We start from the raw sequence: 576,716 nt of genomic DNA, 5'->3' as shown, positions 1-576,716 counted from the left end.
GTGGATTAATTGGTCCAACGAAATCTAGAGCCCATTTCTCAAAGGGTTCGATGCATACCTGAGGCTGTAGAGGCATTTCATTTGAAGGAGTTGGTTTCCCAACTCTTTGGCAGCTGTCACACCTTTTAACATACTGCTTTGCATCTTTAAAGAGAGAAGGCCAATAATATCCTAGAGAAAGGATTTTATAGGCTGTCCTCTTGTCAGCAAAGTGCCCGCCGCATGGTTCATCATGACATGCCTTAAGGATGTCAGGCATTTCATCTTCCCGAACACACCTTCTGATTATACAATCTGGCCCTGTTTTGAACAATTCATTAGAAATCCAAGAATAATGTGCACTCTCCTGAATGATTTTCCTTTTCTCATTAGGAAATAAGTGTAGAGGAAGCTTCCCTGTAACAAGATAATTAGCCATATCTACATACCAAGGAGTCTTGGTAGTCACTGCAAACAAGTATTCATCTGGAAACTTATCTTCTACTGGAGAATCTTCATTAGTGTTTTGGATTCTAGACAAGAAATCAGCTATTGTGTTTTGTTTTCCAGGTCTATCTAACACAGTAATGTTGAATTCTTGTAAAAGTAAAAGCCATCTTGTAACTCTACCATTAGTGACAGGTTTGTTCATTAAATATCTTATGGCAGAGTGATCAGTATGGACAAAGGTTTCATAGCCGGTTATGTAGTGTCTAAACTTGTTGATTGCATGTACCACAGCTAAGAACTCTTTTTCTGTAACAGTATAATTTAACTCACTGGGAGTCAAATTTTTACTTGTGTAATAAATGGCATAACGGATCAAATCCTTTTGTCCCAAAACAGCTCCTAGAGTTGTATCTGAAGCATCAGTAGAAATGTGGAAAGGGAGTTTCCAATTTGGCCCCCTTAAGATGGGTGCTTCAGATATTCTAGTCTTTAAAGCTTCAAAGGCAGATTGACACTCAGGATCCCATTTGAACTCACAGTCCTTGGTAAGCAATTTGAAAAGAGGGGATGCTATCTTAGTGAAGTTTTCAATAAATCTTCTGTAATACCCAGTAAACCCAAGAAAACTCCTAACATCCTTTTGGCAATTTGGAACAGGTAACTTAGAGATGACTTCAACTTTGGATCTATCAACCTTAATCCCATCTCCTGAAATATGATGTCCTAAAACAATCCCTTCAGTAAACATCATAAAACACTTTTCCTGACTTAAAGAAAGATTTGTTTCCTTACATATTACCAGTACTTTTTCAAAATTTTCCAAAGCTTCTTCAAATGTATTACCATAAACTGTGAAATCGTCCATGTATACCTCTACACAATCATGAATCAGATCTGAAAAGATTCCTAGTACAGCCCTTTGAAATGTAGCGGGTGCATTGAACAATCCAAAAGGGAGTACTCGGTAAGCAAAAGTTCCCCAAGGACAAGTGAATGTGGTTTTGTCTTGATCTTCAGGTGCTACCTGAATTTGATTATACCCACTAAAACCATCCAAGAATGAGAAATACCTTTTACCTGCTAAAGTGTCTAGTCCCTAATCAATAAAAGGTAGAGGGAAATGATCCTTTAAGGTTGCCTTGTTCAATTCTCGATAATCAATGCAAACTCTCCATTTACCATTCTTTTTGGGCACTATAACCAAGGGAGAAACCCATTGGCTATCTGAAATGGGGTAAATGAAGTTTACCTTGAGCAATTTCTGGAGTTCTTCTTTCATGATTTCCCTAAGGTTTGGATTCATCCTTCTTTGTGGTTGCCTAATAGGTCTGCTATTTTCTTCAATGTAGATGTGATGAATACAAGTCTTAGGATCGATTCCTTTCATGTCAGTGTATTCCCATGCAAAGGCAGTGGAATGTTTTTGCAACAGTTTAGTTAATTCTTCTTGTTGTGGTCTTCCCAAGTTTTTGTTAATGTTCAATGTTTTTCCTGGAAGGATTTCAACTGTAGAACTACCAAACTCTTCCATTGAGAAGAGAGACATCTGTCTAGAGGAGAGATATTCAATATCTGCATCCATCTAAAAATGTGTAGAGTCATATTCTAAAGATACTTCAAAATTTTCTAATGTATTTATAATTTGACTGTCTTCACTAATCTCAGAGATGGTTAGAACAGGTTGAATAGTATCTTCATCCTCTACCCATTCATCTTCTCCTATTTCTGTTATAGCTTTTGCTGGGGGATACAAGTTGAATTTCTTGGTGGAATTACCATCTGAGATATACATGTCCCCAGACCTACAGCTTATGAAAGCATCAGCTGTGGCCAGCCAAGGTCTTCCTAAAATAAGAGGATGTCCTCCTAGATTATTCTTGGGAGTTAAAATCATAAAATCAACTGGATATTCCCAAGAATCTATAGAGACTGGAATATCTTCCAATACACCATGAGGTTTAATGATTGATCTATCTGCAAGCTGCAGCAAAGTAGGTCTAAAGAGAAGGTTAGGAAGCTTTAACTGATCCATGGTCTGTCTACTCATGATATTGATCGCGGCTCCTAAGTCAATCAAAGTATTTGGGATTTCAACCCCATTAATATGAGTTTTGAAAATAGGGCTACCGGGATCTACATATTTTTGCATGGTAATCTTACCCATCATTATGTCTGCAATTTTTCCAACTAGATGTATCCTTTTAGTATCTCTGGTTCTTTTTACTGTTTTCTTCAAACTCAACTCCTTTATTGTCTTCGCTAGAATGGGAATTTCCTTAATGGCTTGTAACAAGGGGATCTTGATACAGACATTCTTCAATTCATCTAGGAAATTATAGTCAGGCACCCATATCTGCTTTTCCACTCCTTTGTCAATTTGTAACCTTTCAGGAAAAGGAGGTGTAGCTAAAGATGTAGGTTGCTCAACTATGGGAGTTGTAGAGGTTGATTCTTTTTCTTTTTCTTTTTGGATATTTTGGTTTTGAAGTGATACTTCAGAACCTTTATTGGCTTTGAGAGATTCTTCCTCAAAAATGCTTGGTTGTTGAACACTTGTAGAAGGTTGGTCTAGGATTCTACCTGATCTGAGTTGTACTTCATTGAGAGGAACAACCATATAGGTAGGGAATGGTTGACCTTCCATCATGTAAGCATTTTGAGGGTTCCTATTATTTGGATTTGGTAATGGATGAGAGGGAAGTTGATTTGACTTCTGCTGGGAGAGTTGAGAATTTTGATTTTGTGGAGGAGGTTGTTGTTGTTGAGGGTATGGCAATGATAGTTGTTGACCTTGATTTGGAAGTTGTGGAGCTTGCTGATTCTGAAATGATGGAGGATATTGATAGAATTGAGCAAGTCTCGCATAAGGATTTTGCATGATTTGCATCCATGCTTGAAAAGAATTTTGAGGTTGAGGCCAAGGTTGTTGCCAAGGATTCCAATTTGGTTGGGATTGAGAATTCATAGAGTTGTTAAACCCTTGATTCTGTTGTCCTTGCCAAGGTCTCCTTGCAATAAAACATAGAGATTCAAGTGTATCTGGATCCTCTTGAAAGACTGCTTTGAGGCCAAGAATTGAAGGACAATCCTTGGTCTCATGAGTTTCTGAGCAAATTACACATGTTTCTACAACGTGTGCATCTAAGGGACATTCCCTTAATGCATGTTTCTTTCTACACTTCGGGCAAAAGATAGCCAAAGCCTCAGCTTCTGCTTTTTGTTTATTGTGAATCTTAAGGGTATCAAGTTGTTCACTGAGACTCCCTAAGATGTCAGTTTTAAATTCATCAAGCATACTGCCGATTTCAGTCCTACTCATTGATCCTGTTGCAGATTTATTTGCCCTAAGGAGAGAAGGATCTCTAGGCCCTTTTTGAGTTTTTGATTTGCCCCTTGAGAGATGGATACAAAGTTCTGCTATATCATTGAGAGAAAGTTGAGAAATATCCCCTTTCCCCATCATATTTAAGATGTCTATCCATTCATCCCTAATGGCTTTTAATAAGAGGGCTTTTAAGGTCTCTTCATCCAAGGTACTCATTTTTTCTCTCTTCAAATTATATTGAAATCTTTCAAGTAGATCTTCTAAGCTCTCATCTTCTTTTTGTATCATTTTAAAAACCTCGTCCTTGTGATTACTAGGCATACAATAGTCCAAATACCTATCCAAAAATGTATGTTTCATCTCATCCCAGGTCCTAATGGATTGAGTGAGTAACCCCATGAACCATTTCAAAGCTTGATCTTTTAATGTTGAGGGGAACAATTTGAGTTTCTAAGTATCATCCAGATAGTCATAAGTTCGACACACAACTTCAAACTCAAATAAGAATGTTTCAGGGTCCTCAGTTCTTAACCCATGGAAGTTAGGGAGGACAGATGGTGATATGTTTTTCATGGTGGCTCGGGAATCCTCATTAACAATGGGAAACCCAAATGAATTATCCCCATCTCTATTTCCTCCTCCAAGGGGACCTCTACCTCCATTATTGTTATTGTTGTTTCCTCCTCCTCCTCTACCTCTACCTCTACCCCTACCACCTCCTTCTTCTTCTGCCATGATGATTCTCCTAGGGATTTCAAAATCTTCTGGTTCCTCTACAAAAGGTGAATGAGAAGAGATTTCTCCTTCTTCTTCAGATGATTCTACTTCCTCAATTACAATTGGTCTTCCTGTAGGAGAAAGAGAAGAGTCTCTTCCTGGTTCAAACTCAATAGAAGGTGTAGGAGAGTCAACTCTTGGCTCTTGAATTTCAGGAATTCTAGGACTAGGAGTTTCGGTTGGAGATAAGGGGGGTGTATCTTGTCTATCCCTTGAAGCAGATGGACTTGTAAAAATTGAACTTCGAGCTCTAGCTAAAAACCTTCCCCTAGAATCTCTAGCTCTATGCATGTCATTTTTTATTATTTTCTTCAAGTCAAGTTAATAGTTCTTTTTCTGATCTTCCAGTTCACTCCAGGTGCAAGAAGAGAGCATACTCAAGAAACTACCGAGTTAATAACTTTCTCTTTTCTGATCCTCCAGATCACCTTGCAGTGCAAGAGGAGAGCATACTTTGATAGGTTATCAACTTCTTTCCTTGAAATTTTTATGTTTTTTTTTTTCTAAGAAGATGGCTACTTAATTTCACTTCCCCGGCAACGGCACCAAAATGTTTAGTCAATTTAGTGTTCCCAAATTGATGTCATTAATTGTCAACCCGGGGCTCGTAAGCTGATGAAGTGAAGGTGTACTATATGTACTTAAGCAACCTCTTAGAGCTTTTTTTTTTTTTTTTTTCGTTTGGGGGTGTTGTTTGTGGTTAATTTATCTTTCTAAAATGGAGTGGTGATTTATAAACAGATGAGTGATGGTGTGTGTAAAGTGAATTCTAGATGAGTGAGAGTGTGTGATTAGTGATTTCTAACTACTTGCTGAAAAGGAAAAGCTTGAAGGAAATAAGTAACTTGAAATAACTTGAAAGCAAAGAACCACTTTCTAATGGCATTAGACACCATTCATGCTGCTGCAAATAAAAGGTAAGAAAATCACTTAAAAGACCAATGATAAATTTTATCTCTTCCTAACTCTCTGCCTCTAACACATAGTACTGTGTAAGACACGATTAGAAAGTAGTTAAGGATTAGTCTAAAAAGCACCCAAAGCCAGCTGCAAGTTATTAATATTCTGATCTCTAAAAGATAGACAATTTATGATAAAGGGATCATTCATATGTTAGCAAACCACTTTGAGAAATAAAACTAAAAATCAGCTATGAAAATAAAGTAAAGGCAGCAACTTGAATCTGTCAACTGAAACTACCACTAGATATTTAAGCAAATACACAAACACAAAATCAATCCCGGGTTCCTTGGGCATTTTTTGACGGGGCAGCTCAAAATGATACCACTGGAGCCGGCCTATCCATTCATCTTAGCGGTACACATTCCCTAAAAGCATCAGTGGGCATAGGAAGGGGGACAAATAACTTTGCTGAACTCACAGCTCTAAAGCTGCTCCTCTGTTGGCTTGTTCACAAACACATCCGCACTGTTCAGATTTTCGGTGATTCAAAAAATGTTGTAAACTGGGTCTTGGGAAAACATAGGTGCCAGCACTATATGTTGATGTCGTTACTTGAAGAGATACAACTTTTAAAACAGCAGTTTAATTCCTTTACTATTGATCACATTTACAGGGAATTCAATGAGGAAGCGGATCGACTATCTAAAGAAGGCCTGCAGCAAGCTGTGGGCACTTGGAGAATAACTGAGCAGGACCATGATCAGATCCGTGTGTCGGATTTCCCCCCAGACTCATAAAATTTCTTTTTGGGCCGTATCTATATTTGCACTATTTCGTTTTTCTTCTGTTTCTTTCCTTCAGTATATGGTGGCGGCTGTCATTTTTGTTGATACTTCAAAACTCTTTTTTCTGGTAAGCTCTGATGTAGAGAGCAGACTGTTATCTTGAAAAACATGTTTTAGTTTTTGTGCTTGGGCTGTTTTCCTCAAGAGAGGAGGCCCAGGCGGCACTATGGTTCTGTTTTTGGAGCATTTATGTTCCTGTTCTGTGGCTGTTTTAGCCAGTTATAGTCTTTGCTGGAATCGCTCAGAAGGGGCGCGTGGTATCACTTTCAGAGGGGCTTGCTTCGAAGCAGGCAGTTTGAATGTTTTCTTCAGAATGTTAACTCATTACGGACTGTAACTTTTTACTTCTTATAAAAAGTTCGTTTTTTTCGTGGAAAAAAAAAATCAATCCCGGGTTTAAGAACCTGCAAAAGAACAATGCTGATCAGCTAAAAAGAAAGGCTGGAAATGAAATAACAAGAAGGTAAATTACGTTGTACATGTTTCAACTAAGAGAAATGCTGAATAGAAATAAGGAAATGCTACATATAAAATACATAAAATACTTAACAAGGCTAACATGAACAGGGGCCCTCCATTCATATCATCCAAAAGAGACTCAAGGAATTGGAAACTTCAAAACAGCACTGTTTCTATTACTCCATGTGCAGAAAAATACAGTCCAGAGTGCTAGAACAGCACTATAAAAACAGAGTCTTCGAATGCTCTAAATTAACAACAAGTTTATAAAATGCAGCAACTGAAAAGTAACCTTCAGCGTATGCGAACGCTAGTTTTATAGGCATCTGAAAGACGGCCTAATGTGTACAGCTAAAACTGGAAAACTACTAACTGTCATGCGTAATTAAGGATCAAAACACGTCATAAGTCTGCGTGGATGAGCTGGAGGTTCTGGTCGTTATGGGCATTGAATCCAGAGTTGGATTATGTCCCCCACGGCCTGCATAAGACGGACAAGTCACCGTTTGAACTGACGTGACCCAACAGCTTACGTATCACCGTTAAGCTGCCTTTATTGACCGTAACTTGACCCTCGTTGACCGGAGGTACAGATGACGTGGATGGCTGAACAGATAGCACAGGAACCTCGAGCACCTTGATTCCTAAGTGCCCATGTGGCTCATTTGGCAAAATGACACGTGGAACCTTGAGATTAACAAAAAGGCTACGGGATCATCAGATGGCTGCGGAATCAGCAGATGGCTGCGGAATGCCTGTAAGTATGTCAAAATCTAAACAAAACAGTCACACATTAGCAAAATCCCTAAATCATGCTTAATGCCATCATATGTAATGATCTGGGTGAGTTTACAATGAAAATGAGGCAAAAGAGAGAGGTAAGTGATGAAAAACAGTAGGTAATAGTGGATGATGAGGTGTAAATTAGAGGCTCTACAGGGATTAGACACAGTTTTTGCAGGGGGTTCTTTGGGGCGAGGTAGGAAACAGTATTGATGCCTTAAACTGAGGTGAATGGATGAGAAAGACAGGTGAGGAGCTAAGTAGGGCAAACAATAACTTTGAATCCTCCTTAAACAGTAGAAAACATTGAAATTAAACAAACTTAAAAGCAGAGCATGGCAAGCATGAATTCTTACTTTAACACTTCATTTGTTTAATATGCAGAAGTAAAGAAAGGAAATGAGTCACATAAAAAATCTTACAAGAACATTGAGAAAAACACCATCAACACATGAGTCCACAAGAATCCCAAAGAGGACTGCAAAACCCTGGTCTTCCTTAGCCAAAAATTGCAGAGATACAGTGAATAATACAATGATAGCTTCTCCCTCAAGAGTCCAACCATGAAAATGAGCAAGAAAGTACATAATATAGATGATCTAACCTCTTTCCCTGCCTCCATGGGTCGAGATCACTATCCTAGGAGCTGTTTCAACAACTTCTAAACTAAGCACTACAAACTAGGTAGTCAAAACAACTTGCCTCTATAAACTTGGAAACCAATTCATACATTACATATTTACCCATTACATGAATGAATCTTCTAGAAGTGTTAAACAAGAGTAAAAGTGTCTTAGAGTTACAAAAATTACATCAAAGGTAATCATCTTCAACCCCAAAAAGTCAAACTAAGTCAAATCTGCGTTTTCTGGGCTGTACAGTGCAATCTGGCAAAAAACTGCCTAACAGGTCGCGCCCCCCTGCCTGACGGGTCGCGCCCCTTTCGAGCTCTGTTTGAGGCACTTGCAGGTGGCCAAATTGAGCAAACGTGGGCTTTTTGGAAAGGTCTGTGAGTCTACTTTCCAACCCAACTGGAATTTTTGAATTTGGAGTTCATTTTCCCTGTCAAAAACCAATTCTCCCAAGACATCTTTCTGCAGTTCAAAAAAGTGGCAGAAAGTCAAATTTTTCATGTATTTTGACCTTCTGGAGGCCCAAAACTCCATAAAAACTCAAGTCCATCCATGGGCATATGTAAATTTGCATAAAAAATCAGGAAATTCTGAGTTTTTGTGAAAAGGAGTTGCCATGACAAAGGGTCTCACCGGGGGTGAGACCCGTTAAAGAGCCAAAACCTGTAAATTACCAAAAAATGCCAAAATTACCCAAAATTCTCAAAATTTTTTGGGATTTGAGCTGTGGCTAGGCTATTGAGTGCCATGATCTTTGAGTGAATCCTCATCCAAGATACGGAGTGGATTGGTCTTCTTCTTCCCTTTTAGGGCCTCGGACAACCGCCTTTGAAACATCTTCATTTTGGCCTTGCACACATGCATTCTTGCCCAGTAATGGTTTTTCATGTTCCTTAGCAACTTTTTATCTTGGTTGGCCTTAGCCAATAGCCTCTCCAAGTGTGCGTTCTCCTGGATAAGCATAGACTCTCGGTCAGCAGGCAATGGGTCACCGGGTCTTCTACGGTTTAAGGTCCGGTCACTACGAATCCTCCATAGCTCATCAAGTGCTTTCTCCTCCTCCAACTGTTTGTTACGCTGCTCCAGGTAAGTGATGGTCCATTGGGCACCCTCAAATCTCCTCTGCAAAGCATCATTTTCAGCTCTGAGATGCTGAATGATCTCCTTTGCCTCCTGGCTAGGAGAACTGATCTCAAGATCAACAAACTCAACATCGGGAACTCCTGATGGACCCTCATCAAGCATGGGCTCTTTGCCCCTCTCTGGTACCTGTGCTGGTGAAGAAAGCGAGGCCCCTTCCACCTGATGTGGAGATAACACTCGCTGAGCTGAAGATGAAGGCGAGACCCCTTCCACCTGCTGTGGAGATAGTACTCGCCTAGCTGCTGCAAATAAGGCCCTCGGGCCTTTCTGGTATGTAACCAGAGGTGAGGAGCTGACAGGTCTAGTGACAGGGATGTCATGCTGGTGTGACGGTCCTCCCTCCTCGTGAACAACCTCAGGATGTGGCTGTGATGGTGCTGTGAAAAACTCACGAGAGATGAACTCCTCCCATGAGATGCCCTGCTGAGTCAACTGATGCAAGACTATGAGCTGAATCAAACCATAATGACATAGGCTCCTGTACTGCTGGGCCGGGGTCTTCCTCTGTAACATGGGCACCATCCTCTGAATGTTCTGAAAGAAGAAAACCGGGATGTTCATCATCCTCACTCGGGTGAAGTGCATCAAGAGGCGAATGTGATATGAGTACACCTGTGAAAATCTGCCCTCACAGGTAAAATAGTGCATAATAAGCCTCATGATGGGAGCATACTTGCTCCGGAGAAATCTGAATGGAAAAACACCCGCCAAATGTCTCATGAATGGTGGCTGGACATAAGGCTCAAAGTGAACAGTATCTAGCATCTTGCGCTTATGCCACACCTCACCAACATTAGGTATCCCTGTAGCATGTGAAATCACCTCGGGTGTCAATGTAAAGTCCACCCCTGCAAGGTTGACATGTCCATCATGCAAATGTAAAACAAAGAGGCGGGCCAACTCTCTGTGATGTTGAATCCGAGAGATCCTCTCACAAAACTGATAACAAGACATGCACTGAAAACAAGTGACTGCCATAGGACAAGCCTGTAATTCTGCCAAAGAGGTGGGCTCCTCTCGCTTATGATGTCCACCCTTACCACCCTTACGAGGCTTCCTCTGTACTTCAACCTCTGTAGATGATGAATGGTCATCACTTTGCTCATAAGTCTCGGTTTCTGACATGGTTTAGGAGCAAAGTGGACAAACTGTACTGCTATCTCTGCCTGTAAAAAGTGCTGAATTCTATGTTGTTTCAAGGGGAAAAAGACATGAGGTAAATGTTAGGGGAGGGACCTTTTAACAAGGAATTGGGAATATATAAATATAACAGGGAATTTTTAAGGAAAATGTTGCAAACCATTATGCATATAGGAATACATATTTCAGGGATATTGGGAAATCATTTGCAAAGATCACTGCATATGGGAAAAAACATGTATGAAAGTGAACATGGGAATATGCATACATGTATTAATAGGGGAGATAGGGAAACACATGCAAAAAACTACTGACATATTCACCAACATTTTTATTGTTTACACATGCATATGGTGGAGGGAAACTAGGGTTTGAATTTGTGATGCTTTGGGAGAGGGGTAGGGTTTGCATTTTTAGTGATTAAGGAGAGGGGAGGATTTGAAGTTCATTTATAAAATAGTATGGGGAAAAAGAGATATAGATATAAGTGTGAATGAAAGGGGAAGGAGGGAAACAAATACAAAGGAAAAAAAAACACCTTGAAACAACACAAACCTCAGCACATTTTGCCCATTAACATTGCAATCATATGAAGAGGTTTCACTTGCAAAATTTTGATCATTAAACATGTTCATGATATCCACCATTCATAACCAGCAACCATTCCATGTTTAGAAAACCTACCTCAAACGATTTGATGGCTTGGAGGGCGTTTGAGCGAATTTGTTTGGAGTTTGCAGAGATACAGTTCAACGGGTCGCGCACCACGCCCAACGGGTCACGCCCCTCTGACGGGTCGCGCCCGTTGTTTTTCTGCACTGGAAACAACCCTCTGACGGGTCGCGCACCAATCTAATGCCCGAAATCACTCTGTTTTTTCTCCTTTCTCTCAATTACTCTCTCAAACCTCTCTTGCAAGCGTCTAGGATGCACAATGAGAGTGATAGGAGGGAATCTGGGTTTTATAAGTTTCATTTGAAAAAATTTCATTCACAAACCCACTTTCTAATGTTTTCTTTTTGACACTTTATAACACTGACTTTTTGGTTTCTTTTGTCCTGAATTTGACTCATTGAGTGCTTTGACTTGATTCTTTTTGCAGGTAGATCATCTTAGGGATCTTGGCAAGGGGACCAGGGTTGCATTTTTTCTGCTGAAGACCTTTGAAATTTCATCACTTATTTACAAAAAGTTGAAAAATGACCTTGGCTTTAAAAACAGAGTTTTTAAATCCAAGGTGAAGATTAGCTGTACCAGATAAGAAATCTTGAAGAAACACTTTTACAATCATCCCTCTGGCTTGTTGAATACTCATTGATTTTTCAGACACATGACCCTGTAAACATATTTGACCAAATCCCTAGACCTAGGAAATTGACCTCAAGACAAGACAAGACAAGCTTGAAAGAGCTAAATGATTGAAATGACATGAACCAGTAATGCGAAGAGGGGTACAACACACTAGCTCCTCCATCAGGGTTATGACATGCCTAACGGGATGCAAAAATTGACACTGATGAGACACCTACTTATGCAAATGCAAAGAGCTTTGATCGCTGATGGAGGGCTTCAAGATCGACACTAACAGTAAGAAAAATGGAAAGCAAAATTATGGCAACCAGGAAGCCTACCACTCGCAACTATAAATATAGAAGTGTTTTTGCCCCTAGCCTTCCACAACCTATAAGGTTGACACCACAAAAATTGGAATAAAAAAGAGAAAAAGGGTTTTGTTACAGTTGTGATAGCAAATACACTAAAGGTCATAAGTGTGCTAAGAAGAAATTATTCTACATAGATCGCGAGGAAGAAAAAAAGGAACAAGAAAGGTCAAAAGAAGAGGATATACTCCAGGAACAAACCCTAGATAAAGAAGAAATGAATCTGACCATATCTTGTAATGCATTGGCTAGAATTACCACTCCTCAAACCATCAAGATAGAAGGACATATCAAGAAGAAAAAGGTAATAGTGTTGATTGATTCAGGAAGTACCCACAATTTTATTCATTGTAAGATAGAAAAAGAATTGAATTGCTTCCTATACCCAGCACCAGAGTGGAAAGTGATGATTGCAAATGGAGGAATGATAAATTTCTCAGGAAAGTGCCATAATATCAAGCTATCCATGGGAGAATACGTATTGAATAGCCCAATGCTTTCCATTCCAATGGAAGGTGCTGATGTTGTACTAGGAGTCCAATGGCTACAATCCTTGGGTACAATAGCTTTTAACTTTCAAGAACTTTTCATGAAATTTTATGTCGAAGGAAAGGAAGTTGAATTAAGGGGTATTACAGGGAAACCAGGAAAGATAATAAGATCTAACGAGATGACAAAGCTTCTAAAAAATGAACAATGAGGTGTAATTGCACAATTATGTTCACTAGATGTTTCCACATCAGAATCATCTATTTCTCCAGATCTCCAAAAAGTCTTGGACAATCATTCCAAGGTATTTGAGACTCCCAAAGGTCTCCCACCTATTCATGATCATGATTATGCTATTCATTTGATTCCAAGAAGTGTTCTTCCAAACATCAAGCCATACAAATATCCCTATGCCCAAAAGAGTGAAATTGAACGTATGGTTGTAGAAATTCTTGAGGCTGGTATAATTCAACCTAGCCAAAGTTCTTTCTATGCTCCAGTAGTATTGGTGCACAAGAAGGATGGATCATGGTGCATGTATCTGGATTATAGGGATCTCAACAAGCTCACTATTAAAGATAAGTTTCTCATTCCTGTCATTGATGAATTATTGGATGAATTGCATGGATCAATTTACTTCACCAAGTTAGATCTTCGTTCAAGATATCAGCAAATCAGAGTGAAGACTCAAGACATTCCGAAAACGACATTTAGAACTCATGAGGGTCACTATGATTTTTTGGTCATGCCTTTTGGCCTTACAAATGCACCTTCTACATTTCAAGGTTTGATGAATTCCATTTTCAAACCCTTCCTTAGAAAATTTGTGTTAGTATTTTTTGATGATATACTAATCTACAGCAAGTCTTGGAAGGATCATGTTGAACACATTGACAGGGTGCTGCAACTATTGGAGGAGAAACAATTATATGCAAAAAGATCCAAATGTTTCTTTGGAGTACAAGAGGTGGAATATCTAGGTCATATTATATCTCATGGAGTTAAGGTAGACCCTAGAAAAATTAAAGCCATTAAGGAATGGGAAATCCCCACATCCATAAATCATTTGCAAGGATTTCTGAGGTTGACAGGGTATTATCACAATTTTGTTAAGAATTATGGGAAAATAGCAGCACCTCTAACAACATTATTGAAGAAAGATGCATTTTCATGGACTCCAGAAGCAACAAAGGCCTTCAAACATCTTAAAGAAGCAATGTGCCAAGCACTGGTCTTAGCTACACCAGACTTCACAAAAACCTTTATTGTGGAATGTGATGCTTCTGAAAATGGAATTGTTGCTATTTTAATGTAAGATAAAAGACCCATTGCTTTCAAAAGTCGTCCAATCAAGGGAAAGTATTTACACAAAGCTATTTATGAGAAGGAAATGTTGGCAATACTACATGCACTTAAGAAATGGCGACCCTACCTAATGGGAAGACACTTCAAGGTAAAAACGGGTCATGATAGCCTTAAATACTTTTTAGAACAAAGATTATCCTCTGAAGAACAACAAAAATAGGTCACAAATATGTTGGGTTATGACTTTGAAATCATATACAAAAAAGGGAAGCAAAATGTTGTGGCAGATGCACTCTCAAGAAAGGATGAGGATGTGGAAGCATTGTTGTGCACCATTTCTATTATCCAACCAGATTGGATAAACGAAGCAAGGGAGGAATGGAAGAATGACAAAGAAGTGTGGGAACTTATTCGAAAGTTACAACAAGATTCCAATACATCTGATACATTTAGCTGGAAAAATGATTCGTTATGGTACAAAGATCGCTTATACCTCTGTAAGAATTCCCAACTCAAACAAAATATTCTTCTGGAATTGCACGCTTCTCCCTTAGGAGGGCACTCTGGATTTTTAAAAAATTACCACAGGGTTAAGAAGGAATTTTTTTGGGATGGCCTTAAATCAGATATTCAAAAGTTTTTGGCGGAATGTTTGGTATGCCAACAAAATAAAGCTTAAACAATTAAGACACTAGGTCTATTACAACCTTTATCCATTCCAAGCCAACGTTGGGAGGAGGTTTCAATGGATTTTATCAAAGGTTTACCCAATTCTGAGGGAAAGAATCATCATGGTTGTAGTTGACAGACTTACCAAGTATGCACACTTTTGTGCATTATCACATCCATTTAAAGCCAGTACAGTTTCTACGTCATTTATGGAAACAATTCAAAAGTGACATGGAAACCCAAAGATTATTGTAAGTGATAGAGATCCCATTTTTGCTGGAAATTTTTGGTCAGAATTATTTTCTTGTCTTGGTACTTAGTTAGCTCATAGCTCATCTTATCGTCCTCAATATAATGGGAAAAATGAGATAGTAAACAAATGTTTGGAAGGATATCTTTGTTGCTTTGTATCTAATAAACAGACACAATGGGTCAAATGGTTGCCTCTGGTTGAATGGTGGTATAACACTTCCTTCCATACTGCAACAAAAATGACCCCATTTATGGCACTTTATGGATATCAGCCACCATCCATCACATCATATTTAAGAGAAAATTCTAAGGTTCAAGTAGTGGAACATCACATTGAGCATCAACAACAAGTTCTCCAACTCTTAAAGAATAACCTCGTGTTGGCGCAGAATAGAATGAAACAACAAGCAGATCAACATCGCAGTGAAAGAAGTTTTGATGTAGGTGACTGGGTATTCCTATGGCTACAACCATATAAACAAATGTCCCTCAAGCAAGCTAAGAAGGATAATAAATTGTCACCAAAGTATTATGATCCGTACAAGGTGTTGCAAAAGATTGGTACTATGGCATACAAATTGGAGCTTCCTACAACTTCTCGAGTGCACCCAGTTTTCCATGTTTCATGTTTAAAAAAGGTTATAGGAGACAAGCTCCCAGTTCAAACAATATTGCCAAAACTTAACAAGGAAGGAAAAATTATTTTGGAACCGGAAGAAATCTTAGAAACAAGAACTCGACAGCTATGAAATCAATCCATTTCAGAGTATCTCATCAAGTGGAAGAACTTATCTGCTAAAGATTCCACATGGGAGGATGAGAATTTTATACAAAAGCATCCAGAACTACTCAAGTGTTGAGGACAACACTTTTTTGAAGGAGAGGGGCATGTTATGTCCCTATAATACTAGTGATTCCCCCATTACTATTGTAGTTATATCCCTTATTAATATTGTTGTGCCCCTATTGTCCCCATATTGTTATTACTGTGCCCCATAGAATCCCTCTATTGTTATTTTTGTGCCTTTATATTATTATTGTTAGGACGGCTTGGTTATATTGTGACCCCTTAGACTCCTATATATAGAAAGGAGGTTTTTTCATTTGTATCATCCAAGAATTGTTCATTTGTGTAGTGTAAAGGAGGTTGCCCCCTCGAAGAGGCTGAATTCTAAGGCATTCAACTATCTTTTATATCTTTTTGTGAGCTGGTTTCATAATAGTGGGGAAGCTTCGCACAATCAATTTCCTCCTGCACAATGAGCTCACACAATGAACATATATATAGATATATATATATATATATATATATATATAGATATATATATATATATATATATATATATATATATATATATATATATATATATATATATATATATATATAAACTAAGTATCAACATGGATCCATCTTAACCACGGATCTAACATGAGCTGAGAGGGATCAAATTTCTTCAAGTGGACTTATTTTAGAATGAAAAAAACAATGTGTAATTTTGTATTGTTTAAATTGTATTTTTGAATGTTATAGAGATTACATAACATGTGCATTGAGCCATTTTATCAACCCACATTAAACTGGTTTTTTTGTTATTAATATATTTTTAAGTATATATCAATATTAATTCATATTAAAATATTTTATTCATAATCACATTAGATATTTTATTTTATACAACATTAAAATATTTTCTTTTAAAAATTTTTTCTATATATAGATATATCTAAAGTTGATAACACGTATTAAAAATATTTCAAACATATTATTTCTAATTACTTTACATAAATTATATTAGGTTGTATGGACAACTAATTAAATATGCATAGCATATTTTTTTTCCTTTTTTATTGTAGCTCACACTATTTTTTTATTTAGAAAATATTTTATTTTTATTTTAATACAAACAAACATACTTACACATTGCCTTAAACACTGGGTTGTAAAATGATATTCTCAGCTCAATAAAAAATTGTTAAAAAGAATATGAATATACCCTCTAAACCAAACCCTGACCTAGGAAACTTAATAATTGTGAGTGAGAAAAACGAATGGCTATGATTGGTAAGAAATATAAAAAAGTGACAGCGACCCCTCCACCTATTGGTCAACAACAATAGACAAATTTTCTTCCTCCCAAAGGATCAAATTTGTTAACGAGAGAAAAAAAAATTATCATCACTAAAGCAAAAATTGTATGCCAAATCCTTCGAGAAGACAATTAGTTTGGACATGTGTCGCTAATATTGTGAGAAAAATATTTTACACTAGGCGTATTGAAGCTCATCTTGCTCAAGTATTTAATAAGGCTACTGGAATATGTTTAATGCAATTTGATGACTTTTAAGCCATCCATTAGTTATGTTTTTTATTTAACCTTTATTCTTCTCCAGTAATGTATTAAAGGCTAGGCCAGTCTATTAAAGCCTATGTGGCATTTTAACTTTAAAGTTTGTCCAGAAATCTTCAATATTTAAATATTTTGTTGTATTTTCATATCTCTAACTCTGTGTTTGAAATGAAACACGATGAGGTGCGAAGTAGCAAGTCCTTGCTAGTGTCAAATAGGTTGGATTGTGCTTTTGGATAATGTTGTGGATTATTGTTCTTTGGAACTTAAAAAAAACTGCCTAAATGTTAAGAACTGCGAAAAAGCAAAGCAAAAACTATTATTGAAGTGAATGATTAGACAACTTAGAGTGAGGTTATTTCAAATGCACCAAAGGATTGACGGTCAATTTTTTCTAAAGGATCATTCAAAAAATACTTATAATGCAACTCGTCCACTTACCATAGAATGGCAGTACTAAAAGAGCATTCCCCTAGATGAATATTGTATAACAATTTGCAAGTGAGTTAAAAACCTGAACACTGAAGGATCAAATAATAAAAAACTAACCAAAATTTATGATTTACGTAGATAGTTTTAGCCTTTTGGTATCTATGAAAAGAAGCTTCATTACAGCAGAGATCAAACTGAAATCAATGAGTCCTTTTCCTCTGATAAAAAAGAAGTAATAAATAAATTCTTAATAAAAATGGAATTTGCATAGAGTAAAGTACACTAAGGCGAAGTATCAAACATGAGAGCGATGATGAGACTTTTTTAGATTTTTCTTACAGATTTTAGTCTATGAAATGTTTGCAATATTCAAATTGAGTAAGCATTCAAGCAAGATAATCCCCAAAATAGGGACTTGCTACCTCAAAGCTTCCCAGAAGAAAGCAAATGCAAATAGTTTCTATTCTATTTTCTCAATCACATCTGCAATAAAAGGTAATGCCAACTCTAAGCATCAACCAAGCTGGATGTTCATGCTTGATTGCACAATTAGATACTCAGACATTCAAGCAAGTTGGAAGTAAATAAAACAAAGCTATGAATTTGGATTGGGCTTACAAGTTAGAATGAAATGCCCAAGTGCACCTCAATAGATCAATTAAAAGCCTAAGAGTAAGAGATGACCTTTACAGTTTTCAGTAAATGTATAACCTAAATTCTTTTATCACAGGAAAAGGACTCGTTGATTTCAGTTTGATCTCTCCTGTAATGAAATATCGTACTCCAATTCAATTTTGGAATAAGAAAGGTAGATAAATCCCTTTTATGCAATTGGATTAGGAACAAAAACATACCATAAATGTTTGGTGATCTATTCAAGTGTTAAGTCCAAGTTAAGAATCTGGCACTCTGAACTAAAACCCTATGATCTGAATAGGTTGCTAGGCAATTTCTAGTCTTCACTTCAAGAAAATAATTTTTATTGCAACTCAGTTATTGTTCTTTGGATTGGTCCTACAAAGGAGTCACTGGAGTATTACTGTAGGGGTGCACCAGTTGATGTAACATTTAGTATGAAATAATTGAATGAATTCCTTGCATTTTTTTGAGGGGTGTGAAGTTGATATGCATATGTGTGATTTGGAACCAAACTTGTCTTGGATGATGTAGCAAATACAAAATTTGGTGTTACACTTGTGTTAGCAACCATGCTTATTTCGCATCTCAGAGAAGTAAATAAAACAGAGCAAAATTTAGTGGGATCTAGTGTCTCACACCAAGATGGTCATGGAGTAGGCTCTGAAGGCTTGTATACACCTTGTAATCGTACACAAAATAGATGTGGATTAGTTGTTTCTTTATCTGGTTCAAAACCACCTTCTGATCATACCAAAAGCTGCTAGAGAAAAGGTTTTTGGGTTATACTTTTACCTATAGCCTTGGACAACAATGTAAACTTTGAAACGGGAACTATAAACTCAAAATGGGAACTCTGGCCAAAAAACACCGAAAAAACATCAAAAACAGTGTTAAAAACGAAAAGTGTGTATACTGGAACGATGATTTTTTTTTAGGGTCAATTTTGAACATGTTTTAAAAATGGCAGTGAAAACAAAATTTTCGTGCAAAAAATAGCTTGAAAATGAAAAAGTGATGATACTGGAACGATGATTTTTTTTTAGGGTCAATCTTCAAATTTTTTAAAAAATGCTAGTAAAACCGAATTTTTATGTGCCAAACAAAGTTGTTTATGAGGAAAAAAACACACTAATGTTTTTGGAAGAATAACATTTTTCTTTCTTAAGTATAAATTCAACATGTTCTCAACCATAAAATGCTAGATACAAAAGAAATTGAAATTTTTTCAAATATAAAATTAAAAAACCATGACATTATGAACAAATTACATCACTAAATGAATTAAAAAGTCATTATTTGTATATTGAATGAAACATTCTTGGAATCGCCCAGCCACCCCCGGGGGATAAGCGGGCCACTGGGGTGGTGTAGGGCGGTGCTGCGGCACCCACCCCGTGCCACCACAGCAGCCCACCCGCCCCTTGGGAGTGGTTGCACGATTTCGTCGGGGTGGCATGGGGTGGCGTAGGGTGGTGCTGCAGCGCTCACCCCGTGCCACCACGGTGGCCCACCCGCCCCTCGGGGGTGGCTGGGCCATTCCTCAGAATTGCTCAACCACCCCTAGGGGGCACCACCGTGTGCCACCCCATCGGCCAGCCTGCCCCTCGGGGGTGGGCGGGCCGTTGTGGTGGCGTGGGGTGGGCACCACAGCACCACCCTGCGCCACCCCGTCGGCCCGCCCGGCCCCCGAGAATTGTCCAGCCACCCCCAGGGGGCCATTGGGCTGTCGGGGTGGTGCGGGGTGGGGCTGCAGTGCCCAATTTGGTCCACCACGATGGCCCGCCTACCCCCGGGGGCGGCTTGGCGATTCTCAGGAATTGCCCAGCCACGCCAGGGGGGCGGGCAGCTGCAGGGGTGGCGCGGGGTGGGGCTAGGGCTGTGGTTCCCACCCCGCACCACCTCGGTGGCCTGCCCGCCCCCCGGGGCTGGCTGGGCGGGCCACTAGGGTGGCACGAGGTTGTGCTCCGCAGCCCCACCCCACGCCACCCCTGGGGGGCGGGCGAGCTGTAGTGGTGGCATGGGGTGTGTTAGCCTCCTATACCAATAGGTTTTCATCTCTCATGATTGACATTGGAAGTGCCAAAAATGTTCACCTTCCATGCTGCTAAGGTTCCATTTTTGTGAAAGAAACAGACAATTTAAAAAATGTAAAGAGGGTATGCCTTAAAAGAAAAATCAAGGGGCAAGAAAATGAATTGGTCAAAGGAAAAAATAAAAGAAATGAACCCCAAACAAAGACCATGAAAGTGGCTAGTCCAAATTGCCACTACTATTTTGATGGGTGGTCCAACAGCTCAAGTTGGGCCTCGCCATGTTTTAAATTGCATGTTGTAGACTAGAGAGGAAGTACCTGTTCAAACAGCTCAAGCTTGACAGATGACTAGGTGGATAGAGAAAGAAAGGAGCCTAACTGCTAAATCTGGGCCCTTGGAAGTCATAAGGGTAGACTTGGATAGGAGGGCAGCAAAAAGAAAAGAGAATTATCAGGGTTTGCAAGGCTAAGTGCACCCATGCAAAGGAAGAAAAAATGTTAGGCAGATTAGGCAGGGTAGGCAGTGGAAGGTTGCAGAAAGCAATATCCAAGCATATCACTTGGAAATAAATCACAAAGTGGTCATCAACAGGAGAAAGGCAAGAGCAGTGGCCTATTTGGAAAACTACTAAACCATCACTAACTTCCCCCATCCCCTTCAATGTTTTTACTAATTTCCCCATGAGCACTGCAGGATCTGCCTGATCGGTCCTCCTTAAACTCTTCATTTGTACAAATTTCATGTCAGAAGTGACTTCTCTCTTTGAAAAGAAGCCACATTTCTTGTGTAAAAATTATTTTCATTTTGATCTACTTCCTAACTAAGTTTGACTCTCTAAAAAACTTAGTTTCTATCATTTCCCATTCATTTTCCCCTACAATACTAACTGCTAACTCTATCTACACTAAATCCCCTATGTTCCCCTTTTTTCCCCTACTACTATAACACCATGGTGTATAAACCCTAAACAATGTATAAATATCCCCCCTTTAGCATTATAGCTAAATAATATGTCTAAGGGAGACTTTAGTCCACCAGGGACTGTAGTCAACCCTTGTGTTGGGAATTACTCTAACCCCTGGTTAGACTAATAACCCACCTTTAACCGTCATATACCCTATTTTCTTAAAAATGCCCCTGCAAGCCCTTTCCCCCTCTCAAAACCCAAAATCCCTATGTTTTTATAAAATCCGACAGATTAACCAAAAACCCCCAAAAAAACCCATGAAAACCCCAAAACCAAAGTTTGAAACCCAAATTATTAAAATGCATATTTTAATACGCCGGCGGGTCCCCCCCAACATGCACGACGGGTCGGGGCGCCCGCCAGCTGTCCATCTCCCACCCCCCTTCATCCAACGGTGGGCGGTCTTTTATGATTTTCAACCCGCCTCCCTTTAATGTCCGGGGAGATGGCGGTTTTTCCCCCCGTACATGGGACGCGTGGCAGCCGGCGGGGTTGTTCGGAGCCCCCCTCCCCAATACCGCCTTCGCCCAAAAGCGATGCGGGGAGACCGCTTACCACTCTCCCGCTTACCACCTCTGATGGTGCGTCACCTCCACATCACCATGACGTCATGCCACTCCGCCCGCCCTCGCGCCTCGTGGCCCTCCACGTAGCTTTGCCACCACACTCTGCCCGCCACTGTGTCCTGCCACGCTGCCCTCCAGCTCAGTGCCCACGTCACCCTCCGTACCCTGGGCCCGCCATGACATCATGCTGACGTCATCGGCGGAAAAGCGCCAATGTCCCTTTTTGTCCAAATTTGTCGTTAAAACACGCGTTTTCGGCCGTTTTATGTCATTTTCAAGCGAAAAAGACAGAGCCATTGTAAGCCTGTTCACTGTGAAATTGCCTCCGAACCACCAAATTCAAAGTTGCAGCCGCCACAACTTATCAATTCAGCTACATTGTGCACCCGCTGTTCAAACCGAAGGTTTTCCGCACTGTTCATCCAGATATTCACCGCAATTCTCTTGTTTTGCCCCTATGCATGTCGTTTCTCTACAAATTCTCCATTAAGCCACTGGTAATTCCCAAATTAAAGAAGGTCTCTTAGTCAAAACTGGACTAAACAACCTACATTGCCCTCTGCTCCAAAAATTTGATATTAAAACGATAATTCACAGTCTAAAAGTTACAAATTCATCCTCGAGCTGCCCGGCATTGTTCCCTTTTGCCGAGTGCATGCCCAAAGTTGCATCTCACCAATTTGAATCCTGCACACTCTCTGCAATTCATCCTCATCAAATCACAATCCCTGTGAATTTACCCAAGCAAAGCAGAGGCAGTCCTGCATAGCCTGCCTATTCCATTTGAAGAAAATTTCTAGCATTATCTACATTGACTCTGTCATTTGAGCTTTGAGGAACCTTGCAAGCTATTACACTTACCTTGTTTAATTCAGAAACTACATAATGGCTGCTCCTGCACCCACAGCTTTCAGTGTTGCCCCCATAAATCCACCAAATAAAGACCTGGAGTCCTTGCCTCTTGCTGACAGGGACTACCTCATCCAAGACTTTGTGGGTGATAGAGACCATTTGCAGACCTTCAGGCAATTGAGAGATGACTATTTGAATGGTAAGGATATATATTGGATATGGGAATCAAATCTGCCATATTACTTTCTCCCATCTGTTAACATTTTTCCAGAGATTATTCGCCTATGCGCTGAGAATTATGACGCAAACCATAGAGCTGTCAAGTCTCCATCTGGGAGCATCCTCTTTCACATTAATGCTGAGTCCATCAACCAGATGCTCAACTTCAAACAAACTCAGTTGCTATTCCCTTTCTCCATGAACTATCTGCTGCATACAGGTGCCAAGATGACCACTGAGGACAGGCAAAAGATCACCCAGACATTTATGAGGCCTGACTGCCAGCCCACAAGGCCACCTCCCTACTTATATGTCCACTTTACTGATGTAGGCAAACTTCTGCTGGACATGATTTCATATGTGTTGGGCTATAAAACTAGTGAATTTGTTGATGAGACAGTGCTAGTATTACTAGCTGCTTATAGCCCAGGCCAACCTCCTGCCTACAAATACGATTTTGCTAAGTTCATAGCCAACAAGATACATGAGCAGCTTTTCAAAGTAGACAGGGAGGGCATCTTCAAGTATTCATCTTATATCTACCACATGTTCATGTACTATCAGTCTGAGGCTTTTTCATGCCACCTTAAAAAGCTGGATTCTAAAGGAGAAAGAAGATCTGTTATCTTCTGGACATCTTTCTTCCACCGAGTCCAAAATTCACCATATTCATATTGTGAATTCATTGATCAATTTGTTTACCCAGTCTCTTGTTTGTTGATGAGGTCCCCTCCTCCCAGAATGTCATTTGAAATACAGAAAGTCCTGCAGCTCTCCAAAAATTATAAAATAGGTGATTGGTACCTATACCAGGATCATACAGTCATCAGAACCTATGGCTGTGAGCTCTGTCCATACAGGCTCCCAAAATATGTGCCCATGAGACTGTTTGCCTTGGAGTATTATAGGCAGCTCATTCACTCTGATCTCACTCACTTTCACAGCTCCAAAAAGAAAGCCCATCTCAAATTCAAGCACCACCTGGGCCCCTTCATCATGAATAAAAAAGAGGGATGGCAAGATGCTGAGCTAATCCTTAAAGACAAGTACATGCTCTCAAAAAGCTTCCGGTGGGTCCCTTATGACCCTGAAGGCTTCATCACTGCTAGGAGAGTCAAGTACAGGCTGCTAGGCTATGAGCATTGCAAATATCCACACATTGAACAGTATGCCAATCAGCAAGAATGGAAACCTGATACATTAATTGAAAAATTGACTGAGGAAGAGATAATGCAAAAGAATGTCAAGGATTTAGAAAAGACTCTTGACCTAGATTCTGTGCAGCAGGTACCCTTCAAACGACCGCACCCAGTAGGAGAAGGGACCTCGGCCACAACAACTGCACCAGCCACACAGGCACCTTCTACAGCAGCACCAGGTACAGATAAAGGTAAAGGGATAATGGGTGCTGAAGAAGAAGCACTAAAAGAACAGCCTGCCTCCTCAATAGGGCAGCAACAAGAGCAGACCCCTCCACCACAAACAGAGCCACCAGCAGCACCAATTTTGCAGACCCCAGCACATGAGGAGAGGGGTAAGAAAAGAGACAGAGAAGAATCCACTCCTGCAAGTGGATCCTCCCAGCAACCGGAGTCCAAAAGGCAAAGGGTTGACTCCCCAGAGGTAGAAGAAATCAGTGAAGAAGTCCTTGACAGCCCAAGGAAAGATGGGGAAGGCAGCCAGCAAACAGGTACAAGCTCCTTTCAGCAGGAGCAGGGAGTCCAACTTGGCTTGGAGGTATCCTCCTCCTCTCAGCAGAGCAAGAAGCCTAAAAGCACTAAGGCTTCTTTCAAGCAGATAAAGGCACAAAATGACTTGCTGAGAGTAGAAGTGTATAAACAGTTTCTAAATGCAACACCAGCCCAGAAAGAAAGGCTAATGTCTGTATATGACATTCAAGAGGAGAAAATGATCCTTAGTCACTTCAAACCTAAGGTGCCGCAGCCTAAATCAGCTGCAGATTTTGTAAGGACAAGGGTGGAGGTCATGGCAAAGGACATTCACCCCATGGACCAAATAGAACTCCACAAGAAAACTGGAGAAATGGTCTATGCCACCTTGGTGGACAGGGCAACCATGGCCCATGAATTAAAAGAATCACTGAAAAATACCAACATTCAGTTGGATTTTGAGAGAATGTCCTCCATGGCTAAGGACAACAGAATAAAATCACTAGAGGACATCATCATCGACCTAGGACATGATCCTAAGGATCCAAAGGGCGTAAGGGCCCTCCTGAAGAAAAAAGAAGATGACCTTAATGCACTGAAGAAAAGGTTGAAGCTGCTACCCACAGAGCACCCTCAAACAACAGAATTACAGAAGGAAAAGGAGGCCGATGAGCAACTGGATCTCATAATGCAGCTCAACCAGAAGGTCCTCGATTTGGAGAAGGAACTTGAAGGGGCATTACAAGACAAGCAGGGAGAATCCACATCCCAAGCTCCTCCAACTACTTCAACCACTGCAACAACAACAGAGGCAGCAGTAGCCCCTGTGACAACCACAACCACAACAGAAGCAGCAACAAAACAAGCTCCAGACTCCAGTACAAGCATGGAAGAATTGACTAAGGCTATTAAAGAAATGGAGCTCCAAGCCACTGAGATAAAGCAAGCCAAGGAAAAGTTGGCAGAGATAGAGACCAAATATGATAAATCAAAGATGATTGTGGCAGAGCAAGGAAGAGAAATAAAGGCCCTCAAAGAAAAGATAAAGGCCTTGGAGAAAGAGCTTAATCTAGAAAGTGCCATGGCTAAAATAAAAAGAATTTTGTGGGCCAGAATTGACCAATCCATCACTAAACAATGGAAGTCAATTAAAACTGTGCATGAACAAATGGATTTAATTGGCCAAGCACAGATAGAAATTCAGAAGGCCAAAACAATGCTGGGAAACAGGCCTGAGCAGGCCAATAGAATGATTGATTTTTTGAATAACCAAACTAAGGAAGAACTGGCAGCCTTCGGCATTGTCAACAGAACAGAGGCTGTCCTTACAGCTAAAAAGGTGCTAACTCTCAGGAATTTTGTACAAACCGTGGAGAGGAAATGCTATGAGATACAGGCTGAGGTGGACGAGTACAAACTCAAAATGGGAGCACTGCAGCAAAAGGGACTGCCCAGCCTACTAAACGGTGCAGGAAGACTGATCCCCCGAGAGCAATATGCCACCAGAATGTCGAATTATATTGAAAATAAAATCACTGCATCTGGCAGTACTTCTGAGGAAACAGGGCCTCCAACAGGGCAGAGCTTATATAATAAAATTGAAGCTCTATTTTTCATTGAAAATGAAATCCACCACCTTTTTGAGGTTCCTCCAAATTTTTATAGATATATAGAGGCAGATGAAACTTTGGTGAAGATTCGAAGACACCAAATTCCCAAGGAGGATTGGTGGCAGGCAATGCTTCAAATTTTGCCACAATAGCCTCAGTCGCTCGGTCCCAGTCAGCTACAATTCAGCAAAAGTCAAACAATAGAAAAAGACAGCATTTAAGACAGCCGAAAGGATGACTCAGCAAAAGACAGCGGCAGTAAGCAAAAGAGATAAATACGCAATTTTGGTACAGCGTATCCTCAGCCGACTCCAACAGCCACAAAGTCAACATTTTCTGACCATTTTGGACAGCTAAGGCACTGAAGAGTTACTACAGCATTTACTCCCTCAGCTACAACGCTCCAGGAGTTGGCATGACATTAATGAAGCATTTACTCTTCAGCTAGATATTTTCTTATGTAAATTATGTATATATACCTCCCCTGGCAACGTATAAGGGGTTGGTGATTTTCATTCTGAGGCAAATGTATTGTATATTTTCAGATTATCTAATGCAAAAGGCTGGAAAAGCTCAGTGATTTCCTGAATGTTTGATGTCTTGGTGATGCTATGCGTGCTGTTGCAGAATTCCTGTGCTGTCTGATGGAACAATAAGTTTTTCTCAATCTATGTTTTGTCTTCTTATGTTTATTAAATCATACACATGTCTCACTAATCTAGCAGTAGAGAAAAGGAATAGTACAGGATATGTTTGGTTACACCTTGTGCTCAATCTTTATTGCTAAAAATGTTTTCTTCAGAATTGATCATGAACATGAATTCTTAATTGCTCATGTTTTCATTAATTCCATAAATACGAATGTTATGTAGAAATTCTTCACTGCTTCTAAATAATATTCCCACTGTTTCCCCATAGCAGTCTTTGAAAGATTCTTAATTGCCTTTCATAGCCTGGTTACATCACGCTTAATTACAGTTTTAAAGTATTTTTTCTCAGACACTTACCTGGCTCTGCAGCATCACTACTGTATCAACACAGACATTTCAAACAAACTAAGCACCACTGACTCCATGCCCAATGGCCTAGAACACCCTGTTAAGCACATATATATCTTGACTGAAGTCATCATCCAGCAAATTCCAAAAACAAAACCTTGAGCATCATAACTAGCCTAAAATATTATACAAACAAAGTTAAATCATAAAGAGAGAGCCCTCTCTGGTCATAGGTAGGCTAGAATCTGTGACCCAAAGATTGGTTAGTGGTTACCTCGGCCGTATTCCCTTGGGAGTCAAAGGGAACAACCTGAGTGATAACAGGGTGGGCACCGCAGCACAACCCCGTACCACCCCGGGGGGTGAGTGGGATGCCGAGATGGGCGCCGCAGCCCCACCCCACACCACCTCGGCGGCTCGCCCACCCCCCATGCCTAGCCACCCCCCCGAGGGTAGGCGGGTTTCCGGGGTGGCGCGACGTGGTGCTGCGGCGCTCACCCCGCGCCACCACGACGACCCACCTACCCCCCTGGGATGGCTGGGTGATTCACCCTGCGCCACCACGGTGGCCCGCCTGCCCCCCGGGGGTGGCTAGGTGATTCTAAGAATCACCCAGCCACCCTCGGGGGGCAGGCGGGCCGCCGTGGTGGCACGGGGTGAGCGTTGTGGCGGCCCCCGAGAATCGTCCAGCCACCCCCGGGGGGCTGGCAAGCCGCCGAGGTGGCGCAGGGTGGGGTTGCGGTGCCCAATTTGGGCCACCACGATGGCCCACCCACCCCCCGGGGGTGGCCAGGCGATTCTCAAAAATCGCCCAGCCACCCTTGGGGGGGGGGGGGCAAGTAGCCGCTTGGGTGGCGTATGGTGGGGCTGGGGTTGCGGCGCCCATCCCGCACCACCCCGGTGGCCCACCCGCCCCCCAGGGGTGGCTGGGAGATTCTCGAAATCGCCCAGCCACCCCTGAGGGGTGCGCGGGCCACCGGGGTGGCACGGGGTTGTGCTCCGCAGCCCCACCCAAGAATCACCCAACCACCCCCGGGGGGCGGGCGAGCCGCAGTGGTGGCACGGGGTGGGCGCCACAGCGCAACCCCGCGCCACCCCGGGGGGCTGGTGGCTTGTCGGGATGGTCGTCGTAGCCCCACCCCGCGCCACCCCAGCGGCCCGCCCATCCCCTATGCCCAGCCACCCGCCGAGGGCAGGCGGGCCACTGGGGTGGCGCGGGGTGAGCGACGCCACGGGGTGGTGCTGCGACGCTCACCCCGCGCCACCACGGCGGCCCGCCTACCCCCCTCGGGTGGCTAGGTGATTCCAAGAATCACCCAGCCACCCTAGGGGGGCAGGCGGGCCGCCGTGGTGGTGCGGGGTGAGCACCGCAGCACCACCCTGCACCACCCAGCCACCCCTGGGGGGGCAAGCGGGCCGCCGTGGTGGCGTGGGGTGAGCGCCACAGCACCACCCCGCGCCACCCCACGCCCCGAGGGTGGCTGGGTGATTCCAAGAATCACCCAACCACCCCTAGGGGACAGGTGGGCCACCATGGTGGCGTGGTGTGAGCATCGCAACACCACCCCGCGCCACCCCGGCAGCCCGCCTGTCCTCGCGGAGTGGCTGGGTGATTCCGAGAATTGCCCAGCCACCCCCGAGGGGCTGGTGGGCCATAAGGGTGGTGCGGGGTGGGTGCCACAGCCCCACCCTACGCCACCTAGGCGGCCCACCCACCCCCTGGGGTGGCACGGGGTGGGTGCCACAAATCCACCCCGTGCCACCCCGGCGGTCTGGCAGCCCCCCGGGGGTGGCTGTGCGATTCCGAGAATCGCCCAGCCACACCCGGGGGGTGGGCGAGCCGCCGGGGTGGTGCGGGGTGGGTGACGCAACCCCACCCCACACCACCCGGGCGGCTCACCCGCCCCTTGGGGGTGGCTAGGTGATTCCGAGAATTGCCCAGCCACCCTCGGGGGGCAGGCGGGTCGCCGGGGTGGCCCAGGGTGACCGCAGCACCACCCCGCGCCACCCCAGAATTTCCCAGCCATCCCCGAGGGGCAGGCAGGTCGCCGGGGTGGCGCGGTGTGGCCACAGCACCACCCGCGCCACCCGGATGACCCACCCGCCCCCCGGTGGTGGCTACAGGCAGGGTGTTGTGGTGGCATGGGGTGGGTGCCATAGCACCACCCCACGCCACCCTGGCGACCCACCTGTGGCGCAGGGTGGGAATTACAGCCCCACCCCACGCCACCCCAGCGGCCTGCCCGCCCCCCAGGGGTGGCTGGGCGATTCCAAGAATCGCCCAACCACCCCCTGAGGGCGGGCAGGCCATTAGGGTCGCGTCGCAACAGCACCCCGCAAAATCTCCCAGCCACCCCCGGGGTCGAGCAGGCCACTAGGGTGGCACGGGGTGGGCGCTGCAGCCCCACCCTGCACTACCACGGCGGCCCACCTGCCCTCGCGGGGCGGGCAGGCCACTGTGGTGGCACGAGCTGGGCACCGCAGAACCACATTGGGAGATTTGTGAACATCAAAGATCCATTAGAAAATAAAAATGAGCAAAAGGAAGCAAAAAATATTGTAGAAGAAGACAATGATGAAACTCTAGAGGAGAAAGAGTTTGGATTACATGACATTGTTGATTAAATTTAAGTTATGCTTGGAAATCAAGCTCATTTTTTGTAACTATTAATTAGTTATTGTTGTAATGTTTTGACCGTCATTTTATGAGAAGAATAAGCACTCAATTAAGGTTGTTATGCGTTCAATATTTGTATTATGTGATTTTCGCATTAATTTTTATGTTAATCATTATTTTTTGAAAAAAACAGTGATTATTATTTTTTTTTACATGAAATTCATAAAAATAAAAATAAATAAATAACTATTATTTAACCATTTTTAGTTAAAATTTTCCTATAAAAATTGTGATTTTGACATGTCATCTCTAGCAAAAGATTACAAAAAATTATCAAAACAAGTAGTTTTTTTAGTTATATTTACGTTAAAAATGGTTATTTTTATGTCAATTATTAAAAAATATTGTCTTTTAGAAACAATTATTTCATGTGGATTGAAAAATTAATTAACGTTGTATAAATATGTAGAATATCGAAAATTCAAAATATTGACCTTTTTCTTTAAATATGCAAAACAATAAAAACCTCACTACAAAAAAATTAAAATTAAAATAAAAACAAGAAAATATGAAGAAAAAAACCACCTCAAAAAATTTTAAATTTACAAAATAATTATTTACATTTCATACATTAGAAAATAAAAATAAAAAAAACAAAAAATAAAAAAAAAAGCCTTTAAAAAAAGGGCCTAGTGTAGAATTACCACTTTTTTAAATCAACATAAAAAACACTACCATTCCAAAATGCAATGTACATAGAAAAATTTATAGTGCCAAAAAATATGCTCTAAAAAGAACATGTGTGTTCTGCATCACCCCTTTTCCAAATCGGGTCACTTTTTCGCTATCTCTACAAAACGGGTAACAGTATGAGTTCCCATTTCAAAGTTTACATTGTTGGACATGTGTGGAAGTGCTAGAGCATGCCATTTCCTCTAGGTTATGGACTACCAACTGTATATGATATTTAGACTCCTCACTTTGGTAGGTAGTGATACCAAAATTGTTTTTAGGGAACAACGTAGATGGAATCGGATGCAGGACAATGCTGATACAAGTGAAAAAAATTATACCCACAGTATCCAAAGGAAAGAAACACTTAAACAGTTTGTTGGGGGACAAGTTGTGCCAGAGAGAATGCCACAACACCCAAATGGGAAGATTCTTTTACATGATAACCTTTAAAAATTGAGTGAAAAGCAATTTGTCTGTCAAATAAATGATTCTAATAGAGAATGTTCAAGATTACCTAGAGTCAATGGCATAAGCACAGAAGATCAAGCTCATTTGCAATTAGTAGGTGGTAGCAAACACGTTTCTAAGTTGTATTCCTCTTCTTATTCAAGCCACATAAAATTAAATAATATTTGAAAGGCCAAGGATGCTACTTCACTAGTTTCAAGAAAATTATCCCAAGATAATAGTGCAAAATGTCCTCATGAAAACAAATGAAATCTCTTTAAAATAATTGATATATATCAAATGCGAACAAGGGGAAAGAACAAAGTGATATTAATTGTAGGTTGTTGTAAAGAACTTGAACAATTGAAGGAGGACTATTTGACTCCATGTGCAGATACTCACAAATGGACAAGCATATATGATGATTTGTGTACAAAGGCTAGATGCACTGAAAGGCTTAATCCTTAAAAAAAAACAAGAACATGCAACTATTCATGCATGATCTCATTTTTGTAAGTTGTGATCAAGCTTTAGAATTGAGCACTAAAGGTATCTTAAGTATTAGTTTACAAGTGCATGCTTATTGTGTTTCATTGCTGGTGGCACTGGTGTGGGATCTAGTGAGTGTGTGAATCTAAGGAATGATAGGTGTAAGCCAACAGCTGAAGCATTTTAAAACACTCTAATTTTCTCATAGGATGTTTTAAATCAAAGTAGGACACAATTGAGGAATCTCGGCAATTCTAGTTGTCATTTCTTTCTAGTAATGAATAGCATGCAAGCCTATCCTCTTAGCACCCAAAGCTCAAAGAAGTAAATAAAAGAGAGCAAACTTCAGTGGGATCTGGTGTCTCACAACAAGATGCTCATGGAGTAGGGTTTGAAGGCTTTTGTACACCTTGTAATCGTACACAAAATAGACATGGAATAGTTTTTCCTTCATCTGGCACAAAATAAAAAGTGCTAGAGCATCTCATTGCATCTAGGTTATGGACTACCAATTGTATATGATATTGAGACTCCCTACTTGGTAGTTGGTGAATAATATAGATTTGAAGCAATAATTTTTAACTAACTGATAAATAACATCTAACTAAATATTAAAAGTGAAAATTGTAGGATGAAGAAAATTGTTTAGCTGATACCTGAATATGATGATGATTTTGTCAGTGGAACCCCTGGTCTGAAAGGCACAAAGATAACAAATGAAGCATACATTCCCAAATAATGATATGAATATATGCAAGCCAAAACATCTAGTAGACTAGACTACCTTCTACATCATAAGGGGTAAAGATATGCAACCTTCAGCTATAAGCAGATGAACTAAATCTAAACTACAGTGATTGAAATTTTGTAAGGAGCAAATGTGGACCTTCCAAGGTACAGTGAGAATGGGTTGCCTAAAAAGCATGGAGATATGGTTGAATATAACTAGATTTTAATACACTAATACAATCAAATTGAATTATATTTCAATGATACCATGAGTGGCAATCCACAATTCCAACATCCATAACCAAAACAAAATTCGAAGATACCCACCTCTATTTATATATCAGATTTCAATGATATCAAATGTGGTGACAACTTAACAAAATTCGATTTGTAAATAAAAGTACTTTGTAGAGAGTATAAATCCTTGAAAGGTTTAGTGATCATTCTTAGTTTCTAGGTTTGACTATAGAAATTTGAATGCTAGAAATGATGAAGGGAGAACCAAACTAGATTTTAGAATTGTACCAATGTGTGTTCTCCATCTTAAGACCTCAGTGACAAACTTGTTGCATAGGATCCAAGTCTAAGTTGCTTAGAGTTAGGTTATTTCAAAAGCACTAGAGGATTGATAGTACTTGACCTCTGATATGAGTTTTTCGAAGAAAAAATGAGCCAACATTGCAAATGTACTGAAAGAGCATTCCTCTAGATGCATATTCTATAACAATTTGCAAGTGAGTTACTTGCTGGCAACAAATCAATTCTACATGAAGGTCAATTTTGAAAATATGTTCATGAGAGAAAGGTTTAGGATCTAGTATGCATTAGCTAAGAACCTGAACACTGAAGGATCAAATATTATGGAAATAAAACTACATGTATGGTTTGTTTTACTATGATTCTAGAAATGAAAAACCTTTTCTTCCTTTAAAAAACTAACCAAAAGTTATGGTTTATGTAAACAGTTTTAGCCTTTTGGTATCTATGAAAACAAGCTTCATTATAGAAGAGATCAAACTAAGATCAGTTAGCCATTTCCCTGTGATAAAAAAAAAGTAATTCAATTTTGGAATAAGCAATATAATAGCAGGATAGAAGCCAAGTTGTATAACGTAAACCTTCGAGTTGTAACCAATTGCACATATATCCACTTTAGGAAATTGGCTTAAGAACATAACCATACCATAAATTTTTGAGGATGTATTCAAGTGCATTGAAACAAATGAAGAATATAACTAAGTTTACATTCTAAAAGGTGGTTGATTTAGGTTAAATTTTGAAAGTGAAGATTGCAGGATGAAGACAATCATTTAGTTGATAACCTAAATATGATGATGATTTCTCCAATCAAGATAGGTATGGATATAACTCAAATTTCTAGTGGAACCCCTGGTCCGAAAGACACAAAGATAAGAAATGAAGCATACATTCCCAAATAGTGATACGAATATGTACAAGCCAAAACATATAGAAAATCCCAATGAAAAGAACCTTTAAGTTTAAAACATCCAGCAGATCACAACAGTGCTTCATGTTACTTAATAAGGGGTAAAAAGGATGGATTTATGGTTGAACGTAACTGGGGTTTAATACACTTAGACAATCGAATTGGAGTATATTTCAATGATACCATGTGTTGCAATCAACTGATGTAGAGTCTGTAGGAAAAATCACAATTCCATCATGCATAAGCAAAACAAAATTCAAAGATACCTAGCTCTATGTATATATGGTTGCAGGAGTCCTAATGGATCAAGGTCTCTCAGTTTAATAGCCAAATCATTGTTAGAATTCATCAATGATCTTAAATCTGGTGACAACTTAGCAAAAATCGATTTTTAAATAGAAGTAGTCTACAGTGAGTATAAATCCTTGAAAGGTTAATGAGACATACCAACCAAATGAGAAGAGCATTCAAACCCAGATCAGGTTGTGGGGATGGGTTAAGAAAATAATTCACATTGTATACAACCTTGAAGGGAAGGAATGGAAGTGGAAATAAAAATGAAACAATTAAAAGAGCACAAATGGCTAAAAACAAGAATTAACAAAGAGAAAGAAGATATAGTCTCTCTTTTCATTTAACAACAAAAAAAATTTCACATTTACAACTGTTAAGATCCATGTTACAAAAAATGAGTTAAAGAACTTTTAACATGCATATCGCAAAACCTAAGCTTTACAAAGTAATAAAAGATATCAAATCTTCTTGATATCGATAAGGATATTGTTAATCAAAATTGTGAAGGTTCCTTTTAGTGAAAATGCACGTAACATGAAAATAGTTGTAGAGATGTTTCATTTATATTCTGCAAAGGATATTTGCAGAAGACTTGGAAAGAAGATTTGAATAAGGTCTTTTGGAAGGATGCAATCTAGCTTGCCATCTGCATATTTTATTGTACATTGTAGACTGTGTTCATAAGAAAATATCTTTTTGTCACCGCGGTTTGTACAATAAAGCATGTTATTGACTAGACAATCCGTTTTTCTAATAAGTTGTTTACGCTCATTGCAGAATTGCTTGTATGGCAAACAAAACATATCAGCTAGTTTGAGAATCCCAATAATCTGTAGTAGTTCAATTGGGAATAAAAATAGTAAGAGAAAAAGCGAATTGTTCAAGAAGAAATAGAGAAATTCTTACAAAAATTTAAAATGCAACTGGAAACCTTGTTGAGCATTTTTTTTGGTAGATTCCATAAATAAGTATTAGTTGAAAATAAATTTAAAACGTTTTTGGACAAGAGTCTGTAGATAAGATTTTGTCAATTCATCATTAAGTGGCTCAAAGAAGCTTGATAAACATGTATGTATGGTATGTGATTCTCTTGGTCCGCTTCGAACCATGTTTTTGAAGAGAAGCAAGATTGTCTTTCCTCTTACTATATCTTGTTGCAGTTCAACAAAAAAAAATTTATGTTGTTCACTCAAATACACCTAAAAAAATCCAAGTCAAAATTTTGATTAGTTGTGATAGAAAAAGCATCAAAACATAAATTCTTTTAGCAAGAGAAAGAAAAAATGGACACATAAAAAGCTAAGCATAATAGAACAGAAGATTTGACACAATACCATGGCACAGTCACTATTTGTTTCACCGTCTTTGACATATAGTTCAAATTGACGATTGTTTTGTTGGCATCCTATGACAAGTGTTGCGAAGCTTCCAACTGAATAATCTATATTTGCTTCTAAAATCATAGAAATTGTAGTGTCTGGAATAACCCAGCTTTTGGGACAAAGCATGGGTATTGTCTCAACGACAAATGCTGAATTCAATGAGATGTAGTGGCTAGCATCACCTCTTTCATATTTTATTTTCTTAGTGACATTGAATCCTATTATACGAACACTTTTTCCGACAGAGAAATACGAGGCAAATTGAGAGATTAGTTTATCACTTATGTTGATGGTTATTGTAAGCTGTCCATGCACATCAACAAGGTCAGCATGCACAACCTGTGCCTTTGGTGGTGAGGAGGGTACTGGAGTAGAAGCAGGACCATATAACACTAACACGTCACCTTCAAAAATAGTTGTTAAACTTCCCATGCAAATGTCCATTATGGACGATGGTACTATTTCTCACTTTGTTGTTTTTTCTTTTGGCTACTGGCTATTTTAGAAAGAGTAAAATGACAAAAGAAAAAGTGAAATTGATTAGTGTATAAATATGAAGAGTAAAAATACTAAAATGGAAAAAGAAAATGTAAAAATTAATTAATGTATAAATGCAAAGACTGGTTGGTTTGTTCTTGATTGTGAAAGGAAAAAGAGCAAACCATTTGTCCAAATGGCTAGATTCATTTATGTTTGTTGCATTATCTACTTTATGAATGGATTCATTTCTTCTTGTTGAACTATTTGCTTTAAGAGTTGATGTTTTTTCTATTGGCACATGTATGAAAACACAACAAGGAAACAAATGTATTGTAAATCAGTTATTGAAAACATTTCACAAGAGTTAGATGTTTGAAACACTAGTTGTGTAACTTAAACATATTTTAGTTTTGACACAGCAAATTTCCCAATGAAAATAGAAAGCTATGAAATCAAAACACAAAGAACAAATCAGATGTACTGATGATTCTAAAGAAAGACATGTTATTGTACCTGGATTGTTGCAAAAGAGGGATGTAGATAAACCTAGCTTTTGTTGTGTCCAGAAGTGCAAGAAAGCAAATACCATGTTTTGATTAGAGTTGTAGCAAAGCACAAATTATGCTATGATCTGACCAATATGCATTTTCAAGATTGATTTCACATTGTTCAATAGGAAAATTTGTCCAGATATGTTTTATCGTGGACATAACTTACTTGTTATTTCTTGCAAGTTCTCAGTTTTCATGTATTTTGTAAGAGCTCAACTGCGAGTTGTTTCTAATTGAATATCAATGTTAAAATTGCCAATGATTAAGAAGACACAATTAACATGTGTGGTTTGTGATTTTTATTTTCTAATCATTTATATTATTGTAAACACTTGTTTAAATGGCGTTGCATAAATTTTGATTAAGAAAATTGGTTGTTGGAAGTAGATGTCAATTAGCGTGAGTTCAGTTTTGTTGTTACAAAATTTTTTTGTTTCTTTGATCAATATCTTCTTATCTACACAAGGATGCCATGCATGTAATTTGTTATGGCAAAGTTGAATGGTAGGAATTGTTTGTTTTTGGGTGGAATGTACAAGTGTGTTTCTTGAAAACATAGAATCATATTGTCCAATAAGTCTGTGTCATGGATGACGTTGCTAAGATGTGCATGTAGACTGTGTGTATTTAAAGTTGCAATTTATAAAATATTTGGGTTGTCGAGTTTTTTCTTCGTAAATTCCAGTTTCCATGAAGCAATTGTTTCTAGTCGTTTCATTTCATCTAATATCTTGTTTTGTACATGAAAGTTTTGGGGTGTTATCTTGTTAATCAAGTATAACGAGTCAATGGTTTTAACACGTGATAGTGTAGTATAGACTAGCCCATGTTTGGTGACACCATTTGGGTCAAATGCAACTTGATCCAATGTTAGTCCTTGTGTTCGGTGTATTGTTTGTGCACAAGCTAATTGTATTAGGAATTGTTTTCGTATTGTGATTTGTGATTTGTTGTGAGACATTGCTAATGCTTTTGCAATTTGAAAAATTGGTGTCCAAGCTGACAAGATATTTATCTCATACAACTCCTTGAATTTGTTTCTTTGATGCTTTCCAATGTTTACATCTTGAAATTCTATCCAAACAATGTCATTTCCATTGTTATTGGATGAGTAGCATCTGAGAATGCCTTCAGCATCGTTGACTAATCCATCATTGGTATTGTAGTTTCCTGCATATAACTCAACTAACATGTTTTGTTTGACTATTATTGTTGACGGTAATGCTATTGTCTTTTCAAAAGAAAAATAATTTGATCCAGCAATTTCATGCTCATCAATAGCATTTAGTGTTATTTGTTGACCATGTGCAAGTGAAAGCATTTTTGTATTATGATTATGAACATCCTTGTTTCAGTAGAAAATGTATGGGAAAAGTGGATCTAAAGGTGGTGGCCTATGGAAATTGTCATTAATGTATGCAATATCTTTATCAGTTTGTGTGTTTAATCTCATCCTATTTAGGACATTGATGAAGATTGGGTTTTTTTGGTGAATTGATGTATATAGCTTATAACATTTTATTTTCTATGTCCAAAAGTCATATGGAATTATGTTTTTGTTGATTCTTGGGTTTTCAATGATAAGAGAGTCTCTTACAGGGATTACTTGGTAGAGATCACCAGAGAATATCATGTCAACATTAGCAAAATATGAAGTTGGTGTATGCAAGATTTGGCGGAGTCGCTTATCAATTTGATAAAGCGTTGTTGCACCAACAAGTGATGCCTCATCTATAAGAACTACACAAATTTGTTCGAAGTTCTTTGATAATGTATCTAAATTTTCATTGTTTAGTGAAGAACAATCACTATTGTTAAAGGGTAAATAGAATGCAGAATGCAATGTGACATCGCCTGCATTGAATGCAGCTTTTCCTGTATGCATTGTGATTATTCATTTTAGTTGTGATGGATTATAAGCCAATGTGCCATTATGTATGCATACTAAGGACTAGAAAATTGCTAGTGTTGTAAATGTTTTTCCTCTTCCTGCACCTCCTGTCAAGAACAAATGAATTGGTTCATCTGGCCTATATAGTTTTCTTGCTATCACGTTTATGGGTTTAATTGTCACATTAACTTATAGTACTATGCATCTTATAGTATATTTGGTTGTTTGACAATTTCATATGGCCTTGTAGATAGTAGAGTCAAGTTCTTTGTATGTTGAAAATGTTGCAAATCACTTTGGAAATCATATTTTTCATTGATGGATTTATCAAATCTTGTATTCTCTGTTTCATTTGGTTTTAGACTATCTATGTCAAATAATTGTTCAGTTTGTGTTTCTATTGCATTGACTTCATCATCTATGTCACCCCATGTAGGTCCTGTAACAAACCTAATTTTTTGTTCATTTTTCCTAATTGTTTTTTCCAATGCAACATATGCAGATTTCCAACTTGGGTGATGTTGCTTGATCGTAGTCTCATTGACCCGATACAGATAGTATAACATTAATTGTTCTCTACAAAAAATTTCAATGTCTTTGTATTTGTTATATCTCACGCACCGAATGACATATGGCTTATTTGCTTGTTTACGTTTTTTTCCTTTGTTTGTATAACTAGATGCAAATTCTGCTAAACATATAGCATTAATAGCTATAGGTTGTAGAATATAATAGTCAATAATTGATGGACACATTATGTCTTCAGAGTCATCTGGTTCCTTTAGAAAGTCTTTTTTTCTTTTCAAAATAAATGTGCGTTCCTCTATAGGATATGTGTTAATGAAACACATTTTCAAGAACTATAGTTTAATGGAAGTGATAGGACAATGTGCACTTCTTGTTGTGCAAACATTTGTTGCATGTTTACTAAAGCTTTTCCTAGACAATTAATAGTGTTCATGATATCATATTTTGTTTTAAGGTGATTTTCGCGTATTTTCTTGAAGGTTGATGTAAGTGTTTTATCTTCTTTTGTCATATAGGAATTGCAGTACATCGCAGTGACATATGAATCAAGTACAAATTGAGAGTCAGTGTTTGCAATCCAAATTGTCAGGATGTGTCGAGCAAAGTTATTTTTCCAGGTGCCAACTGGCTTTCTTTGTAGCAATAAAGTTGTGTGATTTAGTGTACATTGGATAGCATGTATGTATTCATCATTTGTTAATCCAATGCTATGCAAGAAGCTATCAAATGTATCCTTTTTATCATAATTGACATCATTTATTGTGTCAAATATTATCTATGTGTTAATGAAAACACATTTTCGAGAACTACAGTTTAATGGAAGTGATAGGACAATGTAAACTGCTTGTTGTGCAAACATTATTTTCATGTTTACTAAATCTTTTCCTAGACAATTAATAGTGTTCATGATATCAGATTTTGTTTTAAGGTGATTTTTGCGTATTTTCTTGAAGGTTGATGTAAGTGTTTTATCTTCTTTTTCCATATAGGAACTGTAGTACATCGCAGCGACATATGAATCGAGTACAAATTGAGAGTCAGTGTTTGCAATCCAAATTGTCGGGATGTGTCGATCAAAGTTATTTGTCCAGGTGTCAGCTGGCTTTCTTTGTAGAAGTAAAGTTGTGCAATCTAGTGTACATTGGATAACATGTATGTATTCATCATTTTTTAATCTAATGTTATGCAAGAACATATAAAATGTGCCCTTTTGATCATAATTGACATCGTTTATTGTGTCAAATATTATCTTTGCATTTTTTTTCATTTTAGTTCTATCAAATTCAAGAGGTTCAAGTATTTTCGTTGTTTTCATTGGAGGTATTGGGAAATTAAATCTGCAATTGGAATTTTATGTTTCCTACAAGTTCTTGTGTGACAATGATGTTGGATGGTTCTAAGGTCTTTTGGTAGAACCGATGAATCAGTTGACAAGTATTTATCAACATCAATGTTTGTGTCTTTACCATAGATCGGTGCAGATTTTATCCATAATAAGCCATGTTCATGCTCACTTCCTCTGTTTTGGAATTTGGGACGTAGAAGTAGTCATCAATTTCTCCATAATACTTGTAATCATGAGCTATTAATTGATGCAAAGCATCCATCCTAGATCTATAGTAACGTGCACAAGTTACAGGATCATTTCTTATTAATGAGTGTGGTTCATTTTCTTCTAATTCATTTTTGTTTGGTCTTGTAGTACTTTTCCTTATATGTTTTAATGCATTCATCAAAGGCTCCCAAAGATGCTCTGTGCTACTAAAGGACACGAAGAAAGTAGGTGGACCTAGTTGTCGAATCATTGCATATAGTTTTTTATGTATTTGTTGATGTTAATATGGTGAAGTGTGAATTGTTTTTAAGTCCATGTATCCAATGTCAAACTTAAAAATGAAATCCAAATTTGGTTTGGGTTTGACATATTTTTCAAGTAGTTTTCTTCCTTTCAATTGATTTTAGTTTCCTACAAAGTTATAAACCTCCTTATGGTTTAGTGATACCTTGCAAATGTATCTTTGTAATTCTAACAGAAATCTAAAATTACTAAATTCATTAGACAAACATTAAATAAATTTTCTCATGCCAAATAGAGGTACAAACAGTATGTTTAGTTTGTTTACAGGTGTATGCGGCTATGGAAAAATAACAATCCTTGTGACCACCTAGTATTTGAAGCAGGCTATATCTACAAATGCAATATCTTACATGTCAGCCTGAAATGAGACTCAAATATTTTTTACAAAATTTGTAAAACACATTTCTAATAATATGTTTATCAACACAAGTATTAATCGTGCCTTCTATTCCTTTTTTTTAACTGGACATTGTTTGGAATCAATCCTATCGAAAATTCAAAGGTGTTTATAATGCTGCAAACAATCTTTTGAACCTATATTTACATTGCCCTAAGAACTATGCATAGATGGTCTATATGCAAATAGCAAGTATCAAATTCAGTGGGCAATCCCAAGGAATCTATGAAGGCATGCTGGCTATTCTATTATATTAATGATGCATATACCAACAATAGTATACATCTTAATGGCTAGAGGAAGCATTATTTTTAGGTGTGCTTCAAGGATGGAATATCTTATGTATAATGATCCTTGATATTTAAACAGGGCTACATGGTTTGTTTAAGATCATAACATAAATATAATTTGAAAACTCTTGTGAATTTCATTAAATCATTTGTCATTATATCTTTATACTTTTGTTCATTTATATACAATTGGGTCAATGATGCATACACCTCAGGTCTATGGTACTTTGTCTTCTCTGATCTGCTAAAGTACAGTTATACACATCCTACTCTAGCATATCACGATGGTGAAATAATGCTTTCCAAAATCTGAAAAGTGGTTAGCAATAAATAGGGAAATAGATTTTGCGACACAACATTACAACTTTATAAAATAGGTTAGTTTATGGTAAGCAAAGCCATGATTTTTATGCAGGACTTCCCATTGACATATTTTTTGATATGTAAAGTTTTTCAACAGATCACTTGGACATTTGTTTCCATAGAACAATGATGGAAAACTCATTTCTTCTGAGTATTTATCTTGGAAAATTCCTAATGGCACATAGCTTGCAGCAGGTGCAATATTAATTTTCCTATTTACAAGGTCATGGATAGTATGTGGATCAGTGAAACCATGAACCAATGTTTTTGTGATCGGTTCATCAATATCTTGATTATCATTTTCACTATTTTCAATCTCATATGTACTGTCATATGCTCCTTGGTTTTCTATGAACACTTGTTTCCAATTGTCGTCTATCTTGGCATTTTCTAACTTGTAAAGTGTTGTTTTGCATAATTGTTTTAATGCTTTCATGACTATGTGAACTTGAACACGACCAAATGCATAGGCACTTTTGAATTTTAAATGCTTTTTTAGCACAACTGCCACTGTGTCAGTGTCTTTTATGTTTCGAGGCAACACAGATTGAATTCTACATATGTTAGTTGGGACATTGATGACTCCTCCAGTTAAACCTAGTTGTGGTTTTTTATGTCAATGGCTCATTTCATTTATTTGCAAAAAGGGAAATCGTAATGCCACTAGTCTTTCTTCTAGTTCAGTAAGTTGACTAAGTGTTCTAGTGCCTTTATTTCTTCTTATTTTTGCAGGAACTGCATATTTAGGAATTGTGTCATCTGAAAATGCTTTTTTGCAAAGCCTACAAATGAAGCAACTGTTATTTTTGACATTTTCAAAACTAGGTTTTTCAAGTTCATGGAAACAAGCTAGTGGTTTGCTAATGTTCTTTGCATGTGTTTTTTGGTTCACTTGTTTCATCGGCAAAACATCTCTTCTAAAGAAGGTTCTTTGACATATTGAACAATGAAAGATAGGTGTATCATTTATCTGTGCTCGATATTTTTCTTCAAACATTGATAATTCTGTTGAGTTGTTCCTTAATCTTTTTCTTGATCTTGACTGACACAAATCTTCTAGTACTACTGTTACACTAAAAAATGTCACCATGGCTATTTACAGTTAGTATGGCTCTATCAACAGTCATGCTATCCTCCTGGGCAAGTCTTATGCCTCTGCTTTCCATGTCAAACTCCAAAAAGAGAGAAAGTCTTTGTAAATGTGTTTATCTCTGGGTACGCAGATTCTCTCGGCCTTACCTGCGTATACGCACCTAATGTTCACAAAAACTGCGTACTTGTACGCTCTGTATGTAAAGGGGCAGGTGCGTACCCCTGTAAAGGTCAAAAGGCGCAATTTTCACTCCAAAAAAGTTACTTGTGGTCATTTCTAGAGGCTTCTAGAAGTATGTTTGACGTGTATGAAGCGCCTCCAGATGGTTCATGTACCCCTACCAAAGAGGAACTTATCCCATCAATAAGGGAGCTATCCCATCCAAAGAGGGGATTATCCAATTGATGGTGGACCTGATTAACTTCCTCTTGAGCACTATAAATACAGGCATTGGGCCAGAAGGAGGGGAGGTTGGAAGCTAAACATTTCTAAGGGTAGATGCTGCTGGAATTAGGACTCCCATTTAGAAGCTTGTGAGGAGAGATTACCATCTTTGCTTGTTCTATTTGGAAGTGGGTGAGCTTTGTCAAAGTAAAGGAGAACTCTTGATGGACCCTGGGAGGGACTTGCATAACACCAAGGCTCAGGTTGTAATTGTTCCTTTTGTTTCCTATTAATGCAAATGAGTCCATTCTTCTCAATAACTTGTTATTTATGAGTTATTTCATGTACTCCTTGGTCTATGTGTTAAATATGTTTTATTTTATGAGATTATCAAGTGCTATTTAATCGTTTGATTGTTAGTGAATGCAGGTTTCGAAGTGAAGGAGGAGCTCATCCGGATCAGCGAGGCTGGACTGCTACAACAGCGTTGGACTACAGGTAGGATCTAAACACTTGATTTCTTATATAGTAAATGCATGTTTAGAGAAGGATTGCTCTTGTTTGTCTTGTTTGTCACTAGAGAGTCTTAGGCTCCTAGGGAGGTTGGTTGTGTCCGCACTATCGACTCTTTCCGCCTGACAAAATGGTGACTCCACTGGGGAATCCATTGATGAGAAAGTTTTTTCCTTTGTATGCAACTTTGATCTGAGAAAAGTCATTTATTTTCTGGTTTTTGGCTCTGTGACTTTGTATTTGGGTGGGTTAGCTTAAGGTTAGATTGAATTTAGTTTTTCTTGGTTTTTTCAGTAGTACGCACCCTCTGAGTATTGCACAGTGCGTACCTGTACGCACTGTTGCTGTGTGCACAGAGCGGTCCCGCACCTGTCTTAACAGGCTGCCTGCGTACCCTGCTAAAAATTAAGAAATTTCCATTTTTTACATTTTTCCTCTTAGATTTTGCTTTTTCTTAGTTTTTACTGCCCAGATCCATTAGTCTCTTGTCAAATATCTTCACCTGAACTTGTTTCAATAGCATTGAGTGTTTTAGTGGATTTCATAGAAGTTTAAGCCCTAGGGTTTGATTTTTGAATAGGTCCTGTAGTGACTTTGGTGGTAGAAGTTGTCAAGCCTTAGATCTCTCTAGTTTTGTCAACTTTCTTAGGAGTCGGACCTGTCATAAAGTCTACCTGTGAGAGCAACCTACCTTTGAGTTGTCTCTTTGGCAAATTTCGAAGTGCTTGTTGATTGAGTATTGAATTCCATTTTACAAAAAGAACAAAAAGATTTGAGTTTTGTTTTGACTGGTCTTTTGATTCTGCATTAGCTGGTCCTTGGCTTGATTGTGGTCAAGTAAAACAACCTAGAATCATCTTTGTAGGCTTTTGCCTCGTTAGGTTTGCTTTAGAGTAAATTTCTTTTTGATTTGCTTGTGAGTCAATTTTTCATAGATTTTATACATTTTGAGATTGATTTTCGTTAAAATAGATTTATATGCTTTATTAAATAAAAGAAAATACAAAAGCATCTCCTTTGAAAAGTTTTGCTTCAAGTAGCTTTGAGGTATTTTGAAAGAAAAAGAATTTTTCGTGCACGTAAGGAGTGGTCATGTTTGTATGCTTGGAAAGATAAAGAGAATTGTTTCTTTGATTGTCTTTACTAAGAAAGTTGTTTTCTATAAAATTTGCATTTTCCAACTCTCTTAGTTAGGAGTTTCATTGAAAGAGAAAAGTAGCGTAAATCATCTTAGGTGCATCTTTGTAGTGGTTTGAGTCGAGTCTACACACCATTGGTTTCATTTCCGCTACCTTTTGTCTTTAAGAAGAACCATAAAATTAACGCTTAAAGTAAAATCAACGTAGTAACTTTTATTTACTAGGGCTCTGAAACACCAATTTAGATCACGCTAGTGTCTTGGAGTAGGAGAGTAATTAACTCTCCAAGACAACAAAACCAAACAAGTAGCTTATCTTGTGATAGAATAAATCCAATTGTCTCATTTGTACTCTGGGAAAGCTCCTCTTAAAGGAGAAGCACGAGCTCGTGTCCGAACCAGTGAGGGGATCAATCCTCCCTCGTTGGGAACGACACCAGACACGCACGTATTACAAACGGTAAACCTCGGATTAACCATTGTCGAGGAGCCAGGGGTCACTTGTCGGTAAACCTTGGATTATTGTCAAGGAACTGGCAAGGGGATTGAGCTTGATACTCTGCCCTTGCGTGCTGTCGGAGTGTAGACTGTTCCCCCAGGTGCATTTGTTGCGATTGGTAACCTTAGTGACCATTATCTTTAGGATTCTACCGAGGTGACGGTGGAGGGAAGATCCCACTGTACCTGGAGCAGACGTCGGCTAGACTCACTTGGATTTTCCGGGGGGTTCACTTCACTCGAGACGGTTAAAGTGGAGGAACTTGTGCCGGTCTATTCATTAAGCAGGTTGTCGGGGTAACTGTTCCACCCGCCACATCTGTACTGAATCCGGCGATGTTGGGTTTCATCTCCAACTAGCGTTTTCAGTCTGGAAGGCTACTGTTTGTGCTTGGTTTGACGCCCTAGATTCTTTAGGCGTGTGATTCAAATTTGTTTGGTTCTTTAGCGACTTTAGGTGGTTTGATTTGAGATTTTACTTTGTTTTCGTGTGTAGTAGTTAAAAGTTTTTAGCTGTGGCGGAATTACCGAGACAGTCTCGTAGACTTCAGGGCAAGTCACCTGAGATTGTTACCGGAACTGATTTGTTGAGGAAACTCCGTAGATCACGGGGTGGATCTCCTGAAGACGTCCCGGGTCAGTACAAAGGATTGACGGTCCTTGTAACTCCTCCTAGTGGCAGTAGAGTAGGTTCGCCTGAAGAAGGAGAATCTTCCTTGGTAGTCCATCCAGATTACCAAAGTCTAGAGACAGGTTATAATTCCGAAGCTGTTACAGTTTCTGAGCTTGCTGGTAGTTTTTCGTCTACTAGTGATATAGGCGAAGAACCTGAAATATCTGAGCCTATTACTCCGACTTCTAGTGTTCCAGATTCACCAAGAGTAGAACGAGTTATCACCGAAAATCTTCCTACTGGTTTGATTGCTATTGAAGAACTTGCTCCAGAGGAAGAAATAGGCATCTCTAACCTTGAAGATCAACTTACTATTGAGCTCAGGGAGCGTGAATCTATCTTTTACAGTCCTCCTAGAAGTACTACTTGGTACCATTCGTTAACCAATTATTTAGACAACTCAGGGATAGGTTTTTCTACACCTCGTACTCCTTTTCCACCTGGAGGTATTTATACTCCTGTAAATATGTCTGGTCAGTCGTCCGTGTTTACTCAAACTCCCGAATCTTTCTTACACGGCGGTCCTTCTGTTCCCACTGGGTATCAGTCACTTTCTGGTATCTTTGCGGGGGCATCTCCTCAACCCGTTGATCAAGGGTTATTAGCTGGAAACAATGGTAATAAACCGTTGGGTGTAGGAGACATTTACATGATGTCAGGTTCAGTTCCCGTTTCTCAACCTCAAGGTGGTCAATTACCGCCTGGGGGGCAGCCCCAATTAACCCCTGGGGGGCAACCTCAAGGTACACAAATTGTGTCTGGGGGGCAGCCTCAAGGGCAGTATGTACCTATGGTGCAATACATGCCTCAAGGTCAACCCCAGCCTCAATATGTACCCCAGGGTCAACCTCAGTATCAATATTCACCTCAAGGGTATCAACCCCAAAGGTATCAACCTCAAGGGTATCAACCTCAAGGCCAATACTCGAGTCAAGGTTATCAACCACCTCAAGGTCAGTCATATGTTCAAGGTATGGGAACTGTACCTTTCAATTATCAATCCTATCCTCAATCCGGTTATGGATCTCAGTATCCTCAACCTGTTACGGGTCAATACCCCGGAATGATAGTGTGGGATCCATCACAGGGTCAACAGGTGTTGCAACCAAGTATACAGTTGGTACCTCAAGCTGGACAACCCGTAGTTTCTGGTCCACCCCAGCAACCGCAACCTGTCCAGTCCAATGTTCAAACTTCTGTAACTTCGGTAGTTACTCAGCCGCCAATTGCACCTAGTACTCCATCTCAAATAGCTGCTGCAACTACCGCAACATCTGCTGCACTTACTTCTGGAGTATCGACAGCTCCGGTTTCTATTGTCTCTGCAACCACTCCTCAGACATCTTTACCGTTGTCTGGATCTACGATTCAAACCACGGTCCAGATGCCTACAGGTCAGCCTGGTATAAGTACGGTTGTCACTACTCAACCTCAATTTGTTCATCAACCGTACCAAGGATAGTACCAATATGGGCAAGCTGTCCAGCAGCCGGTTTACCAGTATCAACCGTATCCTGGGTACACTTATCAACAACCTCAGCAACCCCAGTACGGTCCAGTTAATCCTGGCTTTCCAGGAGGATATAATATCCCTAATGCGATTCTTGTTCCTAGTTATCCTGGATATCCTCCTCCTGGGACTGGTCTTGTGACCCAGAGTTTTAGAGATCCTAACCGGAAATTACCGTTTATCACAACTTTGGATTTACCAGACTTGACGCGCCTAACGAATGATCCAATTCAATATCTTCCGTTCTAGCCGCCAATGCCAAATAAGTTGCCCAGTGATATACCCAAGTTCGAAGGTAAGTCTGGAGAGGATCCGTCCAATCATGTGATGACTTACCACCTCTGGTGTGCTTCAAATTCTATCTCGGATGATTCGATCCACTTACATCTTTTCCAGCGTACACTCATCGGTCTCGCGGCCAAGTGGTACATTGAGTTGCCACGGGCCTCTTTTTACAATTTTAGCCAGTTAGCTACCTCGTTCTTAACTCACTTTCAGTTGCCGGTCAAATACGATAACGGCACGGAGTTATTAACTTCACTAAAACAATCGACGTCCACGTATATTTCTGATCACATTCATGAGTGGAGACGTCGAAGGAGGTTAGTGAAAGTTTTTATTCCGGACCAAATCTTAGATGAATGGTTTGTTAAATCATTATTACCGAAGATTACTGAAGATGTAGCTAAGGCCGAAGTAGTTACTGAGGAGCAAGTCATTGCTCAGGCGCAGTACCTTGACTTAGTTTATACTCAGTCAGGTACGTTACACGAGAAGATCCCAGATCTTCCAAAATCGAATCAAATCGTTGCTGCTCCTTTGGGATCTCATGCCGCTGATGGTATGATTGGTACGGTGAATACAAAGAGCAAGAAGAAATCTTCAAAGAATTCTACTACTTCTATAATCACCTTGCCTGATTCCCCGACAGGAGAGTCTTCTCCTGAACTTTCCGCTGATATTCACGCCGTAGAGTCATCTACGGCCAAATCAAAAAACGGTGGAAAGAAGAAAGGAAAGAAGAAGGCTAAAGCAGACAAGGCTCCGAAGGATAAAACAGCTAAGTCGGAAACCAATGACGAAAAGCGCAAACCTCGATATCCTTGTCTTATTTGTGAAGAGGATCATTTTACAAGAGATTGCCCTCATCGGGCCGAGGTTGTGAAAATAGTCAAAGGTTCTCCCACTCCTGTTGTGTTAAAAGATCTATTTCCAAAGCATGAGAGTAAGATGATAGGTTCTTCCTCGACTGCCAGTGAAGAACCCATTTTGATGATGTCTCATGTGAGGATTGCGACTCGGTCGCAAGATTATGGCAGTAAGAATCCTGTTGATGGTAAGGAAGCAGAATCTTCTCATTCTAATCCATCAACCTCAGCTCCTGGTTCCGATCCACTATAGATCGAAAAACCTAACCCGGACTTAGTAATCAAACCGCCCGCCAAGGGTGTACTTCGAAGGTCTGCTTTCAATCCACATGCGAGAGCGGCCCAGAATTACAACATTGTTGAGGACTTAGTTGTTTCACCCTCAGCAATGTCGGCTTTAAAAGTGCTGCAATCATGCCCAGCACAACGGAAATTACTTTTGTCGGCTATCGGAGCTGTTGATGTTCAGGACCCAAATCTGATAATCTTCGATCTAGAAAATAGTACACCGCGTCTACCCCATCAAATGGCTTTCCAGATTCTAGTGATAGTCAAAAACAGGCCTATTCATCGGACTATGATTGATGAGGGAGCTTCTACGTGTATTATGTCGATTCAGTGTTGGAGATCGCTCGGTTTTCCTTCGCTGAACCAATCCCCGACCATCCTTAAGGCCTTTGATGGCCGTGGGTTCCGTCCGTTTGGTATTCTACAGGAATTGCCTATAGGGGTAGAAGGTAAAACCGTTAGTCTGGATGTGGAGGTGGTTGATGCCCCTCTAGACTACAACCTTCTTTTGGGTCGAAGTTGGTCATATGCTACGACAGTGGTCGTTTCATCGGTCTTCAGAGTAATAAAGTTTCCACATAACGGTAAGATCGTGACCATTGATCAGCTGACATACTTTTCATCCGACCCAGCCTCTTCAGAGAGTATCCAGCATGTCGGTAAGACGACAATCCCTTATAGGGACGTTGGCGTAGGTTTAGTTAAAGATTCCGGTTTACTGGGAACTTTTCCTTTCCCTCCAATCAACGCAGACCCTTCATTTGCATCAATTCATATGATTACATCAGACACCATTATTTACGACGATCCTTGGATTGTCCCATCTGAATCTGAGATAGACTCATTCGGTGATGCTATGCCTTTGAGTCCATATGAAATTGCTTATGAAGCCGTCATGTCTTTTACCGACTCGCGTTCAACCCAAATCGACCAAATAAATGTGGTCAGTGAAGAATCACTTTTCACATCAACCTCAGAACGGATAGCATTTCCCGAAGTTGTGTCATCTGACGAGCAACTTCGCGAAATCCTAAGTGTAGACGATCTACCATGGGAAGATCTCCATCATAGATCTTCGTTTTTACCTGAGGATGATGCTTTTGAAAATGATTTTTCATCTATCTTTACCACTGAATATGTCAAAGACGCTCAGAATCCAACGAAACATTCTGATTCGGAGTTGAATTTAGGGAATATTTCTCGCACTATTCCCATTGACATTTCAGTGAAGCCCGGAATTGAGGAAAACATTCATATAGGTGCCTCATGTACAGAAGATGAAATTCAAACTTACAAGGCCCTATTCCAAGAATTCCGCGATGTGTTTGCCTGGTCTTACGAGGAAATGCCAGGAATCGATCCTGCCATTGTTGTTCATGAAATAAAGACCTACCCGGACGCTAAACTCGTCCGGCAACGGTTGCGTCAGATTCACCCTCGGAAAGCGGCTACGATTAAAGTAGAAGTCGAGAAGCTGTTGAAAGCAGGTTTCATTTATCCAATCCCATTAACAGATTGGGTATCGAATATTGTTCCGGTTAACAAGAAGCAAGGAACAATAAGAATCTGTATCGACTATAGGGATATAAATCGAGCTTGTCCAAAAGACAACTATCCTACGCCCTATATCGATCAAATAATTGATGATTGTGCCGGAAGTGAAATGTTTTCCTTTATGGATGGTTTTTCAGGCTATAATCAAATCAATATTCTACCTGCCGATCAACCAAAAACGGCATTCATTTGTCCATGGGGGACATTTTCTTACTGCAAATTACCTTTCGGACTTAAGAATGCCGGAGCCACTTTTCAACGGGCGATGTCTTACGCATTTCATGACATCAAGCACATTGTGCAACCGTACCTCGATGATTTTCCTGCTCATTCTTTACATCGAGCTGATCACCTTGTCCACTTACGAGCAATCTTTATGAGGTGTAGGCATTATCGTATTCGGTTGAATCCCCACAAGTGTGTATTCTGTATAGAAACGGGTCGATTGCTGGGATTTGTTGTTTCAAAAGCCGGCATTTGTGTCGATCCCTCGAAGGTCGAAGCTATCATCAAATTGCCTCCTCCTTCGAGTTTGCGCCAACTCCAAAGTTTGCAAGGGAAAGCGAACTTTTTACACCGATTCATTCCAAACTACGCCGAGGTCACTAAAGGTTTTACACGGTTGTTGAAACAGAACGCTCAATTCTTTTGGGATGAGATTGCACAACAATCTTTTGATGCACTTAAGCACGCGTTGACCCATGCACCGTTGTTGCATCCTCCCAACTACAACCAGGACTACTTCTTATACCTCGCAGCTTCGCATTCCACTATTGAAATGGTATTAGTTCAAGAAGATGAATTCGGAGCGGAACATGTGATATATTATCTTAGTAGGACATTAAACCCCACCGAGCTAAAATATTCGCATGTGGAGAAATTGGCCCTGGCAGCCGTTCAAGCTGTCCAACGTTTTCGTCACTACATTCTTCACCGTAAAACTACAGTTATTTCGGATTGCAACCCTATGACTTATATTTTGACTAAACAACTGCTAGGGGGCAAGTACTCTAAATGGATCGTTATCCTGCAAGAGTTCGACTTGGAGTTCGAGAAGTCCAAGTCTAAGAAATCCTTAGTTTTTGCGGAATTGATCTGTGATTTCCCGCATGCTGACACAGAAACTGTGGCAGAGGAGTCCATTGCGGACGAATCTTTGTTTCTTATCAGTACTTTAGATCCCTGGTACAGGGATATAATCATCTATCTCCAAACCCAAACCTTTCGGCCTGAAGCTTCAAAGTCGGAACGTCGAAAAATTCGGTTTCAATCCCAGCAATACAGAATTATTAGAGATACATTTTATTGCCGGGGGGTAGACTTAGCTTTTCGACGTTGTTTAACTCATGAAGAGGCTGAGAGGGTTTTGAATGATTGTCACTCTGGAGCATGTGGCGGTCATATGTCTGAGTATGCCACAGCTCAGAAGGTGTTGTGCGCTGGCTATTTCTGGCCGTCCATGTTTAAAGATTGTATCATTGCGGTCCGAAAGTGCCACAACTGTCAAGTGTTTGATTGCAAGATGCGCGCACCACCTGCTCCTCTCCATCCTATAATTGCCGTTGGTCCTTTCGCCAAATGGGGTATCGATTTTATTACTTGTAACCCTCACTCGGCCGGGGGGCATGCGTATATCATCCTCGCGGTTGATTATTTTACTAAATGGGCCGAGGCGATGCCTACATTCGACACAAGCGGCAAAACAGCTGCAGTTTTCATATTCAATCACATTATAACTAGGTTTGGTGTCCCACAAGCAATCATCACTGACCATGGGAGCCATTTTCGAAACATCATGATGACTGAGCTTACAAGCCAGCTTGGTTTGCGCCACGATAGCTCTACTCCTTATTATCCGCAAGCCAACGGTTTGGTTGAGTCTATCAACAAAGTTCTCGTTATCATGATCCGACGAATCATTGGTATTCATCGGTCGAATTGGCACAACATGTTATTTTCAGCGCTATGGGCATACCGAACTTCAGTGAAAACTTCAACAGGGTTCACTCCTTTCCAGCTAGTTTATGGCTTGGAAGCTGTATTACCCATTGAATGCGAAATCCCATCACTTCAAATGGCTGTCGAATTTCTCCCAGCTACTTCCGAAGAGGATAAACGTTTATTATACTTAGCTCAGTTAGATGAGACTCGACGTGACGCTGCATTGGCAATCGAGACTCACGCGAAGCGAATGAAAGCTCAGTATGATAGAAATGTGACCCCTCGGAGTTTTTCGGAGGGAGACCTAGTGCTATTATATGATCAAGCTAACGATAAGCTAGGTGCTGGAAAATTCGTTCCTATGTGGCATGGACCCTACATTGTAAAGCGAAAGCTAGCAAAAGGGGCGTATGAGCTGGTAGATTTTGATGGGGACTCTTTGGGTAAACCCAGAAATGGACTTTACCTAAAGAGGTATTATGCTTAAAAGGTGGGTATGGAGAATTTTAGTTAGGTTAGGTTTTCTTTCTAGCTAGTATGTTTGTTAGTTTAGATAGTGTGCTTAGCTTAGAAAGTGTGTTTTTCGTCGTTATTCTGGCTTATCTTGGTTTTACTCTTGATATTGCAGATGTTGACGCCTCTCCAAACGTACATTGGATTTGCCGATGGTGCTTGTCGTAGTACACGGAATATCTCTTCCGCAGCTTGGGTTATCTATTCGCCCTCTGACGAGTTAGTTTCTATGCATGGGGTGAGCCTCGGTCAAATGACGAACAACATTGCAGAATACAGTGCAGTGGTTGAATTATTGTCTGAATCTATTTCATTTGGAATTCGACGTTTGATAGTGAGGTTAGATTCTGAACTCGTTGTATTACAGCTTAATAGAGTATATGCCATTAGAAATCCTGTGTTATTAAGGTTGTTTTTGAGAGTGCGCCTCTTGGAACGTGAATTTGATTACATTGAATATCATCATATTCCAAGGTCTTTAAATACATTAGCAGATGCAATTGCTTCTCGAATGTTGGACAGACATTTACGATAATCATGCAAGTAAATTTAAAAACATTTCATCACATATGTTAAACAAAATGAGCCGGTAATAATGATATATATATAGATAGGAGTGTGTCAAAAAATATACATCGTCTTCGATCATAGGTTTAAAACACCTTATGATCGGCAAAATGATAAGTACAAAAAACCAAAAATGTCATATGTGTCTACAAAAGTGACTAGCCAATCACTGGTGGTGCTCTCTATACGAGACCACTGCCCGCGCTACCCTACACAAGAACCTCCTAAAAGGTCCTGGGACTGCGACCACATAGCGCTGAAGTCGAATGGGAATGTCATCTATGGTGGTCTCTGGTATATCCGCCGTCAGACGCTCTAGATCTTGTTCCAGCTCGGCTAAAGTCTCTGCGGCCGCATCCTATGGGGCTGGTGCTGGTACAGCTGGTACTCTCCTCTCAAAAGCCTGGAGGTTGGCTGGACGCCGTGGACCTACATCTGCATTTTGAAAATTTGTGCTGTCAGTTTTGAGGCGATATATATATAAAAACAAAAAAAAATATACATAATTTAAAAACTTGTGAAAAATGAAATACCTCTGTCGTCCCACTGTTCTCCCTGTGGAAGAACCATGTCCGGATCATTCCGAAAATCCATTCTGGCATAAGGAAAGTCCTGAATAGCAAAGACCTGGCCCTCTAGCCAGTGAAAGTAACCATCAGGAAATCGAACCACTGTCGTGCCCTCATCAGGATGTCGGGCCATCACTGTAACCCATCTCGTCAACTTAGGCTCCCGAGGAGCCCCAACTGGAACAGTAAGCTGCTGAGGGATCAACATAGGAACTCTCTCTAGGGCAAAGCTCACAACCAAAGGCCCATACCCAAAGGTCTTTAGTTTCCCGATCTTTACCCTAGTTAGTTGGGCCTTCATGTTGGCCAACACAGCTTCACACCAGTTGAAAATGGTGCCTTGGTAGCAGTCTATCGCTATCCGCATTTGGGACCCGATGGAAATATGCAAGGCAGCTGCGCCGCAGAGTCTGGTAACTGTAAAGGCAATTACCATAAGTTCAGGCAGGGATATATATTTGATTTCTATCCCTTTCTCCTGGTTCTGATTGTTGCACCACTCTAGCCGGAGGCTAGCAAGGGATTGGCCACCCGGCCTAGTCCCGGAGAGAGTCAGTTGCTCACCCCTGTTGGGCAAACCAGTGAGAAAATATATATCAGAGGGCTCTATCTTGAGCTGGTGCTCTCCGATGTAAAAGCATTGTTCCTGGACGTTCCACCTTTCAACCAGCCACTCTATGAATGGCACCTGTGCCCTCATGCCAGCTATGGCCTAGTATTTGTATAGTCTGCATGCCTTCAAAGCATCAATGGAGGGTTGATGATTGATTGCGGCTAAATCAACGTCCTCGTGCTCTCTTTCGCGCCAATCAAGCATGATGTGCTCCCTACACATCATAAAACATCAGTTAGGATCCATAAAATTTAAAAAATTTGGTCTATTTTGGAGGTATGAGGGTTTCAATTTGCGTTTTGCGGGGTACGCACCCCGGCCTTTAGGAACAGAGCGTCTGGACGCAGCTGCCCTTAAGGCCGGGTGCGTACACCCCGTAATTTTCCCATTGAGAAAATATCGGGGTACGCAGGTCAGCAGTGCATGACCTGCGTACCCCGAAGTGCGCATCTTGAAACCCCAAGACCCCCAAAAAATCAAATAAAAACTTAAAAATGAATTCTAAACGGATGGAAATCAAGAGAGGGGTGTTGTAGAATACCTAGTGAAACGGCGTTCGATTCTGACGGTCGGATTCTCCGTAATCTCCACGAGAAGTTTCTTGTCAAAAGCCCTTTTCTCAACCTCAACAGTAAAATGGTAAAATGACATTGTAAAAAGTCTTTTTATAGGTTTTTTGGATGAATGAATGCTAAGTTTGTTTATTTTTCACCATGAAAGGACATTTTTCAATGTATTTTTACCCATCTTAAACAGGTATGAGTAATGTGTCGTTTTTGTGCAGGACAAAAGGACTTTAGAGTAAAATCATCATTTTTCACGAACCAAAACATCAGAGTCATCTTTTAAGCTCTTTTCTGACTCCTAAAACATGAAAAGATCACCGAGCGTTTCTTTTACACTCGTTAAAACGGAATTAAAAGACGGTCCCCTTATAGCTCTTTTCTGACCGTAAAAACAGGAAAAGATTGCCGGGTTTTTGTCGTTTCAAACTCGATACGGAAATAAAACGACTTGTCCTTGATCGCTTTTTACTTTTCAGGTCAGAGACATTAATCATGAAAGTACTCCTTGGTTGCAAGATCAAGCGGTTCTCCCAGGTATTATTTTATACTTTTTCGGGCTTGGGGGACACAAATTTACGAAAAATTTCAACCTGGAGTCTTCTTAAGTTTTTCAGACTCTCTAAAATTGAAAAACGCTGAGTTTCTCCTATACTGGGCTCGTTAAAATTTCACAGTAAAGGACCTGTTCAATTACAAACAGGAACGAACCACTCCTTCCTAGGGTTCGAATCAAAACTAGGTTGGACTCGTCCGAAGGATGAGCTTATAATCAAGCATATGTTATCCTCCTCAAGCTTGTTAAAAATAAAGAGGTACTTGCCAGAAATGGTGGGGGAAAAGAGAGAAGAATGAGCCTATTTGTTATCTTTTGCTACAGAAGAACCTTATCACCGCTCTTGAACACGACACTTTCCGTTCACCTGAGTTGGGAAATCCTTTGCCTTAAAAGTTGATCAAACCACTTTGAAAAGTCTTCAACTGTTTCCGGGTATTAACTTTGGGTCAAATCGTAACCAGACCATTTGTCGTGTCGTTATGTGTTCAAGAGGTCTCTGAAAATAAACTTTCATCTGCAAAATACTTGTCATCCATTTGACCATCCCTGAGTCAGTCCTTACAGCAACATTTCTTCAACTTGAACAATGATTTCGTGTTGTGGGCTTGCCTGCAATGGGTCACTTTCTATCGACATCAGCACACTATCTAGAGAGATGACTCAGAAATCGTCAGTACCTTGAAGTCTGCATGCATCAATGGCAGGTTTCTCACCTTTGACGTCAGTTTACATCATTGACTTTCGATCGGAGGATTCCGTGAAATGTTCGACATCAACTCATTCATTCACATCTCATGGATTGTACTGGGTACTTTGAGAATCATTGACATTACTGGTGGTTTCTCTCACACTTGTTAACAGTTTACATCATCGACTGGTAATCAAGTGGTTTCTACCATGTTCGACATCAACTCATTTATTCGCATGGCTAGAATCGTACCAATTCGGGAAGTAGAAATGAAGACCCTGGATCTAGTTTCCACCATCCAGGCTGCGAGGAGTTTTGTATTCATTATCTAGTAGACTAATCATAAACAGATGGCTGCGCCCATACTGTGTCTACAAAATTCTATGATTATGATGTACTGCAAGATCATTCCTGTATCAGAGTAGTTAGTCTGTTAGTTAAAGTTTTGATCTGAGTATGGGAATGCCTACCTCAGCGATGATATAATCTTATACATGTATTTTGTGTTGAAAATTGCAGATTCTGACCAGGCTCTCCACGAGATAATCCTTGAAATGATAAAGCGCTTCACCCTTCCTAGATAATACAAAACCCTAATCTACTATAGGCTTCGCACTTTAGGGGGCAATCTGTTACACTAAAAAATGTCACCATGGCTATTTACAGTTAGTATGGCTCTATCAACAGTCATGCTATCCTCCTGGGCAAGTCTTATGCCTCTGCTTTCCATGTCAAACTCCAAAAAGAGAGAAAGTCTTTGTAAATGTGTTTATCTCTGGGTACGCAGATTCTCTCGGCCTTACCTGCGTATACGCACCTAATGTTCACAAAAACTGCGTACTTGTACGCTCTGTATGTAAAGGGGCAGGTGCGTACCCCTGTAAAGGTCAAAAGGCGCAAGTTTCACTCCAAAAAAGTTACTTGTGGTCATTTCTAGAGGCTTCTAGAAGTATGTTTGACGTGTATGAAGCGCCTCCAGATGGTTCATGTACCCCTACCAAAGAGGAACTTATCCCATCAATAAGGGAGCTATCCCATCCAAAGAGGCGATTATCCCATTGATGGTGGACCTGATTAACTTCCACTTGAGCACTATAAATACAGGCATTGGGCCAGAAGGAGGGGAGGTTGGAAGCTAAACATTTCTAAGGGTAGATGCTGCTAGAATTAGGACTCCCATTTAGAAGCTTGTGAGGAGAGATTACCATCTTTGCTTGTTCTATTTGGAAGTGGGTGAGCTTTGTCAAAGTAAAGGAGAACTCTTGATGGACCCTGGGAGGGACTTGCACAACACCAAGGCTCAGGTTGTAATTGTTCCTTTTGTTTCCTATTAATGCAAATGAGTCCATTCTTCTCAATAACCTGTTATTTATGAGTTATTTCATGTACTCCTTGGTCTATGTGTTAAATATGTTTTATTTTATGAGATTATCAAGTGCTATTTAATCGTTTGATTGTTAGTGAATGCAGGTTTCGAAGTGAAGGAGGAGCTCATCCGGATCAGCGAGGCTAGACTGCTACAACAGTGTTGGACTACAGGTAGGATCTAAACACTTGATTTCTTATATAGTAAATGCATGTTTAGAGAAGGATTGCTCTTGTTTGTCTTGTTTGTCACTAGAGAGTCTTAGGCTCCTAGGGAGGTTGGTTGTGTCCGCACTATCGACTCTTTCCGCCTGACAACTACTTGTTGTTTCATTGTTGTTGTATTATATGCAATCTTTATTTTATGTGTTTTCGAGTTTCTTCAAATAACGTCTTTAAGAATATGAAAGGACAAGTTTTTCTTCTACTTGTTTAAGGAAAAAGATGGTTTGAATTTGCCTGCATTTAGTTGATCTATTGCTTCAGACTTGTTCGCAACACTATTTTTCAAATACTGCATTGATTCAAAGATGACAATATCCTCAGTATTAATGTCAATTGGAACATGAGATGTTTTTGTGGAATGATGCTCTAAATATTCTAGCACTGTGTTGTTTCATTGTTGTTCTGTTATAGGCAAATTTGATTTTCTGTGTTTTCAACTTCCTTCGAATAATGTCTTTAACAAGATGCAAAGATAAACTTTTGTTGTACTTGTTTAAGCTACAAGATGCTTTGAATTGGGTTGCACCAAGATCAACTATTGCTTCAGATGCTTTGAATTCGGTTGCACCAAGTTCACCTATTATCTGACTTTCAATTTTGCCTATTTGTTGTAAAGGTTCATAGTAGACATGACCTATACTTGTTTCAAATTGCAATATGTTCAAAGTTCTAAGTATTGTTTCTGAATTACATATTTTCCTGAATATGGACATTGTAACTGCAGACCAAATGACAAAATGTATGTTTAGAATTTTTCTTAACCAAGCAAAGACAAATAGATCACCTTCAATATTTCCTTTGTTATAGGGAAATGCTAATTGTTTTATGTATTCCTTCCAAGTAGCTATTGTTTTGTACTTTTCTATACAACTAAAGGATATATGCTTCGTTATGCATCTAATTGCAAATGGGTCATTTTGAACAACTGCATTGCAAAATGTTTGTGCAATGATAAGTCGAAGGCATGTCACACTATATTCATTATCTAGAAGATAACAAATTGTTTAAAATGCACTCTCACCATATATGTTATTGAACATGGGCACTCTACCGAGGTTGGTCATGGCCCTAAATGTTTGATGTTCAAAGATGCATAAGTTAATTTGTTCATATGTAGTGTTGGTTTGTTTCCAGAAGGAAAAATCCATGATAGGGTCTTTTTTGCAAAGAAATGGCTCAAAGTGGCCATTTATAGGATCTTCATCATGAAATAGTATGTCATAAGTATTTGTTGCAATTGTTGAATTAAAGTGCAAATACATTTTCATTTTTGTTTTGGACCAAATTCTAATTGGAATTTTCAACCAATTTGATAACCAATGTATACAAAAAATGTCTCCCCATAGTCCTCGAGATTCTAGAGGTATATCAATTGAAGTTGATCTAGACATTTTTGCTAAATACAAATCACGATTACTGATGTTGTGCATTTCTGTTAATGACTCTTCATGGAGTTCATGTTGATAAGACATAATTGCCTCCTTATCTTTTTCTGCTAAACATTTTCTAAAATACTTCACTATTCCTTTTCTTAATTCTATTGATGTATATGTACAATGTAGTAAAAGTTGTAAACTATCAAACAAACAGTCTCCAATCACATATGAGAAATTGTTTACTTGAAACAAGTTATTATTTTCTAAGACAAATGCCAATTTCTGTTTTTGAGATGATGTACACATGGTGATGTTTATTATGTCAATGTAATTGTAAATGGTAGCATGTATATTTTGTACCTGTTAAATTGCAAGTGTCAATGTCTTCTAACTTGTTCCAATGAATCTTCAGCAAGTGTCTATTGAGTTGTTCTAGTAGAAATACATGCAAAAACAAAGCATATGATTTATTAGTATATAAATCTAAGAATAAGATGCATGCTTGTTTAAAAAAAATGATGTTATTGCCATTTTTTTGCATATAAATTTGTATTAGAAATAGTTATTTAACACGTCTTAGTATACCATAACCAAAAAGAGGACAAAATCCTAGAAAATTAAACTAAATTTTGGAGGAGCGAAAAGATATATTGATGCCAGGTTGTTGTAAATTTTCCAAATAGTTATTTAACACGTTTTAGTATACCATAAACAAAAAGAGTGCGAAATCCTAGAAAATTAAACTAAGTTTTGGAGGAGCGAAAATATATATTGATGCCAGCTTGCTATAAATTGTCCAATTGGTTTTGAAGGCTACTGATTCATCATCCATAAATTTAATTATTGCAACAATGGAACACTATGATTATTGACATGAATGAGAACTTGCTTTGTATCAGATGAAAACCATTGATGGAAGATATTCTTATTTAAGGAACCTGGAAAGTTTGAGCAGCCTCAAGAATTTCACAGTAGAAGTTAAGGAGGTGGTTATTGGAAATTGGTCAAAGATGAAAATTTTGTGGCTATATTTTAATTGTGAAAATTAGCAACTAAAGAGTTGGTTGTATCCATTTGTCATTATGGAGGCTAAGACTACTGCATCCATATACCATTGTGAAGTTAAAATTGGGATGTGGACAAACAGGTGCCTAAGAAGATAGACTGTGGACACTAAATTTCCACCTGGATAGGCATATCTATCATATTGGAAAACCACCCACTATCATGACTTAGTATATACGGACTAGAATTCCCATCCATTTGGTTCTAAAGCTATATGATCTGAATAGGTTGCTAGGAAATTTCTAGTCTTCCTTTAAGAAAATAATTGTTATTGCAACTGAGTTACTACTCTTTGGGTTGATCCTACAAAGGAGTTACTGGAGTAATACTATAGGGGTGCACTAGTTGATGTAACATTTAGTATGAAAGAATTGAAGGAATTCCTTACATTTTTTTAGGGGTGTGAAGTTGATATTCATATGTGTGATTTGGAAAAGTAAGCAAGCATATCATCTTGGCACCCAAATTTGTCTTGAATGATGCAACAAATACAAAATTTGTTACTACACTTTTGTTAGCAACCATGCTTATTTTGAAGCTTAGAGAAATAAATAAAATAGAGAAAACTTCAGTGGGATCTAGTGTCTCACAACAAGATGATCATGGAGTAGGGTCTGAAGGCTTGTGTACAACTTGTAATCCTACACAAAATAAACGTCGATTAGTTGTTTCTTCATCTAGCTCAAAACCACCTTTTGATCATACCAAAAGCTGCTAGAGAAAAGGTTTTTGGGTTATACTTTTACCTATAGCCTTGGACATGTGTGGAAGTGCTAGAGCATCTCATTTCATCTAGGTTATGGACTACCAATTGTATATGATATTTGGACTCCCCACTTGGGCATGTAGTGATACCAAAAATATTTGTAGGGAAGGACACAGTTGGAACCACATGTAGGACAATGTTGATACAAGTGAAAAAAAAAATACCCACAGTATCCAAAGGAAAGAAACACTTAATAAGTTTTTCAGGGGACAAGTTGTGCCAAAGAGAACACCACAACACCCAAATGGGCAGATTCTTTCATATGCTAACCTTCAAACAATGAGTGAAAAGAATTTTTTTTTTCAAATAAATGATTCTAATAGAGAATGTTCAAGATTACCTAGAGTCAATGACATAAGTGTAAAATATCAAGGTCATTTGCAATTAGTAGGTGGTAGCAAACACGTTTCTAAGTTGGATTCCTCTTCTTCTTCAAGCCACATAAAAGTAAACAATATTTGAAATGCCAAGCATGCCACTTCACTAGTTTCAAGAAAATTATCCCATGATAATAGTGCAAAATGGCCTGATGAAAACAAATGAAATCTCTTTAAAATAATTGATATATATCAAATGCGAACAGGGGAAAGAACATCAAGTTAATCGAAATTAATTGCATTTTTTTGTAAATAAAGTGAACACGAGAAGGACGACTATTTGACTCCATGTGCAGATACTCACAAATGGACAAGCATATATGACGATTGTTGTACAAAGGCTAGAAGCATTGAAAGTTTTGATGCTTCAAAAAAAAACCAAGAACGTGAATTTCTTCACACGTGATCTCATTTTTGTAATTTGTGGTCAAGCTTTAGAATTGAGCTCTAAAGGTAGCTTAAGTATTAGTTTACAAGGAAATGTATGCTTATTGTGTTGCATTGGTGGTGGCTCTGGTCTGTGATCTAGTGAGTGTGTGGATCTAGGGAATGACAGGTGTAAGCTAACAGTTGAACCATTTTACAACACTCTAAATTTTCTCATAGGATGTTTTGAATCAAGTGAGGACTCAATTGAGGACTCTCGACAATTTTGGTTGTCATTTCTTTCTAGTGATGAATAGCATGCAAGCTTATCCTCTTGGCACCCAAATTTGTCTTGGATGATGCAGCAAATACAAAATTTGTTGCTACACTTGTGTTAGCAACCATGCTTATTTCGTAGCTCAAAGAAGTAAATAAAACAAAGAAAACTTCAATGGGATCTAGTGTCTCACAACAAGATTCTCATGGAGTAGAGTCTGAAGGCTTGCGTACACCTTGTAATCCTACACAAAATAGACGTGGATTAGTTGTGCCTTCATCTGGCACAAAAAAAGTGCTAGAGAATCTCATTGCATCTGGGTTATGGATTGCCAACTATATATGATATTCAGACTCCCTACTTGGGTAGGTAGTGTTACCAAACCTATTTGTAGGGAAGGACATATTCTGAATGGGATGCAGGACAATGCTGATACAAGTAAAAAAAAATACCCACGGTACCCAAAGGAAATAAACACTTAAACAATTTGTTGGGGGACAAGTTGTGCTAGAGAGAACACCATAACACCCAAATAGGCAAATTATTTTGGATGCTAACCTTCAAACAATGAGTGAAAATAAATTTGTTTGTCAAATAAATTATTATAATAGAGAATGTACAAGATAACCTAGCGCAAATGCCATAAGTATAGAAGATCAACCTATTTGCAATTACTAGGTGGTAGCAAACACGTTTCTAAGTTGGATTCCTCTTCTTATTCAAGCCACATAAAAGTAAACAATATTCGAAAGACCAAGCAAGCTACTTCACTAGTTTCCTGAAAATTATCCCATGATAGTAGTGCAAAATGGCATGATGAAAACAAATGAAATCTCTTTAAAATAATTGATATATATCAAATGCGAACAGGGGGAAAGAACATCAAGTTAAGTGACATTAATTGCAGGTTGTTGTAAATAAAGTGAACAAGTGAAGGAGGACTATTTAACTCCATGTGCAGATAAACACAAATGGACAAGCATATATTATGATTATTGTACAAAGGCTAGAAGAATTGAAAGGTTTGATGCTTAAAAAAACCAAGAACATGCAATTCTTCACACATGATCTCATTTTTGTAAGTTGTGATCAAGCTTTAGAATTGAGCGCTAAAGGTAGCTTAAATATTAGTTTACGAGGAAGTGCATGCTTATTGTGTTGCATTGGTGGTGGCTTTGGTGTGGGATCTAGTGAGTGTGTGAATCTCAGGAATGATAGGTGTAAGCTAACAGTTGAACCATTTTACAACACGCAACTTGAAATCTCTTGTCAAGCATCTTAGTATTTTATGAGAAATTTTTTTCTTGTTTCATGAACCCTATAGAAGCAGGCAATGTTTGTACCCTATGAAAGGACCCTGAAAGACAACTATTCTACCCATACTTCATTTTTCATGGTTGTACATTGGATAGAACCACGAGTAACAACTCCTCGCAGAGAGTCTCTACAATTAATGCATAAGTAGTAGCATCGAGAGTAAGGCCTTTCCTGATCAAAGCATCTAGAATCTGAAATTCCTTCTTTAAATGGCCATTCTTTGAGATGCATTCAAACACTATATTGTAAGCTAAGAGTAGAGGTGGAAAACACTGATGTCCTAGGCAGTTAAGGATATATATAGCTTCGTGCACCTTCCCATCCTTGCAAAGAGTTGTTGTCAAAGTACTATAAGTGACCATGTGAGGAAAACAACCTTTCAAGAAAGCTTCACATTGATCAAGACCGAATCTATTTTTTTATGAAACAAAATTTGTACTAATTCACATTTTTTAATAATAAAGCCCAGCACCCATCAATATTTTTGGAAAATTCTATGAAAACATAGTAATAGAAAGCAAGGTGTTATCATGGTAGTTTACCGGACTTACCAGATTCAAACTTCCTGACCCCATACCCATATCCCAATCATCAAGGAATCGCGGAATCGACAATCTAGATCCAATTATTTAGCATTTAGTCCAGAACAAGCTACCCACTTTAGCGTTGCAGAAGAAAACCCCTTGAGATATGGCATGGAAAATAAGCTTAGAATTAAACATTTGGGCACCTTTGCAATTCCACAATGCACATAATATCATAATAATATGTTATGACCTAATAGGCTGTCAGCATTATGATGTCGTGAGTTCAAATCCCATGCAGGCGAAAGTGAAAAATAAACAGGTTATTGATCTTAATTACTGAACAACATATGCAAAACCTGAATTGAAAAATGTTGATATTTATCTTCAGTTTTGAAGGCGTCGATGCGGTTGTATGCCCTTCCCAATTTACTTACAGTGATGCAGGAACTGGAAGCCCAGAGAAGCCTTGAACAACTCGGTCTGATTCATATCTATGTCGCTAGTCCTGATTCATGATCCAAATACTCCACATTTTGCTTTGATCACACAAAGAAATTTAATCGAGACCCCAGAAAACAATTGATAAATTGAGAATGAGAAATATTAAATATATTAATTATATTTTATAAAAGATACCATGAAGCAAAAAGCACAGTGGCCACCATTGTGAGATCCACCTGCATGCATTGTGCATGCACTACCCATTCTTCTCACAGGTCAGTTATAAAACTAGTGATCCCGCCAAATCGTCTTCTTCCTCAAAATATTCAACTGACTCCTTACTCTAACGAAGCTACTACCTTGTACTCCTTACCCTAAGGCCTTAGCTAATAGAGCACATGCACAGTTACAATCAGAATCTTCCTATAACCTATTTATGAATATAGGACATCTGATGATGGATACACCAGCCAACATCGAATATGGCCCCGAGACCAAGCAACACGCCCCACCATTGGCAACAGGGATAGTTTCCGGTATCATCCCCAACATACGAGGAAAAGTTCTTGGCTTCGTCATCGTCTAATGTGTGAAACCCCATTGACCGTGTAGGTGCCATCATTGTGGTGCTCGACAAGGGATTCTTGTTGTTGTCCTTCTCCCCCTATGGCTACCCAGATTCGAACCTTGATCTTGAGCCCACCATGAGGAAGGCATCGCCCATCAGAACCCTTGGTGATGACCACAAAGGAAGTTGTCGAGCATGCAACTCCACCTCCGACTCCCGTGTCGGGTCGACTAGTCCTATTTGTTTTTTGGCCTCCTCCTAAATCAACAAGTTTCAGTTATTGTCTTACATGGAGAGTAGAATTAAATCAACTGCTTTCAGTTGCCGGGAGCAGTGCATTTAGCTGGCCCGATTGGTCCTATCAGTTGATGGCTTACTTGGAAAGAAGAATTATGTGTTTATTGACCCGCTCCTAAATCAATTGATTTTAGTCTGGTACATCCAACATTGTTAAAGAAACATCCCCTACCTCCGAGTCAAGAGAAGGGAAAATGCAACCTCTCTCTTCTGTAGTTTATTATGGGATTGTAAGCATACAACACAGAAATTATCGTTGCAACTGAGATTGTAAGGATACAACACCGAAATTATGGATAGCAACACCGGGCCATTGACACAGGGAGATTGAATTAACCAAGTTAGGAAATTTTGATTATGTAGTTTTTAACCTATTTATTAAGATAAAAAAGAATTGTTGATACATATGCAACCAAAGATTTTTTCTACTACTAATTGCTTAGAGTTTGTATAGAATTTATATTGGATATAAACAATAATTCTAATCATCGAGAGTATGAGATTATGGCAAAAATTTTGACCCATTTTATTCAGCAATAGTACAACAAGAGGACAGCATACAACAAGAAAACAACATGGACAACAAGAGGACATTATGTACTCAGGGTTCCGCAAAACTCCAATAAAGGCTGACTCATGGTAGGCTGCCATATAGGGATTTTGTGAAGAGGTGGAAGAAAAGTTTAAAGCAAAACAAGAAGCCGTGTAGTAGTAGAATAGGAAACATGCCCCGTTTACCATGTGAGTAGAAAATTGCCATTGTGGCCTCACTCACTAAAGCCGCTTGTCTAGAGATAACGACAACCTCTTGTCCATAGATAACAACAACATAAGGACAAAAAATCAACATATCAACAGAGTCCATGCAGATGGTCTAATAACATTTAATTTTAACCCTAGCATTACTCAATTATCCCATAAATTTTCAATAAATCTCATTTTAACCCAAAGTTCCATTCATCTTCACCATTCATCTTCACCTCGGGAAGAAGAAAAATAAGAACTCAAATCATTTGATGGGTTAACATAAAACATTTGCAAAGTATAAGCTGAGAAAAAAGCTAGAAAAAAAACGAAAAACACATATACAACAAAAATTTGATTAATTTAAATTTAAACCTCTATTTTTTAAACGCCAGCTCATTTTCCAAAGCATATTGATTACAGTAGTCCCTCTCTCGGGACTAATAAGGTTGTCAAATGGATTTCGTTGATACGGTTCCTTATTATCCGTGTGTACTTTTTCTCGGTGGTCGAGCTTGATAGAGAGGTTAAATGGTGGACTCTGCACGGTTTTTTCAACAAGTTTTGAGAGCAATTCACGGGGTTGCAAATTTTCACGGACTTGCTACTCTTGTTATAGTAATAAAGCAGAGCAGGGGAGTGAATATAATTCTCGAAACTGCTTTTAGCCATTATTATTCATTTCATTGGTTTACATTGGTATTAGATATTAGCTCTGCGTTATTAATGCTCACGTTGGGTATTTCTTATATTTTTATGATTCATTTTAAATAGTGTTTTTGCATTTGGAATATGGCAATTTATATATATTTCTCTAAATTCATCTAACACTAGATCTATCATGTGTCTAGAAGGATCAAATATTTCGATGTGTAAACCTATTTCTTTTAGTATAAAAATTGAGGAAAGGTTTGCATCTCGAAGGATTTGATCTCTCTTGGCGCATGATAGATCCAATGTTAGATGGATCTAGGCTAGTTTCAATCGTGCACAATCATAGAAAATTTGTTGAAGATCTAATTATTTTGACAATTTTAAATATGTTAAATATGTCTAAGATTAATCTGGTCATTTTATTTTTTAATTTGCTCAGTTAGCTTAGTGCAAGCAATCAAATATAATAAAAAAGCGACATCTACACCAAAATCAATACATCTAGTGCAAGCAATCAAATATAATTAGAAATCAAAATCTACACTGAAATCAATGCATCTAGTGCAAGCAATTAAATAAAATTAGAAAAAATCTACACTAAAATCAATGCATCTAGTGCAAGCAATAAAATATTATTAGAAATCAACACATACATTGAAATCAATGCAACTAGTGTGAGACATCAAATAGGATTATAAATCACCAATTATAATGAAACCAATGCATCTAGTGATTGTAAATAACCATCTACACTCAAATCAATGCATCTAGTGGAAACAATCAAATAGAATTAGAAAACATCTACACTAAAATCAATGCATCCACTGCAAGCAATCAAACAGGATTAGAAATCAACATCTACACTGAAACTGAAGCATCTAATGCAAGCAATCAAATATCATTAAAAATGAACATCTACACTGAAATCAATGCATCTAGTGCAAGCAATCAAATAGTATTTGAAATTACCATGTATGTTAAAATCAATGCATTTAGTGTAAGAAATCTTCTTCCGTGTCTCCCCTCCATCTATATATATATATATATATATATATCTCCGTCCATCTATCTTTTTTTGTCTCTCATTCTCACCCCCAAACATACACACACTCTCTCCATCTCTCTCTTGTCACTCCCTCTCTCTCTCCACTTCTCTCTATCTATGTATTTCTTCTTTCTTCCCTCTCTCCTCCTCTCTCCTTTCTCTCGTCCTTCCTCTCTATCCCTTTCTCTCCCCCCATCACCCTCTCTCTCTCTCTCTCTCTCTCTCTCTCTCTCTTCCCTCCAACCCTGTCACTTTCTCCCTCCCTCTCTCCTTCTCTCTCTCCTCCTATATCCCCTTCAATCTTTGTGTGTGTGTCTCTCTCTCTTTTAGTCTTTTCTCCCTCTCTCACTCCTCTCCTTATCTCTCTCTTCATTCCTCCTCTCCCCTCTAATTTATTTATTCCTCTTCACTGCAAGAAATAAAATACGATTAGAAATCATCATGTATACTAAAATCAATGGATAAGTCAAATAGGATTAGAAATCATCATCTACACTGAAATCAATGGATAAATCAAATAGGATTAGAAATCATCATCTACACTGAAATCAATGGATAAATCAAATAGGATTAGAAATCATCATCTACACTGAAATCAATGCATGTGGTGAAAGAAATCTTCTTCCCTCTCTCCCCCCTCCATATATATCTATATATGCTTCCACATCTCCTCCTTTTTCTCACTCTATATCATTTTATGATATCATCCAATGTTTCTTAGTAGCTAAAGCAATCAACATTTTGATGGTATTTAGTTTAGCTACAGGGGCAAAAGTTTCTTCATAGTCAATGCCTTCTTTTTGTGAATACCCCTTTGCTACCAATCTAGCTTTTAATTTATCTATGGTTCCATCTGCATTAATCTTTGGTTTATACAACCATTTACAACCTATGGTTTGTTTCCCTCTAGGAAGTTCAACCAACTCTCAAGTGTTGTTCTTGATTATAGATTCATATTCATGTTCCATGGTTTTTTTCCATTCACTACATTCATTTGATTCCTTATAACTACAAGGTTCAACAACATTCATCATACTAGTTATAAAAGCATTTTCCCTATATTTTGCTGGCAACTGAGCTTTCCTACTTGATCTCCTAAGTGGTGGGGTAGCTTCAAACCTTATCTGATCATCATTTTCTAGACTTGGCTTGATAACTACATCATCTTCTTTTCCTTCCTACTACTGCTGCTGCTACTCATTTCCGTCACCTGATTCATCACTTCCTTCTTCCACCAAGAACAGAATATTCCATTCCTTATTGCACTGATCAGATTCTTCATGATCCTGCTCATGGAATATGACATCTCTACTAACAAAAATCTTGTGAGTAGAGGGATTAAATAATCTATAAGCTTTATATTGTGAACAATGCCCTTTATATTGGGATTTTCTCTCTCGCATTTATCCGAGTGATAAACATTTGGTAGTCATCGGTCACACCATTCATGGTAATTGTTACTAGATCTGTATCTGCAACTGTATCACCAATGTCTGCCAATTTGTTCTTTAGATCTTTGATCCTCGCTATGAAGGAAGCAACTATTTCATTCTCCTCCATCTTCAGGGATAAGATCTTGCTCTTCAGGAACATAAGATGATTTGTATTCCTGATCTCATACAAATCCTTCAATATTCCCCAAATTTCACTTGCTGATTTACATTCTCTGATATGTGGTATGATGCAGTCTTTCACTGACATCTTCAGCAGCGCCCTTGCTTTACCTTTTCACTTCTCCCAGTCTGGGATCGATGATGATCCAGCTACTGTCTTCTGCTCATCCCCATTTTCCATCTTCCAAGCACTCTACACTTCTAGCAGAGTCTACATCTTGAATTTCCAGTTCGCATAATTGGAGCCATTGAGCTTGTTATACTCATTCAAGTATGTTTCAATCATTTGATTATTCATCTTGGTGATTAAAAGAAATTGACAAGTAAAAAAATATATATGTTATATCTACCCCAGATCTATGTCAAAGAAAAAAAAAATTGATCTCCACGAGTCTGATTTCTGGTATTTTAAACAGCCTCTAGCATTGGTTGATCCCTTGCAGTCTATGCGCCCTCTCCACGCAGCCTCCAGGAAAGTCTCCATCACACTGCGCGCTCTCCACGGCAGTCCTATGAGGAACCACGTATAGGGTTGTCGCAACCTTCTCTCAATAGACCTCGGCCTCTAGGAAACCTTCTCTCAACAGCCACCGCCAAGACGCAGCCCCTTTTTTTTTGTTTGCATAGTCGACGCAATTAGCCAACACGAATTCGCGACAGTCGGCGCGATTATACAACACAGATTCATGATGGTCATCCAAAAATAAAATGTGGGAAGTATCACAGTGGGATCGGCACAATTTTTCCTCCAAACCACGCGATGATTTTGCCTTAGGCACACCAGGAAAATCCTTCACTCAGTGAAAAGGTTTCTCAACCCTGTCGCTCTAATACCATGTTAAAAAACGATGTTTTAATTAAATAAAAAACATCCACTGGTCAGTTCTATGAAAGAGAGTTTGAACCAAGAGAGTCTGGCTCTATAGAATGCTCTACATACTCAATGTACATCACACATTATATAGAAATCATGGTTTTAGGGAAGTTAGAACCATACCCTAGAAAATAGAAACTAATTCCTATCCTGAGGTACCTTGAATCAATTCACTATTATAAGATATTCTCCATTATCTCTAACACAATCAAGAACAATTTATTTTTAATGAAAACTAATTTTGTTTCCTCTCAAATTCAATTTTATCAGTGAGACATATGATGTTAAATATCATAGATGAACGCTAATTATCATAATTTTGTCTTCTGATAAATATAGTGGTCGGACAATTTATATATTGTGTCAGACTATACCGACTTTCTAAAATCCATTTCCATGTAAATCGATTACAAATTTCAAATTATTTTCGTAATATGGCTCATGCCTTTTCCATTATTTAACCTTTGCGACATAATTAAGATTTCGCCTAAAATCCGTTGGGTTGTGTTATATTCTTTCCATGACTAGCCCACATAGTTAACCGGGGAGGTTAGAGGGGGGGTGGAGCCCCCCTTCGTTGCGCAGATTGTATAGCAGGGGTGGGGGGGGTTCACAGGGGGTTTGAGATGTACCCATAACCCCACTTTATGGGGTCCACGATAGCGCCTCAGAAAAATTTTGGTTTTGGACCCTATGTTAGGATGGGCAGATCCACCTATGGTCTTGTGCATGATTTTCGCACATGTTTTTTGGACGCGATGGTTTTCGGTCCATGGTATTGGATGCTAGGGCATGTATAAATATGTATTATAACATTTAAAGGAACATATGAAAAATCAAGCTAGTAGTCCCGGTTTTGGGATCCAGGGGAAAGTCTCTGTGTATATGTGTTTTGTGTTATGCTCTCGCAATGTTTATTTTCTGTGTTTTAGAATTCGTATGCAGGTAATTTTTGTATGGGGTTAAAACCTACATTTGGTATTAGAGTAGTTTTGGCTTCAAGGGGACGCCTTTTTTGCTGAGGAGTTTCGCTCAGGCCTGTGGTAGACCTGTTCAGTGGGAGATCTGCGAGATCGATTTTGGTGGTGAAAGAATATGGTGAGCAGTGGAAAGATAGAGATTGAGAAATTTAATGGTCATAGTTTTGGGTTGTGGAAACTCAAGATGGAGGATCTATTGGTGGATAAAGATCAGTGGATCGTGGTAGATCTGGGTACTAAACCAATAAGAGTGTCTAATGACAAATGGAAGAAGTTGGATCAGAAGGTAAAGAGCACAATACGATTGTGTGTCTCAGATTCAGTATTGTTGAATGTATCAGGGGAAGCTACGGCGAAGGCTTTGTGGGACAAGTTAGGGACTTTGTACCAATCTAAGTCTCTAGTGAATACACTGTTCCTGCGGAAAAATCTGTATAACCAGTGACAGAGCATTTGAAAGCATTTAATACTGTGGTAAGTCAATTAGCATCTATTGATACTAAAATTTCAGATGAAGATAAGTGGATCAGTTTGTTGTGTCCTCTACCAGATTCATGGGATAGTCTGGTTATTGCAATAGGTAGTAATGCAATTGCCTTGTAGTTTGATGAAATAGTCTCATCCTTGCTGATGAAGGAGATGAGACAGAGAAATATGGAGAACCAGAATGGTGATTCCTTGTCTGTACGAGGACGGTCCCATAACAGAAACAAAAATAAGTCATCGAGTGGGAGATCTAAATCTAGAGGGAGATCTAAATCTCTAGGAAAACCTATAAAGGTGGTGTGCTGGAAATGCGGAAAGGAAGGGCACTACAAAAGGGACTATAAATCTAAAGCTCTTGATAAAGGAAAGGGATCTAATGGTGCTCCTTCTACAGAGGTAAAAACCACCTCAGATGAAGGTCGGGATGTGTACTTGGCTTCTTCAAGTACACATGTAGATCATGAGGCATGGTTGATTGAGTCAAGTGTTGTAAATAATACTAAGAGGGGGGTGAATCAGTATTATTAAGTCAAATATTTTCTTTTTCAACTTCAGATCATATACACTACTTCAGTTAATACAAACAGCGTATATACGCAACTACAAATAAAGAAACCCACGTATATAAAGCAGACTTATTATTTGATTTATCTTTCATATGTCAGTCATTAATCTGTGAATCAGAAGCAAATAAACAGTACCAGAAATAGTGAAACAAAGCAGAAGACAGTCACACACAATAACACAAGATATAAGGAGGAAACCAAATGTGGGTGAAAACCCCCTACTGCAATTTGTCTCTATCTTCTTTTAATTAGAAACTTCTCTTTACAATGTTTTGTACTGGTGCAGACTTTACCAGTACGCAGGCTGCAACCTGCAGAGAGCTACAACTCTCTCTCGTTCTCCAGCTTTCCTGGAAGGGAGCTCCAACCCCCTTAGTTCTTGTACTAGCCTTGAGATACTAGTATGCAGGCTCCTACCTGCAGAAGGCTGCAACCTTCTCTTTGCTTTCAGGGACCTCGTTTCATTAATTTTCAGACTGGATCCACAAGTAACATCAATCAAACATCAAGAATTTCTGCATCAACCAAACTTCTTTTCACCAATCAAAGCTGAATCAAATAAACCCTTCTCTGACCGCTGTACCCAGAACACAGTAACTGTAACCAAACACCAAATTCTAAACCCAGAACACTGCAGAAATAAAATAGAAGCAGCTAGAGCATAAATCAAGATATGTACGCTACTTCACTATTCAGAAACCTGCGAGTATATGCTTCTGTACCACAACCAACCTGCGTATACGCTTCTTTCACTTACAGAAAAAGCATGTATATGCGCCTGCACTTCACTGAACCTGCGTACAAATCTATAAAGGATAATTCATTCTTTTAAACATTCGGTCATTAGTTAACCCAAATTATTAGATTTATAGATCAAGTGTGCACCACATATAACAGATCAAAATCATACATAGATACCAATTTTCAAGCCTTGAGATTTTGATCCATCAATAGACCTTATCCTTCTTGCGCTCAGGTTCCTCCTTCCTTTAGATCCAGATCTGCACCATAATCCAATCACCAGAATTCCAGATCTCGCATAACATCAGATATTCAATAATTCAGATGGTTATCGTGCCTAATGATCTCCTCCCTCTTTTATAGTGCTAGGACTTTCTCAATACCAAGGTCCAAAACCATAACAAAACAATAACAAGGGCTCAATACTTTGGATCAACACACTTGTCAAGATACCATGGTCCAAAACCATAGGTTCAAATACCGAGGACTAACTACCACAGATCAAAAGTAAGTTCTCCAACATATATGCGCTTTTCTTTGCATGAAAGTGCATGTATATGCATACGCGCCTTTGAAACGTCAAACCCACGTGTATACACGTCTTTGTCTAGATGAACCTGCGTATATGTATTTTCCTTCATTCTAAAAGCCTGAACTGAGATCTGTTACCAAAGAGAGTTGCCATCAAGGACAACACCTGTGCCATAGCTCCAAACCTGTGCCATAATGCCAACAATCTCCCCCTTTGGACTTGATGGCAACCCAAAATCCTCAAAGTCATTCTCCCCCTTTGTCATCAAGGGAAAAGGGTTATGCTCCCCCTGAGTACATGCTGAAATTTCTGCCCTGTTGTGCTGACCATGCTCCCCCTGGCTGTAGGCAAGATCTGCAAAAGATGTTCTTCACAAAGAACCATGACTTATACATTATAAAAGACCTTCCTATCACCTAAAGACTCAATACATACATCCATCACCCAACCAAGTGGGGATCATCCACCCAACCAAGTGGGGATACATCAGAAAATTACATATGACAACCAAGTTCATTACATGTTCATCCTAGGCATAGTTGGGAAACCAAGATAGGCCATTACATGACCTTGACACCATAAAAGAGATACATGACATAGAGACAAAATATCTAGAACAAGACTTATGAAAGTCACAAATAACTGATAGCAGCAGCATCTGTCAATCACAATTCAGATCAGAACCAAGATTTCCTTCTGTTCTCCCTCTGCCTCTGCTCCACCTAAAACCAACAACAGTTGTGAACTAGAACCAAAAGCTTCTAAGATAATGCCAACAATGCATTATTAGAAGATTATCTACTCCCCCTGAACCTGTGCCAGATGGTCTCTATCAGACCCATATCAGACTCTCTTCAACCAGAGTCTGTCCTTGCTGATTTTCTTTAGAACTCCATATACGCGACTGCACCTGCATAAATCGGTGTATGTACGCGGATCTTCCTCATTCAACTCGCGTACACCCATTTTTCTCTGAAACAGACACGATTTAACAACAATATGATGCATCAACTACTCCCAGCTTCTGTCTGAGGTATTCAAATGTCTCCCTGGGCAGTGGTTTGGTGAGAATATCAGCAACTTGTTCCTTAGAAGGAACATACTCCAATTTAACCTTTTGTTCCAACACTTGTTCCCGAAGAAAGTGATACTTGATCGGTATGTGCTTGGTCTTTGAATGCATGACTGGGTTCTTTGAAATGCTGATTGCACTTGTATTATCACATAAGATGGAGATAGGTGGTGTACAAGTGATTTGAAAATCCTGTAAGGTCTGCATCATCCAAAGAAGTTGAGTGCAGCAAGATGCAGCAGCCACATATTCCGCTTCAGCTATAGATAAAGCAATCGAACTCTGTTTCTTGCTGAACCAAGATACTAACCTAGAACCCATAAAGAATGCACCACCACTTGTGCTCTTCTTGTCATCCACGCTTCCGGCCCAATCTTCATCTGTGTAAGCGTGAAGTGTGAGATCTGTATCTCTAGGATACCATAAGCCATAGTTTTGAGTTCCTTCAAGGTACTTGAAGATTCTCTTGACTGCCTGAAGATGAGTTTCCTTTGGATTTGCCTGAAATCTTCCAACTATTCCCACTGCATGCATGATGTCTGGTTGGGTGCCTGTCAAATAAAGTAGACTTCCAATCATAGATCTGTAGGTTGGTTGATGCACTGCTGCTAATTCATCATTTTCACTGAGGCTGCATCCTATGACCATGGGGGTACATACTGGTTTTGCATCATCCATGCCATATTTCTTCAAAATCTGCTTGAGATACTTGGTTTGAGACAAGAAGATACAGCCTTCATTTTGTTGGATTTGCAAACCAAGAAAATATGTCAGTTCTCCAAGCAAAGACATTTCGAATTCTTTCTGCATCACCAAGGCAAAGCTTTGACTCATAGCTTCTTCATTGCTGCCAAAGATAATATCATCTACACACACAACAAGTATTAGCAATTTGTCATTTTCAATTTTTATGTAAAGATTGCTATCTGCTAATCCCTTTGAAAAACCTTGTTGATGAAGATATTTGTCCAAACGGTAGTACCAAGCCCTTGGAGCCTGTTTAAGACCATAGAGAGCCTTTTTTAGTCTGCATACAAGATTTGTATCATTCCCAAGGATGAAGCCATCTGGTTGCTCAATGTACACTTCTTCTAAGTCCCCATTCAGAAAGGATGATTTCACGTCCATTTGAAAAACTTTGAACTTCTGAAAGCTTGAGAGAGCAAGGAACATTCGGATGGCCTCAATTCTAGCAATGGGAGCAAAAGTTTCTTCAAAGTCTATTCCTTCTTGTTGAGCATACCCTTTACACACAAGTATGGCCTTGTTTCTAATTACTTCTCCATTTTCATTCAACTTATTTTTGAAGATCCATTTTGTCCCTATGACATTCTTATCTTTTGGTCTAGGAACCAACTCCCAAGTGTTGTTCTTTTCGATCTGCTCAAGTTCTTCATCCATTGCCTTGACCCAGCATTCATCTTTGCATGCCTCTCTTACATTTTTTGGTTCAGTGGAGGAGAGCAATGCCAAATAGCTTGAGGCTTCTGCAATTGTTCTTCTTGTTTGTACACCTACTTCTTTCTGCCCCAAAATCTGAGATTCTGGATGATTCTTCTAAACATACCTAGATGGAGTCTTCTCTTCTATCCTTATTTGCTCCTCAGGTGCCTCTTGAGGTTCTTCTTCATCATCTGTCTTATTTGGAGAGTAGTCTTCATCCTCTTCGATATTTTCATGATTTACTTGCCTAGGGATGTATCCTTTTTCATCAACCACTACATCAATGTTGTCAAAAATTCTTCCAAGTCTTTTATTGTAACACTTATATGCTTTGTTGTGGGGAGAATAACCAAGGAGAATGCCTTCATCTACTCTAGGTTCAAGTTTGCCAAGATGTTCATCGGTATTCTTAATATAGCATTTGCTCCCAAAAATTTTGAAATGCTTTACCGAAGGAGTCTCACCATACCAGAGCTCATGCGGAGTTTGAGTGCTGTTCACTCGGACATTTGTTTTGTTGAGAATAACAACTGCAGCAAATGCAGCTTCACCCCAGAAGGTTTCGGGAGTTCCAGACTCATCAAGCATAGCACGAGCCATTTGTTGAACCGTTATGTTCATCCTTTCCACCACTCCATTTTGTTGAGGAGTCCTAGTTGTAGAGAATTCCCTTCTTATTCCATGTTCTTCACAGAAATCGAAAAATTCATTTGAGGTAAACTCCCCACCTCTGTCAGACTTGAGGCACTTAATTTTGTGATCTGATTCATTTTTGGCCAAAGCTTTGAAGGATTTGAATTTTTCGAATGCTTCGTCTTTGTGCTTCATAAGTCCTAACCAAACCATCCTGGAGAAGTCGTCAATGAATAATATAAAGTATTCTTCTCCTTGAGGTGACCTTGTCCTAAAGGGACCACATACATCTGTATGGACTAGCTCAAGAGGCCTACTAGCTGATCCTTCCTTTTCAGGGAAGTTAGTTCTGGTTTGCTTACCAAACTGACATGATTTGCATATTATGTTGTCTAGAATTTTGATATCTGGAAGACCACGAACTGCCTGATATTTGCATGCTTTCCTTATTTGTGAAAAGCTTAGATGCCCCAACCTCCAGTGCCATAACCAGTGTTCATCATCCTTGCTCAAATATCATTGTTGTTGTCCTTCTTCAAATATGTATAAATTATTTGGAGTTCTTCTACCTTTGATCACTGTTTTTCCTGTATCAAGATCATGAACACTACATCCATTTGATCGAAATATTACCTCAGTTGCTTGATCGCACATTTGACTGACACTCAGAAGATTATTCTTCAAGCCATCAACATACAAAACATTTCCAGCTTTGACCTTTTCTTTCAGTTGAGCAGTGCCTTTTCCTTTTATGGCTGCAAGGGTATCATTTCCAAAAGAAACTTTCTTTCCCTTTTCTAAAGCAGTATATGATTCAAGTTTTTTCTTTATCACCTGTCATATGCTTCGAACATCCACTGTCGATGTACAATAGATTTTCCTATCCTTCTGCATAAAAGGCTATCCCACATCTTTTTGGTTGTGGTTCCTTTACTGTCCATGTTCTGGTGCTTGAGGCTTGTTCCTTTGTCTGCCGAAACCTGCTCCTGCATTCAGAATCTTCATGACTGAAGTTATTACAAATGGAACATTCAATTTCATTTTCAAGTGGCGAAAAGTTGTTATAGGTCCTTTTCGTAATACCAATCATACTTCTTTGTTTTTGAGCTTCTCTAGTCATGATTGTCTTATAGGCAACACATTGAGCTGCTTTGTGACCAAAGTTATGGCAAGAGAAACATTGGCCATTGAAGAAACTTCTGCGATTATCAAATCTACTAGCCAAATGATTGTAATTTCTATTGTCATCCATTCTTGAAGCAAATTGAGAAGTTTTTACCTGTGGCTGATTGTAGCTTTTGTTCACCCTTAAGATGGATTTCCCCTGGTTTAACTGGTAATATTTGTTTGTTCTTGATGTAATTCGTCCCTGTTTTACCTAGTGATCTTCATTGGGATTTTGCTCATTCCTCCTTGCTGCATCAAGATAACTCCTTGAGGTGGATGCTTGAGATGTTTCTCCATTATAACCCAAACATGTCTTGATTAGTGGAGAACATTGTACATTGATAATCTCATCCAGAGTTTCAGATCCTTTAACAAATTTAAGATTAAGAGCCTTTGTTTTCTCAATTTCTTTTCTAAGGCCAACAATTTCACATTCTAACTTCTCAAGAGATTTTTCTTTTTCATCAAGTTGGAATTGCAGAGTATCAATGATCATATCTTTTTCTTCTAAACATATTTTGAGTCGAGAAATCTCTTCATAAAAACCATCTACATCTATAGCGTCCATGTAATCATCATCTTCAAAGGCCATTAAAAGTTTATAATCATTACCTCGTTCATCTTCGTCATTATTTGATAGGCCATCACTATCTTCATGAGTGTAGTAACTTTTCTTAGTTGCATTCTGTTTCTTGTTCCATCTAACAGGTTCCTTGCCTTTTTCAATCTTATCCTTGTGAGGACATTTGGCACCATAGTGACCGACTCTTCCACAAGCAAAGCATTTGAAAGGTAACTTACCTCGGAACCGTCCAGTACCCCATTGAAGATTTCTGACAAAATTTGATTCTTCTTCTTCTTCTGACACGTGTCCTGACTCATAGTACTCTCCTTTGCCTAAAGCCTTGAAGGCAGCTTCTCTCCTGTTGGATGGACCTCCTTTCCTCATTTCATAAGCAGTTAGAATTCCGTGCAGCTGTGACATTTTAAGGCTTTGTAGATTCTCTTTTTCTTCTATTGCAGAAACTTTAGATTCAAACCTATGGAACAAATATCTTAGAACTTTTTCAACCACAACAGCCTCTTTTATTTCTTCACCCAAATTCTTCATACAATTAACAATCTCATCTACACGAAGAAAATAGTTAGCCACACTTTCATCATTATACATCCGGAGATTTTCATACTGAATCCTGAGGGTTTGAAGTTTTGCTCGTTTTACCTGATCATCTCCTTCATAGCTCAGAACAATCTTGTCCCATATCTCTTTTGCGGATTTAAACTGCATTACCTTGACAAATTCTGATTGAGATAGGCATCCTAATAGAGTATTGACCGCCTTTGCATTTTTTTCATATTTCTTCTTCTCAGCCGGATCTGTAGGAGTTGCTGATGGAAAAGTATACCCTGTATCTATGATATCCCAGACTTTTGTACCAAGAGATTGAAGATAGGTAGTAACTCTTACCTTCCAATAAACGAAGTTTGTCCCATCAAAAATCGGTGGCCTGATTGATGCTTCCCTCTCATAGTTGCTCATGATGAAAGATCTTTCTTCAAGCGATCAAGCTTCTTCTAAAGAACCTGCTCTGATACCAATTGTTGGAAATAATACTGAGAGGGGGGTGAATCAGTATTATTAAGTCAAATATTTTCTTTTTCAACTTCAGATCATATACGCTACTTCAGTTACAAACAACATATATACGCAACTACAAATAAAGAAACCCGCGTATATAAAGCAGACTTATTATTTGATTTATCTTTCATATGTCAGTCATTAATCTATGAATCAGAAGCAAATAAACAGTACCAGAAACAGTGAAACAGAGCAGAAGACAGTCACACACAAGAACACAAGATATGAGGAAACCCAATGTGGGTGAAAACCCCCTGCTACAATTTGTCTCTATCTTCTTTTAATTAGAAACTTCTCTTTACAATGTTTTGTACTAGTGTAGACTTTACCAGTACACAGGCTGCAACCTACAGAGAGCTACAACTCTCTCTCGTTCTCTAGCTTTCTTGGAAGGGAGCTCCAACCCCCTTAGTTCTTGTACTAGCCTTGAGATACTAGTACGCAGGCTCCTACCTACAGAAGGTTGCAACCTTCTCTTTGCTTTTAGGGACCTCGTTTCATTCATTTTCAGACTGGATCCACAAGTAACATCAATCAAACATCAAGAAATTCTGCATCAACCAAACTTCTTTTCACCAATCAAAGTTGAATCAAATAAACCCTTCTCTGACCGCTGTACCCAGAACACAGTAACTGTAACCAAACACCAAATTCTAAACCCAGAACACTGCAGAAATAAAATAGAAGCAGCTAGAGTATAAATCAAGATATGTACGCTACTTCACTATTCAGAAACCTGCGAGTATATGCTTCTGTACCACAACCAACCTGCGTATACGCTTCTTTCACTTACAGAAAAAGCGTGTATATGCGCCTGCACTTCACTGAACCTGCATACAGATCTATAAAGGATAATTCATTCTTTTAAACATTCAGTCATTAGTTAACCCAGATTATTAGATTTATAGATCAAGTGTGCACCACATATAACAGATCAAAATCATACAGAGATACCAATGTTCAAGCCTTGAGATTTTGATCCATCAATAGACCTTATCCTTCTTGCGCTCAGGTTCCTCCTTCCTTTAGATCCAGATCTGCACCATAATCCAATCACCAGAATTCCAGATCTAGCATAACATCAGATATTCAATAATTCAGATGGTGATCGTGCCTAATGATCTCCTCCCTCTTTTATAGTGCTAGGCCTTTCTCAATACCAAGGTCCAAAACCATAACAAAACAATACCAAGGGCCCAATACTTGGGATCAACACACTTGTCGAGATACCATGGTCCAAAACCATAGGTTCAAATACCGAGGACTAACTACCATGGACCAAAAGTAAGTTCTCCAACATATACGCGCTTTTCTTTGCATGAAAGTGCGTGTATACACATACGCGCCTTTGAAACGTCAAACCCGCATGTATACACGTCTTTGTCTAGATGAACCTACGTATATGTCTTTTCCTTCATTCTGAAAGCCTGAACTGAGATCTATTACCAAAGAGAGTTGCCATCAAGGACAACACCTGTGCCATAGCTCCAAACCTGTGCCATAATGCCAACATCAGGTGCATCCTTTCACTTCACTCACCATAGAGAGTGGTTCTGCGAGTATGAGAAATACGATGGTGGTGATTTCTTCTTAGGGGATGATAGGAAGGTTGGAATCATTGGTCATGGAAAAGTAAAGTTGAAGTTGTAAGGTGGAAGGGTTAGAACACCTCCAAGTGTTCTGCATATTCCTGCATTGGCCAGAAATTTGATTTCTGTAAACAAGCTGGATGATGCAGCTGTAAAAACAGTGTTCGAGAAGGATACCTGCAAAATGGTTCAGAGGGCACTGGTATTGATGTGAGGAGTTCGAATTGGAACACTGTATATGCTGCAAGGTAGCACTGTTATTGATGGGTGCAACAGTTATGTGGTTCCTGAAAGTGGAGCAAAAAATCTAGTGGTCTCTGGAGAGAAGACCATGTTGTGGCATCAAAGGCTTGGACATATTGGAGAGAAGGCCCTTCGAGTACTTCATGGTAAAGGTATGGTAGAAGGTATGAGTAATAGCTCTCTGGATTTTGATTTTTGTGAAAATTGTGTATATGGGAAGCAGAATCAGGTGAGTTTCCCCTCTGGTAGTAACTGAGGGCGAAATAGATATTAGAGCTTGTGAACAGTGATGTGTTTGGACATCTGAAGGTTCCATCACTCAGTAAGTCTGTGTACTATGTATCCTTTATAGATGACTTCTCAAGGAATACATGGATATATTTCTTAAGAAGAAATCTAAAGTCTTTGACAAGTTTAAAGAATTTAAGGCTCTCGTGGAAAATCAAACAGACAAGAAGATAAAGGTGTTGAGGACAGATAATGGTGGAGAGTTTTGTAGCAACGAATTTGAAGAATTATGTAAGAAGTGTTGTATGGCACGCAGAATACTACTCCATATACACCTCAGCAAAATGGAGTTTCAAAAAGAATGAACAAGACGCTGATGGAAAGGGCAAGAAGCATGCTCAGTGGTATTAGGTTAGGATAGGAATTCTGGGTAGAGGCAGTGGATACTGCATGTTACCTGGTCAACAAGTCACCTTCATCAGTGTTTGAGGATAAAACTCCACCAGAGGTATGGACTAGTAAGAAACCCTCTCTTTCACATCTAAGGGTATTTGGATGTGATGCATATGTACATGTTCCAAAGGAGAAACAAATCAAGTTGGATAGTAAATTTGAAAAGTGCATCTTTATTGGGTATAAGGATGGTTGAAAGGGTTATAAGCTTTGGAACCCAGTAACAAGGAAGGTTGTGTACAACCGAGATGTGGTGTTCAGAGAGGTAAAAGATGTTATTAAACATAAATTCCAATCAAAGGAACCTAAGAAGATAGAGTTTAAACTAAAGGATGAAGAATCAGACTCTACAGTAGAGGAGGAATTAGAAGATGAAGAGCCACAAACTCTAGGTGTGACAATATCAGTTCGAGAAAGAAGGCAGCCAGAAAGGTATAGTCCATCTACTTTCTGTTCAAATTTTTCTTTATCTACTGCTGATGATGGTCCCATAATTGTGAAGGAAGCAGTGGATTCAGAGGATGGCAAACTCTGGAAAGAGGCCATGGTTGATGAAATGGCATCTTTTCACAAAAATGAGGCCTGGGATCTGGTGGAGTTGCCAGCTAGAAGGAAACCCATTGGAAGCAAATGGGTGTTCAAGAAGAAGACAAATGCATAAGGAAAGGTGGAGAAATACAAAGCTCAGTTGGTAGCAAAAGTTTATTCCTAGGTGCCGGGAATTGATTTTGGTGATATTTTTTCTCCTGTTTCCAAGGTAACTTCTATTAGATTACTTTTATCTGTTGTTGTTGCTTTTGATTTTGAGGTAGAAAATATGGATGTGAAGACAACATTTCTTCACGGGGATCTGGAAGAGGAAATATACATAAAGCAACTTGAAGTTTTTACAGTGAAGGGTAAGAAAGAACTGGTATGCAAGTTAAAGAAGTCTCTATATGGGTTAAAACAGTCACCAAGAATGCGGTATCAGAAATTTGATACATTTATACGGGGACTTGGCTTCACCAGAAGCAAAGCAGATCAATATGTGTATTTTAAATTAATTGGTGACTGTGTTATTTATCTAGTCTTGTATGTGGATGACATGTTGCTGGTTGGAAATGACAAAGAAATTATCTAGGATTTGAAGACCCAATTGTCCTCCAAATTCGACATGAAAGATCTTGGTGCTGCAAACTATATTTTTGGCATGTAAATTAAAAGAGATCAGGCAAAGAGGAAGCTCTGGTTAAACTAGAGGATGTATGTCGAGACAATACTATAGAGGTTTAATATGTAGGATAGTAAACCGGTGAAGGTTCCTATTCCTATAGGTGTGAGGTTATCTGTTGAACAGTGTCCCAAGACACAAGAAGAGGAAGAGGACATGTCCCGTGTTCCATATGCAAGTGCAGTCGGTAGCCTGATGTATGCAATGGTCTGTACTAAACTAGACATTGCACATGCAGTGGGAGTATTGAGCAAGCTTATGTCAAAACCAGGGAAGGAGCACCGGACAGCAGTGAAGCGGGTTTCCATGTATTTCCATGGCACTAGTGATTATGGTTTGTGCTACCAAGGAATATTAGGACTGGATAGAATGTTGGATATCCATGGCTTTGTTGATGCAGACTGGGCTGGAGATCTGAATCAGAGAAGATCTACAAGTGGGTATGTGTTTAACCTATTTGGAGGTGCAGTCAGTTGGATGAGTAAGAAACAATCTGTAGTGGCACTATCAACTACAGAGGCATAATACATGGCATCCACTCATGCAAGCAAGGAAGCAGTTTGGTTGCAGAGATTGTGTTCAAGTATGGGGTTAGTAGAGGGAGCTATAAGGATAGACTGTGACAACCAGAGTGCAATTTTTTTGCAAAGAACCCGGCATATCATTCAAAGACAAAGCACATTGATGTTCAGTATCACTTTGTGAGGGATATGATAAAAGACAAAAAGGTGTTGCTGGTAAAGGTGGACATTTTGAATAATACTGCAGATGCATTGACAAAATCTGTGAGCACTGAGAAGTTCTCTTGCTGTAGAGAGACAATGGGCATTTTAAGGCTGGAAAAATGACTAAGCTCTCTTGTGGACCCATGTGGAAAGAAAACAACAAGTGGGAGAATGTTGGGTTGTGTTATATTCTTTCCACGACTAGCCCACGTAGTTAACCAGGGTAGTTAGAGGGGGCAAGAGCCCCTCTTTGTTGCACAGATTATGTATCGAGGGGGTCACAGTGGGTTTGAGGTGTACCCATAACCCCACTTTAAGGGGTCTGGGGCAGCACCCCATAAAATTTTGGTTTTGGACCCTATGTTAGGATGGGCGGACCCACCTATGGTTTTCTGCATGATTTTCACACATGTTTTTCGGACGCGATGGTTTTTGGTCCATGGTATTGGATGCTTCGGCATGTATAAATATGTATTATAACATTGAAAGGAACTGGTAGTCCCGATTTTGAGATCCAGGGGAAAATCTTTGTGTATATGTGATTTATGTGTTATGCTCTCACATTGTTTATTTTCTGTGTTTTAGAATTCATATGCAGGTAATTTTTGTATGGGGTTAAATCCTACAAAATCAATTGTTGTTGAATCATTGTGAGATAATTAATAGGAGTCAATACTTTTGGAGGTTGCGTATCAAATTCGGTGGCGGCAATCGAAGCATGATTCTAGGAATTATCATTGTCGGCTTTATGCTTCAGAGGGAAATTGGCCGTCATGATTTATTCTCATTTAGCTTTCTGATTTATAGAACCATTCAAATTTATCTAATTTGAGATTTAATATGATCAGAGATGGATCAAATTTCTTCAAATGCAAATTTACAATGTGTAAATAAATTGATATCCACATAAACTAGTTAATATAGATCTTAAATTAGTTTAAAAAAATTGTTTTGAAATATTTTTGAAAAATATAAAGTTTAAACATTTTAGTCACATATTTTTTTCTAATTTTTATTTCTTTATATCTTATTTTTCTATATTTAAAGAATAGTTTATTTTTAGTTGTCAAATGTTGAACTGATGGACATACATAAGTACACATAGCCATTATACTAAGTTGTAAAACTAGCAATTGTTAGAGATAATGGAGAATATCCTAGAATAGTGAATTGGTTCATGGTACCTTAGGATAGGAATTAGTTTCTATTTCGTAGGGTATGGTTCTAACTTCCCTAAAACCATGTGTGCTATTTAATGTGTGATGTACATGGACAATGTAGAGCGTTCTACAGAGCCAGACTCTCCTGGTTTAGACTCTCTATTGTAGAGTTAACTAATGGATGTTTTTTTATTAATTCAAACATCGCTTTTTGACATGGTATCAGATCAAAAGGGCTGAGAAACATGTTCATTGAGTGAAGGATTTTCCTGGAACACCTGAGGCGAAATCCTCACGTGGTTTGGGGGAAAAATCACGCCGATCCCACTTTGAGACTTCCCGCACGCCTGACATGAATCTATGTTGGATAATCATGCAAACCGTCGTGAATCCGTGTTGGCTAATCACGCCGACCATGCAAACAAAAAAAGGGGGTTGCGTCTTGGCAGTGGCTGTCAAGAGAAGGCTGCATGGAGGCCGAGGTCTGCCAAGAGAAGGCTACGACGACACTATACATGGTTCCTCACAGGGCTGTCGTGGAGAGTGCATAGTGTGGTGGAGATTTGTTTGGAGGCTGTGTGGAGAGGGCGTGCAAACTGCAAGGGATTAGCCAGTGCTAGAGGCTGTTGAAAATATCAAAAATTGGACTCGCAGCGATCAACGATTTCTGTCTTTCCCATAGATCAGGGGTAGATCTAATATATATTTTTTTTTACCTGTCAATTTTTTTTTTTAATCGCCAAGATGAATAATCAAATTATTGAAGCACACTTGAATGATCATAACAAGCTCAATGGCTCCAATTATGTGAATTGGAAATTCAAGATGCAGACTCTACTAGAAGTGAAAAGTGCTTGGACGATTGAAAATGGGGATGAGCAGAAGCCAGCAGCTGGATCAGCATCGATCCCAGATTGGGAGAAGCGAGAAGGTAAATCAAGGATGTTGTTGAAGATGTCAGTGAAAGACTGCATCATACCACATATCAGAGAATGTAAATCAACAAGCGAAATCTGGGGAATATTGAAGGATTTGTATGAGATCAGGAATACAAATCGTCTTCTGTTCCTAAAGAGAAAGATCTTATCCCTGAAGATGGAGGAGAATGAAACAGTTGCTTCCTTCATAGCGAGGATCAAAGATCTGAAGAAAAAATTGGCAAACATTGGTGATACAGTTGCAGATACAGATCTAGTAACCATTACCATGAATGGTGTGACCGATGACTACCAAATGTTTATCACTGGGATAAATGCAAGAGAGAAAATCCCAAAGTTTGAAGAACTGACAGGAATATTAATGCAAGAAGAAGAAAGAAGATCGACTCTAAAGCCCCAGAGTGCAGATCTTGCGTTGATGGCAAAAAAGAACTTCTTCAAAGGAAAAGGAAATCTGCAACAACAAAATGGAGGAAACTCACAAAAAAGACCAAATCAGACTCAAAGTATGCATCCGAATAGAAACAAATCTAAAATTAAATGTTTTTATTGCAGAAAACTTGGTCATAGCACTAAGGAGTGCAGGAAGAATAAATATCATGAACAACAACAGAAGCAGAAAAGACATGCAGGTCATCTTGCAAATGGTAATCATGAGCAGAACTTCAGATTGTTCATGGAATATTTTGATGAGAATGTTGATGTAGACATCTGGTATGTAGATTCGGGAGCATCAACACATATGACGAGGAATAAGCAATGGTTCGAAGATTTTAAAGAAATCAACGACAGAGCAAAAATCTACCTAGGTGATGATAGAAGTCATCAGATCAAAGGGTGTGTAAAAATTTATGTCATTTTACCTAATGGTATTGTTAGACAAATTCATAATGTCATGTATGTGCCCAGTGTAACAAAGAACTTGATTTCCATATCCATGATTACAGATCAAGATCTTAAAGTTGAATTTTTTAAATCTAACTGTTATATTAAAGATTTGTTATATGTCATGAATATTATTGCTACAGCAATTCAAAAGGAGGTCTATACAAATTTGATGTAAGACCAGCACTAGTTCGAGCTTTGACAGCAGCGAGTTTGACTACAGAAGAGTTGTGGCATCAGAGATTTGGTCACATAAACTACAATGATCTGTTGTTACTTCAGAAAAGGGAAATGGTAAGAGATATTCCTATGTTAAAACAAGTGCATAATGATTGTGATGCTTGTACATTAGGAAAGATGCATAGAGAGGAATTCCCTGTTCGACTAGAGAAGAAACATAGAGACATACGTGAATTAGTGCACACAGATATTTATGGACCCACGCAAACAAAGTCATTAGGAGGTGCACTATATTTTTTACTGTTTATTAATGGATGCACAAAGTTTTCTTGGGTATATTTTTTGAGTAAGAAAAGTCACACATTTGAGTACTTTAAGCAGTTCAGAAACATGATTGAAAAGCAAACAGGGAAGCATATAAAAATTCTCTGCTCTGATCAAGGGAGAGAATACAGGAAGGATGAGCTTATCAAGCATTGTAAAGACCATGGGATATTATAGAAATTCACAGTACCCCATACTCCTCAGTATAATGGAGTAATGAAAAGAAAGAACAAAACATTGGTGGAATGTGCTAGGAGCATGTTGAAAGCTAAGGATCTTTCAAATGGTTTTTGGGTTGAAGCATTGAATACTGCAGTTTATTTGAAAAATAGGAGTCCTAAAAAGAGTCTTGAGTTTAAAACTCCCTATGAAGCATTATATGGCTTTAAGCCTTCAATAAAACATCTAAGAGTGTTTGGGTCAAAAGCATTTGCCCACATTCCAAAGGAAGACAGAAGAAAACTAGATTCAAAAGCCATCAGATGTACTTTTATAAGGTATTGCTCACAATATTTAATCCCTCTACTCACAAGATTTTTGTTAGTAGAGATTTCATATTCCATGAGCAGGATCATGAAGAATCTGATAAGTGCAATGAGGAATGGGATATTCCATTATTGGTGGAAGAAGGAAGTGATAAATCAGGTGACGGAAATGAGCAGCAGCAACAACAACAACAGTAGCAGCAGGAAGGAAAAGAAGATGATGTAGCTATCAAGCCAAGTCCAAAAAATGATGATCAGACAAAGTTTGAAGCTACCCCACCACTCAGGAGATCAAGTAGGAAATCTCAATTGCCAACAAGATATAGGGAAAATGCTTTCATAACTAGTATGATGAATGTAGTTGAACCTTCTAGTTATAAGGAAGCAAATGAATGTAGTCAATGGAAAACAGCTATGGAACAGGAATATGAATCTATAATCAAGAACAACACTTGGGAGTTGGTTGAACTTCCTAAAGGGAAACACATAGGTTTTAAATGGTTGTATAAACCAAAGATTAATGCAGATGGAACCATAGATAAATTAAAAGCTAGATTGGTAGAAAAGGAGTATTCACAAAAATAAGGCATTGACTATGAAGAAACCTTTGCCCCCGTAGCTAAAATAAACACCATCAGAATGTTGATTGCTTTAGCTACTAAGAAACATTGGATGATTCACCAACTAGATGTAAAATTTGCATTTTTAAATGGAGAACTGAAAGAGGAGGTTTATTTAGAGCAACTTGAGGGGTTTATCTAGAAAGGGAAAGAACATTTAGTCTATAGATTAAAGAAAGCTCTATATGGACTAAATCAAGCACCCAGGTCTTGGTATGAAAATATTGATTCTTTTTTTCTGCAACTTGGCTACAACAGAAGTAAAAACGACCCTAATCTATATACCATGAAAGATGAATAGGGGCGCATAGTGTTGATTTCTTTGTATGTAGATGATTTAATTATTACAGGTGATGTTATTTCTCTAATCAAAGAAATCAAGCAACAAATGTCACAGGTGTTCTAAATGAAAGACCTTGGTGAATTAAGACTCTCTTTGGGTCTTGAGATCTAGAGAGATTCAGGACAAACTTTTTTGTCCCAGGGTAAGTATGTGAAAGGTTTATCGGAAATATTCAGGATGGATTAGTGTAAGGCTACAACAGTACCATTATAGTACAACATTAAACTTTAGAGTGAGGATGGCTCTAAAGAGGCAGATGAGACACTTTATAGATAGCTGGTTGGGAGCCTAATCTACCTAACCACTACTACACCAGATTTGGCTTATGCAGCCAATGCGCTAAGTCAATATATGTCCAAGCCACTTGAGAGTCATTGGAATGCAGCAAAATGTGTTTTGAGGTATCTACAAGGTACTGTAGACTATGGTATTATTTATATTGATTCCTCTGATGTTAGATTGACAGGATTTACAGATTCCGACTGGGCTGGAAATGTAGACGACCGCAGATCCATAACAAGCTATGCATTCAGCATTGGATCCAGGGTGATTACATGGAGCAGTAAGAAACAGAACACAGTTTCCTTGTCTTCAACGGAAGCAGAGTATCAAGCCATGTGCGCAACGACATGTGAGGCAGTTTGGTTGCGAAGACTTCTCTAGGATGTTGGGGAAGAACAGAAAGATGCAACAATAATCAAATGTGACAATCAGAGTTCAATCAAACTTGTTAATAATCCGGTGTTTCACAAGAACACTAAACACATTGATACACAATTCCACTTTGTCAGGGAGAAAGTGCAATCAAAAGAAATCCATCTTGTATATTGTAATACATTTGATAATGTTGCAAACATTTTCAGTAAGCCTCTTGGAAAAATTAAGATTGAAATGTTTAGGGAGATGTTAGGCATATTTGTGAACCCCTTCTCCATTAAGGGGGAGCGTTAGAGATAATGGATAATATCTTAGAATAGTGAATTGATTCACGGTACTTCAGGATAGGAATTAGTTTCTATTTCTTAGGGTATGGTTCTAACTTCCCTAAAATTGTGTGTGCTATTTAATGTGTGATGTACATGGACAATGTAGAGCATTCTGCATAGCCAGATTCTCCTGGTTCAGACTCTCTGTCATAGAGCTGACTGGTGGATGTTTTTTTATTAATTCAAATATCACTTTTTAACAACAATTACACCATATGTTGTAAAGGAAATGGCATAAGGCAGTATTGTAAAAAAGAGTAGCATTAAATTGTTACTCTTCCATGATGACAATATGTAAATAATAGTTTATTTTTAGTTGTCAAATGTTGAACTGATGGACATACATACTTACAAATAGCCATTATACTGAGTTGTAAAACTAGCAATTACAACAGATGTTGCAAAGGAAATGGCATAAGGCAGTATTGTAAAAAAGAGTAGCATTAAATTATTACTCTTCCATGATGATAGTGAATTTGTCAAGGGATGTTGCCAAATGGCATAAGTAGAATTTTGGATCTTAGTTAGAGTCAGGAATTACATCATTGACATGACATGAGTATCCATAGTATCATGTTCTCTCTTTTTGGTTATTTAGTGTAGTTGTGAAAGAAAGCACTTTAGAGATAGTTGTAGAAAATCCTATAGATTCACAAGCTCATGTAGTCTACTAAAACAAGAGACAAGAATCTATTTCTACTCTTTACAGCAAAAGCCCATAAAAATCGATCAAACAATAATCAAGAGATGAAGAAAATCAAAGTCACATAACACAATAAATATTCATGGAAAGCCACAGTGCAAAACCCCACTATATGTTTTGTATTATTCTGGAAAATAAGATGAAATTACAATGTTTTTTCTCTATAGAACAATCCCAGCACTCAACAAATTCAATCTCCAACTCATAAGCAAGCTCAAGGCCAAACCTTAGCCTCTTCACAAGCTCTCCAAGTCTCTATTCCAATGTGTAATTCCTATTGAGGATAACTTGTATTTAAAGGGAAATAAAGCCTCTAAAAATAGCACAATCCCTCAAGGATCAGTTCTGAATGTGTGCACTATCAATGCAACTTAGAAAAATCTAAAACAAATAGCACACTGTCCCTGCACTCTAGTCTCAACTGGGGCTTTCTCAGAATCAACATGCATGAGTTTCTGATGGTGGAATCTTCAGTTAACTAGAGTAGCACTAATTAGGTCACTAGTCTCCCAACTGATTGTTTACTCACTATTAGTTCCTAAAACTGATTAGAACTAACTTGACTTAACTCAATAAATTGAGTTAACTAATTACAACTCATTCATAACTCATCCTTAGCTCCTATAAGTTAGTTAGAACATATACATGTATTCTAAAAGACTTCCAATTCGAATTTGCTACATTAATTAAGTAAATTAAACTTAATTAATTTTTTTCAAATTGTTATGAGAAAAGAATTCTATTTTAATTCATAGTTTAATTCAAGGACAAGTTAAAATGGAATTTCTTGTTTCCATTTCTCAAAACTCCTTCTCAACAAGAAAGCGATTATCCACTACCCAGATCTTGTCTCTATGAAACTCGAATTTAGATCTTGTCAATGCCTTTGTCAAGATGTCAGCATCTTGCTCCTCCATGGGAGTGTAATCTAACAACATGATCCACCTCAATACACAATCTCTGAGATGATGATACCGGATATCTATATGCTTGGACCAATCATGAAAAACTAGATTTTTAGATAGTTTGATACAACTATGATTATCACAATAAATCGTTTTCGGATCCATTTGCTAACCAAACAAACCAACCAGGATCTTCCTCATCGAGATAGCCTCACATGCTGTTTGTTTCCTATTGTACCAAGAAACTACAGCTGACACAATACTAAAGATCCCTCCTGATGTGCTATTCATGTCAGATGGAATCCCTACCCAATCTGCATCAGTGAATCCTTGAAGCTTCACTTCCTCTATTCATCTATACCATAATCCAAACTAAGTAGTACCTCTAAGATATCTCAATACATGCTTTGCCTCCTTCCAATACAGCTCGATAGGCCTAACCATCGCTTGACTAAGTTGGTTAACTACATAGCACATATTCGGTCATGTGTTCACCAAGTACATGAGTGAACACACAAGCCTCCTGTAAATAGTAGTTTCCACTACTTCCCCTAAAGTAGCATCCTCCTTCCGCTAGTTACCAGCTAGAGGAGTCTCCTTGGGTTTACTGCTCTCCATGAAAAATCGCCTAAGTATCTCATTAGCATACTTTCCTTGAGAAACAAATAATGCCCCATCTCCCTGTCATACCTCCATGCCAATAAAGTAATGCATGAGCCCCATGTCCTTCATCTCAAACTCTCTTGCAAGGTCCTCCTTGCAATATTTGATGAAATTCTCATCACCTGTCAGTATGAGATCATCTACATAAATTACAATGATCAAAAGCTTACCTTCTACCACTATCTGATACAGGTTCGCATCTACTTCACTCTTCGTGAAACCCAACCCAGCGAAGTAGCTATCTATCCTGGTGTACCAAGCATGGGGTGCTTCCTTCAGCCCATACAACACTCTCTTGCGTCGGCACACATGCGACTCACAGTCCAAGGTTTCAAAACCTTTAGGATGCTCTATGTACACCTCTTCTTCAATCATGCCATTAAGGAAGGCATTATTTACATCCATCTGATGGATACTCCAACCCATTTGTGTAGATAGTGAGACAATAGATCTGATAGATGAGTACCTTGCAACAGGAGCAAAGATCTCATCATAATCAATCCCCTCTACCTGTGAAAATCCACGGGCCACAAATCTAGCCTTAAGCTTCTCCACACTACCATCTTCAGCTTATTTTACCTTGTAAAGCCAACGGGAGCTCACAACTAACTTGTCCTTCGATCTCAAGACCACATCCCAAACATTGTTTCAAACTATGGAGTCATACTCCTCCACCATCGCATCAACCCAAACTGGATGTTGCATTACTTCCTGAAAGGAGAATGGCTCTGTCACAACACATGCACCCATAAGTGCCATGTATCCAATGTACCTCTCTGGTGACCGCCTCTATCTGTGCTGAGAAGAGGGTGTGTTGCAGATCCATTTTGGCACATCAATCCCATCATCTAGATCATTATTTGAGTGCTCATCAAACCCTAATTTCAGTTGCTTCATTCCCTAAACAAGTCACCCCTTTGAATGCCTCCTTCCTAGACAATTTCATGACTTGAAGGCATCCAAAAATAGTCTCTAGAGGGACCAGCGTAGGTAAGCCCTTGTAAAGGTGTGTTGCATAGCAGTTGAGTACACTGCTAGGGTGATCTGCAAAGCACTTAGGCTTCCTTTCACCTATGCTGGGCAAGAATGAGCGAAATTCACATATGGTTTGGGGAATATTCTTATATTTTGGAGTCATCTAGAAGGTTCCCTCACTTATCAACTTCTATGAGCTCGAAAATGGATGAGGAATGAGTTAAGGTGCATCCTATCCTCTCATCCCTTCCTCCATGGAACTAATTCTAAGTATGGAAGGCCATTCAATGCCACCATTTATGACAAAACCTCCTTCATCTTCCTAGAAATTGACCACTCATCTAAGTGATCAGGGGCTGGATTATGTTGAATTGTAAGGAGATAATGCTACTATGAGATTTGGCTTTGAAGCAAGTATTGTAATGCTACAAGTTTTTCATGCTTTTGATGTGATGTGCATGGGATCCAAGCTGAAGGAATGGCTTTGAATCAGACACCAATGGTTGTAGTTCCTTCTTCTATCTAATAAAGTGTTTGAACCTTTCTCCCATATGTTTGTATTGTTTCATAATGCTTGTATGTGTGATTATTCCTTTCACTTATATTCAGTAGATCATGTGCTTTGATCAGTTCTTTGTTTTCTGTTTTGTTGACAAGTACTTCTCAAGTGTATTAAGTACAGGAAGGAGTGACAAGATCGATACAAGGGAGATGAGAGGAACGCAGGTTTTCTCTTCTTCTCATCTTATCTATTTCTTATAGGAAAAGTCTAAAACTCTTTAAACTGTTGTTCTAGATACAACTACCTATCTAGGGAATTAGTATTTATCTGTAGATACCAAATTCTCCAAAAAAAATTGGCGACTACACTGGGGAAGATCCTCTTTCCTAGTAGCCTATCCACCTCCTAGGACATCCTTGTAGACCTTATTTGTGTTCATAGATTGTAATTCAGCTCTTTGCATTGAAAATTTGGTCAAAACTGTGTCAAATTGTTGAAATATGGCAACAAGAATATTCCAATTTAATTTGTCCTTGAATTAAATTGTGAATTAAAATCGAATTTAGTCTTAACAGCTACTTGAAAATAATTTATTTAATTATTTTAAATTAATTAGTTGGAGACATTCAAGTTAGAATTCTTTCTGAAGTCATGCAAGAGTTATCCCTTAAATTAAGGAGATAAGATTGAGTTATATTTGAGTTGTGATTAGTTAACTTAGTTTATTGAGTTAAGTCCAGTTAAATTATTTCCAAACTGTTTGAGGAATTAATAGTGAGTTAACAGTCAGTTGATGCATTAATGCACTCAACTAGTGCTACTCTAGTTAACTGAAGATTCCCTCATCAGAAACTCATGCATGTCTATTTTTAGAAAGATCCAATTGAGATAAATGTTCAAGGACAATGTACTATCAATTGCATGTGTTTTCTCATGGAGAAAACTCATGCATGCAGTCAAGGATTCATCCTTGAGGATTGCATAGTTTTGAAGGTTGTTTTCCACTTGGTAATAGGCTAATCATCCACAAGGAACAACGCAAGGAAATAGGAGCTTGGAGGGTAGAGAGGAAGGCTGGAGAGAAGCCAATATTGCCTATGAGCATCTGTGAGGATTGTACTGAGAGTTGGCTAGCTGTGAGAGCTCAGGCTTTGTATAATTCCTATGTAGTTCCACCATGTATGATAATAAAATAGTGTGGGGTTTTTAGCCGAGGCTTTCCCCAGAGTATTTTCATCTGTATTGTGCCATTGATTCTTCTTCTTCTGGTTATATTGTTCTACTCGATCTTTAAGCTTCTGCAAATTGATAGTAGAAGTAGGTTATAGTATTCTGATTTGATTTATATTGCATTATCAGGTTAACCTACAACAAATTTTCTACATGGTATCAGAGATGTGAACAGTATACTGAGAATAGAATTTGAAGTTTGAAGTTTGGGGTTGTAGGTGAAAATCGAATTCATATCAACTTCAAGGTTATCCAATGGTGTTCTATGGCTCCAGACTCGAGTATGCCTTGGAAGGTATCTCGAACTACATAGCATGGAAAGATAGAATGGAGGTTGTATTAGAAGACAGTGGCTTGAAGGAATTCATTGATTAAGAAATCCCAAAGCCAGCTGATCCAAATTGGATCCATAAAGAACTTTAAAGGAACCATGACTATATTAGGTCAGGAAAAATCTCTAAAGATTCCAAAACAGCGATCAAAAACACCCTGAACCAGTGGCAATGGAAGCCAGCGTGGAATGACAAGGACCTCGGTCAAGGCACACTGACCGAGGCCCATGGAGACTGCACGGGAGGTCAAAGTAGCCCGTGGGAACCCTAGATCGGGAGAATAAGGAGGTTTTTGATGCGCGATTAGCACTTAGCGCTAATCACGCATCGCTGGGCGAACAGGGCCGTAATGGAGGAAGCCCAAGCACACGTATGCATGGGGAGCCGGAGAACCGCGGGTGAAAAAGCAAAAGCGCAGAAAGTACAAAGGCGAAACCTGCGCTCTGGAAACCGGTGGTATTGATCAGGGTCCCTTCAAATGGTAAGTAGTTTTGGAGGAAAGTGGAGTGATTCCACTCAATGATCGATGCATGGCAAGCAGAGGTGAGAGAAAAATACCATTGATCATGCGCTATCAGTCAAGAAAGTCAACCGTGCAAAACGTGCGTATGATGTTGGATCTGGGGGACCCAGATCGAATGGCTAAGATCACGCCCGACGGAGGAAGAGGAATTGACGAGGGAATACACTGCAATTTGTAAAGATTTGGAATCCGTTTGACTGCCATGGAGGAGGAAAGATTCATCCACGACGTAACTAAAGAAATGAACCAACGAATCAGGTTGGCACGAGTTAGAGGAGGACATGTGGCCACTCCCTGCGAGCTGATGATGACGCCGAGCCGGGTAACTCCAAGCGCAGCTATAGAAGGTGAATCGACAGAGGCAAAAGAGGAACCGAACATGCATGGGAACAAATGGCTAAAAATCCATGAACAGAGACAGAGGAAGACAGTTACCGAAAGGGAATTCAGTTAGTCAGAGAACCCCAAGAGGAGGACTAAACTAAGAAAGACAGAAACCATAGAAGAAGGCAGTAAAGCGAAGCAGAAGAAGATAGAGGGCCAAGCTGACCAAAGGCAGCATCGAGCACCAGAAGAGCTTGAATATTCAAGCCATCCCATAGAGGATCTGTCCGGACTGAGCACCACATTAGGTTCTTTCCACCGTAGACCAAAAGGTCACAAAGTTGGTAGGAAGAAGAAGTCTATGTACTCAAGTGGCTTGGGGAATCCAAGAACCACCCTGCCAAGAAAAGCTGCTTTAGGAGAACTCATATTGAGTCCCTGTATTGTATTTCTCTGCTTAAGACACAATAAAACAAGGCCACCACTAAGAGATGGACCAGAGATGTAGCCCTGGAGAATAGGGTGAAATCCTTATTAATTTCTTGTGTCTTTGTGTTTGCTTATTGTATTTCTCTGTTGTCTTTCCATTTAAATGTCTATGTATTGGCAAACTGATCGATCTGTTGCTTAAATAACACAGAACACACACCAGCACATAAGTCTATAATACCTTCATTTAATAAATCTTTAACTGAGGTCACTCATAGGGTGATTATCATATCAAGTGGTATCAGAGCTCTAGGCTATAAGGTTAGACAAGCTTGTGTTGGTTTAGCTGTTGAATGCTCACTAGATCAAAGCTCAAATTAGGAGAAGGAGAGTTGGTGGAAACTAATCCTAAAATTGGGAGAGTCTATCCCCGGAAGACAATGTCAGAAGAAGGTCCTGTGGGGCCAAACCCTCAATTCATAGAGAGTTTCCTAGCTATAAATTCTATGGTAGAAGAAATGTATAGGGACTTTAGAAAGCATAAGGTGGAAGATTCATCAGGCTCTAAACAAGATAAAGAAGAAGATGAGTCTCACTTCCAAGACCACTCCAAAGGAAAGGGGAAAGAGGAAAGCTTTCTCACACCTCCTAATAGCCCTGTGCATAATAAGAAAGCATCTTTGATTAAGTTAGATGTTAAATTTGATTTTCCTATATATGATGGAGAGCTAAATGCTGAAAAGTTGGGCAATTGGATTAGACAAATTGATGTGTATTGCAGGGTACAAAACATAGACTCAGACAAGAGTAAGATTCAGCTGGCAAGCCTACACCTAAGAGGCACTGCCTTGGTTTGGTGAGAAGGCAGAACCCAAGCTGATATGGAAAGATATGGTAATACCATCTCTGTCTGGAGTGAATTTATTGCTGCAATAAAAAAGCAATTCTATCCATTGGCCTACATGCAACAAGCCATGATGAGTTGGAAAACTCTTCTACAGTTGAAAGGGCAAAGTGTGCAAGGGCATACTCAAGAATTTATAGAGAGCATTGATGTTGGGTATCTCATTAGACTCACCAGAGACTCTTCTGAAGTACATTGGTGGTCTACACAGCTACATGAGGCATACCATCCTCATGTTTAATCCCACTAGTATAGATGAGGTATATGTACAAGCTACTCATCTAGAAGCTAGAGGGAAGAATGGAAATCCAGAAGCTGGGGGGCCATCCCAACCCACTACAAGCAAGAGAAAGGAGAAAAGAAAGCAGAAGTGGAAAGCAAGGAAGGCTAACACTGCACAAAAAGCCAAAGCTTCATGCACTCACTGTAAAAAGGATGGGCATGATGATGGGCATTGTTGGATTCTGCATCCAGAGCTGAGACCTAAGAAGTCTGAGGGCAAGAAGAAGAAGATTGCTGCAGCTATTCAGAAAGATTTGGGGTCAGACTCAGGGGATAAAACAACTATAGTAGCCACAGGTATAAGAGGTAAGAATTTTGAAGCATCTACTAGTAATTCTGCTCAATCTTTTATTGAGGAAGAAAATGAGAGAAAAAGAAATGAGCTTTTCCATATTCGAGTTATTTCCAAAAATCAAAAGATTGATACTTTGTTTGATAGTGGCTCACAAGTAAATCTAATTTCTGAAGCAATTGTAAAGAAATTGGGATTAGCAACTACACCTCACAAGAAACCATACCCATTAGGATGGTTGAATGATAAAGCACAACTACAAGTGACTAGATAGTGCAAACTCAAGTTTTCTTTTGGGTCAGAATTTGTAGATGAGGTTGAGTTAGACATAATTCCTTTGGATATATGTGGAATTGTTTTAGGAAGCCCTTACTTGTATGATAGAAAGGCTATTTTCTATAGAGCTGAGAACAAGTATCTACTTGTTAAAGATGGAATCGAATACTTTGTAAGAGCTCATAAGCTCAAGAATAAGTATACTCTCATAAACTCAAGGCAGATGAAAAGAATGATAAATTCATGCAAACAATTCTTATTGATGGTTGTAAAGGAAAAGAAACCTAATAAAACAAATGTCTTTGAGGGCTGTAATGCTAAACAGCAAGCTGATATAGAAAAGGTTGTTTCAAAGTATGATGTCTTGTTTCAAGAACCTAAAGGTCTGCCACCCAAAAAGGGAATAGTACATGATATTATTTCGCAGCAAGACGTTCCATTGCCTAACATTGGGATGTACAGGTTGTCTACTTTAGAGAATGTTGAAATCAAGAAGCAGGTGCAAGAGTTGCTCAAGAAAGGATTCATCAGGCCTAGCACATCACCATGTGGATCACCAATCATTTTGGTGAGAAAGAAAGATGGCTCGTGGAGAATGTGCATTGATTACCGAGCACTAAATAAGATAACAATCAAAAATAGTTATCCCCTTCCTCGAATAGATGATCTCTTAGATCAATTGAAGGGAGTTGTTTATTTCACCAAGCTAGATTTGCACAGTGGATACCATTAGGTCAGAGTTGCAGAGAAAGATGCATGGAAGACTTCTTTCAAAACAAAGCAGCGATTGTATGAATGGTTGGTTATGCCTTTTGGCTTGACCAATGCTCCTACTACTTTCATGAGATTAATGAATGATGTACTCAGACCTTTTCTTGATGATTTTTTTATTGTGTATTTGGATGACATTCTAATTTTTAGTAAAACGTGGGAGGAACATTTAAAGCATGTTAAGCAGACATTATATGTTTTGAAAAGAGAAAAAATTTATGTTAAACTCTCAAAATGTGAATTTGGCAAAACATCTCTAAACTACTTGGGTCATATAGTAGGGGGAGGTGAATAGAAAATAGATCCCTCTAAAGTGGCAGTCATTGTGAACTAGCCTAAACCCAGGTCTACTACAGAAGTGAGAAGCTTCTTAGGAGCAACACAATATTGGAGGAAGTTCATTTCTAACTTCTCCTCGATTTCAACTCCCTTACATGCTTTAACAGGATTGAATAAGGTGTTTCAGTGGGGAGGCAAACATCAGAAAGAATTTGACACCTTGAAAGAAAAGATTAGTACAACACCTATACTAGCACTGCCAAATCTACAAAGACCATTTGAGATCCAAAATGATGCCAGTGACTATGCCATGGGAGCAGTGTTGCAACAACACAGTAAACCCATATGTTATCATTCTGAGACTTTTAAATCCTACAGTAGTTAACTATCCTACAAATGATAAATAATTGTATGCATTAGTTCAGAGTGAGGAAAAGTGGAAACATTACTTAATGGGCAAAGAGACAATAATACATACTGATCATCAACCACTTCAATACCTACACTCCCAAACTAAGTTGCAGCAATCAAGACATTACAGATGGATGGGTTTTCTACAAAAGTTTCATTTAGTCATCAGATATAAAAAGGGCATACATAACAAGGTTGTAGACATGTTATCTAGACCCATTATAAATGCATCTACCATACTTAAGAATAATTCTGTACTACATGAAAGCTACATTGAACAATATGCTTAGGATATGGATTTTAAAGATGTATATGCAACTTTTAGTCAAGGCAAAAGAGTAGAAGAATTGGACTATCATGTGAAGGACCGACTCTTATATCATTTTGGGAAACTTTGCATTCCACAAACTGAGAGAATAAAGATAATTAGGGAAGCACACACTTCTCTGATATCAGGTCACTTTGGGGTAAGTAAAACAGTGGCACAGCTGCAAAGATTCTGTTATTGGCTGAAAATGAATGAGATAGTTTCTAGATATGTAAGAGGGTGTGCTATGTGTGCTAAAAGCAAGCCTAGCAATAGAAAACTAGGCTTGTACACTCCATTGACAGTTCCTTCTCACCCTTGGGAAAGTGTTTCCATGGATTTTGTTGGAGGACTGCCTAAATCTAGGAAAGGCCATGACTATTTATATGTTGTTGTGGATAGGTTCAACAAAATGGTATTTTGATACCTTGTAATAAACAAATTACAGCTGAATAGACTGTAAAATTTTTCTTTGAACATGTATGGGTTCATTTTGGACTACCCACTTCCATTATATCTGATTGAGACACCCGATTTGTGGGAAAGTTTTGGTCTAGTTTGTGGGAACTGATGGACACTAAACTAAAGAAAAGCATAGCTTTTCATCCACAAACAGATGGCTAGACAAAAGTAGTTAATAGGATAGTGATCTAGTTACTGAGAGGATATTGCAGCAAATATCCTAAGCTTTGGGATGAACACTTGTGTTATGTGTAGCATGCTTACAACAGAGCAAAACATTCTTCTACACATAGATCTCCTTTTGAGACTTTTTTTGGTTTCACACCAAGGTCTCCTTTGGATTTTGTCTTTGGTAAAGATACCATGGTTTATGGACACAGTGATGTGGATAGGGAAACTAGGTTCATTGAACAGATCCAGGAGATCCACAAAGCAGTACAGGAACAGCTGAAAAAGAGCCAAGCCAATTACAAGGCTAGGCATGACAAGCATCGGATGGAGCATAGTTTTCAAGTTGGAGACCAAGTCTGGCTGTATATCAGCAAGGACAGGGTGTAAGGTGAAGGTAAAAATCTAAAATCTATCAGGTATGGACCCTTTAGGATACTTGAGAAGATTGGTGGAAATGCTTTTCACCTTGATTTACCAGCTTACATGCACATCTACTCAGTCGTAAATGCAGATTGCTTGAGATTGTTTGAACCTTCAATGATTGAGGACCCTGAAGAGCAGAGTGCCTTCTATTGATGACTTGCTACCTGATTATCTTAATGAGTTGCAGGAAGACACAGTGCTGGATAGGAAGGTGAGGACAACGCGCAGGGGAGATGTTGAGTACCTCAGGATTGGGCTCAAAGGTTCGAAGCCAAGCAGTGCAAAGTGGTTTGAGATTGGACAAGTGAGAAAGCAATACCCTCACTTAGTTGATGCTTGAAAAACAACTTTTGGTGGTCCAAAAGATTTTTCAGTGGGAAGGTCATGATCCGAATTGGATCCATAAAGAACTGTCAAGGAACCATGACTATATCAGGTCGAGACAAAACTATAAAGATTCCAAAACATCGATCAAAAACACCTTGAGCTAGTGGCAATGGAAACCAGCATGGAACAACGAGGACCTTGGTCAAGGCGCGCTGACTGAGGCCCATGGAGACTACGCAGGAGGTCAAAGTGGCCCCTGGGAGCCCTAGATCAGAAGAATAAGGAGGTTTTTGATGCGCGATTAGCGCTTAGTGCTAATCGCACATCGCACATTGCTGGGAAAACAGGGCCGTAATGGAGGAAGCCCGAGCATACGAATGCATGGGGATCCAGAGAACCGCGGTGAAAAAGCAAAAGCGCTAAAAATACAAAGGCGGGACCCGCGCTCTGGAAATCGGCGGTATTGATCGGGGTGCCCTCAAATGGTAAGTGGTTTTGGAGGAAAGAAAAGTGATTCCACTCAACGATCGACATGTGGCAAGCAGAGGTGAGAGAAAACTGCTATTGATCGCATGCTATCAGTCGAGCAAGTCAACCGCGCAAAATGTGCATATGATGTTGGATCCGGGGGACCCAGATCAGATAGTTGAGATTGCGCCCAATGGAGGAAGCAAAATAGATGAGGGAATACGCCACGATTTGTAAATATTAGGAATCCATTTGACCGCCACGGTGGAGGAAAGATTCATCCACAACGTAACTGAAGAAACGAACCGATGAAGCATGCTGGCGCGAGTTAGAGGAGGACATGTGGCCACTTCCTGCGAGCTGATGATGACGTCGAGCCAGGGAACTCCAAGCGCAGCTACAGAAGGTGAATCGACAAAGGCAAAAGAGGAACCGAACAAGCATGGGAACGAATGGCTAAAAAGCCATGAACAGAGACAGACGAAGACAGTTACCAAAAGGGAAGTCAGTCAGTCAGAGAACCCCAAGAGGAGGACTGAACTCAGAAAGACAGAAACCAGAGAAGAAGGCAGTAAAGCAAAGCAGAAGAAGACAGAGGGCCGAGCTAACCAAAGGCAGCATCGAGCACCAGAAGAGCTTGAAGATTCAAGCCATCCCATAGAGGATCTGTCTGGACTGAGCACCACATTAGGCTCTTTCCACTGTAGACCAGAAGGTCACAGAGCTGGTAGGAAGAAGAAGTCTGTGTACTCAAGTGGCTTGGGGAATCCAAGAACCACCCTGCCAAGCAAATTTGCTTCAGGAGAACTCATATTGAGTCCCTGTATTGTATTTCTCTGCTTAAGACGCAATAAAACAAGGCCACCATTCAGAGCTGGACCGGAGATGTAACCCTGGAGAATAGGGTGAACTCCTTATTAATTTCTTGTGTCTTTGTGTTTGCTTACTGTATTTCTCTGTTGTTTTTCCATTTAAATGTCTATGTATTAGCAATCCGATCGATCTATTGCTTAAATAACACAGAACACACACCAGCACATGAGTCTATAATACCTTCATTTAATAAATCTTTAACTGAGGTCACTCATAGGGTGATTATTAGATCACCAGCTTCAACTAATGCACAAGAGTTGGCTGAGTGGAAGAAGTGTGTGGCGAAGGCGAGACGGATCATCCTTGAGGGAGTTTGAGACCATATTGTATGGAGTCTCCATGGGAAGGATACTCCATTTTCAATGTGGAAGACATTGAAGGACCTCTACCAGGACAGTAGTGACCAGAGGAAATTGGCGCTCAAGGATAAGATTCGAAGAATCAAGATGGAGAAGGGTGATACTATTTCCACATATCTGAACAAGCTCACCACTTGCAAAGATGAGCTTGGAAGTGTGGGAATAACTATTGCTGATGATGATATGGTGAGCCTTACTCTCCTTGGCCTTCCAAAGGGTTGGAATAGCTACCAGTACTTTTTGAATGAAAGGGAGAAACTGTCGGATTGGGAATGACTGTGGTCAGATCTTACGCAGGAGGAGATCAGGAGGAGCACACGAGATGGTTCTTCATCCAAGAATGATGATGAAGAAAATTTGGCCTTAGCAAGTAAGGCAAGGAAAGGGAAGGGAAGGCTTCCCATTTCAAATCGAATTCTTATCATCAAGGGAAGAAGGGTGATATGTCTAAAGTAATATGCTTTAATTGTCACAAGATGGGACATTATGTGACTAATTTCCCATCGAAGAAGTCGAAGAAGGGATCCTCGGAAGCATCGGAAGGTGAGGAATTAGCCTCTCATTTAAAAATGGACTTTATCCTCATCGCATGCATGGTGTCATCAATGATGGGTTGTGTCTAGTATCTTGATAGTGGAGCCTCATTCCACATGACCGGTGATAAAAATTTATGCAGTGCCTTGGAGGAGAAAGACCTCAAGATGAAAATTGAGATGGGTGACGAGTAAAGGTATAGTGTTTCAGGAGTGGGCATAGTTTCTTTTCAGAGGGAGCAGGGAGCTCCTCTCACCTTGACAGATGCGATGTATGTGCCTGGACTGAAGAAGAACTTGGTATCAGTCGCAATGTTAAAGGACAAAGGCTACGATGTTGTCTTCAGTAAAGGAAAGGCGTTCCTAAGACAAAAAGACACGGGTCAGACCAAGAGGATAGGGATTTGGGTGAAGAATATCTATAAACTAGAGGTATATGATTATGCAACATTGAGTACAAAAGAAAAATTGGTGAAAAGCCAAGACATTGGCGAGTTGTGGCACAGGCAATTGGGCCATTTGCATCATGAGGCATTGAAGGTAATGCAACAGATATCTATAGGACTTCCCAAAGGTAAACTTGAGCAAGTCACACATGAAAAGGTTTTACCCTGGGAAATTGCACCAAGTCTTCCTTTCATGATCAAGATAGTCGAGCAGAGACTATCTTAGAGCGAGTTCATACTGATTTGTGTAGACCATTATCGATAGAATCCATAGTGAAGCAAAGGTATTATGTGATTTTCATTGATGACTATTCTCATAAATGCTAGATTTATTTCATGTAGAAGAAGGACCAAACCTTCACAAATTTTTGTGAGTTCAAATATTTGGCCGAGAAAGAGTCAGGGAAGAAGATCAAGGCCTTGAGAAGAGACAATGATGGAGAATATGTTTCTCAATATCTTAAGGACCTCTGTGCAGCAGAAGGAATTAAATGAGAGTTTACGGCACCTCATAACCCATAACAAAATGGGGTGGCCGAGAGGAAGAATAGAACTATTGTAGGGGTAGCACAGGCAATGCTTCATGACCAAGGCCTACCACTTCACTTCTAAGCTGAGGCATGCAACATAGCGGTCTATTTGTAGAATAAAAGCCCGCATCACATACTTGGGATGAAGACACCAGACGAAGCTTTCTCTGGTAAGATACCAGATGTGGGTCACTTCAGGATCTTTGGCTCATCGGTATATTTCCATGTGACAAAGGATGCATGGAAGAAGCTTCAGCCGACAACAGAGTTGGGGATATTTGTGGGGTGCACTGATACACCTCACAACTATCGAGTGTACTTGCCTACCAGTTGAAAGACAGCGGTTCACAAAGATTTCAAGTTTGATGAGCAGAATTCAATGCAAGTTTCCCTTGAGAGGGAGCTCCAACTATAGGTTGTGGAAGAATTGTTGGTTCCTAAGGAGGAGGAGCCTTAGATTGATGCAGAGCAGTCGTATGCAGAGGTTCCAAGAGTGGAGACATCCACTCAAGAAGAGTCTTCTAGAGATGGATGGAAGCGCATAAGAGAAGCTGACATTGTTGGAGGATGCGAGAGAGAATGTGGGAGCACCATCTTCTTAGCGCAAATGAGAGGTACACTGGATACATGGCCCCTGCTGGGGAATGTGTTGAGACCGAGCCATCTTCCTTTGAGGAAGTAGTGCAGCAGCCGATTTGGGTTGATACTATGGTGGAGGAGTATGACTCCATAGTTCGTAACAACATTTGGGACGTGGTTCCGAGACCGGAGAACAAGCTAGTTGTGAGTTCTCGTTGGCTTCACAAGGTAAAGCAAGCTGCTGATGGTAGTGTGGAGAAGCATAAGACAAGATTTGTTGCCTGCGGCTTTTCACAGGTCAAGAGGATCATGTTACTGCAGTATATTTCGACAGAGGAGCAAGATGTTGACATTTTGACAAAGGCATTGTCAAAGTGTAAATTTGAGTTCCATAGAGACAGGATCGGGGTGGCAGATAATCCCTTTCTTGTTGAGAGGGAGTGTTGAAATATGGCAACAAAAATATTCCAATTTAATTTGTCCTTTAATTAAATTGTGAATTAAAATCGAATTTAGTCTTAACAGCTACTTCGAAATAATTAATTAGTTGGAGAGATTCAAGTTAGAAGTATTTTTGAAGTCATGCAAGAGTTATCCCTTAAATTAAGGAGATAAGATTGAGTTATATTTGAGTTGTAATTATTTAACTCAGTTTACTAAGTTAAGTCCAGTTAAATTAGTTCCAAATTGTTTGAGGAACTAATAGTGAGTTAACCGTCAGTTGATGCATTAATACACTCGACTAGTGCTACTCAAGTTAACTAAAGATTCCCTCATCAGAAACTCATGCATGTCTATTCTGAAAAAGACCCAGTTGAGATAAATGTTCAAGGACAGTGTACTATTAGTTGCATGTGTTTTCTCATGGAGAAAACTCATGCATGCAGTGAAGGATTCATCCTTGAGGATTGCATAGTTTTGAAGGTTGTTTTCCACTTGGTAATAGGCTAATCATCCACAAGGAACATCACAAGGAAATAGGAGCTTGGAGGGCAGAAAGGAAGGCTGGAGAGAAGCCAAGATTTCCTGTGAGCATCTGTGAGGATTGTACTGAGATATGACTAGCTGTGAGAGCTAAGGCTTTGTATAATTCCTATGTATTTCCACCATGTATGATAATACAATGGTGTGGGGTGTTTAGCTGAGGCTTTCCCCAAAGTATTTTCATGTGTACTGTGCCATTGATTCTTCTTCTTCTGGTTATATTGTTCATCTCGATCTTTAATCTTCTGCAAATTGATAGTAGAAGTAGGTTATAGTATTATTCTTTGATTTATATTGCATTATCGGGCTAACATATCATAGATTTTCAACACAAAGTGCCTCTTGAAATGGCTTACTATCACTAGCATAGGTTTGTGAGGGACACAGTGCACTGTAGAGCACCCTTGGCTTAGGGACAGTGCTCTGAAGCACACTGTCTCCCACTCTGGGCTACGCTGATCCTCCTAGGGTTAGTTTCCCACCTTTGGAAAGTGTTTTTGCCAACTTTTCTCTATTTGTTTCTTTGTTGATTGATCAATGAATGTTATGTCTCAAAGAACAAGTTTCTATCTCCTTGTCTAGCCCAAATTTGATTTGATTGATTAATGTTTCTTAATATTTTCTTTGTCATTATCGATCGATAGTCAAAGTTAGAATATAGTTGATTAATCTTCATTCGAAAGAAAGTGTCATAAAGTCTTCTCTTCCTTTGAATTAGAACTATCATAAAAGTTTTCATTCTTAAGCAATATTGATTGATTGTATGTGCATATTTCATTTTTTTCATATTCACAATAAGGAAATCGAAAAGAAATACATGCATGTTGCATTGAAAAATTTTGTGTGTGATCATAGGAATAGTGTAGGGAAATTACATTAGATTGTGCTCTTTTCTCTTTGATCAAAAGAAATATGATTGCTTTATCCCTAAGTAGTTAGGATTCTCATCGTTAAATTGAATGGAAAGAATGCTTATCATGATAGTTGCATTTCTAGGAATTTCAGAATACGTCACGTCGTGAACTTGAAAGGAAAATTCCTAAGCAAGATCAACATAAAATTAACATTAATTTACCAAATGGAGCATTGTCATTAACGAGAGCATTTAGTGGTTCTAGGCTAGAGACATGTTCCAGCATCGTAAAACAAAGCAGTTGTCGCTAACTTGTCTGCAATACATCCCGAGTGTGATACCTCGTTCCACATACGTGAGTATATCATAGCTTGTTCACGTACCTTCGGGTATATAGGGATGTGTTACAGTGCGTAAAGTATATGTGAATGCTCTCACTATGTGGTTTTGCATTAGACAGCGCTTATGCGGACTGGGCATCCACGTACCTTCGGATATATATGGGAGGATAACTCTAGGTTTCTATCCATCCTTAAGTAACTGATTCAGCCACCTTGTACACTGTGATACACTGAACACAGCATTCGGGGAGATTGCCTTCCCGTACTTCTTAGTTCACCAAGAGGTATTCTGCAGTTCTCAGTTGCTTGGTAAACCTTTTGCCTATTTTAACCCCTTTTTTTAATTTCTTTTTTTATAATAAAATTAATCAGCAATCGTGGAGGAACATGAACCCTTACCCCATCGTTCACGGAGAATAGCGAGCAAACCACCTTTTCCGCCTAAAGCTACACCTATTCGATCAAAGCGGTCTTGCCTAACTGAGTCAAGTACATCAAAAACTCCTAGTTATTCATCTAAATTACCTGAATCATCTATTTCGGTAAGTACTGAGACTCCAGTTACTCCAACCATTTCCAGTACATCCGTTTCTGAAGGAGAAGTTTCACAATTACCTGAGGACATTAGCATTGATCCTAGTGAAACAGTAACCGAAGTTGTTCAACAACAAGTTGATCCTTAACTTGAAGTTGCTCAACAAGAAATTAATTCTGAACTTGAATCAGTTCAACCAGAAGTTAATCCATAACCTATCACAATTCAAATAGAAGTTAAATCTGAACCTGAAGTTGTTCAAGAACCTCTTTCTGAAACTGTTGTTCCTTTACCCGAACATCTGGACTTCGAATTTGAAAATTCAGAAGTTGTTACTTTACTCGAAGACGATTAACCAGTTACCCCTCAGACATCAGTAACTACTGAAACTTCAACTTTATCGACACTAGAAATCTTTTACAGACCAGACGGTGAAGTTCTTCCATCGGGTTTAATTTCTATAAAGGAAGAATTGGAAGAAGATCCTACACCTGGAACCCCATTCCACTTTGGAGTTGTGCTTTATCTTTACCCTCATACTCCTCATTTTATGCTCCATTTTATCCTGCTTATTATCAAGTACCCATCGATTCCTTAGGACAACTTTTGGGTCAGTTAACTATGGCTGAACAACCATCAACATCCCAAACTATATCATCCTATGCAACTATGGAATAATATTTTGTTGCAACCTCTTCAATGTTTTCTACCACACCTGAGTTGCACCTATATGGTGAATCATCTGTCCCGGTTGGTTACCAATCTTTATCTAGAACCCACTCAGGGGTTGCTTCTACACCATGGTCATCACCCATGTCCTCAACCGGAATTCTACCCGGTTCTTCTTTAACGAGAACTCAAAATTTTGATCCTACATATCAATATCAAGTTGGGCAATTTGGTCAAAAAAGACCTATGTATCATTAAATAGTGGATTTCCACCATATGGAGAGAAATATTCTTATTCGCCTTATCCTCCCTATTCTGGAGGACCGTCATATGGTAATATCTCGCAGTATTCAGGTCAACCTGGAATTCGAGTTTGTCAATGGAAACCAACAATGCCATTTCAACCAAGGCTTGTGTATCCAACACAACTAATGCAAATTGTGTCAGCTATTCCTACTACACCTGTTGTTACTACTGTACCGCAGTCACAAGTTCAAATAGTTGCATCTCAACTGGTACAAACTAGTCCTTCTACCTCACAACCACAAGTTTCAGGTCAAGAAGTTCAAGTTTCTCAGGTTTTTGTACAACAACCACTTGTTTCCGAGGTTCAACAACAACCTCAAGTTAGTATACCCTTATCTGGACTGACCCAAGCTTACACTGGTATAGTTTATTCACAACCTGGCCAACCTTTCATTATTGGGCAACAACAATCGTTAAATCAACAATACTTGTACCAACAACAACAACAGTTGATTCAATAATTGTGGCAACCTCAATTTCAACAACCCCAATTCCAGCAATTCCAACCCCAATTTGGACTTGCCCAACAGGCTCAACCTGGGTTTGGACAGTATCAAGCTTACCAAGGTCCTCGTCAACAAGGCTTTGCAAGTTATGGACAACCACAAATTCAACCTGGTTATCAACAACCACCTTATGCTGGATTTGTTCAACGACAACCTTACCAAGGTTACCAAATGCAGATGCCCTATGTTGGTATGCAAAGACCTATTGCTCAGGCAATTCCATCATATCCTGGGTATGCTCAACCTAACCTGAATCGACAGTTTCCATTTGTAGCAACTTTAGAATTACCATATTTAAATCGGCTCACTAATGATCCAATATTATATGCACCTTGGTGGCCGGTGATTCCGCATAAGTTACCTTCTAACATTCTGAAATTCAATGGAAATCCTAGAGAAGTGTTGGGTTGTGTTATATTCTTTCCACGACTAGCCCACATAGTTAACCAAGGGGTTAGAAGGTGGGTGAAGCCCTCTCTTCATTGCGTCGATTGCGTAGTGGGGGGAGTCACAGGGGGTTTTAGGGGTGAAGGTAACCCCACTCTATGGGGTCTGGAGCAACGCCCCAGAAAATTTTGGTTTTGGACCCTATATTAGGTTGGGCGAACCTACCTATGGTTTTTGCATGTTTTTCACACATGGTTTTGGACGTGATGGTTTTCGGTCCATGGTTTTGGACGCGATGGTTTTTGGTCCATGGTATTGGATGCTTTAGAATGTATAAATATTTATCGTAACATTGAAAGGAACAATAATGAAAAATCAAGCTGGTAGTCCTGGTATTGGGATCCAGCAGAAAATCTTTGTGTATATTTGTTTTATGTATTATGCTCTCACATTGTTTATTTTCTGTTTTTTAGAATTCGTATGCAGGTAATTTCTGTACGGGGTTAAAACCTACATTTGGCATCAGCGTTGTTTTGACTTCAAGGGGATGCGTTTGTTGCTAAGGGGTTTTTCTCGAGCCTCTAGTAGACCCTATTCAATGGGAGATCTGCGGGATCAATTCTGGTGGTGAAAGAAGATTGTGAGCAATGGAAAGATAGAGATCAAGAAATTTAATGGTCATAGTTTTGAGTGTAGAAACTCAAGATGGGGGATTTGTTCGTGGATAAAGATCAGTGGATCGCGGTAGATCTAGGTACTAAACCAACGGGAGTGTCTGATGAAGAATGGAAGAAGTTGGATCGGAAGGAAAAGCGCACAATATGATTGTGTGTCTCCGATTTAGTATTGTTGAATGTATCAGGGAAAGCTACGGTGAAGGATTTGTGGGACAAGTTAGGGACTTTGTACCAATCTAAGTCTCTGGTGAATAAATTGTTACTATAGAAAAAGTTGTATAACATGAGGATGAAAGATGGAGACTCGGTGATAGAGCATCTAAACACATTTAATATTGTGGTAAGTTAGTTATCATCTGTTGATATTAAAATTTCAAATGAAGATAAGTGCATCATTTTTTTGTGTTCTCTACCAGATTCGTGGGATAGTCTGGTTATTGCAATAGGTAGCAATGCAACTGCCTTGCAGCTTGATGAAATAGTTTCATCCTTGCAGACAGAGGAAATGAGATGGAAAAATATGGAGAGCCAGAATGGTGATGCCTTGTTTGTACGAGGATGGTCCAAGAACAGAAACAAAAATAAGTCATTGAGTGGGAGGTTTAAATCTAGAGTGAGATCTAAATCTCCAGGAAAACCTGTAAAGTTGGTGTGCTGGAAATGTGGAAAGGAAGGGCACTACAAAAGGGACTATAAATCTAAGGCTCCTGAGAAAGGAAAGGGATTTGATGATTCTCCTTCTGCAAAGGCGAAAACCACCTCAGATGAAGGTGGGGATGTGTACTTGGCTTCTTCAAGTACACATGTAGATCATGAGGCATGGTTGATTGACTCAGGTGCATCCTTTCACTTCACTCCCCATAGAGAGTGGTTATGCGAGTATGAGAAATATGATGGTGGTGATGTCTTCTTGGGGGATGACAGGAAGGCTAGAATCGTTGGTCACAGAAAATTAAAGTTGAAGTTGCAAGGTGGAAGGGTTAGAACACTTCCGGGTGTTCTGCATATTCCTGCATTAGCCAGAAATCTGATTTTTGTAAGCAAGCTGGATGATGCAGGTGTAAAAACAGTGTTCGAGAAGGATACCTGCAAGATGGTTCGAGGGGCATTGGTATTGATGCAGAGAGTTCGAATTGGAACTCTGTACAAGCTGCAAGGTAGCACTATTGTTGATGGGTGCAACAGTTCTGTGGTTCCTAAAAGTGGAGCAGGAAATCTAGTTGTCTTTGGAGAGAAGACCATGTTGTGGCATCAAAGACTTCGAAATATTGGATAGAAGGGCCTTCGAATACTTCGTGGTAAAGGTATGGTAGAAGGTATGAGTAATAGCTCTTTGGATTTTGATTTCTGTGAAAATTATGTATATGGGAAGTAGAATCGGGTGAGTTTTCTCTCTGGTGGTAAGAGGGAAAAACATAGATTAAATCTTGTGCATAGTGATGTGTTTGGACCTGTGAAGGTTCCATCACTGCGTAAGTCTGTGTACTATGTATCCTTTATAGATTACTTCTCAAGGAATACATGGATATATTTCCTTAAGAATAAATCTGAAGTCTTTGACAGGTTTAAAGAATTTAAGGCTCTAGTGGAAAACCATACAGAGAAGAAGATAAAGGTGATGAGGACAGATAACGGTGGAGATTTTTGCAGTAAGGAATTTGAAGAATTTCGTAAGAAGTGTGGTATAGCACAGCAGAAGACTACTCCATACACACCTGAGCAAAATGGAGTTGTAGAAAGAATGAACAAGACGTTGATGGAAAGGGCAAGAAGCATGCTCAGTGGTGCCGGGTTAGGACAGGAATTCTAGGCAGAGGTGGTGAAGACAGCATGTTACCTAGTCAATAGATCACCTTCATCAGCATTGGAGGATAAGACTCCATAATAGGTATGGATTGGTAAGAAACCCTCTCTTTCACATCTGAGCGTATTTGGATGTGATGCATATGTACATGTTCCAAAGGAGAAACAAACCAAGTTGGATAGTAAATCTGAAAAGTGCATCTTTATTAGGTATGAAGATGGTTTAAAGGGATATAAGCTTTGGAACCCAGTAACAAGGAAGGTTTTGTGCAGCTGAGATGTGGTGTTCAGAGAGGTAAAAGATCTTATTAAACATGAATTCCAATCAAAGGAACCTAAGAAGATATAGTTTTAGCTAAAGGAGGAAGAATCAGACTCTACAGCAGAGGAGGAATTAGAAGATGAAGAGCCACAAACTCCAGGTGTGAGAAGATCAGTTTGTGAAAGAAGGCAGCCAAAAAGGTATAGTCCATCTGCTTTCTGTTCAAATTTTACTTTATCTATTACTGATGATGATCCCAGAACTGTGAAGGAATTAGTAGATTCATAAGATGGAAAACTCTAGAAAGAGGCCATGGTTGATGAAATGGCATTTTTGCACAAACATGAGGCTTGGGATCTGGTGCAGTTTCCGGCTCGAAGGAAACCCATTGGTAGCAAATGGGTGTTCAAAAAGAAGACAAATGCAGAAGGAAAGGTGGAGAAATACAAAGCTCAGTTGGTAGCAAAAGGTTATTCCCAAGTGCCGGGAATTGATTTTGGTGATATTTTTTCTCCTGTTTCCAAGGTAACTTCTATTAGATTACTTTTATCTGTTGTTGTTGCTTTTGATTTTGAGGTAGAACAAATGGATGTGAAGACAAAATTTCTTCATGGGGATCTGGAAGAGGAGATCTACATGAAGCAACCTGAAGGCTTTACGGTGAATGGTAAGAAAGAACTGGTATGCAAGTTAAAGAAGTCTTTGTATGGGTTAAAACAGTCACGAAGGATGTGGTATCAGAAATTTGATACATTTATACGAGGACTTGGCTTCACCAGAAGCAAAACATATCACTGTGTGTATTTTAAATTAATTGGTGACCGTGTTATTTATGTGGATGAAAAGTTGTTGGTTGGAAATGACAAAGAAATTATCCAGGATTTGAAGACCCATTTGTCCTCCAAATTCGACATGAAAGAACTTGGAGCTGAAAACTATATTTTGGGCATGGAAATTAAAAGAGATCAGACAAAGAGGAAGCTTTGGTTAAACCAGAGGAAGTATGTCGAGACAATATTGCATAGGTTTAATATGCAGCATAGTAAACCAGTGAAAGTTCCTATTCGTGTAGGTGTAAAGTTATTTGTTGAACAGTGTCCCAAGACACAAGAAGAGGAAGAGGAAATGTCCCATGTTCCATATGCAAGTGCAGTCGGTAGCCTGATGTATGCGATGGTTTGTAGTAGACCAAACATTGCACATGTAGTGGGATTATTGAGTAGGTTTATGTCAAAACCAGGGAAGGAGCACTAGACAGCGGTGAAGCGGGTTTTCAAGTATTTGCGTGGCACTAGTGATTATGGTTTGTGCTACCAAGGAAGACTAGGATTGGACAGAGTGTTGGATATTCGTGGCTTTGTTGATGCAGACTGGGTTGGAGATCTGGATCAGAGAAGATGTTACAAGTGGGTATGGGTTTAACCTATTTGGAGGTGTAGTCAGTTGGATGAGTAAGAAACAATCTGTAGTGGTACTATCAACTATAGAGGCAGAATACATGGAAGCCACTCATGCAACAAGGAAGCAGTTTAGTTGCAGAGATTGTGTTCAAGTATGGGGTTAGTACAGAGAGCTATAAGGATAGACTGTGACAGCGAAAGTGAAATTTTCTTGGCAAAGAACCCTACATATCATTCAAAGACAAAGCACATTGATGTTCAGTGTCACTTTGTGAGGGATATGATAGAAGACAAAAAGGTGTTGCTGGTAAAGGTGGACACTTTGAAGAATACTGCAGATGCATTGACAAAATCTATGAGCTCTGAGAAGTTCTCTTGGTGTAGAGAAACAATGGGCATTGTAGGGCTAAATAAATGAGTAAGCTCTCTTGTGGCCCCCTATGGAAAGAAAACAACAAGTGGGAGAATGTTGGGTTGTCTTATATTCTTTCCACGACTAGCCCACGTAGTTAACCGGGGGGTTAGAAGGGGGGAGGAGCCCCCGCTTCATTGCATCGATTTGGTAGCGAGGAGAGTCACAGGGGGTTTGAGGGGTGTAGGTAACCCCACTTTATGGGGTCCGAGGCAGTGCCTTGGAAAATTTTGGTTTTGGACCCTATATTAGGTTGGGCGGACCTACCTATGGTTTTGTGCATGTTTTTCGCACGATTTTGGATGCGATGGTTTTTGGTCCATGGTTTTGGATGTGATGGTTTTCGGTCCATGGTATTGGATGCTTCGACATGTATAAATATGTATTGTAACATTGAAAGGAATAATAATGAAAAATCAAGCTGGTAGTCCCGATTTTTGGATCCAGGGGAAATCTCTATGTATATGTGTTTTATGTGTTATGCTCTCACATTGTTTATTTTCTGTGTTTTAGATTTCGTATGCAGGTAATTTCTATACAGGGTTGAAACCTACAAGAAGACCCAACAAATCATGTCATGACCTTTCATTTGTGGTGTTCATCAAACTCCTTAAATGATGATTCGATTAGACTCCGTCTTTTCCAAAGAACACTTATTGGTCCAGCTGCCAAATGGTACATTGAGTTACCGAGAGCTTCTTTTGACAACTTTACGACTTTAGCCACCACATTTTTGACCCACTTCTAGTTACCTATCAGATATGATACTAGAACAGAACTCCTAACCAACTTTAAATAGACTAGTGCTACCCATATATCGGATCATATTCATGAGTAGCGGCGTCATCGTCGAATGGTTAAGACATATGTTCTCGATCAACTTTTAGCTAAGCGGTTCATAAAATCATTATTGCCATCAATCACCAAGGATGTGGAAAAGGTGGTGTCATCACAGAAGAGCAAGTAATTTCTCGTGCCCAATACTTGGATTTGATTTACACACAATCTCGAATGCTCTACAACAAAATTCCCAATGCACCCCAACCACTTTCATTGTTCCTCCTCCTCCACAATCGAGTAAGGACTCTCATGCTGACGATGGTGTGATCGGTTCTTCGAGCATGCAAATGGCAGGAAGACCATCTGGTCAAACTCTTGCCATTACCAATCAAACTACCAATGCATCAGAAAACACTCTTACTTCCGAAATTAATGTCGTGTCATTTGACAAAGGAAAAAATCAAAAGCAACCAGGAGGCAAGAAAAAGGGGAAAAACAAGAAGAAACAAGATAATTCCCCTCAAGAGAAATCATATGATTCCTCTACTTTGGCAAGGAAACCTCGTTATCCATGTCTAATCTGTAATGATGAGCATTTTACAAGAGATTGTCCACACCGCTAAGAGGTCTCTAAACTTTTAAAGACTTCAAACACACCTGCAATGTTGACTAATCTGTTTCCAAACTCGAAGACACATTTGGTTGTGACAGACCATTCTTCCACATCCCAAGTACTCATGTTATCCATCACAAAGCCACAAAATGAAGCTTTGGTGTCAACGAGAAACAAAGATTATGGAAATCCACCGTCATCGTCGAATCATCACGCCACTGATCAACTTAATCCTTCGACTTTGACTTCATCTGAAAATATTTCACCTATTGTACCAGAATTGACAATAAAACCACCGAAGGGAGTTGTGCATAAATCGACATTTAACCCTTGGGCTCGAGCAACTCAGAACTATAACATAGTGGAAGATCTTGCTCAATCACCTTCTGCTATGTCGACACTCGAGGTGTTACAAAATTGTCCCTCCCAGAAGCAGTCTTTACTGTCAGCAAATGGTAGAATAGACCCTACAGATTCTAATCTTGTGGTTTTTAACCATGAGGGATATACACCACAATTAACAACGCAATTAGCTTTCCTAATTAAATTAAAAGCTCTCAATAAGAATGTTCACCGAACTATTATTGATAAGGGGGCATCTACTTGCATTATGTCAATGAGCTGCTGGAAAACACTTGGTTCACCACCATTGTCACGATCACCAACCACCTTAAAATCTTTTGACAGACGAACATATACTCCTTGTGGGATTTTGAGTAACCTGCAAATCGAACTAGGGGGCAAAATAGTTACTGTTGAAGTTGAGGTAGTTGATGGACATCTCGATTATAACATTTTACTGGGAAGGCCATGGGTATATGCTATGGCTGCTATGGTTTCTACGTACTTTCAGACTATTGCATTCCCTCATAAGGGTGGAATCATAGTCATCGATTTGCTTGCCTTCTTTGCCAATATTTCACAGGCTACGAGAAGCATTATGTTGGTACACAGACCCCCGTTGTCACTTCAAATTGTTGGAGTAGGTCTCTTTAAAGATCCTTCCCTAATGGGTACTTTTACACTACTGTCACCATCTGATTTAGTAGAAGTGGCAAGAGTAGAGACTTGCAACATGATTTCCTCCACCTCATCTAATTTAAGGAGGATTACTAGCAAGTTTGAAGTTGATAGTAATATTGAGGTAATGTCACTAAGCCCCGTTGAACTAGCATAGCAATCAATTTCGCAGGATTGTGCGGCAAACCCAAATCCGCATTCACCAATTGTATGGGTAGATTGTTCATTAGAATATGGTACTTCTTCAGATCCTTTCTCATGTATACATTCTACAGATGAAGGAATCATCCAAAAAATGATGATAGGATAAGAAACTTGGGAAGATTATCATCATCGTTCCCATCTTCCAGATGACATCGAAGATTATTCAAATGAACTAAACCACCCTTCAGTTGTTGATTTCCTTTCGAATTCAATTTTCATAGACACAGTAGAATTTGAGCGAAACCTGTCAAATATTGAAGAAACGATTTCTATTAATATTTCGATCAAGCCTAATGTTGTAGAGAACATTCATGTCGGAAAATCTTGTTCCCCATCAGAACTCGATAGTTACTGTACTCTCTTTCGTGAATTTAGAGATATCTTTGCATGGTCTTATGAGGAGATGCCAGGCATTGACTCTAGAATTGTTGAACATGAAATAAAAATGTACCCTGATGTCCAGCCAGTTCGACAGCAACTTCGACCTATTCATCCAAAGAAATATTATGCAATTAAAGCAGAAGTTGAAAAACTTTTGCAAGCTGGTTTCATTTACCCTGTACCTCTTATTGACTGGGTTTCTAACCTTGTTCCTGTCATGATAAGGGACCATTCTACTGTGCATCGATTATAGGGATGTAAATCAGGCATGTCCAAAGGAAAATTATCCTACTCCTTTTATCGACCAGATTATTGACGAATGTTTCGGATGCGAAATATTCTCATTCATGGATGATTTTCTGGCTACAATCAAATCAATATCCACCCATAGGACCAATTGAAAGCAAATTTTATTTGTCCATGGGGCGCATTCGCCTATAGGAAACTCCCATTTTATTTGAAGAATGCAAGGGAAACATTTCAGAGGGTAATGAATTATGCCTTCCATGACATCAAGCACATTGTTCAACCTTACCTTGACAATTTACCTGCTCATTCATGAAAGCAGACTGATCACCCGCAACATTTGAGAGCAATATTTTTACGGTGCCAACACTACAAGATATGACTCAATCCACACAACAGTGTGTTTTTTGTTGGTTCTGGTCAATTGCTTGGATTTGTAGTGTCTAGAGGGGATTCAACTGGATCCATTAAAGGATCAAGCAATTTTTGATTTGCCTCCACCTTCAAATCTTTTACAGTTACAGGGACTCCAAGGGAAAGCAAACTTTATAAGGAAGTTCATTCCTAATTATGCTGAGATGGCTAAAGGTTTTACACATATTTTGAAAAAGGAGATACCCTTCCATTGGAATCAAGTTGCACAAGCTTCCTTTGACGCTCTTAAAGGTACCTTGATTAAAGCTTCATTAATGTATTCTCCAAAAACCAAAATGACTATTACCTGTATCTCGCTGCTATAGATACAACCATTGGCATGGTTTTAGTCCAGGAAGAAAATGGGATTGAACATCCATTTACTATTTGAGTCGTAATCTCAATGATACAGAATGTAAGTAATTTCATGTCGAAAAACTAGCTTTGGCAGTTGTGCAAGTTGTTCAAATATTTCGCCATTACATCTTGCTACGAAAAACAACTGTCATTTTGAATTGCAACCCTATGACATACATTTTGTCACGTCCATTGCTGGGGGGAAAATACTCAAAATGGATAGTTATTTTACAAGAATTTGATTTGGAATTCATCAAGTCCAAATCAAAGAAATCTCTACTTTTCGTAGAGTTACTTTGCAACCTTCCCTCCACCTCCATTGATTCAACATTTGAACCATCGATTTTGGATGAGTCTCTATTTCTGATATTGTCATCTAACGCATGGTATGGAGATATACTAATCTATCTCCAGACCCAAACTTTTCGGCCTGATACCTCTCACTCGCAACAGCGATGTATTCGATACCAAGCCAAAGATTATCTGATCATTGGCGACACTCTTTATTGTCGTGGTATCGATACGATTTTATGGAGGTGCCTCACGCATGAGGAAGCCAAGAAAGCATTGAATGATTTCCATTCAGGTGCCTGTGGTGGACACTTATCTGGATATGCAACCACACAGAGAATTCTCCATGCTAGTTACTTCTGGCCAACTATATTCAAAGATTGTATTATTATTGTCATAAGCTATCACGCATGCCAGATATATGACCGAAAAACCAAATTACCACCTGCACCATTGCATCCAGTCGTTGTTGTTGGCTCATTCACCAAATGGGGCATTGAATTTATGACATGTAACCCCACCTCGGCTAGGGAACATGGGTATATTACAGTTGTCATTGACTATTTTACCAAATGGGTCGAGGCAATGCCAACATTGAACAACAGTGGCAAAACGGCTACTCTTTTCTTTTTTAACCATGTGGTTTCCCGGTTTGGTGTACCACAAGCCATAATTACAGATCATGGGTCACATTTCTGCAATCACATGATGGCTGAGTTGACTGCTAAGTTATGACTATCACATGATAGCTCTACCCCTTATTACCTGCAAGTGAATGGACAAGTTGAGGCCATCAACAAAGTCCTGAAGCGGATGTTGCAGAGAATGATAGGGGTTCATAAGAGAAACTGGCACTTAATCCTGTACTCTGCCTTGTGGGCATATCAAACCTCGGTGAGAAATGCAACTGGATTCACACCCTTTCAGTTGGTGTATGGTTTGGAAGCAATCTTACCGATACAATGCGAAATTTCATCGCTCAAACTCGCAATTGACCTGTTACCTAACACTTTTGAAGAAGAAGCGTGTTTCTTGGAATTAATCCATCTGGATGAAACCCGTCATGATGCCATACTAGCTAATGAAGCACATAAGAAATGTATTAAGGTGCAATATGATAGAAATGTCAAGCCTCGTATCTTCTCAGAAGGAGACTTAGTCTTGCATTACGATCAGGAAGCTGATAAACTTGGAGCAGGGAAATTCAAACCAATGTGGATGGGTCCTAATATTTTCAAGCGTGTTCTGGCAAAAGACACCTACGAGTTAGTAGATTATGATGGGATTCCATTGTTGCAGCCACGAAACAGGTTGTACCTCAAACGTTACTATGCTTGATTAAGTGTAGTAAAACTTACTGTATATATGCTCTCATTGCATGTGTGTGTGTGTATCTTTTAGAGATTTTTATCTGGTTAGTAATCCACTTTGCATTTGTTACAAATGTCGAAGTCTTCGGAACTATTTTTTGGTTATGCCGATGGTGCTAGTTGTAGTAAACGGAACTTGTCTTCTGCAGCATGGGCTATTTCTGCTCCAAGTGGTGAGTTAGTGAGTTTCCAAGGGATTTGTATCGGTCGATTGACGAACAACATCGCTGAGTATAGCACATTGATTGAACTACTCTCTGATGCCATTTCACTTGGCATTTGCCGAATCATCGTTAGGCTGGACTCGCAACTCGTTGTACTACAACTAACAAACATTTATATTGTCTGAAATCCAACAATTTTTCATATGTTCCTTAGAGTTCATATTTTGGAAAGACGTTTTGAACTCATTCAATATCAACATATTTCCATAAATCTTAACACATTAACTGATTCTCTAGCAAATTATGTGTTAAATAAACATTTGCAACACATGTAAAAGTAATATTTTTAATTCACATCATCAGTTGAACAGGATTGCATATAACCATAGAAAACTCTAAAAGTAAAATAGATAGGTGTTTTAAAAGTTTTTACAAAATTTGTGTTTAAGACAGGTTTGGTCATCTCACCCAAAAAACTAAAAATGCATGCAAAACATCCTAAGTAGATCTAGTTGTGCTCATGGTAACAGGTCACAGCCTGTGATATCATACGCAAAAGCCTCGCCCAATGGCTAGGAACACCAATAGTGTGGCGCTACAACCTCATAGGTAACTCCTCGATTAGGACATCTGGAATACCAAGGGTTAATCCCTCTATGTGATCCTACAATTCTGCTAAGGTCTCGGCCAAATCTAAGTCCTAGAGAATGGCTCTCTCAATGTTTCTCTGTGTTGGCCCACCTACAACCTATTGGTGCCCCACGGGTCGAACAGTATCCACATCTGCATGCATAAGAGTAACTTTAGTTTAGCCTTGGAAACATTAGAAAACATAAAAAACATGAATAAACTTGAAAAATCAAAAAACACTTTGGTCCAACAACTTACCCATAGCACCCCATTGTGCTCCTACTGGTAGAATCAAATCTAGATCTCCACAAAAATCCATCCCTGAGTATGGATGCTCCTCAATGAAAAGGTGTTGTCACTCGAGCCAACTGAAAAATGTAGTGGAAAAAATGATTGTTGACTGACCCGCATGTCGAGCCATCAATTCAACCCACCTTTGCATACGTGGATCTCTAGGACCAGCTACACCCAATGATACATGTTGTGGTTGCATCTATGGGATTCTCTCTAAGGTAAAAGTGATTAAGATCAACCATAGCAGAAATTCTTCATCTTATCACTTTTTACCTTGGTCAGTTGTTCTTTCAATGAGGAAAGCGTAACCTCACACTAGTAGAAAACTTTTGGCTCTAGACACTCCAGTGCATACTACATATAAGATTTGTTCGCCAGATGTAGTGTCACACTACCAGCCAGGTTTGCAATTGTGAAGAGGATCTTTCTCAAAGGCAAATGACCTACATCCTTGATGCTTATTTTCCCATCCTTGCTATGCCGTGTACCTGGCTGAAAAACTGTCTAATATAATCTCTCACTGATTCACCTCCACAGGCAAATCCAGAAAGTGAGATGGGGGCACCTCGCCTCGACAGTCCAGTAAGAAAGTAAATATCATTAATGGTAATAGGGATCATCTTGTCCCTAATGTGAAAATTTTAAACTGTCAAATCCCATGCATGAACAAGGAACTACAGTAGTTCTATTTGTTGCCTCATTCCGGACAACTTGAAGTATTTGAGTAACCTACAGTTTTTAAGGGCCTCAACAGTACCGGGATTGTTTAGGGAAACCATGTATTTTTCTTCATGCTCTCTCTCTCGCCATGTAATCGACATTCTGATCCAATGAAAGCCTGAAACACAATCATAAGCTTAATTAGGATTCTTTCCATGCAAAAAATAGGACAAATTTTGGAGCAAACATCTAAATAAAACTTGGGAAATTCACCCAGCACAGCCTAGGCACATAGACAGTGCACTGCAGAGCATGCAGCCTTCTATCTAGGTGCTCTTCAGTGTAGTTTTCGATGTGAAAACCTGCACTGATCCCAAGGAAAAAGTGAAACCCCAGGGGCCCCAAAAAACCCTAAAACTTGCATGAAATGACAAAAGAATGAATTGAAAAGAAAGTAGAGAGGTTTAGCTCCTACCTGGTCCATAAATCTCGAGAAATGGTCGGCAGAATCTCTCGCAATCAACTGGTGAAAATCGAGGTCAAAACTATCTCAGAGCACAAAAACTGAATGGTAAGTTCCAAACAGTAAAATGTCATGGTAAAAACTTTTTTTATGTTTATTTCATGTTCATTAATCGAGTAAAGATTAGTATTTACCTAATTTTTCCTATGAAACAGGTATTTTTAATCCATTTGGTGGTATTTTGAATAGGTTTTGCAATTGACTTACAGAATTCAACGTGCTCGATTGTAAATTGTACCTTTGACCACAGAGCACACTTTTATATCTTTTTCGAGCTCTGTTAAAAACGAAAAAGGAACCCCCTTAGTGTCCTATTTAAGCTCTTTTCAAACTCTCTAAACATGAAAATATCGTTGAGCGCTTGTCCTTTCCAGCTCATTAACAGATTGGAAACGATATCTCTCTTGTATTATTTTACGCTTTTTCGAGCTTGAGAGATTAATTTACGAAAAAGAACTTCTAGATTTTTATTTTTGTACCTTTTCAAACTCTCTAAATATGAAAAGGATTGAGTTATCTTTTTCATTAAACTCATTAAAACATCAAATAGCGACAAGCTTGTCCATCTAGACAAGACCGAGTTTCACCTTCGGTAGACTCATTAAAACATCAAATAGCGATGGATTTGCCCAAAGGGTGAAATTATACAACAAGCATATGTTATCCTGCTCAAGCTTGATAAAAATAAAGAGGTACTTTTCAGCAATGACTGGGGAAAATGGGAAAAAGGGGAAAACTACTTTATGGTAGCAGGTCGCTCTTGAACATGACACTTTCACTCCATCACCATGACTATCTGGGTTGGGTTATTAGCTTGATGGTTATCACACCGTTGGTCTATCATACCATCCATCACTATGTTTGGGTCACTGCTACAATTCATTTCAATGTAGTCGACATGTTCAAGAGAAGTCATTTAGTTAAAATTCATCCTTTGCAATACCATAAACCTTCATTTTCATGACTGCCATTCCTAAACCTTGTGTCGTCAGTCAAATTCCATCTCTAAAATCACTACACTCGTTTCGTGTCGTTGATGTGGAATACATCAAGGCCCTCCTGCGACAAGTCTCTTCTTGTCGACATCAGCACATTATCCAAGAATTTGACTTAGAAACACCCTTCCAGTACCTTGAGGCTTACATGCATCAATGGCAGGTTTCTTACTTCCAACAATAGGCATACATCAATGGCCTTCGCCCAAAATAATTTGTATGTTGTTCGACATCAAATCATCTATTCACACCATGCAGAATGTACTGTAGTACCTTGAGGATCACTATCATTATCGGCGATTTCTCTCGCATCTGTTAACAGCTTACACCATTGGCTGGTAATCACATGGTGTCTTCCCATGTTCGACTTCAGATCACATATTCACATGGTTAGACTCGTACTTGACTGAATGATTAAATGAGATAGAAGACCCCAGATCTAGTTTCATCCATTCGGGATGCGATTTCAGGAGTACTAAATCATATGTACAATGGTTTTACATTGATGGTCATTCCGATCATGGGTCTATATCTGTAGACGACTGTTTATGTACATGTAATGAAAGTTTATAAGTTGAGCATGGGTATGCCTTCCCTCAACAATTCATGTAAAATCAAATATCATGATATATGTATTGTAATTTATGAAAGTCACCTTCCAATTCAATACCTCCTCATCACATCGTCAAGCATTTCATTCAACATTGGAATTTTTCCGACTTCATGCTTTAGGGGGTAGCTGTTACAGATCCATTTGGGCACATCAATCCCATCATCTAGATCAGTGTTTTAGGGCTCATCAAACCCTAATTTCAGTTGCTTCATGCCCTAAACAAGTCACCCCTTTGAATGCCTCCTTCCCAGACAGTTTCATGACTTGAAGACATCCAAAAATAGCCTCTAGAGGGACCAGCGCAGGTAAGCCCTTGTAAAGGTGCATTGTAGAGCAGTTGAGTCCACTGCCAGGGTGCTCTGCAGAGCACTTAGGCTTCCTTTCACCTATGCTGGGCAAGAATGAGTGAAATTCACATAGGATTTGGGGAATATTCTTATCTTTTGGAGTCATCTAGAAGGTTCCCTCACTTATCAACTCCTATGAGCTCAAAAATGGATGAGGAATGAGTTAAGGTGCATCCTATCCTCTCATCCCTTCCTCCATGGAACTAATTCTAAGTATGGAAGGCCATTCAATGCCACCATTTATGACAAAACCTCCTTCATCTTCCTATAAATTGACCACTCATCTAAGTGATCAGGGGCTGGATTATGTTGAATTGTAAGGAGATAATGCTGCTATGAGATTTGGCTTTGAAGCAAGTATTGTAATGCTACAAGTTTTTCATGCTTTTGATGTGATGTGGATGGGATCCAAGCTAAAGGAATGGCTTTGAATCAGAAACCAATGGTTGTAGTTCCTTCTTCTATCTAATAAAGTGTTTGAACCTTTCTCCCATATGTTTGTATTGTTTCATAATGCTTATATGTGTGAATTTTATTTGATTCCTTTCACTTATATTCAATAGATCGTGTGCTTTGATCGGTTCTTTGTTTTCTTTTGTGTTGACAGGTCCTTCTCAAGCGTATTAAGTATGGGAAAGAGTGACAGGATCGATACACGGGAGACGAGAGGAAAGCAAAACTACAAGTAGGTATTCTCATCCTCTCATCTTATCTATTGCTTATAGGCAAAGTCTAAAACACTTTAAATTATTGTTCTAGATATAGCTACTTATCTATGGAATTAGTATTTATTCGTAGATACCAAATTCTCCAAAATAGTGTGCTCCCACATTCTTTTGTGCATCATCCAACAATATGTCAGCCTCTCTAGTGTGCTTTCTTCCCTCTCTGGAAGACTCTGCCTGAGTGGATGTATCCACTCTCGGAACCTTTGCATGTGGCTACTCCACATCAATCTGAGGCTACTCAAATTTAGGAACTAAAAGTTCCTCCTCTGCATGTAGCTTAAGCTCCCTCTCAAAGGATACTCGCATGGCCTTCTCCTCACAAACTTGACATCCCTATGAACCACTGTCATCCGACTGATTTTCATGTATACCCAATAGTTGTGTGGAGTATCAGTGTACCCCACAAAGATCACCAACTTTGTTGTTGGCTCAAGCTTCTTTCGTGCATCTTTGGTCACATGGAAATAAACTGATGACCCAAAAATCCTGAAGTGACCAACATCTGGCCTCTTACTAGAATAAGCTTCCTCTGGTGTTTTACTCTCAAGTATCTGATGTGGGCTACGGTTCTGAACATAAACTGTTGTGTTGCATGCCTCATCCCACAAGTGTAGTGGTAGGCCCTGATCATGCAACATTGCCCTTGCTGCCCCTACTATGCTCTTGTTCTTCCTCTCGAAAACCCCATTCTGTTGAGGTTTATGAGGTGTCGTCAACTCTCGTTTAATCCCTTCCACTACAAATAAGTTCTTAAACTCATTGGAGACATATTCTCCACCATTATCACTCCATAGAGATTTAACCTTCTTGCTTGACTCTTCCTCGACCAATGCTTTGAATTCACAAAACTTTGTGACTGTCTAATCCTTTATTTGCATGAAAAATATCCAGCATTTATGAGAATAGTCATCTACAAATATAACATAATACCTGTGTTTGGCGGTCGATGCTGTTGAAAATGGTCCACACACATCTGAATGGACTCTCTCCAAAATAGACTCTACTTGACTGTCTCTGTCTCCAAAGGAATACTTGGTGTATTTTCCCAAAGTACAACCCTTGCATGTATCAAATTTCTCAAGCGTACCTTTGGGAAGGTCGGTAGAGATTTGGTGCAATATCTTCAAAACCCCAAGATGCAAGTGGCCCAATCACCTGTGCCACAACTCGCCGATGTCTTGGCTCAACATCTTTTCAGCTTTTGAACTCAAATAAGCACAATCCTATACCTCCTTCTTATAGATATTCTGAACTCGAATCCCTATCTTCTTTACTTGAGTCGTGGCTATGTGTCGAAGGAACACCTTTGCTTTCGAAAAGATCACATCATAGCCTCTATCCTCAAGCATGTAAACAGATACCAAGTTCTTTGCTAGTCCAAGTAAATGCATAACATTCTTCAAGGTGAGTGGAGCCACATGCTCCCTTTGAAAAGTAATAGTGCCCACACTAGTAACACTATACTTACCGTCATCACCCATCTCTATATGCATCTTGAGATATTTCTCCTCTAGTTCACTGAATAACTCTTTGTCACCAGTCATGTGCAAAGAAGCTCCACTATCTAAGTAACAGACACTTCCCATCAAGGAAGACACCATGCATGCAATGAGGGAAAATTCCAATTTTAATTGGGAGACCAAAGCCTCACCCACCGCTCCTCCTGAGGACTTCTCCTTGGATTTCTTCAATGGACAATTTGTAGCAAAGTGACCCATCTTGTGACAATGAAATCATTTAACTTTTGTCATGTCCTTCTTCTTACCTCCATGATAAGAATCTGATTTGGAATGAGAAATTTTACCTTTCCCCTTCCTTACCTTAATCACCAAGGCACATTTCTCTTCATCATTAGTTTTTTATGAAGAGCCATCCCTAGCGTTCCTCCTGATCTCATCCTGCATCAAATCCAACCATAGTCATTCCCAATCTGGAAGCTTCTCCTGACCATTGACAGAGTCCTGATAACATTGTCAACTCTTTCGGAGTCCAAGAAGAGCAAGGTTCACCATATCCTCCTCTGCAACTGTGATTCCAACACTTCCAAGTTCATCTCAACATTGAGTGAACTTAGTCAGGTACTTTGGAATCAGCTCGTCTTTCTCCATCTTGATTTTACAAGTTTATCCTTTAGTGCCAACTTCCTTTGATCACTGCTATTCTGATACAAGTCCACCAATGTTTTCCACATAGCATGTAGAGTTTCCTTTCCATGGAGACTTGAGAAAATGTGGTCTCAAACTCCCTCAAGGATTATCCACCTTGCCTTTGCCACACACTTTTTCCATTCGGCCAAGTTTTGTGCATCCATAGTTGTTGGCTTGGGGACTTCTTGATCAATGAATTCCTTCAAGCCATTATCTTCTAGCACAACCTCCATCTTGTCCCTCCGGGCTATAAAATTCAAGCTGCCTTCCAAGGCATACTCAAGCCTCAACCCATGGAATGTCATTTTCCAATATTGAAGTATGTATGCAAATTCGACTTTCACTTGTAACCTAGAAACTCAAAACTTCGAAATTTCCTCTAGAGAGCTAATTTTAAATCAACAATATCTCCCTCATCTGAACTTCAACTCAGCCGATTTGTTTTTTGAATTTGGGTGACTTTTCCCAAGGAATCCAAATCTACAATTTGTTTCTGAAAATTTTACACATAAATTCTTAGAAATTCTCTGCAAACTCTCGGCTCAAAAAACAATCTTGCTCTGATACCATGTAGAAAATCTTGTAGATTTACAAGATCACGTAATCTACTAAACCAAGAGACAAGAATCTACTTCTACTCTTTACAACGGAATCCCATAAACATCTAGAAAACAATAATCAATAGAGGAAGAGAAACAAAGGCACATAACACAATAAATATCCGGGGAAATCCATGGCTCAAAACCCCACTATATGTTTTGTATTAATCCAGAAAATCAAGATGAAATTACAATGCTTGTTCTCTCTAGAACAATCTCAACACTCAGCAAATTCAATCTCCAACTCATAAGCAAGCTCAAGGCCAAATCTTAGCCTCTTCACAAGCTCTCCAAGTCTCTATTCCAATGTGTAATTCCTATGAAGGATATCTTGTATTTAAAGGGAAATAAAGGCTCTAAAAATAGTGCAATCCCTCAAGGATCAATTCCTGAATGCATGCACTATCAGTGCAACTCAGAAAAATCTAAAACAAATAGTACAATATCCCTGCACTCTAGTCTCAACTAGGTCTTTCTCAGAATCAACATGCATGAGTTTCTGATGATGGAATCTTCAATTAATTAGAGTAGCACTAATTAGGTTACTAGTGTCCCAAATAACTGTTTACTCACTATGAGTTTTTGAAACTGATTGGAACTAATTTAACTAGACTTAACTAAATAAATTGGGTTAACTAATTACAAATCATTCATAACTCATCGTTAACTCCTATAAGTTAGGGAGAACATATATGTGTCTTCTAAAAGACTTCCTATTCGAATTTCCTAAATTAATTAAGTAGATTAAACTTAATTAATTATTTTCAAATTGCTATGAGAAAAGAATTCTATTTTCATTTGCAGTTTAATTCAAGGACAAATTAAAATGGGATTTCTTGCTACCATTTCTCAACAATAGAAAATACCTCTATCCTTAGAAATTATTGACCAAAATACCTTGATATGGTCTTTTGGTTAAACATCCATATGTATTTGCACTGACAACACTTGTGTTTGAAGTATTTTCCTACTTGAATGATTGGAATTTATCCACACCCTATTTGTATATGCCAACTTTATTTGAGATTCAATATTTCTTGCAATTAATATAGCTCTCTTAGGTTTCATTCAGATCCATTTACATTGTTCCCCCAATTCAAACTCTAGAAAACATTTGTATCATTCTCTTTTTGTCTCTTTTAATTGATGATATCAACAACCAATGAACAAGCGTTAAAGTTTGTTTGGAAATTCAAATGTCTGTCCAAATAAAAATCTTCTTGAGTTCAATTTTAAGTAATAAAGTTTTAACACGAAACATCCTTCAAAAAGGATACTAATTAGTTAGCTCATGCTCCTTGGCTCTAAATTTATTTTCAAAGCACTCCATGTCAAAATAAAGGTACCTTCAAAATTGTTGAATGAATTTAAAGAGAAACACTTGTTTGAATTTTTTGATGAGAGTGACACATGCTTATACACTAGTGTCGGCATTGCAAATTACAGTTCATAATATTTGTTCTACTTTCCCAGTTTGGTAACATCTTTTTATTGAGTGATTAAAGCTATCATTTTCAAAGAACTTATTGCAATTTACTTTATTTTATCATCAGAATCTTTATTGCTACTATAGTTATTTTGATTTTTAGACTTATAATCCACTTTCCCACAAAGTAGAAGACTATCTCACTATATTTTCACTTTAAGCTATGATTCATACAAGGTCACAATCTAAATGCTAGTTAATTCCCATCCAATGACAATCAACAAAATCTCAATATATCTAGTCATGATAATTGTTTCCAAGTATAGGATGGGAGATTTACTAATTATATATTTACAAATCTCAATATTTGTTATTTATATACCTACAAACATTTAGTTCATTTGGTAACCTCTCTTTATTTTCCACTTTGAATCTTTTTCATATAATATTTGATAGAAAGAATTTCATCAAAATTTGGACAACTTAAAGCACTACTGGAATATTACTTGACATCCCCTTTATTTTGCAATGGGTTTTAATCCAAAAGCTTTGTCTAATTGCACACACCTCAAATGGATTCAATTTCCATATAACTTTTGAGAGGGACCATCCAATAGGATTTGGTCGTGGAGAAGAACCACTGCACTGCACGCCTCTGGCTGGTCTCATATTTATGCATTTTTTCTTTGAAATGAAATCACAATCAAAGATTTGAACCTCTGTACCTGTTCGGATTTGTCGACAGTGGTTATTATATAAAATTCTTAGATACTTGACAAATGGCAGGCTCTTAAGGCTTCCCATGCTAGTGTTAAGCAAGTACTATGTTCATTTCACCATATGTTCCATACATTCATGATTGAAAATTCTCAGAACTTGTCATGGTGAATTTACTGTTAGATAAAAAGAACCACTGCATTGCACGCCTCTAGCTGGTCTGATATTTATGCACTTTTTCTTTGAAATGAAATCACAATCAAAGATTTGAACCTGTGTACCTGTTTGGATTTGTCAACAATGGCTGTTAAATAAAATGCTCAGATACTTGGCTAACTAGTCCAGAGTAATTGTTGAGAAAGAGGAACATGTATTTTCCCTTTTAGACAAATGGTAGGCTCTTAAGGCTTCTCATGCTATTGTTAAGCAAGTATACTTTGTTCATTTCACCAGATGTTCCAAACATTCATGATTGCAAATTCTCAGAACTTGTCATGGTGAATTTACTGTTGGATAAAACCAACACCATAACAAACAAGCTTCAAAGATCCGTTTAGATCAACACCTCCACAATTATTATAATAAGTAAATAAGATCCGTGATCAATTCACAAATACAAAAACCATATGAACAATTAGGTGCAAAAAAACCCACTGCTAAACTTAAAATTTTGACGTCATTGAAAAAGTTCTAGGTACATGCAAAATCAGTCACTGCATTTTCCATTAAATCCAGCAGCTTGATAGAGTTAGCCCAAGGTTTTGGCCCTAGTGACCAAGAAGTGATTACATTGACGAAGATTGTTATAAAAGCTAATGATGTGTCCACATTTCCGTTGAGAAGCACAGTGGATACAATTGGTAGAGGAACAATGAACAAAGAAAACTAACATAGATGCTAGAAAACCTTTTGTCTAGTTGCCATTAAGTATTAATTGAAGCTTTGATGAAAATAGCCAAAAATTTCAAAATATAGACAAAGAAGGGATTAGAATGAGAACAAAGAACTGCCATCAACTGAAAATCTTGGTTCAACTCTCAAATCGGTAGTTTCTTTAGCTATTCTGCCACAGATTATTTGCATATAGATTTAAGTTCAACTCATGATGGCTTCTTATATCTTACTACTGAGGCTACTTCTACCCATACCTAAGAAGGCCAACTGACTCAAATTCGCAATGGCTTCACCCATGCAGTTCTTAAAACCATGTTCCCATATAACATCAGATCTGTTATTTATATACTCGTACCAATGTAATGGTTGTATTCATTGAATGAATCCACAAACACTATCCAAAAATTACATTTCAAGTTTCTTTGTGAAACTTCAAAACAAAACATCATCCTTGCAATATAATATGCAAAAACAACATAAACAAAAAATATCATTCTCCAATGCAGTACAACTCATCCTTAAACGAAACTTAGAGAACACAATAAAGCTCGAGTTCTGAGCATTTAGTGCTAAGTTTTGATCACAATATGTGTAAAACACATCAAAAATTGACTATATACTTAACTAATCTTCTGTCAACATGATGACCATCTTCAGTCATTATACCGAATATAATAGCATATGATTTTCTATTGTCGTTTCCATTTAAGCCATCATAACAACATAGAAGTGCATATTCCTGAATAAGTCTACTCCCTCCAGGTCTTCCTCAACAGCAATAGCAACCATGATGGTGTGGCTGATTTGCTTGTGTTTAATGCTATAGTGATAACTTTGAAATTTTGACCTTCAAACTGTTAGAACACTTATCATACCAAGCTGCAACAAAGAATCCAAGGGGTTTCATCATCTCCCAGCCATTAATGTTCTTGCTAAAAGGAACGAAGTTCAAGTCTCAAAATATTAGAATGTGAATTTAATTACCATACATAGTTCTAATAAGAAACAGAGAAGCAGGTTTTACCAGATAGAAAGGGAATCCACTACAGCTTCAGGATCTAGTAGTTTCCCTGTTAGGAGGACCAACACTCTGTAATAACAATTCTATGAACTGAAGAGGGAGAAATAATATCAGCTCCTTTTGTGTTGAAATTAGAATCAACGAAACAGAAATCCTTTCAAGAGTGACTTGTGTTCAACTAACCATATCATCACACCTGATGCGATAGAGAGCTTGAGAAAAGGCCACAAGTCTCTGAATGCATTTCTTGATAGCCCAGTCCACGTATGGGGCAACCTCCATAGGTAACATAAAGAAACTGGCCAATTGCAGGCACCCACCATGCTAAAGCCAATGTAATGGTTTCTCCCACAAGTCCCATTTCCAATTTAATGATAAAAAGCCAGCTTAGGGCAATATGAAGCACCAAGGAAGCTACAGAAAGCTAGAAAATGACCATGTTTTAACCCCATTCCACCTAAATTGAAGCTTTGAATGTTCCCTCTCAACTTATACCTATTCACAATTATAGCAGAGAGTGAAGGAGTTGGATTGAATAGACTGCAGTTCACCACAAGAATCCCAATATCCATGGGTTTCAACCCTGTTTTCTTAAAAAGATTGTCTAGGGAACCAAACATGACCTGTTCGGCCTCTTCTCGTGCTATGGCCATGGAGGGCCGAGGGGGAATATGTTGTACAAATAAGTGAAATAATGAAGAAAAAACAAAGAGACTCAACAGAATAACCAAGACAAGAAACTGAATAAGAAACTGAATTGGATTGGAATTTGTTATTCAATAATGATTCTCTTCTCATTACATTTCATGGGCATTTGATAGTTTTATATCGACCGTCGTTACATAACTAATATTTCGGTATAAAATTGTATAAAACTGTCTAGTTAAATTTTACCCAAAGTTACTAATTCGTTGTCAAACTAACAAACTCCACCTTGACAATAGCTTCACGCCCAATCACTCGGCCCTCGGAGCTCTGATACCACTTGTTGTACGAATAAGTGAAATAATGAAGAAAAAACAAAGAGACTCAATAGAATAACCAAGACAAGAAACTGAATTGGATTGGAATTTGTTATTCAACAATGATTCTCTGCTCATTACATTTCATGGGCATTTGATAGTTTTATATCATCGACCGTCGTTACATAACTAATATTTCGGTATAAAACTGTCTAGTTACATTTTACCCAAAGTTACTAATTCGTTGTCAAACTAACATAATATAATGCACTGCAGCAGGAAGATAAGTGTTATCTCCTAAACCTGATCATTCCAGTATCTTCGCCTGGAATTCCAAGGATGAATCTTGAAAATATCCGAAAGCTTAGAGTGTTCCATAAAGCGTCTGAAGTTCACATTGAGGCTTTCAGGGGGCTTGTAGCAGGAGTAAACCATAAGATACACAGGTCGAGGGTGAGACATCATATAGACCATGCACCCAAAAACAAAAATGGGACCCTGCAACCTCATATTCTTATAAAAACAAGAATGGGACTCTGGAACCCTGCATACCTATAATTCAAAACCCATACCTCAAATTCATATAAATTCTTTTGTAAGCAAGAGAAATAGAGAATTAAACTAACCCAGAAAGGGTGGGGCCTCCTGTAGAATTGTGTAGAAGAGAGAAGGATAACCCAGAAAGGGTGGGGTCTCCTGTAGAATCCCATCGCCCTAGACTCCACCTCGCACAAAGGTCCAAGCATATCTAAAGAAACAACAGAAACCTCGACTGTTGAAGAAATTGAAAAGCCCAAGGAGCTGGTTCAAGCACCGCTGAATCTCCTGTTGAAGAAAAAAAACCCCGAAGGTTGAAGATGAAGTTGAAAAGCTAGAGGAGCATGGGTTGGTTAACAATTCAAGTAGGAGGAGTCAGTTGTGATCCAATGGCCAATATTTTTTCAATCGTCTAACACCTCATCCAACGCTGCAAACCCGTAAAAAATGACAACAAGAAAAGTTCTTTTCAAAAAAGAATAGAAAACACAGAAAAGTCCCTTTCGAAAAAGAATAAAAAACACCTTACGGCGTAATAAACATTAACTTCACTTAAATATAAAATATAAAATATATATATATATATATATATATTAAATTTATTTGAAATATCATTATATGATACTCTGTACACTAGTTGATCTAAAACCTTAGACATGTTATAATTGTATCATTACGTAAATAATTTTAAATTAATCCCTGAAAGTGAATAAGGAAAATAGTATAGATATATATTTGAATTGGGGTAAGTACGTTATATTATATATAAATAATAATTTGAGTTATGATAGAGCTTTGACGATGTTTGGATTTTTAGTTAACTTTTTATATGTTTTTCTACAAAGTTACTTTAATGTGTAACTTGAATGTAATCTCTAAGCTAAAATTTAACTATGTTGGTATTTGAATGAATTTATTTATTAATTATTAAATAAATTTATTTTGATGGATAACCTCGCATGAATACGTAAGTTATATTTTTATGAGTATTAGATATATTTGATATACTTATTGCAGAATTTTGCTTATATTTAAATTATTTATTATAAATTTGAAAGAAATGGATTATGGAGTTTAAATGTAATATAAGTTTTTGATATTATATAGTTAAGCAATATTTATGTGAGGTTTGTTTTTTTATATATTTTTCTTTAATAAATTGCAATGTAGGTAATGTGAAATGCATTTATATAGAAAATGATAATTTATTAGGAGTCTTTTTTGAGTGAGCTGTAAAAGATATTTTATAAGTGTGTGGAACTAGATTCTAATTTGAACTTTAGGAGTAATTTTAAATGAAGGTACTACTCCACATTTAAAGGAATAATGGTTTTTAGTTAAAAAACAATAGAATTTCATTTTTCATACATTTTAGTTATAATGGAAAGAATATTTTTTGTGGTCATTGTAGAAGATATTTTACAAGTCTGTGGAATTAGAGGCTTAATTAATTTGAACTTTAGGAGTAACTCTAAATGAAGGTAATACTCCAAATTTTAAAGAATAATTATTTGTAGCTAAAAAACAATAGAATTTCATTTTTCATACATGTTAGTTGCAATGGAAAGAATATCTTTTGTGGTCACTATTTAGCTAGCTAAGCCATATAAATTAAATAATTGGTAAATGTTGATAGGAACCAATCTAGTATCAAAACACCTACTCCATTATACCTCTCATGTTGGTAAATTTAAAAAAAAAATATCATAAAGACTCACTAAATTATAGCTTTAATTTAATTTTGTTATTAGTATTGTTATTATTATTTATAAAAATAATTAATATATAAGTTAAACATATGCACATATTAAGAAAAGTGGAACAAGGTTCTTAACCATACATATTTACCCCCACTTTACCATGGAGATCTTTAATATGTACATAACATTTGTTACAATACCATGGGAAAATACCATGGCTTATAATCACCAAATGTCCAAAAAATCATAACTCACTTCATATGACACTTGTTCATACAACATGTCTTTTAATTAATAAGTTTAATTAAAAGGAAAACAAGGCATAACTACTTTGGATATAAATGGAAATCTTCGATTTGTGTGCACCACTATGAAGATTCTAGAATATTCCATGGAAGTTATATACCTACCATTCACTTAATATTTACTGATAATTAAATTAAAATTCTAGAAGCTCTATTCTAATCCTATTCCAAAATAGATAAGCCTATCAAAGTAATGAAAAGTTGTGATTAAATTTATTAAGTCCTTCTACTCTATAAATGGGGCCTTGGGACGATCTATGTTATTAAAAATAATTTAGCCGCATAGCTTACTTCCAACCCTAAAATTCAAATTATTTTCAACCTTATTGTCAAATTTGTATTTCTTGCTTACATCAGTGTTCTAAGTTTCTCGACATTTATAAACCATTTAACTTATATGGAATGGCTAGTATCTTGTCTAAGAGGAATGACTAGAGCTACATGCATAAATATTATAATATTTTGTGAAAAGATGAAGAGTCAGAAACTGAATAAGATAGAAAATTTGTACTTTCCCTCTCATGTCATCATATGTAATACCATGGGAAAATACCAAGTTTTTCCAAAGCCAAGGGTTCATAAATTCCACTTTTATCAAAAATATATTCTTATTTTCTAGGAGTAAAGACACTTCATTCTAGAAGATAATTCTTGTTTTAAAGGAACCTTTCTTTCTAGGAATCCAAGCGCATGGGTTGGTTGAGTAAACTTGCCTAGTCAATCCAAGTTAAAACCGCCATGAAAGTGCACTTTCCTTGGTTAATTAGAACATGTTTTGTAAAATTTCCTGCAAATTCTCTACAAATCTACCTCTGAGATCTATGTAGAAAATATGACTGTAGATTAACTTGATAATGCAATATACCAAAGTAAAATACTATAATCTTCTTCTACTATTGAACTTGTGAAAGCTTAAAGATCGAGTTGAATCAAAGCTGAACACATAACCAGAAGAAGAAGAAACAATGCACATGAAACAAAGTTAATACTCAGGGGAAAGCCTCAGCTAAAAACCCCACTATTTGTATTATCATACAAGGTGGAAATACATCAAGATTACACAAAGCTTTAGCTCTCACAGCTAGCCAGCTCTCAGTACAATCCTCTTGGATGCTCACAGGCAAACAAGGCTTCTCACAAACCTTCTCCTCTGCCCTCCAAGCCTCCTATTTCCTTGCATTGTTTCTCCTGGGTGATCCTACTATTACTAAGTGTAACAATGATCTCACACCCTGTAAAACTGCACAATCCTCAAGGAACCTTATTCCTTCTGCATGGATGAGTTTCCTTTATAGGAAAACTCATGCAACTGATAGTAACATGTCCCTGACATTTAGCTCAACTGGGTTTTTCTCTGAATAGACATGCATGAGTTTCTAATGAGAGAATATTCAGTTATCTGGAGTACACTAGTTGGATGCATGCATGCATTAACTAACTGAACTCACAATTAGTTCCTCATACAGTTTGGAACTAATTTAACTAGACATAAATCAGTTAACTAAGCTAACTAATTACAACTCAATTATAACTCATCCTTATCTCCTTAATTAAGGGATAATCTCCTTAATTTAAGGGATAATTGTTGCATGACTTCACAAAGACCTCTAGCTTGAATTGCTCCAACTAATTAACTCAAGATGAATTAATTCGTTATTTTTCAAGCAGACGGTGAGACTAAATTCAAATTTTTATTCACAATTTTAATTCAAGGACAAATTAAAATTGGAATATTCTGGATTCAATTTTTATCATTTCTTGTTGTTATTTTCAACACTCCCTCTCAACAAGAAAGGAATTCAACACGATCCCAATCCTGAACCTTTGGAATGTTCTGCATGCAACACTTCTCTCAGTTTTGTAGCTCCAGCAACTCCAAAAGCAAAAAAAACATCCAACCTAAATCAGTATGATGCATCTGTCATCAAAGTCTCTGACTGCCATTGCCTCTGTCAACTGAAAACTCTACGCTTTTTCTAACTCAACCTTTCTACACTTGATCCAGGTGGATGTTGGTGGCCACCCACCAACCCATTTGGACCCCCACAACTGTCTCTTTCAGTCTTTTCAGTTTCCTAAATTGTATCACAGTTTACTATTTTTAGCAGTTTTTCGGGTCCTGAACTTCCGGAGCCGTTTTGAGGCCCTAAACGACGTTTTTTTGGGATTCTGGGGCAACATGGGTCCATCCGAATGGACCCATGTTGCCTCCCAAAGTGGTAGTACTCGGATAGATCTTTCTAACGAGCTATCGTGTGCGTCAAACGGAGATCGTATGCCAAAGTTACGACCCCGGGAAATTGATGTACCAATTTACCCAAACGGGGCCCACAATTTGGCATTTCATCTTCTAGGGTTAGGTTTCGGGATGTGAAGGGTTTTCCATTGTTTCTCAACAATAAATAGGCCTTCGAGCCTCATTGTAACACAGTTCGGAACAGTTCAGAGGCATGTAGCCGCACATCTCTTCTCAGAGATAAGCTACCATCGCCCTAGCTGGTTTATTTCCATTTCTGGTTGTAAGCATATTTCAGTATTTTACAGTAATGAAATGAAGTATTATTTCCGCTGCATCTCTATATTTATGGTTATCGCATCTCTGTAGTTATGGTTATCTCTGTAATCTATTGCGTTCCTGTCTAAATCCGGATCAGTGGTATCAGAGCGGTCTGCTTTTTCTCTGTTTTTCTTTGCATGTCCCCAACGAGGTCGAGATATAAGGAGTTAGGGCTTGAACTGGTCGAACCTTTGCAAGACCAGCCTCGCAAATCCCGACGGCCTCCCATGGCGGATGAGAAGAAAGACGAGGGGGCAGGAGATCCTATCAAAATCTTGCTCGAAGAAGCGCTCAAGCGGCAAAGGAACGCGATGATGGATAGCTTTGCGCAGATCCTTCAGCGGCTACCCAGAGGCGACGCATCGGCTTCCAACAGCGACTCTGGAAATGCCACACCGTTTAAGGTACAAGTTAATTTTGAAATCCCCATCTTCGAGGGTCAAATAGATGCAGATGCCGTAGATAAATGGTTAAATCTGCTAGATGGGTATTTTTTTGTTCATGAATTTTCAAGTCGGGAAAAGATTGTTTTCGCTCTTCTCAAAGCAGCCCCCCACGTCAAGGACTGGTGGGAAACCTACTGCGAGCAGAAGGATGAAAGCACAGGCTCACTATTTTCAGCCGCACCCACTTGGAATGACTTTCGGGATGCCATCAAGGAGCAATACTACCCTGTCGGAAGCTATGAGGACAAATACATCAAATGGACCACACTGCGGCAGGGACGAGACCAAGATGTGCCAGAGTTCACAAACATTTTTCATACCCTTCGCACACAGTTGGGTATCAAAGATTCTGAGTTGCATCTGGTACTCAAATACCGTGGCTGCCTGCACAAATACATCCAGGAAGAGATGGTGTTCTTGAACATCTCCTCACTCGGCACAGCATACCGATACGCTGTCAAAATCGAGCAAAAGTTCAAACAGAAGAAGCGAGACTTTGGATCTGCAAATCCGAAGCCCAAAGGACAAAGCCAAGGCGGGGTGACCCAAGACAACCCGTCGAAGCCGCAAGAAAAGAACAACACCACGAAGCCGAAGAAGGACACGGGAAAGTGGTGTGAGTTCCACAAGAGTCCCACTCATAACACAAGTGAGTGTCGGACCAAGCAGTCATTGGTGGCCGAGTTGAAGGCTTCCGAATCAGATGCATGTTCCGATCCTGAGCCAGAACCCGACAAGGGGAATGGCAAAGGGAAGCAGATCATTGATGCGGATCCTAGCGCCACTGTTGCCACCGCCAAGATCAAGAAAAATGAGCCCGAAGATCCAGAGGAGGGGGAGCGCCTTTTCCACTCACAGATGTGGGTGAAGGGTTCACCGCTGCGATTCATTGTCGACAGTGGTAGCCAAAATAACCTGGTTTCAGCAGAGGTCGTGAAGCGGTTGGGCCTACCGACTACACCACACCCGCAGCCATACAGTATCGGGTGGCTTCATGAAGGACGAGATCTCAAATTTCGCCAGCAGTGCCGCCTTCCCTACAACATCAAGCCCTTCACCGACGAGGTATTATGTGATGTTACACCTCTGGATGTTTGTGATGTATTATTAGGCCAGCCATACTTGTGGAGGCGACATGCTGTGTATGAGTCCAGGCCTCGTGCTGTCATTATTTCTTTGAATAATTCATTATACAGGATACCGGAGGTAGCCCCACCTACCGCCACATCTTTGATTACTACCAAGAAAGGCAGCAAGCTCATATCACAGACCAGGAAATTCATTTGTATGGTTCACTCCCAAAGTAAGGGGAAGATCGTTGCTACATCCATGACCCCTGCAAAGGTTTCCTCCACGCTGCAGCAGCAGCAAGGGGATACGGTCATGACAGAACACAGGAACAACTTCTCCTCACGCACAAGGGTACCACACAAGCTTCAAGTGGGCGACAAAGTCTGGTTGCATATGCAGAGAGAACGCCTTACCAGAACCCATCAGAAACTCAGACCACTCCGACATGGTCCTTACACTGGTACCAAGGCTACGGGAAACAATGCTTTCAAGCACAGCGTTCCTCCATTCCTTCGCTTGCACCGAGTGTTCAATGTGGACCATCGTCGACCATGCTTCCCACCATCACTGGACACATCAGAGATTGCAGGACAAGTTCAGCAGATGGAGGAACTCAACGCAATGGGGACCATTGCTTCCTAAGGGGGGAGGAATGATCCAGGTGGATGTTGGTGGCCACCCACCAACCCATTTGGACCCCCACAACTGTCTCTTTCAGTCTTTTCAGTTTCCTAAATTGTATCACAGTTTACTATTTTTAGCAGTTTTTCGGGTCCTGAACTTCCGGAGCCGTTTTGAGGCCCTAAACGACGTTTTTTTTGGGATTCTGGGGCAACATGGGTCCATGGACTGATGTTGCCTCCCAAAGTGGTAGTACTCGGATAGATCTTTCTAACGAGCTATCGTGCGCGTCAAACGGAGATCGTATGCCAAAGTTACGACCCCGGGAAATTGATGTACCAATTTACCCAAACGGGGCCCACAATTTGGCGTTTCATCTTCTAGGGTTAGGTTTCGGGATGTGAAGGGTTTTCCATTGTTTCTCAACAATAAATAGGCCTTCGAGCCTCATTGTAACACAGTTCGGAACAGTTCAGAGGCATGTAGCCGCACATCTCTTCTCAGAGATAAGCTACCATCGCCCTAGCTGGTTTATTTCAATTTCTGGTTGTAAGCATATTTCAGTATTTTACAGTAATGAAATGAAGTATTATTTCCGCTGCATCTCTGTATTTATGGTTATCGCATCTCTGTAGTTATGGTTATCTCTGTAATCTATTGTGTTCCTGTCTAAATCCGGATCAACACTGTTGTCAATCCTTCTCTACGCTCTTTAGTATCTGACTGCTCTAGCTTCTGTCACTTTAATCTCTGACTGCATCAATCCCACTGATTCATCATGCTACTCTGTACTTTGGGCTCTCGTAGAAAGCTATGATCCATGAGATAAAACCTCTCAATGGACCCTACCTAATTTCAGCCTTCTTGGGACTATCACTTCACATCGGCCCACCTCACACCTAGAGGTATGGCTGCATGTGATCCCTCTACTGACTTGGCTCAAAATTTCCCCCTACTAGAGGTCTCTACATGAGTGGATACCTCCACTTAGTCTCCTCTCAGCATCTCCAAATGTGGCTCCTCCACAATTGTCTGAGACTTCTTCTCGGGCTGCATGTTGAGAGGTAATTTACTCTCCCTCTCAACAACCAAGTCTCTAACATTTTCCTTGCTCCTCAAGGCTTTGCATACATCTTGAACCTCAAGAGCATATAGGTTCTTGACTCATGAATCGATCTGTTTCACCTGTCTCGTGATGTGTCTAAGAAAACCTTTCCCTTACTGAAGACAACATTGTAGCCTTCATCCTCCAACATCATGATTGATACCAAGTTCTTCTTCAATCCAGGCACATACTTCAAATCTATCAAGGTGATAGGAGCTCCATGCTCCCTCTGAAAGGCAACCGTGCCCACGCCTAAAACACTATACCTTTCATCGTCACCCATCTCTATGCGCATCTTGAGGTCTTTCTCCTCCAAGACACTAAATAAACTTTTGTCACCGGTCATTTGGAATGAGGCTCCATTTTCAAGATACCAACCACAACCCATCATCAATGACACCATGCATGCGATGAGGGTAAATTCCATTCGAACTGAGAGGCTAATGCCTCACCTTCTGATCCATCCGAGGGTCCCTTCTTGGACTTCTTTGATGGGTAATTAGTCGCATAATGTCCCATCTCGTTTTTTTTTTTTTTTACTGTATGATATGAATTCGATTTGCACCTGCAACCCCGAACTTCAAACTTCAAATTCTCTTCTCCATATACTGTTCACAGCTCTGATAACCTTTGCTCTAATACCATGTAGAAATTTCTCTATAGATCAGCTAGCTCTGATACCATGTAGAATTTACTGCAAATTCTCTACAAATCTACCTCTGATATCTATGTAGAAAATCTGACTGTAGATTAACTCGATAATGCAATATACCAAAGAAAAATACTATAATCTACTTCTACTATCAAACTTGCAGAAGCTTAAAGATCGAGCTGAATCAAAGCTAAACACATATAACCATAAGAAGAAGAATCAATGCACATGAAACACAATTAATACTTAGGGGAAAGCCTTAGCTAAAAACCCCACTATCTGTATTATCATACAAGGTGGAAATACATCAAGATTACACAAATCTTTAGCTCTCACAGCTAGCCAGCTCTTAATACAATCCTCTTGGATGCTCACAGGCAAACAAGGCTTCTCACAAACCTTCTCCTCTACCCTCCAAGCCTCCTATTTCTTTGCGTTGTTTCTCCTGGGTGATCCTACTATTACTAAGTGTAACACTGATCTCACACCCTGTAAAACTGCACAATCCTCAAGGAACCTTATTCCTTCTGCATGGATGAGTTTCCTTTACAGGAAAACTCATGCAACTGATAGCAACATGTCCCTGACATTTAGCTCAACTGGGTCTTTCTTTGAATAGACATGCATGAGTTTCTGATGAGAGAATCTTCACTTATCTGGAGTACACTAGTTGGATGCATGCATGCATTAACTGACTGAACTCACAATTAGTTCCTCAAATAGTTTGGAACTAATTTAACTAGACATAACTGAGTTAACTGAGCTAACTAATTACAACTCAATTATAACTCATCCTTATCTCCTTAATTAAGGGATAATCTCCTTAATTTAAGGGATAAATATTACATGACTTCACAAAGACTTCTAGCTTGATTTCTCCAACTAATTAACTCAAGATGAATTAATTAATTATTTTTCAAGTAGCTGGTGAGACTAAATTCGAATTTTAATTCACAATTTTAATTCAAGGACAAATTAAAATTAGAATATTCTGGATTCTATTTTTATCATTTCTTGTTGATATTTTCAACATGTTTTGCATGAGTAATTAGTATATGAATTCAATTTATTTGCAATGCAATCATATTGATTCAATAATCTTTGGATGATTTATTTTCTACATGTTAATAACAATTTCTTTGTTTCATTAATTCTTCTTCTCTTCTCTTCTCTAAAATGATTAGTTGTGGTTTTTCTAAATTAGATTCTAGATCCTCTCACATGACGATGAGCTAAATCTTACATGGTATCAGATCTTGATCAAATCTAAGGGATGAGTCTTTATGTTTGCAGGTGGAAGACACAATTTTGAGTGCATGAGACGGTATAAATTAGTCTTACCAAATAATCCTCATACAAATCAACTACTATGGATGGAAAACATGGGTGATATTGGAGCTTGATTGAATCTAAGGGATTATTACACAAGTTTACTGGTCGAAGACACAAATTTTAGTGCACCAGATGGGATGGATTGATCTTGGTAGATATTCCTCACATTAATCAATTAAAATTAATGGAATTCATAGGGGATTATCCTTTTGCGGAGTAAAGGCTTATACAATATCACAATGGAAATTGAGACTGAACCAAATTCCCATGTTGAAAAGGAAATTTTGTTTATTTGAATGGATGAAGCATTCAATTATTAGATATATTTGTTTTTATTGGTATAAATTTTCAAACAAAAACACCAATGAAGTTAACAGTATGTTAAAATGATTCTATGAGGAGAAAGATGATTGGAGAGGACATCATTTGAAGGATGAGCTCATTGGTTTGAGCTCGAGAAACTTCAACATTATCCATGGTTTCTTCACCAAGTTTGAATCACTATTACTTTAACTAAAATTATGCATCAGAGGAAAGTTCAGCCTAGAAGTGGCCTCCTAAGGAAAAATAATAACATAATTGGAAAATAATAAAACAAGAGGAAAAATAATAAAATAATAGGAAAATAATAAAACAAGAGTTATAAATTTTGGAGGGAAAAGAAGAAAACTAATTTTTTTTAATTGTATTTTTGGCTTGTATCGATACAGGTTTACTCAAATTTCAAGTGTACGCACTCATTGGATGTGCAATTAAATTCTGCATCCAACAAATACCCATTATGCATACTTTTGAGAAGACCCACATTGATAAAAATTGAAGATACAATAAAATAAATAAATAAATAAATAAATAAATAAAAATAAAAATAAAAAAAATAAAAATAAAAATAAAATAAAAAAATAAAAAATAAAAATTGGATGTGGAATTAAATTATGCATCCAACAAATACCCATTATGCATACTTTTGAGAAGACCCACATTGATAAAAATTGAAGATACAATATAAAAAAAAAAAATAATAATAATAATAATAATAAAAATAAAAATAAAAATAAAATAAAATTAATTAATTAATTAAAAAAAACGTATATTCAATTTTTATCATTGTGGGTCTTCTCAAAAGTATGCATAATGGGTACTCGTTGGGTGCATAATTTAATTCCGCATATAACAAGTGTCTACACTTGAAATTTGAGTAAACATTTAAGTAAATAAGCCAAAAATACAATTTAAAAAAAAAATAGTTTCTTAATTTCCCCTCCAAAATATTTACATGTACTTCTTTTAAATTTAAAATATTTTGATTGCCTTACATATTATGTACATGAAAATTTCATGGGCACTTTTAGGTTGAAATTTCCTTTAATGTTGTATAAATAAAAAGAAAGAGAAACTCATTCTTTCGGTTATATCCAAATCAAGTCCTAAATACTTAGTTTTTCTTTCTACCTTCTAACCAACAAAATCCGCATTAGGAATTTCTTGGAAGATGCCTTCATTAGACAATTTTACTACATCTCTTACCCATGAGAAAAATAAATGTATTCAAATGGGTTCCCTCAAGACAAAAGAGGCATATGCACTTATTAAAAATGAGGTAATCAAGAGTAGAAGCAAACTTAAAAAACAATTCCAAGGCAAGAAAGACGAAGATCATAGAAGGAGTGCAATAAAAAAAATCTACAATATAGGAGTCCTACAACTCTAAAACTAGGAAAGAAAAGAAGGATAATGTGACATGTGCTTCCTGCAATAATTCCATTCATGACAAAAATGCATGCAAGAGGAATCAAATTCATCAAATGATCCATATTCTTGAAATGAATAATATCAATGTAATTGATAACATCAACAAGTAGGTTATGATGACATGACTTCTAAACATTGAACATTCCAATGGTCTATGTTAGGGATGCATTCTAGGAAAACATCTAGATAAAAAATTTGGAATGGGAAAGACATGCAGAAGTCTTCCAACTTGTTTATAATGATATTATGGGTCCATTTCCTCTCACATTCATGAGTAGGGACATGTATGCTTTGAACTTCATTAATGACTAATCAAAGTACCCCTAGTATACTTTCTCAAGAAAAAAATAGAGGTTTGTGAGTGTTCCAAAGACTTTAGTTCTCTTGTAGAGTAGTTACGAAAGGGAATCAAGGTTATATGTATTGACAATGTGGGGGAGTATATGAATAAATATATCCAACATTTGTGTAGAAGCAAGTATTGAGTTGTAGCATATAATTCCTTATACTCCATCGTAGAATGAATTTTTGGAATGGAAGAATGAATATTTGAAATAGATGGAAAAATACATGGTATAATCTAAGTCCCTTATGTCAAATCCTTGTGCTAAAATATCAAGTGTGTATCCTACATCCAAAGTTGAGTTCCTCACAAAGTGTTGAAGAGGGCCATTCCATTGGAACCTTGGAGTGGTCAAAAACATAAAGTAAACAATTCTAGTGTGTTTCTATCTCATGCATGGGTGCATATTCCATTAGAGAAAATGAGGGCTTTGAATCCCTAAAGTCAAGAGTGCACTTTTCTGGGATATTTTCATGATGTTAAGGGATACACGATATTCAATCCTTTCAGTAAAAAACTTTCCATTGAAATGAATATCAAATTTGAAGAGGGCCCCTTACATGCAACTAAAGAAGAGATTGTTATTGATCCACTAGTTCTTGTTCATTTGGATCTCAAATATGCCTCTTTGATTACCTTAGATGAAGAAGAGAAATTTGATGACATTGATGAATTTGTTGTTTCAAATCCAATATATGGACTACTTTGGGCACATAAAACCCTTCAAGTTGTAGGTGTTCTAGTTAGAGATCTAATTTATACAAGAAGGACGTGTTTATAGTTACAAGGTGCTCCATAATCTCTCACTACAATAGAACCTTTAGATTGCTATCCATTGTTACATGGTAATTTTTGTAGATCTACATGTTATTTTTAATATTATTCAACAATACATTAAAATATTCCAATATTCACAGCAATGGTATTTCTCAAAGGAACTATACAACAAAGTTGGGAAGAGATGTTGTACTAAAGTATTAAGTTAAAAATAAAATAAAATGTAAAATGTAATAAAAATAATAAGTTGGATTAATTCAATTTGTAATATTGCAATTTTATTTTTATTAATAAAATTATATGTAATATCTTCATAAAATAAATAAATGAATATCTCCATAAAATAAATAAATGAAATCATTCATTATATATATATATATATATATATATATATATATATATATATATATAGATAATATTATTTAGATAATGTTGATGGTATTTGTAATCATGGTATTTCAAAGTTTTATATTTAAATTTAATTAAAGCCATAAAAAAATAAATACTTTTAATACACTATTTTTAAAATTATATATAATTTTATGCATGTTAGGTTAAAAATAAAAATAAAAAGATATAAAAAAATGTCAAAGAAAAAACATACATATATGCAGCTATATGTATTATGAAGGTCTTTTTTTTCCTTTTCATTACTTCATAATCATGAAACTGCATAGATAATAACATCATGTTTATAGTTTTCTACCAAAATGGGGATTAGAAGAGAAAGATTTAAAATATTATGCTCAATACCACATATAATTCAATTACACTACTCATCCACAGAAAAGCAGGGATGTATCAATGATCCTACAAAACCGAGACATTCCAAAGATTATGCATATTCAATAGTCTATAATTGCAAACATAAATCATTGATCATGAATCATTTTAGAAAATCATATAAATCTAAATAGAATATCAATGTGAAAAATACTAGTGTTTGGGGCTGCTAGATAGTAAGACTTTTATAGATGAGGTGTGCTTCTAAGTGAGCTAGACTACCGCTCATGCTCATGATTTGACTGTGCAGTTGATTGACTCCTTTAAGGATTCTCTTGAGCATAGAAACCATTTGAAAACATTCATCACCTTTGTCTTGCATTACTTTTACAATCAGAGCATTGGTGTGCCACTAAATCTTAATTTCATGTAGATTCTAATTTCTTCTTCCTCTTGTGTGACCCACCTTTGGTATCAACCTCATAATGGTTGCATTAACTTCTGAATTAGATATTGAGTGATTCTCTAGCATAAATTATTCTTCAATAAAGTGGACTTATGGCCTAATGTAGGAGGGACTACTTGAATAAAATCTCATGGTTACTTTCCTCGATTGAGCAGCTATGCGAGAGTCTTCCTCCATGGATCTAGAGGTCCTCTTTACTCCTTAGTTTTAAACTCCTCTTCTAGGACTCATTACGTATCTGGGCATGGTGCTTGGATGACACAAGGAACTAGGAATGAGTCCCGCATACCTTAGATGCTCTCTTATACTTCATTGTTTGTCATTTTCAAACTAAATTGGTCCAACTCCTTTCTTTCCCAGTTAGTTGGAGGTGTCCTCTTCATTGACAAATGGCATCCAAGCTACGACTCTTTCTTCTTTGAGCAATCTCTTTAATGGATCATAGGTTGGTCTTACCACCTTGCAAGGTATAATTGTTGAAGGTCAATTTCAATGACATATTGGGTGTAGTTAAGGGCCAGTTTTTGCAGTTAGGGTTTAACTTGGAATATAATACGAAATTCTTATAAAAAAAGGAAATCAGGGGTCAACCCTTGCATTGAGGGATTAAGATTAATTCAAGGGTTAGTCTTTGCAATCAAGGAGTTCATTTTAGCACACTATACCAATTCATATCAAAATTGAGGAAGTCGGCGATCAATCTTTGCAGTAGGGGTCAGGGTCCAAGTTGTACTTGTTATTTTACATTAGTTTAGTCACTTCTCCCCCAATCAACTTTTAACTATGGTTATAATTTCAAATGTTAATTTGAATAAATTTTGTTAGCTTACTCAGGGGTTAGTCTTTGTAATAGGAGTCAAGGTTTGGGTTGTACATTCTTTTCTAGATTAGCTTAGTCACTTTGCTCCCCATCGACTTTTGATGATGGTGATAATTTCTAATGTTGAGCTCAACTTATATTTGTCAACATAAGTTAATTATCTATTTACCTTTTAATGGAAGTATGATTAGTTTTCTCAATTGCTTTGAGAGATTATTTTGTTAAAATTTATATTATTTTTATTATTATTATTATTTATACATATTTATATATATAATAAATTTAAAATACTGACTTTTTTTGGCCTTGTTATTATATAGAAATATAAAATATAATGAAATTACTAAACTTTTACCTTATTAAACACATTTAATATTCATGATAACTTTCTTTTTAATGAAAAATAAATAATCAAATTTAAATAAAAATAAATGAGAAATGGAAAATAATTTAAGTGAGTTATAAACGCCAACTATCTTAAATTTAAAGAAAGGAAAAGAAAATTCAATGAAATATGTGTAGATTTTTTTAAATATTTAATTGTGATTGACTATGTTACGAGACACTTCTTTATATTAAGTCATGTAACTTTATGGATAATTTTATTTCATTTCTATTGATTTCACCTTTGTTTTTTTGAAATTTTGATATTTTAAACTAATTTTATTATTAATAATAATTTAAAATGATTTTCACTTTAGATATATAATTCAATTTTAGCATATTATATAATTATATATATATATATGATTTAATTTATAATTTGTTAATGAAACATAATTTGGGTAGTTGGAAAAAATGTTTCCATTTTTTTTTAATGTTCAATTCCCATGTATTAATATGTGTGTCTTTTCTTTTTTAGGGGGCAAGATCGCGATATTTATATTACTTAAAAAATAATATTTACATTAATATTTATAGTTATTGTTCTATACAGACTAGCAGCATGAAACATTTTTTTATTATTATTCATATTGTTAAGAAAAAAATGGAAAAATTTGTAGTATAGAAAACTAGAACTAGATTTAATAACAAAAAAATAAAAAATAAAACATGAAATTGAAGTGTTGTTGCACATAATTGTCTTGTTGATGCTCATTCCACATGGGTTTCCTTGGGGCTTTATGGTTGTGGATTTCGGTTACAATCAGAAAAAGGAAGGTCCATGTTTATTAGGTTTTTAGCCAGAAGCGTGACCTTAATATTAAGTTTGTCCACCTTCTCAAGTAGCTTGGCATGCATATGATTAACTCTTGTTGTGTATCTGTCTTATCTATGGGAACCCTTTCCATTAAAGTTTTTATATGCCAATATGAGTTGATTGTTTGCATGTATGAGGTTTTTCTGACCTGGTAGAATTCCCAATATTTGTTTTTGAGTCTCATATCTCCTACTCTACATGTCTATCAAGAATGAATCTTTGAGGTTGCCTAACTTGTTTTTCCATGTCAGAGATGAATCTTTGAATAATTGTAGGGATTACATCCTTGTAGCATTCTATCAGTTCTCGCTCAACTACTTGAGCTCAATTGAGATTAGAAAGCAGGGTGAGATTGGGGTGTCCCTGCCTACCACTATGATCCGATCTAGATGGTCTACATCTAACCATAATGAAAGGAAGAGGATCGGGAGGTGGATATAAAAAGGAAAAAATCTTTATTAAATGGACATGAAATGGAGACTCGTATTAGAAAGAGTAGAGGGATAACATGGAGAGACAGGCAGAGGAAGTAGAAAAAGCCAATATATTATGAGGAAAGAGGAGGAATAAGGGAGGGAAGAGATGGAGAATAGAGGAGGAGAGAGGATTCAAAGGAGAGAGCCTATATAGGTGAGGAGAAACCAAGGGAATCCTAACAAAGAGAGAGAGAAAGGAAGAAGGAGATAGAAAGAAGGGGATAGAGATAAGCTTGGAGTTAGCCTGAAGGAAAAATGAGTCCCCCTAGAACAATTAAACCCAAAGAAGGAAAGAAAAACTAAAAGTCTACAAATCCTGAGATGGAACTGAAGCCATTGACAAGAGAGTCTAAAACTAAAACTAAATTGCAAATTGGAATAACCAAAAACCCAAACTTGCAAATCTTGGAGGCTTTGAAAGATGGCTTTGAAGTTGGAGAGTAATGCTTGAAAAAGTTTCCTCCAAGGATAAAGACCAAACCTGAGAGCTTCAACAATCTAACTCCAACACCTCCAATTATGTTCTTTGATCTCCATGGTTGGTCAATTAAATACATGTAGAGGCATTCGTTCTTCACCAACTGATCTCCATCTCACTACCTCTTAGCATAATTTACTTGGCCCCGAACATTTCCTCTCATAATGAGTGGAAACCTTCCTTCATAGTACAAAAACTAGGTTGAATGTACCTTCCCGAAACCTTGCACGAATCAAATTTGCTACGCCACAGACTCCTTCAAATTGCCTCACTCCCCTCTATTCATGTAGCATACTTGTATGCATTTAAACTCTCAAGTGGAGGGCATCATGTTCCATTTTCCTTGGCTCTCATCCTAAGTTTGGGTGCGGCCCCTTGTCTTCACACCCTCTATCAGGATAAAAATAGACATTTCAAAATTTACAATTTATGTATATATAGATATATGGAAATTCAGTTTTGATTATTATTAAAATATTTATATTTTCTTTATAATAATATTTTAATATAAATATTCCAATTATATATTTAATTTTACTATTATTTATAAAACAAAAATATTATATTTTGATTTATTATATTGAAATGTAAAAATATATTTGTTAGTGTATTAATATAATTTTTTAAAATTTATAAATATTTAATTATAATTATTTTTAAAATTTATCACATATAATATAAAAGATTGAATTATAAAAATTATCATATATTGTTAATTTTAGGTATGTTCTATGCTTAGAGCAATTTATTTCAATTTTTACAGTTAGCTCAATATATTTTCCAGATTAGCAATCACATCAGCATTAAAGTAAACTACAGATAGAACATAAACATAAATCATAGAAGACAAGCCAAGACAAGAGGACACAAGGTGTAGCGCTAGCTAGGGACAAACCCTAATGTGGGGAAACCCTTGATCAATTCTTTTTATATGTTCTTCAATAGTTCAGCAGAGAGAGAGAGAGAGAGTATACATTTACAACAAAAGTCAACACTTTGACTTATCTAGATAAGAGCATAGATCATCTCTAAGGAGATGACACATGAGATCAGTTGAAGACATCTTGCTTCAACTGATTCTACAAGGTGACTCCTTCACCTATCATTGTGTTGCATCTCGTCATCATGCTGCACCTCACCGTGCTGCACCATGTTGCACCCATCATCACAATGTTGGACCTCATGACCATGTTGTACACTTCATACTGTTGCACCTTATGTTGCACTGTTGTCCCATGTGCCATTGTTGCACCAGGCTGCCACAGCTGTCCCATGTGCCATAGTTGCATCATGTTACCACACTGTTGTCCCATGTGGTATGTTGAACCATGTTGACATACAACATGTATCATGTGCTTGCAGCACCATGCTTGCCATGTTGTCCATGCTTTCCATGCTTTCCATGTTGTTTATGCTTGCCATGTTGTCCATGCTTTCCATGATTTCCATGATGTCCATGCTTGTTGCTGTCCCATGTTTGCCTTAGCATTCTTTTGCTGTCCCATTTACTATGCAGATGTCCCTTGCCAATGCTGGACCTCATGACCATGTTGGACACATCATACTATTGCACCTTATGCTGCATTGTTGTCACATGTGCCATTGTTGCACCATGCTGCCACAACTATCCCATGTGCCATTGCTATACCATGCTACCACAGTTGTCCCATGTGACATAGTTGCATCATGTTACCACATTGTTGTCCCATGTGGTATGCTAAACCATGTTGACATACAACATGTATCATGTGCTTGCAGCACCATGCTTGCCATGTTGTCCATGATTGTCATGCTTTCCATGCTATTTGTGCTTGCAATGTTGTCCATGCTATCTATGCTTGCCATGTTGTCCATGCTTGCCATGCTTGCCATGATGTCCATGCTTGATGTTGTCCCATGTTTGCCTTAGCATTCCTTTATTGTCCCATTTACTATGCAGATGTCCCTTGCCAATGTTGCCTAGATATATTGTTGTAGCTGATGTCCCTAACAATCATGCTATACCTTGATGTTGTCCCCTTTACCTTGCGATACCTTGCTACTGTCCTAGGTGTCTTAGTAGCACCATGTAGCCCAGTTGTCCCATTTACTAGCACTGTTGTCATGGGCATGTTTGAGCCCTCAAACTCTCCATGTTGTCCCTGTCTTGAGGTGGTTAGGACTGTGGGCTACCACAATCCCACGCTATCAGCTACAGCCCACCTTTTTTCTGCCCCAAACAATCCTTCTTCAACTCGACCTACCCTCGGCCTCCTTTCAGTAGCTCAGTGCCTTATTTTAGGCCTTAAAACAGTCCTCCTTTTCAACCGCATTAGGCCTGAATCTAGGGCATGATATGCCTACGATTGGGGAACCATTGGTATGTTTAGGATAGAATCTATCTTCATCTTAACATTGGCTAGGATACCCTTGAGATAGTGTAGGTCAGGCCTACCTTAGGATAGCGTTAGGGTTGCCTTCAGGACAACATTTAGGGATGCCTTAGAACAATGTTTAGGGCTACCTTTAGGACAGTGTTTAAGGCTACCTTAGAACAACGTTTATGGCTTCCTTTAGGAAAACTTTTAGGGCTACCTTTAGGACATTGTTTAGGGTTGCCTTAAAAAAATGTTTAGTGCTGCCTTTAGGACAATGTTTAAGGCTACCTTAGAACAACGTTTAGGGCTGCCTTTAGGACAACATTTATGGCTGCCTTAGAACAACGTTTAGGGTTGCCTTTAGGAAAATATTTAGGGCTTCCTTAAAACAATGTTTAGGGTTGCCTTTAGGATAGCGTTTAGGTCTACATTAGAACAACGTTTAGGGCCCTTCCTTGAGCTCCTTTAGGTCAACGCATATAACCCTTCCATCGCTTCACTGGCCTGCCTTCTTTACTGCGGCTAGGGAAGCCTCTTTTCCTCCAATGTATAGGGCTTCCACTCCTAGATTTCTCTTCCACTAAAACCCAAGACAAGTGGAGAGAAATCAAGATAGAAGTTTGTGTGAAATGACTCTCAAGTCATCTCCTCTGATACTAAAATGTTGAGCACATGTGGGGTTTATTTGGTTGTTGGCCGACCTTGACGAATTGTCTTATAACACAAATAAATTCATAACTCCATGACTACTTATCGGAATCAGATGATCTTTAGATTAATCCTACACCTCTCGATGAGAGAGATCCAAGAAAAATATCATCTGCCATAAATAAAGTGACTGACATGGAGTTTGGCCCTAGTTGCCAATTTTAACACTCCCTCCCAACTAGGGAGAACTCCATCCGTTGATCCATCTGTTTGACTGTACTATCTCTGCCATCAGTGCCCTGCACTGCTCTTCTTTGCTCTACTCTGCTCTACTATGATGAGCTCTGCTAAACCATGAAGAATAAGAATTGATCGAGAATGTCTCATACCATTCTCTATTGACTCGAAGTTAGTTCCATATGAAGAGAGTGTGGTATACCACACTTATTGACCCAAAGTAAGTTTCATTGATCCCAGATCAATATCACAAGAGAGTGTTTCAAACCACTCATACTGATCCCAAATCAGTTTTATTGATCCCAGATCAATGGAGTTCATCCTAGCATAGGGAGTACATTAGATAAAATAATGCGTTCATCGATAGTACTACTATGGTCCCTAACCCCATTTCCCTACTCATTTTCCAGATGAGAGGTACTTCCCATGAGTCCTAGACTGCATGGGTAGGATGCCTCAATAGGATAACCACTCATCCTGTCCCTAAGTCGCCACGGGGTATCACAGGGGAAGGATGATCCATTCACCCTGTACACAATGCACCATTAGGGGAGGGTGAGTCGCCCTATGGTCGATTGTTGCTCCAATAAGTACCCCAAGCCCCCCAGAGCTCCAAGAGATCAATGCATGCAACATGCAGGACCCTCATAAGAGGGTCTCTTAGTGACTCCAAGTCGTTTAGGAAAGTCATAAATTTGACCTTTCCCCAGGGCTTTGACGGAATGCTTGTGACTTGTACATCAGTCTCAATGTGATAGAGCCTCCTCGCTCATCGACGTACCATATCCCAAATAAGGTAGTATATGATGTCTATATACTGGAGAAATAATAGAATACGGGATTCCTCAACAATCGAATCCCCCCTGGTTGACACAGAAGATCATGGTGGTATCCATCATGTGTACAAACAACTCAATAAGGAGCTTCCACAACCAGGCAGCTTCACATGAGATCATACTCGTAGCTATGTATTCAGTCTCAGCGGTGCTTATAGCAACTGACTTATGCTTCCTGCTCATCCATGATATTAAAGCAGAATCCAAAGAGAACTGGCACTCAGAAGTGCTCTTGTGATCCTCCACACTACCTACCCAGTCAACATTCGAATAATCATTCATCTTCACATTTTCAGTAGTATCTCAATCCAAGAGAGATTGTGCCTCGAAGATATCTCAAAATATTCTTGGTACCAATCTAGTGAGGCTGAACCATATATGATCTCATCGTGCATTTCCCAAATATGGTCGGCATCACAACCATATAACTTCTGAAAGTTAAGATCCTCGAGGTAGTTATGGGCTTGCAGTTTACCATTCCATATCTGGAATCCAAATCCCTCTTACTTCTGCAAATGAGAGGGTTTGCACCTGTCAGAAATAGGTTGTCCTCAGAAGGAGTCGTATGAGAGGTCTATCATCCACAACCTTCGAGAAATGGTTTGGATCGGTTTCACTCCTAGTGAATCTCATCTTCATCAGACAACTATCAATCCTCTCATTCTATGCCCGAGGAGTTTTACTTCAAGCCATAGAGGTCTTTCTTCCACCTACATACATGATATTCCCAAACATGAATCTCAAACCCCTCGAGTTCCAAACTTGTGGACCTGCTACATGAGTGGAATGGTCCCCTTGTAAGATTTTCCTTCGGTACATCTCAAACATGTACCTTCATGCTCTTTTTGAATTCATGCATCTCTCTCACCATCTAACTCATATTGGGTAGGGCCCCATAAAGTAGACAAGATGTTTCAAATGACATGGTCCCCAATGGACCTCCTGCAACTTGATACAAATTTCTAACCCTAAATCCATGAGTAAAAGCATCTTTGAAAATTTCATTTTCAAACACGTACCTTTCCATCGATGAATTCCACCCTAAAACCTTTGACTTCCATTGCCGAAATGGAAACCAGGTTCTTCTTGCGATCAAGTACATAAACAGATTGTCGTAAATGAATCGAGTTACCCTCATTAAATTAAGGGGTAACATTCCCTACACCCTTTCCAGGATAGGTGGCATCGGCTCCAAGTATAATCCCATGATTGTTTCCATCTCTACTAAATTAGAGAGATCACCCTTCTATCTAATGAAGTGCCTTGAAGCACTACAATCAATAAGCCAGATTCCCATAGAATCTGAAGGAGAGGGCCAATACAAGATAACACTTCTTTATCTTATTTGATTCTTCATACCTCAGGTTCCTTTCTTTCTTTGAAGAGTTGGTCATTTCCTTGATGACATGCATTACCTGTCATTCCTTCGATCATTGAAGATATCCCTAGAATGATTGTTATCTTCATCAAGAGATGTGTCCCTGCTATTCAAACACTCCTTCGCATAATGGCCAAACTTATTACAACTAAGGCATCTACCTTTCCTTCCACCCTTATATCTGAACTTCCCAATAAAATGATCTTTTAGGTAGGTCATTAGAAGCTTTCATTGCACCATTATGATAATATACTCTGCTTCGACTTCACCCTTGGTGAATTTGAAGAGGGATGAGGAATCCACTAATCATATTGTCCTTTCCCAACTATCTTTGATGATTTCTCTTTCACTCTCGCTTGGGTTTTGTCTTCACCTTAGTTCTAATACCATATTAATTTTAGGTATGTTCTATGCTTAGAGAAATTTATTTCAATTTTCACATTTAGCTCAATATCTTTTCCAGGTTAGCAATCACATCAGCATTAAAATAAACTGCAGATAGAACATAAACATAAATCGCAGAAGACAAGCCAAGACAAGAGGACACAAGATGTAGTGCTAGCCAGGGACAAACCCTAATGTGGGGAAACCCTTAATCAATTCTTATTATATGTTCTTCAATAGTTCAGCAAAGAGAGAGAGAGAGAGATAATACATTTACAACAGAAGACAACACTTTAACTTATCTAGATAAGAGCATAGATCATCTCTAAGAAGACAATACATGAAATCAGTTAAAGACATGCTACCTCAACTGATTCTCCAAGGTGACTCCTTCACCTATCATTGTGTTGCATCTCGTCATCATGTTGCACCATGCTACACCCATCATCACAATGCTAGACCTCATGACCATGTTGTACACATCATACTGCTGCACCTTATGTTTCACTACTATCCCATGTGCCATTGTTACACCACGCTGCCACAGTTGTCCCATGTACCATTGTTTTACCATGCTACCACAATTATCCCATGTGCCAGAGGTGCATCATGTTACCACAATGTTGTCCCATGTGGTATGTTGAACCATGTTGACATACAACATGTCTCATGTGCTTGCAGCACCATGCTTTCCATGTTGTCCATGCTTTCCATGCCTTCCATGCTATCCATGCTTTCCATGCTTGCCATGTTGTCCAAGCTTGTTGTTGTCCCATGTTTTCCTTAGCATTCCTTTGCTGTCCCATTTACTATGTAGTTGTCCCTTGCCATTTTTGCTTAGATATATTGTTGTAGTTGTTGTCCCTAACAGTCATGTTATACCTTGCTGATCTCCCCTTGCCGCTGCCCCCTTTACCTTGCCATACTTTGCTGCTGTCCCATGTGTCTTAGAAGCACCATGTAGCCCAGCTGTCCCATTTACTAGCACTACTATCCTGGGCATGTTTGAGCCCTCAAACTCTCTATGTTGTCCCTACCTTGAGGTGGTTAGGACTGTGGCCTACCACAGTCCCACGTTGTCACCTACAGCCCACCTTTTTGCTGCCCCAAACAACCCTTTTTCAACTCGGCCTACCCTCGGCCCCCTTTCAGCAGCTCGGTGCCTTGTTTTAGGCCTTAAAACAGTCCTCCTTTTCAACCGCATTAGGCCTGCGCCTAGGGCACCATATGCCTGTGGCTAGGGCACCATTGGTATGTTTAGGACAATGTCTATCTTCATCTTAACAATGGCTAAGATACCCTTGAGATAGCATAGGTTAGGGTTGCCTTAGGATAGCGTTAGGGTTGCCTTCAGGACAACATTTATGGCTGCCTTAGAACAAAGTTTAGGGTTGCCTTTAGGACAACATTTAGGGCTACCTTAGAACATAGTTTAGGGCTGCCTTTAGGACAGCGTTTAGAGCTACCTTAGAACAACGTTTAGGGTTGCCTTTAGGACAACATTTAGGGCTACCTTAGAATAATGTTTAGAGTTGCCCTTAGGACAGCATTTAGGGCTGCCTTAGAACAACATTTAGGGATGCCTTTAGGACAACGTTTAGGGTTGCCTTAGAACATCGTTTAGGGTTTCCTTTAGGACAACATTTAGGGCTGCCTTAGAACAAAGTTTAAGGCTACCTTTAGGACAACGTTTAGGGTTGCATTAGAACAACGTTTATGGATGTCTTTAGGATAACGTTTAGGGCTACTTTAGAACAACGTTTAGGGCCCTTCCTTGATCTCCTTTAGGTCAACGCATAAAACCCTTCCATCGCTTTGCTGGCATGCCTTCTTTGCTGCAACTAGGGTGGCCTCTTTTCCTCCAACGTCTTGAGCTTCCACTCCTAGATTTCTCTTCCACTAAAAGCCAAAACAAGTGGAGAGAAATCAAGATAGAAGTGTGTGTGAAATGACTCTCAAGTTATACTAAAACGCTGAGCACATGTAGGGTTTATTTGGTTGCTACGAATTGTCTTATAACACAAATAAATTCATAACTCCATGAATACTTATCGAAATTGGAGGATCTTTAGATCAATCCTGCACCTCTCGATGAGAGGGATCCAAGAAAATTATCAGCTACCACAAATAAGATGACCCACATGGAGTTTGGCCCTAGTTGCCAATTTTAACATATATACTATAAAAGATTGATTGAATATTTAAGAATAAATTGAAATACTAAATATAATAGACCATATTTAATTTTCTTAATTTCAAAATTTTCATAAAATATAAAATATTATATTATATTAATTTTTATTTTTTTAATAAAAATATTAAATATAATAAACGTTGTGCAGTTATGCAGATACGCTGTGGAGTTATGCAGATACGTTGACAGCTAGCTTTTGGGATAATCTATTTAGCCAGGGGTTTGTCGAGAAGCTTAGAGCATTTATTTTGAAGCTTCACACAAAAAGGGCCAAATAGCTATCATTAACCTCAGAGCATTTATTTTGAAACTTCACACGAAAAGAGCTGAATAACTATCATTAGCTTCATGTACGTTAAAATACTTTCTTCTTTCTATGTTATGAAAGCTTACCAAACTTTCTTTTCTGTTTTTAAGAGAACTCACTCGAATATAAAATATATAGAAGATTTTAAAAGATCGAGTGAAGTACATTTCAGATTTTCTTTTTTCTTTTATTATTAACGGACACCTCGAATCTGATTTAGGCATGGACGAAATTTTATAAAATGTCATACGCAACACTTTTGATGCTGATAGCCTCGTTAGAGTCGAAATTTCTGCTGGATTAGGTCATGCTGATCGCTTACTCACACTCGAATTCTTCGCTGTATCCCTATTTTCGAACTTTCTGCTGCATTGCTAACAAACTTATCTCAGGAAATTATAATTTCTCTTAAGAATAGCTCACTCCACCAATGGAATGGATTGAGAAGCCATTCTCTATCTATGCAAATACGTGGATTCCGTGCAAAGGGCGAACAGAGTACGCGTGGCATAATCCGCCAGTACCCTAAACCAAACTATACCAAGGCAGGAATTTGTTTATTTAGTTTGTCTCCACACACTAAAACTCCAATTAGCAATCGATAACTCCAGTTAAAACACTGATGCAGCGGACGAAGGAATAAATAGGAAAGAGGCTAGGCCGATTTTTTTTAGCACAAATAGAAATTATGTATGTCAATTAGGTGAATCTCTAAACGGGTGTGTACCCAAATGCTTCTGCTCTGAAGTTCTCTGATCTCTGTGTCCGTGGCGAAGCATCGCAATAGAACAGAATCCACCCATCTAGAATTCTGGGAGATCTGTACATAACTACACTGGCTGATGTGACAATTCATATGCCCTTCCCCACTTGAGAGTACTCAAAGATCATGTAGAATCAGAAGGTGAGACCATTGCGTCTGCTTCTTACATGAGACATAGAAGAGCTCTCTCCCTATCGTACGGTAATTTTACAGCCCTTCTCATTAGGAAGGGGAAGTGGTCTGCAAGGATGTACCCAACCAGCGATGGATAGATCATTAGAGTCTGAATTTACAGAATCCAGCAACCTGGGAGGGTTGAATACCTTCATGGTCCCTCAGCCATGTGTGGATGAGGTGAGCAAATCAGAAATTGCAGGTCTTGAAAACCCAGTTGAAAATTCGATCTCTACTCAACACATTCAAGCTCAATCGGAGAGCCACCCAACCCTTCACCCTTTGGGTTCTAGTCTTGTAAGTATGCATGGTGAAGAGTTAGAGGGAGGCAGTGCTCAGGTAACAATCATCAAGATTGTAAATTCATTTGCAGAAACTTTTTATGAGAACTATCCATTATTGAGGGGAAGAAACGAAGAATATAAATATTCAATTTTAGAACCTCGCTTATTGTTTTTGCAGGTTGGAAATAGTAATTATTGTAGTAGAGAGTAGGAAGAGAAGAAGAAAGAAAGAAAGAAATTATTTTAATGTCTACGAGGTTAAAAATAGCCTATGGGACAATTTCCTGCTTGATGTATTTGGCCTTTTTGAAGCTTCATAATAAATACTCTCAGTTTCTCGACAAACCCCTCACTAAATAGATTATCCCAAGAGCTAGCTATCAGCATATCTGCATAATTTTCCCTATTGTCTTTGAAGGCCTCACATTCTAAAATTAAATGTTTTTATGTTTCCACTTTTCTGGAAGAACAAAAAATATGCATACCCTTTCCTCCCACACTTCCTTTGGCCTTTTCAAGCGCCTTGTTTCACAACAGAGTTGATGAGAATTAGTCCTTAACTGAGCAATAAGAATTTTGGCTCTCCAAGAGATACTGGCATCTATGTATGTTGAGTTGAGTTAGGTGTTTTTAAGATTTAGTATGTGAGTTAATTGAGAGTTAGGTTAGTGTGAGCGCATGCAATTAATATTTTGGGGTAGTCAAAAAGTTTAAATACCCTTCATCAAATTTATGTGATCAATAATAATAAAAAATGAGTATTATCAATAAAATAGCTCGTGTTATATGAAATTTTGTACCTCTCCCTTTCCAATAAATTGATATCAAAACTAGAGGATCTAATGATAAAAAAAATGTGTAGCTACAGTCTGCAGAGTTGCATAGTTTGTTTATTTAGGATCGCAACCAATATAACTGCCACCACAGCCAGAGAATGAAGGCTACCCACTCTCGCTGTCCGTAAGCCACCATTCATTGCGATCGAGTGGAAGCTTGCCGATGCTTCTGTTAAGGAGGTTGTTTTTTTTTTAACCACATGGTGAATTGATCACTCCAGTCCTAATCTGTGGGAGACCCAGGATCAATCCTCGTCGCTGCCGCTATAACACCAAGAGTACATCCAACTACCTGCAAGTCGATCTACTAAGATCCTATGGTTCGCTGCCACTATAACACCAAGTGTACATCCAACTACCTGCAAGTCGATATACTAAGCCACCATTCGCTGCCATCGAGTGGAAGCTTGCCGATGCTTTCGTTAAGGAGGTTTTTTTTTTTTGAAACACATGGTGAATCAGTCACTGCCAGTGCTAATCTGTGGAAGACCCAAATCAATCCTCGTCGCTGCCGCTATAACACCAAGAATACATCCAACTACCTGCAAGTCGATTTACTAAGATCCTATGGTTCACTTCCACTATAACACCAAGAATACATCCTACTACCTGCAAGTCAATATACTAAGATCCTATGGTTTTAGCAAAGCTAGACTCTCGTGCCGCCAAGGTGGGGGTGGGGAATCTGCTTCTCGAGCATCCACCACAACAGGTTAGTGTACTCAATAAGATTTGAACTACGGTCTCCCAAGTTTCGCCCAAATAGACTTACCCTCAAACCACACATCACTATACCCATTAAAGAGGTTGTTATTTGCGAAGAAAAAATCGTAGGAAAAGGTTAAAGGCAGTGGCAGCTGCCCTTCACCATCGCCTTGAATGAATAAAAAAATAAGACTCCGCCCGTGTTCAAAGGTTTTAAAAAAAAATTCGAAGGGCCCTGGATACTTCACACAAGTTTTGAATGGTGAAGGTTTAAAAAAAAATCATTCCAAAAATATTTAACGAAAATTTTATTCCAAAAGGCTTTAAAGGCTATTCGAAAGGTGTGAACCAAAGTTCTTTAGAAGGCATATTAAAAGTTTTCTTTTAAGTTGGAGATGTTTTCCGGGAACGACATAGAAATTAGCCTCATGTAATCTAGAATGTAGCTATAAGACAAAGGAAAGACCACAATTGATTGAAAAAGATTAAGAAAATGAATCGAAAAGAAAAAGCAGAGATCATTGCCATGTGAACAACCTAATAGAAGACAAAGAAGAAATCAAGGTTGATTCATGTAGCTTCTCCTATGTTTATTGGTGAATATTTTGATTTTTGGGTTATCAAAATGCTAAAGTTAATTGAGTACCAATCTAATACTCCATATGATGAAGTACAAAGAAGAAATCGAGGTTGATTGGTGTAGCTTCTCCTATGTTTATTAGTGAATATTTTGATTTTTGGGTTATCAAAATGCTAAAGTTAATTGAGTACCAATCTAATACTCCATATGATGAAGTACAAAGAAGAAATCGAGGTTGATTGGTGTAGCTTCTCCTATGTTTATTAGTGAATATTTTGATTTTTGGGTTATCAAAATGCTAACTTGTTTTCGAGGTAAAAAGTTAATTGAGTACCAATCTAATACTCCATATGATGAAATATGTGATGTTTTAGCATTATATTTTGTAAAACAGACATTGGATGAGAAGTTTTTATGCAAGGTAGCAAAAGTTATAACTTCCAAGGAAGCATAGAAGACCTTGGAAGAAGAATTTGGTGCAACACGGAGTGACATGTAGCAACAAGATGTGTCACAATTTGTTGAGTCAATCGCATATTTGAAAGTATATGAGCAAGACTCTAAGATAACAACAGAGCTCGGAGAATCTCACTCAAAAGTGGATGATGGTCGTCAAGACCATAAAATTGAAACCCATTATGCAGACATGCATATGGATGAAGAAGATGCAATACATATTACAAAGAGAAGTTGAAGCCTCTGTGTCTGAAACGGAGCAAGAGCATATAAATGCTCAAGGACCCCATTGTAACATGGATGGTGCAGATGATGGTGAATCTCTCTGTGACAAAACACTTGTGGATGATGACTGCAAAGTGAGATATGAATTGTTGAATCCATTCATAGTTGATGAATTTGATGAAAAAGTGAAAGTTGAAGCTGCACTGCAGCAACAAGATATGAAGCCATATGTGATCTAGCAGCAGTTGATGATCAAGAAAAGGATAAAGTCATTGAAGAGTTTTTTATGATAATATCCACTTACTACATAATAGTGGAAGACAACCTCCATTCAGTCGAAAAGAAGGCGGAGAAGAAAGAGGTAGAGTATGATACTCTTACTGAAGCGCATCACAAAGATGTTTTTTAACATTGTTTTTTAATATGCGGGTGTTCAAAATAGCATGGGAGAAGAAGTTGAAAACAAAGTTGTTAATATGTTTGATGTAGATTTGAAGTTCATCAAAAAATGCATTCAGAAGCCAATTGAACAAATTGATGAAATTCTTAAAGAAATAGCTAGAATAAAAGAGTTAAATGAAGTGGTAAATGAGAAAAACGAGCATGATTATAATTTTACATGTAAGCCTAATGATGATCTTGAATGTGCAAACTACAGAGAAAAACAACAATACCTGATGATGAAATTGAAGAGAAAGACATTGAAGTTGCTAAAAACAAAGAAGAATGCATTAAAACTATTTTTCAACAATGGAGTCAAGAAGAGATAGATTATGCTATCAAGAAATGTGGTAGAAAGAAAGTCAAGAATATAAAGCACAAGAAGCAAAGGAAAGAAGACAGTTTGAAGATGGAGAGTTGTGGCAGCAGTCCATAGTTGAACGAATATTTGAAGAGAAAATTGTAGAAGACAGGATCAGCACAAATTCAAGGCAAGTCAAAGAAACATTGTGGTAATAACAAATAAAGAATTATGGAGCCTGCAACAAGAACATGCAACAAAGAATAAACAATTTTGAGGATATAGAATTTGGAAAAAAACGAAAAATAAAATGCAAAATTGTAAAAGTATTGAGTCTTTATAAGCCTAATTGAGGCTTAGACCAGCAGACATGTTTGAATAATAGTTGAGTCAATTTCTATTGTAAGCCTAACATGTATAGTTGAGTCATGTTGAGTCATGTTTGAATGATGTTGAGTCATACGGTTATAATTAAGGGGAAGTGTTGGAAATAGTAATTACTTCCACATGAACATCTAGCAATATCAAAGTGTGAGTAATGCAGGAAGAGATAAGTGCAATATAGATTTAGAGTGAGTTAAATGAAGTCCCAGTGATGCATAAAGAGATAAGTGCAGTCTAGATTTAGAGTAAGTTAACTGAGTTAAGTGTGAGTAAGGTTGACTTCAGCCTATATTTGGAGAAGTCCAAATTTAGTGTGTGAATGCATGGTAAGTTATTTTGGGTGAGTCGCTAGTCGAAAAAGTTTAAATACCCTTGACCTGGTTCATTATAATCATCAAATTTGTGTGATCAATAGAAGAGCCGCCGCTGGTGTTATTGTATTGTGTGAAATTTTGTACAGTTCCTCTTATATCTTCCAACACTGCACTATAAGAACATCCACTGTTACCATATATGAGTGGAGATTTTGGCATTAAAAGAAGAGGAAAAGATTGAGCGGCAACAAATTATGAGAATTCCAAAAACACCAAATATATGTACTATCAAACTATGTTGGAAGATCCTGGAAATTCACTTATTCTCAAAGACTATGCCAAGTTTCTCCATGAGGTTATTCATTCGCAGAGATTTTATGCTTTTAACTCTATGAACTTGATATGAAATTGTATTTTTGTGATGGCCATTTTCCGCTAGGTTTGGGTTTTGTGGAATTATTGTATTTTTATGATTGCCATTTTCCATTAAGTTTGGGTTTTGAGATATTGGAGTTGATGTATTTCTGGGCATCATATATTATTTTGATAAGATGCACCATGGTGTTGAGAAAGCAGAGGGATACTACGGAAGGGCGATTTGGCAAGCCCAGAAGATGCAGAGGTACTGTCACTCTATGCCAAGTTCACATGGAAGCGCATAACGAGGCAGCTCGAGCTTAGGCTTACTTTGGTCGAGCAGTGACTGTTGCGCCCTGCCACTGGTGAGATATCTGAGATCCATTTTACTATTCTAATTGCGTTTAAGATTATTTTCTTCCATAAGTAGTATTAGATCATGTTGGGGCTGCTAGTCATAAATTATATTCACTGTAATCAAGTGGAATTTGATCTTGACAGTATCATCTTATGCCCATTTCCAATGCAATTTATAATAGGGGGAGGAAGATCAGAACGATAATCCAGTTGATTTGCAAAATGTGACAGTTGTAACTTGCACTGGATCTGTGACTGTTTCTGCTCCAAGTGACATGGTTTGTAAATAATGAATCATGAAGTTACTTGATCTGTAAATAATGGATCAGTACCATAAAGAATCATTTTTTAATATACAAAATTATTTTTATAAATTAAGGTTGAGTTGTAATATTTTGCGTTCATAACCTTGGAAAGCAGTTATAGTGTTGATTTGTCTCTTACATAAGATGGTTTAGTTAGATTTGCAGATCGTATGTAGGTCAAATTGAATTCTTCCATATTAATGGTAATATCAAGTGGTGTTCGAAGCATATAAATCCGAGTAAAATATGTTGTTAGAATTAAATCAAAGGTTAAAAAAAAAAAATCTTAGAGCTAAATTTTCTTCTCCCATATTCAGGCCAATTAAATTTTCTTCTTCCAAATTCATGTTTACTTTGTCAGTTATAGGATGTGGTCTCGATCAAGCTTAACATAACACAATGGGATTTGATGTCGATCAACGAAGCTTCGCGAGCACACTTTTGAAGATCGCGAATGAATTGGCTTTACATATAGAATTGGTTTACCTATAATGTTTTGTTAATTAAATTTTGATACTCTTCTGCTAAGAGTTATTTTTATTTGGAAATTGAAAGGATGGCATAAGTTACTTTGTATGAGTTTTTGATATGAGAATATTTGGATTTACAGTAAAATTTTGTTACAATATTAAGGAAATGAGTTTTGTTACAATACCAAGGATTTTCAATACCATGGATTCTCAATACCACATGTCCAAAAAACCATAACTTATTTCATATAACATTTGTTTATAAATTAATTAATTTAATTAAAAGAGAAATAAGGGAATAACTACTTTTGAAATAAATCTCAACCTTTAATCTATGATTACTATTAAAGATATTCTAAAATATTCCATGGATGCTAAATCCCCGCATCCACTTAATAATTATTGCTAATTAAATTAAAATTCTTGAAGCCCTATTACAAAATAGACATGACTATTAGCATAATCGAACCATAATGATAATCCACGATGATAATCATACTTATATGGGTTTGCATCTCACACTTACAATGAAAAAAAACACTCTCTAGACAAATGCATTGGAATAATATATTTCTCTCATTAACTCTAATGCCCCCCTCCCCCCACTTAATGGAGAAACACATTATCAACAATACTAACTTGTCTTAATCTTGATTAATTGAATTCTTCATCAATATATTCTCCTCTACAACACATGAACCATTATGAACTGAAAGACCACCTGATCAACAAGTTTATTTCTAGTCTTACCTGGCATTTTCATCATACGTCTATCATGCAAACATTAGCAGATTGTTGTCATCCATAAAAATGAACAACCATCAATTGGAATACATGAGTAACTAACTACTACAACTATCAATCTACTTGGATGTCCTTTTTTTATATGGTTCATTCGAATAATCTTCCATCACATATATTCATAGATGTATCTTTAACTCCCCGTGAATCGTCATTAGTCATCGTCCTAGGTTTTCCTTGGCTTACCCATAGCCACACTCTGGGTTTAAACATATTAATTTTTCTAGATGACCCTCAACTATCACATCTCAAGTGGTTTCTCGCTTACCACAAACGTCACATCAAGTGGTTTCAACTAACCATGAACCATACACATCAAGTGGAGTTTGAATGACCATGAAACTTCCTCTATCATGACAAGTGGTTTTGGCTTACTATGAATCTTAGACCATAAACTAATTTTTACAACACCACAAATTTTTCAACATAACAAATTTTGGAGGTATACACCATAATTGACCTAGGTGCATACCGTTTTAAACTCCACTTATGGATTTATTAGGCACATCCTCAAAGATTCTCTAGGACCATGGAGGATTCACTGGCGGAGCAATATTATACCACATGGGTTCATATTTGGGGATACATATTGAGGAAAATATGACATAATATATTGAGAATATAATAGGGGGTAAAGGGTTTTTATATTGGCAGGTGTAAAAAATGGAGGTCAAAGTCAATGAAAAAAATATAAAGGGGTATAAAAAATGTTAATGAAAAAATGGATACCTAAAATATCTAGTGAAAGTAGGGGTTTTTTAAATTAGGAAGGTGTATTGGGTTCGTATTGGTAGGGGGCTAAATAATGTGAGTTTTAGAGGTATTTTCCAATATGTATTCAAATTAAGGATATTGTTTATTATGTCATGAACGCATGTGATATGTCAGAGGTTCATTGAGTGAAGCTCCAGTGTCTAGGACCAATACATCAAGTCAAATATCACACCATAGTCTTGGTTACAAATACAATATGTGAGTCACATTACAATATGATTTTAAAGTCATATTTTCTATAATACTCAAACTTTACCTTTCGTTTCTTTCCTTCTCCATCATTGCTTCACTTTTGTTGCTTCCACAAGACATCCCCAAGCATTGTCACCAATTTTTCATTGTTTTTCCTTTGGCTTTCTTCACTATGGATTTCATCCCCAAACATTATTTTACTTCCTTTTTGTACCTACATAAAACTAATATTGTATGAAATTGTTTCTTCTTCCTACAAACAACAAATCATTGATATTTGTATAAAAATTAACCCATCTACCGAGATAGATGGGTGTCATCTGTTGTACTCACTAGTTCTATAGGAATCCTTTTCACTGACATGGTACTTCAACATGTTAAACTCTCTGTTAATCATAAATTGGTACCCACCATTTCACATTCTTAATTGCTTCATCTCATATTCAACCCTTAGTTGAAGACTTAACTTGTCTAATTTCACATCAAGCTAGCTTAGGGGTACACTTTCCACCCTTGTACCTAGTTAGCAGTTAATTCCACAACTTGATGCCACATATTCTTATGCATAAAAAGGATACATGTGACATGATTATATGTACTGGCCTACTAATTCATATAGAAAAGTATTAAGAAAGCTTATAAAAAACCAGAGAAAAAAAAAATTACAACTTTGACTAAAAATTTTGGGTGTCACGATCAGTCGATCACACACCCTCATTTTCAAACCATTACATGCACATATTTACATAATTTCAAATTAGGTATAACCAGAACTAAAAATATGATTTTTTAAACTTACGATGTGACTATTTCTCAATGGCATTAAAAATTAAAACCTTTTACATATGCCCACAATATAAGCTATCTCAACACCATCGTTTAACTTTTTTTATACTTTAACTAAGATACATGCATAAACCATGCACCTATGTGAATGCAACCACTTATACATCATTCACCCATCATTCTTTTAAAACCCTATCATGTTATAAATTTTAATGAGATGTCATTAATAAAATAATGAGTGTTATCTCAACCTCCTTGTTTTTCTCTCATTATGTTTAATAGAACTAGATTGAAAAAAATATAAATTCTTCATTTAAATGTAAACATATGTAAACTTATGATCTTACTTTTGATAATAATAAAAAACACCTGCCACCACATTAGAAACAAGTTTTCTTTGACTTCATTGTACCATAATCCCTTCCATCCGTACCAAAATATTCTAATTGATTCAACACAATTTCTTATGACATCCAGGTCAAATATTTCGCAACAAATCAACCAATTTTATCTCCACCCTTCCAAAATCCACCTAGGACATGTCCTCCACCTTGTCTTCTCCTATGAACACAATTTTCTTGGTATGAAACACCATTGCTCTGAAAAAATTTAGATACATAGAACCATGGATTACCACAAATGACCTTAGGTCGATTTTCTCCTACTAAGAATGCCTTAAAATTCACTATTCATATAAATTCACCACAAAACAAGCATTTTGATGCATTTCCCATCTCAATTCATTTTAATAAATGCTTAATTGATTAGGAAAATACCATGAATTGCCAAAACAAATTGCTCATTACTTACCATTAGTATGTTCCATTTTTATTTTAGTTAATTTCCTATTTTCTAGAGTAAGAGCACTTCATTAGTTTATTTTAAGAGATAAAACCTATTTTATGTGAATAAGTGCACACTAATTTTTAGGAACAAATGTGCCTGTGCTATTGACTAAACCTGGCTGGTAAAAGTCAAATTATCTTCCTGATAAAAGTGCACTTCCTTTGGCTAATTAGGACATGATTTGGAATCATTACACGATTTCTTCTTCTATATTGCATTCAATTGCATGTAATGTAGTCATATTCATTCATATTTGTAGGATTTATTTTCTACATGTTAATAAGAAGTCTTTTACTCCATCAATGTTTCTTCTGTTTTATTTTCTAAATTTGTTAATTGTGCTTCATTTATATTAGATTCCAAAACCTCCCATAGGTTGATTACATGACTTTTACATAGTATCATAGCTTAATTGAATCTAATGAAGTAATATATAAGTTTTCAAATGGAAGACACAAATTTGAGGACACTAGATAGGATGGATTAGTCTTAGTAGGTAATCCTCACACTATTAAGATATTATGAATGGAAAACATAGGCGGTTATTCTCTTATAGATGAGAGGCCTCTACAGGATTACAAATGGGAATTGAAATTGAACCAAATTCCAATGTTGAAAAAAAAAAATGGTTTAAACAAATGGATGAAGCATATGGATTTTTATGTTTCTTATTTCTCTTAACCTCTTATTCCAAAACTAATCTAAAAAAACACCCAATGAAGAAAATGATTATTTGAGAAGAGAGATGAGTGGTGGCAAGGACATCAGTTCGAGAATGAGCTCATCTATTTTGCTCATCTATTTGAGCTCAAGAATTGTCAACATTGTTCTTGATTTTTACCCAAGTTCAAAACATTATTGCTATAGCTCAAATTATGTGGCATGGACAAGAAGGAAGAGAGACTCATTCTCTCAATCCTATTCAAGTTGAGTCTTGAACTCATCTTTGTTTCTACCTTCCATGCAACAAAATTTGCATTAGCAGTTATCTATAAGATACCTTCATTGGATGATTTTGGCACCTCTCACCCATGAGCAAGATAAAACTATTCAAATTGGCTCCCTCAAGATAATAAACAAAAATGCACTTACTAGAAATAAGGGAAGAAATATCATAATAAAGTTAAACAACAATTTAAAGGAAAGAAATACCAAGATCATAAAAAGGAGCATGATCCGAAGTCTGCAAAGTAACCCTTCAACTCTAAAATTGGCAAAATAAAGAACGAGATGGTGATATGTTCTTATTTTAAGAAACCCAATCATGAAGAGCATGTTTTCATGAGGAAGTAAATTGATCAGATGACCCATCTTCTTAAAAATCATAATATAAATGTATTTGATAACATTAAGAAGAAAAATGAGAAATATCAAAGACCTCAAGATGATAAAGGAAAATATAAGGAAATATGTTTTTACTTTCATCGATGACTCTCAAGCTACACCTAGATGCATATTTTGAAGAATAAATATGGGGTTTTCTAACTGTTGAAAAAATACTTCAAATCTCCTATGGAATAGTTAGGAAAATGAATGAAGATCCTATGTAAAAATAATGTAGGGGAGAACATGAAAAAACATGTCTAACATTTATGTACAAAATTAGGTTTTGAGTTGCAATGCATAGTTCATTATAATCCACATTAGAATGAAGTTATGGAATGAAAGAATAGATCCTTGAAGGAGATGGAAGCTAAATTCTACAATCCAAGTCCCTTGCTCTAAATATTTGCAATGAAGTTATCAACTGTGTAGCCTAGATCCCAAACTAAGTTGCTCACAAAGCAATGAAGGGAGTCAGTTGATTTGAAGCTTGTAGTGGAAAGAAATCAGAAGTGAAGCACTTTAGGATGTTTAGATATCATGCATGTGAACATTTTCCTTCAGATAAAAGGATGGATTAAGAACTCAAAAGTAAAGAGTGCATTTTTTTGGGATATTCTAAGAATTTTAATGGTTACATGATACTTAATCTTTTCAGCAAACAACTTTTATTGAACTAAGTATCAAATTTGAAGATTATCGCTTGCCTGCAACTAGGTAAGAACCTGTTATAGATCCACTAGTTCTTGTTGATGTAGATCTCATGGTTGCATATTTGATTATCACAAATGAAGAATAAGAATTTGATGGAATTGATGAATAATTTGTTTGAGATATGATAGGAAAACAACTTTGGTCACATTAAACTCTTCAAGTCATAGACGATCTATTTAGTGAAAAAAAAAATACAAGGTGGGCTCAATCATAATTTATTGGCACTCCACAAGCTCTCACTACAAAAAACCTTTGATTCTTGTTACAAAAAAATTTCAAAATTCTCATGATAAAGTAAAAAATCTCAAGTGTGATACCCCTTCCAACTCACACAGTAATTGTCACATCATCAAATCTCTTCTAAGTTTTAGTCAACTCTCAAGATAGGATTGGTAGCACTTGGTAGTTCTAATATTTGAGTTCAAATATTCCTATGGCTTAATCTAAATGTTTATATCAACTAACAAATGCTCAAATAGGCTCTCAAAAGTACATAATCGAGAAATTAGTAGAATATCATGGAGATAAAAACCTTAGCAAAATGATTTTAAGGATTAGAAAGAAAAAATCGGTAATGGAGTATAGAATATCAATGCCGTAAATTTCCTATATCTATTTTTTGGGGACATATGGGTCAAGAAACACATAATATTGAAAAGATTTTATGGAGTAGATACAATAGTTAATAACAAATATTACAAGTAAATTTAATTACCCTAGAGTTTTGAATCAAGGCTCTCAATTTTCACAAACAATGAAGGCAAATAGTTGACAAGGATACTTTGGAGAAGGATAATTTTAAAAAGGATAATGAATCAAACAACATGGTAACATGATTAATATACATATTCATCTATCCTCTAAACATGAAACGATTTTAAATGAATTTAATCTTCTTAATTTACCATTTATTCATCCAAACTTCTCCATAACCATCCATGAGAAGAGATAAAAATTCACATCAACAAATTCTACAAGAAAAATTCTCAACTCATCCATCCTTAACTTAATTATAAGAATGAAATATTACATAACTTTCAAACCTCCCAAGGGATTTCTCTTGCAAGTATAACCATATAAAATTGATAGGAAGTGCACCTCTACTTATAGAGGAGGTTCCAAAATTCCCTCATAATAAAAATATTAGTTTTCACACTAAAATCCCTTATTTTAACCTAAGGATGGGGAAAATATCCTCTAGTAAAATTAGTTAATCTAAATTACATGAATTTAGGGACACTCATGCAGCATGTACAATAATAAAGGAGTATGTTCCTTCACTAAGTGTCTCATTTCCCTAAATAAAGGTGTAAAATAGGGTCATTTGGTGCATCATCTAGCCTCCAAAGGCCTTCAATGATGAATTTGCCACAAATAAAATAAGTAACCCCCTTTAAAAATGTCTTCAATTATTCTACAAGTTATTAGGTCATCTTTCAAAGTAGACTATCTAGCCTTCAATGACTTGCCAAAAACGTAAATCACATCCCAAATCCTTCTCTAAGTGGACAACTCAATTCCATCCTAAAGTCTTCATCAGTTTTATAACCATGCCAAATTCCACATGATGTACAATTTAATATTCAAATTATCCTTTAAATTTGTTTTCCTTGCAAGTCGTATAAGAAAGGCATGTGTGAGGGGCTCCAAAGTGGCTAATTAACCTCCAAAACATTAAACAATGACTCTCATTTTCTCATAATCTAAGTGAATGAATTCCTCATAACCAACCAATGGTCAACCTCCAAATATATCTTAATTTACATAGGTTGGCTCTGAGTATTATATATCCATATTAGTTTTAATGATATATAAGGTGAGCTCCACAATAACTTTTTAAGGTCAACCTAACAATATTTCAAAAGGTCGACACACACACACACACACAATAATTATTGTCATATTTTTATACATATGATATGCTCCAATTCTACGGCCTTTGTTAAATTTTCTATGTGTGAATTCAAGCTTGAAAATGTGCCTTTCCTCTCAAGCCATAGACTCTTGCTATAATATCATCCTAACACAATATGGAGTTGTATTGACAAGTTAGAATCAACCGCCATCAGTAGGCAGTCTCCCCGATGTGAAGTCCAATTTAGACCTCACATTATTTAGGATAGGAGCCTCATCTAGTTTGTGGGTTTGACTACCACCATGTGTGTGTTTTACTCCTAGATTTCAAATGTAGATAAATAAATGTGAGACCAAGTGTAAAATGGCTAAAGAATGAGGATTAAATTAGCCCTCAATTAATGACTTGCAGAACACAATAAACGGAGGTAGCAACATAATAATGAGAGGGGTTTGTCTTAAGAAATAATTAGATAATTGAGACTAACTAAGACATACACAAGCATGAAAGTTCCAGAAACCAACTACAAATTAGTTCACAATCAATTACTAACATTTACATTGAATGAGGAGCAGATATTCAAAGCAAACATACAAGATGCATGCAATGAATTAGTTCCTAAACATGTAACTAGTATGTAACATAGATGCATACATGATTGGAATACTAGTTAGCTAATATAACAAATAGGAGTATGGACAGGAATTAATGCATGAAGTGGAAATCTTCTCATTAATGTTGTTGCACATTCAAATGCATGTATCACAAGATTATAAAAACCTAATGTGGGATGAGAGCAATTCATATCATCTTCAACACAAACACTAGCATCACAATCACTCAACCTATAAACTAACAATATCAAATGCACTCCATGCCTAGAATTATACAGCTATGCTAAAGTATTCGAGTGCCAAAATCACCCTTGAAAGAGGCATGAGGGTCTATTTATGCAAGTGGGTGAATGACGATTCACCTCTCTCATTCCCTTCCAAATTCCCTCATTACCTACTCAACACACATAACTCTTTGCATTCCAAGTGACTCTTGGATGACTCTTTATTTTTAATCATTGACTATATTATTACAATAAAATAAAATAAACAGATTAGGTTTTAACGCTTTCGCATGCAGATCCATAGCGTTAGCAATCACCCCAGCAACTTCAACTTTGAAATGGTATCAAGCACACCTTGTTGAGGATTTATAACATTAGGTATATGCATGACACTAATATAAAATGGCTAATTAGTTACTAAAAAGACAACCAAAATTTGCATATAAACGACCATTTTTCAGTCGGTGACCAATAATAGCTAATTTACAGTATCTTATAACGTGACAAAATTTTAGTTATTTCTAGCTTAGTCATTAATTAGTTATCTCAATTTTATCATATAGTAGTATATTTAGTCATTAATTTAGACATTAATTGCCACAATTAATGACCAAATATACAAAAAAATATATTACTATATGATCGCCCGAATAAAATAACTAATTACCAAGGAAATATGACCAAAATGTTGGTCATGTTATATGATATTGTAAATTAGCTATTAATATTCATATATCTGCAAATTTTAGTCATCGTTTGAAACCAATTAATGACCAAAGAAATATTACTAAACTACAGTCATGTTATAAGATACTTTAAATTAGCTACTAATAATCGTATATATGTAAAATTTAGATGTCATTTGTAATCACAAATTTATCATTTGTAGTAGTCATTTATCTTTTTTTGGTAGTTTTGTTGAGAAATCTAGGGCATCGAGATTAGGTGATTTTTCTTAGTTAGATAACTGCTTGTGAATGATTTTTACTTCTTGATTAGGATATTCTTTTACTTATGTTATTATAATTTTATTCTTCATCAATCAACTACCAAGCATAAACTATAAAGAGATAAGAGACACATAATATAGATTATCATCCAGGGTCAAAACCTCTCCCTCTTGAGAGGAAAACTTGAAAAAGTCTTCTTCGTATAGAGATTCCAATTAACGAATACCAAGACCAAGACCCTTCACCTATTTTCCACTCCAAGACAAAGACACAATTTCCCTTGATGAGATCTTTAGACAACAACATTCAACCTTCTGATCCATCCCTTTTCTCGACTCCTCTTCCACTTCGACCTCCTTTTGCTTCAAACGTTTGGCCTCCTTGTATTAGGTTTGTAATCCTAATTCAAAAACCATAGCTCATGCACAAGACGTTATATTATTCCTTAAATTTCTTTGCTTTGGATAGGGCCTTCTTCTAACTTATCTCAGCCTCCATTCTTGACTTGACCTTCTTCCAACTTGCCTACCCAAGAGGATTGCTACTCTTCTTGGCTTCTTTTGCTACAACTAAACTTTTGCTTCCACACATGTGTAGAGGAAATTAACCCAAAACATACCTAAAAAGAACTCAGTTTATACTCTTCACTTGATAATAGGCTTCTTTAGTGAAAATTCACACCTCTAACTATAGACTTGATGATGACCGAAAATTTATGCCTAAAATGATGCCAAGATTCCCTATTTAAAGTCATTTCCTCATCAAAATAAGATAACTTGTTGGAGGGTGATATGATGTGTCAATTGGAGGGGATCATTTATTCTAATTTGCGTTGACTTGAAGGAGGGGTCTTGTGCTTCTCTTGGAGGGAATGCATACTTATTTTAATGACTCGTACAAGATGTAACATTCCTAAGAAGGGTCCTTCATACATGACATTGACTCAATTTGACTTTTATGATTAGATGACAAATCCTAAAGGCTGACATTAGGATCCATTACTATAAATAAAATTCCTTTAAACCCATGAGACAAGAATTACAATAATAATTTATTTTTCTTATTTTCATCAATTACATAAAATCACAATTACATGTGTCATCATTAATATTGAACCTAGTTACACTTTTCAACGTTCCCTCTTAATTAGGGAGGTATTCATAATGGTACTTGTTCATTCTTAATCTGAAGAATTTCTCATAAGAAGAGTCAAATTAGTAACCCACCTATATAGCATCATCTCAACTAGCATTGTTACATAGAAATGCCTTGACTAACAACTCTATGTCTCCATGATATCTGAGAACAATGTTGGTGAGACCAATGATGTATAAACACCATCATCATTGTCTCTCTCAGAACATACCCCACCTAGGTTCTCAGGGTGTGTTCCACCAAGACTATTCTTATCTTGGATTCCCAGTCCTTAAAGAATATCGGTCCTCTATGACTGCTCTTATCTTGGATTCCCTAACATGTCCTCCAAGAGCATCAAATGCCATATGTTTACCCAATCCTCCATTTTTTCTTCCCAAGTGAAGACAATAATGATGTGTCTATCTCTCCCTCTAAATTAGGGAGCTACAACAACTCCTCAGGTGGAGATGATGGGACAGCTAGTTTCTTGAAGAACTCCTCCTGACGATGTCATGCAATTATTTTATTTATCTAGGAGTCTTCTTATTTGGGACTTCTTCATAGGGCACAGACCATCCGTCACTTTCATCCATGAGTCAGTCATGTCATCATCAGAAAGTGATCCATATGTTCATATAAGACCTTCCTTCATGCCATGTTGCCTTCTTCATGCCATGTTTCCATAAGGATATTTCATCCTACTACATGGGCATCAATGGTGGAATATATCCATAGATTTTTCCCTCGGCATCCCTACATAATTCCATCCAAATATTTTTTTCAAAAATGAGAAATGAACATATAAATCAAAGTTACCTTTGTGATGGTATTTCATCATGACATCTTATAGTTTGTATCAGCATCCTGCATAAATATTGACACATATCCCAGTGATATATATTGTCAAGGGTCTTTTTCTTTTTCAGACTCCATCAAAGTCTTCATATCTTTCATGGAGATATCCTAGTCAAATATTCTTGGTCTTTAGATGTTGATTGTCTTTTTCCATGGTTTCATATTCCATTATTTCTCCCTTCATTTCTTCACACATTTCATTCCCAAGAACTTCTAATCATATTTCCTCAATTATAGTCAACCGCCTCATATTACATATGAAGACATATTATGTTGATTTCGTCTAGTGAATGTGTGACCCATGCATTTATGCATTCCTTCGAAGGAGGATATCCTTCCTTTGATTATGATCTTAATATAGAGCATTGATCCATGTTACCTAAAACCATATGACATGACTCTGCAATATAGACTGTAAGAATAGATACCTCATTTTCCTTTGGATCATCCAAACTTCCTCCAATAGCTTCCTTGATTGAAATAGCTTCAATCCATTGATTTTCTTCTCCTTTTATCCCATTATTTCCACAAGTTTGGAATTCTTGATGAAACACTTTCTTCCTCTCTTGATTAGTGAACCTGATGAAGATTCCATCAGAGAATATTGAGGATCTAGAGTATCCCCATCCAGAAGATGTTTCTTGTTGACATATGAATGATGAGACTTGTATTATATGACCTTTTTATTTCTTTCCCATAAGTTCCACCTATGTTACAAATGAGGTTTCCAAGAGTTGTATATTTCCAAGTTGACTTCCATGCTTTTCTATGTTGATGTCAAGAGCTCTTGCTTTGAAGGATTCTATGATTCCATGATGCATCCCATCATTTTTCTTAGTTAATCGTGATATCCATATCTTATAATAGAAGACTTAGGATCTTGAGAAGAACTTAGGTGAGGAAGACCATCTTAGTGATAGTATAGATCTCTTACTTCCTCTTTCTTGGACTTCTTCTTTTCACCTTCCTACACTTCCTCAATGATATGAGCTTCTTCTCTTCCTCTTTTTCTATTGTCCTTCTTGATATTAGGAAAATATATTCTATAGTCCCATAGTATTGACACCCATAACATTATATTTTATCCATGTTCTTCTTCTGAGGACAAAACTTTCCAAATTTCTCCTTTCTTTTTGTTTGTTAGGTCCCTATACTACTAATGTAGCCCCTTATTTTTATTATTGCAACCCCCTTATGGTATTTTTGTGCCCATGTAGTCCCCATGTTGTTATTATTGTGCCCCATAGAAGCATACTATTGTTATTGTTGTGCCCCTACAATATTATTGTTATGTAGGCTCTAATTATATTGGGACCACTTAGACTCCTATTAATAGAAAGGAGGTATTATCATTTGTATCATCCAAGAATTGTTCATTTGTGTAATGTAAAGGAGGTTGCCCCCTCGAAGAGGCTGATTTTTAACTAATTGATCTATCTTTTCTATCTTTTTGTGAGCTGGTTTCATAACATTTGGTATCAGAGCTTTGGATTCTAGGATTTCACTACTCCAAACAAGTCATCGTGGAATTTTCGATATAAAATTTTCTCTACGAAGTTTCAGAAGCTAAACAGAAAACCCATTTGATCCAAAATCATTATAAACTTCGGGTCCAAATTTCATATTTTGTCTCACTATATTTTTGGAGATATGATCTGAGGAAATTAGGGTTTTTTCAAGCTCCATAATTCCATCTCAAAACAGTCATTGTGGAATTTTCTCTATAAGTTTTTTTCTACGAAGTTTCAGACTCTAAAATTAAAACCCATTTGAGCCAAATGCTTGGTGAAGCTCAGTCCTGAATTTCAGATCTTGGTTCGCTATATTTTAGGAGATATGGTCCAAGACATTTAGGGCTTCTACAGGCTCCCGAATTACATCCCAAACAGGTCTGAAGGTTGAAATAGTGACACGTGGCACTTCGTACAAGTTCGCTCTACTGAAAAAGTATATAATCAGGTCATCTTGGGAGATTGGGCATACCTCTTTCTTGGAGAATCCAATTTCGATTAGATTGGTGGCATTAGAAAGAGGACACATAGGGCTATTGTAGGTCACAATTTTTGACCTTAGAGGTTTGAAATTTCAGAGATACAACAGATTCAAGATCAAGCTGCTAAAAGCAAGAAAAAGAATGACTCGAATCAATAAAATAGAAACGCCTAGTAAGAAAAATTGGATGGATGATTTGAAGAATGCGATCGAATCTAAGATAAATAGTTTTACATGTGCAATGGAAGCTAACATCGATGGTAGGGAAGCATATTTGAAGAAAGGCGTGGAAGATTTGAAGAAATACATGGAAGGGTTGAAGGAAGGTGGGACAAAGCTGTTACAAGAAAGGCCTCCTAATGATGAAAAGGTAGTAGAGGAAACTCATCATGAGAAAAAAATAAATGTTAATCATGATTTCATAAAATCTAACATTGGATTGAAGACCTGCTATATTCCAAAGATCAATATGAGGAAGTTTGATGGAAATAATCCCATAACATGGATACTATAGATGGAGAAATATTTTGATCTACATGATGTGCAAATGTTACAAAAGGTACGTATTTCATCTTTATATTTATAACCAAATCAATTTTTATGGTATAAAGGGCTTTGTTCGCGTAAACCACTTGTCACTGGTCAATTTTCATGGAGGAAATGATAGCACATTATGAGGATACAAAGAGAAACACCTTCTTTAGCCAACTGATAAATCTCAAACAAAAGGGTTCAATGGCAGAGCACATTGAGGACTTCCAAAAATTGAATATAAGGGTAAATGATATTCCAAAGAAGCATAGGATTGATGTCTTCATAGGGACTTTAAAGGATAACATTCAACATGAGGTTGTTCTTTTGGAACCTGATTCATCAAAGAAGGCATTCAGGTTGGTAAGAAAAATTGAAAGAAAAATTATGGCAACAAGAAATCCTACCACTCACAATTATAAAGATGGAAGTGTTGTAGCTCCTAGCCTTCCACAACCTACAAGGTTGACACCACAAAAATTGGAAGGAAAAGGAGAAAATGACCTTTGTTACAGTTGTGATAGAAAATACACTAAAGGTCATAAGTGTGCTAAGAATAAATTATTTTACATTGATTGTGAAGAGGAGGAAGAAAAGGATTAGGAAAAGTCAAAAGAAGAGGATATACACCAGGAACCAACCCTAGAGAAAGAAGAAATGAATATGACCATATCTTGTAATGCATTGGAAGGAATTACCACTCCTCAAACTCTCAAGATAGAAGGACATATCATGAAGAAAAAGGATAATCTCACTTTCACGCCGAATCAAATGAAACAAAAGGTAGATCAACATCGCAGCGAAAGATGTTTTGACATAGGTGACTGGGTATTTTTACGACTACAACCATACAAACAAATTTCCCTGAAGCAAGCTAAGAAGGATAATAAATTATCACCAGAGTACTATGGTCCTTATAAACTGCTGCAAAAGATTGGTACTATGGCATACAGATTTCAGCTTCCTACATCTTCCTAAGTGCCCCCAGTTTCCCACGTTTCATGCTTAAAGAAGGTTATAGGTGACAAGGTCCCAGTTCAAACAATATTGTCAGAACTTGACGCGTAATGAAAAATCATATTTGAACCTGAAGCAGTCACAAAAACAAGAACCCGAAAGCTACAAAATCGATCAATTTCAGAGTATCTCATCAATTGGAAGAACTTACCCACTAAAAATTCCACATGGGAGGACGAGAATTTCATACAGAGGCATCCAGAACTACTCAAGAATTGAGGATAATACTTTTTGAAGGAGAGGGGCATGTTGGGTCCCTATACTACTAGTGTAGCCCCTTATTGTTATTAGTGCAATCCCCTTATTGTATTTTTGTGCCCATGTAGTCACCATGTTGTTATTATTGTGCCCCATAAAATCCCATTATTGTTATTGTTGTGCCCCTACAATATTATTGTTATGTAGGTTCTGATTATATTGGGACCACTTAGACTCATATATATAGAAAGGAGGTATTGCCATTTGTACCATCCAAGAATTTTTCATTTGTGTAATGTAAAGGAGGTTGCCCCCTCGAAGAGGTTGATTTTTAAGTTGTTGATCTATATTTTCTATATTTTTGTGAGCTATTTTCATAACATTGTCATTGTAGCATAAGCTTGATTTTGCTCACCTGTTCCCAAATCACATTTGGCCTTTAGTCTAGATTCTTCAATCTTGCATAGTGACCATAGATTCTCGAATGGAGTAGATTATTTCTTCCCATAAATACTTGAACTAAAGTTACCCCACTTATCCGGAAGTGAATTTAGTACAACTGTAGTCATTTCTCTATCAGACATGACTTCTCCCAGATCTTGTGGTTAACCTTGGATTTTAGATATCCTCACAAAGTATGAGGTTATTTCATCTTCCCTTGACATATTCATCTTGTATATTTCTTTCCTTAATAAGATGACTTCTCCAGTAGTGCTTACAAAATACAATTCTACCAGTTTGTCATAGATTTCTTGTGACGTTTCGAGTTTGGATACATATGGGATGAGGGGATATTTAATAGATTCTGTGAGAATAATTTGAACCTTAACTTCCCCTTTCATATAATTTTCAAGAGCTTGAGCATATTACTTTCTTGATTTAGTGATATATCCTTTGACACGTTCCATAACCTCATTTTTAATGAGATTCAGATCTATCCTTTTCTTCCATGCAAGATAGTTTGAAGCCCCAACCAATTTGTTGCTTTCCTTGTAAAAAGACATTTTGACAAATTTAGATGTGGACATAAATATACTTACTTGATATAATTCTACTTCTTATTAGTTCTTCATTGATTTTTATAATGATATAGAGGATAGAAAAATTTACCTTGATGAAGATAGTTATCTTCAATAATGACCCATGATCCCACAGAGAGGGAGATACCTTGGATCTTTTGATGATGATGATGATGTCTTCAATGGTAGGGATATTTATTGAGAGAGATATCACCTTAGAGTCTTGATGACAACGCCTTTTGATCTAGCTTCCTTTGGATGAATAGTCTTCAAAACACTTAAACTTGATTCGTAGATCTTTTCAAGTTGAGTAGATGTAGGGTTTTGGCTTTCTCTTCTTGTTGATGTTCCCAATACTTCTTTATAGACTTCTTCTTTGATCTAGGGTTAAGATGCTTCCTTTATAGATCTTGACTTCAAGATGATCTTTTATTTTATGCCTTCCTTGAGATGTGATCCTTGAGTGTCCCTTGATAATATTCCCTTCCTTGACTTAGTCACCTTAGCTCTAATGCCATGTTGAGAATTTTAGGGGATCGATATTAGGTGATTTATCTTAGTTAGATAATTTCTTGTGAATTTTTTTTACTTCTTGATTAGGATCTTCTTTTACTTATGTTATTATAATGTTATTCTCCATCAAACAACTACAAAGCATAAACTATAAAGAAATAAGAGACACAGAATATACGCTATCATCCAGGGCCAAAACCTCTCACTCTTGAGAGGAAAACTCAAAAAAAATCTTCTTCTTATAGAGATTCCAATTGATGAATATCAAGGCCGAGACCCTTGACATATTTGTCACTCCAAGACTAAGACACAAGTTCCCTTGATGATATCCTTAGAAAACAACAGTCAACCTTTTTCTCCTTCCCTTTTCTTGACTCCTCTTCCACTTTGACCTCCTTCTGCTTCAAACCTTCAGCCTCCTTGAATTAGGTCTACAATCCTAATTTAGAAACCCTACCGCATGCATAATACCTTATCTTATGCCTTAACTTTTTTCGCTTTGGATAGGGTCTTCTTCTAGCTTGTCTCGGCCTCCCTCCTTGACTTGACCTTCTTCTAACTCAATAATCCAAGAGGACTGCTACTCTTCTCAGCTTCTTTTGTTGCAATTAAACTCTTTTTTCCTCACATATGTAGAGGAAATTAACCCAAAATAGACCTTAAAAGAACTCGGTTTATACTCTTCCCTTATTTGCTTGATAATAGGCTTCTTTAGTGAAACTTTACACCTCTTACTGCAGACTTGATGACCAGAAATCTATGTGTAAAATGTGTTGAGTTGCCCTATTTATAGCTTTTTCCTCATAAAAATAAGTCAACTTGTCATAGGGTGAGCCAATGTGTCAATTAGAGGAAATCATTTATTCTATTTTAAGCCGACTTGAAGGAGAAGTCTTGTGCTTGTCTTGGAGAGCATTCATATTTATTTTAATGACTCGTACAAGATGTAACATGCCCAAGAAGAGTCCTTCATACATGGGATTGACTCAATTTAACTTTTATGACTAGATGAAAAATACTAAAGGCTCACAATGGGAGCCATTATTATAAATAAAATTCCTTGCTCATGAAACCCATGAGACAATCATTACAATAATAATTTTATTTTTCTTCTTTTCATCAATTACATAAAATAATAATTACACATGTCATTATGAAGACCAAACCTAGTGACACTTTTCAACAAGTTTCATATTTATTATATAAAAAACTAATTTAGTAGTTTATATTCATTTCATTTACTTTCATTAATAATCATTATAAATGACTAGTTTACTCATATATTAATTTTATTTGTGTTCATCATTAATCAATATAAACTACTAATTTAGTAGTTTTAGATTGATTTTATGTGTTCGTTATTAGACAAGATAGATTAATTAGTATGATTTTACAATTAAATTTAAAAAATAAAATGTCATACAATGTGCATGTTCATCTAATATAAAAACATAAAGTTACATATGTTAATTACAATATTAAATAATATCAAGTGCAACTATAAATATTTTTAACCACATAAATTATATTATATAAATTGTCAAGTATTGCAATATGAGTTTCGAACTTACTATTGGTTGGACTACAATTTACAATGGAAATATTGTTTCATCACTTCAAAACATTATCATTGTGTTGCCAATGAATTACAAGTGAATTCACCAACTCTAAATACTTGACCATTAGTCTCTATGTGTGCGTCTTTTGTAGGATATTGGATCTAAGGGTATCACTAGATCGGTTATCTTCTCTCTCTCTTTTTCCATTTTTTGCTCCAGTGTTATTATTCCCCTCTCTCTTCAATTCCTACTTCTTACCATCAATACCGAGTTCCTCTTCTGAAAACAAAAGAAGATACAATGCAGAGCATAAGACATGAAACTCGATGAACACTAGAATATAAACTAAAGTATATTATAAAGGATTTATACGACATATACCTCAACATCAGCAATGTCAATGTTATTTTCCCCTCTAAAATCAATAAACTTGAACAAGTTTTCTTCAGTTGGGCGATAGTGGTCACTATATGTCCAGATGACCAGTATAAACAAAGAAAATAAAATGTCACCATAGAAAATAACACCTAGGTAACTTAGTATTCAACCTTCATGGAAAGCTTAGGCACCATCATGCGAACTAAATTACATGCTTAAATGATCAGGATGTAGATAACTTGTGAAAACAAATAATCTAAGTTGTGATGTCTAATCCTTGTCATTTTATTTGCAACAACATTTCATTCTCTAACGCGTGATCCTAGTCAAGTATATAGACAACCTATGCTCAAATAACAACATGAAACTAAACTTTTCTAATAGTCCTGAAAATATTTTAACACAAAACAGCTAAAAGGATTTCAATCAATATCGTGTAATACTAATTTCATCTTCAATATTTCGATGTTATTTAAATGGACATGATACCAAGTATTTTCAATATCATAGTTAAAATACAAAACAAAATCAAAGGAAACATTCAAAATACAATTAAACAATAAAGAGAGGATATGATGGAATAGACATTGCAGTTATAAAAAAATTGTCTACCTATCCACTGTTGTATTGTCTATCATTCCTAAAACATTTTCTTTCTAGAAATAACCATGAGGTTAAAGAATCACAACATTAAAACCCATAGGGACCCCTACTAGAAACATTTCCAAATTCAATGGCTCAGATGTCTAAAGGATCTCCAACAACAAATGAATCATATCCAATACATGCTCTGCATTGTCTCCCTATCCTTTTTCCAATTCCATTTCATGTAACCTGTCCACACCAGAGTCAAGTAACAATCAAACGAAGGCATTGACATTTGTTTCTATATTTTATATCTATAAACTTCGAATCTATTTTTTTCAGGAACATATTAATTCATATTTAAAGCCTTCCTATCATGAGAAGGTATCAATCAAGTAGGACATCATAAAAATTGACCTCAATGAGGCCCTCAAACAATTCCTACAATAACAATATTTTTCTTTTTGTGATATCTTGGGTAGAAAAAAGAACATATATGCAAAAGAAAAAGCCATATATTACTTGTGTTCAAACTCAATATATGATATATTCTTAGGAATCTTTTCAATATGTTCCTCTACCATTACTAAAGCAAATTGTAGCTTGGTTAAACTATGTATCTTCTCATTCAACAATAATTTCTACAAGACAAATGTCGCACATTATTCTTTCCCATTTTCAACATGCTACAAATGATAAATTGAAAGTCACATAAAACCAAGCAAACCCTTTTCTAACAAAAACTAACAAACAAACGGTGCCTCTAATAAAACTTCACACCTCAAAAATTACTCTGCCATGTGCTTACGCTAAAGGTAGGATTCTTTGAATCATCTTTAGGTAATACTTAATGGGATACTTGTATCTTTACCATAATGTCAATTTGACTTCTATTTCATAATTCTCCTTAATTCTTAATTTCTACTAATAGATATTATTTTATTACTTTCTCTAAATTTATTATAAATTAGTTAATTGATAATAATTTTAATCATAGATTAATTCCTATTTTATTTTTAATTAACTCTTAACTTTTGTTTTTAATTTGTATATTTTGTCAATTATAAATTATTTAACTTAATTTTCGTTAAATACGCATTTCACTTATCAATTCATATTAATATTGTTTTTATGAATTTTTTACCTTGAACCAACAGATACTTATTTCCTATTGTCCTAGAAATAGGCTCCTCAACATTCATTTACTCACATTATATCTTTGGTCCCTAGATGGATGAAGTAACCATCTGAAATGTTGGATGGATCAAAAACCCAGTACATAGTTCTCTTCTAGAAATATCTAACAATATGAATAATTGTGAAAGCCTCCAATCACTTATACTTTATTTATGTCTCAGATAAGTTCTCTTAAGACTTCAGATTCTTTGTTACGGTCCTTCTGAATTAGCCTCACATCACTATTGCATTTTCAATGATATGAGTTGTGTACCTCTTTGAATTTTTCATGGTAACTTTGTATCTCAGTCCGGAAGGTTCGGATTAATTAAAATAGTTTAGATCATATTCCATGACAACTTTTGTAGGAGAATATTTTGGAGAAGGATAACGATATTGCCGCTTTTCTTTACAGTCATTACATTGAATCATGTCTTTGTATTCCATCATGATTATGTCAACCTAAATAAGAGTATCGAGTATCTATTGTTGGAGCATAAATAATAGAATTGCATCGTACAAAAGGGAACTTATATCATTTTATTTTGCTTCAAAAAAAAAATTATATAATACTTGATCCAATATTGTCTAGATAGTTTCAGATCACTATGTTAAATAAGTTGTATCTTCACATATGTGAGATTACGGTCATGAGAAATTAGCATTCCTCCTCAGAAGCCTGCATTATTCAGCCTCTATCTTGGGAATAGATTTGTATATATGTTTGTATATCACTTTGTTTGCATCAAATCATAAAGATGTGGATTCAAACTCTAGAGGAATTTCAAAGAGAACTTCAAATAAAACTACCAATAAGAAGTGATCTTCACCCTTCTTCTTCACCTCAGCTCTGAAACCATGTTGAAAAATCAAGGTATTTGAAGATTAATTTTGATTCTCCTTAGTTGATAATTACTTGTGATATTTTTTGGCTTTTTATTATTTAGTTTGACTTCTTCATCAAGAAATTACCAAAACATAAAGATCATAAAGACGCAAATAATACAAGATATAGGCTCCAAGCCAAGGAAAAACCCCACAATTGGGGAAAACTTGAACAATCATCTTCTTATAGAATCAAATAAAAATGAGACCTCCAAAACCCAAAGGCTAAACCTCCTCCAAGCACCAAGTCATCCCTCCAAAAGTCTTCTTCAATCACATCAATATTTGTCAAGTCAATGATGGTCAAAACTCACAAATTCTACTTCACCTCAGAGTCTCAACCTTCTACTTCAGGTTTGTAACTTGAACCTACAACCCTCATCCCTGTAGCTTGTACAAACCCTAGCCTTCTCACACGTGTGAGCAAAACATTCCAAAATTTGAGTTATCTTCTTCTTCCTTATATTTTTCTTTCTTCTATTTCACTCACATTTATTTCCTTCTTGTCTTATGATCATATTGAGCTTACTTAATATGACTTCAAGAGGACAAAGTCTTTCCTATATATATTCATCTAGGAGAGAAAAAGGGTGCACCAATATGGCTGAATTATTATGGCAGGGCTAACGTGGTGTTGGAGGAAAAAAAGAATTTACATGACTCAAAAAAAATATTTTTCTTTTGTTTCAAAAATTCCAAATGGGACTTTCTTGACTCAACAATTCCTAGACGCATGAATAACACGCTTAACCAAGACTTGAGCATGAAACCCATGCTTGAAAAAATCATTTTTTTTCTTATATAAAGTACAAAATGATACAAGTACAAAGATAAATATGAAGACTCAGCCTAGTTACTTTTCCAACATATGTCTATGGTACCATATTCACACTTTACCTTCAAGAGTGTGAGGAGATAATTTGTTAGCATTATGGCTAATGTGTTGTCTTTGATGGCAACCTACTTGACAAAGATGTCAACCTGATGGTTATGCAGATGCTACAGGTGAGATGGCCAAAGGAATATTAGTTCAGAGACAGAGGAATGGTAAGGATAAAGTGTGAGAAAGTATACGCTGGTCCTGTGAAGAAATACCACATACATACGTAGGTATGTTGAAGAGAAGTAGCATACACATACATACGTAGGTATGTTGAAGAGAAGTAGCATACACATTCCTCACCATGGTAATTGGAATACTAGGGGTTTTTACAATGGTATTGGACCATAGTATTTGGAGTGACAACAGATATTTGACCCCGTCAAAGAATACCAACGGAATTACTAAAGGATTGGCCTAAGGTATTGGCTAAGGCTGATACTATATAAGGAGATGGAGATCAAAGTGTTATGTTTTCAAGTGATGGGTTATTTATGAATGATTTTTCTAAAACAAGTGTGCACCTAGGAGCTTGGAGGAGTCTCAAATAGATCTGAAAGTATAGTAGAGACTAATGAATATGCTTATTTAATCTTTTATGATTATGACTAACAATGATATATTTTTGGTGGTAATAATACTCTAACATGAATGTGTGACAGTAAGGTTTGCGGAGTGTGTGTTATTGAAGGGAAGGAATGACTCCGTGATTATAGATCTATACATTGGTTTGTCTCTGAGAAATCACATACATACGCAGATCTGCCTCTAGGTAGTCACGTATACATTTTGCTAAAGTCTAGAATCTATATGTAGGTGTCAAGCATGAGAAGCACATACATACACATATATGCTTTGTAAGAGCCATGTATACATGCTAGGGTTTTGCAGTATGAAATTTTGATGATGTTTGATTAATTCTATTATGTTTATTATTGTCTGTCAATGAAACATCTCTCATGATAATATGTGTTTGACAGTACTTATTGGGTTGAATTGATTATGAAATATAATTTTAACTAGGGATGATGCTATTGTGTGGTGATTTGTACTTGGTTCAATGATCTATGATGGTTTCAGTATGTAATTCAGTGATTGGTTCAGTGTGACAGTGATTCAGATTCAGGTGTCAATTATTTGAGATCTGTACATAGGTATTCCTCAAGGAAAATGCATACATACATGGGTATGATTCATAAGAGTAGAATATACATTTTGAAATATGTCTGATCAAGGTTTTCAGTGACAAAATTTGGTTTCTACGATGAACAGTATATGGCCGGGTATACTTATGAGTGGTTGTGCATTGATATAATCTGATATGAATTGGTTTGATATGGGTGCTTGAGACGCAATGATTTGTTTGTTGATGGTATAGTGTTTCAGTTGGTTCAATGATTGGATGAGTTATTCAGTGATTGGTTTCAGAATTGTTACTTTATTTGAGCTCAATGATGGAAGTGGTTCCAGTCCAAAAATATGATGAAATTTGGTCTACAAGTTTGATGTTTTGAGTCAAGTGGATCTAGTATGAGATATTATGAAACATGGTCCACAGAAGTGTTGAGGGTTGGAACCTTCAGTGAGGGAGTCGAAGCTTATTTCTAGTAGTATTTGGAGAATTTGTACAGTGGGTAGGATCTCCCTTCCGGTAGGAGCTGGTAAATGAGATCAGGGAGTCAGAGCTCCGTTTTGATGGGTGATAGAGAACAATAGAAGGTTGTAGCCTTCTACAAGTGGGTTCCTACGTAATGGTATGATTCTACACTAGTACAACATTGTAAGATGTTTTCCTTTACAATAAAATAAGAAGACAAAGATAACGACAACAGTGGTTTTCTCCCACATTGGGTTTCCACCTAAAAATCCCGGTGTTCTATGTTTTTTGCTTATGTGTTATTTTATCTTCTCTTTACTTCTTATGGTTTTTTCTGAATGAATGAATAATGAAGTAATGATGAACTGGCTAAGGATGGACAATTTATGAAATAAATGATAAATTAGTTATCTGCATATCCATGGTTTGCAATTACCACAGTCGTGTACATATGTGGGTTTCCTAATTAACAATAGCGTACAAAAATTAGAACAAGAAATTGAAAATTTAAAGTGATTTTTAAATATTGATTCACACCACCCCCCCTAGTATTTTTCCCAATAATTGGGATCAGAACAAGTCACTTCAATTAAATCTTAACCCCTTGGAGTGGATCAAAGACGATGGGAAATAAGAAGATATCTCAAAGGAAGGAGTCAGAAAAATGTGGTAATATATCATATGAAATGATTGTTATAGATGTTAGCAAATATTCAGCTTTGGGAGCACCTCGCTTTCTATTTATTAAGAATGAATAAGACAGTAACAAAGAATTATGAGGTATGAGATTTTGTTCTAATTGTGATCCATTTCCTTGTCTATGTAATAATGATGATAGAGAAGAAGACAGTGAATCAACTAAAATTGCTCTCATGGGTAAATTTTAAAGTAAGCATTCTAAAGAGAAAACAGATTCAAAAATAATGGCCCTAGAATCAGAAGAACAAAGCATTAGAAATAGTGGAAAAGGTATGTTCATGCTAAGTAATGATAACTATCGGGAATGGAGGGAAGAATGAATTCTAAGTTAATGAACCTAGGATCTGATGTTTGGAATTTAGTATGTAATGGTTTCACTAAGACTCCTCCATTAAGTGAGTTTAAAATATTGATTCACACCTCCCCCCCCCCCTCAGTATTTTTACCAATGATTGGGATCAAAACAAGTCTCTTCAATTAAATCTTAACCCCTTGGAGTGGATCAAAGACAATGGGAAATAAGAAGATAGCTCAAATGAAGGAGTCAGAAAAATGTGGTAATATATCATATGAAATGACTGTTATAGATGTTAGCAAATATTCAGCTTTGGGAGCACCTCACTTTGTATTAATTAAGAATGAAGAAGATAGTAACAAATAATTATGAGGTACGGGATTTTGTTCTAATTGTGATCCATTTCCTTGTCTATGTAATAATGATGATAGTGAAGAAGATAGTGAATCAACTGAAATTGCTCTCATGGGTAAATTTCAAAGTAAGCATTCTAAAGAGAAAACAGATTCAAAAATGATGGCCCTAGAATCAGAAGAGAAAGGCGTTAGAAACAATGGAAAAGGTATGTTTATGCTAAGTAATGATAACTATCGGGAATGGAGGGAAGAAATGAATTCTAAGTTAATGAATCTAGGATCCGATGTTTGGAATTTAGTATGTAATGGTTTCACTAAGGCTCCTCCATTAGGTGAATAATTACAAAATAATAATGTAGCACTAAATGAAATATTTGGTAACATACCTGATTCAACATTAGGAAATATTATGCACTATGAAACTGCAAAGTAAGTATGGGAAAATCTCCAGGAAATTTGTGAAGGAAAAACAAAGGAATATTGTTCATCAAGAGAACCAATAGGTACTCTTATTTCTAAAGAAAATAATAAGTATGTTATGCCAGATGGAATTACTGATTCAGAAGAAGAAAAGTTAGAGGAAGTTCTTAATCTTAGAAGAAAACTTGATTTTGATTTGGAAAGGATTATTAATCTTAAGAATAAGTTACAGGCATATGATAGCAAGGATCATGATGCAGTAGAATCTAAAAAATATTATGAAGGACTTGAAGCTGAGATTGTCTCTCTAAAAGTTTTTCTTGAAAAGTCAAACAAATGAAATGAAGAGATACTTCAAGTATTTGAATAACAAGAGAATGGGTTGAAGAAAGAGATCAACGAATTAAAGGAACAATTGGAAGAAGGAAGAAAGGTTGAAGAAGGAATGAGGAAGTAGTATCAGGTAAAGGAATAACAATACCAAAGAATGGAGGTTGAGGTAAACATTCTAAAAGGTAAATTAGACGAAAAGGATAAACACTTAATATTTTAAGATAGTACTAAGATTTTGGATAACATTCTTAGTAATCAAAGGTCTTCTGTTATTAAATCTGGTCCTCGTTTTCATGAAGTTATAAAAGGAGAATCTACTTCATAGGCTTGTACAAGGATCTTGAAGGATAACAATATGAAATCTGAAATTCTTATCAAAGAGATAAGAAGTCACCCAGATCAACATCCAAGGAAGATGAATTTTCAAAATAAACCATTTTCTCCCAATAATAGAAACATTAATCGATTCTCTCCTATGATCAATAGTGTTAAATGTTTTATATGTCATAATTATGGACATGTTGCAGCTAATTACAGAATCAGACTATTTCGATCTCAAGCAAAAAACCACTTCACGGGAATATCATCAGCTCCCAGGTACTTAGTTTTCTTTAAGGGATATTTTTTTCTTGCAACATATTTGGTCACAAATATATTGATTGCAATAGAAGGAATATGAAATAGACATATAATGATTTGTCAGCTCCATGATTAAGATGTTATGCTTGTAACAAGTTTGGGCATGAAGAAAAAGAATGCAGGAACAAACCAATGAACCTCCACAGACAACATGGAAAACAATCAGATAATAATATTAAAAGACCTGAGAAAGATGGATCCACCAACACTTCTCATAATAAGCATAAAGAAGAATAACAAGAAAGGGGTGGCCTTGCTCTTTGCTCATTTGATGATGAAGAAGCATGGTACATAGATAGTGGATTATCTCATCACATGACTGGAGATAAAGAAAATTTTGAGTTTCTCAAGAAAAACAAAGATGGTAAGGTGACTCTTAGAAATAGGGCTCCAAAAAAAAGTTATGGGAAAAGGTAAAATCAAACTTGAGAAGCATGCAAAAAAAGTTGTTGCATTATTATTTCAAGGGCTAAAGAAGAATATTCTAAGTGTAGGTCAGATAGTTGACAAAGGATGTATAATTTTGTTCACATCAACTAAATGCAAAATTATAGATAAAGAAAATGAAAAGGTTATAACAAGAGGATACAAAAATACAGAAAAATTATATGTGCTAGTAGAAAATAACTCAAACAGAAATAAGAGGTATAGTTCCTCTTATTGTTCAGGTTTAGAATAAAAGAAGACGGTTCCCATTGCATTCTATTTGGTTTGAAGTACATGACCTCATGAATAATAGGTGATGATTTTCAGGTCCATAGGTTCAATAGTATATGATCTCATGGGGAGCTAAACATATGTCTATCTTGATGATTCTTCCCATGTTGTTTTGATATTCATTTGGTGATTCTTATATTACTGACATTGCATTTGATGTAATTACATTGAAAAGGAACTTACAGTACATGCTCAGAAGGGGTTGTGGTTATGAAAGTTCAACATTTTACTTTATGTACGTGGATCTCTTGAAGGAAAGTTACGTATATACAAGAGTATTGATCTAGACAGTCGTATATGTTTCTCTAAGATGAATAAATAATGGGACAAACTTGGGAGGAGTTTATGATGTGCTTTAATAAATTATTACTACTTTCTGGTTTTGACATTGATTAGTTATAGTTTGTTGATGATGCTCAGATGTTACTTAGAAATGATTTTGGTTCATGAGTTGTTGCAAAGTGTCATTGTTGCTTTGGTTCTTTGATGAATTTGTTGGTTGATGAAGTGGAGATAGTCTAATAGTTGTCACAAGTTCAAGGGGAGCATATGTTATGCTTCTGATTAGTTCATTGTTGGAATTATGGTCTCTTGAACACTCATTGTTGCATAATGATGTTTAGGATCTTGTTGGCATTAATAAGGAGATATATGCTTCTTGGTTTAAAAATGTTCATGATATGCATGGATTGCATGGAGGACTGTTAGGTCCCTATAATACTAGTGATTCCCCCATTGCTATTTTCATTGTAGCGATTATTGTTACTGTTGTACCCCTATTGTCCCCATATTGTTATTATTGTGCACCATAGAAGCCCACTATTATTGTTGTTGTGCCCTTATATTATTATTGTTACGTTGGCTTTGATTTATTGTGACCCCTTAGACTCCCATATATAGAAAGGAGGTTTTTTCATTTGTATCATCCAAGAATTGTTCACTTGTGTAATGTAAAGGAGGTTTCCCCCTCGAAGAGGCTGATTTTAAAGTTGTTGATCTATCTTTTCTTCTATTTGTGAGCTGGTTACATAACATTTGGTATCAGAGGCTTTGGATTCTAGGGTTTCGCTACTCAAAATAGGTCATCTTGGAATTTTTGCTATTACCTGTTTTCTAATACGTTTCAGAAGCTTAAATTAAAACCCATTTGATCTGAAATCTCAGTGAATCTCGCGTATGAATTTCAGATCTTTTCTCAGTATATTTTTGGAGATAAGATCCAAGAAAGTTAGGGTTTTAGTAGGCTCCCAAATTATATCTCAAACAAGTGACCTGGGAAAAATCGTCCTAACTGTCTCTTTGAGCATCAAATTGAAATTTCGTAAAATTTTGCAGTAAGAGGACAACATGTAGTTATCTTTGTATCGATTTTAGGTCCTAAGGTCATGAAAGTGACACGTGGTGATTCATACAAGTTCGCTCTACTTAACTAGTCTATAATCAGGTCATCATGGGCGATTTGGCATAACTCTTCCTTGGAGAATCCCGTCTTGATAAGACTTGAGGGGTTGGAAATAAGACTCAAAGGGCTACTGTAAGACGCAATTTCAGACCTTGGAGATCCGAAATTACAGAGATACAATAGATTTAATATCGAGCTCCTACAAAGTGAAAAATGATGTGTAGTTTTTTTATTTTTTTTCATAAGTTTGGTTGAAAAATTAGTTTGAAGGAAATAAAAGGGAATAGTGAATCATTATTATCATTAATTGATGCTCCAAAGAAATAAAATGGAAACCTAGTAAGCAACTTGAAATCTCTAGCATGATTCATGAAGAAGAGGAAGAAATGCAACATGATTTATCAAAATTACGAGACCGAGTGCAACAAAATTCTCTCAAAAAAAGTAACAAAAACTAAGATGGATGGTTTAAAGAAAGGCATGGAAGCTAATATGGATGGCATTGAAGCTAAGATGAATGACATGGAAGCTAAGATGGATGGTGTAGAAGAAAAACTTAAAGGCAACATGGAAGATTTGAAGACAGATTTGACAAATTTGCTACAAGAAATGCTTACTAATGGTGAAAGGGTAGTAAAATAAACTCATGATGAGAACAAAAGAGATGTTAATCATGATTTCATAGACTCTAACGTTTGATTGAAAACCCACCATGTTCCAAAGATTGATATGAGGAAGTTTGATGGCAAGGATCTTGTAACATGGATACTACAAATGGAGCAATATTTTGATCTCCATAATTTGCAAAACACACAAAAGGTATGCATTGCAACTTTATATTTGGAAACAAATATGGTATCGATGGCTTTGATCTCATAAACAAATTGTCACTTGGGAAATTTTTACAGAAGAAATGATAACACATTATGAAGATACAAAAAGCAACACCTTTTTTAGCCAATTGATAAATCTCAAACAAAATGGTTCAATGATGGAGCACATTGAGGACTTCCAAAAATTGAATATAAGGGTAAAATATATTCTAGAGGAGCATAGGATTGATGTGTTCATAGGGACTTTAAAGGATAACCTCCAACATGAGGTTTGCCTTTGGGAACCTAATTCATTGGAGAAGGCATTCAGGTTGGAAAGAAAAATGGGAAGCAAAATTATGGCAACAAGGAATCCTACCACTCAAATCTATAAAGATGGAAGTGTTTTTGCCCCTATCCTTCCACAACTTACAAGGTTGACACCACAACAATTGGAAGAAAAAAGAGCAAAAGGGCTTTGTTATAATTGTGACAGAAAATACACTAAAGGTCATAAGTGTGCTGAGAAGAAATTATTTTACATATATTGTGAAGAGGAGGAAGAAAAGGAACAAGAAATGTCAAAAGAAGAGGATATACACCACGAAAAAAGACTAGAGAAAGAAGAAATGAATTCAACCATATCTTACAACGCACTGGTTGGAATTACCACTCCTCAAACTATAAAGATAAAAGGACATATCAAGAAGAAAAAGGTAATAGTGTTGATTGATTTAGGCAGTACCCATAATTTTATTCATTGTAAGATATCCAAGGAATTGAATTGCTTCCTATATCCAGCACCAGAGTGTCAAGTGATGGTTGCAAGTTGAGGAACCACAAATTTCTTTGGAAAGTTCCATAATATCAAGCTATCCATGGGAGAATAAGTATTGAATAGCACAATGCTTTCTATTCCAATGGGTGGTGTTGATGTTGTACTAGGAGTCCAATGGCTACAATCCTTGGGTACAATAACTTTTCATTTTCAAGAACTTTTCATGAAATTTTTTTCATAAGGAAATGAATTTGAATTAAGGGGTATCATAGGGAAACCAGGAAAGATAATTAGCTCTAACAAAATGACAAAACTTCTAACGAAATAACAATGAGGCGTAATTGCACAATTATGTTCGCTAGAGGTTCCCACATTGAAATCATCTATTTCTCCAAATGTCCAAAAAGTCTTGGAAAATCATTCCAAGGTATTTGAGACTACCAAAGGAACCCACCTATTCATGATCATGAGCATGTTATTCATTTGATTCCAGGAAAAGTTCCTCCAAACATTAGGCCTTACAGATATCCTTATGCCCAAAAGAGTGAAATTGAACGTGTCATTGCAAAAATGCTAGAGGCTGGTGTAATTGAACCTAGTCAAAGTTCTTTGTCTGCTCCAATAGTATTGGTTCACAAGAAGGATGGATCATGGTGCATGTTTCCGGATTATAGGGAGCTCAACAAGCTCACTATTAAAGATAAATTTCCCATTCCTATCATTGATGAATTATTGGATGAATTGCATGCATAAATTTACTTTACCAAGTTAGATCTTCGTTCAGGATATCATCAAATCATAATGAAGATTGAAAACATTCCAAAAAACAAAATTTAGAACTCATGAGGGTCATTATGAATTTTTGGTCATGCCATTTCACCTTACCAATGCACCTTCTACATTTCAAGGTTTGATGAATTATATTTTCAAACACTTCCTTAGAAAATTTGTGTTAGTATGTTTTGATGATATACTAATCTACAACATGTCTTGGAAGGATCATGTTCAACATATTGACAGGGTGCTCAAACTATTGGAGGAGAAACAGTTATATGAAAAAAATCTCCAAATATTTCTTTGGAGCACAAGAGGTGGAATATCTAGGTCATATTATATCTCATGCAGGTGTTAAGGTAGACCCTAGAAAAATTAAAGCCACTAAGGAATGGAAAATGCCCACATCCATAAATCATCTGCGAGGATTTCTCAGGTTGACAGGGTATTATCACAAGTTTGCTAGGAATTATGGGAGAATAGTAGCACCTCTAACAACATTATTGAAGAAAGATGCATTTTCATGCACTCCATAAGCTACGAAGGCCTTTGAACATCTTAAAGAGGCAATGTGCCAAGCACCGGTCTTAGCTACGTCATACTTCACAAAAACGTTTGTTGTGGAATGTGATGCCTCAGGAAATGGAATTGATGTTGTTTTAATGCAAGAAGAAAGACCCATTTCTTTTGAAAGTCGTCCAATCAAAGGAAAGTATTTATACAAGCTATTTATGAAAAGGAAATGTTGGCAATACCACATGCGCTTAAGAAATGGTGACCCTACCTAATGGGAAGACACTTTAAGGTAGAAACAAAGAATGATAGTCTTAAATACTTTTTAGAACAAATATTATCTTCAAAAGAGCAGCAAAAACGGGTCACAAAGATGTTGGGTTATGACTTTGAAATCATCTAGAAAAAAGGGAAGCAAAATGTTGTGGCAGATGCACTCTCAAGAAATGATGAGGATGTGGAAGCATTGCTTTGTGCCATTTCTATTATCCAACCAGATTGGATAAATGAAGCAAGGGATGAATGGAAGAATGACAAAGAAGTGTGGGCACTCATTCAAAAGTTACGACAAGATCCCAATACATCTGATACATTTAGCTGGAAAAATGATTCGTTATGGTACAAAGATCGTTTATACCTATGTAAGAATTCCCAACTCAAACAAAATATTCTTATGGAATTGCACACCTCTCCCTTAGGAGGGCACTCATGATTTTAAAAAACTTACCACAGGGTTAAGAAGGAATTCTTTTGGGATGACCTTAAATCAGATATTCAAAATTTTGTGGCGTAATGTTTGGTTTGCCAAAAAATAAAGTTGAAACAATTAAGACCCCAGGTCTATTACAACCTTTATCCTTTCCAAGCCAACATTGGGAGGAGGTTTCAATGGATTTTATCACAGGTTTACCCAAGTCCGAAGGAAAGAGTGTCATCATGGTGGTATTTGATAGACTTACCAATTATGCACACTTTTGTACATTATCGCATCCATTTAAATCCAGTACAATTTCTACTGCATTTATGGAAACAATTCAAAAGCTACATAGAAACCCAAAGATTATTGTAAGTGACAGAGATCCCATTTTCACTAGAAATGATTGGACAAAATTATTTTCTTCTCTTGGTACTAAGTTAGCTCATAGCTCATCTTATCATCCTCAATCTGATGGGAAAACTGAGATAGTAAACAAATGTTTGGAAGGACATCTTCATTGCTTTGTATCTAACAGACAGACACAATGGGTCAAATAGTTTCTTCTAGCTGAATCGTGGTATAACACTTCCTTCCATACTGCAGCAAAAATGACTCCATTTATGGCACTTTATGGATATCATCCACCATCCATCACATCATATTTAAGAGAAAATTCTAAGGTTCAAGCAGTGGAAGGTCACATCGAGCATCAACAAAAATTTCTCCAACTCTTAAAGGATAACCTCACTTTGGCACAGAATAGAATGAAACAACAGGCAGATCAATGTCGCAGCGAAAGAAGTTTTGATGTAGGTGACTCGATATTCCTATGACTACAACCATATAAACAAATGTCCCTCAAGCAAGATAATAAGGATAATAAATTATCACCAAAGTATTATGGTCCATACAAGGTGTTGCAAAAGATTGGTACTATGGCATACAAATTGGAGCTTCTTGCAGCTTCCCGAGTGCACCCAGTTTTCCATGTTTCATGCTTAAAGAAGGTTATAGGTGACAAGTTCCCAGTTCAAACAATATTGCTAGAACTTGACGAGGAAGGAAAAATAATATTGGAACCTAAAGCAGTCATAGAAACAAGAACTCGAAGGCTACAAAATCGATCAATTTCGGAGTATCTCATCAAGTGGAAGAACTTACCCACTGAAGATTCGACATGGGAGGATGATAATTTTATACAGAAGCATCCAAAACTACTCAAGTGTTGAGGAAAACACTTTTTTGAAGAAGAGGGGCATGTTAGGTCTCTATAATATTAGTGATTCCCCCATTACTATTGTCATTGTAGCCCTTATTGTTATTGTTGTACCCCTATTGTCCCCATATTGTTATTATTGTACCCCATATAAGCCCACTATTCTTATTGTTGTGCCCTTATATTATTATGTTTATGTTGGCTTTGATTATATTGTGACCCCTTAGACTCCTATATATATAAATGAGGTTTTGTCATTTGTATAATCCAAGAATTGTTCATTTGTGTAATGTAAAGGAGGTTTCCCCCTTGAAGAGGTTGATTTTGAAGTCGTTGATCTATATTTTCTTCTATTTTGTGAGTAGGTTACATAACAAGGACTTTTATTGCACTTTATTGATGATGATAAGTTGATATGTTGTTGTCATTAGGTCATAATTGATACATGGGTTGCATATGGTGAAGTTATGGATGATGCTTATATGTTGCTTGAGGATTGTGTCTCTTCATATGTGGAGCATGTTTATCAAGGAGATGGGTTACTCACAGAGCTTGATTGCACAATCTTATGCTACGATTGGTTGATGATGAGTTCATGATTTACTCACTGTTGTTGGCATCTCTCATTGATGAGAAGATATATACAAATTGTTGTCACTATGTCATGGGTTATCAATGATGGATGGATTGCAGATAGGGATCTTACAAATGATTACTTGAATTGAATTTTGATGAAGTTGTTTATGGTGTGATAATTCTACTTAATAAATTTGATGAAGTATATGTTATTGTCATTATTGATGTTGAAGGTTCTCCTTGTCTTTGATGGATGCATGAAGATAATATGATGCCATTGATATTGATGATTATAACTTTACTTATATGTGGAAAAGGCATGTTACATGAAGTCAAGAGGATGTTTATTTACATGTTGTTGCTACAACTACTTGTTGTTGTTGGGAAACACTACACATTTGGTCACATATTGATGACAACATTGTCCTACATAATGATGAGGAGGAGGCCCATATTGTTGTCTATGTTGCTATGATCAGATGTTTAAGTTGTAGGTGTTGATGATGGTTTCTAATGGCTATCATGGTATTTGTACCTCACTAATAAGGTCGTTGGTGTTGATTATAAATGTCATATCATTATCCTGATGTAAAAGTCATGTAAGACCCCATGTTGTAAAGTCATTGTAAATTTCAGTCATGTATGGACTATTGGCATCAATTCATTCATGTATGTATTCCCATTATCAAACTGGTTGTCATCAAATCCAAAGGGGGTGTTTTACTGGCATTATGGCTAATGTGTTGTCCTTAATGGAAACCTACTTGATAAATATTTCAACATGATGGTTATACAGATGCTACAGGTGAGATGGACAAAGGAATACTAGATCAAAGATAGAGTAATGGTAAAGATAAAGTGTGAGAAATTATACGCGTGTCCTGTGAAGAAAGACCGTGTATATACACAAGTATGTTGAAGGGAAGTAGTGTATATATTCCTCACCAAGGTAATTGTAATACCAAGGGTATTTACCATGGTATTGGCCATTATTATTTTGAGTGACAACAAATATTTTATCTCGTCAAAGAATACCAACGAAATTATTAAAGGATTGGCCTAAGGTATTGGCTAAGGCTTATGCTATATAAGGAGATGAAGATCAAAGTATTATGTGTGCAAGTGATGGGTTATTGATGAATGATTTGGTCTGAAACATGTGTGCACCTAGGAGCTTGGAGGAGTCCCAGGTCTGATAGATCTAAAAGTATAGTAGAGATTACTGAATATGCTTGCTTAATATTTTATGATTATGCTAACAATGATAGATCTATGGTGGTAATAATACTCTTACATGAATGTGTGACAGTAAGGTTTGTAGAGTGTGTGTTATTGCAGCGAAGGAATGACTCAATGATTACAAATCTATACGTTGGTTCGTCTATAAAAAATCACATACATACATGGATTTGCCTCTAGGTAGTCACGTATACATTCTGTGAAATTCCAGAATTTGCATGAATGTGTCAAGCATGATATGCACATACATACACAAATATGCTTTGCAAGAGTTACATATACATGCTAGGGTTTTGGAGTATGAACTATTGATGATGTTTGGTCATTTTTGTTATGTTTTCTGTTGTCAATTAATGAAGTCTCTCTCATGATAATCTGTGTTTGATAGTATTGATTAGGTTGAGTTGATTATGAAATAGAATGTTGACTAGTGATGATGCTATTGTGTGGTGATCTGTATTTGGTTCAATTGTTTGTGATGGTTTCATTATGTAATTCAATGAGTTGGTCAGTGTGATAATGACTTAGATTCAGGTGTCAGTTATTTGAGATCTGTACGCAGGTCTTCTTCAAGGGAAGTGCGTACATATGCGGGTATGATTCAGAAGAATATTGTATACATTCAGACATATGTTTAATCAGGGTTTGGAGTGACAACATTTGATTTCGGTGAAGAACAATATACGATTATGTATACTTATCAGTAGTTGTGCATTGATATAATCTGATATGAAATTGGTTTGATCTGGGTGCTTGAGATTCTGTGATTGGTTTGTTGATGGTATAGTGTTTCAGTTGGTTAAATGATTGGATAAGTTATTCAGTGTTTGGTTTTAGAATTGGTACTTGATTTCAGATTAATGATTATTAGAAGTGGGTCTAGTCTGAAAATATGATGAAATGTGGCCTACAATTTTGATGCTTTGATTCAAGTGGATCTAGTATGAAATATTATGAAATGTGGTCCACTGAGGTGTTGAGGGTTGGATCCCTCAGTAAGGGAGTTGAAGCTTCCTTTCAGTAGTAGCTAGAGAATTTGTGCAGTGGGTAGGAGCTCCCTTATGGTAGGAGCTATTAAATGAGATCAGGGGGTTACAGCTCCCTTTAAGTGGGTGCTGGAGAATAAGATAAGGTTATAGCCTTCTATAGGTTGGTGCCTGCACACTGTTATGAGTCTACACTAGTACAATATTGTAAGATGTTTTCCTTTTATAATAAAAGAAGAAGACATAGATGACAAAAGCAATGGTTTTCTCCCACATTAGGTTTCCACCTAAAAATCTTGATGTTCTATGTATGTTGCTTATGTGTTGTGTTATATTTTCTTTATTGCTTATGGTTTTTGTTTAATGAATGAATAATGAAGTAATGATGCCTTGGATAAGGATGAACAATTAATGAAATAAATAACAAAATAGTTATCTATATATACGTGGTTTGAAGTTACCACATTCACGTACATACGCGGGTTTTCTAAATGACAGTAACGTACAGAAATCAAAACAAAAAAATTGAAAAGTTAAAGTGAGTTTAAAATAAAGATTCAACCCCCCCCCCCCCCCACCCGCTCAATATTTTTCCCAACATAATTTACAAGCAATATCATCATAACGCACCTCTAACATCCTTAGATGTAATAAGAAATCATCAATGTGATCCTCAGCCTTCACTTTCTTGTTTGGATCATACTTTGTAAGCATATTTTCCAGGTGCTTAGGTAAGTAATGAAGGTTTCATGGAAGAGAAATAGGCCCTTGGTCCATCCAATCCAATTGTTCATTGGTCACATCTTTGTTTTCTTCTTCCTCTTCAATCTCCAATTCTAAATATTATTCTCCCTCACTATTTATATTTTCATTTTTATTTGGTTGTTTATTATCACTTGGTTGTTCGTTGTCTAAAAAATGAAAGTCCTCCCCTTCCGCCTCCAAATTTCCTGCAATAGGTGGTGGAATATCCCCTTGATGGTAAGATTCTTCAAGTGGGTTAGCTAAATCATCAATGGTAGCAGTAATCAAATATTCCACTGAAGAAACTATAACACCATGGTAGGTTGTCTATTTCTTTGATTGCTTATGAGGAATAATGGAGGTAACAGGGAGAAATCAAGAGCTCTAGAAAATTGTTAAGTGATAGTTCAAATCCTGCGTAGTTTATCGTAAGAACGCTTTGTGCCTTAGTGATATTATTCTTCTTTCTTGAATATATGAGTTGGAGTTGGACTCCGACAATTGCTACATTGAACTGAAGGCTATTTATGTGAACATGTTGAATTATCAGCCATAAACAATCTTCCCTCCTTCTAGCACTAGAATGTTGACGGTGTTGTAAATTGCCAACACACAATGGAGGCCTCCCCAATATGAAGCCACAACTAGACCTCACACCATTTGGAGTAGGATCCCCATCTGGGAAATGGGTCTGGCTGACATTATTGTATTCTTAATTATTTTCCTTGGCTGCAATTTACAACATAAGAGAGAATGTAAATACTTTTAATATAATAAAATAAGTAATATTTTGTGAAACAAATAATTGCAATGTGTGCAAGGCTCTTTCATGAAGGGGAAAAGAAATAATTAGCCTTTAAAAGAAAATTAATAGTACTATCCTAATAAAAACACACATATATGTAAAAAGAATCATTATTTAACCTCCCAAATAGTTCACAAAGCAACAACGATCATGAAATAAAAACGAACACACATTCAACAAGATATATACCAAAGCCAACGAAATAGTTCATTTTCTTTAGTACCTATGAACACAAATATATACCCCAAACTTTAAAAGAATAGTACTACAACATACACGATACATGCATGAAAGTGCGCCAACTCTGAGATCTTCAAATCATTAAGTGAAAGTTCCAAGATACACAATTACAATGTTGCATCACTAGCTCCAATAGTGGAACATTAAGCCACCACTTGCTCCTCAAAAGGATGATCTTCTCTCCTATGCCTAGCTTGAGAAGCCAAGGTGAAAATTCCTTTGCTTGAGCTATGAGGGTTTATTTATAACAAATGAGGTGACCCTTCACCTCCCATGTGACTCTTGACCTCCCTCATGACTCTTGAGCTCCCATATGACTTTTGAGATCCTACATGACTCTTGGACTTCCTAGTGACTCTACACATTCCATGTGTGACCCTTGGGCTTCCACACATTTTACATTTTCCAATTTTCGAAATTACATAATTAATTTCCACCAATAATGTGGAAAAAATACATGAGACAAGATAACACTCTTATGTTGAAACTATAAATAGTTACAATGTGGTGATTGTGACATGATACTTCATTGTAGTGTATCAATGACAAGTTATTATATTTTTGTCTATGTCCCTTTTTCCTTCATCTTGGTCTTCATCCATCTATCGTTAGTTCATAGTTCCTTTATCTCCTTGTTTGGTGGTCTCTTTGTGTCTCACCTCCACAGGTGTCTTCTCACAACCCTCCTTGATGACCTCCTTGAGATTCATCTTACCATGTTGTAATGATAGCACTTGAAAACGAATTTCACTCATGACAAGACAACATCAGTCCCAAAATCACCTAGCCTACCTTGTTTTCTCATGCAAGAAGTTGAAATTGATGGGACAGTGCGCAAGGCTAATAAAGAGGCCTTATTAGGCACAGTGTGTAGGGTCAAGAGGAAAGTATGGTAGGTCTTAGAACTGGAAGTGAAAAATTCCAAGAGAGAGAGAGAGAGGTGGGCTTTGTGCAGTGGGCAAGTCCAGGAGACAAGCGTGACAAGCTTGGGCAATATGACTTCGCAATGCATAGTGGTTGATGAGGAGGCTCAAGAGATTGTGCATATTTCTATTGTAGGGATCCAGAAGTGGCTCTATTGTCCATTGAGAATGTGTAGTGCACAATTCAAGGCAGAGTTGGTCCAAGCTAGCGTAGTTAGAAAGTGTAAGAAGAAGGGTTAAGTGATTGTGCCTTGAGGGTGCTAAATGCATAGTATATGAGGTTTTCCTCTATATCGGCATGGTGCATAGGTCTAGGAGGTAAGGGTCTCATTACTTAGGCTTGGGAGTGTGCAGTGTGCTCATCACTTGGCTAGAAGTTAAATATTCTCAGGGAAGAACTCCAAAATTGACTAAGTGTGAGATCAATGAGACAAGAGAGTAAGAGCATATAATAGGACTTGAACATTATCACACGCACATATACAACCAATAACATGACAAGAAGATACACAATACCCAAAACCAACATGTGTGCATTGAAATGGCAACACAATGACACTTTTCTCCAAGTCTGAAACTTAGGGTATATAAATTTATAGCACAAGTGTCAACTACAACCAAAAGATGTGTAATGCCATAAGAAAGTGTCTAACACATGTTATAACAACAAATAGGATAAAATAATGCAAGATGGAGCTACCCCTTAATGGTGTGCCAAAGCTACCTTTAAAAAAAGATGACACTTCAGGATTCTTTAGAAAGGAACTTGGATGCCTAGAAAAACTTAGACAACAAGCATGGAACAATTTCAATGAATCAAAATGATAGTTTACACAATCAGTGGGAGGCTTCAAAATTTGAATGTAGGAAAAAATTGGAGGGTGTTGTAGTAGTGACAATAGAAGGTTTTTTGGCTTGTGCCTTAGCCAATGAAGACCTTGAATTAGCCTTTCTCTATCATGAATGCATTTCATGAGATAGACTTCAATTATGATGAGTTTATTTCGAGTTTACTTGAATGGTCATCAAGTTTGCATGCATAGTGTTAGATATTTAGTTAGTTGGAGTCTTCTTCAATTTTACTACAGTTTGAGGTGGCAATGACAAGTCGATTTAGGTCGATTTAATACTTCATAGATAAGTCAAGAGAGGACGAGTTGATTCCTTAGTTAACTCAAATCACAAATTAAATCAAGGAGGAACTCAAGTAGTTAACTAAGAGCTAGTTCAAGTGTAACTAGGACTTTCTCTAGTTTACTAGAAAATGACACTTGTGACACTAATGTGAATTGGCATTTGACTAGACCTCCTTGCATGCATCAAATTATATATATATATATATATATATATATATATATATATATATATATATAAGGACGAAGACACAAGATCATAGATCATTATTTATTGTGGAATGTGCATCATCTGTGGATCAATAGTGTGCATACATTTAGGAGCCAACAATGGGAAAGGATTTCGGAGCTAAAGTGTGCAAGGATTTAGGAACCAAAGTGTGCAAGAATTGTGGAGCAAGGGATCAGGATTCATAGATAAGGTTGATACTGACTTCGGTAGAGATTAATTATGTAGGGCTAAGATCAATAACAAGGCCAAGAAAAATTAGAGAGTTGAGAATAGTGAGGAGAAGCCTAGAGATTTCTCAGTTACAAATTGTAATAGATCCATTTTCACAAAGAATAATCAATAAAATACCATAAAAAAAAATAATAATAAAATAAAATAAAATAAATAAATAAATTTGTATTTTCCCTTTAGGATTTCCTGGGTAAAACAAGCATTTCAATTTTGCGTGCATGTGTTTTTATCTTTATTATTTTCTATTACTTATTGAATGTTAAGATATAATGTATCTCAGTGAAAGTTAAACAGTTTAGTTTTCAGTTGCCTTGATTTTCATTGATTCATCTAAGTATTTGAAGAGTTTCAAGAAGTTTAACACAGTATCAAAGCCACACTCTATGTAAAAACAAAGCACCAGGATTGTTTAGTCAATGAAGGGTGCATATCAGTCACTAGGCTTACGCGAGAGTTTTGAAGAGCAGTTTTTGGATAGAAATATGTTGTTCTAAGGACTAAGCGAATATCGTTATTTAGAGGGAGCCTCTAACTTCTGCTCATGGAGGGATCAAATCCCAGTAGCATTGGAAGATAATGGGTATTATATTTTATGAAGAACCCACAAAATGTGCCTGCAAATCTCAAAGAGTTGATCTAGCATAACAACAATGACACTAATATCAGAAGGATCATTCTTGAGGGGGTAAAAAACCACATTATCCCTCATATCCATGGGAAGATGATAGTAAAAGATATGCTGAAAGTCATATTATATTTTATTATGGATCTAGGGATGCTAAGAATCTTTCCTTGAAGGAAAAGCTAAGAATTATCTGGATGAGAAAAGGAGATCCCACCATTACGTACCTTTCCAAGTTCATTCAAGTCTAGGATGAGATAGCTAGAGTGGGTGAGATTTTAGTAGACAAATATCTTGTGATTCTTGTGCTACTTGGACTTCATAATTCTTAGGAGAATTTCTAGGATGCAATCAGTGGCAGAGAAAATTTTCCCAAGTGGGAAAGGTTTCCGGGAGACTGCATCCAAGAATAAATCCAGAGGGGGGCGAGAGTTGGAGGTTCAGTAAAGACAAAGGATGAGGAGAAATTTGTCTTGGTAGGAAAACATAGAAAAGTCAAGGGAAAGAAGGGCCAAGGAATGGTCAAGTCTAGTAAAAAGTGCAAGAAGAAGAATAAATATCTGAGCAAATATCAAATGCTTCCATTTCCACCACTTTGGGGACTATGCCACTAAATGTCCTAACTCGAAGAAGGGGACTAGTAAGGACCATGTGGCCCCATCAACTGAGGTAGATGTGTTTTCTTCTTAGTTCGAGAAATACTTCTCATTGATGTCTTACATGGAAAACTCAGTAAGAAGCAGTGTATGGTACATTGATTCTACAACATGCTTCCACATGACTGAGAACAAGGACATGCAACTCACATTGAGCTAGAAGATGACAACAAGTACTTGACTAAGGGAGTAGATAATGTTATTTTTGAGAGGGAATCTGGTACCTCTCTCCATCTCAAGGATTTCCTTTATGTTCCAAACCTTTAGAATAACCTTATTTTTGTTGCTACCTTAGAGGAAAAGGGTTATGATGTCATTTTTAGCAAAGGTAAGGCTTACCTTAAGTCTGGATCCATGAAACAGATTGATGTGATGATGAATAATCTTTACAAGCCAGAAGTTGAGACATGTGTGGCCTTGAGCAACAAGGCATGAAGTGTGTAGAGTAGATACATGGGGGATATTTGGCATAGATGCACGGGGAATTTTCATCATGGGGAATTAAAGATCCTTCAATAGATAGCCACAAGACTACCATAGTGCACAATTAACCAGCATGATGATTGCAAGGGGTGCACACTTGGAAAGTATGCCAAGTCATATTTTTAGAGCTAAGGAATTAGATCCAAAGGGATTTTGGAGTTGGTACATTCAGACACATGTGGGATCTTCTCTTCTCCATCCCTCACATTGAGACACAAGTACTATGTCTCACCTTTGTAGATGACTATTTCCAAAAGACATGGATCTTATTTATGAAGAAGAAGGAGGAGGTCTTTGCCAAGTTCATGGAGTTTAAGGCCTTGGTAGAAAACCAGACCAAGAAGAAGATCAAATAATTGAGGAGTGATATTGGCGGGGAATATGTCTCCAATGCCTTTAGGGATGTGTGTGCCAAGGAGGACATTAGAAGAGAGATTATAACACCCCATAACCTTCAGCAAAATGGGATGGCTGAGAGGAATAATCACAACATAGTTGGAGCATCCAAGGCCATGTTACTTTACAAGGGGCTACCCATGTTCTTGTGGGTAGAGGCATGCACCACTGTAGTATTTTTGCATAATAGGAGTCCACATAGGGTGATTGGACGAGTATATTGAAGGAGGATTTCATAAGAAAGAAGCCTGATGTTTGTCACTTTCACATCTTCAGCACCAAATCTTATTTCCATGTGTCCAAATAGAGTAGGAAGAAGTTGGAGCCCATGGATGAAAAGGGAATTTCCATGGGTTATAGTGTGACATGTCAGGCATACAGGGTGTATATACCATCACTCAATAAGACAATTATTAGGTTGGATGTGAGGCTTAAGAAGGAAAAATATCTAAGGGTATCCTTGGTATGAGAGAAAGTTGGAGTACTCGAGGAGGATCTACTCACTCCCAAGTAGGAGCCTCAACTAGTATAGTAGTTTGAGTCTCAGCTAAGTGGAAAGTAGGTCATATATAAGGATGACAAGGATTAATTGCAAGATGAGGAGGAGATACCAAGATGAGTAGAGGTAGTGACTCAATCAGTGATTCCCAACACAGGGTGGAAGAGAGCCAAGTGGGATGAGAGGTTGATCCAAGAGGCCTGGGAGTAAGTTGATACTCCTAACTCTATGTTTAGGAAGAGAAAGTAGCCACAAAGGTACAATGGATATATGTGGCATTGATGATTGATTTATTGGACATTGATCCTTCTTGTTATAAGGATGCAACCTCTTATTAGTTTTTGTGGGATGTCATGGTGTAGGAATATTCCTCCATCATGAAGAATGATGTCTAGGAGATTGTGCCATGGCTAGAAGGAAAATCAATAGTAGGCTCATGCTAGGTGTACAAAGTGAACCATGGAGTAGATAGGAGTGTGGAAAAGTACAAGTCCAAGTTTTTAGCCAAGGGAATTAGATATGAGGAGAGGTTTGCTCCAGTGGCTCGTTATTCATCCATTAGGATGATTCTGGCACTTAATATTAGATGGAGTGGAAGATCCACCAGATGGATGCGAAGGAGAAATTGCTCAATGGCGTGGTTGAGGAAGAGATTTATATGGAGCAACCAGAGGGGTTTGAGACTTTCAGTAGAGACACTCATGTTTTCTCACTGAAGTAGCTCTTTATGGGCTCAAGTAGGCTCCACGAGCATGGTACACTCACATTGATAAATACCTTTAGCAATTTGGATTCAGTAAGAGTTTGGTGGATGCCAACCTGTATTACATCATAGTTGGAGGGATTCCACTCATTCTAGTGCTATATGTTAATGATTTTATCTTGACTGTAATATACAACTATTCAGGTTTGCAAGGAAAATCTTGCAAGATACTTTGAGATGAAGGACATAGGACTTATGAAATATTTCCTTGGGCTGGAGGTATGTCAGGGTTATGGGGAAATATTCTTGGGGTAGGGGAATTAGTACACTACAAATATCCTCAGGAGGCTTCATATACAAGATTATAGGCCCATGACCACGCCTCTATTCACAAATTGGACAAAAGTGAATGCTAGCATAGCAAAGTGAGTAGATGCTACATTGTATAGGTATCTCATCGAGTCATTGATGTACTCAGTCAAAAAATGACTTGACATATGTTTTTCAATGAACCAGTTGATCTAGTTCATGATGGATCCTACCAGAGTTCCAAGTTTCTATGAAGCATGTTTTTAGATATCTCGTAGACATGGCAGATTATGGATTATGGTATAGACATGTAAATGGAGTGAGGCTTAAGGGCTTCATAAATGCGGATTGGAAAGTGAGCTCCATAGATTGGAAGAGTACTTCAGGTTGCATCTTCAGCATTAGGTTAGTAGTTGTTTCTTGGTTCAGCAGGAAGAAAATACACGGCTTCCATCTTTGCAGCATGTGAAGCTATATGGATGAGGAGGTTGCGTGTAGGTCTCTTCAAGAAGGGGATTGAGCACACTGTGATACATTGTGACAACCATAGTTTCATTAAGATCTCTGAGAATTTAATGTTTCATGATCGCTCCAAGCACATTGATATTAGGTATCATAATCTCAGGAACTATAAAAAAAGAGATAGTAAAGCTATCGTACATTCCAACAGATGACTAGGTTACGAATATCTTGACGAAGGCCTTAGTACAAGGAAAGATCATATTTTTCAAAGATAAATTGGGAGTTGTGTAGAATCCCTTCCTCACTAAAAGGGAGTGTTGAAAATGTATCGATGGAAGGTCTTTAAGCTTGTCCCTTAGCTAGTGAAGACCTAGAATTAGTCTTTCTCTGGCATGAATGTGAGTTCATGAGATATAATTTAGCTACGATGATTTGATTTCCAATTTACTAGAATGGTCATCAATCTTTCATGTGTATTATTGGAGATTAAATTAGTTGGAGTATTTTTCATTTTAACTATAGGATGAGGTGGCAGTGACTATTTGAGTTAGGTCGAGTTAAGAATTCAAAGATAAGTGAAGAGAGGATGAGTTGATTCCTCAGTTAACTCGAATCACATCTAGATGAAATCAAGGAGGAACTAGAGCTGGTTAACTAAAAGTTAGTCCAAGTGTAACTGGGACTTGCTCTAATTAACTAGCAAAGGAAACTCATGACACTAATGTGAATTGGCATTCGACTAGGCCTCCTTACATGCATCAAATTCTATCTATAAATAGAAGGACAAAGGAATAAGAGCATAGCTCATTCTGTATTGTGAAGTGTGCATCAGTTGAGGATCAATAGTGTGCATAGAATTAGGAGCCAGAAGTGTATAAGGATTTAGGAGCCAAAGTGTGAAATGATTTTGAAGCTAGAGTATGTAAGGATTGTGGGGAAAGGGATTAGGATTGATAGATCAAGTCGAGAATATATTCAGCAAATATCAACTGTGCAGAGCCAAGATCAAGAATAGGACCAAGAACAATCGTAGAGCTGATAATAGTGAGGAGAAGCCTAACTCTTTCTCAGTGAGAAATTGCAGGTGGTAGTAGCAATGTAAATTGTAATAGATCCATTTTCTCAAAGAAAAATCATAAAATACAAACAACAAAAAAGCAGGTTTTCCCTTTTGGGTTTCTTGGGTAAAACAAGTGTGTCAATTTTATGTGCATGTTATTTTATCTCGATTATTTTTCATTTCTTATTGAATGTTGAGAAACTCTATATCTTGGTGAAAGTGAAACTTGACTTTAGTTTTCAATTGCCTTGGTTTTCAGTGATTCATATAAGTATTTCCTCAGTTTCAAGAAATTTAACACTCCTCTAGTGTGATAATAACCAAGCAAGTTGACATTTAGGGAGTACAATTGGTGATCAAGTATGACAACTTCAAGTTGTATATATAATCACCAAAGTCATGCCACCTAATGGGCATGTAGAAAATATGGAGAAGAGTCAATTCAAGGAGAAGAGTTGACCATGGAGAATGGAAAGTTGTGAACAAGATTTCTCACATCATGACAACCCTTGGTTTGCACCAACAGATGAAGGGAATGAGCACCCATGGTCAAGAATGGGACCGAGTTTCAACTAAGCAAATGGAAATGTAACTCTAAGAGGAAATGTTATGGCAAGGGTCATGTACCTATTTCCCTAGCATTTATTCTCCTGGATGGCTCAAGAGTACTTGGAAGTTGGGTTCAAAATAATCAATGGGGTATTTTTGCAAACCAAATGGATACAAGAATGGAAGGATTGGTTGTATCTTTAAGAGATAGGAATGGAAAGGCTATAGACAAGTAGAGAATCATGGATTTAATAGGCTATGATACCAGTTTCAAAGATAACTCCAAAATTAGATGTCTTTCATTAAGCTTTGAACCATATTTAACACAATAAATGAGTGACTCTTGGTTTCATCTTCCAAGGGATTTGCCTATTTTTCCATATTCCTAATATTTACAATTATTTATAGTGACATAAAAGTCTTGTAGGATTATGTGTTCAACATTCTTGTATGGTTTTGTCCTCATATGACTAGATGTTTGATGTTTTGATGATGATACTAAAGTTTGTCTTCCTTTCTACAATTAATAAGAAGACTTCCTTAGTGTCTTAGAATTATTTATAACTCCAAGATACATGTGGATATTGCTAATATTCTTTTTATATTTTTTTGACATAATATCATAAATGTCCATGTTACCTACAACAATGACTATAAAGAATGTTTATGTAGTCCATTTTTTTCTTAATTTCAATATTACCTAAAATAATATTCTAAAATAATAAAAACTAATAATGTAAAGTTAATTCATTGGTGAGTTCAAACATTATTTCAATTATTCAATACTTGGAAAAGAAAATAGCATTCTCCATGTAAGCATAAGCCATTTCCTTTTCCCTGATTTCATTTCATCTTATTATCACCTCAAAAATACATCCTTTGGAAAATAGAACCTAAGAAGGCCCAAGAACCTTCGGATCGGTTTGCCTCTCTCATGAACAAATCTATTATTTCCTAGATTATAATAGCACATCACTTCTCATAATGCAATAAATGTACCTCACTCATCTTGATACAACTATTCACTCTAAATATGTTTCCTCTTAATCGTAGCCTCCTATACTTTCTTTAATTACTTTCCAAACATCATTATTTTTTATCACAATGTGAATACAAGATCGTAAAACACTAATAATCTTTCTATTAAATTTTGTCACCCGATTCTATTTCTTTTAGTGTAAATCCACATTCATTTTATTGTTTCAAAATAATTATTTAACATATGGAAAAAGTTTGAAATTTTAAGCATACTGATTAACCACTGAGGTGTCACATCGCAAAAACAAGTTGGTTTGCTTACCAAATTAAGTGCAAGAAATTGTTTTTCAATGTTTTTTAAATACAAAATTGTTAAGATGATTTAAATTGGAAAGTAAATTGTTCGTAACACCTATTATAATATTTTTAAAAGTTCTCAACACACTTTTTGTCGAAATTTGTATATGAAACAACTATTCATAATTATATTTTGTAATTTTTTTCATGTTCATGGCGTTAAGTTGATATGTGATTGTGAGAAATTTGTAATGACTATTTCAACATTTTCTCATCTCATAAAATTAAAGATATCTATTTTTAATTTCAAGGATGAAAAAACAAACCAGGGTAATAGCTGCTATGTAGAATAGACTCTATTTTTAACACTTTTAATTGATTTTTAACAATGAGCTAAGTTTCGTGCAATAATCTAAGTTCTTCGCTTCCACACAATATGCTAATTTTCCGCACAAAAGTTAATGTTGTTTTCTTGATAAAGATGCATTTGTTTTCTAATAATAAAGATAATGGTGTATTAATTTTCCAATAATAAAATACATCAAATACCTCCTCAAAATGAGCTAAGTTCTGCATAATAAGCAAAGTTTATGGCTTATGCACAATAGGCTAAGTTTCTTGCACAAAATTTATTAGTTGTTTTCTCAGTAATGATGTATTCATTTTCCAATAATAAAATAAAATAAATTGATTTCTTTTCATAGTGTTTTCTCGAGAATGATATACTCATTTTCAAACAATAAAATAATATAAATAGCTTTGTACAATTATCGATAATATTTCAATTGTAATTAATTAGGCATATGTGCGAAAGTGTGGATGAGTTGTATTCTATGGAGGAAGCTTTGAATATATTTCTGGATAGATTTCTTTGCACAACTACTAGTTGTTTTCTCATATAAACATTAGTAAATCCTTATTCCATAGTGTTTTTCCCACTCACATTTTCTCGTTATTTCCATCTCTATTTTCTTGTATATAATTTATTAAATCCTTGTAGTATTGCCAAATGCGAAAAGGAAGACGATAAACATAAATCTATTTAGAAGCTCTCAATATTGTACAACTTCTATATTCATGCACTATCGTTATTGTTCTAGGACAACTTTTCAGATAACAGTTTATGTAAGGCAACAAACACAATTTGCAAAGAGAAAACGCTACATGCCCCAATGTTTTCTCTATCATTACAAATAGTGTTTCTCCTCTCACTATACCAGCTATTTCAAATATTTGCAATCTCATTTTCCTAGAAATCACCACCTGCGACTATTTTTGTGTCTAAAACACGGTACAAAGATAAAACTATTTTGTGTCTGAAACAATGTACAAAGATAAAACCACCATCTAGATTTCGTAAGTCATTGAAATTTGAAACTGATATTACTAAATGTGGGACCTAGATATTGTGGGCAGGAAGCTTTTTTTCTTTGAAGACACTACCTCTGAACAACACAGTCCATCGCATGCAAAAAACTTTCAATCTTTCATTGTATGTAGTTTAGTATCCCGTAAAATATATTAATAATAAAACTAATATCAAAATGCATTACAATTAAAAGACCCCTTTCCACTTCCCTCATTCTGCACATGCATTTGTTCTCTGCATAACCTTTGTTTGCACATGCACAACAAGCTCCACACAACTTTGTATGCATAGCTACTTCTGCACTCAATAATGCCCTTAATTGACATTCAAAACTCAGCAAATGAAACCTCCACACAACTGGTTTCAAAACTAATATTAATTAATGATTATACATTGTGAAATATGTCCCTAAATAATAATTAAAAAAGAGTTTGTATATTTATTATCTTAGTAAAATTTGAACAAAACTTTAGCATAACATCCACACATGCACAACAACTTTTACACGACTTCATCCACACAGCTACTTCCGCACTAAATATTTCCCTTAATTGACATTCGAAAATGTGCACACGATACCTCCAAACAACTAGCTTTGCACAACCACCTTCAGACAACTACTTCTGTATTTCTGAAAAACATTGCTAAATTAATTTGAAAAGACAAACCCTTCCACACATTCATTTTACTTCATAACACTAACACTTTTTAGCACACCCATCTATTCAAAAGACCTTCAATCTCCCACACATACTCTGTCCTTCGCACAGTAAACGTTCTGCACAATGAACCTAGTACTCACTATGTGAATGACCTCAACTCTCTCGCAAATATTGTGTACTACACACAAGAAAACATAATAATATTAATTCGACATTTTTTCATCCCTACCCCCCACCCCCCGATCCTTATGCAAACAACCTACAACAAAATGAATTCTCACATCATTAAACAGAGCATTAAGATAATAGTTCTTTGCAACCACATCAACAATTAGCTTCAGAAAACCAACTTCGTACAACTATTTTCGTATTTGGAAAAAACATTCCTAAATAATAAATTAAAAATACAAATCCTTTCGCATATTCGTTACATAGTTAATTTAGCACCTTTGTCTATGTAATAGACCCTGGTTCTCCCACAAATACTCTTCCAGACAATGAAATTGTAGCAATCACTGCATCATTCATTAGCATCGCACCACTCACTATGCAAATACCCTGACCTCTGTAAATATTCATAGTTCTAAAATCAAAGCTCTCTGCAATTTGCAGATGTCGTTCAAGGAAGCGGAATATCAATTTCCGCTACAACAAAGCCATTTACTTTACAATTTTCTTTGGAAATTTGTGATTCTATTTAGCAATTTTGTCTTAATGTATAAATGTAATATGTTTTATAAGTTATATCGATTTAGAAACTAATTTCATCTTTGAAGGAAAATGACTTATTTAGATACTTGTTTTGTAAACAAAAAAAGTTGTTATTTTAAAGTAATGTCACTGAATATTGCAATGTAACAAACTTATATTTATTGAGTAGTTATAGAACTTGTGAATTGGTTAAATCAAGAAAGCAATGTAAAAAAATGACAATGTGGACCCAAAAAAAAGACATAGCATAGTACAAAACATATAGTCGGAACATAAAAAATAGTCCATTGGATTACGTTTATGTACAATGTCATATTAACATTTGCATTGATAGAAAATAGTCGTGTTGCTCTTATAAGTAGATTGCTAATCTTATTTGCATGAGTATAGTATATTGATTGATAATGCGAAATCACATTGAAATGTCCAATAAAACGAAAGAGCTATTAGGATGCTTGGAAATGCAATGAGCGAGCATTGTTCCCTTGCCAAATTGCTTAACAATGTAAACAAAGAAACATGTCAGTGTCTATGTAAAACTATGTTTTGATGGTCTATCATAAATTGTTTAAGATTTTAATAGCATATGTTTTTTCTGCACAATATTGGTCATAGGAAATATTTTGTAGTGTAGATAATACTCTTTTGAGTTGGGCGCCTCTTAGAGTACATTGTTTTTCAGTGTTGTCACTTGCATGTATGATGCAATTTAGCTGGCGAAAATAAAGAAACTAAGTTTCATATAAGAAGATAGCAAGCAAGGAATATTACTGAGTAGAAGGAAGTTCAATGTGTGAAATTTCAACTCATTGTGTGGACCTCTTTATATCGAATCTCTATCTAAACAATAATATCTTAAAAATTTATGTTTCTTTAAATAAATTTTACTTATTATAGCTCTGCAAAAATCTCTCAAGCTTTAATTGTATGCATTTCAAAAGCACTTTCGCAAAAGTTTGTCCACACAACAACCTCCACACAGCTTGATTGCTACCTTCATATGGATATTGTATTTAAACAAAGCAATGGTCTATTGTGCAAAGTTTCATTTGGAGTTTCGTGTAAGCATATAGCAACTAAGAAAAATTATTATGCTAAAGCAAGTTCAATATGCAGAAGTTCAGGTCATTGTGTGGACCTCTTCACATTTAATCTCTTTCGGCACAATAATCTCTTTGGAATTAAATATTGCAAGGAAGAGTCGAAATATTGTCACTTATCACTATTGTGGAAAGATGAGCCATGTGAAGAAGCACTATAAAATACTTTATTTGATCATAAAACCAATCGAGGAGAGATTTAGCAAAAGGCTCATGTCGTAGAAAACATATAGAATGAGTCATCCTTATTTGCATTCATATAAAAGAATCAAGTCAAGAAACATAGGTAATTTGTTTGGTATATTGATGCAGGTGCATCATGACATTTTGCCAATAGAAAATATTCTTTCATATAGTACACTATTTATACCTCAAACAATTCAATGATCTTTGGCGGTGGGCCATAATACACAATAGTTGGAAAATGGAATTTGTATATTTTCTTTGGAGGAAAAAAGTTGGTTTCCTTAAATGTGTATCAAGTTTCAAATATGAATCTTAATTGACTTTCAATGAATCAAATTAAGAGGAACTACACCCATCTAGATGCCAATTTTAACAATCGCAAATGGCTTAAAATTGACCATGTGACCAAGAAAACTATTGTTATTATTATAGAGGATCGTATACCATTCAAAATGGTTGATATTGGAAAACTCAAGGAGTGTGCATTAGAAACCAACAGTGCATCAAAAATCACTACACTTTGACATCAGTGGTAGGGGAACCTTAACTTTACCTACCTCTTTTAGTTGAATTGAGAGAATATAGTAGATGGACTCCCTAATATTTAGCAACATATTTAGCGTGTATGAGGATATTTCCAAGTAGGGAAGCAACATTGGGAATTAATTGATGAAGTTGATCTTGGAGAGTAAAGAGAGCCTTTAACTAGTTCATGCAAACACGTGTGGACCAATGAATGTGGCATATGTCACCGACGCTAGGAATTTCCTTTTTTTTCGATCACTACATTAGGGAGACATGATATATTTTTTGAAACTAAAATCTAATGTGTTTTAATGAATTTCAAAAGTTCAAAGTATTAATAAAATGAGTCAAGTTTTCATATTACCACTCTTATCTCCAATAATTGTGGGGAATTCAATTCCAAAGAATTCAACAACTTTTGTGCTAAACCTGTGATCAAAGAAAATTAATTACACTCTACACTCCATATGAGAATGGAATAGCTGAGAGAAAAACCACACAATAATAGAAATGGTTGAGTCTATGATATAGAACAAGTGTGGTCACGGTAGTATACCTGATAAATAAAATCTTTAACGATGGTGGTCAAGTAGAAGACTTAAAAGAAAGCATGGTATGGGAGGAAGCTTGGAGTCAATCAACTTAAGGTCTTTGGTTCAATTGCTTATGCATAGGTTCTTAATGAGAAGAGAACCAAGTTATGCCAAAAGAGCAAGAAATTGATGAACACAGAGTACGATGATAGTCATAAAGCCTAAAAATTGGTAGATGTTAACACCAATTAGTTGAGATTTAGTAGTGTTAATTTTAGGTATGTTCTATGCTAGAGCAATTTATTTCAATTTCTTTTCCACATTAGCAATCACATCAGCATAAAGTAAAATGCAGATAGAACATAAATATAAATCACAAAAGACAAGCCAAGACAAGAGGACACAAGATGTGGTGCTAGCCAGGGACAAACCCCAATGTGGGGAACCCTTGATCAATTCTTCTTTTATGTTCTTCAAATTTCAGCAGAGAAAGTGATAGAGATTATACATTTACAATAGAAGTCAATCACTTTTACTTTTGATATCGGCATGAGATCAGTTGAAGACATATTGCTTCAACTGATTCTCTAAGGTGACTCGTTCACCTATCATAGTGCTACATCTCGTCTATTTGCTGCACATTACCGTGTGACACCTTACTGTACTGTCACATGTGTTGAACCTTGATGACTGAGTTGCTCTCATCTTCATGCTTCTCATCATGCTGCATGTTCCATGGTTTTATTCATCATCAAGCTGGCCATGCTCATGATCTCATTCATAATTATGCTACCCATGCTCATATCATCATGCATCATTATGTTGTCCATGCTCATATCATCATGCTGCTTATTATGTTGTCCATGATCTCATACATCATGTTTCCTTCCTTCAAAGACAGATGCTCTTGGTGTTTCGGCAATTCCCAGTAGTTCCGACTTTTCCGGCAGTTCCGACTTTTTCGACAATTCCGACGATTCCGGATTTTTCGGCTTTTCTGGTATTTTCGGCTTTTCCAACGTTTCTAGATTTTCTGGTAGTTCCGGCTTTTCCAGTAGTTCCAGCTTTTCTGGTAGTTCCGGTTTTTCCAGCAATTCCGGCTTTTCCAGTAGCTCCGGCTTTTCTAGCAGTTCCGGCTTTTCCAACTTTTCTGGCTTTTCCGATATTTCCGGCTTTTCTGACAGTTCTGGCTTTTCTGGCTTTTCTAGACTTTCCAACTTTTCCGGATTTTCTAGCATTACCGGCTTTTCTAGCGTTTCCGACTTTTTCAACATTTTTGGCTTTCCCGGCAGTTCCGGCTTTCCTGGCTTTCCTGGCTTTTTCGGCGTTTCCGTCTTTCCCGGCAATTCTAGCTTTCCCAGCTTTCCCGGCTTTTCCGACTTTTCCAAATTTTCCGGCAGTTCCGGATTTTTCGGCTTTTCCTTAGGAGCTCTCCTCCTACTAAAACCCAAGGACAAGTAGAGAGAGGAAGAGATCCAAGTGTGTGTAGAAACGACTTGAAGTCCTCTTCTATTTATACTAAAACGTAGAGATTGAATAGACATGACTGTTGGGCTTCTAAGCCTACATAAGTTGTTGGTCGACTTAACAATTTGTCCATAACATAAATAAATTCATAACTTCATAAATACTTATCGTAATCGGATGATCTTTAGATCAATCCTACACCTCTCAATGAGAGAGATCCAATAAAAATATCAACTGCCATAAATAATATGACCCACATGGATTTTGGCCCTAGTTGCCAATTTTAACAATTAGAGATGTCATAGTTGACATGGGAGATGGACCTTTTCGAAGTTATTAAAGAAAAAACTTCTAGCACAAGCATATTATTGCAACTAAAGGTTCAAGTATCAAACTTTTGGAAACTCACATTGAAAAGGGAGAGGATCTCAAGCATCGGGAGTTTCTAGGATCTTATTTTAATGATATTAATAATAGGTAAAAGTTGCCACATCATAATGGAAACTTCCATTGGAAAAATCCTAAGAAATTACCAAAGACAAGTAGCACAACACCATTAACTTTGTTCATACAGATGAAATGATGTCAACTTTACTTTAATGGAAAATCGTAGGAAGTATATGAGCCATGAGTGTTTGAGAAGGAAAAAAGGGACCTAAATGGGAGAGGGCTACGACACTTGAGCATGAGAGCCCACTAAAAAATCAAACTAGGGATTTCATAGCTCTTGCATCATGGAAGAAATCCATTGGCTGCAAATGGGTGTATAAGGTCAAATAAAAGTAAGATGGTACACTTGATAAGTAAAAGGCATAATTGGTTGTAAAAGCATTCTCTTAGTGAGAGGACGTTGACTATAAGGATAGCCTTTTCCATACGACAAGGATGAGCACCATTTGCTTAAGTATATCCATCGAAACACAATTTGGCTGAAAGGTCCATCAAATGTATATGAAGAGGGTCTTCCTCGTTAGAAGGAATAAGTGTACATGTATCAACCACAGAGGTTTTAGGTTCCAAGGAAGGAGAACCTTGTTTACAAACTTAATAAGGCTTTTTATGGGTTGAAGCAAGTGCCTCAAGAATGGTACATTAAGATTAGCAGGTGCTTGGATGAATAATGGGTCCAACAAATTCCTTTAGATTCCAATATATATGTTGAAATAAATTATAATTATATCATTATAGAATTCATTTATGTAGAGGACATCATTATTAAAGGTATAAGGTAAGTGTTATTATGTTATTTAACAAATAAAATATAATAGGAGTCAAGTTTTTAACATGATGGATGTAAGCCTCCTACATTACTATCTAGGTGCAAAGGTTTGGCAAACAAGTATCATTACTTTTTGTCTCACAAATAAAATATGTCATGAGTTTGCTTGACAAGTTCAAAATGCCAAATCAAAAAATATCATCTACACCTTTGAAGGGGGATAAATATATAAGCCAAGACTGACTCCAAGCCAGTTAATGAATTCGTTTGTAACCAAGTAGTGGGCAACTTGGTATACCTTAATAGCATTAGACCTTATTTGAGTTGTGGTGTGAGCATCATTTCAAAATTTGTAACAGCACTGAAGGTAGAGCATCAAATTTCCACAAAGAGAGTGTTGAGAAAAGTGAAAGGAACACTTGAAAATGACATTCTATACCACAAAAGCAAAGATTCTAAGTTGTGTGGGTTTACAATTTTAAATTGGAGAAGTTATGTGGATGATATAAAACTAGCATCTAAATATATTATAGCCTTGGTGTGGGTGTAGTCACATGGACTAATGAAAAGTCGCATGCAATTTCCCTTTCATCAAAAGAAAAAAAATATCAAGTAGTGAAACAAGCGTGTGAGATAGTTTCGCTCAAGAAGATGCTTTCAAACATGAAGATGCAGAACATTAGGCCAACACCCCTACTCTATGACAATCGACGGTTGTTCAAACCATCCAAGAATCCAATCTTCCACAACCATACCAAGAATTCTAATATACATTACCACTTCACCAAATATCTTGTAAACGATGGATCTATTGAACTACTAATATTTTTAGGTATTCTTTTGGTCCTCAAAAAATATGTAAAATTTTGGGATAAGTTTAGTGTAGATTATAAGATTTGACATTAAAAAAAGGTGTTAAAGTAAATGATATAGTATAGTTGTATATTAGATTCTAGACATACTCATTGATAAATTCACCTAATTTTACACTATTTTATGCTTTTATGTTTTATCTCACTTTAGTATATTTTGTTCTTTATCCCACATTCATAATGTGGATTAATTCAACTAGTATGTAACTGTTTATAAGAGAGCTTTCATTTTTCCATTATAAACATCTTTTTTATTTTCTTTATATATTTTGAAGAAAATAAAAAACTTCCAAAATTACAATATTAATGTTACCAACTTTTAACTTAATTAATTTTAAAATATGTATTATTTAAATTTAATATTTAAAATGAATGAAAATAATTTTCTAATAAAAATATTAATAGATACACATATATATGATAATAAGTATATATACAATGTAAAAAATTATTTTTATGATGATGTTGAGATTTCTTCAATGGACATCTCATTGAGAGCGCACAATTGTCCAAAAATCTTCAACATCATCATCAAATTGTGAACTGTCAAAATATACATGCTAAAATTATTTTTATCTTCCAAATTATGCTACACCATACACTATAGTAAGAAATTGAAAATATGTTATGACGGAAGGGTTGAATATCAACACTGGAAAAGGGGTTTTGGTAGAAGATGGTCCTTTCCTTCCGATCCTTGCTACTTAGACATCTCCAAAATTCCACAACTATGTCTATTCGAAGAGATGTGTGGGTGCCCCTCTTGTGCAGGAATATTGAGTGCTAATTCCACTAACACATCATCAATTGACAAAAATTTTCTCCAAATTCAAGTTGCCCTTGTTGTCAAATGGAGATTCCCACAACCCCAAGTCTTGTGTGAAATCTATTGACTGTCGCATGATAAATCCATTCATGAAATGAAAGACAATGTCTGGATCCACGTAGAGTGGCACGCTAGCGAAACCAACTCATACAACGGAGTCAATAATGGATGTGTGTGGATGGAGGCAATGTGGCCACAACTTACACTAAGAAAAATAGCAGGTTTCAATTCTAATGTGATTTCCATTTTTTGATATTTTAAATAAAATGAATTGTTTGTTTGGGTCTTCTTTTTCTTTTTTCTTTACTAGGACCATGATACCCCTGTGTCCTTTGTCATTTCTTGTTGCCTTGTTCCACAATGTGATCTTCAAATATCCTTTAAACAAAGGTGTCCCATACCCTTCATGCTCATGTGTTTCTATGAGACAAATTATGTCTCTAACTTTTGCAATAGGCCCTAACCCAAGTCCCTGTCTCCATGGGTAACCTCTACAATTCCAACAAACTAAACTTAAGGAAACTTGAGTAAGAATTGATTGTTATTTAATGGCTTAGTACATGGTGCTTAATATTTGCCATGTGGCGACAATATGTTTGGAGTGAGGTTGTGAATTTTCCAAGTTTAGAATTGGCTAAGATTAATAAGAAGATGACAGATTAAACACATTGAATGCAATTTCCATCCTTTAAACTCCTTCCAATTCCAAAATATACAAGTATATCAACATAAATAAAATTCAAATTAAAATGCAAACTTCTGTGATTCATAATGTTATGAGAGAATACTTTCGGTAAATCACAAGTCAATTTTTTGTTGTCGACGCATTTTGAATCATTAAGTGTGGTTCATCACAGGGACTTGGATGAAAGTATTGATCCAACCAACAATTATATATCGTAGAGATGCAAAATGGCTAGAGAAATAAGCGTTAAAGGAATTAATAAATTAAATAGTGTGAACGTTATATAATTAATAAAATAATCAATATCAAATTCAAATCAATGAATTTGACATAAATTCAATTTTAATTTAGATTTAAATAAAAATAAAGTTAACCCCCTAGGTGCTACTCAATTGAGGATGGTTCTGATAATGAGGTATTATGCAGTTATAGTGATAGAAATTAGAAGAGGGCATGATTCACCAATAATGTATAGTGATAATAATAATCGACCGATATAAAACAAGTACGAAATTGGCCAAGCTACCAATTCCTCTACATATAAAAAGAGAAAAAAAATCAAATCAATAAATTCATTATTTTTCAGATTTATTAGTGAAAACTTTTCTATGCAGAATCATAACAACACTAAATATTATACTATATATTTTCTATCCTTCAATTCCAAATATCTTTCTTTGTTTGGCTCATTAATGAATGTCACATAACACCATCGATCAATTTTTTTATCAAAGTCAATTCCATCTTATTGTACTTCCAACATTGTTGATGAATTTTTTTATTGAATTCAACTCCCTTTCAATGACATTTAGCAATGTTTATGAGTAATGTGGTGAAAGGTTTGTGCACCTATATGCACACATGGTTCATTATATTATTTTTCTAAGGTTGAAAGATATATTTATTTAACATTTTTTATTATTAGTAGTATTATTTCATGTGGGAATGATGGACCTTTTTCAACATGTATTCCTATTTTAAATGTATGTTAGATCATGTATTTTATGTTGTTGATATGGTTTTTATGTAACCTTCATTAAGATAAATTTTTATTTTTAATTTATTCATTTAATTTATACCATTTTTTTTAGTTCAAAAAGCTTCTATTAGATCATGTAAAGATTACAATGTAGCTGTCCATATTTCACTATTCTTTCGGTCTTACTCCTACCAAAGTTGTTGGCCAGAACAAAGTTCATTCTTCAAGTTAAATACTCCAGAAAATTTGGAATATCTAGATCTCCATTTAGGATACAAAATATATATTAAAAATGTATGAATAAGAATGATGATACAATTGGGAGTGTGGGCCCTGTATATATAGCTAAGAAGTGCCCTTTCATGAACAGTCATGTCTATAGAGACATGCCTCTTTGTTTAACTAATTATTATTTAATTACATAATATTATTATTATTATTTATTATCTATATTTATTATTTTTACATAAATTATAGTTATAACATTGTCTTCCCCTTCAAAAATATTTGTCCTCAAATCTTGTTGATGAAAAGACTTGATCTATTTTTCTATTTCAAATGTCTTCTCATCTTGGAACTGTCATCTTCATTGATACAAGTTCATATGATCCTCTAAGTGACAAACAAAAATTTCGCACTAAGAAGGGATTAGACCATCTAGATCAATCTTTTATGGAATTTTGCGATGACTGGAAACTTGTGATGAATTGTTATCACATGCTCGGATTTCACTGACATTAGCATTCTTCAAAACATTAGTTTGTTGTTTCGTTCTAAATGTGTAGCTTGATTGAGTTGTCTACTCTCATGATTCGGATGTCAATAAGGAATTCTCATGATTTGATTTTCCCTTATCTTGATTGTGTCATTTTCTTGACTTATTTGAAGTACCCGATTTCCTTTAGTTATGGAATTTAAATGGTTAATTTTTGGATCTTCACTTGAATCATTTGTTGCTGGAACTACAACTTCTGAGTACATATTTACTTCAACTAGTTTTCCCTCTTCTTGTGTTGTGATATAGACTGGATTGGTATTTGTTGTTTTTTTTTCAACTCGAATTTCTACATTTGAAGCTTCCTTCTCGATAAGTTGATGTACCTTGTTTTCTAATGACTTCTTATCTTTCTTAAGCTTATTAATTTGCTTCAATAATTTTTCACTATGGTATTTAAGGTGAGAAACTTCTTCATTTTTGTCAGTGGTGATCTTGTCAATTTGTCTTTGCATATTTTGTAGTACATTTTTACCTTCTTGAAAAATTATTTTTGAAATATTTTGTATGTCTTCGGGTGTTATTGAATTTGGCTTCAGTGTAACATCCTAGAGTATTAGTTTCTTCTTCTTATAGGAAAATGTTAAAAACTTCTTTTTCATATTTATGATGAAGGATCCTAGAGTTTCCATCCAAAGTGAACCCAAAATAATGTCACATTGATTGCTCCATAGGGTTTGAACTGAGAATTGTGATATAAATGTATAATCCTCAATATGTAATTGTAAATTGGTTATGTCATATTTCTTTTTCCAAAACAATCTAATTTTTCGATTATATTTAACTCTGGAATCACTAATTGGTTTACGATTTTAGGTTTTATATAATTTTTATCTTTGGCTAGCAAGATAGTAATACTAACGTATTTTCCTACAATAGACTCTTTAATTTTAAATAACATTAAAACATAATTATGTGAGTTTTTTGGAAATCTTCTTTCATTTATTTTTAAACTATACTCTATTTTTACCTTCGATCAAAAATACCCTAATATTTTGCTTTAACTTGATATATATATATATATATATATATATATATATATATATATATATATAGATTATGAACTTTTATTATGAACTTTTAAAATATATATATATATATATATATATATATATATATATATATATAACTTTTTCCCAAAATATTTTTATATTCTCCTTTGCAATATTGTAATATGTATGGTCTAGATATTAGTACTATCTTTACTTCTAAAAAGCTTTTTAGAATATATGATGATGATGATGATGATGGTTAACGTCCCCTGAGACCAAACATTGGTCTATCGGACCTAAAAACAAATTATTTAATTTGATTTAAGATTTTATTCCTATGCTCAAAAAGCTTGGAGAGAAGCCTTCTCAGCTCACTATAAATTTGACATTGTAAAAGGCTAGGAAGGTCAGTATTGTAACAAAGATTGTGAAACTGAGAGCCTTTTAGAAACGAAGATAGTACCAATATATAGGCCATACAAAGTCCATATATATATATATATATATATATATATATATATATATATATTCCTTTTGTGGGGAATGATACTATTATTTGTCCCTTCATAAAAATATGGTAATTTTATATTCACTTAATCACTTTTTTTTCTTAAATATTTGAGATATAATAATGTTTACCTAGAGCTCTTTTTATAAAAACAAATATAATAATATTGATTTTTATAAATAATTTCGAAATAATTCAACCTAAATTTAAAATTTCCCTCCCAAAACTTTTAACTTTTAACATTTATTTGTTCTTCTTAGGAAAATTTATGAGGTCGTTACTGTATGAATGATCACGTCACACCAAACAGATGAGTCACCACACTCCCGCTAAGCAGGCTACACTGGAAATTAATGTATAATGTACGCATAGTCTAACGAGGCGGAGGAGTTGCCTGGAAATTTATGTAAATTCCAATTATATTTAGAGAAAATATGGCAAGGATTTTTGTAAATCCAAGTTATAGTTGAATTGAAACTTTTGTGATCCATATCAAGTTTATGAGAAATTTTTCGACATAAATCACATGATATTTCATTTGTCGATGCGTTTTGAACCAACTAGTGTGGTTCATCATCAGGACAAGTTGAAGAAACAGATCTAGCTTAGCATATTAAATAGTTAGAGAAGAGCTTCCAATAGCTATATTTCTTGACCAAGTAACAGCTATATTGTCTAACGGCTAAATTTGACCGGGAAACGGTTAGATGGACTGGATTAGGGGCAAAACCTATTTAATTACTCAAATAAATAAGTTAATTCAATTAGTTCTATTTTTTCATTAAAATAAAAGTAAGGGGACCATTTTATAAACTTATAGTTATAAATATATATTAAAATAAATTAATTATAAAATAAATTAATAGTTAATTATAAAAGTTATTACCTATATAAATATTAGAGAATTAATAGTTAGTTATAAAAGTTGTTAAATATAACTATATTAGAGTAATATAGTTGGTTATATTCTTATTAAGATATGAGTTAAAGGGACTTTAAAAAAAAAAATAATAAATAAATAGTTATTTATAAAAGTTATTAAATATCTAAGTATTAGAGTAACTTAAGGGTTAGAAAAAATATTTAATATTTAAAATTAATTAATATTTTATTTAAGGCTTAAAAATAGCATCTTTTTTTATTGTTAATTAAAATTATTAGAATAAACCTAATAACATAAATTAAGTGCTACTAAAATACCTCCAACCACACCCTCAAGAATAATGGCCACAGGATAGGGGAAGCAAGGGGAATTTACTTAAAAGGCAACAAGATCAAGCTACACCTAGGGAGTGGAAGAAAGGAAGAAAACGAATAGGAGGAGAGGGCTGGGATCCAACAACTACTTATCTTCCAGCCATCCTCTCTATTTAGATTGATTGGCCTTTTTTCAATCTCAAGGGCTTCCCTAAATTTCCGGTGATGGAAATGCGAAACTTTAGCAATAACACTAGCCTCCTCGATACAGACATGATGATTGGTTTTCTCCACATGCTCTGCTAAAGTAGAAGACTTGGTTCTCCTATGCTTAAGGTCAGCTGCGTGCTCACTAATCCTTTGATTAATGGAGCGACCCGTCTCACCAATATAGGGGGTCCCACAGGAACAAGGAATAATATAAACCCCTTTCATGTCCTTCGGGTTGATAGGATCCTTCACAGATTTGAGGGACTTACGAATGGTGTTAAGGGGTCTAAAGGACGAGGGGACATTATGTTTCCTAAGAATCCTCGCAATTCTATCAGTGGTCCCCTGAACAAATAGAAGATGGACACCTGGAATCCGTTCCTTCGGCTCTTTTTTAGTTAATGAATTTCTGGCCGCTTTGAGGAAAGCCTTCTATCCTAGGTATCTACTATAACCGTTTTCAACAAAGACATTAAGGAGATGGGATTTCTCCTCCTGATTTGTTTCTTCAACTTGTCCTGACGATGAATGAAATTATAGTTGTTAAACTTCAAAATTTTATATTCTCTAGACGTTTTTGATGGTGCTGAATCCATTTCCACTATCAAAAATACGATTCAAACACTGCCTCTACAAGATTTTTTGAAATTTTTTTTCCCAGATTCCGGCCACTTTTAGCCATCGTGGCAATTCCTCCACCTCGTTAGACGACTCCTATAATGTATAGTAGAATTTTATGGGTGGCAGGCTAGCATTAAGACAGTGGTAAATAATGTGACTGAGTAGAATTGGCAGGACGACACGCTAGCATTAACACAACGACAAGTGACTAAATAATATATGGATGAATATGGCTCAAGTAGATGAGATGGAATGGCGGTTGTGGTTATGGAAAACAACAAAAATGGAGGTTGTGAATTTTGGTGTTGAGGTGAGCGCAGATGGATGGAAGATGGCGGTGGCATAGGTTGGTTCTGATGGCAGCGTGGACGATACGACTAATGGATGGCATCGGCGAGTTCTGTCAGAAAGAATTGCAGTAATGTTGTGACGGTTGGTGTGCACTGCTGGAAAATGTGGCGGCAGAATTCGCAAATGGTGGCGAAGTATCTGGACAGCAGTGGAATGGCAACGAATCGACCAACGATGTAAACAATGAACAGGAGAACTGGCGGCTAATTTAGGTGGTGCGGCTGGATTTGATGGAGCAAAAGACAGTTAAGAGGGGATACAGTGGGAGTTATTGGAGGTAAGTTTGATTTCATTTTTATTTTTTATTTTTTTTTCTATGGAAGAAATTGACTTTATATGTTTTTATTTTCTTTTATAAGGTCTTTTTTCTTATTTTTAATTTTTATATTTTTTATGTTGGCATTTTTTTCGAATATATAATGGTTTTTTTCTTCTTTTTTTTCTTTTTTAAATGGCCAAAGGCCTAAATAACGATATGGAAAAATTCCAAATTCTAGTAGTGAAATGCTTTAATAGCAACGATGTTGACAAATCTTTGATGGCCAAGGACCTGGATTGGAGAGCACGACTTTGTGCAGCGGTGGAGTGGCCAGAAGATCTAACCAATCTAATACCAAACAAAGTGAACAAATTTCGTTCTTTAAGTTAAACACTCCAGAAAACTTGGAATATGTAGATCTCCATTTAGGATACAATTATATATATTAAAAATGTATGAAAAAGAATTATGATACAATTGGGAATGAGGGCCCTATATATATAGACAGGAAGTACCCTTTCACGAACAGTGATGTCTGTAGAGACATACCTCTTTGTTTATTATTATTATTATTACTACTTTACATAAATTATATTCATAACAGAAATATTATGTACTTATAGTGATAACAATTAGAAAAGAGCATGATTCACCTATAATTTATAGTGATAACAATAATCAGCGAGTATAAAACAAGTATGAAACTGACCCAACTATCCATCTTTCTATATACAAAAGAGAAAAAAATCAAATTAATAAACTCATAAATCAAATTAATAAACTCATTATTTTCAAATTTATTAGCAAAAACGTTTCTATATAAAATTATAACAACATTAAATATTATACTATATATTTTCTATCCTTCAATTCCAAAGATATTTCTTTGTTCGGCTCATTAATGAATGTCACATAATACCATCGAGTATCAAAATTAATTCCATCATTGTTGATGAATTTTGTCATTGAATACGACTCCCTTTCAATGACGTTTTAGCAATGTTTATGAGTAATGTGGTGAAAGGTTTGTGCACCTATATGCACAGATGGTTAATTATATTATTTTTCTAAGGTTGAAAGATATATTTATATGACATTTTTTATTATATTATTTTATGCTGGAATGATGAATATTTTTCGACGTGTACTTTTATTTTAAATGTAGGTTAGATCATGTATTCTATGTCGGTGATATGGTTTTTATGTAACTTTTGTTAACATAATTTTTTATTTTAATTTATTCATTTAATTTATATTTTTTTGGTAAGTCAAAAATCTTTTATTAGATCATCCAAAGATTAAAATGTAGTTGTCTATATTTCATTATTCTTTTGGCCTCACTCTTATCGAATTTCTTGGCCATAAGAGAAGCACAAAAACTAATTACTTGTCAAAACCTATAGAGAACCCAAAAAAGAAAACACCAAAAGGCCCAAAATACCCCTAAGATCAAGATACAACCAACTAACATTAAGGAGTAGGAGGATGAGCTGGAGTTGGATTACCCATTTCATTATCTTAAAAATATGGAGGCCAGAGTTCATCCTACACATGAAATTCTATGTGAGGCACTCTCCTTTCCAAGTGGTCCAGTGACTTTAACATTCTCCTCTAGGCCCATTCAATTGAAGCTAATCGGTCCTACATGTTCCACTGATTGTGCTACTGATATTTCATGAAGCCTTTGACCTCATTGTGGTCATCATGGCGATTTTGTCCCAACTTCTCTAGGAGATGAGTAACACGTCGAAGCTGAGATTCCAAGGCGTTGAAGGGAGGAGGAATCTCAACATGTCTAGGATAAGGGGCCACCTCCTCCTCCAGCTCTCCTCCCACTCCACCTTCTCTCCCCAAATCCTTTGCTTCCCCTTGGTGCTCTACCCTTTGTCCTCTGTTTCGACACCTCTCTGCACTAAACTATGATTCTTGTGCATAATAACATCAATTTCAACCCACTGAGACTGCCCATGTATGTCCAACACCATGTGTAGACCCTTCCACCACATTAGGCCTCGGTTCCCAACAGATGAATTCTGACAACTCCAAACCCAGACCTTGCTTAAGAAAGGCATCCTTGTACAAGAATTGCCACCTATCCCTTCAAAATTTCCACCACAGAATAAGGCCAACTTCCACCTTTCCACAATTGTAACCCTAACCCAAGAAATAAGACACTCCCCAAAGCGAGAATGTTGTTCTAGAAGCTCTGAAGGTAGACTCAAAGACTCAAAACTTCTAGGCCGAAGGGAGAATTCATAGCTTCCCAGCATTGGTTGGGAATTCACGCTCACTACAAAAGTACTGTAACAAGGATACACCCAGCAAATAACTCAGATCTTGACATATTTCCTACCTCTTGACCTCTTAGCTCCATATTCTACTAGGGGAATGAAATTTCCAGACCCAATTCTGGAGTACCCCAAACCAATCCCATGACCCAAAAACTTGCTATCAACCTCCAATTACAGTCATGGACCTTGAATCCTTCATGACCAAGGTGTCCCTCAATGAGAAATGAATGCAATAGGGAATAGACACAACTGCAGAGATTTACCCCTCAACTAAATGAGGGTGTTACATGAATACCAAAGGAGCATCCTAGAAGACTTACCAGGGAATCTACAACAGAGCCCAAATTCAGAAATCCTCCACCATCTACCTAATTCATGAAGTGTCCCCTCTGTGTTGAACCCAACCAATGGTAGAGAAATCTCTAGTGTTTGGCTTCACTGGGATCCCAAATTTGGTATGTCTGACTACCAACAACACCACAAAGAATTCTCCACTTGCATTTAAGAAACTTCATTACAAAGAAATAGAGACTAAGAAGCATGCACGCATTGACGACCTACGCAAACCCTTTACATCTTCCACCACCCTCTCGTATGCCCATGTTATGAAACCAGCTCAAAAAAGATAGAATGGATAGATCAACGCCTTAGAATTCAACCTCTTCGAGGGGGCAACCTCCTTTACATTACATAATTGAGCAATTCTTCGATGACAAAACCTCCCTTCTATATATAGGAGTCTAAGGAGTCACAATATAACCCAGCCAACCTAACAATAATAATATAAAGCCACAAAAATAAAAATAGAGGGATTCTATGGGGCACAATAATAACAATATGGGAACAATAGGGGCACAACAATATTAATAAGGGATACAACTACAATAGTAATGGGGTAATCACTAGTATTATAGGTACCTAACATGCCCCTCTCCTTCCAAAAAGTATTGTCCTCAACGCTTGAGTAGTTCTGGATGCTTCTGTATAAAATTTTCATCCTCCCATGTGGAATCTTCAGCGGATAAGTTCTTCCAGTTGATAAGATACTCCGAAATTGATCGATTTCTTAGCTGTCGAGTTCTTGTTTCTGTGACTGCTTCCGGCTCCAATATAATTTTTCCTTCCTCATCAAGTTCTGGAAATATTGTTTGAACTGGGAGCTTTTCACCTATAACCTTCTTTAAACATGAAACATGGAAAACTGGGTGCAATCGAAAAGTTGCAGGAAGCTCCAATTTGTAAGCCATAGTACCAATCTTTTTCAACACCTTGTACGGACCATAATACTTTGGTGATAATTTATTATCCTTCTTAGCTTGCTTGAGGGACATTTGCTTATATGGTTGTAGCCGTAGGAATACCCAATCACCTACATCAAAACTTATTTCGCTACGATGTTGATCTGCCTGTTGTTTCATTCTATTCTGTGCCGACACGAGGTTATCCTTTAAGAGTTGGAGGACTTGTTGTTGATGTTCGATGTGATGTTCCATTGCTTGAACCTTAGAATTTTCTCTTAAATATGATGTGATGGATGGTGGCTAATATCCATAAAGTTCCATAAATGGAGTCATTTTTGTTGTTGTATGGAAGGAAGTGTTATACCACCATTTAGCCAGAGGTAACCATTTGACCCATTGTGTCTGTTTATCATATACAAAGCAACGAAGATAACCTTGCAAACATTTGTTTACTATCTCAGTTTTCCCATCAGATTGAGGATGATAAGATGAGCTATGAGCTAACTGAGTACCAAGACAAGAAAATAATTCTGTCCAAAAATTTCTAGTGAAAATGGGTTCTCTGTCACTTACAATAATCTTTGGGTTTCCATGTAGCTTTTGAATTGTTTCCATAAATGCAGTAGAAATTGTAATGGCTTTAAATGGAGGTGATAATGCACAAAAGTGTGCATACTTGGTAAGTCTGTCAACTACCACCATGATGACACTCTTTCCCTCAGACTTGGGTAAACCTGTGATAAAATCCATTGAAACTTCCTCCCAATGTTGGCTTGGAATGGATAAAGGTTGTAATAGACCCGGTGTCTTAATTGTTTCAACTTTATTTTGTTGGCAAACCAAACATTCTGCCACGAAATTTTGAATATCCGATTTAAGGCCATCCGAAAAAAATTCCTTCTTAACCCTGTGGTAAGTTTTTTAAAATCCTGAGTTCCCTCCTAAGGGAGAAGTGTGCAATTCCATAAGAATATTTTGTTTTGGTTGGGAATTCTTACAGAGGTATAAGAGATCTTTGTACCATAACGAATCATTTTGCAAGCTAAATGTATCAGATGTACTAGAATATTGTTGTAACTTTCGAATAAGTGCCCACACTTCTTCATCATTCTTCCATTCCTCCCTTGCTTCGTTTATCCAATCTGGTTGGATAATAGAAATGGTGGACCACAATGCTTCCACATCCTCATCCTTTCTTGAGAGTGCATCTGCCACCACATTTTGCTTCCCTTTTTTGTAGATGATTTCAAAGTCACAACCCAACATCTTTGTGACCCATTTTTGTTGCTCTTCAGAGGATAATCTTTGTTCTAAAAATTGTTTAAGGCTATCATGATCCGTTTTTACCTCGAAGTGTCTTCCCATTAGGTAGGGTCGCCATTTCTTAAGTGCATGGAGTATTACCAACATTTCCTTCTCATAAATAGCTTTGTGTAAAAACTTTCCCTTGATTGGACGACTTTCAAAAGAAATGGGTCTTTCATCTTGCATTAAAACAAAATCAATTCCATTTCCTGAAGCATCACATTCCAGAATAAATGTTTTTTTGAAGTCCGGTGTAGCTAAGACCGGTGCTTGGCACATTGCCTCTTTAAGATGTTCGAAGGCCTTTGTTGCTTCTGGAGTCCATGAAAATGCATCTTTCTTTAATAATGTTGTTAGAGGTGCTACTATTCTCCCATAATTCTTAACCAACTTCCAATAATACCCTGTTAACCCGAGAAATCTTTGCAGATACTTTATGGATGTGGGGATTTTCCATTCCTTAATGGCTTTAATTTTGCTAGGGTCTACCTTAACTCCTTCATGAGATACAATATGACCCAGATATTCCACCTCTTGTACTCCAAAGAAACTTTTGGATCTTTTTGCATATAATTGTTTCTCCTCCAATAGTTGTAGCACCCTGTTAACATGTTCAACATGATCCTTCCAAGACTTGTTGTAGATTATTATATCATCAAAAAATACTAACACAAATTTTCTAAGGAATGGTTTAAAAATGGAATTCATCAAACCTTGAAATGTAGAAGGTGCATTGGTCAGGCCAAAAGGCATGACCAAAAATTCATAATGACCCTCATGAGTTCTAAATGATGTTTACGGAATGTCTTCAGTCTTCATTCTGATTTGATGATATCCTGAACAAAGATCCAACTTGGTGAAGTAAATTGATCCATGCAATTCATCCAGTAATTCATCAATGACAAGAATGGGAAACTTATCTTTAATAGTGAGCTTGTTGAGCTCCCTATAATCCGGAAACATGCGCCATGATCCATCCTTCTTGTGCACCAATACTACTGGAGCAGAGAAAGAACTTTAACTAGGTTGAATTATACCCACCTCTAGAATTTCTGCAACCATACGTTCAATTTCACTCTTTTGGGCATAGGGATATCTGTACGGCCTGATGTTTGGAGGAACACTTCCTGGAATCAGATGAATAGCATGATCATGATCACGAATAGGTGGGAGACCTTTGGGAGTCTCAAATACCTTGGAATGATTTTCCAAGACTTTTTGGAGATCTGGAGAAATAGATGATTCCAATGTGGAAACATCTAGCGAACATGATTGTGCAATTACACCTCTTTGTTCCTTTTTTAAAAGCTTTGTCATACCGTTAGAGCTGATTATCTTTCCCGGTTTCCCTGCAATACCCCTTAATTCAACTTCCTTTCCTTCCATAGAAAATTTCATGAAAAGTTCTTGAAAATTAAAAGCTATTGTACCTAAGGATTGTAGCCATTGTACTCCTAGTACAACATCAACACCTCCCATTGGAATGGAAAGCGTTGGCCTATTCAATACATATTCTCCCATGTATAGCTTGATATTATGGCACTTTCCAGAGCAATTTATCATTCCTCCATTTGCAACCATCACTTGAAACTCTGGTGCTGGATATAAGAAGCAATTCAATTCTTTTGCTATCTTACAATGAATAAAATTGTGGGTACTTCCTGAATCAATCAACACTATTACCTTTTTCTTCTTGATTTGTCCTTCTATCTTGATGGTTTGAGGAGTGGTAATTCCATCCAATGCATTACAAGATATGGTCGGATTCATTTCTTCTTTATCTAGGCTTTGTTCCTAGAGTATATCCTCTTCTTTTTACCTTTCTTACTCCTTTTCTTCTTCCTCTTCACAATAGATGTAGAATAATTTCTTCTCGGCACACTTATGACCTTTAGTGTATTTGCTATCACAACTGTAACAAAGCCCTTTTGCTCTTTTTTCTTCCAATTGTTGTGGTTTCATCCTTATAGGTTGTGGAAGACTAGGGGTAACAACACTTCCATCTTTATAGTTGTGAGTGGTATGCTTCCTGGTTGCCATAATTTTGCTTTCCATTTTTCTTGCTAACCTGAATGCCTTCTCTAATGAATCAAGTTCTCAAAGGCAAACATCATGCTGGATATTATCCTTTAAAGTCCCTATGAACACATCAATCCTATGCTCCTTTGGAATATTTTTTACCCTTATGTTCAATTTTTGGAACTCCTCAATGTGCTCCATTATTGAACCCTTTTGTTTGAGACTTATCAATTGGCTAAAAAAGTGTTGCTTTTTGTATCCTCATAATGTGCTGTTAATTCTTCTGTAAAAATTTCCCAAGTGATAATTTGTTTATGAGAGCAAAGCCATTGATACCATACAAACTGATTTGGTTCCAAATGTAAAGTTGCAATACGTACCTTTTGTGTGTTTTTCACATTATTGAGATCGAAAAATTGCTCCATTTTTAATATCCATGTTGCAGGATCCTTGCCATCAAACTTCCTCATATCGATTTTTGGAATATTGTGTGTCTTCGGTCCAACATTTGAGTCTATGAAATCATGATTAATATTTCTTTTGTTCTCATCATGAGTTTCCTTTACTACCCTTTCACCATTAGTAAGCATTTCTTGTAGAAACTTTGTCAAATCTGTCTTCAAATCTTCCATGCCTGTCTTCAAATCTATTTTCAAATCGTCCATCTTAGCTTCCATTCCATTCATCTTAGCTTCCATGCCCTTTATCTTAGATTCCATGCCATTTATCTTAGATTCCACGCCATTTATCTTAGCTTCTGTTAGCTTTTGTGAGAGTGACATTTGTTGCACTTGGTCTTGTAATTTTGATATATCATGTAGCATTTCTTCCTCTGCTTCATGAATCATGCTAGGGCTTTCAGGTTGCTTACTAGGTGTTTGCATTTTCTTTCCTCGGGGCATCAGTTACCAATAATAATGCTCTACTATGCCCTTTGAATTCTTCAAAATAATTTTTCAAACCAAGCTTAACAAAAAAATTTAAAAAATCTACACACCTTTTTTCACTTTGTAGGAGCTTGATATTGCCTTTGATGTATCTCTGTAATTTCAAATCATCTAGTTATGAAATTGCGACCTACAGTAGTCCTCTGTGTCCTCTTTCCAATGCCACCAGTCTGATCCAAATTGGATTCTCCAAGGAAGAGTTATGCCAAATCTCCCACAGTGACCTGATTATAGACTAGTTCAGTAGAGCGAACAACGTTCCACGAGTCACTGTTTGGACCTTTTTCTCTGAAAATATATACAAGAAACTATAGTCCATCCTCTTTCTGTACCTTCTTACGAAATTTCAATCTGATGCTCAGAGAGAAAGTTATGATGATTTTCCCAAGGTCACCTGTTTGGAATGTAATTCAAGAGTCTACAAAAAGACCAACTTTCTCAGATCATATCTCCGCAAATATAGTGTGAAAAGCTCTGAAATTTGGACCCGAGGTTCAGTGCGATTTCTTCTCAAATGGGTCTTTTTTTTAGCTTCTGAAACATCACAAAAAAAAAAAGTTATAGAAAAAATGTCACGATCTCCTATTTGGAGCAGCAAAACCCTAGAATCCAAAGCTCTGATACCAAATGTTATGAAACCAGCTCAAAAAAGATAGAATGGATAGATCAATGCCTTAGAATTCAGCCTCTTCGAGGGGAAACCTCCTTTACATTACATAAATGAGCAATTCTTCGATGATAAAACCTTCTTTCTATATATAGGAGTCTAAGGAGTCACAATATAACCCAGCCGACCTAAAAATAATAATATAAAGCCACAAAAATAACAATAGAGGGATTATATGGTGCACAGTGACAACAATATGGGGACAATAGGGGCACAACAATATTAATAAGGGATACAATACAATAGTAATGGGGTAATCACTAGTATTATAGGGACCTAACAGCCCATAACCAAGCTCACAAAAAACATTACCATGCTTGCTAACCCACCTATAAGGTTGTTTCCCCTAATCTAAAACCTTTTATGCACTTTGTATTGCATGCAATAGACATGCCACATGTCCCTTAGATGATTGGATGAGAGGGGCTAGTGCCCTCCCTCAAACCCAATGTGACCACATTCTTCCACCCCCATTGGGGTATTTACTTTATACTTGAAATTTAAGATCTAAAATGAATTTATCAGACACTTATAACATGTGCCGTATCATGGTATAATAAGTATTATTACCTATATTTTCTTAGTGATAATATTTTTCATGCAAGTTGGTATAGAGTCACAAAATCAAATTAAAAGAAAATTATGAAAAAAAGGTCTTATATATGCACTGATATAGTGTTAATATTTTAGTTTATTTGAGATTTTATTTAATATAAAATTATTTTATTACATATAAAGCTATACTTGTATATTTACATTTATAAGTGTGTCTATTTTGAAATAGGATTTTCAGAATTTTAATTTAATTATAAATAATTATTATGTTGATGGTATAGATTTAACTTTCCAAATATTTTAGAATATTCTTATTAATATTTACGAATCAAAGATTGAGATTTATCTCCAAATTAGTTATGCTCTTTTTCCCTTTTAATTAAATTGATTAATTTAAAAAAATGCCATATATACAAGTGTCATATGAAATGAGTTATGGTTTTTTGCGCATGTGATATTGCTAAGTTATGGTATTGGCCCATAGTATAGTTACAAAGCCTATTTAGAGATTAATTATTTCCATGGTAAAGTGAGGGCTAATCTCCATGGTTAAGAATCTTGTTACATGTTTTTTTAAATCCATTAATTTTTTATAGTTTAATAACATTTACCATTCATTTAATTTCTATGATTGTGCTAGTTAATATGAAATTAAATACTTTTAAAATAAATATACTTAAACTAAAATAATGCTAAAAAATAGTTATTATTGTGACAACCCCTGGATTATGCCATTATTGTAAACACTTTAATTTATCTTATTAAAATTAAAATGGGTGAGAAAATTAGAAAATTATGACATGGATTCTAGAGTTTGAGGAAGGAGATTGTTTGAGAAAGCAGGGAAACTTGGTTATTTTATGAGAGCCAAGGAAGGTTGGAATATGTGTCATTAAGTGGGATTAGTTATGTCAAGTAATTGGGCAAGACGAGGAAAGAGAGTCTATACTCTCCTTGGATGAGTTTACAAGGAAGAAAGGGACTATAATTTAAAGAAAAAGATGGGTTGCATTGGTAGGCCTAACAAGGCCAAAGTCAACCAACAAGAAGTGGAAGAGAAGTAAGAACAACAACATTCCCACAACCATTAGAAGAGAGGACCACCACAGTCAAGCATGAGAGAAGGGGAACATTTAGTCATAATGGAATAGTGGAGAAAAAACACAGGAGAAAAGGGAATTTTTAAGGGATTTTCTTTCAGGAATGAGGAGAAGGCACACAAGATAGAGTTCGTTGTGTGGTAGCACAACTAAATAAAACCAAGCGGGCTTGTTGGCTAAAGAAAATTTTCCAAAGCAATAGTTAGCCTTGATGTTGGAACTGTGTTATATTCTTTCCATGACTAGCCACAAGTAGGAAGCCAGGGGTTAGAGGGGGGGCTACTAGTCCCCCCTTCATTGCAGCGGGGGGGACATAGGGGCGCGAAAACCCCCCCCCATCGAGAGGTTTGTGTGGGGGTGGTATCCCCCTACACGGGATCTGGTATAGTGCCCCAGGAAAAAAAATGGACTCTATATTAGGTGGCCAGACCCAGCAATGGTTTTGTGGATGGATTTCGCACATGTTGTTGGGCATGATGGTTTTCTGCCCATTGTATTTTGTAGATATAGTCAAGGGAACTACAGTTATGCTCTAATCCAAGATTTATTGATGCTTCGACATGTATATATGTATTGTAATATTGAAAGGAATATAATGAAAAATCAATCTAGTAGTCATGGTTTTGGAATCTAGGGGAAAATCTCTATGTATACATGTTTTATGTTTTATGCTCTCACCATTGTTTATTTTTTGTTTTTAAGAATTTGTTTGTAGGTAATTTTTGTACAGGGTTAAAACCTACATTTGATATCAGCATTGTTTCGGCTTCAAGGGGATGCCTTTGCTACTGAGGGGTTTTTTCTCAGGCCTGTTGTAGACCTTTTTCAGTGGGAGATCTGCGAGATTGATTCTTGTGGTGAAAGAAGATGGCAAGTAGTGGAAAGATAAAGATCAGGAAATTTAATGGTCAGAGTTTTGAGTTTTGGAAACTCAAGATGGAGAATTTGCTGGTTGATTAAGATAATTGGATCGCGGTAGATCCACGTACTAAACCAACGACAGTGTTCGATGAAGACTAGAAGAAGTTAGATCATAAAGAAAAGAGCACAATATGGTTGTGTATCTCAAATTCAGTAATGTTGAATGTATCAGGGGAAGCTTCGGTAAAGTATTTGTAGAACAAGTTAGGGACTTTGTACCAATCTAATTCTCTGGAGAATAAAATGTTCCTACAGAAAAAGTTATATAACCTGAGGATGAAGGATGGAGACTCGGTGACAGAGCATCTGAATGCATTTAATATTGTGGTAAGCCAGTTTTTATATGTTGATATTAAAATTTAAGATGAAGATAAGTGCATCAGTTTGTTGTGTTCTCTACCAGATTCGTTGGATAGTCTGTTTGTTGCAATATGTAGCAATACAACTACCTTGCAGTTTGATGAAATAGTCTCATCCTTGATGTCAGAAGAGATGAGACATCAAAATATGGGCCAAAATGGTGATACCTTGTTTGTACGAGGATGGTCCCAAAGCAGAAACAAAAATAAGTCCTCGAAGGGGAGATCGAAATCTCCAGGAAAACCAGTAAAGGTGTGCTAGAAATTCGGAAAGGAAGGGAACTTCAAAAAGGATTGTATATCTAAAGCTCCTGAGAAAGGAAAAGGATCTAATGATGCTCCTTCTGCAGAGGCGAAAGCCACCTCAGATGAATGTGGGGATGTGTACTTGGCTTCTTATTCAAGTACACATGTAGATCATGAGGCATGGTTGATTGACTCAAGTGCATCCTTTCACGTCACTCCCCATAGGGAGTGGTTCTACGAGTGTGGGAAATTTTATGGTGGTGATGTCTTCTTAGGGGATGATAGGAAGGCTAGAATCCTCAACCGCGGAAAATTCAAACTGAAGTTGCAAGGTGGAAGGATTATCACACTTTCGGGTGTTCTGCATATTCCTGCATTGGCCATAAATCTTATTTTTGTAAGCAAGATGGATGATGCAAGTGTAAAAACAATGTTCCTGAAAGATACCTACAAGATGGTTTGGGGATCACTTGTATTGGTGTGGGGAGTTTGGATTGGAACCCTATACAAGCTTTTGGGTAGCAATATTATTGATGGGTGCAACATTTTTATGGTTCCTGAAAGTGGAGCAGAAAATATAGTGGTCTCCGGAGAGAAGACCATGCTATGGCATCAAAGGCTTGTACATATTGGAGAGAAGGACCTTTGAATAATTCAAGATAATGTTATGGTAGAAGGTATGCTTAATTTCATTTTGGATTTCAATTTTTGTGAACATTGTGTATATGGGAAACAGAATTGGGTGATTTTCTCCTTTTCTACTAAGAGGGTGAAAGGGATATTAGAGCTTGTGAACAGTGATGTGTTTGAACCTGTGTCGGTTCCATCACTGGGTAAGTTTCTGTACTATGTGTTATTTATAGTTAAATTCTCAAGGAATACATTGATATATTTTCTCAGGAGTAAATCTGAATTCTTTGACAGGTTTAAAGAATTTAAGGCTCTAGTGGAAAACTAGACAAAGAAGAAGATAAAGGTGTTGAGGACAGATAACAGTGGAGAGTTCTACAAGAAGGAATTTAAAGATTTTTGTAAAAAGTGTGGTATAGAATAGCATAATACTACTCCATACACACTTGAGTAAAACGAAGTTGTAGAAAGAATGAACAGGACGTTGATGGAAAAGGAAAGAAGCATGCTTAGTGGTGTTAGGTTAGGATAGGAATTATTGGCAGAGAAGTTGGATACTGCATGTTACCTGGTCAATATATCGCCTTCATCACCATTGGAGGATAAGTCTCCACAAGAGGTATGGACTGGTAAGAAACCCTCTCTTTCACATCTGAGGGTATTTGGGTGTGATGCATATTTCCATGTTCCAAAGGAGAAAAGAACCAATTTAGATAGTGAATCTGAAAGGTGCATCTTTATCAGGTATAAGGATGGTTTGAAAGGTTATAAACTTTGGAACCCAGAAACAAGGAAGGTTGTGTACAGCCAAGATGTGGTGTTTAGAGAGGTGAAAGATATTATTAAACATGAATTCCTACCAAAGGAACCTAAGAAGATGGATTTTGAGCTAAAGGAGGAATAATCAGACTCTACAACAGAAGAGAAATTAGAAGATGAAGAGCCACAAACTCCAGTTGTGAGAAGATTAGTTCAAGAAAGAAGGCAGCTAGAAAGGTATAGTCCATTTGCTTTCTGTTCAAAATTGTCTTAATCTAATCTTGATGATGATCCCGGAACTATGAGTGAGGCACTAGATTTAGACGATGGAAAACTTTGGAAAGAGGCCATGGTTGATGAATTGGTTGGAAAAAAATGAGGCTTAGGATCTGGTGGAGTTGTCAGCTGGAAGGAAACCCACTGGAAGAAAATGGGTGTTCAAGAAGAAGATAAATACGGAAGGCAAGGTGGAGAAATAAAAAGCTCGGTCGATAGGAAAAGATTATTCCCAAGTGTCGAGAATTGATTTTGGTGATATTTTTTCTCCTATTTCCAACGTAGCTTATACTAGATTACTTTTATCTGTTGTTTCTTCTTTTGATTTAGAGGTAGAACAGATGAATGTGAAGACATCATTTCTTCACGGGGATCTGGAAGAAGAGATCTAAATGAAGCAACCTGAAGGCATTGTGGTGAAGGGTAAGAAAGAACTGGTATGCAAGTTAAGAAAGTCTTTGTATGGGTTAAAACAGTCACAAAGGATGTGGTGTCATAAATTTGATACATTTATATGGGGACTTGGGTTCACTAGAAGCAAAGTAGATCATGTTGAAGGAAATGTAACTAGGTTCGATCTTCATAAAAGTACTTTTGATATCTGTATTTATTCAAGAAAAGAAATATTATTTTTATAATATATGTCAATGAGTTTCTTTCTCATTCAAATAGGTATAGCACTAGTTAAAGTGCTATAGGTGAGTCAAATAGTTAAAAGGAAATGATGAAGGCCTTAAGGGCATGTTACACCACATATAAATATATATTAAAGTCAAATAGAATACCTCCAAGCAAAGTCAAGTCTACTCCTATGCAATGGCACCATCAAGAAGCTACTTCAAGCATGCTACACCACCATGGAAACTATCTGAAGTCTACCCAATAAATCAACCTCCTAGCAGTCCTCAAGTCAGCCTACAAACAGTTAACAAGTCAAACTAAATGGAGGGACAGACCTTTATATATAGAGGTAGTCCACTCCTCTATAACACATTCAAGTAAGCTCTAAAATCAGCGAAGAAATAAGCTGAGAGAAGGAAGGGAAGGGAAGTCTAAAGGGTCTCTAAGGTGCAGTGAAGGAATAAGGAAGGACAATGAAGCTAAATGATTGTATTTAGGGCTAGAAACAGTCACACGTGCGAGGAAGAGGAGGAGAAGTCTACCAGTATGAAAGCAGAGACAAGCAGACCATAAATTCATGTTTTTGGGTTTAACACTAGGCTCACAAGGCCTCCCAAGACAAGCAAAGAATACCCTCTCTCTAGCGAAGGAAGAAAGACCCTAATTCACTAAGGGTACTCACCACACGTGAAAAACTAGGGCAGAAAAACAATCATACACTCAAGAAGAATTTCGGTTGATCAAAGTTAAAGCATACTTGAGCAAGGGATAGAAGAGGAACACCTCTTCTAGAAGACTCCCTCAAGGAAGTTCTATCTCTAGACAAGAATAATAGTAAGAGAATAAAGTGCCAGAGAACAAAGTGTCAGAAGAAGTGTCGGAAGAAGTTTCGGGAAATAAGGTGCAGAAAGAAGGAAAGACTTGACTTGTGCTTGGAGGATACTATTATCAAGGGTCTACGGTTTGGCATTGATCAATAGAAGCTTCAATAAGATAAATTAACTAAAGGGTTTTCCTCTCAAGAGAAGAGAGGTTTGGCCCGGGTAGAGAGCCAATATATTGTGTTCTTGTTTTTATGTTTTAGTATCAGATTGATGAAGTACACACATATGCACTAATAAGAAAAAAAAATAAGAATAAGCTAATAAGGAAAAGTAAAAATACTCCACAAATTTTTATTAAGTAACGAAGAACCAAACTACACTACTTTGCCCTAATATTATTCAACAGATCATTGTGTGTATTTTAAATTAATTGGTGACCATGTTATTTATTTGGTCTTGTATGTGGATGATATGTTGTTGATTGGAAATAACAAAGAAATTATCCAGGATTTGAAGACCCAATTGTCCTCCAAATTCGACATGAAATATCTTGGTGCTATAAACTAGATTTTGGGCATGGAAATTAAACAAGATCAAGCAAAGAGGAAGCTCTGGTTAAACCAAAGGAAGTATGTCAAGACAATACTACAGAGGTTTAATATGTAGGACAGTAAACCAGTGAAGGTTCCTATTCCTGTAGGTGTAAAGTTATCTGCTAAACAGTGTCCCAAGGCACAAGAAGAGGAAGAGGGCATGTCCCTTGTTCCATACGCAAGTGCAGTCAGTAGCCTGATGTATGCAATGGTTTTTACTAGACCAAACATTGCACATACAATGGGAGTATTGAACAGTTTTATGTCAAAACCATGGAAGGAGCATTGGACAATAGTGAAGTGGGTTTTCATGTATTTGCGTGGAACTAGTGATTATGGTATGTGCTACCAAGGAAGACCAGGATTGGAAAAAGTTTTAGACATTCGTGGCTTTGTTGATGCATACTCGGTTGGAGATCTGGATCAGAGAAGATCTACAAGTGGGTATGTGTTTAGCCTATTTGGAGGTGTCGTTAGTTGGATGAGTAAGGGACACTTTGTAGTGGTACTTTCAACTACAAAGAAAGAATACATGGCAACCACTCATGCAAGCAAGGAAGCAGTTTGGTTGCAGAGATTGTGCTCAACTATGGGGTTAGTACATAGAGCTATAAGGATATATTGTGATAGCCAAAGTGCAATTTTCTTGGAAAAGAACCCTTTTTATCATTCAAAGACAAAGCACATTGATGTTTAGTATCACTTTTTAAGGGATATGGTCAGGGAAAAAAAGGTGTTGCTGGTAAAGGTGGAAACTTTGAAGAATATGTAGATGCATTGACAAAGTCTGTGAGCACTGAGAAGTTCTCTCGGTGTAGAGAAACAATGGGCATTGCAGGGTTGGATCAATGACTAAGCTCTCTTGTGGCCCATTATGGAAATAAGACAACAAGTGGGAGAATGTTAGGAGTGTGTTATATTATTTCCATGACTAGTCCCAGGTGCAAAGCCAAGGGGTTAAAGGGGGGGTGGTCAGCTCCTCCTTCGTTATGTTGGTCATAACGGGGGGCTCAAAGGGGGGTGGTAGCCCCCTTGCATGGGGTCCAGAGTAGCACCTACGAAAAAAGGAATTGGATCCTATATTAGGTGGTTGGACCTACCTATGGTTTTGTGGATGGATTTTGCACATGGTTTTGGGCATGATGGTTTTCTGCCCATGGTATTTTGTAGATCTAGTCAAGGGAACTAAGTTTATGTTCTAATCCAGGGTTAATGGATTAGAGTTTATAGATGCTTTGGCATGTATATAGATGTATTGTAATATTGAAATGAATATAATGAAAAATCAATATGGTAGCCCCGTTTTTGGGATCCAGAGAAAAATCTTTGTGTATATCTTATTTATGTTTTATGCTCTTGCCATTGTTTATTTTATTTTTTTAATAATTTGTTTGCAGGTAATTTATGTACAGGGTTAAAAACTACATTTGGTATCAGAGTTGTTTTGGCATCAAGGTTCGCTTTTGTTGCTGAGGGATTTTTGCTCAAACCTGTGGTAGACCCTATTTAGTGGGAGATATGAGGGATCGATTCTTTTGGTGAAAGAAGATGGCAAGCAGTCGAAAGATGGAGATCTAGAAATTTAATGGTCATAGTTTTGAGTTGTGGAAACTCAATATGGAGGATTTGATGGTGGATAAAGATTAGTGGATCGCAGTAGATCCAAGTACTAAACCAACAACAATGTCCAATGAAGACTAGAAGAAGTTGGATCATAAATAAAAGAGCACAATCCAGTTCTGTATCTCAGATTTGGTAATGTTGAATGTATCTGGGGGAGATTCGACAAAGGCTTTGTGAGACAAGTTAGGAACTTTGTACCAATCTAAGTCTCTGGAGAATAAAATGTTCCTATAGAAAAGGTTGTATAACCTGAGGATGAAGGATGGAGACTCAGTGACAAAGCATCTGAATGCCTTTAATATTGTGGTAAGTTAGTTTTTATCTATTGATATTAAAATTTCATATGAAGATAAGTGCATCAGTTTGTTGTGTTCTTTACCAGATTCGTGGGATAGTATGGTTGTTGCAATAGGTAGCAATACAACTACCTTTCAATTTTATGAAATAGTCTCATCCTTTCTATCGGAGGAGATGAGATGGAAAAATATGGAGGGCCAGAATGGTGATGCCTTTTCTATATGAGAATAGTCCCAGAATAGAAACAAAAATAAGTCCTCAAGTGGGAGATCTAAATCTAGAAGGATATCTAAATCTCTAGGGAAACCTATAAAGGTGTGTTGGAAATGTGGAAAGGAAGGGAACTACAAAAAGGATTGTAGACCTAAAGCTCCTGAAAAGGAAAGGGATTTGATGATGCTCCTTCTGCAGAGTAAAAAACCACCTCAGATGAAAATGGGAATGTGTACTTGGCTTCTTCTTCAAGTATATGTGTAGGTCATGAAGCATAGTTGATTCACTCAGGTGCATAATTTCACTTCACTCCCCATAGGGAGTGGTTTTGCGAGTATGAGAAATATGATGGTGGTCATGTCTACTTAGGGGATTACAGGAAGGCTAGAATCGTCGGACGCAGAAAATTCAAGTTGAAGTTGCAAGGTGGAAGGATTAGAACACGTCCTGGTGTTTTGCATATTCCTGCATTAGCCAAAAATCTAATTTTTGTAAGCAATATGGATGATGTAGGTGTAAAAAAAATGTTCGAGAAAGATACCTGCAATATGGTTCGAGGAGCATTGGTATTGATGTGGTTAGTTAGTATTGGAAATCTATACAAGCTTCTGGGTAGCACTATTATTGATGGGTGCAACAGTTTTGTGGTTCCTTAAAGTGGAGTAGAAAATCTAGTGGTCTCTGGAGGGAATACCATGTTATGGCATCAAAGTCTTGGACATATTGGAGAGAAGGGCCTTCGAATACTTCAAGGTAATGGTATGGTAGAAGGTATGTCTAATTTCTCTCTGGATTTCGATTTCTATGAACATTGTGTATATGGGAAGTAGAATCAGGTGAGTTTCCCCTCTGTTGCTGTGAGGGAGAAAAGGATATTAGATCTTGTCCACAGTTATGTGTTTGGACCTGTTTCAGTTCCATCACTTGGTAAGTCTGTGTACTATGCCTCATTTATAGATGACTTCTCAAGGAATACATGGATATATTTCCTCAAGAAAAAATCTAAAGTCTTTGACAAGTTTAAATAATTTAAGGCTCTGGTGGAAAACCAGACAGAGAAGAAGATAAAGGTGTTGAGGACAGATAACAATGTAGAGTTCTACAAGAAGGAATTTGAAGAGTTCTATAAAAAGTGCGATATAGCACGGTAGAAGACTAATCCATACACACCTCAGAAAAATAGAGTTGCGGAAAAAATGAATAGTACATTGATGGAAAAGGCAATAAGAATGCTCAGTGGTGTTGGGTTAGGATATGAATTTTGGATAGAGGTGGTGGAGACTGCATGTTACCTGGCCAATAGATCACCTTCATTACCATTGGAGGATAATTCTCCATAAGAGGTATGAACTGGTAAAAAGCCCTCTCTTTCACATTTGAGGGTATTTAGGTGTGATTCATATGTACAAGTTCAAAAGGAGAAAAGAACCAAGTTGGATAGTAAATCTGAAAGGTGCATCTTTATTGGATATAAGGATGGTTTGAAAGGTTATAAGCTTTGGAACCCAGAAACAAGGAAGGTTGTGTACAAATGAGATGTGGTGTTTAGAGAGGTGAAAGATGTTATTAAACATGAATTGCTACCTAAGGAACCTGAGAACATAGAGTTTGAGCTAAAGGAGGAAGAATCAGACTCTACAACACAAGAGGAAGCAAAATATGAAGAGCCACAAACTCCAGCTGTGAGAAGATCAGTTCGAGAAAGAAGGCAGCCAGAAAGGTATAGTTCATTTGATTTCTGTTCAAATTTTTCTTTATCCATTACTGATGATGATCCCAGAACTATGAGAGAGACAGTAGATTCAGAGGATGGAAAACTCTAGAAAAAGGCCATGGTTGATGAAATGGCATCTTTGGAAAAAAACGATGATTGGGATCTAGTGGAGTTTTTGGCTGGAAGGAAACCCATTGGAAGAAAATGGGTGTTTAAGAAGAAGATGAATGCAGAAGGTAAGGTGGAGAAATACAACGCTCGGTTTATAGAAAAAGGTTATTCCTAGGTGTTGCGAATTGATTTTGGTGATATTTTTTCTCTTGTTGCCAAGGTAGCTTCTATTAGATTACTTTTGTTTGTTGTTGCTGCTTTTGATTTTGAGGTAGAATAGATGGATGTGAAGACAACATTTCTTCACGGGGATCTGGAAGAATATATCTAAATGAAGCAACATGAAGGCTTTGCAGTGAAGGGTAAGAAATCACTGGTATGCATGTTAAAAAAGTCTTTGTATGGGTTACCATGGATGTGCTATCAAAATTTTGATACATTTATATGGGGATTTGGCTTCATGAGAAGAAAAGTTGATCAATGTGTGTATTTTAAATTAATTGATGACCGTATTATTTACTTAGTCTTATATGTGGATGATATGTTGTTGATTGGAAATAACAAAGAAATTATCCAGGATTTGAAGATCTAATTATCCTCCAAATTTGACATGAAAGATCTTGGTGCTGCAAACTATATTTTGGGCATGGAAATTAGACGAGATCGAGAAAAGAGGAATATTTGGTTAAACCAAAGGAATTATGTCGAGACAATACTACATAGGTTTAATATGCAAGATAATAAACCAGTGAAGGTTCTTATTCCTATAGGTGTAAAGTTATCTACTAAACAATATTCCAAGACATAAGAAGAGGAAAGGGACATGTCTCGTGTTTCATATGTAAGTGCAGTCGGTAGCCTAATGTATGCAATGGTCTATACTAGACCAAACATTGCACATGCAGTGGGAGTATTGAGCAGGTTTTTGTCAAAACCAGGGAAGGAGCATTGGACAGAAGTGAAGCAAGTTTTCAGGTATTTGCGTGGCACTAGTGATTATGGTCTATGCTACCAAGGAAGACTAGGATTGGACAGAGTTTTATACATTTGTGGCTTTGTTGATGCAGAGTAGGCTGGAGATTTGGATCAGAGAAGATCTACAAGTGGGTATGTGTTTAACCTATTTAGAGGTGTATTTAGTTGGATGAGTAAGAGACAGTTTGTAGTGATACTTTCAACTACAGAGGCATAATGCATGGAAGCCACTCATGCAAGCAAGGAAGCAATTTGGTTGTAGAGATTGGGTTCAAGTATGGGGTTAGTACAACGAGCTATAAGGATAAAATATCACAGCAAAAGTGTAATTTTCTTGGCAAAGAACCCTCTAAATCATTCAAATACAAAGCACATTGATGTTCATTATGACTTTGTAACAGATATGGTTGAGGACAAAAAGGTGGTGTTTGTAAAGGTGGACACTTTGAAGAATATGCAGATGCATTAACAAATTTTGTGAGCACTGATAAGTTCTCTTAGTGTAGAGAAATAATGGGCGTTGTAGGGGTGGACCAATGTCTAAGCTCTCCTGTGGCCGCTTGTGGAAAGAAAACAACAAGTGGGAGAATGTTGGGAGTCTGATATATTTTTTCCATGACTAGCCCAAGGCACGAAGTTGGGGGGTTAAAGGGGGGGCGGCCAAATCCCCCTTCATTGCATTGGGAACAGTGAGGGGGTTCAAGTGGGGTGGCAGCACCCCTTGTCAAGGGATTTACAGGGGGGCAGTAGCCCCCCTGCATAGGGTCTGGGATAGCGCCTGGGAAAAAAAAATTAGACCCTATATTAGGTGGTCGGACCGACCTATGGTTTTTGTGGATGGTTTTCGTCACATGGTATTTTATAGATCCAGTCAAGAGAACTACGGTTATGTTCTAATCCAGGGTTAATGGATTGGGATTTATGGATGCTTCGGAATGTATATACATGTATTGTAACATTGAAAGGAATATAATAAAAAATCAATCTGGTAGTCCCATTTTTGGGATCCAGAGGAGAATCTATGTGTATATGTGTTTTATGTTTTATGCTCTCACCATTGTTTATTTTCTGCATTTTAGAATTCATTTGCAGGTAATTTCTGTACAAGGTTAAAACCTACACTTGAGGCTAAAGAAACCACTGAGAGTGGCCTACTCAAGGTGTGATGAACCGACTGGGTAGATTTGCATATTGGTGAATCTATTTTCCTATAGGTGGTGACACTTAGGTACTTGTGGGGTTGATGAAACACCAAGTGTAGCCCTAGGCTAGGATAATTAGTGCTTGCACTCACTAAAGAACTACCTGGAATGGTGATCTCCACACTCCCATGGTAGATTTTTTGTTTATGAACCTTCCCATGTTAAAGGAACTCTCCTCTTGGTATTGAGCCATGACTTCTTGAGTCGTAAGGAAATATTTGAGTTAATGTTGAGATAAATAAAAGCTCAAAAGTATAACAGCTGAAAAATGTCGAGAAGGCCTATGGGGAGTGATTCCTTTTTCATTATATTTGACTCTTGAATAATTGGTGGGTGGAGGTATTGGGCCTCTGGAGTCATTGTTTCAGCTAGAAACATTGGTTTTATCCCTTGAGAAAACCTCAAGCTATGGGAATCTAGCTCGGGGGTGATTGGCTACAATAAAGGATGTAGTGTAATTCAATCTAAGGTTGGGTGGAGATTCATAATCCCAATGTCAGTTGCTAAGATACGTGATTCCTCAAGCTATTGTACATATGGATGTTGTGTATGTGTTTAAGGTGTCGGTTCAATGCCTTGTTAATGATATTTCTTGTATGAATGGATAATGTTATATCTTGTGCTCATGAATGTCATGTATAAGTCTAATGTTTTGTTCAATGGCTACATAATGTTGAGGAAATGTTGTTTCCCTATGTGTTTTCATGAAAGAATGGGTTAATTTTGTTATGTGATATTGAGTTGCTTTATACTATTTTCTAGTTTAGAATGGCAATTGAATTCTAGTTCTTACGAGTTGGTACATGGAATGAATGGCATGAGTTGAAAGGAATGACTAAATAAATGTCTATTAAATTTGATATAAATATACTTGATACTAGGTCTTGGTAACATTATATTAAGCTCAATAAGGAGAGCTTAAGGCCAAGCTATAGGTCTATTTATTTTATGTACACATATAAGCCAGTGTGAGCTGAAGTAGATAAAGAGATAGTGTATTGTTCATATGTATGCATGGCATGTATATTAACACACACACACACATATACATAGATAATTGGCTAAGAGTTTAGGCCGAGCCTGTACTAATTTCAAGAGAGGTGGCTTATGTGTGACACACACACATTTATGCACAAGTCTCTCTCTCTCTCTCTCTCTCTCGATCTCTCGATAGTATATATATATATATATATATATATATATATATATATATATATATATATATATATATATATATATATATATATATATATATATATATATGCACAGAGTTGAAGGGCTTCTCCCTTTGTTAAGAGTAGAAGCAAGCACAGGAGGATTGGGCACAACCATTGGTGTATATATATATATATATATATATATATATATATATATATATATGTCACGAGCCTTAGAAACTTAGACTAATACCTCAACTGTGTAGGAGTCAATATAAGTAAATACACAAGCTTGATGGAGGCATTGGACAACTCAAGAGGGTCAACAATTGTACATAATATGTATTTCATACACAAAAGGGGGTGTGTCGGGAACCTTAGGCCCCAAGGGAAAATCACTCGAGTCTTACCTTGCCCATATGGGTGAGTACCATGACCAAATGCCAAGGGTAGAGTCTTAATGTTTAATATATATATATATAGATATATATATATATATATATATATATATATATATATATATATATATATATATATATATATATATATATATATATATATACAACATTTTGTATTTTACATATAGATCAATAGTGGAGGTCCATCAAAGAATGGAGGGATATATCTATATATATATATATAGACACACGCACACGCACACACACACACAACATTTTGTATTTTACATATAGATCGATAGGGGAAGTCCATAGAAGAATGGACAATAGGAATTCAGTTGCGAAAACCCCCCTGCCAAGCTAACAAGAGGAGGGGAGGGTGCTTGCGCATTGCAATCCTAGTCGTCATAAAGCTTGAGAGTATAGCAGTCAATGATGGAGAGCCATGGAACCATGATCGGGAATGGTGATAGCGGACCCTCCCCCTGCAAGGTCAAAAAGGGGCTAGGGGCTCCACATTAAATCTAAAATGTTGATATGGTCAGGTCTTTATGGTCGTTAAATGGAGTCCAAACCAATTTACTAACTTTTTAATATAAAGTAGAAAAATTATTTTACCAAGGGTTAAGGCCCAAATGGGGCTCATGGTCCTATGGCATATGATGTGGCACCATGACATTGTGACACGTAGCACCAAAATGAGTTCCATGTGGCACTTCCAACAAAGGCCGCATGGAGGGTGTGATGTCAGCATGACATGGTTGCAATGCCACCCTGATAGTTTCAAAACCATGTGTTTTTATATATGGCTCAAAAGGGGTTTTCACCCTTATTACATTATAAGCCATGGTAAGGAAGGGGGGTCCTCGTGAGTGTGACATGGCATGGATGAGTTAGCAGCAATGGGCAGGTCTGTCATGAAGACTTAGCTGATGACACACAAATTAGTTTAGATATCCATTTGGGTGCCACGTCATAGGTCAAGATGATGTGGAAGAGTCTGTGGGTTATGGGTGGTAAGAGGCTATGTTACAAGTGGTATTAGAGAAAGGGTTCAACACTAGACCTTTGGAGATCAAATGAGGCCTTAGAGAATTGTAATTAAATGTTAAAACATATTTGTTGTGTGGATTCATTTTATGTGGTTATTGATGTGTTTTCATCGTGATATATGCATATAACATAGTATTGATAATTCGATATGCTTCTATTGATATTGATGTACTAACTTGAAGTTTGTTCTTTCAACTATCCTTATAACAACAGATCCTCAATAACATGCCTAGGTGATGACTAAGTTATGCATTCAATTTTTTTTTATTCTCACAGTATGACAACACATAGGGAGAGACTAAAAGCTAGAAGAGATGAGGACTGAAATGGTGCAAAGATATAACTAACAGGTCACCACATGGATATGAAGAGGAAGAATTAGTGGGAAGGAGAGGAGAGGCAGGTTCTCCTGATTGGATGGACACACTGAGAAGCTTAAGGGATGAAATAAGGAGTTACAAGGTTGACAATGAAAGGATTGTCAAAGCACAAGAAAGGCAAGTCGAAGTGAATTCAGTCATATTGCAAAGCCTTTCAAAATTACAAAATAAAATGCAGCATGAGTTGGAAGCTAGCCATAGGGCTAGGAAAAGTCCCACAAATCAAGAAGAAAGAACAAATGGAGAATATGAGAGTAGATCCAAAAAAGGCATAGGGTACCAAGCGAATATGCAGTAAAAGAAGGTATTATATTGGATTCTCATTAGAAAAGGATGAGCGTCCAAGAGAAACAATCCAGGGACACTTACAGAAGACATTATCATCACCATCATCATAGAAAAAAGAGGGAAAAGGAGAACATGATGGAATAATTCTAGAATGTCAAGCCTCCTACGTTCGATGGTGAGATGGAGAATGAGTTGACGCATGGCTGCTCGAGAAGAAGAAATTATTTATAGTACACAGTTACTTTGAGAACATGAAGGAAAACATGGGAGAATTTAAAGAACATTATGGACATCAGGGAGGAAGAGTTGTCTTAGAATGAGTTTGAAAAAAATTCATAAGGAAATACATGTCTGAAAGGTAATTCAATGGAAAATCCAAGTTGTACAAACTCAAAATGGGACAAATGCCTCATGAAGAGTAGATTACTAAATTCCTAGAATTGTTGCAATGTATGCCTTACCTTGAGGAGGAGAAGGAAAAATTCCAAAGTTTTATTAGTGGGATTCCACAATCATTCAACGACCGAATTGAATTTGATGAGACGTGAACTATGGAGGATGCGATTCAAAAGTTAAAGAAATATTATGAATAGTCTAGGTGCAAGCCAGAGGTCAAGGTCAATTTAAAGACAAGGGGCAGCCTCGAATTTCAGGTGGGAGGCACAAAAATTTGGGGTGGTGGCATGGGATAAAGGCAAGAATTCTAACCACTAATAAGGGTGAGACTCAGCAAAATTTCAGTGCTACTATTGAAGGTTTATTTTCCCAAGCTGCATGAAAAGTGGTCAAAGAATATGGAACAAGACCCTATAAGATTTGTACTTGTGGGGAGAATCATCTAAGAAAGGATTTCCCACAACATAATAATGATAGCTCGAAGTTGTATCACATTCAGAGAGTTGAGACAGTTTAGGATGTGACTCAAAATGTGCATAGAGCCTATGTGGTCATGGAAAATAAGCAAGTTGGTTGTCTATCATCAATTGTTGAGATGGATGATTAGGTGCAAGCAACATGTCCATTTTGTTTGTGTTTGAAGCAATGTTTGAACATGAAGAAAGCTTGGGTATATCTTTCACTCAAGGAACAATGGTGTTGCTTGCTATGACAGGATTTTGGGTAGAGAACCATCATAGTAGCAATATAAGAAAGTTATCCTAAAAAATATGACTATGGGGGTGATAGGAATTGCAATTTCCATGTTTAGGTAACCTAATAAGGCTACCCAATGGGTTTCATGCAACTTGGATTATCCAAGTGGAATGGTTTAGTCCATTGAATAATGGGCAGTGATATGGAAGCCATGAGAATGGTGCAAAGGAAGTTCTGTCAACCTTGATCTTATTGACATATATAGATATGTGTTGAGTCCATGAACATGCTAACAAATAAATAATTTCATGAAACACTAATGTGATTGGCAGGTTATTGTCAGGGATCATTCTCATCAAAGAATGAATGATCATGCTTCTAAGTCATCTTGCAGGGACTAGTTTCATGGAGAAATTAACTCATGAGGGTATGTTTAATTTCGTTGCAAATTTTCTTACAATGAATATCATGAGAGGCCTTATGTTATGATGCAGGAATGAAGAAATTGACTCATGATGGTATGTTTACTTTCATTGCAACTTTTCATACGCTTAATCTCATGGGAGGTCTTGTGTTATGATGCGTGAAGGACATTGGACTACCTGGTTGAGGCAATAAAGTTGGTTGAAAATATGAATAGGTAGCAACCTAAAGGTATCATAGTGTGTAACAAAAGCACTAGAAATTGAAAAAAGAGCAACTTAAGGATGCTTGATTTATTGGATTTTGTATCCATTGTTAGTTCTTGGGAAAGCAACTGTGTATATGACATTAGATAAATTTTGAGGTCAAAAATGGACCTCAAAACAAAAATTTACAACCAAAATAAACTTTATAAGAAGCAATAGGATTCAAGATGATGATGTCAAAAAAAAAAAAAAAAAAACTTTTTCAACTCGTATTTCTATTATTTCCTTACAGTTTTACTCAAATTTTGAGCGGGAGTACTTATTGATGTGGAATTTAATTCCTCATCCAAGGAGTACCCATGTTGCATACTTTCGATGGACCCTGCTACACAAAAAAATGAGAAATACATGAAAAACGTTATTGCAATCACGTTTTTTCATGTATTTCTCATTTTTTGTGTAGCAGGGTCCATCGAAAGTATGAAACATGGGTACTCCTTGGATAAGGAATTAAATTTTACATCCAACGAGTGCTTTTTCTCGAAAATAGAGTAAAATCGTAGGGAGATAAGTTGAAAATATAGTTTTTCTTTTTTCCCTCTAAAATTTGATGATGTAATCTAATCTTTTTTTTTGTTTCCACTATTATTTCATAATATTCCTTAGGAGGCCCATTTTAGACCTAAAAATTTTTCTAATAAAACTGAATATAAATGAGCTATAAATATAAATCTCATTGTGATTTATGTTGGGGTTAAGCTTTTTTCCTTTTTTGTTCAGGAATCAGAACACTGGGGACAATGTTCCTCCAAGGGGGTGGCATTTGTGACAACCCTTGGCTTATTCCCCTATTATAAAAACTTTAATTTATCTTATTAAATTAAAAGGGTTAATAAAATTAGGACACACATTCTAGAGTTTGGGAAGGAGATGTATGTGAAAACAAGGAAACTTAATTGTTTTATGACAGCCAAGGAAGGTGGGCATACGTGCCATTAAATGGAACTAGTTATGTCAAGTAATTGGGAAAGAAGAGGATAGAGATTCCATACTCTCCTTGGATGAGTTTACAAGGTAGAAAAGGACAAAAAATTAAAGAGAATGATGGGTTGCATTACCTGGCCTAACAGACCAAATTCAACCAATAGTAAGTGGAGGGGAAATTGGCACAACAACATTCCCATTACGAACAAATGCGAATATCACTGCAACCAAGCACAAAAGAAGGGGAGCATACATTCATAACATAATAGTGGAGAAAAACCATGAGAGAAAATGGGAATTTATATGGCAATTTAATTCGAGAATGAGAAGACACGAGAGAGAGAGTCCACTCTAGCAATGTAATTAAAGAAAGCCAGGTGGGCTTGTTGGCTAAAGAAAAATTGACAGATCATGCCTTGCCTTGAGGCTAAGGAAACCACTCAGAGTTTCTTTCCCAAGGTTTTATGAACCCACTAGGGAAATCTCTAGATTGATGAACATACTGGCTAGGAGGTGGAGATGCTCAGGTACTTGTGCGGCTGATGAAACACCAGGTACAAATCTGGGCTAAGAGAATTGTTGCTTGCACTCACTGAAGAACTACTTGGAATGGTGATCTCCACACTCCCATGGTAGCTTGTTTGTTGATGAACCTTCCCATGTTAAATGAACTCTCCTCTTGGTATTGAGTTGTGACTCCCTCTCCTATGAGGAAATATATGAGTTAATGTTAACTGAAATAAAATCTCAAAAGTATAATAACTGAGAGTTGTTGAGAAGGCCTGTGAGGAGTGGTTCCATGTTAATTATATTTGACTCTTGAATAGTTCATGGGTGGAGGTTTTGGGCCTCTGGAGTCCCTGTTTCAACTAGCAGCATTGGTTTTATCCCTTGAGCTAACATCCTCAAGCTCTAGAATTTGTCACGTGGGTGACCATCTGCAAGAAAGGTTGTACTGCAGTCCAATCTAAGGTTGGCTGGAGAGTCATAATCCCAATCTTAGTTTCCAAATAAGATAAGTTTTTCCTCGGACTCTTGTACATCTAGATGGTGTGCATGTCTTTAAGGTGTTGGTTCAATTCTTTGTTAATGTTATTCTTGTATGAATGGATAATGTTATACCTTGTGCTCATGAATGTCATATATAAGCCCAATGTGTTGTTCAATGGTTAAATAATGTTGAGGAAATGATGTTTCCCAGTGTGTTTTCATGAAAGAATGGGTGAATTATATTATGTGATATTGAGGTGGTTTATAATGTTTTCCAGTTTAGAATGGCACTTGAATTTTGGTTTTTATGAGATGGTACCTGACCTAAATTGAAAGGAATGACTAAATCCTTGTTTAAAATAATTTTCTATTAAATCTGATCTAAATCTACTTGATACCTGGTGTAGAGTTCCATAACTATTTTGTTTTGACACCCTTTTTCCACCATTTTCCCTTCTTCTTCATCACTATCAACTCAATAAAGGCAATAAATCATAGATTTTGATAAGGTAATAACTCTTACATGTCTTATTTCTCATATACGTTAATGCTCCTTATTGTTACATTAAAGAGTGCACTAGCTACAGAATTAACATGATTCTATAGCCATTTTGTAAATCTGCAGCTACCTCCATGGTTCGCGGGGTTCTAGTGTGCTAATGAAACAACTAAGAATATGGGTAGTTGAGGATTGATCCCCTCATGGATCTCCTCCTATTCACTCGAGCCAATTCATCAAAAGGATCACACAGCGGCACGTTCAAAGATACAGGTCAACACATAGCAACAAGGAGTCCAGACACAACACGTTTTCTCGATTTGCTTTCCAAATAGAAAATCGATGAATAACGATTTTCCTGTTTAAGTTTCATATTTGAATTAGGATTAAACATTATATCTATAGGCATGAAAGTCTCAACAGATTGAGCACACATTTTATATAAATATGTATTCTCTGTAAATGATAACAAAGGAGGAAGTATTAAGTTAATTGTTGAAGAAATTGTGAACTAGACTTTTGCTTTTGCATTAATTTGAAGTTACTTTATTGATCTGATGTGTATGTGATTGTGAATCATACCTACTGGATGTGGAGGGACCCTGTAGACAGTTAAGGTTTTAGTTTATTTTTATTTCGTTGCTTTGTAATTACTTTCATTCAAATGCTTTATGTTATTACTACATTCTACTTTAATTACTTCACTGTTTTCGTTTTTTTCATATAGACTCAGTTATCTCGTTAGCATTTCACATTTCGTTTATAGTTACAGTATTTCACATAGTCTAGTCCTTCAATTCTTTTCGCTTCATTACATTCAGTCTCTTCATGCTTTTTAGAGTTAGAATTTAGATCATTCTGCAATTTGTAATTATAAACTTCCTTCATGCTTTTTAAACTCAGAATTGTATATATTTCATAGAACAAGCTTTTGGATTTTAATACTCTATTTTCATAGCAACAAAGTGTTTATATAGATTCATAAATTTAGGATGAATAATGTAAGACATTTTTAGATGATAATCAATTAGATATAATTTGATAGATTGATCTAACAATATCTTAACTCTCATTCAGTCTAACAATAACTTAACTTTCAAATATTGATTGTAGAAATCTAACTCTAATGAAAATCTAGATAAACAATGAAAATCTCAAAACAAACATAACCATCATCTTACTAAATGAAAGAATAGGCTTCTAGCATATATAGTGCACCTGCACTTCACAAGTTTACCAACTCCGGTCGATAATTTATGCTTGCAATTTAAGAACATTAAATTGACCAAACATCGGGCCTTGGTAACATTGTATTAAGCTCAGGAAGGTTAATGGCTAAGCTACATGTCTATTTATTTAATATACACATACAAGCTAGCATGAATTGAAGCTTTGAAAAAGATAATGTATTGTTCATATACATGCATAAGCATGTATATGAACACACACACACACATATATATATATAGCTAAGGGTTGAGGTTGAGCCTATACTAAGTTCAGGAGAGGTGGCTTCAGTGCCCCACACACACACACACACACACATATATATATTTCAAGGGCTTTGCCCTTTGTTAAGCATAGGAGGAATCACTAGAGGCTTGGGCACAACTAATGGTGCTTATATCTATATATATATATATATATATATATATATATATATATATATATATATATATATATATATATATATATATATATATCTGTCGCACGAGGCCTTACAAACTTAGACTAATACCTCGAGTGTGTAGGAGTCAATATAAGTAAATACACAGGCCTGATGGAGGCGTTGGATAGCTCAGGAGGGCCAACACTTGTGTATAATGTACATTTCATACACAAAATGGTGTGGGATGGGAACCTTAGACCCTAGAGGGATAAGCCCTCAAGGCTTACCTCAACTATATGGGCGAGTACAATGACCAAGCACCAAGGGCGGAAGCCCAATGTTTAATAACCATAAATAATTATATATGTCTTTGTGTGTGTGTTTTGTATTTTACATATAGATTGATGGTGGAGGTACTTTGAAGAATGGACAGTAAGGATCTGATTGCAGATTACCTCGACAGTGAGCAGCTCTGCATCTTAATCATAACTGTTAAATTATTTAAGCGCATCAAGGTTGTTCGATCATGGGTCTAGAACCAAGCGATAGAACCTCAAATGTGTGACCCCCCCTCCCCTCGATGACATCATGAGGGGAGGGGGGTCGCACATTGCAATCCTATTTGTCGGAAGGCTTGAGAGTATATGAGCCATCGATGGAGGGTCACTGAACCACAATGGGGAATCATGATAACAGATCCCCCTACCAAATCAACAAGGGGGTGGGGGTTGGGGTCCAATGCCCATTCGCCATTTTTTTAATATAACAAAGAAATTTGATTTTACTAAGGGTAAGGACCCTAGTGGCGTCCATAGCCGCATGGCATATGGCATGGCAGGGAGGGTGATGTGGCGCCATCACAACATGACATATGGCGCCCAAATGAGTGCCACTTGCAGGGTATAACATTAACATGACGTGAGTGCAATGTCACCCTAGTGGTTTCAAAACCATGTGTTTGTGTATATGGCTCAAAAGGGGTTTTCACCCTTATTACATTATAAGCCATGGTAAGAAAGGATGATCCTCGTGAGTATGACATGGCCCGGATGAGTCGGTAATGATGAGCAAGTCTACCACACAAACTTAAGTTGATGATGTCCATGGAAATTAGTTTAGATAGCCACGTGGGTGCCATGTGGGGAACACATGGGTGCCACGTGGCAAGTTAGGACGATGTGGTAGAGTGGTTAAGCCAAAATTAAAGTGGCTATAACTTTCAATTTGAATGTCGTATTGGGAAAAAAATTATATTGTTGGAAAGGTCTTGATGAGACGAATGCAATGACATCATTGGCTTTGGGTTTTGAATAGTTTGGAAAAGAGTGAAAATTTTAGATCCCATTTCCTTAATGGAACCTTAGAGGTTGGGTCCATCATGGTAATTGCCTCCCTATCCCCTTAGCGTGGGCTATGGGTGGTAAGAGGGTATGTTACAATTATACAATCAACATAAAAATGATGAGATCAAATAATTTGCCATCTTTTCTATACTAAAAGGGTGGAGGATGAAGAACACTCTTAAAAAATCATGCATAGATCTAAATTTTTAAAAATTTGTAATGTTATCAACCTTTTAAACTTGTTAACTTATCAAAATTATGGAGATTTAGAAAAACTTCTCTCAAGTATTTTGAGCATAGAAATAAAATCCTATATAAAACCAAACTAATTCATTATTCTTTTTATTAAGGCTCAATAAACCAAACTTAGTCTCAAAACACAACAACAATCATTGTCATGATCAATGACATGACAATGAAAGGTATGCCCACATATTTTATAGGAAATTTTAGAGAAATCCCCTTAAGATAAATATATTTTATTGTCTAAAACATGTCATAAAAGTAAAAGACATAAATATGTGTTTTACATATTTTCAATGTATGCCACTAAAAGTATTAACTATGGGCTTCTCACTTAAGCTCACTAAAAGTATCGTTGATACTTTTAGTGAATCTAATGAGTACCCACATTGTTAAAGTTTAAAGCAATATAAAAGATAAGCATTGATTGCATTACCATAAAAAGCATACAAATATAAATACATTTTATGACCATTGGAATTATACTTCAAGGTCTCATGGACTCTAAATGATGGTTCACATTTATCACCATAACTCTTGTGAATTAGTGTCTAACATTCCCCCCTTAATCCAAAGGGATTCTTGTGAGTCCAAACAGAGAGATGGAGACAACTGCTAATGGTTAATTGTGCTCTCTAAATATAGTAATTTTAAGGAAGACCACAAACCACATTGGTAGGAAAAGTTGAATTCTTCTATTGAATGGTGGTTTAAGTCTAACCACCAATTTTGGAACTCGGCTCCAATGCTCAGTAGTTCCCAGAAAATTTCCAAATTTGGCTAGAAGTTTATGTTTTTTTCTAATTGAAATTATTCACAAATGGCGATTTAATGATGACCACAAATTGATAACGGTTTGAAGATGACCAAAAACTCATATCAATTTTAAGATTAATGAAAACTGAATTATGTTCATGAATTATGACTCTAGCTACATTTGACTCTCGCACAAGGTTGAGGCTTTGGTTTCTATCTACAATTCTCGTTGTTGATCAGCCTCATTTGTACATGCTTGATTGATATGACTTCGAAACTAGAAGTTTGGCTGCCACTAGAATTATCCCCCCACCCCCCTTGTTTGATACAAGGTGAGAAGACAAATATCTTTCCACGATGCTAACATGGTTGAAGATTAAAAACCATGATCCTCTATGAGGCCAACTTGATGATGGTGTCATCTTCTAATGAAATTCACCCATCTATAAATGCTACTAACTCAGAAAAAAACTCTACGAGTTATCAATGTTAAGAATTGAACATCCAACTCAGAGTAATTTGTCTATAGTTGATGCTTACCTGAGACCAAAATGTTGAGGCCAACCATGTCTCAAAACCTTAGAGATAAAATATATTGAAGATCTCTATATCCAAACATGCAAGTAGCTTGATTCAAATAAATTCTAATACAGGAAAGTGGTGCACCTGACCATCATTACTTAATCATTGCCTCAACAATATAATGCATACAATGCCTAGAAAAATAAGATATTGAATGCACTACATTGAAAGTGTTGATTTGTGTAGCTTGGGAGCTGCTCCAAGCCTTAGGGTTCAAGGTTTGGAGGGCAAAGCACCACAAGGGTCACTTGTGGGCTAGGAACCCAAGTACGGGGTTTTGCACCCATCGGGATTTGGGTCAAAACTATGATGAATTTGAGCTTAGTAAAATTTGAGGTGATAGAGCTTGGCGAGCCGATTTCAATGCTCCAAATATCACTCAAATCAAAGCTCTAGAAATGAATTTTTGAATTTTTGAATTTGACTAGTAATTATTGGTTTTCAAGTCATGTAGGCTTGATTTAAAATTTAACCAATAGATGTGTTATGAAGTGGAGTCATTCTAAGCATCCAAAAAGTGCAACACATACATTGGTGTGCAACTCATTGGAGGAGAGGATCTTCTAAATTAGCCGCAGCAAGGAGAGGCGATCTAGCGTGGGTGAAAGAGGGTTGTTTTAGGGCCTGTTCTAAGGTGACCAAGGGTTGCAAGGTAGGTTGAGTACCTTATTGGAGGGATGAGGAAATACGGGTCTATTTGAGGGTTGCTTTTGAGGTCATATGGTGGTTGGGAACTTTGTCTTAGTACGCTATGGGAGTTAGGAGTTACCTATGGTAGGCCACAAGCCCTAACCCCACAAAAAAGCAATTTCATGGGATTGTTTTGGGATTGGTTTTAGCCCTAATAAACAGCGTGGAGGCAGAGGATTCAAGCAAGGGAACACTGTAGTTTTTGAGGGATGATTTGGTGATTGGTTATGGGTTATTATAGCACTATTTGGTACCCTAACCAGTCACTGTGGTGACAACAACAAAAACAAGAACAAAACAACAATATTGAAGTGTGTTGGGTCATAGCTTGGTGACTAGATTTGGATCAGATTGACTCGCAGCTTATGGGAGACAATTTGGAGGTGAGATTGGGTGATCGTGTATATTCATCAACGCAGATTCTGCAGTGACGTGACTAGGTACCATTGATCTGATTGGAGGGTAGTGTGTTGGCTACCTAAAGTAGCCTTAGAGAAGTAGACAAGGACATTGTTGGTGCATGATTTGGGTGAAGATAGCAACCTTATGAGTAGCTCTTTAATGAATGAAAGAGGCTACTAGAAGGTAGATTGGAGCTTGGGAATTAGGCCTACCCAAAGAGTAGTTTGATGAGCCCATGCACATTCAACAAAAGTGACTTGCAGCATTGTTAGGAGGCAGCCCTCTTGGAGTTTCGATGTGTAGTGGCCTTGATGGACTAAGGCACTACTAGTGAGCAATACGGGAGCAAAGGACCGGTAGGACAAGATACAACATCGAAGTTGCACAAAAAAGTTTGTCATTGTATCTTGTAAACCATATATTGTTGTATTATTCAGTTCGTTTAATATAACGAAGATTGGGATTGTACATATTGTATAATTTTGTTAAAACCCATGTATATTTGTGCATATGTTATTTATTACTTTATATTTCTGTTGTGCAAAGTAGTTTATGGTTGATATTCTTGGTTTGGTAGCGTTTGTGATTTTAAGACTCTAACTTAGACCCAAGGTCGTGGAAATTCAACAGAAAACAAGGGTAATAAAATCGAAGGATGACACCATATCCTTCATATACAAAAATTAAGATCTATTTTGGACCAATATCCTTTAGGGCATAAATAAACTCCTCACATCATAGTGAAAACAAGATCTTTCCCTCTACAAAACCATCTTTGATATAGGCAAGAAGTTGTTCATGAGAAGGAAGCTTGAGATCATTTGTGGTGTTTCCATTATCAACTAGAAAACTCACAAATATATCCTCATAAATGTTCATCAATTGAAAATTAATGCAACTAACATTTTGGATTTCACAACTATTAGAAGATGAGATAATATCTTCAAGATATTTACCATTAAAAATATGAATTACAACAAAAAGGCACTTGGCATGCCCATTGTTTTCTAGTTTTTGAAGTGGATATTTGAACCACCTTGCATGGTCTACCTTTAAGGACGATATATACATTTCTATCACATCTGGGACACCAACCCACCACCACCATAAACATTATGATGTCATCAACAATGCTTCTCTTCTATGTCATCAACGACATAGCAACCTTTTTTGTGGGTTAGAATAAAGAAGTTGAGATAGGGATGACAATGAGCCTCCAATAGAGGTGGGAGACAAATACTATTCGATTCACATTAGGTTCACCTAATACACACATAGCTAGGGCACAAAAACGGTGAGAGTGTGATGACTTTTCAAATCACACCCTCTGCGATAGCTGTAATATATATTAAGGTCACTTATAACCCTACTTGCTATGTCTCATACATATGATAGTCTTCCACTACAAGATGATATTTCGACAACTACATCAAACAAGATAGAGTAGCAATGCACTCTCCATAATTTAGGTCTAATTTATTCCCATCTTGTATTGCAATTGCATCTAGTGTGTTCCTTCGGGCTTTGCTCAAGGTCGCCAGACCAGAGAAGAAAAGCAACACCACACAATCCAAAATGTGTGTCTAAATAAACTTACAAAAAAGGAATTCCCATCAGATATAAAAAGCAAAGGCACAAGTGATGGACTAGTGCATAGTCATTATCAATTATAGGACCTTTGTGATGTGTTTGGATTGAGACATGCACTAAGTAGAGAGGATTTACAAACATGTGTTTGAGACATGCACTAAGTAGAGAGCGTTTACAAACATGTGTTAGGTTTGCAATAGTAGATGGGCATGGGAATGTTTAGGAATGTCAAATTAGAGAAGAATAAATCTGATGGGCTCATAGTAGCACGTAGCCAAAGATTTTTTTGAGTGGACCTGCTTTGATAGCACTATTGGAGTGCAGAGAAAAAATAAATGAGAGATCAATGTTAATTGCATTACCATAAAATGATACACATATAAATACATTTTATGACCCTTGGATTTATATTACAAGATCTAGTGGACTTCCAATGATGGTTCACATTCTTCACCATAACCCTTATGGTTTAGGTGCTTAACACATGCATTACACATCTATATTGAGCCTCTAGTGAAAAATATGCAATTTATTCTTCTATTGAACCTAAAGCAAGTGCCCACAATTGATAATTTTATTGAACATGCAAAGAGAACCCACACTTACTTTTCATGAACATGTAATGAGAAATTATGCATCCAATCAATAACCATTCTTGATACTTTTAATGAACATCTAGTGAGATAAAACAAAAACCCCTAAAAAAACATGTTTCTATGTTTTGCTCCAAAATACTCAACTTGATCTAAAATGTCATTTATTTTATACTTATCATATCCCAAGGTAATTGTATTCCTATTTGAGTAGCATTATGGTCAAGTAAGATGCAGTATCTTAATGGGTGGAAGTAGTGAAAATATAAATACTCCATATTTATCATCGCAGGAAAATTTAACATATCTCAAGAACATGTCACTAAGATTTTAAATAAGGCGGGGTTTATATGTGGCTAGCTATTGTCAAATATAAATGTGACACAATCATGTTTGGATTGTATAGCTCCAATTCAACAATTTTCTTTGACCCAATTTGTTGAAATTCTATTGGATATTGAACTTTTTCAAGGACATTTTCTTTGCTTATGAGACCCAATTTAGACATCAAATTTCCTATAATAATGTATATTCCTCTTATACATGTGTATGTGTGTATGTGTATGTGTTTTGAATTGTGTATCTAGAATATTTGGTATGGAGCTTCAATATAGCTTATATTAACTTGAGAATTCTCTCAATATTCCATTTTATCCAAATATAAAGAACAAAACCAAAATGTATTCATCTAAACAAGCCACAATTTCGCTTGGAAAATAATAGAAATTCAGGGGTCATTTTGAGAAAATCCAGCATAAATTTTTGAAAATCTAGGTTACAACTATCAAGCTTCGGGATTTTGGGTACCCCAATGATTCTTGATGGCGCTGAATATATTTATGTCGACAAAAAAACAATTTAAACACTCTCATAGTCGGATTTCTTGAAAAAAATCACTGGATTCCGATGAAAAATTCGCAGTCCGAGTGAAATTTTGGCATCGTTAGACAACGCCAACCAAAACATGAATGGATCATAACATCATATATCTTACACTGGGCAAGCCTTCATGTTATAATTTGATACATATCTATGTTATCAAACTTTTACATAGAGGGTGATCTCACTGGCTTTGAGATGCCCCAATCCAATTCCAAAGTGATGCACATCAATTTTCAACTATAATGCAAGCCTGTTGAAAATGTAACATTGTTTATAAAATGATGATGGACTAGTATTGAGTATCACACATAAAAAGGAAGCCTTTCCACATGCTTCACTAGAAAGAAGAGGACAAGGGTTGAATCACACAAAATGATTCTTCATTTGGAAAGCAAAATTATCAATTGTTTGTTTTAACTAATAGGTGTAGAAAATAGAGTATAACAAGTACAATACATGTAGCCTTGATGATATGTTATCTCAATTTATTACAATTCAACATTTGTAGAATGAAGATTATAAAAAAATGATTTATAATCATTGGCACTTTAGCATTATTCCTAGCCTACGCTGCTACAACCTCACAAGAGGTATTATAGAAAAATTTGTACAAAGTTAATATCTATTTATTACATGGCACAACATTAGCAGTTGATGATAAAGGTATCCAAGGAACAAAAACCATTCAACTAAAAACCAAGGAACAAAATCACTAACAACATATGAACAAATTCTACAAAGACACTTTAGGTGTTTGTCTTTGAAGTTTCATAATTTTGTTGAAATGTAAATTTTACCCTAATAGTGATAAAGGGGGGTTGTTTCAATGTGCCCCCTAATGAATTTTTCTAGTCCCAAAAAGGGTTTTATTTCAACAAACTTTGCTTCCATGCAATCAAGTCATTATCGTTTTTCCTTCATAATATCTCCCTCCAAGTACAAGCAAATATTTGCATATCAAACTAATTTATCCCTTTCAACTAATCAATCATTTCTTCAATTTGCAATATGATATCCACTGAATCTATTAATACATTTTTTGTTTTCCAAGGAAAGAAGCCAAAGGCATACGTTGTTCCAATGTTTCTTTAAAACGAGTAGGAATAAATTCTTTAAGGCCTTGTACTCCCTTTGAAAAATGATTATTTTGTAGAGTTCTCTATCCCATCTATCATTTTCTCTCATTAAATAGCCCATACAACCAGCCATGCACTAACAATCCATAACTCCATGGTAATAAAAACACACAATCAAAAAATACATAATTAATTAGCTTCTATTAAACTTGTCCTTATTTCTCAAGGTATGATATGATCCGTGTCAAGTTCAATGTCAAAAGTAGTTTAATTTTAGCTTATTTCATAATCCACAATACCCAATATGCAATTTTCAAAGTCTGGCGTATGAAGTAAAATTTCTAAACCAAAGGACAATATTCAAACAATTATATAATCATAAACACATCTTAATAATAATAATGTCAAAACCAAGCTATACACGAAATTGGTGTAAAAGACTCCCTTGTTTTTTGGACAAGGGACCGACCTCCACAAAGATTTGACTATTAAAGTCTATGGATGTGTACATACTCTACCCACTCTAGACTTGAACCTGTGACCTCTTAAAAGGAAGCACATGTCGTAAGGCCATAACCTGTATATTAGAAAAGAATAACTACATGTAAATTGCTAAATTGAATAGCGAACTTTCACATATTGGAAGAATCAGTGTAACATGACTCGACGAGTACTCATCGAATGGATCAATTATGGTTGGGTCTGCTACGAAACAAGTGACCCGTACATACTAGGCCCACAGACTTGCCACTTACCACTCGCCATACTCAATGACTTGCGACACTCATCCAGCCTTCAAGATCCAACATCTAGCCTCTACAATCCAGCAGCGAGGCTTTAGGTAAGCATCGATCCCTTAGTATTTTGTTTCATTTTGAAAAAATAAATAAATTTGTTAATGGATGGCCTTGCAAAAGCTTGTTGCACACTTCTGCATCCCTAAGACAGGCTTGGTGCCTATCAATACCACAATGTGGCTGTAGCCCCCAAGCCTGTCTTAGGGATGCAAAAGCGTGCAACAAGCTTTTTCAAGGCCCTCCATTAACAAATTTATTTATTTATTTATTTTGAGATAGGCCCCCTCGGGCCTATCTCAAGGTTGCAGAGGCCTGTAACAGACCCCCTGTCCAAGCAAAGGGCTTGTTGCAGGCCTCTGCGACCCTGAGACAAACCCACAAAGGCCTGTAATAACGAAAATGTGGCTGTAGCAACCACACTATGGTTGTTATAAGCCTCTGTGGAGCCCTTTTTTGTTACATTTCCTGTTGCAAGCCTCAATGATTAAGAAAATTTACAGTTTCTTAATAAAAAATTTCTTTTCAAAATCAAATTGCCACCCTAATCGATAAATTCCATGGTTCCTAAATCCAAGTCTAGAAGGCCTCTTGATGAATCATGGGAATATGGTTTCCGTGAATTTCCTGGTTCTTATGCGAAAGTCAAATGCAATTTTTGTCCCCTTGTGGTGTCTAAGGGCATAAACAGATTGAAATACCGCCTCGCTAGAATAGTATATAAAGATGTGGAAATTTGTGATCATTGCTCTCTAGAAGTCAGCCAAAATGCAAGTTAATTTGGATGCCATTCAAGAACAGAATGCTAAGAGAGAGAATGAAACGTGAAACCACAGCGGGTGGACCTCAGACATAGACATAGGGTCAGCATGTTCCTACAAGTAATGGCTCATCAAATGTTGTAGGAGATACATCTCATATAACCTCTCCTTTCTTCCTTCCTTGCACTGGTTCGAGATATCGGCCAAGATTAGAAAGTTTTAATGAAAAAGGAGGTAGACATGTCAGTGAGGAGGTTTTGGTATCATGATAGCCTCCCATTTAACTATGCAAAGTCACCTTTCTTTTAGCCCATGGTAGATGCAATTGCATGTGTTGGCCTTAGCTACAAAGCACCTTCTTATAATTCAATTAGGGAGAAATACCTCAATGAGTTTGAATGTGTCAAGGCATAGTTTGAGAGCATTAAAAACTCATGGAAGAGCATTGAGTGCACAATTATGTCAGATTGGTGGACAGATCAAACGAATAGAACAATTATCAGCTTTATTGTTGCTTGCTCTAAACGAACCATGTTATTAAAGTTCACTGATGCATATTCACATGTAAAGGATGAAAACCATATTTTTTCAATGTTGTCAGAGGTTGTGGAGGAAGTTGAGATAAAAAATGTCATCCAAGTAATCACGGACAATGTTGCAAATTATGTGGTAGACGGAAGAATGCTAACCAAAAAACATCCTACCATTTTTTGGAGCCCATGTGATGCCCATTGCATAGACCTAATTTTGGAGGACATCATGAAGTTGTCATGGGTGCAAGATGTTGTCACAAAGTGCAAACAAATAACCAAGTACATTTATAACCATGCTTGGGAGTTGATTCTTACAAGAGAAGTCATAGAGAGTGAACTCAATCAGATCGCCAAGTATGTTAGTCAAGTATTTGCTGAGTACGAGTCATGCAACATTGAGAAGAATATTGACAGCGTATGGATTCAAATCATTTAGGTGTTTAGTGAAGTGATGAGCATAGTTATAGTCATGCATCAATAGATAAGAAAATAATGAAGTTTATGCTAGACATAGGAAAATTTAAAACCTTTAATGAAGAACAAAGATGTTCACTTAATAGTCTGAGTGACATTGCAACTGCAAGACCAAAAAGTAGCCAGAAAGGTTGACTAATTTTCTTCTATTTACAAAATAGTTTGCTATTTCATTCAATATCCAAGTAAAATATATATTGCCAACAATGGATAACCATAAGAAATGTGAAATCAATCAAGACATGTTACTCAAATATTGAAATAGTTATCTATGATGGCTTGGTTGGATGGTAAATCAGGGGTATCTCATGCCTCTACCAAAGTTCAAATCCCTCATAGACATGTTTTGTGCCTTGTCAACCATCTCATCAATGCATGCGGGCCTATTCTAGAAAATGGGGCAAAGTGCAAGTCTTAGCTAACCATGGAAAAATAGATACACCCCCCACCTGCAACTTCTTAGCTCAAGGAATCCTCCTAAACTGTTGTAAGTTGGCTATCTTGCATTGTAATATTCCAAAATTAGGGCATGCTTGCCACACAATGATAATAGGAAGCATCTTGGCAAAAAATAAAAAATAAAATTATTGAAATTTTTCAATGTACAAAGTCAACCTATTTAATTATCTTGGAAAACCATGGTTGAAATACAAATAGGGGTAAAATATCAAACATAATAATCACAATGCTTATTTATGATTATGCTAAGTTACACCAAGTTTTTCTAATGGGGGAAAGTGGACCAAGGGACAAGATCTTAGTGCTCATCGAGAATGTTTTCCACTTATTTTGAGGGCAGAGAGAAGAATGTTGCGAAAACAAGTAAAAATTTCAAAACAAAGAAATATTGTCATATCTAAAACATAAAAAGCATTAAATTGAAAATAAAAATATGTAAGAAGACAATAATGATAGATAACCCTTTCCTTTTCCTTAGCCAATTTTCGAAAAAAATTGGTGGTGTTGGGTATACCCAAACATCCCTAGTATGTTTAGGATGTACCTCAATTTAACCAAGTAGGTCAGAGAATGTACCTATTGATTTGGAGTAGCATCGAATGTGCTCTTGCCATGAAAATTGTAGAGTCTAAAGCGCATGACATCTCCAAGACCCGGAAATGGTTTAGGGAAATTCTACCCAGTTAGAGAGATATTAAAATAATTAAAATTTTTAATGTTGTTCCTAAGTCTAAACTTAGGAAAATTAAAATATTAATGGGTATTAATATAAAGCTGGGTGAGAATGTTCTAAATGACATGGATCAAACCAAATCTAATCTTAGTCATTGATTAAGAACTTAATCTCAGTCGTTGAAGACTCAATAGAAAAAGTATAAGAGGAGGCTTGAGGCTCAGTTAGAGATACACCAAGATTGATTAGTGAGTTCGATTTTCTGGAGCAGGGTTTGCTGAGAAAATTCGAACAAGTGATCTGAGTTGCAGCGAGGGGCAGTGAGTACATAGTAGAGAGGTAGAGATAGTATTAGAGGGCCAGCGCGGTGACTGAGGAGGCTACGCAGAGACAGCAGTGTTAAGTTATGGTATGTTCTATGCTTATAACAGTTTACTTCTTTTTCTTATTAGATTCCACAGATTAGCAATCACATGTACATAAAGTAAAGTGCAGATAAAACATTAAACGATCGACAGAAAACAAGCCAAGACAAGAGACACAAGATGTGGCGGCTAGCCAGAGACAAACCCCACAATGTGTGGGGAAAACCTTTGATCAAATCTTCTTTTATCTTCAATAATTCAGCAAAGAGAAATAATACAATAAATATGATTCATATCAGCAGTAGCAAACCCTAGATCAGTAGCATCAGCATTAGCGGCTTCATCATCAAACTAGGGCAGACGATATCTCACAAACTGTCCGTCGGGTTGACTTCATTCCACCACCAAAATTTGTGGCTTCCAGAGGAGGTTCAGATGAACCTATAGCACAGTTCAGATGAGGAGATCTTCTAGTCCACGTAGGTCAATCTTTACTTCTGCAATTGCAGCTTCAGTTTCAGCAATTTCCGGCTTCAAACTAGGGCAGTCGATATCTTGCGATCCGTTCGTCAGATTGACTTCATTCCACCACCAAAAGTTGCGAATTTCTGAGGAGATCTAGATGGACCTACATCGTAGTTCTAAAGAGGAGATATTCTATCCCACGTAGGTCAATATTTACTTTTGCAGTTGCAGCGTCAGGTTCAACAGCTTCCGGCTTCACATGTGTGAGAGAGAGACCCTTTTCTGCGCAGTAGAGAGAGAGATGTGATGAGATTAGTGAGTCCAAATGAGAACAAGTCCTCTTATATTTATACACAACGTTGGTGATTGAATAGATGTGATTGTTGGGCTTCTGAGCCTACATGAATTGTAGGTCGGCTTAATAATAATTCCATAATCAAAATAAATTCAAATCTCCATGAATACTTATCGGAATCGGATGATCTTTATATCAATCTTACACCTCTCGACGAGAGGAATCTAATAAAAATATTATCAGCCATGAATAAGATGACCCACATGATTTTTTTCCCTAGTTGCCAATTTCAACACTCCCTCTCAACTAGGGAGAACTTCATCTGCAATCTGTCTATCGGTCGTTACTATTCATCCATCAAATGCACTGCCCTATATAGCATGTCCCTTGCCCTGCTCTGCTCTATTTTTCCTGTTCTTCTTTGTCTTGTTTTGCCCTGTACTGATCTATATTGTTCTGCTTTGTTTTGCTCTGCTCTTTCATTGTTCTGTTCTGCTCTGCTTTTGTCCGAATTATGAAGAAGAAGAAATGATCGAGGATGTATCATACTGACTCAAAGTCAGTCTCAGAGTATGTGCCACTAGTCCCAGACCAGTCTCAGCTGACTCGAAGTCAGCGTCATAGTATGTACCACTCCTACCATTGGTCCCAGGCCAATATCGCAATCTCAGAGAGTGTACTACTGGTCCCAGACCAGTCTCAACCGACCCGAAGTCAGCGTCATAATATGTACCACTCTCACTGGTCCCAGACCAGTACTGCACTGACACGAAATCAGTCTCAGAGTATGTACCACTGGTCCCAAACTAGTCTCAACCGACCCGAAGTCAGTGTCATAGTATGGTACAACTCCTACCACTAGTCCCAGACCAGTATCATTGATCCCAGATCAATGGAGGTCATCCTAGCGTAGGGAGTACGGTAGATACAACGATGCGTCCATCGGTACTACTGTTGTCCCTAACTTCATTTCCTTGCTCATTGATCAGATGAGAGGTACTTCCCATGAATCCCAGACTACATGGGTAGGATGCCTCGATAGGAGAACTAATCAATCCTGTCCTCACAGGAGAACACATCAATCCTGCTATAATTGCCATGGAGAACACATCAATCCAGGCCTCACAGGGGAACACATCAATCCTGCTACAATCGCCATGGAGAACACATCAATCCAGGCCTCACAGGAGAACACATCAATCCTGCTACAATGTCGCCACGGGGTGTACATGTATACCACCAGGGGATATTGAATCATCCTGTGGTCATATGTTGCTCCAAGAAGCACCCCGCACCCCCCCTGGAGCTCCCAGAGCTCAATGCATCATACATGACCCTCATCGGAGGGTATTTGAACAACTCCAAGTTGTTCTCGAAAAGTCAGAAATTTTACTTTCCCAAGGGGTTTTGTCAGAATGTCAGCGACCTATTCATTTGTACTGATATGTTGGAGCCTTATAGCTCCCCGCTGCACCATATCTCGAATATAATGGTATCTGATATCGATATGCTTGGAGCGATCATGAAATACGGGATTCTCTGACAAACAAATGCCACTCTGGTTGTCACAAAGGATCACGGAGGTATCCAATGTAAATCCAAACAGCTCACTAAAGAGCTTTCGCAACCAAACTGCCTCACAAGAAGCCATGTTGGCAGCAATATACTCTGCTTCAGCGGTGCTCAAAGCCACTGACTTCTGCTTTCTTCTCATCCAGGATATTGAAGCAGATCCCAGGGAGAAACAACACCCGGAAGTGCTCTTACGGTCCTCCACATTCACTTCCCAGTCAGCATTTGTGTATCCAAATAGTCTCACATCTACGACAGTGTATCTTAACCCATAAGTGATAGTGCCACGAAGATATCTCAGCAAATTCTTGGCACCAACCCAATGTATGTGGTGGGGTTCAACCATATGTTGACTCAACGTGTTGACTACAAAGCATATATCTAGACGGGAGTTCACTAAGAACATTAATGCTCCGACGAGTTGCCGATACCCGGTAGCATTTCGTAAAATAGGTCCAGTAACACTACCGCTTAACTTCTTGAAGTCAAGCTCCATCGGGGTAGTTACAGGCTTGCAGTCCACCATACCAAATCTTTCCAATATCTTCACCACATATTTTCCTTGAGATAGGAAAGTTTCTCTTGGCTTTTGCCAAACTTCAAGTCCTCGGAAATAGTGCATCAATCCTAGGTCCTTCATTTCAAATTCAGAAGCCAACTCCCTCTTACATTTGAGAATGAGAGGGTCTGCACCTGTTAGAAAGAGGTCATCCACATATAACACCAGTATGAGAGGTTTATCATCTTCAACCTTAAAGTAAAGGTTAAGATCGACTTCACTCCTAGTGAATCCCAGCTTCATCAAGTAGCTGTCGATCCTCTCATACCATGCTCGGGGTGCTTGCTTCAACCCATAGAGAGCCTTCTTCAACCTGCATACATGAGATTTCCGATCATAAATTACAAATCCTTCAGGTTGCTCCACGTAGACCTCTTCTTTGATCAAGCCGTGTAAGAACGCAATCTTGACATCCATCTGAGGTAGGTTACATCCTTGTGAAGCGGCAAGGGCTATGATCGAGCAGATGGTCGTATATCTGGCAACATGTGCTAATATCTCATCATAGTCTATACCTTCCTTCTGGGAGAAACCACGAGCAACAAAACAAGCCTTATACTTTTCCGTACTTCCATCTGCTACATGCTTTATCTTGTAAAGCCATTTGGAAGTAACAACTATCTTGTCCTGGGGTCTAGGAACTACTTCCCAGACATCATTCTTCATGATAGACTCATATTCTTCGGTCATAGCATCCTTACATACTTGATGCTTGACGGCGTCTGAGAATGATGAAGGCTCATTTTGTATTATCGTGCTCATGATGGTCAGGTATCCCTGATACCTATTAGGTTTCTTACTTTCACGAAATGTTCCTCGGGGTGCGGCATGACCTTTAGCATCATTAAGTAGCCCCCTAAGCCATGAAGGCCTCTTCCTAGAGGAGGAAGGCTCATGTGGAAGAGGATCAATCAAATCCATGGGTTCTTCTACATCAGGCAGTGATTCATCATCCTTTTCTTTCGGTTCCCTGGTGTCGGCTTCTTGAGAGCTCCTCAAAGTCGGAAGATTGTTCACCTTGTTGAGAGCCATATCTTCGTCAAAGGTGACATCATGACTAATTACGACTTCCCTTTGACCAGCTACATAGATTCTATAGCCTTTAGTATTTTCACCATAGCCCACGAAAATTCCCTTCTTTCCAGATGCACCCAATTTATTTCTTTTCTCTTTCGGCACATGAAAATATACAGGGCTTCCAAAAATTATAAAATGAGAAACATTAGGTTTCTTACCAGTGAACTTTGCTTCAGGAGTCTTGGAACCCAATGCTTGATGAGGGCATCGATTTTGTACATATACGGCAGCGTTTGCAGCTTCAGCCCATAGAAACTTCAGAATTCTTTGATCATGTAGCATGCCCCGGACAGCTTCCATAATTATGTGGTTCTTCCTTTCTGCCACACCATTCTGTTCAGGAGTATATGGTGTAGTAGTCTCCCTCTTGATGCCAACCTCTTTACAAAAATCATGGAACTCATTAGATTCATATTCAGTCCCATTATCAGTTCTTAAGATCTTGATCTTCTTTTCAGTTTGATTCTTGATTAGGGCTTTGAAGTGTCGAAACCAAGGGAACACTTCATCCTTCTTTTTCAATAAGTATATCCAGGTCTTTCGAGAATATTCATCTGTAAAAGTGAGATAATATGAATATCCTCCCAAGGAGTTCACAGGCATTATACCTGATATGTTTGAGTGAACTAGTTGTAATATATCGGAGGTCTTGCTTTGACTTGAAGGGAATGGTCCCCTTTTGAGCTTTCCTTTGGCACATCCCGGACATACACCTTCTTTTTCTACTTGGAATTCGGGCATCCCTGTTACCATCTGTCTTACATCGGGTAGAGCTTTGTAATGAAAGTGGGCAAACCCCCGATGCCAAAGTTCAGACTGAAGTGTTGTGTCACAAGACATGACACCTAGCAGACTTCCACCGACCTGATATAAAGAATCAACTCGAAACCCAAGAGTGAAAGCATCTTTAACATTATTTTTCCATATATGTACTTTACCATCGTTGAAGGGTACCTTGTAGCATTTGTCTTCCATTGTCGAGATGGATACCAGGTTCTTTTTGAGATCAGGTACATATAATACATCTTGTAAGTGAATCATATTACTTTGATTCAATTTGAGAGAAACATTTCCTACACCTTTCACGGGGTATTTCATGTCATCTCCAAGGCCAATTTCCATATTAGTTTCTTTCTCTACCAGATTATGGAATACTTCTTTGTAACCAGTGAAGTGTCTTGAGGCACCACTATCAATGAGCCAAATTCCCATTGAGTCCGAAGGAGTGGAGGTAGATAGAGCAACTGGTAGATAATATTCAGCCTGCTTATTGTCAACAGTGTTAGATTCATACTTGGAATTTCTAGCCTTCTTGAATGGTTTCCCTCTTCCTTGATTTCCAGCGTTCCTTTTACCTTTGTTGTTGAATTTTCCATTCCTTCGATTACCATGAGAGGGATTTTGATCATCGTCACGGTGAGAGTCCTTTCTATCAGGGCATTCCCTTGCATAGTGACCTGCTTTATTGCAAATGAAACATCGTCCTTTTCTTCCACCCTTAGATCCAGCATTTCTTTTCGATTTAGACCCAAAATTATTTCTTTTCTTAGCATGAGAAGAAAAAGCAGCACGAGGACCTTTAGGCAAGGGCATTTCCTGTTCTTCTACCCTTGTTTTTTCTTGAATGCATCTAGCCATTAATTCCTCGAAACCAGGAATTACATTATTGTTCAGGAGAGTAGTCTTAAACACATACCATTCGGATGGTAATCCTCCAAGAGTTGTGAGTGCCATTTCTCTGTCAGTGATAGTTTCCCCAATAAATAGGAGATCATTCTTGATCTTGGTGATTCTTAAGAAGTATGCTTGCATACTCTCATCTTTACCCTTCTTGATTTCCCTAAGCTTATTTCTAAGAAACAAAACTTGATTTGCATCATTAACTTTAAATAAACTCACCAGTCTATCGTAGATTTCCTTGGAGGTGTCTAGATCAGAGATGTAAGCCACCAAGCACTTGTCGATAGAGTCCCGGATGATCTTCTTCGTTTTAACTTCTTCGTTCTTCCATTTGTTCCTGGCAGCAGGAGGTGCATTTGATGGAGGCTCAACAATATTGTCTCTCACATGACCCAACACTCCTTGATCCTCCAAGGTTAGATCGATAGACATCTTCCATCCGTGATAGTCAGCTTTCTCACGGAGCTTGTCTTCGGCAGGAAAGAGTGTTGAGGACCCCATCGTTCTTTTAGGATAGCTTTGTCAATCTTCTCTTCGGTGATTGCTCTTGCTCTTGCTTGGGCTTTGTCTTCACCTCAACTCTGAAACCATGTTAAGTTATGGTATGTTCTGTGCTTATAACAATTTACTTCTTTTTCTTATTAGATTCCACAGATTAGCAATCACATGTACATAAAGTAAAGTGCAGATAGAACATTAGACGATCGACAGAAAACAAGCGAAGACAAGAGACACAAGATGTGGTGGCTAGCCAGGGACAAACCACATAATGTGTGGGGAAACCCTTTGATCAAATATTCTTTTATCTTCAATAATTCAACAGAGAGAAATAGTACAATAAATCTTATTCATATCAGCAGTAGCAAACCCTAGATCAGCAGCATCAGCGTTAGCGGCTTCATCATCAAACTAGGGCAAATGATATCTCACAAACCGTCCGTCGGATTGACTTCATTCCACCACCAAAAGTTGCGGCTTCCAGAGGAGGTTCAGATGAACCTACATCGCAGTTCAGATGAGGAGATCTTCTAGTTCACGCAGGTCAATCTTTACTTCTGCAGTTGCAGCTTCAGTTTCAGCAGTTTCCGACTTCAAACTAGGGCAGTCGATATCTTGCAAACCGTTCATCGAATTGACTTCATTCCACCACCAAAAGTTGCGGCTTTCAAAGGAGATCCAAATGGACCTACAACGCAGTTCTAAAGAGGAGATCTTCTACTGCACGCAGGTCAATCTTTACTTCTGCAGTTGCATTTTCAGGTTCAACAGCGTCCGGCTTCACATGTGTGAGAGAGAGACCCTTTTCTGTGCAGTAGAGAAGAGACTCTTTTCTGCGCAGTAGAGAGAGAGATGTGATGAGATGAGTGAGTCCAAATGAGGAAAAGTCCTCTTATATTTATACACAATGTTGGTGATTGAATAGATGCGACTGTTGGGCTTCTAAACCTACATCAGTTGTAGGTCGGCTTGATAATTCCATAATCAAAATAAATTCATATCTCCATGAATACTTATCGGAATCGGATGATCTTTATATCAATCATACACCTCTCGACGAGAGGAATCTAATAAAAATATTATCAGCCATGAATAATATGACCCACATGAAGTTTTGCCCTAGTTTCCAATTTTAACAAGCAGGAGCCACGCAGAGGCAGTTAGTGACTGCGCAGAGGCAGCAGGAGCCTGCATGGGTGACGCAGAGGGCCAAAGAGCTGACACAAAGTGGCAGAGGGCTGAAGCAGGGGGTTCCAGAGCTACGCGGAGGCTAACAGGGATAACGCAAAGCCTTGGAGAAGCGTTGGAAGGATTTTCATGGGGTAGACTAGTGTTAAGAAGCTAAATATCTGCTTCCGAGAAGAGTTATTACTCCCATGTAGAAATCTCTATTGGGTGAGCCAGTTTGGCACCCTAGTTGTACTCAAGAAATCTGCATAATAATAATACCCACAGAACTATTACACCGGTTTTCCTATATTGGGTTTTTCCGGGGACGATTGTCCAAAAATAGCGGTGTCCTTTGTGTGTTTGTCTATTATTTCAGCTGATGATTTGTATATGAGTTGAAACTGCATTTGTGTTTATTTTCAGTATTTATATGGATACATAAAAGGAATAAACAAGTAGGTGAAATAAACCAGATAATGCAGTAGGAATTTCTGTTGTGTTAGATTCAAAAATATCAACATGGTATCAGAGCATTACAGATCATAGGAGAACTGAAGGCACCAGCAAAAATGGAGAATTTGCAGCAGAAACAACTATCCCGAGAGACAGAGTTGTTCTTAAGAATTCAACAAAGAAGAAGTGACGCAGAGGGCCTGCGTCATGATTTCAAGCCAGAAAGAGGGCCAGCGCAGAGGCAGATAGAGGGAGAAGAGGCTCATGAAGAGCCACGTCATCCTACTCCATCAGGTAGGCTTGACGCAATTGGCCAGAGGAGTGATTCAACCATTTGTCTAGATTGCACAAAGCTGAAAGGCTCAGTTTCATTAGTTGTCGAGGCCTAGGGAGTTGTGGGAAGATTATGGATTGGGAAGCTGGTGTGGTGTTGTTGTCGAAGCAAAACAATACCTAACAGGACAGAACCTAAGTAGAGGGAGTCGATGCTTTGATGGATTTCTAGCCAATAAATCCAGATCCGAGTTGCAGTTGCAAAAAGGATCGGAGAGTAGTGGATCGACAGTTGGCGGGAAGATTTCCGATAGGGAAATCAGGGCTTAGAGGGATATTTCCAGGAGGGAAGTCGAATCTTAGAGGGAGTCCAAAAGGAGGATCGGAGATGGCAATGAACAGACTGAGGAATAAGGACAAGTTGGACAAGGCCTCCAACTTTGTCATCTGGAAGGCCAGGATCCTGTCTGTTTTGGATAGACATTGCATCAAGGGCTTCACCTTGAGAACCGTGGCTATCACAGTAGACCCAGCTGATAATGAAATGTATAAGGATGCATTGGCGAAAGCAAAGTGCATAATCCTTGATGGGGTTAAGGATCATGCAGTACCACATATTGCCGAGAAGAACACGGCAAAGGAGATTTGGGATACCTTGGCGACATTGTATCAGGGCACTTCCGTGCAGTGAAAGATGCTATTAGAGAATCAGTTGCAGTCGTATCAGATGCAGAGGGGGGAGCAGATAGATATATACCTCGGCAGGTTGCAAAAGTTTCGGGACCAACTTACTTCGATAAGGGCGACGCCGGATCAGGAGCTCATGGTGAGGATCGCCCTGAATGCAGTCTCCAAGGATTGGGAGACATTTGTCTAAAGCATTTTGGGCATAGCTAATCTTACATGATGGGAAGAGATGCGGGAAGCTCTTTGCCAAGAAGAGATCAAACGGCTGACCAAGGCCGGAAGTAGCAGCAAGGGAGGTTGAATGAAGAAAGAGGAGAAGGAGGATGCGACTTTGGCATCTGCAGGATAGCAAGGGAAGAGGAAGAAGAATGACATCTCCAAGGTGAAGTGTTTCCATTGTGGGGAGTTGGGTCATTAGCAACCCAGTGTCCTAGGAAGAAGAATAAGGGAGAGGCTTTTGGCTCCAAGGCAGCTCCGGCTAAGGTGGAGAAAGAAGTTGAAACGGATGACGACTGTGCAATGAGTGCTCATGCACCTCTAGAGAAGAGGTGGGGAGACATCGGGTTGTAGTCAAGAGGACTACAAAAGATGAGGGGCAAGATCCTTGAGGTACCCAAACTCTTGGATCATATCTGGCTACGAGAGCCCCAAAATGACAGTGGCAGGATGACAGATGTCGGTAGAAGAAGGATGCAATGAAGCGACAAGGTAGTGCTAAAGTGTTGGGGTCTGTAGCAGCGTAGTGGGGGTTGCAGTAGTGTGAGAGGCACAGAGGTGTTTGCAACAGTGCGAAAGGCATAGTGGAGGTTGCAGAAGTGCGAGAAGCACAGAGGTGGTTGTAGCAGCACAGAGGCAACAAAGGGAGCACCAGATAGCAGCAGAGGTAGCTTCAGCATCAAGGGGCTTCCAGACTGACAAGGATATCAGTAGTTGGGTAGATCAGTTACTTCTCAGTAACTGAGTTGTAGTGCAGCGGTTATCAATGGTAGTGTTATGGGTAGCATGATGCAGCGTGTTGAGAGAGAGTTGCAGTGCAGATGCAATGTTAGGAGGAAGGCCCAGCAATAACACGGATGTAGAGGGAGCTGCAGTACAAATGTAGCAGTGGCAGTGGCAGAGCCATGGGCAGCAATGCAGTGGATGTAGAGCAGCAGGCCCAACATCAACATAGGTACCGGTGTTGGAGGATCAGTGGTGGAGCATTACTATAGCACATTCCTTGCTAAGAGGGAGCGTTGATTTAGGTAGCATCGAATGTGCTCTAGCCATGAAAAATGGTGGAGAGGCTAAAGCACATGAGATCTCCAAGATCCAAAAATGGTTTGGGGAAATTCCAACTGGTTAGAGAGATTTTAAAATAATTAATATTTTTAATGAGGTTCCTAACTCTAAACTTAGGAAAATTAAAACATTAATGGGTATTAATATAAAATTGGGTGAGAATGTTCTAAATGACATGGATCAAGTCAAATCTAATCTTAGTCGTTGATTAGGGACTTAATCTCGACCGTTGCAGACTCAAAAGGAAAAGTATAAGAGGAGGCTTGAGGGTCAGTTGGAGATACCCCAAGATTAATCAATCAGTTCGATTTTCTAGAGCGGGGTTTGCTGAGAAAATTCAAACAAGTGATATGAGTTGCAGCGAGGGGCAATGAGTACATAGCAGAGAGGCAGAGATAATACCAAAAAGCCAGCACAATGACTGAGGACGCTACGTAGAGGCAGCAGGAGCCACGCAACGGCAATTAGAGACTGCGTAGAGGCTGAGGGGCCTATGTGGGTGACGCAGAGGGCAAGAGAGTTGACGCATAGACGCAGAGGGTTGACGCAAGGGGTTCCAGAGCTACGCAAAGGCTAGCATGGCTGACATAAAGCCTTGGAAAAGCGCTGGAAGGATTTTTGTGGGGCAGACTAGTGTTGAGAAGCTGAATCCGTGCTTTCGAGAAGAGGTATTACTGCCATGTAGAAATCTCTGTTGGGTGAGTCAGTTTGGCACCCTAGTTATACTCAAGAAATCTGCATAATAATAAAACCCTCAGAATTGTTGCACCGGTTTTCCCGCAATGGGTTTTCCTAGGGGCAATTGTCCCAAAATAATGGTGTACCTTGTGTGTTTGTCTATTATTTCAGTTGATGATCTGTATATGAGTTGAAACTGCATTTGTGTTTATTTTCAATATTTATAAGGATAAATAACTTGTTAAGAAATAAACAAGTAGGTGAAATAAACCAGATAATGCAATAGGAATTCATATGTGTTAGATTCAAAAATATCAACAGTACCAAGTACTCAAACATGCCCTTGATGTCATTCAAGGATGTTACCTAAAATCCCCAAGTCCATAAGACTAACGAGAACATAGTGAATGCACAGCAAGGTAACATATTGAGTATGCCCATAACAATCTTGCTTACAAAGTTACAAACATGTAACTAAATATAATTCAAAACATGCCATCCAAGGGTGTTCCCTAGAGTCCCCCAGTGCATGGGTCTATGGGGAACATAGGAGATGCATTCCAGGCTATGTCACAGAGTTCGGCGAACTTGAAGCTTCAGGTTCGAAATTCGGTGAACCTGAAAAGAAAAATTTGAAGTTCATTCAGGTTCGCCGAACCTGAAAGTCGAACCCGAACCTCATCGAACTCCATCGAACCTAAACGAACTTAATCGCAAACTTAAAACTTTTACCGTTTGAACTGCTCTATCTTTGTGTTCGGCAGCAAATGCACTCTTCGAAGTTTCATAAACACTTCTGAACTGCTACTTCTGCAACAACTAGGTTGACAACTAGTCCCTTCACTGTCGGGTTGTTACTCGCTTCACTGCTAGTCTGCTAGAAATGAAATGATAAAAATTGAAGGGTGAATTGGTCTTTTGGACATAGGTGAAAAATTCACCAAAAAAAGTGATTCAAAACCCAAAATGATATATCAGCCGCAAGGCTACAATATAGCAGAAACTAGAAGCACAACTAAATGTCATATATATTAAGTAACAAACACTGAATCGAATTTAACCTAACTTAGTTAGTATAAAGAACGCTCATCTGAGAAGAGGTGTTAATTTGAAAGCCAGATTTCCATGCTTATCATTTCTTTTTTCTGTTTATTGACTGTTTGTAGTCATTGCTGAAACTAGGCACACATAAATGTCATATAAATAAGTAAAAAGCATTGGATCAATTTTAACTTATTTTAATTTAGTATAAAGGATAAGCGTCTGAGAAGAGGCGTTAATTTGAAATCTAGAGGATTTCCATGTTTCTCATTTCCTTATTATGCTTATTGGCTGTTGGTAATCATTGCTGAAAGCAATGTCTTTAAATTTCCTATTTCCACATAACAGTAAAAAACAATAATACATTTTAAAGTTTATATAAAACTATTGATAATCAAGTGCATGCATTTGCAACCTGCTTAAATGTCTTCAATCCATCCACCATTGTACTCAAAACTAGTGTTTTGTTCTCTTTAGACAGTGACATCCCAAAAATTTCCATGAGATAAAGAAATTGCATTCCTTCTTCCCAAAATAGTTGGGAAGTCCAACCACTTTGCCATGAGGTCTCTTTCAAGAACTGAATTGATACTTCTTTCAGAGAACTCAACAAATAGCTCCAATATACTTCTGGTCTGTGTAATGTTTTGTTAGTCAATTATTTATGTGCTTGTTAGAAGTGGAAGATAGTGTCCTTCGTAAATATATCTTACTGTTAATTTTGGCAGAATGAGCCTCATATGGGCATCTTCAATTATTATGACAACATTATTCATGTATGTTTACTAATAAGAATTTGTATTCATGTGTTTATGGATCGATTTTGAATTTTCTATTATTTTGTCATATATATATATATATATTGAAAAATATGTATAGTCGAACCCAATGCCGAACCTCATTCGAACTTGATCGGAAAATTCGAATTCGAAACGAACTTAATCGTTGTCGAACTCGAATTCGAACTCGAACCGTGTGACATAGATTCCAGGTAACAAATCGATTATGCCCTTTACAATCTTGTTTACAAACGTGTAATTAAATATAGCTAAAAACATCTTGAATTTCTGGCGTTTAAACAAGGCTAGTTCAATAATCTAGTGAAAAAATATCACGTCTATCTTGACAGTTTCCAGTACTTAGCTCAAACACTGTGTCATTATATGCGGATTTCAGATTGAACAGTGTTCTGCTTATATGTTATCCGCTAATCTCTATTATGGGCTCCATTAGGTCATAGAAAAGTAATGAGATTGTATATGTACACTTTGATCTTTGCTCTTAAAATAAAGATATATAAGCTATTCAAATAGTATTTACTTTAAAAGTGGCTTTCAGAAATTCATCTCATGCTTTTTAGATAGAAGATCCATTCAGCAAACTGATGGCCCCTCTACAAGCAGTTACTGGTACTCGTCCAAGAATTCAAATTTGCCTGCCTTGAACACTAACCACCACCTATATACCAGCAAGGACACCTCATAAAAAGGGCTCCAAAGCTTTCAAAATTATTGATACCCTATGAAACAGACAAGTTTACTCTAGGAACAAGTATTATAACCCTAGGTTTCTGTAATAGAACTATCAATGGTAGTGCTTTCTGTTCCATTGGAAACACTTCCAGCGTTAGAATTTAATGGAAGACTTTCTAACAGCAATTTAGACTCTTCAGTCAAATAAACTCCATTTTTCAACATGTCTTCTCCTGCAAGAGCAAAAAGAAAATGATCAAAAACAACAGCCTTCCAAATCATAATCTGTAAATGGAATCAAGGTGGTGGATAAAATATGTTCTCATTAGATAAGATTTTTAAAAAGTCACATTACTGATCTTTGGGCATCAAATAAAATGGTATCATATGTCAGCATGCATCACTGATCAATGATAACCAAAGAGTGTCAATCTTCTGTATATAATGAAGACATGAAATATCATATGCATTTATGACAATATCAAGTGCTTGTTTTCAAGCTATTAAAATAGAATCCGCACCATGTGCTACACTTTTTGGGTACTAAAATTGGAGTGTATCCATTGACATGATTTTCACATGCTCACATTGAAAAGCAACCAGCAGTAACAAGTTTAAAATTACAAAGTGGTAAGATATTTAAGCACACTGATACAGTACCTGCATTTTTATCACCAACATTCTTTAACTTCTTTTTCCCTTTATTTTTCTTGGACCTTGAATTTGGTGAAGCCGTAAACAGACTTTGATACTTTTCCAAAACCCTTTCCCTTTCCTCCTGTAAACCTAATGATTCATATGCAGCTGCAACTTTCTCCATCACTGCTTTTTCTGGTGGTTTCCTATTGAACATTTCAAGATCATTGAAAAGCTACAAACAAAGATGGAAGGAAAGTATCAGTATGTTAAGAATCCAACATTCTCGATGGATAAAATATATTTGTAAAATAAGAGCCAATGCCAAAAATATATAGAAAACTGAATAAATGAAAAGATAAATCAGAACAAAAAAAAAAATAGCTAATATTTTGAAAGTTAAGTTCAGGATCAGGAATTATAATGTTTGAAGCTCCAGGAAAGAAAAACTGTTTTCATGAAAAGAGGTGAGACACGGGGACTTTAACACAATGTTTTTCATTTATTCAAAACAACCAATGTCTTTCTTATCTTTAATTGCTCTACAGGCAACAAAATTAAATCTATAGAGCATTCATTTCAAAAGCTTATATAGCTACTAGCTGAGAACCACCTCCCTAACAATGAATCTAAACAACATTGAGAAGACAACTGAATGGTGCATCAGAGTCTCTAATACGAAACAGCAACAATGACAGTCAAATCCAATAATTGTCTCCACATAAAATGTACATCAAAGCATATATGTGTGTCTGCTTTCACACCAAAAGAAAAACAACAGGCATCATCAGAATGGAAGCATCACCCACCATTCTTTGTATGACAATAACAAATGGCTGAAATTCATCCCTTTATATCAATTGCACAATCTTTCATACATCACGAATAATTACTAAGCATCCATTGTAACTCATCTGACTGTCCAAACCATCAACTCAACTAGCATCCTTTTTAAGCAAACTAAACAATGATGATCTAAAAGAATTTAAATATATGTGTCTAGCAGGCTTTAGACTGTGTCTCTGAGTGCCAAAATGATCTGGGAATTGGATATGTTTTCCATCTTCAGACTCGCATATTTACTGTTACATGTGTTTTTCGACTGTGGATTAAAGGGTTTCAGAAAATGCTTTAAAACTGGGCTTCTTTATGTCCAAACTTTCATGGAAAGGATTCTGGATAAAAATGAAGACAAATGATAATACAACAACACATTCAGGATGCTACCCACAAATCTGTTGAATCTTCTGCAAGGTGAGCGGTAGAAAGCAATTTTCTGATTAAATAATTACTACCTAATGATCCTCAATCAATTTATCTTGGGCCACTGATATCATTGAGCAATTATACACAGAAAACATCAACAGTAAATGCAGCGGAAACAGTAAAGATCATAGAAAGACATCCATGCACAATAGAGACAATATTTTTTAACCGGGAAACCCAAACTTGGGAGAAAACCCAGCAACTTTTCTTTAGGAGAAATTATTCTTCAGCAAGGTTTACAAATCAACAATTTGTCCAGAAACCTGTGCCAATTATCCAAGTTAATTACCAGTCAAACCTGATCAAACTCATACTCATCAACCCTGGTAAACTTGTTTGAATCTGGCCCTGCATCCCCGGAGGCCCTTGCGTCCCTGTGGCCTTCTAACTCGGCCTCCTTCATGCTTGGCTCCTTGCTGCCCTCTTCCACATGGGAACAGTACTTGCTCTTCGTTTGGTCGTCCAAGAGACCTCAAAAAAATGAAGAAACTTGCTTGGTGTTCAAAGTGATCTGTCACATCATCTATATATACTAGTCGAATGGGGGTAAATTAACCCAAGGGACACACACTTTCATGAGCTGGGCCAACTTGGTGCCTCAAAAATAAATTTTAATTTTAATTTTCTTAGGCCAACTTGGAGACCTCTTTGGCATGCGGGAATACCTCCCGATACACAAATATCAACAAAATCTTGGTAGAAACAAAAAAATTATTACTAGTTTTTTGTCCAAAACACCATAGCTTTTACACTTTTCTAGGACTCTCTGTTTCTTTATTCGTGCATCTTTCAGCTAATCAAATGCATCCGTAAATGTAAGAAGCATTGTTCACTGTTGAAAAGAAACAAGGAAATTAATAATGATGTGAAATCTTAAATCGGTCCATCCATCAGACATGATAGTGCAACCTACTTTACTCCATGACTCTTCAAATTCCATAGGGGATTCATCTATTCTTTGAACCTCTTTCTATAAAAATGCCCCCTAATATCAAGAATGCTAGGACGTTTGAAGACTGAACCACATGAAGCTATACCATCTATCTTAGGCTAATCATAAAGAGAATTGGTAGCATTGAAATGTATATCAACACCATATCACCATCTAGTTGTGCAATATGAAGCAGCTTTCTTTCCCTGCTTCTTCCATTTGCTATCAATGGTGCGCTAAGAACTAGGGCACAAAGAATAAGTCAACTCTTTGCCTCTTCAGCTTGTGAGTGCTAGAAAAAACATATATTCTAGGACAGAACATTGAAACTCTAAAGTGATCAGTAGCAGGATAAGAGGGCGCATCTTCAAATCTGGGGTTTTCACTATCATGTAAACTTCCACTTCTCCCTATCTCTTTTTGCATATGTTTGTGCTTGGCTTAATCTACTTTATAGGTTTCAGAAAGTGCTTGCATCTCAACTCTTGTTTCAAGGGAGGTTTGAAGCAAGACTTAATCTGCCTTATTACATTTGTTAAGTATTGTTTCAACCTAAGTATACCCCCTAGATATTTTGTTCTAACAATGGTTGTATATCATTTTTTTTGCCAACCAATTGGCGACAATTCCATGTCAGGTCCCTTTTCTCTTTAGCAGACACAGCAATTTCTCTACAAACATTGGTCATTTCATAGCAATTGACAACATTAACGAGGATACCCTTCGTCAGCCCCCTCTCACACTTGGAAGCCAACTCTAGTTAGCCTTGACATCCTCTCTTGGCTTAGCACCTCCAGTGGGTCTTAAAACCCTCTCTTGGTTTTGCTCCAATGCATTGATCTCAGCTTCTATCACATTACAATGTACTTTTTTAGCATTTAGCTTTCTTCCTATATTTATACCTTCATATTTCTTTCCACTTTTATTCTTGGAGATGCATATTGCACTCCCACATTATACTTTTCTTTGTTGGATGTACTTTTCAATCCCACTAATCTCCTCTTGTGGTCATTTGTTGGACATTAAAAAAATTATGTTATCTAGTATATTGCACTCCCACATTGTACATTTCTTTGTTGGATGTACTTTTCAACCCCAGTGACCTACTTGTTAGAAACCAAGATGCTAGTAGATTAGGGTTGATTTCTCTTAACTTGATAATTACTTGTGAATGTTTGTTGGCTTCTTATTAAATTTATATTCCCTTCATCAAGCAATTACCAAAAAAAATGTACAAAACATGAAGATCACAAAGAGACAACGGACACAACAAATTAGACTCCAATCTAGGACAAAACCCCCTAAGGGGGAAACCCAAGAAATCCTCTTCTTATAGAATCAGACCAAAGTGAAATATCCAAGACCCAAGACCAAGACCAAGACTGTTGCAAAGACCCAAGTCAACCCTCCTCCAAGCCATCTTCAACAAGTCATAGTCAACATAAGTCAATATTGGTCAACTGCAGTAGTGCAGAATCTGCCTCACGAAAACTCACAAGTGTGAACAAAACTACAGAAGAAATCAACTTGTCTTCTCTCTCCTTTGACTGTCCTCTCCCTCCTTTGACTTCGGCTGGTTTACTTCATCTTACACAGAAATCGATGTAAATGAGTGAGTGAATGGTTGAGGTCAAACTTCCTTGTATTATACATGCCCAGGAGGTCAAATAGTTGCCTCTTTAGGCTGACTTGACCAAGGAGGGCTGATTTGGTCTTGTAGATGACATTTTTACTCTTTGCAATAAAATAACTTTTTCCTTTTTCTTACAACAAGTCCAAATGGGATTTTGACTCAATTACATTTCTTTGACTCATAATAAATTTTCTTTTGACTCAATTGACCCTATAAGCATGAAGAACATGCTTTGACTAGAAATAAAAAACTAATAATGAATATAGTAAATACATCAATAACATTTGAATTGCATTATGAAAACCAACTCTAGTTATATTTCTAACACCCCCTCTTAACTAGGGAGGTATTCATTATGACATAATAGAATACTCTCAAGTTGAAATATTCTCATGAGGGATTTGGATTGATAAGCATGAACATAACCAACATTGTCAAAATTAGCAAGGCCTTGACTAACAAGCCCTATCTCTCCACTAGATCAAAGCACAATGCTAGGAGGCATAAATTTTGGACACCACCACATCTCTAGGCACACACCTCATTCGAATGTTCACAAGGTATGTCCTCACAAGACTATTCTTCTCTTGGATACACATCCTCAAAGAATATCAATCATCGAGGTTGTTACCATTCAAACTACTAGGGGTCCTAAAAGGGGATCCTATAGAGTAACTGCTAGGTCAAGGGGCAATAATGGAGCGATAGCCCAATGTTACCTCAGCTAAGGCTCCCTGCTCTTTACGGACTTTCATCGATGGGAGGAGACCCGATATGAGAGGAATCACAATGATGAATGGATCAATGATCGGATAAGGAGTGATTCCTAAAGCCTATTCACAAGAGGGGCTAAATTAAATAGCTTACTTGCTCGAGAAGCAAGGTGATGGGCTCTCCAAGAAGGGCTATGAGGATACCTTGGCCTAGGGTTGGAGGACATGCCTTGACAAGGGGCTTCCTAGACTTAAGGATCCTTATGGAGAAATGGATTCTATGTATTCTTTGTAGAATTTGAGTTATAAAGTTGCGAGACCACAGAGAACCTGGGTGGACACAAAATTAGGTCAAGGGTATCGAGTTGATCAACCAAGGAGGGGCTTGACCTAATTAGGGAAGAGAAGAGGATCAAAGGACAAATTTTCTTTTTAGACTTGGATGCAATGATCCTGATAAGGTCACTAACCCAAAATCAACCTAGGGCAAGAAATGGTCTTGTGGCTAGGGCTTGTTATATCTTGGGATTCCACTGCCGGAATTGCTCGAAATTTGGAGGACCTCTTGAGCAAACTACAGCGCAATAGTGGACCAATTTTCAAGGGTTTTGGATGGTTACAAATGATTTTGTGTGATGCCCTAGGATATCTTCTCAGTTAGGCATAGAATTGGAAGAAATGAAGAAAAAAATGTTATTTTCACCACCAAAGGGATACGAGGATCAGTGCCTTATTGCTTGGGCTTAATGGAGTCAAGATACACATAGATCATGAATTTCATGAGCTAAGGAACCCTAATTGATCTTTGCTAGTCTCTCCAAGGACAACAACTAGATCAATGGAGATTTATACTTCAAATTTGTGAACAAGCCAAAATTTCGAGGTCTTTAACCAAAAAGGTGCCTCTAGGAACATTCGCCCAATCCCTCAAAGGTCAATGCATGCATTTAATCACTTATTAAAGGTCCCAAAAGAATTTCACATTATAGTTAACCCATACAAGAATAAAGATAACAACATACATGCAGTTAAACAGTGAGATAACAAGAATAGCATCTAAATTTGGACTTACATGAGAGAGAGAGTATATCCATTTATCAACTTCGCATTAGAGAAGCTCCAAAGACAATAGTGAAATCCAAACATCATAGTGCATCAAGAAATGCTCCAAAAATTCATCCCAACAAAAGGTGTGAAAATCTCATAAGAGATACTAATCCAATCCAAGCGATGATGATGAAAATGAATCATCTCACTTCTATTTATACAATCCTCTAAGGGATTTGAATGGCCTAATTTGGACTAGTAATGCCCCTAAAATAAAATAATGTGCATAATAACAATACTTTTGGTGACAAGCCCACCAACATAGCTCAATAAAACAAGAACAAGCCTCTCAAGAGGGCAAAATGATCAATATAGTGAGTTGTTGGGCATTTAAGGAGGCCTAATGAAGTCTTAAGGGTGCCATGATGTAAAACTAGACTCCAAACATAGTGGGCAAGGAGTTGGCCCCTTTTCTTCCAACCAAGAAACCGTGGTGCTCCCAAGTGGGTGTGGGGGCACAAGGACATCCTCATGGGTCTCCAAGTGGATCAGAAATGCCTGTACACCATCTATAAGGGCTAGGATGATGACATAAGCCCTCCCTCTGCAACGGGAGACATCCTTTGGACCCTGGAACATCTACCAAGTGTATGGTGCATGTGTGGAGCTGGCTGGGCATGGTGAACCAAGTGCATCATCCTCATCCAAAAGGTGGAACATGAGGAATCAACGAGTGTTGTTGGGGATCCATGAAGTACTCTCTGCTATGGTGGAAGCCCATGGCTCTCAATGCTCACCCTACAGGTGCCAATGTGGCCCTATGGAGGGCTAGAATCCCGTATAGGGTGACCAAGCCTAATATGGAGACCCACCTGCAATCCTACATAAGATCCAATGCGTCCCCTTGCCCTCCAATACAAAAAATCATTAGAATAATTAAGTAGAAGAGCTTACAAGTCATGGAATCAATGCGGGGCTTCATGGTGGCATGCCCTTCCATAGTGGGCTTTCACATGTACAGGTGTCTCTAAGCTCAATAAGGGGCTAATCAAGGACCCTATTAGGCGGTTTCAATCTTTAAAGGGGGTGACATGTCCATAGCACATCCCTCGAGTGGTAAGTGGAAAATGATATAGTAATAGAACGAAGTGGGGATCAGGGGATTCTTCCAGACCACGTGTCATGGTACAAGGGTAGCTATAACAAGGGAAGCCCACACCTGGGTATGTCAATGTAGGAGAGAGCAAATCGTGGTACATGAGTTACCCCAAACTTTGTTTGTTTTCCCATCCTTCCTCATATCCCTTTTGCCCTTGATTGATTTTTCTTCATAATTGCTCGGGGCTCCAAAGGATGAGAGCATGACGTGTAGTCTATGGCAGTGGACACTGGATACTCCCTTAAGGTGTGGCAGTTCATTGCCTACCAAAGGTTTGGACAATCATGGGTTCCTTAATGATGGAGGGGGCTCATCTATGGCCCATAGGAACCAAGGTGATGGCCATCGATAAGGGGTAGGGATCATGTTTGGCTTTTGCCGACGTGCTAAATTCATATGTCCCGGCCATCTTTTGCATTTTGTGGTACATTTCCTGTTGAGAGTGGCCAAACTATGCTTTTTTCTTTTCTTTTTAGTTGCATCAACCTCTGGGCATCGTTCTAGGCCGACCCAAGGTGTGGACGAGGAGAGGGGGACGCTAACCCTATGTGGACCCAGATGGCAAAAGAGATGAATAGGGCTAAAATGAGTGGAAGGGGGGGATGTATGTGGTGTCAAGAAATGGGACCACGCAACCAAAGTTGAGATTTTCCAAGTATTGTTAACCCTAAAGCTAGTGGCCAGTAAAGGAGATCCCATGTGACTAGGATACAAGACTAACCACGAAATTGGACAGTGGAGACAAGAGTACAGACCTAATCCACTCTTTCCACTGAATGCCCCCACCAATCCATGCCCAAAAGTGCCCATGACAAGTAAGGAAAATTACTCAACTACACCAATGAAAAGTTAGCATACCTTCAGGGTTGGGAGGCCCACCTTCAAGCATACAATCATAACAAGTGGGCGAGGGGCCACATGACTGGCTCATGTGGCAAAGATAATGGCACATCGAGCTATCAGCTTATCTGGTGGCTACAAGGGGCCTGTTGGCTGCCTACTAAGGACCATTTAGGAGAAAATTTTTCTCCTATATATGTTGATTTTGGATAGCATCGGATGTGCTTTAGCTCTGAAATTTTGTGGAGGGGCTAGAACACATGAGATCTCTAGAACCCAAAAATTGTTTGGAGAAATTCCACCCGGATGAGGAGTTATTAGCACAATTCATATTTTTAAAGGGTTCCTAAGTCTAAACTTAGGAAAATAAAAATATTAATGGGTATTAATAAGAATATCGCTGAGAAACTTCTAAGTGACGAGGATCAAGTCTGTTTTAATCTTAGCTGTTGATTAGGGACTTAATCTTGGTCGTTGATTCATCAACGGGAAAAGTATAAGAGGAGGCTTGAGGGTCAGTTGGAGATACACTCGAGAGATTAGTCAGCTCAATTTTTCTGGGGCGTGGTTTGCTGAGAAAACCGAATAGGTGATCTCAGTTGCAGTGAGAGGGGCAGTTCCAGAGGGACTTTAGTCCAAGGCCGAGAATACATAGCAAAGAGGCAGAGCAACACCAGGAGAGACAATGCAGAGGGAGATCTTTGATGCAGTCTCGCAGTGATGCAGAGACGCAATGATGCAGTGCAACAGTGCAGTGACGCAGTGGAGGCTAAGGGGTCTCAGTGGTGTAGTGAGCAGCTCCTAGAGGAGGTGACACAGTTCTCGCGTAGAGCTTGGAGCAACCATCGCTGCCCAGCACTGGGAACAACACAATCACCTGTGGGGTTTATTCATCCAAGGGCTGGTCGGGTTTATTCTTTGTTGGGTGAGCCAGATTTGGCACCCTAGTTGTATTCAGAAATCTACTAAATAATACAAACCCTCTATATGTTGCACCAGTTTTCCCGCATTGGGTTTTTCCGAGGATGATTGTAGTGGCCCTTATGTATTTGCCTCGTTCTATTTCAGTTCATGATCTGTATGTATGTGTAGTCTGCAATAGTGTTTTCATCGCTATTTAAGCAATTAAATAACTTGTTGAATGTAAAAACAAGTAGGAGATGATAAACTGGTGATTGCAATAGGATTTCTGATGTGTAGATTCATAAATTTTCACATAGTATCATAGCATTGCAAATCATAGGACACTTAAGACACCAGCCGAGAGATCCAAAGAATTTGCTGCAGAGAAGCAGTTGTCCCAAGTGACAGCCTTGTTCTAGAGCCAGAGATGCAGAGGGAGAGTGACGCAGTGTAGAAGAGGTGACGCAAAGTCTCACAAAGTGCCTGCATCAGCATTCTGAGCCAGGTGAGGGTGATGCAATAGCCGGGAGGAGCCCACACAGAAACTAAGTCAGCTGTCTTGGTCAGTGCAGAAGCAGAGAGGGGCAGATCACGCTCACACAGAGCCACGCCATCTTTCTAGACGAGGAAGGAGTGACACAACGGCCAGGAGGAGCTTATCTAGCTCACGCAATGATTGTGTAGAGCCAGAGGAGCTCAGATTCTTCAGTTGTCGGGGCTAGGGGAGCTGAGCAAATTCAAATTGAGGAGCTGGTGGGACGTTGTTGCTGTTGGTGCAAAACGGTGTCTATGGAGACAAAGCCGAGGTAGAGGGAGTCACTACCTTGACAGATTTCTAGCCAAAGAAATCTAAATCTGGGCTGCAGCAACAAAGGAGGATTGGAGAGGAGTGATTCGACATTTGGCCTGAGGATTTCCGTGAAGGAAATCAAGACTCAAAGGGAGTCTAGAGGAGCTTGTTCCTTAGAGGGTTTCTTGTGCCAAAGAAATCCAGATCCAAGTCTTGCTAGATTGACAACAGGAGAGGGAGAAGAGAACCAGTCTTATTTTTTTTAGCAGAGATAGCAGTGAATGGGTTGAGGGATCAGGACAGATTAGATGGAGCATCCAATTTTGTCATCTGGAAGACCAGGATCCTGGCAATCCTAGACAAACATCGCATCAAGGACTATGCCTTGAGAGTAGTAGTTATTCCAGTCGACGTTGATCCTGAAGAAGTACGAGGAGGCACAGGCGAAGGCTAAGTGCATGATCCTAGACGGGGTCAGTGATCATATAGTACCACACTTGCTGAGAAGGAAATAGCAAGGGAGATGTGGGAGACGTTGACCACCTTGTACCAGGGCACTTCCATCCAATGGAAAATGCTATTAGAAAATCAGTTGAGACAATACTAGATGCAGAAGGGAGAAGAGATTGATTCCTTCTTGCTCAGGTTGCAAGGGGTTCACGACTAGTTGACTTCTGTGGGGTCTACACCAGATCCTGAGTTCATGGTTAGGACTGCCTTAAATGTAGTCACCTAGGAATGGGAGACATTTGTCCAAAGTATCTTGTGTTGATTTGTGGTAACATCGGATGTGCTCTAGCCATGAAAATTGGTGGAGAGGCTAAGGCACATAAGATCTACAAGACCCAGAAATGGTTTGGGGAAATTCCACCCAGTTTTTGCAGTCTGACTAGGGTTTGAACAGCATTGACTTTGACTTTTTGGACATCTTTTGACTTCAATTTTCAAGGTGAATTTTTGTCTCAGCAGGACACATTTTTGGGCACAGGAACCAAGGCAAAAGGAGCACTTTGACCTACATTGACCGCAGGCCTGTTTGACCGTAGGGTTGACTTCAAGTTGAACAAGTTTGACGGTAGACTTTATCATTGTTTTGGGCTGACTTTGACCAACAAGGAAGGCCAAGCTTGACTAAGCTTGACCGAGCTCAAGGAGGCAAGTTTGCCTGCTACATTGACCATCTTTGACTTTATGGTTAGGGTTGAATTTGACTGTAGTTGACTGCAGATTTGACAGGTTTGTTTTGATTTTAATTTGGCAAGTCAATTTTGATTTTTTGTACTCTCTCTCTATTGAACATTTGATATAATAATAAGAAGAATTTATCAAAAGGTTTTCCCCACATTGGGGTTTTTTCCTTGGCATCTTGCAAATCTGGTGTCCTCTTGTCTTAGCTTGTCTTCTGCGTTTTATTTTATGTTTTATCTACAGTTACTATCAATGTGATTTATGGTTAATTTGATTGATATTGAAAACTAATTTGGAAATTGTCATTACGTTGCTTAAAGTACATTCAAGTAATTGTGCTAAGCATAGAACATACCATTGTTATCAAAATTTAAATGGTTTCAAAGCCCTGGTGAAGACAAAGCCCAAGAAAGAGAGAGAAAAACAATCACCAAGAGAGGTTTATTGGACAAGTTTCAATGGCTTCTTCATCTTATTTCAAGATGAGGACAAGCTCAATGACAAATCTAACTATCATGCATGGAAGATGACTTTGGACTTGACTTTGGAGGAGCATGAAGTATTGGACTATGTGCAGGGAAAAGTGGTGGAGCCTCCTTTGTTAAGTTATGGTATGTTCTATGCTTATAACAATTTACTTCTCTTTCTTATTATATTCCATAGATTAGCAATCAAATGTACATAAAGTAAAGTGCAGATAGAACATTAAATGATTGACAGAAAACAAGCCAAGACAAGAGACACAAGATGTGGCGACTAGCCAGGGACAAACCCCACAATGTGTGGGGAAACCCTTTGATCAAATCTTCTTTTATCTTCAATAATTCAGCAGAGAGAAATAGTACAATAAATCTGATTTATATCAGCAGTAGCAAACCCTAGATCAGCAGCATCAGCGTTAACAGCTTCATCATCAAACTAGGGCAGACGATATCTCACAAACCAATCATCGGATTGGCTTGATTCCACCACCAAAAGTTGCGGCTTCCAGAGGAGGTTCAGATGAACCTACAGCGCAGTTCAGATGAGGAGATCTTCTAGTCCACGCAGGTCAATATTAACTTCTGCAGTTGCAGCTTCAGTTTCCGCAGTTTCCAACTTCAAACTAGGGCAGTTGATATCTTGCAAACCGTCCGTCGAATTGACTTCATTCCACCACCAAAAGTTGCGGCTTTCAGAGGAGATCTAGATGGACCTACAGCGCAGTTCTAAGGAGGAGATCTGATGGTCAATGCTGGTCAAACTTTGGATCTGCAATTGCAGCTTTAGTTTCGGCAGTTTCCGGCATCAAACTAGGGCAGTCGATATCTTGCAAACCGTCCGTCAAATTGATTTCATTCCACCACCAAAAGTTGCGGCTTTCAGAGGAGATCCAGATGGACCTCCAGCACAGTTCTAAGGAGGAGATCTGATGGTCAACGTTGGTCAAACTTTGGATTTGCAGTTGCAGCTTCAGTTTTGGCAGCTTCCAGCGTCTCATGTGTGAGGGAGAGACCCTTTTCTGCACAGTAGAGAAGAGACTCTTTTCTGCGCAGTAGAGCGAGAGAGAGATGTGATGAGATGAGTGAGTCCAAATGAGGAAAAGTCCTCCTATATTTATACACAACGTTGGTGTTTGAATAGATGCGACTGTTGGGCTTTGAGCCTACATGAGTTGTAGGTCGACTTGATAATAATTCCATAATCAAAAATAAATTCATATCTCCATGAATACTTATCGGAATCGGATGATCTTTATATCAATCTTACACATCTCAACGAGAGGAATCTAATAAAAGTATTATCAACCATGAATAAGATGACCCACTTGAAGTTTTTCCCTAGTTGCCAATTTTAACACTCCCTCTCAACTAGGGAGAACTTCATCTGCAATCTATCTATCGGTCATTACTATTCATCCATCAAATGCACTGCCCTGTACAGCCTGACCCTTGCCCTGCTCTGCTCTATTCTGCCTGTTCTGCTTTGTCTCGTTCTGCCCTGTACTGATCTGTATTGTTTTGCTTTGTTCTTGCATTGTTATGTTCTGCTCTGCTTTTGTCTGAATTATGAAGAAGAAGAAATGATCGAAGATGTATCATACTAACTCAAAGTCAGTCTCAGAGTATGTACTACTAGTCCCAGACCAGTCTCAACCAACCCGAAGTCAGCGTCATAGTGAGTACAACTCCAATGGTCCTAGACCAGTATCATCCTCCACTGACTCAAAGTCAGTCTCAGAGTGCGTACCACTAGTCCCAAACCAGTCTCAACCGACCCGAAGTCAGCTTCATAGTAAGTACCACTCCTACCACTAGTCCCAGACTAGTATCGCAGTCTTAGAGAGTGTACCACTGGTCCCAGACCAGTCTCAACCGACCCGAAGTCAGTGTCATAGTATGTACCACTCTCACTGGTCCCAGACCAGTACTGCACTAACACGAAGTCAGTCTCAGAGTATGTACCACTGGTCCTAGACCAGTCTCAACTGACCCAAAGTCAGTGTCGTAGTATGGTACAACTCCTGCCACTGGTCCCAGACCAGTATCATTGACCCCAGATCAATGGAGGTCATCCTAGCGTAGGGAGTACGGTAGATACAACGATGCGCCCATTGGTACTACTATGGTCCCTAACTTCATTTCCATGCTCATTGATCAAATGAGAGGTACTTCCCATGAGTCGCAGACTGCATGGGTAGGATGCCTCGACAGGAGAACTAATCAATCCTGTCCTCACAGGAGAACACATCAATCCTGCTACAATCGCCATGTAGAACACATCAATCCAGGCCGCCATGGAGAACACATCAATCCAGACCTCACAGGAGAACACATCAATCCTGCTACAATCGCCATGGAGAACACATCAATCCTGCTACAATCGCCATGGAGAACACATCAATCCAGGCCTCACAGGAGAACTAATCATCCTGCTACATAGGAGAGCGAATCATCTTGTTCCACAAGAGAGCGAATCATCTTGTCCCAGAAGAGAGCGAATCATCTTGTTCCAGTGCGCACCACTAGGGAGGGTGAGTCACCCTGTGGTCGTATGTTGCTCCAGTAAGAACCGCAAGCCCTCAGAGCTCCCAGAGCTCAATGTATGCAACATGCAGGACCCTTGTACAAGGGTTTCTTGACGACTCCAAGTTGTTTGGGAAAATCACTTGGGAAATTCACAGATTAGATCTTTCCTCGGGACTTTGACAAGGTGTATCGACCTATACATCATCTTAATGCAATGGAGCCTCCTTGCTCATCAAGTTACCATATCCCAGATGATGTCTATCTCCTAGAGCAATCGACGAATACGGGATTCCTCAATAATCAAATCCCACCTCTGGTTGTTACAAAGAATCACAGTGGTATCCAATGTAAATCCAAACAACTCACTGAAGTGCTTTCGCAACCAGACTGCCTCACAGGAGGCCATGCTAGCAGCAATATATTCTGCTTCGGCGGTGCTCAAAGCCACTGACTTCTGCTTCTTGCTCATCCAGGATATCGAAGCAGATCCCAAGGTGAAACAGCCCTCGGAAGTGCTCTTATGGTCCACCACACTGCCTGCCCAATCAGCATCAGTATATCCAAGTAGTCTCACATCTCCGACAGTATATCTTAACCCATTAGTAATTATACCACGAAGATATCTCAAAAGATTCTTGGCATCAATCGAGTGAGGCTCAACCAAATATGAGCTCACAATGCTAACTGCAAAACATATGTTCGGACGAAGGTTCACCAAGAACAGCAATCCGAATGAGTTTATGAAACTCAGAGGCATTTCCCAAATCTGGTCCGACATCACTACCATATAACTTCTAAAAGTTAAGATCCTCGAGGTAGTCACAGGATTGCAGTACCGAATCTTTCCAATATCTTTACCACATATTTTCCTCGAGATAGAAAAATTTCCCTTGGCTTCTGCCACACTTCAAGTCCTTGGTCCTTCATTTCAAATTCAGAAGCCAACTCCCTCTTACATTTGAGAATGAGAGGGTATGCATCTGTTAGAAAATGGTCATCCACATACAACACTAGTATGAGAGGCTTGTCATCTTCAACCTTAAAGTAAAGGTTAGGATTGGCTTCACTCCTAGTGAATCCCAGCTTCATCAAGTAGCTATCGATCCTCTCATACCATGCTCAGGGTGCTTGCTTTAGCCCTTAGAGAGCCTTCTTCAACCTGCATACATGAGATTTTCGATCATAAATCTCAAATCCTTCGGGTTGCTCCACGTAGACCTCTTCTTTGATCAAACGGTGCAAGAACGCGGTCTTGACATCCATCTGATGTAGGTTCCATCCTTGTGAAGCCACAAGGGCTATGATCGAGCGGATGGTCGTATATCTGGCAATAGGTGCAAATATCACATCATAGTTTATACCTTCCTTCTGGGAGAAACCACGAGCAACAAAACAAGCCTTATACTTTTCCGTACTTTCATCTGCTGCATGCTTTATCTTGTAAAGCCATTTAGAAGTGACAATTGTTTTGTCCTGGGGTCAAGGAACTACTTCCCAGACATCATTCTTCATGATAGACGCATATTCTTCGGTCATAGCATCCTTCCATACTTGATGCTTGACAACATCTGAGAATGATGAAGGCTCATTTTGTATGATCGTGCTCATGATGGTCAGGTATCCTTGATACCTATTAGGTTTCTTACTTTGACGGAAGGTTCCTCAGGATGGAGCATGTCCTTCAGCATCATCAAGTATCCCCCTAAGCCATGAAGGCCTCTTCCTAGAAGAGGAAGGCTCAGGTGGATAAATAGGATCCATGGGTTCCTCCACATCAGGAATTGTTACATCATCTACCCATAGAGACAGCTTCCACAATTGTACGATTCTTCCTTTCCGCCACACCATTTTGCTCAGGAGTATGTGGTGTAGTAGTCTCCCTCTTAATGCCAGCCTCAGATATGACTGAGTGAACCAACTGTAATATATCGGAGGTCTTGCTTTGGCTTGAGGGGAATGGTCCCCTTTTTAAGCTTTCCTTCGGCAAATCCCGGACATACACCTTTCTCTACTTGGAATTCAGGCATCCCTATCACCATTTGTCTTACACCGAGTAGAGCTTTATAATGAAGGGGCGCAAACCTCCGATGCCAAAGTTTGGACTGAAGATTTGTGTCACAAGACATGACACCTAGCGGACTTCCACCAACCTGATATAAAGAATCAACTCTAAACCCAAGAGTGAAAGCATCTTTAACATTATTTTTCCATATACGTACCTTGCCATCACTGAAGGTTACCTTGTAGCCTTTGTCTTCCATTGCCGAGATGGACACCAGGTTCTTTTTTAGGTCAGGTGCATTTAATACATGCTGGAATTTCTAGCCTTCTTGAATGGTTGTCCTCTTCCTTGATTCCCAGCTCTCCTCTTACCTTTGATATTGAATTTGTCATTCCTTTGATTTCCATCAGAGGGATTTTGATCATCGTCCCGGTGTGAGTCTTTTCTATCAGGGCACTCCCTTGCATAGTGACCTATTTTATCGCAGATGTAACATCGTCCTTTTCTTCCATCCTTAGGTCCAGCCTTTCCTTTTGATTTAGTCCCGGAATTATTTATTTTCTTAGCATGAGAAGAAAAGGCAGTAGGAGGACCTTTAGGCATGGGCATTTCTTGCTCTTCTACCCTTGTTTCTTCTTGAATGCATCTATCCATTAATTCCTCTAAACTAGGAATTACATTATTGTTCAGAAGAGTAGTCCTAAACACATACCATTCGGATGGTAATCCTCCAAGAGTCGTGAGTGCCATTTCCCTATCAGTAATAGTCTCCCCAATAGATGGGAGATCATTCTTGATCTCAGTGATTCTTAAGAAGTATGCTTGCACACTCTCATCTTTACCCTTCTTGATTTCCCTCAGCTTATTTCTAAGAAACAAAACTTGATTTGCATCATTAACTTTAAATAAACTCACCAGTCTATCGTAGATTTCCTTGGAGGTGTCTAGATCAGAGATGTAGGCCACCAAGCACTTGTTGATAGAGTCCCGGATGATCTTCTTCGCTTTAATTTCTCCGTTCTTCCATTTGTTCCTGGCAGCGGGAGGTGCATTTGATGGAGGCTCAACAATATTGCCTATCACATGATCCAACACTCCTTGATCCTCAAGGGTTAGATCGATAGACATCTTCCATCCGTGATAGTCAGCTTTCTCACGGAGCTTGTCTTCAGCAGGAAAGAGTGTTGAGGACCCCATCGTTCTTTTATGATAGCCTTGTCAATCTTCTCTTCAGTGATTGCTCTTGCTCTTGCTTGGGCTTTGTCTTCACCTCAGCTCTAATTCCATGTTAAGTTATGGTATGTTCTATGCTTATAACAGTTTACTTCTCTTTCTTATTATATTCCATAGATTAGCAATCAAACGTATATAAACTAAAGTGCAGATAGAACATTAAATGATCGACAGAAAACAAGCCAAGACAAGAGACACAAGATGTGGCGGCTAGCCAGGGACAAACCCCACAATGTGTGGAGAAACCCTTTGATCAAATCTTCTTTTATCTTCAATAATTCAGCAGAGAGAAATAGTACAATAAATCTAATTTATATCAGCAGTAGCAAACCCTAGATCAGCAGCATCAGCATTAGCGACTTCATCATCAAACTAGGGCAGACGATATTTCACAAACCGAACGTCGAATCGGCTTGATTCCACCACCAAAAGTTGCGGCTTCCAGAGGAGGTTCAGATGAACCTACAGCGCAGTTCAGATGAGGAGATCTTCTAGTCCACACAGGTCAATCTTTACTTCTGCAGTTATAGCTTTAGTTTCCACAGTTTCCGGCTTCAAACTAGGGCAGTCAATATCTTGCAAACCATTCGTCGGATTGACTTCATTCCACCATCAAAAGTTGCGGCTTTCAGAGGAGATCTAGATGGACCTACAGCGCAGTTCTAAGGAGGAGACCTGATGGTCAACGCTGGTCAAACTTTGGATCTGCAGTTGCAGCTTCAGTTTCGGCAGTTTCTGGCTTCAAACTAGGGCAGTTGATATCTTGCAAACCGTTCGTCGGATTGACTTCATTCCACCACCAAAAGTTGCGGCTTTCAGAGGAGATCTAGATGGGCCTACAGCGCAGTTCTAAGGAGGAGATCTGATGGTCAACGCTGGTCAAACGTTGGATCTGCAGTTGCAGCTTCAGTTTCGGTAGCTTCTGACTTCACATGTGTGAGGGAGAGACCCTTTTCTGCGCAGTAGAGAAGAGACTCTTTTCTGCGCAGTAGAGAGAGAGAGATGTGATGAGATGAGTGAGTCAAAATGAGGAAAAGTCCTCATGTATTTATACACAACGTTGGTGTTTGAATAGATGCGATTGTTGGGCTTCTGAGCCTACATGAGTTGTAGGTCGACTTGATAATAATTCCATAATCAAAAATAAATTCATATCTCCATGAATACTTATCGGAATTGGATGATCTTTATATCAATCTTACACCTCTCAACGAGAGGAATCTAATAAAAATATTATCAGCGATGAATAAGATGACCCACATGAAGGTTTTCCCTAGTTGCCAATTCTAACATCCTTCAAATACACTGGCTGCTACTAAGACAAAGTATAGGAAAGGTAAGGTCAAAGCAAAGATAATTTTGGTTGACTCTATTCAAAAGCATTTGGTTTCCTATATTTCTGATTTGGGAATTTCTAAGGAGATATATGATAAGCTAGTTGGGATGTTCAAAGTGAAAAATGCAAATCAAATCCTCTTTCTCAAAAACAAGTTGAAGGACATCAAAATGGATAAAGGGGAGTCTATAAAATCCTACTTCATGAGGATCACACAAATCAAGAATGACATTTTATCTATTAAAGAAGTTATTGCTGACAGGGAGCTCACTCTCATTGCACTTGGGGTCTTTCAAGAGCATGGGATGTGTTTAACACCACCATTCTCAACAATGATCCGATTCCTAGTTTTGATGAATTATTGGCTAGATGCACTCGAGGAGATGACGATGATGGAGAGAGACAACCATTCAAATGGAAATGAACCTACTGCTTTCTCCTCTCATGGTAAGAGGAAACATAATGTTGGTCCAAGGAGACAAGGTTAAGGATTCAAGCAGGGATTCAAACAAGGAAGAAAAGGAAGGTGCTACAATTGCAAGAGGTTCAACCACTATGCTAGAGAGTGTCCTCACAAGAAGAATTCTCCAAGGGATAACAACAATAACAACAACAACAATTTCAAAGGCAATGGCAATCAAAGGAATAACAGGTTCAACAATAAAGGAAAGAGGAATGCTCCCGCTGCTCGATTGGGAAACGGTCGACCTCCCAAAAGGACGAGAAATTCCAGGTATGAGGAAAGTAATGTCGTAGAAAAACAAAAGGAGTTTTATCTGATTTCCACTCTATCTATTGCCTCTCCTCCGGATACTTTGGATCATTGGTTGATTGATAGTGGAGCCTCAAGGCAAGTAACTAGACATAAAGAGGCCCTCTCAAATTTGATTGAAAAGAGATTTGGAGATCATACTTGGAGATAATGCCATCTACCCCATGAAAGGGATAGGTATTGTCACTCTTCACTTGAATCAAGGTCAAACCATTCATCTACAAGAAGTGTTGTATGTCCCTGATCTGAAGAAGAACCTAGTGTCCATTTTTGTGATGGAAGACAAAGGCTTCAAGGTAGCATTCGTTGATGGAAATGTACGTATTTGGTAAAGAAACCCTAAAGATCCATTCACACTTGGATTTAGGGTTGATGGTCTTTATCAAGTTTGGGAGCCTTGACTTGTGATACTTCTCTTCAATTTGAATTATGGCACCAGAGATTTGCCCACCTTCATTACAAATCATGAAGGAGTTTGTCAGGGTTGTGCAACTGAGAAACTTACAAGGGCACCATTCCCTTCAAGTGAAAGCCAAACTACCGATATTCTTCAATTGGTCCATTCTTACCTATTAGGTATGTTGCCCGTAACATCATTGGGAGGATATTTATACTATTCAATTCTTGTGGATGACTTCTCTCGCAAAACATGGATCTATTTCTTGAAAAAGAAGGATGAAGTGTTCAAATCGTTTTGTTCTTTCAAAGCCTTGGTGGAAAATCAAACAGGGAAGAAGATCGAAATATTGAGGACTGACAATGGAACCGAATATGAATCAAATGAATTCAATGACTTTTGCAAAGACGTTGGCATTAAAAGGGAGATAACCATACCATACACTCTTGAGAAAAATGGAGTTATTGGAAGGAGGAATCAAACAATTATGGAAGCCACCCATGCCATGCTCCATGATCAAGGTCTACCGAAGTTCTTATGGGGAGAAGTTGCCAACACTCTCGTGTATGTTCAAAATAGGAGCCCGCATCAAGCACTGGATTTCAAGACTCCTGAGGAGATCTTCACTGGAAAGAAGCCTGATGTTTCTCATTTCAAAATTTTTGGTTGTCCCATATATTTTCATGTGCCTAAAGAGAAAAGAGACAAGTTGGAAGCATCTGGGAAGAAAGGTGTATCTGTTGGCTACAGTGAAAATTCAAAGGCATATAGAATATGTGCCTAGTCAAAGAGATGTGGAAGTAAGCCATGATATCACCTTCAATGAAGACACTGCCCTTGGGAAAGCCAGAGATCTCCCCATTCCAAGGAAGGATAATGATGATGCTACAGAAAAACAGGATGAACCTCAAATGGATGAGCCTATGCCTGATGTTGAAGGCCTGATGGATCCCTCTACCTCAAGGAAAAGACCTTTGTGGCTCAAAGATACTCTCGAAGATGTTGAAAGACATATTGCTCCAAGAGGGACATTCTGTGAAAGTAAGAAGTCGAACAGGTATCAAGGCTACTTAGCTGCTATGAGTACTATTGTTCAAACTAAGCCATCTGCGTTCGAAGAAGTCATAAAGCACCAAGTATGGAAGGATGCAATGAATGAGGAATATGAATCTATCATGAAAAATGATGTCTGGGATGTGGTGCCTAGACCAAAGGACAAGTCCATAGTCATCTCAAAATGGCTATACAAAATCAAACATGGAACAGATGGGAGTGCTGAAAAATATAAGGCCAAGTTTGTTGCTTGAGGCTTCTCCCAAAAGGAAGGAATGGACTATGATGAGATATTTGCACCAATTGCCAGATATACCACTATCCGATCTATTAATCGCTCTTGCTGCCACTCAACGATGGAGCCTACATCAAATGGACATTAAGACTGCTTTCTTGCATGGTTCGCTTAATGAGGAAGTCTACTTGGAACAACCTTAGGGGTTCGAAGTACAAGATCAAAGGACACACATATGCAGGTTGAAGAAAGCCCCCTATGGGTTGAAGCAAGCCCCTAGGGCTTGGTATGAGAGGATTGATAGCTATCTTATGAAGTTGGGATTTACAAGGAGCAATGTTGATCCTAACCTATACTTCAAAGTTGAAAAGGACGTGCCTCTCATTTTGGTCCTTTATGTAGAAGATCTCTTTTTGACGAGTGCAGACCCTCTCATTTATCAATGCAAGAGGGAGTTGGCTTTCGAGTTCAAGATGAAGGACCTAGGAATGATGCACTACTTCCTAGGCCTGGAAGTCTGGCAAAAGCCAAGTGAGATTTTCCTTTCTAAAGGAAAATACATTGTGAAGTTGCTTAAGAGATGTGGGATGGTGGATTGCAAGTCTATATGTACTCCCATGGAACTCAACTTCAAGAAGCTATTTGGAAGTGTTGTTGGGCCCGAATTGGTAGACCCCTCTGAATATAGACAACTTGTGGGGGCCCTGATGTTTTTGGTAAACTCCCATCCAAACATATGCTTCGTTGTAAATGCGTTGAGTCAATTTATGGTCGAGCCTCATCACATACATTGGATTGTTGCTAAGAATCTCTTGAGATATCTCAGTGAACCAACCATTGACTGAGATACATTGTCGGAATTTGAAGCTACATGGATAAATTGATGTTGACTAGGCTAGCAGTGTGGTGGATCGAAAAAGCACGTCAGGACGTTGTTTCTTATTGGGGTTTGCTTCGATTTCGTGGATGAGTAGGAAGCAAAAATCAATTGCTTTAAGCACCGCCGAGGTCGAATACATTGCAGCTAGTATGCTCTGTTGTGAAGCTATTTGGTTGAAGAAGCTCTTCAGTGAGCTATGTGAGCATGTTTTGGATACCACCGTGATCTTTTGTGACAATCAGAGTGGGATTCGCCTTTCAAAGAACCATGTGTTCCATGCCTGCTCCAAGCACATTGATATCAGGTACCACTTTATCCGAGATATGGTACAATGGGGAGCAATAAGGCTCGAACACATTAGGACTGATGAGCAGGTTGCAGACATTCTCACAAAGCCCTTAGGGAAGGTCAAACTCTTAGCCTTCCAAGAGAGATTTGGAGTCGTGGAAAGACCCTCCCATGAGGGTCCCGCTTAAGTTGGGCATTGAGCTCTGGGAGTTCTTGGGAGCTTAGGGTACTTCTTGGAGCTATGAGCAACCATAGGGTGAGTGGTTCACCTTCCCCTATTGGTGCATTATGTATAGGGTGAGTGGTTCACCTTCCCCTACGATTGTTATATGCATAGGTTGAGTGGTTCACCTTCTCCTATGGCATATGAGCAGGATGAGTGGTTCACCTTCTCCTGTTAATGCCCTAGCATACATCCTATCCATGTAGTCCAGGACTCATGGGAAGTACCTCTCATCTGGCCAATGAGTTGGGAAAAGTGGATAGGGCCCATAGCGCTACTGATGGACGCATCGCAGCGTCGTACTCCCAATTTCTAGGATTCATGGTGTTCAACAACTTGATCTGGATCAAGTATGATCGAGGTTATACCTCTAGACTGACTTTTGTCAGTGGAGTGTGGGAAGTTTAATCTTGTGACTCACTCTCGATCGATTCTTCTTCATTATTCATATCAGTGTTCAACACAGCAGAGATGAGATGAGATACAGAGATGGTACACGACGACAGGATGGCATGATGATCAATGATGATGGATGGATTGGCAGGTGGAATTCTCCCTAGTTGAGAGGGAGTGTTAAAATTGCCAACGACGGCCAAATTCCACTTTGGATAGCTCATTTGATGGAGATGATTATTGCATTAAATTTCTCTTTTCGAAAAGACCAAAACCAACCTAAAGATCATCAAATTTGGACAAGCATAAATGTGTTTTTGAATTTATGCCCACACGTGTAAAATTATTCAAGTCGATCACATCATCATGTACGCTCATGAAGCCTAAGAGACATGTCACTTCAACCTCAATGACTTTTATAAATACAAGTGACCTCTCACCTCATTTGGCATCATCCTCACTCACATTCTTCTCTCTCATTCTCTCATTGGTTTGTACAGCTATTGGGCAAATCTTCTCACTGACACGTGTGGCGAGGAAATAATTTCAGGGCCGAAAATTTCAGAGATTTCTGTAGTCTTACCATGGTTTGACCAGCGTTGACTTTGAATTTCTGGGCATCTTTTGACTTCGAATTTCAGGGTGAATTTCTGTCTCAACAAGCTGCATTTTTGGGCACAAGAACCGAGGCAAAAAGGAGCACTTTGACCTGTGTTGACCATAGGGTTGACTTCTGGTTGACCATGTTTGACCACATATTTTATGACCGTTTTGGGCTGACTTTGACCAACAAAGAAGGTTGAGTTTGACTAAGGTTGACCGAGCTCAAGGAAGTAAGTTTCACTGTTGTGTTGACCATCTTTGACTTTCTGGTTAGGGCTAAATTTGACTGCAGTTGACTGCAAATTTGACAAGTTTGTTTTGACTTTGATTTGGCAAGTCAATTTTAACTTTTTGTACTCTCTCTCTGTTGAACATTGGATATAATAATAAGAAGATTTGATCAAAGGGTTTTCCCCATATTAGGGTTTTTTCCCTAACATCCACTAAATCTGATGTCCTCTTGTCTTGGCTTGTCTTCTACATTTTCTTTTATGATCTATCTAAAGTTACTGTCAATGTGATTTATGGTTAATGTGATTGCTATTGGAAACTAATTTGGAAATTGTCATTAGGTTGCTTTAAGTACATTGAAGTAATTGTGTTAAGCATAGAACATACCATTGTTATCAAAACTTAACAGTAACTCCTCAATGCATAGGAGTTACCCCCTCATGAATTCGACCTCCTTGCTCTTCCTATATATTTGTGCCTCTCATCCTCACTTGATACACTTATTTGTGCTTATGAAAGGAGAATTTGAACTTGAGAAAGAGAGAGTTGAAGAGTCTAGATAGAGAGAGAGAGAGAAAGTCTTGAAGAGCAAGAGTATATCATGGAAAGCCAAAGTGATTCATTATTTGCATCAGTTACTGCTATCAGAGATATTCTTCAGATTTGGGTGAACTCCTTCATTCTCTCATTGTACTTTGTATCTCTGTTGAAAAATTGATTTCTAATAGAAGAAGCATTTGGTTGGGTTTTCCCCTTGTGGGTTTTTCCCTAGTCATTGACCTAACTTCTCTGTGTCTCGTTGACTTCTTGGTTGTCTTCCATTGTGCATATGGTTCATATGGTTTATGTTCTATCTACAATTACTTAACTTATTACTCTGCATAAAGAAGTTCTGGATTTAAGTGATTGTAACAACATAGAACATTAGAATTTCAACACTGTGTGGGTCTTCTGGGGAAAATCCCGCGCAAGGCCTTGGAGGGACAAATTGAGTTCTGTCTTTGGAATTGGATTTGGGGTTTGCAACAGAGGATTTTCATGGAATTTTGGAGAAGTTTTCAATTCACAGATTAAGGCCATTTCCAAGAGCACCAATTCTTGTAGAGGGCTGCATAGACTGTTCAGCTGGGCCATTCGCACCATTTGGTGGGTTCTCACACTTTCTGGATTCGGGTTGAAACCTTTTTAGGTTTTTCTGGCTTTTTGGAGAAGAGACTGTAGGGGGATTTACAGGTCCATTTGAGTACTTTCCAAGCCAGCCATTACCATTCTATCAGCCAGCCAGCATCAACAATTTTTCCATTGGGCCATCTACATCATTATTCCAGGACATACACCACTTAGGTCAGAGACACTTTTCTGGGTTTTTCTCTGCTTGCTTAGTAAGACTAGGTTCCATTATTCTGTCATGTTGATGTACTCTTCCTAGTGAATTACTAAAATGGCTCAATGATTATGTTGGTGCCTACTTGTGTCTAATTGTTGGTTGTATTTAGTTTGTCATTCTTTGTTGTTTCAAGTTCATCTATGTTTATTTACTGTATTTTTCCCAAAAGGAATATTACAATGGTATCGGAGCATGTTCTTGGCCGATTGTGGGAGCAGGAAGAGGTGATTCCACCTCTCTTTAGTGGTGTGGTACTTCGTAGATGCAGGGACCGAAGCAAAAGAGGACGAGGTAGAGGTTGGGGCCCTGACTCTTTTTCTTATACTGGTAGACCATGCAAGGGAGCGTGATAATTGGGACAAGGAAACCATGGATAGAAGGGACGAACTTGAACAAGGGGGGAAAGAGCCAAAGTTGGGTGAGCTAGTGTTAAGACACATACATGGCAAACACAAAGTGTAAATGATAAACATGAGTGTATCTCTATTATTGACAATGATATGCATTTATAGTACATCCACATGACCTTTGGTTTTGTATTCCAATGTCTCTTGGACTTCCTTAGACTATTCAGTTTCCACACCAACACTTAGAGGATTAGGTGTCCAACATTCCCCCCCTTAATCTGAAGGGTTATGTATGGGTCCAAGAAGAGAGTTGTAATACAAAATGTGCAAAAATGCATCGCAGCACTAGGCTGAATGTGTTCTCTGAAATGTTGGTATAAGGGAGGTGGTTTAAGGATGACCACCAACACTAGAACGCTTAGTGCAGTTCCCAGAACTCTTACAAGTCTGGCATGAAGCTCAAGTCTTCTGCATAAGGAAGTGCTCCTAATGTTTTGAAGAGGAAAACTTTCAACCAATAAAGGGAGGTCTCACCCCGCATAAAAGGGAGAACCTCAACCTGAAAAGGGAGGTCTCAACATGTGATGGTTTAAGGATGACCAACAACTCTGGAATGCTTAATGCAATTCCTGGAACTCTTCCAAAACTGGCAGGAAGCTGAAGTCTTCTGCTAGAGGAAGTGTCCCCAATTCTTTGAAGAGGTGTCACCAACTGAAGGCATGCTCAGGGGCATCTTTGTCTCTGGCTACAACTCTAAATCGGGTATGTTAGGTTGTGGCTCAGGCTCGCTTGATGTGGCTTTAAAGCTTGTAGATGACCATCACTTCCCCCCCTATCAGATACAAGGTGAGAAGACGCAATGATCTCAACTGCAAGATTTTTCAATATTCGAGAACAAATCCTATTGTATGAGCGAAATATCTTCTTGGTTGTTGAAGCCCATTGCCAAGAAGTGATCCATCCAAGATGAATCTTTGTTCTTGTAGGAGGTTTGTTCCTGAAGCATCTATTTGAAGAATGACTGGTTTTATGACAGTGCTTACATGGATGAGATCAAAATAGTGATCTTTCATATGGCCAACTCGGTCACAGTGTTGGAATTTCACAATCTATTGTTGTTGTTGTGGAAGAGGAGCAGAATCTCGAACAATTGAAGGTGAACTGTCATGAAGAAACCCAGCACTCTGAATCTGGATGGGCTTTGAGTAATCTGGAATATGAAAGGACACGTCCTTGTCATATCCAAGACCTATTCTGTACTTGTTATGGAAAAGCTCTTCCCAAGGTCTGATGATGGGCTTGGGAAGTGCAAACTGAACTTCTACATCTACATGTACAATTGTTGCTTCATTGGGAAATGGATCTGAATCAACTGCAACATTATTGATTTGTTGTTGATGGGTTGTTGTCTCAATGTTCTGAACAAAAACAGGTTTAGAATGATGTCTATTTTGATGTAGCTCTTCTTGCTGGAATTGAGATTCGAGCTGCAAAAAATCAATTTTCTCATGTGCATTTTGCAGACAAATTTTAATATCAGAAAGTGTATCAGACCTAATTTTTACCATTCCATCAACAGTGGAATGAATTAGGATATTTAACAACTCTAATGTATCATCAATTCTAGCCATTGTCTCAGCAAAGAAATGAAGGCTCAACAATCCTAGTGGAGACTGTAGCAAGGCTAGACAAACCCCAGCTATTGAAGATTTCAAAAAATGAAGAATATCAGTTGTGCATCAAACCATCATTGAATATATAATGCAGGCATAAATGTCTCTTGAATCATTTAGTGATGCCACCCATAGAATTTCCTTCTTCAATCCTATGCATGAAATAGTTTGGATATCTCAAGCAGTGCGAGATTCACTACTTTAGTTGATAACTTCAGTTTATTGCATGGAGCGGAAATTACAATGAAGAAATACAGCAGAGCTTCTTGTGTAGGAAATCTGACTGCACTTTGTTTCTTCCCATAAGTAATTCACATCCCCTCTCAAAAGCCTTTGACCAAGCCTTCTCAACAACTATAGACATTAAATTATATGTTTTAATTTGGGTCAACACAAAGTCGAATTTAGAAGAGTCGAGAGTAGCTTGACTTAGCTTGCAAACCCGAATGTATTGTTTGTTAGCTGGCAAAGCCTGTCATGGCTTCAGAAAATAATTAGACTGCAGTTTGTAATCATCCAGACTTCAATGAGCTTTCATGAGACTTCTCAGTTGGCTTGAAGTGGCTTCCCTTTCTTGAGAAATCATTAATGCTTGTACTGAAAAGAATAGGTGTGTATTCCTAACCAAAGCCCTCAAAAAGTTAGAGCATTGGTCATTCATCAAATTGCTTATTGAATCTTAATGCATGAACATTATTCTTTACAACTGTAGCCAAGCTTGCCTTGTGGATAACAGAAAATCTTATGGGTTGCAAGTTGCAACCATGCAGATCCAACTTCAAATTACTGGTGCCTGAAAAATGAACAACTTACATCCAAATGGGAAGCTCACTGTTTGTATAATCACACGAGATTTTATATAGAACTCAATCTTGCAAGCTTGTCTAAATTTAACATAGCCAGAGATTGGTATTTTTCCTCTTCGAAGAGCCCAGGCAACCTGAGACAGTCAAACCAGAAAAACGGAGTGAAACCAGAAAAACAGAGTCGAGGAAAATCGATCTACGAACATAGTCAACAATGCAAATTCAAGGACGATGGCAGGCGAAATAGAGAGCACTTTGCAAAGCGTCGCTACCATTACTGATCAGAGGCAAAAGATAGAGCAGTACAAGCTTATACTTGCCTCCATTTTCTCCAATAATAATGTTCAAAACGCGAAGGCTTTCACTGATCATATGGTGTTCGACGATGTGTCGTTGGTGGCTTCGAGGCAACTACTTCAGATATTTGCGCAGGAGTTAGGGCAGTTAGAGCCTGAGGCTCACAAGGAGGTTGCCCACTATGCTTCGGCTCAAATTCAACCCAGGGTTGTTTCCTTCGAAGAATAGGTATCCAACATGCGAGAGAAGCTTGCTGAATTATTTGAGACTGAACAACAATGGTCAAAAGCAGCTCAAATGCTCAATGGGATTGACTTAGATTCTAGCATAAGGATGCTTGATGATGCATACAAACTATCAAATTGTGTCCAGATTGCTCGTTTATACTTGGAGGATGATGATGTTGTTAATGCAGAAACATTTATGAAAAGGCTTCCTTTTTAGTGAGCAATAGGCATGACGAAGCATTAAATTTAGAATATAAGGTTTGTTAGGCGCACATTTTGGATATGAAACAGAAATTTCTAGAAGTTGCACTTTGTTATTATGAGACATCGCAGATTGAAAAGCGCCAAATTGGAGACAAGTGGATAGATGAGGATACCCGTATTATTCAATCACACAATAATACAGCAGTGAATCGCCACAACAACCAGGGAGTAGGTGATATGGAAACAAAATCACTGGATTTTCAACGCATTTGATAAAACGTATTCAAAGGGGGCCGGTTTCACTTCTGAGAAGGAGTTCTTCCCATGTTTCTCTGTAAATTACGCGGAATACAGAATTGATTAAACTTCTCTTACCATGATGTTGCAGTCCTATCACCATCACCTTCGCAGGACTCGATCCGCCGACCTCCTGCGCCTTCCTTTTGGCTTCCTCGACTTCTCTTTGGATTCTCAAAGACTTCCAACATTGTTTCAGTCGAAGGAAGGATATACCATGTCAGAACCACAGTTCTGATATATGAATAGCAGCATATGAATACGCAACACAATGGTATAGGATGGTCAACGGTGATATATGAGAAGGCACCAAACATAACCGATAACGGTATGGACAACTTTCACGTGGAGATTTGGGATGTAGATATTAGGTTCATCGCTCAAAGAGTGAAGTATGGGAGCAGCCACAGTTTAAGAAATAAAACACACCGCAATGTGAGGGAGCATTCAACGTGACACTAGAATGTGATAGTGTTATATGGAGGTAGTGTGGTATCACATAGTTCGGAATTCAATACAAGAGTTACAGAAGTACCAGAGAGAAACATTGAGCGACAGAGAATTCTACTGACCAAAATGACCAGAAGTTTTGTATTCCTTGACCAATGCATGCCCAAGATACATTCAACCAGCGCTCAAAAAGACCAAGAGACTAGGGTAATTTGTAGACTGTTAAATCTGCAAATTCGCCAAAGAAACGCTCTATTCATCATAAAGAACCTCCTTTTTTTCTTTTTAATTTTTTAATAGAAGGTAAATGGTCACAAAATAGTGCGCATAGAAATGACAGGTGCGTTTCTGCAAGACGATGTAATGGTGCAGGGAACATTTCTTAGAGCTACTACAGAACCAGGCAGAGATCGCAGCTACAATTTAGCTGACAACATATTCATGAAATGCAAGACTAACATGCACAGAGAGGTCACAAAATTAGTGGCTCATTTTTGGGCAGGGCAGGAGTACACCTACTCTGATACCATGTTAAGACACATACATGGCAAACACAAAGTGTAAATGATAAACATGAGTGTATTTGTATTATTGACAATGATATACATTTATAGTACATTCACATGACCTTTGGTTTCGTATTCCAAGGTCTCTTGGACTTCCTTAGACTATTCAGCTTCCACACCAACCCTCTGAGGATTAGGTATCCAAAAGCTAGCAACGCAAAAGAAGCTCATGATGGATATATTGGCGCAGTTGGCTAGCGCTCATACAGAATTAGGGGAAGCAAGAGAATCGTGGGGAAAGCGGAACTCGATCTGGTGAAGGGAGCCACATGCATGTGCGCACAAATCTCCAGAACACCCCACATATAACTACCCATTCCAACCAACCCACTATACCCCAATTTGTGGATGGACCCTGAAGAGAACCAAATTTATTCGCATTATTAATGAGGTCATTTGTAGATGGGATTGAGAAGTATGATGCATTGAACCTGAGGATTAAGATGGCCATAAATTTTGGGGAGTTTTGCCACTATAAGGAGAAACATAGACCTGGGGCTGGGACACCATATAGGGAGGTCAACAGAACCGGGACCTACAGATAACAGTGGGAAAGATAACACTTCCCACCTTTGATGGTTCAACTAGGAGCTTTGCTGGAGCATGGGTGTAGATGTTGGATACTTCTTTGTAATGTCCCAAATGAAATAAATTTGGAATAAGCACTTTAGAAAAAATTATTGTTCACTTCACAGAAGATTGCCATGTAAAAATAAACAAATAGAGCACTGCAATCCCAGAACACAATGGACAAGGGAACTCTCAGCTTTATTATATTAGATAAACTTGGGTTTCACATGCTGGGAAAACCAAAATAGCTGAGATAGCTGAGATAAAATTGGCCTCAAATAGATCTGCAATAATACCGCAATCAGCCTCCAAACAAACTAAAATCAATAAACTGCAACCTGTGAACCCTGAATGGATCCACCAAGGGAAAGATGGGTGCTCGCCCACTCTCACTGAATCACCCGCGAGTTTCCGTCTTGGGGCTACCAATGGAGTAGAGAACTGGGTTCTCAACCTCTCAAACAAGAAACAATAACAAATCCAAGATGTCTCCAAATGACCTCCTCCTCTTTTATAGATCTGATGGATAGATCTCCAATCCTCTAGAAGCATCTTATTTTATTATTTTATTATTATTCTAGAAGCTCTCCATTGACTTTATCTTAAGTGACCTTTTTAACTTTATTTCATTTCACTTAAGTCACTTTTGACCCATTTTCTCCAATTAATTATTTTTCCTTAATTAAAGTCATTTTTAATTAACTAAAATGGTAAATCGCCCACCATACTCTCTTCGGCCACTGGAAGTCACTTCTCAGCATCCCATCCTGTAGATCTTCTCGTTTCGGTTCCAACGAGCTATTAAACTAAGGTGTTCCATCAAATTAATCTCCCTAGAATACCACCTCAAGCATAATTAATTAAGTTATGCCAATAATAACCCCGTTTTACAAGAATTATCAGAAAGTCATGGAACCAAAAACAAGATGTGTAGAATGGCTCATGATGATGAATATGCCAAGCGAATGTCATCGGACCCCATAAAAACTCCTCAAAACTCAATCGGGACCCCTGATGACATAAACTTGATCCACTGACCTCGCCATTCCCTACCCTGGAAATCCACCCTCGTTGTACTATGGAGAAAAATAAAAATGTGGATATTACAGTCCTCCCGCCCCAAGATTGCTTGCCCTCAAACAATCCAAATCTGTGGACCAACCTGGTGGCCCAACGTAACTAAGACCCAATGCCCGGATCCCATACGAACCATTGGGTGATGCCCTGCTCCTGTGTCAACCCACCATGAACGGACCCCTCAATGCCCGAATCCCAGACTAATCTCTAACTGAACCTGTCATCAACAAATCCTCCTGGATCCCAATGCCACCAAGAACAAGTATCAAGGCTCCAAGGCTCTTGTTGTGCTATAACTCCAACCATGAATGTTGCTCCATCCACTGCGTACCAACTCATCACCTCTCTCCAATCCAACCCTTGGCATAAACCAAGGTCAATCTCATCATATTGATGTTGCACTGAAATATTGATGAGTGGCCAGCCTACATCCTGTTGCCAACTGAAGCATGTAATATCCCTCACCTCTAAGCGCTCCTGCAGTACACTGCTACTGGCTAAAACTGATACTCCAATAGGGTACCAGCTCATGATCTCTTGCCAATCCAGTGCATGGACACCTATGCAAGGAATAAGTCTAATGGGTTGATATGGGTCCTTGCTCAACGGATGATGCTCTATCCGGTCAATCAACCAGATTTGTCTAAGGAAACCTGCCCCTCTCACTATAATAGGCAAAAGTGGGCAAGATGTGCTACAAGCCCTATCTATGTACCCCTAGAGAGGGTTGTTCCCTGAAAGTTCTACAACTTCGCCAACTGCCTATGCATCTACCCGCACCTCATCAATGGGTCAGCCCAAAGATGGATGCACCACCATCTCCAATAGCTCTTGTCGTCTACTAGCCTCCTACAAAACTAACTTGTCAACCTCTAATACCTCCTGAGGACAAGTGTCTACAAATACCACCTCCGTGGAGGTTCCCTGCACATCTGTTTGCTCCACTCTAGCGGCTGGCCCCAAGGGTGTTTGCTCATCCTCCACCATGGGCTCAACATGAGCCACTAGCTGACTCTTCAAAAATGGCCCATCCCACACTCTGTGTGTATCATCTGACTCATGCTCCTCTATGTGCTCTCTATGCTAAATCATCAGACGCTCATCTGCTCCCTGATTTCCTTCCCTCATGGGAACAATCGGCTACTCCTCATACTCCTCTACCACACATGGATGCATATCTAGGCTACTGTCATCAACTCCACACGACTGCTCATGCTCCTCAGAGGTATCATCGTATGAACCCATGGACTCATCCAACGAAGAGTCCTCATCCTGACAGACATAAAGAATATCTCCCTGCTCTACCGTTGTCATCTCCTCAGTGTCACTCAAGCATGAGTGGTCAGGTCCCCAAGGTCCTTTGCAGATGAAGCAAAGTCCCTTCCTCCTCAACTCATTCTTGTTGCATAATCCACCAAACCTTAATAGCTCATCCGTGGTCAACTGTCTCCTGAACAACCCGATGTTCTGCTTAACCAACCTTTCGGCTAGCTCATAAGCAACAGGTGAGACCAGCTGCTCTCTCCTCTAGAGAGACAACAATCAAGACTGCAACTCCCGACAAATGGCATCACGACCTCTCATACATGATGATAAGATGGACTGCAAGTGTGCTAAGACTGTGTCAAGATGATGTTTCCTAATGCTGAAGAAGCATTGGAACATCTGCAAGATCAAACCATCACACTCAAGATCAACCATGATTTCACAAGTCCTAGTCATGGCCATACCTCCTAAAATATCAAGTTTCTTCCCAAAGGTAGAGCTTGCGCTGTTGTCCAAGTCTTGGAAAGTTTCTATCATTAGTCTAAAAACTCTCCTCATAACAGCATCATTGTAAGGAGCTATAGGGGTGGTCCGTCTCAGGATGTTACTGAGACAAGATGCAATTGGAAGTTTAACCCCTTCACAAGGTTCCTCCAAGAACTTGTGTTGTATGAGAGCAAGCATAGCTGGTTTTAGAGCCCAAATTAGTTTCTTCCCTTCTAACTGGCTCACTTTGGAAAGGAGGGCATCTAGTTCATCAAGTTTGAAGAGAACTTTCCATGTGACCCTCATGTGCTTCAAATTTGTCCCAAGAGCATAAATCTTGTGTCCTATTTCCTGCTCTTTCTACAGATCCTTTAGCGGTTCTTGTTGGAGAAGGTTGTGGATCCTTTCTGAGAATGGTTTATTGTTTTGTGTTGGTTTTTGGTCTAGATTGCAGTCCACTAATGTACTAATGTGATGATTTAAGAGGTGCTTCAAATACTCCATTATACAAGACACCTATAACAATAATGCCCTCAAGGCACAACACTAAATACAAACCCTCTCAACAACACTCAGTGGCAGCAACATATAAACTCTACAGCAATAAATCTCTTATTGCAATCAGATTAGCACAGTAATATGAACAAATGATCTCTGGTCACAACAGCCTCACAAATCTGCAACCCTCTAATAACATTCAGTTTGACAATAATAAACAACAACTGTTTTGCCTCAAAATGCTACCAAACTCTTCTTATTCAAGCACTGACTCAATGCATGAATGATACAACCATATAAATTACAGGGTATATGTCACCTACAACAAGACATCAACATGACTAAGACTGATTCCCTACCCTTGCAGCAACAATGTAATCGAATACCTCTGACCTCACAGACCAAGAATATTTCTAATGACAAAACTTAACAACATGTAATCAATTCAACCCTTCTCTCAGCTTTACAATACATATAATAACAAAGTTGTGAATAAGGACAGGAACTTGGTGCGTTGATCCACAAATGCACACGAAGTAACTTGTCACAAGTTTAGCAAATGCTCACAAATTCCTTTCACGCTCAGCCTCCAGGATCTCAAGGAATTCGTCCCCTTTTCTACTGCCTACTCCAGCCACTACGCAGAAGGGATATATGCACTCCTTGATGCTCAAGGCAGCTCAGAATGAGGGACAAACTCTGCTCTAGAAATGCGTCCACCACCCAAGAGAGATTTGACCCCAATCTCTGACAATCTATGCTTCAATAATAGGGACAAAATTTTGTTGTAGATGACACAAGAAGTTCTGTCCAAAATGAATATGATTTCCTCAAGCTCAGAAGGACTTCCCACTAGTTGCAGAAGTTTGTCTAGCTAATATCCACACTCAGGGAACAATAGAAATGAACTTCATGCCTAGCATCGAACAGGGTCAGTCTCTTCATAAATACACAACTCTTTTACGCACAACACCCTCAGTGAAAATTTAAGAAATGTGTGGCCTTGCTTAAGGAATGATATATTTGACCTGTAACTTGCAGGGGTAAATAATGTTCTCGGTGTACCCAATAATTTACATGATAATTTTGGTGATCACGCTACTAGTATGAGGCTCTGGCAGATATATATATCTCTGTGTGTGTGTCTTTTACTTAAGTAAATATGCCCAGTTTGCAGAAAGCCCTCGAGCAGATAAAGGGTCGACCCAGAACAACAAATCACTTGGGATTTGACCCCAATCTGCCTTAAGACTATGCGTTGTTTCCTTCAACTACATGAACTGCTTGGCTCTAACACATCCACGACATTCAACAATATGGATACGCACAACCATAAGTAAAAATCCCACAACTAATATGCTTGAACTGGAGACTTTCTGAGGTTCTGTTTGCGTATTAACAGCTTGGACAACAATCACTAGAAGCAATGGATGCCATTCAATGCAAGGGAGATAGCACATACCATCACTGGATAATATTGCTCAACTAATGCAAACGCTCACACACCTCAACAATCCGTGTGTCTTTGTCATGCATAGGTTAATATCATGTGCCATATTACCCAAACGCGCAGATGTATACTCTGGCCCAAATGCATTGCTGCAATTTTCATCAAATCATACAATTTCGTGCCCCTTGGCTTGATGCGCCTCGTGGTGGCTTTCCTACAATAGTCACGCATTATTGACTTAATTGCCCAACCACAGTCGGGCAGGCCACCTCTGGTATCCTCGCCTATTCATGCTCAAATCAGATCACGATCAACACATTTTGATCCAACACGCACCAGCTACACGCATTTCCTGCTCTGTGATTCGGTCAATAATTCATTGTTATATGCGTAGTCACCTTTGACAGCGCCTTTGCTCGATCTCTTCTACACATTACTCTTCAATGAGAAACTATGATCGCATGGAGTCGTCGACCTGATTGGCCCTGTCATGGCGATGAAAATATGGCAGGATCCCCATCTGACTGACAACTTAATATACCGATCCGCCTCTAATTCGCAGATCGAAAGCCGCAGTATGCACGTACCATCACACCGCTCAACATATTTCTGGTCAATACATGGAAGGCAATCGTTTCTCCATACACAATATGCAACTTCCGGCAAATGAAGCAACTTGACCCTAACAGATTCAGTTCGACCTCTGCTGGTATTAACAAAGTAGCATCGCTTGACCCCTAGGGTTATACCGTCATTCTGACAACTTCACTTGACTTCAAGAATTTCATGAGATCAACGTTTGCAGAGTTGTCTTTTAGAATCGCAACAGAATGCACTCGGTCCGAGTGATATTCAGAGCTCAGCTTCTGGGAAAAGAGAAGACTTGGCCCACATAATAACCCAGAATGTCTTTAAATGAAAGATACATGTGCTTCCAATATTCTGGCCTTATGTAAGATGAATTCTACCACTCTAGTAATGCTCAGTCGAATGCTACAAAATCACTTCAATCTTCAGAAGATTGACATCACAGTTGAAGCCACTTGGACCAATTAAAAAGATAATCTCCAAAAAATAGGATTTAAATCCCAAATCACTGAAACTATTTTCCCATACAATAATCCTACAGACTTAGCTCCAAATCGATCTATAAATAAGAAACCCTCAAGCTGGCAGGAAAAGAAACTCTGATACCACTGTAATGTCCCAAATGAAATAAATTTGGAACAAGCACTTCGCATAAAATTAGTATTCACTTAACAGAAGATTGCCATATAAAAATAAACAAATAGAGCACTGCAATCCCATAACACAATGGACAAGAAAACTATCAGCTTTATTATATTAGATAAATTGGGGTTTTACATGCCGGGAAAACCAGAAAAGCTGAGATAGCTGAGATAAAATTGGCCTCAAATAGATCTACAATAATGCCGCAATCGACCTCCAAACAAACTGAAATTAATAAACTGCAACCTGTGAACCCTAAATGGATCCACCAAGGGAAGAGATGGGTGCTCGCCCACTCTCACTAAATCACCCAAGGGTTTTCGTCCTGGAGCTACCGACGAAGTAGAGAATCAAGTTCTCAACCTCTCATACAAGAAACAATAACAAATCCAAGATGTCTCCAAATGACCTCCTCCTCCTCTTTTATAGATCTGATGGATAGATCTCCAAGCATCTAGAAGCATTTTATTTTATTATTTTATTATTATTCTAGAAGCTCCTCCATTGACTTTATCTTAAGTGACCTTTTTTATTTTATTTTATTTCACTTAAGTCACTTTTGGCCCATTTTCTCCAATTAATTATTTTTCCTTAATTAAAGTCATTTTTAACTAAGGAAAATGGTAAATCGCCCACCATACTCTCTTTGAGCACTGGAATTCACTTCTCAGCATCCCATCCTGTAGATCTTCTCGTTCTGGTTCCAACGAGCTATTACACTGAGGTGTTCCAACAATTAATCTCCCTGGAATGCCACCTCGAGCATAATTAATTAAGTTATGCCAAAATAACCCTGTTTTACGAGAATCATCAGAAAGTCACGAAACCAAAAACAAGATGTGCAAAACGGCTCATAATGATGAATATGCCAAGAGAATGTCATCAAACCCCATAAAAACTCCTCAAAACTCCATTGGGACCCTTGATGACATAAACCTGATCCACTGACCTGGTCATTCCCTGCCTTGGAAATCCACCCTGGTTGTACTATGGAGAAAAATAAAAATGGGGACATTACATTATTTCTAGCTAAACCCCATGAGGGAGGTGGATGTTAATAATATTTCCACTTTACATCTTGATGGAGACGTAAAGGAGTGGTGGTACCATGGGTTGATCACTCTCGGGCATGTTAGCATTATTTCCTACACAGAGTTCACGCAGAGGATCATAGAGAGGTTTGACAAGAAGGGACCCAGAGCTACATTTCAGGGAGTTGGCGCATCTGAGATAGATTGGTAGTGCAGAGGCGTATATTTTGAACTTCTAGAGGTTAGACGTGATGGTGTAAGATATCTCGGAGGTAAGATTGATCACGTTGTTCGTTGATGGGCTGACTGAGCCACTACGTGGATGGGTGAGGGCCTACAAGCCCACCACCTTGCAAGATGTGATCCCCAGGACTAGGGACATCATGGATGCAGTCCCTAAGACGAGATTACCTCTTAGGCCTACCCTCCCTCAGATGGGTAAGGACACTAGGCCTCCTCAAAGGAGTGGACAAGACGGGGATAGTTGGATGATGAGACCAAGAAGGATCTCCGACGGAGGAAATTGTGCTTCATGTGTCAAGAGCCTTGGGTACCTGGGCACAAGTGTTCTAAGGGCAAGGCCCGCTACATTGAGGTGTTTTCCCACAACGAGCCTAGGAGGAGGGTGAGCAAGAGCCAATAGGAAGGGAGGAGAAGCACTATGACACAGGGAGGAGCCACATCATCAGGGTGCGAAAGGGGGCATCATCGCTTCACTTACAAGGATTCCTCGGTAACATAAATTGCATATCAGAGGCATTATTCAGGGTCAAAGGGTAACTGTCTTGGTTGATGGTGGGGCCACCCACAACTTTATAGATGTGCAACTAGTAAACCAGAGGGGGTTATACACAGAGCATTTTGAGGGCTTGTCAGTTCTAATACCATGGAACCAGACCATGGAGTGTACCAGGATGATCCCCAAGATGAAGTTGACGATGGGGAACTACATAGTCACCGATGATTTCGTTGTGGTGAACGTGTCAAACACCAATATGGTGTTGGATGTTCAGTGGCTATATTCTATTGGGCAATGGAGATGGAGTTCTAGGACCAAGGAAGAAGGTGGTGTTGAGGGGCATGCACTCCTACCCACCTAAGATAGTGACAGCCAACCGGATCAAAGCCAACTTATGGCGGGGGGATATAGCCTGGGAAGTAGAGTGGAGGATCACAGAGATGAGGACGGAATCAAGCGATGTTTAGTGATATTCCCCCGAGTCATCCACCAAACAGGGGATTCGAGCGTATCATTGAGCTAGAGGAGGGGTCTAGGCGGTCATCACCAACCCTTACAGACATCCCAAGACGTACAGAGATGAGATTGAGAGATCCATTTAGGAATTGCTAGCTTTGAGCCACATCAAACTGAGTTCCAATCCCTTTGTCTCTTCTGTAGCGTTGATAAATAAGGATGGGACTCTACGCATGTGCATTGACTACAGTGCCCCGAACAAGAATTCGCTCAAGAACAGGTACCCCATTCCAAGGATAGACAAGCTGATGGATCAGCTGAGAGGAGCCAAGTACTTCTCCAAAATAGACTTGTGCTCTGGATACCATCAGATCTGGGTGAGAGAGCAGGATATTCCAAAGACCGCATTCAGGTGCCACTATGGGCACTATGAGTTTCGAGTTATGCCTTTTGGGCTAACCAACGTATCGACTACCTTCCAATCTTGCATGAACAACGTGTTCCACAAGTAGTTGTGCAAGTTCGTGCTGTTGTTCTTTGACGATATCTTAATTTACAGCAGGACGTGGGAGGAGCATTTGCGCACTTGGAGGAGGTGTTGTCAGTCTTGGAGGTGTTGCGAGTCTTAGAGGAGCAGCAGTTCTATGCGAAGATGTCCACATGTGTGTTTGGCCTCACGAAGATGCTTTACTTGGGCCATGTGATTGGAGAAGAGGGAGTAAAGGTGCATCAGGAGAATGTCACGTTCCAAACTTAAATAAACAATGATACGCAAAGTAAAAACGATTTACAACACATAAATTTTAAACAATCGGCAAATGCTCATAAAAACTCCAGAAGTAAGAACTAGCTGAGCCATTTTATTAATCAATGGAGCAAGTACAATAGTATGGAGGAATGAACCTGGGCTTGCCTCAATGGCAAGCGTAATAGAACTCAGGTGATAATACAATGATCTCAAATGCTGGAAATCACTGTTACTCTAATGCTCTGCGCTGCCCAAAAAACTACACTATTGGTTGGAAAGGGAATGCAAGCTCCACCTCCGATGCTCAGAAAATGTTGCGAATCTAAACTCAAGCTCCTTGGCCAAAACCCATAAAAACCTAGAAAGGGTTTGGTCTATCTGTAAGCCAAAGTCGAACCCACAAAATGGTGTGAATTCCCCAGCTAACTAGTAATTCGCCCTATTATAAGAATTAGGATTTCAGGCCCGAATAGCATCCGGAAAATTCTGAAATTTTAACCAGGGACTCCTCTCAGAAAACCAAAAAAAAACACAAGAAGGAATTTAGCCAATTTAGACTTCTAAAATTCTACCCCCTTGGAGCCCAGCTTCAGCTGCAACTGCAAAACTCGGCCTGTTGGGATCTACCTGTAAATCCTCCTGGAAATGGACCCAAAGTGCTAGGTTGACCTCTGTTATCAATCCCATGACTTCCTGGATGGGCTTCCGGCCTATGGCACCTGCTCCTTAGCTCCACGAAATTGTTGGATTGACCCTCTCCGCTGTCCCCAAGCCCAGTAATTCAAACTGCTAGGATGTTGGCTCTATTCGCTCCAAAACTCACAAGAAAGGTTGGCCCTTTGCTGCTCTCCCAATCCTCTTACTCTCCTAGCAAATGTTTGATCACTGGTAGCTCCAAACTCCCCCTGCGTATTCTCCAGCTAGCTCGAAATACGCACTCCCTGTTGTGGATGAATGGTAGTGTTGTAACCCACTCCTAGAACTCCTGAAATACTTATGGAACTGCCTCTCTAGGGCAGGCACGGATGGTCCCCCGAAGTAGAGTTGAATCTCCAGCTTGAGAGATTCGTGGCTAAACAGTTGGTTGATTCAGCTAAACAGCAGAGCGAACAGTCAAGTAATTTTGATTGCAAGGTGTAAGAATGAATCCCAAAATGAGGGTTTCTCCCTCCTTATAACTCCTTGGGCCTCCCTTGCCTCATATGGGCCCCTCCATCCACCTATTCGACTTTCCTTCCAAGCTATTCGAATGGGCCAATTTGAATTCCCATGTGGGTGGCCCCCACATTCCACTAGCAACCAAATTAAGTCGAATTACCTCCCAAGTCCCTAAGTTGAAAATGATGGGTTCTCTTCCTTAGCCAAAATTGTGCAAAATTACAAATGTGTTTGAGAAGGGACATGACAGAGAAGTTCTGGCTATCTTGGATTGGCCAACTCTTAGGAGTCTGACAGAGTTAAGGCGATTTTTGGGTATTTGCACTTACTACAGGTTGCTTGTGAGAGGGTTCTCTCAATTGGCAGCACCCCTAACAAATCTCACAAAGAAAGGGGCTTTTGAGTGGTCAGCAGAGGCACAGGAGGCTTTTGAGCGCCTCAAGGTAGTGACGAGCTCGTGCCCAATTTTAGCGCTGCTTGATTTTTCGCAACCCTTTGTCCTAGAGTGTGATTCCTCAGGAGAAGGCATCAGGGAAGTCTTAATGCAAGGAGGTCACCCCATTGCCTATGAGAGTGGGAAGCTTAGGGACTATGAGCGATTATACTTCATCTAAGATAAGGAGATGCTGGCCATAATGCATGCCTTGGCCAAATTCAGGCAGTATCTAATGGGGCGCCTGTTCAAGATGAACATAGACCATAACAGCCTGAGGTTCTTTTTGGACCAAAAGGAGCTTAATGACGAACAATAAAAATGGTTTAGCAAGATTCGGGCCTCCGACTTTGAGATTAGTATGTAAAGGGGAAGAACAACGTGATAGCAAATGCACTCTTTGGGAGACCAATGACACTCTCCTTCATGGACATCACCTAGGATTGGAAGGTGCATATTTTGGTGTGGAGTACTCTAAGAATCAGCAGGCATGTGAGATTTTGGATGGCCTATGTGGGGACGATAGTTATAGGGTGATGGATGACGAGATCTATTATAAAAGCAAGATTTATTTGGTGTCAGGATCTCAGTTGCGGGAGAATATCATTCGGGCAGCACACGACTCCCCTCTTGCAGGACATCCCGTCTTCCTCAAGACGTACAAGTATGTCAAGGAGTGGTTTACGTGGACAGTGTTACCTCTCAAACTAGCAGGGGTCCTAAAAGGGGATCCTTGAAGGGTTACTACTAGGCTAAGGGCAACAATGAAGCTAAATTCCATTGTCACCACAACTAAATTTTCCTACTCTTTATGGACTTTCACCGATGGGAGGAGACCCGATATATAGAGAATCACTTATGAAGGATAGATCAACTAAGATGGGTGTGAAGTGATCTCGATGACCCTTTCCTAGGAGAGACTCAAGAGTGGGACTTGCTTGCTTCTTAAGCAAGGTGCAAGGTTCTCTAGGATAGGGGAATAGGGATTTGAGGGATTGGCTTAGGGAATGTGACTTGTAAAGGAGCTTCCTAAACCCTAAAATGCTTGTGAAACTTGGTTTTTGAAGTCGTTTTTGAAGAGTTGACTTTGATAAGATATGGAACCACACGGGACCAAGTGGACCAAGCTTAGGTCAAGGGGAGGGAGTTTAGCAACCAATGATATGTTTGACCTAATTAGGGAGGGGAAAGGGATCAAGGAATGAATTTTCAATGAAAGGCAATGCAAAGATCCTAGTGAGATTTCTAACCTAAGGGAAACCAAGGGAAAGAATTGGTCCTCGAGCTAGGGCTTGCGATATCTCAAGATCCCACTGTCTGAATCTCATGAAATTTGGACAGATTCTTGAGGACACACCAACACAGTTCTGGACCAAAAATTGAAGTATTTGGATGGCTAGATCGTGACATAATTGATGCCCTAGGTGACCTAGAGGACTAGATCTAGAGAAGAGGAAAGGGGAGAAGAAAATAGGATTAAGGTGATCACCTTTGGGTGGACCAGTGCCTAAACCTTTGGGTAGATTGGAGTTAGATAGAATTATGCTGGACCTTTGAATTTTCTAGGTCAAGGCAGCCTCAAAGACAACTTCACTTGGCACTAGGGAAGCTGCAAAAGCAGCTTCAAAGACTTTATACTTCGTTTTGCAAGATAAATGGCTTGTCAAGATGAATTTCAATAATGAAACATCCCTAGGAACATTCATTTGTTATACATGGCCCATACATGAAGCATTCACTATCCAGAAACAAAATTTCCACAACTTCGCATAAGAGATGTAGCAAATAAGCCTTATTATAGCAAAATCCCAGCAACAATGTATGTGACAAAATTAGAATGAAAGAATAGCATTGAAATGTACTTACATGTATAAGAATATATCCAACCATCCAAAAACTTGCCATCAAGAAGCTCTAAGACATGAAAATTATCCAAATCCAAGAGATGATCAAAAATAAACTCTCATCATTTGTATTTATACACTCATAATGAGTTCGATTTAGTTATTTGAGCCTACATTAGCCCCTAAAATAAAAATAATGTGCAAATAACTAACTTTTGGTGACAAACCCACCAAACTAACTCATAAACAAAATAACAAGCCTCTGAAGAGGTTGAATGATCAATAGTACATGTCGTTGGGCTCTCTAAGAGGCATGATGAAGTCCGTAAGTGCCATAATGATGAATAGGACTTCCAAAAGTAATGGACAAGTGGTTGGCCCCTTGTTCTCCACATAATAAACCTATGGTGCTCCCAATGGGTGTGAGGGCACATAAGTCACCTCATGGGTCTCCAAGTAAGTCGAAGATTCTTGTAGACCATCTGTAAGGACTCAGATGATAGTGTAAGTGATGCCACATTAGCATACAAGTCCTAGGTCATCTGCCAAGTGCATGGTACAACTGTGGGGTTGGTTGGGAAAAGGTGAACCAGATGCATCATCCTCGTCCAAAAGGTGAATCTCGAGCAATCTCTGAACATCTCTGGGGATCCAAGGAGTGTTGTCTACTGTTGTGGAGGCCCATGGCTCTCAACACACACCCTACATGTGCCAATGTAGCCCTTTGGAAGGTTAGAACCCCGTATAGGGAAACCAAACCCAAAATGGAGACCACCTGCAATTCTGAATAAGATCCAATGCGTCCCCTAGCTTTTTAGTACAACAAGTCATCAAGGAAATCCAGTAAAAGAGCTTACAAACCATGGACAACAGGTGAGGACTTCATAATGGCATGCCCTTCCATAGTGGGCTTTGGCATGTGCTAATGTCTCCAAACTCTGAATGGCATGTGCTAATGTCCGAGGAACATCCATTAACGAGTGGTGGCATGTGATAAAGAAACGAATGGAGTAGGGGATGAAAAGGGGCAGCCCTGGGTCACATGCTAGGGTACAAGGGTAGCTAATACAAGGGAAGCTAAAACAAGCTTTAATTTTTCCACCCTTCTTTATATGCCTTTTACCTTTCGTTGATTTTCTTTAATTGACTGCTCGAGGCTCAAGGGGTAAGAGTATGATGTGTGTGAGATATAGCAGTGGACACCCCATTTAAGGTAGGGTGGTTCATTGCCCATCAGAGATTGGGACAATAATGGGTTCCTAAATGATAAAGGAGGCTCATCTAGGGCTTATAGGAACTGTTGAGAAATCAATGCTAGTAGGATTAGGGTTAGATTTCTCTTTCTTGATAATTACTTGTAAATTATGTTGGCTTCTTTTACTTATTTGTTATATTATCTTAAGAAAACACAAGCCACAAGATCACAATCATCACGAAGATCACACAAACACAAGACACAAGACATAGGCACTCTGCCAGGGCGAAACACCTATCTAGGGGAAAACCCAGTCAAAATCTATTCCTTCAATAGTTTTCCTTGAGACTCTTCAAACTAGACAAAGACCTCCTCCACACCAAACCAGCCTCTCCATCGATCCAACCTTCGACCTAGTAGCAGCATTAGTTCAACCCTAGCAACTTCGACTCGGCAACTTCCGACATCAACAGTAGCTTCGAGTTAGCAGCTCCTGGCATCAGCAATAGCTTCTACTTTGACAAGGAGACTTCGATCTCCTAAACTAGCCCACACGAGAGAGAGAGAGACAAAGAGAGATACCAAAACTTCAATTTTGTCCTTCCCTTCCTTCTTGACCAAACTCGAACTCCTTTTAGCCTCCTTTTTCACCTTCGCACTTTTCCCAGCTTCCAACTTCCAGCTTCAGATATCGAACTATGTGAGAGAGAGATACCCCAAATGAAGTCGAATTGCCTTGTATATATAGCCTTCCAATGAGGTCGAATTGCCTTTCTTGAGGCTAACTTGGTGTGTAGGTTACATAATTCACTTTTTACTCAAAAATAATTATTTTTACATCATTCAAAAGCCCAAGAAGGGTCTCATAAAATATACAATGACTCTAATGACTCTTTATTAATCGTAGGAGTCCACAATGGGGACTTTGACTAATAAAATAATGACCCAAGCATGAAACCCATGCTTTAATAAGTCAATGTAACAATAATTAAAATTCTTTTGACAAATACATTTTATGAACACTGAACCTAGTTACATTTTTCAACACTCCCTCTTAACTAAGGAGGTATTCATACGGAAGATCTCAAACTATATGAACTATGAAGAGTTTAGGCACCGAAAGGCCATGGACTAGATTCTTGACCAGAGTAATTTATCCAAGGTCTCTCAAAAATTTAGGCACTGCCATAGTTGCGGGGGAGCGCCCCCCCGCCCCTCGCTCCCGCTCCCGATCCGCGCTCCGGGCGGGAGCGACTCGGGAGCGGGTCGGGAGCGCGCTCCCGAAATCGCTCCCGAAAAGGGAGCGATGTCGGGAGCGCGCTCCCTAAAAAAAATTTCGCTCCCTGCCTTTTCGGGAGCGTTTTGCCTTTTTTGCATTTTTCTTTTTGTAGTAATGTTCGAAATGCAATTTTTTTTGAAAGAAACAAATAGTTTTTGAGTGGGGCAGCTTAATGATCAAGTCTAGGCCCTAGTATTGATATGCTATTCATGGTAATGTTAAATTCTTAAAGTAAAAGTGACATTTTCTTTAATTTTCATTTTCATCCTTTTACTTAAATTTTTAACATTACCATGAAATGACTCAGGATGTTTGAGAGTGGTTTCGTCCTCATTGGATTTCATATGGAGAAAGTAGAATTTTAGATTTCATTCAAAATCCAGCAGACTTATCAGTTTTTCAGGATTTCAGGATTGGGGGATTGCAATGTTTCCATTGAATTTTGTCATGTATTAGGGTATGGAACTCGTATTTAATCAAGAGTACCAATCCCTCTATGTACCTTGATGTTAGTGACATTGGTTGTCGAACTCCTCTATCATGACCCTTCTAAAAATGTACGCATCACTCAAACAAAATCTTGACTTGACATGCTATGCTTTTTCTATCTTATGTTAATGCTTAGAGGGTGATATTAATGACAAAGATCCCTATACAAATACAAAGGTAATGACAAAGATACCTCTGGATATTAATGCTTGGAGGGTGATATTAATAACAAAGATCCTGCTTTTGCAACAAGACTAAAAAATTAGACATTTCTCGTGGTGGCAAGAGGCCCAAGCATAAGAAATAGATAATAGATTTACTTCTCTTTTCTAGTTTCTAGTAGCTTTTATAACTATTGACTCTTTCATATTCATTATGATATTTTTTTAAACAATATATGACAATTTAAGTTTGAAGTTGGCAATTATAACTCATTAGTAATGAATTATGAATATGATGCTTCATGAAAGTTGAAAGTTGTTTCATTTCATTTCATTTTATAACATTTCATTTCATGTTAGATATTATTTGTTGTAATGGTTACACTTAGCTTACAAGTACAACTTTGGTGATCAATGATGATAAATGTTATATATTGAATTTTGAAAGCTTGAAACTTTAAGATTTGATGAATCATGAGACTCAATATGTTGTATGTTACTATGTTACTAACTTGCGGACGTGGTTGATGAAGATTATAACTTCTAGATGATTGTTGTTATATGGTTCAATCTATGCTTTTTTATGTTTTTTATATCTAATTCATCATTCTACATGTTTTTGTTGACATATATGTATCAAAAATTAAAAAATATAAAAAATATATATATTTTTAAAAAATCGCTCTGGGATTCGCTCCCAAACCGGGAGCTTCTGAAAATGGTCGCTCCCGCTCCCGCTCCCGCTCCCAAGTAACATGGGGCACTGCAATGCCATGGACTAGATTCCTGACCAGGGAAATCTATCCAAGTGGGACTAAGATGGACTGAAGCAACCTCTCTAGGTACCATCAGGCTTACTTACTAACCATCAACCCAGGGATCTAAGTGCATATCTGAGGTCATAGCTCTATGACCAACGCCACCACTCTACTTCAGGAACTAGACATCAACACAGTGTCGGCCAGATGTCCTCCCAAGCAATGTCTCACACACAAAGCCTCAACTTCCCGATTTCTAATCGATAACAAATCCTCCTCAATCAAATAGATCGCAACAAATCTATCCCAATTAAACTGATCGACAACTCTAAGCATACAGAACATGCTATCAAACCTTCGAGAGATTTACCTGTACAAACACAACCCCAATTAGTAACAAACTTTCAAATGTAAATAAATAGATACAAACCCGGGGGGTCTTCCAGACAACTTGATGTTGCTTCTCAACTTTTTACAGTAGGACTTAGAGCTTTCCCAATGAATCTTGACAGAAGATTCCTCAACGATGCAGCTCCTTTCCTACTTCTCATGTAGCAACATATTCTACAAATAGATCTGGCTCTTCTTATCTCAGCAGTCCCTCAAAATATATTCTCCATTTTCAATCTCTCACTCATGGCCTTCACTAAGACTTACGATTGTTAGTCTTGGTCTAGTACATGAAGTAACGAACCATATCCATCACTCCCTCTTAATCAGGAAGGATCTAATCATTCCTATATAACGAATATACCCCCGCTCCCTCTTAACCAAGGGAGATCAACTTTCATCCAAGCTCCCTCTTAACATAGGGAGTTCCATTTCTTTTCTACGACATTGGAGAATTCTTCATAGCTTCCATCCTTCTTATCAAAGTTATCATGACCATCATCATTCAAATCATGCTTATCATATCAATGAACATCTTCACCATCTTGAAGAGATTATGTACCTACACAACTTAGATAGCAAGTACAACCAAATCTATAGAAGCATGAAGTTAACCATATCAAAATCACAAAAGCATTCAACTTTTGACATCAAAATACTCAAACTTAGAAACACATACACTTCAACTTCTTGCTAGGGTTTTGTCATAAACCCTAGACTACTTCAACAAGACTTTGAGCATTTCATAACAACCTTCATTACATCTAGGGTTTCAATGTTTCTTCCAGAGGTATGACATACCCTATTATAACATATTAAGAACCCTAGAAATAATTCCAACAAATATAGAACTACAATGTATCTAACAACTTTAGAATTCATATGTTAGACTTCCTACTAGGATTTCATACAAACCCTAGATTTCATACATCAGATTTAACAATCAAAACCAATCACAGCTCAATCAACAACATGACTAACTTCCACTAGGGTTTGTTGTAAATCCTAGATTTTACTAATTCTCAATAAACATCATTCATAACTAGAATTCAATTTTCAACAATCTTACACAAATCTTCAAATTATCATATTGTCATCATATATCAGAGTTTTGGACTTTTATTAAAGTTTCTAAAGTTTGATTACAAAACGCTAGAATTCACAAATACCATCATCCTAGATAATCAAACTTCGAGTAGGGCTTAGTTCCAAACACTAGGACTCATGACCATCAACAATTAGGTCAACTCATATATCTAGTATTCCATCATCATGCACAAGCATATCATAACTAGTGTTAGTCAAACCCAAAGACACAAATATCAATAAAAGTTAGACATATAACAAACTTGATTAGACTAGGGATTGATTGGACAGACACACATGCCAAGGATTTCATTTCTAGGACATTATAAGGGTCTTGCTTATACACCCTACCAAGGTCCAAACCCTAATGATCTAAGGTTTTAATACAAAACATAGCAAACCCTAAATTACCAATACTTCAAAGGTTCGGGATTTCAGTCATTACCATTCAACCCTAACAAGTTAGGGTTTCCATACCCATACCAAAACCCCAAACATGACATCATCAAAGCATCAAACAATTTTCTTTTGATTTCAACAATAACCCTAAGTAGTTTAGGGTTTCACATACCAACATACCCTTAAGTTAGGGTTTTCACAAAGAACCTTTCTAGGGTTCCACAATAGTAATCAAAGATATGAGGAGGGTAGATTTATCTAATGATGAATCACCCAAACAAGAATCTTTAAGATTCAAGAAGGCTAGACACAATGATGTTAGCAATAGTTTATCAAGAATAAGTATTAGGAGAGCAAAAACTTATGGTTTAAGACATACCTTTGTTCTTAACAAACCTTTTAATTCCAATGCTTTGTCTTGTGAAGCCTTCTTCCATGTTCCTTGAGTATTCAACAAGTCTTTTCTAAACAAAAATATGACTAGAAATGTGATTAGTATTTAATATAAACAAACTTAGATAAGTAAGGGAAACCAAATATAAAAGACAATACAAGGAGTAAGATACTTATCTTTGGAAGTTGGTAAGGGCTCCTTCCAAGCTTGAGGGATAGTAGAAGGATATGCAAGGGATAGAGTCCTTAAGAGTTCCTAGCAAATAGGTCTTTGACTTCAGGTCCTTCCATCATGTTCTTCTTTGGTGAAACTTCTTTGGCAAAGTTTTCTTGATCCCTGTCCCTTCTTTCTTGGCCCTTTAGACTTCTTGATTTCTTTGTAGACTTGTTCATTTTTCCTTTTACTAGATCCAAGACTTTATTCTTTTCGGGTATGAGATCTATACTCTTCTTCAAAGCATTGTAATTGAATAATTCTTCTAATTTCTTCTCTTCCTTTATTGTGTTAGACATTGTCCTTGAAGATAGTAAGCTTCTTTCCTACCTACTTGTTATGTTACTTAAGAAGTTATTTACAATTTAAATACTGGAAATAAACACTAGTGCATGCTCAACATATTACAGATCAACAACTGAAGGAAACAGAAACAATCACACCATATGACACCATTATTTTTGGACCAATGTCCCCAGAAAAACCCAATGCGGGAAAACCGGTGCAACGATCTGAAGCTTTTCTTATTAAGCAATATCAGAGTAAAATCTGGGTGCCAAAACTAGCCTATCCAATAGAGAATTTCCTTGGCAGTAATACCTCTCAGTTTCTGAAAATTTTCTCGGTTGAAACCTCGGATAATCCTTCCAGCAGCTCCTCAGCTACATTCTACCCCAAAAACCCCAACGTCTGCCCTTCCTAGACTGCGTCAGCCCCTCTCTACCCAGTGCTGGCCCTGTGTCACCACGAATGGGTCTGCGTCAGCCTTAGGAGGCCCTGCGTCAGCCTTAGGAGGCCCTGCGTCAGCCTTAGGAGGTCGTGTGTCAGCCTTCTGGCCCTCTGTGTCAGCAACACTGGCCTCTCTGAGGCTCTGCGCAGCTCTCGACTGCCTCTGTGTGGCCCTGCATGAGCCCTAGATGGCTCTGCGTCACACTCCCCGGCTACTGTGCTGCTCTCCCGGCACTATCTCTGCCTCTCTGTTTCTCTGTGCTCAATGCCCCTCAGCTGCAACTCCCGATCACTAATTCTGTCTCTCATAGCAAACCCCGCTCTAGAGAATAGAATGACTAATCACTCTGGTGTGTTCTCCAAGTGACCCTCAAGCCTCCTCTTATACTTTTCCTGTTGACATATCAATGGTCGAGATTAAGTCCCTAATCAACGGCTAAGATTAGATTTGGCTTGATCCATGTCTTTTGGATCATTCTAACACAATTTCATATTAATTCCCATTAATATTTTATTTTCCCTAAGTTTAGACTTAGGAACTCCATTAAAAATATTAATTATTTTAATATCTCCTCAACTGTTTAAAATCTGCCCAAACCCTTTCTGGGTATTGGAGATCTCATGTGCCCAACCTCTCCACCAATTTCGTGGCTAGAGCACATCCGATGCTACCCCAAATCAACATTAAACTGTCTTGTTCCTCCTTCTTCACCCTAGCTCCATTCTCCAGCGTTAATGATGTTGATCCCAGGCCTCTAATAGCTTTTGTTATCTCGCAATTCCACTGTACGAGAAGATGATTCCATTGATAGAGTGTGAGGTTGTTTACTTTTTCTTGTCATATGCCTAGATGCTTCACTGTCAATAATCCATGCATTATAATTATTAGGTGAACCTGTAAGTGTAGCCAAGAACCCTTGACTTTTTTACTTTGTTGAATAAGTAGTAGAAGATCTTTTGGATAAAGCTTCCTACCTTATTGAATCCCATTCTTATCATAGAGGAAGTAATCATTTCCTTCAAGCCAACGATGTGATCTTCAATCTTCTTTCACCTTAGCTCTGATACCATGTTGAGAAATCAATGCTAGCAGGATTAGGGTTAGATTTCTCTTTCTTGATAATTACTTGTGAATTATGTTGGCTTCTTTTACTTATTTGTTATATTATCTTTCATCAAGCAATTACAAAATTATCTGTGAATGAAGATCACATAAACACAAGACACAAGAAGTAGGCACTTTGCCAGGGAAAAACCCCTATCTAGGGGAAAACCGAGTCAAAATCTCTTCCTTCAATAGTTTTCCTTGAGACTCTTCAACCTAGATAAAGACCTCCTCCACACAAAGCTAGCCTCTCCTTCTTCAATCCAACCTTTGACCTAGTAGCAGCAATAGTTCGACCTTTAGCAACTTTGACCTAGTAGCAGCAACAATTCGACCCTAGCAACTTCGACTTGGCAGCATCTGGCATCAGCAGCAAGTTCGACTTAGCAGCTTTCGGCATCAGCAGTAGCTTCGACTTTGACAAGGAGACTTCAATCTCCTAAACTAGCCCACACGAGAGAGAGAGAGAGAGAGAGATACCAAAACTTCGATTTTGTCCTTCCATTCCTTCTTGACCAAACTCGCACTCCTTTTAGCCTCCTTCTTCACCTTCGCACTTTTCCCAGCTTCCAACTTCCAGCTTTAGATATCGAACTATGTGAGGGAGAGTGAGATATCCCAAATGAAATCAAATTGCCTTGTATATATAGCCTTCCAATGAGGTTCAATTGCCTTCCTTGAGGCCGACTTTATCTTCTTGAGGCCAACTTGGTGTGGAGGTTACATAATTCATTTTTACTCAAAAATAATTATTTTTACATAATTCAAAAGCCCAAGAAGGGTCTCATAAAATATACAATGACTCTAACGACTCTTTATTAATCCTAGGAGTCCACAATGGGGACTTTGACTAATAAAATGATGACCCAATCACGAAACCCATGTTTTAATAAGTCATTGTAACAATAATAAAAAATCTTTTGACAAATACATTTTATGAACACTGAATCTAGTTACATTTGTCAACAGGGACTAGGGTGATGGCCATGATGATGGGGTAGAGCTTATGTATTGGCTTTTTCCCACATGCTAAATGTGTTTGTCCCGGCCATATTTTGCATTTTGTAGTATATTTTCCTATTGAATGTGGCCAATTATGCTTTCACCTTTCTTTTCAACTGCATCAACCTTTGGGGCATCATTCTAGGCCCGACCCAAGGTGCGGGCAAGGGGAAGGGAAGGCTAACCCTATGTGGGCCCAGTGGAGGAATGTGGACCCAGGTGGGATAAATGATGAATTGGGTTATAATGAGTGGAAAGGGAGTAATATATGTTGATGAGGGAGCGGGACCACGCAACCAAAATCAAGGTTTCCCATGTAGTACCATCCCTAAAGCCCAAGGGTCAGTAAAATAGATCCCACGAGACTAGGGTCCAAGGTTAACATCCAAAAGAGGTCTAGGAGACAAGAGCACAGACTTAGCCCACTCTTTCTGCCGAATCCCCCCATTAATCCATGCCCAGAAATGTCCCTAATAAGCAAACTACAACACTCAATTACCAAATGACAAGACATACCTTTAGGTTTGGAAGGCCCACCTTCAAACATACAATCATAGCAGATGGGTGAGGGACCACATGGTTGGCTCAAGTGGCAGAGAAATGGCACAAAGATCTAGTTGGTGGCTACAAGGGGTTGTTGTCTATTAGCTGAGGACCATCTTGGAGAAAAAATTTCTCCTAGGGATATCACCCACAAAATGGTGGGTAACAGAGAGGTCTCAAGGGAGATGTCTTGAAGTACATGCAGGAGTGCAGTACATGTCAAAGGAACAAGGTGGAGCATACACATTCAGTTGAGTTACTATAGCCTCTCCCTATTCCGAAGCAGAAGTGGGAGAGCATCTCCATGGATTTCATCACAAGACTTCCAACAATATAGAGGCAAGATTGTATTTATGTGGTGGTGGACAAGTTGGCCCATTTCTTCGCCATTACAACCAAATACACAGCAACACAGGTGGTCAAGCTCTTTTTCAAGGAGGTGTTTAGGTTGCATGGACTCTCTAAGACCATTGCTAGTGACAGGGATAGCAGGTTCATGGGGGGGTTTTGGCAGGAGCGGTTTGGGCAGGAGCTCTTTAGATCCGTGGGCACTGACCTTACACCCAACACGAGTTACAACCCATAGACAGACAGGCAGACCAAGATAGTGAACAAGTGGCTACAGGGCTACTTGAGGAACTATTCGACTAGGAAACAGTGAGCATGGGTGAAGTGGCTTCATTTGGGAGAGTATTGTTACAACACTACATACCACATGTCCATCGAGATGACACCCTTCAAAGCATTCTACAGTTATGACGCCCTATCATTCGTCGATATGGTATTCGAGGATAGCAGAGCTCCAAGGGCGAAGGATTAGATCCAAGAGAGCCAGGAGAACCTCAAGGCTCTCAAGTACACTTTGCAGATGGCATACAATCAGCAGAAGATCTATGCAAACTGCCATAGGATGGAGAGGCAGTTCGAGGGAGGAGACTTGGTGTACCTCTGCTTGCAACCATACCGACAATCGACACTCAAACAGAAGGAATTCGAGAAGCTCTAGCCTCGTTTCTATAGACCTTACAGGGTGATCCAAGGTGTAGGGGAGATGGCCTATGTGTTGGAGCTACCCCAAGGTAGCAACGTGCATAACGTATTCCATGTGTCTTGCCCAAAGAAGGCGCTGGAACAACAGGTGACAGCAACTGCAAAGTTATCGTCGCTTGATGATGAAGGGCAATTGGTGTTGGTTCCTAAAGCGATCCTAGAGGTGTGGAAGAGGAAGCTTACGAATAGGGTTATCGGAGAGTATCTAGTCAAGTGGAAGGATTTGCCTATGGAGGATGTGACATGGGAAGGGGAACAAGTACTATAGCACCCAACACTAAAATCGCTTGAGGACAAACAAACTTTAGGACTATAATATCCCCTATTTTGTTAGCTACCATGGAGATAGCCTTTATCCCACTTGGTCCCTTGGGCAAAAAGGGTAAAATGATGTAATATCCCTAAGGAAAATTTATAGAAATAAACATAGCATGCATAGTAAAAACACACATGAGATTTTCACAAATATTAAACACTAAGAAATGCACCAAGAATTGCGCAGTACTGAGCCATTTTACTATAAAATATGGGGTACAATAGAAGCTCGGAATGTATGCACCTAAGCTTGCCCTTGGCAATCTAACAAGGACTGGGTGATGAAATCAGTTGCTCCACTGCTAGGAAGTGACCCCCACAAATGCTCTGCGCTGGTCCCTCAGAAACTACACTGATGGCTATAGGAAATGGCTGATTTGGACCTCCTCCATTGCTCTGAAAATTTCGGAAAATTAACCCCGGTCTCCTCACAAATAACCCACCAAAACCCAAAAAGAGTTTGGCCAAATGCAGACCTCCGAAATTTGCCCCAATTTCTACGCTCCTCTCCAACTGCTGGGAAAATCAACTCCCCAGGAAATCTCACTATTTGTGGGCTCCGAAATGGCGGCTAAGTCCAACAAAATTCCCTCTAGGGGTCCCTCTCAAGCATCAACTCGCACCATCCCCCGAAATGGCTTCCTCCTAGCTCCCACGTGTGGCACGAAATTAGCTCTGTACAGGCCTACACAGTCCCTGTTGATGGCACTTTCTGCCTAGCAAATCCCCTTGATTCTATGCTCTTCTACCACCCCAATCCTTCAGCAAATTGTGGTCCCAATCAACCCCAGAAAGCTCAATGAATCTCCAGCTCCAAAGACAGCTCTTCTAAGTGGAGCGTATTTCCCTTCATGCACCCAAATTGCTGAAGAAACTCCATGAAATGCTTATCAAACTCTTGGACAACTCCCAAAACATAGTATAGATCACTTCCTTGGGTTGGCACTCTAAGTCCACTTAAGGTAGGGTGAGATTCTCGCTTGAAAATCTCATGTGCTCAACAACACATGCAGACTTGGCTCTCAGGTCAAGTGTGATAGTCAAAGGTGAATGTCAAATGATCAAAGATGAGCAAATGATGAGTGCCCCTCCTATTTTAGTCATTGGGATTCCAATTTCCCCATTTGGGTCCCATCCATTGATTTCCCTCTATCTCTTCCCTCTACGAAAGCGTACTAGCCAAGGGAAGCATATTCCTCTTTGGGGTGGCCCCCACCATCCACTATCAAATCGATTTTTCCCTTCTTCCTATGTTGGAGCCTTCTTTCACCTCAAAATTGCAAGTGGAGCCCCTCAAACCACTTTGCCTAAGTTGTTATCCAAAAATTAGCAAAATTGATCAAAATTGATATTTTCACTTAGCAACCTTGCTAAGTGGGAATATTACAGTCCTCCCCGCAAAGCTAGATGTTGTAATATCTGCTCAACTTCCCGACTAGCATCCTCTTCTAGCAGGCTCCTCCATTTGATCAAGGACTCCTTGATGACTCTGCTCCTCAATCTCCTCTCCTTGATCTCCAAAATAGCCTCAGGCTCCAAAACTAGATGCCCATCGTCATCCAGCGGGGGCAACTCCATGGTGGTTGTCACATGTTGTCCTAGTACCTTCTTGAGGCACAAAACGTGGAAGACGTTATGCACCTTGCTCCCAAGCAAAAGCTCTAACTCGTATGCCACCTCGCCAACCCTCTTGGTCACCCAGTATGGGCCATAAAAGTGTGGTTGTAGCTTCTCAGCCCCCTTTTGTTTCAGCGTGGACTGTCTGTAAGGTTGAAGGTGCAAGAAGACTAGATCCCCCACCTCAAAGTGTCTCTCAACCCTGCGTCTGTCTGCATGCATCTTTTGTTGGTTCTGGGTTGTCTGCAAGATATCTTTGAGAGCCTTAAGAATGCTTTGGCTCTCCTGTATCCAATCTTTGGCCCTTAGGGCCCGGCTGTCTCCAAAAACAATGTCAATGAAAGATAAAGCAGCATATCCATATAAAGCGCTAAAAGGTGACATACCGATGGACATGTGATAGGTAGTATTGTAGCAATACTCCCCAGGTGTAGCCATCTCGCCCATGTTCGTCACTGCCTTGTCACATAGTTTTGCAAATAACCCTCCAACCATTTGTTAACAATCTCGGCCTGCCCATCAGTCCGGGGGTAGTAGTTGGTGCTGGGTAAAAGCTTTGTGCCCACCAACCTGAAGAGCTCTTGCCAGAAAGCTCCCATGAAGCGGTTGTCCCTGTCACTCACTATGGTCTTGGGAAGACCATGCAACCGAAAAACCTCCCTGAAGAACAACTCTGCAACCTGAGAAGCAGAGTACCTAGCGGGAATAGCAAAGAAATGGACATACTTCATCAACCTGTCCACCACCACATAGATGCAATCACGGCGTTGTGCCATGGGAAGGCCTGTAATGAAGTCCATCAATACGCTCTCCCACTTCCGCTCCAAAATAGGGAGTGGTTGCAATAACCCTGTCGGATGAGTCAACTCCCCCTTGTTCCTCTGGCAGGCTTCACACTCTTGTACATGCCTCAGCACGTCCCCTTTTAGGCCCTTCAATAAGAAGCGCTCCCTGACTATCCTATAAGTCTTCAGGAACCCCTGGTGTCCTGACAATGGCGAATCATGGGCTACGTGGAGGATATTCTCCCTCAACTATGAACCAGGAACCAAATAGATGTGCCCCTTGTAATAAATAACATTTTCCATCACGTGGTAGCACTCATCCCCACATGTACCATCCAATATCTCACATGCCTAACGATCCTTGGAGTACTCTACCAACAGTTGTGCTTTCCAATCATGGCAAATGCTCATGAGGGAAAGTGTCACGTGCCTCCTAGATAGGGCATCTTCCACCACATTGTGCTTGCCCTTAACGTACTCTATGTCAAAATCATAGACCTAGATCTTGTTGACCCACTTCTGTTGTCTATCATTGAGGCCCTTCTGCCCCAAAAAATGGCGAAGACTATTGTGATCAGTCTTCACTCTAAACCTGTTGCCCACCAAGTATTGCCAAAATTTGGCCAAGGCATGCATAATGGCCAACATCTCCTTGTCATAAATTAAGTACAACCTCTTGTGCAGACAGAGCTTCCAGCTCTCAAAAGCAATGGGATGTCCACCCTGTGACAGTACTGCTCCCATGCCTTCACCTGACGCATCACACTCTAATGTGAACGACTAGGTGAAATCAGGAAGTGCTAATACCAGGCAACTGTTCATCACCTCCTTGAGGTGTTCAAATGTTGCTTGTGCCCTATTTGAACATGCGAAGGCCCCCTTCTTGGTCAAATCAGTGAGGGGAGTTGTTAATTGTGAGAATCCCTTCACGAACTTTTTGTAATAAGTGCATATACCCACAAAACCCCTCAACTCGGTCACATTCCGAGGCACTAGCCAATCCTGGATGGCTTGAATCTTGTCCTCATGCACCCTTACACCAAGCTCTCCAATGATGTGCCCCAAATAGAGCATCTTTGTTAACACAAACTCACACTTGGACAGGTTAGCATAGTATTGTTGCCCCTCCAAAATCTTGAGCACCTCCTTTATATGTTGCAAGTGCTCCTCCCATGTCCTGCTATAGATCAATATGTCGTCGAAGAAAACAAGGACATAGCGCCTCAGCTGCCCACAGAACACATGGTTCATGCAGGACTGAAATGTGGTTGGCGCGTTAGTTAGCCCAAAGGGCATCACTAAGAACTCAAAATGCCCATAATGGCAGCGAAATGTTGTCTTGGGGAAGTCTTGCTCACGCACCTTAATCTGGTGGTACCCTGAACGTAGGTCTATCTTAGAAAAGTACTTAGCTCCTCTAAGCTCATCCATCAACTCGTCAATCCGGGGATTGGGATATCAGTTCTTCAACATCTTCTTATTAAGGGCTGGTAATCAATGCACATCCTCAGCATCCCATCTTTCTTCTTCACTAGGACAACTGATGAAGCGAAAGGGCTAGAACTGGGCCTAATATGTCCCAACGCCAATGGCCCTCTCAATCTCATCCTGATAAGCCTTGGGATGTCAATAGGGGGTCGTAATCACTGCATGTACTTCTGGTTCAAGCTCAATCTTGTCCTCAAACGCCTTGTTAGGTGGTCATCTTGGTGGAATGTCCCTAAACATTGTTGCGTACCTGTCTAGAATAGCCTGCACATCCGGGTGTGGTGGTTGGGGCTTACCCCCTGCATCAGATATCCTCAGCTCCACTGCCCACTCTATATCACCATGTCTCAAATCAGCCTCCATCCTGTGCGCTGACACTATCTGTGGAGGGTATGAGTGCATGCCTCTCAGTAAGACCATCTTCCCGTCAGGCCCCATGAACTCCATCTCTAGCTTCTGCCAGTCAATAGTAACATGCCCAAGTGAGTACAGCCACTGCACACCAAGCACTACGTTGGTGTTAGGAACATCAACCACAAAAAAGTGGTCCATCATGGAGTAGTTCCCCATCACTACTATCATCCCAGGGACGTATCTAGTGCACTACATGGTACGGTCTCCCAGTACCAAGATTGAGAACCCCTCAAAGGACTTTGTGTGTATGCCCCTCCTCTCCACCATCTGGGCATCTACGAAATTGTGGGTAGCCCCACTGTCCACGAGTACTGAAGCACGTTGCCCCTACATCGTGCTCCTGATCCTCAAAATGAGGTACTTCAGCACTCACCGAAGTAAAGCGGTGACTCCTGTTGTTGGCAAGAAAGGTGCTACCCCTAGTGGGGGTGGTGGTGGGCCCCTACCTCCTCCTCTCGCCATAGGCGGACATTCATCTCCAACATCCACATCATCCTCCAGCTCATTGTCAAAAAAAAAAAACCTCTATGAAAAGGGCCTTGCCCTTGGTACACCTATGCCCCGGTGCCCACAACTCCTGGCAAGTGAAGCACACTTCCTTCAACAGAGGTCCCTCCTAGCCTCATCATCCAACTGTTCACGCCCTTGGGTGTCTCTCTGTGGTAGGGCCCTAGTGTCTCTCCCCATCTGCTGAAACACGGGTCTAAGGGGTATCTGCGTCCAAGTCCTGCGCAGAGCATCTTGCAAGTCCCGGACTCTACCAACTACATCTTGCAAAGTGGTGGGCAAGTTTGACCTCACCAAGCCCCTCCAAAAACAAAGACCCTCTTGGCCTCCGATAAATCTAGCACCATCACTGACAATCTCAGAAACTCAGAGATATAGGCCTCAACACTCCCAGTCTACTTGAGCCATATCAACTCTCCAAATTGCTCCTCTGGATCTCTCCTCTCAAAATGCTCAAGTACCCTCTGGATGAAATCCTATAGGCTATAACTCCCGCATGTCCCATAGTGGTCAACCCATGGAACCACTAATCATGGGCTTCCCCCCCTAAGTGCACTGTGGAAATTTTGATTGCCTTTGCCTCTATCATCTAGTTGAGTTGAAAGTAGACATCTAGATTCTCAACCCATGCCATGTCTAAGCTCTTACGCGAGCCATCAAAAGTTGGGAGAAATAGCCTCCTCATCATGCATTGTAGATCAGTACCATGTGCGTAGCCTCCTCAACTCTGTCCCCAACTTCTATTATTGCCCTTAAGCTAACAGAAGTCCCTAAAAGTGATGGGCTCTCTGAAAGCAAGCCCATACGACTGATACTCCACAAAATAATCCCCCATGGGCATCTCCTCCTACCCCTACAACCCTCTAGCACCTAATGCTAGAAATGTGGGGACAATTGACTTGGGTGATGTGCTAGAAACAAGAGGTACGTTGGGTGGATTTGTTGCATGGTGGTGCGAAGTACCTAAGCCTTCACCCAAATGAGTTTCTTCCTGAATCCCATTGCCCTTGTTGTTGCTACAGTTTTGTTGCCTCAGTTCATCAATGCCCCTAGACAAATCGTTGATGGCCTTCAAAAGATGTTGAGAGAACTCCTCTTCTTTACTCATCTTATCTCACTCATTATCCCACATGTTTGGCCTCTCAACCTCTGGTTCAACTGTTACTGGATCAGGAGTAATTTGTAGTTGCCTCTCTCTGCTTCTATACCTTTTCCTTCTATAAGTGACAGTCTTCTTATCCTATAGTGTCATAGACTGATAGTTGCTCCCACAGGCTAAGCCAAGACTATGAGCTCTAATACCACTGTAATATCCCTAAGGAAAATTTATAACAATAAACAAAGCATACATAGTAAAAACACACACAAGTTTTTCACACATATTAGATGTGAAATTTTCTAAATAGAAATCCAACTGCAGTGACTGATATTATTTCTTCTACCTATTAATTCAAAAATAAGTTATTCATAGTGTTTCTACAGCAAATATCAAAATAAATTCTACTACATCCTTCACAATTCAAATACTACAGAAAGTAAATGCAAGGAAAAATACTAGCACAAGTACAATCACAATGACAGTTATTTTTGGATAATTGTCCGTGAAAAAAACAAATGTGGGAAAACTGGTGCAGCAGATGAGGGTTTCTTTATTAATCTTCAGCAAAATCTCATGTACAAGATACAACCAGCAGAATGGAAGAGGAATTTCTGTGAAAAAATTTACAGACAATTTTATCACGCTTCACAGTGAAATTTTGACTCTCGAGAGGACCTGCTGCCCTCACTGCGTCACCTTCCGCGCAAACCCAGCGTCAGTGCCTCTACACTGTCCCTCCTCTGCTCTACGTCTTCTCTCTACTTCTTGCACTCCCGACTATTGCTGATGCCCTCTCTCTCCAACTTGCAACTCTCCCTTTGATTCGATTTTCTCTTGTCGAACTTCAGCCAATGAGAAAATCAATCTGCTTGGGCAACTAAGTATCTTCCTGATTCATTTTCCAAATGTCCATCGAAGTCCTTCTTATAATCCTCTCATTGATCAATCAACGACCCAGATTAGATTCTAATCAATGGCTCAGATTATTTTGACTTGACTCTCGTCTTCTTCTAGAAGTTTCACCCTCAGTTTAATTAATACCCTTAAATTATTTTAATTTCCTAAGTTTAGACTTAGGCATCCATTAAAAATAATTAATTATATTAATAAAACAGTCTCCGGGTGGAATTTGCCAAAACAATTTATGGCTATTCTGGAATACATGTGTCCTAGCCTCCCTGCAAATTTTGAGGCATAGAGCACATCCGATGCTACCAGAAATCAACACTCCCTCTTAGCGATGAATGTGCTCTAGTAATGGAACCTGTTGAAGCATCACCCTTCTCTGTAACATCTCCCTCTACACTGCAAATGTTTGACATCACTGCCCACCAACTACTACGCAAATGATGCATCTGTGTTGCAGCTGGCCCTACCACTATCAACTCTGCATCTACACTACAACCCTCTCATCTGTTGCTATTGCAACTAAGAAACCATTTGTTTCTGCTATTGAAAATTAGTGTGGAAAAAGTCGGGAAAAAATCGGGATTAAATCCCCAAATTTTTTGGCTAGCCGATTAAATCGGCCGATTCTTTTCCAATTTTTTCCCAGTTGAAAAAGTCGAGATTAAATCGGGACTTTTGCCAAAAAATCGTGAATGAGGTAGTTTCTTTAATGATTTTTTTTTTTTTGAAAAAATCGGGGTTTTATTGAAAAAGTTGGGATTTTTTAAAAAATGAATATTTTTGTATTTTATTAATTTTGCTGGCTTTTTGCCAACTTTTTCAAAAAACTCCCGACTTTAAGGATCTTTTCAACTTCTGGACCCTTGCCGACTTAATCCCGACTTCAACTTTTTCCACATTGATTGAAACGGGTTCTCTACCATACCCATCTGCTCCCTGAACTAGATGAACTTAACTCTTCCTAGAGCTTTTGTGAATACATCTGCTACTTGATTTCCTGTGGGGACATACTGCAGTTGTACTGCCCCACGCTGAACGCAGTCTCTGATAAAGTGACATCTGATATCAATGTGTTTCGACCGATCATGAAATACTGGATTCTCAGAGAGTTTAATACAACTCTGATTATCACAGAAAATACTGGTCACTTCCATCCTCTTCTTGAACAAACTCACAAGCAGTTTTATAAGCCATATAGCTTCGCACGTAGCTGTGTTGGCCACCATATATTATGCTTCTGCTGAGCTCAGAGCTACCAACTTCTGCTTCCTGTTGCACCAAGAGATCATTCCTAATCCAACATTGAAGAAATACCCAAAGGTACTTTTCCGGTCTACAGAACTACCTACCCAATCTACATCTGTTAATCCATTCAATCTAATGTCATCTCCTCAAGTGTATTTCAACCCATATCCGACTGTGCCACACACATATCTAAGAATGTGCCTAGCTACTGCCCAATGCACACTTTTCAATTCCACCATGAACTGACTAAGGGTGTTGAGAGCGAAGCAAATGTTTGGCCTAGTTTTGACCAGATACATAAGCAACCCAATGAGTTGTCTGTACAAGGTGGGGTCCACTTCCTTGTCTCTTGATGCATATTTTCATCCAGTTGGTGATCATAGGCGTAGCCATGGGCCGGCAATACTGCATTCTAAATCTCTTCATAATCTTTGTAGCATATCTTCCTCGCCGAAGGAAGATCTCCCCATTCTTCTGCCAAACTTCCAGCCCTAGAAAATAATGCATCAACCCCATATCCTTCATGTCGAATTCTATTTCAAAATTCTTCTTGCAGTCCTTTATGAGCCTAGATGACCCTATTAGAAACAAGTCATCCACATATAATACCAGAATAAGTGGTTCATTCTCCACCATTAGATTGTAGAGTTTGGGATCAACATCAATCTTGATGAATCCCAACTGCTGCAAGTAACTTTCAATTAGACCATACCATGCTCTGGGTGCCTGCTTGAGCCCATACAGGGCTTTCTTTAACCTGCATATATGAGTTCTCTTTTCATGAGTTTCGAAGCCTTCGGGTTGTTCTATATACACCTCTTCTTCTATCACCCCATTCAAGAATGTTGTCTTGACATCCATCTGGTGAATCTCCCATCCCATTTGAACTACTAGAGACATAACAGATCTGATAAAGGTATCTCTATTTACTGGGGTAAAGGTCTCCTCATAGTCTATTCCTTCCTTTTATGTGTACTCGTTTGCCACGAACCTAGCCTTGTATTTTTTTATACTGCCATCTGCAGCATACTTGATCTTGTAGATCCACCTTGATCCTACAACTGATCTATCCTCTGGTCTAGGTACCACTTCCCAGACATCATTCATCATGATAGAACTATACTCTTGTACCATGGCATCCACCCAAACTTGGTGTTGTATAGCTTCCTGAAAGCTGGAGGGTTCTTCAACCTGTGATACCAAGGCTCGGTACCTATCAGGTCGTCTTCGTTGCCTCTTCTCGATTCTAGGAGCTCCAACAAACTCCTCTACATCCCTCAGCATCTTTCGTATTTCCCTGCTAGTTCTACTACTAGTGGTGGGAGGCTCAATCAAATCCCCCTCCTGTTCCTGTTGTTCCATCTACTGAGAACTGCCTAGATTTCCTACTTCTAAGGAAATACTGGTGTTGGTCACTGTGCTCGATCTTGGTGTCTGTCCTCCTGCTTGTCCTCCTTGCTTCCCCTGTTGTTGTTGGACTAATGGAACATCTACTGACTAATCTTTTGTTGGCATCTCTCGAGATTTCCTGAAAGCTCTATCCTCCATTAACTTTGCATCTCGTCTTACTACAATCTTCCTGCTGCTAGGAATGCAGATTTTGTATTGTGAAAATTCCTAGATCTAACAATCTTAGGAATCCTACTGTAACCAGCTGAATCTACTTCTTCTAGATTGTAAATTATGTTACAAACTTATTTCAAATTTCTTCATGAAATATCGAAGCAAATTACTGAAGCAGTCTACACCAAATATGATTCTGAAACATAGAATCTGAGCAAGGAATACAAACACATAGGACACAGTTATTTTTGGACAAAAGTCCCCGAAAAAACCCAATGCGGGAAAACTAGTGCAACAGCTCTAAGGGTTTTATTATTATGCAGGAGAAAATCTGAGTACAATTCTAGGATGCTCAACTAGCAATCTGATACAGAGAGAATGTTGAACAAAAGACTAGTGAAATGATCTCATCCTATCACTGGGAGAATCAATCACTGATCATGTTGAACTGGAGGCTCTGCCTCACCCTCTGTGTGGTCTCTGCGTAGAACTGCGTCACTCATGACAATTTCTGCGTCACCCCTCCTGGGTATTACATTGCCCCTCTTCTGGATCCTCTACTGGCTGAGAAAATCGACCTTCTGCCTCCCGGACTCACACCCCAGCTTCCGACAATTGAAATTCGACTTCCCCTCAAGGACTGTGCTACCTCTACATCAACACTGCGTGGGCCAGTGTCAGCCTTCCTATGGACGTCATTCTGTCCTCTCTTTGCCTCGTACTCTTCAGAAATTACTTCTTCCAGATTCTCACTGCCCCTCTGCTACAAAAGATCTCCTCAATCGATTTTTCCTCCTGAGAACTTCTCACTTCGGAAAATCGATTTTCTTGATCTATATGTGTGTTTTCCAAATGACCCTCAAGCCCCTTCTTATATCTTCCTGTTGGGCAACCAATGGCCTAGATTAAATCTTAATCAAAGGCTTAGATTGTTTTGGCTTGATCTGTGTATTTTTCTAGGTGTTTTACCCTGATTAGATTAATACCCATTAATATTTTAATTTTCCTAAGTTTAGACTTAGGAACCCCATTAAAAATATTAATTATTTTAATAAAATCACTTCTGGGTGGAATTTCCCAAAACGCTTTCTAGGTTCTTTGGAATGCATGTACAAAAGCCTCCCTGCAAAATTTGAGGCTTAGAGCACATTCGATGCTACCCCAAATCAACACTCCCTCTTAGCGAGGAATGTGCTCTAGCTATACACCGGTGTTGCATACTGCTCTAACTCTAAAGCATCATCCTCTGCGTTGCTGATGTCTAACATGCTGTCCACCAACTACTACGTTGTTGCTGCTACTGTATTGTTGCCTTTGACACTGCCACTGCCAATGCTACATCCATACTACAACTCCCTCTCAAATGCTGCATCTATTATGCTACTAACACTGCCACTGCTAACACTGCATCTGTACTACAACTCAGTTGTTGAGAGAAGCAATTGAAAACACCCAAGACTGGACAAATATCCAGTGGATACACCTCGATGCTAAAATCCTAATTACTGCTAGTCCCATGTTGTCTTCTGAAGCCACTGCGCTACTAAAGCTCTGCATTGTGCCTCCACGCACTATTGCCTCTCTGCTCTACACTGCTCACATTCTAGCGCTACTAACTATTGCATATGTCGAATCAACACTCCATGGCACCAACTAAAAACTCCTCCATCCCACTACTGTTGAACATGGGCTCCCATAGCAAGGTGATGATCCAAGAGGTGGGCTCCTCAAGGATCCTGCCCATCTGTAGTTCTATCGAACTACAGTTCTATATCAGCCCACCTCCCTCCTCGAGGTATCTTGGTTGCCATGGCGAACTCCTCCTCCTGTTCAATCTTTGTGGCTACAACCTTAGGATCATGCTTCTCATCCTTGTACTTTTTCTTCGAAGGACACTGGGATGCATAGTGGCCCATCTCACCACATATGAAACATTTCACCTTGGAGACGTCCTTCTTTCGTCTTTGTCGCCCCTGCTGTCCCTTCGATGTAAGGGTTGCGTTATCCTCTTCCTCTACTTTGGGCTTCGACCCAGTGCTGTTGCTGCTTCCGTCAAGTTTGACCTTGAACAAGTCTCTCCTTAGCGCTTCTTGTTTTAGATTTGCCCACATCTCATCCCAATTTGGCAATGTTGCTCTGCCCAGAATACTCTAGACAAATACTTGCCATTCATCTAAAACATAATTTAGAGCCAATCTCACTAACTCTAAATCCTGAGGTGTATGCCCCGCAACCGACAACTCATCATGGGTCTCCTTCAGTTTCGTGAGGAATGGATCCACATGTTCTCCCTTCTACATCTAAGCAGAGCTCAGCTTCTGCTCTAAGTACATCTTCCGCTGCTCGAAAGATCCCTGATACAATGTGGCCAAGGCATCCCACATCTCCTTAGCAATCCCTTTGCTAGCAACGTGGCACACCACGTGATCCTTGACTCCATCTAGGATCATCCTTCTCGCCTTCGCCATCTCAGTTTTGTACTTCTTCAGCAAATCTACATCCATAGGGACAGCTACCACACTATCAACATACGTCTTAAGGGCATGCTCATCTAGAAGGAAAGACATTCTAGCCTTCCAGATGACATAGTTGGCAGCCCCGTCCAACCTGTCCTGATCCCTCAAGCCAATGGTTGCCATATCTCCTGAAAAATGTCGAACAACTCCCTCTTTCTCCCTACTGAGTAGCTCTTGGGCTTCCTTACGCACTCCCTGATGGAGCTGGTAAGTCTGCTACTCCACTGCTATTCAGCAAATGAGAAATATTGATTTCCTCGACAAGAAATCAATGAGGAAGTATACGATTTGTTTCCTCCCTCTGACGGCTTTTCTACCCAGCACTCAACGTGCAAAAAATTGCGTACCCCTGGCTCTGCGTGGCTCTACGTAGCTCCCTCTACCTTGGCAAATTCTTGATCCGGTAGTCTTACCTCTTTTTCGGCTCACTCAGAGAGAGACACCCACGAAAATACAACCCTCCTGGCTAGAACTGTGCAATCCCTCAGGGGATTCAAACTGTTGCTTGCTGCAGCAAGTTGGCCCTTGCTTCAGTGCTAGATCTTCTCTTTCATGTTTCTCATCAACAGGCTTTGATACCATGTGAAAAATCCTAGATCTAACAATCTCAGAAATCCTACTACAACTAGCTGAATCTACTTCTCCTAGATTTTAAATTATGTTACAAACTTATTTCAGATTTCTTCATGAAATATCTAAGCAAATTACTGAAGTAGTCTACATCAAATATGATTTTGAAACATAGAAACTGAGCAAGGAAATACAAACACATAGGAAAGTTATTTTTGGACAAAAGTCCCCGGAAAAACCCAATGCGAGAAAATCGGTGCAGCAGCTCTGAGGGTTTTATTATTATGCAGGAGAAAATTTGAGTACAATTCTAGGATGCTCAACTAGCAATCCGATACAGAGAGAATATTGAACAAAAGACTAGTGAAATGATCTCACCCTGTCACTGGGAGAATCAGTGACTGATCTTGCTGAACTGGAGGCTCTACGTCACCCTCTGCGTGGTCTCTACACAGAACTGCGTCACTCTCAATAGTTTTTGTGTCACCCCTCCTGGGTATTATGTTGCCCCTCTTCCAGATCCTTTGTTGGTTGAGAAAATCGACCTCCTGCCTCCCAGACTCACACCCTGGCTTCCGGCAACTAAAATTCGACTTCCCTTGGCAGGAAACTCGACTTCCCCTCAAGGATTGTTGCCTCTGCGTGGGTCAGCATCAGCCTTCCTATGGACGTCATTTTGTCCTCTCTCTACCTCGTACTCTCCAGAAATTCTTTCTTCCGGATTCTCACTGCCCCTCTACTGCAAAAGATCTCCTCAATCGATTTTTCCTCCTGAGAACTTCTCACTTCACAAAATTGATTTTCTTGATCTCTATGTGTGTTTTCCAAATGACCCTCAAGCCCCTTCTTATATCTTCCTGTTGGGCAACCAATGGCCTAGATTAAATCTTAATCAAAGGCTCAGATCGTTCTGGCTTGATCCATGTCTTTTTCTAGAAGTGTCACCCCTGATTAGATTAATACCCATTAATATTTTAATTTTTCTAAGTTTAGACTTAGGAACCCCATTAAAAATAGTAATTATTTTAATAAAATCACTTCTGGGTAAAATTTCCCAAAACGTTTTATGGATTCTTTGGAATGCATGTGCCCAAGCCTCCCTGCAAAATTTGAGGCTTAGAGCACATTCGATGCTACCCCAAATCAACATGTATGCCTTCGAGGTCTCGCTATATCCTACAAGGTACCCCTTTTCTGCAGTTTGATCTAGTTTACTACGCTTCTCGTCTGGAATGTGACAATATGGCACACTTCTAAATATCTTGAGATGACTCACCTCCGGCTTCTTCCCTGTGAAGACTCCTTCAGGTGTTTTCTTCCCCAATGCTCTGTGAGGAGTTCTATTTTGGATATACATTGTTGTGTTGCATGCCTCTGCCCATAAGAATCTAGGCAAGTCCTGGTCATACAACATAGCCTTTGCCGCCCCAACAATAGTTCTATTCTTTCACTCTGCTACTCCATTCTGCTTTGGATTATATGGAGTTGTCCATTCTCTTTTGATGCCCTCCTTTGCGCAGAAATCTGTGAAGTCTTTGTCCGTATACTCTCCACCATTATCTGAACGCAATACCTTTATCTTTTTCCCTGTCATGTTCTCTACGAGAGCCTTAAACTCTCTGAACTGATCAAAGACCTCATCCTTGGTCTTTAAGAAATAGATCCATGTTTTTCTAAAGTGATCATTAATAAAGGTGACGAAGTATTTGCCACCATTAAGAGCTCTCGTGGACATCGGGCCACAAATATCTGAGTGTACCAATCCCAATACGCCTTTCGATCTGTTGTTACTTCTAGAAAAATTTGCCTTAGCATACTTCCCTAGTATGCATCCTCTGCATACATCATCATGCTCAGTACTGAGCACTAGTACTCCTGTAGCAGTCTCTCTAAGCATCCTTAGTTCTCCATGGTGTAGGTGTCCCATTCACCTGTGCCACAGTTCATTCAACTCCTTTTCTCCATTATGATTGATGCCTATCAATGTCATTGGAGACTCGAGCTGCAATCTATACAGTCTGTTTCTTCAAGCTCCAATTTGTCTCATCTTCTTCTAGCTTGGATGTTTGACATATACTTTCCTTCCAATGAAGTATACGTTGTATCCCGTGTCCTGTAACTAGGACAGTGAAATCAGATTCATTCCTGACCCGGGCACAGCAGAACATTAGTGGCTCGGGCGCTGGTTTCTTCTTCATCTAACATGCTATGGTGCCTCTCCCTACTAGAGTACACTTCATTATGTTTCCCATAGTGATCTGGAATTCCATCTGCTCTTCTTGATAGCTCAAGAAGTATTCTCATACTCCAGTCATGTGAGCTGAAGCCTCGCTATCAATATACCAAACATTTGTTGACGTTGAACTTAACAAGCATGCGAATTCTTCTTCCAATCTAGAAGATAATTCAGAGACGTCTTGATTTTCCATCCTTATTTGTGCTAATTTTTCCTATCGACTTTTTATGCTTTTATGCCCAACAAAAAAAACTGCATCCCACCTGAAGACTGCTTTGCATTGAGACTGCTACGTTTCTCCCTCTGTCACTAGAAAACTTCGATCCGAAAATATTTCTCTCTGTCGACTCACTCAGAGAGAGATTTTCCCACGAAAATTTTGCCCTCTTGGCCTGGACTATGCAATCCTTCTGGGGATTCGATTTGCTGCCTATGCAACACTTCGACTTCCCTCCTTCTCTTCAGTGTTGGGCTCTTCCGGCTCTACTCTCTTGCTTAACCTCGCTATGATACCATGTGAAAATTTCTAAATAGAAATCCAACTACAGTGACTGATATTATTTCTTCTACTTATTAATTCAAAAATAAGTTATTCACAGTGTTTCTACTAGGCATATATCGAAGCCCACAGGGCTTTGGATTGACGGTGAATGGGTGGGTTGTTAAGGCACTCCTTGCGATAGGTCACCGGTTCAAATCCCCCGTGGGTACTTAGGTTAGTCTTAACTAGAAAAAAAAAAAAACTAGGCATATATCGAAATAGATTCTACTACAGCCTTCACAATTCAAATAATGCGGAAAGTAAATGCAAGGAAAAATACTAGCACAAGTACAATCACAATGACAGTTATTTTGGACAACTGTCCCCAGAAAAATCCAATGTGGGAAAATCGGTGCAACAAATGAGGGTTTCTTTATTAATCTTCAGCAAAATCTCATGTACAAGATACAACCAGCAAAATGGAAGAGGAATTTCTATGAAAAATTTTAAAGACAATTTTCTCACACTTCACAATGAAATTCTGACTCTGGAGAGGACTTGCTGCCCTCACTACATCACCTTCTGCGCAGACCCAGTGTCACTGCCTCTACATTGTCTCTCCTCTGCGCTATGTCTTCTCTTTACTTCCTGCACTCCGACTATTATTGATGCCCTCTCTCTCCAACCTGCAACTCTCCCTCTGATTTGATTTTCTCTTCCTAAACTTCATCCAATGAGAAAAACGATTTGCTTGGGCAACTGAGTATCTGCCTAGTTCATTTTCCAAATGCCCATTGAAGTCCTTCATATAATCTTCCCGTTGATCAATCAGCGGCCTAGATTAGATTCTAATCAATGGCTTAAATCATTTTGATATGATCCTCGTCTTCTTCTAGAAATTTCACCCTCAGTTTAATTAATACCCTTTAATTATTTTAATTTCCTAAGTTTAGACTTGGGCATCCATTAAAAATAATTAATTATTTTAATAAAATTGTCTCTGAGTGGAATTTCCCAAAACGATTTTTGGGTATTCTGGAATACATGTGTCCTAGCCTCCCTGCAAATTTTGAGGCATAGAGCACATCCAATGCTACCAGAAATCAACATTAAAAACCAAGAAACAAACCAAAATCTATGCAGTACCAAGCAATTTTATTATTAAAAAATCGGGTACAATAGAAGCTTGGAATGTATGCACCTAGGCTTACTCTTGGCTAGCTAACAAGGCCCAGGTGATGATATCAGTTTCTCCACTGCTAGGAAGTGACCCCCACAAATGCTTTGCACTGGTCCCTCAGAAACTACATTGTTGGCTGTAGGAAATCGCTGATTTGGACCTTCTCCAGTGCTTAGAAAATTTCGAGAAATTAACTCTAGTCTCCCCACAAATAACCCACCAAAACCCAGAAAGGGTTTGGCCAAATGCAGACCTCCAAAATTTGCCCCAATTTCTACGCTCCTCTCCCACTGTTGGGCAAATTGACTCTCCAGGAAATGTCACTGTTTGTGGGCTCCAAAATGGCGGCTAACACCAACGAAATTCCCTCCAAGGATCCCTCTCAAGCATCAACTCGCACCACCCCCGAAATGGCTTCCTCCTAGCTCCCATGTGCGACACGAAATTAGCTCTGCGCAAGCCTACGCAGTCCCTGTTGATGGCACTATGTTCCCAGCAAATCCCCACGAGTTCGTATTTTCCTACTACCCCAATCCTTCAGCATATTGTGGTCCCAATCAACCCCGGAAAGCTCAATGAATCTCCAGCTCCAGAGACAACTCCTCTAAGTGGAGCGTATTTCCCTTCCTGCACTCAAACTATTTAAGAAACTCCACGAAATGTTTATCAAACTCTTGGACAGCTCCCAAAACGTAGTGTAGATCACCTCCTTGGGATGGCACTCGAAGTTCACCAAAGGTAGGGTAAGATTCTCGCTTGAAAATCTCATGTGCTCAATAGCACATGCAGACTTGGCTCTTAGCTCAAGCGTGCTAGTCGAAGGTGAATGTCAAATGATCAAAGAGGAGCAAATGATGAGTGCTCCTCCTACTTTAGTCATTGGACCTCCAATTTCCCCATGTAGGTCCCATCCATCGATTTCCTTCTATCTCTTCCCTCCAAGAAAACATACTAGCCAAGGGGAGTGTATTGCTTTTTGGGCTGGCCCCCATCATCCACTATCAAATCGATTTTCCCCTTCTTCCTATGTTGGAGCCTTCTTTCACCTCAAAATTGCAAATGGGGCCCCTCAAACCACTTTGTCTAAGTTTCTATCCAAAAATTAGCAAAATTGATCAAAATTGATCTTTTCACTTAGCAACCTTGCTAAGTGGGAATATCACAAATGATGAAGGGATCACTTTTTGGCGTAATTACACTTTATACATAGGAGATATTAATAGTACATGGGTCCCATGTTGAAGAGGGTCATCTAAGTTGTGGACCACACAGCAAACAAGTTGCATCACTAGGAGGGAGTCAACTCACATGAGGAGATGGGGCCGCCAAGGGGGTCGAATGAGCCCATGAGGTATACAAGGGCAGAAAAGGCCGCACCAACTTATCTTTTGACTATCACACTTATGAAATCGACCTCTTGTGACTCTGTGCTAGTGCAAGGGTTTGGAGTGTTGTTTGGCACAAGGGTTTCAGGTGGAACCTAAGCCAGTTTCAACTTTCAAGAACTATGAGTGTCTCCTTAGCTGGAAAATTAGAGGAGTCCATCTCAGAGCTTCCACAGAGTATCATCTTCGGCACTTTGGGTCAGTAGTGCACATTTTCTGGGGCATAGAGGCTGTTTGTTTGGTTGATCAGTGGAGCCAGCTTCAGAGGATTGGTGAGCGAGAATTGCGGGATTTAGTTCTACTACCTTGAGCTGGAACTTTGGTGAAGATTGCAGGTGAAAAACAAGGGAGATTTGTGGGGGTCAAGCTTCTCATTTTGGCAGTGCGTGGGTCTCTCGGGGAAAAGCCTGCACAAGCCCTTGGAGGGATGAATTGAGTTCTATCTTTGGGGCTGGAGTTGGGGTTTTCCATGGAGGATTTTAGTGGAACTTTGGGGAAGTTTTCAGCTGACAGATTGAGGTCGAATCTGTTTTGGGAAACCAGTTCTACAAGAAATTTACTAGACCAGTTTGAAACAGCCAGTTCAGCCAGTTCCAATAACATTGTGATGGACATGAATAAAACAATGGAAGTTTATGACGTAGACCAATTTGTTAGAAGGCTTCGGATATTATTCAAACAAAACCATCCAATTTACAAGCCTGATAAAAATACATTTTCACCTTTATTAACAACAGATGCACTTAACATATGGAAAAGGTTTAAAAAACAATCCCATCGTAAAACACAGTGAATTAAAAGATTATTCAAAAAAAGCATTAAAGTTTTGTTAGGTTTTGAGGATAAAGTCTTCAAGCAAGATAAATAGCATAGACACCATTGGGATTGCAATACATTTTTATCATCTTTCTGTATACATAAAAGCAATACAAGAATTATAATACCAAGAAGTTTTCAATATGACCACTTTATTTGCTTAACTATTATGAGCCCACTACACACAGATATAGTGAGAAAATGAATAGTAATAATATCAAGTTCAATTTATAAATAAGAAGTTATACAATCTGATGCTCAATCTAACCCATTAGAATTTTTGTTGGCTATCTATCAGTGACCATAATCATATACCTTAAAGCAGAAGTGATGAGCATAATAGTCGAACACATATTGTAATTGATGAAAGTTTTCTCCATTTCTTCATCGATGGTTAATGAAGTCCAGTGACCCTCCAATAGAAACTAGGGGATAAGATTCCTTTCGGTAATGACCTTGACATGCATCCAAAACAGCAGTCTACAAAGCAATACTAGATCTACAAAAAATAATGCAGGAACTTACTAGTCCTTTCTCCACCTAGGATGATGCAGAGTCAATAACACTAACAATTCATATGATCTACTCCAACAGAAATATCACATAAAATTTGACTTTTCCCACAATATAACTAGTATGCTACCTTAATGAGTCTTTCAGGCATGTTATTCCGTGTATACATGTATATCATGAAAGTGCACAGTTGCCAAGGCACAGAATGCAAATCACTGCCTATTCTCTTCTCCCAAAAAGCATGTGCTTCTTCTGCCCTGTGGTCTCTCTCCAATGCACGTAATAGCTGCTCGTAAGTTCCCATTGTCATGGCTTGTCCCTTGCTCAACATCCATTTTATCACCTGCAAAAAGCAAAAACATATAAAAATCGAAGAGAATACACTATATGTGCCTTGTTAATGTTAGCATGACCAATAAGAGTGCTAAAGAATACCAAATAGACACAAGCAGCACGATCCAGATCATCTCTACCTAAACCACATTAAAGGAACCTTATGATCTCTCACAAATTCAAATTAATAGTTAGACAAGGATTTCATGTTGTTGTTGTGTCTTATTTAGACTTTGTCATTTAGTATATTCTTACGTAGACATCGTAATTAGAGTACATGCAATTGTATTCTCCTAAATTCATTTTAGTTGGGGGTCATAAGTAATTGGTCAGGAATTGATCCCAATCATTGTACACGAGTTACTCTAAGATGACAAAAAAAACTCCCACCTTTCAATAAGAGATCTCATTTGGAGTTGGTTACTATACCATCCATTCTCGTGATAACCTTGGAATTAAAATTGCCGCCCTACATCAATAACAATGCCATATTTTGTGCTATTCCTATTCTTTATATGTTCTCCTATTTGATCAACTGCTGTGACTATGTGCACAGACATATTTTGTTCTAACGTGTTCGTATCTTGATTTTCTCCAATCTTCTCCACAGTACCAGGACACACTCAGACAGCAGGTACAGCAGCAGTAAGGGCACATTTATTGCAGGTCCATACAACAGCAACATGGCAGCAGTTTTCCTTGGTTCCAGTGTGCAGCAGAGTGTGGAGGAGGACCAGTTATGTAGGAGAGTAGAGGTTCCATGCATGCACCAATCTTAGTATATTTCCACTTTTGCCACTAACAGTGAAATCCAGTTTGCTGCGGTTCCAGATTTAGCAATTTCCAGTTTGCTTCAGTTCCATTCAGTTTTAGAACATATGCATGATCCATTCTTAGATAGGGTACAACGTGTTATATTTTTACCATGTTTAGCTCCAGCAGTGTCCTCCACAGTACCAGGGCACACTCAGCATGCAGGTACAGCACTGTAAGGGCACATTTATTGCAGATTCTTAAAGCACCAGTATGGCAGCAGTTTGCCTTGCTCCTGTGTGCAGCAGTGTGTGGAGGCATACTTATGTACAAGAGTACAGGATACATGCATGCATGCATGTGCCAATCTTAGTATATTTCCAGTTTTTCCACCTTCCGTAAAATCCAGTTTACTGCTGTTCCAGATTTAGCGATTTCCAGTTTGCTTTAGCGCAGTTCTGTTTTAAAATGCATACATGATCTACTCTTAGTCAGGGTGCAGATCCCTAGGTTGCTTAAGGAACTTGCATGGATAAGATTACAATTTAGGTAGAGGGTGCAGTTCTCAAGGAAGGGGATGCATGTTTGCATACTCCAGTTTGTCTTCCAGTTGAAGCACACTTCCTTCGAACACTTCTCTATGCAGCTAAGGTGCAATAGGTGATTAGACTAGGGTTAGGGTTTGACTGAATCATCTTGAGTGCTTCATGTTGAGAAGTCAATAGGGCAATGATTATCTCTTTGCTTGATCGCTGCTTGTGATGTTCGTTTACTTATTAGCTTTGTTACTTATTATTATATTTGTGAATCATCAAACAGCTACCAAAACAAGAACAAGAACACAAAATATAGGCTGCAAGCCAGGGCCAAAACCTCTCCACTTGAGAGGAAAACCGCAAATCCCTTCTCTTCCTTATAGATTCTTCAATTGACGAATTCCAAGACCTTAAGACTGACTTCAGAACCCTCCAAGACCAAGACCAACCTCTTCGAATGATGTGCTAACCCTGATCCCGTCAAACCCAGTCAAACCTCTTCCAGTAGCACTTCTTCAACCTCCAACTGCAGAAATTTCGGCCTCCACTACAAAACTGAAATTTCGGCCCCCCAGCAATTGTTGCTGCCACACGTGTGAGCTTCGATCTATCTTTTGAGTCCTCCTTTGACCTTTGCTTGACTTTCTCTCACTTCAGGAGCATGAGAATTACCCTTGGTGACCTTCGCTTGACCTACTTGTCTCCTTTTTCTCCAAGATCGAACTTGAAGATAGAAACCATAGGTCTTGCTGCAGAAACCCTAGTTCTCCTTAGCACGTGTGAGAGAAAATAGCCCAAACAAAAGATCCTCTTCATTTACCACCTTCTCCTTCCTCTTCCTTCGCTGGAATGATTGGTGAGTGAATGTGCTTCAAGTAGGACGAGTCCTCTTCTATTTATAGGCTTCTTCAAGGGTGGATGTGGCTCTTCCTTTAGGCCAACTTGGTCTTGGAGGGTATCTGTACACCTTTTAAGATAGAAATAGTTTTCTTTACAAGTTACAATGTGCCCAATGGGGTCTTCAACTTATGACGATGACTCTTTTGACTTCTTGACCTAGGAAAAACCCTAGAATCACTCAATGGGTGCTTGACCTATAAAATAAAAGACCTTGAGATGAAACCCATGCTCCAAAAAAAATAATAATAATTTTTCTTTCATTTTATAATTTACAAGAACCAAAAATACATTTCATACTATAAGTTATGAAGACCGAACTTAGTTACACATTTTTCAACACTTCATGCATGTTACTAGATACTTCCCTCACTTTTGTTTCTATAAAGAAGATGCAAGACACACCACTTTGTCGGATAGCGGTTTTGAATTATTTTGGTGTATTTTCTTCTCTCTATTCAATAGAAGATAGATATGATCAAGAATTAGATCTGTGTCCTCGCTGTTATTATTTTTCTACAGTATGTGACAGTAGATTCTAGGATCCAAAGATTGCTGTTTTGATAGGTTTCCAGCTTTAAAGTTACCTAGGGTTTTAGGATTATTCACTGCAGAATCTGCTTACAATGATCTGAAAATCAGACAGATGTGATTGAGAGTTCAGGTCTGTGTCCTCCTTGTTATTGCTTTTCTGCAGTATGTGTTTGTAGATTCTAGGATTCAAAGACTGTTGTCCTGATAGGTTTCCACTTTGCAGCTTGAAAGTTAGCTAGGGTTTTAGGGATATTCTTTGAGTGTAGAACCTACTTACTATGATCTGAAAATCAGCATGGTATCAAAGTGCTTTTGCTGACGATTTCCAGGAATCTGTATCAGAGCAATTTGGCAAGCATGCCAAGAGTGCTTTCCCAAGCAGTAAGCACAGATCAAGAGGAATCTTTGATTAGATTCTTTCAGGTGTCTGGACCCATGTAATCAATGTCACTAAAAATTAATCTTAATTATGTTACTTTCATTGATTCTTCCAGCAAACCTAGGTATACTTTATGAAGGCCAAGGGTGAGATCTTTAACAGGTTCCAAAAATTCAAAGCTCTTACTAAGAACTAAATTGATAGCAAAATCAAACTACTAAGATCAAAAAATGGAAGGCAGTATACCTTCAATGATCTAGATTCCTTTTCTGGAGACACAGGTATCAAAAGGTAGTTCACAGCAATGTTATCAGAACCGAACAGGTGACCAAACTGGAAAACCTTGTGGACCAGGAACGGGTAAAAAACCGCACCAAAAAAACGTTTGACCAAAAACACATAAAATATTCAAGTTTTAAAGAAACACATATATATTCATGTGCATCCATATGAATCCAAACCATTTATACACAAATAAGAAAAAGTTCTCATGTATGTAGCATATAAGGGTGCACATAACCAAAATAGCATTGAGTGCAATCCATCTTTGAACCGAAAATACATTAACAAATAGGCTCTAGATTTCCTCTAGCATCCCAAAAATATCATGCTACAACAAATACCTACATATCATCAAAATCATTGTCTATATTGCTATCTTCGCCATCAACATCACCCTCTAAGCATTAAAATAATATAGAAAAAACGTATCATGTCAAGTCAAGATTTTTTTAAGTGATGGTTACATTTTTAGTAGAGTCATGATAGAGGAGTTCAACAATCAATGCTACTAACATCAAAGTACATAGAGGGTTTGGTTCTCTTGATTAAATACTAGTTCCATGCCCTTGTACATGACAAAATCCAATGGAAATGTCGCAATCCCCCCAATCCTAAAATCTTGAAAAATTGCTAAGTCTGCTAAATTTTGAATGAGATCTAAAATTCTACTTTCTCCACATGAAATCCAATGAGGTTGGAACTACTCTCAAACATCCTGAGTCATTTCATGGTAATGTTAAAAATTTTAGTAAATGGATGAATTGCATAGCAATACTAGGGCCATAGGCTTGAATATTAGGTTGGCCTAGGAGAAAATTAGAAGTGGTCAACTAGATGAAAAAATAAAAAATAAAAAAAGGAAATTTCTTTAAGATGGCCCACGAAAGTACGAACCACACAGAATCAGTACCGAACTGGCCAATTCAGTACCAAACCGGTCTATTCCAATTCTGAAGCCTAAACCGGACCATTTTTGGGTACAAACCAATCGGACCAACCTGCTCTGCCGGTTCTGGTCTAGTTTTGATAACATTGGTTCACAATGCCTTACAACCCACAATAGAATGGGGCCACAAAAAGAAAGAACGGGTCTATAGTAGAGACTGCTAAGACTATGGTTCATGACTTAGATCTATCTTCCTTTGGGCAGAGGCACATTGTATAGTAGTCTACATATTGAATAGGTGTCTTCATAGTGCTAAAGGAAAAGACTCCAAAGGAAGCTTCAGGTGAAAAACCTAAATTTTTTCATTTCAGGGTGTTTCGGAGTCCAATTTACATTCATGTTTCAAAGACAAGGCAAAGCCTACACCTTGAAGTTTGAAGGGTATTCTAGAAAGCAACAATAAGTCCTCTAAGGTTTACAACATCTATATTCCATCTTAGAAGCAAATGATAGTAGTGAGCCAGAGTTGCCTTTCTCTTTACATAAGAGAAGGGCTCAGTTTTAGATCTCAATCCCTAGGTGCCCTACCAAGGCAAAAGACTCTCAAAAGGATCACATCTTACATTCCAATTGTCTTGTGTGATCAAGATCACAAGCAGACAACAAAGTCCCATGCTTATTGACACTCAAAAGCAATGAGACCTCGAGTCTCTTCCTCCCCTCCTCTCCCCCACCCCCCTAAGGTTCAACCTCTCTCCTTTAGACCTGCATGTTGCTCTCACTCCAGGCCACAAGTTTCTCAGCAACAACGTAGCAAACAAACTAGATCTCAGAGGCCACAAGGTTGATTGTCTTTTGCTCAACACACTTCCCCACAGCATCCCTTGAGAAGCAAATCTTCCATCTAGAACTCCTTCCACGTGGCCTTGGATGCTATGAGAGGTAGACTTCCTAATGGTTGTGCTCCCCCCAAAATCATACAACCCAATCCCATCAATGGGTCACTCCTCGGGATCAATCAATACAGCATTGGTCATTTCACAATGATTAACAGCATTGAGGAGAATGCACGTTCTCAACCCTCCCTCTTGCACTTGGCAGCAATCTCCAGTGAGCCTTGACATCCTCTCTTGGCTTAACATCAATGCATGTATATTAGCTTTTATTATGTTGCAAGGGAACCGGCACATGAGAAATGTCAGTGTGCAGACTTGTATTTGTAGGTGTAAGTAAGTAAATTGTATTATTGATAAAAATTGAATGATGTACAATACCTTTGTGGCGGTTTGCCTATATAGGCAATGGCTGGCCACGAAGGATGAACAATAATGTATTTTGACTATTTACCTCTTCATAAATAATGTTTTAATAATTATTTTAATTAATTACTTAAATATTTATTATTTTAATATTATTAATATTTTATTCATAACATTGCCACCCCCTTTAGAGATGCTTTGGCCTTAAAGCATAACCAGAAGGGTTTCCTCTAGTTGAACATGTTGTTATGGAGTGCATCTTTACGTTGACTGATGAAGTCCTCATGAGTATTTGTACCTTGACGTTGGGAGTGTTAACACCATATAATTTATAATGTCGTCCTTGCCAATTATATTGTTCTTCAAGGTTTGTAGTATAGCTTCCTAATTGTATTAACCATTCTACACCTAGAACTACATCCATTTCTTTGAGTGGTAGGGAAAATAAATTTGTTTGTAGCTCTAGTTCTTGTATCTAGATTGAAACCTTATGGCATTCTCCTATTTCTTTGAACTTTTGCCCAATAGCAACAAACATGGTCAAGTCCTTGATTGGGCATATACAAAGATCAAGTTGTTTAGCAAGATCAATGTTTATACAATTGTGAGTACTGCCAGAATCTACAAGTATATTGACATTTCTGCCTCTTATGAGCCCTTTAAGCTTCAAGGTTTTAGGGTGTAATCTCCTTGTCATATTTGTTGGTAGAGTAGTAAGCTTAATGTTCTTTCGTCTTGGAGACTGGTTTCTCTGCTTCCGAAGGTGTGGTGGAACGTATTTTGCAGTGACTAGTTGTTTTTTACTTTTTGAAGAATTGCTTTCTTCACCCTGATTTTGTTGGACACATGAGATTGCAGCTAATGATGGTTCCTCCAAAGTTGAATCTTCCCTATGTGTAACAATGATTTCTTCATCATGTTTTTGTACTTCAACTTGCTTCCCATCTACTATTTTGTAGTAACGTAAGGACATGTCTTCACATTTATGTCTTGGCACCCAATTTTCTCCACACTTGCGACAATTATTTTTCTTTTTTATCCTTTTTTCTAACTCATTACTTGAAGAGTATGATTCTTTCTCAACTTCATAAGTATACAATTTCTTGTTAAGGCATTTGTGTCTTGATGTCCATTTGTCTCCACAATACCTACATTTGTTTGTTTCTTTTTTTTCTGAGTATTGTTGTTGGTCTTCATCTTCCTTGAATGATGACATTTTGAACTTATGTTTTTGCTCAATAATCTTTGCAACATGTCTAGCTTCTTCGATAGTTTTAGGTTTGTATAATTTCAATTCTGCACGGATATACTCCTTAAGTCCACATCTATACATTTTTAGCAATTCTTCATCAGAAAATCCTCTTTGTCTTACAGCTAATACTTCCCATTCGTGGGTGTATTCACTTACAGACCCTTTTTGCTTGAGATGAACAAATTTTTCGTATATATCATCTTCTTCTTCATCATGAAACCTTTTTAGTATGGCATCCACCAAATTCTTCCAAATAAATAAACAAACTTCACATTTGTTGGACTGCCATAGGAACCAATCATATGCTTCAGCTTCCAAGTTGTTGGATGCAATCATGATCTTCTCTCGCTCACTTATTGATGGGTTTGACTCAAAAATGGCCTCCATTTTATTAACCCACACAATAGCGTCTCTATTATCTTTACCATCGTACTTAGGTAATTCTATTTTAATTCGTTGGTAGTCTTTTTCTGGAAATTTTGTATAGTATTGACTTCCTTGGAAGCGTATTTGCGGCATTTGCAGAATTTCATGCATTTGCAGAATTTCATGATTTAGAAAATCTTTGCCTTCTGCATTTTTGTGACTGTGTTGGTTCTTGAGTAATTAAGGTATTGAAAATGGGTTATATCCTCCCATTAACTGGGCATGCATGCCTAGCAACATTCTCTCAAATTTATTTACTTTTTTAATATCGTTTGTCATTCCTTCGTGAGTCTCAACGTTGTCAAGGCGACTTTGTACTTTATTGAGTTGTTGAAATTTTTTTGAATTGATGTCGTCATTATTATTCCCCATTTTCAACTTGTTTTTCTTCTTGGCAGAACCAATATATATATATATATATATATATATATATATATAAAATTTAAAGTTTATTTATAATTTAATAATAAGGCGAATGTATATAAATAATTATTAATTAAATTACATAGTTATCAAATATTAATTAATTATATGATTATAATTATATAACAAATTAATAATGAAACTATATAATAATTAATATAACTATATACCAATGAAAAGGCGTTTTGAAAAAATTTAAAGGTCGACAACAGACACGACAGCGGTCAGCGAAATGTAGTGGTCGAACTAGCTACTCAACAAATGAAGGGTTGGTGAGAGACATGATGGTTGGGTGAAGACAACACAGCAAAAAAGTCGGGGAGATGACATCTGGACAAGTTGGGGAGACACAGTGGTCAGGAAAAAAAATGCGGCAATGGAAGGGGTGTCGGGGGAACAACAGATTATGACATGGCAGCCGGCAAAGGGTGCAAACGGGAGACAGGATGACGGAAAGTGGGGAGACAATGAGCAGTTCGTTCGAGGGTTGACACGAAGAATGGTAGATAGAAGAAAATGACAGGAGACAATGGGGAAATTGGCGGTGAGTGAGGTGAACGAGGACAGGGATTGGCAAAGAGAGTGGTGACAGCGATCGACGAGAGTACAGGCAGAGGCGCAAGGGAAATAGGGATGAACACGTCGTTGTCAAAGTTCGAATGTCAAACGGAAGATAGTGGATAAATAGCAGACTTGTAATGCACATGCGGGAGGAATGATGCTCTGATAACACTGTTGCAAGGGAACTGGCACAAGAGAAATGTAAGTGTGTAGACTCTCGTTTGTAGGTGTAAGTAAATTGTATTATTGATAAAAACTTAATGGTGTACAATACCTTCATGGCAGTTTGCCTATATAGGCAGTGACTGGCCACGAAGGATGAATAGTCATGTTTTTTGACTATTTATCTCTTCATAAATAATGCTTTAATAATTACTTTAATTAATTATTTAATTATTTAATATTTTAATATTATTAATATTTTATGAATATTTTATTCATAACATATTACTTTAGCATGTAATTTACCATTTAGTTTTATGCATATACTTATACCTAGAGAGATCCTTATGCTTTTATTCTAGGAGATGCCTTTCATACTCACACATTGTAATTTTCTTTCTCGAATGTACTTTTCAGTCACATTGACCTACTATTGTGGTAATTTCCTAGAATATTAATAAAATTGCCTTTTATTTCTTATCCTTCCTAAAGCCATTGTAGTAATGGACATCCACCATGCACTTGACTCTTCTAAGAACGCAATTGACCAAATTTCACTTTCATTGACGAAGCTAATGCTTTGACTTGACAAAAGTTTGATTGTTTTCCTTTAACAAATCCTTTTCATTTGTGAACTTGCCTTTTAAATTTCACATTTTTTGAAAGTTGTGTAGCTTTATAGAGACATTGATTTCAATGCAACTACAATCTATAAGTAGGCACAAAATTTTCGAAATAATATATTTTCCATGGTTTTAGTCTCATGCCACCATCCATGTCTTGTGTCTCATAGCATCAGCAACCATTGTTGAAATTACCCTAAAGCCTTCATTGCAATGGACATTTGCTACTCACTAGATTCTTCTACTATTTCCATTCACTTTGATTTCGCTCTTGTTGATGAAGCTAATGCTTTGACTTTACAAAAATGAAAGTGTTTTATTTTAACAAATCTTGTCACTTGCAATCTTGCTTCTTAATTACATTTTTTATAGAGTGTGTGGGCATTATAGAGACATTCATTTCAATGCAATCACAATCTTTAAGTAGACACAACAACTTTGAAACAACATATTGCTTATCTTGCTAAATTCACACACCCATATCCCTTCCTTTCTCTAATTTCATAAAAGCTTCTAATACCTAATCCTTTATCTCATATTTCATTTTAAAACTGATTGTCTTTTCTAAATCTGAATCTGAATCCTGTTTATATCATTCACAGTATTCAATTGAGTATTTACATCACACAATGATGAAATTGCATGGAATTAATTGTTATTGTTGGGATTTTTTATTTTATTTTTATAATTTTAGAGATGGGGCCCCTTGTGCTTGGGACCCTGAAAATCCCCCATCCCTCATGAATTTCCCTAAAATTTGACGGGTGAATCCACATATTCTCCATGTGTTTTCCCACTCCTGCAGATTCTCAGAAACTTGGTGAAATACTAATAATATTGTTATTTCTCAAATACGAGATTGTTTTCTTAAATTTCATTTTCTACTTTCAACAGCAAGGTCTTCCTTCTTGCATGAGTATAGCTCCTAATTTTTGTCCTTGTGACCCATCCAAGTGGATAACCCCTAGGAGAAAACTTTTCTCCTATTCTAAACATTTGTTAGCTAGTAGATAGCTAGCTATCCCCAAAGACCTTTCATCAATGCTCTGATCAGTGCTTTGTTTCATCAATCCTACTCATCAGATGAAGGTAGTCATCTATTGTAAGGTACATCAACCATCTTTCCTACTCATCAGATGAAGGTAGTCATCTATTGCAAGGTACATCAACCATTTTTCTAATCAAGTGATTTCATTTAATATTTAAGGGAATTCTAGTATGGATCTCAAGTTGACTTGGATGGCAGATCTCTTTTGGTTGTACTCCTGTTCCCATGCTTCATCTTGGTGGCTATCCCTTGACCCCAATCCAATGTGACCTTCCCTCATACCTTACTTTTCACTATCCAAGAGGGGCACAAATAAAAGGCATTAATTGATGTTATGTGTCCATGGTAACCCACACTTTATAGTTTCCATCTCTTCCCTTATATCCAGATTCCATGCCCCATCTTCAGGTTGATTGTTATTTGTTACCAATATTGGTTCCATATTCTCCTTGTTCTTGAGTGGAGGCCTAGAAACTTTTCCCTAAGAGGTTGATGCAACAGAAATTAAAAATAAATTAATTAATTAAAAAAAAAAAAGAGCATAAGCCATGATCATAAAATGCAAAAGAAATTGGTTGGGACATAATAAAATGTGTGGACAAAAGGCTAGCTTGAACTCTATGTTAGTTTTTGTAGCATCAGACAAGTTTTCTAGTCTCGATTTGTGTCTAAAAGGTTAAGGAACACGAGATCTCCAAAACCCAGAAAAGGTTTCGCAAGATAAGCTTGTGAAACGCCTCAATTAAATTAATTGATTAACAATTAAAAATGTCTAACTTAGGAAAATCAATTAATTAATGGGAAAAAATTAAAGATGATCGAAAATGCTCTAGAGACTTGTTGACCACACTTGTGTCAACAGTTCCAAGAAGTAGAGTACAAAGCAGTGGACAATTTTTTTCAAGATCATTTGTCATCATTCAGCTTCCAGTTGGTCAATGTAATCCCAAATTCTGCTATAGTATTGAAAAAATGATTCTAGTAGGACTATTAAGCCATGTAACAACACTTAGGTAAACCTATGATTCTTCTTAAAGGGTTTCATCCTATGCAATTTTTTAACCTCCCCAAATTATTTGTGCTTGTAAATACGGATAATTGGCAAAGTTTTCCTCCTAAATATACCCCAAAGCTAGGGTGGAGCTCGTTGACGAGGTCTTAAGTGAGTCCTAGTGTTATTGAGATGATGTATTTTTATCATACTAGATCATGTGTCTTGTGTCGCAAAATTTGGTAAGTCTAAGGGGTTGTGTAATTTGTAAATTCCCCTTCTATAAGTGTTTAATGCTAAGTTGCACGAAACGGGGAAACGGGTACGAGTTTCTAAAACAGGCATGGGTACGAAACGCGACCTCCCCAAATTTTGGAAACAGGGAAACGCGAATATATATATATATATATATATATATATATATATATATATATTATTAGAATTTAGGACGTTTAAGAAATGTTATGTGCAATCATGAAGCATACATGATACATTATACTTTATTACATTTAAACATTATGATTAAATTTACATCACATTTACTCATGAATGATCACATAATGAAAATAAAAATATCGGAATATCCAAAAGCAACCTTTATTATATATCCAAATCTCAAAATCAACCTTTATTATATATATGAAATCTCCTGCTCACTGTTGAAAACGCCCTAGCTGAAACCACTGCTCTCTTCCTCTCTTCTCCTTTGCTAAAATCGCTAGTCTCCAAGAGAAACGACTTGCTCAATTGTGTGATGAGAGAATGAGGCAAAGGTCACTCTTATAACTTGAGAGAGGCATCTAGAAGCAACTAGAAGCCACTTTAGTTGCCCAATAAAAAAATAGAAAACAAAATAATAATAAAAAAACATAAGAAAAAGTCAATTTGCATGAGGAAACTTCGCCTTACGGCTCGGAAACTCGTTACCGGCCATACTGGCCACGTTTCCTCCTCGAGAAACGGGCCAGTACAACCCGGAAACTCGGTACGAGTTTCCTTGTTTCTGTTTCGTTTCCATACAGAAACGGACCCTATACCTATGTTTCCTGCAACTTAGGTTTAATGTAATGTTTTGATGTAAAGGTGTGTCTAGGAATAATTTAGTGTATGGTTACTCATAATTAGACACCATGACTATATTATTTTTAGACCCACTTAGAGCATGGAAAAATATTTATTCCCTTCTAGAGTCTTTTAATTAATTTTTCTGGCAAAAAATAAAATAAAATAAAAGAATTAGCTAGAAAATTAATTAATTTAGAGTCAAAAATTAATTCTCTCCAAGAGGAAAAATATCAAAAATTCGTGGCTCCAAAAATTCGTGGGTCCGTCAAGGAAAAAATCGATTTTTTTAAAGAAATTGACCCTTTTGACCTTGGTGGTTAAGTCAAATTGAATTTTTTGAGGATAAAAGTCCAAAATATTATTTTTTGGACTAGGAAAAAAGGGGTTTTAAGAAAAATTAGAATTTTTCCTCAACATGGAGGAATAAAATTCAATAAACGGAGGAGATCTAGTTATTTCGAAAGGAGATCAATGGATGAGATTATTTTGACGAGGATCAACCCAACTAGCCATTATTTCCACTTGGAGGGGTCTTCTTCTCTCATTTGCTATATAAGGAGGTTCTCAAGCACTTCACTATATCAGGTACCCATCAAAAAATCATTCGATGTACTAAGCTAAGCTTTGATAGATTTTTGTTTTACTTACTAGAAAGACTTTGGGGTTTCAATTCAAGGTGTTTTTGTCTTGTTGATCAGTGGTTGTGTTGGATGATTTATTTTTATGCTTTGAACTATTATATTGCGTGTCTGTTATTTCAATTGCAAATAGTAGGAACATCTATTAGCACAGGTATCTTGCTTTAGGTGTTGGGCTAGAATAAGCACTCTACGTCTAGTAGATCTGGCGAGTATCTCTAGATTTCTAGATCTCTTGTGTGGATCAAACCCCTTTTGATCTAATGATCTATTCTTTCGAAGTGCATTGAGTAATAGGTTTCTCTAGCCCTTAGAAATCCCAAGTACATAGTCTGAGGGAGGAAATCGATCTTGTTTGGCCTTAAGCTTTAATCTAACGATTTATTTTTGGTAGCAGGGTTTGGCCAATATATTAATTAAAAAAAAAATATTCCCATCAATAGCGTTCAAATTTTTTATTTGGGCTAAATGAGTTCATTTGCTAATTAGAGCTTGTAATTTAATTTTGTAAATAAATTTTGTAAATTATTTTTGCTAACCTTGTACTTGTATTTTATTTTAATTTGTAAATACATCCTGATTCCTAACATTTGTAATTATTTATTTTCTTTTGTATATAATTATATTGGGTTTCTATTTTAGTTGTAAGTAAATTTTCCTTAACCCTTGAAAATATATATTTTATATGTATTAGCCATTTGTGTTTTCTTTCTTTTTTTTAACGTGGGTTTATTGCAGATCTAAAAGAGCGATCAGGGTTTGCTCTCGGTCTTTGTTCTTCAATCGATCATCTCTAATCCAGGGAGCAAACTAGAACTTTTGAGGACTTGGTTGGCCTCAGTCGCAAGCTTGGTGAAGCCTATTCCTCTCAATTGCAAGCCTTTAGGGGCTTAGTTGCATCATCTCAAGGAGGGTCGCAAGAATATCAACCCAAAAACCCTAGCCGCAAGGGTTATTGGCCTTTTTCAAGAAGGTCACATGTTGAGAAATCAATAGGGCTACAATTGAAGTGATTTCTCTTAGGCTTGATAATTGCTTGTGATATTCTTTTACTTTTCTTTATTATTAGCTTCTTCTTCTCTTATTATTATGTTGTTCTTATCATCAAACAACTACCAAAACATGAATATCAATAGTACACAAGGACACAAGATATAGGCTGCTTTCCAGGGCCAAAACCTCTACTAGAGATGAAAACCCACAAAAATCTCTTCTTCTTATAGCTTCTTCAAATGACGAATTCCAAGACCTCTGGACCAAGACCCTGACCCTTCCAAGACCAAGTCAAACCTTCTGGAAGATATGCTTCTTATTACCAAGTCAAACCAAGTCAAACCTCTTCCAAGTGTAGAACTTCAACCCCCAGCTTCAGATTTTGGCCCTTACTACAGGTCTGAAATTTTCGGCCCCCTGCACCAAGCTTCAACTACGCACGTGTGGGTGAATTAGGGTTCTTTACGCTTCCTCCTTCCTTTGCTTGGGTTGCTTCCTCTTCAAAGGCTTGTAAATGACAAAATAGACTTCCTTTTTTCCAATTCTGGCCCTTCTTTGATGACTTGAAGACTTCGAACTTGTAGCTGCAGAAACCCTAGCCTTCTTCGCATGTATGAGAGAGAGAGGGTAAAAATCATAATTTTTTGTCTTCCTTCTTCCTTCTCGACCTTCACTTGCCTTCCTCCTTCTAGACCTTCACTTGCCTTCTTCCTTCTTGTTCTTGCTTCCTTGAGTGGAAGAGTGAGTGATCTTCAAATGGGGTCGAATAGTGTCTTATATATAGCCTTTCAAGGACAAATAGGCCTAATTAGGCCTACTTCATCACTGCCAAGCCAACTTTGTCTTGGAGCAATAATTTGCAACTTTTTTACTCAAATTAATTATTTTTACTTGTTACAAGATGCCCAATGGGGTCTTTTACATACGACAATGACTTTATTGACTTCTTGACTCTATGACAAACCCTAAAAATACACAATGGGTGCTTGACCTCAAATAAATTGACCTTGAGCATGAAACCCATGCTATAAAAACAATAATAATAATTTTCTTTTCTTTTTACAACATACAAGAATCAAGAGTACATTACATATTATGAAGACCAAACCTAGTTTACATATTTCAACACTCCAGGTATTCATAATGGTATAAGGACATTCTCATACTGAAGCAATTTCATAAGAGGAGTCAGATTGGCAAGCCATCTCATAAGCTATCTTTTCAACTTATATCAGTGCATCTCATCATATCAACTAGCATTTTCATATAACAAGGCCTTGACTAACAGCTCTATCTCTCCACTAGATTAGAGCACAATGTTGGAGAGAAAATGATTTATAGACACCCTCATCATTATCTCTCAAGGCACATACCCCATCCGGACGTTCACAAGGTATGTCTTTTAGGACCATTCTTGTCTTGGATTTACACATCCTCAAGGAATTTCCTCTTTGACTACTCTTACCTATTGGACGTCATACTTCATCCTCGAAGAGTATCAGAATTCAGATGCTTACCCAATCCTCCATTCCTTCTTCATAATGTGAAGACAAGAATGAAGTGTCTATCTCTCTCTTTCAACTAGAGAGGTGATATCAACCAGTCCAAGTTGGTTTCTCAAATACACAAGCTTCTTATTAGGAAGACATTATGTCAACATATCAACTACATGTTCATTGGTGAAGATACACTGTAGTTGCACTACCCCATCTTGCACCAATTTTTGTATGTAATGATACTTGTTGTTTATGTGCTTCGTCTTTGAATGGAATATGGGGTTTTCAGACAACCTTATGCAACTTGTGTTGTCACAATGTATAATTGTAGGGTCCAAGGGTGCATTGAATAAATCAGATAGCAGCTTCCTTAACCAAACAGCGTCTCTACCAACTTCACATGTTGCAATGTATTCAGCTTCAACACTACTTAATGCAATTGATTCTTGCTTTATATTCATCCATGAGATCATAGATGATCCGAAGCTAAAACATCCTCTAATAGTGCTTCTTCCATTTGTCTCATTGTCGCCCCAATCTGAATCAGTGTATCCCATTAGTTGGATATTGTTCTTTCCATCATACTTCAAGCAGTAATATATTGTCCCTCGCAGATATCTCAATATATGTTTGGCTTCAATCCAACGGTGATGTCTAGGCTCCATCTGAAATTGACTAAGAATATTCACTGCAAAGAAAATATCTAGACGTGTTCACAAGATACATCAGAGAGCTAACCAATTGTCTATAACTTGAAGGATCCACAGGGCTTGATTATGAACTTCTTAATTTCTTCTAATTTGTGACGATGGGAGTTGTCATCAGTTTTCTATCCATCATGCCAAACCTTTGTAGCATCTTAATTACATACTTTCTTTTACCTAGATATACTTCGCTCTGTTTTTGCCAAACTTCCAACCCCAAGTAATAATGCATAAGCCCTAGATCCTTCATATTGAATTTTGTTGTCAATTGTTTCTTGCATTCTTGAATATGACTTTCCACACTTGTTATTAATCAATGAATGAACTGAATTGATTTACAATGAGCAATGAAGTTCAATAAATAATACAAATGTATTTACAGAAATAGAAACAACAAGTTTCTAAGAAGAAACTGCTAATAAGATCACAGACGATCTTATCCGAATGAGCATTAAAGACTAAAATAGCATTATTCTAATACCCTCCCTTAATGCTCAATCTATTTATAACACCTATAGACCCTCTGAATTTTACAAACTTATCAGGACCAAGGGGCTTGGTGAAAATGTCTGTTGGTTGCTCCGTTGTGGGAACATACAGCAACTGAATGGGTTCGTCTTCAACAAGCTGTCGAATGTAGTGACAATGGGTTTTCGTTCATGGAAGACTGGATTCTTGGCGAGTTTGAGCACTCCCTAATTATCACAGAACAAGGGAGTAGACCTACCTGGGAAACATGCATATCCGCAAGCATACATCGCAGCCAAACTACCTCACAAGATGCCTTAACTGCTCCCCGATACTCTGCTTCTGTCGAGGAGAGAGCCATTGCCTGTTGCTTCTTACTAGTCCATGTGACAGCACTGGATCCCAGACTAAACACATACCCAGCTGTAGATTTATGGTCATCAACTGAACCTGCCCAGTCGGAATCTGTATAACCACTGAGTGTAGGAGCGAAACTCCGAGTGTACAAAAGTCCATAATTAGGAGTGGCACTCACATAACGTAGCACACGCTTCTTTGCTATCCAATGATCAACCTTAGGAGCTAACATGAAGCGTGAAATGTAGCTCACTGCAAAACTGATATCAGGTCTAGTGGCAGTAAGGTAGATGAGGCTACCCACTAATTTCCTGAATAAAGATTCATCCACAAGTGGTGAGGATAACTGAGCTGAAAGTTTGAGCGTTCCATAGGAGTCGTGGCAGGTTTGCAATCCTGCATTCTGAACCTGTCCACAAGACTTCTCGCATACTTGGACTGAGAGAGAAAGATGTTGTTCTCAGTCTGCCAGACTTCAACCCCCAAACAGTAATGAAGAAGTCCCAAATCTGTCACATCAAAAGTGCTGCACAAATCCTATTTGATCCCATGGATCAAAGGTGCTAAACTGCCAGTAATGATAAGGTCATCCACATAGACAACCACAAACAGAATATCATCACCAGTATGTTTGATGTACAGGTTTGCATCAGATGGACTCCGCTGAAAGCCATGATCTGTTAGGTACTTATCAATTTTCATATACCAAGCCCGAGGGGCTTGTTTCAGACCATATAGTGCTTTGACTAATCTACAGACTTTCTATTCTTGACCGGCAACCTTGAATCCTGAAGGCTGCATCATGTAGACTTCTTCCTGTAAGTCACCATTCAGAAAAGCACTCTTTACATCCATCTGATGGACTTTCCAACTAAATTGAGCTGCTAAGGCAAGGACGAGTCGTATGGTACTCATCTTGGCCATGGGAGAAAAGGTATCCTCATAGTCTATGCCTTCCTTTTGTGAAAACCCTTGAGCAACAAGGCGAGCCTTATACTTGTCTAGGGTTCCGTCAGCTTTGTATTTCACTTTATACACCCATTTGCAGCTAATGGGCTTCTTCCCTACAGGAAGATCAGAAAGGGTCCAAGTGTGATTCTTTTGAAGACTTTGGAATTCAGCGTCCATAGCATGTTCCCACTCATGTATACCCTTAGCCTCTGAATAGGTTTGAGGCTCAAAAACACTGTGTAGGTTAGCCATAAGAGCAAATTTTACTGTAGGCGGCTGTTTGCTCTTATTTCTGGAAGTTCTACCTTCAAGGAGCTCACTATCCCGAAGATCACCAATAGTTTTAGCCCACCATTTAGGCCGAAGAGTAGAAGAACCAATATCTGGAGTAGGTGGAGGAGGCTCAGGAACAACAAGAGCAGCGAGAGGAGGATTATTTTCCGGAGGGAATTGAGGTAATGCATCATCAAATACTGATGCTGCATCATCCCTCCCATTAGGTGGATCTAACGGAAGAAGAACACTGGGAAGCTGATCCTGAGAACACTGTTCAGAAGGAGGAGACTGAAAGAACCCTTTGTCTTCATCAAATACTACTTCTCGACTGAAGAGAAGACGATCAGTGTCTAAATCTATCAGCTTATAGGCCTTGTGGTGATCACTGTACCCTGTCATCATGAGTTTTTGGCTTTTGGAATCCAACTTAGAGTGCTTAGAAGCTAGAATCCAAACATATGCAACTGAGCCAAACACTTTGAGATGACTGATATTAGGCTTAAGGCCAGACCAAACCTGTTCTGGAGTCTTCCCCTTAATAGCCTAATTAGGTGATCAATTAAGAAGATAGACAGCAGTAAACACTGCTTCAGCACAAAATTTGTTCGGAACACTCCTGTGTTGTAACATGGAACGAGCCATTTCAACAACCGTACGGTTGCGACATTCGAAAACACTGTTCTGCTGAGGAGTGTAGGGTGTAGTTAACTGGTGTTTGATGCCATGGGTATCACAGAAGTTGGAGAAAGCAGAAAAACAAAATTCCACCCCATTATCTGTCCTAAGAGTTATGATATTACAGCCAGACTCTTTTTCAACTAAGGACTTAAACTTCTGAAAGATACTAAACACATCAGATTTATGTTTTAGAAAGTACACCCACACCTTTCTACTGAAATCATCTACAATAAGCAAAAAATATTTGCAACCAGTAACTGAAGATGTATTCATAGGACCACAAATATCAGCATGAATTAACTGGAGTACCTTAGATGCGCGCCAAGATTCTCCATCCTTGAATGAAGACCGATGTTGCTTGCCAGCTTGACAGGTGCCGCACACTCCCAACTCCTGAGTCTGAATATCAGGTAACCCTGACACAAGTCCCTCCCGAGATAGCTGAGAGAGATATTGAATGTTTAGATGCCCATATCTCTGATGCCACAGAGTGTTGATGGGAGAAACACGAGTTGCTAGAGCTACTTCTGGAGAATCACTAATGTCAAGAAGCCTGTATAGGCCATGATCCTCTAGGCCAACAGCAACCGTAAGACAAGTTTCCCTGTCAATAATGGAACACTTGTGCGTACTGAACACCACATCAAGCTGAGGAGAGTTCCTCATAATCTGGCTGACAGATAGCAGATTAATTTCCATACCAGGAACATAGTACACATTCAGGAAGATGAGTGTATGCCCATCAAACTGGATCTGAATTGTACCTCTGCCAACCACTGTGTACTCCTCACCTCAGTCGAATACCATGGAATCACTGAAAGTTGAGAAGTCAGTAAATCAGTCACACCTGTGAGAGAAATGACATGATGCACCAGAGCCAATGTACCAGGCAGAATAAGGGGTATGATCTGAGGACCTCTTAGCCATAAAGGCGTAAAAGGCAGATTCCTTCTGCTCGGAATGCTCTGCAACATTCGCTTTCTGATGAGACCCTCCCTGCGTCTTCTGTTTAGAAGTAATCGACGACTCTGCTGATGAAGAAGAGTCCTGGTTAAGATTTTCTCTTGTAAGCCTTGGGCTTGCCAACCCTCTTGAGGCTTCAAAAGGCATTGAGGCAATTCTCTCTACATGACGACAGTGTCCAAGGATGTGTCTGTGAAGAACAGCCTTTTAAAGACCGACTCTGCAAGTATTAGACCAACCAGGCTCAGACGGCAGAGGCGGAGACATAGATGGTGACAGTGGTAGAGACAAATGCGAAGGTGACTGGGAATGACCCACCAACGTTGAAGTCAGGGAAGATATCAAAGATTAGTCGGGGGAACTTGAACTCACGATTCCTTCAAGCGCCTGTTGAAGCGGTGATCCGTCATAAGCTGCTGTCGAGGCTGACAGAGAATAGTTCTTCAGAGCAGAAGCAACATGCAGCATCGTACTTCTTCTTGAATTGCTGCTAGGAGATAAAAAACCTGGCAACAGGCGGAGTTGCTGCGGAGTATGAGCAAAGAAACAAACTCTGCGCTTACAGCTCCATCCATCTTTACAAGGCTGGGTCCGATATCGAGCAGGATGAAGCCAGCACTCGAAAACGCCATGAGCAAACTCGCAGGCATCCCCGCGGCGGCAGGTTCCTTTTCTGAAGTCCAAGCAAGCAGTTCCAGAATAATGAAAGCGTCGAGGATCGCGTCTTCTTGCCTTCTCACCGGGGTGAGCGAAGGGGCACTCAGTCCAGTCATGGCTCCGTCCTCTCATACAGCACCGGACCTTAAATTCATACATTCTGAATTCGTCGCAGGAATAAGCATCCACAGTAGGCAACGACTCTTCATCTTCATTATTAGAAGGCAAATACTTCTGCAGGGCACAAAACACATCCTCCAGCCGAGGCGAACTAGAGCCCACAAATGCGTTATTAAGAACAAAGATGCAATACAAAGGCAGAACGAAGATGCAATACAAAGTCGAGGGAATCGAACTCGCAACATACAAATATCTCCAGTTGTCGGAAAAGTAGGAGAGAGCTGGAAGTAGAGCTATGCCGAGGGAAAAGAAATACAAAGTCGACATGCCAACTCGTCCTCTCTTAGACGGCCCGACGGGTTCAGTTGCCAAAACGAATGACGACAAACCCAGGCCGCCAGTGCTAATTCCCTTCAATAAACGGAGAATCAAATAAACCCAGAAATTGGGCGAGAAGGCCGTCAAGAAACCAAAAATGGCATTGTAGATGGAAACCAACTTCAAGACACCCTTATGCCCAAGCGAAGAATCTGATAGATGCCCAAATATCCCTGCACCAAGCAAACACCCAACAAAGAACACGGACTGCAGAACCCCAACTTTATATTTCTGGCCGCAGACGAGATCCCATTCAGAGACCGTAGAAACCATGGGGCCTCCTTCCCAGTCCCATGAGACCCGGTCCATGGAACATATAGATCCCGTCGGGCTACAGGATTCGAACCTTGGTTTCATGGAAAGAAAATCCTCTGGGGTTTTCCCTCCATTGCAATGCCAATGGGGTTCATAGTAGGCGAAAATCATGACCATCGTATGAAAGGCCTCCAGTGTCCATGTGAGGCTCGACAGCAAGAAATGCTTAATCTGCCACCGTCCGAACTCTCCTGTCCATCTTTCTAGCATTTCATCGATGCCGACTCTCTCTGTCACATCCAATTTTTCACCATCTTTGGACAGGAGTTCATCTCGCAAGCCACCCAGATCATCGCCTGGCAGCTCACCCCGCGTATCTTTCTGCACAAAAAACGCGGCATCTCCATTGCTATCATAGCCACAACTCATGTCTGGAAAATCCGGAAAGCTTAGAGCACTTTTGTTGTCTTCGAACCCACGACTTGCTGCGAATCTTGAAGGCAAAGAATTCATGTAATCTGAAGAAGTCGGCGACGAAAAAGAACACTGAATCTCATTCAAATTCAACCCGCCACTGTGACCAGGGGACATGAAACAAACTGAATCGTCGCCATGGCTACCAGAAGAATGATCACTGAAAAACGACCAGGGCAATGGCCCCATGGAATACGCTGGTTGTTCTGCAAAAACGCTTGACATTTTTGCTAAATCAATCAACCAGACAAGCAACAACAGAGACCCGACAAACTCAGACACACGGACAGAGATCTCTGAATTCCAAATGTAATCCAGAACAGAAGAGCAAGAACGAAGCTGAAGTAGACGGAAGTGGATTGCGAATATCTGAAGAGATGTTACAAAACCCTTACAGAAGAGAACAGGCGACTACAGAAGAAAAAAAAATTAAGAACTGAGGGCTTTGAAAGTGGCGAACAAGAAGGAAAAATATATATATATATTCAGATTCCTAAAGAGCAATTTCGAAATGAAGCATGAAATTTTTCAGACAAAAAATTATTTCGAAAAAAATACCCGAGCTCTGATACCATAATCAATGAATGAATTGAATTGATTTATAATGAGCAATGAAGCTCAATAAATAATACAAATGTATTTACAGAAATAGAAACAGCAAGTTTCTACTAAGAAATAGAAACAGCAAGTTTCTAAGAAGAAACTACTAATAAGATCATAGACGATCTTATCCGAATGAGCATTAAATACTAAAATAGCATTATTCTAATAATTATGAGAAGGTCATCCACATATAGAAGAATGATCACTGGTTCATCCTTCACTACTTTGGTATAAAGATTTAGATCTGCAAAACTCTTTGAAAAACCCATTCTTTGTAGATATGTATCCATCCTAGCATACCAAGCCCTTGGAACGTGTTTAATGCCATAAAGTGTCTTCTTTAGCCTGCAGACATGAGTTTCTCTATTATGTACTTCAAATCCCAAGGGTTGTTCAATATATACTTCTTCATCAATGGTACTATTACAACTCAAACTAGCAGGGGTCCTAGGAGGGGATCCTAAGACGGCAACTACTAGGTCAAGGGAAACAATGGAGTGATATCCCACTGTCACCTCAGCTAAGGCTCCCTGCTCTTTATAGACTTTCACTGATGGGAGGAGACTCGATATGAAGGTAATCACTAGACAAATGAATCAATGAAGAGGTAAAGAGTGATCCCTAAGGCCTATTCACAAGAGAGACTCAATTCCATGGTTTACTTCCTTGAGAAGCAAGGTGTAAAGCTCTCTAAGAAGGGCTAGGGGGATTTTAACGGCTAGGGTTTCCAAAAACCTTTGTGAAAAATTGGTTTCCAAATAGTCTATGTGAAATTATCTTCAGTAAGTTGTGGGACCACAAGGGACCAAGAGGACCCAACATTAGGTCAAGGGGGTGGAGTTGATTAATCAAGGGTGTTCTTGACCTAATTAAGGGGGAGAAGGGGATCAAAGGGGAAATTTTCACTAATTTTGATGCAATGATCCTAATGAGGTCACTAGCCAAGGGAAACCAAGGGCAAGAATCGATCTCAGAGCTAGGGCTTGGAATATCTCAAGATCCCACCGTCAGAATTGCTTCAAATTTGGAGGGCTTCTAGGAGACACAACAATGCAGTAGAGGGCAAGAGATTGAATTTTTTGAGTGGGTGAATTGTGAGAAATTTGATGCCCTAGGTCACCTATTGGGGCTAGGCCTAGAAAGAAAGGGAGAAGGTGAGAAAGATATGCTTTAGAGTGATCACCAGTGGAGGATCAGTGCCTAATCCTTTGGGAGAGATGGAGTCAAGGAGATTCCAATGCTTGGGATGGATTCACTTAGTCAAGGAGGCCTCTAGAACAATTTCGCATGGCAATTAGGGCATGTGAACAATTGCTTCAAGGTCTTTACACTTCGATTTGCAATATATGATGACTTATCAAGATAAAACTTCGACAAGATATCTCTAGGAATATTCACTCATTCATACATGGCCCATGACATGATGCAACGTTATAAAAAGACAAATTTCCACAATTTCGCATAAGAAAAGCAATGAATTTTAGCCTAGTATAGCGAAAATCCCCATCAACATGCATGTGACATAAAAAAATAACAAAATATTGTTAAAAGAGTACTCACATGTAAGAAAGAGTATATCGAATCATCATTATATGCCAATAGTGAAGCTCCAAGACAAAAAAAATGAAGAGATCCAAACATCAAAATTCATCCGATCATCCAGCTTTGTCCTCCAAGAAGGATAGTGAAAATCGTACAAGAGAGAAAGATCCAATCCAAGTGATGATGATCCAAATGATTCATCACACTAGTATTTATACGCTTCCTAATGAATTTGATTTAGACAATTAGGCCTAATTTAGCCCCTAAAATAAAATAATGTGCATAATAACAAAACTTTTGGTGACAAGCCCACCAGATAGCTCAATAATGTAAAGATAAGTCTCTCAAGTGTTAGAAAATCAGAAAGGCAGAAAGATTTTCTTTATATAGATAATTACTTGTGATATTCCTATGTTTTCCTTATGTTCCTCACTTTTAGTTCATCAAGTAATTACCAAAACAATAGCACAAAGATCATAGACACCAGATGTAGGCGGGCAGCCAGAAAAAAAAAACCCTTATCTAGGGGAAAACCCAGTCAACAACTCTTTCTTAATAGCTTCACGAGATAATAGAAGACTTTTGACCTAGACATAGACTTCCTCCACACCAAGTCAGCCCTTTCTTCCTTTTGTAGATGATAGCAATAACTTTGACCTAACAGCAACAGAAATTCGATATAGCAGAACTTCGACCTAGTAATAGCCCAGCAAAATCTTCGACCCAGCAATTAGCCCAGTAACAACTTTGACCCAGCAGTTAGCCCAACAACAAATTTGACCCAGCAATTAGCCCAGCAACAACTTCAATCCAACAGCACCACTTCAACCCTCCAGTAGTAGACCAGAAAAATCCACGTGTGAGAGAGAGATGACTCAAAAACTTTGATCTTGATCTTTCCAACACTTCTCCTTCTCTCCTTGGAATTTCACATTTTTTCTGCCTCCTTAGATATTGAACTTGTGTGTGAGAGTGCCCTCCAAATGAATCGAACTGCTCTAATATATAGTCTTCTGGTGAGGTCGAATTACCTTGTTGGAGGCCAACTTGATCTCCTTGAGGCTGACATGGTTGGTAGGTGAAAAATACCATATTTTACTCAATAATAAAACTTTTTACATGATTCAAAAGCCCAAGAAGGGTCTCTTTAAATGGAAAATGACTCTAATGACTCGAGATAAATCCTAGAAGTCCTCAAAGGAGACTTTAACCTAAAATATGATGACCCGAGCATGAAACCCATTCTTTAATAAGTCATAATAATAATAATAATAATAATAAATCTATTTTTCATTCTTTTGATAAATACATTTCATTATGACTCAAATACAATTTATGAAGACCGAACCTAATTACATTCTTCAACACTCCCTCTTAACTAGGTAGGTATTCATACTTACATATACAAGTACATGGAAGATCTCAGAACACATGAACTATGAAGAGTTTAGGCACTTATGATGCCATGGACTAGATTCCTGACCAGGATAATCTATCCGGGTGGAACTAAGATAGACTAAAGCTTTCAGCCTCTCTAGGTACCATTAGGCTTACCCACTAACCATCAACCCATGGATCTAGGTGCATAATGCAAGGTTAGAGCTCTATGACCAACGCCACCCTCCCTACTACTTCGAGAACTAGACATCAACACATATGCTAGCCAGATGTCCTCCCAGGCATTTTATACACTCAATGCCTCAACACATCAAATCTCTCTTACGTCAAGCATGCTTTTCAAAAACTTCGAGAGATTTACCTAAACAGTGACAACCCCAATCAGTAACAACCTTTCATATTCTCATTGGTAAACATTTGGGGCCTTCTAACTCCTTGATGTTGTCTCACAATTCATCATAGTAGGGCTTCGAGGCTTCTCAAACAAAACTTGACAAAGGTTTCCCCAATCATTCAACTTCCTTCCCTACTTCACATGCAGTCACCAAATCCTGCTTTCCTTATTTCAGCAGCACCTCAATTATCATTCTCCAACTTCTTCTTCAAGGTATCCATCATGACTGTAATATGTCCTCCCTCTCAACTTGGAAGATTTCCTTCTTACTTGTATCTAGTCTCCCTCTTAACTTAGGGAGATCAACTATGACATCAGAGAATTTTTCATGGCTTCCATCCTTCTTGAACATCATCATTCATATAACTTCCTTCATCATGCCTATTCACCAAATCAACATTATTTACAACCATCTTCATTGTCTTGGAGATTGTGTTCTTGCACACCTTAGACAGCAAGTAGAACCAAATACATATATAGAAGCATGAACTTTAACTTTATTATAATCATGGAAGCATTAAACTTTAGACATCAAATTCCTAAACTTAGTTAGGTTCATAATCAGCAAGAGATACATACTTTTATACTTCAATTCTTTTGCTCAGGATTTGTTACAAATCCTAGATCCCATCATTCAAAACTTTAAAGTAACTCAATCAAGATACCAGTCTTCATTATATCTAGGGTCTCAATATTTCTTCCAGAGATATGACATACTCTTACGATAATATATTGCAAACCCTAGAAGCAATTCAAACAAGTACACTTACGATGCATCTACCAACTTTAGAATTCATATGATAGATTTCTACTAGGATTTAATGCAGACCCTGGATTCCATAAATGAGACACTAAGCCTTAGATGTCAACAAATAAAACCAAGCACAGTATGATCTAAGGTTTCAATGATATGACCAACTTTTACTAGGGCTTATTGTAAACCCATCACATTTGAAACAATATCATCACATCATATCCTCGAATATCAAACTTCTACTAGGGCTTAGTTACAAACCCTAGAAATTTATCAACAATTTTGGTTAACACATGTCTAGGATTTCATAATCATGCACAAGCATATCACAACAATATCCGTTAGGTAAACCTACATTTAAAGTTAGAGATATAACAATCTCGATTAGGCTAGGGTTTTGATCAAACAGACCTAACAGACACCTATGGTTTCATTCCAATGAGCTTACTCTCGATACATAAGGGTTTTACTCATAAACCCTAATTTACCAAAACCTCAAGGTCTAGGAACACACTACCATCCAACCCTAAAGGACTAAGGTTTCCATAATTATACTAAAACCTTCAAACATGATATTACCATCAAAGCCCCAAACATCAAAAAATAGTATTCTCTAGATTTCATCAGTAACCCTAAGTAGACTAGGGTTTTTCACATTAGCATTGACATATCCTTAGGTTAGGGTTTTATAAAGAACCTATTATGGTTACACAAACATCTTAATGAGGGTAAATTCAATCTAATGATTAATCTCCCAGACAAGAATCTCTATGATCCAAAAGTCCTAGACATAACACCTGTTAGTAATGTAAGGCAGATTTCTTACAATGAATGAATATACCTTTATCATGAAGAGAAACAAAACTTATAGTCTAAGGCCTACCTTTGACTTTAGACAAACCTTATAGAATATCAATTATATTAGAACTTCTTTGTCTTGTGAGGTCTGTTTCATAGCCCTTTGAGCATATCAACAAGCTTTTCCTAAACAAGGAAAATATAAAAGAAATGTGATTAGCATCTTAGTGTAAACACATCTAGATAGAAAAGAAAAACCAAATACAAAATAATACAAGTAAGATACTTATCTTTGGAAAATGGTGAGTGCTCCCTCTTAATCCAATCTCAAGGGATTCTTATAACTTTAACAAAACAATTCAACAATGTTTTTCCAAAGAATGTTAAACCTATAAGTTCTAGAAATCAAAATACAAATAATTCAAAAACTTAAATTAGAAGGATAGAGTCCCTAGCAAAAAATTCTTTGACTTCGAATTCTTCCTTCTTGTTCTTCTTTGGAGGTCCTTCATCAGTAACAATTGCATATTCCCTTTCTCTCTTCTTGTTTCTCGTATTATCAAGACAATCACTTTTATAGTGACCCATCTTGTGATAATTATAGCATTCGATTTTGGATATGTCTATCTTCCTTCTAGACCCTTTAGACTTCTTGAATGATCCTTTGTTCTTGTGATGAGCAGAGTAGGCATTTGAAATGTTTTCTTCTTCATTCTCCTTGTTGCTTACTAGATAAATTCTAACCTCTTCCTAACTGCATGCATTCCATAGTAGTTCAAATGTAGGAGTCTCCTTCCAGCTGTTGAAACCTGATGAGAAGGCACTCCATGATGTTGATAAACCTAGAAGTGCAGTGATTACAAGCTCCTTCTCCAATACTATCTTGTCAATTGCTCGGAGTTCATCTCTTAATCTAGCTATTCTCACAAAGAAAGATACCACAGTGTCTTCCTTTGTCATCTTTATAGATCTTAGTTCATTTTTAAGACTTGTTATTTGACCAAGATTCTTGGTAGTGAATAATTTTGATAATGCCTTATACATCTCTTGAGCAGAATCTATGTTGGATATATAGGGGATGAGGTTATCCTTTATTCCATCCACCATTAGTGTCATGGCCAATATTTATGTTTCCCTGAATTTTGCCTTTTCTGCATCGCTTGACTCATTAGTAGGCTTCTTTACCTTTCCTTTGCCTAGATCCAAAACTTTATTCTTTTCGAGGATGAGGTCTATCCTCTTCTTCCAAGCCTTGTAGTTAGATGCTCCTTCTAGTTTGTTTTCTCCCTTCATTGAGTTAGACATTGTCCTTGAAGATGATAGACTTGACTTCTTATATGATCCTTTTGATGACCCTTATTCAAAGCTTCTTAGAACTCATTATTCTCCTTTCAATAGATCTTTGAGCTGCCTTTTTCCCTTCTTCACCTTAGCTCTGATACCATGTTAGAAAATCAAAAGGTAGAAAGATTTTCTTTATATAGTTAATTACTTGTGATATTCTTATGTTTTCCTTATGTTCCTCTTTTATCCTTTAGTTCATCAAGCAATTACCAAAACAATAGCACAAAGATCACATACATCAGATGTAGGCGGACAACCAGTGCAAAACCCTTGTATAGGGGAAAACCCAGTGAACAACTCTTCCTTAATAACTTCACGAGATAATCCAAGACTTTTGACCTAGACACAGACCTCCTCCACACCAAGTCAACCCTTTCTTCCTTTTGTAGATGATAGCAATAACCTCGACCTAGCAGCAACAACTTGCAATAGCAGCAAAACTTCGACCTAGTAGTAGTCCAGCAAAATATTCGACCCAGCAATTAGCCCAAGCAAACACACATTCAAGCCTATCATCTTCAAGGACAATGGCTTGGTAGGCTTGAGAAATCTTCGACCCAGCAATTAGTATCAAAGCTTGAGTGTCCCCTAAAAGCATAATCGATTACTTCCAACTGCCCCTCTTCATGCAAGGGAAAATAATAATTCTCCTTCCCGAGGGTATCGATGGATATGTCATCATAAATAATGCTCGAGAGAAAGGGAAGTCCAATCTCAACCACATCCTCCTTACCAGTGTCATAAATGGAAGCACAATCAAATTGAGGACAAACAATTCCCCATTTCTTTGTTTCAAAGCAGAAGTAATCTCCAATGTTATCTTCCAAGGGGCTAACGCGATCACCTTCCTCTAGGTTCTCAAAAGGAGAATCATCGGGAGTACTATCCTTGAGAAAGGTAAGGTTAGTCTCAACTTCACTTCCCATAGACTCATTCTTCCCTACACACATGTTGTTAAAAACATTATTTTCATTGTGTGGACCCAATGGTGACTCATCTTCCTACGTATCACTTAGATCATCAAGGTTATCTCCCACTTCTTCAGCGAGTAGGGATTTATCATAGATAGCAATAGTGACATCTTTTCCTGTGAGAGTTCCTTTAATTTTAAATAGTACTTTAGCATAACCTGGTAAGGTTTCTAAAAATCTTCCTTCTTTCAATTCCGATTTAGACTCCATTTTCGCTTGTTGATAATTTTTCATCAGTGATAATGATATATTCTTCCTATGGAAAAATCACTTCTCTAAATATATAACTTGATCTTTATATCACATTTAAGATTAATATATATATATATATATATATTCCCTTTCAAATGCCTTGAAATAATACCTTTGTACCTCCTGTTTTTTTTTCTTAATAACCTTTGCTAACTTCCTCTTAATCCTCTTTAATAAGAGAACAACCTTCTATAAACCCACTCTACAATCCACTTGCTTGTCCCAATAATTCGTATCGATTCAATGTTATGAAAACTTCCTTGTATTGGTTGAACCCAATGTTTTTATAATGATATAATTCTTTTATGTTCATGAATTAAATTGAATTTCGTTTATTATGGGATGTAATGGTAATATATAGTTAATTCCTAATTTATAGTTTAGGATGGGCGTGACATTTTGGACAATCGAGTCCCCTTATCATGGTAGCCACATTGTCATGTAGTTCTTTAAATCGATGGATTATAGGTTAGGTAGTCGATGGTGGGTGGCAGTTGTAGTCGTTGTTGGATACGGTGGAGTGAGAAGGGATTAACAGATGAACGGAAGGGTAGACACACAAAAACGACAAGAAAAGATGGTGGCAAAAAATGGAACCAAATGGAATGATGATGGAGCAATGGAACAGAAGCGTAGGTAGGGTTCAGCGGTGGTAAGGAAATTATAGTAGAACTGGTGGTAGAAGTGCGGTGAAATATATGGAGAGTCTGCGGAGTTATTCTAGTCAAAGTATTGATAATCTCCCTCAAACTTGACCCATCAGATTAATAGAGAAATCGTGCACGCAATCAGTTGTTTTATTTTTTTTACGTGGAACCGGTTATGTGTCATCGGTCGAAGCCAAAGCAATTTAAATGCAGTTTAGATGCCAGAGGATCGAACTGCTCTAATACCAAATGGAACGAACAAAGTTCATACTTCACGTTAAATACTCCAAAAGACTTGGAATATGTAGATCTCCATTGAGATACAAGAATATATATATTAAATGTATGAATAAGAATGACGATACAATGATAGTGAGGGTCCTATATATATATATAGCCAGGTAAGTACCCTTTTACGAATAGGCATGTCTATAGAGACATGCCTCTTCTATAGACATGCCTCTTTGTTTAACTAATTATTATTTAATTACATATTATTATGATTATCATTTATTATCTATTTTTATTATTTTTACATAAATTATATTCATAACACATCTTGGATGGATCGCTTCATGGCAATGGTCTTCAACAGCCAAGAAAATATATCGGTCATACCTCAAATTTCATTCTCGAGTATTGACACGTATTGCAGTAGACATATCTTCATCTTCTCACCTTGCATCTGACAAGGGGGAATTGTTGATTTTTGTAGCATCGGGAGGTATTCCCACATGGCAAAAGGGGTCTCCAAGTCGGCCTAGAAAACTTAAAATAAAATTTATTTTGGATTGACATGTTGGCCCAAGAAGTCAAGTTGGCCCATCCATGAAAGGGTGTGTCCCTTAGTTATTTCACCCCAATTCGACAAGTATAAATAGAAGATGTGATACCTCTTTTTCACCACAACAAAGAGCAAGTTTCTTCTCTCTCATTAGCATTCTTGGACAGCTGCACATGTGGAGAAAGAGTATTTATTTAACTGAGTTTCACTAGTCGTTGACTGAGCTTTTGATCTATGTTTAACCGAGGTTTTTGATTGGGGGTTGACCACAAATTGCAGAGCTGTTGACCGTAGGCTAATCGCAAACTACAAGTCCTTGACTGCAATAAACCGCAAGATTTTGACTGCAAGGCCAAAGTTTTAACGCAAGCTATCTATTTGACCAGCATTGACTTCTGTGTATTTTGACTAGTTTGACCTATGGAAAAATGTAACTAATGTCGGTCTTCATAATGTAATAATATGTAATTTTTATCATTGATTATATTCATTATTATTATTTTATTTTTGGTCAAAGCATGTTCTTCATGATTATAGAATCAATTGAATCAAAAAGTCATCACAAGACCAAGTCGGCCCTCCTTGGACAAGTTGGTCTTAGAGGCAACTATTCGACCCTCCTAGACATGTATAAATACAAGTCAATGCGACCTCATTCACTCACTCATCATCACATCGATTTATGTGCCAAAGACAAGAAGAAAAGTAGCGAAGTCAAAGGAGAGATAAATTTGAGTGTTTCTAGCTTGTTTCTAACCATGCGTGCGAAGGTTTTGGGGCAACTCTGCGATAATTACAGGTCTGAAATTTGTCCTTCACTATGTTGAAGAATGTAACTAGTTTTGGTCTTCATAATTGTGATTTGACTCACGTAATGATGTAAATATTATTTGCAGAAAGAAAATGATGTAAAGGATGAAAGAAAAATATTTTTGGAGCATGGGTTTTGTGCTCAAGTTATTTGTCATTAGGTCACCTAAGGCTTACATGAGTCAAATTATCATTGTATTGTAAAGGACCCTTTCGGGCACTTGTATCAAAGAAATAAAAATTATTTTGTATATGGAAATGTCTAGAAGGCAAACCAAGTCGGCCAGCCTACGTGAAGTGGGCCTTGTGAGGGATATTTGAGCCCTAAGAAAGGCTATAAAAAGATGAGCATTCAGCCTATTGTTTACACATCAACACACACATATTGGATTCAATCTGAAGTTAAGAAGGAATGTGAGGGTTCTAGGAAAGCAAGAGAAGGCTAGCAAAGGAAGGGAGAGGTCCTTGAAGAAATCAAAGGTCTGAATTTGCATGTTTTTGCTCACAAGTGCAAGAAACCTAGGGTTTCTGGATGCACTTCAGGTTCGAAAATTGCAGGATAAGTTGCAAACTTCGCTTGCAGAAACAAAAGGCTAAAAGTACCTTGCTTTGAAAGAACATTGTCTCGCTACTCTTGGAAGATCTTATCTTGCAATGAAGAAGAAATTTTGGGTGGCTGACCTGGTTCTTGGTGGTAGCCTTGGTCTAGGGTTTGGTCTTGCAAGTCTCCTTTGAAGTTGATTATATAAGAAGAGAAGTTCTTTTGGGTTTTCCCCTTGGAGGGGTTTTGCCTTGGTGTGGATCCTATATCTTGTGTACATTGTGTATAGTTGTGATCTTCTTGTTTTGGCATTTATTTGATGATAAGAACATAAGCATAACAAAGAAGAAGAAGAACATGATATCACAAATAACTATCATGAATGGTAAAGTTTAATCAAAATGCTACCCTAATGGATTTTCCAACATGGTATCAAAGCTAAGGTACGAAGCATTGGCAGTGGGAAAGATCACTAGTAAGATTTTGTATTGCTCCTAGAAGCCTAAAAGAAGGGATTGATTATGCACCTAAAGTAGCTGAGCTCAAGAAGACTAGACCAAGGGCTTAAAGAAAATTGTTCTCGGGTTTATTTTGTCTCTATTACAGGGCCGAGTAGGAGCATAAGCTAGCCACGAGCTTAAAGAACATAAATATGCATGGTTTGGGGTAAATCTTCCTCAAACACAAGGTAGAGTTATCTCAGGATATATAACGCAAAGAAAGGAGGGTCTATTACGACACATCAAGGGCTGCTACATACCCAGAATGAAGGCCAAAATATTATAGCAACAGTGAGAAGGTCGAGCTCCTGGCCTAAACAAGTGATGAAGGTGTCTTCAAGTACAGCAAGTTGCATAAGATTATAGAAGGAAGCCGAGATTTGAGAGGTGTATTGCAGGTCGCATATCCCTATAATGATCATAGACCTAAGCCAAAGTCTATAGCAAATTATGAAGGAAGCTTAAATGTTTATATTCAAGCACATAGCAGCCTTTCTAACCAGCGAAGAAAGACACCTTGTAAAGGATATTAGATCATAGATTGGAGAGGCTTTTAAGTCTAGTCTCAAGAATCTTGTAGTGATTGTTGTAAGCCCTAACCTAAGGGCCGAAATTAAAATATGATGGTGCAAGCTTGATTCCAAATTTTTCATCAAGGGCATCAAAGCATAAAGGGACTATTGTATCGCTTACAAGACTTGCTTAAAGCAAGCAAGCAGTAATAGTGTTGAGAAATCTAGGGCCAGTAGATTAGGTGATTTCTCTTCTTTGATAAAAGATTGTGATGTATTTTTATTTAATTTGATTAGCTTCTTCTTTTACTTGATTATCATTAGTGTTTCTTATCATCAAACAGCTACCAAACAATAAAGAACAATGAGACAAGAGGACACCGGATATATGCTATCAGCGAGGGCCAAAACCTCTCCTCTTGAGAGGAAAAGCCACAAGAACTCTTCTCTTCTTCTAGAACTTCAATTGACGAATTCCAAGACCTATGACCCTTGACCAAGACTCCTCCAAGACCAAGTCAAACTTCTCCTTGAAGCACTTCCTTCTCTTAGAGTCAACCCAAGTCAAATTTGCCTTCTAGCAGCTTCCACTTCTCCTTTGACCAATATTTCGAACCTACAACTTTTACTATAATTTTGGCCTGCAAATTTCAGCCTCCTGCAATGACTACTGCTACTTTGCACGTGTGAGTTGATTAGCACAGAATTAAGAGGCTTCTCTCCTTCGCTTTGCTTGGACTTTTCTTCTCATAAATTCGACTTGCAAGAGTGATCTTTTGATGCTAGGTTTCGACTTCTTTTGAGGTCTACAATTTTTCACTTTGGAAACCCTAGTTGCAGTCCACACGTGTGAGAGAAATTGGCCCAAAAACAATCTTCTTAGCTTCGATTTTTCTCCTTGGATTCTTCTCTTCTTCGCTCCTTCTAGGTCTTGTTCTCCTTTTAGATCGAACTTCTTGTGAGTTGAATTGATGAGCCTTCAAATGAAGTCGAGCTTTCTTAAATATAGTCTTTCTAGCAAGTCGAATAGCCCCTTCATAAAGTTGAATTATCACCTTGTAGGTCTACTTGTTCTTTCTTGAAGGCTGACTTGATGCTTCTTGTTTGATAAGGTCTTGGAGCAACTTTTGACTCTAATTTTGCCTCAAAACAAATTTCTTTACAATATGTAACATGCCCAAAAGGGTCTTCCATACATGAAAATGACTCTTATGACTTGTAGACTCAATGACAAGCCCTAGAAGCACTCAATGGGTGCTTGACCTATAAATCAAATAACCTTGAGCATGAAACCCATGCCTCAAGAATAACAATAATAATTTTATTCTTCTCTTTACATCAAATACATAAAATCATGATTACATATGTCATTATGAAGACCGAACCTAGTTACATATTTCAACACTCCCTCTTAACTAGGGAGGTATTCATAATCCATACAAGGTACTTGGACATTCTCAAACTGAAGAATTCTCATAAGAAGAGTTGGATTGGTAAGCCATCTCATAAGCTACTCCCTTAGCTTATGCTAGAGCATCTCATCATACCAACCAACATTGTCACATAGCAAGGCCTTGACTAATAGCTCTATCTCTCCACAAGATCAGAGCACAATGTTGGCAAGACCAATGACTGATAGACACCATCATCATTGTCTCTCAAGGCACATACCCACCCGGGTGTTCACAGGGTATGTCCTTTTAGGACAATTCCTATCATGGAAGGAACTTCCTCTTTGACTACTCTTACCTATTGGATGCCCTACTACATCCCCAAAGAGTATCGAAATCAATCTCAGATGCTTACCCAATTCTCCATTCTTTCTTTACAACATGAAGGCGAGAATGATGTGTCTATCTCTCCCTCTCAACTAGGGAAGATATGCTAATTCCAATAAAAGGAATATACCCAAGCTCCCTCTTACCCAGCGACTTGTCCAGGCTCCCTCTTAATTAGGGACTTGTTACCAACAACAACTATTTGTCTATGGTGGAGATAATGATATTATCAGTTTCTTGTAGGGCTCCTCCTTTTGATGTCATGAACTTCATCTTCTTCATTATGGAGCCTTCATCTTCTAGATTTTCTTCGTAGGGCATCAACCATCCATCACTTTCCTTTCAACGAACCATACTGTTGAATCAATAGTCATGTCATCCTTCTTTGCATCAGAAAGTGATCTTCCAATCCACATCTAGGTTTTCTTCACATAGCTACCTCTTCCAAGTCATGTTTCTTTCAGAATCTTCCATTTGTTCCCCTGAGTACTAGTTGTAGGTGACATCTACAACTCTCTTTTGGTAGCATTGTTTCAACCCAACCAGATGTTGTTCAAAAATAAAAAATGAACATCAAATCAAAGTTACCTTTTATGATGGCATTTCATCATGACATTTGCTTCTTGCAACATCAACATCCTGCACATTCATAAACACATTTCCAAGACTTTCAATGTCAAGGGTCTCCTTCCTTTACAAACTTTATCAAAGTCTTCATATCTTCTCTATGGAGATGTCATAGCTAATTCTTCTAGCTATTGGATGTTGATCACTTATCTTATCTTACATGACAATAATTGCATCTCTCACAAATTCTTCTTCTTTTCTTCACATATTGTTTCCCAGGAACCTCTACACATAGTTCCTTCATCTTGTCAACCACCTCATATTCCATATGAGGACATATTATGTTGATTTCATCTACTCAATATGTGAATGATTTCAAGGCATATTATCTTCATGCCTTTAAGCATCTTTCTAAAGGAAGAGATCCTTCTTATTTGATCATGCTCATGAGATAGAGCATTCAACCATGCTATTTGTCTTGATGTCGGGTAGCATCGAATGTGCTCTAGCCATGAAAATTGGTGGAGAGGCTAAAGCACATGAGATCTCCAAGACCCAGAAATGGTTTGGGCAGATTCTAACTGGTTTGGGAGATATTAAAATAATTAATATTTTTAATGGAGTTCCTAAGTCTAAACTTAGGAAAAATAAAATATTAATGGGTATTGATATAAAACTGGGTTAGAAGGTTCCAAAAGTCATGGATCAAGCCAAATCTCTTCTTAGCCATTGATTAGAGATTTAATCTCGGCCATTGAAGGACCAACAGGAAAAGTATAAGAGGAGGCTTGAGGGTCAGTTGGAGAACATACTAAGGGAGACCAATTAGTTCGATTTTTGGGGTTGGGTTAGCTGAGAAATTCGAACTAGTGGTCTGGAGAGCAACAGGAGACAGCAAGTACGAAGCAAAGAGTCGGGAATAGCACCAGGGGAACAGCGCAAAGGTTGGAGAGGCAGACACAGAGGCAGCAGATTGCGCAGTCACTTGAGGGTCTGCGTGGCTGACGCAAAGAGGCCCAGTGCTGACGTAGAGAGGCAGGGGCTGACGCAGAGGGTTTGGGAGCTACGCAGAGGTCAGCCAAGCTGACGTTGAGACTGGGAGAAGTGTTGAAGAATTTTCTCTCTGTTGGGTAAGCCAGTTTGGCACCCAATTGTACTGAAGAATTGTTGAATAATTAAATCCTCCCTTGCTGCACCGATTTTCCCACATTTGGTTTTCCAGGGACTGATTGTCCAAAAATTTGTGTCGATGTGTTAATTCTTGTGCATGTGTTTGTTTCCGTATTATGATGTGATATCTGCAGCAAAATTTATTTTAATGTTTACTGAAGGATTTTCATAAATAACTTATTGGGAAATAAGTAGGTAAAATAATTAATAAATCAATTGTTGCAGTGATAGTTTTTTCACAATTTGCAACTACATAGTGACATGACTTGATCCATCAAGTATATATATACCTCTTTTCTAGGGATTGAAAACCCTAGATGGAACTTGAATAAGAAAAACCCTAGTGAGAAACCCTAATATGTTTGTTCCCTCATAGAAACCCTAGCTTTCGACATCTAGGGTTTGCTGAAAGAATCTAGAACATGGTAAAACCCTAGCAAGGGTGGAATTGGTTGAAATCTAGGGTTTGACATCAAACCCTAGGGCTGATGTTTCCTAGAGAAGGATCAAGGAATTTAGGGTTTGTACTTAAGAACCATAAGAGTCCACCATCTAAGAAAACCATGGACCATAAGGATCTACCTTATAAGAAAACCATGGAAACCCTAGATTGACAGGATTGACATCATGCTCTTGTATTTATATACTTTGCTTAGTTGTACTTGCTATTAAAGGTTGCAGGTGAAAGCAAGATGAGGGGAGAAGCAAAGCAACTATTGTGCTTAATGATGACTCCTTGGAAATGATAAGTGTGATGGAGGGAGGGAACTTAAAGGACCCTGAAGAAACTAACAACTAAAGGATGAAGGAGTACAGTTGGTCAAATTGCAAGCTCATTATGAAATGCAAATAGCTAGATGATTGTGTGAAAGATTGAGAATGCATATTTAAAATAATCTTTGGGTAGGATTCATATAATCCTGTAAGAAAGGTTGGACATATGCAAAGTAAATCTTTTATCTGGTTATATGATGCATAAGAACAATGAATTTGACTTACTCTAGAATAGATAAAATACTAAGACTTTCTCGCTAAAATATATATATATGTTAATGATCAACGTCTAGTACAATCTATGGAAGAAAGGTGTAACTTGGTAATCAAGTTCGATCCTTAGGCACTCTAATGCAAGAAGGAAGATTCGTGCGGAGATGGACCATGAGGATGTTGATGATGAGAAAGTTGTCATGATGAGGTAAGTCTGATGTTAATAATTATTATTGGTCATCTAGTTAACATTTTGTTTGCTATCTGGAAGGATGTTGCAGGAATACATAATGACAGTTGAGGCAAGTTCAAATGTGTGGATGGAATGTATGAAGAATGTTGAGGGAAGCTCAATATCTAGTACCTGGCAACTGTGAAGTCAAGATGCGCTAATCTTAGATTGAAAGGTAGCAGTGCGAGAAGATAACCTGAAGGTCAAAGGAGATCACTTTAATGAGAAAGCTATGATCAACTTGAATTCTAGAAAGGCTAAATATAATGCCTTCATTAATGATGACAAGATGAAAGTGTTGTACAAGAGTGATGACCTGGAACTTGTCACAAGATTAAGGGAAGAAGATGGCTCTATGATACCTAGAAGGAAGCAGGCTCAATACAATGAGATGCAGAAGAAAGGAGCCATGTTGTAGCTGATATTCTTATAAGGACAAGCTAGAGAGCTTGTGGATATGATTTCCCAACTAGAAAGGAAATTAGGAATCTCTAGATTTGAGAGGGAGTGAAGGAGTCTCCTTGAATAAGAGCAAGGATCTATTCTCAAGATGAAAGGAGAATAGGGATATCCTCTCTGGTTGAGAGGGAGTGATGTTGGACATCACATGTGCATTCTCGTCTTCATGTGTCAGGTACTTGACCAAGACTAAGAGTCGTAAGTCTAAGTAAAGGCCTTGAAGAGCAAATGGTGGAGGATTCGATAAGCATCAGTGGTTTCCTTGAGGATGGAACATCCAAGAAAGGAAAGGAACCGGCACTCTTTGAGGATAGGGCAGGTATCCAAGATAAGAGTAGTCAAAGAGGATCGATATTATTTAAGGATTCAGGATTGGAAATCCAAGATAAGAATAGTCCTAAAAGGACATACCTTGTGGACATCCGGATGGGACATGTGCCTCGTAGAGGTAGTGTAGTATCACATGTAAAACCTCCTATCATAATGCTCTTGAATGAAGTAGAGCTTGTCTAGTTAGGCCTCAAAGACAGTGTCAATTGATCATAATGTTGATGCTTACATTTGGCTTATCAATCTGACTCTTCTTATGAGAACTTTCCAAAGGGAGTATGGTCCTAGTACCAGTTGGACAATCATGAATACTTTCCAGTTAAGAGGGAATGTTGAAGAATGTAACTAGTTTCGATCTTCATAATTCTCATTTGACTCATGTAATGAAGTAAATCTTATTTGGAGAAAGAAAATGATGTAAAGAATAAAAGAAAATTACTTTTGGAGCATGGGTTTCAGGCTCGAGTTATTTGTCATTAGGTCTCCTAGGATTTTGCATGAGCCAGAGAGTCATTACTATATTATAAAAGACCCTTTCGGGCACTTGTATCGAAGAAAGAAAAAATAATTTGTATATGGAAATGTCTAGAAGGCTCCTAAGAACCAAGTCGACCAGCCTACATGAAGTCAGCCTTGTGAGGGATATTTGAGCCCTAAGAAAGGTTATAAAAGAAAGAGCATCTGACCTATTGTGATACACATCAACACACACACATCTTGGACTTGGTCTGAAGTTAAGAAGGAATGTGAGGGTTCTAGGAAAGAAAGAGAAGGCTAGGAAAGGAAGGGAGAAGCCCTTAAAGAAATCAAAGGTCTGAATTTGCATGTTTCTGCTCACACATGCGAGAAGCCCAGGGCTTCCGAATACACTTCAAGTCTGGAAATTGCGGGATAAGTTGCAAACTTTGCTTGGAGAAACAAAAGGCTAGAAGAGACTTGCTTTGAAAGAACATTGTCTCGCTACTCTTGGAAGACCTTATCTTACATTGAAGAAGAAAGTTTGGGTGGTTGACTTGGTTCTTGGTGGTAGCCTTGGTCTAGGTTTTGGTCTTGGAAGTCTCCTTTGAAGTTGATTCTATAAGAAGAAAAGTTCTTTTGGGTTTTCCCCTTGGAGGGGTTTTGCCCTAGCTTGGAGCCTATATCTTGTGTTCATTATGTATGGTTGTGATCTTCTTGTTTTGGCATTTATTTGATGATAAGAACATAAGCATAAGAAAGAAGAACATAAAATCACAAATAATTGTCATGCATGGAAAAGATTAATTAAATGTTGCCCTAATAGATTTTCCAACACACTGCAATTCCGAAATTTCTGCGATTTGACCAGATTTTAGAAGGTTTGACCAGTGTTGACTTTCATTGGCTTTGACTTGGTTGGAGGAGGCTTGGAGGGTTGACTTGGATCTTTGTGGCAGTCTTGGTCTTGGTCTTGAGTCTTGCATATCTCATTTTGATCTAATTCTATAAGAGGAGTTTTTGGTGTTTCCCCCTTGTGGGGTTTTGCCCTGGCTTATAGCCTAATTTCTAGTGTTCTCTGTCTTTTTGTGATCTTTATGCTTTAAGTTTTGTATAATTGCTTGATGAAGAGAACATAAATTAAAAAGAAGACAACTATCATTCACAAGTAATTATCAAGTAAGAGAAATCAAGCTTTAATCTATCCGGCACTTGGTTTCTCAACATGGTATCAGAGCTAAGATGAAGGAAGGAAGCCTGAAGATCACAGTTTATTGGCACCCTTGTTTGAAGACATATTTGTAGCCGCTATCTTCTCCCTCTCATTTCAATGGCAAGATACATGAAGGAAGGCCTAAAGGCTCTTAGGAGTCTCTTTGAACCCATCCAAGGATACTTCACCAAATTCACCTCTAATCTATCTAACGAATTCAAGGATAGAAGTCTATACTCAACACTTATCTGAAGATGAAAGCATGTCGAAAATCAATAGTGGAGCTTCAAGGCATATGACAGGTGAATGTGGACATCTCAATACCCTATCTAAAGGAAGCTCTTCTCACAAAGTCAAACTTGGGGACAAGAATAGTGATTCATTCAAAGGGATTAGATCCACCTCCATAGAGCTAGAATCCAGTGGAAACATTCATCTCAACAACATTAGGTTTGAAAAAGAATTTGCTTTCTATTTCTTGTTTAGAAGATAAAGGAAGAGCATGAAGGAGTTTGTAAAGGGTGTTCCCTTAGTAAACATGTAAAGAAACCATTCCCTAGCAGTGACACAAGATCCAAGGAAATCTTGAACCTAATCAAGTCTGATGTTTGTGGACCCATGTCAAAAAAATCACTTGGTGGTCATCAATACTATGTACCATTTATTGATTATCACTCTAGGAAGACTTGGGTATATTTCTTGAAGTCTACTGGTTAACTATTCGAGAAGTTCCAAGAGTTCATGGCAGAGGTAGAAAATATGACAGAAAACAAGATCAAGACTCTGAGATCAGATAATGGAGGAGAACATACATCTAAAGAACTTGTGGCTTTTTGCAAAGAAGTTGGGATTAAGAGGCAGCTAAAGTTCCTTACAATCCTCAACAGAATGGTGTAGCCGAAAGGAAGAACCAATCTATTGAAGAATGCGTAAGAGCTATGCTACATGACCAAGACCTTCCCAAATTTCTATGGGGTGAATCCTCTATGACAGCAATTTTCATCCAAAATAGAAGTCCAAACAGAATTTTTGACAACATGACCCCAGAAGAAGCATTTACAGGAAAGAAGTCAAATGTTGATCACCTCAAAAATTTTGAATGTCTTGTATACATTCATATTCCCAAGGACAAAAGGAAGAAATTGGACCCTGCAAGTTTGAAAGGAATCTTTGTTGGTTATAGCACCTCATCCAAAGCATATAGAATCTACATCAAGGAAGAACAACATATTGAAGTAAGCAGAGATGTCACATTCAATGAAAGTGTTGCATATAAGAAGTCCAAGGATATCCCTATTGACTTTGATGAAGAAGAAGGACTTATCTTTCCCAATGAAGAGAATCCAAAGCAAGACAATCCTCCAAAACCTACAATTGATCGTCATGAAGAACCAGAAGTACCAACTACCAAGCGAACCTGTACAACCTGTCATCATGCTAGAAACTTGAAAAAGACCAGCTTTGTTAAGACCAACTCTATAGGAAGTTGAAGGACATGCAGCAACAAAAGGAACATTCAGAGAAAGCAAGAAACCCAAGAGATATCCAGGCTATGCAGCATACATGACCAAACTTATTGAAGCAGAACCTACCTCTTATGAAAAGGTAGTTGAACATCAAGTATGGAAGAATGAAATGTTAGAAAAATACCAATCAATAATGAAGAATGAGGTTTGGGAAATTGTTCCTAGACCAAAAGACAAATCAGGTGTGACTTGCAAGTGGGTGTACAAAATCAAGCATGCAGTCGATGGGAGTATTGACAAATGTAAGGCAAGATTTGTGGCTAGAGGATTCTCTCAACAAGAAGGAATTGAATATGAGGAAACATTTGCTCTTACAATCAGGTACACAAATATTAGATCCCTCATCTCAATTGCAGCTACTATGGATGGAACATACATCAAACGGACGTAAAGACAACTTTTATGAATGGTACAATTGATGAAGAAGCGTACAATGAGCAACCTTAAGGACTTGAAGTGCATGGAAAAGAAACTCATGTTTGCAAGTTAAAGAAGGCTCTATATGGCTTAAAAAAAGCCCCTAGAGCATGGTATGCCAGAATGGATGCTTATCTATTATAACTTGGTTTTGTCAAAAGTACTGCAAATCCAAATCTCTACATCAAGGTGGTAAAGAATGAGCTCGTGATCATATTACTTTATGTGGATGACTTATTGATAATAGGTGTGGAGCATCGTATTTTCAATGCAAGAAGGAACTAGCAGCGGAGTTTAATATGAAAGATCTTGGACTTGTGCACTATTACCTGGGACTCGAAGTTTGGTAGAAACCTAGTGAGATTTATCTTGGTCAAGGAAAATATGTGATCAAGTTTCTATGGAAATTTGCAATGATGCATAGTAAAACTATGACAACACCTATGATCACCAATTTGAAGAAGATAAGGAGTTCAGACTCAAGTTTTGTTGATCCAATATCCTATCGGCAGCTAATTGGTTCTTTGATGTACCTCGTGAACACTCGGCCAGATATATATTTTGCAGTGATCACTCATAGCCAGTTTCAGATGGAGACTAAACATGATCATTATATAGCAGCTAAACACATCTTAAGATATCTCTGTGGGACCATACATCATTGCTTGAGATATGTCGCAGGAAATGAGATTCAGTTATTGGGCTACACAGATTCGAACTAGGCAAGGAGTGATGCAGATGGAAAAAGTACTACAAGTGGTTGTTTTTGTTTGGGATTCGCTATGGTTTCATGGATGAGCAGGAAACGAAGTCTCTTCCTAATAGGAATCTTGAGTATTTGCGAGACAAGCTTGGGCTTGTGGATATCTCTTCCCTAGTTGAGAGGGAGTAAGGGTGGACACTGTATTCTCTATGTGTCATGTACTATGGCCAGGACTAACAGCTATAACCCTAGTAAAGGCACTATTAGGGAGAATGGTGGATTGGATAAGCATATGGGACCAATATTCTTTGAGGACTAGTACTTTGACTAGGACTAACCGCCAAAAGTCAAGTACATTAATTCAAGATAAGAATAGTCTTGAGAACCAATGTTTCTTGGTGTCAAAGATTATGACAATGAATTAGGAAATAATCCTGTGAGGACATACTTGTGAACATTCAAATGCGGTATGTGCCTAGAGAGGCGGTGATGTCCAAATTTATGCCTCCCAGCATTATGCTCTGATCTAATGGAGAGATAGAGCTTGAAAATCAAGGCCTTGCTATTTTTGACAATGTTGATTATGATGATGTAAAATCATCACTTATGCTTATCAATCAAGATCCTTTCTTATATGAATATTTCAACTTGAGAGTATCTCGTTGTGTTATTATGAATACCTCCCTAGTTAAGAGGGAGTGTTGAAAAGTGTAACTAGAGTCGGTCTTCATAATGTAATAAAATGTAATTTTTATCATTGATTCTATTCATTATTATTATTTTACTTTTGGTCAAAGCATGTTCACCATGCTTATAGAGTCAATTGAGTCAAAAATTCATCACAAGACCAAGTCGGCCCTCCTTGGACACGTCGGCCTTAGAGGCAGTGATTCGACCCTCCTAGACATGTATAAATACAAGTCAACTCAACCTCATTCACTCACTCATCATCACATCGATTTCTATGCCAAAAACAAGAAGAAAAAAAGCGAAGTCAAAGGAGAGAGAGAGAAAAGTCAAAGGAGAGAGAAATTCAAGTGTTTCGAGCTTGTTTCTACTCACACATGCGAAGTTGCTAGGGAAACTCTGCAAAAATTACATGTCTGAAATTTGTCCTTCACTGCAAGTCTGAAATTTCTATGATTTGACCAGATTTCAGAAGGTTTGACCAACATTGACTTTCGTTGAATTTGACTTGGTTGGAGGAGACTTGGAGGAGGGTTGACTTGGTTCTTTGTGGCAATCTTGGCCTTGGTCTTGAGTCTTGGATATCTCATTTTGATATGATTCTATAAGAGGAGTTTTTGGGTTTTCCCCCTTGTGGGGTTTTGCCCTGGCTTGGAGCCTAATTTCTAGTGTTCTTTGTCTCTTTGTGATCTTTATGCTTTGTAGTTTTGTATAATTGCTTGATGAAGAGAACATAAATTAAAAAGAAAACAACTAACATTCACAAGTAATTATCAAGTAAGAGAAATCAAGCTTTACTTTATCTAGCACTTGGTTTTTCAACATCACCAACATTGACTTCTTGTTGTTTGACCAGGTTTGACTGGTATTTGGACTTGGATTATAGCCATAGATTTCTAGATGAATTGTTGATTTGTAAACCTTGTTGAAGAGTAATTTCTCCTAAATAAAAGTTGGGTTTTCTCCCAAGGTCAGGTTTCCTAGGGTAAAATTATTGTCTCTATTATGTATTGGTTGCCTTTCTGTGATCTTTATTGTTTATGTTGCATTTACTATTGATATTTTCTGAAGAATAATTATTCAATGATAGTAGTGGCATAAAATATTGGTTAAATACCATTAGGAAATAATTATCTAGCAGAAAATTGTATCGGTTGCACTTCTTGTAGAAAATTCAGCATGGAATCCGAGCTTTGTTGAAAGAGCAGCCATTGAAGTCAACCTAAGAGACAGTATTCAACAACTTGGTTAGTTTTTGGATCTCTTGTCAAAATGGCACCAAAGCTGAGAGTGGAAGACAGGGTGGATGGTACCAGAAATTTCAGACCTTGGAAGACCACGATACTTCTTATCTTGGACGAAAATGAGCTTCGGGAGCATATGGAGAAAGTCATTCCAGCACCAGAGGAAGCTAAGGAGAAAGCCAAGCCAAGTAGAAGAAGGATGAAGCCAAGACTAAGAGAATCTTGATAGATTCCATAAAGGATCACTTGATTCCCAATGTTGATGTTTTGAAGACTGCCAAAGAAGTGTATGATGCTTTGGTGGGATTGTAAGAGAGTAGCAACACTAGCAGGACGCTAACCTTGACGCATCAACTTCAGAGTGTTATGATGTCTAGATCAGATTTTGTTGTTTCCTACTTATGAGTCTCTCAAATTAGAGATGAACTTAGAGCCATTGGATATAACACTGATGATACATTGTTACAATGACTCTCAATGGGTTCCCTTCCTAATGGGATCCATTTGTTCAGGGAATTTCTGCATGAGAACATTTGCCCAAGTTTGATAAGTTATGGACTGATTGTGTCAAAGAGGAGGCCATACTATGGACCAAGAACAACATGCAAAATCCACAAGATGAAGAAACTCAAGCTCTTGCAACTCATGCAAGGAAAGGAAAAGGAAAAAGAAATTTTAGGAAGCCTAATAAGAAGAATACAGGTAGAATACCTGCTCCAGTTCCAAATCAACAATAGAAGGATATGTCAAAGATAAAGTGATTCAATTGCCATGATTTTGGACACTATGTATCTCAATGTCCTCAAAGTAAAAGGAAGGGAAAGCAGCATGCATCAGCACTCAATGTTGACGTCAAAGTTGATGATGATATGACGAGTATCCACCTCAGAAAATGTCAAAGGAATTTTTCTTTTCCTCCGCTCTTTCAGGCACCATTAAAATAATAGTGATGTTTGGCTGGTAGACAGTGGTGCTTCTAGGCACATGACAGATTTTCGAGATTCTCTCACTTATTTGACAGACGAGGATTAAGAGTGGTAGGTGGAACTTGGAGATAATGCCAAGAATGTAGTCGAAGGAATTGGATCAACATCGCTTCAGCTAGAGTCCAGAGGTTTACTACACATGAGAGATGTATTGTTTGTACCAAGAATGAAGAAGAACATGTTCTCTATCTGAGTATTGGAGGACAGAGGTTACAGAGTTGACTCAGCACGAGTGGTTGGTGTTCCTAACGGAGGATTGTACAGATTATTAACACATCCATCCCAAGCCCTAGCATATGACAGTATCAGCTCATGTGAGTCTTGTTACCGCTCAAACTAGTAGGGGTCCTAGGAGGGGATCCTATAGAGCAACAACTGGGTCAAGGGAAACAATGGAGTGATATACCACTATCACCTCAACTAAGGCTCCTTGTGTGAAAATTCGTAAACTTGAATCCTATTGCAGCAATTAGAAATAATTCTCCTAATTGTTAAATTAATTTTTAACAATTTATTTATTGTTTGCTACAACAAACACTGAATCAATCACACTGCAACCTACAAAAATAAACTGCGGAAGAAATAAACGCTGAAAGAAATACTAGCACACACACATAAAATGGCATAGTTATTTTTGGACCAATGTCCCCGGAAATACCCAACTTGGGAAAACCAGTGCAGCAGCTGAGGGTTTTATTATTATGCAGCAGTGAAATAATCTGAGTACAACTGGGTTCCCAAACTGGCAATCCTACAGAGAAAAACTGGCAAAACTTTGGAGAGGAATTTTCCTCACCCAACAGACAATTTCCCGACACCACTTCACTTCAGAATTTCGCCCTTCTGAGGCACTGCGTCAGCCTATGCGCTACTCTACGTAGCGAGCTAGACGAATTGCCTTCTACTGGGTTCTGATGAAGTCGTTATGCCTTCTGCTAACCAGAAAGACGCTTCTCTGGCACTCTGGACTCCTTCCTGGCCTCTGGAACTGAAAACATCAGTCTTCCTCAGCAAATCAACTTTGGCTCTAGAGGCTACTGCACAACTCTGCATCAGCCTCTCTATGGCTCACTTGCCTCTCTACAAATGCACTCTCTGGATCTGGAATCCTTCCTCCAGCTTCATTGCCCCTGCACCTCTCTCACTACTTCAATCTCACAAGCTCTCTCTCTGACAACTGATTGCTGCTACTCTGGAAATCGAACTACTAAAGTGTTACTCCAAGCCCCATCGACTTCTTCTTATAATCCTTTGTTGAGACTTCAACGGCCAAGATTACATCTTAATCGATGGCTAGGATTACCTTGAAGTCGATCGGTGTGAGTTTCTAGAACATTCACACCTTAACTTAATTAATTCTGATTAATTAGTCATATTCCCTAAGTTTAGACTTAGAAAATATTTAAAAACTAACTAATAATTTAATTAAGTCATTTCTAAGCGGAAATTCCAAAAACGGTTTCTGGGTTGTGGAGATCTCATGCACTCTAGCCTCTCCACAAAATTTCAAGGCTAGAACACATCTGATGCTACAAAAACTAACACTCCCTCTTAGCCAAGAATGTGTTCTAGTGTTGTTGCCCCCTGTAGCAACACCTCGTCTCGGCATCATCTCCTGTCACATCGCTGATGTTTGGCTGTTGCCCACCAATCACTTTGCAATTCTGATATATGTTGCATTTGTGTTGCTGCTGACCCTACTAAACTGCTACCAACATTGCATCTGCACTGCAACTCCCTCTCCATCTGTTGTTGTTGCAACTGCAACATCTACAACTAAAAAGCATCCTAAATACGTAATCAACTGTGATCAGTATGATGCATCTATCTCGCGAGTTTATGACTGCTGCAAGTATATGCATTGTCAATTAGGCATCTGCACTGCTATTGACTCTCCACTACTGCCAACTCTGCACTGCACTCCCAGTATCTGACTACGACTAGACTCTGCATCTGTCACTCTGGCATTTGACTGCATCTACTACCATTGATCCATCCTGCTACTAAATACTGCGGGCACCTGTAGCAAGGTATTGATTCAAGAGGTGGACCTCCTTAAGAATCCTGCCCATCTGTATCACTCTGGGGCTACAACACCAAATCTCCCCACCTCACTCTTGGAGGTATGTCTACAAACATGGCGAAGTCTTCCTCCAGCCTAGAGGAGAACCTATCAATATCGGCATGAGTTGATGCCTGGTCCTGCTTCTCCTCTTTGTCCTTCTTCTTGAGAGGACACTGGGTACTGTAGTGACCAAGCTCACCACATCTGAAGCACTTGACCTTTGACAAGTCCTTCTTCTTTCGCTGCCCCCCTATCCCTGACTAGGACCCTTCCATTAGAGGGCCATATTCTCCTCCTTCACTTGCTTCAATCCACTACTACTGCCACTAATGGAGCTCTTTACTAGGTCTCGTCTCAAATCCTCCTACTGGAAATCGGCCCACATCCTGTCCCACCTTGGCAAGGTGTCTCTGCCCAAGATACTTTGGACAAATACTTGCCACTTCTCAGAGACATTGTTGAGTGCCAACCGCACTAGCTTTGTGCGTTGAGGCACAGCCGCAACCGCTGCAAGATGGTCCTAGATCTCTTGAATCCTGGTGAGGAAGGGGTCTATGTGTTCCCCTTTCTGCATCCTAGTGAATCTCAGCGTCTCCTCTAAGTACATCTTCCGCTACTCAGAAGTGCCCTGGAACAGAGTAGAAAGTGTATCCCACATCTCTTTGGTCGTTCCTTTGGTCGCTATGTGTGATACAATGTGATCCTGAACACCATCAAGGATCAACCTCTTTGCCTGCGCCATATCCTTTTTGTACTCCTTCAGTAGATTTGCATCCATGGGGATAGCTACCAATGCATCTACGAAAGGCTTCAGGCCATATTCATCCAGAAGGAAGGACATCTTGCCTTCCAGATGACATAGTTGGAAGCACCATCCAACCTATCCTGATCTTGAAGCCCAGCAGTGACTATCTCAAACAATGTCAAAAATCTCCTCTTCCCTTCTGGTCAATTATTGCCCAGCTATTCGCACTCCCTACTGGAGTGAGAAACTCTGCACACGACTGTTGATCTGCAAGGGAGATCAAACTTCTTGAAGCTAGAAGTTCCATGAGGAAAAATTCCCCTCGGTGTGTGCTCTTCTTCCACCCAACACTAGTTTTGCTCTAGCAAATTGCTGCAAAACTACTGCGTCCAACTAGAGATCTGCTCTGCGAAAAATATTGGTTGCTCCCTCTGCCTCTGGAACCCCTCGATCTAGAGAGATAGAATTTTTTGTCCCTCTCTCAGAAAAATTGATTCTCCTCAAGAAGTTTGACCTCTTGGCCAAGGTGACTACGCTGCCTCTGGGGTTTCGATCTGTTGCCCCTCAATGAATAGCAAAACTCCATGTTCCTTCCGCTACTGAGCTCTCCGATTGATCATTTGCGCTCTGATACCATGTGAAAATTCATAAACCCGAATCCTATAGCAACAACTCGAAATAATTCTCCTAATTATTAAATTAATTTTTAACAATTTATTTACTATTTGCTACAACAAATACTGAATCAATCACACTGCAAACTACATAAATAAATTGTGGAAGAAATAGTAGCACACACACATAAAATGGCACAGTTATTTTTTGACCAATGTCCCTGGAAAAACCGAACTTGGCAAAACTAGTGCAGCAGCTGAGGGTTTTATTATTATGCAGAAGTGAAATAATATGAGGACAACTGGGTGCCCAAACTGGCAATCCTACAGAGAAAAACTGGAAAAACTCTGGAGAAGAATTTTCCTCACCCCACAGGGAAATTCTCGGCACCACTTCACTTCAGAATTTCAGCCTTCTGAGGCACCGCATCAGCCTCTGCGTAGCTGGCTGGACGACTTGCCTTCTCCTAGATTCTGATGAAGTCGTTCTGCCTTCTGCTAACCGAAAAGACGCTTCTCCAACACTCTGGGACTCCTTCCCAGCCTCTAGAACTGAAAAATTCAATCTTCCTCAGCAAATCGACTTTGCCTCTAGAGGCTACTACGCAACTCTGCATCAGCCTCTCTACGGCTCACTTGCCTCTCTGCAAATGCACTCACCATATCTGGAATCCTTCCTCCAGCTTCACTGTCCTTGCCCCTCTCTCACTGCTTCGATCTCATTGCTCTCTCTCCAACAATTGATTGCTGCTACTCTGGAAATCGATCTACTCATGAAATCAAATTGCTAAAGTGTTTCTCCAAGCCCCATCGACTTCTTCTTATAATCCTCTATTGAGACTTCAATAGCCAAGATTACATCTTAATCGATGGCTAAGATTAACTTGAAGTCGATTGGTGTGAGTTTCTAGAACATTCACACCTTAACTTAATTAATTCTAACTAATTAGTCTTATTCCCTGAGTTTAGACTTAGGAAATATTTAAAAACTGACTAATAATCTAATTAAGTCATTTCTAGGTGGAATTTCCAAAAACAATTTCTGGGTTTTGGAGATCTCATGCATTCTAGCCTCTCCACAAAATTTCAAGACTAGAACACTTCTGGTGCTACAAAAACTAACACCCTTCCCTTTACAGACTTTCACTAATGGGAGGAGACTCAGTATAAGAGGAATCACATAATGGATATATCAATGAAAGGACGAAGGGTGATTCCCAAGACCTATTCACAAGAGAGACTCAATTATATCGCTTTCTTTCTTGGAAAGCAAGGTGATAGGCTCTCTAGGAAGGGTTGGGAGGATTCTCAAGGCTAGGGTTTGGGGATGTATCTTGTAAAGATGATTCCTAGGCCTAGAAATCCTTATGCAGAATTGGTCTTTATGTGATCTTTGTGAAATTGGATTTATTAGGTTGTGGAACCACATGAGACCAAGAGGACCCAGAATTAGGTCAAGGTTGTAGAATTGATTAACCAAAGAGGGGCTTGACCTAATTGTGGAAGAGAAGAGGATCAAAGGACAAGTCTGCTTAGAATAGAATGCAATGATCCAAATGAGGAAACTAGCCAAGGGAAACATACAGCAAGAAACAATCCTTGAGCTAGGGCTTGCTTTATCTCAAGATCCCACGGTCGAAATTTCTTGAAATTTGGAGGCTCTCTAGAGGAAACCCTAGCGCAGTAATGGACAAGAGACCGAAGTCTTTTGATGGCTAAAACGTGAGATAAGTGATGCCCTAGATGACCAGTGGAGGCTAGGCCTAGAAAGAGAAAGAGAGGTGAGAGAAATATGCATTAAAAGTGACCACCTATGGGAGGACCATTGCCTTGTCCTTTGGGAGAGATGGAGTCAAGGAGAATTAATGGTTTGGAAGAGGTTTACCCAGTCAAGAAGGTCTTCAAGCAACTTCGCATGGCATTAGGGCACGAGAGCAGCTACTTGAGATCTTTATACTTTGATATCCAATAATTGTTTACTTATCAAGTTGTATTTCAACAAAATAATCTCTAGGAACATTCACCCATTCATACATGGCACATGCAATGATGCAACGCTACAAAAGATCAAAATCCCCACAATTTCACATAGCAAGCAGTAAATTTCAAACTTGTATAGCTAAAATCCCAGTAACATTCATGTGACAAAGTAAATAACAAGAATAAGCATGAAAAAATTGCTTGCATGTACAAATGAGTATATCTAATCATATATTATGCCAATAACGAAGCTCCAAAACAAGAAATAGATCCAAACATCAAAATTCATCCATAACATCCAAACTCGTCCTCCAAAAGTGAATGCGTAATTCTCAAGAGCTACTAAATCCCAATCCAAGTGATGATGATGAAAATGAATCACCTCACTTGTATTTATACAACCACTAATGAGTTCGATTTGCCTAATTTGGCCTAATTAAGCCCCAAATAATAAAATAATGTGCAATAATAACACCCTCAGTGACAAGCCCACAAAGATAGCTCAATAACATTATAATAAGCCTCTCAAGAGGGTCAAATGATCAATAAAGTGAATCATTGGGCCTTTGAGGAGGCCTAATGAAGTCCAGAGTGTGCCATGATGTGAGAATGGATCTCAAATATAGTGGACAAAGCGTTGGCCCCTTGTTTCCACGCAAATACCTGTGGTGCCCCCAAGTGGATGTGAGGGGTACAAGGACATCCTCATGGATCTTTGTGGATCGAAAATGCCTATAAACCATCTATAAGGGCTAGATGATGTCATAAGCCCTCATCTGGACCCTGGATCATCTGCCAAGTGTATGGTACAACTGTGGATTCGGTTGGGCATGGTGAACCAGGTGCATCATCCTCATCCAAAAGGTGGAACAAGAGCAATCACTTGGAAATGTTGGGGATCCATGAAGTAGTCTTTGCTATGATGGAGGCCCATGGCTCTCAACGCTCACCCTACAAGTGCTAATGTGGCCCTCTAGAGGGCTAGGACCCCGTATAGGGAGACCAAGCCCCAAATGGAGGCCCACCTGCAATCCTACATAAGATCTAATGTGTCCCTTTGCTCTCCAATACAACAAATCATTAGAATAATCAAGTAAACGAGCTTACAAGTCATGGAATCAATGGGGCACTTCATGGTGGCATGCCCTTCCATAGTGGGCTATGGCGTGTACAAGTGTCTCCAAGATCAATGAGGGGGTTAATCAAGGACCTTACTAGGTGGTTTCAACCTTTAAAGGGGGTCACATGTCCATGGTACATCCCTCAAGTGGCAAGTGGCAAATGATATGGTAATGAAACGGAGTGGGGATCAAGGGAATTATCCAGATTACATGTCATGGTACAAGGGTAGCTATAATAAGGGAATCCCACACCTAGGTATATGAGTGTAGGAGGGAACTAATTGTAGTACATCAATTACCCCAACATTTATTTTTCTGCCTTCTTTATATGCTTTTTGCCTTTGACTGATTTTTCTTCATAATTGCTCTGGTCTCTAGGGAATGAGAGCATGTTGTTAATATATATAGCAGTGGATACCCCCTTAAGGTGGGGAAGTTCATCACCCACCAATGGTTGGGACAATCATGGGTTCCTTAATGATGGAGGGAGCTCATCTAGGGCCCATAGGAACCAGGGTGATAGCAATGGATAAGGGGTAGAGCTCATGTTTGGCTTTTGCCCACGTGCTAAATTTGTATGTCTCGACCATATTTTTCATTTTGTGGTACATTTCCTGTCGAGAGTGGCCAAATTATGCTTTTTCTTTTCTTTTTAGCAGCATCAACCTCCGAGCATTGTTCTAGGCCCGACCCAAGGTGTGGACAAGGGGCGGGGGAGGCTAACCCTATGTGGACCCAACAGACACATGTGGACCCGAATGGGAAAAGAGAAGGATGGGGCTAAAATGAGTGGAAGGAGGTGATGTATATGGTGTCGGGAAGCGGGACCACACAGACAAAATCAGGATTTCCCATGTAGTGACAGCCCTAAAGCTAGTGGCCATTAAAGGAGATCCCACAAGACTAGGGTATAAAGCTAGCCACGAAATCGGACAGTAGAGACAAGAGTACAGACCTAGCCCACTCTTTCCGCTGAATCCCCCCACCAATCCATGCCCAAAAATGTCCATGAAAAGTAAGGAAAATTACTCAACTATACCAATGAAAAGCCATACCTTCAAGGTCAGGAGGCCCACCTTCAAACATACAATCATAACAAGTGGGCGAGGGACCACATGGTTGGCTCAGGTGGCCGAGATAACACATCGAACTATCTGGTGGCTATAATGGGTTGTTGGTTGTGAGTTGAGGACCATCTAGGAGAAAAAAATTCTCCTATTCATACCACCCACAGGTGGTGGGTAACAAGTCTCATAAGGGGATTGATAGTTAGTAGAAAGAGGCATTGAATGATACAGGTACAGGTCCATCTATTCCAAATGTTAATCCTTCATACTATCAGGAGAAGTTAGTAGAACCTGTGGATCTATTGAGAGATGTTGATGACACTTTGCAAGATGCAGAAGGGCATGTAGCTCCAAGAGGTACCCCTAGGGAGAGTAAACGACCATAAAGGTTCTCGAGCTATACAGCACTTAAGAGAAACATCATTGATTATGAGCCTTCCAGTTATGAGGAGGCAGCGAACCATTAAGTTTGGAAGGATGCCATGATGGATGAGTATTAGTCCTATTTACACCCAAGATGTACACCTAAACGTAATAAAAAATTCCATTCCCACAAGGTGTAGTATTTACGGTGCAACACTCAGAGTAGGGATTGTCACACTGATCCCTACTCACTCCATTTAAGCTCTCTCCTAGGCAAGCTAAGGGGGGTATCCCTAAAAGATAGAAAACTAAGGGGAAACTTGTTTAAGTCAACAAGTGTAGGAGATCAAGAGGCAAGGCAATCACTTCTCTTAGTAACTTGAATCAAGATTAGATGGCAAGTTGAATTATTAAGTTGAGCAATGCGAGATAGATGGACTCAATTAGATTAATATAACACTTAATATAATAAGAGATCAGTGCCTTAATAACAATGCCCAAATAAATTCAAGAACTTGCACAGTAATGAAAGATACTTCATGTTACAAGATCAACAATGTTGCAAGGAGAAAATTGAAGCGAACAAAGTTCTTTCTACAAATTAATTACTCCAGAAGACTTGGAATATAAAAATATCCATGAGGATACAAATATTGTATATTAAAATGTGTGAATAAGAATGAATGGTTTACAATGAGAACGAGAGGCTTGCTTATATATCAAGCGTCTCTTCATGGAGAGTCATGTCTCATTTAGACATGCCTCTTCAACCTAATTACTAGTTTAACTAATCATTATTAGAATTATCCTCGTTACTTATATTATATTATTATTTATATATATTTTATTTGTAACATTGCCTTCTTCCTCAAAAACCTTTGTCCTCAAAGCTTGTCGATGAAAAAGGCTTGATCTCCTTTTTGGCTTCAAATGACTTTCTCTCTTAGAACAATCATCTTCGTCGATACAAGTTGATATGATCTTCTAAGTGACAAACAAAATTGTCGCACTAAGAAGGGATCAGACTATCCTAGATTAATCTTCTGTGTAGTATTCTGGTCACTAGAATTTTGTAACGACTTGTCAGCATAAGACGGAATTGATGTTACGTCGTTATTCTCTAGAACATCAATTTGTTGTTTCTGGTCTGAATGGTCCTGATACGTGGCATGGTTGAGCTGTCTATACCAATAGGGCACTTTTTTGGTTTGACTTTCCTTTATTGGGCATGTGGCAATTTTTATATTTTCTTCTGGCGAAGATGTTGTTGAGTTGGTTATGGAAAATTCACTTGGGATATTCATTGTTTGAACTACAACATCTAAGTGTGTCATTTCTTCAACTGACTTGTCTTTTTGAGTAGTCATATTCACTGGATCGTATTTGCTCCCTTATTTTCAACTTAGACTGTTACGATTGGAGATTTCGACACTTTTTTTTAGTGAATTGTTCTAACTTATCTTTTAATGCTTTCTTATCATCCTTAAGTTTCTTAATTTGAGTGAGTAGACTTTGATTATGGTTTCTCAGACGTAAAAGTTCTTTGATTTGATTTATCAACTTTATTTACAGTGTTTTGAAATTTAAGATTTTTATCTTATAGATTTCTGATTTGTTCTAATAAATTTTTATTAAGGTTCTTTAAACGCAAAGTTTCCTCTTATTGTTCTGATAAGTGCTTCTTGAGTTATTTCTTTATGACCTTAGTCTTCTTCACTTGCGCCAGTAATTTTTCGACGTGGTCCTTGGGATGAGAAATTTCTTCGTCCTTTTCCATTATTTCTTTGTAATGCATATACACAAGATCTTTATGTTCATGTTATAACACTTTCTTGTTTTGTTGACTTTTGGCTATTTTGTCATACTCTTGATCTTTTAGCTGCACTTTCTCGGTACACTGGATTACATCATTCTGTGGGAGTGATGATGGACGTTCAACTTGGAATAGGGATTCCATTCTCTTTCTCTCCTCATCATGTTGTTGCTTAAGTATTGTGATTAAGTGTTCTATATCTCTTTGGAATTGTTTTTGTTCATTACTTAGGGGTTCCATATTTTTTTCACTTCTTTTACTTCTTTTAACTTTGTATGGAAATTTTATTTTATCTCTTTTTTTTTCACCTTTTAATAGTTTTTTCTTTATTTTAATTTAATTTTTTATTTTTTTTAATAAATTACTCCTTTTTTTTAATTACTCCCTTGATACTTCTCTCTTGAATCTTTTTTAATAAAATTTATTCTAATATACTTCAAAAATACCCTTAATATGTATATTTAAAATACATAAAAGGTACCTTTATAATGAATTGAAATTCTTCAACTCGCCTTTTTTATTATATATAATTAATTAATTAATTATTTTTTTTTTGAAATTAATTAACTTATATAATCTTTAACTATAAATCATTGTTCACCTTGAATCGATTTTTTTAAATAGCGTGATGTTTGGCCAAATTATGAAACTGGGGTACATTGAGTGGATTGCGGCGGACAGGACGTTGACTGGATTGTAGCGGAGGGCACGAGAATCGACGGTTGTGAGTGGACTACAACGGACAGCACGAACAGGGCAATGGTAGTGCAGTCAGAACCGGGCTGACTATCGGGAACAATGGACGGTCGGAGCAAGTTGTAGGCGTGGCGTTGGTGTGGACAGTGGAAGCCCACTACGAGTAGCTACGGGTACAGCTGTGGAGGCAGATTGTTCGTGGAGCGAAAGCCCATGTGCAATAATGTGGACACAGCAACGTGGAACAGTGACATCTTGCTCGAGTGGCTGCAGTCGTCGTGGGAGCAATTTAGGCTACGGTGACAGTTTTGGCCTGCGGCCAAACGGCGGTGATTGTTGTCGAAACTAATTCGATGACTGTCACTGCAACTAGTGGCAGCTGTAGGAATGGAATAGATGGCGGAACAATGACGCAGGGATAGGGTGGATCACTGTTGCGGGAAACAAATAGGGTAAAGGCCTGCGGCACACGATCAGCAACGAGTTGCATGCAATAGAAATGGAGGTTTTAGGGTAGCATTGTGATGCAAAAGTGTTGAATGGCGAAGATAGCAGCACTGGTGAGTCAGAATAAGTCCCAAAACAATGTCAAGTGTAAGATATGCAGCAACCCAACGGTGGTCGTATGTTGGGGTCAGTGGAATGTTGGTTCAGTCACTGTGCGCACAATAGAAATACCAGTCTCTTTTTTTTTCTTCTTCTTCTTCTTTATATATATATTTTAAATCTTTGACTCTCTATATTTTTTTTCCTTTTTTTTATATTTTTTATATATATAATTTTTTTTTCCTTTTAATATATATATTTTAAGTGGCCAAAGGCCTGAAAAATGGAGAATCTCCCAATGTGTAGCAAAATGCTTCAATTATGACAGCAACAAGGTTGATGATGATTGATGGCCAAGGGCCGGTGATCAAAGAACGAGCTCTATGCAGCAGTGAAGCGGCCAAAGGATCGATTGCTCTGATACCAAATGAAGCGAACAAAGTTCCTTCTACAAATTAATTACTCCAGAAGACTTGGAATATAAAGATATCCATGAGGATACAAATATTATATATTAAAATGTGTGAATAAGAATGAATGGTTTACAATGAGAACGAGAGGCTTGCTTATATATCAAGCAAGTGTCTCTTCATGGAGAGTCATGTCTCATTTAGACATGCCTCTTCAACCTAATTACTAATTTAACTAATCATTATTAGAATTATCCTCGTTACTTATATTATGTTATTATTTATATATATTTTATTCGTAACAGAAATATTAGTACAAGAAATAGATTGAGATACCCAGAGATATGAGCAATAAATGATTTAAAGGACAATTGTAAGGAAAATAAACTTGTTCTTTCAAGTAAAGGCGATACTCCAAATACAATAAACTTGAAATGACAAGAGAAATAATCTAAGACTTGCAATTATGAATTGAGCTCACAATTCCAATTACCAATAATCAAATGAATGCAAGGTCTATCAAAAGTCAAATGCAAGATCTTGGTCAATTTTATTTATATGCCTAATCTAGATGAAAGCCTTCTCCTCAATTGTTTTGAAGCAAGTCTTAAACAAGGTTGTAGAGAGAACTGTTGGGGAAGGAGGCTAAGGCCTCATTAACGATACCTCCCCAGGAGTTCTAACGACCCAAGTGCCTTTGTTCCTACAAGGGATTGCCCACAAGAGAACTGCAAGGTCACCTGTTTTAACCGTTGAGTAAGGGTCAAGCTTCTCAAATTGGTGTGAAGAAGGTGGTCCTAACTTTCTATCAACCAAGCTTATGCTTGGAGGTAAATTTTAGGAATGCAAAACTAAATTAGAATGATAATGCAAATGATGATGAGATTAAATAGTTTCAAAGAGATACAATAATGACAATGTGCTTCAATGTAAGAGATATAAACCACTTATAACCAAGCTTATGAAATATCACTTTAAAAAAAAGGCTACAAGATTTCAATGATAAACAATGAAGCAATTAAAGATTACTCAATGAAATGATTAACACAAATTTTAAATGCCTTAGTTATAGTGTTAGTTAAGATGATCTTCACTTATATGATATTATGATGAAAACAAGTGAAAATTTAATGATGCCAACACAAGTAACCAATGACAGATGAGATTGCTAACAATGATTTAATGAGAGAAACAACTCAAAGGCTAGATCTAACTATGATATCAATGAAGTCCTAATCAAGGAGAGCAAATAGAAAAGGTTAGTATCTAAATCCAAAACAAGAGAAACTAACTAGAATATAGAGGCTCATTCCAATACCGAGAAGATGAGCATTTTAACAACAACACTAACTCTTGAAGTTATCAAACACCAAAGAGGAAGGCACAAGGTAATAGGTAATATTCTCCAATGATGAACAACTTGCACTAGACTTGAGAAAACCCTCACAGCGTTGAAAGGGAAAAAGATATTCTTATATTGACAATTACTTGTGATATTCTTATATTCTTATTAGTTTTCCTTATGTTCTTCTTTTATCTTCTTCTCAGCAAGCAATCATCAAATCAAAAGCATGAAGATCAATGACACCAGAAATAGGCACTCAGCCAGGGCTAAAACCCTTCAGAAGGGGAAAACCGAGTGAAACTCTTCCACTAGAATATTCAAATCAAATTGAGACAAACCAAGACCTTAGACCTAACCAAAAGACCTTCCTCCTCCACCAAGTCAACCTTCCATGATGATGAACCAAACACCGGAAGTCAAACTGCTTCAAGTCAGAATTTCAGCCCCCAACTTTAGAATTTTGGCCCTACTACAACCTTGCAACTTCGGCCCTCTAGCAGCATCAAAATTTCGCACATGTGAATCAAAAGAGAGAAAAAATAGTCTCCAAACTTCTTCGTTAGGATTTTTCTCCTTCTTGCAAGAATTTTGCACTCTGTTTTCTTCTCCAACAATTGTAGATCGAACTTGTTTTGTGTGTGTTCCAAATGAGGTCGAGTTGTTGTCTTTATATAGTGGATTTTGCGTTCCAATAAGGCCGACTTGTCTAGGTTGAGACCGACTTGGTTGAAGCGACCTAAATGACTCATTTTACATAAAAATAAATTTCTTTCTTGATAAACAAAGCCCGAGAAGGGTCTATACATGATGACATGGACAAAGACTCTTAACATAAACCGTAGAAGCCTACAATTGAGGCTTTGACCTATTGGTCATTGACCAAAGCATGAAACCCATGCTTTAATAAGTCAATTTTTTTTACAATAAAATTCATTTTTCTTTCTTTTGACAAATACATTACATTATGACTCAAATATAATTATGAAGACCGACACTACTTACATTCTTCAACACTCCCTCTTAACTAGGGAGGTATTCATAACTATATGTATACAGAGGTACATGGAAGATCTCAAAACGATATGCTCTATGAAGAGTTATAGCACACGTAATGCTACAAATTAGATACTTGACCAAGGTATCTAACTGGGTGGGACTAAGGTGTGTTCTGTTGTCACTCAAATTGTACAGGCAATATGCGACAATGCTTAGGGCAGGGGTTGTCACTCTAATCCCCACCCTCTCCGTTCAATTGTCTCCCTACAGCAAGCTATGGGGCGTAGTCCCTATGAAATGTGAAGATGAGAGACTCGTTGGCAACCAACAAGTCCAGGAGACACAACTGAATGGCCTAGCAACTTGGTTGAATTAGCAAGTTTAACGATCAGATTAGATTATTGTAAGAGACCCTTGCCTTGATGGAGTCAAATACTTGCTTTATGTTAATTATATACCAAGTAACCGGATAAACAGTTGTTTCTTTTGGATGTTTCACTATCCTAAATGAGATGCAAATCCTACAATCTAAGTGATATGTAGAATATTGGTTTATTTTAAATTATATGCCTATCTAAGTGAATCCTTCATCTCAACTGTTTTGAAGTTAGTCTCTAGAGTAAGTTGTGAGAGAGAAACCAAGGGGAAGCAAGCTATGGCTTGATTAACAATCCCTCCCCTTGAGTTCTAACAACCTAATGCCTCTGGCGTTGCAGGGACTGTGGCTCTAACGACTGCAAGGTCACCGTGTTAACTACTAAAGAGGGTCTAAGCTTCACAAGCTGGGTGAGAAAGGTGGTCTTATCTCTCTATCGACCAAGCTTATGCTTGGAAGTAAATTAATTAGTGCAAACCTAGGTCTAAGATGCAAGTGCAAACTATGAGTGAATGCTCTTGAGGTGAGATTCTTAGAGTTTTAAAGTACTTAAAGACAAGATACAATGATTTTCAATTTAGGACAACGAAGTACTTAAACAATGAATTTATGACAATTTTCACAAGAGAAAGTTCTCAAATTAAATAGTGCCAGAAAATGTTGCCAAGATTATAATAGACAATGGCTTATGAGATATACAAGATCAATGTTTCTTAACACAATTAGCAACCTTCAAGATTATAACAATGGATCACCAATATGCCAATTAAATACAAGAAAGACTTTCTTATGGACACAATTAGATCTCTTATCACAATGATGATTAAACTTGATTAAGTGCTTTAAGAGTGACTTAGATTACAAATCCACAAGAGCTATTAATGAAAAGCAATGTATCCACTTATCCAACAACAATAATATCAATAAGAAACAAGAGCATTAATCACAATATTACTTGTTAAGCCAATCTCATTAAACGATTATCAATCCAATTAGAGCACTTGTGTTTATTAATGCAATTAGAAATATGCTTGTGCAAGAATGCAAAATGGATGGCAATGATGCAAGAGATGCAAAAATGCAATGAAATGCAAAATGGGGCAGCAAATAAATAAATGATTGCAGCAGCAAGAGAGAAACCCAATTCCACTAGAAAATGCTTATACAATATGCCCAAAATGCAAGGAACAAGAGCTAAGCGTAAATAGATGACTTTCAACGCTTTTTACCACCACTGTAAATTTTATATCAGACCTTCATGCAGTGTATATCAGCCCTTAAACTATTATGACAGCCTTCAATAAATAATCAAATATGCCAAGTAATGCAAGCTTAAACAATGCCAATGGTAAGATATGCTTGTAAAGTGATTAGTAGGCTAAGATTATATTACTTTACAACTATTGTAGGTGAAATTATATGGCTGTAGCAAACATATCACATCTGGAAAACAATGCACAGTCCACAAAAATTTCACTTATGTGCACCCAATTGACTTTAGATTAATTTTCAATGCCTTACGTAAATTATTTAGTGAATTTAGGATTGATTTAGATGCACTTAGGCCCTAAACATATCGTTGTCATAGAATGCTTCAGAATTCAGAATGATAATAGTGATGAGAATGAAGGATTAGAGAGAAAATCGAGAGGCCTGGTGGCCTTGTAGATGACTAGAGAGGCTCCCAATGAACTTGACAACCTGCAACCACCAAGTTAGCTCTAGAATTGCTGCAAAACTAAATGTTAGAGATGAAATATTAAATTAATGACTGAATAATGGCTGAATGAGGGCTAGAATGAGAGGCTAGGGTTAGGAAACCCCAACACTAGGGCTAGAAAGGGCCAATGAAAGGCTGGAAAGGGAAAACAAGGGCAGTGATGAGGGAGAAGAGGCCTAATAAGGCCACGGCCAAGGAGGAGAAGCCCTCTAGGGCTGACGTCAAGCCTCAAAAGGCTGACATTGGGCAAGAGAAGGCCCTAAAAGGGCCAGCGGCTAAGGGATAAGCCCCTTCGGGGCTACGGAGAGGGGATGAAGGGGGGGCGAGGGCCAAAGGAGGCTCCCCAAGCCCACGAAAAGGGCAAAAAAGGGAGGTCGAGGCCTCTAAAGGGCTTCGACTAGGAAAATAAAGGGGGTCAAGGGCCAAAGGAGGCCACGGCAAGCTCTAAAAGGGCTTTGGCCAAACCAAAGAAGGGGGTTCAGGGCCTGAAAAGGCATAGAAGGCTCACGGCTAGGCTGGAGAAGGAGGACGGCTAGGCCTACGGGCCTCAAAAAAATTCCAGAAACCTACAATTGCCAAAAATGTTGAAAGTCACTGCCAAAATGTTGGATGGCTTCCCTTCTTCAGTTGGACGTTGAGTTGTTGGAAGCTAAGTCACCGGGTTCGGCGAATTTAATCCTTCGAATTCAAAATTCGTTGAACCACAAAACAATTCGAACAAATTCGTATATGTTCACCGAACACGAACACGAATATGAACAAATTCGATGAAATTTGCCAAAAATTCGTTGAAGTTCATTTCAGGGTTTTGTGGTTTGACATTTTTCCATCATTTATAATTAAAAAAGAAAAATTAAAATGGTATGTTTGGTAACCCTAATAAACCTGAGGCTAAAACTTGGCGACACGCAAAATCTACCTCACTCACAGTCACACTTGCTCACTCCACCACCAACCAATGAGATAATTGGACCTTTGTGAGTTGGATAACTAGCCATCGAGGAGTTGGATAACTAGGCCACTGGGCCACTGGAGCATTTGGAATCATTGTAAAAACGAGAAAGGTTTTTGAGCCGATTGACAGATTTTTCTAAAGGGAACAATAATAAATCTTCTTCAAGTAATGTTTTTGTCAACCAACCCATTGAGAGGGTTGAATCATAGGGATGAATAATGAATTTGTCTAGTTCAGTTAATAGAATTCACTAACTAAAACAACAATTATTTTTTTGTCAATTTATAGTTCTATTAATCAGCATATAATTCCATTGTGATGTATTGTCAACAGAATAATTTGTAATTGTCTGTATGCATTTAGTGAAAGTTAATGGTGATTTTTTGCTTTTTAGGGGGTAATCTACATGATTTATTTGTGAACTGTGGCTAAATGTGTTTTTTCATCCTGCTTAAAGTCTATTTCAGGTAGTGTCGAGCCCTAATGTGGATGCTGAACAGAGGTGTTGAGATCAGGAATTGATCGATAAATCAAGGCTGAGTTTCTTGTAAGACAGCACAGGGATAGGAAGGCTTGTTGGAGGAGGTTTGCACAGTATTTGAAGGGTTGTTTGGCCATGAAAAGAGAAGTCCTGTTGCTGCCACAGGGTGCCCTAACCAGGGCAGAAATATCAGAGTATAGTGCTCAGGTCGAAGTATCTTTCATGATGTCCTAAGGTATGTTGGTTTCTCATTCAAGTTTGATGTTCTTCCTAGATTGATTAGGTCCAGTTTGGACAAAGGTTGTATGGCAGCTAGTGTACAAGGGCTAGTTAGAAGAGCTTATGAATGACAGTAATGTATCACAGTAACCTGATGACAAAAGACAGTGACCTTAAGACTATGATGCATGGAAGTGTTATTACAACAGTGATGGCAGTGATATGTGTTCTTATTAACAGTGAAAATTGTGCTTACAACAGTGATGAAAGGCAGTGTTATTTGTGCTTGTGACAACGATGAATGACAGTGGCACTTGTGTATATGACAGTGATGTGTATGACAGCAGTGTCCCTATGACTGTAATGTATATGACTATGTTGTTTGAGCAGTGGCTCTTGTTCTTATATCAGTAATATATGTCAGTGTATTTATGACAGAGATGTGTGGCAGTGTTCTAATGGAAATGTCCTTATAACTAAGTTGTGTGGCAGTATCCCTGCATGGCAGAACCTCTATGACAGTGACAGTGAAGTGCTCTATGACAGTGACAATGATGTATGCAGTATGACAGTGACAGTGATGTATGTTGTGCTCTTATGATTGTGGTGTGTGGCAGTATCCTTATGACAATGATATCAGGAATACTTGACAGATACATTTGTTACTTGTGGCAGTGATATGGAGGCCTGTGTATGCCTCTTTAATACACTTCTCTGCTGACATCTCAGAAGGATCTTGTATGATCCTGGATTGGCCTAGGAGGCCCAATGTATTGGATGTTGAACGATGTGTCTCATACTTATTGTACTTTGTATCTCAACTGAACATTTGATGAATATCTAAGAAGAAGAATTTGGTTGGGTTTTCACCCTTGTGGCATTTTGCCCTAGTCTCTGACCTAAATACTGGTGTCTCTATTGTGTATGTTTTTCTTCTATTGTTCCTTACTGTTCCGCCGCATTGTTGATGTTATTGTTCTCTCTATATGGTTGCTAATGTTGACATGGGGTGAATACAATGTGGAAATTGTTGAAAAAGTTTAAAAAAGCAATTATCTACAGCAGAGAACAATCTTGCCCTAAAATAAACAGTTATGTCTAGGGGTCATGTTGGACACCTTTTCCTAGGCAAGACACCAAGCCTTAGGAAACACTTGTCCTTCGTACACTTTTCTAACCATTTTGCACTAGGGTGCTAGATTTTGTAGTATAGAAGTCACTGTCTCTTTTTCAAAAAAATTAGACCACAAAGATGTTCAGCATAAGTCCCACTGTCACTTTCAATTACAAGATTATGCTTCACACTCACTGAATTGTTTAAAACAGCTAATTATAAATGTGGAACAACCTTATCTAATGCAGTAACATACCCATGATTAATCTCAAAGCCTAAGAATAGAAAATTATAAACATTTCATGTAAAGATCAGGTTAGCAAATGACATCTTCTGTTTGTAAGAAGCTAGTTTCCAATGCATGCCAGATGTGTTGAGTCTTGACTGAACACGATGAATAAATTCAATGCATATGTGCCAACCCATATAAGACCTATGATGTAAACGTACAGGGAAAGAAAGAGGACCTGGATGATTAGATGCCACTTTTCTTTCTGTTGCAGCTGATATGAAGCCCTTTTCAGAACAGCTAATGGAAAATCTAGCTCCCATGCAACCCATGAATCTAAAGCTCCATAGACAGCTTCTTTTGAATTTTTGACCTTTAATAACTAAAACAGATAAACAAGAATGATTAGTTGAAACTTGAGAAAGAATGCTAATAACCATGAAATGGTACAGAAGATACACTTGTTATGATGACCCAAGCCCCAACATGCCCATCAATAGCAGAAGTTCTGAGCTTAAAAGAATAACATAAATTGTTTGTTTCGAATATTGCCAATCAGTAGCTAGATTAAATGACAAGATATGTTGCTTGCAGACAATTATTTCTCAATGAAAATATAAATGGTAAAATCTACATCGACTATATGTAGTATAATGAGTTCTCTCAGTAACAGTAATAAATATTCCAAGCAATGAATCCATTCTCATCACAAAAAAATAGAAAGATGTTGAAAGAATACTCTGAAATAATTTTGAAAGAATAAAGGCCAACACATCATAGTAAAATTTGCAAACTTCCTATATACCTCACAAAATTTATGTTAAGTTTAGGTATGTTCTATGCTAGAGCAATTTATTTAAATTTTCACAGTTAGCAATCACATCAGCATTATGATAAACTGCAGATAGAACATAAATATAAAACGCAGAAGACAAGCCAAGACAAGAGGACACAGGATGTGGCGCAAGCCAGGGACAAACCCCACAATGTGTGGGGAAACCCTTTGATCAAATCTTCTTTTATCTTCAAAGTTCAGCAGAGAAGGAGAGAGAGAGAGAGAGAGTACATTTACAACAGAAGTCAAATACTTTGACTTATCTAGATCTAGCATAGATCATTTCGTATCATGATGAGATCAGTTGAAGACATTCTGCTTCAACTGATTCTCAAGGTGACTCCTTCACCTATCATCATGCTGAATCTCGTCCATTTGCTGCACCTCACTGTGTAGCACCATCATGCTGCCCATGATCATCATGCTGCTCATGCTCTCATATATCACTGTACTGCCCATGATCTTCATCATGTTGCCCATACATCATGCTGTCCATGATCTACATCATGTTGCCCATGTCCATGATCTTATCCATCATCATGCTGCCCTTCATATCCATGATCATCTTTCAACTTCATGCTGCCCATACTAATGTGCATCATCATCATGTTGCTGCCTTAACAGATGACATTCTATCACTGCTATTCATTGTCATATGGCTGCTACAGGTATGCCATTCTATCACTGTAGATTATGCTTAGAGTGTAGTGGACACAGTCATCACTTAAATACTCTCCAACATGATCACATCAATGCTGAGACTGAGATAGCAGCTACAGCATTACTATGATCTCCATTAGACCCAAACAGTGAGGATAGTAAGGGCACAAAAATACTTCTGTATATGCCGAGAATGTATACCGAGACTGCTACAGGAATATATTCAGCCGAGAATGTATATGAGACTGCTACAGGAATATATTCAGCCGAGAATGTATATGAGACTGCTACAGGAATATATTGTGCCAAGAATGTATACCGCTCATACCTTATGCCAATATAGTATTCTTATCCGAGATCTGTCTCATCAATCTGAGTTTTGTGCCTGCGTATATGTATCTATTGCTGTGGAAGGAGTCTCTGGACAGCGCATGAGACCATATGTGACAGCATTCCAATTTTCTGCGTATATATATATATATATATTGCCTGAATATTTATATGCCTGGGCTGCGTTGAATATATATCTTCATGTATAGCGTATAGACTGTGAATGACATCATATACACTGTGGTTCCTGCGGCTTACCGTGTAGCTATATATAAACTGCATTTTATATGTCTAAGTGCTCAGCGTATATAATGCCCAAACCATGATTGCGTTTAACACGAAAGTCTCCAGCGTTGACTGCAACTAGGGTAAGGCTAGATCAGCCTTTAGAGAAACGTACTCTCCTTTAGATCTCTCTGTCCACAAAACCCAAACACGTGGAGAGAGAGATCACAAGAGATGAGTGCAAATGAAATTAAATCCTCATCTATTTATACTAAAAACGTAGAGGTTGAATAGACACGTCGGCTGGGCTTCTAGAGCCTACATAAGAGCTGGTCGGCTTGATAATAATTACATAAACAAAATAAATTCATATCTCCATAAATACTTATCGGAATCGGATGATCTTTGGATCAATCCTACACCTCTCGACGAGAGGGATCTAATAAAAATATCAGCTGCCATAAATAAGCTGACCCACATGGAGTTTGGCCCTAGTTGCCAATTTAACAATCTATATATACATGCTAAGTTGCAATGAATACAGTTTCATAGATGAGAATGTTGCAATGAGTATGGTTTCAGAGACATGAATGCCTGGAAATGTGCCGCCTCCCACCTCCCCACCACAAACCAAAATGGGTATGTCAAGGAAATGCAAATATATATATATATATATATCATTTTGAAAGAAAATAAGAACAATACACACACACACATTACCTTGCAAGAAAATAAGAATGATACAAATAAAAGCCTTTTTACAAGGAAACTCGTATGCAATGTCTTAAAACTTGAACTCGGACTCAGAACTGGCCGACAGTCAACTCCAACTCGCTATTGACTCAGACTAGTTGATTCCAATGACTTAGACTTTGTAAAAAGTACATTAAATATTTAATTTATGATGAAAAAACATATTTTTAAAGATTTTCATTCATGTTTCCAACCTCAAAGCATTAGAATAATAGAGAGAATACAACATATGATCAAAGTATGCTCATGAATATATCTATTATATCAAAATGACACCCAGTGCATTGTCCAATACAAGTAATATATAGAGATCGGAACAAAAACACATAACCAAGGAAGCACTAAATTGGCTCTACAGCAAAACAATACAACTGCAAGACTACAAGTCACTAATACATAATACCATCTAGTGATCACTAGTCACTACTACTAGACAAGGCAACATCATTTGGCTTAGACTCTAAATTGGATTCAAACAGGGAAACCCATAGCTCATCCTCCTCTTCATCAAGATCTCCTACTGCAATTGTAGAAGTAGTATCACTAACACTAGTTGCACGTTGAGATAGACAAGCTATGGACCTGCATCGTGGCTGAGTAGGGAAGTGCCTTTAGTTGGAGGACTTGGGGCTGGTACTAGTGGATCTGCATCTAATTGAATAGTCCCTAATGCATCCTACCTGATATCAACATCAACAACAATATCCTCACCAGGGTCAAACTCTGTTGGTTGAGTCTCTGCTACCCAATCGAAGGTTGGATCAGTATTTTCCAACACAGTGGAATCTGTATCAGGTCATTTGTTCAGCAATTAGTTGCGTCTTAGTCAGAGGTTGTATTGGACAAAGACTAGATCATTTAACAGATTTTGTTCTAAACAGTTTTGCTTCTTCGTGTGAATCCTCTCAAAGACAGACCAATTGCGCTCACACCCAAAAGCACTACAAGTTTGACTCAAAATTTGGATTGCAAACTTCTACAATTGAAGACACTAGCTACCAAATGCCTCCCACTAGTGTGTTGCATAAAACATAGTCATGTAATGAGTTAGTTCAACAAATTATATTCAACTTTCAAATTATAAACAATTTAACAAAATAAGAATTTGAAAATTGAAATTGTTTACCTGGCTCATTTTCCAAAGGTACGTATGGCTCTACTGAAACAAGTGATATGTCGGTGTATCTCCATCTGCTCCTCTCATTAGGGACCATGCGCTCAAGGCACTCATACAATCCATCTTTCACTTCCCCAATCAAATCTCCTCCCAGTTGAGCTTTATAAGGATACCCTGGGTTCATGAAATACCCAGCTACATGTATAGGGCAATGGAGTTGATTGTTCCATCTTTGGTCAATGATCTCTCAAATAGGCTCATACTTAGCCACTCTATCCTTGTATGTTGCTTTTTATTTGCTCCTTTGGTAGATCCATAGCCTCATTAATAAAACCCATAGCCAATCTTTCCCCATCCACCAGCTGCAACAACTTAACTAGTGGCTCAACAATTTTCACAATCGCTGCTTCCTTTTTCCAAAACGTGTCATCATTAACTTTATTTCTTATGTCTTTGCCATCTTGTTTGCAGGCCCATTGACATCCATTCCATTCATCACTGGAAAACATCTTCTGCACGTTTTTATTTTGGGAAAGCATACATTGCAATGTCAAAAAGTGAGTTGCAAATATAGTGATGGCGGGCATAACAAGATCCTTTCCCCTGTGTTTTTCCTCATTAGGTTCAAAATCCATGAGTGATTGTAGATATACTTTATAATGCTTTTGGCATGCTCTACGGTGTTCTTGATCCAATCTATTTTACCAATATCCTCAAGCATGAAGTCTATGCAATGTGCAGCACATGGGGTCCAAAAGATGGTTTTGCGTTTTTTCTTTATCATTTTACCAGCAAAAACATAGAAGCATTATTTGTGATTCTCTTTAACAACAATAGCCACCCCACCTCTTCAACAACCTCATCCAAAAGTTGAAACAACAAGTGTGCATCTTTCACCTTATCAGATGCATCAACTGATTTTAAAAACACAGTTCCTTGTGGGCAAAAGATAAAAGAATTTATGATGGTATGGTTCTTTTGATCAGTCCATCCATCTGACATGATGGTGTGAAAAATCCAATATGGAATCCTATTGCAGCAACTAGTAATATTTCTCCTAATTTTTAATTAATTTAACAATTAATCTGCTACGGTGAATATCGAAATAAACACTCTGCAACCTTCACAAATAAAATACTGTGGAAAAATAATGCACTGGAAAATGAGAAATTCTAGCACACACATAAAATATGAGACAATTATTTTTGGACAAATGTCCCCGGAAAAACCCAACTTGGGAAAAAGTGGTGCAACAATGAAGGTTTTTATTATTATGCAGCAGTGAAAATCTAAGTACAACCTAGATGCCTGAAACTGGCAATCCACAACAAGAAAATATTGGCTAAATTATTGAAGGGAATTTACCCTTCCTCCACAAGCAATCCAGGCACAACTTGCCTACAGAAAACTCGGCCTCCTGAAGCTTCGTGTAAACCTCTGCACTAGACTGCACAATCACTATCACGTCTAGCCTCTGACTAGCCTTTGATGAAGTTAATTTGTCTTCTGCTGCTAGGAAATTTGTCTCAATGGCCCTCTAGATCCTTTGCCCAACCTCTGGATATGAGAACAATTTTCTCTCCAGCAAATCGAACTGCCCTCTCTGAAGCTATTGCGTAGAGCTCTGCACTACCTCACTAAGATAACTCAGCCATCTTGCCGATGCCTCTCCGGATTTGGAAAACTTCCTTCGGATCACTATCCCTGCCCCTCACTCATCGCTTTGATCTCTGGCTCTCTCTCCGACAACTGACTGCTGCTACTCAGGAAATCGATCTATCAATGAATCAAACTACTCAAGTGTGTTCTCCATCACCAAATCGATCCCTTCTTATAATCCATTGTTGGAGCACCAACGACCAAGATTAAAACATAATCAATGGCTAGGATCATCTCTGGATCGATCCGTGTGAGTTTCTAGATTATTCTCACGTTATCTCAATTAATATTGATTAATTAACCATATTCCCTAAGTTTAGACTTAGAAAATATTTAAAATCGGTTAATAATCTAATTGAGACACTTCTAAGCGGAATTTCCAGAAACGATTTCTAGGTTTTGAAGATCTCATGTATTCTAGCCTCTCCACCAAATTGTGTGGCTAGAACACATCTGATGCTACAAAAACTAACAAATGATACATCCTATTTTCACCCATGAGTTTTTGAAATCTTTCAAATATTCCTCAATGACCTCTTTATGCAAAAGAGATCCCCTTAATTCATGCATAGTAGGGCCTTTGAAGCCCTTACCACTAGCAATGATGGCATCAAACATAGGTTCATAATACAACAAATGGGCAATATTGAAGGGGATATCAACATCATACCACCATTTAGCTATGTAATCACAGGCATTTTCTCTCAATTCCTTCTTCCAATGGTCATCTAGAGTAGGTTGGATTTGACTTCGATTAGCTTGTGTGTTGATTTAGGGTATCATTGGATATGCTCTAGCCACGAAAATTGGTGGAGAGGCTAAGGCACATGAGATCTCCAATACCCAGAAAGGGTTTGGGCAGATTCTAAACAATTTGGGAGATATTAAAATAATTAATATTTTTAATGGAGTCCCTAAGTCTAAACCTAGGGAAAATAAAATATTAAAGGATATTAGTGGACGTTAACCATCATCATCATCATCATCATCATCATCAATATAAAACTATGTTAGAATGGTCCAAAAGTCATGGATCATGAGTAGGAACTTAATCTCGGCCGTTGATTTGTCAACGAGAAAAGTATAAAAGGAGGCTTAAGAGTCACTTGGAGAATACACTGAGGGAGACCAGTCAGTTCAATTTCTGGAGCGGGGTTAATTGAGAAATTGAACCAGTGGTTTGGTGAGTAGTCAGGAGGCAGCAAGTATGGAGCAGAGAGGCGGGATCAGCCACTGGAGATCAACGCTGAGGCAAGAGAGGCAGACGTAGGCCTTTTCAGGCAAGATGCAGAGGCAGCAAAAGAGTGCGCAATCACTTGTTGGGCATGCGTGAGTGACGCAGAGGGTTTGAGAGCCACACAAAGGTCGGTCGAGCTGATGCTGGGATTGGTAGAAGTGTTGGAGAGTTATTTCTCTCTGTGGGTAAGCCAGTTTGGCACCCTATTATACAGAAAAATTGCTGAATAATAAAATCCTCCTTTGCTGCACCGGTTTTCCCACATTGGGTTTTTCCGGGGATTGTTGTCCAAAATATTCGTGTCAATGTGTTAATGCTTGTGCATATGTTTGTTTCTGTATTACGGTGTGATATTTGCAGCAATATTTATTTTAATGTTTATTGAAGTAATTTCATTAATAGCTCATTGTGGAATAAGTGGGATAAATAAATCAGTTGTTGCAGTAAGAGAATTTTCACATTGAGGACCATGTGCACTTCAGAGGGAGAGGAGGGTGAGAAATAAATTTTGATAGCACCCTTATTTTAACCCTTACCCTTTTCTTGAATAGACTCCAAAGAGGGAGGAACAAAGCGAAGGGGGTTGGATGCATCAGTACAAGGGATAGATGAAGAGCCCTCATAATCAAATTGGGGTTGGAATCCATCACGTGTTTTAGACTCCTCTTCCTCCCTATTTAAGCCTCTATTGCTTTTTGCCTAGCTTTGTCTTCCTCAAATGTCTCAAATTTTTCTAGTAACTCCTTTCTAATTTCCTCAATCTGCTCTAATGGGACAATTTGACTTCTAATACCAGCCAAGTGTTGTTTCAACCTGTGAATGCCCCCTCTACCTCAATTATTTTATGACAGTGTAATACATTTGCTTGCAATCATCTCAGCATATGCCCAAGTAGCATCTTTCACTCTAGGAGCCACTGTTGATTTGGGATAGCATCGAATGTGCTCTAGCCACGAAATTTGGTGGAGAGGTTGGGGCACATGAGATCTCCAATACCCAAAAAGGGTTTGGGCAGATTCTAAACAGTTTGGGAGATATTAAAATAATTAATATTTTTAATAGAGTCACTAAGTCTAAACTTAGGGAAATTAAAATATTAATGTGGATTAATATAAAACTATGTTAGAATGATCCAAAAGACATGGATCAAGCTAGATCTAATCTTAGTCGTTGATTAGGGACTTAATCTCGGCTGTTGATATGTCAATGAGAATAGTATAAGAGGAGGCTTGAGGTTCATTTGGAGAAAACACCAGATGATCAGTCATTCTATTCTCTAGAGCGGGGTTTGCTAAGAGAGATAGATCAGTGATCGGAGTTGGACAATGAGTACAGAGAGACAGAGAGGCAAAGATAGTGTCAGGAGATCAACACAGAAGCCAGAAAGAGTGACGCAATAGCAGCCAGGGCTCACGCAGGGCCATGCAGAGGCAGCGAATAGTTGCGCAGTGCTTCAGAGAGGCCAACGTAGCTGACGCAGAAGGCCAGAAGGCTAACACAGGGCCTCCTGAGGTTGACGCAGGCCCATTCAGGGTGACGCTGGGCCAGCACTGGGCAGAGAGAGGCTGACGCAGTCCAGAAAGACAGACGCTAGGGTTTCTAAGGCAGATTAGAGCTGAGGAGCTGTCGGGGGTTTATCCGAGGTTTCAGCCGGGACATTTGTCTCACACTGAGAGGTACTACTACCAAGGGCATTCTCTGTTGGGTAAGCCAGATTTGGCACTCAAATTGTACTCTAAAATTGCTTAATAAGAAAACCCTCATATAGCTGCATCAGTTTTCCCACATTGGGTTTTTCCGGGGGCATTGGTCCAAAAATAAAGGTGTCATTTTGTGTGCTTGTATCTGTTTCCTTCAGTTGATGATCTGTAATATGTTGAGCATGCACTAGTGTTTATTTTCAGTATTTACATTGTAAATAACTTGTTAAGTAACGGAACAAGTAGGTAGGAATAAATCAGTAAAGTGCATGGAGGGTTTCTAACGGATTAGACTTAGAAATTCCAACATGGTATCAGAGCGTGGTTGCAGATTACAGGAGAACGGAGGACATCGGCCGAGCGGAGCAATAGCAGCAGAAAACAGTTGTCCTGAGTGACAGAAGTTGTTCCTAGCAGAGCAGCAAGAAGGGAAGGATGACGCAGTTCCTGCATCATCAAGGGTGAGCCAGGAAGAGGCAGCGCAGAGGCCAAGGGAGGCAAAGGGAGGCTCAGCAGAGCCATGTAGAGGGTTGTGACACAGTTGGCTGAGGAGGCCAAGTTGCTGGTGTCGGGATTGCACAAAGCCTAGGAGCTCTCACCTTCAGGATGCTGGGGTTTAGGAGGCTATGGGAAAGTTATAGAGTGGAGCTAGTGGGGTACTGTAGTCATAACAGTACCTGACAGGGCAAGGCCAAGGAGGAGCGAGTTGCTACCGAGGGTTTCTAGCCGAGAAATCTGGATCAGTAGTGTAGTTGCACAGACGATCAGAGTAGGGGGCATCTCGACATCGGCAAGAGGATTTCCAAGAGGGAAATCGAGACTCAGAGGGAGTCACATTGTGAACTTCCAGGAGGGAAGTAGAAGAGCAGCATGGCACTACACGGAGTAAGAGACCAGGATAGACTGGACGGAGCCTCAAACTTCGCAATCTGGAAGGCTAGAATCTTATCTGTACTTGACAGAAATCGTGTCAAGCACTTCGCCTTGAGGATGATAGCTATCCAAGTCAACCTAGCCGAGAATGACAAGTACGAGGAGGCAATGGCAAGGGCCAAGAGCATCATCCTTGGCAGGGTCAAGGACCATGCAGTACCACACATTGTCGAAAAGGAAACGGCAAATGAGATGTGGGAGGCCCTAAAGAAATTGTACCAGCATACTTATGTGCAGAGAAGGATGTTACTAGAAAATCAGATGAGGTCATATCAGATGAAGAAGGGAGAACCAATTGACACCTTCCTCAGAGGACTGAATGAGATCCGAGATTAGTTGACTTCCATAGGAGACACACCGGATCAGGAATTGATGGTGAGGACTGCCCTGAATGCAATCTCAGAAGACTGGGAGGTATTTGTCCAAAGTATACTGGGCAGAGGGACACTTCCACCTTGGGATGAGATGTGGGCGGCTCTTCGCCAAGAAGAGATCAGACGACAGACAAAGGCAGGAAGCAGCAGTAAGGGGATCAGAGTCAAAAAGGAGGAGGAGGAAAATGTTTCCCTAGGATATGAGGAAAGCAAGATAAGCAGAGGAAGGATCTATCCAAGATCAAGTGCTTCCACTGTGGGGAGTTGGGTCATTATGCGACCGAGTGTCCAAGGAAGAAGAGTAAGGGAGAGTCTTTCGAGACTAAGGCAGCGCCAGGCTCCAACAAGGGAAGAGAAGTGGAGACAGATGATGACTGTGCCATGAGTGCACACGCACCACTTGAGAAGAAGTGGGGAGACATCGAGCTGTAGTCAGGCGGACAACAGGCAATGAGGGGCAGGATTCTCGAGGTACCCAGCCTCTTGGATAATGCCTTGCTACTGGAGCCCGGAAGAGGAGTAGCAGGACTGGCTAATGTGGGTAGAGATGGATGCGGATGGAGCAGCAGAGAGAGCTACAGTGCAGTAGTCCCGAGACCGCACGAGGCTAGCAGGCTGCAACAGTGCAAGAGGCATGGAGTGTTGCACCAGTGCAGGATGGCATAGAGAGGTGTGCAATGGTGCGAAATGCAGAGAGTTGTGGCAGCAGCGTAGAGGTCAGAGAGGGAGCACTTGTCAACGGCAGAGGGAGCTTCAACATCAGGAGGGTCTCTAGCACAACAGAGAGGTCAGAGTTGGGAGATTAGTTACTTACTTCTCAATAACTGAATTGCATTATAGCAATGGGCAACACGATGCAGCATGATGAGAGGAGATGCAGTGCAGATGCAACAGTGACAGTGGTAGAGCCATGAGACGCAGCACAAATGGAGAGGGAGTTGTCATACAGATGCAGCAGTGGCAGTAGCAGTAGCAGAGCCATGGGTAGCAATACATGATGCAGCAGTGCAGAGGATGATGGGCAGCAAGCCTAGCATTAGCACAAGGACCAATGCCGGATGATCAGGGTGATACTCAGTGAGGAGTATTACTAGAGCACACTCCTTGCTAAAAGGGAGTGTTGATTTGGGGTAGCATCGGATGTGCTATAGCCACGAAATTTGGTGGAGAGGTTGGGGAACATGAGATCTCCAATACCCAGAAAGGGTTTGGGCAGATTCTAAAAAGTTTGGAAGATATTAAAATAATTAATATTTTTAATGGAGTCCCTAAGTTAGACTTAGGGAAATTAAAATATTAATGTGGATTAATATAAAACTGTGTTAGAATGATCCAAAAGACATGGATCAAGCCAGATCTAATCTTAGCCACTGATTAGGGACTTAATCTCGGCTGTTGATATGTCAACAAGAAAAGTATAAGAGGAGGCTTCAGGGTCACTCGGAGAATACACCAGATGATCAATCATTCTATTCTCTAGAGCGAGGTTTTCTAAGAGAGATAGAATCAATGATCGGAGTTGCAACTGAGGGGCAGTGAGTACAAAGAGACAGAGAGGCAGAGATCGTGTCGGGAGATCAGCGCAGGAGCCAGAGAGAGTGACGCAATAGCAGCCAGGGCTCACGCAGAGGCAGCCAAGAGCTGCGGAGTGCTTCAGAGAGGCCAGCGTAGCTGATGCAGAAGGCCAGAAGGCTGACGCAAGGCCTCCTGAGGGTGACGCAAGGCCTCCTGAGGGTGACGCAGGCCCATTCAGGGTGACGTTGGGCCAACGCTAAGCAGAGAGAGACTGACGCGGTCCAGAAAGGCAGACGCTGGGGTTTCTGAGGTAGATTGGAGCTGAGGAGCTGCCGGAGGGTTTATCCGGGGTTTCAGCCGGGACATTTGTCTCAAACTGAGAGGTACTATTACTAAGGGCATTCTCTGTTGGGTAAGCCAGATTTGGCACCCAAATTGTACTTTGAAATTGCTTAATAAGAAAACCCTCATATAGCTGCATCAGTTTTCCCGCATTGGGTTTTTCCAGGGGCATTGGTCCAAAACTAACGGTGTCGTTTTGTGTGCTAGTATTTGTTTCCTTCAGTTGATGATCTGTAATATGTTGAGCATGCACTAGTGTTTATTTTCAGTATTTACATTGTAAATAACTTGTTAAGTAACAGAACAAGTAGGTAGGAATAAATCAGTAAAGTGCATGGAGGGTTTCTAACGGGTTGGACTTAAAATTCCTGTTATCACCTCAAGAAACTCTCTTAGGTTGTATCTCGGAGATGCTTGGGAACATGACAAACTCAACAAAATGTTGTAGATGGATGAATGGAAGGAATGATGCTTGTCCAAGCCAGATAACCACTTCTACTATGCTTAACTCCAAACATGGGTGAACACCCCAGACTACAAGGCTTTAGACCACCAATTACTCACAGTTTGAGGATTAGGTGAACATGGAGAATACTGACCACACCAACAGATGCACAAGACCATGTGATGGTCGGCTACAACCAGTAAGGAGGTCTGCAAATCTATTTCCTAATGCACAGACAGGATGACAGCTCTCTGGCATTAAGTAAACAGAAACCTGCATAACACATTCAATGATACATACTAGACTTCAACACAAAGGTGGGATGACAACCCCTCTAATGCTAAATATCAAGAGCACATGAACAAATGCATAACAGGCAAAGCCTAGGACAGAGTAGAAATGGAAAGTCAGCAATTAACAGCAAAAGAAGCTTGTATTAGCTGAAAATGAAGACCAAACGCTGCAAGTATCAAAGTAGTTACAGTCTCCAAAAGTTGAACCTTACATCAAAACAACAACCATCAACCCTGATTACATCTGTGTTCTGGGTATATATAGAGTTTGATTACAAAGATATGCTGTTGTTCTATGCGTGGAGGGGTCATAATTGACCACCAACCACCTTAATTCTCTGAAAGAGTCTCTACTACAATCTGCTTGCTTTAATGAACAAAATTGATCTTTTCAGATACTCTGCTGTACTTCTCGAGCAAGTGGAGTATTATATGGAAGGAGCTCCATAACTGATAAATGCGCTAATTTGCCCGAGGCATGTCCTTTTTCTTCTCGGCCATTCTATCTCTTGAATGTGGTTGTTGGAGAGGAAATGCACCAGGTACAGGCGAACAGGTTACCTTCGTCCTTCGGGAGCATGAAATGGCTATGGTCGTGGACAGTATGGACGAACGAAGAAGGAAGATCGGCTGTCGGATCGCATGGATGGACGGCAGAGAGCGCTTGACACGGAGTATCGGGAGGAATCGGGCAGAAACAGGATGAAACAAACGTGAGCCGTTGGATCGCGGGCGGACAGATCCGACGGCCATCGGGCGGAAGAGTAGCACGGGAGATAACGAGCAGGGATGGGCAAATGGGTGGTAAGCGGTATGTATCGCACTGCTTTTGGGAGGGAAGCGGTAATCGTACAAAGCCGCGCGATTCCACCCAGACGATGACGCGTGGCGGATGTGACGGGACAAAAACCGCTTTCCCCGCGAGCTAACATGCGGTCAGTTTGCAAGAGCGGGAGGAGCGAATGATGTCCGATCATGTCAGAGATGATCGGACGGTGGAAGATCGGCACACATGTTTTTTGGTCGGACGCGATCGGGGACCGTTGGATCGGGGTGCGGCAAACCAACGGCTGAGATTGCGGCGGAGGGTTTATGAAGGCATGCGAGCATATGAGCGCGGGGTCACGTGGTTATGGTGATAAGGGATCTTAAACTTAGCGCTCAGGGCTTGAAGAACAGAGGTTTATGTCGAGTTACAGAGGAAAACAAAGATAGTGAGGGCTATGAGAGGTAAAACGAAGATCACAGGAGTATGAGAATATAGGCAAAGTGAAGGGGAAAATGGAGGCAGTGGGGTGAAAGGGAGTAAGCGAGGTGAAGGAAAAGGAGGATGATAACCGGTGCAGACCCCTTCTGAGCAAGAAACCAAGGACCGAGCTTACTTCCACTCTTTGAAAATCAGCAACATGTAGCAGAGCTAACACTAGCTCCTTCTAGGGATGAGATCCTCCCTGTGAGGTCTCAAGAACTGCAGACCAATGCCTTTATACAAAACAAGCTTAAAAACATTGCCTAGTATTCCATTGGGCATGGAGTCTAATTAAGTCTATGCTAAAACCTATAAAAGAACATGCTTACAATCATTGAGGCTCAAAAACCTTAAACAACATAAATCTTCAAAAATTGGCCATCTACTGGACCATCAAAATTGTTTCTCCTCCTCTCGGCCGGCCTATCAGCCAGTTCATCAAAGATCTGCAAAATTGGATTTATTTGATCTTCTACCTCAAACAGTTTGTGGCATTTGAGCTTATTGAGTAGAGATGGTTTATACTTTATCCCCTCTCTGTATGCTCTCATCCTTGGATGTTCTTCATGGGAGCCTTTGTACACCTGCTGAATAACAACAATCGTTGTGTACTTGTCTATGTCGTTTGTGGCCTGCACAATCAATATGAATGGTGAACCACTGTACTCTTGTGTAGGGGACACAAAGACTTCATCTGCTCCTTCGTCTTTCTTAGAACAGTCCACATCCAAGGAGGTGTCCAGAAACCGTGCATCCTCTTCCTCTGTGATCTGATAAACTTCCCCTTCAGGCTGTGTGGAGGCCACCTGGGCAGGCTTCGAAATATCAAGATAGATATTATCCATATCAGCCTTGGGCATTGAATTCTGGCTTGCTCCAGTGCCTAATGGGCAATTATGAGGGATTGTCACTTGGACAGACAGAGAAGCATAAGATTATGGGGAACTGACTTCACCCTTTTTAATCACGGGGCTGGGGATAACAGCAAGTTGGTCAATTTGCAAATCTGCATAGTCATGGGAAGATGGGCTGGCTTTAGGCTCGAGGTCTTCGAGGATGGTGGGACCTGCTGCTGGTTGCTTCTGCTGATAAGCTTGTTGTTCTGCAGGTACAACAAAATCATAAGCAGTGCCTTTGGATAATGACTCTTCATAGGCAGCTCTGGTTAAGAAAGGGGCACTGCCCTTATCTTCCATACCATGAACCTCATCCTCTTCTTCGAACTGCTCTTCTTCCATGACTATATTCTGAAAAAGGGTCTTCGACTCTTCACCCATTTGTCTTCGTTTACATCCTTGTTTCTTTGCAAAATCTGCAACTGCTCCTTTGCTCCTCTATATAGATTTGGCTTTGGAAGAGCAAAGGTACTAGGAGCTCCTGCTTCCTCAAAATGTTGCTCAGCCTTTAATTTGGAAACTTCAGATGACTCTAACATCCTGGCCAATTTATCGATCTTAGGATCTGAGGATGATGAGAGCTCACCCCTCTGTCTTCTCCTATCAACATAACCACCGAGCCTCTCTGCAGCTATGATGTTTGATTCTACTTCAAAGGCTGCATCTTGCATATCAGCCAAAGAAACACATCTTCTTTCTCTTAAGAAGGCATTGGCATGAGTGAGCATAGCAGAAGTAGGGGTAGGTTTCACTTCAGCTGGCATTCTGCTGTACATATGGTTGAATCTGATGTTGAAATCAGACAACAGCTCACCATTCTCCCTCTGCAAGTTCCCAAATTCAGTATGATAGTAGAGCAGATCTTTCTTATCCCCCCAATGCTTTAAGAACACATCATCTAAGGCCTCAATGTCTGCTATAGACCTAGGGGTTAATTCTCTAAACCATTTCCTAGCTTCCCCATCTAGGCTTTGGACAAAAACCCTCATCCACACATCATCTTCATTAATATCTAGATTATCAGCATAACTATAAAAGGACTCTAGATGTTCTTCAGCTGATACTCCCTCTGCACCAGTAAACTTAGGCATATATTTCTGATAATCTCCTGCAGGCATGGCATTTAAAGGAACAGGCAAGACCAAGGGTCCATACCTAGTAGCAACGATTATTTCTATCTTTGTAGGTGCTTGCTGGCCGCCATGACTGGGAAAGGTGGAAGGGTACTGGTCGTTTGAGCGGTATGAAGCGATGCAATGGATGATAGATACAAAGGAATGTGATGGACTGTATGGGATGCTTTCTTTGGACTAAGTTTTTGGACTAAATGAACAAGGAGCTCTATGAATCTTTGAAGGTGTTTCTTAAATAGCAGAGATACATGGGATTTTTTGGGCTTACCTGATCCTAATGCTCCTTTCTGCAAAGTTTTCTTCGGCTTAGCAATCTTCTCAGGGTCAGGCACTGGGACAGCTGGTGATTTCTAAGGATTTCTTCGAGTATGCCTCACAAACTAAGCCAGGACTGTAATGTGGAGTCGCCAAAGGATGGTCTTCCTCCAGTGGAGTCGCCAGATAGATGATTATAACCAGAAATGTGCCTAGACTTTGTCTATCATCAAAATCTGGCACCGTGTCGTTTTCCCAGGGAAGTTGAGCTTCAATCTCCTCTCCCCGGCAACGACGCCAACTCATGTTATCACCCCAAGAAACTCTCCTAGGTTGTATCTCGGAGATGCTCAGAAACATTACAAACTCAACAAAATGTTGGAGATGGATGAATGGAAGGAATGATGCTTGTCCAAGCCAGATAACCACTTCTACTATGCCTAACTCCAGACATGGGTGAACACCCCCAGACTACAAGGCTTTAGACCACCAATTACTCACAGTTTGAGGATTAGGTGAACATGGAGAATACTAACCACACCAGCAGATGCACAAGACCATGTGATGGTCAGCTGCAACCAGTAAGGAGGTCTGCAAATCTATTTCCTAATGCACATACAGGATGACAGCTCTCTGGCATTAAGTAAACAGAAACCTGCATAACACATTCAATGATACATACTAGACTTCAACACAGAGATGGGATGACAGCCCCTTTAATGCTAAATATCAAGAGCAAATGAACAAATGCATAACAGGCACAGCCTAGAACAGAGTAGAAATGGAAAGTGAGCAAATAACAGCAAAAGAAGCTTGTATTAGCTAAAAATGAAGACCAGACGCTGCAAGTATCAAAGTAGTTACAGTCTCCAGAAGTTGAACCTTACATCAAAACAACAACCATCAACCCTGATTACATCTGTGTTTTGGGTATATATAGAGTTTGATTACAAAGATATGTTGTTGTTCTATGCGTGGAGGGGTCATTATTGACCACCAACCACCTTAATTATCTGAAAGGGTCTCTGCTACAATCTGCTTGCTTTAATGAACAAAATTGATCTTTTCAGATCCTCTGTTGTACTTCTCGAGCAGGTGGAGTATTATATGGAAGGAGCTCCATAACTGATAAATGCGTTGATCTGCCCGAGGCATGTCCTTTTTCTTCTCGGCCATTCTATCTCTTGAATGTGGTTGTTGGAGAGGAAATGCACGAGGTACAAGCGAACAGGTTACCTTCATCCTTCGGGAGCGTGAAATGGCTATGGTCGTGGACAGTATGGACGAACGAAGAAGGAAGATCGGCCGTCGGATCGCATGGACGGACAGCAAAGAGCGCTTGACACAGAGTATCAGGAGGAATCGGGCAGAAACAGGATGAAACAAACGTGAGCAGTCAGATTGCGAGCGGACAGATCCGACGACCATCAGGCGGAAGAGTAGCATGGGAGATAACGAGCGGGGGCAGGCAAATGGGTGGTAAGCAGTATGTATCGCACTGCATTTGGAAGGGAAGCGGTAATCGTACAAAGCCACGCGATTCCACCCAGACGATGACGTGTGGCGGATGTGACGGGACAAAAACTGCTTTCCCCGCGAGCTAACGTGCGGTCAGTTTGCGAGAGCAGGAGGAGCGAATGACGTCTGATCATGTCAGAGATGATCGGACGGTGGAAGATCGGCGCACATGTTTTTTGGTCAGACGCGGTCGGGGACCGTTGGATTGGGGTGCGGCAAACCAACGGCTGAGATTGCGGCGGAGGGTTATGAAGGCATGCGAGCATATGAGCGCGGGGTCACGTGGTTATGGTGATAAGGGATCTTAAACTTAGCGCTCGGGGCTTGAAGAACAGAGGTTTATGCTGGGTTATAGAGGAAAACAGAGATAGTGAGGGCTATGAGAGGTAAAACGAAGATCACGGGAGTATGAGAATATAGGCGAAGTGAAGGGGAAAATGGAGGCAGTGGGGTGAAAGGGAGTAAGCGCGGTGAAGGAAATGGAGGATGATAACCGGTGCAAACCCCTTCTGAGCAAGAAACAAAGGACCGAGCTTACTTCCACTCTTTGAAAATCAACATGTAGCAGAGCTAACAATTCCAACAGCCATTTTTTGATGATTGGAATTGGAAATGAAAGGGAAAAAAATCTGAAAATGAAAAGAAAGAAAAAACTCTTAATTTTTTCTAGAAAATTTACTCATTTCAATTTCCAGATCTAGTAAAAATAAATAATAAATAAACAAGAGCCGATTTGAGAAGTGAAAAAAACATACTTGTAGTCTCCTCAATGTTGCTCCAAAAACCAACTCCAACTGCTCACAAACTCCTCACAAATGCTCACACAAATGCAATGAGATAGCTATGAGGAAATATGAGGGGGTTGGGTCACCTTTATAGGCGTGGGAGAGGGGTAGAGGGGCTAGGAAATAGTTTAAACAAAAAAAAATGATTTCAAGTCCACTCAACCCGACTTTTTTTCCCATCGTCAAGGTCAGCCTATTTAAATCGAGCTTGGTCAGTCCAATTGGTCCGTTACCGAACCAACCAAGTCGGTGACCAAATCGGTTGATTCAGTAATGAACCAGTTGTCGAACCAGATAATTGACCGAGTCGGTTTGGGCAAGGGTATGGCTAAGTCAACCAAGCTGAGTCCGAGTCAGACCGGCCTAGTTTTAAAACATTGCTCGTATCTATAGTAACTCCCATAGATGATTACATTATGCAAAAATCCCAAAGCAGCGTTCATTGATGAGGCTATACATCCAAATTTCAAAATTAGCCTTTATAGATGAGGCTATATATCCAAAATTTGTCTTTATATATATCCAAAATTAGTCTTTATATGTAGCACTGTATGTGCCAAAATAAAACATGAGCTAAAGCTTAATACGTATTCATCATCATCAACAAAAATGGAACAAGATATTATTGAAGAAAGTGTAACTAATGAGTTGAAGGAAGATCTTTCATATTGGAAAAGAAAGGATATTAGGGTTTCTTCACATTTCTCTTTTCTTTTTTTCAAATGGAAGTAGAAAATAAGTAGTTTTAGAATGAAATCAAGGTTAAATTGTCTTCATTTCTCAATCCCATAGATTAGGCAGGTTAATACTTCATATGGGTCCCACGCCCCTCATGGGCACTTGGTGGGCTAAGAGAACCTAAACAATGTGCCAAAACACATGGATTTCGTGCCAAAACAGCGCGCAACACCCTGAACCATGCCATACAATGTTTCCAAATTGTGAAACACCACAAAATACTGCTCATGGCATCTCCAGCTTGATTTGTACTCATTTCATCCTTTTGGCAAGTTTTTGGTACTAGTATGTGGGTTGATTGGGCATTTCCTACAACTTAGATATAATGTTGTGGTTTAGTTCCCCACTACTACAACCACGAGATATTTTGGGTAAGGAATCACTGACTGGTTTACCATAAACAAGCGAATATTTACCATAGGCAAGCCAAAAAACTGTGAAAATTCGAGAATCCCTAAATCACTACTACAGCAACTGATTATATTTCTCCTACTGAATCAAGTTATTTATTGTATTATACAGTAAATATCGAAATAAATAAAATTGCAGCTTTCACAACTTTAAATAATATGCGGAAACAAGAATCTGAGCAAGAAAGAAATAACACACACAAGTGACACCGTTCGTTTTGGACCAATGTCCCTGGAAAAACCCAATGTGCGAAAACCAGTGCAGCAGCTGAGGGTCTGTATTATTATGCAACAGTTTCTGAATACAATCTTTGGATGCCTTACCGGCTATCCAATACAGAGAATCTAACTGATAGAGAGATGAGTGAGATATACCTCACACTATCACTGGCGATCCAGTACTGATCCAGCACTGAATGGCTAGCCCCTAGTTGCCCCTGCGCTGCTCTGCGTCACAGCGCCAAGGAATTGCGTCACTCCTTCAGGCTGATCAATTTGCCTCTGGAACTTAACTTTTTGCCCTTCCAATCTTGCACCCCGGGTTCTGGCTCTAAAACTCGATTCTCTAGCGACTTTGGGATCTCCTCACAAGACCTGCGATGTCTTAGCATGGCCCTACGCTGCCCAGCGTGGCTCTGCGCTGCCTCTTCTGGATCTCTCTCGGCCTCCTCTGCAATGTATCCCCAGATCAGGAAATCTTTCTCCGGAAACTATCCTTGCCCCTCACTGCAAGAAATCACCTCGATCACTTCTCCAGCAACTGCTACGCTGCTCTCTTCAGAAATCGATCTCTTGATCTCTTACTCAATGTGTTTTCCAAATGTTCATCAAGCATCTTCTTGTAATCTTCTCGTTGAGCAACGAACGGCCCAGATTAGATTATAATCAATGGCTCACATCATTTTGGCTTGATCCTCGTCTTCTTCTAGAAATTTCACCCCCAGTTTAATTAATACCCTTTAATTATTTGAATTTCCTGAGTTTAGACTTAGGCCTCCATTAAAAATAATTAATTATTTTAATAAAACCTTCTCCGGGTGGAATTTCCCAAAACGATTTCTGGGTATTCTGGAATAAATGTGTCCTATCCTCCCTGCAAATTTTGAGGCTAAGAGCACATCCGATGCTACCAGAAATCAACAAAAACAAACAAAACAAACTTTCCATATAGTTATAACTATCATCATCAGCACCATTTGACATTCAAGAATCAACACTAGACTAAACTTATGGTATATTATGATAAGATCCCTCAATAAAAGAAGAAAAACCATAACAAATACCAACTCAATCCAATAGGAGAAGGTCCTTCTCTATCCAACTAGGAACTACCTCCATCCAACAGAAAAAGGTACATCTCTATCAACAAGGAACTATCTCCATTCAACAGGAGATAGAGGCTATAAATTACCATTCTCCATCTAACTAGAGATACAGATTATAAAATATCATTCTGCACGCATCAGGAGACCAAGTCCATAAAATATAATTTTCATGCATTAGGAGATGGAGACCATAAATATAATTTCCATCAAACAACAGATACAAATCATAAAATCCATTCTACATATAATAGAACTGGAGGCATTCCAACTTCTTTGCCAGATCATTTCTTCTAAAGGCCAAAACCAACACTCTTGCATAAACCACCATTAAAAAAATAAATACATATACCAGTTCACGACAAATAGAACTGACTGCTTTAATTTATTATTGGAATTTCATCATGAATCAGGTAAGCATTGGATTTCTTTTAATAAGAATTGTTGTTAAAACTTAAAATAGATCTGTAATGAGGGTAATCACCTCATTAATCAAGTGGAGTGCAACAATATTGTTGATTTTTCAAGTGAAAATTATACAAACACTTATTTCTGAAACTTGATAATTACTTCCAACGTATCATTAAGCAATTACACATTCAAAAATTCAACCATAGAGACAATGAAGCAGTAGAAATCACAATGCACAAGAGAGACAAAATTTACCCTGGGAAAACCCACTTGGGGGAAAAACCCAGCAACCTTCTTCTTAGAGAAATATTCAGTTCAACTAGAGATACATCAAAGTCAATGCTTATGGTCACACTAACCAGCAAGATGCTTCCACAAGACAACCAACAAGATGCCAAGTCCAACCTCCTTCACTTGTCCATGAAATCCTCATTGAGCACCTCGGTCAAGGTCTGTAATGGTGGCTGGGTTTCGGCCTTCTTCCTCCACACAAAATCTTGAACTAGATCACAGCTACACCACAGAAAACTCAGGCTTGATCAGAGCTTCACTTCACAAGAAACTCGGACTTGATGACAGGATTCACTCCACAAGAAACTCGGGCTAGATCACAGGAATGTGTCACAGAAAAATCAGGCTCTGTCACAGAAGAATATACCACAGACTTCAGCCCTTTTCACAGAGTATTTACCACAGGGAACTCGGCCCTTCACACAGAGATTATGCCACAGGGAACTTGGCCCTTTCACAGAGGTTATACCACAGGGAACTCAGCCCTTCCACAGAGATTATATCTGCTCCTTAGATACTTTGATCTGCTCCTTAATCCCTTCAATTTGCTACTCAGACTTCTTTGTATGGCTGGACAGAAGATGTTCCATGATGATGATCCGAATTTCCCTTGGAGTGGAGATCAAATGGTCTATTTATATGCACTAGATGGGGTCCAAATAGGTGCCTCTTGGGGCAGAGCCGACATGATCATAAGGTAGGCCGACTTGACATCTTGTGGTGTCTAAAATCTAAAATTAAAATTTCAATTTCCCGCTTTTGAAAGAGGCCATGAAGAAAATGCCTTATAAAAATATTATATTGACAAATCAATAAATAAATTCTCTTTTATCACAAGCGTGAATAGCATGCTAAATATAATTTTTCCTTCATCACAAATATAGTTTATATTTTATCTTTACAAGTACAAATTGTACATTACGAAAGCCCCAAGGGTTAGCTCAACTGGTCGAGTCCCTGTGGTTAAGTGTCTCGTCGATCGGGAGGTCACAGGGTCAATTCTCCTCGACGCCCTTGGGGTTAGGCCCTGTTAGTCTCGCTGACAGGCTTTACAAGATTCCCTTCGGGGTTTATCTGCCCAGATTTTCCCATGGATGTAACGGCCACCAGGTGTCTATGAACCACAGCATAAAAAAATTGTACATTATGAAGGCCGACCATTGCTACAAAATTCAACAAATATGACCCCATCCATATGGGATTTTATTCATAGTTTTCATCCCTCTTATTGAGGTAATCCTTTGCTTTGTACTTCTTTCCATCCAATCATACTTTGTCTTGGAAGTCACCACTGACTTCTTTCCGACATAGATCAAGGCATACTTCAATCTTGTTGATCTGTCTGCTCCCTCTGAGTCCAAATCTCATCTAATACAATATCTCCCATCACAGATCCCTATTTCTGGGAGAGTCCTCTTGTCACAACTTTTCTTTGTTCTTCCATTTGTTGCCAAAGCCTTGGTAGCCTTCATTATGTACCTGCAATCCTTGTTAGAAGACCATGGAAGAACAATTACAACCAAGCAAAGAATTCAAAGACTAATAATAACAAAAATAACAATGATAAAGAAGAGAAAATTTTGTGGTATTGATTTATCTATTGTCAAGCAGGCTTAAAATCATATTTAAAGATTGACTATAGACAAATTTCCTAGATCTAAATTTTTTCGAAATTTAAGTGCTAGAATATTTTTGCATGCTAAGGTTTTGATCTAATTGTTCATGATCATCACTTCTATTACATTTACAAATTTCTTTGAATAACTTGTTTTCATTTAGTTTATGGTTAACTGAATATTAAGGCACTGGTCTGAAAATCATTTCTATCTTGTGGCTGTGTCTTACTTGTCTTAATTGTTAGATCTATCCATCTCGGTTAACCAGGACTTGTTTCAAATTCATCAAGTTCTTCATCCTTAAGTCTCCTAGAGCCTGTGTTCCACAAGCTATCCTCATTCATTCACCCTAGGGACTATCCCCCTTGACTTGTCTAGGAGAGAATCTAAATAGAGTGAGTAAGGATTAGAGTGACAGCCCTTACTCTGAGCGTCGTTGCGGTGCCTAGACACTTTGTGCGACAACATTTTTGGCATCGTTGCGGAGGATAGAGTTTTTTTGTCCTTGGCCCTCTCAATCTCTTCTCATCATTTGATCATTTTATCTTCACTGTGTCTAAGTTAGATTTATGTCCGGGTGGTGACTCCACTTCCTTCATCTTCTACAGGGGCGTGTACTAGGTGGAATCCAAGTAGCTTGGCTAATCCTGCTCTGGATCCTGAAAAGGCTCTCAGAGTTAGATTACACAAGCTCTCTTCGTACACTCCTTGACAATCTCGGCCAGGAAGCTCTCTGTGACATCCATTCACTCTTCTTTAATCCTCCCGTTCCGAACATCATGAATATCTACACTCCTTTCAACTTTGCTAACATCCAAGGTTATCCCCATGACCTTCCTAATAATGGTCTAGACAAGTTGCCCGCTTTTCAAGGAAATAATGCAATATCTGTTAGAAATCATTTGTATGCTTTTCAAACCTGGTGGGCTAAATTTGCTTATGCTCATAATTATGAGGATGTACAAATGAAATGCTTTGTCATGACTTTAGAAAATGATGCTATGGAATGGTTTAGGGCTAATGATAGTTTTGATTCATTTGATTCCCTCATTAATGCTTTTAAAGAGAAATTTGGTGATAAGAAAGAAGATCGATTTTTAGCAAAAGCCATTAGTGTCATTAAAAAGAAAGAAAATAAGACGTGTGAGGAATTTAATAGAAGGTTTAATGGTATGCTTAAAAATATATTTGTTGATTACAAACCAACTGATAAAATGCTTCTAGAATATTATCTCGATGCTTATAATCCTGACAGTCCTTATGAATCAAGGAGGTCCAAGCCTGGTGACTACAAGGCTTGTCAAATCATAGCTGAAGAGCTAGAAAAGGATAAGAAGGCTTCTAGTAAACCTGAGATTCTTGGGTTTGATAGGTCTAATGTTAAATTAAAAGAACCTAAAGGAAAAAAAAAGGAATCTGAAGAAGAACCTATGCACAAATTGCTTAAGAAGTTAGAAAATATGGAGTTAAATCAAGCTAGGATGATTGTTGATCATGCTAAGGAGATAACTACATTACAATCTAGGTTGATTCAAATGGAAAAAGCTCAAATGAAAAATCCTCAACCTAGGGATCAAAATAATAATAATAATCGAAGTAATTGGCAGAAAAAAGGTCAAACCAGTGAGCAGAGGCCTCCCAATCCTCTTGAAACTAATAACCTTGTGGAGGATACCCCGCCTTACTGTACGACCAATGATGAGCTTCATGAAGAAGCTACTTGTCTCGTTATCAAGAAAATCATGCATCATGGGATGCTTGGGACATGTAACCAAATAAATGTGGTTGGTAAAGAGTATCATCTATCACAGGAAAATTGGAAAGAGGTCAAGGGAAATAGTTAACACGTCAAACATTTTACATCTTCATATAGCATTAATAACTTTGGTCAAGAAACTAATGTATTGGTTAAACTTTTTAGTGAGGAGCCTCCTCCTGAGCGAGTTCTTGAAATCGCTAAGGACAAAGGGTTAACTTATCAGAAGAAGAATTCAAAATGATAATCAAACTAATTCTCAAAGTCTTAACCCTAGGTCAGCTTCCGGTATGAATATTGATTTAGGAGGTTCGTTTAATAACTCTAAATTTTTGGTCACTGTCACCGAAATAGTGAAGGTCCCCTCCCAAAAGGCTAAGTTACTAAGTGTTATTGGCAGTACCCAGGTAAATGCAACTCTAGAGGAAATTCCTAAGGCTTTCTAACAGGATGCTCCCATATATTTGCAAGTATGGAATCTGATAACAAAGGGCATTCTCCTTTTTTCATTACTTTGCTTGTTAATAATTATCAGTGATATAACTACATGCTTGACTCTGGTGCTTTTGCTTGTGTGATGACTAAGAGAGTCATGGAACAGCTTAATTTAATGATATCTAAGCCTTACTACAACATATGTGCCATGGATTTGAAGAAAATTGAAGTTCACGGGTTAATTAAGGACTTACAAGTCCAACTGTCTATGTACCCTGATATCATGATTGTCATGGACATAGTTGTGGTTGATGTGCCTAATGCTTGGGGTATGTTGTTGTGTTAATTTTGGTATGTTCTATGCTTAAGAGCAATTTACTTCAAATTTTCTTATTAGCCCAATATCAATTTCCAGAATAGCAATCACATCAACATGATAGTAAAATGCAGATAGAACATAAATATAAACAGTAGAAGACAAGCCAAGACAAGAGGACACAAGATGTGGCACCAGCCAGGGACAAACCCCAATGTGGGGAAACCCTTGATCAATTCTTCTTATATTCTTCAATAATTCAGCAAAGAGAGAGAGATAGTATAATTATACAAATCTGTAATTTTATGACAGCAGCAGCAAAACCCTAACCAGCAAAGTCAAAGCTGGTCAAACAGGTCAGATGTGACCTCTAGACTGTTGAAGAATCTAGGGCATGCATAATTAGGTTGATTCTTCATTACATGATAACAATTTGTGAAGTATTTAAACAATTTATCTTAGGTTGATATTTCATTCATTATTATTGTATGTATTTACTTCATCAAACTACTACCAAAAGAACAAAAGAGACAAGAACACAAATGTTTGGCTTTCTGCCAGGGCCAAAACCTCTCTTGCTTGGAGAGGAAAACCCATGCGTAAATTCTTCTTATAGGGATTCCATTGAATAATACCAAGACCATGACCCTTGACACACTTTGTCACTCCAAGACCAAGACATCAATCCTTCACTTCTCTGAACATCATCTTTACTGCATCCCTGAAGCCAATACTGCTACATTACTAAGATCCTCAATATTGCTTGATGAGATCTTTCGTTCTAAGATCATCATGCCATTGCCATCACACAGCTACTGCATTTTTACTTGATGTTCCAAGACCCTTCTTGATCTGCATCCTTGGAACAATGAGATCACTGAGATGATCTCATGTTCTATCCATGCTCGAGGTAAGGTTATGTATATACAGAGCTCTTCTCGAAACCTTCATCACAGCTACTCATCGTATTCTATATCTATGTTTATAGCTAGATACAATCATGCTGAGATTGTAAAAATACATATTCCTTAAGAATGTGACAGTATCCTATATTCTCACCCTTGCGTTGATTCTGAGACAGAAATGAATACGAAATTATTATGCTCAGGGCTGCAACTTCAATTTCTGAGATTGTAATCAAGAACAACGTTCCTCACTACGGATCGTAGGAGTGCTATACGAGATCCATCATCACTATGCCTTGTCCGAGATCCATCATCATTGTGCCTTCGTCCGAGATTCATCATCATTGTGCCTTCGTCCTCATCATTGTGCCTTCGTCCGAGATCATTATTGTGCCTTCGTCCGAGATCATTAGCCTTCATGTTAAACCGAGACTGCAGAGAGGGTTTCACTTTGTTATCTGAATCCTTGCCTGCGGCTATATTATGTCCAAGGTTGCACCTGCCTGCACCCATACGAAACCTTCAACCTGCAACCCATCTAAAACCAAAGCCATGCATTCCTGCACTCTATACCCATCAACATTTCAGAAGATAATGCGAGTTCTATCTCTGCCATTTGCGAATAACTTCCTTGAGTATTTATAGTGGTTTGTATCATCTATTTAGGCCGACGTGAACCACAAACCGTTGTGTCTTTTACCCTAGCCGACATGACTTTCATTAATGTAATTAATTCATAATTGGAGCCAACATGTAGACTTATTCATTGTTTTCGCTTGCAGATTTCTTTAAAGGATTATGCTTGGTCTTTGGAGGGCTTCTTCACAACTTTGTGGACTTGATTACATTTACATAAACTCATGAAGAGTTTTTATACTCATGACATGACTCTTTGACATGGAAATAAATCCTAATGACATCAAGAAGAAGTCTTTCACCTAGTGACACTTCTTGCTCATGAAACCCATGTAGCAAGATTAAAAAAATAATTTATTTCCTTTTATTACATCAAATACAAAGATCATGTCATTATGAAGATCGAACCTAGTTACACTTTCTTCAACATATACAACCTCGGTCAACCCTCAATCAACTCAGCCTCCAACAACAAGAAAAGGCAGCCCAAAACAATCCAAAATATCCAGTCAAACTTCAATCAATTCTGGTCAAACCTACGATCTACCTTTGATAGTCAACACTGGTCAAAGTATGGTCAAAGAGAGGTCCAAACAGTTGTTCAGAAATGCAGCCTGCCAAGGAGAGGCAGCCTAACCCAATCCGCAGTCAAAGAGGAGTCCAAACTGGTCAACGTTGGTCAAAGAGACACCCTACATTTTTCAGTCAACCTAGGTCAACATTGCCCTAATCAGAATCTGCATCCTCCTTCACACGTGTGAGAGATCTGCTCCTCCAATGCATACCCAATCAAGCTAGGAGAGAGAAGAATGTGAGATGAGATGAGTGAGATTATGCCACAAGGTCTCCTCCTTTTATATGCCACGTTGAGGATAAGCTGGGGGCGAAAATCATTGTTTTGCTTGTTGGTCGACCTTGACAAATTGTCAAGAATACAAATAAATTCATATCTCCATGAATACATGTCGGAATCGGATGATCGTTAGATCAATCCTACACCTCTCGGAAAGAGGAATCCAAGAAAAATATCAGGGGGGTGACTTTAGCTTGATTGGATACTCTGATTCAGACTTCGATGGAGGCAAAGAAACTGGGGTATCTACTTCTGGTTATGCTATAAGCCTTGGATCAGGAGCTATCTCCTGGAGATCACGCAAACAATTAGTTCCAGCAACTTCCACAACAGAGGCAGAATACGTGGCAACAGCTGAGAAAACAAAAGAAATTGTGTGGCTCAGGAAAATTTTGGAAGATTTGCAGGTAAAACAAGTACATTAAACTCCACTCATGATTGACAACACCTCTGCAATAAAGTTGGCCAAGAACCCAAAGTTCCATGATCAAACGAAACACATCAATACAAAATACCATTTGATTCAACATCATGTTGAGGCCAAGACAATCCATCTACGCCATTGTTCCACTAATGAGCAAATTGCAGACATCTTCACCAAAGCGCTTGGAAGAGAAAGCTTGAAAGATTCAAAACGATGCTTCACCAACATCCCTTCAAATTAACGGGGGGAATGTTGACACCTAATGATGGGGATTGGGTGAACAATTGTAAATAATGTAAATAATAAATAAAGGAAAAGGAAGAATCATCGGGAGGTGAAACCCAAGAGTCACTCCCTCATGTATATAATTATGAACAATCTAAATGAATAAATACAGTTCATTTGAGGAGTTACCTCCTGGCCAGACAAATTTCAAGAAGAACTTGATAAAATGTGACGGTGCCTCAATAATGTTGAAAGGAAGTAGGCAAAGTTAGGAGAAGATCAAGTCTGGATAATTGTAACTCAAGAGAAAATGGCAAGCAATATTAGAAAAATAGATAACGTTGAGAGAATGTTGAGCCAGTTAATGGGAGGAATCAATCCAGTTTTTAATCCCTTAATCGCTTAAGAACCAACACAAAGTCCCAAGACTCCAGAAGGCGAAGATTTTTTTAATCATGAAATTCCGCAAATACACTTCCAAGGAAGTCAGTACTATACGAAATTTCCAGAAAAGGACTACCAACGAATTAAAAGAGAATTACCTAAGTATGATGGTAAAGATCATAGAGGTGCTATTGTGTGGGTTAATAAAATGGAGGCCATTTTTGAGTCAAACCCGCCAATAGGTGAGCGAGAGAAGATCATGACCACATCCAACAACTTGGAAGCTGAAGCATATGATTGGTTCCTATGGTGGTCCAACAAATGTGAAGCTCGTTCATTTACTTGGAAGAATTTTGTGGATGTCTTACTAAAGAGATTTCATGACGAAGAAGAGGATGATGTCTACGAAAAATTCGTTCATCTTAAGCAAAAAGGGTATGTAAGCGAATACACCCACGAGTGGGAAGTATTAGTTGTAAGACAAAAGAGGATTCTCTACTGAAGAATGCTAAAAATATATAGATGTGGACTTAAGGAGTATATCCTAGCAGAATTGAAGTTGTACAAGCCCAAAACTATTGAAGAAGCCAAAAAAGCAGCAATAATTATTGAGCGGAAATATAAATTCCATAAAACATCACATGCCAATAATAATCTAGTAGTTACACAAAAGAAAAGACAAGCAAGAATTCTCTGGATAAATCTAGCAAGTACATTCCACCCCATGAGTGTGGAGAGAAGGAGGAGCAGAGGAGCGACCATGGAGGCGGCTAGGGTTTCGGAACAAGGAAGCAGTTTGGAAACTCGCAAGGGACACGGTTAGTCTGCTCAGGTCAGAGGATACAAAACAGCTGTCGGCGCGGGTTCATTGTTGACTGGCAGTTGGAGGTAAAACCTGGCGTCGGGCCAGGCTTATTGTCTTTTCCCGAGTTACCATATCAATGCTTTTCTACAGCTTGAACAACCGCATTTGTTTTTCGTTTCCCCCAACAAGAACCGTGAGGGCCTCCTCCATTGACCAGTGTCTGCTGCTTTGTAACTATGGTTAACCCCGCAGAATTAGTCGATTTGGACCCCGCATTTGAGGACATCTTGTCCATGTGGGGGAAAGAGACCAATGCTCAGGCTGTGGAGCATTACTTTGGGGCATTCGACCTGTCGAGGTTGGGAGAGATAAACCCGAACGATACCCCTTTGTTCCCTTTAGTAGACAAGGTTGCGGGCAGTGCGGAACATCATTCAGGCACAGCGGCCGTTACTAAGAAGGATGGCATCGATTCTGTTCTTAGAGGAGCAGCAGAGGAAGGGTTACCCTCGGACCCAAAGGGTAAAAAAGCTCTTTCGCGTTTACAGCCGTCTAAGGGTTTTGAAGATCTTTCAAATTTAGGGCTCGCTGCAAGTAATAGCCCGTTAAGGACCTCTGGGGGGCTTCCACCGATTACTAGGGTTTCGCTGCCAAGGGAATCCCTCTCTTTAGAAGGGCCGTTTGTACAGGGTCCCGGAGATCTTCCAGCTGGGGTGTGGGCAGGTTCTGATGGACAGGCGAAGGGTTTGTCACTCTCAGGGAACGTGGAAGCAGATTTGGCGAGCCAAAATCCGTCTCAGCAGGAGATAGCATCTAGTGGGGGCATCCCGCAGGTAAACACAGAAAGGAATGTTGGTCGAAAGGGTTATGGTTCTCAGGTGGAAGATTTAGGATTCAAAGGGGCGAAGAGGAAGTCGCAAAGACCCATTGGATCTCAGGAGATAGAAGGCAATTTGGTCCTTGGAATGGAGGTGTCTATTGAAGAAGCCCTAGCTGTCGCAGAATGCACATTGGTCGGCAGAGCACGAGGTAAGAAATACTCCTCTGAATTTCTGCAAGTGTGGGGAGAGTCCTGTTTTGTGACGGATAGACCGCTTCAGTTTGAAGCTCAAGTTCTAGGGAAGGGATGGTTCAAGCTTTGTTTTGTAGACAAAGACTCGGCAGAATGGGTTTTTCAGCGCAATTGGCATATCGGGAACATCCCTATTCTATTAAAGAAATGGACACCCTTGTTCGATGCATTCAAGGAGAGATCCGACGAGTTTCCTGTGTGGATTCGTGCCCCGGGTTTGCCTTCTTTCCTGTGGACAGAAGAAGTGTTTAAAACCATTGGTAATAGATTGGGGGTATATCTGGAGGCAGATATGTCCTTTGTGCATACAAAGGACCGATCGATGGCGCGTATTCTGGCCACCCTTAATCCGAGCAGAGGCTTAGCAAAAACAATTAATCTCCAGTATAAAGAGTACGTTTTTGAGCAGATATTAGATTATGAATATCTGCCGTTCTGATGCCATCTCTGTCATGAGTATGGGCATTTGGCTATTGATTGCCCTCAGACGCGAAGAAGACGACACTTCCGGCAGGCCTCAGCGAACAGAGGAAATGTCCAAGAACCTAACCATCTTCCCATGGATAACGAAATTCCGGAGATGCATGGAGTAGCGGATATGGAGGCAGAGGAATCTGATAAGGCCCCAGTGGATGTAAATGTCCCGAACCAAGAGGGATCTCAGGAAATTGCAAACTGTTCGACAGTGCATATGGAGGAACCTGTCAAAGAATCGAAGATCGCGGAGGAGAATGTTAAGGCAGTCCCGGCAATACAAGATCAACGCGAAGACGAAGAAAAGGGTATGTCAAGGACCTTTCCTCCTCCTCTTTTTTTGCCTGAGCATGTATCTGTTACTCCGCATGTTACATCTCAAACCTGTAATGTACATGAATTTAATGTTGATGAAAATATGGAAAATACTTCCGTATCCCATTCCATAGACTTTATTGCTGATGCTTTACCAACTCTGGATATTAACCGGGAAGACCATTGGCCCCCCCTCACTCCTTCTGCTGCCAGATCTCCTTGCCCTTATAACTTGAGATCTATGGGAGGGAAACCTAGTGACTCAGGGCCTATAGGCGGATTGGGACAGCCCTCTGAACTAAGTTGCACCAAAAATAAGAGAGGTAGGAAATCGGACATGTCCAAAGCTAAGATAAAAGCAAAGGTTGATGTTGCAGATGGCAAACAATACTCTATCCCGGGGGTTCTTAGAGCAGCCCATCCCCCTGAGAGGGTTATAAAATGATCCTGACATCCTGGAATTGTAGAGGTTTGGCCAACAAACCTAAAAAAATGGCCTTAAAAGAGTGGATAAACAATTCAAATCTAGATGTAATCTTTCTGCAAGAAACATTGGGGAAGGCCTTTGAGATTGAAGCCATGCTAAAAGCTCTTCTGCCTGGGTGGTTTTTTTCTGTTGTTGACTCTTCTGGTCATTCGGGGGGCATTGCCATTGGAATCAAAGAAGGACGGGTTAAAATTTTAAACCAATGGGGAATGAAAAATGTAATGGGCATGGAGGTTATTTTCCCAGATTTCTCTTTCCCTATTACTTTAGTAAATGTCTATGGGCCCTGTCAGGATAGGGAATCTTTTTGGGAAGATCTGATGTTAAAATCGGTGATGAAGACCCCTTACTTGCTTTTGGGTGGTGATTTAAATTTCTCCATAGGCAGAGCTGAAGCTTGGGGGCCATCTGCTAGAGAAGACCCGCTCTCAGATTTCTTCCTTAACCTCATATCGGATAATAACTTCACTGACCCTTCTCCGATCAAATTAAAGCCTTCCTGGAGAAATCGAAGAGTAGGTGAAGATCGAATTGCTAAAAGACTTGACCGTTTCCTGATAGCTGAGCCCCTGTTTTCAAAAATTCCCATGATCAAACAGTGGGTTGAGGAAAGAGGAAACTCGGACCATTTCCCTGTTTTTCTAGACCTTTTCCTCCCTCCTCCCAAGCCTCCCGCCCCTTTCAAGTTCAATCCTGCTTGGCTTCAAGACCCCTCATTCTGCAATCTATTTAATAATACATGGAGCCATCCTGCACCAAACTCAGATGAGGATAGGGGTTTTTTGTTCATGGAGAATCTGAAAAATCTGAAGAAGGCCACAATCTCCTGGGCAAAGGAGAGAAAGCTGAAGCAAAGTAAGGAGGTGGAATTAATTAGGGAGGAACTGAAGCATTTGGAAAGTATGGAGGTAGATGGTTATTCCTCCCAGTCATCCAAAGACAGAATCCTCCATTTGGAGAAACAACAAAATAAAATCCTACTGGATAAGGAAGAAGAATGGAGGATAAAAAGTAGGGCAGTCTGGATAAAATCGGGGGATGAGAATACTAAGTTTTTTCATAACTTTGCTAAAGGTAGGAAAGCTGCAAATACTATCTGGCGTCTTAAAGACGAAGAAGGGAGGACTGTCAATTCCTTCTCAGAACTCTCTGGGTTAGGGAAAAGACATTTTCAAAATATTTTCTCAGATTCTGGGGAGGCTACTATTGCAGAAGTCATCCAAACGGCGCAAAGTTTTCCTAGGTTCATTGAGGAAGATGAATCAGAAGATCCGTCTCCCCGGTCTCAAAGGAGGAGGTTGAAGCAGCTATGAAGCTCATGGGCAAGGATAAGAGTCCAGGGCCAGATGGCTGGACAATAGAACTGTTCCTCCATTTTTTTGATCAATTAGGAACTGAAATTACTGAAGTAGTTGAAGAGTCGAGACAGAAAGGAGCAGTCTATAGACCTTACAATTCAACTTTTATAGCTCTTATACCGAAGAAGGATGATCCGGAAAGTTTCGAAGACTTCAGGCCTATCTCCTTGTGTAATTGCATCTACAAGATTATTGCAAAGGTTATTGCGCTCAGATTAGCTCCTCTTCTATCTCAAAACATATCGATGGAACAATTTGGCTTCCTGGATGGAAGACAAATTCATGAAGCCATTGGTGTAGCTCAGGAGGTTATTCATAGTATCAGAATGAAGAAAAAGAAGGGAGCTGTGCTCAAAATTGACTTATCAAAAGCATATGACCGGATCAGTTGGCTCTATTTGCGGATGTTGCTGACTCACCTTGGCTTCAACTATTCCTTTGTTAGCTGGATCATGGGGTGCATCACAAATGTCAGCTTTGCAGTTCTGGTTAACGGTGCAGCCTCCTCTTTTTTCAACAGTCAGAGGGGACTAAGGCAAGGTTGCCCTTTATCTCCCCTCCTGTTTCTTCTTGTGGCAGAAGGGCTAAGCAGACTAATTCATAAAGCCAGAAGAACGGAGAAGGTAAAGGGTATCGAGGTAGCAATCAATCTCTTCATCACACACCTTCTTTTTGTTGATGATATTTTGATTTTCACTAATGGCTCCTCTGATGAACTAAAGGAGTTAAAATGCATTTTTGATCTTTTCCTTAAAGCCACTGGAATGTAGATAAACACAAGAAAGTCCCAAGCTTGTGTGGCAGAATTTGAAAGAAGGGAAAGGAATAGTCTGGCTAATTTATTCCCTTTCCCCATACAGCCCCTGGATATTCCTTTCAAATACTTGGGATTCTGGTTAAAGCCTGTTGGTTACAAAAAAGAGGACTGGAACTGGCTCATAGCAAAGATTGAAGCTAGAATATCACACTGGAGCTTCAGATGGTTATCCAGAGCTGGGAGGCTGACTCTTATCAAATCAGTTCTTCTAGCTATTCCGGTTTACTGGGCCGCCCTGACATGGATTCCCAAAGGAGTGATGGAGAAAATCAGGAAAATTTGCTGTAGATTTCTTTGGGCTGGCTCAAAGGAGTGCTCAGTGTTACCTTGGGTGGCTTGGGACAAAGTGGCCAGACCAAAAGAATGGGGAGGATGGGGCATTAAAAGACTTCCAGACTTCAGCCTTTCTCTAGCTGCTAAATCTGGATGGAGGCTATTAACTCTGGAAAACTTATGGACAAAAGTGGTAAAAAGGAAATACATTGACCCCATCCCTTTGGAAGACTGGATTCGGAGTCAAAATAAGAAGATAAAAAATGTTTCTGCCATATGGAAGGCCACGATGGAAGCTTTCTCAGTGATTGAACAAGGCCTAGCTTGGAAAGTAGGCGATGGTAGCCTTGTCAGGATTGGCAAAGATCCTTGGGTAGGGTGCAATGAAGACTATGCTTTATCACCTGGACTTCTCAGACATCTGGAAAGTAAAGGTATTACTGCACTAAATCAGGTGGAGAAGGTCGGTCAGTCTACTATTTGGGGACAGGCTTGGAAGGATGATGTTGATTTGGGACTAAATGCCAGATGGAAGGCTGAATGGGAGGGTTTCACTAAAGAATTACAACGTTCAAATGTCAGGATAAAAGATGAACCTGATTGCTTGATGTGGGCCCAGAGTAAATCAGGGGAATACTCGCCTAAAGATGGTTATCTCTTCTTGATGGGAAAGAAAGGCTGGGGTGTTCCGGAGTGGTGGGCCAAAAGTTTGTGGAAACTCAAAAGCCCAGCAAAGGCCAGGCTTTTTCTCTGGTGTATCTTAAAAAGGAAGGTTCCAACTTGGGATATTTTACAGGCAAGATACTTAGTTGGGCCTGGTAGATGTCCCCTATGCAAGTCTGAAGACGAATCCATAACTCACCTTTTCATTACTTGTGCTGTCACAAGACAGATTTGGGAGGAGGTCACTGTGCTGCTCAAGATTAAAGCTCAGTGGGGACATGATTCTTTGGAGACAGCTTGGAGAAAATGGTGGCAAGACTTTCCAGAAGGAAACTTGAGGAACTTGCCTCTCATATTTTGCTGGGGAATATGGCTTGCCAGGAATAAAAGCATATTCCAAGATAAGGACACTCCTTCTTCCGTCATTGCCATTAACATAGCTGCCATATACACTGCCTTACCGCCCCCTGAGCCTAAAGATCCTAACCCAAAGCAAAATCAAATCAACATTCAGGAAGGCATCCCTTGTGGTTTCTTTGATGGGGCTTCACAAAATAACAGGGCTGGAGCTGGCCTATGCATACATATCAATCTGGAACACACTTTGAAAGCTTCTGTTGGGTTGGGTTCTGGCACTAATAACTATGCGGAATTATCAGCTCTTCGCTACCTCTTATGCTGGCTTCTTCACAGAAACATAAACACGATACAGATTTTTGGGGACTCTCTAAATGTCATAAATTGGGTCAATGGAAAGGCATCTTGTCATAATCAGATTTTGAGGACTCTTGTGGAAGAAATCTCTTTATTAAAGGCATCTTTTAATATTTTTTCTATCTGCCACATTTACAGGGATAAGAATGAAGAAGCAGACCAGCTATCTAAAGCTGGTGTACAACAGGATATGGGCGAATGGACCATAGAAGAGAACAGACAGGGGCATTCAGTTATATCAAATATGCCTCCTTATGCACAGGATCATTGACATCCTGCCTTTCGGCAACTTTTTTGACAGCAGTTTTTGTAGCGGCTTTATATAGCACCTGTATATTTATGTATTTTTCCAGCTTTGTTAATTAGTTTTTCGTCTTCAGCAACAGTACTTTTAAGTCACAGCAAACAGATTTTTTTTTTTCTCTTTCCGTTTGAAACTGTCACCGGGCTATAAAACATATCTATTTTTTTGATGTTTGGGGTTGTTTTCCTTCTGTTGAAGGAGACCCCAGGCTTTGGTTTTGTTTTTAAGTTTTTTCAAGGCTGCCATGGCGCCTCCGTTTGGAAGGTTGTTTGTACAGGTTCCGTGCCCTACAGAACAGCAGAAAAGCTCCTTAAATGTTGAGCAGAACAGCAGACTTCTGAGCCAGCTGTGATGGCATATGATACAATTGCTTGTAAAACTTTTTATAGCACTTAATAAAAAGTTTTGATTTTTTCCCCGGAAAAAAAGTACATTCCACCCCCGTTGCAAGAAGGAGGAAAACAACAATCAAGTTTTGAAAGGAAAAAGGATGGCAAATGTTGGATGTGCAGAGACAAATACTCTCCAGGACACAAGTGCAACACACAAAAACTTTACAACTACGAAGCATAACGAGAAGAGGAATCTTCAAATAGTGACTCCGACGAAGAAACTAACGAAAAAAATGAGACTCCTAATCCAGATCTAGAAGAAGAAAATATGCCAAGAATTTCTCTGGCAACCATCACAAGGATAGCCCAGCCACAAACATTAAAACTAAAGGGACATATTAAGAAGCAAAACGTTATTGTGTTAATAGATTCAAGAAGCACCCACAATTTTATAGATGTCAATGTCGCAAAGAGGCTAAATCTATTTGCATACCCTATGACAGATATAAAGGTTATGGTGGCAGATGGGAAAAAAATAGATGGAGTAGGGAAGTGTCATAAAGTTAAAATGCAACTAAACGATTACGAAATGGAGTCTAGCTTTTACACAGTTCCCTTGGGAGGTGTAGATGTCGTCCTAGGAATACAATGGTTACAAACATTGGGGACATATTCTGCAAACCACCAGAAACAATTCATTAAGTTCAAGTGGAATGGAAGAAAGTATAAATTGTTCGGGTTCCAGGCTCCTACCCAAATCATATCTGCACAACAAATGAAGAAACTTATTCGCAAAGGAGCTCCGGTATTCATTGCACATGGCCAACAATTAGAGTTATTATCGATGGAAGGGACTCACCAATAGCCTTAAGTTACGTCCCTAATCCGAAAATATGACAAAGTATTTCAGGAACTACCTATGAAATTACCTCCCAAATGAAAAATCGAACACATCATTGAAGTTAAACCAAATGCAGCACCTGTAAATTTCAAACCATATCGCTATCCCCATCATCATAAAACAGAGATAGAAAGGCTAATACAATATTTGCTAAAATGTGGAGTCATTACAAAAAGCAAAAGTCCATTGCGGCTCCAATGGTATTAGTCCGAAAGAAACACAAATCCTTCCGATTGTGTATAGATTATCGAGGATTAAACAATATTACTAATAAACACAAATTCCCCATTTCATTTATTGATGAGATGTTGGACGAACTCCATGGCACAAAATATTTTTCAAAATTATACTTGTGGTCAGGCTACTATCAAATTTGAGTAAGATTAGAAAACGTTGAGAAGACTGCATTAAGAACTCATGAAGGGCATTATGAGTTTAAGGTAATTCCATTTAGTCTAACAAATGCACCGACCACTTTCCAGGCAACCATGAACAAACTCTTTCGCCCATACCGGCGAAAATTCGTACTGGTCTTCTTTGACGATACCCTCATTTATAGCAAAACATGGAAGGAGCACCTCAAGCATCTAGAAGAAGCAGTTTCCGTGTTGGAGAAGAATCAATTTTATGCAAAATTATCAAAATGTACCTTTTGACAAAAGGAAGTTGAATATTTGGGACACATCATATCCAAAGAAGGAATAAAGGTAGACCCCAGCAAGATTAAAAAAATCAAAGAATGGCCCACGCCGAAGAATATATCAAAACCTAGGGGATTACTTGGAATCTGGATTAACTGGATACTACCGAAGGTTCATAAAAAATTACGCCCATGTGACTGCTCCCCTGACAAATTTACTAAAGAAAAATTCCTTTCAAAGGGACAAGAAGGCAGACAAATGCTTTAAATCCTTAAAAGAGATAATGTCATCTACCCCGGTCTTGGCAACCCCAGATTTCTCCAAAATGTTTGTGGTAGAATGTGATGCCTCAAGATTTGGGATTGGAGCAATATTGATGCAAGACAATCGTCCCATAGCTTACGAAAGTTGAAAGCTTAATAAAAGGGAAAGCTTGAAGTCTACCTATCACAAGGAAATGCTAGCCATTATTCATGCGTTAAGCAAGTGACGTCAATACTTATTAGGAAGTACGTTTTCAATCCACACAGATCATAACAATCTTTAGTTACTATTACAACAAAAAACCTTATCAATAGAACAACAAAAGTGGATAGAGAAACTGATTGCATTTGACATGGAAATTTTGAACAAAAAGAAAAAGGATAATGTTGTTGTCGACACTCTCTCACATAAAGATGAAGACTCCACAATCTGCTCCACATTGGTAGTAGTCCCTAATTGGTTGGATGAGATCCGAACTGAATATGCCAAGGATCCAAACTCTTGTTCAATAATCGAAAACATCGATCAACATCCTAATTTTGAATGGAAAAATGACATACTATGGTATAAGGGTAGGATTTACCTAAGTCCTTCATCCAAATTTAAAATAAAAGCTCTAAAGGAATCACATAATTCCCCTACAGTTGGGCATGTTGGGTTCTTTAAGACATACTACAACACATGTCAGTCATTCTATTGGAAGGGAATGAGTAAGGAAATTCAGAAATACATCGCCGAATGCGACATCTGTCAAAGAAGTAAAAGTGAAAACGTCTCAACTCCTGGGTTGTTACACCCCTTACATGTTCTAGAAATGGGAAGAAATCTCCATGGATTTCATTGACGGTTTACCTATGTCTGATGGTAAGGACAAGATATTTGTTGTAGTAGATAGACTCACTAAATATGCACACTTTATGGCAGTCAAGAAAACAGACTCAACCAAGCAAATTGCAAAGGTCTTTTGCAAAAACATCTACAAGCTACATGGTCTACCTAAAGTCATCGTTAGTGATAGAGATGTAAGATTTAAGGGAAATTTCTGGAAGGAATTTTGCAACCAAGCTAGAATAACCCTTAACATGAGTTCATCCTACCATCTGCAAATAGATGGTCAAACAGAAATAGTAAATAAGTGTTTAGAAACATACCTACGATGCTTCATATTTGATAAGCAAAACAAATGGTCACAATGGTTGCACTTAGTAGAATGGTGGTACAATACCACCTATCATACCTCAACCAAAATGACCCCATTTTAGGCCCTGTATGGTTATGAACCCCCGAAATGGAAAGATTTTGCATTAAATGACACTAAGGTTCAAGCAGTGAAGAAACACTTGGAAGAAAGTCAAAAATTATCTAGATATTAAGGGAAAACCTAGCAACTGCCAGAAATCAAATGAAGCAACACGCTGACCAGCACCGTTCAGAACGAGAATTCGAAGAAGAAGACTGGGTCTTCGTAAGACTACAACCTTACAAGTGGTTGTCCTTGAAACAACAAGGAAAGAACAAGTTAGCTCTGAAATTCTATGGGCCTTTTCAGATAATCAAGAAAATCAATGACATTGCTTATGGATTGAAACTACCAGATAACTGTCGAATCCACAACGTATTCCATGTTTCATGTCTCAAAAAAGTACTAGGTCAAAACCAAATAGCTCAAACTGAGATACCTGAAGTCGATGAAGAAGGAAGGATTGTCCTAGAACCCGAAGGTATTCTCGCGACCCGTGAGAAGGTATTACATTCCAAAACCATAAGGGAATACTTGATCAAATGGAAAAAACTTCTAGAAGAAGATTCCTCATGGGAAACAGAGAAGTTCCTCCAACAATATCCTTCGTTTTCTTTGCTTTAACGACAAAGCAATATTTAAGAGTGACAATGTTATGAACAAATAATTCATAAAACAATTTTAATAAAACATGAATAAATATATTTAATAATAATAAATAATTATTTATTTATTTAAACATTTCTAATTAGTGTAAAGTCATTGTCAAAAGACATTACTATTTAGTATTTACCCTCGTGACCAGTCACTGCCTATTTAGGCATACAGTCCAAGGGAATATAAGCATCATTCAAGTATTCAGTCTTTAATAAAAATATTACAATTTACAATGTGTAAATTTGCAAGTGAACCCAGCAATGTCTAGTTTTCAACATAATCCTTGGGCATGACTATGTTTATGACATGGGAGCTCTTGTCTCTTCACTCTTTTGTGTGATGTGTATCTCGCATGAAGGAAGAATCGAGACCATTGACCAACTTTCGTTCGTTGGTCCTAATTTGACTCCCAATAAAACAGCTTCCCTAAATGGTCCTTGTTACCCACCACCTGTGGGTAGTGTATATAGGAGAAAAAATTTCTCCTGGATGGTCCTCAACCGACAGCCCCATGCAACCACCAGATACCTCGATGTGCACTTATCTCCGCCACCTGAGCTAGCCTTGTGGTCCCTCGCCCACTTGTTATGATTGTATGTTTGAAGGTGGGCCTCCCAACCCCAAAGGTATGGATTTTCATTGGTATAGTTGAGTAATTTTCCTTACTTATCATGGGCACTTTTGGGCATGGATTGGTGGGGAATTCGGCAAAAAGAGTGTGCTAGGTTTGTATTCTTGTCTCCACTACCCGATCTCGTGGTTAGTCTTGTATCTAGTCCCGTGGGGTCTCCTTTATTGGCCATTAGCTTTAGGGTTGGCACTACATGGGAAATCTCGATTTTGGTTGTGTGGTCTCGCTTCCCCGACACCATATATATCACTCCCCTTCCACTCATGTTAGCCCCATTCATCTCTTTTCCCATCTATGTCCACATGGGTCCCCTAGGTCCACATAGGGTTAGCCTCCCCCTCCCATTGTCAACACTTAGGGTCGGGCCTGGAATGATGCCACAGAGGTTGATGCAGCTAAAAAGAAAAGGAAAAGCATAATTTGGCCACTCTCAACAGGAAATGTATCACAAAATGCAAAAGATGGTCGAGACATACAAATTTAGCATGTTGGCAAAAGCCAAACATGAGCTCTACCCCTTATCCATGGTCATCACCCTTGTTCCTATGGGCCCTAGATGAGCCCCCTCCATCTTTAAGGAACCCATGATTGCCCCAACCTCTGGTGGGCGATGAACTGCCACACCTTAAGGGGGTATCCACTGCTATATATTACACATCATGCTCTCATCCCGTGGAGCCGCGAGCAATTATGAAGAAAAATCAATCAAAGGAAAAAGGCATATGAAAAAGGGTGGAAAAACAAAGGTCGAGGAAACTCATGTACCACTATTTTCTCCCTCCGACACTCATAAACCCAAATGTGGGCTCCCCTTGTTATAGGTACCCTTTCACTATAACATGTGATCTGGTTGGGTCCCATGATCCCCACTCTATTCCATTACTATATCATTTGCCACCTACCACTTGAGGGGTGTACCATGGACATGTCACCCCCTTTAAAGGTTGAAACCACCTAATAGGGTCCTTGATTACCCCCTATTGAGCTTGGAGACACTTGTACCTGCCAAAGCCCACTATGGAAAGGCATGCCACCATGAAGTGCCCCATTGGTTCCATGACTTGTAAGCTCTTTTACTTGATTATTCTGATGATTTGTTGTATTGGAGAGCAAGGGAATGCATTGGACCTTATGCAAGATTGTAGGTGGGTCTCCATTTCGTGCTTGGTCTCCATTTCGGGGATGGTCACCCTATATGGGGTCCTGGCCCTCCAAAGGGCCACATTGGCACTTGTAGGGTGAGCATTGAGAGCCATGGGCCTCAACCACAACAGAAAGTACTTCATGGATCCCCAAAAACACTCATTGATTGTTTGTGTTCCACCTTTTGGATGAGCATCATGCACCTGGTTCACCATGCCCAATCGGCTCTGCACTTGCATCATACACTTGGCAAATGATTCAGGGTCTATATCAGCACTACAGAGGGCTTATGACATCATTCTAGACATTATAGATGGTTGACAGGAATTTTCAATCCACTTGGAGACCCATGAGGATGTCCTTGTGCCCCTCACAGCCACTTGGGGGCACCACAGGGATTTGCTTAGAAACAAGGGGCCAACCCCTTGTCCACTATGTTTGAGGTCCATTCTCACATCATGCCACATTCTGGACTTCATTAGGCTTCCTCAAAGGCCCAACGACTCACTTTATTGATCATTCAACCCTCTTGAGAGTCTTATTATTATGTTATTGAGCTATCATGGTGAGCTTGTCACCAAGGAATGTTATTATTGCACATTATTTTATTATTTGGGGGTCAAATAGGCCTAATTAGGCAAATAGAACTCATTAATGATTGTATAAATAGAAGTCAGATGATTCATTCTAATCATCATCACTTGGATTGGGATTTAGTATCTCTTGTGAACTTCACATTCCCTTTTCGAGGACGAATTTGGATGTTATGGATGAATTTTGATGTTTGGATCTACTTCTCTTGTCTTGGAGCTTCATTATTGGCATAATATGATGATTGGATATACTCTTATGTACATGTAAGTAATCTTTTTCATGCTTATTCTTATCATTTAGTTTGTCACATGAATGTTGTTGTGATTTTCCCTATATAAGTCTGAAATTTACTGCTTTCTTGTATGAACTTGTGAAAATTTTGTTCTTTTATAGCGTTGCATCATTGCATGCGCCATGGATGAATGGGTGAATATTCCTAGAGCTTATTTTGTCAAATATACCTTGGTAACTCATCATTTACTGCATATCGAAGTGTAAATATCTCAAGCAGTTGCTCCCATGCCCTAATGTCATGCGAAGTTGCTTGATGAACTCCTTGATTGGGTGAACCTCTTCCAAACCATAAATTCTCCTGACTCCATCTTCCCCGAAGGATAAGGCACTGGTCTTTCCATATGTGATCAGTTCAAACGCATATTTCTCTCACCTCTCATCCTCTTTATAGGCCTAGCCTCCATATGTCATCTAGGGCATCAATTACCTCACGTTCTAGCCATCAAAAGACTTCGATGTCTTGCCCATTACTGCACTAGGGTTTCCTGTAGAGGCCCTCCAAATTTCATGAAATTCTGACGATGGGATCTCTAGATATTGCAAGCCCTAGCCCAAGGATCGTCTCTTGCCCTAGGTTTCCCTTGGCTAGTAACCTCATTGGGATCATTGCACTTTATTCCAAGAAGATTTGTCCATTGATCCTCTTCTCATCCACAATTAGGTCAAGCCCCTCCTTGAGTGATCAATTCCACTTCCTTGACCTAATTCTGGGTCCACTTGGTCTCATGTGGTCTCACAACCTAACAATTCCAATTCCACAAAGATCATACAAAGACCAATTCTCCATAAGGATTTATAGGCCTAGGAATCATTTTTACAAGATATATTCCCAAACCCTAACCTCAAGAATCCTTTTAGCCCTTCCTAGAGAGCCTGTCACCTTGCTTCCTGAGCAAGAAAGCCATACAATTGAGCCTCTTTTGTGAATAGGCCTTAGGAATCACTTCTTATCCTCTTATTAACCGATTCATCTAGTGATTCCCCTTTATACTGGGTCTCCTCCCATCGGTCAAAGCCTGTAAAGAGCAGGGAGTCTTAGCTAAGGTGATAGTGGGATATCGCTCTATTGTTGCCCTTGACCTAGTAGTTTCCCTTTAGGATCCCCTCCTAAGACCCCTACTACTTTGAGTTGTAACATTTTGATGTTGTCGAGGAGGAAGCAGATCTACCTCCCTAGTGAGTCATTGTGGAATTGATTCATTGACGACATTTCAAATATTCCTCTAGTGACTCCATTCATTGTCCAAACCCCTAGTTTGCTTGAAGGTGACAACATTCCTCCTATAACTAGCGCTGCTACAAGAAGGGAAGAACGAACTCCATCACCTGTTAGAACCGCTCTTCTCCTTGAATTTGAAAAGGTCAATGATCCCACCCCAAAGATGGCAACTAGTTCTAGCACTGATCCAAACCAAGACCAAACAAAAATGACTAGAAGTGAAAGGCATTTGGTTAGTGTCTTTGCCCCTCTAAACTTGAGTAATGACTCCAAACTTTTACCTAAGAAATACAATAATTGGTTGCCCAAGTTAAAAGGAGATGCTACCATAAGTGCCCACGACCATATTGAAGAATTCTATTGGAACATTTTCCTAGATTGATATTTGGCGAAGATAGGATCATGATGCTTTTTGCTTTGTCTCTTGAATCTCTTGAAGGAAAAGCAAGGGAATGGTACCTTAGTCTTCCCCCAAGATGCATTGACAACTCTAACCAACTTGAGGATATGTTCACAAGGAGATGGTCATGTGATGCACAAGGAACCTTCAACATTGAGAAGTTTTATCAAATAAGTAGGAGAAGGGAAGACATCAAAGAATTTATCCAAAAATTCGACAGGGTAGTTAGGGACATCCCTAACCATTTGAGACCCCCTGATACTAACATACTTGACAAATTTATCAAAGTTGTGGGTGGCCACCTAACCTATGCATTGAGGGATAAGAAACCTAAAACCTTTGCTGAGGCTAAACATGTAGCTATGGAAATTGAACAAAACCTACGAAACTCCAAGATGGATGTTGATGAACACCCCAGGGCTAAGGTTGAAGCCAAGAAGAGATACCCAAAGATCAACATGAAGAAACCCTTTTGGTGCTTCTCAAGAAAATGGAAAAGCTCAATGAAGAAATGAATTCATAAGATAGGCTCTACATGAACAAGCTCACCACCTTGGAAAGGGCCCAAAAATCAAGCTATATCCCAAATGGGAAGCCTTTCCGTAGGAATCAAAATGAGGAGGATAGGCCAAGCTCACTTCAAGTCCCCAACACTTTGGCTCCAACAAACACTGTGGAGCGAGATTCATCCTCCGAAGATGAAGTGATGATGACGAAAGTGATGATAAAGAATTTGAAGAGCAGGCTAATCTCGTAGAATCCAAAGCCTTCAACATTTTGCTTGGAGGTTCATATACTCATCCTCCCATTAGTGAGGTCACTATTAAAGAAGAGAAGAAAGAACCAATCCTCAACGTTGATGAGAGAAGAAGATTCAAAGGGGTCCAATATTCATGAAAAGACAACAATAAAAACCCCACATCCTCCAAGGAAACCAACAAACATGACTCGATTCCTAACCAAGTCCTTCACAAAGAACCTCTCCTTCAAGATCCCCCTAAGAAGGATCCTCTAAAAAAAGTCTCAAAAGAAAGAGTCTACCAAAGGGATAAAGGTAAAGAGGTTGAGCTTGATATTGACTTAAAAACTGCTATAGGAAAGATGACCATGCCAGTTCCATTAAAGGAGAATGTGAAACTTCCGCGACAATAATGGCAAGTTAATAAGTCCCTGGGCTTTGAAAGGGAGGAATTACCCATAGCATTACAAAACATGTACCTTACCAATCTAAACCCTCGACATAGGCCATCCTTTTTTACCTTAGTCGTAAATGACCTTCTATTACATAATTGCATGTTAGACTCCAGGGCTTCTGCAAAATCATGCCATTAAACGTCATGAAGCAATTGGGTGTTAACATCACTCAAAGTTATAAAAGTGTGTGTGGCTTCTACTCCAAACCCGTAGAAGTGGAAGGCCTCATAAAGGACCTTAAGGTTTCTTTAGCTATGAACCTCAATATATCATTGCTTATGGATGTTGTGGTCATAGATATCCCTGATGTTTGGGGGATGTTGTTATCAAGGAAATGGGGAGCCACCGTTGGTGGCCAACTTCAAATGGATTTGTCATATGTCACCATTCCACAATCTGATGGGACCCCCTTCATACTTTATAGAGAACCTACATACCATACTCATGTGGTCAAGTCAGGGCCAATTCCATATTACAAGACATAAGAGGTTGAGAAGCCTTCTCCCATTCTCCCTTCACAAGAAGTTTGTATTCTCAAGCGACCAAATCACAAAGAAAACAAAAAGTGGAAGCCCAAAAGAGAATACAAGGTTGGAGATGTGGTCTTGGTAGATAAAAACCCAATACCCACAACTGATCAAGTTAAGTCGTATCACCCCTTTCCTTGACACTTGACATTGTATTATATGCATGTTAGAGTAGGATGCATCACATGCTCATTTCCTCACTAGAACTAACATCATATAATGTTTTAACGATAGATTAGTTGCATTTAGATTAAATCTACATATTTTCACTTTCTTGTTGATTTTTACAGCCTAATATTAAGCATGGGTGATCATAACACACCACGAAAACATGTTGCCCCATGTGATTGGTCTTTGATATGTGCAAGTAACAGATTTGTGGTACCAAGAGATTGTTAGTAATCTCATAGCCTCATGTTCAAGTAGCTTCGCACACTTTCTTGAGAGATCATGTCCCAGTTGGAACCAGATGTTACCCACCACCTATGGAGAAAAATTATCTTCTAAATGGTCCTCAGTCGACAACCGACAGCCCCTTGCAGCCACCAGATAGCTCGATGTGCCATTACCTCTACCACCTAAGCCAACCATGTGGTCCCTTGCCCACTTGTCATGATTGTATGTTTGAAGATGAGCCTCCCGACCCCAAAGGTAGGGGTTTTCATTGGTATAGCTGAGTAATTATCCTTACTTTTCATGGGCACTTTTGGGCATGGATTGGTGGGGAGATTCGGCGGAATTAGTGGGTTAGGTTTGTACTCTTGTCTCCACTGCCCGATCTCGTGGTTAGCCTTGTATCCTAGTCTCGTGGGGTCTCCTTTATTGCCCATTAGCTTTAGGGTTGGCACTACATGGGAAATCTCCACTTTAGTTCCGTGATCCCGCTTTCCCAACACCATATACATCACTCCTTTCCACTCATTTTAGCCCCATTCATCTCTTTCCCCTTGTCCACACCTTGGGTTGGGCCTGGAACGATGCCCCGGAGGTTGATGCAGCTAAAAAGAACAAGAAAAGCATAATTTGGCCACTCTCAACAGGAAATGTACCACAAAATGCAAAAGATGGTCAAGACAGACAAATTTAGCACGTCGGCAAAAGCCAAACATGAGTTATACCCCTTATCCATGGCCATCACCTTAGTTCCTATGGGCCCTAGATGAGCCCCCTCCATCATTAAGGAACCCATGATTATCCCAACTGCTGGTGGGCGATGAACTATTCCACCTTAAGGGGGTATCCACTGCTATATACTACACATCATGCTCTCATCCTCTTGAGCCCCAAGCAATTATGAAGAAAAATCAATCAAACGCAAAAGGCATATGAAAAAGGGTGGAAAAACAAAGCTCAAGGTAACTCATGTACCACGATTTGCTCCCTCCTACACTCATATACCTAGGTGTGGGCTTCCATTGTTATAGCTACCCTTGCAGCATGACATGTGGTCAAGATGATTACCCTGTTCCCCACCCCATTCCATTACTATATCATTTTCCACCTACCACTTGAGGGATATACCATGGACATGTCACCCCCTTTAAAGGTTGAAAATTGAAACCACCTAATAGGGTCCTTGATTACCCCCCTATTGAGCTTGGAGACATTTGTACCTACTGTTGACCACTACCTGTCAACTACCCATAGCAGTACACCCCCTTTTTCCGCAAAAAGGGATAGCGCTTGATCAACATGTCCGTGCCATTCAACAGTCATCATCGAGTTGATCATATTATGTTGTAAACCCAGTCTGCATGTATAAATTGTAAATAATCTTAGCAGATATGAGTCATGTATGTAAATTTCCTAGGTGGACCTAACTTTCTAGTGATAATCTACGTTCTGAAAGGTTTTTCGTCTCACCGATCTATGATCGGCAGAGTTTTCCTTCAGCCTAACCCCAAAGCCGGAATGGATTTTGTCACTAGAATCTTAGGAGAATCCTAGTGTGTTAATCTGCTAGATTATAGTTGTGTCGCAGAACTGGGTGGTTTATGAGGGTCTATGTCAAATGGGTTTTCCCCCTTTGAGATGTAAAATTGTAAAAGTCATGATGTAAAGTGTCTTGAGGGTTAGAAAATGTTTTAACCCCCTCATAAGTCCTAAGTCCTAGGTCCTAGGTGATTTTTCCAAAGGCTAAATTCGAGGATCCATTTAAAAAATAAATTGAAAATTGAAAATTGAAAAGATAAAAAACAATAAAAAAAGAATATATATATAAAAGATATAAAAAAATTAAAAATTAAAATAAATAAAAATTAAAAAATAAATAAATAAAATAAAATAAAAACTTAAAAAAATAATAATAATAATAATAAAATAATATTTTTGAGTAAATAAATGCAGAATTTCAATTTTTTAATGCATTAAAAATTCGACGGATGAGATTAAGAGATATTTTGATCCTCATCAACGGTCAAGATCATTTTGACATGGATCACTCGAACTAGCTGTTGGGGATTTTTCCTTTAAATAGGGTCCTAGGGGTCATCTGAGATCATTCGATCTATGAGTCTTGTGCTGAAGAAGCTCTCTTGTAAACTTTTTATGGTGCTAATAAAGAAAGACTTTGGGGTTGAAATCTTGCTGGTGTTACTCACTGGAAGTGCTGTGAGCTATTTTACTTTCTGCATATTTTAATTTTCAGCCATTAGTAACAGCTTATTGAAGAGTATTGTTGAGCATAGGTATCTTGTTCACTTGCTAGGGTTTGAATGGTATTAGATTTTCTAAAATAATGGCAGGTATCTCCATTGCTTTTGAGATCTAGTACTGCTTTTTCTCTCTTTATTGATGGTTGAAGTGAGTTGTGTAGGAAACCCTTCTCGAAGAAAACCAGTGGGCATTTGGGGAAGTTCTCGGCTGAACCAGCCAACTCCCGCAAGCATTTTCTTGCAGAGCCCAGCCAGTTTCGATCCTGGGTTTATTATTTAAGTTTGTTTTCTGATTTCCATGAGAGATTTCTAAAGTATTTTCATAGTAAATCTGAAGTTCTAAAAATATTATTGATGATAACTGGCAAATCTGGCTGTTGTAGAGCTATAATTTTGTAATTTTGGACCGGTTTGTAGGGTTTCATTTTTAATCTTTGCATATACTTTCCGGATTTTTTTTGTTTTCCATTTGCAGGTTGCAGGTCTGAGATAAATTCTTGTGGAAAATTAGTTTTTACAGGGTCTCTGTTTTGGTTGTTCAAGGGTTTTAATTTTTTTTTGTTGCCTTCAGATCTGGAAATCTTTTGCGAGGGTTTCATCTGCAAAAAACTGAAGATAAGTGGCTCAAGTAATTTCATCAAGGTCCCTGGAAAGTATCTTCTTGAATTGTGGGTTGCCTGGTGGGATTTGCAAAGAAAACCCGCAGTCTTTTATCAGCCTTCACGCAGCTGCACTCTTCCATCTCTCCCGCAATCCAAGCCATCATTGCAGCTACCCACGTCCATCCTCACCACAGCAAATCATATCTCCCATCGCAGTTTCTTCTCCACCTGTCCTGGCCTGCATCTAATTTGCGTTTTCTCATCAAGCCTCCCAAACGCTGTCGTCACACGCTGCGTCCTCCATTCACTCTATCACGCTGCACGCAGCTTATTCCCCTCGTTTCCTTTCGACCTACGTTGCAGCTCCATTCACCTGCAATCCCACTCCCCTTGCGTCTTTCCCATTTGCCCTCCTACGCTGACAACGCTCTCACCTGCATTATCCCTCAGCAAGCTTCAATCAGCACACAGTTTTTCAATCATCCTCATGTCGTTAGCCTGCAGAGAAAAGCCAATAAAACAAAGTCGATTCTGATCTATGTGTGGGCCTGCGTTCCTCGCTACAATAAACCTCTCCGCCTCCAGCGTAAGCTCTTCACGCTGCTGTCCATGCATTGATTTGATGCTCGGTTAGCTGGGTTCACATCTTCGCATACAAAAGCGGCGGATCAAATACGTGGGGTAAACAATGAACGATGTGCGTGACTAAGCTGCCAAGGTTACGTAATTTTTTCAGGTTTTCCTTTTGGTCTCAAGCTTGATACGATTATCGCTTCTTTTTTATTTTATTATCAGGTTTTAATTCCAAATTCGAAATTTAAGTTTTAAGATTAGGATTTTTTTTTAATTGCCGTATAGTTTTGGAGTTAAGCAATTTTAATCTTTGATCATTTTATCGTTTTAGATTTATATATTCTTATTTTAGGGTTTAAGTTATTTCGTTTAGATTTAATTTTTGTTTAAATTTAAAATTTTAAAATCATAAAAAAAAATATAAAATATAAAAAGATATAAAAGTTTCTTTTTCTTTTTAATTTGGATTTTAGATTCAGTTAGTTGTTTGATTTAAATAAAAAATAAAAAAATAAAAATGTTCCCTTTAGTTTAGTTTTGTTTAGAATTTTTTATTTAGTCTTTAATTTTCTTTGAAAAACATAAAATCATATTTTTTGAAAGTATTTTGCCAGTTTCAGTCTTGGCTCAGGAATTTGTTATGTTTTATCTTTTCTGCTAAGGCTAAAATTTTGACGTGGGAATTAATGTTTATCATGCTTAAATGTTCATTCAAAGATTAACTATATGAATGTAATATCTGGCTAGCATCTTACGTGATTGTTTGAAGCACTTTATCTTTCGAAATTTTAATTGCTGGAGTATCTTCAAACCATTAAGCATTTATTGATTATCTCGTATCTGGTAAAAGTTAAGCTTTGATGATAAATGATTGCTCTACATGGTTTATATTTCTGCAGCATCTGATAATTAATCGTTTAAACATTAACTCCACAAGGCACTGGTCTTTTAACTTAACAAAATCAATTTAGTGCTTGTTTCTTCGTGTCTCCCAACCCAACTGGTCCACAGTTGGTCTTCATCATCTCATAGGGTCTACCCCCCTTAGCCGCGGGAGACAGGCTTAAACGGAGAGATCGGGGATCAGGGTGACAGCCCCCGGTCTGAGCGTTGTCGTGACAATCTGTGCGACAACACCTACCAAAGCCCACTATGGAAGGGCATGCCAACATGAAGTGCCCCATTGGTTCCATGACTTTAAGCTCTTTTACTTGATTATTCTAATAATTTGTTGTATTGGAGGGAAAGGGGACGCATTGGATCTTATGCAGGATTACAGTTGGTTCTCCATTTGGGGGTTGGTCTCCCTATACGGGGTCTTGGCCCTCCAAAGGGTCACATTGGCACTTGTAGGGTGGGCATTGAGAGCCATGGGCCTCGACCATAGCAGAGAGTACTTCATGGATCCCCAGCACCACTCATTGATTTCTCATGTTGCACCTTTTGGATGAGGATGATGCACCTGGTTAATGTTAAATTGGCAACTAGGGCCAAACTCCATGTGGGTCGGCTTATTTATGGCAGCTGATATTTTTATTGGATCCCTCTCGTCGAGAGGTATTGGATCCCTCTCGTCGAGAGGTGTAGGATTGATCCAAAGATCATCCGATTCCGATAAGTATTTATGGAGATATGAATTTATTTTGTCTATGTAATTATTATCAAGCCGACCAGCTCTTATGTAGGATCTAGAAGCCCAACCGACGTGTCTATTCATCATCCTCATTTTAGTATAAATAGATGAGTATTTGATGTCATTTTGAATATGTATCCTTGAGGTGATCTCCTCTCCACATCTGGGTTTTTGGAAGGAGAGAACCAAAAGATACGCTGGCCTTATGGTGATGCCCTAGCCGCAGGTCGATCTATGCAGCAAACAGAGACACCTACACGTTGTCAAATGGAGATATCTCATACGCTAGAATGTAAGACCTTATACGCAGTCATGGGAGATATTCGACGCAGTGAATAAAGACTCATCCAACGCAGTCATGATCTGTTCATGATTACGCTATTCATAATGGATACGTTGAGGATATTATAGGCTGGTATTCAACGCAGTCAATGAAGTTATTAACGTAGTCAAGGAAACGTTACAACCTGCACGTTGATTCATGCTGGAGACTATTACGCTGTGGATAGAAACCCTATATGTTGAGCCGACAATGAAGTTAGTAACGTAGTCAAGGGAACGTTGTCCAGAAACAACCTGCACGCTGTTCATGCTGAAGACAATTACACTGTCAATAGAAACCCTATACACTGAGCTAGCAATCAATTTATTAACGCAGTCAAGGGAATGTTGTCCAGAAGCAACCATATGGTTCTGAGATTGGAAGAGGAGCCGCTGTGATATGAAGAAACCCGCAGTTTATACGCACTCAATCACTATCTTGTAGACTTTAATATGCAAGGCATAAATATGCAGTCATAAAGACCTTTCTGTGCAGATAGATATTGTTACATAGTCAAAGGAACTCCACATGCAGTCATGGAGCAAACGCACAGCTACATGTGATAGCAAACGCACAACTACATGAACCCTAATCCATTGTATATATATGCGTTATGAAGAATGTCATGACCATATACGCACAGCACTCTGTAATGATATAACACAGTCTATATGGGAAACGCAGTCAGGTATGGAAACATCTACTTCATTGGCAATGCTCTATACACACAACAATGAACTATATACGCACAACTATGACTATACGTTGTCATCTATCACAGTGCATACTTGATGGGCAGTAATGCTAATATAGTAGTCAATGGTATGACTGTAACAATCTTCAGTGGAATTGTGTCAGCATATTCATTGACATGTTATGGCATGACATGGCATGAAAGACACACTATGTATAATATGGCACAAAACATATATGGCATGAGCAGCATCATGATGTAGATCAAGCATAATGCAGCATAGAGATGAGATCATGAGTAGCATGATATATATGGACAACTTGATATATATGGGTAGCATGATGTATGAGATCATGTGCATGGGCAGCATAATGATACACGGAGCATGGGCAACATCATGGTGAATGTAATCATAAGCATGGGCAGCTTGATGATGAATGAGACCATGGAAGATGCAGCAAGATGAGTAGCATGAAGATGAGAGCAGCTCAGTCACCTAGGTCCAGCATGGTGATGAGGCAGCATGATACTACACGGTAAGGTGCGGCAAATGGATGAGATGCAGTACTATGATAGGTGAAGGAGTCACCTTAGAGAATCAGTTGAAGCAATATGTCTTCAACTGATCTCGGCAAATATCAAAAGTCAAAGTGTTGACTTCTATTGTAAATGTACTATCTCTCTTGCTTTCTCTGTTGAACTTTGAAGAACATAAAAGAAGAATTGATCAAAGGGTTTCCCCACACATTGTGGGGTTTGTCCCTGGCTCGCGCCATATCTTGTGTCCTCTTGCCTTGGCTTGTCTTCTGCGTTTTATATTTATGTTCTATCTGCAGTTTATCGTAATGCTGATGTGATTGCTAACTGTGAAAATTTAAATAAATTGCTCTAGCATAGAACATACCAAAACCTAACAGTTAACCATGCCCAGTCAGCTCCACACTTGCATCATACACTTGGCAGATGATCCGGGGTCCAAATGAGCACCACAAAAGGCTTATGACATCATCCTAGCCCTTACAGATGGTTTACATGCATTTTTTATCCACTTGGAGACCCATGAGGATGTCCTTGTGACCCTCACAGCCACTTGGGGGCACCACAGGGATTTGCTTGGAAACAAAGGGCCTGTTGAAAAATGTAACTAGGTTCGGTCTTCATAAATGTATTTGAGTCACAATGAAATGTAATTATCAAGAGAATGAAGAAGAAATTTTTATTATTATTACTATGACTTATTAAAGCATGGGTTTCATGCTTGGGTCATCATGTTTTAGGTCAAAGTCCCCATTGAAGACTTCTAGGATTTATTCCAAGTCATTAGAGTAATTGTCCATTTAAAGAGACCCTTCTTGGGCTTTTGAATCATGTAAAAAGAATTAATCTCGAGTCAAATATGTTATTTATCCCCTCCATACCAAGTTGGCCTCAAGGAGATCAAGTCGGCTTCAAGAAGCATAATTCGACCTCACTAGAAGGCTATATATACAGTGCAGTGAAATTCATTTGAGACACACAAGTTCGACTTACAAGCCAAGGCAGCTAAAAAGTGCGAAGTTGGAAAAGAGCTGGAAAAAGGGTACGAAATTTGGAAGGAAGGAAGAAGACATCAAAATCGAAGTTTTGGGCCATCTATCTCTCACCCAAGTGAAGTATCTAGGAAGATCGAAGTCTTTATTGCCAAGTCGAATTTGTTGTTGCTGCCAGTTGTTGGGTTGAAGCTGCTGCTACAAGTTGTTGCTGCTAGGTCAAAGTTCTTGGTTAAGGGCTATCATCTGCAAGAGGGAAGAGAGGGATGACTTGGTGTGGAGGAAGTTGGGGTCTAGGTCAAGAGTCTTGGATTATCTCAAAGAAGTTATTAAGGAAGACTTGTTGACTTGGTTTTCCCCTAGATAGGGTTTTTCCCTTGTTGTCCGCCTATATCTGGTGTCTTTGTGCTATTGTTTTGGCAATTGCTTGATGAACTAAAAGATAAAAGTATTACAAGTAATTATCTATATAAGAAAATCTTTCTACCTTTTCAATTTTCTAACACGGCCAACCCCTTGTCCACTATGTTTGAGGTCCATTCTCACATCATGGCACATTTTGGACTTCATTAGGCCTCCTCAAAGGCCCAACGACTCACTTTATTGATTATTTGGCCCTCTTGAGAGGCTTATTATTATGTTATTGAGCTATCTTGGTGGACTTGTCACCAAGGAATATTATTATTGCACATTATTTTATTATTTAGGGCTCAAATAGGCCTAATTAGAAAATCGAACTCATTGGTGATTGTATAAATAGAAGTGAGGTGATTCATTCTAATCATCATCACTTGGATTGGGAATTAGTAGCTCTTGTAAACTTGGCATTCCCTTTTCGAGGACGAATTTGGATGTTATGGATGAATTTTGATGTTTGGATCTACTTCTCTTGTCTTGGAGCTTCATTATTGGCATAATATGATGATTGGATATACTCTTTTGTACATGTAAGTAATCTTTTTTCATGCTTATTCTTGTCCACTTCCTCAAATGAATGTTGCTGGGATTTTCACTCTACAAGTCTGCAATTTACTGCTTTCTTGTACAACCTTGAGGAGATTTTGTTCCTTTATAGTGTTGCATCATTGCATGGGCCATGTATGAATGGGTGAATATTCCTAGAGGTTATTTTGTCAAATATACCTTGATAAGTCATCATTTACTGCATATCGAAGTGTAAAGATCTCAAGCAGCTACTCCCATGCCCTAATGCCATGCAAAGTTGCTTGATGACCTCCTCGATTGGGTGAACCTCTTCCAAACCATAAATTCTCCTGACTCCATCTTCCCCAAAGGATAACGCATCGATCCTTCCATAGGTGATCACTTTAAAGTTTAAACGCATATTTCTCTCACCACTCATCCTCTTTCTAGGCCTAACCTCCATAGGTCATCTAGGGGATCAATTATCTCACATTCTAACCATCAAAAGACTTTGATCTCTTCCCATTACTACGCTAGGGTTTCCTCTAGAGGCCCTCCAAATTTCATGAAATTACGACCATGGGATCTCCAAATATTTGTAAGCCCTAGCCCAAGGATCATCTCTTACCCTAGGCTTCCCTTAGCTAGTCTCATTTGGATCATTGCACTTTATTCCAAGAAGATTTGTCCATTGATCCTCTTCTCATCCACAATTAGGTCAAGCCTCTCCTTTGGTGATCAATTCCACTTCCTTGACCTAATTTTAGGTCTACTTGGTCTAGTGTGGTCCCGTAACCTAACAGCTCCAATTCCACAAAGATCATACAAAGACAGCTCTCCATAAGGATTTCTAGGCCTAGGAATCATCTTTACAAGATATATTCCCAAACCCTAGCCTCAGAATCCCTTTAGCCCTTCCTATAGAGCCTATCACCTTACTTCCCAAGCAAGAAAGCCAGACAATTAAGTCTCTCTTGTGAATAGGCCTTAGGAATCACTCCTTATCTTCTTATTATCCTATTCATCTAGTGATTCCCCTTGATGTTGGGTATCCTCCCATCGGTGAAAGTCCGTAAAGAGCAGGGAGCCTTAGCTGAGGTGACACTGGGCTATCGCTCCATTGTTTCCCTTGACCTAGTAGTTTCCCTTTAGGATCCCCTCCTAGGACCCCTGCTAGTTTGAGTGGTAACAGTGCTTATATTCACATGGTATCTCCCCCACCATAGATTAATTATGTGGCAACATGTTCCATGCCCGCATCTATTGATGATCTAGTAGGTGATGTAGTGCATCATGTACTGGAAGCACTAGCATCTGATCTTTCCATTAGATCCTTTGATATGTATCCCTTCTAGAACATTGTTCTCCCATCTGATGAGAACCTCTTGTAAGCCATGGCCTCCTGGACGTCATGATCAAGGTAGCCGGAGCATAGTTATTTTTCTTTTGTCAAGCTTGTTAAAAAATGAAACAAGTTCCTATGAGCAGAGTTCCTTGTCTTGTGTCTAGCTCGTTAAAACATGAAACAAGGTCCTTTGAGCATAGTTCTTTTCCTGTGTTAAGCTCGTTAAAAAATGAAACAAATACCCTTCCAATTTGAGTCTTTGATTAGATCTCGTAAATTCTCAGTCGAGTCTTTCACTTGATCTCGTAAATGAACCTTCATTCCATCCACCTATTAGTAACCAGTAGTCTACTTAGGTGAATGAAATGAAGCTTGGGGGGCATGTGCCTAGAATTGAGTCATTATGTTGGGGGCATGCAAACTTATTTCAAGAATAGTTTTTCTCTGTTTCAAGCTTGTGTAAAAATGAAACCACTCTCAAGCATAGTTTTTCTCATGTTTCAAGCTTGTGAAAAAATGAAACCATCTTCAAGTATTCTCAAGCATAGTTTCCACATGTTTCAAGCTTGTGTAAAAATGAAACCATTCTCATCCTATTTCTCGTGATTGCCATTTTTATCAACCTGTTTCTGCCAGATGAGCCTTGGTTTTTTCATTCCATTGTCACCAGCTGCTTGGCCGATAATATGCTTTCACTTCGTTGTTTTACCCTTTCCCAAGAAATAGCTGCAATGAGTGGTCTTCTTAGCCAACCCAATGACCTCTACATGTTTTGAGCAGTTCAATCATGACCGGAACCAGTTGCTAACCTTTATACCACTCATTCCTCCAAGAGGAGTCCTCTTTTAGCTCTTTTCAAACTCCCAAAACATGAAAAGATTGCCAAGCACTTGTCATTTTGAACTCATTAAAGTAAATGAAAAGGCGTATGCCCAGTATAAGTTTAACCCCTTTTCAGATTGATATAGACCATCTACGAGAAAGGAATACCTTAGTCAGACTCAAGACACAATTTTATGAAAAGGAACCTTTGGAGTTTTTTTCGCCGAGTTTTTTTCGCCTCTTTTTCAAACTCTCTAAACATGAAAAAGGAGTTGAGTTACACCTTCGCTGGACTCGTAAAAACATCAAACAGCGTTGGACTTATCAAGCATGACGAGACCAAATCACCCCTTCTCAAGGTTTGTTAAAAATACTCAGAAGGATTCATCTGAAGGATGAACTTATAGATCAAGCATATTTTATCCTCCTCAAGCTTGTCAAAAATAAAGAGGTATTGACCAGAAATGGTTGGGGAAATTAGGAAAATAGGGTACTTGACCTATTAATGGCAGCAAGTTGCTCTTGAACATGACACTCTTCCACTTCATCTCCGTGATTATTGGGTTGGAAATCTGCTTGCCTCTTTGGTTAGTCACACCATATCAAAAGCCTCCATAATTAGTTTTGAATCAATGCTGCCAACTCCATGAAGTGTCGTCGGTATGTTCAAGAGAAGTCCCTTAGTTGATATCTGCTACGATGCTCCTAAGCCTTCGTTTCATGTCTGTTGTTCCTGAACCAGCTCCACATCAGCGTTATTTTGTCTCAAATCTTGATACTCGTTTCATGTCGTTGATGGGAGACACATCAAGGCCCTCCTATGACGGGTCGCTTCTTGTCGACATCAACACATTATCTAGGAAGTTAACTTAGAAACTCCCTTTGGTACCTTAGAGCTTGCATACATCAATGGCAAGTTTCCTTGCTTTCAGCGATAGGTTTACATCATTGACCTCCAACTGGAAGATTATGTATGGTGTTCGACTTCAACTCATCTATTCACACCATATGGATTGTATTATGGTATACTAAGAGCCACTATCATCAATGGTTTCTCTCACATCTATTAACAACTTACATCACTGGTCGATAATCAGATGGTGTCTACCATGTTCGACTTCAGTTCATTTAATCACATGGTTAGACTCGTACTATCAAACAATCAAGTGAACAAGATAGAAGACCCCCGATCTAGTTTCATCCATTCGAGTTGCGTTTTCAGGATTCATACTAAGGTCATCGAGTATGATGGTTATGATCATTCAGAGAATCATCCAAGCATGGATCTGTTGAGAAATCAATACTAGTAGAGTTAGGGTTATATTTCTCTTTCTTGATAATTACTTGTGAATTATGTTGGCTTCTTTTACTTCTTTGTTATATTATCTTTCATCAAGCAATTACCAAATTATGTGTGTATGAAGATCACAAAAACACAAGACACAAGATGTAGGCACTCTGCCAGGGCAAAACCCCTTATCTAGGGGAAAACCCAGTCAAAATATCTTCCTTCAATAGTTTTCTTGAGACTCTTCAACCTAGACACAGACCTCCTCCAACCACCAAGTCAGCGTCCTCTTCCAACAACTTTGACCCAGAACTTCGACCTTGAAGCAGCAGCACTTTGACCCAGCAAATGGCAACAGCAGAAACTTCGACTTGACAAGAAAGACTTCGATCTCCTAGAGGAACCCACACGAGAGAGAGAGAGATAGCCCAAAATTTCGATCTTGCCTTCTTCTCCCTTCTTCTCCAATTTCACACTCCTTTTAGCCTTCTTTCCTACTTCACACTTTTCGAGCTCTTTCTTTTGGATATCAAACTTGTGTGAGAGTCAGTGAATGCTCCAAATGAATTCGATCTACTTGTATATATAGGCTCGCGGTGAGGTCGAATTTCCCTATTTAAGGTGGACTTGGTGTGGAGTTGTCAAATACCTAATTTGACTCAATAATAAATCTTTTTACATTATTCAAAAGCCCAAGAAGGGTCTCATAAAATGTACAATGACTCTAATGACTCAATATAAATCCTAGGAGTCCACAATGGGGACTTTGACTAATTAAAAGATGACCCAAGCATGAAACTCATGCTTTAATAAGTCATTGTAACAATAATAATAAAAATTGTTTTGATTCTTTTGACAAGTACATTACATAATGACTTAAATATATTTATGAAGACCAAACCTAGTTACATCCTCCAACAGGGTCCACACTTTGTCATCAGTGGACGAGACTTTTTTATCATTGTACATGTAATATGGCTTATATGCTGAGTATGGTTATGCCTCCCTCAGCAATGATATCATGATGAATATGTATTGTAACAGATGATGATCTCAACCAATTGATTCTTGATCTAAACTTGTCACAAGGTAAAGCACTTCAGTTCTCAGCCACTGCTTCTAACTTTGTACTTTAGGGGAAAATCTGTTATAGGCCATTTTGTCACATCTGTTCAATAAACCTAAAAACGGGATCAATCAACATCCTTGAACACTTTGTCATTATCCCTCTGCAAAGCCCTAAGCCTCTCCTTGACTTGCAACACTTAAAAACTGAGTTTTGAGGCCCTAAACCCTAATTTTGGACCCAGTGCACCTTGCATACTGACCAATTGCGTTGCAATACAGTTTCTCCTTCTCTAAGGGTGCACTGCAGTGTACCCTGCATAACTGAGCAACTACGCTGATTCTAGAATTTCGGGAATATTAAAAAATATTTTTGAAACCTCTCCTTCTAGAAGCTTCCAAGGTAGTTTAAACTATTTACCATGGATAGAGATCTCAAATTCCTATCTGATCCTACTATAATGGACCTATTTCTTATCCCTTGAGCTCATCCTCCCATGATATTTGGATCTCAAGCCTAGAATGGTAAATCATAAACTACTACTCTTACCCTATATATTTACTACCTTCCATAGCATTAGGGTTGGCTTTTGGAGATTGACAGTGCCCTCATGTTGTTGCTTTGAGCCTAAAGGAGTTACCATATTCATGCATCAGGGTTGATGTTGAGGTGTGCTTTGTGACAAAGAAGGACAAGTCAACTTGGGGAGACATCTACAAAGTCAAACTTCTATTTATGATTGTAACTCTCTCCTATACTTGTTAATACAAAGAGCATATTGTTTTGCTATATTTGTTGTGTTATGTTTGCACTCATGTATTTCAATGCCATGCTGACTCATTGAATAAAGATTTTAGATTATGCTACGTGAATTGTGGTTCCTTCGCTTGTTTTAGTCATGTGTGCAAGTTCTAATTATAGCACTTGGAGCTAGAGTTGGAGCTTACAAGCAAGGAGGAAAGGAAAGTTGGCTACAGATTTTGGGTAGGCTTCTTTCCCATTTTCTAATTTCTCTAAGAAAAACTTGAATCTTTTTGTCTTTTGTTGTTCTAGATAAGACCACTAGATCTAGGGAATGCACCTTTGTCCGCAATCATGAAAATCCCATATAACAAGGTGAATCTGGTATATTTGTAACACACATATAATATAATAAGTAAAACTAGGTCTCCCAAAGGCATATCCGTTCATTCTCATGACCATTCAATGGTATTTATAACATCACAACTACAAGTGTTTGTATCAAACATCACTTTTCATATCAATCTTATAATATTATTTTATATATTATCGTATGGCAATCTGTTTATGAGTCTTTGTAATATTCTATATAGATACATCAATTAATGAACCATTTGGTCCCTTACACTATAAATCTCCCTTATTAGACTAAGCCTCAGAATGTAGCCAAAAGTTAAATGTGAATTCACCCGAAGTTACAAGTTAGAGTAATGACAAAGAAATAGACTAACAAGAAATAATGTGTGTGGGCATAGCTTAAATAAATAGAAGAAAATGAAGAACAATCACAACAACATTCATGACAACACACGGAATGTCATGAAGCTCTTATTCAGCTGTCATATTTACATATATACACATGGTCAACAAAGATGGAGGTACAGTGCACAAGATACAATTTTGTCACCTCCATTTTTTATGATAAATCATAATACAATTAGAGAAAAAGGGAACCTACATGCTAAACTCCTTTGTACATGATTGTTGACGATGCTTGCTAGGGATCCATTCACCTAATGAACTAGCCCTTACTGATTAGCACTTCCAAATGAAAACTTCATTATAGCGACTAGTGATTAAACTCGCAACACATAATCACATATTGAATACATAATAATCTCATTGACTGCATGTATAAGTCACTACATGAGAAAATAGCCTCCATGACATAATAGACATACTTGGCACCTTTGGCTACTTTCTTACAATGGTGCCTAAAGCCTTTTGCATTAGCATTGATCTCCTTCCCTAAAACCCAATCACAATCACTTCAACTGTATAGTGTATAAATTCCTTATCAAGCAAAGAATATTTAACATGGATTTATATCATTAACTTCAGCACCCTGCTCCATATTTGCAAAAATAACAAAAGCAATCATTCAAACTCTTCAAAAAGGGGACTGGTACATTGAGTTTGAAATCTATCCCTCAATAAAATTCAATCTCCTTCACTATCTTGAAAGACTTCTTCCACTTATCCAATTTACAGGCCATGGTCATCAAGTGAATTGTAGATCAGGTAATCTTTTTCATTCTTGTCAACATACAAACTGAAACATTGATTCGATTATAGACATGCACTTCAATTTAAATGCCATTTTCCTTTCGACTGAATATCAGACTTCCCTGCTTTTTTTAATTACAGAATTCCAGAAAGAATTCTGAACCATTATCATTAGGGATTATATCTTCAATATCATGATTATGGGTTTGGTCATAACTTAGCAAGCAAAGTCTACTCACTGTTTGTCATAATCTATCAGGAACCAAGACACAGACCATTTTATAAAAAGAAGCGATTCATTTTCACATATCATTTATAATAATGACAGCATCTCCAGAGTCCCAGGACAAATAAAGAACCATGCCTTGAAATACATAAAAATAGTCTACTTACTCTATCAACCAGTACATTTGTTTTCTCTCCTAACTTCATTCTCCTTCTAGGGGCTTCCACATTTATACTGTCCGAGTTAATCTCAGTTGCATCATTGCCATGAGAACCCTGCAAACCCATTTTTTAAAGTTCAAGTTAAAAGGCAAAAGTAAGTAAATGGCTTCAATTAACTCAAAGTAAACACGGATTGTAGGCCATGGTCTATGGCTCTATGCCAGTTAAATTTAAATGCACTACATAGAAATAGTTAAAGAATCTGAAAAAAGCATGAAAACCCAATTCTGCCAAAACAATGATCATAACATCGAAGTTATTATCATGTTATGAACCTCAAGCTAGTCTGATTCAAGCAGTCTGCCCATAGATCATCCATGACTTCATCCAACGCATTCTTTACATACAAGACATGTGGCCATTGCTCAAAATATGCTAAAACCAGTGAAAGAAAAGTGTTTTGCAGGTTCAATGCATAGATAATGAAAAAGCAAAAAGCTTCTGGAAGAACATTCTAGAAAGAGGGAAAAATAAATAAGATGATATAAATGCATGAAATAGAAGAAAAGCCTTTGTAGCGGGAAACACAAACATCAAGTTCCCTGCTCTGGGAACTCATCACATGACAAACATTTCTAGCCTAACTTTCCTTTCCCAGATGCATGTTGGTCATTTCATCCTCACTTGATATTTGATTCTTTGTGGGATATTTCATTTATTAAAAGTTTGTATCAGACCATGTATTAAAAGAATTACTTCAGATTATTAACTTTGGGATGAAGTGCCTCTTTTTTCATTGTCATTATTCCTTTTATTTCACCTTGATTGGTAGTGAGTATGCCCTACAAAAGGAGATTCTATTGTCCTCCATGAATAATTACACCATTTCTTTGTGATTGTATCAACCCCCTTGATGTTCCTACTGTTAGTTTTTGTAGCATCCGATGTGTTTGTTATGAATAAAATAAATATAAATAATGTAAATAATAAATAATCAAATATTGATTATGTTAAAAATTCATTAAGTTAAGTGAAAAGACATGTCTAAAAGACATGCCCAGTGATGAAAGGACACCTGCCTAGGTATATATGCGGGTCCTCATTGTAACATTTCTCATCTTGTACATTTTATATATATTAATAAATTATTATTACAAATACCTTTTGTGTATTTTACATTAAAGTCAACAAGCCATAACTTTTGTTCCTTCAATGGTACCAGAGCCATGCAAGACTTTGAACATTATCCACCGCACAATATAACCATGCGAGTCTTTGAATGTTGTTCGCCGCAAAATATGCCATTACGTTTACGTCCTAAATGCATTGAGTAGTGTAGTAAAATTCAAGAAAAGCTTCAAAAATGGGAAAAATCATATGCAGAAGTTAAAGCACGTCTAAAGGAAATCGATAATAAGGAAGATGATAGTAACAATAAAGAAACGAAACAAGATGAAGAAAAAGAAGAAGATTTTGTTCAGAATGATGATAATGAGAATGAAGATATAATAGATAATGATGAATATGAAAATGATGTCAATGAAGATTATGTAGATCAAGATGATAATCTGGAGGAAGCTTGTTGCATTTTAGAATGTCCTGATGATGGTGCAGAAAATCTTTCAGATGCAGCAATAACATCAACTCCTAATTACTACCCTGATAGGCAGCCGTTGTCCCAATGAAAATGGAAGCCTTCAATATATGTTTTCCTCTTAAGTCAGCTTGTACAGTCTACAAGTGCAAGTCTCGTAGTCATTACGGGGATGACAATGATGACCATGAAGATGACACTACAAATTCTGAGAGCCATTTTTCCTATGATTCCTTTTGGACAGTTTCAAACATCTCTTGTCAGGTTTCCGAGAAAGGGGATGACACAGGAATCTCTTCCGACAAGCATGCTACTTCAAGAGAAGTTTCTCAAAGAGAAGAATTCCCTCCTGGATGGCCCTTATTGAAAAGTGCCATTATAGTGAACAAAATTCCTTGTCCTAGATCTACAGCCAAAGAAATGTTTGTGGTTGAATGGACATTGAAATTACCAGATAGACGTTCTCTGATTGCAGAAGACCTTTCAGGGAAAACAAATATTAGTCAGGAAGAGTGTAACAACAAAAGTGAAATTGAAGCTTTAAATCAGATAATTCTAATACTGGAAAACTATACAGGGAGTGGTCCTACTTCCACAAAAGACATTGATCCTCGAGATGAAGAACAATCTAAGAAGCAATGTTTTTTTACGAATTTTGACATAATTCAGCCAAAGAATGATTTTGGGTTTGAAGAATGGGCTTGGCTTACTGTCGGTAAAGATGAACTACAAATCGGTACCAGATTGATTAAGGGGTTGAATTCTACATTTGGTGTTAAGGCTGCTCTTGCAAACAAATTTATTAACAAAGCCTTGGAGTTTAAGCCAAAGTTAGTCATCCTTATTGTTCCAAATGAAACACACAAACTTGATGAGAAAACGGGACCAAATAAATATGATCTTATTTGGGAAGACCCGAATCTTTTGAGAGGCAAGTCTTTTTTTAACCCTGGTTCTATTGATTGTGATGACAACCTACTAAGCCAGTTTCGATCAGTTATTGGCAACGTTATATTGGTTCACGGTGCAAATCTCACGAGAATTTTGATAGTTTGCCTGCTTGGAACTCTTCCCGACTCGAGACTTGAAGAGGTGATGTATGTGCTCTTGTCCTTGACACAACCATACGAAGGTTAAGTCGTTAAGTGATCACAGGAGGCAATTTCCTTGATACCTGCAATAGCATTAACTAATGAAGAAAAAAAACATTTCTGTAGTCATTATCCGCTGTAGCTGTGGCTGTCGGGCTATAAACTTTGACCTTCACAAGCTCTCTAGAAGATATCTCAGGCATTGTCGTCAGAACAAGACGATTCAAGATCAAGTCCTTGCTCCCATCAGTTCCGCAACCAACATCCCTTCGTCGTCTTCCAATTCACGTTTCAGCAATGTACGATCACTAGCGATAACAAGCACGACCATAGCCACCACTGTTGGTAATGAAAATACTAACAACAGCGGCAGACTATTGCTACAACAATCGCCACTACCAAAAATGAAAACACAGGTTATGTGGCCACCGCCACAACAACTGCCTTCAAAAATGAAAATACCAATCACAACAGCATCACCTTGCAATGGCAACAGCTGCCAGCAAATACCGAAAGTTTTGCCGCCGTTTTCGTTTTCATCGAGTGCAACGAAAACAGGCGCCAACAAATACTAGAAGCCTTGCCGTCATTTTCTTTTCCATTGAGCACAAAGTAAGTCAACATCTTTCCTTGATTTTGTGTTGGAAGTAAAGCCGTGTCCATCCTTTGTCACCTTCATGAGTCTAGATAAGTCGCATAACCCGACTTATCTCTACATTTGTCACTCATTGTGCCTTTTCATACTATCTCGTGCCTTTTCAAACCATATATTGAAAACTATATAGTTATATAATTAAAATGTAAGTTAATTTAATTAATTTAATTAATTTATAATTAATATAAGTTAATTTAATTAATTTATAATTAATATAAGTTAATTTAATTAATTTATAATTAATTTAATTATTTTATATATATATATATATTATTTTAAAAAAAATGAAAATGGATAAACCCAACAATGTTATTGACAAATTATACATGCCGAAATGACCTGGCAACATGAAGAAAAGTGTCAGCAATAAGCTTTGAGGACAAAGCTTTTCGAAGAAGGCGACAATGTTATGAATATAATTCATAACAAATAAAATAAATATAAATATTGTAAATAATAAATAATCAAATATTGATTATGTTAAATAGTCATTAAGTTAAGTGAAAAGGCATGTCTAAAAGATATGCCCAGTGATGAAAAGACACCTACCTAGGTATATATGCGGGTCCTTGTTGTAACATTTCTCATCTTGTACATTTTATATATATTAATAAATTATTATTACAAATAACTTTTTTGTATTTTACATTAAAAGTCAACAACAAGCCATAAGTTTTGTTGCTTCAATGTTCTAGCCACAAAATTTGTGGAGAGGCTAGAATACAGGGGATCTCCAAAAACTAGAAATCATTTCTGGAAATTCTGCCTAGAAATGACTTAATTAGACTATTAGCCAATTTTTAAATATTTCCTAGTCTAAACTTAGGGAATATGGTTAATTAATCAGTATTAATTAGGTCAAGACGTGAATGATCTAGAAACCCACACAGATTGACTTCAAGTTAATCCTAGCCATCGTTTAATATTTAATCTTGGTCGTTGGAGTCCCAACAGAGGATTATAAGAAGAAGGCGATGGGCACTTGGAGAAAACACTTCAGCAGACTTGGAGAAAACACTTCAGCAGTTCGATTTCATGAGCAGATCGATTTCTAGAGTAGCAGCAATCAGTAATCGTAGAAAGAGCCAATGAGATCGAAGCAGTGAGAGAGGGGCAGAGATAGTGAACCCAGAGGAAGAATTCCAAATTCGATGAGTGCATTTGCAAAGAGGCAAGTGAGCCATGGTGAGGCTAACGCAGAGCTGCACAGTAGCCTCTAGAGGCAAAGTCAATTTGCTGAGGAATATTGGCGTTTGCAGTTCTAAAGGCCGGGAAGGAGTCCCAAAGTGTTGTAGTCTTTCTGGTCAGCAAAAGGCAGAACAACTTCATCAGAATCCAGCAGAAGGCAAGCCATCCAGCTAGCTACGTAGAGCAACGCAAACGCTGATGCAGTGCCTCAAAAGGCCGAAATTCTGAAGGCAAGTTGTGCCGGGAAATTACCTGTGGGGTAAGATAAATTCCTCTCCAGATTTTTGCGAGTATTTCTTTGTAGGATTACCAGTTTCGGTATCCAGTTCTACTCAAATTATTTCACTGTTGCTTAATATTAAAACCCTAAGTTGTTGCATTAGTTTTCCCAAGTTGGGTTTTTCTGGGGGCATTTGTCCAAAAATAACTTTGTTATTTTAAGTGTGTGCTAGCATTTCTTCCAGTGTTTATTCTTCCGCAGTTTTATTTGTGTAGATTGTAGTGTGAGTTATTCAGTATTTGTTGTAGGAAATAGTAAATAAATTGTTAAATTTAATTAACAATTAGGAGAATAATTTCCAGTTGCTACAATAGGATTCCGGTTGTGGAATTTTCACACCTGCAGCAATTTTATAACTATCTTATCCCTTCTCCATATTATCATCTCCATTCTCTTCTACTAGCACATCTTCCCTCCTCTTCTCTCATTCTTCTACTGAGGATTCCCTCTTTAGGATCAAATGGGACCACCCAGATTGGAGGGAAAAAAACTCCTCTGATTAGCCGTGTCTAGAAACACAGGTAATTAGCGAGGTTAAAAAACCTCCTAGGATGGAATTTGTCATCAATATTATAGGTCTACCTAGGTTGTTACATATACTCAAAGTCTCACTAGGATCATTTACATTATATAACTTGCAGAATGGGTTTAGAATGACATGTAGACTGCTGATAGATGACCCGATCTTGTTGAAAAACTTTGGCACTTCTGCAGCCCGCTTCCTTGGAATTTTGACAAAGTGTGTGCAACAGGTTGCAAGTGTTAAGTAGCTTTTGTTTATGCATCTTTCGACAGACCGTGCACTGAAGATAGAACGTTGAAGATTGTTATCTAATTAATTCAGTAAGAATTGGACCAGTATTGTTCTATGATTGATGCAAACAAGGATTGATCAGAGGCAGTGACATCAACACTTGGCCATAGTAAACAAGCCATCAGCGGTAAGGGTTTGAAATGAAATAAGGGTTTCATCATTTAAGGTTTTGCAAGGACTACTTGTTGGAACTTCACCTCTTTAGCAGCATCTGTCAATAAGACTATTTTTGCAGCACAGTAAGGGGTCTGATTAGGGCTTCAAAGACAAGATTCAGAATATTGAGAATAGAAGCAACAGCAAAGGTATGTGTGCAGTTGGAGTTTTGCAATTCAGTAGTAACGATATCATTGTCTGGAGATCATTGTATTTGAAGGATATTAGCGAAAAGATTTTGTTGAAATTCATTGTAAGTGGGTCATTGTCCCTAGTACGGGAGCCCACACAAATTGCAAAAGTTGATTCATTGTAAGTGGGTCATTGTCCTTGGTACGAAAGCCCATATTAGTGTGTCAAATTCTTTATCATTTTCAGGGTGGTAAGGTAGTGCTAGGCAGCTGGTTGAAGTCACCTTCAAGTTGGAGCCTGAAAACACTTCAGGGTGGTAGGGTGGTGCTAGGCAAGTTGGAGCTTGCTTTCAGCAATTGCTAATAAAACCAAGGCGTTGGAACATCCTTCCAATTGGAACTGATAAATTGAATGCTTTTCTAGAGTACTACAGAGTTGGGGCTTCCCTTTTCACTTGAAGTTGAAGCATTAATGTACTCATAAATTATTAGAGAAGTGTTTGGTGATTTTTGTCCCGGAAGGGGTTTTTCACCTAAAAGTTCTTGTGTCTATTGTCTACTACTTATTTATGTTTTATATTGATGCCAAAGATTAATTAATGCTTTGAAACGATTAATAAGTTACTAATTTCTAAGAAATATTGATTCACCCCCCACCTCTATTTCCAACAATTGGTAACAAAGCAGGTTCTTTCACTAGCAGTTTAACAACTGGAAGGAGATCATGGAATGGAATAAGCCAAGAATTCCAGTACTTTATGGGAATTGTTGTCGCCTGGATTGTATAGGCACCGCGACAACCGCTCAGGGCGGGGGCTATCATTTTGTTCCCTGCCCACTCCATTCTAGGTGTCTCCCAACAGCAGGCTATGGAGGGTAGTCCCTATGGAATGAGGTGATGAAAAACAAGTTGGGAACAAACTTGCTTGGGAGACATAGATGAGTGGCCTAGCTACTTGGTATAATTTAACAAGAATAATGATTAGATTAGCTTTTAAGATGAGACTGGTATCTTATGGCGTCACAATTCTTGGTTATTATTAATTGAAACCAAGTAACTGGATGGACACCCGCTGCTTAATATGATAGACTATCCTATATGATATGCAATTCCCAAGAGCTAGATGTCATGCAAGGATGTTGGTTATTTTTAGCTTAAATGCCTAGTATAAATTGAACCTCTCCCTTAACTGTTTTGAGAAACAATCTTCAGAGTAGGTTGTGAAATGGAATCCAAAGGGAAGCAGGCAGTGGCCTGATTAACGATTCTTCCCCCTGTGTTCCACCCACCTAGTGTCTTCAACGCTGCAGAGACTGTGGCTCTGACAACTACAAGGTCATTGTGTTAACCACTAAGAAGAATTGAATCACTCAGGCTAATTGAAAAAGGGGTGACCATGGAGTCTATCAACCAAGCTTATGCTTGAAGGTAAATTATTAATGCAAATTAAGTCCTAGGATGCTTATGCAAGATAGATTGAGTGAAATCTTCTTGAGTTAAGATTGTTTATGGTCTTTAAGTAATTAGTGTAAATTACCTTATAGCAAGAGTACTTAACAATAATTAAATAACAATCTTAAGACAAGATAGGTGCTTAAAAACACAAGTGTCAATGTTATTCCACAAGGTGTTTAACCAATGAAACTTAAGATGCCAAGTGCTTAAGATAGACAACCAAGATATTAAAGCCTCTTAAGATTATGATCTCTAACTTAGAGCAGTTATCCAGTAATTTCTTAACAATGTCTCAATTAGATGTCAAACACAATGATGCCAATTAGATCTCAAGTGCTAAAGCAACTTAAACCAATCACAGAATCAGAGATTTAGAGCTATAGAGTGTGGGAGTGCTTTTAGTGCAAGAGACAAGCAAGTGCTAGATCTCAAAAATCAAATCAGCAATAATACTTCAGAAAATTTCAGCGCTTTATTAGACTTATGACAACAATAAGAAAGTAAATTTAGATCATAACATTTACCCAACATATAAAGCATAAAAAATTCCAATGGCTAGCAAATGTAAATTTATGTATTTAGCCCACTTTATGATGATGTATTTAGTAATATATCATATCTGACACAACTCATTATAGCTGAAAATAAATTAGCAAATCATCAAGCTAATGATGCTACAAGTGCCCAATATGCCCAAAAATAGGAAAATTTTACCGAAACTGAAAAAACCAAATTTTGAGCCCTCTTTAGATGTGTGATTCAGAAAATTGCAGACTTGATTCAGTAATTTACGCAGTAAATTCCAGCAAGCAAATTTTTAAATCTAAGCTAGATCTAAGATGCCCAAGTTGCCAAAATTCAAGAATATTTAAAATTTGCAATTTTAAGTAATTTTGACAAATTCAAATGTGGTTTTAGGGCTATTATATCACTGTTATTACTGTTGTAATAAAACAGAGGCAAAATGAGGGTTTAGAGATCAAACCCTAGGCCCAAGGCCTTGAAGATCAACTTGCCCAAGTAGCCCAAAATTTCTCCAATGATCTTGCACCTAAAAACACAAGTTTTTGAGCAAATTTCTCCTGCAAAACCACCAAGGAATCAATCTTGAAAATTTCAAAGATGGAACAAGGGAAAACTAGGGAAAAATAGGCCAAGGAGGACCAACGCTAGGCCTAATGAGGCTAGCGTTGAGGCGTAAGGAGTAGGCCCAAAAAGGCTGGACGTTGGGGGTTTGAAGGAGGTCGAAGGCTTTAAGAGGGCCCTAGGGCCCTAGGGCCTATCAAGGTTGCTGCAAGCCCTTAGAGGGTTGTGGTTAACGGATGGAAGGGAAAGGAGGGAGGAGAAGAGCGAGAAGGGAGGACGAAGGGGAACGGAGGGACGAGGAAGGGAGGTCAAGGCCTCAAAGCATCACAGTCGGGCCAGATATGACCCTAAACGAAGACGCATGGAAGGAGGAGGAAGGTCGAGGACCGTAGGGCTTACAATCAGCCTCGAAGAGGCTTGAAACTCTGACACAGAGGGCAAAAGGGCTGACATTGAGGGTTTGGAGGAGAACATTGGCCTTGGGAGAGCTAGATCCGAGCTCAGGAAGGCCAAAAAATGAAACCCTTGCTTCAGAAAATTTCTTCTCTTCCAGATCTGAATTATGCTGGAAATTTTCAATGGCTGGTCCTGCAAAAAATTAAAGAGACTAGATCTTACCCTCAAGGGCCTAGATCTAGCTCTACTTCAGCTTTTTCTCTTGATTTAACCTGCAAAAATGAAAATAAAACACCCAAAACCCTAATTAGCAAAAAAAAAATACAAAATTATTTTACAAATAAACAAAGGTTTTAAAAATTTAATTTTTGAGAAATAAATTTTGTATGGCTATTTCCTTTGATAAATGGCCAAAAAGGCTTCAAAAACCCCATGCACGTTATAGCCTTAGTGAAGATTTAATCCACCACATAAATATTCAGGATCCAAGCGAAATTAATCATTGCCCACAGTTTGTGAACTTGGAGACCAAAGACTGAAGTCCCTGCAAACACTATGTATTTATCTCAAAATAATCATATATTAGCACAACATACGAAAGCTCGTAGTCAGTACATACCACAAATCAATGAACATGGACACCTCGAGTTGCACCCCAAAGTCTTTAGTATGATAGAAAAAATAGTTCCCAACAGGACAATAGTTTACACAAATGCTTTAGCAACAATTTCTTAGCCAGAAATCAGATGGCTAGAGACTCAAATGACTCTAATTTATAGATAAAGCTTTCAAGTGAAAAATAGTGGCGAGTTTCCTTGATCCTTGTCAAAATAATCTTGGTCGTCAAAAAATATCTGATCATCTTTAATCTTAGCCGTTGAATTTTTATTTGTGAAGAATTTTCGAATTTATCATTTAATTCCATTTTAATTAGCTTACAATTAATTATTTTGAGCTAATTTTCTCAAAATTTTGACTTTGACTTAAACAAGGCCCAAGGGTCCAATTTTTCTTGAAATATCCAATATTCCCTTGGTGGAGGACCTCCAAAAATTAATTCTTTGACTTTGATTTAATTTTCCTAAGACATTTAACTTGACTCTAGTTAATTAAATTTTGGCTTGGGATTTTAATTTAATTTTGCCAGAATTTTTAATTAATTGACACATGAGGGGATTAATTATTTTTTCCACCCTCTAATATTTTAACCATGGTGTCTAAGTATGAGGGACCATGCATTAAAATATTTTTTACATAAGATTTACAATTTCAACCCTCAAAGGGGGAATACCCGTTTGGCTTAGACCCTCGAAAAACATACCCAATCTATCACACAATATGATTTAGTAGACCAAGCGATTTGTAATAAAAATAATTTAGCCAATTAGCTTAAATTATTCTCAAATCACCTTTACATAAAACTCGACTAAAACACTAGGTGACGAAGAATTCCACCCTAACTTTGGGGTGAGGTTGGAGGGAAAAACTTTGCCAATTATCTGTGTTTAGAAACACAAATGAAATAGTGAGACGAAAAACCTCCTAGGATGAAACTCTCGCCAAAATAATAGGCTTACCTAGGTTGTAACATACATTCACGGTCTTACTAGCATCATTTACCTTACATAACTTGTAGATGGGTTTACAATGACATATGAACTCCTGATAGATGATCTGATCCTGTTGAAAAAAAATTGGTACTTCTGCTTTCTTGGAACTTTGACAAAATGTGTGCAACAGGAACAACTATGCATTTTGCACTGGAAAGATGAAGGCATATCTTTAAGCACAAGGATTTGATGTTTGGAATGTTGTGTTAACCGAATACAAGGAACCTTTGACTCATCCTTGTTAAGAAATTGGTAGGGCTATACTTAGGATGATTTCACTTAAACTTGATAATTGCTTATGATGTATTTTTACTTTTTCTTAATTATTAGCTTCTTCTCTTATTATTATGTTGTTGTTATGATCAAACAACTACCAAAAATTTGAAGACCAATAATACACAAGAACACAGGATGTAGGCTACAAGCCAGGGCCAAAACCTCTCCACTTGAAAGGAAAACCCACAAATCTCTTCTCTTCTTATAGATTCTTCAAATGATGAATTCCAAGACCTCTAAACCAAGACCAATACCCTCCAAGACCAAGCCAGCCCTTCTTGATGATGTGCTTCTTCTATCCAAGTCAAACCCAATCAAATCTCTTCCAGCTACACAATTTCGAACCTCGGCTACAAAATTTCAGCCTCCACTACAGGTCTTAAATTTTCAACCCCTGCAATAGTTGTTGCTTCTACATGTGTGAGCAATTTTAGGGCTTCCAAGGCTTCCTTTGACCTTCGCTTGGGTTGCTTCTTCTTTTAGGGCTTGTAGGTGACCTAGTAGTCCTTTCTTCAACCTTCTTTCTGCAAATTTCACCACTTTGACCTTGTAGCAGCAAAACCATAGCCTTCTCTTCGCACGTGTGAGAGAGAAAGAGAAATAACCCAAAAATCTTCATCCTTCGTCCTTCTTCCTTCTTCGCTTGCCTTTCTTCTGCTTGAATGATGAGAAGTGAGTGAGTCTCCATAGGAGGTTGAGTTCCCTCGTATATATAGGCTTCCAAGAACGACGACATGCCCTAATGACGCCGACTTCTTAGCTGTCAGGCCTACTTGGTCTTGGAGGGGTATTTTAACACTTTATATAGAAATATTTCTTTTGACATGTTACAATGTGCCCAATGGGGTCTTCTTCATATGACAATGACTCTATTGACTTCTTGACTCTATGACATATCCTAGAAGCAATCAATGGGTGCTTGAACTCTAAAATAAAATAACCTTGAGTATGAAACCCATGCTACCAGAAATAACAATAATAATTTTTCTTCCTTTTACAATATACAAGAATCAAGAGTATATTTCATATTTCTGAGGACTGAACCTAGTTACATATTTCAACACTCCCTCTTAACTAGGGAGGTATTCATAATGGTACATGGACATTCTCACTCTAAAGTGATCTCATAAGAATAGTCAGATTGGTAAGCCATCTCATAAGTTATTATTTCAGCTTATCTCATTACATCTCATCATACCAACCAGCATTGTCACATAGCAAGGCCTTGACTAACAACTCTATCTCTCCACAAGATCAGAGCACAATGTTGGCAAGACAAATGACTAATAGACACCATCACCATTGTCCCTCAAGGCACATACCCCACCCGGGTGTTCAAAGGGTATATCCTTTTAAGACAATTCCTGTCTTGGAATAACACATCCTCAAGGAATTTCCTCTTCGACTACTCTTACCTATTGAATGCCCTACCTCATCCTCAAAGAGTATCAGAAACCATATGCTTACCCAATCCTTTCTTCACAAAGTGAAGACAAGGATGATGTGTCTATCTCTCCCTCTCAACTAGGGAGGATATATCAACTAATCCAAGCTTGTCTCTCAAATACACAAGCTTCTTATTAGGAAGAGATTTTGTCAAACGTCAACTACCTGCTCATCGGTGGAGATATACTATAGCTGCAACACTCCATCTTGCAGCAGCTTTCGCATGTGATGATACTTGTTATTTATGTGCTTTGTCTTTTCACGGAACACTGGGTCTTCAAACAACCTTATAAAACTAGTATTATCACAATGTATAACCGTAGGGTCCATCAATAATTCAAACAAGTCAGACAGCAACTTCCTCAACCAGACAGCTTCTCTACTTACTTCACATGTTGCAATGTATTCGACCTCAGCACTACTCAAAGCAATTGACTCTTGCTTTCTACTCATCCATGATATCAATGAGGATCCCAAACTTAAACATCCTCTAGTAGTGCTTCTTCCACTTGTCTCACTACCTTCCCAATCAGAATTTGTATATCCAATCAATTGGAGATCACTCTTTCTATCATATTTTAGGCAATAATGGATTGTTTCTCGCAGATATCTTAGTATATGCTTGGCTGCTATCCAATGGTCATACTTGGGCTCTATCTGGAACTGACTAAGAATATTCACTGCAAAACAAATGTCTGGTCGAGTATTCACCAGACCAACCAATTGTGTATACCTTGTAGGATCCACAGGGCTTGAATCGGAACTTCTTAGCATCTTCAAATTTGTGATCATGGGGGTTATCATAGGTTTGCAATCCATCATGCCAAACCTCTGAGCATTTTAATCACATATTTTCCTTGACCTAGGTATATTTCACCAGGTCCTTGCCAAACTTCCAACCCCAAGTAATAGTGTGTCATCCCTAGATCCTTCATGTCAAATTTTGCTGCCACTTATTTCCGGCATTCTTGAATACAACCTTCCACACCTATTATGAGAAGATCATCCACATATAGAAGGATGATTACGGGTTCATTCCTCACTACCTTGATATATAGATTCAAATTAGCAAAACTCTCCGAGAAGCCCAATCTTTGTAGGTATGCGTCCACTCTTGCATACCAAGCCTTTGGAGCTTGCTTGAGGCCATAAAGTACCTTCTTCAGCCTGTAGACGTGAGTCTCTCTATCATTCACTTCAAATCCCAAGGGTTGTTCTATATAGACTTCTTCATCGATAGTACCATTCAAGAATGTTGTCTTGACATCCATTTGATGGATGTTCCATCCCATCGATGCTACCAAAGAGACCAACGAACGTATAGTCGTGTATCTAGTTGTAGGTGAAAATGTTTCTTCATAATCGATGCCTTCTTGTTGGGAGAAATCCCTAGCCACAAACCTTGCATTATATTTATCAATACTTCCATCTGTCGCATGCTTAATCTTGTAGAGCCACTTGGAAGTCAACACAAATTTGTCCTTCGGCCTAGGAACGATTTCCCAAACTCCATTCTTCAGTATTGATTGATATTCTTCATTCATAGCATCTTTCCATTCTTCATTATTGATAGCATCTTCAAAGGTGGATGGTTCTGCTTCAATCAAATTTGTCATATAGGCTGCATACCCTGAATATCTTTTAGGCTTCTTATTTTCCCTAAATGTACCCTTGGTTGCTCCATGTCCTTTTGCATCTTGAAGAGTAGACTTCAACCAATTATGTCTCTTTCTATTTTTAGGAATGGTGACTTGTTGCACAAGTTCACTAGAACCTTATTCTTCATGATTGGAATCTTCTTCCTCCCTAGAACATTCTTCAAATATCAGTAGTTCTTCATTATCATAGTCAACCGGGAGATATTTAGATTTCTTATATGCAACACTTTCATCAAATATCACATCTTAGCGTACTTCAATTAGGTGCCCTTCCTTTATGTAGATCCTATATGCCTTTGAAGTGTTACTATAGCCAACAAATATGTCGTTCATGCTTGTAGGATCCAATTTCTTTCTTTTATCTTTTGGAATGAGAATATAGATAGGACAACCAAATATCCGAAGATGGTCTACACATGTTTTCTTCCCAGTGAATACTTCTTCAGGAGTCATGTTGTCCAATGATTTGTGAGGACTTCGATTTTGAATGTAGACAATTGTTTTAGATGCTTCACCCCACAAAAATTGAGGTAAGTCTTGATCGTGTAACATAGCTCTAACACTTTCTTCAATTGAGCGATTCTTTTGTTCAGCTACTCCATTTTTCTTTGGATTGTATGGAACTATCAGCTCCCTCTTAATTCCAGCCTCCTTACAGAAAGCTATGAGATCCTTTGATGTGTATTCACCTCCATTGTCAGAGCTTAGTATTTTTATCCTTCTTTCAGTAAGATTTTCTACTTCCACTTTGTATTCTTGAAATTTTTCGAATACTTCATCCTTGGACTTCAGTAAATAGATCCAAGTTTTCCTTGAGTGGTCATCAATGAAATTTACATAGTATAGATGACCTCCTAGCGACTTTGTAGACATAGGACCACAGACATCAAAGTGAATGAGATCCAAGATTTCTTTAGATCTTGAAGCACTGTTTCCAAATGGCTTCTTAACATTTTTACCTAATGCACATCCCTTGCAAGCTCCTTCAAGATCCTCTTTAAGTTCAGGGATGTCATTCACCATTGTGTTGAGAGTTGGTAAGATTTTGTAGTGAAGGTGTCAAAACCTTCTATGCCAAAGCTCACATGGGTTGACTTCAATGTGAACCAAGACTTGAGATAGAGGTGTGAGTAACCTGTAGAGTCTTCCTTCACAAATCTCAATGATTTTTGCATTGTTGATGCTAGAGCCTTTATCCCATACCATTACGTTTCCATCTATAAAAGAGACTCTATCTCCCTTATCTTCTAGACATGAAATAGAAAGTAAATTCTTTTGCAAACCTGGTACAAATAGAATGTTGTTGAGATGAATGTTTCCTCCATTTTCCAGCTCTAGTTGATGCAATCCCTCTTACAGGATAGCTCTTCTTGTCTCCAAGTTTAACAGAGTAGGAAGATTTTCCTCTTGATAGGGTTTTTAGTTGTTTGTGCTCACCTGTCATATGTCTAGATGCTCCACTGTTAATTACCCATATGTTTTCATCTTCAAACGTACCTGTAAGTGCTGAGAATAACCCTTTGTCTTTTGTAGTAGAAGTCTTGGTCATATGATTCTTCATAAATAATAGGAGATTCCAAAATGCTTTGATGCCTTGCATGAGGTGACTTGCCATCATAGAGAATTGCTTCAATGACTTCCTCAAAGATGTAGTGATCTTCATCATGCCCTTTGTTAACCTTAGCTCTGATACCATGTTGAGAAATCGATATGGCTATACTTGGGATGATTTCTCCTAAACTTGATAACTGTTTGTGATGTATTTCTACTTTTTCTTGATTATTAGCTTCTTCTCTTGTTATTATGTTGTTCTTATCATCAAACAGCTACCAAAAGCTTAAAGATCAATAGTACACAAAAACACAGTATGTAGCCTGCAAGCCATGGGCCAAAACCTCTCCACCTAAGAGGAAAACCCATGAATCTCTTATCTTCTTATAGATTCTTCAAATGATGAATTCCAAGACCTCTAGACCAAGACCAATACCCTTCCAAGATCAAGCCAGACCTTCTTGATGATGTGCTTCTTCTATCCAAGTCAAACTTAGTCAAATCTCTTCCAGCTGCACAGTTTTGACCCCCAACTAAAAATTTCGGCCTCCACTACAAGTTTGAAATTTTCGGCCCCTACAACAGTTGTTGCTTCCACACGTGTGAGCAATTTTAGGGCTTCCTTTGACCTTCGCTTGGGTTGCTTCTTCTTCTAGGCCTTGTAGGTGACCTAGTAGTCCTTTCTTCAACCTTCTTTCTGCAACTTTCACCACTTCGACCTTGCAGCTGGAAAACCCTAGCCTACTCTTCGCACATGTGAGAGAGAGACAGAGAGATAAATAACCCAAAAATCTTCGTCCTTCTTCCTTCTTCGCTTGCCTTTCTTCTGCTTGAATGATGAGAAGTGAGTGAGTGTCCATAAGAGGTCGAGTTCCTTCCTATATATAGGCTTCCAAGGATGACGACATGCCCTAATGAGGCCAACTTTTTAGCTGCCAAGCTGGCTTGGCCTTGGAGGGGTATTTTGACACTTTAAACACAAAAATAATTCTTTTGACATGTTATAATGTGACCAATGGGGTCTTCTTCATATGACAATGATTCTATTGAATTCTTGACTCTATGATATACCCTAGAAGCACTCAATGGTTGCTTGACCTCTAAATAAAATAACCTTGAGCATGAAACCCATGCTAACAAAAATAACAATAATAATTTTTCTTCCTTTTTACAATATACAAGAATCAAGAGTACATTTCACATTTATGAAGACTGAACCTAGTTACATATTTCAACAGTCTTTTGGAAGATGACAGCCGAAGGCTTTACGAAAGCAACACTAAAGCTAAAAATGCCCTCATGACTGGTGTGACAAATTCTATATATGTCAAAATAATGCACTGCAAATCAGCGAAAGAAATTTGGGACAAGCTTCAAAATACATATGAAGGAGACAAGAAGGTAAAGGAGGCCAAGCTCCAGACCCACCGAGGACAATTTGAGTAGCTAAAAATGAATGAAGAGGAAAACATTGCAGCCTACTTCCTCCATGTTGATGAAATAGTGAATGCTATAAAAGCATTGGGAGAACCAATGGAAAGCAAGGTAGTTGTCCAAAAGGTTCTAAGATCTCGATGCTAAAAGCTTTATGCTAGAAGAAAGAGATGATTTGGAAAAGCTTAGCATGGGCCAATTAAATGGAATACTCACAACTTACAAAATGAATAAAGAACAAGAAATTTCATCTCATCGAGAAGCCGCATTCACATCATCCAAGAAGATTGTGCAAAACAAACAGGAATCAAGACCAAGTCCAATTGTTGCGAAAAAGAAGAGTACTCAGATGATGAAATTGCCAACTTTGAGAAAGATAAAAAGAGGAACAGGTAAGTTCAAAGTCATTAATATGTTTCAATTGTGGTGAGATTGGTCACTTTGCAGCTAAATGTCCTCACAAGAACTCGAGTAGCAAAGAAGAAGCATTCAGGAAAGGGAAGAAGGTGTTGATTTGGGGTAGCATCAGAGGTGCTCTAGCTACGAAATTTGGTGGAGAGGTTAGAGCACATGAGATCTCCAATACCCAGAAAGGGTTTGGGCAGATTCTAAACAGTTCAGGAGAAATTAAAATAATTAATATTTTTAATGGAGTCCCTAAGTCTAAACTTAGGAAAATAAAATACTAATGTGTATTAATATGAATCTGTGTTAGAATGGTCCAAAAGACATGGATCAAGCCAGATCTAATCTTAGCCGTTGATTAGGGACTTAATCTCGGCGGTTGAGATGTCAACAGGAAAAGTATAAGAGGAGGCTTGAAGGTCACTTGGAGAATACACCAGAGTGATCAATCATTCTATTCTCTAGAGCAGGGTTTGCTAAGAGAGATAGAATCAGTGATCGGAGAGCAGCTGAGGGGCATTGAGTACAGATAGATAGAGAGGCAGAGATAGTGTCGAGAGAGCAACAAAGCAGCTAGAGAGAGAGAAGCAAGAGAAGCCAGTGCTCACGCAGGGCCATGCAGAGGCAGCTAAGTGTTGCGCAAAGCACCAGAGGAACCAGCGTAGCTGACGCAAAGGCTCAAAGAGCTGACGCAGGGCCTCTTGGGGTTGACGCAAGCCAAGATAGGCTGACACAGGGCCATCGCTGGGTTAAGAGAGGCTGACGCTGTTCAGATTGGGCAGACGTTGGTGTTTCTGGGGCAGATTGGTGCTAAGTAGTTGCCAGAAGGATTATCCGAGGTTTCAGCCAGGAGATTTGTCAAAAACTGAGAGGTATTACTGCCAAGGAAATTCTCTGTTGGGTAGGCCAGTTTCGGCACCCAAATTGTACTATGATATTGCTTAATAAGAAAACCCTCAAATAGTTGCACCGGTTTTCCCGCATTGAGTTTTTCCGGGGACATTAGTCCAAAAATAATGGTGTCATATGGTCTGTTTGTTCTTGTTTCTTTTAGTTGTTGATCTGTGATATGTTGAGCATGCACTAGTGTTTATTTTCAGTATTTACATTGTAAATAACTTGTTAAGGAAAATAACAAGTAGGTAGGAATAAATCAAATAAAGTGCATGGAGGGTTTCTAACTAAGTAAACTTAGAAACTTCAACATGGTATCAGAGCGTGATTGCAGATCACGGGAGGACTAAAAGACATCAGCCAAGCGGAGCAATAGCAACAGAAAACAGTTGTCCCGAGGTGACAGAAGTTGTTTCTAGCAGCGCAGAAGCCAAGGAGTGTGACACAGAGGAAGTTGGGCGCTGAACAGAGCCTCAGAGAGGCTAGCATTGCTGACACAGAGGGCCAGAGGGCTGACGCAGGGCATCCCGGGGCTGACGCAGACCCATCTAGGGTGACACAAAGCCAGAGTGAGGCAGAGAGGGGCTGACGCAATTCACAGAGAGGCAGTTGTTGGGGTCTAGAAGGTTGCAGGATTATTGCAGAGTGGCGCTGGTGAGGTACTGTAGTCAGAACAGTACCTAACAGAGCAGGGCTAGAGGAGTTGTTACTAAGGGTTTCTAGCCGAGGAACCCAAATCAGCAATGTAGTTGCACAAGACGATCAGAGTAGGGGGCATCTCGACAAGCAGCAGAAGGATTTCCAGGAGGGAAATCAGGACTCAGAGGGAGTCCAGAAGAAAACTTTCAGACGGGAAGTAGACACTCAGAGGAGTTGAACAAAGAACTTCCAAGAGGGAAGTAGAGGAGCGTCATGGCACTACACGGAGTAAGAGACAAGGATAGTCTGGAAGGAGCATCTAACTTCACGGTCTAGAAGGCCAGAATCTTATCCGTGCTTGACAGGAATCGTGTCAAGAACTTCGCCTTGAAGGTAACAATTGTCCCAGTCGACCCCAGTGATAATGATAGGTACGAGGAGGCGATGGCGAGGGCCAAGAGCATCATCCTTGACGGGGTCAAGGATCATGTGGTACCACACATAGCCGAGAAAGAAACAACATTTGAGATGTGGGAGGCTCTCAAGAAGTTGTACCAGCATACTATTGCGCAGAGAAGGATGCTACTTGAGAATCAGATGAGGTCGTATCAGATGAAGAAGGGACAATCGATTGACAACTTCCTCGGAGGACTAAATGAGATCTGAGACCAGTTGACTGCTATAGGGGCGACACCGGATCAGGAGTTTATGGTGAGGACAGCCCTGAATGATGTCTCAAAAGATTGGGAAGTATTTGTCCAGAGTATCCTAGGCAGAGAGACTCTCCCACCTTGGGACGAGATGTGGGCAGCTCTTCGCCAGGAAGAGATCAGACGACAATCGAAGACAGGTAGCAGCAACAAGGGGATCAAGGTCAAGCAGGAGGAGGAAGATGTGGCCCTAGCATCTGAGGGAAAGCAGGAGAAGCAGAAGAAGAAAGATCTCTCTAAGATCAAGTGCTTCCACTGTGGGGAGCTGGGTCATTATGTGACCCAGTGTCCAAGGAAGAAGAGTAAGGGAGAGTCTTCTGAGACTAAGGTAGCGCCAGCAAGGGCAGAGAAGGAAGTTTTGACAGATGATGACTGTGCCAAGAGTGCACACGGACCACTTGAGCGGAAGTGGGGAGACATCGACCTCTAGTCAGGCCGACTGCAGGCAATGAGGGGCAGGATCCTTGAGGTACCCAGCCTCTTGGATTAGACCTTGCTACGAGAGCCCTGACGAGGAATAGCAGGACTGGCTGATGTGGGTAGAGACAGATGCGGATGAAGCGGCAGAGAGAGCTACAGTGCAGGAGTCCCGAGACAGCGCAAGGCTAGCAAGCTGCAGTAGTGCAAGAGGCACAAGAGTGTTGCACCAGTGCAGGATGGCACAGAGAGGTGTGCAACAGTGCAAGATGCAGGGAGTTGTTGCAATGCAGAGGTCAGAGAGGGAGCACTTGTCAGCGACAAAGGGAGCTTCAGCATCAGTGGGTGTCTCTAGCCCAACAGGGAGGTCAATTGGGAGATCAATTACTTACTTCTCAGTAACTGAGTTGTAGTGCAGCAATGGGTAGCACGATGCAACATGATGAAAGGAGGTGCATTGCGAATGCAGTGCTGGGAGAAAGGACCAGCAACAGCACGGATGCAGAGGGAGTTGTCGTACAGATGCAACAGTGACAGTGGCAGAACCATGGGCAGCAGTACAGGATGCAAAAGTGCAGAGGATGATGGATAGGAAGGCCTAGCATCAGGACAGGTACCGATGTCAGATGATCAGAGTTATACTCAGTGAGGAGTATTGCTAGAGCACAGTCCTCGCTAAGAGGGAGTGTTGATTTGGGGTAGCATCGAATGTGCTCTAGCCACGAAATTTGGTGGAGGTTAGGGCACATGAGATCTCCAATACCTAGAAAGGGTTTGGGCAGATTCTAAACAGTTCAGGAGATATTAAAATAATTCTTATTTTTAATGGAGTCCCTAAGTCTAAACTTAGGAAAATAAAATATTAATGTGTATTAATATGAATCTGTGTTAGAATGGTCCAAAAGACATGGATCAAGCCAGATCTAATGTTAGTCGTTGATTAGGGACTTAATCTCGACCGTTGAGATGTCAACAGGAAAAGTATAAGAGGAGGCTTGAGGGTCACTTGGAGAATACACCAGAGTGATCAATCATTCTATTCTCTAGAGCGGGGTTTGCTAAGAGAGATAGAATCAGTGATTGGAAAGCAGCTGAGGGGCATTAAGTACAGATAGATAGAGAGGCAGAGATAGTGCCAGGAGAGCAACAGAGCAGCCAAAGAGAGAGACGCAAGAGCAACCAGTGCTCATGCAGGGCCACGCAGAGGCAACTAAGTGTTGCACAAAGCATCAGAGGAGCCAGCATAGCTGACGCAGAGGCTCAGAGAGCTGACACGTGGCTTCTTGCGGCTAACACAGGCCAAGATAGGCTGACACAGGGCCAGCGCTGGGCTAGGAGAGGCTGACGCAGTCCAGAATGGGCAGACGCTGGGGTTTCTGGGGCAGATTGGCGCTAAGTAGCTGCCGGAAGGATTACCAGGGGTTTCAGCCAGGAGATTTGTCAAAACTGAGAGGTATTACTGCCAAGGAAATTCTCTGTTGGGTAGGCCAATTTCGGCACCCAGATTGTACTCTGATATTGCTTAATAAGAAAACCCTCAGATAGTTGCACCGGTTTTCCCGCATTGGGTTTTTCAGGGGACATTAGTCCAAAAATAATGGTGTCATATGGTGTGTTTGTTCTTGTTTCTTTTAGTTGCTGATCTGTAATATGTTGAGCATGCACTAGTGTTTATTTTTCAGTATTTACATTGTAAATAACTTGTTAAGGAAAATAACAAGTAGGTAGGAATAAATCAAATAAACTGCATGGAGGGTTTCTAACTAAGTAAACTTAGAAACTTCAACAGAAGGGTCAAAGAAGATTCAACAAGCAAGGTAAAAAGAAAGGCTTTAAGAAGAGCTTTTTCTCTAACGAAGACAACTCCTCATCTAAAAAGAAGGAAGTGACAGTGACAAAGAAAATAACACAGGAAGAGTGTTATTCATGGCTAGGGACAACAAGAAGGAAGCTCCCGAAGAAGAAGAAAATGATGAAGAAGACATGGACGAGATCAAGTTTCAAAACGAGATGGTTAGAATTAAAAAGGATCTGAAGGTTGAAAAAGGAAACATCAAATCTCTCGAAGTCGAACTGAAAGAAGCAAAAGAACATGCCAAAAGCCTCAATAAGAAGAATGAAGAATCAAAGGAAGCCATTATCAACCTTAAAGTACAGTTGGAAGAAGTCAGAAAAATTGAAGACTCTCTTAGAAGAGAACTTGAAAAAAACAAGGCAAGGGAAGATTTAGAATTAGAGATAATCTATCTACAAAAGGAAGCAGAGAAAAGAAGAAATTTTCAACAGAATTTTGCAAACAGCTCCAGAGCATTAGATGAGCTCATCAATAATCAAAGGTCGTACAGTGACAAGACTAGATTGGGTTAGATGGAAATATTCGTAAAAGGCTCGACCTCCTCCACGACAAAAAGGGAGATGGACAAAAAAATTATGCAGCAATTGCTAGAGGATCTATTGAGAAGGAAAGAGGATTCCCAATAGAACAAAAGGTTCAAGATCAGCAAGAAGGATCATGGAGAACAGTATCACGAAGAAGGTCTCCTCCTCTCAAGTATCAAAACATCTTTCTTGGTGTTTGTTATTCATGTGGAAATTTTGGACATAAAGTCATCAATTGTCAGGCCTATGGTAGCAACAGAAGCAACTTTGGAAGGTCTTTCAGGAATGATTATCCCAAAAACTCGCGGGAGGATTACAGGCAAAACTACAACAGTTTGGTTATTTAAGCAATGAAGTAGAATGCAACAACTTTGGACATTTGGCTAAAGATTGCAGGTTAACCGCTCCCCCAAGAGAATCACAGCAGAATCAAAATGCTCAAGTCTAGAGGAAGAAAACTGAAAGATGCAAACTTGCCCTAAAAGCTCAAAGTAAGAAGAATGTGTGGTATGTTGATAGTGGCTACTCAACAAATATGATCAGAGACAGGAATAAATTCACATCTTTGAAAGAAGGAAAGGATGGAACAGTGTCTTTTGGAAATGAGGGAACTGCGTATGTTATAGGAATAGGCACAGTCAAGCTTTGAGGCAAGGATACTACAACAGAGGATGTGCTTCTCATTGAAAATATGAATCATAGTCTATTGACTGTAAGTCAAATGTGTGATCAGGGACACACTTTGCTCTTTGATTCAAAGAAATGTGAAATAAGGAGAGAAAAATTTGGGCACGCTGGTCGCCACTGCAACTATGACTCCAAACAACATATACACTTTGGACGAGACTATTGACAAAGGTTGTTTCTTGGCAAAAGAAGATGAAAGTTGGCTCTGGCACAGACAGATGGGACACATAAACTTTGATAACCTTGTCAGAATCAATAAAAAGGAGGTTGTGAGAGAAATGTCGCAGATTTCGAAACCAACCAGCACTACATGTAAACATTGCAGGCATGGAAAACAGACAAGAGTTGAATTTAAGACCAAGGAACATTCCACGTCAAAACCATTGGAACTGATACAGACTAATCTATGTGGACCGACCATCAATCATACTAATGATTGACGATTATACCAGGATGACAGCAGTCAACTTTTGAATGTTTCAGAACCTACAATGAAATGGTTGATTTGAAGATCAAGTGTTTGAGATTGGATAACGATGGAGAATTCACATCCAAAGCACTTCAGCTCTTCTGTGAGGAACATGGAATAAAGAGACAGTTCTCGGCAGCTAGGGCACCACAACAAAATGTCGTCGTCGAAAGGAAAAATAGAACTACAGAAGGGATGGGCAGAACAATGTTGAACAATTCAAAATTGGACAACAAATTTTGCGTTCAAGCAATTGATATAATAGTGTACATTTTGAACAAAGGATTGCTTAGAAGCAATTGTGATAAGACTCCATATGAACTATGGAGGGGAAGACCAGCGAATGTCACACATTTTCGAGTCTTTGATGTGAAAATTTCTACAAATAGAAATCCTACTGCAGTGATTAATATGATAGCTAACTCCCTATCTAATCCTTCAAATAAAATTTAATCACATAATAAATTAGTTAACATAAAATTGCAAACCTAATCTTTAAAATTATTTACATTCCTATAAAACAATTAACATATTGTGAGGATCTTAAACAAGTAATATAAATTTCAAAAAAAAAATAATAATAAACAAATAAATAAATATTATTATTAATTAAAAAAATAAATAAATAAAGGAAGAAATAAATAAATAAATAAAATAAAAAATAATAATAATAAATATATATATATATATATATATAATAATAATAATAATTAATTAATTAATAAAATTAGAATAATAAGAAAATATTTATATAAATAAACAATTATAATATAAAATTAAAAACTAAATAAATATATAATAAATAATAAATAATAAAATAAATACTTATTTAAATAAATAAATTAAATAATTATTAATTAATTTATCATTTGTAAGCCGACTACAAATGAAGTCATCAGAATTATTTTTCAAATAACTATTAATAAGCTCTGTAACTTCACGCTCTCTCTTCTCAAATACAAATCTCATTGCCTTGATGATGGACTCACTAAGCTAGTCCGAAACGTTGGTTTCAAAACTGTTCACAGGTTTTTCCACAAAATTCAAAAAATGATTTCTTCTACTTATTACTTCATAAATAAATTATCTACTGTATTCTTACGGCAAATATCGAAACACGTTCTACCGCAACCTTCACAATTAAAACATTGCAAAAAGTAAATGTAAGTAAAATGTTGGCACATATACACACACAATGACACAGTTATTTTTGAACAATTGTCCTCGGAAAAACCCAATGCAGGAAAACCGGTGTAGCAGATGAGGGTTTTATTATTCTTCAACAAAAATCAACATGTACAAATTACACCCAGCAGTATAGAACAAGGCTTTCTGAGAAATATTTACAGACGTTCCTGAACAAGCATCTGACCCAAGAGACAGGTTCCCCCACCCTTTGTGTCTCTCTGGCTTGCCCAACATCACTTTCTCTAGCCTCTGGACTAGCCTACGCAATGTATACGTCACTCAAGCCAGCGTTGCCTCTCCCAGCATCAATCTGCCCAACATTGTTCCTTCCACTGCTCTGCGTCTTCATCCTTGTCTCCCTGACTGATGCTGAACCTTCTCTGTCTCTCCTCCACCTGCAACTCTCCCTTTGAATCGATTTTCTCTTGCCGAACTTCGACCAGTGAGAAAATCGATTTTCTTGGGCAACTGAATATCCGCTTGGTGTGTTTTCCAAATGACCCTCAAGCCCCTTCTTATATCTTCCTGTTGCGCAACCAAAGGCCTAGATTAAATCATAATCAAAGGCTCAGATCGTTTTGGCTTGATCCGTGTCTTTTTCTAGAAGTTTCACCCCTGATTAGATTAATACCCATTAATATTTTAATTTTCTTAAGTTTAGACTTATATGCACATTAAAAATATTAATTATTTTAATAAAATCACTTCTTTGTGGAATTTCCCAAAATGCTTTCTGGGTTCTTTGGAATACCTGTGCCCAAGCCTCCCTACAAAATTTGAGGCTTAGAGCACATCTGATGCTACCCCAAATCTACACTCCCTCTTAGCGAGGAATGTGCTCTAGCAATACACTTCTACTGCATACTGCTCTGACTCTGAAGCATCGTCCTCTGTGTTGTTGATGTCTGACATGGTGTCCACCAACTACTAAATTGTTGATGCTACTATACCATTGTCGTTGACACTGCCACTGTCAATGCTACATCTGTACTACAACTCCCTCTGAATTGTTTCATATGTGTTGTTGTTGGCACTACCACTGCCAACCGTCTCTACACTGCAACCTGCTACTGCTACTAAAACGGATTTTCAACCATACCCAACTGCTCTCTGAACTGAGTAAACTTAGCTCTTCCGAGAGCCTTTGTGAGTATATCAGCCACTTGCTCTCCTGTGGGAACATACTGTAGTTGTACTGCCCCACGCTGAACACAATCTCTGATAAAGTGACAACGGATATCTATATGTTTCGACCGATCATGAAATACTGGATTCTCAGAGAGTTTGATGCAACTCTAATTATCGCAGTAAACCTTGGTCGCCTCCATCCTTTTTCTGAATAGGCTCACAAGCAATTTTCTGAGCCATATGGCTTCACACGTAGTTGTGCTGGCTGCCATATATTCTGCTTTTGTTGAACTCAGTGCTACCAATTTTTGCTTCCTGCTACACCAAGATATCATCCTTGATCCAACACTGAAGCAATACCCTGAGGTACTTTTTCGGTCTACTGAATTACTTGCCCAATCTGCATCGGTGAACCCATTCAAGTTGATATCCTCCCCTCTAGAGTACTTCAACCCATATCTGATTGTTCCACGTACATACCTAAGTATGTGTCTTGCTGCTGCCCAATGCACCCTTTTTGGTTCCACCATGAACTGACTAAGAGTGTTGACAGCAAAACAAATGTCTGGCCTAGTGTTGACCAGATACATAAGTGACCCAATGAGTTGTCTATACAAGGTGGGATCTACTTCTTTATCCTCTGATGCATCTATTTTCTTCCAGTTGGTGATCATGGGAGTAGCCATGGGTCGGAAATCCTGCATTCTAAATCTCTTCAGAATCTCTGTAGCATAACTTCCTTGTCCAAGGAAGATCTCCCCATTCTTCTGCCAAACTTCCAACCTCAGAAAATAATGCATCAATCCCAAGTCCGTCATGTCGAATTCGACTTCAAGATTCTTCTTGCAGTCCTAGATGAGCGTAGATGATCCAGTTAGGAACAGGTCATCTACATATAGTACAAGAATAAGTGGCTCATTCTCTATCTGTAAATAGTAGAGATTGGGATCAGCATCACTCTTGACAAATCCCAACTGCTACAAGTAACTATCAATTCGACCATACCATGCTCTAGGTGCCTACTTGAGCCTGTATAGGGCTTTCTTTAACCTGCAAACATGAGACTTCTTCTCATGAGTTTTGAAGCCTTCTGGTTGTTCTATATACACCTCTTCTTCTATCACTCCGTTCAAGAATGTTGTTTTGACGTCCATTTGGTGAATCTACCATCCCATTTGAGATGCTAGGGATATAACAGATCTGATAGAGATGTAACAAGCAACTGGGGCAAAGGTCTCTTCATAGTCTATCCCTTCTTCCTGAGCATACCCCTTTGCTACGAACCATGCCTTGTACTTCTCTATGATGTCGTCTGCAGCATACTTGACCTTGTAGATCCATTGTGATCCTACAACTGATCTATTTTCTGGTCTAGGTACTACTTCCCAGACATCATTCGTCATGATGGAGTTGTACTCTTCCACCATGGCATCCACCCATACTTGGTGTTGAACAGCTTTCTGAAAGCTAGAGGGTTCTCCAACCTAAGCTACCAATGCTTGGTATCTATCCGGTTGTCTACATTGCCTCTTCTCGACTCTAGGAGCTCCAACAAACTCCTTTGTATCCCTCAATGTCTGTCGCACCTCTCTGTCCGTTGAGAAGCATTTGCATTTCCTCCCTCTGAGGAAATAATGGCACTGGTCACTGTACTCAACCCAGGTGTATGCTATCCTACTTGCCCTTCTTGCTATCCCTGTTGCTCTTGGACTAACAGAACATCTCCAGACTAATCTTTTGCAGGCATTTCCGGAGATTTCCTGAAAGCTCTATCTTCCATGAACTTTGCATCCCGTCTTTCTACAACCTTCCTGCGGCCTAGAATGTAGATTCTATATGCCTTTGAGGTCTCGCTATATCCTATGAGATACCCCTTCTTTGTAGTCTGATCCAGTTTGTTGCGCTTCTCGTCTAGAATGTGACAATAAGCCACACTTCCAAATATTCTGAGATGACTGATTTCCGACTTCTTCCCTGAGAATACTCCTTTAGGCGTTCTATTCCCCAATGCTCTATGAGGAGCTCTATTCTAAATATATACTATCGCGTTGCAAGCTTCTACCCATAGATAATTAAGCAGATCCTAATCATACAACATGGCTTTGGCTGCCCCACCAATAGTTTCGTTCTTCCGTTCTGCCACTCCATTATGCTCCAGATTATATGGAGTTGTCCACTCTCTTTTGATGCCCTCCTTTACGCAGAAATTTGTGAAATTTTTGTCTGTATATTCTCCACCATTATCTGAACACAATACCTTTATCTTTTTCCCTGTCATATTTTCAACAAGAGCCTTAAACTCTCGGAAACGATCAAAAACCTCATCCTTGGTCTTTAAGAAATATATCTATGATTTTCTGGAGTGATCATCGATAAAAGTGACGAAGTATTCGCCACCACTAAGAGCCCTTGTGGACATAGGACAACAGATATCTGAGTGTATTAATCCTAATACATCCTTTGCTCTGTTGTTACTTTTGGAAAACGCTGCTTTAGCGTACTTTCCTAGCACACATCCTCTACACAAGTCATCATGTTCACTACTTAGGACTAGTACGCCTGTAACAGTCTCTCTAAGCATCCTCAATGCTCCATGGTGTAAGTGCCCTATTCGCTTGTGCCATAATTCATTTCGCTCCTTCTCACCATTATAATTGTTGCCTATCAATGCCATTGGCAATTCGAGCTGCAACCTATACAACTTGTTGCTTCCACCCAATTTGCTTTTTCTTCTTCCAGCCTGAATGCTTAATGTATACTCTCTTCCCGATGAAGTATACATCATATCCCTTGTCCTATAACTGGGACACTGAAATTAGATTCATTCCTAATCCTGGCACATGCAGAACATTGGTGGCTCAGATGTTGGTCCCTGCTTCCGTTTGAAAAGTTATGGTGCCTCTCCCTACTGGAGTACATTTTTTTTTGTTTCCCATAGTTATTTGGAAGTCCATCTATTCTTCTTGATAGCTCGAGAAATATTCTCGTACTGCAGTCATATGAGCTGAAGCCCTGTTATCAATGTACCAAACATCCGTTGATGTTGAATTAGCTAGGCATGCGAATTCTTCATCTAATCTGATAGATAAATCTAAGACACTTTGAATATCCATATTGTGCCAATTTCTGACACCAACCTATCCTAGCAACTGTTGTAGGAAAAATTGTGTCCCACCTGAAATAATCCTCCTTGCTAAATCTTCTGCTGTGCTGCCACTAATAAATTTCAATTGGAAAAGGCTTACCTCTTTGTCGGCTCACTCATAGAGAGTTTTCCCACGAAATCCAATCTCTTTGGTTTGCACTGCACAATCCTCTAGGAGATTCAAATTTTTGCCCTTGCAGGAATTTCGAATTCCCTTCTTTTCTCAGTGTTAGATCCTCCAACTTCTCTCTTTTGCTTCCCTATAGCTCCGATACCATGTGAAAATTTCTAAAATAAAAATCCTATTGCAGTGATTAATATGATGTCTTCTACTTGTTACTTCAAAAATAAGTTATCTATTCTATTCTTACGGCAAATATCGAAACATATTCTACTGCAGCCTTCACAATTAAAACATTGCAGAAAGTAAATGTAAGTAAAATGTTGGCACATATACACACACAATGACACAGTTATTTTTGAACAATTATCCCCGGAAAAACCCAATACGAGAAAATCGGTGCAGAAAATGAGGGTTTTATTATTCTTCAGCAAAAATCAACATGTACAAATTACACCTAGCAGTATAGAACAAGGCTTTCTGAGAAATATTTACAGACATTCATGAACAAGTATCTAACCCAAGAGAGAGTTTCCTCCACCCTTTGTGTCTCTCTGGCTTGCCCATCATCACTTTCTCTGGCCTCTAGACTAGCCTGCGCAATACCTGCGTCACTCAGGCCAACGCTGCCTCTCCCAGCATCAATCTGCCCAACGATGTTCCTTCCACTGCTCTGTGTCTTTGTCCTTGTCTCCCTAAGTGATTCTGAACCCTCTTTGTCTCTCCTCCACCTGCAACTCTCCCTCTGAATCGGTTTTCTCTTACCAAACTTCAACTAGTGAGAAAATCGATTTTCTTGGGCAACTGTGTATCTCCCTGGTGTGTTTTCCAAATGACCCTCAAGCCCCTTCTTATATCTTCCTATTGGGCAACCAACGACCTAGATTAAATCATAATCAAAGGCTCGGATCGTTTTGGCTTAATCCGTGTCTTTTTCTAGAAGTTTCACCCCTGATTAGATTAATACCCATTAATATTTTAATTTTCCTAAGTTTAGACTTAGGGTCCTCATTAAAAATATTAATTATTTTAATAAAATCACTTCTGGGTGGAACTTCCCAAAACGCTTTATAGGTTCTTTAGAATACCTGTGCCCAAGCCTCCCTGCAAAACTTGAGGCTTAGAGCACATCCAATGCTACCCCAAATCAACATTTGGAAGTAAATGCTACATTAAAAGGGAAGACCAAAAGACAGGAAAATTTGACTCTTGGGTAGATGAAGGCATCTTTGTTGGCTACTCACGCAAAGTAAAGCATACAAATGTTATAATCAAAGACTCAACCGGATAGTTGAAAGCATCAATGTAACATTTGATGAAGCTTGTGGACCAAAAATCGAACAAGGAAGACAAATCAAAGCCACAAGAGACAGAACTAGTAAATGTCAAAAAGGAAGCCCTGGAGCAAGTGTAATCAAATGAGGAAACAACCACTAACCAGGAAGAGGCAAAAATGAACAGCAAACACCTTCTAAGACTCCCAAGAAATGGTATCAAAAGAACCATCCTTCAGACCAAATCATTGAGAACATCAATGAAGGTATAGGTACCAAAAGAAATCGGCAATTACACATGCCAGAACAAGCACATCTTGCACTCTTGGCCACATTTGAGCCTAACAACTTTAAAGAGGCTAGTCACAATGAGCATTGGGTAGTAGCTATGAACAAAAAATTGGATCAGATTGAAAAGAATGCTACTTGGGAACTGGTTCCACAACCAAAGGACAAAATTGTCATTAGCACAAAGTGGGTTTTCAAAAACAAACTAAATGAGGATGGACAGGTTACTAGGAACAAGGCAGGGTTGGACTGAAAAAGGGTATGCACAGGTTTTTGGAATAGATTTCGAAGAGACATTTGCACCTGTCGCCAGGATGGAAGCCATTGGAAAGTTCTTGGCCTATGCATGTTCGAGGAAGATCAAAGTGTATCAAAAGGATTTAAAATTAGCCTTTTTGAACGGAGAATTGGAAGAAGAGGTATACATAGAACAACCAGAGGGATTTTTGCTTACTGACAAGAAAGATTATGTTTGCAAGTTGAAGGCGGCATTATATGGTCTCAAACAAGCCCCTGGAGCTTGGTATGCTTGTCTTGACAGGTAATTGCAGAAAAAAGGGTTCAAGGGAGGAAACGTCGATAGCAACCATTATGTAAAGATTGAGCACAACAGCTTGACCATCATTGAAGTATATGTGGATGACATCATTTTTGGCAGCAATGATGACACATTAAGCAAGAAGTTAGCATCAGAGTCAAAGGAGTCAACATCATGTTTATAAGACCCTTCTGGGCAAAATGTAATTGGAAAAAAGAATTATTTTTGAGTCTAGAAAGTCCTAGAAACTCCAAAAATACAATTTGGTCCTGGCAGCTTCAAGTCGGTCCAAGAGGGAATTCAAGCCCTTAGAAAGGCTATATAAAGGAGGAGTTTGATCTCATTTGGCACTCACTCACCAAGAAGTTCCATCTCAAGGAAAAAGTTTGATCTATAGATGGGAAGAAAGAAGACAAGAAGAGCGAAATTCTAAAAGAAGAAGAAGACTTGTTTTTAAGCTATCTCTCCCACACGTGCGAAAGTCTAGTGTTTTTGCAACTACAAGGAGGTTGAAATTGCAAATCCGAGTTGCAGTAGGACGAAGTGCAGTTTCTTGTTGCTGGAAGGAAAAATATTTTGTCTTGCCCTCGTTGACCTTAGGAGACGTTGTCTTGCTCAAGGAAGGTTTCAAGAGGAAGCTGGATTAGAGTTTCTGCCGCTGCAACAAGACCAAAGTTGCAGGTTGAAGTCGCAGCACTGAAGCTGGCAGGACGAAATTACAGTGTGAAGCTGGTTGGTGCAAGATCAAGGAAGGACTTGCTAGAAGGGTTGACTTGGTATTGTTACCGCTCAAACTAGGAGGGGATCCTAAAAGGGAAATTATTAGGTCAAAGGCAATAATGGAGCAATAGCCCATTGTCACCTCAACTAAGGCTCCCTGCTCTTTATGGACTTTCACCGTTGGGAGGAGACTCGGCATAAAGGAAATCACTAGATGAATGAGTCAATAAAAGGATAAGGAGTGATTCCTAGGGCCTATTCTCAAGAGAGACTCAAATGTATGGTTTTCTTGCTTGAGAAGCAAGGTACAAGGCTCTCTAGGAAGGGCCAAGGTGATTTCAAGAGCTAGGATCTGCGGATAAGACTTGTGAAGGAGATACCTAGTCCTAGAAATCCTTGTGAAAACTTGCTTTCCAAGTGGTCTTTGTGAAAGTAACTTCAATAAGTTGTGGGACCATACAGTACCAAGTGGACCCAAAATTAGGTCAAGGGGGTGGAGTTGATCAATCAAGCGTGTGCTTGACCAAATTGAGGGGGATAAGGGGATCAAAGGATAAATTTTTCATGATTTTGATTCAATGATCCCAATGAGGTCACTAGCCAAGGGAAACCAAGGGCAAGAATCGATCTCGGAGCTAGGGCTTGAAATATCTCAAGATCCCACTGTCGGAATTGCTTTAAATTTGGAGGGCCTCTAGAAGACACAACACAGTAGTGGGCAAGAGATCGAACTTTTTGGATGGGTGAATTGTGAGAAAATCGATGCCCTAGGTCACCTATGGAGGCTAGGCCTAGAAAGAGAGGGGAAGGTGAGAGGAATTCTCTTTGAAAATGATCACCTTATGGAAGGATCAGTGCCTAATCCTTTGGGGAATATGGAGTCAAGATGAAATTTGTGTTTTGGAAGAACTTCACCCAATCAAGGAGCCTCCTAGGCAACTTTGCATGGCAATAACAGCATGAGAGCAGTTGCTAGAAGAGTTTATACTTCAATGTGCAATAATAAATGACTTATCAAGATATGCTCAAAAAAAACAATCTCTAGGAACGTTCACCCCTTTACACATGATACATAAGATGATGCAATGCTATAAAGACTAAATTTCCACAATTTTGCATAAGAAAAGCAGTAAATTTCAGATCTAGTATAGCGAAAATCCCGGCAACATCAATGTCATAAAGTAAATAACAAGAATAAGCATGAAAAGAGTACATACATGTGCAAATAGAGTATATCCAATCATTATATTATGCCAATAATGAATCTCCAAGACGAGAGAAATATCCAAACATAAAATTCAGCCATTACATCTAAATTCGTCCTCCAAGAAGGATAGCAATATTCTCACAAGAAAGAGAGACCCAATCCAAGTGATGATGATGAAAATGAATCATCTCACTTCTATTTATACACTCTCTAATGAATTCAATTTAGCTAAATTGGACTAAGTGAGCCCCTAAAATAAAATAATGTGCATAATAACAATACTTTTGGTGACAAGCCTACCAAATAGCTCAATAATGTAAAGATAAGCCTCTCAAGAGAGTTGAATGATCAACAAAGTGAGTCGTTGGGTCTTTGATGTTAAAATTTGGGTACCAGAGGACAAGTGGTTCCCTAAAGCTTTGATCTTTGGGCTAGGGAAAAGTGTCCAAATTTATTTGTACTTTTCTCCTAAAGTGACTTTATAAGTGGTAAAATCAATTTAATTTAAAAGTGACTTTGTAAGTGGTAAAGTTACATTCTAATTTAAAAGTGACTTTGTAAGTGGTAAAGTTACATTCTAATTTAAAAGTAACTTTGTAAAAGTCAATGAAGAATTAGAAAGTGAAAAAATGACTATGGAAATAAAAGGCTAAGTGGGTCTTTATTTAAGTGGGTGAGTTAAAAAATAGAAAGTGAGAATTAAATGCACATTTATTCTCATCCCTAGATCTAAATGAATCTCAGCCATTAGATCTTAGGGTAACCCAAGAGGTCATTTAGAGAATAAAAGGAGAAGAGAAGAGGAAAAGATCGATTCATTCTTTCATAAGCATTTGAGAGAGAGAAGAGAGAGCAAGCAGAAAGTTTCTGAGCAGTGAGAAAGTGAAGGAGAGCAGCAAGAAGACATTTCAGCAAATCTAGCCAGCAACATTTATTAGCACGCATCCCAAGGCAAAACCATACAACAGGAGAAAGGCACAAAAATCAAGAAAGAGAGAGCACAGAAATCGAGGAAAAGGGGCAGTAGAAAGGGCACGAATTTTGAGGTTGATTTGGGCACAAATTTCGACGCACCTGTACTGCTGAAATTCGTATGGTCCGTACATTCCATATAGCAAGTTCTGGGAACATTTTTCGACGTTGGCCGTACAACATCTAATGTTGTTTTATTGCTAGAAAATTTTTGTTTTGGTTATTTGTTGATTGGCATGATTTTCAAGGTGGGAGTTCAAGCACGAAAATCGAGATAATTTGTAATTTGTGGTTGCTAGAATTTTTACCGTGTATTTCAGTTTCTCCATAAAAGCATTTTCAGAAATAAAGAAGAGCTCTCAAACTAGTTTTCCCCAACAGTTGTAGGGGGTTTTTCCAGGGTCACATTGACCAAAAATCACTGTGTTATTTTCTGTGTGTGGCTGTCATAGTTTCGCTGTGTTTTATTTCTGCAATTTCAGCAGTTGTGAAATCTCTATATTTGTGATTTCAGAAAACATTGTCATTTCCAAATTTTAGAATTTTTATCATGCTTGGATTTAAAACAAAATGCATGGAGTGATAAGGAAAACTGATAACCGGAGTGGGAGTTGAAATTTCTTCATTTGAGGAGTCCTAATGAAGTCCAAGGGGTTTCATGATGTAGAAATGCACTCCAAACATAGTGGACAAGGGATTAGCCCCTTGTTTTCCGACTCAGAACCTGTGGTGCTCCCAAGTGGGTGTGGGGGCACAAGGACATCCCCATGGGTCTCCAAATGGATCAAACATGCATGTAGACCATCTGTTAGGGCTGGATTAATGACATAAGCCCTCCCTCTACAGCAAGAAGCACCCTGGAACATCTGCCAAGTGTATGGTGCAACTGTGGAGCTGGCTAGGCATGGTGGACTAGATGCATCATCCTCCTCCAAAAGGTGGAACACAAGCAATCAATGAACGTTGTTGGGGATCCATGAAGTAATATCTGCTATGGTGGAGGCCCATGGTTCTCAACGCTCACCCTACGAGTGCTAATGTGGCCCTCTAGATGGCTAGGACCCCGTATAGGAAAACCAAGCCCTAAATAGAGACCCACCTGCAATCCTGCATAAGATCTAATGTGTCCCCTTTGTCCTCCAATATAACCAGTCATTAGAATAATCAAGTAATAAAGCTTACAAGTAATGGGATCAATGGACCACTTCATGGTGGCATGACCTTACATAGTGGTCTTTGGCATTTACAAGTGTCTCCAAGCTCAATAGGGGGTTAACCAAGGACCCTATTAGGTGGTTTCAACCTCTAAAGGGGTTGGCATGTCCATGGTACATCCTTTAAGTGGTAGGTGGTAAATGATATAATAATGGGATGGAGTGGGGATCAAGAGAATCATCCAAACCACATGTCAAAGTGCAAGGGTAGTTATAATAAGGGAAACCCACATGTGGGTATATGAATGTAGGGGGGAGCAAATTGTGGTACATGAGTTACCTTGGCCTTTGTTTTTCCACCCTTCTTCATATGCCTTTTACCTTTGATTGATTTTTCTTCATAATTGCTCGGGGCTCTAGGGGATGGAGAGCATGATTTGTAATATGTAAAAGTGAATAACCCCTTGAGGTGGGGCAGTTCATCGCCCACCAGGGGTTGGGACAATCATGGGTTCCTTAATGATAGAGGGGGGCTCATCTAGGGCCCATAGGAACCAGGGTGATGGCCATAGATAAGGGGTAGAGTTCATGTTTAGCTTTTGCCCACGTGCTAAATTTGTATGTTCTGACCATCTTTTGCATTTTGTGGTACATTTCCTCTTGAGAGTGACCAAATTATAGTTTTTGTTTTCTTTTGAGAGTGGCCAAATTATTGTAGGTCCTGTAATAATTCCACGCCATCCCATTACTTCAATGTTCCTTTAGCAACCCAATGACAAATTCCAATTATATCCAGTAGCAATCACATTAACTTATAAACATTGGCAGTAAATGCAGATAGAACATAAAATCATATGCAGAAAACAAGCCAAGACAAGAGGACACAAGATGTGGCGGACGCCGGGGACAAACCCCAATGTGGGCAAACCCTTTCATCAAATCTTCTTATTATTCTTCAATAATTCAGAAGAGAGAGAGTACAAATATCATAAATACAAGCCCAAAACAGATTTGTCAAATTAGCAGTCAAATCAGCCTTAACTAGAAAGTCAACAATGGTCAAAGCTGCCCAAAAACATCCTCCAAACAACAGTCCAATTTGGCCTTCCAAGAGAGTCAAAGTCAGCCCAAATTCTTCAGTCAAACCCAGTCAAAAGAGAGAAAATACTGCTGCAATTTTCTGAGGTCAAACCTGAATTCAACATTGGTCAAACTATCCCAAAATTCTCGATTTATGTGCCAATAAATGCAGCCTACAAAAATCTAAATTCTGGACCAAAAACTAAGGTCAACACTGGTCAAATCAACCCTGGTCAACATTGGTCAACGCTTCTGAAATTTGGCCCGTTTGACCCAAAAGAACTCAGCCTTTTGCCACCCCTGCAAAGGAGAGAGAAAGAGAGAGATCAGCCACACGTGTGAAGAAAGAGAGAGATGCCTCCAAGTTGTACGAACAAAGAGAGAGAATATGATGTGATGAGATAACATGTTCTTTGCTTAGGTCAATTACTTCAATGATTCTTATGAGCCCAAGATTAATTCCATTTCTTTCAATAGCAATCACATAAATTGATATTCCACTAGCAGTAATTGAATAAAGAACATAGGTAAACATATCCAGAGAACAAGCCCAGACAAGAGAACACAAGAATTGGCACAAGCCAAGGAAAAACCCCAAGATGGGGAAAACCCTTGACCAATTCTTCATACCATTCATATCAAATGTTCAGCAGAGAGAGAGTAGAATAGTTCAAGGTCAAGATTAACTTGCCAATCTGGAGATTCAATAACAATGTCCTTCCTTAGATACATAGCCGACTCAGCAACGCAATTCTGGAGAAGACAATTTGTTCCCTCTTAGGCTTGAAACATACTGCTGTAAAAGCTTTTGTATTTTGGTGTTCTGGTTAGGGTTTGATGGCAAGCTACAACAATCATCTTTCACTACACTTAGACGCCCTTCCTTCTAGTTAATTTGCCTACATACAAGCACCCTTATATGTTGGTATAATTTTGGTTGTAGGTAAGGGTTGTAGGTAAGGGTTGTTGGCAGGATGTTATAACACCCTTTCCTTACCTTCCAAAACTCTTCCTTGACTGCGGCCATCTTCCAAACACCTCGGCTTCAATTCGCTATTGATCTGGGCTGGTAACCAGCCCTAAAACAAGTGACACGACCCCCTGATCAAGAACTCTAGCGCATGCGGCCTCCTATCAGTCCTTTGGCCCCTTGTCCAAGATGTTCTAGGCCTATGGCCCGCCTGAAGTATGCAGCTAGGGGTGCGGCCAGCTATCGGAGAGAAAGCCCAACCAAAGATATGCCCAAACAACATACAAATGTCCCTCATGAATGCGGCTTCCTTTCTGCTATAACACTGACCTGTTGTAGACATAGAACCACCCAGAAAACAGTCCAAACAAGCCTTTTACAGGTTCATCCTTCTTCCTGGGGAACTCGGTCCTTTAGACAGCCCAACATCAATCTATCACTACCTTCTTCGTTGAAGCTTTTCTTCTGCGGATATTTCAGAGAGATAAATGTGTGATCGGATGTGTCAAAATGAGGAGGAAGGCCCCTCTTTATATACAACTTGATAGGGGTCAAGAGACGGGACCATTGAGCTAGGTGAGCCGCCATATGGGAGAGGCCAACATTGATAATTGCTAATGAGAAAACAAAAATTCAAAATCCCACTTTCACTTATCCAAAAGAAACGATCTTTATATCGATTTTGGTCCTCTCGAAAGAGAAATTTAATGGAATGATTATCTCCATCAATTGAGTTGTCCATAGTGGAATTTGTCCCTAGTTACTAATTTTAACACTCCCTCTCAACTAGGGAGAATTCCACCTACCAATCCATCCATAATCATGCCATCCAGTTGATATGAACCATCTCTGTCATCTTGATTCTGCTCTACTGAATACTGAAATAATAATGAAAAAGGATTGATCGAGAGTGAATCACAAGACCTCACCACTTTCCATTAACAAAAGTCAGTCCAGAGGTAAAACCTCCATCAGACTTTATCCCAGATCAAGTTGAAGAACGCCAAACATCCTATTCATAGGGAGTACGGCAATCCCCGATGCATCCATTGGTAGTACTATGGTCCTTAACCACTTTTCCCAACTCATTGGCCAGATGAGAGGTACTTCCCATGTGTCCCGGACTACATGGGTAGGATGATACTGAATCAATGGTAGAGAAAGAATGTATCACATCCTGCTCACAACCACACGTAGGGAAAGGACAAACCACATCCTACAATCACACATCACAATCACACATAGGGAAAGGACGAACCACCTCCTACAGTCACATATCACAATGCATGCAAAACACCAAGAGTAGGGAAAGAATGAACCACGTCCTACACGCATGCAAACCAACAATAGTAGGAAGGATCCTACACGTGGGGAAAGGATGAACCACATCCCACCGACATGTCAACCACAAATCGTAGGGAATAAACATCCTACATGTGGGGAAAGGATGAACCACGCCCCACTGACATGTCAACAGATGCCCATAAGCATTCCTCACTAGGGTATCCGCAGGAGAAGGTAAACCACTCATCCTGCTCATATGCCATAGGAGAAGGTGAACCACTCACCCTATGCATATGTCATCAATAGTAGGGGAAGGTGAACCACTCACCCTACATAGATGTGTCCGCAATCATAGGGGAAGATGAACCACTCACCCTACACACATGTCAACCATCATGGGGTGTCACAGGGGAAGGTGAACCAATCACCCTGTACACAGCACACCAATAGGGGCAGGTGAACCACTCTCCCTACAGTCACTCATAGCTCAATAAGTACCCCAAGCCTTCAAGAGCTCTTAGAGCTCAATGTTCCATCTTAACAAAATGATCCCTTCATATAGGGGATAGAGCCAGGCTGCTTTCTGAAAATCAATGATGTCGTTGACCGAATCGTCAATGGAAGCCTCATAGCTCTACCCAACAGCCTGTAGATGTATACACAGCGTTCTATAAACATATTCATTTATAACTAGCCATTTTAGCAGCACTTAGTAATCCTCTGCTTCTCGCTTATCTAGACGAAGATAGTATTTAATTATTCTTGCTCCCTCTTGCTCAGGGGGGGCCACAAGCCTAAGCTTGTCTTTCCAGAGTGCAAAGTGTCCATCTGGCAACCTGCTCATCATTAGATTCATCCACTTTGTAGATATAAAGGTGGATCTCAACAAATACAGCACTTAGATGTGCTTTTTCCATCTACCATACTATCAATCCAACAACTTTCTATGAAGAAATATAGATCATATTATTTTAATGAACAATTGTCCATAAATTGTCTTCGTGCCAAGGCATATAATTTACAAATGAGAAACAACATCAATAGATGTATCCAAAATTCATAGCTCCTTTGAATATCGAGAATGTAATCATATGTTATTAATCCAGGGACTTTATAACTCCCTCTTAAGGTGATCATCTCTCCAATCATGATCTTCGCATTTAAGACAACTAATTCAATATAAGGAGGGTTCTTTTGCATTCAGGTGTTCATGTCTTATAACATTGTTCTTAATGTAACCTAGATGACAAAAATCAGAGTCTCTTGCTTATTGTACTTGATGAAACATAGAATTTAATATGCACCTACTTATTGTACTTGATGAAACATAGAATTTGATATGCACCTGCTCATTTAAGGCACTTCTGATTCCATGGTGATGAGGGTAGCCACAAAAGAAACTGTTCCATAGTGCTATGCACTTCTTCTTAGATTGTCATCGAAGGACCAATAGAGAGGTACAAATACCAACAGGCTTCCACAGACTATCAACGACTTGTTCACAACTTCGCTTGTGAACAAGGTTCATTGTTAAAGATACATCATGCTGCTATAGTGTTGACATCAATATTGCTCTAGAGCCAAGATCGATTATGTTGAATATCAAAACCAAGAAAAACATTAAACTGTTGTGGAACCATAGATAACGTTGAGCAGGCGTGACCATACATAATACCAATGAAACCACACACATATATATACCTGAACTTGTGATGACAATATGGACAATAGTTTATATCAGCCTAGGGCTATTGAATAGCACATATGAGATTGTGTCGGAGCCAACCACGCCACGAAAGTCGAATTCAATGGAGTAATGAAACCAACCGCATTAATAATAGAGTTGCCGACAATATTGTATTGAGCCATTTATAGAACTGACGCCATACATAGACAATGCCATATATAAATATAGAACTGGAGATAGAATCAACAACATTTATACGTTACTGGAACCATATATGTAACGCTGAGAAGGAGCCAACACCATACATCCATGAGACAGAGAAAACCAATAACTTAGTAGAGAACCATAAAAGTGCAATTGTTGAGCAACTGTATCAATCATAGAGGAATTATGTCAATACTTCCGAGAGTTCTGTGCGACCTTGTCACCGTTCAATCCGACGAAGTCAATCCATCAGTGAGATGCCATTCATAATAGTCTGTGAAACAGAGGTGTGATGCCATAATGCTATACGACTGAGACCATCACTTGTGACAAGATTACTTAAGGTGTCGTAGCTTGATGCCCTTGCAAAGAACAGAGATGAGAAAAACCTCTGAGCAGATTGACATGCGAAAACCTTTTTTCCATGCGAAAGCCACAGACCAAAATGATAAGTGAAAGTCTCAAAAGAAGTCTGAGTGTCATAAAATTGAGCAACGAATCAAGCAAATTATACATCATGTTTGATGTGTCGAGGTCATTCCAATTTACTGAGTCATGAGAACCCATATATTCAAGAATGTCGAGAATATATATACAGAGAGTGCAAAGATCAACCGAGATTACTGTATATGAATGAAGCTAATAGCGTCGGAATGATACTGTCGAGATTATACACTGAGGAGTCTTAGATGAATAGAGACCATATAACTCGTAGATGCCATATAGAAATTATGTCAATACAGTGAGGCCTTACAAAAGAGTGCTAATATTGACATTATGATTAGACAATTCCAGAAGTGAGAGTCCTCCATTATGTAGAATTCCTCGAAAGAGAGATTAGGAGTAGTTCAAAAAAACATCCCTTCATCAATGATTTCTACAAGACTTCAACGATGCTTCAGGATATTAAGTTGCTTCAATAATGACGTCAAAAACCCCAGGGTTGCTACATGTCTACAGACTTCTAGTTGGATCTACAAGGGGTGCAGGATAAAAGACATCATTGTGCTTCCAAGCAGTGTAACAGGAATCGCTGAGTACTCGTGAGTTAAAATCGGCTAGGCCTTCAAATGAGTAGAGTCAAAACTCTGCGAGTCAAATCGCGTTGACGGAGTTTGACTCGTGGTCAACGCGAGTTTGACTCGCAAGTCTGCGACTAGGCCGATTTTCGCGTTTTTTCCCGAGTCCCACCGGTTTAGGATTGTCATTTTATCGGGTTTTCACTTCGTTGCCGCTAGTTTCATTGTTCACTTTGTTGCCGCAGAGAAACCGCATTCCACGACGTCAACGGCCGCAGAGAGATTTTCAGACAGACGCCGCAGCGAAGCCGCATTCCACGAAGAGAGCTTTCCAGACAGACGCCGCAGAGAGCTTTCCAGACAAACAGCGCAGAGAGCTTTCCAGACAGACGCCGCAGAGAGCTTTCCAGACAAACAGGCAGAGAAGTCGCATTTCACTTTGCAAGTTTGCTGACAGACGAGTTTTCCAGTTTCCACTGTGAACCGTGGGATAGCCCTAGTCTAGTAATCCTCCATCTTCGTGAGGAAACAACGTATCTGAAGCATGCACACAGCACCACATAGGTTCTAGGTGAAGGAGTGGGCTTCAAAATGGAAATTTCCTGAGCGGTCCAGGAAGTCACGGAAAATCCTTCGTCAACTCTATCTAGGTAACTTCTATTTCAAAGTGGGATATAGGTCTATAGGTTCTGTGGGTAGCTTCTTTGTTTTCATTCTTGTTGGGGGATCTACCCCTTCCTAGTCGAGTTACTAAGTAAAGTTGGGAACTTATCATAAAAGAGTGCCTTCCGAGTGTCCTTAAATGTGTTCACAAAGAGCCTGAAATACCTTCAGATAACATGGCATTGTGACCTCGAACACACCTCAATAAAACCTAGAGTAGACTGCAAATGTTCTCAGAGAGGGTCTCTAGTATTATGTAAAGTAGACAAAGGAAACAATTAAAATGCCTCATTGGTTTTTAATATAGACAGAGCACCCTCTTATAACTAAGCAAAAAGGGATTTCATTTAATTTTTTAGATTTCTAGCATATTTTAAATTTTTGGATCATTTTTAAATTTAATTTTTTATTGTCTTTCACAGGAGCCACAAATTAAACAGAAGCCACGACTCCAAATCTTAACAAAAGCCACAAATTAAACACGAATCCAAAACAACAACAATGCCGAGGGAGAAGGACTTTGCTTGGGCTTATTGTGATAAGATTCCCGGAGACCCCAAGCTCCTTTGTAAATTTTGCAAATCGAAATGTAGTGGAGGCATTTATACTACAAGGTGGAACTGATTCAAGTTCCACCTTGCACAAATACCTGGCCATGATATAGGTCTTTGCAACAAGGTTGACAATAATGTCAAACACCAAGCAACCTTGGCCATTGATATGTTGTGTCAGCATAATGCCAAGAAAGCAAAGCAAAATAGTGAAATAGGAACTCTTGGAGTTGACGGTTTTTCTTCCACTACCCCCTTGTCACCTCCCCCTATTGAATCCTCAATGTCTTTCCCAAGTTTCCCACACATGCCTTCAAGTCCAAGTCAAACTCAAGGCCAAATGAGTCCTTCCTTCAACACTGGAAGTGGAAACATAAGCAACTTTTTTGCTCCCCGCACAACACCCAGTTCCCAACCTACCTTGGATGCCACTGGTTGGAAAAAAAATATCCATAGTCAGACAAGGAAGGCCATTGCTAACTTTTGGTACTATTCTGACATACCTTTCCACTGTGCCAGAAGTCCTTATTGGCAAGCTATGATTGATGCAGTTGTTGTTGCAGATCCAGGGTTCAAAGCCCCTACATCAGAGAGCCTTAGGACAGATTTGTTGTTAGAGAGTGTTGAAGATGTCATGCTTGTGCTAGCTGAGTTTCGTTCATCATGGATAGAAACAAGGTGCACCATCATGAGTGATGGATGGACAGATCAGAGGAATAGAACTTTAATCAATTTCCTTGTATCTTGTCCCACAGGCACAATGTTTCTCAAATCAGTGGATGCTTCAGACAAGGTTAAGACTGCCCAACTTATCTGTGAAATGATGGAGTTCAAGAAGTGGGAGAAGAACATGTTGTACAAATTGTCACCGATAATGCAGCTAATTATATGGCTGCTGGTAGACTTTTTGAGATTAGGCACCCATTATTTTTTGGACCTCTTGTGCTGCCCATTGCATAGATTTAATGCTTGAGGACATTGGTAAGCTTCATTGGATACATGAGGTTGTGGAGAAGGCAAAATGCATAACCAAATACCTATACAACCACACTATTGTCCTAAACACGATGAGAAAATACACTGAAGGTAAAGAAATTGTTCGACCTGCAGTGACTAGATTTTCCAGTGTTGACAATATCGCCGATATTCGCAAATATCGCGATATTTTTGGGGAGACGAGATATCATCGAGGAAATATCGCGATATTTTGTCTCCCCGAAAATATCACGCTACGATTCAAAATATCACCCGGGCACAGCAAAAAATTGCCGCCGCGGCTAGAAAAGGCTGATTTTGTTTTTTTTCATTCATTTTCATTTCTGATTGCTGGAGAAGGAAGGGGAGAGCTATGTGCTTGCTGCCAAGGAGGATTTGAGTGTTGAATAGCCATTATCGCCACCAACAACAAAAATTTTGTTGATCTAAGATTGAAGAACAGTGAGACAATTTCATTTCTTCCATTAACAAGTATGTTCAAATAAACCCCTATGTTAATGAATTTTTTGATAGTTTTAGGATTATTCTTGCTTGCCTATTTGCCTACAAACATTTTGCTTGTTTTTTTTTCATTTGCTATAATTTTCATGCCCATGAGCAAATGCAAGGGTTTTCTCCATATTTGGACAGCAAACTCCATTTTTTTTAACTTTCAAATGCACCGTCTTATTGTCATTTATGGTTTTTCATTGAATTCACATTGCAAATAATGTAGCAAAAAAATTATTTTGTAAAATGAGGTGGTTATTACTTATTAATTCCAAATTATTTTTTTTGGTGCCCTAGGTTTGAGTTAGCTGACTACAAAATTCAAAGACGCCAAAAGCCTTGGACCCATTTTGGGAGTATGGGGAGCCTGATGGTGGGACAAATCGGGCATATCTTACATGCAAATTGTGTGGGACCAGGATGATAGGAGGGGTTACACGATTGAAATACCATCTGGCTAGACTCACTGGACATGATGTTGGGATTTGTACAGTTTCTAGTCCGGAGCTTATACAAAAAGCTCTTGAGGCAATTGATGAAAAAGATAGAAAGAAGGAAGAGACAGAAAGAAACAAGGTTGAACGTGCAAGTAGATCTTTCGGGATATCTTCTCCTGATTTTGATGCTGAGGGTAGTGGGAGGGGCTCCACAGCATCACTTGCTACTGCTAGTGCGAGGTCATCATTTTTTGTTCCACGAACAGGACATGGATCACAACCTGGCATAAAATCACTTGTTAAAAAAAAGGAGAAGCAAGAAGCAGATAGAGTCATGGGGAGGTGTCTTTTCTGGAGCAACTTACCTCTCAACATCACCAAAACCAATCCATTTTAGCAGCCAATGTGTGATGCTATTGCTGTTGTGGGCCCAGGGTACAAAAGTGCTACATATGAGGAGTTGCGGGGGCCAATTCAAGCAGAAAAGCAGGGCATCAACTCTAGATTGGCGGAGTTGAAAAAAACATGGGAAGTTACTGGATGCACAGTGATGTCTGATGGTTGGACAGATAGGAAGGGTAGGACCCTTCTAAATTTCTTGGTACATTGTCCTAAAGGTACCATGTTTATTAAATCAATGGATGCATCAGAACATATCAAAGATGCAGCAACGATATGTGAGTTGTTAGATGCGTTCATTCGGGAGATTGGTGTGCAGAATGTGGTGCAAGTCATAATAGACAATGCAGCTAATTATGTGTCTGCCGACAAGATGCTTATGGAGAGGCATCGCACATTGTTCTGGACTCCATGTGCAGCACATTGTCTCGATTTGGTACTTGAGGATATGGGGAAACTCTCCTTCATCAAGGAGGCGATTGATATCGCTAGGAGCGTCCCCAAGTTTATTTATAACCATGCTTTTGTTCTTAGCCTCATGAGGAAGTTCACTAGAAACAAAGAGTTGCGGCGTCCTGCGATCACACGTTTTGCCACAAACTTTATTACTCTTCAATCTTTGCTTCGATGTCAGTTCGAGTTGAAGCAAATGTTTGTGTCTGATGACTGGTGTAATTGTAGATACAGCAGGACACAGGACGGGGAAGCCATTGCAAAAATGGTGTACTCTGAGACGTTTTGGCGTGGAGTAGAAGAAGCATGCTCAGTTAGTCAACCTATAGTAAAGGTTCTCAGATTGGTAGATGGGGAGAAGCCTGCAATGGCTTATTTGTATGAGGCCATGGATAGGGCCAAGGAGGCCATTCGTTTTTATTATGCATACAAGGGTTCTGTTGGCCTTGATAGGCATATGATGTTATGGGATGTGATTGATAGTCGGTGGATAGGGATGCTTCATCGACCCATTCATGCAGCAACACTCGTCCTCAACCTCGCATTTTCATACAAATGCGGCTTTGATTTTGATGGCGAAGTGATGGAAGGGCTCCATTCCTGTATTTATAGGATGGTACCTGATCCTGAGCTTCGTAGAAAAATCAATCGCGAGATACAGTTTTATCAAGATTGTGTTGGCCTATTTGGCTTTGATGATGCTATTAGGGAAAAGACCCTCTTCATGCCACGTAAGTGACAAGTCATCACTCATTAGAAATTAGAATTTTCAATTTAGAATTTCTTTACTTATAATTCTATTTTTTTTAAATTCAATTATGTAACTTTTATTTGAAAATTTAATTATGTTTTAAGTTTTTTACTTTTTTATTTCTTTATTTTGTTGTAGATATTTGGTGGCGAAGCTATGGTGCAAGGGCACCAAATTTGCAGAAATTGGCCATAAGAATCTTGAGTCAAACATGTAGCTCTTCAAGGTGTGAGCGCAATTGGAGTGTATTTGAGAAAATACACGCAAAAAAGCGCAACAGGTATAACTTTGAGCTCCAGCCTTCAGTTGAGCAATTACACTTACTGTAGTTTTTAATTTTAATCAGTGCGTTCTTCATATTTATGTGCCAATGTGTTTATTTCATGTTGTTATTGCTTTATATGTTTAAAAATCTGAATAAAATAAATAAATAAATAAATATTAAAAAAAAAAAAAATTGAATATATTTATTTCATGTTGTTATTGCTTTATATGTTTAAAAATCTGAAAAAATAAAAAAATAAAAAATAAAAAATAAAAAAAAAATATAAATATAAATAAAAATATAAATAAATAAATAAATAAAAATAAATAAATAAAAAAAAATAAAAAATAAAAATAAAAAATAAAATAAAAAATAAAAATAAAAAAATAAAATAAAATAAAATAAAAAATAAAAAATAAAATAAAATAAATTGAATATATTATGCATTTTTTATGCTTGCCGATATTTTCGCCACCCTCGCCGATAAGATGTTTTCTGCACCCTCGCCGATATTTTGCCAATACCGATATTTCCAACACTGAGATTTACAGCAAATTTCATATCTTTGCATTCTGTGGTTGAGCAAAAGATAAATTTGAAGAGGATGTTCTTGGGACTTGAGTGGATGGCATCTAAACGTTCCAAGACGCTTGAAGGCATTGAAATTGTTGCACTTGTGTTTAATGATGGTTTCTGGAAAGATGTCGAAGAGATTATTGCTGTGACGAAGTCCCTTGTTAGAGTTCTGAAGTACTTCAAGTCTAACTTTTTCATTTTTTAAATTTCATTTCAAGCTTCTCTTTATTTACAATGTTTCATATTTCTTTAAATTTGAATGCTTGAACTTTCAGGATGGTTGATGGTGACAAACCCGCTATGGGTTACATTTATGAGGCGATGGATCTCGCAAAGGAGGCCATCAAAAGAAGATATGGGGATGATGAGACAAAGTATATGCCTCTTTGGGACATTATAGATGCACATTGGGATAGGCAATTGCATTCCCCCTTACATGCTGCTGGGTACTTCTTAAACCCACAATATTTTTATGATAAGAGAAAATTTAATGAGGATGGGGAGGTTGGCAGAGGACTTATAACATGCATGGAAAGGTGCTTCCCTGATCCAAAATTTCAAAGTCATGTCTTTTCCCAACTACAAGATTATAGGGCGCCATCTAAATTGTTTGCCTATACCAGTGCTATAAGAGAGAGGTCTAAGATGTTGCCAGGTACCCAGCTTGAAGGCTTCATCCATTCATTAAATTTGTTTAAACTTTATTTTGTATGTTGAATGTTTTATTAAATTTTCTTGTCTTTTTAAGTTTTTACTATTTAGTACTTCTACTCACAAACCCTTGCCACTTGCTAGGTCTTTGGTGGCAAAACTTTGGTAGTGATATGCCAGATTTGAAGAGATTTTCCATTCAAATCTTAAACCAAGCATGCAGTGCTTCAGGTTGTGAGCGCAACTGGAGCATGTTTGAGAAAATACATTCTAAGAAGCGCAACCAATTGACACAAAAATGCTTAAATGACCTTGTATTTGTCCATTACAATCTACGACTTGGCAACAAACAAATACTAGGTGAGACTCGAGAACTTGAATTTGAAGGTTTCATAATCTAGTTCGTACTTTAAAGTTCAAACTTCAAACTTCAAAGTGAAACTTTAATTCACATTTCAATGTCTCATGATAATGACAGGTTTGGATCATTCACCAATCGACCTTGAAGAGATAGATTTGCAAACTACAAATGCGGCAGACTGGGTCCAATTAGAGGAGGCTCCTCTTTTAAGCCTTCACGACTTGGAGAACTTTGAGAGTCAAGCAAGTGAAGGAGTGGGAGGAATCGCTTCTAGTTCTCACTCTTAAGAGTCTTAGACTCTTAGTTACTGATTTTTTTTTCTGATTAGTATGCAGTTTTTTGTAAACTTTTAGAAGCATATGCTTCTCGTTCTATGTAGTCACTAGTTAGGACTCAGGAGTCAAGACTCAGTACTTTGGATCATGTTTGGACTCATAACATATATGAGATACTTATTCATTCATGATATTTTGGACATCTATTGATATTATGCATTGTTTGGACATGCCTTCACCGAATATTAATGAAAAATGTTTTTTTTTAATTCAATATATGTGTATATTTTTATTTAATGAATTCACTGATTTTTTGTCGATTTTTTGTCGATTTTTTGCCGATTTTTTCCCAATCCGATCTCTTTTGCCTCGCCGATTTATTGCCAATTCCGATCTAGTAACATTGCTTCCAAGGTCTGCAAAACGATGCTACTCTTGTGCATTCAACTAGGACTTTGCTTCCAAGATTTTTCCAAGAGTTAAGGTCTGCTATAATCACACAGTGATAATGAACAGAGGTCTAGAAGATTGAAATGACATGCATAATAATAGAGAGGTCTGCAAGTCTACTAGGATTAAAGAGAGCTTCTAAGATCCACCTAATGAGGCAAGACAGTGACAGTGAGTTCGTCCATAACAGAGGTTACAAGACTTCTATTTTTAATAGTGTTGCACAAATCGGCAAAAAATCATGATTAAATCGTTTAATAGCGATTTTTTCAAATTAGCGATTAAATCGAGGGTAAAAATCGATAATTTTTTTGGCCGATTTTTTCAAAAAAATCGCCGAGGTGTTGGGCAGCGCGTGCTTAATAGGAAAAAACGATTTCTTTTTGTTCATTTCAACAGCAGAGGGCGCGGTGGAGCTTGGAGCGTTGGAGAAATAGAGGCTTGGAGATTTTGGAGCTAAATCAAGTACCTGGAGGCTTAAATCGAAGAGTGAGCTAAGGAGGAGAGTCTAAAACTGGTATGGGCACCATAGTTTTGTGTTTTCATTGTTTTGTAACTTTGGTTTTGTTTTTTTTTCATGTTTTTGGTTGGGTTTGGAAGGGGGTTTTGTCCAATGTGACTTCTTTTTAGTTTTTTTGGTTGGGTTTGGAATTGGCCCATAGGGTTTTTGACATTTGTCCAATGTATTTTTTTATTTTTTTTTTGGTTGGGTTTGGGATGGGGTTTCTTAAATTGTATGTAATTTTTTTTTAGTTTTCGTAAAATGTAAATAATAAAATACTAAATTGTAAGTTTGTAACTTGTAAATACTAAATTGTAATCCTTATTTTCCCATAGGTTCACCGAAACACCATTCAAGTTTTCAACTTCAAAGTTCAAAATCAAACATGCCAAGGAAATTGGACCCTTTCTGGGAATTTGGTGAACCTGATGCTCCGAATGATAGAATGAACTTGTCTTGCAAGTTGTGTGGGCACCATATGTCCGGAGGGGTGTACAAATTGAAATATCACATTGCACAAATCCCTAGATATGTAGGGCCTTGCTCAAACACAAATCCTGAACTCATCCAAAGAGCCATGAAAGCATTGGAAACTTTAGACCACACTAGAGAAGCCAAACAAGAAATGAAGAGGCAACTAAGAAAGTCAGTTGAATAAGCAAGTGCCACTAGTTCTACTGCAACATCAACCAACCCGGTAGCTGCCTCATCTTTTTTTGTTCCTCGAACCACACCTGGTTTACAGCGATCTATCAGTTCAATGCTAAAAAAAACTGCAAAAGAACAAGTTGACAAATTGCTGGCAAAATTTCTCCTTTGGAGTGATATTCCTTTCAGCATTGTAAGGAATAATCCAATTTTCCAACCTGCTCTTGATGCTATTGCAACTGTTGGCCCAGGGTACAAAATCCCTTCTTATCATGAAATGAGAGGCCAGATTCTTCAAAATGAAAAGCTTGACTGCACCAAAAGATTGGAGAATTTTAGGGAATCATGGGCCCAAACAGGTTGCACTGTGATGTCAGATGGTTGGACTGACCAAAACGGAGAACCCTTATAAACTTCTTGGTTAGTTGTCCCAAGGGGACTATGTTTATCAAATTGTTGATGCATCTGCACAAATCAAAGATGCAAGAACTTTATGTGATTTGCTAGATGTGTTTATTTTGGAGGTGGGTGCAGAAAATGTTGTCCAAGTCATAACGGACAATACTGCAAATTATGTTGCTGCTGGCAGGTTACTTATGGACAGGCATCCTACTTTATTTTGGACACCTTGTGCTGCACACTGTATTGATTTGATATTGGAGGACATAGGGAAAATTTCCTTTGTCAAAGATATTGTTGAGTCATCCAAAAGCATTACAAAATTTATATATAACCATACATCTGTGCTTAGCTTGATGAGAAGATTCACCTACAACAAAGAGTTGGTGCGCCCCGCCATTACACGGTTTGCCACCAGTTTCATATCTCTTCAATCCCTCTTGAATTCTATGTGGGATGTGAAGAGAATGTTTCTTTCAGAAGAGGGCGTGTTTTGCCAATGAGCCACAAACCAGAGGGAGAGGCCGTATGCAGACTAGTTTCATACCATGAAGACTTCTAGGCGAGAGTGCAGGAGGTGTGCGCCGTTACTGAACCTTTGGTAAAGGTTCTTCGGTTAGTTGATGGTGAGAAGCCCGCAATGGGCTATTTGTATGAGGCCGTGGACAGGGCCAAAGAAGCCATTCGGGCCTACTATGATGATAAGGGAGATCAGGGGTTTCAGAGGCAACTCCTCCTATGGGGAGTGATTAATGAACAATGGAACAACACACTCCATTGTCCCATTCATGCTGCTGGGATTTTTCTGAACCCAACATTTTCTTATGCATGCGGGTTCGTATTTGACGCTGAGATCATGGATGGATTCTTAACCTGTGTCCAGAGGATGGTGCGATCTTCAGCAGAACGTATAGAAATCTCTAAAGAAATTGAGACATATAGGATGGCAGGTGGCACATTTGGCTTTGAGATGGCTGTGACTGATAGGACGATTAAAATGCCAGGTATTTTTTAGTTTGTTTCAAATTTCATTGTCTCTTCAAATTCCATTTTTTTTCTTATGTTTATTTAAAATTTTATTTGTAATTTTGTTGTAGATGCATGGTGGAGAATGTATGGTGCCAAGGTACCCCTTCTGCAAAAGCTTGCCATTCAGATCCTCAATCAAACATGTCGCTCCTCAGGATGTGAGCGCAATTGGAGTGTATTTGAAAAAATACACACCAAGAAGCGCAACAGGTTAACACTTAAAAATTTAAAATATTGCAAATTTCCAAATAAATTTTTGAATTCATTAAACAATATTTTTTTTAATTATTAATTTACTATTTCATGATCTTTGTACAGGTTGGAGTCCCAGCAACTTAATGACATGGTCTACGTCTACTACAATCTTCAATTGTGGGTGAGGCAACTTGAGAGGACACCTGATATGGAGGCCATCTCATTGGATGGGATTGACACCACTGCTGCATGGAGGGTTGAGTCCGAGAGGCCTCTCATGGAGTCTGCTGATGATTGGTTAGTGCAGGATGTAGTGGAGGGGGAGGAGGAGCAAGAGGAGCAGGAGCAGGAAGAGTTGGAGCAACAGGAGGAGGAGGTGACACCACCTGCCCGGGCTACCCCTACCACCGGTAGAGGACGTGGTCTACCTCCTATAGCTCCTACTCCTAGTTCTTCAGGTTCTAGAGCACAGCAGACTCCACTGCCAATTCCACCAGCACCAGCATCTACATCTAGAGGGAAAGGGAAAGCTGTGGCATTTTCTCGCAAGAGGGGCAGAGGAAATCAATAGTATTAGACTTTAGTTATTTTGTTCATTTCATTGTATATGACATTATGACTCATGATATGAGATACATTATTATATTTTTTGTTGATATTTTGAGGCTGAGTTGGGACTCAGGAGTCAGGACTTATTATTCAGGACATGATTCACTATTATGTGTGATTTTAGCACTAGAAATAATATTAAACATCTTATATATTAGTTCTTTTATCATATTTATGTGTCAATGTATTTATTTTATGTTGTAGATGGTTTAGATATTAAAAAAATTGAATATTTTTGTACCAAATGATTTTTTCCCGATTATTATGATTTTTTTTTATTTTTTCCCCACGCCGAATTAATCCCGATAACGATTAGTGCAACATTGATTTTTAGTCATAGGATTGCAAGAATGTTACTACAAATGCGACAATTCTCCAGGATCGAATGTAGTATTCTATCATAGGTTTTGAAATAGCTAAAAATAATATACTTTAGGTAAGATGCACAGGTCCTGTAATAATTCCACAGATCCGAGAACTCCTTTACACTATCTTTTGTTTACCTTCTCTATGATGACTGCAATATAATATTTGAAGATATCTCTTGATGTCAATCAAAACACACCTTATGAATATTGATACATACCTTGGTTCGTCAAAGAATTGTCAACAAACCTTCTAAAATTGCCTTTTGCTCTTGCTTGGGCTTGACCTCTCTTGTGCTCTAATACCATGTTAATTTTTGGATAGCATGTTCTTTGCTTAGGTCAATTACTTCAATGATTCTTATGAGCCCAAGATTAATTTCATTTCTTTCAATAGCAATCACATAAACTGATATTCCACTGACAGTGATTGAAGAAAGAACATAAGGAAACATATTCAGAGAGCAAGCCAAGACAAGAGAACACAAGAATTGGCACAAGCCATGGAAAAACCCCAAGATGGGGAAAACCCGTCATCAATTCTTCTTACTATTAATATCAAATGTTCAGTAGAGAGAGAGTACAATAGTTCAAGGTCAAGATTGACTTGCCAATCTAGAGATTCAATAACAATGTCCTTCCTTAGATACATAGTTGACTCAGCAACGAATTCTGGAGAAGACAATTTGTGCCCTCTTAGGCTTGAAATATACTGCTGTAAAAGCTTTTGTATTTTGGTCTTCTGGTTAGGGTTTGATGGCAAGCTACAATAGTCATCTTTCACTGCATTTAGACACCCTTCCTTCTAGTTGATCTGCCTACATACAAGCACCCTTATATGCTGGTATAAGTCTGGTCGCAGGTAAGGGTTGTTGACAAGAACCTATAACACCCTTTCCGTACCTTCCAAAACTCTTCCTTGAATGCGGCCATCTTCCAAACACCTCGACTTCAATTCGTTGTTGATCTGGGCTAGTAACCATCCCCAAAACAAGTGACACAGCCTCATGATCAAGAACTCCAGGGCATGCGGCCTCCTATCAGTCCTTCGGCCCCTTGTCCAAGATGTTCTAGGCCTACAGCCCGCCTGAAGTATGTAGCTAGTGCTGTGGCCAGCTATAGGAGAGAAAGCCCAACCAAAGATAAGCCCAAACAACATACAAATGTCCCTCATGAATGTGGTTTCCTTTCTGCTGCAATATTAACCTGTTGTAGACAAAACCACCACAAAACAATCCTAACAAGCTCGGCCTTCTTCCTGAGGAACTCGTTCCTTTAGACAGCCCAACCAAGACATCAATCTATATCTACCTTCTTCGTTGGAGCTTTCCTTCCTTTTGCGGCTATTTCAGAGAGGGAAATGTATCATCAGATGTGTCAAAATGAGGATGAAGGCACCTCTATATATACAACTTGATAGGGGTCAAGAGACGTAACAATTGAGATAGGTGAGCTGACATATGGGAGAGGCCAACCTTGATAATTGCTAGTGAGGAAACAAAAATCCAAAATCCCACTTTCACTTATCCAAAAGAAATGATCTTTATATCGATTTTGGTCCTCTCGAAAAGAGGAATTTAATGGAATGATTATCTCCATCAACTGAGCTATCCAGAGTGGAATTTGGCCCTAGTTGCTAATTTTAACACTCCCTCTCAACTAGGGAGAATTCTCCCTGCCAATCCATCCATAATCATGCCATCCAATCGATATGAACCATCTCTGTCATCTTGATTCTGTTGTGTTGAACACTAAAATAATAATGAAGAAGAATTGATCAAGAGTGAGTCACAAGACCTCGCCACTTTCCACTGACAAAAGTCAGTCTAGAGGTAAAACCTCAATCAAACTTGATCCCAGATCAATTTGAAGAACGCCAAGCATCATAGTCATAGGGAGTATGGTTGTACCCGATGCGTCCATCGGTAGTGCTATGGTCCCTAACCACTTTTCCCAACTCATTGGCTAGATGACAGGTACTTCCGATGTGTCCCGGACTACATGGGTAGGATGATACTGAATCAATAGTAGGGAAAGAATGTATCACATCCTGCTCACAACCACACGTAGGGAAAGGACGAACCACATCCTACAATCACACATAGGGAAAGGATGAACCACCTCCTACAATCACATATCACAACACATGAAAAACACCGAGAGTAGGGAAAGGATGAATCACCTCCTACACGCATGCAAACCAACAATAGTAGGAAGGATCCTACATGTGGGGAAAGGATGAACCACATCCCATTGACATGTCAACCACAGATCGTAGGGAATAAACATCCCACATGTGGGGAAAGGATGAACGACGTCCCACTGACATGTCAACAAATGCCCATAAGCATTCCTCACTGGGGTATCAGCAAGAGAAGGTGAACCACTCATCCTACTCATATGCCATAGGAGAAGGTGAACCACTCATCCTATGCATATGTCATCAACAGTAGGGGAAGGTGAAACACTCACCCTACATACATGTGTCTGCAATCGTAAGGGAAGGTGAACCACTCACCCTACACGCATGTCAACCATCATGGGGTATCATAGGGGGAGGCGAACCACTCACCTTGCACATAGCACACCAATAGGGGAAGGTGAACCACTCCCTCTACAATCCCTCATAGCCCAATAAGTACCTCAAGCCTTCAAGGGCTCTTAGAGCTTAATGTTCCATCTTAATAAAAAGATCCCTTCATATAGAGGTTAGAGCCAGGTTGCTTTCTGAAAATCAATGATATTGCTGACCGAATCGGCAATGGAAGCCTCATAACTCCACCCAACAGCATGTAGATGTATACACAACTTTCTATAAACATATTGATTTACAACTAACCATTCTAGAAGCACTTAGTAATCCTCTGCTTCTCGCATATCTAGACGAAGAAAATATTTAACTATTCTTACTCCCTCTTGCTCAAGGGGACCACAAGCCTAAGATTGTCTTTCTAGAGTACAAAGTGTCCATCTGGAAACCTGCTCATCATTAGATTCATCCACTTTGTAGATATAAAGGTGGATCTCAAGAGATACAACACTTAGATGTGCTTTTTCCATCTACCATACTGTCAATCCAGTAACTTTCTACGAAGAACTACGGATCATATTATTTTAATGAGCAGTGGTCCATAAATTGTCTTCGTACCAAGGCATATAATTTACAAATGAGAAACAACATCAATAACTGTATCCAAACTTCATAGCTCCTTTGATTATCGAGAATGTAACCATCTGTTATTAATCCAGGGACTTTATAATTCCCTCTTAAGGTGATCATCTCTCCTTCAATCATGCAACTGATTCAATATAAGGAGGGTTCTTTCGCATTTAGTTGTTCATGTCTTATAACATTGTTCTTAATGTAACCTGGATGACAAAAATCAGAGTCTCCTGCTTATTATACTTGATGGGACAGAATCTAATATGCCCTGCTTATTTAAGGCACTTCTGATTTCATGGTGATGAGGCTAGCCACAAAAGAAATTGTTCCCCAGTGCTATGCACTTCTTCTTAGATTTTCATCGAAGGACCAATAGAGAGGTACAAATACCAACAGGCTTCCACAGACTATCTACGACTTGTTCACAACTTCGTTTGTGAACAAGGTTCATTGTTAAAGTTGTATCATGTTGCTATAGTGTTGATATCAATATTGCTCTAGAGCCAAGATCGAGTATGCTGAATATCAAAACCAAGCAAAACACTAAATTGTTGTGGAACCATAGATAACGTTGAGTGGGCGTGACCATACATAATACCAATGAAGCCACACACATATATATACCTGAACTTGTGATGAAAATATGGACAATAGGTTTATATAAGCCTAGGGCTACTAAATAGCACATATGAGATTGTGTTAATTTTAGGCAACAATGGTATGTTCTATGCTTTAGAGCAATTTTACTTCAATTTCTTTATGAGCCCAATATCAATTTCAGTTTAGCAATCACATAAACATGTAAGTAAAATGTTGGTAGAACATAAACATAAATAGTAGAAGACAAGCCAAGACAAGAGAACACAAGATGTGGCATCAGCCAAGGACAAACCCCAATGTGCGGAAACCCTTGATCAAATCTTCTTTTAGTCTTCAATAGTTCAGCAAAGAGAGATAGTACAATTTGCAAATTTTGATCATTTATAAGAGCAGTAAAAGAGCCCTAACCAAAAAGTCAACGCTAGTCAACAAGGCAGATTTTCTTCCTCAATTCAGCTCAGTCAAACCCAGTCAACTTTGGCCTCCAACAAGTAGTCTAATCAGCGCAAAATAGTGTGAATTCTGCCCAGTCAAAGCTGGTCAAACAGTCAATCTGTGGTCAGCCCTAACCACTCAACGCTGGTCAAACAGTACAAATAGCCTTGATTTCTGTGCCCAAAAATGCAGCCTACCCAAACAAAAATAACCCTCACAAAATGTTGTCAAACAGGTCAACGCTGGTCAAACCCTTCCTGAAATTCGGTCAATGCTGGTCAATGCCCAAAACAAAAAAAATGTTGTCCCTCCCTTCGCACGTGTGGAGAGAGAAGCTGCCAAGAAATCCATACCCAATCAAATGAGGAGAGAGAGATGTGTGAAGATGAGTAACATCCAAATGTGGATGAGGCATCATGTACTTACAGGCGAGCGTTGAGGATGAATAGACGTGACTGTTGGGCTTCTAAGCCTACATGAGTTTGCTGGCCGACCTTGACAGTTTGTCCATAATATAAATAAATTCATATTTTCATTTGTACATGTCAGAATCGGATGCTCTTTAGATCAATCCTATACCTCTCCGAGAGAGGAATCCAAGAAAAATATCAGCTGTCATAAATAAGATGACGCATGTGGAGTTTGGCCCTAGTTGCCAATTTTAACAGATTGTGTCGGAGCCAACCATGCTACGAAAGTCGAATTCAACGGAGTACTGAAAACTACCACATTAATAACAGAGTTGCTAAGAATATTGTATTGAGCCATTTATAGAACTGACGCCATACATAGACAATGCCATGTATAAATATAGAACCGAAGATAAAATCAACACCATTCATACGTTACTGGGACTATATATGTAACACTGAGAAGGAGCCGACACCATACATCCATGAGATAGAGAAAACCAATAACTTAGCAGAGAACCATAAAAGTGCAATTGTTGAGCAATTGCCTCAATCATAAAGGAATTCTGTCAATACTTCTGAGAGTTCTGTGCAACCCTATCACTGTTCAATCTAACGAAGTCAATCCATTAGTGAGATGCCATTCATAACAGTCTGCGAAACATAGGTGTGATGCCATAATGCTATACAACTGAGACCATCACTTGTGACAAGATTACTTAAGGTTTCTTAGCATGATGCCCTTGCAAAGAACAGAAATGAGCAAAAACCTCAGCGCAGACTGACATGCGAAAACCCTTTTGCCATGCGAAAGCCACAAACCAAAATGATAGGCGAAAGTCTCAGAAGAAGTTTGAGTGTCATAGAACTGAGCATTGAATCAAGCAAATTATACATCACGTTTGATGTGTCGAGGTCATTCCTAGTTAGGGTCATGATAACCCATATACTCAAGAATGTCGAGAACAATGTTGCAGGAAACGTCCCCCCCTAGATCTAATGCCCGAAGCGCATACGGTATGGATGCGCCCAGGAAACGTCCCCGGAAGTGCGGTTCCAAAATTCCGAAACGCGTTTCAAACTGATATGGACGCTTCCTGGAAATTCCGGAAGCGTCTCTCTGAAACGCGTTTTGAAATCTCCGAAGTGCGTTTCGAAATCTCCGAAGCATGGCACTTCGAAGGGCGAATCGTATGGTTCTCGTACGGTTCCGTACACGCTTCCGGAAATTGCGCCGCACTGTTTAGAAAATCGATTTTTTTTTTTTAATTTTTTATAAATTTTAGGTGAGTTTTCATATTGGGGGTGGGTCCACCTTGGGTTAGGGTGAGGAATGAAAGCAAAAAAAATAAAATATATATATATATAAATATAGCAGATGCTCCCTCATGGTAATGTTAAATTCTTATCCTATTCAAAATTCAGCAGACTTAACAGTTTTCAGGAATTCAAGATCAATGGGATTGTGGCATTTCATTAGATTATATCAAGTATGAAGGTATGCGATTAGCATTTAATCAAGAGCACCAAGCCCTATATGTACCTTAGCGTTGGTGGTGTTAATTGTTGAACTCCTTTGTCACGCCCTTAGCAAAAATTTACCTTTCAATCAAGTCAAAATCATCGATCAAGCATGTTAAGCTTTTTCTACCATATTTTAAGTCTTGAATTAGGTAGTTTGATCAAAATTGGGCAATGTTGACTAATATCCCTAGACAATCAAGGTAGAGGCAAAGGCTAGACAAGAGGAGAAGAATCTAGATTCTAGATGGTTGATGCATCTAAATGGTTGATGCTCGAATAATTAATAATTAATGTACAATGGATGCTATATCTATCTTGATTTATGCAAAAATATGCATGTTTTCATGTCTTCTACAACTAATCTGGTATTTGGGATGTTTGTTTTGAGTATAAATACAAAAAAATAAGATATATATATATATATAGCAGACGCTTCGCTTCCTAGATTTTTGGAAAATGACGCTTCTGCATCCCCGCTTCCAAAAAACATCCCCGTTTCGTCCCCACTTCGTGCAACATTGGCCGAGAATATATATACAAAGAGTTCAGAGATCAACCGAGATCACTGTATATGAATGAAGCTAATAGATTTGGAATCATACTATCGAGATTATACACTGAGGAATCTTATATGAACAAAGACCTTATAACTATAACTCGCAGATGCCATATAGAAGTTATGTCAATACAATGAGGCCTTACAGAAGAGCGCTAATATTGACATTATGATTAGACAATTCCAGAAGTGAGAGTCCTCCATTATGTAAAATTCCTCGAATGAGAGATTAGGAGTAGTTAAAAAAAAATATCTCTTCATCAATGATTTCTACAAGACTTCAACGCTGCTTCAGGATATCCTGCAAGATATCAAGTTGCTTCAATAATGATGTCAAAAACTCCAGGGGTGATTCATGTCTGCAGACTTCTAGTTGGATCTACAAGGGGTGCAAGATTAAAGACATCATTGTGCTTCCAAGGTCTGCAAAATGATGCTACTCTTGTGTTTTCAACTAGGACTGTGCTTCCAAGATTTTTCCAAGAGTTAAGGTCTGCTATAATCGCATAATGATAATGAACAGAGGTCTGGAAGATTGAAATGACACGCATATCAATAGAGAGGTTTGCAAGTCTGCTAGGATTAGAGAGAGCTTCTATGATCCACCTAATGAGGCGAGACGGTGACAGTGAGTTCATCCATAACAGAGGACACAAGGCTTCTATTTTTAGTCACAGGATTGCAGGAATGATACTACAGATGCGAGAATTCTCCAGGATCGAATGTAGTATTCTATCATAGGTTTTGAAATAGCTACAGTAATATACTTCAGGTAAGATGCACAGGTCCTGTAATAATTCCACAGATCCGAGAACTCCTTTACACTATCTTTTGTTTACCTGCTCTATGATGACTGCAAAATAATCTTTTAAGATATCTCTTCATGTCAATCAAAACACACCTTATGAATATTGATATATACCTTGGTTCATCAGAGAATTGTCAACAAACCTTCTGAGATTGATTTTTTCTCTTGCTTGGGCTTGACCTCTCCTGTTCTCTGATACCATGTTAATTTTCGGATAACGTGTTCTTTGCTTAGGTCAATTACTTCAATGATTCTTATGAGCCCAATATTAATTCCATTTCTTTCAATAGCAATCACATAAATTGATATTCCACTGACAGTAATTGAAGAAAGAACATAAGTAAACATATTCAGAGAGCAAGCAAAAACAAGAGAAAACAAGAATTGGCACAAGCCATGGAAAAACCCCAAGATGAGGAAAACCCTTGATCAATTCTTCTTACTATTAATATCAAATGTTCAGCACAAAGAGAGTACAATAGTTCAAGGTCAAGATTGACTTGCCAATCTGGAGATTCAATAACAATGTCCTTCCTTAGATACATAGCTGACTCAGCAATGCAATTCTGGAGAAGACAATTTGTGCCCTCTTAGGCTTGAAACATACTGCTGTAAAAGCTTTTGTATTCTGGTGTGTTGGTTAGGGTTTGATGGCAAGCTACAACAGTCATCTTTCACTGCACTTAGACGGCCTTCCTTATAGTTGATCTGCCTACATATAATCACCCTTGTATTCTGGTATAAGTCTGGTCGCAAGTAAGGGTTTTTGGCAGGAAGCTATAACACCCTTTCCTTACCTTCCAAAATTCTTCCTTGACTGCAGCCATCTTCCAAACACCTCAGCTTCAATTCGTTGTTGATTTGGGTTAGTAACCAGCCCCAAAACAAGTGACACGGCCACCTAATCAAGAACTCCAGGGCATGCGGCCTCCTATCAGTCATTCGGCCCTTGTCCAAGATGTTCTAGGCCTGCGGCCCGCCTGAAGTATGCAGCTAGGGCTGCGGCCAGCTATAGGAGAGAAATCCCAACCAAAGATAAGCCCAAACAACATACAAATGTCCCTCATGAATGCAGCTTCCTTTCTGATGCAATACTGACCTGTTGTAGACATAGAACCACCCACAAAACAGTCCAAACAAGCCTTTAACATGCTCAGCCTTCTTCCTGAGGAACTTGGTCCTTTAGATAGCCCAACCAAGACATCAATCTATCCCTACCTTCTTCGCTGGAGCTTTCCTTCCTTCTGCGCTATTTCCGAGAGAGAAATGTGTGATCGGATGTGTCAAAATGAGGATGAAGGCACCTCTATATATAAAACTTGATAGGGATCAAGAGACGTGACCATTGAGCTAGGTGAGCCGACATATGCGAGAGGCCAACCTTTATAATTGCTAATGAGAAAACAAAAATTCAAAATCCCACTTTCACTTATCCAAAAGAAACGATCTTTATATCGATTTTGGTCCTCTCGAAAAGAGTAATTTAATGGAATGATTATCTCCATCAACTGAGTTGTCGAGAGTTGAATTTAGCCCTAGTTGATAATTTTAACAAGGAGGCACCCTAGAACATGTGCCAAGTGTATCGTGCAACTGTGGAGCTGGTTGGGCATGGTGGACCAGGTGCATCATCCTCATCCAAAAGGTGGAACACGAGCAATCAATGAACGTTGTTGGGGATCCATGAAGTAATATATGCTATGGTGGAGGCCCATGGCTCTCAACACTCACCCAACAAATGCCAATGTGGCCCTCTAGATGGCTAGGGCCCCATATAGGGAGACCAAGCCCCAAATGGAGACCCCCTACAATCCTACATAAGATCCAATGCGTCCCCTTTGTCCTCCAATACAACCAGTCATTAGAATAATCAAGTAATAACGATTACAAGTAATGGGATCAATGGAGCACTTCATGGTGGCATGCCCTTCCATAGTGGTCTTTGGCATGTACAAGTGTCTCCAAGCTCAATAGAGGGTTAACCAAGGACCCTATTGGGTGATTTCAACCTCTAAAGGGGTTGGCATGTCCATGGTACTTCTTTTAAGTGATAGGGGGCAAATGATATAATAATGGGATGGAGTGGAGATGAGGGGAATCATCCAAACCACATGTCAAAGTGCAAGGGTAGTTATAATAAGGGAAGCCCACACGTGGGTATATGAATGTAGGAGGGAGCAAATTGTGGTACATGAGTTACCCTGACCTTTGTTTTTCCACCCTTCTTCATATGTCTTTTGCCTTGGATTGATTTTTCTTCATAACCGCTCGGGGTTCCAGGGGATGGAGAGCATGATTTGTAATATGTAGCAGTGGGTAACCCCTTGAGGTGGGGCCGTTCATCACCCACGAGGGGTTGGGGCAATCATGGGTTCCTTAATGATGGAGGGGGGCTCATCTAGGGCCCATAGGAACTAGGGTGATGGCCATAGATAAGGGGTAGAGTTCATGTTTAGCTTTTGCCCACGTTCTAAATTTGTATGCTCCAACCATCTTTTGCATTTTGTGGTACATTTCCTATTGAGAGTGGCCAAATTATGGTTTTTGTTTTCATTTTAGCTGCATCAACCTCTGAGGCATCGTTCCAGGCCCGACCCAAGGTGTGGACAAGGGAAGGGGAAGGCTAACCGTGGGCACATGTGGAGTTGGGTGGGAAGAAAGACGAATAGGATTAAAATGAGTGGAAGAGGAGTAATGTAGGTGGCATCGGGAAGTGGGACCACACAACCAAAACCAGGATTCCCCATGTAGTGCCACCCCTAAAGCTAATGGCCAGTAAAGGAGATCCCGTGGGACTAGGATACAAGGGTAACCACGAAATTGGGCAATGGAGACAAGAATATAGACCTAACCCACTCTTTCCGTCGAATCCCCCCACCAATTCGTGCCCAAAAGTGCCCATGAAAAGTAAACAAAATTACTTAACCAAACCAACGAAAAGTCATACCTTTGGGGTCGAGAGGCCCACCTTCAAACATACATTCAAAACAGATGGGCGAGGGACCACATGGTTGGCTCAAGTGGTAGGGAAAATGGCACATCAAGCTATCTGGGGCTACAAGGGGTTGTTGGTTGCCGACTGAGGACCACCTAGGAGAAAACATTTCTCCTATGCATACTACCTACAGGTGGTGGGTAACAGGGACTTGGAGGAGGACTTGTTCTAGGGTTTGGGTATTTTTTGTCTCATTTGAGGCAGATTCTATAAGAAGAGAAGAGTTTTCCAGGTTTTCCCCTTGGAGGGGTTTTGCCCTAGTTGAGAGCCTAATTTTTGTGTCCTCTGTTGTTACTATTTTTGTTCTTGATATTTGTTTAATGAAAAGATCTAAATAAATAACACAAGACTAACTAAGTTCACAAGCAAATATTAATAGCTACCACGTTGTATTTTTCCAACATGGTATCAGAGCTAAGGTGAACAAAAAGGCAACTGGAAGGATCATCTTGCGGACACAGAGAAGGGTTTGCTTGTCAAGGGGAATCATCTATGGAAGAAAAGAAGTAGAAGACCTATTGATCTGGAAGGAGGGTTTCTACATTGAAGAAGGTCGAGATTACATCAAGCTCTCATCAAAGGAGTCTTGAGAGGAAGACTACAAGAAAGGTTCTCTTGAGAAAAGGAAGGCATCTTTGAAGGAAGCATCAAAAGGATCCTAGTCTCATTTATCACTCTTGAAAGTTGTTTCAAGGACATTATTGAAGTTTCCTCAATGGTCTTGAGGGCATCAAGAAAGGTTGAAGATATCATCAAGGAAGGGGAGATCTTGGTTATCAAGTAAGTATCATATTATTACTCTTGTCTGAATCTACAATTCATATGGGTTCTTTCTGCAAGGAGAGAAATAAGCTCGTTATGGCATCAAATTACCTAGCATGGAAGAAAAGGATTGACCTGGCATTTATAAAACATGAGGTAATGGAATACGTAACTAGGGAAATTATTTAACCGGACAAAGACAAGACTTATGACCTAGCAAAGTACAAGAAAGGGAAAGTAAGGGCACAAAGGATCATAGTTGAATCCATTAAAGATCCTCTTGTTCTATTTGTTGCAAATTTGAAAACTTCCGAGGCTATGTATGACAAGCTAGTAGACCTATCCTCTGTAAGTACATCATGAAAAAATATGTATTTGTGGAATAAACTATACAAGGTGAAGAAATCAAAGGATGAGGACATGGCATCCTTTCTAATGAAGATCTCTCGATTAAGAGATCACTTGCAAGGACTTGGAGAGACAAATTCTGATTCAGAAATGACCATTTGTGTACTAAATGCATTGCTACCATAATGGAGCAACTTTGCAACAAGCATCTACTCTAAGAAAGATTCAACTCCTTTTGATGAGTTGTGTGCTCAATGCATTTTGGAAGAATCAAGGATCAAGGTAAAAGATGACATTGGATCAGATGAACAATGTCAAGCCATTCTAGCTTGAGTCAAGAAGCTGAAGAAGGGAAAGTTCGGGAAGTTCAAGAAGAAAGTTATGTCCAGGGTTCAATGCTTCAAGTGCAATGAATATGGACACTACAAGAGGGACTATCCAAGCCAACAAAACAACAAGAGAAAGGAAAGAAGCGAGGCTCACATAGTTGAGGAAACAAGAGAACCTAAAAAGAAGACAAAGAAAGAAGACGCGAAAGATCTTTACTATTGAAGAAGGCACATTGTTTGTCAGGTTCTTTATGAGGATTAATCTTTCCTTTAGGATAGCATGCTTTGTTGTTTACTTTAAAAGGATCTTGCTTTTGCATAACATCATAGATGGAAGCATGTGATAGTAACATATGTAGAATCTACTTGGTTAAGTTGCTTTGTAGAGATGATCTAGTCTTTAAAATAGATAGATAGACCATTTTGCATATTATTAATCCAAGGCATAATCTAACATTATGCTAGAGGTAGTCATCTTGCTAAGGTGGATCATCATGATCCTATAAGAACCATCATTTTGGAGGTTCTTGGTGTTGAAGAATGTAACTAGGTTCGGTCTTCATAAATTGTATGAGTCATAATGAAATGAATTTATGAAAAGAAAGGAAAAAGAAAGTTTTATTATTATTAATATGACTTATTAAAGCATGGGTTTCATGCTTGGGTCATCATGTTTTAGGTCAAAGTCCCCATTGAGGACTTCTAGGATTTATACTGAGTCATTAGAGTCATTGTCCATTTAAAGAGACCCTTCTTAGGCTTTTAAATCATGTAAAAAGATTTATTATTGAGTCGAATAAGCTATTTGTCACCTCCACACCAAGTCGGCCTCAAACAAAGTAATTCAACCTCACCAAAAGGGTATATATACGACCAGTTTGAATTCATTTGGAGATATCTCACACCCAAGTTCGATTCACAAGAAGAAGCAACTAAAAAGTGTGAAATTGCAGTAAGAGGAGATTTGTTGGAAGAAGGAAGATCGAAGTTTTTGGGTTTGTTTCTCTCTCACTCATGTGGATTTGTTGGGATATTTGTTGGAAGGATGAAGGCACTGTTGGGTTGAAGTTGTTGTTGGGATAACTGTTGGGTCGAAGTTGTTGTTGGGCTAACTGTTGGGTCGAAGTTGTTGTTGGTTCGAAGTTCTGTTAGAACGAAGTTTTGTTGCTGCTACAAGTCGTTGTTGCTAGTTATTGTTGAAAGGGTTATCATCTACAAAAGGATAAAAGGGTTGACTTGGTGTGGAGGAAATTTGTGTCTAGGTCAAGAGTCTTGGATCATCTCATGAAATTATTAAGGAAGAGTTGCTGACTGGGATTTTCCCCTAGATAGGGGTTTTTCCCTAGTTGTCCGCCTACATTCGGTGTCTGTGATCATTATGCTATTGTTCTGGTAATTGCTTGATGAACTAAAAGATAAAAGAAACATAAAAAAACATAAAAATATCACAAGTAATTATCAATATAAAAAAAAAAAAAAAAATTGCTTTTCTAATTTTCAAACATGGTATCAGAGCTAAGGTGAAGAAGAAGGAAAAAGGCAACTCAAAGATCTATTGAAAGGAGAATAAGGAGTTTTAAAAGGTTTGAATAAGGATCATCAAGAGGATCATATAAGAAGTCAAGCCTACCATCTTCAAGGACAATGTCTAACTCAATGAAGGGAGAAAACAAACTAGAAGGAGCATCTAACTACAAGGCATGGAAGAAGAGGATAAACCTCATCCTCGGAAAGAATAAAGTTTTGGATCTAGTCAAAGGAAAGGTAAAGAAGCTTACTAATGAGTCAAGTGATGCTTTGAGGACAAAGCATCTTAAGGGAAAGGAAATGTTATGAGCTTAAAGACAACAATTAAATAAAATATTAAAATACTAAAATATTATTTAAATAAATAAATTATTAATTATAATCAAATAATTAGCAAATAATTAGTTACATGAAGAGACATCAGTCCCCAAGGGACATGTCTCTTTGATTAGGCATGGCCAGTGAACTCCTATTTAAGGAGCACCGCCTCAGCCTTGTAAACATCATTCATTTTTATCAATATATATATATATATATCTAAACATATTACACTCAGAATTTACCTGCTGTCTTATTATCAGTCTACAGTAAATTAGACTTAAATTTCTAACACTTGTTTTCTGCATTTTATTGTTTATGTTCTATCTACAATTATTGTCAATGTGATTTATGGTTAATGTCATTGCTATTGGAAATTGTCATTGGGTTGCTAAAGGACATTGAAGTAATTGTGCTAAGCATAGAACATACCATTGTTAACTAAAATTAATAGTTTGTAATGTTGAGAATGATGAAGGATAAGTGTTTCACATCTAAGGTTTGTAAACTCTGGACTAATAGAATTATTAGGTTTTGAAGTCAAAGCTCTAGATATTCTATCAAACAGCTGACAAACATGGTTTGAAAAAGCGTTGGGTTTATGATTTGATTACTTCCGTTTAACAAGCTTCGACATCTTGATGATGAGATTGATTGCAGAATTGATGCAAGAAGGCTAAATATTGAGAGGGAGTTGTCGTGTTCTCAAAAGATAAGTATCTTGTATTTATTATATTGTTTTAACCATTACTGACATTGGGTTGTTTATGGTTTGTAAACCCTAGGTAGGGCTTGGAGATGTAAATGGACCAAATCCTATAACTAATTATGTTCGTTTGAAAAAAGAAACCCTAATAATAATATGGACTCCTTGATGATGAGTTGGACGAGGTCAACTTCCTTATAATGATATGGACTTCTCAATGATGTGGATGTCTTGATGATATTGACTCTTTGATGATGATGATGTGGAAAAGATTAACTCTTTGATCAATTAAATGAGGACCCAAGAAGGCTAAAGAATAAGAGGGAACTGACAAGTTCTTACAAAGATAAGTACTTTATTTTATTTTTAAATCATTACTAATGATGTGGATTCCTTGATGATGATGTAGACCCCTTGATAAATGATGTGGATGAGGTCAACTCCTTAATAATGATGATGATGTGCATTCCTTGATAAATGATGTGGAAATGATGATGTGCATTCCATGATGATGATATGGAAAAGGTCAACTCTTTGATGATAATATGGACTCCTTGATGACATGGACTCCTTGACAATATGGATTTCTTGATGATGAAATAAACTACTTAATGATGTGGATTTCTTGATAATGATATGGAATTCTTGATGATGTGTATTTCTTGATGATGATGTGGATTCTTTAATGAAGATGTGGACTTCTTGATGATGATACAAACTCCTTGATGATGTGGACTTGTTGATGATGATATGGATTTCTTGATGATGTGGATGAGTTGAATGACGTTGACTAGACTTAAGAAGACTAAGATCAAGAGGGAGCTAACACATTCTCAAGAGATAAGTACTTTCTTGATTGTTTCTATTGTTGTTACATTATGAGTCTCTTGTCTTTATATATCTTGCTTGGTTGTATCTATTCTTCCATGACCTCTTAGCAAGGATTGCAAGGACATAATGAAGACTGCCAAGGTGTAGCTATCGTTGGAAATGGATAAAATAACAATAATTGGATGGGCTTGGGACTCAAAGGGAATAGACAAGATCTACCTAATAGAAGCACATTTCTGATCTATGTGACTTCCAAGATGAAGATGGCCAGAGGTTTTGTTAATTTTAGATAATGGTATGTTCTATGCTTAGCACAATTTACTTCAATGTTCCTTTAGCAGCCCAATAACAATTTCAAATAATTTCCAGTAGCAATCACATTAACCATTAATCATGTTGACAATAAATACAGATAGAACATAAAACAAATGCAAAAGACAAGCCAAGACAAGAGGACACCAAATTTGGCGGATGCTAGAGAAAAAACCTCAATGTGGGGAAAACCCTTTGATCAAATCTTCTTATTATTATTCAATAGATCAGCGGAGAGAGAGAGTACAAAAGTTAAATAGACTAGCCCAATACAAAGTCAAATCAGTCCTATCAAATTCTGCAGTCAAACTTCAGCCCTAACCAAAAAGTCAACGCTGGTCAAAACAACAGAAATTCTTCCTTGAAGCAGCTCCGTCTTCCTTGGTCAAACTCGGCCTTATCAGGAGGATAAATTCAGCCCAAAACAGCGCAGTCAAACTCGATCAAATGAGAGAGAAGACTGTTGTAATTTTCTGCAGTCACACAATAGTCAAACCTAAAGCCAACACAAGTCAACCAACCCAGAATTCCTCGATTTTTGTGCCCAGCAATGCAGCCTGAGAAAATCGAATCTTTGGCCCAAAAATCGAAGTCAAATTCAGTCAAATTCCCCTTGGTCAACACTAGTCAAACCTACTCCTGAAGTTTGAAATTCGGCCTGTAATTTTCTGCCCAGAAAATCATCCTCCTTGCCACACGTGTGAGAGAGAGAAAGCTTGCCCAAGCTGTATGAACCAATTTGATGAAGAGAGAGAAGAAATGTGTGAGTGAATGATGTCCAAATGAGGTGTGAGGTCTCTTCTATTTATACAGTTCGTTGTGGGTGAAGAGGCACATCCATTGGGCTTCTTGAGCCTACATTAAGTTGAGGCCAACCTGAACAATCTGCACATGTGAGGGAATAAATTCAAAATCACACTTTTGCTTGTCCGAATGAGATGATCTTTATATCAATCTTGGACCTCTCAAAAAGAGGAATCCAATGTAATCATCATCTCCATCAAATGAGTTGTCCCAAGGTGGAATTTGGCCCTAGTTTCCAATTTTAACACTCCCACTCAACTAGGGAGAATTCCACTTGCCAATCCATTTATCATCATCATGCCATCCTGTCGTCATGTACCATCTTTGTTATCTCTGCTCTGCTAAACCATGAAGTAATAATGAAGAAGAAGTGATCGAGAGTGAGTCACAAGACCTTACCACTCTCTACTAACAAAAATCGGTCCAGAGGTAGAACCTCAAATGATCCTAGATCAAGTTGTTGAACACCATGCATCCTAGTCATAGGGAGTGCAACAGTACACGATGCGTCCATCGGTAGTGTTATGGTCCCTAACCACTTTTCCCAACTCAGTGGCCAAATGAGAGGTACTTTCCATGAGTCCCAGACTCCATGGGTAGGATGTATGTTGGGGCATCAGTAGGAGAAGGTGAACCACTCATCCTACTCAGATGCCATAGGAGAAGGTCAACCACTCATCCTATGCATATGTCAATCGTAGGGGAAGGTGAACCACTCACCCTACATACATGTGTCCGCAATCATAGGGGAAGGTGAACCACTCACCCTACACACATGTCAACCATCATGGGGTATCACAAGGGAAGTTGAACTACTCACCCTTGATATAGCGCACCACTAGGGGAAGGTGAAACACTCACCCTATGGTTGCTCATATCTCCAAGAAGTACCCCAAGCCCTTAAGAGCTCCCAGAGCTCAGTGTCTAACTCATGTGAGACCCTCATAGGAGGTTCCTTCCACGACTCCAAGTCTCTCTTGGAAGGTTAAGAATTTGACCTTCCCTAAAGGCTTCGTGAGGATATCTACAACCTGCTCATCAGTTCTGATTTGTTGGAGCCTTATTGCTGTACCATATCCCTAATAAAGTGGTACCCGATATCAATGTGCTTGGAGCGGTCGTGGAACACGAGATTCTCTGAAAGGTGAATCCCTCTCTGGTTGCCGCAGAAGATCACGGTGGTATCCAGCAAATGCTCAAATAGCTCATTGAAGAGCTTCCTCAACCAAACAGCTTCACAACAGGCCATACTAGCAGCAATGTATTCGGCATCGGCAATGCTTAGTGCAACTAACTTTCGCTTCTTGCTCATCCAAGATACTGAAGCAGGCCCCAAAGAGAAGCAACACCTAGACGTGCTCTTACGATCCACCACACTGCCAGCCCAATCAACATCAGTATATCCATGTAGCCTTGGTTTCCTGGCAGTGTATCTCAAACCATAGTGGATTGTGCCCCAAAGATATCTCAATATATTCTTAGCACCAATTCAATGAATGTGATGAGGCTCGACCATAAATTGACTCAAAGTATTCACAACAAAGCATATGTCAGGACGGGAGTTTACTAAGGACATCAGGGCCCCCACAAGTTGTTGATACTCGGAAGGATTTGCTAATGCGAGCCCAACAACACTTCCACATAGCTTCTTGAAGTTGAGTTCCATTGGAGTAGACATAGACTTGCATTCCACCATCCCACATCTCTCGAGTAGCTTCACAATGTATTTTCCTTGAGAAAGGAACATCGCACCTGGCTTTTGTTAAACCTCCATGCCTAGGAAGTAGTGCATCAAACCTATGTTGTTGATCTCGAATTCGGAAACCAACTCCTTCTTGCATTAATAAATGAGAGGGTATGCACCTGTCAGAAAAATATCATCCACATAAAGAACCAAAATGAAAGGCATGTCCTTTTCAACCTTGAAGTATAGGTTCGGATCAACTTGACTCCTTGTAAAACCAACTTCATAAGACACCAAGCCCTACAGGCTTGCTTCAACCCATAGAGGGCTTTCTTCAACCTACATACATGTGTCTTTCGATCTTGAACTTCGAACCCCTCAGGTTGCTCTACATAGACTTTCTCCTTAAACAATCCATGCAAGAAAGAAGTTCTAACATCCATTTGGTGTAGGCTCCATCCTTGAGAGGCAACAAGAGCTATAATCGAACGGATAGTGGTATATCAAGCAATCGATGCAAATATCTCATCATAGTCCACTCCTTCCTTTTAAGAGAAGCCTCGAGCAACGAACCTGGCTTTGAACTTTTCAGCACTCCCATCAGCACCATGTTTGATTTTGTAAAGCCATTTTGAAGTGACCACTGACTTGTCCTTGGGTCTAGAACCACATCCTAGACATCATTCTTCATGATCGATTCATATTCCTAATTCATCACATCTCCAGACTTGGTGCTTCACAGAGTCTTCGAATGTACATGGCTCAGATTGAACAATGGTACTCATAGCAGTTAAGTACCCTTGGTACCTGTTCGACTTCTTGCTTTCACAAAATGTCCCCCTTGGTGCAACATGCCTTTCAGCGTCTTCGAGAGTATCTTTGAGCCACAAAGGTCTTTTCCTTGAGGTAGAGGGCTCACCAAGAGGTGGATCAATGGGATCCATTGGGCCTTCAACATCGGGCATCAGATCATCTGTCGGAGATTCATCCTTCTTTCCTGCATCATCATCATTGTCCTTCCTAGGGATAGGAAGATCTCTAACTTTCCCAAGGGCAGAATCTTCATCAAAGGTGACATCATGACTTATTTCCACTTCTCTTTGACCAAGCACATAGATTTTATATGCCTTTGAAGTTTCACTGTAGCCCACAAAAGTTCCTTTCTTCCCAGATGCATCTAGCTTGTTTCTTTTCTCTTTCGATACATGAAAGTATACGAGACAACCAAAAATTATAAAATGAGAAGCATCAGGTTTCTTACCGATGAAAACTTCTTCGAGTGTCTTGAAGTCCAATGCTTGATGCGTGCATCTATTTTGAACATATACAGCGGTGTTGGCAGCTTCTCCCCATAAAAACTTCGGTAGGCCTTGGTCATGAAGCATAACACGGGTAGCTTCTATGATTGTTCGATTCTTCCTTTCGGCAACTCCATTTTTCTCTGGAGTATATGCAATAGTGGTCTCCCTCTTAATGTCAGCTTCTCTACAATAGTCATTCAATTCGTTTGACTCATATTCGGTTTCGTTATCAGTCCTCAATATTTTGATCTTCTTCCCTGTTTGATTCTCAACCAAGGCTTTGAAAGAGCGGAGCCATTTGAACACTTCGTCCTTCTTCTTCAAGAAATAGATCCATGTTTGGAGAGAAAAGTCATCCACAAAAAATGCTTAGTACAAGTATCCTCCTAAAGATGTTACGAGCAACATATTTGATAGATCAGAATGGACCAATTGAAGAATATTGGTAGTTTGACTTTCACTTGAAGGGAATGGTCCCCTTGTATGTTACCAGTTGCACAACCTTAACAAACTCCTTCATGATCTATGTTGAATTCGAGCATACCTGTAACCATCTTCCTTACATCAGGCAAGGCTTTGTAATGAAGGTGAGCGAGTCTTTGGCGCCATAATTCAGATTGATGAGAAGTATCGCAAGACATAGCTCCCAAAGGACTTCCTCCAACCTGATAGAGACCTTCAACCCGAAATCCAAGTGTAAATGCATCTTTCGGGTTCTGTTGCCAAACACGAACCTTCCCATCAACGAATGTCACTTTGAAACCTTTATTTTCCATCGCAAAAATAGATACCAGGTTCTTTTTCAAATCAGGAACATACAATACTTCTTGTACATGAAGGGTTTGACCTTGATTCAAGTGAAGAATGACAGACCCAATCCCTTTTACGAGGGTAGGTGGCATTGTCCCCAAGTATGATCTCCAAATATGTCTTCTTTTCAACCAAGTTTGAAAGGACCTCCTTGTACCCAGTGAAGTGCCTTGAGGCACCACTATCAATCAACCAATGACCCAATGTATCCGGAGGAGAGGCAGTGGTGAGGGCAGAAATAAGATAAAAAAAATTGCTTATTTACAACATTAGTTTCCTCATACCTGGAGTTTCTCGATCTTTTGGGAGGACGACCATTTCCATATCGAGCAATGGGAGCATTCCTCTTTCCTTTGTTGTTGAACTTGTTGTTCCTTTGATTGCCATTGCCTTTGTAATTGTTGTGGTTGTTGTTGTCATCATCCCTTGGAGTATCCTTCTTGTGAGGACACTCTCTAGCAAAGTGGCCAAACATATTGCAATTGAAGCATCTTCATTTTCTTCCTTCTTTGAATCCCGACTTAAAACCTTGACCTTGTCTTCTTGGACGAGAGCATTGTTCTTCCTTTTAGAATGAGTGGAGAAAGCGGTAGCATTATGTCCATTTGAGGGCTTATCTCTTTCCATCATCCTTATATCTTCTTGAGTGCATCTAGCCAATAATTTATCAAAACCCAGAATCATGTCATTGATGAGGATGGTGGTGTTAAACACATCCCATTCTCTTGTAAAACCTCCAAGTGCAATAAGAGTGAGCTCCCTATCACCAACAAATTCTCCAATAGATAGGAGATCATTCTTGATTTTGTAGTTCTCATGAAGTAGGATTGATTGGACTCTCCTCTCTCCATCTTGATGTTTTTCAACTTGTTCTTGAAAAAGAGGACTTGATTTGCATTGTTTACTTTGAACATCCCAACTAGCTTGTCATACATCTCCTTAGATGTTTCCAAATCAGAAATATAGGCAACAAAAGGCTTGTGAATGGAATCAACAATAATTTTCTTAGCTTTGACCTCACCTTTCTTGTACTTTGCTTTCGCGGCAGAGGGTGCATTTGAAGGAAGCTCCACCACTCTTCCTTTGACATAGTCCATAGCATCATTATCTTCCAAAGTCAAATCCAAAGACATCTTCCATGCATGATAGTTGGATTTGTCCTTAAGCTTGTCCTCGAATTTGAAGGAAGATGTAGTCGTCATTGAGGCTAGCTCCAAATTCTTGTCCAACAGCTTCCCTTAGTGATTGCTTTTCTCACTCTTGCTTGGGCTTTGGCTTCCTCTGGGCTCTGATACCATGTTAATTTTAGAGAACAATGGTATGTTCTATGCTTAACACAATTTACTTCAATGTTCCTTTAGCAGCCCAATAACAATTTCAAATAATTTCCAGTAGCAATCACATTAACGATTAATCACATTGACAATAAATGCAGATAGAACATAAAACAAATCCAGAAGACAAGCCAAGACAAGAGGACACCAAATTTGGCGGATGCCAGGGAAAAAACCCAATGTGGAGAAAACCCTTTGATCAAATCTTCTTATTATTATTCAATAGATCAGCGGAGAGAGAGAGTACAAAAGTCAACTAGACTAGCCCAATCCAAAGTCAAATTAGTCCTGTCAAATTCTGTAGTCAAACTTCAGGCCTAACCAGAAAGTGAATGCTGGTCAAAACAGCAGAAATTCTTCCTTGAAGCAAAACGATCTTCCTTGGTCAAAATCAGCCTGATCTGGAGGATAAATTCAGCCCAAAACAGCTCAGTCAAACTCAATCAAAGGAGAGAGAATACTGTTGTAATTTTCTGCGGTCAAACAGCAGTCAAACCTAAAGTCAGCGCAAGTCAACTAGCCCAAAATTCCTTGATTTTTGTGCCTAGCAATGAGGCTTGAGAAAATCGAATCTTTGGCCCAAAAACTGAAGTCAAATTCAGTCAAATGCCCCTTGGTCAACATTGGTCAAACCAACTCCTGAATTCTGAAATTCAGCCTGTAATTTTTTGCCCATAAAATCATCCTCCTTGCCACACATGTGAGAGAGAGAGAGGCTGCCCAAGCTGTACGAACCAATCTGATGAAGAGAGAGAAGAAATGTGTGAGTGAATGATGTCCAAATGAGGTGTGAGGTCTCTTCTATTTATACACTTCGTTGTGGGTGAAGAGACACATCCATTGGGCTTCTTGAGCCTACATTAAGCTGAGGCCAACCTGAACAATTTGCACATGTGAGGGAATAAATTCAAAATCACACTTTTGCTTGTCCGAATGAGATGATCTTTATATCAATCTTGGACCTCTCGAAAAGAGGAATCCAATGCAATCATCATCTCCATCAAATGAGTTGTCCCAAGGTGGAATTTGGCCCTAGTTGACAATTTTAATAGGTTTTGAAAAAGCAATGTTGATCTGAATATGTAGAAGATGAGCATGTGATTTTTCTATATATGGATGTTTCTAACAAAGGTTGGGAACCTCTTCAATGTAAGAGGGAGTTGATTGAAGAATTGTAAGATTGAAAGGGTGGCATGAGCCTGGTGAAATCGCTGCTAGGTTGTGTCATGATGGACTGTGAGTCCATGGACACTTGCTCGATGATAAATTTGAAGAAGCTACAAGACTCTATTGCTGACTTGGTTGATTCTCTGATTGGCTCGTTGAACCAACTGATGCATGAAATTGCTAACTCTATCTGGACTGAACATATTGGGTGTTGTATTGGTCTGAATAACATGAATGGGCCTGCTGCATTGAAGTTGGTTTGTGAAGTTGGTTGTTGATCTATTTGATCCTGTGTCAGATAGCAGGTTGTTGATATTTGCTTATGTGGGAAGCCACTTATTGTTTGTTGAATTTGACCATTGTTGTTGATGCTTGCTTCTGTGAGGAGCCACTTGGTGTCTCCTGGATTTGACCATTGACATTAATGCTTGCTTCTATGAGAAGCCACTTGTTGTCTGCTAGTTTCAACCATTGTTGATGATGATTGCTTCTATGAGAAGCCCTAATTGAAGTTGAATGTTGTTGTTTTGTTGAAATGTTTGATAAAGTACTGAGATCCACCATGGCTACATTTTTCTTGTTGAGTTGGTTGTTGATGTTTATGTGAAGAAACTGGAATGGCTGAAAATCCCTTTGGAGAGGGAGCATTGATTACATGGCATCCTAAATCTTCCTTAGGTTGTGGCTATGAAACCAATGGATTGGTCGAGAAGTTTGTCACTCCCGTACGCTGTGTGTTGTGAGACCTTGTGGTCTGAGAGATGCATTAATGATTCCTCTTGTAGGTTATGTGTTGTGAGACCTTGTGATCCAAGAGATGTATTGATTTGATGATTCTTCCCATAGGTTGTGTGTTGTGAGACCTTGTGGTCCGGGAGATGTATTCCTCTCTGTTGAAAAATGTAACTATACTCAGTCTTCATAATTGTCTATGTATTTATATCATTGTATATTTATTGTAAAAAGTGAAAAAGAAGAAAAAGAAAATTATTGTTAAGCATGGGTTTCATGCTCTTTTATTTGTCTCCTAGGTCAAAGCATGCATTTCATGCTTCTAGGGTTTGTCATGAGTCAAAAGATTTTTTGTCATATGTATTAGACCCTTCTTGGGCTACTTGTATCAAGAAAGAAAAATTATTTTGAGTCAAGAAAGTTAGATTTGCCTCCAAGACCAAGTCAGCCCTACCTGTGACAAGTCGGCCTTGATGTGGCTATTCTGTTGAAATATGTAACTAGGTTCGGTCTTCATAATGACATATGTAATCATGATTTTATGTATTTAATGAAAAGAAAAAAATAAATTTATTATCGTTATTCTTGAGGCATAGGTTTCATGCTCAAGGGAGATTTATTTTTAGGTAAAACACCCATTGAGTGCTTCTAGGGCTTGTCATTGAGTCTACAAGTCAATTGAGTCATTGTCATGTATGAAAGACCCTTTTGGGCATGTTACATATTGTAAAGAAAATTTATTTGAGTCAAAAGAAAGTCAAAAGACCCTCCAAGACCTTGTCATGGTGCAAAGATCAAGTCGGCCTACATGAAGGGACAAGTCAGCCTAAAGATAGCAATTTGTACCCCTCAAAAGCCTATAAATAAGAAGGAACTCGACCTCATTTGGACACACTCTCAAGCAAGTTCGATCTCCTCAAGATAGAAGTTGGAAAAGGACAAAGAAGAAGAAGAAGAACAAGATCGAAGTTTTGGGCCTCTCTCTCTCTTTTGTTAGGGTTTCTACAGTTACTGGGCAAGATGAAATTTTGAAGTTGCATCGAAGCTGTGAAGCTGCTTCTAGGTCGAAGATGTGAAGCTGCAAAGTCAAAGTTGTGAAGTTGCTTCTAGGTCAAATTTGTGAAGCTGCAAGGCCGAAGTTGTGAAGTTGCATCAAGGTCGAAGCTATGAATCTACTAGGTTGAAGTTGTAGAAATTGTTATTGGGGATCAAAGTTGTTGAAGAAGGAGCTGGAAGGTCGAAGTTTGTTGTTCGAAGTTGTGCAAATCAAGAAGGAAGGTTGACTTAGTCTTGGAGGAGTCTTGGTCAAGGGTCATAGCTCTTGGAATTCGTCAATTGAAGTTCTATAAGAAGAGAAGAATTATTGCGGGTTTTCATCTCAAAATGAGAGGTTTTGGCCCTGGTTGATAGCCTATATCTTGTGTCCTCTTGTCTCATTGTTCTTTATTGTTTGGAAGTTGTTTGATGATGAGAACACAATAATAATCAAGTTGAAGAACAAGCTAATCAAGATAAGTAAAAATATATCACAAGCACTTATCAAAGTAAGAGAAATCACCTAATCTAGCTACCCCTAGATTTCTCAACATATTCAACCTATTGGAAAAGGTATATATTGATGATGACTTTGACCTCTTTGGCATCCATCCATCACAAGTTCAATCTGCGACAAGAAGAAGAAAAAAAAGTGTGAAGGTGAAGAAAAAGAGCAAAAATCAAGGAGAAGAATAAATCTGAGTTTTTGAGCCTCTCTCTCACACACGCGAAATTTCTAGGGTTATTATGCGAGTTGTAGGGTCGAGAATTGCATGCCGAGTTGCAGACTTGTTCAAGAGGGCCAAACCCTTGACTGGATCAGATTTTGATAGAGTTGACCTTCGTTGACTTTGGGAGACTTTCACTCATTTGAAAGAGGATCTTTTGGAGGGCTAACTTGGTGATTGGAGAAGGTCTTGGTCTTGGTCTAAGAGGTATTGGATGTATCATTTTGACTTGGTTCTATATGAAGAAGAAGAGTTTAACTGGGTTCTCCCCTAGGAGAGGGGTTTTGCCCTAACTGAGAGCCTAAATCTTGTAACTTTTGTTCTTGTGATCTTCATACATTTATGATTTGGTTATTGTTTGACGAAAGAAGAAATAATAAAGAACTAAAGGCCAACACAAAATCAAAAGTAATTATCAATAAAAGAGGAATTAAAACCCTAATTTCTACCCAGACTGATTTCTCAACTCTCTCGTAGGTTGTGTGTTGTGAGACCTTATAGTCTAGGAAATGCATTGACTTAATGATCCTCCCTTAGGCTGTGTGCTGTGAGACCTTGTGGTTGGGAAGATGCATTGAGATGAGTTGGATGTTATGTAATATGTATCTTTCCTTATGATGAGACTGGTGATCTCTTCCTTAGGCTATGTGTTGTGAGACCTATGAACTAGTCGAGAAGATTGATCTTGAGAGAGAGAACGAAAAGTACCCCCCTCGTTAAGAGGGAGTGTTGGAAAATATGGTAGCCATGGTCGGTATTTTCATCATGAAGAAAAATTGAAAACTTTGAATTTTTATTGTTGCCTCCAAAATCTTCAAGTCGGCCTCATTTTGTTTAAGTCGGTTGGGCCCCAAAGAGGCACCCATTCGACCCCCACTTAAAGGCTATATAAAGGAGATCATCTCTCCTCATTTGTGACAGCAAAAACTTGTCTTATCTATCTCTCATCCAGCAAAGTTGGGAGCAGAAGAGGAGGGGCCAAATTTCAGGAAGGTGGAATCTTGACATTCATTGGAATCTCTTGTTCTGATCAGATATTATTCTTGATGATCTGTTTAGCTGATGTACTGATAAATTGAACTCTCTCCCTCTCTAAGGAAGAATTTTCTGGGTTTTCCCCTTGTGGGATTTTTGCCCTGGCCTTGGGCCTAGTTTATGTGTCTCTTGTCTCATGGTTTCTTGTTTGTTTCTGCTGTGATTTACTACTGCTCTTTCATGCTTATGAATGAATTTTCTTGTAACTGATTAATGATGCAAAGTGTTAATGCTAATTATGATTGTTTGAAGCTGTGAGTAGTATATAAAAAAATTGTTCTAGCTTTGCCCTAGTAATATCAACAGGATGTGAATTCTGTCCAACGATTTAAGACCAAATAAGCATTCTACAACCTTTATATAAGCAAATAAGTCACAGTGCCAATGATGTTAAAATTAATGACATTTTGCTTAAAAGTTTCAAATGTTTTCTTAAACATTATGATGTAGGGACTCAACTCTGAATAATGTCTCATTAACGGTTGATATTCTAGCTACATAATTATAAATTGCGGCAAAATCTTTGGGAATTTAAAACTACAAAGATTATCCCAAAACATTGGAGTGGAAATATTTATTACCTGGAATTCGTTACTTCTACCTGTTTGCTCAGGAGGTTGAACCAACGACCGCCTTGAGTTCTCCTTAGCAAATTTTGGTCTGATTAAATCAAATAACAGCTGACTCAGCAAAAAACCAAGTAAAGGCACGATTGAGCCAGAAATGAAAAACAAAACAAAAAAGAGAGAGAAAAATACAGAGACAGGAAACTGCACGGAGTCCTACTAAGAGCAAACACACCATGCAGACAGAGCAATGATTACAAAATAGAGTTAATTAACAAGTGTACTCAATCTCCTGGTGAGTCCATATTTTTCCAGCGAGGCAAAGTTCTGCCTTGTCCTGTTCGCTTTTCAGAAATTCCAGCAGTTGGGTCTCCTAAAATCGGCAAAAAACCCCGGGAACAAAGTTCTATGATCAAAGTTCTCATAATCGAGTGGAATTATAACTTTCAGAAAAAATACTGCCACTTTTCAGAAATTCCAGTAGTTGGGTCTCCTAAAATGGACAGAAGCCCCTGGGGACAAAGTTCTCATCAATCGAGTGGAACTGTGACTTTCAGAAAAAATCCTGCCACATTTGAGGGAGAATTTCGGCCGGAAAGAAAGTGGGTCTGATCATTTATTAATTAAGTCACTACAAATGTATGTTAAAAGCATGTTATTAGGTCGGGATAGGCATTCTATAATTTTTGACAGTTTGAACAAAGTATGGCTGGTTAAAGCTAAATATCAAACATGTCACTCAAATTCAAACTGAAAAGCTTTGCACAGAAAGGGGCAGATGACAACGACTCCATCAATTGGGACTGGAACAATATAAGATGGAAATATTCAGTGTTTAGCTTGCCCAAATGCAATCTACTAGCAAATTGATTATCTGGAATTCCTTGGTTTACCAATTCAATTCTCACAGAAACAATAGCAAAATCCCGCAATATATTCACAAGTCATAATCACTTGCGGAATCGAGCCCTTAATTATCTTGATAAATGGAGGGGAGAGAACTAAGGCTTCATGGAATGTTTAAATGGGGTTAATTATCGGCTGCCAGTGCAATATCATGAACAGTGTCAATGACCATTTCAATATCTCTTGCCACCAAGGTTGTCTAAGCCGTAAATATGTAAAAATTATCTTTAAGGCATTCGAGTAAAATAAGGCAAGTAAAAATATACATTGTTAGATAAAAAGTTTGATAAAACTCACGGTGCTCGTAGAAATCTAATATGGTTGAGAGAATGACTAGTATTTGAAAATCCCAAGTTCATTGTGGAGGAAAAAACTCCGCGAGTCGCTGAAATAACCGTGCAATCCGGATGGCAGTAATACGCAGCATTGTCATGGGCGGCAGAGTGCAGAACACGAAGCCCGCATATTTCAGCATCATAGCCTGAGGAATGTGATTGTAAAAGCCTAAGCCCTCTTATCAAAGTTCGTGGTTTCGACATAATTCATCCCCGGTCAAATCTTCAATGTGCTCTCTTCAAAGAAATGAGAAAATGTCTAAAGAGCTCAAGGACTCGAGAAGTGGGAGACTGTCGAACTGCTGCAGAGCAGATTCGCGTAAAAATAAGGTGGTGGAATTCATTAGGTTCAGCCCCTGCATAGAAAAATCTACTAATACCACTCCATTGACGAGCTGCAACAAGCATGTATTGGAAATAATTGTGCTCGTTACACAAGGCTTCTAGATATTCCACCAAAACGTCATACAAAAATGTCAGCACCCTTGTATTGTATTATGCTCAAGCAACGAACCCTTAAATCCTGTTTAAAGACGACCAATTGCGATTACTCATCGACCCCAACAATCACGCGCTCCTCGATGGTACCCCTTTGACGTTATCCTTGTATACTAATAATATTACAGCTTCTTTAAATATGCAATGCAATTCTATGAGAAAGAATTTGCGGTGGAGCTTTATTTAAGATCAAACATAAATTCAAAGCTCTTCACTTTACATGGGGTGGAGAATGGAATTAAGATGTTGAAAATAGGGAAGACAAAGAACTTGGTTGAACTTCAAATAGAGTATCTAAAATGGGGAATGAATGCTCTTGCACTGCACATCATGGAAATATTCAACAACATCATTCAACTAGGATTTCCAAGAGACTGGACAACTAGCCTAGCAATACTTCTTTTTAAAAGTGGAGACATTAATAATTCATCCAACTATAGAACAATTATGATCAATTTTTTGTTTGCAAAGCTTTTCGGCGGCATGGTAGAAGACAGAATTAGTAAGTGGGCAGAAGTAAAAGAAAAGAGGGCAAGAGGACAAGCGGGTTTTAGGCCGAAACATTCTACATTGGATCACGGTATCACGTTGAGACACATTGTTGAAAAGGTTTGGGAGGACAAAGAAGAATTATTGTGTTGCTTTGTTGACTTCAAAAAAGCATTTGACACAATCCTTAGGGATAAGTTGTGGCATAGAATGGAAGAACTTGAAATTTTTGTGCATTATAGAGTTGTTGTCCATAGACTTTATGAAGAAGTGAAAGTCAAAATTAGAACCTCATCGGGTATTTCAAAAAGCTTTAGAAGTGACATTAGAATCAAGCAAGGTTGCCCTCTATCCCCTACTCTTTTTGCTCTATATATTGATAAATTGGAAGAGTGGTTAAATCTGCAAGGTGGAGATGGTGTTCGGTTGGGGGAGTTTGTGATAAAGCTTTTTTTATATGTTGATGATATTGTATTGATTTCTAAATTGGCCCATGGATTGCAAATGCACTTATATGTCCTTGAGCATTTTTGTAGAGCAGTGGGGATGCAAGTCAATACTAGCAAGACCAAAATAATGATTTTCTCTAATAAAAGGAAGCAGAGCCATCATACTTTCTTCTTTGAAGACAACATTCTTGAAGAAGTAAATGAGTACAAGTACCTTGGGATTGATTTCAACAACAAACTCAATTGGGAGGACTGCAGAAAGAAGAGAATTTTAGGAGGGTGGAAAGCATTATATGCTCTTCAAAACAGATGTAAAGAGGCAGAGTTATGGGATTGGAAAATGATTAAAGTGCTTTTTGGACTCCTAGTTTGTCAACTGATGCTATATGGGTGTGAATTGTGGGCTAGCAGCACTCTCGTCTCAAAATGGAAACAAATTGGGAAAATCCAAAAATGCTTGATCATGAGCAAGTTCAAAATAAAAAGTCCAGTACCTTATGAGATAATGTTGAGTGAAACAGGAGCAACTCCCATTGAAGAAATTGCTATGGTGCGGCTCATAGGATATCTAAAAAGAATTGAGCAAATGAGAGTAGGTAGATGGCCTAATGTTATCTTCAATGGAGGCATGAGTGAAAGAAAGAAAACATGGATGAAACAAAACTACACATGGATGCAAAAATGGAATATCTACCTCAATGCATGTCCCACAAATAACAAGGAGCTAAAGGATTTTGTTATGGAGAAGTTTCATAAAAAGGTATGGGGAAAAGAGTTGGGTAGAAAGAATAAATATTGAGGAATTCAACCCTACGTGTGATCCACAACAAAAAGAACTCATTGGAGCTAGCATTTTGTGGAGGGCAAAGGCTCTTATTGCTCAATTAAGGACCAATTCACATCAACTTCAGTGTGAAACAGGACGGTGGAAAAGGCCTAAAGAAGCTTTGGAAGAACGGGTGTGTACATTTTGCACGTATGGCGCTGTGGAATCGGAAAAACATTTCATTTTGGAATGTGATGTATTCAAAGGCATCAAAGAAAGTTACGAGAACATATTAGCATCAGTTTTTTGGAATTGTCTTTTTAGCGAGGGGATTGTTGGAAGGTTGGGCTAGCTCATCCTCAATTTGAATCAGAAAAGTATTGAATTGCAAAAAGCGAAAAATAGAGAACTAATGGTCTCATAGACTATTTTTAGTCTCGTGGACCTTAAAATATCATTTCATACATCTTAGGTCAGTTCATCATCAATAAACGTATAATGAATTACTAAGGAATTCATTTAGTTGGTAGAGAGGTGTGGTGATACAATAGTACTTATCGAACCCCAACAATTAGGCACTCCTTGATGGTACCCCCTTAACGTTCTCCTTGTATACATCTTAGGTCACTTCATCATCAATAAACGTATAATGAATTACTAAGGAATTCATTAGTTGGTAGAGAGGTGTGGTGATACAATAGTTTCTTGTTTCTTATAATCTCAAGCGACGAATCTAGAACCAACGTTGAAAACATGACTTTTAGAAAATTTACAATCATTAAGGTTGGTCGTTTAATTGGAATTAGTGAAACCGACCAACAAAGGAGTACCCTTAAATTGTAATGTATCTCAATTTGAACTATACCAATATATACCGAAGTATCATTGTCGTTACTTTCCAATGGCTTTCATAGGATGTTTACATATACCAAGCAACAAGATCAACAACAAAGGAAATATCAAGATTGGTATGAGCCAAGTATAACAGGGTACCAACTAACTAATGCTAATAGTAGCATTGACTTTGAGTGTAATACATGAGCCAACAAGTTTGACTCTATACTAGAAGGGAGAAAGGGTTAGTTTATAATATTCCTTGTGAATGTAGTGAAGAAGGTCGTGTGCATACTTTAGATTGACAAAGAGAAATCCCTTGCTTGCTTTGCAATACTTAAAGGCCAAGGAAATAATGGAGATAGTCTAAGTTCGTCATTTCAAATGTCTTTTTAAGGTTGGATTTCACATGATTAAAAGTTTAGGGGCATTACCAATGATGATAAGGTCATCGATATAAAGAACAAGTATTATGAGGTAGCTTTTTGCTTTCTTGGCATAGATATTGGGGTCAAAAAAACATATAGAAAAATTAGTGTGAAGAATAAAGCTATCCATTTTAGCATACCAAGCTCAAGGAGCTTACTTTACACCATAAGGAGACTTCTTAAAGTAGAATAAAAGATTTGGAACAATTTGAACATAGCCATGAGAATGTTCCATGTAGATTTTTTTTCATGTATCTCTCCATCCAAGAAGGTGGATTTACATCCATTTGATGGACCTCCCGTTTATGTGAGGTGGCAATGGCTAGAACAAGGTGGATGGAATTAATTTTGGCTATAGGGGAAAGGGTTTCACTGGAGTCAATTCCTTAAACTTGAGAGAATCATTTAGCAACAAGTTAGTCCTCTTGTCTTTCAACACTTCCAGTTGATGCATACTTATCTAACAAGTTTTTTTTACTTGTGGAAGAGGTACAAGATCCCAAGTATCATTTGCCATTAAGGCATGATACTCTTCATTCATTGTTGTGTCCCAATCTACACTGGTAAAAGCTTTTGCAAATGTTTTCAGATCATGAGTCTCTGAAACTTGAACCAAAAGAGAGGAGGCTTGTTAGGACTATGAACATGTATAATGTTGATCTATAGGATCACCAACAAGATCATTTTTTTATTCTAGTGTTGAACAGATACATACGAGAAGTGGTGGTGCTAGCGCAGATTCATGTTCAATGGATTCATCTAGAGGAAGGTGTATAGGCAAAGGTGGATTTTCATCCTCACTATCATCCGAAGAAGGAGTAAAAGTTGGCTCACAAGCTAAAGATGGAATAAACATCAAATTAAGCTCACAAGCCAAGAGATTTTCATCAAATTTAACATTTCTTCTATAATTATTTAATTGAAATGAGGTTGAAGATGTCTATAACCCTTGGCATCTTCAAAATATCCAACAAAAATGCACTTCTCACTCATAGGTTGCAATGTTTTCAATTTATCATCAAGAATGTGAGCCCATGCTTCACTACCAAATACATGAAAGTGGCTTACATCTAGCTTAATTTTAGTCCATGCTTCCTTTGATGTTGTATTTTTTAAAGCCTTTTTGGAAGCGTGATTACTATGTAATTGACACATATGATAGCTTCCACCCAATAATGAAGATTTAATGCCTTAAATTGAATCATACAATTTATCATTTCTTTGAAGCTTCAATTCTTTCTCATATTGATTTGAAATGGAGTAGATTAGTGATGTTGTGCTAATTCCCCATTCAGAATAAAACCCAAGATACTTATCGTTTGCTTATAAAGTGCTTAAGGATTCAATATTTTTGCTTAATTAATTGATTCCCATGAGAGTTTCTTATGTAAATGTTAGAAATAACTTAACATAAAACATATGTTGAACAATAGCAAAATAAGAGCAAAGAACATCAAAATACAACACACAACAAGCACATGATAAAGGAGTTCACCCCCATTGGGCTATGTCCCCTTGGTCCAACTTCCAATGGCTTAGGCCTCTATTATGCTCAAATTACAACAAAAGTGTGTTTATAATGCTCAGATGCCTCTGAAAACTCTCAATGAGTTCAACATCCTCAAAAATGGCCATCTATCCTCTTTTTGCATCCAATTTGGATAAGAACTGAAGAAGTTATGACTTCTCCCAATTCTTCCACTATTTGTTCCACAAATTGCTCCAAAACCGACGAAAAACCTCATTTCCGCTCCAAAATCTACTAACGGAATGAGAAATTCGTTGCACGGCGGGCTATATCATGTCGGCCATATCGCAAATCGCAATCGGCGAGTGTTGGGCTCTTATGGAACAGCAAAAACATTGTGATTACAATATTGTGGACCTGCTAGCGATAATTAACTGCAACATATAAAATCCTATGTCCGGAACCCATCGCTCATCGCAATTGGTGAAGTTCTGCAATTGAGGTTTTGTTAACACAGAAATACTACGATTACGGTATTGTGGACCCACCAGGGTATTAAACAGTGTCATATAGATTCTCGCGTTTGGGGTCTTATCGCTCATCGCAATCAGTAATCGGTTGCGGGCTCTTAACACAGCTAAACATTGCGATGCGATATCGCGGACCCGCCAAGACATTAAACTTTAACACAATAAAGTATCGCGTCCGGGCAGTCATCGTAATCGAAACTTTTTCAGGGGTAACAAATAACAATGATGTTTTGGGTGCGATATGTGATTATCGCAAATCGCAACCCAACCTGTAGGGGGCCGATTCTTGTCCTGCATCCTTTGTTTTTCCCTGATATGCGATATGCGGGACCCAGTGGCAACCTGCCACTTAGCACTTCCCCATTCGCTGGGACCCTTGCCATGTCATCCAATCCCGCCACATAGACAAGTCAAACTTGAACTTTGACTTGCTCTAACTTCTGCGTACAAACTCGGATTTGAGTACTGTTCACGCCATTGGATTCAGAATGATGAGCTCTTCAAGCTAAAGCTTAGTGTGACAAGATTATGACACTTTGATTTTTTAGCATAATTATGAGCACCTGATCACTCCTCCCCACTGGAAGTCTTTTGGACCCCAAAATATTTATATTTAGTTACTGAACAAATGAGGGTATTTTTCCCTCACCTTCCCCACTTCAATCCATCTGGCCTTTGATGGATGTGTACCTTTGAGACCCACCCGAAGATAATCAATACTTCCCCTTTTAGTTGTCTTTTTCCTTCTATCAATATAGTGTCTTGCTGAAGCACATCAAGAAATTCTGGAGAAAAATCTTCAATAGATGGAATTTGAACATTCTCTCCTTGATATTCAATCAAAGGAGGTTCATACAATCTCAAATTTTCAACATTAACAATGTAATAGATTTGCATATATGAAGGCAAATCAAGCTTGAAAACATTATTACAAATCTTTTCAATAATTTTAAATGGACCATAACGAATTGGTTTCAGCTTTTTACCTTCACCTTGAAGCCTTTCCTTGCTAATGTATAGCCAAACTTCATCACCTACTTGAAACTGATGATCCACACAATGCTTATCATGTCTTGCCTTATACTTGCCTTGACTCTTTTCTAGTTGTTCTTGAATTGTTTGGTCACTATGTCCATCTACAACTACATATTTCTCAAAGATGAAATCCAAAGGTGATTTAGGCAAATAACCGAGACATGCCTCAAAAGGCGAAGTTAGAGTAGAAGAGTGTTTTGCTCGGTTGTAAGCACGCTGAATATAATACAATTGTTCATCCCACAACTTAGGATGTTTGTTGCAATATCCTCTCAGCAAATGAATAATTGTCCTGTTAACCACTTTAGTTTGACCATCTGTTTGCGGATGAAGGGTTGTACTTTTCTTCAACTTGGTGTCCATCAAGTTCCATAAACTTGACCAAAAATTCCCAACAAATCGAGAATCACGATCACTTACAATAGAAGTAGGCAATCTAAAATGAACCCATACATTTTGAAAGAAAAGTTGAGTTGTTTGCTCAACTGTAATTTGTTTTTTACAAGGCATTAATATTCACATCTTGCTGAACCTATCCACAATTACATACAAATAATCATGACCTTTCCTTGATAAAGGAATACCTCCTACAAAATCCATAGAAGCACTTTCCCATGGTTGTGAAGTCACTCGAAGTGGTGTGTGCAATCCTAGTTTCCTATTACTAGGCTTATTAACTGCACACAATGAATAACCTCTGATAAAACGTGACACACTTTCAAGCATACGAGGCCAATAAAAAAACCTCTGAAGATTTGCCACTGTTTTACTTACACTGAAATGTCCAGCAATAAGAGAAGTGTGCGCTTTCCTTGTGACATTTACTCTCTCTCCCTGTGGAACACAAAGTTTTCCCAAATGATACAATAGATTATCATGTACATGGTAGTCTAATTCCTCAACTTGGTGGCCTTGACTCAAGTTTAAATATACCTCTTGAAAGTCAGCATCATGTGCGTATTTTTCAACATAACTTTCAGGCATAACAAAATGATTCTTGAGTAAAATGGATACATTGATAACTGGTCTAGAAAGCATATCAACAACTCTGTTATAAATACCTTCCTTGTACCTGATTACCAAGTGACATTGCTGTAAAAATCTCATCCAAATAAAGTGCCTTGATTGCTGCAATTTTGTTTGAGATTGCAGATATTGCAAAGGTTGATGATCAGTGTGGATAATTATTTCTTTTCCCATCAAGTAATGCTTCCATTTCTTCACACTTTGCACCAATGCATAAAGCTCTTTATCATACGTAGGATAAATTAATAACAAGACCATTAAAAATCTTAGAATGAAATGAAATGGGCTTACCATGCTGTAAAAGAACTACACCCATGGTGTAGTCACTTGCATCTGTTTGTATTTCAAAGGGCGATGCTAAAACTGGGGCTGAACTGATCTTTTGTTTTAAAGCATCAAAGGCTTTTTGTCGTTTGCCTCCCCATTGGAAGACAACCTTCACGCTGGTCAAAGCATGTAGTGGACCTGTTATGACAGAAAAATTAGCAATGAACGTCCTCCAGTATTGTGCTGCTCCAAAAAACTCCTTACTTCCATAACTGCTTTGGGTATTGGCCAATTCACAATGATCGAAACTTTAGAGGGGTCAATCTTCAGCTCACCTCCTCCAACTATGTGGCCCAAATATACTAAGGACTTTTTTTTTTTGAATTCACATTTAGACATCTTCATAAATAACTGTTCTTTTCTCATGATATCCAAAACTTTCTTCACATGCTTGACACACCCTTCTCGTGATTTGTTAAATATCAAAATATCATCTAAATAGACAATTACAAACTCATAAAAAAATGATCTTAAAACACCATTCATAACTCTCATGAATGTAGCTAGAGCATTGCAAAGACCGAAAGGCATAACCAATCACTCAAACAATCCTTGTTTGATTTTAAAAGCAGTCTTCCAAATATCTTCCTCAACTATTCTTACTTGATGATATCCACTTCTCAAGTCTAATTTAGTGAAATATTTTGCATTTTTCAACTCATCTAGCAAATCATCTACTATGGGCAGTGGGTATCAATTCTTTATTGTAATCTTATTCAAAGCTCGGTAATCTACACACATGTGCCAGGTTCCATCTTTCTTGGGTACCAATACAATTGGTGAACCACATGGCAAAGTCGAGGGATGAATTACACCTTTATCTAACAATTCCTGAACTTGTTTTTTAATTTCTAAACTTTCCAGAATTGGCATTCGATACATATCGACGTTTGGGAGTGGACATTCTTGTTGTAGCTGAATTTCGTGTTGAATTCCCCTTTTTGGCAACAATCCCTTTAGTTCTTGAAACACGTCTTCATATTGATTGACCACATCAACCAATTCAGCTTTCAGCTTCGCGTCACAACCTGCAAAGGATTCCTACTCCGTGTCATTCTTCTGCTTGATCATAAGGAGAACGAGACTCTTGTTGGAATTGACTAGTTGCTTCATTTCCCCTGCACTTGCCAAAGACAGATTAAGCTTTTTGCGATGGGGTCTCATAATATACTCCACTCCATCTTTGAAAAAATGATATTTGTTCTCAAATCGGTGGAAAATGACTTTCCTGTCATACAGATACGGGCTTCCCAACACAGTCCCATAAATACCCAATGGCACAACGTCTAATTCGACTTCATCAATGAAATTGGTAGTGATTGCAAATTTGAAAACGCATTTCCGTGTGACCTGCAAATTGGCATCCTTGGTTATCCAACCCAACGGATATGGTTTATGATGAGGCATGGTTTCTAGATTCAACTTCTTGACCAAGTCTGTAGAAATTAAATTTTCCTAGGATCCACTGTCAAACAACGTATCAATTTTGGTGTGTTTGGAAATAACTCAAATATGGAACAACTATATTCTGTTTTCCTCATTTGAAACGTTATTGGAGTTATTTGTTGTGCTGGTGCTTGCCACGACTTCCTCTTTGCTTGTATTTGCCATGACTTTCCCTTTAGTGACTGTGGCTGCAATCTTCGTTTCATCACCTGAGTCAGAACCCAAGTCTTGTTGTGCAACAGTGTTTGTCCTCTGTTTCCCTTTATTGTTAGATTTCTTCGGTCTTAATTTAGGATGAAGCTTCCAGCAATGCGCTTCATCATGACCCTCTTTGGAACAATTCTTGCACACAGGTTTCCCCCCTTATTTCTTAACAAAAGCATTTTTCTTCTGCTTTCCTTTTAATTTCTTTCCTTTTTCACCACTCTGGAATGGCTTCTTCTTGTACATTTTTCCCTCTTGCTTCGAGGTGTGTAGCTTGAACATAAACCTCATCAAGATTCATGGCACTAAACATAAGAATGGTATGTCGAAGATAACTATGCAACCCTCCTATGTATTTTAGCAAAGTGTCTTGTGACTGTAAGTCTACTCCTAGCATAAGAGCTCTTTTCCTAAACTTTTGAGTATACTCTTGCACATTTTGACCTTTTAATTGTCTGGAATTTTGTCAATTCATGATAGATTTTTGCATATGAGATAAAGGGTAGAACTGTTTTTTTATAGCAGCAATGAAATCAGACCAAGTAATAGAGATCTTACCATGTTTTTTGATCTCGTCTTGAGTCCTTGATTCCCACCATACAAGTGTTGCACCCTCCATTCTCAATGAAGCCAACTGAATTTTGATATCATCCTCTTGAAGGTTCTAAATTCTACAGTACACCTCCAACTAACGAATCCAGTTATCTAACTTCTCTACGTTAACTTCACCATTGTACATAGGCAACTCGAATTTAACATCAAGCTTTAGAAAATGTGGTTTACCAATCCCTTTTGAAGAACGATGATGAGTATGAGTAGCGGTGGTATTAGTGGAAGAGTGTGAAGATGCTTTCGAAGAAGAAGATGAATAAGATGGTGGAGATGGTGGAGGTTTGCCTCCATTCCCATTACCTCCTCCTGAAGAGCCTTCTCCATTGGGAGG

The 576,716-nt window shown here is 38.6% G+C and overlaps 1 protein-coding gene and 1 pseudogene across 1 annotated transcript; one reads left to right on the top strand and one right to left on the bottom strand.

Moving 5' to 3' along the window:
* Positions 1–284,479: 284,479 nt before the first annotated feature.
* On the bottom strand, positions 284,480–566,876 carry LOC149263634 (uncharacterized). Its single transcript, XM_089426553.1, has 7 exons — positions 566,236–566,876; positions 565,048–565,126; positions 485,754–485,861; positions 423,605–423,748; positions 358,219–358,431; positions 285,317–285,527; positions 284,480–284,889 (listed from the first exon to the last, which is right to left on the bottom strand). The coding sequence occupies exons 1-7, from the start codon at positions 566,475–566,477 to the stop codon at positions 284,747–284,749; spliced, it is 1,140 nt and encodes a 379-aa protein (XP_089282679.1). The 5' UTR covers positions 566,478–566,876; the 3' UTR covers positions 284,480–284,746.
* Positions 312,861–313,630, top strand: LOC149263635 (COP9 signalosome complex subunit 4 pseudogene; annotated as a pseudogene).
* Positions 566,877–576,716: the final 9,840 nt, after the last annotated feature.

Source organism: Pinus tabuliformis, chromosome 6, assembly GCF_031772625.1.
Source record: "Pinus tabuliformis cultivar Carrire ecotype Pingquan chromosome 6, CPIR1, whole genome shotgun sequence".
NCBI classification, from domain to species: domain Eukaryota; kingdom Viridiplantae; phylum Streptophyta; class Pinopsida; order Pinales; family Pinaceae; genus Pinus; species Pinus tabuliformis.
The sequence above is the reverse complement of the archived record's forward strand: the minus strand, read 5'-3'. Positions and strand labels throughout refer to the sequence as shown.

Bases quoted from the DNA above. Each gene is read 5' to 3' on its own strand.
- LOC149263634 (XM_089426553.1), bottom strand. From the start codon at position 566,477: ATGTCGAAACCACGAACTTTGATAAGAGGGCTTAGGCTTTTACAATCA. The intron at 485,862-565,047 runs GTAATAAATATT...ATGGGTTTGCAG, and splicing joins GTAGAAGTAACGAATTCCAG to GGTTCTCATGGCAATGATGC. The intron at 358,432-423,604 runs GTCCTCTTTCTT...TGCTTTTTGCAG, and splicing joins AGTGGCATCTAATCATCCAG to GTGATAAAATGGATGTTGAG.